A 508,318-nucleotide genomic window follows, 5' to 3' on the forward strand; every position below is an offset into this window, starting at 1 on the left:
GTTTTTTATGGGTTGATGGTTGGACTTAGTGATCTTAGAGGTCCTTTCCAACTGTGACGATTCTGTGATTAAAAAAATCTGTGGTTAGATGTGGGTTTGGTAATTGGGTACAATGGTTTACAGACTTGTTTTCCAGTCTATCATATACCCTGCATCAGATCCATGCAAGGCAGTATTTATTTTCCTGAATCCACTGGCATAACAGCACTAGCCACATTGTGAAATGTGTCAGATCCTGGCTTCCATCATTCTGCTGCAAAACAGGGAAAGATAGTAACCGTATAGCAGGATACTGTTAAATGTTTTTTTATCCCTTTACATATCTGTGAAGGTGCACACAAGGAGTTGAAAACAGTGCTATAAAGAACATTATTTTTTTGCAAACAGAATACAGGTACAGACACACTTATATATACATTTCCACATATATTTACTTCTTTGTACAAGTTATTTTCTTCTTTCTGCATTACTAATTTTCTTACAGAAAATTTAATATACTCATTTTTATAAGTGTGACTTCGTTTTATAAGAGTAACTTCTAGAAAACTTTCAGCAGGTAAAATAGGTCACCATAGTAAACTTTATTTGAGAAATAAGAATGTGCAGTCCAGGAGGGACAGGCTGAACAAAACCATAAGTGTAGAAAATGACTTGTGATGTTTCAGTTTCTCTCTGGAAGTTTCAGAACAACTAACCACCTTCAGCTTGACATTACTGAGGTTGCTACTAAAGATATATAGCTTTCATTCAGTGAAGAATGACCTGTAGAAAACTTGCATCAAAAGCCAATGAAGTAAGGCAATGATTTATTTATGTGCATCCCAGTATGAGAAAGTGACTTTCAAAGGTAAGAGAAGAGTTTTGAAAAAATATTGGCTCTGCTTGAAAAAACCCCTGTGTTTTTTATTGAACACAATATAGTAAACTGAAATGGGTAACAAATACACCAGAAAGTGATTGTGCAAATGTTCAGTTCAAAGAAATCTTAGGTCACTGGTACGTTCTGATGTGTTCAAAGGCTTTTTTCCTATGAAAAATATGATAATGAAAACCACAGTTTGTACTGGATAAATAGCTACAGTTATTTCCACATAATTATAAATTAAGTTAAATATTTAGCTTCTGTTAATAAAAATATTAAGATCCACATACTACTAAATAAGAAATAATGCTTAATTGTTAGAAGAGCATTAGCTGGAAAAACATTACAGAGAGTTATTTTAAGTCTTGCTTCTCCCTGCTTATGCCTATTCTGTCTAAGATTGTAACTCATGGTGTAACATCTGGCAACCATGCTACTTTAGGTAGTGACCTTGTCAGTTTTTGTAAAACTGTGTGAAAAGTTTAACAATATAAGCATCAGGTTTGGATTTTTTAAACAGTCTAGAGGCACAGAATCAAATATAGATAAAAGCTGCTCAGCTCTTTGGTCTGTAAATAGCTAAATCTGCTTTCCTCATGATAGATTCTTTCAAAAGTTGCAGTTATATCCTATGCAGGCAAAGAAACTAAGTGGTTTGGTTTTGGTGGGAAACTTCCTTACAGGAAGTCTATTTCATATTCCAAATTAATTTATATCATCAATCTTGGTGAAATGTGTAGCAAAAGAAGCCAGGCTTTGCAAAATTCTGAAGTATATTATTGCAAATAATAAATAAATGAATGAATAAATAAAATTATTTAAGCACTTAATGGGTAAATCAGGTTATGGCAGGGGGATTTAGGTTATGGTTGGACTTGATGATCTCCAAGGTACCTTCCAACCCCGATGATTTCATGATTCTAAATCCTGTAGCCAGGAAACTTTTTTCAAAGTTCTGCAGTTTTACTATCCATTTGAAATAGATGCTGATTTCATTGCTAAATTGTTAATATTAAGAATTAAGTGCATTTTTATCTGGCCAGGTTCAAGATCATATTATAGTTCTAATAATAAATATCCTCTCTTCCACCTGCCATCAGTGTAGTAATAAAAAGAAGAGAAACCAACATCCTCAGCCTGCTTTCTGGCAGAGGTCACTTTCTGTTGGATGACACAGTGTTATAGAGTAAGTTGCTTTGTTCAGTCTCTGGAGAGTTTGACACAGTATTTTCTCATCACATAGCAGTGATCACCACAGAGAAGAGTTTTTCATTTCAGAGATTATAATTTTGCATTAAGCATCGTGAGCAGTGGCATATGGAAAAAGCACATCAGTGTAAAAAGCAAAGGCAGGACGAACATTAGCAATAGCATTGGGCATGAGTATGAAATTAGCGGTATCACAGAATAGCAAAGAAGTCTTGGCTGAGTTGGTAATCTTCAGTTACCCAGAGACTATCTGCATTCTCTTTTCATCAGTGGACCATTTAATAGGTGCTTTTTTTTTTTTTTTTCCTTAACAGAACTTCCAGCAGCTTTTTCAAATTGCCAGAGAAAATTTTTCTTCTACTGAAGAGACTTATTGTCTGGCCATACAGTACTGAAGAACTCACTACATTTCTTTAGATATCTAAGATTTAAGATTCAGATTTAAGAAATAGCAGAAATGTTTTCTCTTCCATATTTAAAAAAAAAATAATAAAAAAAATAGGATAGGTGATGCTGAGCTTTCAACGTGAAACTACATGCATCACTCGGACAAATTCCAGCTGGGAGTTAGCAGCTATCACATCTTCTCCTACCCTTATCTTGTAAAAGCATAGTGTTTGGGAGAGCATTTAACAATTATCTGCTATACCCCGATGTTTGGCCACGGGGTCAGGCTGAGTGCTACCAAAAAGCAGAAGCTTCAGACACTCTTTGGTATCTACTTTTCTCCACTGCCATTACTTTTTCAGTATCAGGATATTAGCTTCTTGTTTGCCACACTGATGAAGTGCCTGTGATGTAAACTGAGGACAGAGCTTTTGAAGAAATCCAAGAGAGGAGCCATCAGCCAGATATGAGAAGTCCTGTACCTCTGACCAGTTTCCTTCAGTATTGGTAACACAACATCACGCTTTTTCTTCTGGAAATTTGTATAAGTCATGACTTTATTTATCTTTGTTCATCCTTTATCAAGTATACCATATAAATGTTTAATGCTTCTACTTGCATCATCACCTGTTTTATTGAAAATTACTGCCATGAGCCAATACTTTCAGTGCTCTTCAGCTGTGCTTTTCTTTATATAAATTGGGTGAGAATAAACACTGAAACAAATATAGCAATTATTTTCTTTATTTCTTAGGATCACATACACATGGAATATAGGTCTTTAACAGAATTTGCAATCCCCTCCTATTCAAAAAGCCCACAGTTACATCCAAGTATTCTTTTGATAAAGACATTGGTGTTTGGAAGCTACAAAAAAGTTTTCTGTGTTTTGTTGATACTAGACTGAGGTAGGACTTCTCCATAAATTCAAAGTAAATTTAAAAGCTTCTTGGAGAAACAGCTTTCATATGAAGGGAGACTTGATAAGTTTTCTTTCTTTATCCTTGTCCAATCTACATTCCCTGTAGAAAACAGACTAAGAAAAGGAACGTCCACATATCCCTAACACAAATAATATGAAAAGCTAAGTCAAAGATGATGAGAAAATCTTTGTTATTAGTAATGTACAAAATACAGTTCAGTACTATCCATATGAAACAGAGCTATCTGAACATATTACATTAAAACAAATATCTAGCCTATATCGTGATACAGATGATAAGCTACATGGTACTCTATTTCACTCATTGAGAAAAAATAAGGACTAAATCAACCATGTTAAAATTTAAATAGTCAGTTTCACAAGCCTTGATGTTCAGACTTCATTTTTTTATAGCCATTGCTTTCTACCTAACAACCAGAATAATAGCCTGTAAAATGTTTAGGAGTCTGCAATTATAATAATTTATTATTTTATTTTATTTCTAAATCACCTGTTTCAAGATATGTGGAAGCCAGTGTAAAAAAATGAAGCAACTGCTTTCTTATATCACAAAATCAAGAACTGTAACTTCAGTGTACTTTGCCAACAAGTTTATGAATATTTAGAAATCCAAATCTTAATTAGATTTGTCCTGAATTTTAAAGGACTCTTAGTCAACTTTGGTGTTAACTAGCTTAAAGTTAGCTTTGTAAAACTTTTAAAGTTTGTTTTTTCCTCAATACTGATACTGTTTGATAATTATAGTTACTTCACTGACCATAATATCCCCTGATGTCTAATTCCACAATTCTATAAACTGCAACTAGTTTGCTGTGATTTGCATTTCAGGGTTCCAGTTAATACTAATTCAAACTAAAAATTATTTTTACAAAGCCTGTCTGTAGAAACTGGACAATCCTGTGCAGGTGTACTGATAATGCATGTGTTATTTCTTTTAAAGGGCAATCTTACCTTCAATCCAATAATGAAATTATACGAAATAAAAAATATTCATCCAGTGAAACCGTACTTAACAATATTCTTTGAAGAAAACAAACAAAATATTAATAGCTTTCATAATGCTTTAATTGAGTTATATCTTGGATAAGTTACATTTTGCATTCTTGACTACTTTTAGCTTCTGAAAAAATAATTCACATTTCCTATAACAATTTGTCTTTTTTTAACCTCAGCTGAGACAGAGCAGATCTTGGTTGCAATTTGCACCAATGTAACCAAGTTTTGAGAAAATGGCTTACAGAATAAACAAAGAAATAAAGAATCAAGTGTTCTCCATGTAACAGCAGTTTAACAATAGTTTCACTTAATGTGTAGAGCTTTTGTTTCTGGATCTGGGAACAGCATATGGGCAATTCCTCTTACCCTCAAAGGTCAGATTCCATTATATTTGACCTCCACATTACAAATTAGCAAACAAAGACATTTGTGAGCCTACACTGCTTGTCATTGTTATTCATGCAAATCGCCTGCAATATGCCATTTAGGACAGGCATTGTTGTAACCCAACTACATGACAATGTATGCAAATAACCAACAGACTGAGATACAAAGAAAGAAACAAGAAGTTAGGATCGATTTTCTCCAGTTGTTCACATCTGTTGGCATTAATAACAAGAATCTCTAATAATAAACGAGCTGGTCCTTGGTAGAGGAATGCGGGTATCCCACTTAAGAAACAATGGAGAGAAGCCTGCAGAGAAAAAGGAAGAAAAGGTGTGAATTCAGTTTATTAGAGCTTTCAGAGCTGCTGAAACCCCAGCGAGAAAAAATAAAAAGAAAAAAAGAAAATTTACATTGAGAAGCAGGTTTATTTCAATCTGTAAGTGTTCATAGATGTTTATTAATGTTTTATTTTCTCACAAGGCATATTTACAGGACATTAAATATGACTAAACTAACAGCATCAATCAATTTCAGTGTAGCATACACTGTAGTAGAGCATTTTTGGTGCAGACAGTTGCTGTCAAATGTCAGGATCCTCAGAAAGGGTATGTGTTATCCCCTGAAGATGCCCCTTTAAGCTATTATTAAATGGGGAGAAGCAGAGAGGAGGGCATTAGTCACTTTGGAGTTGACCCAAAATAGCAAAATACTTAAGCATGACAGTTAGATCCACACAAATGCAAAATCTGTAGTAGGGGGAATTCAGACGACATTAACTGCTCTTTTTTATGATAACGAAGTGGACTATACTGGAGAGTGTAAAGAATAATCCTGTAACAGCCAAGAGATAGGCTGTTTGGTCTTATAAATTCATTCTGTATATAACTCACATACTTTTTGTGACTCAGCTGTTGTTTATAAAATAGGTTTGTATTATCTAGAACTTAATGAACACTGAACCAAAATCTCTAGCATTTTTCCCCTAAGTTTGACTTTCATTACAGACATTTCCACAGAATCACAGAATCATCAAGGTTGCAAAAGACCTTCAAGATCATCAAGTCCAACCATCCACCCTACAACCCATAACCACTAAACCATCTTCCAAAACACCACGTCTACTTCTTTTTTTAACACCTCCAGGAATGCTGCCTCCACCACATCCCTGGCCAGCCTGTTCCAATGCCTCACTACTCTTTCTGTGAAGAAATTTTTCCTAATATCCGATCTGAATCTCCCCTGTCGCTGTTTGACCCCATCCCTCTTGTCCTATAGCTAGTCACTGGGGAGAAGAGGCCAACATCCACCCCTCTACAATCTCCTCTCAGGTAGTTGTAGAGAGCAATGAGGTCTTCCCTCAGCCTCCTCTTTTCCAGGCTAAACAGCCCCAGCTCTCTCTGCCTCTCCTCATAGGGCCAGTTCTCCAGACCTCTCATCAGCTCAGTTCTTCTCGCACCCTCTCCAGCACCTCAATGTCTTTCTTGTACTGTGGTGCCCAAAACTGCACACAGCGCTCAAGGTGCGCCCTCACCAAGGCTGAGTGGAAGGGCAGGATCACCCCCCTGGTCCTGCTGGTCACACTATTTGTTAATCATAAAGGAAAAAGTTCCAAAGTTTTATAGTATTGTTATGTATGTATTCCTATGTTTTACTGTCTTTTCACTACATGTGTTTGGGAATTTTTATATGTACTACATAGTTGAGGATAAGTAATCAGGCTCCACTGAAAGGCATATCATCAGTTTAATTACTACCACTGTTTCTATGTCCCCTTTTCTTTGGCTTGAAAAGTTTAATTTGAAAATGATGGGGAACATTTTAATGTGTCAGTTATATAAATGTAATTAAATATAGCTCTTAGGATTTTTGGTTTAGAACTTTCCCATGTGATTAAGAATTTCAGCAGAGATTTTAGAAGACATGAAATCACACAGAATGCCATAGAGTATTAATTTATCTTAAAAAATAGGAGGAGGAAGCACAAATACTGGGATGGTAGGGTTTTTTAAAGAATGTATAACCAATATATAACCAATAATATATGGAAGTCTGTAATTCTGAGTATGATTGAACATATATTTATCTAATTTTCCTGTTTCTTAGTTTTAATGGCCAGGCCAGGCCAGCTCTTCTAGTGTTTCAAGTTATACTCCTGCTGATTTCAGTGACACAGAGGGATAAACCTCTCCACACAATTATAAACCTACTATAGAGCTTTGATGAAATACACATCTATAAAAGTACTGTATTTTTTGCTTTCATTGAAGGTCTCTACCCTAGTCAAGAGTCAGGCCTTCTTTAAAAATTTTACCTGTTTCTCTGTATAGAAATGAAGTAGAAATTTAAGTGTAGACATTTTCTATCTATTTAATTATGATTAGATAGTGCGTATTTCCTTAAGAGGGCATTTTATTTTTGCTTTAATTATCATACTGCTCTAGCCAAACTAAAAGTTATAGTCCACTAAGGTCATATATTTGGAAGTTCAGATTAGTCTATTGTATCTTTCTGCATCTTGCAAGAATTGTTTCCATGCCATTTGCCAGAAATAAGCACTAAAGTGCATTTCAGCATCCTGAAATGTTGCACTGTTCATTGCAGATGTTCTGATACACTGCTGAGCTGAACTGTCTCTAATATCAATACCTTTTCTTTCCAAAACTAGTCATATCCGGGCACCTAAGAGTGTTTACTTCATCTAGGCCAGTATCTCTTTTTGAAGTTATGAACAATTTTCTCAAACAAGGAAGTTCTATTAATATAAGTTTATAGGCAAGAAGCCTGTGTCTATGTTCTTCTCTGACTCATCTGTTGTCACAAGAATGAGTGTTGACTTTAGAAAACTCTATTTTACAACTGCAGCCCTCAACTTCAAAACTGTTTAGAATTTTTCAAAGTAAAAAACTTGAAGTGTTAACATCTCAGAGGAAACAAAGGGTAACACAGAGAGAAAAATACTAGCTTTATTCATGTTGTGGAAAGATACAAAGACGGGATTTATCATACCTGATCAACATCTGAGTTAACATCCTATCTAAATCTGGTAATCTATTTAAAGTTTTGCCCAGTGTGGGATGCTTCATCTGAAGAGGAAGTCTTGCTACTCCCTCAAATACCAAGATAATGGTGTAATTCTATTGAAAGCTTAGGACATGCAACTACTTCCTAAATTGTCTAAGTACTAAGCTGAGCTCCTAGGCTTCCTTAAAGCACGGGACTCTGCCTGAGACCATAACCAGCATGTGATGACCAAGGTCCCTGGCATGCCCTCCCGTACTTCCTCCCTGTCACATGCGTGTCTCAGTTGACAGCTATATTTTACTCTTCTCAATGAACTTGAAGCAATGGGAACAGTGAAAATAATTCCTTCAAAAAAGGAAAACTAGAGGCAGGCAGTTTAATGAAAGCCAGACTGGAGGATAAGTGGAGGGTTGCTACTAAAAAGCAAATGTGTGTGTTCACCCTCCTGCCTGCGTGCTTTACTGAATATCCTTCACACATGAGGACAGAGTCTCTTTTAGAAAAGGACATTTTAGTGCTGCTGGATGAGATAGCTTACTGTTCTAACTATGAAAACTGTCACATCAATAACAAATACCTTGTGATGAATCATTTAACAGGACCTTCTTGGATTTCTGGTGGCATTCTTTTTAGAGCACTCACGCCTTCACAGCTTATGAAGTCAGTGGAATTTCTTTAGTACTGAATTACTGCTCATCTTCTCAGAAATAATTTTAAATGTAACTGGATGTTTTACTGTGTAATACCATTTTATCTTAGAAGCAGCAGAATAGTTGGGGTTATCTCAGTGTCACCCTTTTAAGCTCTGTTTTTTGAAGCTGGTAATTGTCAAACAATTTCAACATGAATGTTTATCATATAAGGCCTCAGATCTGGAAAACATTTTAAAAATCAGTTGTAAAATGTTGCTTTAATAATCTCTGACTTGACCAAAATAAAAAATAAACCAGAAACATTTTGGGACTGAGTAACATTGAAGCTTGTTAAGGGACATTTTTCTCCCTCTGTTCTGAGTCCTAGTATTTTGATATTAGGATTCGAGAGCTCTTTTTTCCAAATGGACAGCAAAATGTTTAAGAGGAAATCTACGTGCTTAAGAGGTCAGTTCTTTTTTGAAAAATAAACAATATATATACACCTTAGGCTGGTAATTTGCCAATAATTTAAAATAACCCTTTGACTTGACTACATTCTAAGTCAGTAAAAAATACCCATTACTTTAACTGGACCATGGCTTCAACTTTTCTGTGTAATTTGTAATGGTGTCAGTGGGTTTGCATTTTTACATACAACAGCTTGTAAATCATATCTGTTAATCCTGAATTGCTTTAGAGAAGGAAAAGCTTGTAGAAACTGGTGTATTAAGTAAATTAATAGAAATTAATATGTATAGAAATTGCATGGGAGAAGAAGGTTTGAGACAACATGCTACCCATTTGATAAATATATAAATTGTGTTCGAAGCAGAGTGGTATAAATAGTCTGTTGTCTGTCAGGAAGGAAAACATAAGCATGCAAAATAGAATGCAGAAAAAAAAAGATTAATCTTTAGTTAAAAATATATAAAGTAAAAATAAACAAAACCCAAGTTCAGAATAATTGCACAAGTCAAAAGTAAGAAATCATTAGAAACAGTCAAAACAGGCCAAATAAAGCCTTCATAAATACTAGACAGGACATTCTTCCCTTCAACTGAGAAGTGAGCTAGAAGACTTTCTAGACTTGCTTTCACTTTTAATTTCTAGATGTGGACGTTGCAAAACTGCTTAGCAACACTGAGTGCCCATTTTCCTTATTGTTAACAGGAATGGGGTATCTAGCTCTCTTGGCTGCTTATGAAAACCCTGAGCCTTAATCCATCATTTTGTGGTTAAAAATATATATTGTAAAAAATTCACTGCCTTTAAGGAGCTAAAGGATGGCCCTGTCCTCTCTTTTGTTATTGTTACAGATCATGCATTGCTTTCTTAAGTACTTAGTTACTATACCACTGAAGTAATTTATTTCTCTAAATTTTCCCTTAATATTCCTCAGAGGGAAATGCAGAAATCAGTTTTCCTTCTGTCTGCTTAAGGACTGTGAGTAAATTCTACTTTGCTCTTTACCCGGTGTCCCAGGCCTTGCTACTTGCATCAGTGATGGGTGGGTATAGAAAGAAAAGGAGGAATATGACAAGCTCCAGAGCATTCATCATTTATTTTGAATTGTTATTTTAAAAGGCTCCAGGAAGAATTAGTGATAATTGCTGGCTTATTGTATGAGATCTGAAAAATGTCTTTAAGTGATCATGACCAGCTTTTTTTTTTCCTTCTTTTTTCTTTTTTCTTTTTTTTTCTTTTCCCTTTTTTTTTTTCTCCCCACTGAAGACACTCAATTGTTATAATATAGCTAGCAGACAAATAAAAGTTGATAAATATTCCTCTGCTTCCAAGTATCTTACAGCATCACTGCTAAATCATGCTTCTACCACAGCATATCTCAGTTTCCCATTTTCCCAGGTCATGCTTCTGCTGCCCTTCAGTCCTCAGGGAAAAGAAAAGCAGTCCTGTCTGTGTCACCAGTGCTTCAGGTTGCCTAGAGGGGTGCCCTACATCTCTCAATTTTTTGAACATTTCCTTTACAAACAAAACGAAAAATTTAATTAAACCCTTTGTCATTAGTAGTCATGCACTATAAAGAGTGTGTCAAGTAGTGGGTGTCTGAAAACACAGCAGTGAGGTTGCAGCTGGTCTTCAGACAGAAATATACTGCAGCTGAAGCAGAGAAGGATCATGTCATTTTAAAGTGTACATCCTAATTTGGGGCTAGATTGCAGTCTTGACTCCACACTAGCAGTGAGGAAGATGAGCTGTACACTAATAACAGTTCCCAGAGATGCTCCCTGGTGTGCTGAGAGTGCACCCACAGCAGCTGCTGCTGCCCTTATGGAGCGCTGTGCACATCCTCTCCTATACCAGTCCAGCTCCGATGACATCTGTGTGCAAACAGCATCATCACTTGAACAGCGTCGAGGCTACCACCTACCACTAATAAGGTTTCTGTTATCACTTTTGACAGGTCCTGATGAAATACTTTAAGTTCTGAAAAGATCAAAATAAGGAAACAGAAGAATCTGCTATTCTTTATCCTCATTCCTATGCATACCCTTATGGAGAAATGCTAGCCAACAGCTTGTCATCTCACTCAGAGATGTCTACATAGTGATAGAGCTTTCTTACGGTTAAATGTGTGGCTTGGAGCTAAAACAGAAATCTGGGGAGGCACAAACTGGAACCAAGCCTCTCATTTTGAAACGTCACCAGCTAAATGCTCTTTAATCTGTACATAGCGAGGTGGTATGAACTTGCAGTCAGCTTTCTACTGAAGTGTGAGCCAGTAATAGAGCCCTGACTTGAGAAGATTACAAGACTGAGATGTAACTAAATGATTTGTCCTTCATATCAGAAAAAATATTATCTAGCATTAGTAACAGAGAATCTTCAGGCTGCTTTCTGAAAGTCATGCAGCTCAAACAGATTCTTAATGAAATTACTAATTTTCTAATTGTAAAGCTAATTAAATTGTAAAGAGAGACCTGCTGCCACTGGAAACAGTATTCATATTCTTCAGCTACAGTCCTCTTATTAAAAGTGCTGTTGAACTACTTTAGGCTGATTGGACCTCTGCTGTAGCTGACTAATCCAGGTTTCTTTCAGTATCTGTGGGTAATATTTCCTTAGTGCAAACTGGGAAATAATTTCAAGGAATGTTTTTATAATAAATTTCTTTCACAGAGATAAGTATACATCTCCTTCCCTCAAGCAGTGAACAAAGCAATAGTTAGATAGGTTACTATTACTGCTTCTGACATTAACAATTGGAAGGTATATATGGCTAGGTGGACCTTTTGCTATGGCCTACATTCAACTTACAGAATTTAAATAACTTAAAAAATTGTTAAAAAACCCTTCAAAAATATAATTATGTTAGAAAACAAAGATTTCTGTCCTGAAGAATAGAAACACTGTCCAACAAAACACTGGTAGCTCTCCTAATGGCCATGATTATATTATACATTAAAAAAACCAGGGCATTTTTCTTTACTAAATAAAGGGGTTTGGAATGTTTAGATACTGCCTGTAAACAGATTGATTTTCTATGAACAAATTAAAATTAAAACATCCTGTAATTTTTTCACTGTTACATCCGAATACGCATATTTTTGTATGAAATTTGCTACTAGTTAGATTAAGACAAATGTGAGAACCAAGATGGTAAAGAATTCAGTACTGAATAAAAATATTTTTAGCCCAGCATGTGTCATATATCTTGTATCTTTAGGATGCTATTAATAAAGTTTTCCTGCATGAAACCAGAAAGAGGCATTGCTAGGGATTGCAAAAAATATAATTATTTGTTATTTACACTTTGAAAACAAATTAAAACTGGCTTATTGATAACAGCAGAAAGATTTCCATATTTTCGTGCTTATGAATACTTCAGATTATTAACATTCAGTAAAAGTGCCTGCATTTGAAAATAAATCTTCAGATAATGCATGCCACCAGATAACTCGCTCCTTTAGGCAGCCCTGGCAAAATCAGGAGCAAAAGGAGGTGGAAATCAGAGACAGGTGAAGACAGTAAAAATCTTCTCATTGTCTTATTTACACTTACATGTATACATATATAAAAATATATATATATCTATCTACCTAAACCCATAGTGCTAGTGAAACATAGGCATTTGGTTTTGTTTTGCCTTTTTAAATAGCACTGACATTCAAGTTTCAGTGTTTTAATATATGACCTCCTCCTCTCTAAGTGCAACTGAAGCTTATGTGTTTTGTATTTAGCATATTAACCAAATGAAATCCTAATCAGAAAAAAATCATAAACAAGTTGGCAGCTCTGCTGGGTGTCTCTCTCTGTTGAGGCCTCAATTATTCTCTCAGGCTACATATGCCAGTATATGAAGAGAGTGCATTCATCTACCTGCAAATGAAGAATGTCCCCTCTCCTCTGACTATCATTTGTTGTCTACTGCCACTAAAGACTGTAGAGACACAATCTTGCTAATAATCGGTCCTGTGGTTAATTCTGGAGGCAGAATACGGTCTATCCAGCTTGGTGCTTGGCAGCTACTTTGACTTAGCTGGGGTGAAATTAGCTAAAACTTTTTTTTTTTTTTTTTTTTTTTTTTTTTCCAGTTCTCTAAGAAAATACTATGAGGTGAAGGCATATGTATAGTTACATTTTGAAACTGACTTCTGGAAAGTGTTTTCAGGATATTTGGAAAAATGCCTGTTTTTAAAGACAGAACTGAAGTTTTGTACAGAAACTGGGTTTCTCACATACACTGTATCTTGTTACAAGTGCTACAGGTGAATTTGAGCATGATGCTTTTGAAAAAGTGCTTATGAGATCAAAGAGAAATATGTAAGAGTTGCCATTCAAAACATGTCCACCAATAGTCTTCTATTTTTATCAATTCAGAGGGAGATATGAGGCTGAGTAGGAAAGCACAATAAGGAATACAACTGAACAACAATTATATTGATCAAGTTACTTAAATTATCAGAAACAAACAACTTATCTTTAAGATCTGTAGTCATAAAAGTACACATATTATTCCATGACTGTTTAATTGACTTAACAAGCTCTGATACTTGCCAAAAATTGAGCCTCACATTGTTCACTTTACTGTCCATGAGCATTCAGGAAATTACAGCTCTTTCAGATGTCACAATGTCAGATTTCTGGGGAGCAATTAAGGAACACACAGGATTAGTCTCTGAGAGTTACTGTGCCTATATAAAAGCACACAGTACCAAATACAACAACAACAGCAATATTTAGAGGACAAGGAATAGCCTGGAGTCCAAGATTCAGTTTCAAAGTCTAGGAAAGCTATATGAAAAAAACAAGAAATCAGATCTGTGTTAGGTACAAAAGTAAGGCTAAGTCTGGAATTCATGTATTTGAAATTGTGTTCAAGACAGGAATGTAAATATTCTTATAATTTTATAGTTTTGAGGATTTTGATGACAGAAAATTTCCCCAATGTATTTCTTCCACTTGAATGTGAGACAGAGCATCTAACTGCATTGTCAAATATTTCAGCATAGTACTGTTGTATTTTTAATGTTTGTCCAAAAGCTAGAAAAGCTGAGAAACAAAAAAGATACAATTCTAATTGCATCTCCAGTCAAATCACTGCTGTAGGAGTAACTTTATCTTTCTTTTTAGAAAATGTGCCTTACTCAAGCCAGGATGCAATTTACACTACAAAACTTGCCTTGGTAATTTTCTCCTTCTTTTCTTTTCTGCCTGTTGTGAATATATAGTGTTTGGAGGATGCAAGCCCTGTGCATGAACAGCAGGCCACCTCTTATTTGTGTGAAGAGAACCATAATTGTAAGGAACTTTGTGGATTCTTGAAAAGACAGAATAGAAACAGAATCTCATTTCCTCTTTCTTTGACACGGTTTTGGTTATTTAATAATTCTAAGGGAAAGGTAACACTGGAGAAACATATTATATGGGAGGCACTCGACACTGGCTTCCCTTCTGTGTCTCAGAGACTCTGAAGTAAGTGTGATGCCTAATTAACAGCCAGACTTGTGGATATGACTATGTGGCTGAGATACATAGGGGTAATGACGTAAGTTTGGAAAACTCACTTTCTAAGGCAAATAAATAGCATTGCATAGCTTGCAAACACTATTATTACTAATTAACAGCAGTAATGCTAAAAATTACATTGAGCTCTATTAATGTCACCCAAAGGTTTTACAAGTCTATAAATATGATACAAAATGATGACTCCATCAGTATTTTAAGAAGAATTATTTCCTGTTTTGACCTAGACTTGGTAATTTAATTACAGTTACATCAAAATAAAACTAAAAATATCATATTGTTGGCTAAATGGTAATACCTTCCAAATTCAAGAACTGATTACTGAAATGTTTTTATCCTTCACAATGATGTACAGCATTAGTATTAGCAGAAAAGAGTAACTCCCATGACAATTTGACAGTTCTCAAGAATATATTTGTTTCTAGAATTGTAGACCATCTTGAGATGTTTAATATTATCCAAGCAAATAACATACAGAAGAAGCTCCCTTTAGAATACATTGTCTTTATGAAGTAAGATCATTAAACAATGTGCTACATTATCTAAAAGCAGTAAAGAAGTGCATTGATACAAACGATAATGCTAGATGTTTTAATAACATCAAAGGTTTTATCACAGTGATTTATGAATTTGAAATTATATAATTTTATATTATATTCCCTTGTTTATAAAAGGGAAAATGTATGTAGCAATTACACAACCTGAGCCAGAAATCATGTGTAATGCACTGTGCCCTCAAATAAAGCCAACTAGTTGCGTATGTTAGGTACTACCTTACCAGCCCTTTCTGTAAAGTGGATACAGATGCAATTCATGGCAGTTTAATCCAGCCTTTTCATTTTGGCCAAAAAAACCCACAACAACCCATGCCAACTACCAGTTTAATTTGGAGTTATATTTATGAGGGAAGAAGATGCTGACTACCTGTAAAAAGGCCATTAAAAATCTGTGCGATATATATATATATTTTTTAAAAGGGTTTGGAATGTCACAAATGCTAAAAGTAGAAGGCTCTTTTTCAGAGTTGTAAAGGCTAATAATCCCATTAGTCTGCATTCCCGGAAGTCGTGTTCCATTTCTCTTCCTGGTATATCTTATTTCCTTTGATAAGATTTCAATTCACACATTGGAAGAGAGTGAGAAATGTCTTACTGGGAAGTCACTCTGTGACTGGGAAGACCAATCTAGCTGTCCCCGAGTGATGAGCCAAGGTACTGCTCAGAGAGAGCTGCTTTCCTGGTCCATCTACCCAGTTCTGCCTAGAGACCACGATGCTGCCTTGGGAGGTCAGTGGTTACATCCCTACCAGTGCCTCTGCTGTCTCTATACAGATCTGTTCTCTGCCAATTTGCCTAATCTTTTTATTTTCTAAACATACTGGTGCTACCTGCATTGAGAATCTCCTGTACCAAGATATTCCACAAGTTCATTACCCGTGGTGTAAAAATGTGCTTTTATGTGTTTTAAGAAAACACCATGGAAGAAAGATCTTCTCACTTAGGTTTTAAAGTCCTTTTGTTTTGCAGTTTAATGGTAGACATTTATATTGATATTGACTGACTCACCAAATACAATAATCTGTATGAAATTAAATTGTCTAGCTATTATTTAGATGCAAGTGCTTTTTTTCTGAACCAGTCCATAAGTCACTTGCATATCTGCATATGCAGTTTAGCATAGAATATAAATCCAGTTAAATGCAAAAAAAAAAAGGAAAACAATCTCACTAGGGAAGAAAGTATAAACAATAAAATAATAACATAATAAATGAGCTTCCAAATTTGCATCTGCACTGCTGCAAACAAAAATAATTGTAACATGTACTTAGTCTGGGTATTATGTACCTAATTTAGAAGCAGTGAAATTCAGAAATTTACATTAGAGCACCTGTTGAGATCCTGTCACAAGCTTTAAGGTAATGTGATAATAAAATGCTGTTCCTGCCCACAGAAAGCACAAAGGAAAGGGGTTTTACACATGCAGCTCTACTGATGTTTACAGAAAACCTTTTCAAGCCTGCTGTGATCCCACTGATTTTGAATAGTTAAGGCAACGAACACACAGCTACTGCTTATGCCCACACTGTCTTTACAGTGCACATGCAGTAGGTTCAGTATGGACTGCATATACAGGTGACCAACAGTTTTGGTTTGTGGTTGGTTTTTTTTATTATTTGTTTTGGTTTAATTATTATTTTTTTTTTTTACATTTTAGATTTCAACATACTCTTTTTACCAACAGCAGCTAGTGAATGGAAAAGGATGAGAAAGCTGGGGGAGACAGCAATCAAGGAGTTTTCAGCAGAGGAGAGAATACTTTTAAGTGGATTCTGAAATGAATAGGAAGGCAGATTGACAGGATGGTTGTTAACATGTAGAGATAACTTCCTCAGCTGGGGAATTGCTCATTTAAACTCTCTTGGCCCTTTCTACCTCCTTCCATTACCAACATTGTCTTCCTCTTTGCTTTCTTCCCTGCGGCAGTGTTCTTTTAGCTGCTAAGTTGCAAGGTTAATTTTACCTACAGCAGTAGGTGAGGTTTGGGCATCACAGTCTGTCTTAGGTGTTGCCTTCAGAGAAACACCTGGAATTCATAGAATCAGAATGGTTTGGGTTGGAAGGGACCCTAAAGATCACCTAGTTCCAAACCCTGTGCCATGGACAGGGACACCTCCCACTAGACCATGTTGCTCAAAGCCCCATCCAACCTGCTCTTGAACACTTCCAGGGATGGGGCATCCGAAACTTCTCTGGGCAACCTGGTCCAGTGCCTCATCACCCTCATAGTGAAGAATTTCCTCCTAATGTCTAGCCTTAATCTCCTGTTTTCCAGCTTTAAGCCATTACCCCTTGTCCTTTTGCTACATGTCCTTGTAAAAAGTCCCTCCTCATCTTTCTTGTCAGCACTCTTCAGGTACTGGAAGGCCACTATGAGGTCACTCCAGAGCTGGATGTTTTGTCATCTCACATGCCCTGATACTTCTTTGTAAGACCTCTGCTTTCTGATGTATGTGAAGAACCAAACAGCAGAAAATTCATGGAGAAACAGAAGTTGCAACTGTTAAACTCAGTAAGGATATTATAAAAAATGGAATCAAGACCCTGTCAGATAAAGTCTTTGATATGGTGAACTTCAGAGAACTTTAGGAACGTAAGAGGACAGAAATCAAAAGCAGTAAGGAAAGGGGAAAAAATAATTGTTTTTTAATAGCCAGCTTTGAAAAACGTATGCGGAGATAATAAGACTTCATTCTGCATTGAATGAATCATGGAAAATATATATAAAAAGGAGACTGAATACTTAAAAAAGACTCAGAAGTTTTTTCAAGTTCATCTCTACATCTAACTGAAAGGAAATGTCAAAGCTACAGGGCATCCTCTGTTAAAACTGCTAAAGGATGGCTTTCATTAAAAAATCTTCACAAAATGGTGAAAATTACAAGGTCATTTTAATTGTGCATCTTCAATTCCGTGAAAAAACTTCATGAACATATACACACAATGTCCATTATTTGCCCACCTATCATCAATATATTGGGATAGAGCCCAACAGATACAGCAGGGGTTAAAAGAAGTCATCTGAATTATAGAAACCAAGCTGGTAAGGAGACAGGAGTAGGCAGCTCTTTAAAGTTCATCTTACATAGAGTGCAGTAAGGAAGCAACAAGGGACAATGTAAATGAGAGTCCATGACAAATTTCCCCAGTGGTGGAACTCCTACACATTTTGACTACAGATTAGTAAGAATACACATGGTGGAAGAGACACCCATGTTAATTAATGCCAATGGAGAAGAAAAAGTCAAACTGGATTCAAAACCAGTTATGGGAATCTGCAAGGTAATAGGAACAAGCATGTAGGAGGGAAAGTGGAGGCACTAGTGGGGGTTCAAAACAGGAGATGCAGACACAGAGTGAATTAGCACTCCTAGTAATGAAAGACTAGTCTTCTGCTATTTACACTGTCTCTCAAGGCCAACGATTTTTTTTATTATTTTATTTTTTTCATTTTTAATACCCAGTAAATGTTTGGGGGTTTTGCTTCTGTTTTTGTTGAGATACACACTTTGTCCTTAACATATCACTCCTCAGTTTGTAACAATGAAAACGCAGTTACTGGTGGTCATCTTGAATACCAGTTGTGAGCTGTCATAGCATAAAACATATCCCACCGCCTGATACAGTGTGCTCTTGGATCACTGTTTCTTTTTTTTTCAGCAAAATTGAAGCTGCTCTTCAAGGTTAAGAGTATTGTTTGGAGTTGAAGTTAAGTAGTCCTTTGGTTAAGAAAATCGGAATGAAATGCCCACACTTACAGTGCAAAGGAGTGTATTAGCAATGGAGAGCGCATGTGTCACCCTTGCATCAGCAAAAGCTCTATGAAGTGTTTGTGTAGCTACTAATTCAGACACCGAAGACAGAGTAAGAAAACATTTGTTTTTCTAATGCAAAATAGATTGACCATATTTAGGAAGGTGAGAAGGACCTGGACTGAACAGTCCTATAGATGTGAATGACACATCTCTTCCTCCCAAGTACATGTTTTTATTTAGCTGATTTTGGGAAATGACTGTCTCAGCAATTCGTTCTCCTTGCTGGACAAATGAGATACAAATCCATTCCTATCACGGGTCTGGTATGGGGTCTCATAAAATTCCCACCAGTTGTATTTGAGGAAATGTGAGCAGGGCTGTGAGCATCTGATTAGAGCTCTTCACATTTTGCTACATGAGCTTATCATGCACAGCTAAAAGGAATTTTTACTCAGTGATACTTCTTTTGTATTTGCTCTTGAAAAGCACTGATAGATCCATGCAAGTTCAGCCTCATGTAGAAAATCTTGTTGCAGCTATCATAGTACATTTAAAATTAGTTTAATACAGCCCTTGTTTTATTGCTCCACAGATAGGAATACTGTCCTGCAAAACAACGGACAGTTCTGAGCTGCAATTATGAATTTAGCACAACCTTGATATAGCAGATGGGGGACATTAATGTAAGATTATTGTGAAAGAACAGCACAGTAATGGAGACCAGAGTAGAAAAACAATTAGACATAAGCTCAGAGGGCTGTGACATACATCCTTTTGGCAATCATTTACCTATACCATACTGCACTTTTCACATTTTTATTGGATGCTGATAAAAACGTACTTTCTCACGCAATACATGATATAAAAAGAAATGGTGACTATTACAAGGCCACCTTATTTTATGCATCTGCAGTTACATGTAAAAACTTCAACAGCATATACACACAACAACGTCCACCACTTGTACACCTATCATTAATTTATTTTTTCCAAATATGATGGCAAGCACAGTCTTTCCAAAATTGCGCTTCCAGGGTATGGGTAATTAACGTCAAGCTGAAAAAAAGCACGCCAGGAATTACATGTATCCACCTGAAGCTTCTCCCGATTACTTCGAAGAATGAAACCACGTAACTTCTTTAATTCTCTCAGGTGCGATTATTGAAATGCAAACCTCTTTGCAAGCGATTCTTTTCCACCCGGAAAGCATGGCTCTACCTTTTTGAAAGTTTACAACGACTGCTAAGTTCTGCTCTCCTGCCGAGGAAACCTGACTGGATCCGGCAGCGCTTCGCTCCCGTCAGGACCGCGCAGAGCCCCGCCCGGCGGCTCGGCTGGGCAGGCGGAGCGCCCGCCCTGCGGGAAGGCACGGCGCTCTGCCGCGGAGGGGACGCCCCTCAGGCGGCGCCAGGCCCTGGGCCGCCCCGGGCTTCCGCAGGTGCCCTCACCGGCCGCCTTCCCGCGTCACCCCGGGCCGCGGGTCGCCCCCGCCCGACTTCTCTCCGCGCTCGCCCTACTCGGGCGGGCGCCGCGAAGCGCAGAGCCGCCCCACCCCGTCGGCTTCCGTAGCGGGGCGCCAAGGCTTGGCGCGGGGCTGCATGGGAGCTGTAGTTGCTCCGGCTCCAGCGGCTCGCCTCGGGTTTCCGCGGGGGAGGGTGAAAGCTCCCAGCGTGCTTCGCGCGCAGCCAAGGGCGGTCGAGGCAGCGATGGGAAGCGGAGCGGACTACATTTCCCAAGGTGCACCGCGGCCGCCGTTAGACGGGCGGGCCGGGCTGGCGGCGGAACCGGCGCGACGGTTGAATGCTGGCGGGGAGAGCGGCGCGATGGAGTTGTCGTCGCTCGTCAGGAAGCTGGGTAACGGTTCCGTTCCCCCTCCTAGGGCATCGGGACCGGCTGTTGAGGGGCGCCGCGGCTGTCCCCGACCCCTCTGCGGGGCTTTGTGCATGGGGGTGGCGAGGGGCCTGCCCCCCGCCCTCCTGCAGCCCTGAGGGGCTTCATCTGCGAAACGGGCCCGTCGGTTGCGTGTGGGAGCGCTGCTGCTGGCCGGGAGAGATGGAGGGAGCGGGAAGCCGCTTCCTTCCTCGGCACTCGGGGCGCACCTGCCTGATCCCCGCTTTCAGGTGCCCGCCGCCCGCCCCAGACCCCGCGACAGTTTGTCGCCTTCTGCTCTCTCCTTCCCGCTGCAGACATCTAGGAATCTGTGGATCCTGCTTTCCCTAGGAAATGCTGAAGGCTTTCCCTTTCAGATACAGTGCCTTTGGATTCAATAGGCTTGGGTAGATTTTTGTCCAAGTTTTGAGTCTGAGGCAGCTTTCGGTATCCACAGCGTATTGCGGTAGAGGTTTTCAGAGTTTAATTGTGTGCTTCGAGAGAAAAGGCCATCCTCAGGATTTACATTTGGCACCAGATTGTATCAGTGTATTTTTTAGTATTTCACACTTTACATACTCGGTTATCTTGCTGCTGGTGAGTGGGATAATATTTGTCTTCTTGATAAGCATGATACTGACAGTATAAAAGCTAGGTGTTTTTCACAGATCTAGGGAAGGATCCTGCTTGTCTAAATAAGAATTAGTTTGTGGCAGATGGTTTTATATGTTTTTTTAATGCTTTTGTTTTAAATGCCATTTTCTTTTTTTTCTTGGGGGAGCAGGTCATGAACTGGCAGAGATAAGAGAACGATCACTGAAGACTATTATTTTTAAATTAGATCATAACTTGATTTCGTATGCTGATCTGATCCATGAAAAAGTGCTTTTCTTTAATGTTTTGGAGTGGTTCAATTTTCCAGTTGTACCAATGAAAGAGGAAGTACTAAATCTTGTGAACAATTTGATTAAGGTATGACATACTAATGTTTATTTATACATAAATTTGTCTTTAGAATACTAAAGCTAAGTACAACTGGATATTATTTCGTTTTATAGCTCCATGTAATGAGTATTTCATAAAGACATGAATAATAAAGCCACTGGGTGTAGACAGAAATGGAAACAATTTGAGTGACTTGCAATTACTTGTAGGGATAAGCAGAAAAATATAATTATTTTCTGGGTTTCTACCTTAGTTTCTCTGCTTCTTCAGTTTCTCCTTACTGTTTAATTTCTTCTCTGGGACATGGTTTGCTGCTAAGCACTTGCACTGTTCCTGAAAAGTGAAGATTTGAACAATGGGGCAACTTATTTTTAAAAAATGGAGAAAGTGTTTCAGAAATTTAATATATCTTGTATTACATTTTTATGTTTTCATCACTAAACAGTAGCTGTGCAGAGGGGAAAAAAAAATCCCATCCTTGAAACTGATGGATGGTTTAAACAACCACAAAATCTAACTTAAGTTTTGATTACTGTTCTTTCATTCCCCTCCCTTAAGATCAAGAGACCTCAAGAGTCTTCAGGCTAACTTTGTCAGTTGTTTGTCCTAATGTAGCATCCACCTGCTGCCCAGAAACTGATTCGAATTGGTGCAGTGGAATTCTTCTCTGAGCTTCGTCCCAATGTTGATCCAAACTTGCAGGCTGTAATTGATGGGATTGTGGATGGACTGTTCTTCCTTCCTTCTGGACTGCCTTCTAGTTCTTCATCAGTATGTTATCAAACTCTGTCTCAGCCTTCAGTAGATCAGCCAGGTATATTGCATATTTTGAAGTGTGGTTAATTTAAAATATAAATACAGTAAATTAAAAAACTTCTAGGCTATGAAAAGGTGAGGTTTTCAGGTGTAGTAGGCATATTGTTCCTGAGAGATCAGTGAAGTATATGGTAAGCAGATATTGCCAGAGAAAGTGTGATCTTGGCTAAATCAAATAGTGCTATGCCTGTAACGGAGTTCTCTACAGAAGAATGATCCTTTTTTTGTGTAATCAGACTTCTGTTCATTTCTTCAGTATGCAGTATCTGTTTTCTGTAATGCAAAAAGGGCATGACACAGGACATGAACTTCCAAAGACTGCTTTGTGGCAGTAGCAACTTTTAACAACTCTGGAATTAAGTCAGTATGCTTTGCTTCTTTTCTTTGCATAGCAGACTTTGACAGCAATACAAATCTTAAAAAAAAAAAAACAAAACCCAAACAACCACCTGGAAAACAAGTGATCCTAGTAGTATGATTTTTAAAACTACATTAGTATTGTATGCACTGTCTGCTTAGTTTTGGATAAGTATTTGTCATAGAAAATACGTAAACCTTATTTAAAATACTGTGAAGTGCTTGACATATGTGTGAAATGCTATTACTTATTTCTGTTATCTAGCTTGTTATCTATCTGTTACAATGATTTACAGCACTTCTTAGATGCAGGCAAGAAGTAAACCTGTGTGGTTCTCTTCTTCTGCCTTGAAAATTTTATCATAAGGTATAGAGGAGAAAATTATGTACCACAGAGGCCCTTACTTCATCTTCCTGGTTCTTGTGGGAAAGCCACTGCTGTTACACTGCATGGTGTAGTAATTGCCACACCTCTGTCACTCATGCTGTGATATCTCAGAAATAAAAGTAATTTTCCCGTGGTTTCTGCTATTTGTCTAATGCTTTGATGTGTGATGTGATGTCTGTTAAATTTTTTGTTGGTTTTGTGGTTTGTTTTTTTCTTTTTTTCTCCCTGTGTCTACATAAGAGTTTAGCTAGATTTTTATTTAAGGTTGCCAGTTTATGGGATTATATAGTAATGTTTTATGTTTCATTCTTAAACTACATCCTTTTGAAACTTCCCAGTTGAAGTATTATACATAATTCCTACTTATGCTGTAGATTGTATTAATGTGTGGATTAAACAATCTTAATGCTTATTAACAGGAGTGTTGTATTTTTTTTTCTATTTCAGCTTCAGTTATGGGAAAAAAATATAAACTAATAATCTGGGTGTTTTCTAGTTTGATCCTTTGAATCAAATATTATGCTCTGGAGACATCACTTTTAGTGTTACATACTGTGTGTATTTTTTGTTATACAGTTTGTGTATTAATTACATGTATTTAATAATATACATTTTTTTATATATGTGTGTGTATATATATATACACACCCAGGGAGGACAACTTTTCAGCTGACCTGAAAAGACACCAATTTTGATAGAAAAAGGTTTTAAATAGTGAATTAAAAAAGTTAATTTTATTACTACATAGGTGGATTAGAGGAAAACAAATTTTTGGCTGCCAGTTGTCCATCAGGCAATACATTTTGTGTAACTGATTTTGCTATTGCATGTATGGTATGCGAGGTAGTAAAAGGAAATAGAAAAAAACCCCACAACTTTACAGTTGCAGAATATGATTCTAACAAATAAACATCAACACACTCTTTTTGCTCCACTTTGCTGATTATCTGAGGCTATTCTAAGTTTTAAGTCAGTTTCTTTAATGGGTTAAAACTCAAGGACACAAGGGAAGGCAGTTCAGGAAAAACATGAAGATAAGTTTCTTTTGGTTGTGTCTTGCTTTTTTCTTGGTTGGTTGTTTTGGTTTTTTCTGTGTGTGTGTACATTTTTTAAACGTACCCTTTATTTGTTTTAGTTCTACCTCAGGAGGTGTTTCTCTCCACTGGATATTTTTGTCAAGGTGAAAGTCCTCTGCCACAGTTAGAAATACCTCCCAAAAGAACAGTTGGTAGGTGTAGTTATAAAATCAGAATATGTTAATTACAGAAAGTTATTGAAGTTCTAATTTAGATTGAATTCCACTGCAAATATTGGCTATTCTTTTTCCTGTTATTGTTCTGTGCAATCTAGTATCATAACAACTGAAATTATAACACTTATAAACATGACATTCATCTTTCTCTTTTCTAGTAAATAGTTAATATAACTCTTTGAAATATGTAAAGTATGTTACAATATGCTGTAATTAAAACAATATTTAAGATGCTCATGTTTTTCAGAAGGTCTGTGTTCCATAAAGAAAAATGGTTGTTGTAAATACATTTTTATTTCAACAAAACAGTCTGAAGGACCTTTCTACTTTTGAGAAGACTAGATTTAGGTGCTTTAGAAAGCATTACCTTGAATCTAAATGAAAACCATTATTACTCTTTTTTTTTTTTTTTTTTTTTTTTCTGCAGTAAAACAATATGAAATGTTTCACTGAGAAACAGACCAGTATTATTTGGCAAGTCTTTTCTTGTACCAGCATACTAGTAGGGGTTCACATGAGAGTATCGTATTTAACATACAGCATGACACTGAAGACTAGATTTCAAATAGGACTTTGAAGTTACTGTGTGTAAATCACCAGATTGCTTTTTAGCAGTGTATCTGCTATCTTTAGACTTGGACAATAATAATTATAAACTTTAAGTTAAAAATACCTTAAAGTTCTGTTAGGTAAAAAGTATTTATGAGCAATAATTTCATAACAACTGTATACTGCTTTAAGAGTAAGATCATGAAGTCAATGTCCCATTTTTAGGAATTGTGCTAATAAGTAGTCTTTAGTAGCAGAACAAAATTATAATTTGTTTGACAGCATGCTATGGGGGATTGAATACTCTTCCTCTAATGCTGTGTTTTCTGTTTGCTAAAACTTTCTTCGATAAATATGTTTCATTTTGGTTTGAGATGACCTTTGTGTTTTTTTTTAATATTGCTGAAAACTTTCATTAAAAGCCCTTCAGTTTATGTGAGTCTATATTTAGTAAAATATATTTCTATTTCAGATAGTATGTAGTTTATAAGTTTTTTACTTTGCTATGGAAATACGCAGTTTAATACTTCTATAAAATATACTCCAGAATTTGCACTTTTTTTTTTTTTGCAGTGAAATGCTTGAAATTTTCCACGTTTCCCTGGCTAACTCTGACTTCAACAGATAGACATGTTCTTTCATCAAATGAAAGGTGCAGTAATGGAAACAACACAATTTGCTCATAGTTTTTATTTTTCTTGGTTAAGAGTATTGTAAATTTCTGTCCTGCATTATTCCTGTAAATGCTCCTGTAAGTGACCTAAGGAGTTAATTTTTCAGAGTATATTTTTTTTGTTCATGACACTTCCGTCTGTCTTCTAAATTTCTCTAGTATTCTCAAATATTTAATTCAGTCAATTTTAGAGCAAGCTGGAATAAATAATTCTTTACTTTACATCCATGGCCACTTGGCAGAGAAATCCATACTTTCATTAGTAGCTTAACTAGGTTTAGGTCAGTAAGTTTAGGTACAATGCCTTATGCAGGTGTAGAGTCATTCAGATAATATTTTTGCAGTGGTTTTGTATTTTCATTTAGAAAATCAGTGTTTGAAGTGGCCCAAGGAAAAGTTCTGTAGTTGGGGTCACTTATGAGTTGACACAGAGCTGTGATAGATTTCTAGCATAGCCAGCAATGCAGTACTGTGGACTAGACTATTAAACAAGTCTATTGTAACTGTAGGCTTTTTTGTACTAGTTTTTTATTTGTGTGTTTAGTTTTGTTGTTTTTTTTCCTTTTGAAAGATCTCTGAAGTTGGAAAACCTCTTTAATATTTAATTTTCTTTATGCCTGAGCCTAGAAAAAGAAAATAGATCCCTAGAACTGGACCTACTTGATTTTTTTATAGTAGTTTCAGAAACAGTAGTTTCAGAAAAAAATAAAAATAGAAAAAAGTGAAGTAGAATACTCAAAAGGCTCTTATTATTTACTGATATATATATTAGAACATAGCTAGTGAACTTCTTCCTATTTTGTACCTTTCCATATATGTAATTCAAATGCTTTTTAGTTCTACATGAACCTTGGTAATGTAAAAAATCTTTCTTATCTGTTAAATTGCTTGCTGTATACCACTAAGATAATCACAAGCTTCATGGGGAATTTCCAGTCTTTCTTATCTTATTTTCAAACTCAGAATCAATTAAGTTATTTCTCTTCTGGGTACGTAATTTTACATGTGGTTTGGTAACAGCTGGAACTGAATTTGTTTCTTATTATATACAGAATTAGCATACCTAAGGAATTATTAAATTTTAAAAAATGCTATGATAATAGAATTACAGTATTTTAAAATTTAGATTCTTCAGTGTTGTAATCGAAACTGTCTTGTAAGCACTAAGGTTTACTGTTTTCTTGTTGTTTTGTTTTTTTAAAATGCATATTTAAATATGATCTGCATCTTTAGTTCTCTGAGAAGTAACAACCAAAGTTTAATTTGGAGTACGTGTGAGCTTCTACAGGATGTGATTATGCAAGATTTTCCTGCTGAGATCTTCCTTCAAAGGCCAAAGATTGTACAGGCAAGAATTTACAAGAAGTTTAAAATTTTTCTTCTGCTATGGTATTAGTTGTGCCCAGTAAGAATTGATGTGCATGATACAATTTGTTTCTAAACAATACAGCTAAATAAAACTTACTTTATGTAAATTCTAGGTGCATAGAAAAGGGGACATTAGCTGTTCTATTTAGGATGTTATTTGAGTTTAATAAGGTATATTGCTACTCAGTAACCAAGCATGTTGTGAGGCAATACTTAGTTTCTTCTGGATAAGATAAAATTGTGTCATTGTCACATGCACACCCTCTCATGGATTCCCTTAATCAAAGTAATGGAAACATGATGTTTAACTCAGTGTTTTCCTTAGGATTGATAGTCTTCATTCAGTAAGAAAACAGTTATTAAGCCTATTTATTCTTTGCTGTGATTTTTAAACACTTGGAAAAACTTGTGAACTATATTCAGTGCAAGACTCTTGTGGGCATGGTTGTTCACAAGCGTCCATTAGCATTCAGCTACCAGTATTGATGGTTTTGCATTTGCAGAGCCTTTTGTCTCTGCTAAACCTGGCTTTTGGAGGAGATGGAGGACATCGGTTAGCTTTACAGGCTGTGTCGTGCCTGCAACAGTTGTGCATTTTCTTGAGAAGTAGACTGAACTTTCACAGAGATCCAAGTTTTTCTTCCACCGAGCAAGGTAGGTATTTTTAACTATTTGAAAAAATGGTTTTACTACAGGTAATATCGTCTAGAAGGATTAATTAAAAAAAAGCCAACTCACAGCTTTATAACAAATGTATTTTATTACATTTATAACAAATGTAATAAAACCAAGCAGTTTTGTTAATGATGGTGCTCAATACTATTCAAGCTAATAAATATTTTTGGAGCACTTGCATTGTTTTAAAATACTTACTAATTTTTTACATTTCCTGTGATTCTCTGTTCATCAATCTTTTCCTAGTATCCAACTGTTTGCATATCAGTAGGAGAGGGATTTTTAACTAAAACTAAATTAAATCTTTAAAATAAAAGTGGGCAGAATTTCAGGAAAGTTTTCAAGCTATTAGTCTTTAACAATTTATGTTCTAATTTCATGAGCTGTGTTACTTTTCTGTTATTGTTCTGATGGCTGAATATAGTTTAATTATTGTTTTGGGTTTTAGAGTCACTAGGGCTATTTCACAATGTTCTTAATGCTTAGATTTTTGTAGATTTAATAGTGTAGATTGGTTATAGTGATCTTCCTGTTTTGTTGTGTTTTTTTTTGTCAGCTGAATTTAATCAACTTTGTTCCTGTAAATTGGCAGCTTGGTTCTCTTAATAATACTTGGTGTTTTAATAAATAAATGTAGTTACAACATCAACAAATCCAATAGCCTTAGTTAGACACTGTATTTTTAAAACTCAAGTTTTGTTATTCAGCTTTAATTTTTAGTGGGTTTTTTTGCCTTGGAATAGAGTTTCCAGTGTCTACTACTTGCCAATGATAGCTTGTCCTTGCTCACCAATATTTACTTAGTGTTTTCCATATCCTACCTCAGTTGCTTTCTTCATTACTTCACTGTGTAGTATCTTTCAGAATAATTAACTCCACTATGGAAAATATGTGATTTGTGTTGCATAAAGGCACAGCTTCCCAGAATTCATCTATATCTTACTGTCAAGAAGCAAGAGGTCCTCCTTGTTCTCAGAATCCATCACCTGGAAGTAGTAGCCCTCGGCCATCTGTGATTGGACGGACAGTTCAACGTCCTAGAGGAGATGGTCAAGATTGGGATGCGGCATCTTCCAGGTGAATAAAATAGCAGAACTTACACTTCAATTAAAAAAAAATAAAATAGGATTGTATCATCAGCTCCTTGTTAGTGTGTGGGATGATGTGAGGGTTTCATTAACCTGTGAAAATTCAACCCATGTTTATGAATTTAACGGTTCTTTAAGTGGTGTTTGGAATACATAAGATCAGTTTTACAAGCCACATTCAGTACCCAATCAACATTTTAATGAAATCTCATAGTATCAATTGTTATTGCTTGAGCATGTATTTGTAAGATGCAGAAAAGCATTTATTCAAATTGATGTGAAGTCAGTGATTTTTCTTTCTCCAGCAGATAACCGCATACGTTCTTGTAAGTTGAATGGCCATCTCATAGGTAACAGTGTACAGTATTGTAAAATATGCTATGCTGTATAGAGATTTCCATTAAAGGCCATTGAAAACTTGTTAAATCTGACAACAAATTTCAGTTGTATATAATCTAAAGATTAAAGTCTAATATGAAATTATGAATGTCTGTATATCTTAAAAATGTTGAGATTGTTGTGTGTGGTTTTATTATTCATCTTGACTCAATAGATTTAAAGCTCATGTTCAAAACCAGTGTCTTTTAGTATATGGGAATTTATAAGTTCTTGTGAATCCTTACTTGTGTGCTTGTTGTTAATTCTTTTGAGTCTATGGCTTAGTAATTGAGCAATTTCTAGGTATTCAAGTAGACTGTATATTACAGATGAGAATAGCTCACATCGTTAATTGTAAATGCATCTTGAGAGTTGTCATATTAAAAGGTTATTTTTATTCATCTGAAGTATATGTTCATTCTTTATTATGTAACTAATATGACACTGTAAATGGACTCCAGGCTTTACGTGTTCTAGAACCTGACCATTTTCCCCAGCTGAACAGTTACCAGTTTAACAATAGCTGCTGTATGCTGTGCAAGAGGTAGGGGTGGCCTGTCTGTCAGCGTAGTATCAAAATCTACATTACAGTAAACACCAGCTAAGGCCATGATGAGATACCTACAAAAAAAGGGAATGGTAATTTATTAAATATGTAAGGCTGTATTATGAGCTGTTCATGACAGTTCACTTTGATCTTCTTATGTCCTGTGCGCTGCAGTAGAGCTGATCACTGCCCATGTATCCCACTTCTTACAAAGATATAATTTAGCCCAGAGACAGCATAACGAAAAACATTATGTTGAATAAATAGAAAATACAATAGAGGGAAATTACTATAGTATTGCTCTGACACTGCTGGTTTTGATATGGAAGAGCTGCTATTAGTGAATCTTGTCTTTTTCAACAAATCATAATCTTAATTATTTCTTTACTGCCATTCTATATGTAACTCTTCTTTTTCCTTATTCCTTAATCTTGAGACTCTTCAATCTGTCTGTTTCAAATTCTGCCTAGAAACTTAACCTTTCCTCTTCTGAATTGTTTTTATGATTGATACCTCTCCTTCCTTACCCTCTGGTAAGTGCAATCAGAAAACCACTACATATCAGTAAACCCTTCTGTTTTGCTTGTAGTCTTCTATTGACTTCTTAAAAATCAATTGACTTATACATTTTTAATTGCTATTCTTTTGACTTCTTTATATTTAGTTAGACAGTATAAAGTAACACAGTCATGTCACAATTCATTTTCTTCAGCTTGTTTAATAATAAAAAAGCAGCTAAACAAAAAAACTATAAAGGTGATACAAGTTTTTAAAGCAATTCAAGCTTGCTAAATATTGTTTAGGATGAGAAAAAACATTAAAAAAATATGTTTTCTGAGTTGTATTAATTATAATGGTGCCACTAGAATTAGATTCTTTTTGAAAGCAATTGGAAAATAATAGAATTGTGAGCTATATAGAGAGGTAATAATATTAAATAATTATATAATTGAATAATTATATGTATATTTTGTAATATATACTTGGTTACATTTAAGACTTTCTTAGAGAAGGGAATATTTTCTGGTTTACAGTGGATTAGAGTCTTTCAGGCTTAAATGTGTGCCACACTTTATTTTCCTTCTAAGGATTCTTGTGGCTGGTTGCATAGAATAGTTTTAATGTAGCAGGAATAATTCAAGCTGAAATTTGATTTAGTGAGTGGCTTGCTTCAAGAAACAGACTTTGTTAATCAAAACTAGAGTTTTAAATAAACTTTTTTTTCTCTTGCAATATTGTATTCATTACATGTCACAAGCTGATGCTGTCACAGAGGCTACCTTTAGACTTACGTGTGGAAGAAGAAGAATAATTTCCCACACCTGTATTTCTTCTAATATATATTTCTAAGTGCATTTGAAGATGACTGCCAAAACACTAGGCATTCACTTGCGGTGCTACCAGTTCTGACTTTGGAAGAAAAAAAACAACCAAAATCCACCACTTCCTCAATACTGGTGGATAGCAGAGAAAGATTGGGATGAAAGGAAGGATATGTAATAAGGAAGGAGGACATGAAAATACTTGATCCTGTTTTTAACATCTATACATATGTGTTGTCTCTTTGCAAGAGCTAACTTTGTTTCTTGTTTGTTTTGTTTGTTTTTTTAAGTGGAAATAGTACCCAAGCAAATGCAAACTCCAGAATATCTCTGCATTCGCCACTTGCTGTAGGACATATTGACCTACCAAATACTGAAAATGAGGACACCTTGGAATTACAAATGAGGCAGCTTAGCCTTCCTCAGTTCTGTGTTTCCATCTTGGAAAATGCAATACCTCTTCTAAGAACAGGTGAGAAAGTTTTGTAGTAAGTATTTCACTTACGTATCCTTCTTGTCTTTAGTATAAACCTCTTAAGAAGTTAAAATTATGATATTACCTCAAATAAACAAGGTACAGATGATTACTGATATACTGCATCTAGTTAAAAGAGTTCTTTTCTAGGGATTTTATTCAGGTAATAAAGCTTGAATTTTCTGCAGTGATTCTGGAAATCAACCAGAAGTCTCAAATGATTTTTACTGATGGTGGGAAGCAGTGGGAGAAAGAATTAGGTGTGTGGTGGAAAAATGGTGTGGCTGAATGAAATGTCATTCAAGAAGATGAAAAAATGACACTTAACAAAACATGAGTTCTGATCTTTTTGAGGGTAGTTTTCCTCCTCTTCAAGAAATAATAAACAAAAATGGAAAAAAGTTTATTTTATTCTTATGAATGCAGTAACAAATTGTAGCTATGTTTTTAGAAAAATAAGTAATGATAGTCTAATTGCAATTAATTAAAAGTTGGCTCTAAATTGCAAAACTATTTTGAAGGAGAGTATTTTTGCTCCTAGGTTGTCCAAAATAGAATTTAGATGTAAAACAATGTCATTCAAAGCAACCACTGGTAAACGTGGTAAGATTTTCAAGTATAGGAGCTGTAAATGTGTATCTGTCTATGACTAGAATACTAAAAGTTGTTTTTTAAATATATTCATCAACATTTCCTGAGCTGTGAAGTGGCTTTAATTTCTAAAAATTGCATGAAATATGTATGAAACATTTACTGTTGTTTCGTGATTGCTTATACTTTTTCATTACTTTCTGTTCTCTCATGAAATACTAATTTATTTGGGTATTTCGTAGTGGCAAAAGCATTAACCTGTGTCCACTTGAAGATTATTCAATCCTAATTTTTTTGGTAATAAATTAAACTAAAATAAATAAAAGTTTTGTTTTTCCCTTTCAGAATAGTAATATTTAAAATTAATTCTTCACGAGCATATTCTTGACTTCTGTCATCTGTTATTTATAATGTAAAACTGCAAAGAGGATAGAAAATTTCTTTTCCATTTCTGATGCATGTCAATTCAAATCTGCAGAATTAAAATACAGTGAATTTTTTCATCTTGTTGTATCTTCTAATTAAAATAATTTCATTTTGAGAAGTTGGTCTGGTTTTGTTTTTCATGCCCTTACATTTTTTACGTTTTTTGTACTCTGCCAGATCATATATATTCTTTCTTCTACTGTACTTTAATAAGACACAGATTGTAAGCAAACTAATATTTTTAACCTGTTCCTGTTGATCTGATATCCTGTGATGTGAAGGCTCACTGTGATACTGTGGCATAGTGGCAAACTGTAACAGTGTTTCTCATGTAGCTATGTTTTCTGAATTGGTTTTTCAGTTAAATCAACGGGCACTTTTACTGACAGAATCATCTCCTTTTATAGTAGGTGCTGTATAATGTAGGTTTTATTTTATTTTCTATTCTGTTTAAATTACTGGGTGAAAGAAAGATGGTAAGCTTACTGTAGCATTTGCTTGCTTGTATTTTACAATATAACACATTTCAGTTAAGCTAAAATTCTGTTCCTTGTGGCAGTATTCACTGGAATTTTTCCTCCTTTGTGCTGATCTGTCTTGTGAGTGAAATAATTTCAGAAATCAATAGTAGTGTGGATTGCAGGTTTTTTGGCTTTGTTTTTTTTGGTTGGGTTTTGTGTTTTGGTTTTTTTTTGTGATCAGTTGTCATCTACCATACTTGTCTGAAGTTCAGTGTTAATACTGCGTGTCTTAAAGACATTTATTTAAATCTATACAGCCAAAGATTTGTTTTACGGTTGTTAATTATATCTGGCTTACTGTGCATTCAGTAATAACAAACTGTTGGGACTTACTCATTGACATGGGTGTTGGGAAATGAGTAATTCATGTAAGAGTGTGGTGGAATGAACTTGCATGTCTGTAGATCACAATAGCTACAGCAAAGCATTGTTGCAGGTTTTATGTTTAGCTATTAACTTAAAAATAATTCTGAAACTAACTCAAATTTAACCACCGTTATTTCATACTTGCATTATAATGGGGAAATTTATGAAATTACCTTTAAAGTGTCTTAAGTACAAACATTTTATTAAGAATTTGCAAAATAATTGTGAAGAGAGAAAAAGTGCTTTTTTTCAGGCATATACTTTTCAATTTGGCAATGTTTTGCCTAAAATAAATAGAAAAAACCCACTTCTGTGAGACAGGAAAAAGCAAACTTTCAAAAAAGGCCCTGTGCCATTCTCTGCCATATGCTTACTCACAGCAGATCCTTTGAGGTGCATATTGCGTGAGCTCTGGTCATCATCACTACAAATACAATCATAGAGACATATTTATTGATATACTTGAGAAAAAAAAAAAAAAGGCTCCAACAGTGTATAAAATCTGAAAAAGATAGAAAATTTGACTAAGAAATTGTTCAATCATAAAGAAATGTAGAGCTCTTTTTTTTTTTTTTTTTTGTAACTGATTTTGAAGGATGCAAAATTTTTACATTAGTTCAAAAATAAATTGGAAATTCAATGGTATTGTGTGAAATCCATCCATGACTTTAAATAGAAACATAGCATCAACAAGTAACCTAAAGTAAGAGTTGCAGTAAATTGAATATTTGAGAGAAATTGTCACCTTATGGTTCCTTAGGAACCCAGATAGTTTTATCATCCTCCATTTTATGAAACTGAAAATATTTGGTCTGGCTCCAGATATTCTGCCTTGTAATTCATGAAACCTTCTAGACTTTGACTGCTTCTCCTCTATTGTCTCATTATCTACAGATATAAGGGGGAGGTTTTTATCTGTTGAGAGGGTAGGCTGTGAATATTTTAAGTTCAGGCTGGGTTTCTTTGTGGCCAGGTGTTCAAGCATGATGCTGTACAAAGTATAAAAGTCACTAATAGAGCAGATTAGCCTTGCTATTAAGAGATACTGAGCAAAGAAAATGAATAGGTATTAGCCTAAAACAAGGGGGGAAAATTGTTAATCGTACAAGTAGGTAAAGTGGGTATTCATCTCCTTGTTTTTCAAAAGATCTCAAAAAAAATAATCTTGGAAAAAAAACAGTCCTGCTATGCCAAAAATGCAGATTTACAGGAGTAGGTAATATATATAAGAAAGATGTGTAACATGTCTATCTGGGTGGGGGAAATAAGTGACTTTATTCTGAACTTCAAAGAAGTCAAATAATTGGATTTAAAGCTGTAACAAATTTTATGTAGTAATATAGAATTTAAGGAAATGCAGTATTTTTTCAAATATATTATTAGTTTAATCCTTTATGTTGTGATTTTGGCTAGTTGCTGTTTTCTGTGTTTCAGGGCTATTGGCCATTAAGGACAGTTAGCATTAGATTAACTGGAGTTTATATGAAAATTAAAATATCAGAATTTTCAATTTGGAATAATCCCATGTTCAAAACAGTGTTTTCTGAATATCGTAGCATAATATTTTGCCTATATTAGAATTTATCCTCTCATTTTCTTTCCTAGGCAATAGGAGAGTGACAATGGAAGTTCTTGACTTGCTTGTTGAAGACATGTTCCTTATTGGTGATGCTATTTCTGAAAATGTTTGGGAAGATGATAGCCTTTTTGCACTGCAACTGGTAAGATTCTTTAGGCTTTGATCAGCTGTATTTAACTGCCTGCTTTTATAAGCCTCTGACATTTTTTGCAGTGATTCATATACATATCTAATCTTCTGCTGAGCTACCCTTTTCAAAGTCTTAAATAGGTTATTACTAGTTCTATCATGGGTACATTCTTTTTATTTTAAATATAAGTTCTTTTACCAGATGTTACATGAAGTTTCACGTTGAGAAAATAGGTAATGAATTTTGTCTTGTAGTGAAATGTTGTTAAGCAGTCACTGGGGAAAATTGTGCAGGGAAGGGCATCTGAGGGAAAAGTACTAACTACAAGTGTTGGAGATAGTTTGATGTAAAGGACAATATTCCCTTTCTCTACTGCAAGCTATTTGTTTAGGGAGGTAACTGTTTAAATATAAAACTGAAAGTGTAAGATACATGGTATCTATTTCCTACACAGGACATATAAATGCCTGCACAGATTTCAGCTATCCTGAGGTCTGTTGCTTAGGTTGGAATAAACGGAGAAATCTTTTTAGCCCAGGAGATATTTAAAGTGTTAAGGTTTTTTTTTATCAAAGAGCTGGAAATATATACTTGATCACAGTAGAGTCTTACTTGATATTTCATGTATATAACTAGTGAATAAGAGATGAAATAACAATAAGCGACTTGCTTCTTTGAAGACAGCTGAAAGCTGAAACATAAGCCAGCATTGCTTATGCACATAACAAACATACCAGAGTTGCAGACTAAAACTTGTCTAAAAGCTTAAGTGTAGTCTTAAATGCATGTGACATAAGTTAGAATTCATGAAAATACCACTGAATATGACAATGTTATTGCAGTAATTATTATTTAAAACATTACTGTAGTCTTCCCTATGCTCGGTTTTTACAAACAATAATATTTATTTCATTTTAGGACCTAACAGTGAATGAGAACTTTTTTGTCTGAATTTGGCATGCTGGTCTGTCAATCTATTATAATTGATAAATATCGAGTCAGTACTGAAGATTCCTTGCAGAACATTTAAGGGAAGAAGCTTAACAGAATATTTTGTCTAGTGGTTGCATGACCCAAGTCTTCATATTTCTTAATGTTTGAGTAAACAAAAAATAACTGGACAATTTTTGGAAACAGCTTTTAAACTTACCTTGATATTATTTATTATTATAAAATAAAATGTCTTTTATCAAGTAGACTGTTTTTAGAGTGGTTAGGCTGCAGTGCTTAGAAAATATGCTTCCTCTTTGTGTTTTGTATTAGCTCCAAAGGAAGGAGGTGATGTGTCTTCTTTCTAGAAAACTTGAAAGCGTTTCTTGCATGACTTTTATTTCCTTATGTTTCTTTCTTTGTCCAGTTTTAAAACTCGGCACTGGAATATCTTTGTGAAAAATGTTGGAAATCCCATTCAAAAATATTTGTTTGCAACTGTGTTTGTTTTACCCATGTTTTTCTTTCTCCCAAGTAAAAATTGTACTTTTGTCCAGTTTTGTGGTGTGAACTTAAGGGCAGTTTGCTTCTTGTAATTTTCTTTAACTATGTTGAGTCAAATACATAGCTCTTAATTGCTTAACAGTGATCATCAGTTTCTGGGATTAAGAAGCTAAATCTCACATGTGCTATAGCCTTCTTAATCATCATTTGGCACTCCAAAACTGGCAACAACATGAATTCTACCTTTGTTCTAGTGTTCTTAAGTACAAACCTGGATTTTACAGGTGACCCAAATTCTAGAAACTATTTTTATTCTGTGTCCATGAGGTGAATTTAGCCAAATGAAAGTGATTCTTGAGTAGGATGTACATAATCTGGGAAATGTGCTGCTGTTTCCTTTCAGAATGAATAGACATAATAATTGTCTGATATTCTCAAAATTTGGACTGTGGGTTGATTTTTAAAAATTATTATTATATATATGTATTTAATTTTAATGTAAAGCCTTATTACAGGTTCAAATCAGCTCCTAATTTTTCCATATTAAATGTGTACTTCAAAATCCTTTAAGTTCCACAAGTTCAAAAGTATGGTGAGCAGGCATTATGGTGGGGGGTGAGGGGAGTGGGATGAGGAAAAAGAGGAAGATGAGAGAGAGTAACCAGTAGTGTTGGATAATTATTAGCCAAAGTATTCAGAACTGCAAGTGAAGGTAGAGTGAGGTCTAGTAGTAATGTACAGTTCTGCTCATATGACAAACAAAATGCCATATATTTTGTATAATTTCTGTGTTTTAAAATTATTTGGTCTCATTGTGATAATGATGCTATGAGTGCCGTGTGAACACTGTGAAGATACAATAATGTTTAAATTATTTCTAATTATTGCATTTCTGATTTTTTTTTCAGAAAGACAAATTGCTTATGATCTTGGATTTACTTGGAGAAACTATATTATATCACAAAACCAATATAAGTGCAGAGCAGCCTGAGGTGATGTTGGTACATCACAGAATGGCGTTCGTTAGCATTTCACTTTTCAGTGTTAGATTGCTGCAAATACTGCTCCCTGTAGAAAAGGTATGGCATCATTAATTTTAAGTGACTGTCTTCTGGTTTTGCAAAAGGTGATGCTTTCTTCAGTGATTAATACTGGGAAAACAGCCACTGAACAGAAAAATTAATCTGATTCACATGGGCTGATGTATGATCACAGAAGGCAACTTTGTCCGTTCTGCACTTATCTGTGCATTCTGCAAGATTGTCTGCAGATTTCAAGTCTTTGAAAATACTTTTAATACCGTTTATTTTAATGAGCTTTTGAAATTCAGTTTTCTTTTTCCTCCTACAGTGTGGTTTGTTTTTTTTTGTGTATGATGCATGATTTGTAAAGCTATGCTGCCCCCTGCTCGTTTATAGTATGTGTGCAAGTAAGACCAAGTAAGATAAAACTATGTAATGTTTAAGATAATCACTCTTAATCTGATTGGACATACATAGTAAACACTTAGGCTTCATACATCATAATAATTTTGATTTTAATAATTCTTTGCTTTTCCGGTGTTCTTTAAAAGTTCTATTGTAGGTCTTGAATTGGATAAATTTTAAATTTTTTGGGGGTATGGAGGGTCTAATGTTTGGAAGTTTTTTATGGGATGAAAGTGTTAGAAGATATTTAAAACTGTATGGGTTTACATTTTTTTTTTAATCAACTTTTATTGCCGTGTATCACTTTTTTAGATATTCTTGAATTTGAATAGCAGAGTGATTTTCAGTTACAGGCTTTTTGTCACAAATATTAGGTCTTTTAATATAAATAGTTTCTTATACCTGCAATAAGTGTAGGCATACTAATCTAATGAATTTTTTATAATATTTCTTTCTTCTTATGTACATAATACAAAATTTCAATTCTGTGTATGACAGTAGTTGGAAAAAAGTTACTGAATCTGAGGTCAGAAATTTTAGTTGAAGGAGTACTGAACACTTGCAGTAAAAACAATCCACAATAACAACAGAAATTCCAGTTCTTTGTATGTGGTATTCCTATACAGAATTGTAGACAGCTTTTTACTAAATAAACATTTGTGGTCTCTGTATTCTCTGCCATCTACTGGTTAGCCAGAAAATTGACCCTGGCTAATGATGTGTGTAGTTGTTTGTGCTGTGACTAGATCATAGACAACTTTTGTGACTGGTTGCAGCTCTGATATTAGGACTGACATCTACTGAATACTCACTTTTTGTATTAAAAAAAAATTAAAGTCTTCAAATGTTACTCAGTTCACAGAATGATAGAATGCCAGTTTGAAAGGGATCTCAAGGATCATCTAGTCCAGCCTTTCTAGGTGATACTATAATTTATGAGAGGGCTCAGCACACTGTCAAGCTGAGACTTAAAACTGTCCACTGTGGGGGAATCTACCAATTCCCTTGAGAGACTCTTCCAGTATTTGATTGTTCTCATGGTGAAAAATGTACCTGTTGTGTCCAATTGGAATCTCTCCAGGAGCAACTTGTGCCCATTACCCTTTGTCTTTTCCATGTGACTCCTTGTAAAAAGGGAGTCTCCATCTTCTTGGTAGCCACCCTTTAAGTACTGGAACAAGATAATAAGGTCTCCCCCAAACCTTCTTTTCTCAAGGCTGAATAAACCCAGTTTTCTCAGCCTGTCCTCATATGGCAGGTCCTCCAGTCCTCTGATCATCCTTGTGGCCCTTCTTTGGAATCCTTTTTGTAGAGTGGGGACTAAAACTGAAAGCAATACTCCAGTTGTGCTCTGACAAGCGCTAAGTAGAGTGGGATGATGACTTCTTTATCTCTGCTGGTGATGCCCTTGTTGATGCAGCCCAGCATCCTTTTGGCTTCTTAGCTACTGCAGCACACTGTTCACTCATGTTGAGCCTGTTATCCACCAACACCCCCAGGTCCGCTTCCACAGGTCTGCTCTCCAGCCAGGTGGATCCCAGTCTGAACTACATTCCTGGGTTGTGTTCCCAGGTGCAAGACCTTACACTTCTCCTCATTGAACTTCATAAGGGTCCTGCTAGCCCACTGCTCCAGCCTGTCTAGGTCATCCTAGAGGGTGGCCCTCCCTTCTGGAGTTTCAGCCTCTCCACTCATCTTGGTGTCGTCAGCAAACTTCATCAGGGTGCTCTGGATCCCAACGTCCATGTCACTTATGAAGATGTTAAACAGCATTGGACTCAATATCGGTCCCTGGGGGACCCCACTGGTGACCAGTTGCCAGTTTGAGGAGGAACTGTTTCTATTGCTCTCTGGGTATCTTCTGTCAGCCGGTCCCCCACCCACTGCACAGACCACTTGTCAAGCCTAATGAGTCACTTTCTCCAGGACGAGGCTGTGGGGGAACCATATCAAAAGCCTAGGAGAAGTCCTGGTAGATAATGTCCACCATTTGCCCTGCATGAGCTGAGCGGGTTACTTTGTTGTAGAAGGTGATTAAGTTTGTCAAGCATGATTTGCCCCTGATAAATCCATCTTGGCTTTTCCCAATCATGTGCTTCAATTGACTTGTGGTAGTCCCCAGGAGGATTTGCTCCATGACCTTTCCAGGGACTGAAGTGAGGCTAATGGGCCTGTAATTACCTGGGTCATCCCTTAAACCCTTCTTATAGATGGGGGTGACATTAGCCTTCCTCCAGTCTTCAGGGACATCTCCTGATCTCCACAACTTCTCAAAGATTATGAGGAGCCACTTTACAATGACATCAGCAGCTTTCTCAGCACCATAGGGCAGATAGTATCCAGTCCCATCGATTTGTATGGCTCAAGCTCCTGTAATTGTAGACACACCAACTCTTTCTTCACTGATGGTGGGTTAGTGTCTCCATCAACCTGGACTTTTGTTCCCATGGCCTAGGACCCAACAACAGAGGTGAAGACAGAGGTGAAGCAAGTGTTAAGGACCTCTGCCTTTTCATTGTTGTTAGTGACTAATTCACCTCTCCTGTTTAATAGTGGGCCAATATTATTCCTCTGTTTCTGCTCGTGGTTAATGTATCTGAATAACCCTTTTTTGAAGTTTTTGACATCTCTGGCCAGTGTCAGCTCAAGCTGAGCTTTTGCTTTCCTAACTGCATCTCTGCATGTCCTGGCAATGTCGTCATAATTTCCAACCAGTAATGTTCCAATTTTCCACCTCTGGTACATTTCTCTTGGTTTTGAGCAAACGCAGAAGTTCACAGTTCATATGTATTTCTTTCTCTAATTTTTAAGTAGCAACAATAGTGATTGTATTTTTTGAACGTCTGCAAATGCTTTTGGTGATTACTGTATTTTCAGACGGTTATTCTGATAGTTGTTTTCTTTTTCAAAGGCGAGTAAAGTTTTACAAAAGAGTTTGCTGAACGCTTTATTTCTTCTCTCTCTGGACGTGGCCTTCTCCTTGGAATACCCAAGCATTCATGAATCCATTGTAGCCTATCTGGAGCAGATGAGTACTGAGAACTATAGTATTTATAAGCAAACTTCAGAAGCTGCATATTCAATTGAATGCACCTGTAGCTTCATGAGTGAAGTTCGTAAGAAGGTGTGGAATTTTATGATATAAAATATTTCCTTTAAACAAATTTCTTTCCTCCGCTTTCTCTGTGGTAAAAGCTGTAGTGTAGCATAGCTGAAGAAAATTCATAAATATGAGTATTCTGTACCATGCAAGATTAAGTTAATTTGTGTTTGTTTTCAGTAATGCTACTCACCATGTTTGTAAAAATCTTATCCAAAGTGAAACAAAAGAAATAAACATGTAGAGGTTGGAAGTGGGCCACGACCTTTTATAGGCAAAGAAATAAGAAAGAAGAAAACACTGTATTTAAATGTATAGTGTGATATATGTATGCATGTGTATCTATCTATGTATGTTGTCCAGTATTTAAATAGTTTAGAAAAATTTAATTCCCAACTACTTGGGTCTTGTAGCTCTAATAAATGAATACTTCTAGTCAGTGTGAAATTTGTGTGTTTCACTTTGTTGTGAAGACAACTTATATACTTTGCTTTATTAGTTAAGAGATTCTAGCATGGTATAGAAATACTTTTCTCCATTATCCAAATGGACAAGTAATTGCACAAAGTACTTGCTCCATTGATACCAAAATAAATGAATAGAATAGTGGAATACCAATGTACAAATACAAATCTGAGTTAATCTATCCTTTATATAGGCAGATTCTGAATTTAATAGAAGCATTACTTTATTTATAAATTAGTGTTTACAATGAAGTTAACTGCATCAAATTTCAATGGCTCATGATTAACGTATTTGGTAGCCAGAAGTACGAAGATGTGTGTACTTAAAAAAAACCCCACAAACCTGCTCTTCAATATTAACAGTGAATTGTTGAAAGTTTAATAGTTAAATCTTTTATTATACTCTCCTCGCATAACATGCATATTGATTTAAAAAACAGTAATTTGCTTAAAAACATAAATTCTTCAAAGATTAATCTATTCTTGGGCATTTTAGAAAGTGTTTTGAATAGGTATAGTGTTCATGCTATGAAGTGTTAGACATGCATTACTTCTATTGAGTTTAGCAGATGTTTAATTGGATTCAGCAGCTGAAGGGTTTTCAGCTCCCAGGAGTAGGTTCTAAAATATATTTGAGATCTACAGAGTTTGTTCATCAGGTTAATTTAAACTTCTTTGTGAAAGTCTGAATCAAACCCCAGTTAGAAGATGTATTAAATAATTACAAATTCTGCAAGATTACATAATAACATTGTATACTTTTAATATTACAAATGCTGGTACTTTTTTTTCTTCTTAATTTTACCTCTCAGGGAGACAAGAATCTTTCTGAATTGGTAGAATTGGCATATCAGGCCTTGAGTAGTCTGCCCTACCATCAACACTTTCCCTTGCTTCAGGAATGCATTCACATATGCTCAAATATGTGAGTACTATTTAAAACTCTTACTTGAGAAAATATAATCTTTTTTATGGATAATATTTCTCAGGTAGAAGCTTATTTTTTTTTTTTTATTCCCTGTGTTTGAACAACTGTTTTAGTAATTGAAAGGTCTCTTCTAAGTAATTTGTGTCATTTTGTGGTAGATTTCTTGAAAATTGAATTTCAGATGCTAAAACCCCTAACATTTTATTTTCTATGGATAAGCTTTTATGATTTTTGTATATAAAGTTACTATGTGATTTACAAAGAAACAGTTTTAAAACACTTTGACCTGCCTTTCAAACTTTTTAAAAATTCCTTTGTTCTGAGTGTATTTGTGTAACTTTTAAATTTTACTTTCAGAAATCCTAGAGGTCTTACTTTATTGTAGATGCTGTAATTAGAGTATGCCATCTCATTTATTAAACAGAATGTTTTTATTACTTTTTAGATTTTTCATGTCTCTAGTTAGAGAAATGGAAATGTTCTGTATTGAACACTTAATTAGAAATACAAAATCTTAATTTTATACTTATTTAGAATTTGACTTCAGGGATTTTTTCAAAGGAAACCACATTTAAACGCTCTCTATATGTTTTTAAATTATGGAACGTAAAAACGCGTTTTAGTTTCCTAATGCTTTTAGCATTGATATTAGTTCAAAAACTGAAGTGAATTTCCCATTGCCTGAAACAGTAATCGAACAATTCTAATTGCATATAATACTAAAGCATATATATTTTTTCATAATCGAATACCATAATTTGAGGAGCCTATTGAAGCTCATTAGAAGTTCATTTTTTCAGACAATCATAAATTTTTGCCAGGCTTCTAACTTTGATTAATTTTTAAAAAACTATGGTCTTTGATTATCTACATGTATTAAATAAATAAATGTACAAACAAAGATTTATAATATGGTTTTGGCAAACATATTGTAATCTCTGAGCTTTTGTCTGTCAACTCATTTTTAAGGACATATACCTCTTCAGGAAGTATTTGTCAGACATTATCCTGAGACTTAAAAGGAAAATTTTTCTAGACATCTTTGGTACTGTAAAATAAATAATGAATTAGTTATTTTTCATTTTTAGTTGGAAGTCTGCTGAGGCTAACTCATTGCTCCAGGCTGAGGGTCAGAAGGTGCTTCTCCATCTATTATCTCATCCTTTGCTGAATATAAAAACTGAAGCCTACCATTGCTGCTTGGAAGTGGTTAAGGTTAGAAGTAATGCTTATTCAGTGCTATTAGTGTTGTGCTAAATAATCCATATTACACAGTTTCCTCATTTAAAAGCATTTTTAATGCAAATTCTGTTTATGGTGTTATATACAGTTCAGTCTGTATAGGGCTGTGCTTGCAGTTTACTGGTATATTTTTGGTGTTAAATTTACTGGGTTAGGTTCTACTTCAGGCACTGCACTTCAGAATGAGAGCATCTGTAAAGGGAAAAACAAGGACTGATAATGTTATTATTTAAAAAGGTTTCTTACTGATGCTGGAATTTTTTTAAGGGTTTTTTTTGTTTGTTTTCTGCTGTTATACAGAAATATTTATATTTAATTTTGCTTTTGAAAAATAATTCAGTTGTTCAGTTTTGCTTCTTTCCTGAAATGAGTTTTATAGAATCACAGACTCATTTGGGTTGAGACCTTTAAAGACCATCTAGTCCAACTCCCCCTTTAACTAGATCAGGTTGCTCAGAGCCTCATGAAACCTCACCATGAATATTTCCAGGGATGGGGCATCTACCTGCCCCCCCTGGAAACCTGCTCCAGTGTTTCACCAATCTCACTGCAAAACATGTCTGCCTTATATCTACTCTAAATCTACCCTATTTTAGTTTAAAACCATTACCCTATTGTTACAGGCCTTGCTAAATTGTTTGTCCCCATCTTGCTCATAGGCCCCCTTTAGGTATTGAAGAGCTGCCATAGGGTTCCCCTGGAGCCTTCTCTTTCAGACTGACCAACCTCAACTCTCTCAGCCTTTCCTTATAGGAGAGGTGTTCTATCCCTCTGATCATTTTTGCGGCCCTCCTCTGGGCCTGCTCCAACAGGTCCATGTCTTTCTTGTACTGAGGACTCCAGAACTGGACATAGTACCATGTGGCGGGTCTCACAAGAGTGGAATAAAGAGGGAGAATCGCCTCCCTTGACCTGCTGGCCACGCTTCTTTAGGTGCAGCCTAGGATGTGGTTGGCTTTCTGGACTTCAGGCACACATTGCCAGCTCATGTTCAGCTTTTTATCCACAGGTACCCCCATGTCCTTCTCCATGGGACTACTCTCAGTCCATCATCTAGCTTGTGTTAGTACTGGGGATTGCGTTGATCCAGGAGCAGGACTTTGCACTTGTTGAAATTCATAAGGTTCACATGGGCCCACTCCTTGAAGACAGATTCTATTCCCTTCATAGTGATTTTTCACTTTGTGAGGATGTTTATCAAAGGAAAAACAACACAGTAATATGTTAATAAAATACTGACACTTTCAAAAAGAAAATGTTGTATGTAGATTGTGCTTTAATTGCTTAGAACTTATATTGTTTTTCTTGTATATAAAAAGCTTCGGTTGTGTTTAAGAACTTGTAAGTCCTTTTATCTACTCATAGTTTTAAGACATTAATTTTGTTGCTCTTGTTTTGGGGGTTTGTTTAGGTTTTGTTTTTATTTTATATGGATATTTTGTCACTGCCTTAGCTTTTTATAAAGATATCCCAAGGGATAAAGGATGTGAACTTCCCACATATGTCTGTACTCTGTATTAAGAAAGATAATCTCATATTCATCAGGTAATTTTAAGTATTCAGTAATACTGGCTCACAAAATAAAAATCACTTCTCTATTTTGAAATAATACGTTGCCATAATTCATGTTTTCTATAGTGGGCATTAGCTAAACCTACTGTGCTTATAGCACAACTCAAGAATGTACAAAGATGCCTGAGCTAGTCTTTCACAAAAACCCCTTTATCTCTGCTGAATGAAGCTTGCATCTTTTTGTGAGATTTTTACCTGTCTTTTGCTTTTTTTAATGTAATGCTAAACAATGTATAAAGTTTATCTAATTTATTTTCACTATTATGTAGAATAAAAGAAAAATTATTTTGTTTTTCTTAGTGCTGTGTAGCAACAGGAATTTTCAATAAGCTATCTATAAATACTGTTTATTTTAGGGCTGTAAAGTTTATCTTTCAGAACTATAGTCTTCCAAACTGCTGAGACAAAGTCTTTCACTGGTTGACAACTTCAGTCTATAAAACAAGATGTAGTAGTGGAGAATATCTATAATTTTAAAATTAATCAACTATATTTTTACTGAAGGACTGTTTAGGTATTCATAATATTGTGAAGCCTGTGTCTTCGATCTGTCAAGGAATACATTTCCTTCTTCATCCAAAAGTTTTATATGAAATCTGTACGTTTGGCCTTCCGGAAGCTAAGAATGAGGTACTGTGTTTAGTAGCTATATTTATAAGTTGATATCTATACAAAGTAAATGTTGATATTTTCCATGGTGGTCTGAGGCTTACCTGAAGTATTGCCTACATACTGTTCCTTGTATATAGAAAAGCTACACAAGGAGTGAAGTTGTAGTAAATGTGAAGATTGTTTTTATGAAGAATTCAGAGACATAATGATCTTCTATGCATAGGATGCTATTAAATATAATAAATACCAATGAAAAATTAAGTAAGCTTTTCCTGTAATATATTCAGCCTTAATATACATATGATGAAATAGAACATATCATGCTTTACATTTATGGAAAAGAAGTCTTTGTAAAGGTGGGTTCTCAGAATCACAGTACCCTCGTGGTTAGAAAGGACCTCTGAGATCACGGAGTCCAACCATCAACAGAACCTTGGCCACCAGACCATGCCCTGAAGTGCCAAATCTATATGTTTCTTGAATACCTCCAAGGATGGTGACTCAACCACCTCCCTGGGCAGCCTGCTCCTGTGCCTGACCACTCTTTCATTAAATAAATTCTTCCTAATATCCAATCTAAACCTCCCTTACTACAACTTCAGGCCATTTCCTCTGGTCCAATTGTTATTTACTCAGGAGAAGAGGCCTATACCCACCTCCTACAACTTCCTTTCAGGTAGTTGTAGAGGGTGATGAGGTCTCCGTTCAGCCTCCTCTTTTCCAAACTAAACATCCCTAGTTCCCTCAGCTGCTCCTCATATGACTTGTTCTCTAGACCCTTTACCAGCTTGTTAGCTCTTTTCTGGACACACTCCAGCACCTCAATGTCCTTCCCGTACTGAGGAACCTGGAACTGAACACAATACTCAAGGTGTGGCCTCACCGGTGCTGAGTACGATCACCTCTCTACTCCTGTGGACCATGGTTTTCCTGATGCATGCCAGGATGCTGTTGGCCTTCTTAGCCACCTGGGCACACTGCTGGCTCATGTTCATCCAGCTGTCAACCAGCACCCCTAGGTCCTTCTCTGCCAGGCAACTTTCCATTTTTTCTACTTTTCAGGGATGACCTCTGAAAAATGTGCAAAAAGGCATTTTCAATCTGCAGTGTCTTTGCTATAAAAGTGTATTTCATCACTACTAACATATTTGAGTTTAAATTTAATTACCTGAGTGCTATATGAGTATTTTATGGTATTATAGAATAGAATGCTCAACATATATCCACTATTTCCTACCTTACATATACAGCTAAGCAGCGAATTCTAAGAGTAAGAAAAATCAGATTATTTGTAACTACTTGCTGTCTGTTCTATGAGGTCCTTATAGCAGAAGGGAAAGAACACTGGTAACATTTATTTATTTATTTCAATTAGTCTTCTGAAATGAGATTTATTGTTGTTTTTTTTTTAACACAGTACTGTGCACAATGCTATTTAGAAGTGATTTTTCTTAGCTGTTAGCATTTATAAGGGAAAGGTAAAATGTCTTTGGTAATGTACTATGTATTTGAATTCGTATTTTATATGTAATTTATTGTTTCCAAGGAAAGCATTTATGTTCTTTGATTACTCCTTTGGATACCTTATTGAAAGTACTGCCAATTTTCTTTTTTAGTGATTGGTCAAGATTAGCAAATAGACTCCAATTGACACTGAATTTTAAAAGATTGTTGAGATAGAGAATGAATTTTTAGAAAATTATCTTGTTTTGTTCTCTGTCTTATAATAAATTTTTATTATTCTTTTAACAAAGTATATAATGAATAACCATGTCCAAGGTTGTTGTTTTGTTTGTTTTGAATTTTTACTTCTTGTATGTGTATCTGCTACTTACTTTTTCATAAAGCATCAGGTTAGTCTCTCAGGAATGTGACAATGAGGAGAAATTGAGAAAAACCTTTGTTCCAAGGTTGGGCTAAAGATTTTTGTATGCTGTATACAGGATAAATTAATGCAGCATAAGTATACCTTTTTTCCTTTTTGATTTAGAGATTCAGGTGAATTAATGTGCAATTTAAAATATTTGGTAACCTTCTGAGTTTGATTGTTTTCTCAGTAAAGTGAAATGGCCATTTAATAGGCTTTAAGTCTCTCTTCTTCCTCTATCTTCAGAAACATATAGTAAAGAATGGGAATGAAATGTCCAAGAAACACAGGGTCAGGAAAGTGGAGCCAATAGGTGTGGAAGTTTAAGTAATTATTTATTTCAGAGAAGACAAACCAGAGTCTGAAGGGGAAAACGATTGGATGTTATTTAGGCATAACTATTTGTGTGTTTTTTCTGAGAGGCTTTATTAACAACTTAATGTTTGATGAGTTTGACAATTTTAAAGTACAATTCTGCAGTGACAGTGTTTTGTTTGTAGATGGACTTGGAGATGTTTTTGTTTAACATTTTCAGTTACAGCAGTGACAAACTGTTATGGACACATCAGTGGTTGCATTCATTTGTTTTCTTTGTTGTTGAGCAGGTGAACTCTACAGCCAAGGCCATTCTGATACATCTATTGCAGGGACGATTAGTAATGGCAGTATTGACTTGGAACAAGTTTATTGAGGCACTCTGTCCCATGATTCCTGTTTTACAGGTATTTCTAAGTGCTTTAATCTGAATTTGATGAAATCACACAAACAGCAACCCGGTCATGTTGAACAACAAATAACATTGACCTAGCTAGCAGGTGGAAGATAGGTTAATGCTAATATAGCTACAGACTTACTTTGTCCGATGTCAAATGGAGAAATGTTTTTCAGGGATCCTAATGCCAATCAAAGTTACTACTTTGAATTTATAGACAAATTTTAGAGTGATATTATTAGAATGTGAAACTTTGAAGTGCTAAAAAAGAAATTGTCAAGTATTGACTGGGACTTAAATGTTTTGAAGATATGAGTGGATAATCCAAGTATAGATTAAAACATGGCATGTTTTTAAAAATAGTTAATAATTATTAGAATGTCTCCCATATCTTAAATTTAAAAATTGTAACTCCTCCGTAATGTTTATATTGTTTTCTGATCAAGTGTGCACTCAGCAAGTAGCAATAGGTATAAGCTGGGTCTTTTTGTATATTTTGGTGTTTTTTCATTTGGTGTTTCCAATACTACTAGAAGATTCAACAGTCAGTATTATCCTTAGGTCTTTGTCTACGTATCTGTAACAATGTTTAAGCAATGTTTACTCTTGGCTAGATCTAGTGGGAGCTTTTGCCTTTCTCAGTCTGACTTTCAGCCTAACTGCTTCATCCAAATTAATTATTGTTTGGTTTTTTTTGTGTTTTTTAGTACTAGAATTTCCCTTCTGTGATCTGCTTGTAGTATTCTTGGTTGGATATTTTGCTGCACCTGTCTGATACCTGCTTTTCCTGTTGTCTTGGGTTTTTTTGCCTTATTTCTGTCTTTTATTTAACTAGAAGTATACATCCAAGTATACTTTTTGTCTTTTCTTCTCCAAAAATATAACTTTTGGTAACTATACTGACTTACTGGTATCACTGCTATAAGCCTGTATAACTTAAGTCCTTACAAAAACCAAAACAAAAATGGGAGAAATTGTGAGATGAACCAGAGAGAAAAATATGCAGAGGAAAAACACCGAGAACTTGAAGGTGGTGGGAGAAAGGTTACTTTGGAGGTTTCTCGTCCAGTAATGTCAGCTTTTCTGTGTTACCCACATACATATCTTCCATTGATATTAAAGATTAGGTAGGTGAGGGTTTAATATAAGCTGCAGGCTAAACATGTGAGAAAGAATTTACCCCACTCATTTTTGTGGTGGCTGCATTGAATAGATACTTGAGCAGAGCATACCAGAGGCTAGATATATATAAAATGCCCTGTATTTTAATGTCCTATTTAAGTATTTGCAGTAACTGATTAGGGTTTGTCTTGGTTGTGTGTGAAAATGCTTTGACTAAATATCTGAAAAAAAATACAGGATTTAATGTTATGAAGTAATTTTCTTGTAGGGACTGAATTCAAAATGGAAACTGATCTTACAGAGCAGCATCATGCTAACAGATAAGGGTAAAGCTTAAGGTCAAAGTACCTCTTCGTCATGTAAAAATCAATCATTTATTAATTTTAAAAATTGTTTAGCAGAGGAATATTAATCTGCATAAATTTAATGCTTTCTTCAAGCTTACTAGTTTTGGGGGCTTTTTGGGATGTTGCTCCTTACCATCCTTTAGCCTCTAAAAATGGAATTAACTTTTATAATTTGCTAAATTATTTAGCAGATGCTTTTAAATTTTGGAAATTTCTGTTTGTTGTTCATTTTAGGGTTATGCTGACACAAAAGATACACTAGGTAACTGTATTCTCACTTTGAGTGAAACAGCATCTGACAAAGGAGATGGTATTCTCCCTAGAACTACTAGACTACGAGCTGCTCTGCGCCTTCTCTTCTCAAAAAAGCAGTTGTAAGTAATTCCATGTAGCATTTCAGCATGTCATGTAACTTTGATGACAAAAATCTATAATCTAGAAAACCAATTTATTATTATGCACTGGGCTGATTTGAAAGGTAGATTAAGCAGTATTCAGTTGAGTAAATACTTCTTCCGACTGTATTAATTTTATAAATTAATTATTTTTCAACTGTACAGCTAAAGTTTTCCAATATGAGGAATTTATTTATTTATTTAAATTGTTTCCTCCTACAGGGTTCGTTCTATAGCACTTAAACATTTAACATTTCATCTTTTGAATGAAGAAGGGGCAAATCTGAAACGCCCACATCTGCATGCTAGTGTGCTTTCCAGCATTTCAAACTTATTTATTATTGAAAGAGCTATTGAGCTGAAATTGGATGATAAAACAGAGTCAATAATTAAGGTGAGTAAACTGTCTAAATATCGTATCATTGATCAGCTCTTCTACCTGCTCGTTCTCTGAAATTATGACTTTCTGAAGGCTGCAATGTTTCTTACAAATCGGTTTGCTTCATAAAAAAAAAAAAATCTGTTGATATATTAATTCAGTGTAAACTTAAGCAGTAGTTTTTATGCTACCATATGCAGCAATAAGAAAATAATTCCTTCTATATATTTTTCTTCTGTCTGCAAAGAAGTTAACAGCAAGACTTTAGTATCAAGAGCACAGGCCTGCTCTGTTTACAGCAATTTAATTGTGCATGGGTGTAGAGTCTTATTTTTCTCTCATAGAGCTTTTTTTGCCTACAACATACATTTTTGCTGAAAATGGCACAAATTCTTTTTAATATGAAAGAGTCTAAAACATTATTATTTTATGTCATTGTTTTCTTAATGTTGCTGTCTTTGCAAAGTGAAAAACAAATCACAAGTATTCGACCTGTGGGGAAACTCTTTTTGGTTTGGGCTTTTTTAATCATCTCCCCTCCATTCTCCTTTCTTTACTCTCAGTACTTTCAGATCGACAGCACGATGTTAAATGCTACAATGCCTCCCCTCTGAAAGAAGTATTTTGGGAGTCATTGTACACTTTATACTCTTCCCCTACTTCCTTCAAAAAATTAGGACTTGAAATTTACATGGATATGTTGGATTATTTAGATTTCTCTAGCCCTATTACCAATAAAAAGTCAGTCCCCTTCACAGACTTAGAAATATATTCTAGCATTCCTGTGTAGTGTTGAGCTTTCTGTAGTCCTGAGTATATTAAGCATTATTTGTTAGAAAACTGCTTCTATTGCGCATTAGAAACTATTGTCTTGTATTCTGAAGGTATTATTAGAGATTTGTTTTAAAAAGATTATAACCCAACCCTTTCTTATTACACGCATGTGCAATCTAATCAAATACATTGTAGTAAGTGATGTAGAGCTTTATTTTCTACTTTCTCTTAGGAAATTTGGCTGGTTACCTTATTTCATAATAGCATATTGGATTTAGATCTAATACAGTTTTACTTCTAGGCAGAAGCTGTTGAAAAGCTCTATGACATCTTGACTTCTGATGCTGTTGACCTAGTTTTGCGGAAGTCTGCAGCCGAACAGCTAGCTATCATTTTAGAAGGTAAAATTTTTCAGAAATGTATTAATGCGCAGATCATTGCATGAGCTTGCAATTTTGCACCTCAAGTACTGTGTTCAGTTTTGGGCCTCTTGCTACTAGAAAGACACTGAAGTGCTGGAGCATGTCCAAAGAAGGAGAACAAAGCTGGTAAAGAGTCTAGAGGAAAAGTCTTATGAAAAGTGGCTGAGGGAACTGGGTTGTGTAGCCTGGAGGAAAGAAGGGGAGAACATATAGCTCTTTACAACTACCTGAAACTACCTGGTGTAGTAAGGTGGTGGTCAGTGTCTTCTCCCAAGGAAGAAGAAATAGGACAAGAGGAAATAGCCCCAGATTGCAACCAGGGGAGGTTTAGATTGGATATTGGGAGAAATTTCATCACCAAAAGGGTTGGTTCCAGGCAGTGGAACAGGCTGCCAATGGGAGTGGTTGAGTCACCATCCCTGGAGATATTTATAAGAAATGTAAGTATGGTGCTTAGGGACATAGATTAGTGGAGGACTTGGTATTTTGCTAGATGAATTAGTTGTCTTGATGATCTTGAGGATCTTTTCTGACCAAAATGATTCTATGATTCTAAGAGTCTGTGATCTTGCAGAAAGAAGTTTGATAATAAATTGGTGCAGAACCAGTGATTCTTACTATCCTTTGTTTTTCCTGCAGATACCAAAATGCATGGCATTGTGAAAAAGTTAGGTGTAATAGAAAGGATTTTGACTTACCTTGATGAATGTGTACATGTGGATGGCAAGGTAAAACTATTGTTCCAAGATCCTCTGCAAGCATTGCACAGCATGGCAGTAAAAAAAGTTGCCTTTTTCTGCTTGTATAACACTAATATTTGTGCATTATTTCTGCACAGAACATAAGCATTTAGCAATTGTAATTTGTCACCATTTGACTCAGGTCCGACAACAATGCTCTCAATCCCCTACCCCTCCCACCCAGATAGGGAAGGAGAGAGAGAACAAGCGAGAGACTTGGCTGCACTGAAAACTAAACTACACAGCTTTAATTAAACACTAATGATATAAGAAAATATATACAATTAGATAAAGATATGTTCAGGTATGTACAAGAGCCTCTCGCCTCCCCCCACCCCCAGCAACTCCCACCACACTCCCCTGAGCTGGAACAGGTCCGAGAAATCCCAGAGCTGCTGCTGGAGAAAGTGGAGAGTGATGAGGGTCAAGAGAGCTTGAGCCTAAGGGTTGACAGTGATGGATGGACGGAGTCCTCTCCGGATGCCGGCCATGGATGGAAGAGAAGGGAAGAAGAAGCAGGAGGGAAGTTGTCTTCCGTGATCTCTGACCTTCCTCTGAGCTTACGTAGATATATGGAATGGAATATCTCTGGCCAATTTTGCTGTCTGTCTAATTCAGCCTCCTACAGGGGGGGGTCACAGATCTCCCCGTAGTGTCTGAGCCAGCAGAGTGAAGGTGCGACCTTGAAGCCCCAGCAGTTAGAAAAACATTCCAATGTCTTATCAGCCTAGCTAGAACAGAATGTTGCTAGTAAAAGAAAGCTTACTGAAGGAAAAAAATCAGTAAAAAGGAGAATTGGCTTCATCCTGGCTCAAACCAGGACATAATTGCAATATGTATTTTGTTTGTTATGTTTCTGATAATGCAAAGATTATGTTGATGAAAGAAGATTGCTTTGCCTACCTATGAGAATAGTTAGAGAACTGTTCAGTGTGGTTCACAAGTGTATCAGAACTTTTCTGGAGCTTTCTCCATAGGGACCAAAAAAAAAATTTAATGACTTTAAAAAAAAAAAAGTGTTACATTGTATATCATAGTCTCTGACTTTAAGTCCTGAAGCAAGCTATAATTAAACATTAGGAGATGTTATGGTAAATTGGAATCTACATGTTGGATTGAGCTTCAGGTATAAGTAATTTTCTGACCAATGGAAAATCACAACATCAGGGAAAGACTGAGGAGATAAGACTACAATTAGAGTTGAGTGTATATTTGTAGATGACCAAGCTTTCTGTTTTTATAATATGTCTAATCTAATACTTGAGTTTTTTCTGAAATTCATTATTTGAAAACATTTTATGCAAGCTTATTCAGGCTATAAGTTGCTCAGCATCACTTTACTGGATAAACATATTTCTTCATTTGCTTGCATAGTGATGTTGTAGTAGTCCAATAGTCCAAACCTTGACCTATTTTATGAAACCAAGAGGATTTTTATATAGTAATGACTTTTTTCCCAAAAATATACAAGAGAAAGGAACTGCTTGATACTTAGTAGAATTCCTCTTACTTGTCAAATTAATAAAAATGACATTTTTCTTTAGTAATGGTTAGTCCAGTTTATGACAGATTGAAACCCAGCTGTAGAAATTGGAATACTGTGTTCTTCAGATTTTTAATGTTTCTTGTTTTGTTTTGTTTTTTTTCTTTTGTTTTTTTTTTTTGAGAGGGGACATGTTGTGGTTTTTTTTTTTTGGGGGGGTGTTTGTTTGTTTGTGTGGTGTTGTGGTTTCATGGTTTTTATTTCAGTTTTTTATTTTACCTTTCTTAGAGATACAGAGTAATGCAACTCTTGTTTTTTGTTTTGGATAGTTAGTATATGTTAGCATAAGTGCTTAATTCAGGAATACAAGCATAGGAAATATATTGCCTTAGCAGATCCTTCATAGTTAGCTAAAAGTCTAGGATAGACTTTAAAATCATGTTTTTAGCCCTTAATAAACTTTGATCTGGGAAGGGCACAGGCAACAATTATCTGGGGGCTCTGACACCTTTCTTTTGCCTATATGTCTTGTGGAAGGTAGGATCTTTATACTAAACAGGTTGCTGAAACTTTATGAGATGGAAGTTGGAGAATATTTTAGAGAAGAAATCTTAAAATTGTTCAGGTTGAAAAATTAATTAGATCAAGTCATCAGGAGAGCATAAGCCAACAGCTGTATAAAAAAAAATCCACTTCTTCAAGTGCTAGCATTCAGAAATTTGTTGTTTCCTCTGCAAAATTGCTAAGCAAGTCTTACTTCTTTCTCTTGAACACAACCAGTAGAGGTCCCATCCTTAGTTCCCTTAAGCTCTGACAGTTCAAACTACTTCCCAAGAAAACAAATTAGGTAGGAGCACTGATTACCTCTTATTTGATACAGCTTAGGATAAACGCCAAGTTCCAAAGTTTCCTAAGGTTCAAGAAAGACCATGAATGTTTGTGTAAATAAGTCATTATGACACTATCTTGAAGGAATCTAGCCCAGATTTTTGTTCTTCTCTCAATTGATGTTTTATTTAATCCTAAAATAAATAGAATAGAATATAATAGAATAGAATAGCAGACAAAAAACCTTGCATGTTCTTAGAAAAGTGGCTACCAAGAAAAGGATAAAGGGCACAGTAGATAGAAAAAAAGCACCATTTAAATAAGCATTTATATATTATCTATGCAAAAGACTTTTTCCATTCTAAATATGAAAGGCTTTGGTTTATTTGGTATTAAACTGAACTATTTTGAGTGATGCAGTTTGCAAGACAAAATTTAAAGACAGAACCTCAGACAAGCAAAAGGATGGTACTATGAAAGACATACTGTCTTCTCATTCTTGGAAGCAGTAACTTTGGTCATATTTTTGGCCATTCATTGATACTTTAACTTTCAGCAAGCTTCTTTGCCCTCTTAGGTTTCTTGTTCTGAAATACTGAGACCCAGAAAACAAATGTGATACATTAAGCTATTTGTATTAAAAAAAAAAAAAAAAAGAAAAGAAAAAGTAAGCTTAAATGGTTGTAAACATTTGTGTTTTTTTTAAAAAAAATCCTTCAGCTCACATATATGCTTCTTAAAAATACATATTTTGGAATAAAACCTTTTAATTGTGTTGTGATACCAGAGACCCATAAAGTGATCCTCAATGGCTAATAAAATAAAACCAGAAGGGAATAAATATTTTCTAATAAGTATTCAGTGTACATCTAGGTGAAATGTGCTTGTCTAAGAAAGTTCCGGATTTCTCTACTATAAATGGTGAAATGCACTGCTTCATAGCATGACAGTTTGTATTGAGCATCTCGTATTAGATGATGCAAGTTGTTATCTCTATTTAATTTTTTGTTTGTTCCTGCAGCTTATGGAATCCATAGTGTTACCATGTCTGACACTTTTACGCAAACTTGTATATGCTGATCCCGTTGTTCGTCTGTCTCTAGCACAGCAATCATCTTTACTGCTTTTGCTATTCAGAGGTAAAGATTCTACTTTGACTTTGGTACATGCGTGGAGAGGAAGTGCATGAAATATAGTTAGTTGTTTAATCGAAAGCCTTCTTGAGAACCTTGTATCACTTCAGAGTCTCTAATATTTAAAGGATAAATCATTGTGTGCTAATGTTACCCATGTTGTGGCATCTGTTGAAGATGCTGGCAAGATGATGTGGAGATCAGTTGTTTTTTAAGCGGTGACCTTCTATACATTACTAAATGTCAGTGTTTTCCTAGCACATATTTTAAAATATCTTTATTTCTTTCAGTTGCCCTGATATTCCAAAACAACAGTGAGGTTTTAACTGAAGCTACAGTATTGCTTTGTCTTCTGTTGTTTGATGAAGTGGCAAGAACAGAAACGTGGTATGAAAAAGCTGTTATTTAATGCCATATTCTATGGTCTAAATTTATGATTTTAATAAAAATAAGTTCATATAAATCTCCAAACAAATTATGTCCTCCAACTTTTATATATCCAAAATTGCATGTTTATAGGCCAAACAAATTGTTTCAGTATTTGAGTTGCGTGCTGTGTAGGTCTACACGACATATTTTTGCAGTATAAATTCTTTGTACCTCAGTGTTAATTTTAAATTTACTTAATATTCAAAAAACCCTGATTTGTTTGTAATCCATCTTTTCCATAAATGGAAACTACAGAAAAAAATACTGCTATCTTTAGGCATGTTTTTTAACTTAATTAGAATTCTTCTGTTTACTTTGGCTTTTAAGTGTAGTAGTTGTCCTTAAAACAACAGATCTTGTCATTTGAAATTTGCATATACATCAGAAAAAATAAAGCTTTTTGAATTCACACACTTGAAATATACTGAAAAGAATTATATTGCATATTTTTCCTCTGTTAGAAAAAGGAAAAAAGTATGTGTTTTGGTATGTTATCTTTAATTTCATTAATATGTGCAGTACATCTGCGACAAATATTCTGTATATGTGTGATTTTAATATTGCATAACCATAAAGAAACATTTATTAAGACTTACTCGCCAGTGGGTTACGAGAGAGCTAGATGGAGGAAAACATGCAGCTATATCTGAATAATAAGAAAACAGTAAGTGTAGCATTAGTAGAAATTGAAACATCGAAGCTTAAAATACAGAGTACTAACTATAACTTCATCTCTTGCAGGGGTGATGGTATAACCATTAATGATATTGGCCTACCTGCTTTCAGTTTACCTGTTGCTGTTGTTAGAAGGTATGTGTGGGTTAAAGAGCATTTAATTAAGAAAAAAACAAAGCCCAAACCACACCTTTTTAAAAATACTTTTTGTTTGTTTGTTTTGGTTTAGGTATCATCTCCCAGTCAGGATCACTGCTCATCATGTAGTTAGCCCTAATACTGTTGTGGTGCCTTTGTCTTCTGAGTGCTTGGCTATGAAACCTGTGTCAGATATGCTTAAGATGGCTTGGAATCTGTCATGGTACCATGGGATCAAAAACCTATTGCAACTGATAAATTATGAGAAGGAAGCAGAAACGTGAGCGATTTAATATTGATTTTTAAATCCTAATGTATTGAAATTAAATTAGCATTCTATCAAGTTTAAATAGGTTTTCACCTTCAAACAGCACTTCAGGTTTTTACTGGTTTGAGAATGCTGTGCTTTTAAACCTAAAGAATCGCATCCCAGGAGGCTGTAGATCTGTTGTCACAGCTAATGTTTACCTAAATTATATTTATACATGAAGTCTAGAGTTTAATCCAAACTTTTTTTGATGGTTAGACTCATTTCAAACAATTTTAAGTAGGCCCTGTTTTTCTTGTAGTCATTTTGGGTTTTTAAGGGAGCTGCCTTTTTTCCCCTTTATAGTTGCATGACTTACTTTTTGTCTTATCTTTCTTTCCTTGGGGATTTAAATTTAAAAAAATATTATTCTTTTTAATTATAATACTTAGAATTAAGGTAGCTAAAGAAGAAAATTCCCTTTGCATCCTTTGGTTAGCTCTTGATTTTGCATAATTTCTCACTTTGAGACTATTTTGTGTACAGAAATCAACATTTTAGATGATTCTTTATTAAGACTGAAATGTTTGTATCTGTATCTGCCCATCTTGACAATTTTTCAGTTTTTGCTTGTGTCCTTTAAGGGGTCCTACAAGTTCTAGTAATAAGTAGTGTGGTTCTGAGCCATTGTAAACTTTGCAGTTGTTGATTAGATAAATCATTTTAATTTTACACTCCCTTAGGAAAAAAAAAAGCAAGCAGTCTCCTAAAAAGAGAACAGGAAAATTATATAGTCCAAGTGGCCAACATTTTCAATAGCGTGGACGAAAGGTTCTTTACAAACAATGTGAATAGAACCTTTTAAGTAAGCGCATTTTAACTTTTTGAGAGATGCCATTTTTCCAAAGAACCAAAACAGCTCAGGATTTAAATGCGGTGGGGTTGTTTGTTAATGTTGTTGGTTTTTCTTTTTGTGGGGGAGGAGGAAGGAAGAGAAATCATTAGTTAACCAAAAATAAATTTTTAAGGGAATTTATGTTTTGTCTTCTCATTTGAACCAGGAACTGAAGGAGTCAGCACTCTCTGAGATAGTTTGTAAAGATACTGGCTGTTAATAATTTTTCTCTTGTACCTTTTCAGATTTTTAGACTCACTAAAACTATCCTCAGAAGACATTGTTATACTAAAAATAACTCACACAGACTATGGACTGCAGGATTGTCTCAATTCAGTCATTGAAGCAGTATCCCACAGGGATGTTAGGGCTGCTCTCATTAGGCTTAATTTTTACATTCTGAATGACAGACTTGCATTAAAATGCAGTTCTGCGTCTTGTGTAACCACTTTGAAGAGCTTTGTTTGGCAAAAAGCAATAAACAGGTAAGCATGTGGACTATAGAAATTCATTAAAGATTATGATGCTTAAATTGTAATTTTCCTAGCTTTCATATTTTCCAAGTTATGGCATTGATTGTCTATGCACCTCTGATTCAGATACATATGTATAATGTGATATACACATATACCTATATATGTATATATGTACATATATTTATATGTTGTTCCCTGTGTCTGCTGGAGGGGCAACACAGCAGGGCATAATCAATCCAGGACATTCTTAGAGACCATCAGTGATAACTTCTTGACTCTAGCAATAGAGAAACCAATAGAGAGAGGTGCTCAGCTGGACCTCATGCTCACAAACAAGCAAAGGCTCATTAGGGATATGATGTTCTAAGGCAGCTTTGGCTGTAGTGACCATGAGGGTGTAGAGTTCAGGATCTTAAGAGTAGGGAGGAGGGCAAAAAATGAGATCAAAGTGTTGGTTTTCAGGATAACAGACTTTGACCTCTTCAAAGTTCTTATTGTTAGTGTCTGATGGTATCAGGGCCTGCAAGGTAGAGAGGCCTAAGAAAGCTGGCTAATGTTAATTGACCACTGCCTCCAAGCTTAAGAGCAGTCCATGTTATTGAGCAAGAAGTCAGACAAAAAATGTCAGGATGCCTGCATAAATGAGCAAGGAGATCCTGGCAAAACTCAAATACAAAAAGGAATCCTGCAGAGGGTGGAAGCAGGGTCAGATAACTTGGGAGGAATATAGAGACACTGTATAAGCATGCAGAGATGCAGTTAAGAAAGCCAAAAGCCCACCTGGGATTGAATGTGATGAAGGGCATCAAAGGCAACAAGATAGGCTTCTGTAAATATGTAAGTGACAAAAGGAAGGCTAGGGAAAATGAGCTTGCTGCTGAATGGGTACCAGTGACACAGGCTGAGGTCCTGCATGCCTTCTTCACGTCAGACTTTACTAGCAAGACCTGTCTTTAGGAATGCCAGATCCCAGAGACCAGGGAAGAAGTCTGGAGCAAGGAAGATATATCCGCTGGTGGAAGAGGATCAGTTTAGGAAATGCATAAGCAAACTGGACATGCATAAGTCGGTAGGCCCTGATGGAATGCAACCCATGAGTGTATCCTGTCTGATATAATTTCATGTCCACTTTCCTCTATCAGGGTGATAGGGAGAGGTGCCTGAGAATGGAAGGAAACCAAATTACCCTCCTATCTTCCAGAAGGGCAGGAAGGAGAACCCAGGGAACTACAGGCCAGGCAGCCTCACCTCAATTTCTGGGAAACTGGTAGAGCATGCATAGAAACCATTTCCAAGCACATGAATGACAAGATCATCAGAGTAGTCTGTATGGATTCACCAAGGGGATATGCTTGATACCCTTCTACAATGAAATATCTGGCTTTGTAAATAAGGGTAGAGCACTCAATATTGTTTGCTTTGACTTCAGGAAGGCATTTTGACAGTCTTTCCTCAGATTCTTGTAGAGAATCTCATGAGGTATAGGGTGGATGAGTAGAAAGTGAGATGGATGATATACTGTCTGAACATCCGGATCAGTGGTATCAAGTCCAGTTGGATGGCAGTAAGTAGCATTGTGCCCAAGGCATCAATACTGGGTTCAATCCTGTTTAACGTCTTCATTAATGGTTGGGATCATGGAGCAGAATGCACCCTTGGCAGTTTTGCTTATTTTGCAAAACTGGGAGCAGTGGTTGATACAGTAGGGAGTCATACTGCCATCCAGAGGGACCTATACAGGCTGAAGAAATGGGCTGACAAAAACATCTGAAGTTCAACAAGGACAAATACAAAGTTCTACCAGTGAGGCATGACCCCATGCAGCAGAACATGCTTGGAGTTCACCAAGCTGAAAAGCAGCTTTCCAGAAAAGGACCTGGGGATCCTGGTGGACACCAACCTGAATATGACCCAGCAACGTGCCTTTTCAGCACGTTGACTGAGGTCTAATGGTATCCTGAACTGCATTAGGAATGTTGTCAGCAGGATGAGGCAGATGATCCTTCCCCTTCACTCAGTACCGGTAAAGCCACATCTGGAGTTCTGTGTTCACTTCTGGACTCCCCACTACAAGAGAGACATGGACGTACAGGAGAGAGTCCAATAAAGCACCACAGAGATTATGATAGACTAGAGCATATTTCTTATGAGAAAAGGCTGAGGGAGCTGGGACTGGTTAGTCTGGAGAAGAGAAGACTTGAAGAGGTCATCATTAATGTGTACAAGTACCTGAAGGGAGAGTATAAAGAAGATGTATCCAGGCTCTTTCCAGCGGAGCCCAGTGACATGAACAGACGAAACGGGCACACACAGGAGGTTCCTTCTGAACATCAGTAAATGCTTCTTTATTGTGAAGGTGGCCAAAGAGTGACACAGGTTGCCCCGACAAGTTGTAGTGTCTCCATCCTTGGAGATATTAAAAAGTCACCTGGACATGTTCCTAAGCAACTGGTTCCAGCTGTCACTAGAGGAGCAGGGATATTGGACCAGGTTCCAACTTCAGTGATTACTTCATTCTACAATTTACATACACAGAACCCGCAAAAAGTAAGAATGCTGTATTTAAGGTTTATTTAAAATGCATAGGTAGGCTTTGCTATTGTTGTTAATTGCTAGTACTTAATACCTAATTTCATTTTTTCTTTCCTGTCTGTGGCACTGTTCAGATTTTTCTACCTTTCACTATATGCAATTCTGTGTTTACTTTATGTAAATACACTTTTAATATACATAACCATTCCATACTGTAATAGTACAAAATGAATACATATTATATAAACATAATAATTTAATAATACAATTTTATGTAAAAGTATTTATATATGTGTAGTTTAATATAGATTACATCTATAACATAATATAATTCCATATTCATATGGAATGTGAATACATAGGTAAATATATGTAATACCCATATTTACTCTTTGTAATTCCACATTTGCAGGTGACTTCAGTCGTATTAGCCTGAGATGTCATACTTGTAGCACATTAAAAGAGGGTTTAAATGTAAATATTTTTGTTTGTGTTGCAGGTTTCTGCAAGTGCTTCCAGCTTCTGCAGAGGATGAGAAGCTTTTGGTAGATGTCTTAAGATTTTTAAACAAATTGCTTAAAGAGCAGAGATCAAGTCTGGAGTCAGACCATATAAAGTGGATCCTGAAATCATTGCTTAAAAATGTAAGAATATACCTAAGAAGTTAGCTGTGGACTGTAAGAAATGAACAACAGTGAACTGGTTGGCTGGTTTGTTTCTGTTGAGTTTCTCTAGTAAAATGACTTGTTTTGGTGAAAGCAAAAAATAGCAGATCTTGTGGTATAAATGTCTGCTGCTTTTTGTTTGGGGAAGTTAACTTTGAACAAAAGTAAATTTCCTTATTGTCTTTACTTGTTATAGATATTGTTTCTCTAAACTCATATTATTTGCCAAAAGTAAAAAATATCTGTGTGTGCCTTACTCTGATGCAGCTAACTATGGTTGTATAGAGCCATGTAGCTCTATGTAGAGTTCTGTATATACATGTAACTGTAAATACTTATATGATATGGTTAACTATGTAGCTGTACATACATGTATGTATGCATACGTATACAGCTGTATAAGCTATGCTTAGCTACATACCTGCCTATTATCTACGTAACTTAAGGGATGAAGTTTGATATAAGTGTGTTGGAACACACTTCTGTTTGGCAAAGAGATAAAAGTGAACATTATTTGTCTCGAATTAAGAACGAGAATTGAAAGGCCAGAAGTTTTTGCTTTCACTGTGTCTGTCACTTAAGTTTTAATTTTAAATGGTTATAATATGTCTAAGTAAAATATTTTAGAAGCTTGAGGAAGGTATTATGAGCATACAGTTCAGTTGGTGTAGTTAAAACACATTTGTAATAATGAAAGAATGTAATTGTGTTTCTTTTCAGTTTTTCAGTGCTGTCTATTTCAGAGATCCATTCTGTCCACTACTATTAATTTAAGATGTGTAAAATTGGAAAATAAGAACATTATAAAGCAGAATAAAATAACTTATTATATTTGTCAAAATGTAATAATTCAATCTTGCTTTATAAAAAATAGTTTAACGCCAAAAATAAAAGAGATGGCTGCAGTTTTAAAAGTTTGTAAAGTACTGTTCTTGACAAATCAAGGGCGCACTGCCTGTGTGCAGGTTTATTCATGGTCTTGCAAGGGATATCATATGTTAAGTAGAGTCTGCGTGCACTTGCATTTTCCCATTTTAGAGTATAATCAAAACATTTAAGACAAAAACGCTAGTAGACTTTATATCAATCCCTTACAGAATTCAAATACTTCAATTTATATGGCTAACTGGGAATCCTGTACAATTTTATAGAATTTATACAGTACAGCCCATTCAATATATTAATAAGAAATCATTATTGCAAATTATTTTAAGTATTTCAGGCAACTGAGACAAGATACATATTGAATTAATATTTCTACTATGTATTGTTTTGTGATCTATTTTTTTATTGCAGGCTATTGCTGTGTATAACTTCAACTTTCCCTTCATGCTTCAAAATACACTGTATCATTGCTTAATACTAGGAGTTTTTAAAGGCCTTAGGTGTAGATTTTTTATGACATTTAGTAGATTTAAGTAATTGGTAATGATAGGAATTTTTTACTGTGCTTTTTACAGAAATACTTCTTATTAAAATGATAATAAAATTTGTGATTTATAATGTGTGTGATTTGCAAGCTCTCAACAGAAAAATGGCTTTAGTGCGTATATTAAAATAGGATTTAAACAGTTCATTATTTGACTACATTTTTATTCTTTTTTTATAGGAGCCAAAATCCCTTTTGGCCCTCCTAGTGCGACCAGAATCCCAAGTGCAGAACGAAATAGATGACATACAGACTCGTGTCAGGCAGCAGCTTGATAAAGAACTCATTCGTCTTTTTAACACATTGTTACTTTGTTCCTTGTCAGTGACTGACAGGTACAGTAAAAATGGACCTTTCTTTGTAATTCTGGTGGGGTATCATAATACCTGCTCCTGCTGTATCTGTGTCAGAATTTCAATCGAATTACATCTTGACTCTGTCATTTTAAACTGTAAGAATGGAATATACTCCTGTTGAAGTGAAGATCAACATTAGATAGGCCTTTTGCCATGGTTTAACTCGGGATCGGAATTAAACCAATGACAACGATGCTCATTGCTTCCAGATTGCAAACTAAACTAGACAGCTTTAATTAAATGCTAATGATAAAATATACACAAATATATACAAATATGTGCAGGAACATACAAAACCCTTAGCACCTCCCCTCATCCCCATCAACTCCCACAGCACATTCCTGAGCTGTGAGCAGTTCTGGAAAGTCCTGGACCGCTGCCAGAGATAGCTGCAGAGCAGACAGGAGCTGAGGGAAGATATATGAGGGTCAGTAATGCACAGGCCAAGGGATCAAAGAAGATGGATAGACAGAGTCCTGGGACGCTGGCCATGATGTGATCCCTGAATTTATATGTAGGATGGAATAATCTCTTTGGTCAATTTTGCTGTCTGTCTAATCCTCTTCTCCCTATGGGAGAGTTATACATAAAACTTTTCTGCTCCTTTAGTGTCCAAAGCAGCGGATTCAACAAGCTGAGCAAAGTGTCTTTGGTCTCTCAGCAGTAACTATAAATATTTCAGCATTATCAGTCCACTAGCTGGGAAACTTGCTGCTACTTTCAGCAAGTGTGCTGCTTATCAGAGTTCACTAAAGGAAAACAAACAAACAAACAACAGTAAAAAGAAAATTGACTCAAACTAGTACACATTTTCACAGTAAAATTAGGAAATAAACTGGGAAACTTGGAAGAGTATGTAATAGTTGTCACTTTTTCAGCAAATGAGGACTGAACCGATTTCAGGGAGAAGACGAGCTAATTCTCTGTCATTGCTAGAAATTTGCACACATGATAACTTGGTTGATTTTGTAGCATTTATTTATAGAAAAGTAAAACATTGAAATACTTGAAATATCAACAAATATTTTAATTGAACTCCTTTTTGAGCCTGATAGTGTATCAGTGCACGAGTGATTATTTAGGACAGCTACTTTAAGCATGAAGTTACAACCTTTTCCTGTCAATTAAGCAAACACAGACATGAATTTCTATTATTTTTTTTCTCTGAGTTTCTAATCTTCCCATACTAAATCTCTCTGTCCAAGTGTAGTCTAAGAGATACTAAAATTGCAGCTTAAAACAATATTTGTTTAAGTGCCACAACATAATGGTTTGTAAAGATACTTTCAAAATCTTACCTTTTTCATTCTTCCCATTCTTTATTTAGTCTTTTGTGGGGGGAGAAGATGGGGCATTCTCCACATCCATGCAGTTGTTAATTTTCTAAAAAATTTAAAAGTTGGAAAGGGAAGATTATAGAAATTGCTGCTACTTATATCTAACATTCCTGTATTTTCTGTTTACCTGAATTCTGGATTTATTGTATTTTGTGGGAAATATTTGTAAATTTGTCTCTTGAACCAAAACAAACATAGGCATAGCTACTAAGCTTTACAGCTTTTTCATGATCTGTCTTCAATCTCTCACTCTTTATTTAGCATGTTCCTTAATAATTAGAGTTAAATCTATTTTGTCCTATTTTGGTTAAGCAACCCTGTTATAAACAGATGCAATAGTATTCTTTCAGAACCTGGTTGAAGCTAGAAATATAAAATTTAATTCCATGTTATTCTGTGCATAAGACATTACTAATCAATTGAGATGCTGAGACTCATAGACTAACACAAGAAGAGTGAGGCCTTGGCCTCTTATAAAATAATTCATTATAGCAGCTTCATGTTGACAGTTGATTTTTTTTTTTTTTTTTTTTTTTTTTTTACTATTAAACCAGAGAGGGCTTGCAACTTGCTGGCTCTTTCAGAACTGAGCTGGCTCTGAATCTGCTACAATGCTTAAGGCTAACAGATGCACCACATTTTTATGGCCTTCCTTCACTGGAGAGAACATTACGAGGAATGGTTCATGTTACTGCACTTCCAAACTGGAGTACCTACTCTGCTGCAGTTGAACCTGTCACAATTTGTAAGAAATATTTAACAGGTCTTCTTGAGGTAAGTAGCTTATGTTATAATATAGCTTTGGATACAAATGCATGTAAAGAACTAATGTAACTAATGAAATTAAAATTTTTAGGATTTTCAGGTTTCTGTTTAATATTGTGTTTATTATTAAGCTCCACTGCATTCTTCATTTGAAGAAGCAAATAAAAAACATTGAACTTCAGAGGTTTAACCATATAAGAAATGATCACATGACTGGATGACTCATATATAAATAAATTATTAAAATTCAGCTAAAAGTCTGCCACCTTTTCATGAGTTTAAATTGTAATTTACTAGCCTGTAGAACAGTTTGTATTCTACCTGTATACTGCTTACAGTAAAGCTACCATGAACTTCTACCCCCTCTCTTAGGTAATTTCTTCATTTTATGTTGAATGGGGAGGAAACGCTATGTCCTTCATGGGAAAAGGGGTTACAAAAAGCACAGTGCTTTGCTTGCTTCACTTATCTCATGAAATGATGGCTCAAGCGAAGGATATGGTGAGTGCATTACAATTGTCCTTATCTTGTCATTTGTGAGAGCTATGCACAGATATATTTTAACTGCTTAAGTTAAATGATGGATTTTCATATGTGGTGGGGGAAGATGTCTTATATTTCAACAGATAATAAAAATGAAAAATTCACGTTATTTAATCACATGACAGATACATGAAGAAAAATAATTAATTACAATCAAAGAAATAGTTACATGTTCTTATTTGGTAGTTTTCTGCACATGGATAATATGAGAGAAAGATAATGTGAATAATAAGTAAAAATGAAAAAAAGGAAGGAGTAAATTTTAAATTGAAATAATTATTCCAGTATTAAAAAAAAAATAATTTACTCTCTCTTCAGCACTGCTGTCCCGGTTCTGTTAAGATGATGACACAAATTTAATTCAATAGGTGAAGTAAGCAGGTTAAATACATGTTTATAGAGACAGAATCAGAATCTTTTTCCTGGAGTATCAGTGTAGTATACATTTGTAGTGTTCTAGTAGGTAACTTGTGGCTCATTCTGTTGATAGAGTGGCATGGGATTGAAAGAGTAGTGAAATAATTTTACGTTCTCTAATCAGGACTGGATATCTCTTTGGTCTTTGCCTTATGATACCAGTGAAGAACAAGTTGCTTCTCGGCTAGGTCTGGCGTGGCTGGTTCCTTTATGGGTAGACAGAGACCCTGAGGTTAGTTAATGCAATGTTAAGTTGATATTTTATTTTGGCCCTTTAGTGTTTGCAGAATTTTTGTTTCATTAATTTATTTAATATTGAAACTACTGTTTTGCATTATTTAAAATGTTATTAACTATATCCTATGGAACAGTAACAATAAAGTAACATATAAATACAGTATGAAAATTTTTTCCTTACATCTTTTGTCCTCTGTGCTTTCATTAGTCACTCATGATCATGATTCACTGGCAGTTTCCATTGACACTGTTGTTACTTAGCTGCAAAGCAGAAATGTTTACATTAACTACAAATTTAGAGCAAATTTATTTGATTCAAATGTGTTAAATTATGTTTGCTAAATTGAACTATTTTAAAATGGCAAAATATGAAGAAGATTGAAGACTATCTTAGTATTTTTAAGTATTCAAAATGTATTTATTAATTCTGACATTTATCATACACACAGTTATGATTATGAGTATAGGGCTAGAGAAATATAGGATGAGAGGCTGTTACTTTTTAAATTATTCTCTTAAGCTCCAGATTCAGTTGATACAACTTAATAGTTTGAAAAATGTGTTGCTGATTACTGCAAGAAATATCACTTTTGTGTTGTGCTTGTATGTATCAGGTCAGATTTACAGCACTTGGAATAGGATCAGCTCTTACATCTCTTGAAATAGGATGTATCGCTTTAGCAGAAAGCTGTCAGAACATCTCAGGAGGACTGTGGGCAACGGTGATAAACATCCTTCTGGACCAATCTGAATGTAGCGTGGTACGCAGGGAGGTATGTTTCTTGTTTCCTTCTGCTGTGTTAGATTGTCAAGTTTTTTTTCCATTATGGAGAAAAGTTTTTTTAAATTTTTTATTCTATGTATCTATTCTCTTATGCACCATAACACCTACTGCTTTGTAAGTTAAATATTGCCTAAATGAAGTAAATGTTTAGCTTCTTATTTAGAATTACTCAAGATTCAAGAAATACAGATGACTAGTGTAAAAGCAGAAATTATCTAAACAATTACAAGTGAATGCATTAAAACTCCTAAGACTGACTCAGGCAGAAAAATAGGTTGTTAAAGCAAAACAAATTAGCACAGATTTTAATGGCTGTTTTGTTTCTTTATGAACACTTTGGTACAAACTCATCCTCTGATCTGGAGTAAGTATCTCTTCATTACAGACATGAAGCAATCTAATTTGCCTAGGCAAGAATATTTATTTGTGAGAACTGAAAGTTTGTACTCTGGTAGAACATCACACAGAACTGTGTAATGCTATATTTAAACTGTGTAAGTTTTTTTGCAACTTTCTATCAACTGTAGTTGTAAAGTTTTTCTTGTTTTCCAATGAGTAAAAAAGAATAACTATGACAAATAGTGAGTTAACTTCTTTCACCTCTGTTGCTCAACCAATTACATATTCCAAAGTAATAGTTTTAATTTATTTGTGCAAAATGCTCTTGACAATGTCTGCTTCATTGTTTTATTTAATGTCCAAATCATTTTAGTAGTCTCATAAGAGCCAAATTGACAAACATTGGCAAAACATGAAAAAAGCAATTTCAATCCACCCGCATGTTCATGTGATAGGTGTGTAATATAAACTACACACACGCCATGTATTTAGAAACGACAACATTTGAAATGTATGAGTCTGTCACAGTGCACCCCCCAAGTTTTTTTAAATTATTATAAAATAATTGAGACAATAGCCTTCTCTTGTGCCATGCCCTGATGCCATCTATCATTGAGGGGTTCTAGGCCATATCCTTCTAAATATTCTTTTTTGTCAACATTAACATAAAAATTCTTTTGTTTCAACATATGTCTTAAGCAGTGGAATAATATGTAGAATGTACTGTTCAGTCTGATGTGGGTTTTTTTGAACTGTGGTAGCTTGATGACAATAGTGATGCTTTCATTTCTTGCAGGCTGCTTTTATTCTACAAAATCTCCTTGTGATTCCAGTTCCTTCAGAAGATGTGAAAGATTGTTTTTGGCATGTGAGTGACTATTACATTTGATGAGAAAGGTCATAGTTTCACAGAGAGATGATATTTTGTTTAAAAACTTATGTCAGTATACCTATAAAGTATAAACCTAAAAAATTACATGTCTAAGGTAACACTTTGGAAAAAGAAATACATGAATAGACAAACTTCTCTCAAACTTCCAGCAGGCTCAGGAGAACCACAGTTAGTTTGTATAAATGTTGTATTTCATGAATATAGTTTTTTTGAGCTCCTGGGAAAGTTGCTTATTTACATAGTACCATTAAAGTTTTAGGATAGAAATTGGTAATTTGTTTTACCCACACTTAGGGTGCAATATGATTTGAGGAAGAAGAAATTATGAGAATGTGACGTTTAAAAATGTTTTGAAAGAAATATGTAAGTGATGAGAAACAACCCTTTCCAAAGAAAGATGAAGCATTGTGTTGCTTAAGTAAATTTAAATGCTTGTCAAATATATAACCCCTTGCTCAAAGCAGTGTGAACTAGAGCAGGTTGCTTGAGCCTTTGTCCAGTTGGGCTTGAGTGACCCAAAATATGGAGACTCCACAAGGTCTCCGGGTAACCTGTTCTAATGTTGACTGCCCTCACAGGGATTAAGATTTTTCTTAAGTTTAAATAGAATTTCCTGTGTTTCAATTTTTGCTCATTGCCTTTTGTCCTGCCATTGGATACCAAAGAGAAGGGTCTGCTTCTCTTTTCTTTCTCTCATCAGATATTTATACAAACTGGTCAGGTCCTCCAGAGACTTTTCCAGTTCTGATCTTAAGTCAGACATCTCATGTTACCTTCAGCAAGTCTGGTATTTTACATAAAGATCTTTGGATCTTAGTTCTCCATTTTTCAAATTTTTGTGGCTTTTATACCTGTTCTTTCTGTTTATCTTGCTCCTTCCAGTAGGTGAGATCATACCAATGTGAGAGCAGTGTCTATTCTTCTTTGAAGAAATTTGCAGATGCAACCATATCCTGAATTTTTCTATTCCTTTCTGCCAAAGATCAAGTTAGCGCTGAAACACATTCCTCCTATTTTACTGGGATAAGTTATCTGTGATTCAGCTGCACCCATAATTCAAGTAATTTTATGAATCTAGCCCTTGTTTCAGTCTTATTGCTTGTTATTTATATTTTATCAATATAAATAGTAATTATTTAAATTCATAATAGCAGGGGATTTACAAGAGACAGCCATTGTAACTTGTTGATATAAACTCTATTAGAAGTTGTTTAGTCTTTTTTTAAGCATTTCAGTGACTATGGTGAGATGACAAAAATTGAATCCAGTTGTGCTATTCTGGATGAATTACAGTGCAATTAATAGAAGCTTTGAGTCAATGTGATTCTTCTTAAGCAGTGCAATTTAATGGAAATTGCTCATTACTTAATAAGTGTTCATGCTGAAAGATATTATCAAACAACACTTTGTAGTAACTGGTAATTTAAACTGTTGAAAATACAAACATAAATTAAAATTCTTTTGCCAATTAACACTTTTAATTTTTATAGTTACTCTAAAACAGGTTATGTTGCAGCTTAATAAAATTTCCTTTCCCTTGTCACCATAGAAAGCACTGGAGAAATACTGTAACAAATGCAGTAAAATCAAGCTGTTATTTTAAGTAAGACTATGAAGTCTTTCTTTTCAGGTGTAAATCCACTGTTCTAGAAAGTTTTCTCTGAAGTCAATATTTAGAAAGAAATTACTGAAAACCATTCTTAGGAGATAATTAATTTCATGTCTTTTTTTTCTAAATAAATCTTTTATCAAAGTAGGTTGACATGGATATATGTAGTAAAATGGCAGTGTAATTTGCAAGAGGATCTTAGGATGAGTGTACTTGTTTTCCAAAGAAAACTTTTGCATTATTTGGTATCTGTAAGTAGCTTTAAAAAAGAAATAAAAATTGCAAAGTCTCCTGATACAAATACTGTCTTAAAACCACCCAGTTACAGCTTTCAATGACCTTCTACTTAGATGTTTACAAATTTCTTGGGAGCTAAGTAGCTACTTCCATTTTGCTAAATAATTACAATTTTGGTAAAATATGATTTATCTCAGCCATAATAAAATCTGTATTTGAAGTATCCCATGTGCTAGGGCTCTAGAAGGTAGGGGGCCCAAGAGAGCTGGTCAGTATTCAAACAGCACCTCCTCCAAGCTCAGGATAAAGGTATTCCCCTGAAAAAAACCCCACAAAAAAACCCCAAACAAATAGAGGAAGCAGGAGACCTTCATGGATAAGCCAGGAGCTCCTGGAAAAACTCAAATGTAAGAGAGAAATTTACAATATGTGGAATAAAGGTCTGGTTAATTGGGAGGATTATAAAAATGCTGCTAGATTATGTAGAGACTCAACAAGAAAGGCCAAGGCTCTCTTGGAACTTAGTCTGGCTAGGGTGGTGATAGAAAACAAGAAGAGCTTCTTCAAATACATCAATGATAAAAGGAAGAGTAGGGAAAAAGTGCGTCCACTGCTAAATGAGGTGGGAGATATGATAACAGAGGATGCAGAGATGGCAGAATTGCTGAAAGTCTTCTTTGCCTCAGTCTTTACTGAATCCCAGTCACTGGATGTGAGGGAGCAAAACAGAGGAGGAAGACTCTCCACTGGTCAGTGTGGATTGAGTTAGATTCAGTTGGATAAAATGAAAATGCACAACAAATCCTTGATGCATCCACATGTGCTGACAGTGCTGGCTGATGTTATTGCCAAGCCACACTCCATCATTTTTGAAAAATCATGGAGAATGGGAGAGGTGCCTGAGGACTGGAAGAAAGCAAATGTTACTCCAGTCTTCAAAAGGGGCAAGAAGAAAGATCCAGGCAACTACAGACCAGTCAGCTTCACCTCCATCTCTGGAAAGGTGATGGAGCAGCTCATTTTGGAGGCCATCTCTAAACACATGGAAGAAAAGGTTTTCAGGAGTAGCCAACATGGATTTAGTAAGGGGAAATCTTGCTTGACTGTTCTGATATCCTTCTACGAAGGCTATACCAAAAGGGTAGATGAAGGGAGAGCAGTGGGTATCGTATACCTTGACTTCACTAAGGCTTTTGATGCTGTCTCCCATAACATCCTCATAGGAAAACTCAAGAAATGTGGGGTAGATGATTGGACTGTGAGGTGGATTGAAAACTGGCTCAACAATAGAGTTCAGACGGTTGTTGGCACAGAATCAAGCTGGAGGCCTGTGACCCATGGTTCTCCTCAAGGATCAGTACTGGGTCCAGTTTTGTCCAATATCCTCACTAACAGGCTGGATGAGGGGATGGAGTATACCCTCAGCCAGTTCACTGATGATATGAAACTGGGAGAGGTGGCTGACACTCCAGAGGGCTATGCTGCTATCCAGTGAGATCTAGACAGGCTAGATAGCTGGGCAAAGGTTAACCTTATGAAGTTCAATAAGGGCAAGTGTAGAGTCCTGCATCTGGGGAGAAATACCAGCAGGCACCAGTACAGATTAGGGGTTGTTCTGCTGGAAAGCAGCTCCCTGGAGAAAGACCTTGGAGTCCTAGTGGACAGTAAGTTATCCATGGGACAGCAACGTGCCCATGTGGCCAAGAGGGCCAATGGTATCGTGAGGTGCATTAAGAAAAGTGTTTCCAACAGGTCAAGGGAGGTTCTCCTCCCTCTCTACTCTGCCCTGGTGAGACCACATGTGGAATACTGTACCCAGTTTTGGGATACCTAATTCAAGAGAGACAGGGATCTACTGGAGAGAATCCAACAGAGATCCATGAGGATGATTAAGGGACTTGAAAAGCTGAGAGAACTGGGGCTGTTTAGTCCTGAGAAGAGGAGGGCTGAGAGGGCATCTTATTAATATCTATAAATATCTGAGGAGTGGACATCAAGAGGAAGGGGCCAGTCTCTTTATGGTGGTGCCCAGTGATAGGACAAGAAACAGTGGGTATAAGGATGTTCCACATCAGCATGAGGATAAACTTCATTGCTGTGCGGGTGGTGGAGCACTGGAACAGGCTGCCCAGAAAAGTTGTGGAGTCTCCTTCTCTGGAGACATTAAAAACCCACCTGGAAGCGTTCCTGTGTGATGTGGCCTAGGTCGTCCTGCTTTGGCAGGGAGATTGGACTAGATGATCTCTAGAGGTCCCTTCCAACCCCTAACATTCTATGATTCTGTAATCTATTAGTTACAACCTGTAAACCAGCTATGTATACACACACACATATACATACACAGGATTAGGTTTAAGTCAGTTGTTTTGGGTTGGGTTTTTTTTTTGGCAGTTTATTTTATGTAAACAAATACCATTTGTGAATTTCATGTCTTCAGGGTCCCTGTGTACATGATGAAGAATCTGGCCTCTGTCAGACAGGAAAGCCTGCACTAAAGACCCTTTTGTATCACTGCCAGTTCTATGAACATGTGAATCAGATGGTGAAACACTGTTACCTAGGATGTTATATGTTTGATTTGAATTCTTCCAAGGAACACAGCCTTGTAATAGAAAAAGGTGGTATAATTGGTAAGTGATGTTAATGTAACTTTGTAGTATTTCAAACCTAGTTAAGTAACTTCTAGTTTTGAGTAATTTACCTTCAATAATTCTTACTAAAAATGAAAAGGAATATATAGACGATGAACTTCTTGTGTTATTAAGTCAAAATATTCTTCTGAGGATTTAAGAAGTAGATAAGTCTACTAGTTCACTAGTTTATCATATCTCAGGAAAAGCTTTCAGTTACAGATGTAAAAGATTGTAATTGGTTCTGCAATATATTTTCTTGCAAAATTTTGGGAGTGAAATACTTTTTACCCACATTCTGGTCCAAATGTGTAGTATGATCCCAAGTTTCAAAAGCTAGGAAATTCTTCAGAGAGCTCAAATAGTAACAACTTCATCCTGTTTTCTTTCTTTCTTTTTTTGTGTGCCTAAGTTTCTGTATTTTCATCAAAGGCTACAGTTTTAAACATGTTTTTTTGGTCGAATCTGTTAAAGTTAAATTACATAAGCATGAACAGAAGAGGAATGTTATTTCCCATACCAAGTTATGATTTTATGACAGACCCAAGGGAAAAAAAGTATTTTTGGTTAACTCACTGAGTTACCAGAGAAGTACCTCAGCAGTATACAAAATTCCAGCCATAAAAACCTGAGTTTCTTCTGTGTCATTTTTTTTTTTTTCCAGTCAGACACATTTCACTTCTCCCATGGTCCCCTTGTTTGTGCCTCTTGGTAGTACTGTTAGCTGATGCAATAGCATATCATATATAAGAGCAACTCAAACTCCAGGATTGTAGAACTTTTCAGTGAGCAGTTGCAATATGTTTTATCACATCATTGAAAAGAAAAGCCAAAAATATATTTTTCCAGGAGCACTGAAATAAAGGAGAATAATCTATGATGCTTTTCAATCAATAAACATTTTTCAAAATTTATTTAAAAAAGGAAACACAAGACAATGTTTGCGTCATCTATAAAACAGTAGTTTTTGAAAGGCTTGGAAGTCCTTCATTCGTATGTTCAGAATTGTGCTGTTTATCTAGAATGACCTGTTTCTGGATTTTAATATGTCCCTTGTCATCTCTTAATAGAAGATCTTGCATTGGTTTATCTTACTGAAAAAATTTTTGTTGCATTTTAAACTGGGGATTTTTCCCAGTCAGTTTTCCTCATATTTTTCAGGAATATTAAAAAACCCCTCATCCACAAAGTTAAATTGAAAATTGAATTATTTAGTTCAGTTTAATAATTTAAGATATGTATAGGGCTTAAAATTTTGGGAGTTTTGCACTCAGAACATGTGTAATCTAGTGCTTTGTTCTTAGTTGTTTTCTAAATATGTGACAGCCTCAAAACCTATTATTGACAGGTTTGTGCTATAAAATTTTTGGCACTTATAACTCTGAAACAGATTTACAAAGTAATCCTGTCTTTATTATATTTATGAATATGGGTTCTCTTGAAACTGTTTATCTTCAAATGCAAATTTGAAGTATTTTGAAGATGAGGACATCTGTTCATGTTTGTGCTATGAAGCTTCAGTATCTTCAATGTTTTTGTACTATTACATTTAGAATAAAATAATTCTTTACTATTTCAAATTACTAAAGGCCACGTGACTCTAGTTTGAGTTAAGTGTAGCTTTTTCAAGATGATTTTCTGTTGCAGCTGAAAACTGTATTTTGTTTTATTTGTGTTTTTTCAAGGGATTTGCTGGATAAGAATTCATAGGTACAGTGTGTGAAAAATTGTATTCTGAGATCTTCAGAAGGATAACTTCAGTTGGCTACTTTTGTGTTTCACTTAAACAATCCTTTGGAAAGTTTCATATTATGCTCTCTGCTAGTAATGAGAAATAAAACTTTTTTGTTTGATTTTGATTTTTATTCTTTTTTAATACAGATTTTGATGATTCTCTTAATCTTTGGAAGGCTCCATCCAGTCAAAGCCGATCTTCACATTCTCAGTCAACATCTGAAACTATGGTAACTAGCAGAGTAATCTATTTATATAGATTAAATAGATATATAGATTTATATAGATATATAAAGTTGTTCATTGAATGCTTTGAAGAAAAAAAAGCATTCTTGCAAATTCTGAAAAAAACCCAACAAAACACAAAACAAAACTGAAGACTGAAAAGCTCAAACTAAATTGAAATGTACTTTTAAGAAGCTGAAGAAAACTTCTGTGGTTATTTACCTGAGCAAAAAGAGATAAAATACTAGTTAAGCATATAAGCAAGTGCCGAACTCTGTAGCTTCTCACAGCAAGACGCATTCTCTAGAGATGGCTTTGTAATTGGCTTTATTGACAAAATACAGTCATCTCCATCCACAGTTGTCACTTTTGCTGCTTTTATCCAAACTGTCCTTTCAGAGTGAACCTATATTTACACCACACAGCTACAGAACTGGATCAGTCAAAACCACTGAAGTGCACAGGATTGAAATTATGTTCTGTGTCATAATAATATCAGGATTCTGAAACTGCATTTATAAAATGTAAAAGTGGCACAAGTGTTTGCAAGACCCAAAATAGACATGAAAAAATAGAAGAAAGCAGGTGGCTGCTTGAAAAATTTGTTTCTGACTGGGGTCATTACTGCAATGAAATGCTGTAAACATGTGCTGTATTTCAAGATGGCAAAGGCAAAGGAAAAGAAATTGAAAATGTTATTTCAGTTCAAGAGTAGATTTCCAATATTGGACCAGACTATGAGAGAAGCTTTTATTTGTTAGTTACCTGATAAAAATAATATCTTTTTAATGACAACAGCACAACAACATGTTGCACTGAAATCCATTTTTATAATTTTAGATTTTCTTGGAAAATTTTTTATATATGAATAACCATTGAATGTAATGTGGAATCCATAATATCATAACTCAGAAGTTTCTGTTAAACAGATGTGCTGATATGCCAAAGATTGTTAAAGAACAACCAGATATTACTGTATTGACTAGAATCATTATGCCCAGTTTTCTTGTGGTTCATCATAAAAACGTTTCAACAGGATTGAAATCTTGTCTCAAAATATTTCACGATTTTTCCTTGATGTTTTGACTATCTATCAAAAACCCCAAAAGCCTATTGGGCTTATTTTAAACACAAGTATTCAAATTTGTGTATTTGAAACTAAAACAAATGAAAGTGTGTGTAAATCAGGAAGAAGATGCTAACATGAATGCTGCTTTAAAAACCATTTACATAAGAATCTTGAGTTGTTTAAAAGCAATAATCTGAAAATTGTGTTTTATTGAATAGATTGAGTGCCACTTATAGGAATAAAAGCTGAACAAATTTCATCTTGTTTTGTTCATGTTACTTGAGGTAAAAATTACATTTTAGCAATTCTTATCAAGCTTGAGTGTCTAATCTACTTACAGTTGTCCTTGAATTGTCATTAATAGTTGAAGAGTTCAGTATATGAAATTGTTTCAGCTTCAGTACCATGAAAAAAGAAAAAAAGGGGGAAAAAAAAATGTAAAGTAGCATCGTATTTTAACATAAAGGTATGGCTCTACAAATCCATTTAACACACGGACAACTAATTATGTAAAGTGGAAAGCACAATGCAATACTAAGACATATTCATTTGTATAATCTTCCAGATGTTGTAGACTTCGTATTTGCTAAAATTTTGCTCTTACAGCTGATGTAAGAGATACTTATTCAAGTTGGTTTTTATGTTTTCCTTCTTCCCTAATACATATGAAGATTTCACGCAAAAAATTTAATTGACCTCTCCTGTAAAGAAGTTAATTTAATTTCCATTTGTCCTTCATAATCTTTCTAAGCAGCTGTAAGCTGTTTTAGTAATTACTTTTCTTACCTTTAAAAAAATATTAGTGCTTATATGACAGATTCTAAGCTTCCAAGCTGGAAGGCAAGGTGCAGAGGTCTGATGTTCCAGTGCTAGTATTAATTAGGAGAAGAAAGATTGAGGAAGAGAACTGAGGCTAAATACAAACTGTATTTCAGAGGGCAGTTAAAGACTATTGAGTGTCTATCTAGTAAAGTTTGGAAATACTTCTAAAAACTCAGACTTGTCCTGAAATCTGGCATTTGCAATTCATATATAACTTCACATGTTATCACAGGATCAGTGGTTGGAAAAGACCTTTAAGATGGACCTTTAATGTCCAACCATTAGCCTAACTGTGCCAAGTCCAGTTCTTAAACCACGTTTAAACACTTCCAGGGATGGTGATACAACCACTGCCCTTGGCAGCCTATTCCAGAGTTTAATTACCTTTTCAGTGAAGAAGTTTCTTCTAATGTCTAATCTAAACCTTCCCAGGCTCAACTTGAGCCCATTTCCTCTTGTTGCTTGTTACTAGGGAGAAGAGACCAACCCCCACCTCACCTAACTTCCTTTCAGATAGCTGTAGAGAGTGATAAGGTCTCCTCTCAGCCTCTTTTTCTCCCGAATAAACAACCCCATTTCTCTGAGATGCTCCTCTTAAGACTTGTTTTCCAGACTTTTTACCAGCTTTGTCGCCCTTCCCTGGACTCGCTCCAGCACCTCGCTGTCTTGTAGTGAGGGCCCAAAACTGAACACAGTACTCGAGGTGCAGCCTCGAGTGCGGGGAACAATCACTTCCCTAGTTCTGCTGGCCACGTTAGTTCTGATAGTATTTAGGATGCTGTTGGCCTTCTTCGCCACCTGGGCACACTGCTGGCTCATATTCAACCGGCTGTTGAGCAACATTCCTAGGTCCTTTTCCTCTGGGCAGCTTTTTTCCCCTCTTCCCCAAGCCTGTAGTGTTGCATGGAGTTGTGGCCCGAGTGCAGGACCCAACACTTGGCCTTGTTGAATCTCATACATCTGTTATGTTTCTACAATTTGCTCAAAGCTTTCTATTTTGATGTATGAGAGAAATAAATACATTTATGCTGTTATTACCATAAGTTTGTAGAAATATTTCTCTAAATTTGACATATTTATGGTTGCAGTAAGATGTAGTTATTCCAAGCCCACTAGATGGCATGCTTTCCTCATTACAGGTGAAAGGGAGTATGCGGGTCCTGTTGAAGGGAAAAATGGTTTTTGTGTGTATATGGTACAGATTTGATGACAACAGCCACAAATAATTGAGACTTACCAGCTATTAAACCAAGTAGAATCGTTTCATTAACAAGCTCTTCTCTGATATTTTAATATCATTTTAAAATAAGTTCTAAATATGTCCAAATCTATTTGTTTAATGAATGTCAGTCTACAAGCTGAAACTGCTTTTAATTTCAGTAAGTCACATCTTTGCATAAGCTAAAGTAAGGTCTTTTAACTGAATTATATTAATTTATTTTCTGTGAAGAGAAAAGTTCAGCTGGATATATATTTTTTATATATTTGAAAGCATTTCTAACAAAAAGAAAAAAAAAAGCATTTTCTCTGTTTTTGTATTTAATATAATCAATATTATTTTTTATTTATGTGCTATCAAAGTCTTATTTCACACAGGGTCCATATAAACTTAAGTTAAAATAGTATATAAATTTTTGGCTTCATATTTTTTTCCCATCTCCAAATTTTTCCTGGAATTTGTGGAAAGTACAATTGAGAAAATTAAAAAGCAAGTGTATTAATAACATTTTGTTGTGTTTTTTTAAAATCTTTAGGCTGTAAAGTAGTCAGAGTTCTTGTAGAAGCCATAAGTAAATTTTTGCTTGTTTTGCAAAGTAAGGAATAGCAGTGTGGGGATGAAATCAATGATTCAAGGTCATGTAAAAGACAGCAGCAGCACTCAGTTGTCTGTACTCTGTTAACTCATATGCACTGTTTTTAATGTCTTTAAGATCTCAGTGGATTACAGATTTCTGTTAAATAAAAAAATTAAAAATCTTGCTCTTTCATAGAATTTGTAGTTTAAGCATTAACTCATCATTACAGAGAACAAATCCTTATTCTTATTTTAACCAACATGTTTTGTGTTTAGAACATATGACTGAAAGCACCAATCAGCATGGAGATACTTGCTTACACTGCGTACACACGCAAGGGCGATTCTGTCCCCAGGACGGCTTAGCAAAATGAGCAGTTATTAAAAAACTTAAGCTAAAAATGGTGCAGGTTAAAGATCTGCAGACAGCTTCCAGAGAGCTTTAAGTCATGGCCATTCTTTCCTATGACATCTACTTGCTATTTTATAAAAATGTGTGCCTTATTTTCTGGAACCATGGTTACCAGAGTGCTATACATTTAAGTGATTTAAACCTTTGAAAAGTGAACTGAATAGAATTAATCACTGCAAGCCTCTTAAAGCAATGCCAGAGGGATTTTTATACTAGAGGTTAAGAAAAGACCTTTTATTCATTACTAGTAGATAAATGGAAAAAAAACCTCACATTTCTCCTGTATTTCCACTCAGATAATTTTTGTATTCTTTCATATTCGTTCTAATCTGCAGATGTCATCTCCCTCCCCCCACCCTTTCTTTTCCCCATTTAACCCCGTTTCACTATTAAGCAACAGAATGCTTCATTGCTCCTGGAAATAATATGGTGGCAGTAGTAAATATCCTTTATTAGATACAATGTCTCAGACCCTCAGTTCATCCTTATCAAAGGTGATTTATAAAAGCAGTAATATCTTTTCTTTCCTGGAAGGCAGAGCATTGTGGAAGCAGCTTTATCGTGTTACTGTATGTTTTCTGTTAAGATAGCAGAAAATGTCTAGTTCTAACCCATGTCCCACTGTGAAGCAATTACCAATAAATGTTCCATCAGTGCAAGAAGCCGACATTTTTCTAACCAGATGAAAATTTTAATAATAATAATAATAATAATAATAATAATAATAATAATAATAATAATAATAATAATAATCATAATAATAAAATAAAAATAAAAATAAAAATAATATAATGATGATAGTAATCCCTTTTAGGGATTTACTTGTTGCAGAAGAACCATATGGACTGTTAGAAGTTAAGAAAAAGGGTTATATTTATTAGAATGCTTAAAATTGTGCTGAATAAATGCTTATTATTAAGCTGGAGACTCAAGATCTTCTGATCTCAAGCTTGTGGTTTTAGACACAGTAGAATGAGCATCAAGAATTTTTGAAATAATCCAAAATTAATAATCTGATAGATCACATAGAATTGGTAGAAGGAACATGGTAGCACAACAGTAAAATTGTCTGTTGTCATGTAAATACCTCATTTATTCACCACGAGATGAATACATGTAAGGATCACAGGCCTAAGGTTAAGAAAAGTAACCAGAGTTGGAAAGACTCTGAAACTTCAACTTTCGCTGGTGACGAATGTGCTTGTGATATTTTTATCCAAGTGTATCCTGATACAGATGGACAAGTGCTGATGTTCTCAGCAGAGCAAATAGTCCATGAATAATTTGAGTTTAAATGCTTCAGTAATGCCTTTCTCTCTTATTTCAAACATAGATTGAGCAATTATATGGATTAAAAAGAAGGATGAAGAAGAGGAATTTCCAGTAACATGGCCATTGTTCAGTTTTTAACAGAAATATTTCAGGCTGTTCATATTGCACATCTTTCAATAGTTGTAATTATTGAATGTTTATAAAATAAATATATATACACACACATATGGTGGGCAAAAATTGTTAATAGTAATTTTTGCATCGTTTTGTAGGTTTGCATTGTTTTGTAGGTTTGTTGTGTTGGTTTCCTTCCCTCCCCTGCCTTCAAGCAAAATATAAATACAAGTCTGGTCTATAAAAGCTGAAATCAACTGGTTTTGTGTCTTTCTAGATTTGGTATGCATCACCATCACTGGAGAGTGTTACTGAGCTTCAAGCAATAGTCCCAACAAATTCAACTAGTTTTATTCCTGAAAATGCAGCTGATCGACTTAGGACACAAGGTAAATCAAAGTCTGAGTTTGTGTACATAATGAATACGATGTAGTAGCCTGCCCATATACAGTATTTGTACATGCATATAAAGCTTATGTGTTGCTGGAACAATTACCATTGATGCTTCTAGTGGTTGCTTTGGTAGACAAACATGAAACACTTCCTTTAAAATGAGAGAGAGTTAAATACATTTGACAGAAGTAAGTGAAAATGGTTGGTAAGTCTCAGGTTACATTTCAAGCAGTAGATTCTACACCTGTCATCCAGTCACCCTTTCAAAACATTAAGTTTATAATGTACTTTTCTGTTAAGAAGTGAAAATTATTTTCCAAAAATCTTTTGAAATTTACCATTTTTCTTCAACTATTATTATTAGTGCCTTGTAAAAGGAACATTTTATTTCACAACTATTTGAAGTAATATTTTTCTGTCTCTGATTTCTTGGTTGCCTTTTTTTTCCCCTTGTACCAGAATATACTGTTTTAAATGTGGAGGAAACTTTTAAATGAAAAAGCAATTTGTTCTGTTTAGCTGCCCCAATTAATCTTTTGTGTTTTTCCTATTTTATTATTAAACACGTTCTAGGTCAAAGCAATACAACCACATCAGAATCTCCAAGTCAATGTAATTCTCCCACGTCTGCTACTCTGTCTAAACAGCATGCTGTAGTCACACCTGCCCTTTTGTCAGCTGTTTGCAGCCTTCTGCACAATCTGCTGGTTGTCACACCAAGAGATACTGGAATTGCTCTTCAACAAGCACATTTGCTAACAGCTCTCAGCAGGTATGAGATCAATAACTGCTGGACTACAAGCAAGGTGTAGAATAGAGGTGAAAAGTTTGAAATAAGATCTATCAGTGTTTCTTACTCAAATTGTTAAATATATTGATCACTTCTTGTTTCTGAAGTTTTCAAAAATGCCTTTAAAAAAATACAGTAATCAAAATAAAAGATCTGGATTTTTTTTTTAAATTCAAATTAAAGATAGACATACTGATGATTCAGTTTGTGGTGCCTGTCTTCTACAGGTTTACTGTTCTCTGATAATGTTTTAGTATTTTGTGTAGATGGCTCTTTAGTCATTCTTTTTGGAGATGTAAATTTTAAATTTTTGTTTTCTTCAGTAGAAAAGTAGAAACAGTAGAAAACTGTAGATAATTTCAGTTTATCTTCTTAGATTCTTCTTTGAATTTTATTCAATGTTCTGAGGATGAGCCAAGGGCTGTAACACTACAATAGAGTAAATAATGCTTGCCAGATTTGGGAAAGTATTGGATGATAGGCCCTAGTGTTTTGGTTTTTTTTCTTTTTTAAAGAAGGAACCACTTCAAAATAGTCTTTGGATGGTATTCCATGTTTACACTCATATCGTAACAAATTCTTTCATCGGTAGAGAGTGTTTGGAAGTGAAGCATGAAAGTTAATTCAGGATTTTTTTAAGGTTTCAAGAGCTTTTGTAGATGTTCTTCATGCTGCAGTTAATGAAAAAAAATCCTACCCTTGTTTGAATACTAATATTGTTACGGAGCTGTTTATTGTTCTACAAGAAAGAAAATAAGTAATCAAATATAAACAAACCATTTTTACCAGTACAGTAACAGCCATTGGAATTCATGTTAGTCTAACTATTCTGAAAGAACTTATGCTTACTATAATTGGTATTGCACTAGAGTTACGTCTGTTTAAGACATATTTTAAGAAAGTGTTTAATAATTTATATTTACTCTGTTTATTTAAAAATTTATCTGCTATGGAATGTTAAATTAGTAAGGTATTTTATTATTTAAGTATATTTCTAACCAGCTTACTTCATTTTATTTTAGTCTTGTAAGCGCTAATCTGGTTGAGAGGTGTATCTTGGAACTGAAAGCTCCACTGGGTCATCCATGTCATATAGAACATGTAAAAGACCAGGTTAGAGAAGCATTTGTTACTTTCAAACTTTTTAAAATGATAAAATTAATTAGTTTGCATAATACATATTCATTAACATAGTCCACACACACTGCTATAGGCTACATTCATATGAATCTCTGTGCTTTTGAATTGAGTTAGCAGTTACAGAAATAATATAATAGAATTTCTTTGTATGGTATTGAAGTACAATGCAGATACAGTTACTGACACATTTCATACTTATTTTCCACAATAAACCTGGCTGTTTTGCTTTGTCTCCAGTCCTGCAGACACTTACATACTTCTCAACTAATTTTATTCCATGCAAAGCATTTAGGGTTACTGCCAATGAAACTGCTTTTGTATCAAATTTAACTCTGTATATATAACATATAGAACATACCATGCTCATGGTTCAGCACCATTTTAAACCTTCTGTTGCTCTGCATTCAGATTTACTTTGAAGAAAGATTCCCACTTTATTTTTAAAAAGCGTGTTTCTGCAGAAATCTTTTTAGAATAAATAAATAGATGTCAGGAATATTTTTTGTTTCCCCAAGCTTCTAATTTAGCTTCTGTTTTCAGGAAATACACATATATTAATCAACATTTATCATAATTTTGATGGTTTTATTTGTGAGCTTCCAGAGCATATGATGCTATACATAGAATGAGAGTCATGACTTTCTCACAAGGAACTATAAAATTTGTCACTACAAAATTGATTTCCTACATATGATTCCAGACTAGGAATTCTGTTCATGTTCTCCAGTAAAAAATAGGAGACTTATTTTAAATTTATATCCTGTTATTTCTTTTAAGTGGTGTATATTAATTCAAAATGTTATTAGTCAGTTGAGGTAATGAGAGTATTTAAATTAAAAAACAAACAAACAAACAAAAACAGAAGGTGAAAATATGCAAATACATGGCTTTATTTCATATATTTTAAAAAATATTTAACAGGTGTTACTACTACTTCAGTACTTGTCTTCTGTATCCAGACTTCTGAAAACATGTTTATTGGTGGACTCTCAGCTTGTAATCCAGGATGAACTGTTGAAACCTCTCTTGGGAAATACCTTCAAGATTCTCTCAATCAGCTCCAAAGATGGGTTAGGTAATGAAGTACTTTCTTTGCAGTACAGCCATGCAGAGGCAGGTCTTTATTTATGTACCACCTTCATTTAAATTGACAGTTTTTACCTGGCTCAGCTATCCAGGTCTGTGCATATGTCAATGGTTTGATTTTTTTTTTTTTTTTCTATATTGTCTTTGCAGATACCGAGTTAACATCTGTGCTTCACGAAACATGGGTAGACTTTTTCAACTTCCTAAGTACATTATTGTGGAAGGGTGGTCAAATGTCTCTTTCATCTGTGACAGGAGCCCTTGCAAATCACTCTACAGCAATAATTGGTAATAATTATTCCTGGATGGGTTTTAACCTCAGCTAATAAATAGAAGAGGATCATTCCTGTTTAGGTGCTAATAAGTAATTACTGATGGCATAACCAAAACAAAATCCAAATGTGTGCAGAATTTGACTGACCTTAAGAAAATCCTTTTACTGGATTTTTATAATTCTTTCTTATATCATCAGACTAACTTTTGAATTGCCAGATTTTTTTTTTTTTTCACATATATGGGTTAGTGAGTCTAGTTGTATGCTTTAACCAAATATGGCACCTGTGAGTGGAGCCTGAGATGATTCAATAGCACTTATTTTTTTTCCATGTGTGTTTGGGTTTTTTAATACCTTACATAAAAGGAAAACAAAGTTTTTATGGGAGATAAAAATAGGAATTCAAGATTATTACACAGCATTTGTGTTTTTAAATTATTTTTATTTTACTTTATTTATACCTTCAGTAGATATTGAAGGACTGTAGGTCACCAAGATTCTCTGACATGTTACAAACTCAAAGTTTTCTTTCTTAGATTTTAAAAATCTTAGCAAATGCATAGAATTTGTAGAATTCTGTGTGCAGTGCACAGGTATAATTGCTTTTTTGGCTCACGCTTTCTTTGATAAGGCTTCCTGAGTTCTGAAGCACTTAAGCTTTATTCAGAATGAAATGTCAGCATTTCAATTTTTCTGTTTAACCTTTCAGGTACCATTTGTGATTGTATACATCTGTCAGACACATATCCTGCTTTATATATAGCTAGTTTACAGTTCCTCTCTGTCATTTTGAATGAGGAAGGAAGAAGACAACTCCAAGATAAAGACAGTATATGTCAGAATCCAACTATTAGCTTTCTTCTGGATCACGTTGAAGGATGCCAGGCATCAGTAACTCAACTTACTGCATTAATTATTCAGGTATTAAAAGTCTGGACGATATGGTTGTAGGATATTTTTTTTGCATTTTTTTATTTTGTTAAAAAGCGTTTCACTTTTATCTAATGAAAAATCAATTGTTTCCAGTTATGGACTGAGACATCTATTACATTCATTTTTGAAACTCAAGTAATAAGCTGGAACGACTGCAAAGAAGCAGCTTCTAGGAAGTGCCTTGCTGTCTTATGTAGAGAAGATGAATCATAGATAAAAATATGTATCAGTATTTGGCCAAATAGATTATTTTTACTGCCTTTCCAAACAAGTAATGAGGTTTTTAAAGTCTGAGATGTAGTTATACCCATTGTAAATGACAGTATTCTTGTTTTAACAGATGCGTTTGTAAAAATTGTGAACAAAAATTAATCATTAAGCCTTCTAGTTCATTCCCTGATAGTGTAAGATCAGTATTGTTCACTTAAGTAGCATATATTCCTGTGTTTTCCAAGCTAGTTATAAATTGACCAAGTATCTTCACTAATTATTTTAGGAACTTAGGAACTTTCCTGACATAATGTATATTGGTGACAAGATATATATGTATTGGTGACCAGATATTTTTTTCTAGATACTTATCCTGAATGTTCTGAGTTAATGTAAACTCATTATTCTTATTTGTACTTTTATGTACTCTCCTAAATTATTCTTTTACCTCCTTTATTTTTATGTCTTTCACTTATTTGCAGGTTGTTAAAGTATCTTCCATTACTAAGCAATAAGAAAATTTATAGGCTAAATTCGTCTTATTTATTTTCCTGCACAAATCAGTTCTTTTATCTACATACTCATTGTCCTTCTTTGGCTTATCTGTGCTTTGTCATTGTAGCAATAATAGGGATCCATGATTATAAGTGTAGCATTTGTCTGAAAGACACACATGTCATATAACATAATGTAACTTATTATTTCAGATGTTCTGGAGTCAGTATCTTGTAATTATTTTTAATAAGAATCACATTTAGTACTATTGTGTTATGTAAAATATTATTTTTTTCAACATGTATTAGTGCATGTTGGATGGTGTGACTAAAACAAGGTTATCTTACTATCACTTCATATTCTCTTTTCCTATGGTTATTGAATTATTGTAGAATCACCTCACTCCTACCAAGAATTGAACTGATCTACCTAACATCTACCTAAACATTCTTTTACATCTGTGTTACACATTGCTGTGGCTCTATAATACTCATTTATTGGGGCATAGTGGGGCATAGTGTTCTGTCCATGTCTTCTAGGGAGGAGAAGCTTCCTAAAAGGATTTATCTTGGTGTCACTCTATAGACCACCAAAACTAAAATTTCCTATCTGTCACGGTCCAAACTCGGTTTTGGGTCGAAGCCGCCTTATCTCAGGGCACAATCGCCCTGTTTGTTGATCAGGATTTTCTGACACTAAATTATATATTCAGGATAGCCTTCTGAATTACTTCGGTGGGTCCATCCCTGGCTTGGGGCCGGCTTGCTTCCCCCGGATATAGAAGTGATTGATCAGCTCCTCTCGGAAGCGCACACACACACACAGGCAAGCTTTAGCTTTTACTAAGAGAGCAGTGGAGAGCAGGAAGAGATGTAAATACACCAGGGAATATGTGTGTATGAAAGCAATAATACAGATGGTGGTGACAAGCCCAAGCCTTTCCCTTGCGGGTCTACGAAAGTGAGTGCAAGTAAGGGGCCAGTAACACACCTGGGGGGTTAAGGCGTTAGAGATGAAAGGTTTGGATGATGATGTTGTGCTCACGTCCTCCTGGAACTGGGGGGTGAGGCGAGTTGTGGCAGCAGTGGCAGGTCCAGGGCAGGTGGCACCAGCGGCAGGGACAGCAGGGGCGGCTGCAGCAGCTGCTGCCTTCATCCTTCTGGTGCCTCTGGCAGCCGAGCTATTGTGTGCCTGGGGACGCAGGGGACGGCTCTTTTTTGGAGTCTGGGCACAGCACGGGCGGCAGGGCCACTCACCACTATGGCCTTTAAGAGCTTTCTTCTGATGCTCTCAGGAGCGCTGGAGAGGCGAGGAGTCTGAGGCTGTTTTCCTCACTGGACCTGGGTCTGGTGGCAAAGTCACGGCCTGTGGTGGTCTCAGCCAGGGCTGCTTTCAGCTCGGCTCCTTTTATTTGGCTTTTCTTCTCCTCTCTCTTTTGTCTTCTTTGCTTCTCTCTCCTGTACCAGCAGCAGCGGCAATGGGCACGGTAACGACCCTCAAGCGATCGTCGTTACCGGCCTTCCTTGCTGTGCAGCTCCCAGGCCTACGTGCAGCTCGGGATAAAGTCCCAGACGGGGCCCCTGCCCCGCAGTATTGCCACCGTTTCTCCTTTACTTTTATTTTATTTTTTCCTGTTACGTCTCTCTATTACAGTCAATTTCAGTGAGAGACATACTTTTGGAGGCCAGTTCTCCACACTATCTTTCTGACAGATAATAATTTCAGATCCATAGAGTTTTCCAGTGAAGACATGATTTTTAGAGACTTTACAACAAAACCAAAGGTGCTTCATTGAAATTGGATATTTTGCTAAATATCCTGTATTGAATGTTTTGTGTGTGTGTGTGCCTAAAACTGAAATCCTTGACTCTGCCACAAAAAATGCTATTGCATGAAAGTGTCAGACAAAGATGTGTTGTAAGTCATGTTCATGTATTTTGTACAAGTATATAGAACTCATTACCAGTCTTTAGCAGTGAAAAGTGATTATTCTTATGGTGACAGCAGAAGAAGTCTGTACAGTGAAGAATTAACTGCAGCCAGGCCAGTTAAAGTACATCAGACACTATGATATAGTTTGAGTATCGTAAGAGATAGCAGCCTTTAATTTGCTCTTTAACTGCTTAGAGCTGTAGAGGGACAATGTGTTTTGTTCATAAAAGAACTCAAAAGATAACCTATGATGTCTGAGACTTAATACATGAAAGGGATATAGCTGCTATGGTCCCCAAAAAAGTGTAACAGCATTAGGAAAGAAAGAGCTACTACAAAACCAAAAACAACCTGAAAGATTTAAATATGATCTTTTGTCAAGAGAAGCACTCAAGCAAATAACTGAATAACATAGAAAAGGCTGAGAGAAATTTCAAACAATCATTCATCTCCATTAGTCATCCTAATTACATAAAATCTACAGAGCAGGTTATACACAATGGCAAATGCTAACTTAAGACTGGGTCTGCAGGTGCAAATATTAGCAAACCAGGTCCTAAATTAACATGCATTATTGCATAGAACTTACTTAGTCAATGCACATGCTGACTTTTAAAGGTTTTAATACTTTTGTGTACATGGGCTTAAACCTGTGTGTGCATGTTTTCAAGGTCAGAAGTAATAAGGAAACCATAATCCATGCATAAAACCTCAAATTTAGACCCTACTTTTTTTTCTAGTTATAAAATTTACAATGTTTTAGGCTGTGATCTCCCTTTCAATTAACTTACAGTGGGTGCAGACTAACAGCTAAATCTGCTGTGGATTTATGGGACATCATAAATTGATGATGCATCATAATTTACAAAGAGAATGAAAAGTGTCCATTCTCATTTTAAAATACTTTAATACTAGTAGTTTGTAACTATACAGTCTGCTGACAGAAACCATTATACATTTACATAGAGTTATTTTTTTCATTTAACTAGTAGTTAGTAATAAATCAATTATTAATTATTTAAATGTTCTCTACAAGTGACAGAAAATCTTTTTTATTATAAACTGCAATTCTTGATTGCAAAGCAATGAGAAAATACAGAAAGGAGCATGCTTCAAGAAATAATGTAATTTTGATAGTTTTTAAGGTGAAATTTAGAAAATAGTAAGATGAAATTAAAACTTTTTAAAAGTTACTAATAGAGGACAACTCACCTCAATTATTTAATCTGTCCTAAACAGCCACATAATAATGGAAGGAAAATACCCAAGGAATTGTCAAGAAAGTATGTTTTTAATTATTAAAATATTCCTAAGTACTACAAAAAAATAAAAACGGGTAGCATCTTAATAGAGCGAAAGCCTTTGAGTAGATAAATCACAAAATCTACATTTTAGGTTATGCAGGACTGAAGGAACTCAACATTTTGGTTTTTGCTGGTTTTTGGTAATTAAGTTTAATGTGCATTAAGTTTAAACTTCAAGCTTTTAATTTTTTTAAGTACTCAAACATCTAAATTCTTTAATTTGAAAAGAAGCCACCACCTATCAGTACTGAAAAATAGTTAATTTACTTAGAACATTCTTGTGCTGATAATAGCTTTGGGATATTGCTTGGGATCTAATAAAACCAGTTGTGCTCTAAATGCGGATTTTTCTTTGTTGTTAACTATAAGTGCAGAACTCAGTCCATTCTTTGGTGCTTTAATTTGGTGTCAGTTGTCCTTATCAATGAGGTGGGGTTTCTTCCAAGTTATTAACTTACTAGTCTTCATCCCTTCACCTTTTCAGTCCCGGTAACACTGAACACTTCAATAGATGATAAAACTCTAGGCCATACATTGATATTTTATTGCATGTTGAAATTTGAAAAAGTTCTTACATAATTACTATCTGAAGGACTAAAATGAATAAAACGTGATAAATGTAATATATGTAGAGGTATAAAATCTATAGCTATCTGTGGCTAGGTACTAATAAGATTTCTGTCTGAACTATTAACTTTTTTTTAAGGTCCTGTATTTTTTGGCTAACTGTAAAATACCTGGGTTTTTTCTACTGTGTTCCAGCAACAGTTCTTATTTTTCTATATTCTTCTGATTACAGTGCCTGTTGTTTTATGTTATGTTGGATGTCAGTATTGGAATGATACGTTAGGGCAAATTGCTAGATGGGCAAAATTGTCTAGTGGATAATATATAAAGCACAAACAGCTCCTCATCTTTCAACTAGTTTGTTATATGATTCCAAATACATATTCCTTTAAAAGCACAAGGATTATATCTATGTTATTAGAGATAATGTGACGCTCACAAAAATAAGACAAACTACCATTTTTCTCTGGTTGGAAGAGTATCTAAAAAAAATTATCCATATATCAATGATATTTCACTGGTATTTAATGTCTTCTTTATCATTGTGTTGTAGGAAAGTGAGATTGCATTAAAGGCTTGTCAGCAAATTGTGATAGCAAGCCTGAATATTAGGAAAGGACTGGAATGCCAGGGATGGGAATCTAGGCTTTAGGAAGGTAGAATGTTAAGAAACAGGTAAAAGGAATAGGCTTAGAAAAAAGATCAACATTTAAAAAAAAATCCAGCACATTTTAATTAGAAAAAAGAAATGATCGCTTCAATGCTGACAAGACTATGGACATGAATATAGAGAGGAAGCACTCTAGAAAGGAGTGTAGTGATAAAACATCCAAATGAAAATCGAAGACTATGACAACTTGTTTAGATATATGAATACTACTTTTAATATAGTCACTTTTTCATTTCAGTAATGAAATTGCATTATTTGTAGGTTTGTGAAAGAAAATCTGCCAAGGATGTGCTGAAAGAAGTTGCTACAAATGCATTGCTATCTCTGCTAGCTGTCAGCAAAAACGCCCAGAGATGTGCTTTGGAAGGTGAGCATTTCAAAACATATGTTAAATGCTTTATAAAGCAAATGTGTGCAGGTGTTTTATGTATTTTAAAATCATAATGTTTTTGTCAAAACAAAATAACTAGTTTTCAGTGACCTTTTTTTGCATATTTTTACAGAGAAAAACTTTATTAATAACTAAAATTTTCAGCTACAGATAAAATACTATGTTGTAGCCAGTCTGAAAACTTGTGATGAAATCACAGCTCTGTGTTAGAGGCAGGAGAGACCTGTGAGCTTTTACTGCTAGTGGAATATTCATTAATTTTAAGCAGGCGATTTTGCACTGGCAGTATCTCTCATTTCTTGTTTCATGCTGTGTCAATACAGGTTTGTAGGTTGAAAGTATGACCTGTGTTCTCAGTTCTGGCTGTTCCTAGAAAAGAAGAGAATTCTTCTCAGCTTTGTTCTTCCCTGCCTCTGTTTTTTTCATCCCCTTTTACAGTTTAAGTAGATCCTTCTCCCCTTGCAATGCAACATTTTTCATGCTATGTTTTTTATTTTACAGTAATAAAATAAAAGTATAAAACTAATCAAATACTTTTTGTGCCCACTAGAACACAGGGAAAACCAGTTTATTTGCATTTCTCATGATATGTTGAGTAACTGCTGATCACCCAAGCACATTTTGTTTTGGGTGCTCTCTTGTTACTTGCATCTCTTTTGGTTTGCTCAGTCCTTTAAACCTACACTACACTGAAGTAAATAGCCTAGACATATCTGCTCAATGTCTGATCCTAATAGTGGCAGAAAACTCCAAACTTCAAATCCTGGACTATATACTTACTTTCTGCTCTTCCCCAGTATATTGGTGGTCTACTCAGCCTTTACTTTGGTTAGAGTTGTTCTGTTAATGACTCACTAAATTATCTAAGACCTGACTTCCTGGGAAGGCACTGCCTTCAACATAAAGTGCATCACATTCTGAGCTTGAGCAGCCTTCAAGTCCTCCTTGCTGTGATACAACACAAATCTTAGAGAGGAGGAAGAGGAGTTCTGGTGTTAAATCAGTGTTCTGAAGATATCTGTAGATCTAACATTACCTGTTCAGCACTTAAGGATGGCTTTTCATGATACAAATGCAAAATCCTGCACCTGCACTGGGCTGACTGGGGAGCCGAAAAGGATCTTTAGGTTTTGGTAGGTAGCAGGCTGAATGTAAGAAGACTGAAAGCATCCTGGGCTGTATTAACAGGAACACAGCCAGTAGATTGAGGGGAAAGGATTATCTTTCCTCTACTGAGCACTTGTTAAGACCAAATCTAGAACAATGCATCTAGTTTTGGCCCAGTACAAGAAAGATATTAACAAACTGGAGCAAGTTCAGCAGAGGGCCACCAAGTTGATTGTGTCCTTAGAGGAGTGTCTGAGTGAGCTGGCCTTGTTTAACCAGGAGAAAAGAAGGTTTTGGGAGGACCAAATAGCAGCCTTCTCATACCTATAAGATTTTGAAGAAGACAGAGCCATGTTTTTCACAGCAGTGCATGGATTAGGAGGATAAAAGAGAATGGGCATAAATGGAAATGTAAGGATCAGACTGTCTGTAAATAAATGTTTCCTCTTTGAAGGCAGTTAAGCAGTTGGTCAGGTTGGTTAGACACTAGGCTGTCTCTGTCTTTAGACATTTTCAAGACCCAACTGGGTAAGGCTGTGGGTAAACTGTGCCTGAACTTATAGTAGACTCTGTTTTGAGAAGGAGGTTGGACTAGATGACCTCTGGAGGCCATCTCTTCCAACCTCAATTATCCTGTGAGCCTATGATACTGTAATAAATTGAAGACTAGATCCCAAGGAAAGAGCCTAAGTCAATGTTTGCGCTTTGCGTACCTGAACATTTGCTTTCCTTTGTCTCACCTCAGATGCAGCAAATCTGTTGTTAGGGAAGAGCTGAGTAAGACAAAAATACGTCCTAACCTCTTGAACCTTCAGTCTTCTTGGCAGTGTCACTGAAAATATCCTAAAGACTTATGAGTTATCCTGTTCCTCCCAAATCATCCTCCCCTCTCCTTCTTCTCAGTCCTTCCTTTGGGCATTCCTATCATAGGACTCTGTTGCGAGACAACTCAAAAGTATTCTTGCTTCTCAAGATCATTCAACTAGATGCACTCCATCTCATAGATTGTTAGTTACTTCCTGACATCAAGAAGATACTATATTATGAACTCACAGAATTTGGACATCTGAATCTTTAAATTTCAGTTCAGGAGGGTAACAGTAATCAAGATAATTCCAAGGAAAATATGTTATGTTTTATAATTTTTTTTTTTGTTGTGAATGAACTTCTAAATGTGTGTTGTGTTGGTTTTTTTTGGTTGTTGTTGTTTTTTTTTTTTGCCTTCCAGTTGACCTGGTAGGCGGCTGTATAGAAGACATGAAACATATACACGCACAACTGAATTTGGATTCCCTAAAGCCTGGGAAGGCACAGAAAAAAAAGGTAACTATAAAAACAAAAAAAACCTGATCTGATAAGGTTCTTCCCAGCTCTGCTTTTATTTTGTTTTGCTTTTTTTGTTCTTGAGGCAGATACTGTTGCTGTCTGGACAACTGGGCTACTTTAGGAGTCAATGATTTTAGAGCTTTTACCAACTTGATTATCTCGCACACTCACTGTCCCACACAGTTATGTTCACTAGGTCTCAACTTCTTTTGCTGGCATGGAGATGACTACTGGTTCAGGAAAGCCAGGCAGAAAATTATATCAGTTCGTGCTAAAGGAAATAGAAGACACCATGGTAGCATCCATGAAACACCTTGGGGGAATAAAGGGAGAGTCCCTCCAAGAAGGTGATGTGGCCAGCAGCCCAGCTGAGGTGCCTCTACATCTATGCATGCAGCATGGGCTTATAAGCAGGAGGAGTTAGAAGCTACCATGCTACAGGAAAGCTACGACATAGTGACAGTTATTGAATCTTGGTGGGATGAATTCTACAACTGGAGGGTGGCTGTTGATGGCTAAAAGCTGTTCAGAAGGGATAGGAGAGGAAGAAGGGTTTAAGGTGTTACCCTCTTTGTAAAGAAGTAGATAGAGTGTGAAAAGTTGTCCCTAAAAAATAGCCATGAGCATATCAAAAGCTTATGGATAGGCACTGGGGATCAGGACAACGAAAGGAGTCTTGTCATTGGAGTCTGCTACAGGCTGCCTGACAAAGTGGAGCCCATCGATGAAGCCTTCTTGCTGCAGCTCAAGGAGATGTCGTGATCACAGGCTCTCATCCTGCTGAGGGATTTCAACCATTCTGGTGTCTGTTGGAAAAGTAGCACGACAAGCTGCAGGCAATCCAGGAGACTTCTGGAGTGCCTCAATGATGACAACTTATGACAAGAAATTTACAGCCCTACCCAAGTGGATGTGTTATTGGACCTGCTGGTCAGAAATGCTGATGAACTCATCAGGGATGTCAAAGTTGAAGGCAGCCTGGACTACAGTGATCATGCACTAGTGCAATTCACTGTCCTAAGGGGTATGAGGCAGATGAAAACCATAGCCAGGACTCCAAATTTTAGGAAAGTGGGGTGGATTGAGAGCTGGTTGTGTGACAGAAATCAAATGGTGGTGATCAACGGATCAGGATTGAGTTGGAGGCCAGTAACCAGCAGCATCCTCCAGGGATCAGTACTTGGTCCGGTCTTGTTCAACATGTTCGTCAATGACCTGGACAAGAGTTTGCCAATAATACAAAACTGGGAGAGTTGTCTGACACTCCAGAGGCCTGTGCTGCCGTTCAGAGTGAGTTGGGCAGAGAAAAACCTCATGAGGTTTAATAAGAACAAGTCTAGGATCCCACACCTGGGAAGGAGGAACCCCAAACACCAACATAGGTTAGGGGTGGATCTGCTGGAGAGTAGTTTGAAGGAGAAGAATCTCGGAGTCCTGATAGACAGTAAATTATCCATGAGCCAGCAATGTGCCCCTGTTGCCAAGAAGGCCAATGGAATCCTGGGTTGCGTAAAGAAGAGCGTGGCCAGTAGGTTGAGGGAGTTCATTCTCTCACTCTACTCTGCCCTGGTGAGGCCACATCTGGAATACTGTGTCCAGTTCTGGGCTCCACAGGTCAAGAGACACAGGGAACTACTGGAGAGAGTCCAGAGGAGGGTGACAAAGATGATAGGGAGACTGGAGTATCTCTCTTATGAGGAAAGGCTGAGGGAGTTGGGACTCTTTAGCCTGAAGATGAGAAGGCTGAGGGGAGACCTTATTAATGCCTATAAGTATCTAAAGAGTGGGTGCAAGGAAGATGGAGACAGGGTCTTCTCAGTAGTTCCCAGTGTCAGAATGAGGGGCAGTGGGTACAAGCTGCAAAATAGGAAGTTCCATTTAAACATAAAAAACGCACTTGAGCAACAGTGGTGAACTAGTAACAATGGATGAGGTGAAGGCTGGGATTCTCAACAACCTTTTTTCTCAGTCTTCACTGGCAACTCCTTTCCTCACGGCTTTCAAGTTGATGGCCCACAGGATGGAGACCAGAGAGACAAAGTCCTTCCCACCATAAGTGAAGACAAGGTTCTTGATCATCTGAGGAACCTGAACATACACAAGTCCATGGAACCTGATGAGATGCATCCCAGAGTTCCAGAGGAATCGACTGATGTAGTTGTCAAGCCATTCTCCACGATATTTGAAAAGCCATGGCAGTCTGGTGAAGTCCCTCGTGACTGGAACAAAGGAAACATTACACCCATTTTAAAAGGGATAGAAAGGAGGACCCTGGGAACTTCCAACCTGTCAGCCTCACCTCTGTGCCTGGAAAGATCATGGAACAATTTGTCCTAGAAGACATGTTAAGGCATCTGGAGGACGGGGAGGTGATTCAGGACAGCCAGCATGGCTTTACTAGGGGAAAATCCTGCCTGACCAACCTAGTGGCTTTCCACAAAGGAGTGACTGCATCAGTGGACAAGGGAAAACCTATGGATGTCATCTGTCTGGACGTCTGCAAGGCATTTGACACGGTCACCCACAACATCCGTCTCTCTAAGTTGGAGAAATATGGGTATGATGGGTGGACTGTTCAGTGGATAAGGAATTAGCTGGGTGGTGTCTTCCAGAGTAGTGGTCAGTGGGTCAATGACCAGATGGAAAACGGTGACAAGTCGTGTCCCTCAGGGGTCAGTGCTGGGCCCAGTGTTGTTTAATATCTTCATTAACAATATTGACAGTGGCATTGAGAGCACCCTCAGCAAGTTTGCTGATGACAACAAGTTGGGTGGTGCAGTTGATATGCTAGAGGGATGGGATGCCATCCAGAGGGACCTGGACAAGCTAGACAAGTGGGCCCAGGTGAACCTCATGAGGTTCAACAAGGCCAAGTGCAGGGTCCTGCACCTGGGCCGAGGTAGCCCAAGATATGAATACAGGCTGGGGAAGGTCACACTTGAGAGCAGGCCTGTGGAAATGACCTGGGGGTACTAGTGGATCAAAAGCTGGACATGAGCAACCAATGTGCAATGCTCCCCAGCTTTCCTGTAGGTGGTGACATCATGGTTCTATCCAATCCAGCTAATTTTTCCCCTTGTTTACAAAATAATAACTTTTATATTTCTCAGATTTTCTTTCTCAATGTCTTTGAACTAGTGCTAGCCATTTTGCTTTTTTCTGTTCCTGTACGAGTCAATCTCCCTATCATGCCAAAAGCAGATCCAGTCTGCTTGCACATGAAATCATAGGTTGTTTTTTTTTCTCTACTTTCGCGTATTATCTGGCTTCCAGTTCTCATTTTTTTAGTATGCTTGGTCTGGATGTCTTAATCTCTGGTCATCAAAGTCTGTTGTCCCTGGCTTCAAATTTTTGTCAGTGGGTTTTTTTTACCTAGTACTCGCTCTCCTTCCACTGCCTGTACTCCTAGTTTCTTCTCTCCATTCACAGTTTCTTTGTTTAGCCTTTTTAACACATTCTTCCAGTTGTTCCAGACTCTCACATCATCCAGCTACTCCTTACTACATCTAGACATAGATTATTTCTTACCATCATGCAGCAGTATCGCAAGATTTTTTTTGCAATCTGCTTGTTTTCTACCACTTCCATCTAAAAGAATTATTAAAATCCAGACAATAACCTCTGCTGTCAAGTTTGATATCTTGTCCACTTGCACATAAAGCAGAGATTGCAGAAAACATCTTCCTGTGGGATATTTCTGCATTCTTTGAGCTCAGAAGTATTTTTTTATTTTTTGAAGTGTTGGCACAAACAGACATTAGCCTTGATTTGTGAGAGTGTGGAACTGTGTTTTATAACAAAGATCTTAAAAAAAAAAAAAAATTATCCTGACATTTGAAGGCTACAATATTTTTTCTTGATCTCCTAAGCAGATTTTTTATCTATTCCTCAAGGGGTGGAGGCTAAAAGGTCTTCTACCCTGGTTCTGTCCACTGAAGTTGAAGTCACCTGGTTCTTTGTATTTCTTGGTTTGAGAAGGGAGAAGCTGGGTACTTTTGCTCTTCTGCTATATATAGAAGGAATTTAAAATTTGAAAGAAATTTACAGGAGAAGAGCCTCTGCAGAAAGTCAGAAAGACTGTTTATGTTTAATTAAGGATTCTTTGAAAGAAATTTGCAAAATACTTTGTGGCAAATTTCACTCCTAAGCTAGGACTGTAGGTTGCTACATCATATGTAAGCATGTTGTTCATCATCTCTGTTGCATGAGGATGAGCAATCTAGTTTACCATCAAGGTCAGTTTTAGCTGATCATTCAGAAAACGGCCCCTCAACCCACAGCTCTCAAAGTGAAGTTATCAGAGGTTCTTTTTTATTTATTTAAAAAAAAAAACAAAAACCAAACAAAATAAGAACTATTTGGAAAAATGGGTTTGACCTAATTCATTCTCAAGACAACTTAGGTATTTTACCTGATATCCCTTTTCCTTCACAATAATTACTGTGATGCTAACGAAGGGCATGAGAATTATTTACAAATAGCCAAGCTTCCAAAAAAACCCAAAACCCTTAGTTAGGATCTTAGTAAAAAATCAAGATATCTTAAAGTACAAACAGTGTCATCAACACAATCTATAACTTTTTCAACCTCCTATTAGTTTACACAGTAAGTATAAGTTGTCACTTGTGGCATTTTATGGGATTTAGTGCTATTTGTATTTCTTCAATACATTAATATATATAGATGTTCTTGAAGAGATTTTTTTAGAGTTAGCATTTTATTTAGTTAAAAATGAGACAAACCACTCATAACATGCATTTGTAATGATGACTTGTTCTTCTTTCATCTACTGCACTTGACTTTAGTTAACTTTTTTTGAGACTTTTACTTAATCTCTAAATGTCATCAACTGTACATGGTATGATTTATAAATGAACATTGTTGCTTCACATTGTCTGAGATTAAGCATGAATCCTATTTTACATTTTTGTTCCTTTATTCTTGATTAAACAGAAATAGTCTCCTGTGGTGAACAAACATATTGGGATTTGATGATCTTTCAGAAATAGTTTAGTATGTCAGCCTTAGAGAAGTTGGGTCAGCCATCATTATCACAGAATCATAGAATGGTCAAGGTTGAAAGGGACCTTAAAGATCATCAGGTTTCAACCTCCTTGCTGTGAGCAGGGTTACCTCCTACTAGACCAGGCTGCACAAAGCCTCATCCAGCCTGGCCTTAAACACCAGGGAGGGGGCACTGACAATCTCCATGGGCATCCTCTTCAATACCTTACTACCCTCATGGTGAAGAATTTTTTCCTTAATTAGCCTTTTAGCATCACAGCACTATAATGAAAAGAGGTATTTTGTTTACTTGTTCTTGAATCTTAGTATAGGATCTCACTGTCCAAAGGTCTTTATTTATCTTTGTAATATTCTTATCAGGTTGAACACTATTTCCATTATTAAGGATAGGGAAGTAAGACACTGGCAATATAAGGATGGATTGGTTTGACCTAGTGTAGAGTTCTGCAAGACAGAGCTAGTTTATCCTTGTTTTTAACCAAGGAAGAAAAATAAGTGCTTCTAGGGAATGATTCATTTGACTTGTTTTAGGTGTCTGTCTGGACACCATGGAAAAAATACCTAGAAAGTGTTCCCACCCATTCTTCATTAGTTGTAAGAGAAATGGAGCTCTACATTACAGATCTCTGCATTTGGCCAGATCAGTGCTCCTAAAGAACAGCATCTGTGGGTTTTAAAGAGAGATAAGGATATCTTCAAGTAATTTGTTATGTATGTCTTCCGTATATGTGTTTAAAGCTAGCTGATATGAATCCTACCTGAGATCAGAAAGAAACTCTGCTGAAGAGATGTGACCCAAATGTTGATGCCTTAGATTTGAAGCTAAGACCTTTCATTCCTCCTTGTACAAAATGAATTCTGGTCTTACATTGATAATTTTCAAATATTTTTCTCCGGATAGGAGGATAACCTTACCAAGCAGTTAAGGTGTTCTATGCAGCTCCTCAGAAACTGCCTCTTTCAAAATGAAGAATGCAAAGTAAGTATTCTTATACTGAATATATATAAGTATACTGAATATATATAATTATTCTTATACTGAGTATAACTGTGAGCACAGTTAGTGAATGAAGATCATATTTTTTTTCTACTTTAAAATTATTTCCAAGCTTGCCAAATTTAAGCTTGATATTAATGGCAACAAATACTTCAAATTTCATTATTGTTCCCACCTCTAAGAATAATTCATACATGCCCTAGGAACTCTCAAAGGCTTCAGGTGGCTATCATCCTTCATACCCACTTCTGCTTTATTTAAATCAGTAATTCCAAGTTCCAAAACATGTAATGCAAAAAATGAATGTGGAGAAAAGTGTGGGGCCACAAGAAAGGTGCATAAGAGATACACTTCACGTCTTGCAATGTAGTTTCCTCTCCTTACTCCACTCTTCTCTTTTCCTTTCCCTTTCTGAAAGAAACAAACAAAAAAACCTACCCCCAAAACAAAAACCCTAATTAGTAGTTTGTAATTTACTTTTCCTTGTCTCAGTAAAATTCCACTAATCCTGCAAAGTACAATTTTGTTTTCATCTTGATTTTTTTTTTCCCCCGATCATTTTTCTCACCCAGAATCTTGTTTTGAATTTCTTCTTTTCGTTTCACATTCTTTGTCTTTTTCTCTGTGCTTTTCACTTTCTTTTCTATTTCAGTTCTTCTGCCTACCTCTTTTCCATTGGGAAAATACTACTTTACTATTTTTCATTCTTCCAGAATTCTTTCTTTCTGATGAGTACTCTTCCTCTTTCTTGTTGTTGATACCTTTCACATATTTATTATAATTTTCTCTTTTGCAGTTTGTCTTGATATTGTAATACACCTTGTGCTACTTTTAGCAAACACATCGGCCTTCCAGAAGTACCCATATTGAGGGCATGTGTTTGCATCCTTTTTGTGGACAGAACACCATGTAAATTATGGGCCTGAATAAGCTATCTGGTAATCCCTAAAGTCCCCATAATGTGGTTCTACCATAATCTCAGATAATCGTGGGATATTTTTCTTGTTTTGATCAGGGGTCTGCAGTGACAAATGCTTGGAGGAGAGAGGAAGATTGCTGTTGATAACTGAGGTTTTCTGTTATTTGCTCTGTAGAACCACACTCTTCTATTTCCATGCTTTTTGAGTTCCAATAATTAATTTGAGTGGAATGAAACTTTACAATACAGAGCTCTTGAACAATCACAGTTGGAATGCATAAATCTTTACTTTTGTTTGCATGTGGCTGAGCAATTAAAAGGTGTGCTAGTTTTAAGTGGGATAGAATTAATTTCATTAATGTTGAAATGAGAGTGTCAGTTTTCTATGTACAATCTTTTAAAGTAAACTAATGAGACACAATAAGTTAACAATATTTTCTCCCTTCATACTTAATTTTCAAAGTATGTAATAGATTAATAATTCAAATTGTTCCTCATGTTCTTGTAGATGGCAGCGCTCAAAGGTCATCTTGTTCCTGTTCTGCATTCGCTATGGCCATGGTTTTTAATAGATGATTCCTCAATGCAAATAGCTCTGCATTTGCTTTGTGTCTACACTGCAAACTATTCTGCAGGTATGAGAGTCACTCTGTGAAATAACACATCAAAATATTTAACCAGAATAATTAAGACAGAAAAGCGTAATAAAAGGATAACACTTATGATTACCAGAAAAGTATAAAAGCACTGGTCCATCAAAGTCTATGAAAAGTTTTGATTTTCATACACTCAAGACTTTTTTTCAGTCTGCTGGATTTAGCAAGAGTACAATTGTCTTAAAGGATTATATAGCGTTTAACTCAAACCATTATGTTTGAAGGTTATACTGCAAGCCCTGCCAAATGGAATAGTATGATGTAGAAACACTTCCCTAGGAATTCTCTCACAAAGACCAGTGTATCAGTACTTTATACAGTTTGTATTTCAAACCTTATTGAGAACATTTTGGTTTGGAAATATTCAGTAACTAATTTAATTCTGTATTACAATTATTTATTTATGTATTGGGCTCAGTAGCTTGTATTTTTTCATATGTGTTCTCTTCTTAATTTCAGGAAACCTTTTATTTCCAGTGAAGAGTAATTATCCCTAGCACTAGTAGCCTGTTGATTTTTTTTTTTTTCTAGTATGAATTTGTCTCATACCATATCCTGTTAATTGATTCAGATAATGATTGGCTAGTGGCTTGAAGAGACATATAAGTATCTGTTGATTTCTCCCTATATGTCAACTGAATAGTCTGAGCTTTTTTACCCTCTTTTTAAGTTAATGTCTCCAGACCTTAAATGAGCTTGTGATGCTTCTCTTTTGTGGCGACTTTTGTTAATATGGACTGAGAAAAGGTCAAATATATTTAGTCAACCACAGGGGTATAAAATTAAAATGTAATGTCCTGTGGTGAAATCAAGCTGTAGTTCTGATGATCTTTCTTGTTCTTTAATTCCGAGTGACTCTAGATTGCATTTTGATTTTATTTGCTAATAAAGGCAAGTGTGTTTAGTTTAATCATGTTTTTTCTTTCTGTTCAGAATGGTTGGCTTGTGAGGTGACCCAAACTTACCTACCCTGAACTTGTTAACCACTTCACCTTTGTGTAGTCAGGCAAAGAAATGCATGTAGATTTTTCTAACAGTTAAAAACGGTCTCATTTTATTTACATATAAGAAATCAACCATTGTTGCAGATGTCAAATGCCACTAAATATAAAGGAATCTATATATATTAGTGCACAAACATCAACGTTGGTAACTTTAGTTTCCTGCCACTGTATTAATTTGAGCTGGCAGCTCTGTAGCGCAGGATTTTGCATGCTACTGTTGTTCGAGGCAATGACAGATGCAAACAGCACTTTTATATCTCAGAAAAATATGTTAAGGAACTTATTAAACCTTTCATAGAGAGCTCTTTTTCTCTGAACCAGTTTCAGAGAGTCCCTTCAGATTCTGATGCCAAATAATTATATAATGCCTTAAATATAATTTTCTGGTATTTAAGAAGACTTTCTCAGATGGAGCAATAGCTTCTCTTTAACAAGAGAATAACCTCTTAGATTCTAGAACAATAGAATAGTACTTGACTCTTATTGGTGTCAAGTGCCACATTCAGGCATGGTTCTTTTGAAAGGATGTCCCATTGAGTTCACTGTGTTTCAAATTCAAAAACCCCAATCCTTTCAATAGTCCAGTCTCAGTCTTTGAGTTGTTAGACTGCTCTTTCTAGATATATTTTTGCTTTTTTTATGTATATGTGCATTTCTCATATGATAAACGTTTCATTTCTTTAAGGTTGTGCTTCACTTTGTTGGGCCAGTGGTGGACAATCATCACTTCCATCTGCACGAAGTGCAGCTGGCAGTTCATTAATGCATAACATCTTAAAGTTGGCTTCCCAAGTGTCAAATGATAACTGCCCTATTCAGCAGGTGGTCTTTTGTCTTCTTTCTAACCTTGCTCTGTCTCATGACTGTAAAGGAATTATTCAGAAGGTAAGCAGATAATATTACTGATTTTAGCAATGTGATGGATGCACTTTCCTTTTTAATAAGCAGTCATCTTTCAATATGGAGTGTCTTGTGATTATATAGAGATGCTTCTGTGGGAATCAAAACCATTGTGTATTCTCAGTAGGATTTCAAAATTCCTTAAAAATGGGTTCCCTGAAATACAAAAATACTAGTTTTTGGTCAAGTACGCAAATTGGAAGGACAAAGAGCAGTGAACAAACTACAGAATACTATTAATTCTAACCTTGTTTTTGTTCCTCTGACAGAGTAACTTCCTGCAGAACTTTTTGTCTCTTTCATTACCAAAAGGAAGTAATAAAAATCCTGGTACTGTGTCTACTCTTTGGCTGAAGCTACTACTGAACATATCTTTTGGAGAAGATGGACAGCAGATGATAATGAAGATAAATGGTTTTTTAGACCAGATTGTGGAAATGTGTAAATACAAACACAAGAGCAGCCAACATTTAGCACTTCTTATTCTACATAATGTATGTTTTAGTCCAGCTAATAAACCAAAGATATTAGCTAATGGTAAGTAGCTAGAGGGTATACAAGATATTGTACTCTTAAGAATATTGCATCTTCCAGAATACTGTATTTCACTGGAATTTGGGTTACTGAGCAGTCAGTATTGTTGTTTAGAAAAGCATTTTTATAAAAATTATTTTTGTAGGATTAAATATAGAACACATTTTGGCAGAAAAGCAATTAAAATAAGAATATGTAGGGAAAGGAAAAGCAAATATATAGGTGGTTTTTTTTTCTAAATCAGTATTTATTGTGAGACTAATCATTTGAATATAGTAACCCATTATGAATGAAAGGAGTTTTGCATTTTTCTCAAACAGCTAGTTTTTCGGGAGGGGTGTGTGTGAAAGATTCCTTGTGTCAGTCAATCTGAAATAATTCACTTTTTAAATATTTTTTAAAAAAATTTTCTACCGTTGCAGTTCCTAACTTTCACTTGGAGAAAGCCTTATTTAGCTCCTGAAAGTCATGGATGTTGAAACAAACTATTTTGTGTTCTGTCATGGGCAGAAATTGTTTCTGATATTGAAGTTATGACAATGTTATATGTATATAGTGTAGCAACAAAAAGCCTTTGCACAAAACCTTTATGTCAGTTGTTTTTAAAAGTTATGTTTCTTTTCCCTGTTTAATTCCAGAGAGAATGCTCCTGTCTTTGCTAAAAGTTCTCAGCAGGTTTTCTGTAGTGTCTCTTTTTTACCCAACATGCTGATTTGCTGCCTTAATTAAGCATACATTATTCAGCTACATAATCTGTGAGTTCTTATTATGAAGTAAACAAGCAGACTACAAGAGTTCAGCTTCAGACCAAGGCTAGGAAATTAAGGCACCTACAGTGGAATGGCAAATATTTCTCATTGGTTACAAGTCATCTGCATAAGTACTAAGGAAAATAGAAACATCTTAATTTCCATCCTGATGTGGCTCTAATTGTGGCTATTGGGAGTTATCAAACAGTTTCATGGCTTACTCAGTTCCCATATATAGCTGATGGCTGTACTTAATATGCATGTTTTATTACTGATGGCTTAATTTTTTAGCATTGCTTGCTTTTGTTTTGCTGTATTCTTTTTAACGTTTCTTTCAATGTGAATGTATTTAAATTTAATCTGATAATAAACTTTCTGTACTCCCTCTGCAGTAACAATACTTGTCATAGAAATAAGTGTACTCCAAGGATCAAAGCACTGAGTCTTGTAAATGTATTTGTGTGCTTTTGATGATATTTTCTATATGAGTTGTGGTTTGTTGTTGTTTAATTATCTTTGTCTTTAGATAAAGCAATTGCGGTACTGTCTACCTGTTTGGAAAGTGATAGTTGTGCTGTTCAGAGAATAGGAGCAGCCTCGCTTTGGGCTTTGCTTCACAACTGTCAGAAGGTTAGTATTTGAGAAATACTTGAAAAAATACAATGTTGCCTTTATCATGCTTTAAACAATACAATAACCCTCAAGTAAATAAAAATTAAGTTTGCAGCAGCAGCTGTTATTTTAAATAGTAAATAGCTACTCAGGTTAGGAGGTTAAACAACATGATAAGGAAGCAGCTTGTCCTCTGTGATTTGTGACTGCTTCTATAAATGCCATCTGTATGATGATATGTTGATATGCTAATTCTAAAATTCCTGCATCCATGTTCTGCTGAATTACTGTCATTTTTTAAACTTTGCTGTTAAAATCTGAACATGTTGGGAAGAAAGTCAAGTCATTGTATTTTATGTTTGTGTATGCTACAGGCAAAAGTGACTTTGAAGAATCCATCAATAAGGAGAAAAATAGATGAGGCATATTCTTTAGTGAAGAAAAGTAAGTCTTCCAACTAATGCCAGTTCTATATTTTTTCATCAGATAGAGCATTAATACATTTCAATTTATATAATTGCAATAAGTTTTTCTTGTGATACAAGTTTTTGAAAGGATACTTTTGTATCTAAAAGTATGAGTAGTAATACTGTTTTGGTTAGACATCTTATAAATACAGATATAGAAAATGCCTCTTGGCTAATAATTTATAAATAAGATTTCAGGTAATTGCTAAGTTTAGTGTGTAAGAATGAGTCTGATGGTGCTAGCAGCAAAATGCTTTCTTTGCACAATACACTTCTGTGTTAATTCTTAAATTTAGTGATAAGAAAAATTGTTAATTTATCACTGACTTTGCTTAACAGTGCTCAACCTTGTTGTGTTCAACCACATAGAGAAAGGATCAAAACAGGTCATTGTGCCAGTCTTAAAATACTGTCCCTCGAGTTAACTGACTTTCTTAAGACTAGAGTTTTTTACTCAAGTAATTGAACATAACTATCGTTTGAATAGCTTTTATACAACAGGTTGCTATCCAGTACCTGAAGGTGGCCTACAGGAAATCTAGGGAGTGACTTTTTATAAGGGATTGTAGTGAGAAGACAAGAAGTAATGGATCACAACTGGAAGAGGGAGATTTAGGTTAGATGTTAGGAGGAAATTCTTTAGTATGAGAGTGGTGAAACACTGGAAAAGGTTGCCCAGGGAAGTTGTGGAAGCCCTATCCCTGGAAGCGTTCAAGGCCAGGTTGGATGGGGCCCTGAGCAACCTGATCTGCTGGGAACCTGCCCATGCAGAGCAGTTGGAACTAGACGATCTTTTGGGTCCTTCCAACCATTCTATGATTCTATGATCTTCAGCTCCAGAGCATTCATATTGAAAGATGTTCAAACTATAGTTTGTAGTTGGAGCTTCAGTAGCTAATATGTGTGTTGGTTGTTAGCCACATCAAGACTCTGATCTTGCAAAATCATGCACGTTTCATTTTAAGTCAATGATTTTTTCTACCAATTTTATTTGCTTTACAGTTATACTTTAAAAGGTTTATAAACTGGGGGGCTTATAATACTGTGTTCCAACAAGATTTTTCACAGTAGATTTGCCACAAAATTTCTGTCTATGTTGAACACAGTTTTTCATTATTCTAATAAATAGGAGATGAAATATTTACTAGAACATCTCATCATAATTCTTCCTGTACTGTCACCCAAATGGGCAGGGATACTCAAATCCACTGATTTTGTCAGTGCACTGTTTTTTCAAACTCATCATTTACTAAATCAACCATTAACCATAACATAATGCAACCTTTCATATATTGATAGTGTGTTAATACATAGATAACTTTGTATTGTTCTTTTTAGCATAACTACAATTTTTTCAAACTATTACATTGAATCAACAAAGTAGAAGTATGCAGCTTTGACAGACTAGCACCTTGTAGCTTTCATCCCTATTTATTTGTGTTACTTAAGAAAATAAAGTCCTAGACTGAAAGGTTGATTTTTAATTCAATAAACATTTAGATATCAAAATACTGAGTATGATTTTTATGCAGCTGCAGTTTACAGGTATATGAAGTTGTCATCTCTATTTTTCTGTATTTAAGTTCTCAACCAATCTACCCTATTAAAGCTTTGATTGTTTTACAGTGCTGATTGGGTTAAAAATCATAGATTGTTTTTCTGAGTACAAGTGGGAGAATTTTTCAACATGGCTATTGTTATTTTTTGTTTTCCCACTTTGTCCTATCTAAGAAGTTTTGTCTTGAACAAGACGTCCTCATTGTAACATAACATAATCAAAAGGCAGTTCTCACTTTATTTTTAACAGTTAAGTGGGGACATGGAGGGATGCTAAAGTGCTTAGCTTTAAAAAAAAAACAAAAACACAAACAAAAAAACCCAGACTTTGAAACATAACGTATTAATACTTGATCCGCTAATGGTAATCTAGAGGTTAATGTCGCAAAATAACATGAATTTTAGAATGGTATTTGAAGTGTTCTTAGAAAAAAAAAAAAAAGTATTAAGAATCAGCTAGATGTTAAAATCTTGGGTTTTTTCTTTCTTTTTAGCTACTCCACAGCCAGAAGAAAATGAATTACATGCCTACTATTTAAAATGCTTAGAGAGTATAGTGCAGCTTCTTGATTCTTAATGATCATTAAATGACTTCTCATGTTGAAATTGGACAGCTTTTTCAAGGAGAGACTGAAATTCAAAGAAAACATTTCTAACTTACGGATTTGTGGCAACAGCCCACATATTATGGAAGAAGCTTAAGAAGGTTTTGGGGAAGGAGTTTCTTCACTTTTGAACCTACGAAATCACACTAAATGTGATCCAAAGTATTTGTAGTGTAATCCCAATGGGAAATTGTAATGATGTTACTATGTAAAGTATGTACACAGAAGAAGGAATGTACAGAGGAAAAAGGTGTGAAAAATCAGTAATTTTCTTGAATTATGAATTGAAATTGTTACTGTGTTAGAATTGCTGCTTTAGATTGCTCTTAATAAAGAGGTTTTTAATTGGTATCAGCATTTGTTGTTTGTGGATTGTAATTTGTAATGCTGCAGATATGCACAGTGCATACTTAGGTGCAAGAACCGAACACGTTGGACAGTCATGATGTATTATATCTATTAGACATAGAACAGCAAGGTGTGTATTTTAGATGCGAGTAAGTTTCCAGTTGAAACTGCTGAATTCTTTTGAGATATTGAAAACTGAAAAAGAGCTCTCGAATGCTGATATTACAGGTGACAGTTATGTTAGCATAGAAGTGTATTCTGCTGTGTGGTATATGTATCAGTTTTAGTTATGTTACTCTCACAAATGGGATAGGATGGCAGATGAGATGTATATGCACAGATAAAAATTTATTGTTTATAGCACTGGGGTCTTAACTCCTTAAAGTAGAAGGCTCAAGCACAGTCAAATTGTAGGGGAACTGGGAGATTGGAAAGGAAGTTGAAGTTTGAATGCAAAGGTATCTTAACAGTAAAATTTACTACTTGTATGTAGTTAGACCAAATAATAAAGGTTAACCATTAAAATGCTAGCAACTTACTTATTATCAAGTTTTATACTAGAACATTAATTATCCATCTTAAAGGATTCCATATCTTAAAGCTTAATGATGAAAATTACTTAATGTTATGTTTGCTAATAAAGTCAATAAGGAAGTTAGTATCTCTTACCTTTGCCAGGCCACAGCTGGATGTTCCTGGGTGGATCATAATTCTCGAGAATTAGTCTCTCTGGCAGGTGTCTCTGCTAGAGGAGGGAAGGTCCAGCAGCCTTCTGGGAAAGTGTATGGAAAGTCCCCTCAAGCAAAGGTGGGACCAGGCTTTTATAGAATAAAGTGGATCAGCTGCTGTCATTTAACCACTTAGCTGTACGTCCAAAATCTCTCATTGGAGAAAGAAAGGAAAATAGTAGAAAAAAACATGAAGGCCTTTTTCTCACCAAGCAAAATCTTTAGTTTATCTGTTCCTTCTCACTTTGTTTCAGGCCTAGTTGTGGCCAGGCTGGGCTCTGTGTTCTTCAACACTAGAGAGCAGCTGGTATTATGAATATCAACTTGGTCTCTGTTTGTGCCTTTCAAGGTTGTTACGAGCTCCGAGTTTGCTAGGCTTTTCCCTTCTCATGGGAATCTTTCCACTCCAAGCCAGGGCTTGCAAAACTGAGAGACAAAAGCAGTTGAATCATAGGGGGAAACTGAGGTAGGCATGTTGAGAGATGGAGCGTCCTGCTACAGTTACAACATTGTAGAAAATATTTTAGACACAATCTGTTGGTTTCCAATGTTTAAACATTTCAAATATTGTCCTTGAGGGGAAAAAAAACCAGTCTGTTATCCAGGCCTGTGTTTATAAGTTTTTCAGTATTCAGTGCTGAATGATTTTGAGACAGAAATACACTGATGCCTGAGCTCATGACAGTTTTGCTGAATGTGCTTTTGAAATGTCTAGCAGAGTGTTTAGATTTCCCTCAAAGCATAAAGGTTTTGTTCTATGTCAGAGACAGATAACAGGGAGCAAAGAGAAAACAAAACTTGGGTAACATCGCTAAAAGAATTGTAGCAAGGCCATGTCTACCTGTAATTAGTCTTTTCTTCCTAACTAGATGATTAAACTATTTTCCTCTGACAGAGGCTGGTTTGTTTTGTTGTTTTTTTTTTCATTTTGTGATGCTTGTAAGTAATGTGTGACTTGATATAATTCAACTGACATAAGTGTGATGCTTAAAGTGACTGGATTAAATCAATGCTAGAAATGTAATCATCAGCTGACCTCCTGCTTCTCCACCAGACAAAAAACAAGGACAGACCACCAGACCATGATTCTTTTCCACTTGATATATTGCATAATTAAGGGAACTTCCAAAGTGGTTGTTAAATGCTGTCATGCTCATCTCATAGTGTTGCAGAAGAGTAAACTGCAGGGCAGGAGAACACTCATCAGCAGACAGCTCTGCAAGTCAGTGTTTGCTGTTTGGGCTTGTTGGAGTCTCTTCCCCTCAGACTAGTGAGTGTCTTCAGAGATTTGTCTTTCAGCATACTCGACCCTGATGATTTCTCTCGTAAATCAGGTTTTAAGTCAAAATGCAGGTTGTTTGCCACTTTGCTTTCTTCTCCAGGGAGACAAAAAATGAGAGCACTCAATGTCAGAATAATTCCAATGGAAGTAACCACTCAGCAAGGATGGCAAGAGCTCTCCTGAAGTGTAGAAGCACACATGGATCTAGTGAGGTGAAATAAGGCTGTGTACTTGGATGACTTCATTACATGCATGTACAAAATAATAAGAACATAGAAGAACTGGATGCTTGTTTTCTTTTACTGAACTGTACAAATTCTTGAAGAAATTATTCTTAATGCAAAATCCTGATAAATTATTAATGAATTTGGAGTTAGAGTAAGCCTTATGACAAGTGCTGTGTTTATCCCAAAATGAGCATAGATTTAACCACTATTTTCTCACTATTTTGCAACATTTTACAATTGTAGGAGGCAACTGTAGTGATGGTATAAGTAAATACTTCTGTTTGGTGTTGCTTCTCAGGAAAATCAAAACCATTTTTAGCCTCTAAGGGCATGTACATCAGGTCTTTATATTCACTTTGTGTCCAGTGTCTTCACAGCATACTAGAAGTGTTTCTTTTTAAAAAATAAGGAAAGAGGAATTTATTTATGTAAAGTACAGCACTATCTTTGTCATGTTTTCCCTCAAAAATCAGGGACATAGAGCAGCTGCATCCTGTCTCCCTGCATGTTAATAAAGAGATGGGTTATAAAACATAAATGACCCAATCATTTCAGTTTCACTGGCACTTAAGCTAGCACAATTAGCCTCACAATAACCTGTAGTCTTAATAGCTTGCATGAAAGAAAACTAAAATACTGAGACCTCATTCACTATTAAACTTAATTTGAGAGTTTTGGAGATGCATCTATTTTCAGTAATGTGGTATTTATTATATTTGGGCTTTCAAAGAAAATTAAACCCTAAAATAGCATTCAAATTTTAAGAGCTGTAAAATTATTTTTTATCCTACAGAGGAGAGTTCAGTTAAAATGGAAATGTATTCCCTGGATGGACTGCAGAATTTAAAAGGTAATATTGAGCATACATCTAGTTTCTCTAATAAACACCATGGCCATGCAAGCTAGAAATCTTTTGAAAATCCTTATCCAGAAGAACCCAATTACCATTTTCACTAACTGCAGATATATTATGCTTTACTTGGTTGCTTTATCTTTTATGATAAGGTTGTAATCAAGAAAGAAGTTATTTTAAATTTGAAAGAGGTATGTACATAAAATCCATGACAGATGAAGCTTTCATATTTTTCAAGACTGATGTGTCATCTATTGCATGTTTGAAATTTTCAAAGAAATAATTTTTGTTTGAGTGGTAAAAAATTGTGGATTAAGCTGAAAATAATTTAGTTTTGATTGTGTGTGTATTCATGCAAATAGAGACATAAAGTCATGACTTGCTGATGAAGTTTTCAAACCTTTGAGTAATAGTTTTTTATGCCTACTTGAAAAGTCTAAGAATCTTAATTTATGAGAAAGATACTATTTATTTCTTTTCCAGCAGTTTGGAGCTATGGATTTTCCTCAGTTTGTCGTAGCAACTACACAGCCTGGTAGAGTTTTTCACTGGTTCCTCTCCATATCAAACTTGCAAATTACAGCAATGGCTTTAGTGGAAAGATGGAACAGTACTAATGAGACTAGGGAGGGGAATTTTCTGTACTGAGACTTTGGTCCAGCTTTATGCAAGGGTTTTCCTTCACAGTGAAGTAGAAGTTATTGTGGCAGCTTCTGAAATCTGATTGTTCTTCAGAGAAGTGTTTCACTGTCTTCCAGGGAAAAAGAAAAAAATTGGTTAGCCAAAACTTGAAGATTGCTGTCCTCCAGGGAGCCTAGGGACGCTCTACAATTCACTTCAAGTTTTCAATGGCTGTAAAAATAATAATAAAAAGTGATTCCTTCAAGTCTTTCCTCCAGATGGCCTCCAGTAATCCTTTACAGCTACAGTGCTGTGATAGTAGTCATATCACCATTACTTTAGAATCACAGAGGAGAGAGATTTGTGGTAAATATAATTTCACAGCATCTCAAACCTTTGTAGCTCAACTTTTCACCCCTGGGTCACATTTTAGAAGATGTGCATTCTTCATTTGTCACCACCACTTCAGTTTCGGTGCTTACATGACCTCATTAGGCAATTCTGCATGGCCTTTGGGGATTCCCAAGAGCTGATTAGTCTCCCTGTTGTGTAGTCCAAGAGGGTTTGACCTCAGGGACGAGGGTCAGTCTGTGCCCTCTGGCCTCAGTGCCAGCTATTCTTGGGCACTTCTAATTTTTATAACTGTTGTTTTAAGATTAGCAGTAGGGATTTTACAGTTCAGTTTGGTATTCAAACTGTATGCCAACCATCTCAGCCCCCACAACCTTTACAAGAAAAAAAATGTACAGTGTTAAAGCTGGTCCCATTTTCACTGGAAGAGGAGATTTTCAAAGCCTGCTTTCCAAAATGGAGTGTCAGTCTGTATTGGATTTACAGCAAACAAATGTGCTCAGGATTCAGAAATATACTTATTCTTCATAAACACATGGACTAATTCTGCATGATCAATCCTACCAGCTTCTTGACTGTTTGAAAAAGGTGTTATGAAGTTCTACATTTTTAGATCCTAATCATTAGTGTTTAGTATATATGTATGCAAGTTTTTGCACAGCAGAAATGTAACTTTAAGGGAAATCAATACTGCATATGATTTTTGCATACTATTCTATAATTTTTTCAAAATTAAGATGTTGGCAGGCAGTTGGAATTAGAAGGGCTTTCCATAAATAGGTGATGGAGCTGTTTGGAAACAAGTTAATTTTTTGTTCTGCAAAATTTTTACTTTTTTTTTTCCGTTTGAGTTGAAAAGAAAAATAACCTCCTTAATAAAAAAAAGTATGCATTTTTAGATGTTTATATTTTTTTAGACTAGGCTAATGCATTTTCAATAACTGCCACACTAGTGTTTTTCTGCTTTTATTCTGTCTCTTTTTCCTTTGATGTGGATTACTGACATACCATTATCTACCTTTTAGATGCAATAATGCATTATTTAGAGCCTAAAAATGTAAATTCTTCTGGCCAGTGATTCCACCAAACACATGAATCTTAAATTTGATTTTGTATTTCTGATTCTTCTCAATATGAGCAATTATGCCATTTAAATTATCAGCCATTTTTATCAAACTAATCCGAAATAGAATATTGTGGGTTAAAAACATAATTAATCCAGAACTAAACGCATAACAGTATTCCTTGTTTTATTGAAAAGTACATTCATTATTGCATTTTTTTTATTGTTCCCTATTTTTTCTAAGCAGTGTCTGTTGTTTCTTCTACTTTCCGCAACTTGACACCAGCATTCATGTGATTTTATTGAAATCTCAGAGGTTAACAATAGTTCCTTCTACCAAATGCAACTTACGATTTTCGAGAAGCTAGTAGGTGTCTATTGGTCTGTGGTTTTAAAAAGTGTGGGTGATGCATAAAAGCTCCTTTTGGTATTTCTAACCCATCAGAGAGACATCCTGCCACTTAGAGTGCATACTTTTCTCTGCAAAAAGCAGAAAAACGTGCTAACCTTGCTTCCTTCTCTTGCAAATCCAGTGCAAGAAATTATCAAAATGCATCGTTTTGACTATAAAATATTTATAGAAAATGAAAATATTTTATCCATGCTAAAATATGCATATTAATAATGGTACAATATTCCAAGTGCTTACCTAAATGTATCACTGCATGCAGTGCTTTAAACCTGCAAGAAAGATTTTTTTTTTTGGTATTGGAATGCTTGTTTAATAGGCATTTCATAGTAAATAAACATTTCCAAATGTGGAATCTGATGTTGATTATTAGAAATAGTCTTCTGTTATCTGGTATTTTGTTTATCTCAGTGTTGTGAGACTTTACCAGTTGTGGTGGAAAATAACCCAAAACAAGCCACATTCAGAGTTGAAATAATCTGTATCTTCCTAACTCAAAAGCTATTTTACAGTCAAGTTACACTAGGAAAGAACTCAACTAAATATTGCACCACTGAGATCACAAACCATGAGGAGACAGAGTTGAACTCGACTTCAAAGTGACAGGAGAGACTGCCTTCACCCACATCACTTGAAAGAACACTCTGGTCAAAGACTAAAGCAGGAAAGCTCTGGTTGAAAGCAGTTTCTAACTTTGTTGATACGAAGGAAATCTGTAACAAAGCTCCAAATTATTTGATGCTTCTCTCTGAAAATGAGGGAAAAGCTGCTTGAGGTGAGCCTTAAATATTCTTGGTCCATTGCTGACAGGGACAGGTAGAAGCTGATTGGTGCAATATAGGTTCAGTGGGACAACATTTTTGGACAAGAAGAGAGAGCATCAAGAAAATCTGTTGTACTTCCTTTCACAATTAATGCTGGCCAAGTAGTGTCTTCTTTCAGAAGAATCACTCTATAAGGGCATTTCTGACTGTTAGTATCACAGCTGATACTCTGTCTTGAAAAGCCTGAGGTTAACAACCCTAAATTATGCATAATACATGACTCATTTCTCCAAAATAATTTATAGGTAACTTACTATTTAAAAAATAGAAATTTAGCATGGGCTTTGACCTATTGTTTGCCAAGAACAGCAGAAAAAGAAGTAAGGACAAGAAAAAAATTTCTACAAGTTAAAAGTCTCATAGGAAATTTGGGGGAAAAAATACCTTGTGTGTATGTGTAAACAATTTCTCATCAGCCAGGCAGGACTGATTAAATTGCAGCAGGTATTCATGGTCAATAAAGAGCAGATCTAAAACCACAAGCAATACTTATCCATAGATAACTTCTGTAAGAGCTTCTGCTGACAGTTAAAACTTCTGTTTTATTTATTTTTCCATAGGAAAATTGTTTCCAAAAACAACATGAAATGTAGGGTAGCCTAACACAAGAAACACTGCTAGCAAGCTAAATGTTCAAAGCATTTGGAGCCATCAGAATACAGGCTGGCAACTCCCAGTGCTTCATGTAGGTAATACAAGATTCTGCTCACTAGATTTAAGTAATACGTGAGTTGCATTTTTTCACTGGTTTGCCTATTTTTGTTTAAAAAAGGCAGTTCTAGAAATGCTTCTTAATTAAGAATATTTTCAGAAGACTGACCTGGAGTTGAAATACATATGAGGTTGTAATCAGTGAGGAATGCCGTTTAAAACCAAACATTTTGTATTCTCACTCCTTCAATAACCCTGAGCAGCAGTGGAGCTTCACAGAGACACATTAGAACAGGAGAGAGAGGGGTATCCACACTGCCTGTGGCCCAGTATCTTACACATATCTAAATCCTTGTTTTAGATTCAGGAGTAATAAATACGTTATTAAAAACTTGTCAGCCAATTTAGATCATGTCTGCTAATTAAATTTAACAAAAGATGATGTCTCCCTAGTTTAATTTCCTGTGCTAGGTCTGCATCACTGTCTGCTGCTGTCTTCAGAGACCAGTTAGTGTGGATTAGTACCAATTATTAATACAAACAGTAAACCAAAACCTGAACAATATTAAGACAAAAAAAAAAAAAAAGGAAAAAGAAAGAAAACCAACCAAAAATACTCTTCAAAAGCTGTTTTGAGAGAATACAGTCAACTGCTGCGAGCTGAGACGGATGCAGTCTTAACTGAGACAATGCCAACTAAAATATTACCAGCAGAATAGCAGCACTCATCACATAAATTCAAATGTAGAGTCTTGTAGAAAAGCTCAAAGTGTTTCCACTTCAAAAGCAGATTCCTCCACATCAGAAAGAGGAAGATTGTCTTTCCACTTGGTTTTCATTCTAGGACTCTCTGTAACAGTATTTGCAGAGGGCTGTTTTCCTATCTCTGTGGCAGCTGGAGTGTGACTCACACCTCCTCAGCTGGAGATTTTCTTGCCCATCAGGAGTGTTTTCCAGAAAGGTGTCTTCCAGAACAGAATAATGGCATCTGAATCAAAACTTTGAGTTGCTTCTGATTAAAGCTGCTTTAGCTGAATTTCAGAGCCTTCCTGAACCTGGAATTTGGTGGATCCTGAAACTACATACATGCATTATTGACTGTATTATTAGATTTTCTGCAGTTTTACAGCTTTTCATAAATGGCAAATAACTCTGAAGTTTCAAGAGCTAGCACAGGCTACTCCTGCAGGTGGAAGCAGTGTCACTGGAATTCACAATTTTTCTGAAACTTTCGGTGTGGTTTTTAATCTGCATAAATTAAGACATCAGCTGCTCATTAATCCACAGCTCAGGAAACTGTTGTTTAGATCCTTTGTTGTGGTTGCTTCACACCTGGAAAATGTGCAATTTCCAGCACTAAAAATAAGTTTAAAAAAGGAATATTAAATTCACCTACATGCTGGTTTCTGGCCTAATAAAAGTGTTACATTTGAGTGAAAAATCCTGCGTTATCTGAAATTACTGTGAAATAATGAAAGGTTTGCAAAGCATCTCTACAAAAAGGTGTGTTAATACATGAGAAGGAGTGGAACCATTTGGCAGGAGGTAGCTGGAGCAACCAGCAGGGAGGGCTTTGAGGTTTGGGGGGCACTGTGAAGCTTGCAGCTGCCGCTGTAGCTTGGGGCTTGTCCTCCCTCCCTGTCTGCACCCTGTGCTGGGGGGGGATGGATGTAAAGTCAGCAATCAAGCAGCAGCCAAAATAACAAGAATTACTTGGAAATGAGTGGGGATGTAGTGTAAAACTATTAATGATTTCCAAAAGTCATCCTGTACAATTTTTTCGCATTTAACATTTATAGGATACAAAATATTTCTGCTCACTTCAGGTGTTTGTTGACAATAGTATTGTTTCATTTTATTTTATTTATTTATTTATCCTACATCAACAAGGCAACATCCCCACTGCAATTTGAATAAAGCAGTTATTTGTATACAGTTTTAAATAGCAAAATGACTGAAACTGGAGTCAGAAAAATGCTTTTGAATACTTTTAAAGCTGACTTTTTTAGTGACAGGAAGTTTTCTTCCTGTAAGAATAAAAATGAGGAAAAAATGGAGCACAGCAATAGATTGTAATGCAGCTTTTTTCTTCTATTGCTGTTATTCAGAGTCTGTATGTGGTTAAACATGCAGTTTAACAGTGTGGGTTTCATCTAGTATGCATTTAAAAACATTTCATGACAGAACAACAAGCATGGAAGATGATTATGAATGTAACAACAACTGATTTTAAGGACCTAAAGACCATAAAAATCAATAGAAAAATCTAACTTTAGGTGGTGTTGGATGAGGTCCCAGCAAGGGAAAGAAACATTATTGTATGGACAAATTCACTAGGTAATATAGGAGGAATTGAGGTCAAAATGTAATCACCCAGAACGTAGCTCTTCAGGGTGGATTATTTTATACTCCCTCTGAACTGAAACATCTCTTTGGGTAATAAATCTCCTTATCCTGTGCTGGGAGTGTATTTGCAATAATGTATCGGAAGAGAGATCCTTAACAGCCTACACACTTTTTCATGTGACTCTTTAAAATATTCTGTGCTTCCTCCCCAGCATGCTGGCATAATTTTATTTTCAGTAACAGAAACAGTGGTAGGTGACAAGCGCTAAACCAAATGTTTGAAATCTCACTGAGCTACTGTACACTTAAAAAATAGAGAGAGAGGAATAGAGAGAAAGAAATACGCAAAATGGCCTTTTTTAAATTATTTTTTTTCTTTGTGCTTAGCAATGTCTAATTTCAGGTGTTTTACACTGCTGTAGTTCTAAACGCTTCTGTTGAACTTTACCTACGAATTGCAATGAAGCACTTAACAGTCATAGAATCATAGAATCATAGAATCCTAGGGGTTGGAAGGGACCTTGAAAGATCATCTAGTCCAACCCCCCCGCCAGAGCAGGATCACCTAGAGTACATCACAAAGAAACGCATCCAGGCGGGTTTTGAATGTCTCCAGTGAAGGAGACTCCACAACCTCTCTGGGCAGCCTGTTCCAGTGCTCTGTCACTCTCACAGTAAAAAAAAAAATTTCTGATATTCACCTTGAACCTCCTATGCTCCAATTTGCATCCATTACCCCTTGTCCTATCACTGGTCTTCACAGTCATCAGAGTTTGTGCCATTTCAATGTCGGATCTTTATATACTAATATTGTTACAGTACTGTAAGATTGGTTTTTGGGTTTTTTTACTTTTTTTTTTTTTTGCCAGTCTAACAATTCTGTTAGTGATTCTCTTACAAATATACTACATAAAGTTGACTTCCCTGAGTATATTCACTGTCTCATAAATGCTTGAAACCGTGAGTGATGAATAAACAAGATTTTGTGTTGGTACAAATGCACCTGTCTAAGGGTGATGGCTTTACTCTAACCATGGCAGTGTAAAGGAATATGTTTCATGCACAGCAAGGTCCTTGATTTTGTCCATGGAAAATAAAGAGAGTGCACAGTTATCTACTTTGGCAGTTGTATTTCTTCTGCTTAAAACATCCTCATTCTGCCATTCTTCTGCACTCTGATAGTAATTCTTTTTTGGTTTTACTCAGAATTTTTCTATCTTTTCTTCTGATTTCACAGGGATTAGCACAGTCTTTTTTAGAATTACAGATAATCTGATGCTGCCTGGGAGAGAGTGAAGTGGTGCACAAGCCCACCACCAGGTTCTCCCCTGGACAAACCATGAGCAGTTCACCCAGGTGTGAAGTTGGGCTGTCTGCCTCAAGGGGCAAGGATTGCAAGTTTGATGCTTCTGTTCTTTTTTTGCAAAAAGAAATGTTTTGTGTCATTTTGTTTTATTTTGTTTCTTTTAATTTCTTTAGGTTTTCACTGAATATATCAGTACACCAGACCTGACAGACTTTTTCAAATGCAGCAGGTCATGTAAGTGTCAGAAATTTCTGTTAGCAGAAGTAATTAACACTGTCAAACTTCTGAAAAGCAGACTGAAAAGTGTTTAAGATGCTTTTGATGCTACCCGTCCTATACAAAGAATGGATAATATCAGAATGACAGGAAATCTGTATCTTTGTTCTCAGAAGAATTTATTCACCATTTGAAGAACTGAGTAAGATGCCACACTCTGTATATTATTATATATATGTTTTGAAGCAAATAGAATTTCTACTAAAATGAAAGGGGGGCACATATGTATTAATCTCAGACTTAGCAGAAAATGCAGTTGATTCAGTTGTGGGGAAAAAAAAAAAAGCCCACTGAGACTTAAACATAATATCCAGGAAATATAATTTGCCATCATCTACAACAGAAACAACAAAAACAAGACACATAGCTCTCAATCCCAGAATTCAGGGACAAAACACAGCTATAACAGTATTTTGTATCTTTCATTTTCTGTTTTGAAAAATAATAAAAAACCCCAAATCTAATGCTATATATCTAGGTTTCCCACCTCAAAATAAATATAGTTTGTAATGTATGCAAATGTTACTGCAAGAAAGTTGATAAATGCCATTTTGACCTTGGAGATCTTGATCCAGGCTATTAGCTGGAATAAGCCAAAACCTGAAGTTGTGTATGTGACAGTCCAGTGTGTGCATGAGAAGCTCTCCTCTTTTGCTCTTTAAGAAAGAACTGCCTGCAAAACCAAGGTCTCTGAATATTTCTGATCAACCTAAATTCAGTCAACCAAATCTTTAAAACTACCCTGGCAAGTTTGCCTTAGATTATCTATTTAAATTCCTGCCTGTTTAATGCATCATTATACTGGAAAGCCTTTGAGCACTCACACATCATATATTCAGATCACTACTATTTAAAAAAATACATATTTCATGTTAACGAAAAAGAAACAGAAATTCAATTAGAAATAGACATAATTGTAAAAAAAAATATTAAAAATAATCTGTGATTTTTAACTTTGGAAAGTTAAAAATGGGTTATATTTCAAACTGGTATAGGCTTCACACATTATTTCAACTAAGGGGAAATAAAACCCAACCATAAAAATAAAATAATAATATTTGTAATTGATAGCAGAATCAATATCAATATCAAGCCTATTTTTTAGCAGGTATGCTATTTTATATGCCTTTTATGATTCCTATAGATCACAGAAAAATTTTAAACCTCCCCCAAACTGCTAGAGACCAGTGACTCCTTTTATGGACAAATTAATGATACAGAAGACCTATGAAGTCACAATAACTAAATTTAAAAAAATATCCTCATAAAGTAACTTTTTATGATTCTGTGATGGGTGCTCTGAAGCCCTATAAATGTAATTAAATTTTCAGGTTCTCAGAAATCTGTGAACATGGTTGCAGGCTAAATTCTGGAATATTAATAAGAATCTCTGATATTCGTTCTTGAACTGAAGAGACTAATTGAGACTGTGACTCATCCCTGCTTTATGTCAGTATAAATATCATTAATTTCCTTGGAACTACATTAGCATAAAATGGATGTAATATGTTGTAGTGAATTAGGCAGGAGTTTATGGTACAAATGTGCTATTTCTACTAAAACAAATGATTGCACCAGATATTCCTTGGTTCCATTAATTTACAGCTGCCTATGACACCTTTCTTAAAAAAGCTCTACTATTTCCTTGGGCTTTGCTTAAACAAATTAACTTCTGTAAAGCAATTGAGTGCTCAAGAAACATCTGTTCTAGATTCTAGTAGGAAAAGGATTTTTACCTGAGGAATGACTATGCATCAGTATCTGGGGGTGTAAAGTTTAAAACAACCAGAAAACTCCCAAACCAACAGATTACCTTAATTCATTACAGCAGAACAGAATTTTAATTTTTTTCTTTAGGTTTTGTTGATTTTTCCATTTCATTACATATGCAAAGATTTTGTAGAGGGTAGCTGGAGTTGTTCAGCCTGGAAAAGGCTCCAGGGAGACCTCAGAACAGTCTTCAAGATGATCTTTAAGGTTCCTTCCAACCCAAACCATCTTATCATTCATCTGCTTCTGAACTCCTCCAGCCAGTGCTTGCGTGGTGAGCACATGGCTTCCTTCCCACCTTCATTTCAGTGCCTGACTACACCCAGCTTGTCTCAGCCAGCACGGGCAGTATCTTCTCTGCTGCACAATGACACCCCCACACCACTTTTTGATTTTTAAATGGAAGAAACAAGGCATGGAACTCATCAAACTGTAAACAGCTAACAAAACAGTCACTTGATTTTCTGCTTTTATGCAACATCACCACTACCTTGATAATATTTGTGTTTGGTGTTTTGTTTGGTTTTCTTTGATAATGGTTTTCTCTGCTGTTTTTCTGTTTGCTTTTTTGGTTCTGGATTTTTGTTGGGTTTTTTTGTGTGTGTGTGTAGGGAGAAGATTTTACATGATATTTACTACTTTGATTTGATCCTGTAGGAAAGATATGTGCATTACTGGAAAATTACGAACTTCCACTTTGTGGTTTACCAGGCTTTTTCCTAATGAAGGGGCACAAAAGGGGCTTAAGAAAAAGAAAATGCAGGAGAAAACTTTCCTCACTAGGAATGTAGGTGTGTGGTGTGTCAGGTCCTGGATGCATCAACAAAAAAGATTAAAGACGCCACATACGAAAGATGCATTGTTTGCTTTCTTTAACTTTCTACCTGGATTTTGAAGGCCATTTTAAAAGTCACAAGCTTCTTTGCCATATAAAAGTCACAGATCTTTCTTGGAGAAATGCCTGAGCTGACAGCATCCTATAATTAAGGATAACCTCAACCTTAAGTGAATCACTTCCCCAGGAAGTTTTCACACCCAGACTGTATTTGAGGGTATTGTTTGGGAAGCAGCTCTGTAAGAATCTGCCAGCAAAAGAAAAAAAAACAGCAACATGAGTTTTTTATGCAGACTTTCAACAAGTGGGTTTTTTTTAGCAACACAATGGACATAAAAAGTAGAGTTGAACCAGGAAAAGGACAATTCAGGAAAAATAATAGATGTATGAGGATGGCTGTGCTCTGAAACAGAAAGGTCAATTTCCCATCCCAATAATGGATTTGTATAAGAACCTTGAGGCCTTTATTTCATTTTTCTTTCATTAAAATTAAACTTCCAGGTTTCTACAAATAATATAATTTTTTTTGAAACTGGTACATTCAGAGACTTCAAGAGAAAGACAAGAATTAAGCTGAAAGAAATAAGCACAGTCAACTACATTTTAGAGCCTCAAATTTAATTTACTACTTTCCTTTGTGAATTACTCTCTCATGGCTTTCAAATGCTGTCTTCCATGTTATTATTGGATGAAAATGCATAGACTAATTATAAACAAAATGTGACTCGAAACCCACTACTATCTTCCTATTACAAAAGTAGAAGAACTTATAAAATAGTTTTAAGGATATTTTTATCTCTTATTGACCTAATCAGTGGCAGATATTTACATCAAGTTCACTGAACAGCAACGGTTTAGACAGAAGAAAAAGGTGATAGATTTTGTCATTAAGCAATCATGTAAATAAATATATAAACAAAATAAATTAATATTCTCTTGGGATTGTTTGTTGTGATTTTCTCACTCCTTTTTAAGTAGATAGTCTTGGGGTTTTTTTTATTGTCTTCATTATGATCTTCAGTTCACTTTTTTTGTAATGTTTTCCACTTCTGTTTTATTAAAATGGATGGAAGAACACTTTGAATGTTTGCTGTAAGGCTTTCCCCCCTCATACACAGACATGCAAACTTCATTATAGTTCAGCAAGTCATTACAGGGGGACTCTTCTGCTATGAGCACATCAAAGGAAGGTTACTCACACAGTGAACTTAAAAAATGCCACAAGCTTTCTTGTCTTCTGCCAACACACCTTTCACCTCAGAGCTGGCAGCAGTGGTGCTTTATGCAGTTCAAAATTTGCCCAGTATTGGCATTTCTTCCACTGTCTAAATCAGATCTTTAAACCATTACTGCATCTCACTGTTAACTTATCCTGTCACTAAACATAACTCTTCTATGTTCAGATTGCATAGATTACTCATTAATAATCTCCCTGAAAAAAGCTGTGAAAATACCCTTCCTGAATAGCAACATTCAGTCTTATCTACCCTTCATAGTAGAGCTGTGGTTTTTATCACCAACAGTATGTAGCTTCCTGACCCATTTAGGTGTTCAGTGTTACATAAGGATGAATATCAAGTTACTGGGCCAGTTTCAAAAAATGTAAACAATTTCCCAGTTCCAGAAATGTAGTAACATGGTTCTTTATCTAAAGATTCTTGAATACATATCCTCTTCCAAACATTTATTTTTTTGAGTCAAAACCTTTTATCACAGAACTATAATTTATATAACGTTAACATCTTGAAGGCCAGTATGATTAACAATAAAGAAAAATCAAGAAATTGAGTATGTAGATTACATTTTCTTTACTTTTCTACATTTGGGAAAGCCTTTTAGGTTCTGTTTTTTATCTCTCTGAATCATCTTCACCAATATATCCCCAAATGCGATTTTATTTAATTCACAACTTTTTTCTTTCTCTTTGAAGGAATATCTGGTGTTAATTTAACTTCTCTGAGGTTAATGAATACATGCTGAAGAATCCTATCCATTATGTTACTGCAAAAGGCATGCCTACAGATTAATCCAATTGGGGGGGGGCTTTACTGATTCAATTAGATTAGATGCAGAATAGGAAAAAGCAAACTGAATTATTGTTCCTTTATCTGGCTGTACTCAGCCATCCTGTTTAAAGAAATATAGAATAGTGAATGAAATGGTAGGATGATGGTAGGCATCTAGGGGGACCCTCATCCATGGACAAACAGCGATTTATTACTGAACTGTTGTTCTACATTGGCTAACCTGGCTTCTACAGCTTTAGAGCTAATCTCCAGGGGTGCTCACACCAAAAGTGAAACAGCTAAAATTTTCTTCCTCGCAGCCCATTTACTTCATATTGACTGAAAATTCACCAAAACTAAAAAACCTTTTTGCTCTCATTCTTTCCCTGTTCTTCATATTTGTAGGCAAAGAAATGGTACCTGGAGTTGTCTCCTTTCTAGCTATCTCCTATTTCACTGCCACACTGCCTTTTTTCTGGTCATGGCAGCAGTTTGCACATTTATTTGCCGCTTTTTCTGTGCTATTGCTACTGTTAAATCTTAAATACTAATGAATCATTAAAAAGGGTATTAACATATTGTGTTGGCCCTGTATGTATGTTTTATCCATCAGTTTTATAACAATTTCCATTAAAAAAAACCTCATTACAGAGATTGCTGTGACATGCTTTGAAACAGCAGCATTTATTACATATTATCTGTGCATTGGAGTTTAGGAAACTAATGCACTAGGAAATGAAATGACTCACCCAGGGTCACTGAAGATATATGTCCAAGTCATGATTAAAATCCAAGCTGTAGATCTCCATTGTGTTTGCTGAACAATCTTTTTTGCTCTTTCTCTTCATTTCTAGTTTGTTTTTTTTTGTGTTGTTTTTTTTTTTTTTTAAACCACATCCTATAGTTGTACATTCAGATGGAAAAATTCCACCATGCTGATTTGTTGACAAAATGTAATTGGTATTTACCCAAGAATTAGTTAAATATGTCCCGTTTGTTTTTGTGTGCCTTCCCTTCCTTTGCTTTGGGGTTCAAAACTTGGAGAGAAAGTGGGATTACTGGCAAAGAAGAGCCAGTCTGTGGGGAATGGTGGGCAGAGACCAAGAGAGGCAGAGACCAAGGAACTGCTATGGTGATGGGGTGATCATGAGATGTGCTGCTGCTGCTGCTGTTGTGAGTCTCTTATCATCAGATAATAGAGATAAGTGTCTTTTCCAGCCTTTCAGTACAGGGGAGATATGGAGAATCAGAGGTTAGAGGTAAAGGAGGTAAGAGGAGAGGCTGAAAGGGAGGGGCCTGCATGACTGACCTTCCCTTACACTACCTGATCTGATATGTTTACTGGCCAGGAGGGTATGGTGGAGATTATGTGTATTTCCCTTTTTATAATCACAGAATCATAGAATTGTCCTGGTTGGAAAAGACCTTTCAGATCAAGTCCAACCATAAACCTAACACTGCCAAGTCCTCTCTTAAACCATGTCCCTAATCACCACATCTGCACATCTTTTAAATACCTCCAGGGATGGTGGCTTCCATGAGCAGACTGTGCCAGTGACTGGCAACCCTGTCAGTAATGAAATTGTTCCTCATATCTAATCTAAGCTTCCCCTGGAGCAACTTGAGGCTATCTCCTCTTGTTCTATCACTTGTGATTAGGGAGAAGAAACTGACACCCACCTTGCTACAACCTCCTTTCAGGTAGTTGTAGAAAGCAATAAGGTCTCCCCCTCAGCCTCCTTTTCTGCAGACTAAACAATCCCAGTTCCCTCAGCCATTCCTCACAAGTCTTGTGTTCTAGACTTTTCACCAGCTTTGTTGCTCTTCTGTGGACACGCTTCAGCATCTCAATGTCCTTCTTGTAGTGAGGAGCCCAAAACTGAACACGCTATTTGAGTTGCAGCCTCACTAGTGCAGAGCACATAGGGACAATAACTTCCCTAGTCCTGCTGGCCACTAGTTCTGATACAAGTCAGGATGCTATTGGCCTTCTTGGCTACCTAGGCACTCTGCTGGCTCATATTCGGCCAGCTGTCAAGCAACACTCACAGGTCCTTTTCCGCTGGGCATCTATCCAGCCAGTCTTTCTGAGGCCTGTAGCATTGCATGGGGTTGTTGTGACCGAAGTGCAGTACTTGACACAGCCTTGTTGAATCTAGTTACATATATATCTACTGTAAAAATATGATGCTTCTAGGTGTGTGTCTGCTCCCAAATTATACCAGTAGAGTCAGCTTCCACAGTGCCAACAGCTTTCTGATTAGTGACTTGGAGGCATGTTGCCCAGGTGTCTAGACAGGCTTTGTATTGTGGCCTTTAGAGGGAGACCCAGTAACGCTCTGGTTACAGGCTGCTTTTTTTAGCAGGTGTGACAACGGACTCTATTCATGGGACTAAGTGACCTAAAATCCCTGACGTTTGTAGTAACTGTGTCTGTTGTACAGCAATAAATGTCTGTAGACATTAATGTATTATATCATCGATATTTAGTAATCGTGTAGGGTTGGATATTATTTTCTTAACTTCTGTTTTTCTTTCGTTGCCAGATGGAGAGAAATGAGCATGAAATTCAGAGCATGAAAATTGTAATTTATATAAGTAAACAGATGACTAAAGAATTATTTTCATTTAAGGGAATTTGTCTTTATTTTGGAAACTTCCTGAGTACTTTATCTTAGCTATAATTAAGGGCAACAGATGTGTAAAAAGTTTCATTTGTAATAATAATAGTAAAAAAAAAAAAGAAAAAGAAGTTTATATTTTCACTCCACTTTAGATTTTGTGTAACACCGCTGCTGTGTAAATTGCTATATATATATATGTAGTATGGCATAAAGAATAGTATTTCAAGCTAGAGAGCTGCTTTGTTTTTTTGCTGCTTCTGCAACTGCAATTTGAGAACAGCTGGCCATTGAGGTTAAGAATTCAAGTGTGGGAACCCACAAAGAGTCTGTGTAGTGAGTTCAAAGTCCATGGTGCCACACAGCATCCAGGAATCAGACCGCTTCAAGTTACAAGATCCTTTTGTTTTCCAATACGAAATCTGCAGTTTAGTTTCTGAAATTTCCTATTTCCTGCTTTTTTTATCGGTAACACTTCTGTTTCCTGAGACAAGCTAGATGTAAGTTATTTTTTTGATCTCTTTGTAAAGATAACTTTGGAATGAAAGTAATCCAAGACAGACTTCAACTTAATTATTCTATTTAGATTTTTACACTCTTTCTTAGATGCACTACTTTGTGAATCCAGATTTTGGTTTGGCCAGGAACATCTCAGTTGCTCAATTAATATTTAAATAATTACTTCTCTTAGAAAATGTGAAGTTTCTTAAAAGAAGCTCATTGTGTTGTAGGAATTTATCAGTCATCAAAGCTTTTGCTGCTGTGAAGTTCCAGTATTTGAGGAAATTTTCAGAATATTGAAGTAATTGAAATAAAAACAATACACAAATGAAGAGACAATGTAATTGGAAAATTTTGAGGTGCCTTTTTTGTTAAATGACATTTGGAAGGCTCAGCTCAGATTTCTAGGGAAAGATTATGGGTATAATATTTTCCTATTTTTTAAGGAACTTTTGATCTATGACTAGTGTATTTGTTGAATTCAAATAATACAATTTCCTCATAAACAAAATTCTTATTGAGGAGGAATTTATTTTCTACTATGGATTCACTTGCCTACAGCTGTGAACATGATTTCTCAGACAAGAAAAAATAGGAAGTCCTTTGTAAAAATGAAAAATCACCAGAAAAAAGAAAGAAAGAAAAGCTTTATAGCCTTTTCACACTTAATCTCACATCTCCTCCCTTCCAAGAAGAGGTCCCCACAAAAGAAGAAAATTAATAAAATACTTGAATCTTCAGTGAAAATTGTTCCAGGTAACAGGAATACAAGAATCACGTCAGCTTAAGAGATTATGGAAAGTACCCTTTTATAATTTCATTTGGTATTATATTTATATAAGTATCTTACCTTTTATTGTTTCCTGAGTGTAAATACATGCAGATAGTGCATCCTCTTGAGTTAAAAAGTGGTATAGAGTACATAGAGTACCATTTTTTTATCCCTTCATTGGTGAATTCTATGTTTATTGACAAGGTAAAGTAGAAATAAGCACAACTGCAACACCGGAGAATTACAGAACTAGGAAGAGGCAAAACTAATTGTAACCTTTTAAAATTTAGTTTTATCCTAAAACCTGCCTGGCTTAACACAGATAAACATATACAGATTTTGATTTCCAGACAGGCTGTTGCACTAGGCAATGTGTTTTAAACAGATCTAATGCTAAGTCCTGCTCAAGCTTGTGCAGGCTATTACCTGAAATATCGATTTCTGTTGTCAGCTTTAGGTCAAATTACATTTTTGTATTCGTTTGAGAATTTAAACAAATTGACTCAACTATAGTTTTGGTTTCGAATCAGTCATATTTTCCAATTTTAAGCAGCTCCATAAAACTAAGGCCTGTTGAGGTGCAAAAATGCTTGCAGTTGCCCTGAGAAAAATCCATTAAAAATGTGAGTGTGGCTTGTTTTGACAAATTTCAGCAGGAGTCACGAATACTCAGGATTCTTACACCTCTGAACAAGAATTTTCAAGCTGCATAATTTTGATCCCAAAATACTATCTCATGACATGTTATCACAAATAAATTCTCAGACCTTAAGACATTACGTTTTATAACTAGTCACAGAATGATAACCTCTAATATATTGGAACTGTCTTGTCTTCTCTCTAGATTTTATGCTCCCTAAATAATAGATAGATGTTGATTGAACTGGAGAGGCAGAAAAATTGAGAAAATCTCTTGATTTTGGATACATGGCTTGGAAGAATTGTGTTTGCTTCTGCTGATGAAACCTAGAGATACCTGCTTCATCAGTTTTCATAGTATTCATGCATATTGCTAGAGGTTCACTAGTAATTGTCCTGGTTTGAGCTAGGATGAAGCCAATTTTCCTTTTACTGTTATTTTTTTTTTTCCTTCAGTAAGCTTTCTTTTAACTAGCAGCAAGTGTTCCAGCTACTGGACTGATAACACTGGAATGTTTGTTACTGACAGACCTCCAAGGTCATGCCTTTGCCCTGATGGCTCAGGCACTATGGGGAGGTCTATGACTCTCCCGTAGAAGGCTGAGCTACATGGACAGCAAAATTGGCCAGAGAAATTCTACACATCTACATAAGCTCAGAGGAAGGTCAGAGATCACAGAAGACAACTTCCTTCCTTCTTCTTCTTCCCTTCCCTTCCGTCCATGGCCGGCGTCCAGGGAGGACTCCATCCATCCATCAGTGTTGACCTCCAGGCTGTACATCCCTCGACCCTCATAACTCTACTCTTTCTCCAGAAGCAGTCCATGATTGTTCACAGCTAGGGAGAGTGCTGTGAGAGTTGCTGGGGGTGGTCAACAACAAGAAGCTTTTGCAAATTCCTGAACACATTTGTACATAATTGTCCATATTTTCTTTTATCATCAGTGTTTAATTAATGCTGTCTATTTTAGTTTTCAACCCAGAGGGTCTCTCTCCCTCGTTCTCTCCTTCCTTCCCTACGTGGATGGGAGGGGGAGGAGATTGAGAGCATTGTTGTCTCTGGTTTAATTGCCAATTCTCAGTCAAACCGTGACAGTAATGCAAAACTTTGAGGTGGATTTGATAGGAATTTATTCTCATTCTGATGTAACTGCACCAGGACATCAAACTTGGTGTTTCTTTGATTGTGAAAGTAAAAAGTGCATGATGTTTTTCACATTTCAAAAGTAAAAACGTCCTGTGAGAATGGCACAAGGTGTGCAGAGATTGAATAAAACCATGTCATGCTGCAGTCACTAATTCCAGTATTCTTTGAGATGGACTACACAGTTCCCCTTATTGTTCTTCTCCAACTTTGTGGAAGTAAGGTTGCTTTCTTACCCCTAGCTGACATCTTTCCTTTTGTTTTTGCATCATGACAGGTATGATCACAATTCACAAGAGCATTACTGTCCGGCTCAGATAAATTTTGACTGTTTAATGATATTCCCAAGTTAGAAGTAATAATAATGTCTAGGGTTTGCTGGTTGGTTTTTGTTGTTGTTGTTTGATTGATTGATTTTTTTAATGAACTTTTTCTTCAGTGTTTTACTTGTAGTGCTGCAAAGTTGTTTCTGAGTTTTGGTATTGGTTTTCAGATATTTTAATTCTGAAACTGAACTTCTGTGTGTCTTTTAGCCAATGTGCAAGGAAAGTTTGTGGATTCAACTGTTAGACTTACTGAGAAGTTGAAACTGGAATGCATGTATCCAAAAACAGCCATGAAAATCCAGATATCCTGGTTGAAACTTAATGTAATTCATAAAGAAAATATAGCTGTCTTGGATCCAATCTATGGCATATGTATTGAAGACAAATACAATGGAAGAATTTATTTTGAAAAATGCTTCCAGGGAAGAAAAGACTTTATCGTTCATTAAAAGCACTTTAGAGGATGTTGGTCTTTACTTTTATTCCATTGTAACTTGCCCAGATGGAATCTGGGGAAAAGTAATAGAAATTATTCAGCCAGGTAAATAAATCTCTCTTTTAAAAAAATAAATACATTTCTGATATATCCAGAAATCCATGCCAATTAAAGAAGTATCTGGCATTCTAATTTTTCTTTTCAATTACATAACATGAAGAAGTGGAGTATTTTGGGGAAAATAACTAGCACAACAGAGAAGAATTATCTTACTTGACAAAAAGTCATTGTAAGGAAGTAAAAAGGGGAACTGGAGGAGTCGGGCAAATGTCACAGCAGCAATGTAGTACATGGCAGTCTTCACATACTAGTGGTCATTGCAATGGTGATATTTCTACTGGGTCAAGGTTTTTTTTTCCCTAGAAGCTCTTCTGTGCTTGCTTTTTCAGGAACAAAATAACCACTTAGGAATGATGTGGCAGCAGGAGGGAGAGAAGTAGGGAAGTTCAAATGAAAAAAAAAAACAAAAAAAAAAGACATTTTCTTTAAAATAAGTCTTTTTTATTGGTGGAAAATGGAAGAACGAAAGAAAAAGATCCAGTTATGTCCATGTACTTTCTGTGTAGCTGCTCATGTACTTTCCAAAGACTCTGTAATTACCTGACCACTCAACCAATCTGGTTTTCTTTCCAGCCATATAAGTAAGAGGAGAAAACCCTTTTATAGTATTTTTCCATGCATGCCCATTCAGCATTAGTCAACTCACAACTCTGGTGAAAATTACCAAGCTTCTCTGATAGAAGTCCTTAGAAGATCATTATGTACAGATGATAGAATAGTCTTCAAAACCCCCCCATATTTCAAGAGTAATGAATCCTTTTCTATTTAAAGGATCAAGTTTGCTGAGAACAGGAACATTCAATCCTGTTCAGCTCCTGACAGATGTGTATAAATCTGATCTTTATATACACTGATGTGAAGAGAATGAAGTGTTATCACCAGTGAAGATAAATTAGTACTACTTTAATCTGCATTGCAAATAAGTATGTTATTAAAACCCAAGTTTATAGAAAGTATTTATTTATGTAGTAGCTATAGTAGAACTGTTATCAGTCAGGCTTCATATTACTTTACTTAGGACCTTCATCAGTACTAAAAATGTCAAACTTTCTGGATGGCATCTTTCTTTATTAAATAAACAATTAACTTCAAATTCACTACTGTGCAGCTGGTATTTTAGGTTGCTGCTGACACTAGATGTATCATGTTTCTTTTTTCTGTCTTCCAACCTGTAAAATTAGGACCTTGGTGTTTATATTTAAAGTTTTTTATTCTGCATCAGGGAAAGAGCGTTCCGAAAGCTGAATGTTAGTCTCATGATTTCACTGTACCCAGTTATTTTACTATAGGATTAATATACACCCATACTTAAGGTCTTGGAATCTGAAGTGTTTTTTAAGGAATCAGGTATTCACTGGAATGAAGAAATCTGACCACCATCATAGAAAGATAATTTTATAGATAATAAAAGCCTTTTTTTTTCCCAATTACATTGTTTTATTTGGTTTGTATTTATAATGTACTGATTCCCAATAGACACTACTTTTCTAAAAGCATTAATTTACCTACAGTCCCCAGAGAAATAGGCAACTCAGTACAAAATCAGTTTCTTCTATCTATAACAGTCAGTCAACAAATATTTAGACCAGGTGACTAGGTTGGTTTGTTTTGTTTTGCTTAGTTTTGTTTTGCTTTGGTGTTTTTTTTTTTATTTAAGGAATTGCATGATGTCTTTGCAATTTGTGTTTTTAGTGTCAAATATTGGTTGGCTAAGCTAAAGTTGTATCTGCTTTTAAGTGGATGCAACTTTGTGGACACAATATTCAACACTGGCATTATACTCATGATCGTAGAATCATAGAATGAAATCATAGAATGTCTTGGGTTGGAAGGGACCTCTAAAGGTCTTCTAGTCCAACCCCCCTACAAAAATCAGGGACCTCTCCAACCAGAAAAGATTGCTCAGACCCCCCTCAAGCCTAAACTTGAATGTCTCCAGGGATGAGGCCTCCACCACCTCTCTAGGCAACCTGTTCCAGTGATCCACCACCCTCATATTAAAGAACTTTTTCCTAATGTCCAACCTAAATCTACCCTTCTCTAGCTTGAAACTGTTACCCCTTGTTCTATTGTTGCATGTTCTTGTGAACAGATTGTGGAGATTCTTAACTAGACTGAAGCATAAAGTGAAATGTTCTTCACATGGTGATCATATTTGCTGGCAGTTACATTAATTGGGTAAGGTCTATTGGATTAACTTGTGCTGGCTTGCAAAAAAAAGAGTGTTTCTGTACTCATGCTGTTAAAAGTAGGTCCAGTGCTTCATTCCAGGTAATCATCAGAGGTCATATGTCTCCTTTCCATGTGCTTGGTATAACTTTTTAAAACTACAAATACAAAGTGAGTATTTAATTTAATTTGCACATTTGGAGGCCTCAAGTGCTGATGCTTAAGGACTAAATATTTCAAGTGATGTCTAACAGTTACAGTAGTATCACTAGATCCAGCACCTCAAGTGTTAGCAAGACCCTCACAATATAAAATCACAGAATCACAGAATCATCAAGGTTGGAATAGACCTTCAAGCAGTTAAAAAGGTTTGGGGATCATAACTTGCTTTTTTAAACAAAAAAAAAAAACTGAAAGAGAAGAAAAAAGTCAACTATTTGAAAAGTATTAGACATACTTCTATTTATTGGTATTTTGACAACGTCCCTATTTCTTTCCCTTTAGAGTAGAGGCATCTTTAAGATAAAATGGTCCACTGTGGTTACACCCTTCATATATGATTAAAGATGCTATTGAGTGAATAAAAGATCACAACAGATTTGCAGTGTATCTAGTAGCAAAATAATACTAGAGAAATTCTATTTAGGCCTCTGCTTCTGGCTTTGTTTCTGGTTGCAGAGCAGCAGCTCAGCCCACTGAAGTCTGGAGAGGGTGAATGCAATTCTCTTTCAATCATAGAAAAAAAGCAAAAAGCCCCAACAAACCAACAAAAAGATTAATCTTGGATAAGCAGTGGCTGAGCTGTCATGAGCACCTGAGATCCCAGGTGATGGAAGAGGTTATAGCTCTCATTACAGAGGCCTTTTCTTGGTGTGCTAGCCTCATTGCATCACTGGCAGACTGAAGACCATAGAAGTGGTAATAAATCACCACTTATATAAAATATTGTATGCAATTATTGTAGTAATTGATTTTTTTACAAGATATGGTCTCAGTTTAGTCCTGTGGCTGCATCACAATATGTAATAATAATGTTAGGACATATTTTGTTCTTTTTGCCTTAAATTTTGGCTAAAGATTTCCTATGACATCTATAAAATAGATGAGAAAGTGTTCTTGCAAACTGAAGAATGTTATCCATGCTTTCTGTATTGGCAGTTACTGAAAAATACTGACAGAAAAGCTATAATACTCTGGATATTGTATTGGAAAATTAGCATGTTATATAAATACAGGAGATTTTTATGGTAGATATGGTGTTGAAATTTTGCCCCTTAATTGCAAAAAACTTGAAAGAATTATCTTCCACAGTTACACATGAATATATTGGCAAAGAATAGTCTAGTTATCCCACAGGAAGATATTTGCCATCTGGACGAATCTGTTGTTTCTTTTTTTCCTGTAGCAGTAACATATATCCAACAGCTTTCAGAACTGAATTCAAGGGATTTTTTGCCCTTAATATTCCCTCATTTTATGAATGACAACCACTCCTGCACTAAGCAAACAAAACTCATCCTTTTAGAGAAAACTCATTGCACATTTTTCGATAAGATTTAACAATTACATAGGAAGAGTCAGCAGTTTTATTTCACTTTCCTTCAGGAACAATTTATAAATATCTGTAGTTCCTTATCTACAGTGTTTAGACTGATTTTTGAGTGCAGTATAAAATGTGAGGAGCAGAGAGTGAAGTTGCTACTAATAGAAGAAGCATTAGTGTTGGAGACATCACCCAGGAGTTGTTCATAATAAAAAGGATGTCATTTCATATACTTGGTGGCCAGAAGAGAAAGCATTCAAAGCTGCAGATGTTGTAATTATACTTTCAAATGAAAGAGTGTTAAGAGTGCAGTGTATTTGGTCAGTCCATTGGGCAGGTGTGGAGCAGCTGTTTAGCTGTCATCCCAGGTGGCCACTCAAAACACAGCTGTGTTGTCTTGCCAGTTGCCAGTCATATACCTAACACTAGCAAAGAAACAGTAGGAATTCCAGTCTCTAGCACTTTGGAATAGACGCTTGGATGACTTTAATTTAGAAAGGGATTGGAAGATATATCCTTTGTTTTTTATTCTATATCCTTTGTCTGTTTCTGGTTTGTCCAGAACTTTCTTGCCTTTAGTAACTTGAGACATAGACACATTTCTTTACTTGACCCTTTTCCAGAAGTGTCTTGAGTCCTATGGTTCTTCTCTCTTTGGTTAAATCCATCAGTACAACAATCTTTGAAAGGATTTTTTGAAGTATAAATACTCAAAAGAATTTAAGGAATTATTGTGGTCTCTTCATCATTTATTCGACAGAAAATGAGACCTCGTCCTGTCATCCTGTAATGCATATCTGCCTTTATGTTCTTAGTTTTGTCTGTTCTTTTTCAGCCATTCTTAACTCCATGGGGATAACGAGGCTACATCAACAAGAAAGGTTAAGAGAAGATTAATAGACACGTATTTGGTTGAAAACATGATTATATGATTTCCATTAGCATCTGTTCATCAAGATCTTCAGACTTTTACAAATCTGAAGTGTATTTCTGTCTTGTTCTCAACCTGAAAAAAGACATTAGTAGTAATATATGTTTAAAATACCTTCCAGGACCAATACTTTGTTGAACTTAGTGGGTTTAATTTAGGCTTCTTATACAGAAAGTACTTAAAATTGTTTTCCTATTGCACTTTAGTATCTGTGATGATACACAATGTACCATTACTGCTTGATGATAGCTTTGTATTGTCATTGCCTGTGATTATACTCTTGCCCTTTTCTGTCTTGTCCCTATGAAAGTATGAGGCGTTTCTCTGTCAGTTGCAGTTCCGTGCAATACCTTTCGCATTACCAGACCACTGTACTGATTCTTCCTATGCAATCACAAACTATCCTCTGACTCATCCTGCCTTGAGAAGTACTGGCTTCATGTTCTTCACACATCCTCCCAAACCATTTGGCCTTATTAATACTTAGCTCTCTAGGTAGCCTTGCAACAATACGTAGCAATCCCTAGACTAAGGGGTTTTAAGTTTCCATCAAAAGGTATTATCAGAATATTGATATAAATCTCCACCAGAAATGATTGAGTGTAGGCAAAAACTGTCTCGGAAACAAAGTAAATCAACTTGTGAAGAGTTTTGTGATGCAGAACAGTCAGCTAAAGCTGGATCAGCAGTCTTAAAATACACAATGGACAAATTTACAAAGCAAATTTAACTTAAAATATAGACTATAATAAACATAATTAGACAGATCACAGACTAATGTTGTTATACTCCTATACACTATGTTTTTGCTAAATAAATAGAAAGTTGGAAGTCTTCATCGGTGAAGACTTATGTGATATATAAGCAGTTTATATGAAAACTGGTCTTTATGGCAGAGCTTTGTTGTACGTTTATTTCCATGAGGAGCAAATGCCATTAACATTACCTGGAATATTATTGTCCTGTGTTTGTTTATTTGCATTTCAAAACTGTTGAATTCTAACATGAATATCTGTATATTTTGAGACGTTTATTTTCTCAGGAGTTTTGTTTCAGTTAGGTGTTAAAATAGTACCAGTTTGACTTAAAAATTCCCATAATGTAAATTGATTTTTTTCTTGTTATATGATTGGATTTTTTTTCCTACTCATTAGTAAATTTGTATTTCTGTCAATTAGTGACAATGGATTGCTCAAGAGAAGTGTTTTGTTAGCAACTCTGAGCAGAAATGGAAATTAATTAATAGAGTATTTAAATGCTACATGTACCACGACGTACTCCCATATTTTAAATAGAGTGATCAATCTCTTCTGTGATAGCAGAGACAGAGCTTTTCTATTCTTAGCTAGTGTGGTGATATCCATGCCACTCAGCACTTACTTCTATATTAATGTTCTTCTGTCTGCCAAAAGCAGCAAGTTGCATAGATTTTTTTTCAAGTCCCTGTTCACCTGAAATAGCTTGCTTTCTATTTATCTCTGTCTCAATTTAGAATGTGATTCATTGGTCTACAGTGAAAAGTTATCAGCGCTTTAAAGCACATGGAAGCAAGAACTAATCCTGAGGGATTTCCATTCTTCAGCTCTTAGACTCTGAGCTCCCCAGAGCAAGAAATGTCTCTGTATCTTACACTGTGTCAACCATGTTGTCAGCACCTAATTAGAAAGCAAGAGGATGTAGGCAAGTGAAACTGCCTTTTTCACACCTCTGCTGTGATTATTGACCTGTTAAATGCTGCTTTTCTAACGTTTTGATCTTCTGTGATGAATTAAGGATTAGATGCCCCTTCAGTATAAAAGGCTAGGGGAAAAAACCACACCAGCCCTGTTGGGAGGGTAGCAGACATCTCCTCTTCCTTTCTGAAGGAAAAGCTTAGATTAAAAGGAATTACAGAATTATGGAAAACAGGCTGGAAGAGACTTTTCAAATTCATACCATCCATCTCTGTGTTTTCAGCATATCTATATCATCCCTGACCGATTCCCATGTTGGAAATCCATATATAATACTCTGTGTAGTCATTCTAGCACTTAGAAGATTTTTTTTCCGTTGTATCTAACAGATATATCTTGTTTAATACTGAGTTCAGTTGCTGCAGTCCTTCCTTTGAAAAAAGAGGAAGCTCTCATATTGCCAGCTTTCAGTCATCCCTCTGTACTAAACAAGCACAGTTCTTATAACTTTTCTTCTTCATTCATTATTCTAAATTTCATCATTCTTTTTCTCATTAGAATTTTTTCCAGTTTGTATATAACCTTATTAAAGTGAGATACATAGAATGAAACACTGTGTTCCACTAAGGTCTTTCTTATCATTGCTAAATGAAGCAAAATAATACATCCTTTGTCTTGTATATGACTCTCTGTTGACATACTTGAGAAAAATTGTCATTTGGAAACAGACAATGAGATAACATTTTTTATTATGTTTGGCTAACAATCAGATCATCCTTTCATTCAGCACTGGGGATTTTTTTACTTTTTTTATCCTCTTTTCTTCTTTTTACTCCTTACTGTTTTGAATGTTCAGTTAGTTACTAAGAATAATGGTGCTGTTAGGTACTCTTGTTTATATTCTTTGCATCAGAACTTTCAGTACCCATGAGGACTGCTGTGTTTCTACCAAAGCAAGAGAAAATCGTAAGGATGTTTTTTGTATGTTCCCTGGGAGCATTGTTTTGATGAGCATGCATTGCATGTTAGCTAGATACTATAGCTATTAACTGACTTGCTGTTGTGTGCTAATTTGAAGATGACTCTCAATTCATATCTGTTCATCTGCTGACCCAAATTGCTGTCTGGGGAGGTTTGCTGCTTGCCAAGGTAGACTCTAGGATGCTGCAGAGAGACTACCAAGGCTTGCCTAGTTCTCAGACCCCTAAGCCTTGTAGCTTTTTCACACATACACCAAAGATGTATGACTGTGCTTTATGTGTCTGATGTGTGACTATATATTGGTGGAGGTGGTGATCAAGGACACGGGTGACTTAGGTGACGTTTCCTTGATCCTGCTGATAAAGGGAAAAGCCCTGGGAAGAGGGGCCAGATTCTGTGGGTCAAGATCCAGTTGCATGGCTGGTGTGAACAAGGTGTTACTTTTTATCACTATGGACACTTTTTGATGATCAAGAACTGATGATCAAGAAAGAGGCAGGATCCACCTAAGCATGTGGGGGAGAAGCATCCTTGCCAAGAGGATGGTGAGGAGAGCTTTAACAAGAAAGTGAGATGGCGACCTGCAAGTGAGTGAGGAAGTGGACTGAGCTTACAAGCAAATGTTTGAGATTATTAGATTATACAAGAAACACCTTAAAACCAACAAATTTGGGCACAAAGAGGGCAATTCTGAATATGTCCACACAATAAGGAAATGCAGAGGGAACACATTGTTTGGAAGCTCTTACACCTTTTCTGGGAAATCAGGACGACTGGATGACCATATGAAGCATCTGTACACCAGTGAACACAGCATGAGTAACAAAGAAAGAATAAGAGTTCTGTGCACAGCTGAAGGACCACTATCTTGGATGGATTACCTAGGTGCGTTGATTGACAGCTGGCTGAACATGAGCCAGCAGTGTTCCCAGGTGGCCAAGAGGGCCAATGGCATCCAGGTCTGTATCACAAATAGTGTGGCCAGCATGACCAAGGACGTGATCTTACCCCTGTACTTGGCACTGGTGAGGTAGCACCTCGAGTACTGTGTTCAGTTTTGGGCCTCTCACTACAGAAAGGACATTGAGCTACTAAGAGAGTGTCCAAAGAACAGCAAGGAAGTTGATTAAGGTTTGGAGCATGTCTTACAAGAAGTGGCTGAGGGAACTGGCATTGTTTAGCCTAAAGAAAAGGAGTCTGAGGGAAGACCTTGTTGCTCTCTACAACTACCTGAAAGCAGGTTGTAAAGAGGTTGGGATCAGGCTGTTCAAGTTACAGGTTATGGGACAACAGGTAATGGCATCAGGTTGCGCCAGGTGAGGTTTGATTGGATGTTAGGAAGAATTTATTCACCAAAAGATTTATCAGGCATTGGAACAGGCTGCCCAGGGCAGCGGTGGAGTCACCATCCCTCAAGGTATTTAAGAGTCATACAGACACAGTACTTAGGGATATGGTTTAGCTAAGGACTTGTCAATGGTAGGTTGATGGTTGGACTTGGTGAACTTGAACGTCTTTTCCAACCAAGATAATTCTGTGACTCTGTGATCTCAGTGTGCTCACAGAGACATGGTGGGATGGCTTGAACGTCCGGAGTGCTGCAATGGCTGGATACAAGCTCTTCATGAAGAACAGGCTGGAGTGGTAAGGAGGGGATATGAGCCAACTGAGAGCTCAAGGGTCAGGATTAACAGGCAAATCAACATAGGTGATATTGTGGTGAGTGTCTGCTACTCACTGCTTAATAAGGGTAATCAGGCCTGATATAGGTTAGGCCTTCATCAGATAACTGAAAGAAGCTTCACATTTTGTGGTCCTCATGGGTGAACTCAACTGCCTGGTATCTGTAGAGAAGCAACACAGCAGGGCAAAATTAATCTGGGATGTTTCTGGAGTCTATTGATTATAATTTCTTCACTCAGGTGATTAAGTAGCTGAAAAGGAGGCACTCTGCTCAACCTCAGACTTACAGAGAAGGAAGAACTTTCTGGGATTGTGAAGACAGGGGCATCCTGGGCTGCATAGTAGAGTTCATGATCCCAAGAGTAGGGGATAAAAGCAAAAAAGCAGGATCACTGCCCTGGGCTTCAAAAGTGCAGGCTTTGACCCATTCAGAGATCCCTGTGGAAGGCTCCCAAGGGTGGTGGAGAAAACATTTTCAAGGAAAACCTCCTCCAGTGGTCCATCTAGACAATCAGGAAATCAAGCAAAAGTGTCAGAAGGCCTACACGGATGAACAAGAAGCTCCTGACTAAACTTAAACATAAAAAGGAAGCATAGACACAACAGAAGCAGATGTAGTTGACTTGGAAGGAACCTTGAAATACTGTCCAAGCATGAATGGGTGCACCTGAGAAAGCCAAAAGTAACCTGGAAGTGAATCTATTGGGTTATCTATCTATCTATCTATCTATCTATCTATCTATCTATCTATCTATCTATCTATCTATCTATCTATCTACCCATCCATCCATCCATCCATCCATCTATTCGTGCATCTATCCATCCACCCCTCCATCTATTTAGAATTATGTAAGTATTCCCCTGCCTCTGTAAGCTATCTTAATCTTTTTAGGTAATATTCCCTAATTCTATGACTCCGCAGCCACCACTGGAACGAAAGTTTGATATTCTATCTAGTATTGACTGTATCTGCTGTGGCACCCAGTAGTTAAATCCAGATCCAAGAGTTTTATAATGTTGGTTTTGATTTCTCAAAGTGTAAATGTGATGGATGAAACTTTAAGATAATGGAATTTGGAAATCATTACAGGATGCAATTGCAGGGGAAAATGGGTAGTGCACAGTCACAGCTTCAAAATATTAAAAATGAAGGGGATAGTATTAGTTTATCTAGGACAGACTGAATAATATTTTATTTGGGGAAATACATGTTAGGTTATGGAATAAACAGAGGTATGTGAAAAAGAGACGGTAAAAAGAATAACAGATTCAGATAGTTAGAATTCCAAATATTCTAAAGGAAATAACAAAGAGATTATTAATATTTTAAGTTCTGAAATTTTTCCATCTGCAGAACCTCATTCTGCTGCTTATATTTCTAATGATGAACCTTTCTTTCAGTTGGCCTGTCAGATGGGAATATAATTTATAACTTAATAAGGATAAAAATAAATGGAAAGGAAGCATTCAGTAAAATATACTGATGATATATTGATTTCTTCCATTTTCTTACCTGGTACTAAGCTTCATAACAGACATTATGAAATACACTGTATTTTTCTTCTTCTCCAGTATATTTTCAGTACAGAAAACAATCCATTAAAACTTATAACCAGTATCTGAGATGCAGGGCAGCTGTTCCCCACAATGCACTCTCATGCTTCACTCCTGAGTGTTACAACACTGCTGTGGCTGGGCAGCATGGCTGTGTAGTCTGTCCATTACCTTGGCACCTTTGGCTTTCCCTCCTGAGAAAAAGTGGTTTAACAGTTGTCCTTAGGAACCAGTTTGATTTTTCACACCCTTTCCCTTCTGCTCTCCCCTGTCTTTTTTCTTCTGTGTGGCTTAAAATTTGATCTCTTCTGCTCTGCCTGAAGTCCGACACCCAGAAGCCTCATGGAAGATATGAGCAGGTAGACACTAATGTAAATGTGTGCACATGCACACGTGCTTTGGCATGTAGCTTCTCAGTATATCATTTCTCTTCTTTCACTGTGAGACAATAGGGATCATTAGCAATAAGTGAAGGCTGAGCATGGTATCTTGTGTCACTCCTCTGTTTCCTTATTGTACTCTTATTGCTGGTAGATTCCTTTCATCCTAAACTGATGAAATTCTTGGAAAGGATAAAAATTTGAAATTCTGACTTTTTATATCTTCAAGACTGTCCTGCAGGTGAATCCTGGAATAATACAATGTATGCTTTTATCAAGTGACTTCTTCCCCATTGTGAAGGACCAGACGTTTCCTCACACGAATATAATATGCCCTTTAGGTCAGTAGTCATAGATGACTTAAAGATGGCTGCTCCACGTGGCACTTTAAACCCTCTCCCGCCCACCTCCTCTGCCAGAAAACAAGTCCGACGCCATGAGGGAGGTAGCTGCTGGCTGCGAGCTAGAGAGGGTCAGTGGCGGGAAAATGGCAACAAGGTTGCAAACTGCAAGTCTGCCTGGTAACAGCAGTGGTGGGAAAAAGTCCCTGTCTGATTGGCTGAGAAGCCCCAGAAACAAGAGACTGGCCAATTGGGAGCAAAGGAGAAGCATAAAAGAGACAGCGTGTGGGCTGCTTTGGGACGGTTTTGGACAGACACTGAAGCTGGTGCTGCTGCTTGCTTTTGGGGGGTGACCTGCGCCTTGGGGGTGCCTGCCAGCCAGAGGTCCCCGATCCTGTTCCTGCTCCTGTTTACCTGCTACTCCCAGCTAGTTTCTGCAGCCCGGCTCCTGGCTAGTCCTGGCTCTCGGCTAGTCCCAGCTCCCACTTTACCTGCTAGTCCCTGCAGCCTGGCTCCTGCTTCCCCTGCAGTCCTGACTAATCCCTGCAGACCCGGCTTGTCCCGCCTCACCCGCGGCTTTTGTAGTCCCAGCTCCCGACCTGCCTGCGGTCCTGCCAGGCTGCCAGCGATCCTTGCTTGCGGAACCTGGTTGCCTGCAGTTCCTGCCTGCTGCTGCCCACCTGCGGAACCTGCCTGCTACTGAGCACGTGCGGTGAGATTTCTTCCTGCCACCCGTGGTTCTAAGACCGGGTTGCAGGGGAAGTCACCCGCAGCTACTCTCACTTACCTGCACACAAACTGTGACCCTCTATGGGACAAGCGTCGGGCATATCCCTCTTTCCTCTTCCCCTCTGTGTGATAGTAATAATTAATCTGGGTGTGTAAATAAGGCCTATCTATATATAAGCATTAGAGCATATGTAAGTTCTTGGTATTTGGTGTTTTAAAGATATTTTACAGATCCTGTGTCTTTTAATTACCCTCTTTGAGTCTCCTGCCCCAAATTGTTTTTTTTTTCCCCTCGATAAACCGTGTATTTGTAAATTCTAATTGGGGATTGGCTGCTGTTATTGGAAACACTAGTGAGCATTGAACAAGTGTCTCACCTGAAAAGTTAGTGCCGAAGTTCACTGCTCCTCTGTGAGAGGCGAGCGCTGCGTGCGGACCTCTCGGCAGATCCCAGTAAGTTAAATTAACTCCAAAAAGGAGATATAATAGGTCGCAGATCACGACACCCATCAACCAAACTCTTCTTTCTTGAAGTAAAGGAAGGTTTATACTTGAACAAACAATTATTTTCTCACCCTTAGTAGCACTGTACTCTTTCTCTCTTCATCCTTTCAGTACTGGAACGTGTCCATAAGGTCTCCCTGGAGCCTTCTCTTCTTCAGGTTGAACAACCCCAACTCTCTCAGCCTGTCTTCATAGGAGAGGTGTTCCAGCCCTCTGATCATCTTTGTGGACCTTCTCTGGACTTGTTCCAACAGAGAGTCCTTCATTATTTGGGGTCTCCATAACTGGATCCAGAACTCCAAGTAGGGTCTCAGAAGAGTGGAGCAGAGGAGGAGAATCACCTCCCTTGACCTGCTGGCCATGCTTCTTTTGATGCAGCCATGGCTATGGTTGGCTTTCTGGGCTGCAAGCCCACACGTTGTTGGCTCATGTGGAGCTTCTCATCAACCAACACCCCCAAGTCCTTCTCCTCAGGACTATTCAAAATACATTCTCTACAGCTGGAAGGTACTAGAGGGGGAGATAAATATAATTTCATATCTAGTCTGATTAGGTAGGGTGAAATGGTTAATCTTGAAGTATTTTCTCAACTGAAAGTTGATTTCTTTGATGAAAAGAAAAACCCTGGAGAAGGTTCACCTTCATAAAATTTTAAATCTTTTTTTTAATGCAATTTATTTTGTCAGTTACAGTAAACTGAGGAAGAAGTTTGTAGTTTTATGCAGAGCTTCAGCAAATGAAGTGGGACCTGAGAATTTGTCTCTGCTGTAGAGCTACATTAGTTTTGAAAACATCTATTAAGGTCATTAGTTATTTCTGATGGAGAGCATCAGAATTGTTCTCTTGAGTAGCTACCTTGAAGATAGCTCTGTCACCATTAGTATAAGCAGAACTTGTGATACCTGGGAACACATGGAAAATGTGTGCCGTGATGACTGACGGTGGGGTGTGAGCACCTGTGTTTGTTACTTGGCAGCGTGTGCACTTGCCTGCAGCAGCTGATGCAGCTTTCTTAATCTAAAAACAGCTCTGGTAGTGCTTAACTTCTGTTAAGCTTTAAGCCTCAACAGAGATACAGAAGCATGAAATACCAGAAGAGTGTTTTGATGTGTTTTATTTTACTGTGCTGAATTTTGCCTTTCTGAAGTTGCAGAACTGATGTTGAAGTATGAGTATTGTTTCCTTTGTATATGGTTTTAAACCAGGAGGAATGCATGAGATTTGTGTGTCATCAGAGTGAAATTCTGCACCTTGAGTTTTACTTGAAAATGGGGTAGGGGTGAGGGGGTTGGGAAAGATGAGACCATTATTTTCGTTTCCCTTCAAAAGAAAATTCTGAATTTCAACAATTTCCCTGCTGCGGGATTTTATTTTAGTCACTTGGCCCTTTAAATTCTGGGAATATGGTTTACACTCTTTTGTACCTCTTTAGTTCTGAGATTTTCTTTCCAAGAATTAATATTTTTTTTTTAAATAGGAAAGCTTACATTTTTTATCCTTTATATGCCTCATGGCCCTAAAGCAGACTGAAAAAAAAAAAAAAAAATATTGTAAAAGATGATGATATAACATCATGGAAAATAGATGCAGAGAGGATACCAAACACAGAGCACTTATTTACTAAGCAGAAGCAAATGCACCTACCGTGAGTGCTGTAACATCAGAAAGTAGGAACTTTCTGTGCAGGAGGCAGGATGACATGACCATGTTATCTGGCAGAGCAGGCAGCGGTGGCAGTGGCCAGAATGAGCAGCAAGAAGGGGATGACTATTTTTATCAGATGTAATGATACATTTTTTTTCCAGTTTCTAAAATGTTCGCATATGGTGTGTCACCTTGAATTGTGTGTGCATGGAGGTGAAAGTATGTGGGTGTGCCTTTTTGCCCATAGAAGTATTTTTCAGAATGGGAGGTTCTCATCCCACGCCTGCCAGGCTGAAATAAAAGAAACTTTGTTCAGAAAGGTGCTAAATAAAGAAAGTGGATGAACAGAGGAGAGGGAACATGAAAGAACTCTGCCAATGCTAGTGTGAAAATAAAATGGGACAATTGCTTAAAACAAAAGCCTGGAACACTTCAGTGTACTTGGAAGATTTAATTAGAACTATGTAGGCTTGATTCTCCAGTGTTTGTGCTTTACATAATCATTTAGGTTGTCAAAGGTATCATATTGTAAGAAGGGGAGCTATTTACATCTTTCAGCAAGAGTGAAAATACCTGAATGTTGCTGCATACTGTCAAGTAAAATACATATGCAGTACAAAAGATAAAATGTGTCACGATATCTCTTTGAAAATGGTAATGATAGAATGTGCAGCATCTGAGCATCCCAAAACTTTTTCTATTTTAAGATGGATAATTGTACATAGTTCCCAGTATTATTTATTATTTGTATGCTGGCAAATTGTACAAATAAATCAAGATTTGTACCTGGAAATACTTCACTGAGGTTGCAAGGCAATCTTAGCTTTGTAAAGTACCTGTTACAGTATGCTATTGGAGGTTGGAGTATTATATATGTTATTGGGAAATTGTGATGTATTGTTGAGCAAATACAATATGCAGAGTTTACTAATACATTTTAAGACACAGGGGATTTTCATTGTTTTGGTGGAAAGTTTTATCTTGTTCACAGTTCACCATATATATAATGTATATTTTTCTAGCAAATGTATGGCAGGACAGTAGGAAAGAGGCTGGTTTTTATACAGTCCTAATTGCTGCTTTTTTAGGCAGGTAGGAATCCTCTGGAAGGTGGAAGGAATCATTATCATACACAAAATTTCCCTAATAAGTATGTTTAGATAGGAGAAACACCTGGAGTTCAGGATAGCAATGGCATGAAATGAATAAGTCAGCAAGGATGGACCCAGAAGTAGAAGAGATTTCAAGGGTCCTTAGGAGACTGTGGGTAACAGTAGGTCTTGCTCATAGCAGAAGACAGCAAAGACTGCATAGTGAAGAAATGATTTCTCAGGGAAGAATACACGCTTTATTGTAAAGCAGGCAGTTGCTAGAGGTTAGTGGTGTGAAAAGTGGGACATGAGGTAAGGATCTGACCTGTAAGAATATGACGGGAGAGAAAATTTATTTAAATTACCTTTTTATTTCCTAGAATCATGTGACATTGCTTAGGGTTGATGTGACTCAAGTGCAGGACTTGACACAGCCTTGTTGAATCTCACAAAATTGGCCTCACCCCATCTATCCAGCCTGTCCAGGTCCATCTGCAGAGCTGTAGGCAGTTCAACACTCCTGCCCAACTTGGTGTTGTCTGCAAACTTACTGAGGGTGCACTCTATCCCCTCATTCAGATTATAAAGATATGAAATAGAGCTAGCCAGATACTGAGCCCTGGGCAACACCACTTGTGACTGGCAGCCAGTTGGATTGGACTCCATTCACCACAAATCTTTGGGCCCAGCCACCCATGCAGTTTTCTACGCTCTGAGTGCACTTGTCCAAGCCATGAGCAGCTAGTTTCTCCAACAGAATGTTGTGGGAAGCTGTGTCAAAGGTTCTATTAAAGTCTAGATAAACAACAACATCCGTAGCCTGTCCCTCATCCCCTGAATGGGTCACCTTGTCATAGAAGTAGATAGGGTTAGTCAAGCAGGGCTTGCCTTTTGTGAACCCAAGCTGACTGAGACTGATAGACTCTTTGTCCTGTATGTACTGTGTGATGGCACTTAAGGTTCCATAACCTTCCCTGTCACTGGGGTCAGACTGACAGGTCTGTAGTTCCCTAGATCCTCCTTCCTGCCCCTCATGTAAATGGGCATCACTTTTGTCAGTCTCCGGTCAACGAAGACCTCAGTTTGCCAAGACTACTTATAGATGATGGATATTGGCTTGATGAGCACTTCTGCCAGCTCCCTTAGTACAACTGGGTGGATCTTATCTGGCCCCAAAGATATTTTCCTCTCTTCCTTAGCAGATCTGAATCTGAATCTGCAGATACGAATCTGCAAGATGTGAAAAAAAAAATTACCTATTCTAGTGTAGTGACTTTTGAGGAAGTGCACTTCAAGGACCATATTTTGCAAGTATAGAGTCCCATCATAGTAGTCTGATTTTAATAATACTTAGAATTCCATGAGTAAATTCTTACTTCAACTACCATTATATCTTAATGATTATCCAACCATGGCAGTCATCATCAGTAATAAAAATTTAGATGTCTTTGGCAAGCTGTCTAATGAGTTAATTAGTTTCATCATGTTGTACCTCTGTTTAGTTCTGTGAATTTTTCTGTCTTCTGTCCTTGTCTATCATTAACTTTCTGTCTCCATGACTGCAGCCTACATGGATCTTCAAGATTTTAATTAATTTTTTTAATTTTTTATTCTTTTTTTGGCTAAACTCATTAGACACCGTTACTTTTGTATTTCAGTATTTCAATGTTTTAGTCATACTTCTGGTCTCCAAAGGCAGAAGGAATGTAATTTTACTGTGCTGTGCTCCATTGATAAAAATTTGCAGGCTAAACATCTTCATTCACCATTTCAGACTGCCCAAGTCTCAGAAGTTTCAGAGTTCCACAATTAAATTTCCATGCTGCCAACATTAATGGAATAACTTATACCTAGATGTAGGGTAGATACTTGCCCACATGAAATCCTATTACACTTTGCACCTGGCTTAGAAGCTGAGGTAGGTCACCCCATATTGATTTTGCCAGTACCTATGATTTTGACAACCTCGGCACTACCAAGGAAATACATTTCACTGGCATTTTCCTCCCTAGATTTGTGATTAAAATGTGGTATCAAGGAGGATCTAAATCTAGCTCAGTCCTTCAGTGTATTCTGTTCCATTCAGAGTGCTACTGCAACCAGCCATCCCATGAATCTGGCTACAGCTTAATATTAAAACTTTGGTATTTTTTTTAAATAATACATTTTGATGCTTTTAATGACTGTAATTTTTCTAATGCAATTTTTGTTTTCTGTCTTTGCATCCAACTGTTGCACATATAGATGTAAACACATTAAACATATATTCTAGTGACATTTTTAACGTAAATTCTATGAAAGAAATGCAGTTAAAAAAGAAACTCACTGAACAGCAGGAAAGATCAGTCCTTTTAGAGTGTAGGAAAAATACTCTGATCATTAATCTTTTTCAAGACTAAAGTCTTCAAAAAGATGACAGTGCTAGTCCTAACTCATGAATATATGCATTACAAGGCTGACTTCAGAAACCAAATGTCTATTGAATGCTTTGAATGTCAGAAACATTGAGAATCTTTCTGTTGAAGACTTAATTATTTATTTTCTCGATTTCTAAACAGTGAATTCTATTACTAAAAACAATGGCTCAGAGCAGGGCAATTTCAGTCAAGCTTATTTAAGATATATCTATGGTTTATATTTGGTGGAAGGCTTGAATCTGTCTTGAAGTGTCATTTCATAGCACAGCTTGATTATCACACAGGTTTTTCTCACATAGAGTAATAGTTAAATTTTTTATTTAAGTGGTGAGGTTCAGAAATGGGATAATTGTAGTACATAGACTGGAATATCTTGCAATGTAATTTACTAATGCACATCCTGAGGGTTGCATAAAGCCATTTTCTTTTTATAATTAGTGTGAAAGCAGAACAAGACTGTCACAAATTTAATTAGACTGGCTCCATAAATAGTGCTGTTGAATATTTGCCGAAACGGTTACTAAAATATTAGTGTACTCAAAATTAATAAAAATAGCCTTCTTTGCAATGTCATTGAAGCATCACAGTTCCATTAAGACTATTTTGTAGAAATGTGCACAAAAATATAATAATAGAAAGGTGTAAATTATATTATTCAGTTTTTCAAATTATTTGACTGTCTTTCTGTTGTAAGTAAATTTCATTCATATTTGCCATATTTTTCCTCAAACCAATTATGAGTAGGTTTTTGTTGTTGGGTTTTTTTTGTGTGTGTTTTTGAACAGATGCTTCTGAAGTATCTGAGAAACAAAATAATCCTGTGTTTACCAAGCCAGGAGGAAATGTTGCTTTTACTTGTCCCTATAAATTTTGAGATTTAGTGCACCCAGTGATGTGGGAAAGGATTAAAGCAGGTTGAGTGGATACTCTTGTTCTGTGCAACTTGTCAGGAAAGCAAAGCTTTGGTTCAGATTTCAAAGAACGTGCACTGGTGGATTGCTCTCAACAGGCAATCCCCATGATTGTCAGTCAAAACATTATAGCCTCTGACTTTGCAACCTACAGCTGCATAGCTACTGGTAGAAACAAAACCTGTGTGATGAGTTTTACTGTGACTGGTAAGTAAAGGAGGAAGTGATACTTTTACCTTCTGAGGACCTTCTGAGGTATTAGCACTTTTACTCACATAAAATAACTCATTGATAGAAAATGCGGATTTGTTTAAATAATGCATTCCAGTAAATTATAGCAAAATTAACACAATCTTGTTTACACAGGAAGAAGCTGATTTTAAGCTTGTCTGATGTCTTTATTGCACTTTATGCCTGTTTGTGAGAAACTAGTTTGATGTTAGGAGTGAGACACTTTGGAAGAGGAGACACTGAATTTGCTGGAAGAGGTGGACCTTCTCCTAAAGCAACTGCATAGTGCACTACAGGGTGCCAGGGGAGAGACCCATCCTCCAACAAAGGCAAAGAGCACACTTTCACTTGGAAATGTAAACATTTGTAAAATGACCCCTAACTTGCTAATGTAAGGAGTTTCTTTAGTAGGAATTGAGAAGCTCTCTAGGTTTTGCTGTGACTATGTTTATAGTTTGTTTATGATGGGATCTTGGGTTTCCATATGTCAACTCTTAAAATAAGATTTCTCAAAATGTGATCTAAATCCTCCCTTAATTTATTTTACCTGTTATGACTTAAAACAAACAAACAAACAAACTACTTAATTTTGGTTCTTATCTACAGAATGTTTTTTGAAGATACAACTCTTGCACAACTCTATTCCTTCTTATCCTATTGCAGCATTCAGCCCAGCTTTCTGGTATCTTTTGAGGGTACTGCCTTTGTTCTGGTATTGAATGCTAGTAGACATCTCTCTTGGCAGTACTAATTTCTGTGGCATGGTGTATGGTTGATCTATCATCTGTTTTTAGAGAAATGGAATTCTGCTTGGAAAAGAAACTGATGACCTGCTTTACGATGAATACTTGACAACAAAAGACCATGAAATTGATCAGAATGTGATAAAAAGAAAAGGGGTATCAGGAAAAAATTCCTCTTGCCTCTGACAATTTAAAGCATTCAAATTTCAAATTGTTGACTATGTTCATATAAGCAAGTATATCCAAATTGTAGAGCAACAGAAATATTTTCTGCTTACTCCAAGTGCAGTGTTTCTCATAAAAAAGTGAAGCATATAATAAGTCGAGAAAAATACATTAAGAATTATCAATCCTACCCATACAAACCATTTCTTCTCAAAATAAGTGGTTTTTTTCCATGCTTCTTTCACTCTTGAAACAAATCTTATTTATAATTTTTTTGTTCTAACAATGCCAGCATATTTATGTTTCTCTATTGGGGAAAAAAAAAAAGGTGAAACAGTATGATTCAGAGAACACCCTATTTTCTCCCTTTTAAGCCCTCTCTTTGTATTGTGAAACATACTGTGTTGAATTTTCATTAATCCCAAAGGAAGTGCGATGTCAAGAATTTCCAATTATTTCTCTTTAACGTTTGGAACCATTTCATAACATGCTATTAGTATTTCCAGTGAGATACAAAGAAACATTAAGTGGAAAGGGGAAACAGGCCAGGTCACCAGCACAGCTTGTGGCATAGCGAGTGAAGTCTCTCTCAATCTCACAAGTGACTTACCCTGTCTTGATGCAAAGTTGTGGCTGGAATAAACCAAATAGTGACATAAACTTGGTATGCTACTTTTTGTGTGTTCTATCAGTTCAGTCACTTCATTTTTATTTTTTTTTGGCTTAGTGTTGTAGCTAAGCCACACTATAGCTTGGATTTTCTGCCACCAAATTCTTCCAATGTTTTTGGTCTCTTGATGTGATTCTGCATGGGTATTTCTTGTCTTTCTCAGTTCCAGAGGTGTTTTGAATACCGAGTCTAGGAGCTGGAGAATAACTGCACTGTAAACACTAATAGGGAAAACATGGTTTAGGTTGAGAAAAAGTAAGAAGAGAGATAACTTTTTTTTCTTGTTTTTGAGAAGCTTTCATTGAGAAGGCACCAAGAATTCTTGAAGAAAAGAAAGCTTGGGTGAAATGAGGTAGAAACAAGATCACAGGATTATTTAAAGAACTAATAATAGTCCCCAAACCACTGTTTTGGAGACATGGTGCAGGAGAAAGAAGCAGCTTGCTTCTTGTCTAAAAGTGAATGTATTTTTGCACAGAGGAAGAGCATGGCATTCCTATGAAGAAAAAAGGGAGATATAGGGGTACTGGTATTCAAGTGTTGGGAAAGCCTTTACTGTTCTTCCAGCTGTATCAGTAGAAGTTACCACGTTGCATTTAGCATATTTAAATGTCAGTGAAAATGAAACCATGAGATCCATTCAGTATCAAGTTTGCCCAGTCTATCCCACTAAATACTGTGACTTCTCTTTCTTAGTGACAGAAATTTCCAGCTGAAATGAGACTTCTCCCTGCTCTGGCAGGGGGGTTGCACTGGGTGGTCTTTCAAGGTCCCTTCCAACCCCTAAGATTCTGTGATTCTGTAAATCCTGCCTTACCTCAAAATCTAGAACACATAAACCAACAAGTGTATGTAAAGTAGCTTAGCTTTTGCTGTACAGCACTTACAGAAACAGAAGGCTTAATTTTACAAAATTATGTTTGTGTTCAAGAGACTTTGGATTAATTTCTGATGTGTTCCTCACCATATTTCTTCTTCTAAAAGTTCTGCTAATATGGAGGTTGGTCATGTCACAAGATACCACACCTGGACCCATTTCTGATTTTTCCTTACCATGCTTTTTCCTTTAGTTAGATTTAATTTCTACAATGTTTTTGAGGGAAGGAAGTAGATTTAAAATCCATGCATTGTTTTGGCAGATGATTGGGAGAGAAAGGAAGATGTCATATGAAAGAACAGAAAAATTAGAAGGGTTGGAAAAGAAATGCTTATTCAATCCTGAAGATCTAGCCATTTTTAGAAAGACTTAATAAGCTTTTTTCTTGCTTTAGCAGAAAGTGTGATAGCAAGGTCTCTTAGACAAAGGAAAACAGAAACATTTTGTGTTTCTGTGAGTTCCCACTAGATCTGAAAAACACATTGATGGTGGTATTTAAATACATTTTGAGGGTCAGAATTATATTATAGTTCATACTAGACCTTTCCCCAGCTTTGTTGGCTTTCTCTGGATTTCTTCAAGGACCTTGACATCCTGAAATTGTGGGATAAATTCAAGGTGGGGTTGCACAAATGCTGAGTATAGCGGGATAATCACACCTTTTGACTGGCTACTCAAGCTGTGCTTGATGCACCCCAGGATGCGGTTTGCCCTCGTGGCTGCCAGGGCACATGGCTGACTCATGTTGAGCTTGCTGCCGACCAGCAGCCCCAGATCACTTTCTGCAAGGCTGCTGTCCTGCCACTCCTCTCCCAGTTTATACTTGCACCTAGTGTTATCCTGTCCCATGTGGAGAATCCAGTATTTGCTCCCTTCATGCACTATACGGGTGATTTTATCATAGAAAGATATCAAATTAGAGAGTACTTTCCCCTTGTGAACACGTTGACTGTGCCTTCAAGTTGTTCAGTAAATGTCTTTTAATGGCACTCAGTATGATCTTCATAGCACCTAGATGAAAAACAGTGGACTACTTTTCTGGTCATTGAGGGTTATTATGTAATCCTTCTGAGCTGGGAGAAAACAGCAGTACCTCTGTGCCATAGGAAACAATCAGAAAATAAGGCTGTAGTAGGAGGTGAGGAGAATCAGGGTAGGAGTGAAATTAGCTTCCTTTTCCTTTTGCAATTCATCTAGTATAAACACAAGAGATGAGACCTTTTGCTGGGCATGAATGCATTTGTGCTGCATTTCTGACTTTCACTCATGGGCAAAACTATTTCAGTGATGTCTAGTTAGCATACTATATGTGTCAGTCCAGCAAGGCATGGAGATCTTTACAGTACAGATCAAATCTCTTGTTAGATCAAATAAACAGTCCATCAGTGCTTCCTCCTCAAAACCAAAGTTAATGCACTGAAGGTCAAAAACCTTCACCTCCACAGAATTTCACAGTCTTGCAGAGAAAATGCCAAGGCTATGAAAATGAAAGAGAGAGGGACACGTTATCTAATACTTAATACAAATTGTATTAATGCTGAAAATATATTTTCTAGGCTCCTATCAGCGTATCACCTTTGATGAGAACCCAAGAGCTAAGGAGACGTGACAAGCCTCTGACATGTTTCTGCACAATCTTGAATGTTATGTTCAAGTTGTTCAAGTCAGTAATTACAAAAGGTTTTGTATCGTTAAAGAAAACAAATGCCTCGGGAAGACTTTGCTCATTTCAAATGAGAAAAGGCAAAAGGGCTTTGAATTGTTGCTTCTAAAAAAAATCTAATTATTTTTCTCACTCGGATTTTAAGTGACAGCTGATAATCTCATCTCTCAAACTCATTAACTCAGAGATTATTATCTTGACCTGATAAAACTGAAGGTGGAACTTCAGGAAAAGAAGAATGAGATTTGGAGTGCTTAGACTGAAGGATGGGAATGCTGCTGAAGTCTGGAAGTTTATCCAGATTTTCTCATCCTTGACGATAATTAAATACAGTCTTTTAAAAATTTTTCTTTGTTGCCTAGGGGATGTTTTTTTCCTTCTGTAAGTACTCACTGGCACAGATAATAGTTTTCTGTGGTGGGGAGCTAACCACTTGGAAAAAATACTATAATTTTTCCTGAATTTGGACATCACTATATGCACCATCCTGTCATTTTTAGTACACAGCTGTTCAAAACATGCTGAAAGTAGCGCGAGTTCATATGCAGATAAAATACAGAAGACACTAGCTTTGTAATGAGGCAGCCTTCTTTATTGTGTCACCTACAGCAGCATAAACTTCTGAGACAATTGTCTTTCTTTTTTCTTCCCAGCAAAATAATGTTGAAATTCAAGGATAACACTCTTCTTTAATCAGTATTTTTTGTAATCCTTTCCAATGAGCACATTAATACTAAAGAGGTGTACCTGAGCAAGTCCCAGCTGGTATTCAGGAGAGCCAGATAAGAAGCTGTGAACCTTTAGATCCAGGAGAGAAAAGCCATCTGGTGATGGCTCAGCAGCTGGTTAGCTGGGGTTACTGTTGTTACGGATCCTGATTGTTTTCCTATGCCTATGCACTGAGCGTGTAACTTTCTTGTCTACTCAGAATGAAGGCTGCTTGGGGCAGCCCTGGTTTCACCTTCAGATACTTTCTCCGCATGGTGCACAGAACACTAAAGAGGGACTAACTTAAAGACAGCTTTTTTTAGTCCCTTTTCACCAATGAATTGCTAGACTTTATCTGAAACAAAAGAAACAAGTTTGTGGCCATATCACTTCTAGGAAGTACCACAAGAGGCATTACACTGTTTCCATCCCAAGGCATGCTCACTTTTTTGTACTTCTTGTTTTGTTTTACTCCTGTATGTTGAGAAACTGAAGAACAGCAGCAAATATTTCTTCTTCACTAAGTAACTGGGCATAGACACACTCAATGCTTGCCACATGAAGACATTGCTGACACATGGCTATTTGAGACTGATAGAAGTTGGTAGGATTGTCTGTCTAAGATGTGTCCTGTAATTTATCATACTGCTAGCCAAGATATACACTTTTTTCAGAAATGTTTATTACATACTACTTTTTTGTGCTACTGGTCTCAAGTCTGCAGAATGGTAGTGCAGAGCTGCGACAGAGAAGTAGGAAACAGGGCGCTGTGATGGGCTGTGAGAAACTGACTTGAAGTTCTGTGGTTTAACGCACTTTTTTTTTTTTTTTTTTTTTTTCCCATGCTTCCACTAGCTGAGTTCAGACTGTGACAGAAGAAAACGTTTTAAATACACGACACCTATACTGAGGACTTGTGTTGTGGACTTTCTGTGTGACTTGGAGTATATCTCTTCTCTTTCCTCCAGCTTTTTTCACCTCAAAAATTATAGGTATATTACCACAAGCCTGAACACCAGAAGAATGTGTTAACTCATATTTTGAAGTCACTGTCTTGCGTATCTCTATGCCTTAGTTATTACGTGTTGCTCCTTAGCTTAATTTGAAGATGTGGCTATGTATTTAAGATGCCTATGCTTTTTAAGCAAAGCTTCTATAAACCTGATTTTTCCTGTATTAATTGTAATTCTCAAATAAATGATCTTTAGGCTAGAACAAATATGGTGGGTTTCCTGACATCCATCAAAATATGTACAGTACTGGGTTATTTAAAAAAAAACAACAACAAGAATCAGAATGGGTGAAATACTTAATGGAATCACATAATCACAGAATTGTCAGAGTTGGAAGGGACCTCTAGAGATCATCTAGTCCAACTCCCCTGCTAAAGCAGGATTGCCTGGAGCACATCACACAGGACTGCATCCAGATGGGTCTTGAATATCTCCAGAGAAGGGGACTCCACAGACTCCCTGGGCAGCCTGTTCCAGTGCTCTGTCACCCTCACAGTAAAGAAGTTTCTCTTCATATTTAAATGGAACTTCCTATGTTCCAGCTTGTGCCCATTGCCCCTTACCATGTCACCAGGATCTCCTGAAAAGAGTCTGGTTCCATGCTCCTTGCATCCACCCTTTAGATACTTCTAGGCATTAATAAGGTCTCCCCTCAGCCTTCTCTTTTCCAGGCTAAAGACTCTCACCTGTCTCAGCCTTTCCTCATAAGAGAGATGCTCCAGTCTCCCAAACATCTTTGTTGCCCTCCACTGGGGGCCCAGAACTGCAGAGTAGAGAAGGAGAATGACCTTTCTCAACCTACTCGCCACACTCTTTCTTATACAACCCAGGATTGCATTGGCCTTCTTGGGAGCAATGGCGCATTGCTGACTCATGGATAATTTATTATCTACTAGGAGTCTCAGGTCCTTCTCCTCAGGATTGCTTTCCACCCTTAACCTATATTGGTGCATGGGGTTCTTCCTCCCCAGGTGCACAACCCTACACTTGCCTGTGTTGAACCTCATGAGGTTCTTCTCTGCCCAGCTCTCCAGCCTGTGGAAGTATTTGTGGAAATATTTTTCATCAAAAAGTGTACAGGTTTCCTTTTGAATTAGGGCAGAAAAAAACCAGGTATGATTGTGCAGTACTGAGTAGAAAAACTCTTTTGGATTGAGATATTCTTCCTGGTACTCTGAAAAATGTCTTACCCATGGAAGTATTGCATGATTGCTAGTTATCTCTTATGGGACAACCTTTGCAATGCCAGGAGCATTGACTTAAGTAGTCTGACTGCTTTTATTACCCACGTATCAGGTCACTTAAGTATGCTGTTGGACTGCTTTGTCACCAGGGGAGGAAAGGAGATGCAAAAGGATTATACAGGTCATCACTGTTTTTCATAACACTGTGCTGTGTTTACTCACCTTTGAACATTCCAGTCACAACTTTTGTAAGAGCTAGTTCAGCATAACAGAGGCATATGTCTAAATAACTGTTGATTTTCAATTTAATTTGTCATAAGAAATTAATGCACTTTCTACAAATGCTACAAAATGCTTTCTACAAAATGCTGATCATACTTATTACAATTGTAGTTTAGCATCTTGGGGATCACACATGGTTTATTATCTACATAGCTGGAGGAATATCTTCTGCAGTCTTACTGTTAGTTTTCCTACTAATCTTCTGCATTATACTGCTTATCGCAAAAAGTGAGTAATAAACCAACTTGCTTGATCTACTGAGGCAAGTTAGTATGAAGGTATTAACTGCTCATCCTACAGTGGTATTAGCTGAAACTTCATTACAAGGGTGATTTGTCAGGAATAAAAGCTTAGGCATAGACTGCTCCTACCTTGTGCTTAGAGAAGGACAGGTGACATCTTGATTTATGTTCCAGATATGCTCCCAGGTGGATCCAAACAAATTGTTTAAACCATTAACTAAGTTTGCTGTGTTCCTTGTCAACTCAACACTAGTGGTTTGAACAGGGCCATTACAAAACTGCTAATCTCATGATTGCTACAGTTTGCAAGTCAGAGGAAAGACCTGGATTGATATAATATTTATTTGTTGCAGTGGGAAAGTAAGCAATGCCAGCATTATCTCTTGTGTGTTGGAACTAGATAGTTTGGACTATACTAGGGTACAGGGTATAGTTCCCCCCATTTGTATTTTTAACTGAGTGTGTGTCACCAAAAAGAAGAAAAAGAGGATCACAGAGGCTTTATCAAAAGCTACTAATACAAGGGTAAGATCGGCTGGACTTCACTCACACTTGTGTTGCATAATTCTTAACACCTTTATTTTCTGTATCTGATAGTTATATTCTTTTAATCTTACAATCTAATCTTAAACTATAAAGTCAGAAAAAATGGAGTATTTTAAATGATGGTGATTGTTTTGCACTATTTTTTAAATTAATATTCTTTAACATTTACAGCTATGTTTAGAGACCCAGCTGTGTTCCATGTTACTAACAAATTAGCTTTTTTCGTTTCCTAGTTTTTATATTATTTGTGTATTAGTAATATATTTTTTGCTCTACTCACTACTTTAAAAGTGGAGGAAGAAAAATGTATTCCATGGTACCCTTGGTCTTTATTTCTTCTAGTTCAGCTTCACTATAATTAATTGGAACAGGTGCTTTACCAATGGAATGATGTGGGACAGCTGAGAAACATACTTGAAGTGTAACTTCTTTTATTCATGACTTGAACCTTAAATGTTTACATAGAAAACAAGAAGGAAAAAAAAATATTTTGTCTGATGGTTGAATATTTCTGAATAACAAATCACCATATGAGAAAAAGTTGCCCTATTTCTCCTTTTTCAAATTTATGGATATTTTTAGAAAAGTCTTTCAACTTTTTGTTTTTTGTTTTGGTGTTTTTTTTATTGTTCTTCTAGCCTGCTAACTGTTATGGACAATCTAATTTTCATGGCACCCAGAACGCAGAAAGAAGAATAATCACCTGGGCAGAGATTTACATGAACTGCAAAAATATCTCACACAAACCTAAAAGATTGTTAGATTCCTTCTTAAGAGTGAAGTAGCCAATGTGCAGGCCTTATATTTGCATCTTAGACTTTATTTTCTTTGTGCTGGTGAGATGTGGAAGGTTAAGCTGTCTGTGTGTGCGCTGCCTGGGCTGTTTTGGCTAGAGGGCCAACCTGGACCAGGCTACTCCAAGTGTGTCTGTGTTGTGTTGCAGCAGCAACATCATCCTTTGATAATAAGTAGAGTTAAAATTTTATATGTACTTCTGCAATTTAAACCTTTTTACCCAATAGATGTACTCTTAAGTAAGAATTTTAGATATGCAGAATGGAGTTGGTATGTTTATGTAAAGTTAATTTTGTCTGAGAAGTCTATGTGCCTGAGAAGCCTATGTGACAGGGTGAGAAAGAAAATGTGCTCACTGTTGTCTACATCCATGATTTTTGCATGTCAAATTGAGAGCTTCATAGCATAAAAAATATCCATGATTTTCCACACAGGAGGTGTGTTATTTTGCTGCTGGGCAAACAGTACTATCCAGCTGACAAAAGCAAATATATCAAGGATCCTTGAACTTAGATTTAGAAGTATGAACAGAAGCTTGCTGTCTGGCAGCTGTGTGGTTTTACAGGTTTCTTGCCACTCACCACAGTTTTTTTCAGTGCTTTCTATTTTGAGATGGAATAGAAGTCCAGCCCCTGCTCTCCTCCCTCTCCCCCCAACCATTTCTTCCCCCATGCCCAACAGAAAACAATACATAAAGGTTCTGTCACTGTTAGGTTCTATTTAATAATAATTTATTATAATGTTTAGCTGCACAAAAAGTAAATGAGAACATGGAAGTATATATGAATAAATGGTGCAAAGCAGAAAAAAGCATGATTGAGAACATTTACAAAACAATACACATACATAGGTAGTCTTATGTGTGCATATGTATATATTCTGCCAAAACCTACAGAAGAAACCACACAGAAATTGAACAAACAGACAAAATAATTCCTTAAACAAACAGAACTAGAAGGCAGACCTGAGAATTAGGATCTACACATCTTTTGGTCTTTTACAGATCTGCTGTGTTACTAAGGATGAAATCCCAGTAGATGAAGGTGTTACCATGATGGCTGATAATAATATATGTTTGCATACTACAAACTGTGTGCCTGGCCCACCTATGCTTTATACCTCTTTTATCTTGAAGCTTTAGCAAAATTGTTGCTGAACATATTCAGGGGGGTTTTGAGTGTGTTGTTGTTGTTTTTTATTATTATTTTTTTTATTATTTTTTTAATTTATTTTTTTTAAAGGTTCTGGGGAGGAGGGATCATGACTGCCTGCAGATCAGTTACTGGTTCCTCTTGGCTGGCTAAGAAGGAGCATCAACAGCCTGACAGTAAGAAGCATATTTTGAGTAGCCTTCTCCAATGGAAAACTTTCTTCACATGCGCAGGAAAAACAGGAGTCTAAGTTCTTCTGAGAATAATTTGGACACAAGGCTTCTCTGAATTATTTGAGCAATACTATCAGTGTCTGGTTAGCCTACACTTCAGCTAAAATCGAAAAACCTAAACCAAACTGTCCTTCAACCTAGCACTGAAGACTTAAATTGTTTACAAACTCATATACCATCAGAAAACATCCCATTTTGGTTTTATGTATTCCTGAACAAGGACACATACACATTGCAAGGGATATTTTCTTTTCTTTCCCTTACTGAAGATTTATATATATATATGCATGTGAAGTTGATGAGGCTACACAGAACTGTATGTTAATAAATTAGTTTGTTTCTTGAGTTATTTAATGTCATAACAGATAATTCTAAGTTGTGCACGGCATTACAAATAAAAGCCTGTAGCATCAGGTCATTTCTTTGATGATCCCATTTATATTAAAATGCCAAAATGATAATGTAATTAATTTTATTACACTTATGTTCTCAGCTGGCATCCTGATACAGAAATATCCATAAACAGAGAAGTTGGTATTGTTTCACTGGTTGTAGAGACAGAAATACATCTCTACTTTACTGAGGGTAAAAAAGGGAGAGAGTTTGAGGTTAAATACCAAGAATACCAGATTGTTTTGATTATTTCTGGTAATACCCTTATTTCTTACCCCCCTTGGTGTTTTTAACTTGTCTTTTCAAAATAGTTGCTTATTTTTGAGATTTGAAGAAGAAAAAGAAATCTGCAGGGCACATCTTTCCAGGTATTTAATCTGTTTTAATTTAAATTCCATACGCATATTACTTCTACCAGGATGGTCCACAGGGAAAATCACATCACACACAGCATAATAAGAGCAATATATATTTTTTTTTTCAAAAAAGAAACCCAAAATAACAGCTTCATTTTTGTACCATGGTAATACCAGTGAACAGCAGCTGAACATGAGACTGATACAAATAAAAAACCAAAAAAATAACAACCCAAAGCTTATAAATATTCTCAATGGCTTAAAAAGCTATACAGAAGAGAAACTTCCAAAGGGGTAATTTGAACTGTAATATTAAAAATCTTTTAATATTTTATGAATCTGGCAGGATGTGACCTAGTAAGTGCCTGTTTGCTGTGACACAGTTTGGATTATGTGAAGAAACTTCCCAGTGTAAAAAAGTACAAATAGTACTTATTGCTGTTTATTTTCAATATATTCCATAGATTTGCCCTTTTATTTTGGAAAGTTTTAGTTCCTTTTGAGTGAACTTCTTCTATTGTAATTTTGAAATTTTCTGTTGAACAATTACTATGCTATTTCATGCTGTACTACTTGCCCAAATAGTTAAGAGGGAGGAAAAAAAAAAGAGACATGACACAACTATGGGTAGCAATCTGCTCTAAACTGAGAGACAGTTCTGCCTTTTTTGTTGTTTTAAGGCATTAGAAACTTTGCTGAAAGGAAATATACATAATAAAGCATGTTTTCATTAAAAAAAAAAAAATGAGTCTTGGATCACTGGTAAAACCAGATTGTGTTTCTGTAATAATAAAATTCATCTTTTATGCTTGGTGAAAAAGATATATATTTAAGTCCCAAATTCAAAGGAAAATTCCATTATTAATAGTGCTACTAAGTCTTTACTGGGAGTAAACTCACATCTCTCTTAAAAAAAGAAATCAGAGAAAAAAATCTTTGTAATCAGTATTTGCCTGGACTTCTAAATTTAGGAGAGACAGTCAGAGTTTGGATCAGCAGGGGGGATACTAAACTCACAGTCGATGAAAGAAGGTGAAAGTTAGAACAGTAGTGTATCCTGTTACTTTCTTTATAAATCTCAAATACCTTCCTTTACCTTAAAGAGCTTCTCTGACTCTGTAATATATTCTTTAAACTTCTTATTCTGCTTGTCTTCTACTCTCCACTGACTGTACATCTTGGGGTAAAATATTGTTTATTTGAGGAAAAAGGCTGTGTTAAGGACTGGACCCATCAAGGAACAGAAGGAGCTGGACTTCTCCAAACCCCCACATTAGGCAGGGTAGTCCAGTTCTAAAGCCTCTTTCTGACCTCCACCTGCCCTAAGTTCCCAGGAACCTCTTCTATTAGGCACCTAAATTTTTCAAGAACACTTAAAAATAACTTGTTCTAACTGTGCTGTGCAACTTCCCCTATCTCCTATCCAGGTCTTATCCCAGGATAAAGGCTAATGGTGATTTTTTTGTAATAATGAAGACATCTGGGAACCAGGTTTGGTTTTGGTTTTGTTTTTTTGTTGTTGTGGGGTTTTTTTTGTTGTTGTTGTTTTTTTAATTTCTTTTTAAATCTTATCTACATCATGATTCTCTAAACCATCTATGTTACTGAGCTATGCAAAAGTTCAAATCAGTGGTATTTATTTAGGGTAGCTGAATCTCTGCCTCAGAGAGTACTCCCCAGTGCAAAAGAAAGATTTATTTCCTTTAAAGCCTAGATGTTCAATAGGAGTTAATCCCCTAAACGGCTTGTAAGTCTGACACTAGGGGCCAGTTCCAAAAATGCCTCTGTCTTTTAGAGTGTGGACTCCGGGAGTAGGAATGGACATCAAGTTCTCAGACTGTATTATTTAAGGTGTAAGTAAGGCAACTCAAAAGATATCCATGCTATAGGCTGGCTGTTAAAAATGCCTACATACAACCTAGGAATTGAAGTTCAAGTCAGAAATACCAAGGGAAATGCACAAAGTTATCTGAGTTTCAAAAGTAAAATATGTCTATTACTTCCACACTATCTACCTTGTTAGCCATTATAATTAGATAAAAAAAACACCATAGCAGTGGCTGGCATATTTCCTGTAACCTTATGCTTTCTTAAAGAGCGAATTTTGTAGTTTTAGAAAAACATGTCTCAGGGATTCTAGAGGATATTTAACATCTTTCTTAAAAGTGTATGTAATTAGATTGTTACACTAAAAAAAATATTTTTAGTATTAACCAATAAGTTTTATAACAGGATTTAAGTGATCAATAGATTATCATACTTATATATAGCCAAATAAAAACAATTTATTAAATTTTTTTTTTTTCAAAACCTTTCTCTGTTTGTGTTGATGTCTATATGTGCATTTGATGTGATAAATTCATTTGGAATATTATATGTATTTAAATTAATCCCAGTTGATACAATTTTTTTTCTCTGAAATAAAACTATCTGAAGCAGACATTATTGTTTCATTTCACATTTCAATAATTTACCCAACAACAGTTGTATGGGAAGAACTTTCTTATTCTGAAATGATTTTGTAATTATAAGCATAAAGAATGAGCAGCTATGTCTGCATTTTTATGCATGATAAATGCAGTTGTTGTTTTTTTTAACCCAGAAATTGATGAGCTCTGAAATATTTTAAATCATGTTTTTAGCAATATCTGGTTGAATTAATTTCCACAACATTGTGTGATAACAGTTATGATGTACTGTATAAAATGCTATTTTTAAGCATCTATATTGCATAATGCATGTTAGCTGGACTAGTACTTGTTTAATCCAGTCAGATGGGAAAATGAGCCCAGCCCGCCTGAGTCCATAGTTACAGAGCAACTTAGACCAACTTGTTCTAGATATTCGTAAAGTCAGAAGAAGTTGAATGCTCTGGGAAACTGTTTTGCACTCAACATGACCCATTGCTATGTGCTTAAATGCCTGCTAAATTTTACTAATATTTTTTAAGGTTACAGAATCTTTTTATTATTATTATTTTTGTTAATTTCTTATCCTATTTTTCATTACTTTTTATTATATTTAATAAATGCCTTTCTCTAGAAAGATGTTTTTCAAAGAAGGAAAAAGAAATAGAAGGTGATAATGTGTCACACTTTGGTAGGAAGTCATACTACTTTTTTCTGCATTGGCCCTTTTTCTATGTAAACATTTTAAATCAGTACAAAAAGCAGATCTGGAAAACAAATGTCTCCTGTTAGAGTTTGTCATCTACAGAAACTCAGGAAATGCACCTATTAACATCAACAAGGACTGCTTTATTTTACATCATATATATCCTTTCTAGCTGCAGTGGTGAGAACAAGTGTTTAGCTACAACCTTTATTTTTATTATTGGTATGGAATTGACAAGACAGCTAATAAATGTTGTGCTATTTTCTATGCCCATTGCAGTTTTGCTATCATGCAATTTCAAAAAAGATTGAAAACAATATGTAGCCTATGTTAAAAATGAGGATTACCTTAATTAATGTAAAATATTTATACAGGAAAAAATCTACTGTAAAATATACCTATTCACTTGACAATCTGAGGATTGTAAAGTAATGTGGTAAATCTATTCAACCTCATGAGGATTTCTGTACTGAAGGAAAAAACCCAATGAAATCTATTCCTAGGGACTTCCAGTGTGAGTTTTAAAAAGATTAAGTCCTTCATCTTGCGTTTAGTTAAAGAGAAAATCTTTTCTCCTTTACAACTTACAATATTCATAACAACACTGAACTTTAAACCACTTTAATTATAATTAATCATACTTAAACCTTTGTTACTTTTATATGTGTTTTAACCATATCCATAAATATCTGCACGCTGAGATGCAAATAGGCATATTTGCAAAGTGAAACTTAATCTTCTTTAATAGGGCCAGTTCACTTATGAATTCTAATATTTAGGTTTCTAAGCATAATGTCATTCAAATACTTGCTGAATACACCTATCACCTTTTGCACAGAAAGAGACAAACTTTCTGTTACAACTGTTTAGTCAATATTCTTTGACATTTCTTTTATTCCACTGTATGCCTGTACTTGTTTCCAACATAACACACCTTTTTATCAAAAAATAAAAAATGAAGAGCCTTTATTTATAATATCAAGAACAAACACAGCACCCTTTATGGACTGCAAGACTTTGTATGTGCAAGAATTAATATATCCAACCTTATACCCTTTGATTTTCAAGTTATTCCACTACAAGTGTTATCCTCTAATTACAAAACACAGGCAGATATCCCAATCAGTTGTCTGTGGTGAAAGATTTAAGATTCTAATATATGCAGGATGTATAACAACTTGGATTGGAAAGAATCACAAATATTTGGATGATGTATGGAAAAAAGAAACTTTCCAGTCCTGTTGGATCTATTGTTAATCAAACAGCAGCTTTTCACACTTTCTCCACATTTCACTCTATTCTTTATGTGGATAAAAGCCACTTTTATTCCTTTGCAGCAGGTATAAAAAGGAGAAAAAATACACTGATATAAAAAAACGAAAAAGGAGATTAGTTGGAACATCTTCCTCCTTTCTTTTTAGGAAGAAATAGTTTTGAATGATACTGTATTTCATCTTAAAAAGCAGAGCCATTCAAGACACTTATATTTTCTCATGCAATGCTATCTGGCAGTTTCTAAGTTACCACATGAAAACTAGTAAGTGTGTCTGGTGAGCCAGTTCTGAATAGAATTTTACATGCTACAGGCTGATGGTCTTATTTCCAAGAGACCAAATATCTCAAAAATCACTACTCCTCATAGTATGGACAACTAGACTGGAGAGCTTAACAAGAAAAGGAAGTTAATTCCTTTTCTGATAGATGCAATACAGAGATCTGATTAATGCTCTTTTCTTCTCTTTTCCATGAACAGGTGAGGGTCTTCACAGACTGCCTGCACTTTGCAGCTCCTAAATAAACAGGTGCTTGAAGGTTGTATGTTGTACTTACATTATTGCTATAGAAAGCATTTAAAATACTTTTGACCTCAGAGATTCAATTTCAGCCCCTCCTCACTCAAATTCTTACTAGCTTAGAGCAAGACCTTATTAGAAATGTGTTTGTTGCTTCCCAACAGGATTTCTATTCATGTGCTGGGAAATGAAATATTGTCCCAAAATATCATGGTAGAATTTTGTAAAAACAAACTAAAGCAGTTATTGTTGATACCTAACAAACTTCTTTGGTTTGTCAATATATTTCAAAGCTTCACTCTCTAGCTTTAGTAAAAAAATAAAACAAAAAAGCCCAAGAAGAACAGAATTTTGCATGGACCTGATATATGTGAGAAGCTGGAATCAGAGCCTACCACCAGAAATAAAGCCTAAACGTTTACTCAGTAAAGCACCAAACTCCATGGTACAAGATGTTAATCTTTCTTTCTCTTTAATGTAGGCAGGCAAAATTGTTTCAAAGGACTACATTCACAGATTATTGAAACAATAATGAAATTTATCTGTTTAAAAATTGGGGCTACTCAAGTACCTCAGAGACATTTGATGATTTATTACCAGACGGTGTCAATTTATCTTTTTTTTCTGCATCAAGTGACATCAAAATCAAAAGTACCAGCATGCATCAATCTACAATATTCACAGTTAATACATTTTAGTAGCTATATTTAGTAATGACGGGTTTTATTTGTTCATAGGGGTGAATATAATGTTATGAAGGGTCATTAAAAAAAAATCAAATCATGGTTACAGTTATATATTCATAACACATCCTGAGAACCAAAATGAAAGTGATAGCCTTAAACTATTTATTCTATTTTATAAAGTACCAATGCTAAGTTCTATTTGCACAAGTTGAATCTGGTTACCTCTGAAGACGTTTAGTTGCCCTCCATCTCTTCACAGTCATTATCTGAAAACAGAGGGCTCCTTTTGGGTCAAGGGCAGACGTTATCTGTGTGCCTTGCACATGAAGAAAGCCGAGACCTGAAAAGGGACCCATGGGGTCCGTGGGCCTATTTAAAGGCCCTTGTAGTCTCTAGGCAGGCAGCTCTACCATGTGTGCCGAAAGAGAGTTTTTCTTCTGGCAGGAGCACTAGGAACTGTAAAAAGTAATCTTCTCAGTGTTTAATCACTTAGAGTATTGATAGGCATATGCCAGGAACTAAAGCAATTCTTTGAAACAGAATTTTCTGGCAAACTGTTGGTACAATGCTACCTGGTTCTAAGGAAGCTTTTCTGAGGAACATTTCTGGGAGCTATGCAAACACACAAATGTTACAGAAATGCTAGCTGCTGTTCTGGAGTGGCACTAATGGCAACACGCCCTGGCTGCTAAATACCTTTGTGCTGCAGGTACCCAGCTTTCTTAGATTGTGTTGTAGTACACTGTGAAGTTGCATCCTTATTTTCAGCTTCCAGTGTGGCTGCGTTTACTATCTAGAAGAAATAGATTCTCAATATGTCGGGTTTGCTTTTTGTTGGTTTCATTCTCTGGGTTTGTCCTGGAGTTCAGTTTTTTGCCTATTGTTACAAGATGGGACTTGACAAATGTTTACGAATGTATGAGTTGTGAGGATAGTTGTATTATCTAATGAAAGCAAAATATTTGGTAAAACTCCTATACATGGCTAATCCACCCTATGCATTTGTGTGTGTATTTCTTTGGAAATAGCATCTACATTTTAATTACCTAGACAATATTCATGCACCGCATAGGAAGACAAAATTATCTGTGACAGACAGAAACTGTTCACCAGGAAAAGGAAAGAACACACTATATAGATCTTATGCTTTTTTGTCTAAACACAGCTAGAGCCCTAGCTTTAGGATGTAGAAAGATTCTAAAAGTATGTGAGCATGGGGAACTACAAAGCAGTTCTGTTAATCTCCTGTTTTGCATTTTCCCCACTTTCAGACTATGTAGAATATGTATTATATTAGTAGTATTCAAGTCTCAGAGGAAAACAGTTATGTGGATGCAGCATAGAAATCTGCAGAGCATATTGGGAACTTAATCTAAGGAATTCTAAATAAAATCTATAATTTTAGGCCAAACAAAATAATTGCAGTTGCATAGGTATTAAAAAACAACAACAACTGGCCAGTTCCTTAAAAGTCTTATATTCGTCAAAGCTGTATTGAATAAAGGAATTACACCAGCAGAGTATCTATTGTTTTCTATCATGTTTTGCATGTAATATTTGCAAACTGGAAATTTTGCAAAAGCTAAACAGCAACCAACATTTTTTTCTTAAATGAAAATGTGAATGAAACTTCCTTGATGGGTACAGCTCAGAGAGAACCAAGGTAAAGTGTGGGAGAGCAGTTTTCCATTTTAGCTCATCGATATACTCTTTGTAGGGAGCTGTTCTATTCCTGAGTATGGCAGCACTGTGAGAAGGAAAAGAGGTAGTGAATGAGACAGGTAAAAGAAGAAAAATAAATAAAGCTCATTGTAGTGGAATAGAAGAGTTCCATTCAGGCTGATCACAGGCTATTTTATTCAGCAGCTGTTCACTGAGGTGTAGAAAGCTGTACGTCTGCAAGGCCTTCTAGCTCGGAAAATGGTTGAAGAGAAGCTGGACATAGTGTATCAGTAAGTATTTGAACAAAAGCAGAAATTTCTTCTGTACTTTTTAATATTTATATATATATGCATATATAAAACAACCCAACAGCACTTCTTTAGTTAAATTATGGCACATAAAATTGATTGTTTAATTTGAAAAAATTCTGTGTCTCCTCCTTGATATGCTTCCTCAACCTGTCCTGAGAAACAGCTAACGAAATGAATCGCTCTGGTGATCATTGCAATCAGTTCACACCGGAACCAGAACACAAGGCTTCTCAGGTCATAGCAAGAGGGCAGATGTTTCTCCCCACAATTTCAAACATTCCAGGGCATTGTAAGGAGTACATAAATATTCAACACCACTTACAAAATTCTAAATGTTCAGCAGAGATAAAACTTGTTCCCCACATACAGGTATGCCTTCCAACTTACTCCCTTGTTACTGATTACAAACACACCTACGGCAGTTCCTTTTCTAAAGACGTCTTCCAAAGACAGAAAATGTCCATTAAGCGATATTCATCCTTCTTTTCAAATTAAACTGATGCATGACACATGATCATACACGGTACAATGTGCATCTAGAACAGAAAACTGAGAAGAAAATGGAGAAAATCAAAATAACGTTGACCAGAAAGACAAGACGAGGGCTCAGCTCTACCATATCCAGCATAGCCATGGCACAGGCAGTCGCCAGTCTGCTTTTATTGGTCTGAAGAACAGTTTTCCTGCTTTTTATAGTTAGGCTTGCAGGCATGGTTATCTAAATAATTTGCAAAAAATAAGACTTCATTGCAGTTCTGAGGATGAGATTGTGCTGCTGATATAGACGTTCACAGCTCTCAGGGGTGTCACGAGAATAACGTGTATTAGTAGTAAAGGACGAATTTGTGCCCCAAGAATTTAAGGTTAGAGCCATACCAGGCAATAACCTTACCTTAATGCATCAAACTCTATACCCAACAAATCGTGTTAGCCTGCTTCTCCAGCATCTATTTGCATCTGGGTCAAAAAACACTCAACCAACCTCTAAGGTAATGAGAGACCTCGCTTGCTTCTGAAGGTGACCCCCACAGTGCTGACGTTGCGTCTCAAATTGGTGACATTTCAGTGACTCCTGCAGGAATCGGCAGGCTGCAGCAAGGACCTAAAAACACTACAGGTGAAGACAGGCCAGCCTGCTGGTGCAGGCGGGTAGGAAGGCCCCGATGTTGAGTGTGCCATCGGCATGGAGCCCCAGAATGGGCCTTCTCCAGTCATGCAGAAACCTTCACACCAACACAGTTGAGTTTGTTTCCACCACTTTCTCACAAGGCAAATGCATCCCCCTCTCTCCCTTCCCAGCCGCCCCCCTACTTTCTGAACATATCAACAAAATATCAGCAAAATAAATAAACAAACAAACAAACACTTAGCCTCTGCTTCAGGGAAGCTGGCTCTCCAGGTTTCCACCTTGGCGGTGACCCGACTGGAGCTGGTAGGCATCAGTTTTCACAGCAAATGGTGGGTGCAGAGGGGCCTGGTAGCTCCCTGGCCCTGGCGGCAGGCTCCAGGCTGAACTGTCTCTCTCAACTGGCTGCACCCAGCTGTCATTGCACCAGGCCTGAGCCATAGCTGAAGGTGTAGCTGCTGGCCAGTGACAGGGACTGCTGGTGCTCCTCACCCTGCTCCGAGGGGTAGCTGGGAAACGTCTGTGCCCGGGAAACCTTCACTGAGCCGAGGCTGTGACCTGTGTGTGGGGGACATGGACACAAAATATGTAACTGGGCTTTAATTAATTTTAATGTACTTTAAGTCTTTTACCATGGACATGGACTTTGACAGGCTGATGTACTGCCAGGGCGCATGGAAAACAGACATGCCATATCAAGCCTTGCTGGGGTTGCAGAGCAGGGTTTTGTCTGTGTCTGAGAGCACAAATGAGTGATGGATGCCCAGCTGAGGCAGAAAATCCAGGACACGACAGAGGCACAATTTAAAGGCAGATTTTATTTTTTTTTAATAAATGTAGGATATCATATCTTTATGTTTCCTACTGTATACATCTCCATTATATTTGCTAGTTAGAGCTGATGAAGAAGTAATGCACTACTTATTTATCTAAAGCACTGCTTAAAGTGATGAAAGTAATGCCAGCAGTTTTAAAGGGATTTGTCACACAAACACCGCTTCATGTACTTACAGGCTTCTGAATAGGATGCCAGTTTGTCTGGTAAACACAGCATCATTGTCATTTCAAAAGGAATTGGAGGTGGGATATAGCCACATGGTAGAATACTGCTTGGGAATAGGATGCACAAGATCTTTCCTCAGACAAGCTTGTGAATCTTATATAATCATGGCTTGCTCACCCACAGTAAGTGAGATGGGAAACCACGAATGGGAAGCCTAGCCATTAAAAAGCCAATGACCAAACTTAGAACATTGCTGATTCTGTACCCTGATCATTTGCCTATCTCAAAATTCACTTTTAAAACTGTGATTTAATTAGTGACAAAAAGTTAAGTTCCAAAGTGTGTATCTTCATGCAACATATATTCTCCATTTTTTTTGGAAACATATATTGAAGCCTGGATTTAAAATAGTCTTGGATAATTAAAAAAAAAATCTTTAATACAAATATTATATGTAGAAATACAAAATCTTATTTTTCCTTTAACCACAGAGCTATTAATAAGTAACAGTTTAGACTCAATCGCTGAAGAACTCAGCTCACATTGCAACATTTCAAAACAGCTAACACCTTTCCAGACTGCCCCAGGAGTGTTGGAACCACGAATGATGTTGACTGGATTTGGCAAAACTTTGTCCTAACTTGTATTTGGAAAAGTTTGGCTATAAAATGTTACTTCTTGCTTCATGAAAAAACCTGTAATCTCCCTGAAGATGTGTTGACCAGAGCAACACTGGGTCCAAGAAAGAAAAAACTCAGCTGAATAAAAAGTAAATTAGAAGATATATCTCAGTGACAAGAAGACAATAAAACTAGAGAGTGAATTCCCAGTGGCACATTTAGGGGTCATAAAAATCCCTTCTTTTTTGTATGTGTGATGAATTTTGTATATGCCTTTTCACTGTTCACTCACTGGGTTAAATTGACATTGGCTATCAAAACCTGACTGAGATGCCAGGTTTAAATGTCTTCTGCTTCAAGAAGCTTTTCATAGAATCATAGAATCATTAAGGTTGGAACGGACCTTAAAGATCATCAAGTTCCAACCCCCCTGCCATGAGTAGGGAACCCTACCACTAGATCAGGTTGCACAAAACCTCATCCAGCCTGGCCCTAAAAACCTCCAGGGATGGGGCATCAACAACCTCCCTGGGCAACCCATTCCAGTGCCTCACCACCCTTATAGTGAAGAATTTCTTCCTAATATCTAACCTAAATCTCCCCTCTCTCAGTTTAAAACCCCTTGTCCTATCACTGACTTCTCTAATGAAAAGCCCCTCCCCAGCTTTCCTGTAGGCCCCTTTCAAGTACTGGAAGGCTGATATAAGGTCTCCCTGGAGCCTTCTCTTCTCTAGGCTGAACAGCCCCAACTCTCTCAGACTGTCTTCATAGCAGACGTGCTCCAGCCTTTGGTCATCTTGGTGGCCCTTCTCTGGACCCTTTCCAACAGGTCTGTATCTTTCTTGTGCTGAGGGCACCAGAACTGTACACAGTACTCCAGGTGGGGTCTGACCAGAGCAGAGTAGAGGGGCAGAATCACCTCCCTGGTCCTGCTGGCCATACTTTTGATGCAGCCCAGGATGCAGTTGCTCTCTGGGCTCCAGCACACACCAGCGGCTCATGTCAAGTTTCTCATCAACTACCACCCCCAAGTCCTTCTCCTCAGGACTGCTCTCTAGCCATTCAACCCCCAGCCTGTATTTGTGCCTGGGGTTGTGCCGACCCAGGTGCATGACCCTGCACTTGGCCTTGTTGAACTTCATGAAGTTGGCACTGGCCCACCTCTCCAGCCTGTCAAGGTCCCTCTGGATGGTGTCCCTTCCCTCTTGGGTGTCAACCACACACACACAGCTTGCTATCATCAGCAAATTTGCTGAGGATACACTCAATGCCACTGTCCATGTCTCCAACAAAGATGTTAAACAGCACTGAAGTGAAGAAGAGTGCCTCTACTAAACTAATACCTAGTCAAGGTATCTAGGCAGGCTCTTGTAATACAGAAGTTAAATTTGAACCTATCAAGGTTAAAAAGCAAATTAGGTTCAGGTCTTCCATTTCCTGGATTTGTGCCTCAGCTGCTAGTACATCCCTTACTGTTCTTTAAAAGAAAATGTATAGCTGCTAAATCTCAAAAAGGGGCAGATGTTAGCCATTCTGTAACCAAAGGGGTTAATGAGGATAAGAGGCTTCTTCCCTGATGGCTACGATATGTAGTCATGGAGAGAGAGAAACAGTCACAGATCCAAAAGATTAAAAGATGCACTCAGCAGCACAAAAAGAACTAAGGCTCCTGGTCGAGGCTCAAGCTGAACAGTATGATTTTAATCAATGGAGGAGATTGGTTCAAATGAAATGAAAAAGCTGTGGGTAATAGACAGCTTGTGAGTTTAGGAAGGAATGGCTCTATCCAATATAGAATCAGTAAGACAGCCAGTAAGACATCTTCAATGGATGTCCAATTTAAATGCCTCTATGCAAATGCACGTAGCACGGGAAATAAACAAAAGGAGTTGCAGATGTGTGCAAGCCTGCAGGGCTATGATGTTATTGGCATCACTGAGACATGGTGGGATGACTCCTATGACTGAAGTGTGGGAATGGATGGATACAAGCTCTTTAGGAAAGACATGAAGAGAGTGTATGCTTGCAGCCCAGAAAGCCAACCATACAAGGGGCTGCATCAAGTGTGGTCAGCAGCTTGAGGAAGGTGATTCTGCCCCTCTACTCTGCTCTCATGAGACACCACCTGGAGTACTGTGTCCAGTTTAGGGGCCCTCAATATAAGAAGGTCATGGAGCTGTTGGAGGGAGTCCAGAAAAGGGCCACAAAGATGATCCAAGGAGGAGAGAGATAGGGTTGTTCAGCCTGGAGAAGGCTCCAGGGAGACCTTATAGCAGCTGTCTGGTACCTGAAGGAGCTACAGGAAAGCTGGAGAGGTACTTTTTACAAGGGCATGCAGTGATACAACAAGGAGTGATGACTTGAAACTAGAAGAGGGGATACTTAAGTTAGGCAAGAAATTCTTTAGTGTGAGGGTGGTCAGATACTGGAACAGGTTGTCCTGGAAAGCTGTGGGTGCCCTTTCCCTAGAAGTGTTCAAGGGCAGGTTGGATGGAGCTTTGAGCAGCCTAGTCTAGTGGGAGGTGTCCCTGCCCATGGCAGGGAGGTTGTAATGAGATGATCTTTAAGGTCCCTTGCAGTCCAAACTGTTCTATGATTTGAATATGATAGAAATATTTGGTTGATGGATATTTCTACCACAAGAGCTGCATCAGCTTGTGAATCATAGAATCATAGAATCATAGAATCATAGGGGTTGGAAGGGACCTCAAAAGATCATCTAGTCCAAGCCCCCTGCCAGAGCAGGGTCATCTAGAGCACATCACACAGGAATGCATCCAGGTGGGTTTTGAATGTCTCCAGAGAAGGAGACTCCACAACCTCCCTGGGCAGCCTGTTCCAGTGCTCTGTCACTCTCACAGTAAAAAAATTTTTTCGAATATTCACCTTGAACCTCCTATGCTCCAATTTGATCCCATTGTGATAGCTTAAGTAGCTAATATACTGTTTAAATGTAATAGGAGAGCAAGTATTTAAAAAAAATCTTTGGAAACACACAGTCAATTAAACCAATCTGACCTTTAGTCAATATATTAGTTTTGTTATATTATTCAAGATATTACTTTAAAATACTTCCTATTTTCTGTAGGGATACAGATGAAATAATGCTATTTTTTTTTTTCTGTACATAATATTTACAAGCAATTCACATAATTTGTAGGTGTTGAAAGAATTGTCACCATTGCCATTCCCTAAGACATGCATTTTCTTTATTTCAAAATATTGACATGTAAATTCACTCTTCACAAGACTCCAGCATTTTTGTGCCAACATTGGAATGTTAAAAACTTTTTCCTTAAGACTAAAAATTTTGATATATTGTAAATTTGCTGGTTTTATATTGCCTATTTGTCTTCCTTTCAGAAAGATAAATATTTGATGGAATGAAATCCAAAATTATTTTAGAAAATATAGAAGTTGGACCCCATCTGTGCTCTCTGGAATTTTAATTCCTACTGCAGCTAAATTCAAGGGAAAATTTGTTTTTCTTTATTTGGAACTGAAACAGGCCCACAATATGCTGTAATGTAGTGTATGCTATTTTTCCATTTCCATCTGTCCTTTCCATTGCAATTTTTGTGAATGACAGCATAATAATTGCTATGCCAATTAATGCCCTTCCAATCCCACTGCATCATTGCTGTAAAATAGATGTTTTGCTTCATAGCAGTTTGTCCTGCTATGAGACTTTAGCTATTTCAGTCATCTAACACCAGGAATGCAAAAGCTGCTTTGTCATCAACAGCTCAATAAAAGACACTGTATATTCAATACAGAGGGTTGGCAGAATTCTAACCAGCATCATTTTATAAATAGGATAACAGCAACCACTTATTTTCTGCCTCAAATGGAAGTATCCTTTTTCATGCAATAATAGCCAAATAGCTGATTTGAGATTGTAGTAGGGTTTTTTTGAAGTACATTTTCTTCATTCAGAATAAAATGTGGAACCTCTTTCTTTGCAACAAAAGCTCTTAGAGGATAAAAGCTTCCATCTAAAAGAAGCAGTCATAATAATTCAGTTTCTTGCAGTAAGTGTTATATTTTCCCTAGTGGGCTTTCAGAACATAATTACAGTGCCTTTCCCTTTTTGTCCTTTGTCTTAGAAAAAATGCTGCAAAGCAAGACATGCTTTTCCACCTAAGCCATTTCCTCAGTATAATCCCTGGACCTCCTCTGAAATAAATGGGATCTTTCATTGATGCTGGGCAAGTCCTTGAAGAACTTAAATCTAGATTAAAGGCCGGTACCAGTTTGGTGAACTTTACTGGCAGAAGGGCTGCATTTATTTTGAGTGACAATTGTGTGAGGAAACAACATACAGCTTCTTCCTTCTTACTAACATTTTTCTCCTCAAACATCTGTTAGTTAATTGAGATTTTTCCACCTTCTTACACGATCCTTTGTGGAGAAATCCTCTTTGCCTATATTTCACTAGTTACCAGACTGTTCTTTTTATTGTCAACAACAGAATTTTCCAACTAATATTTTTAAAAAGAAAAGGTTGCTTTACAATGCAACAAGTGGTTTACTTTATTTGGTCTCAGCTTGCATTGATTGATTCACAGAAAATCATTTTGAACAATGATGTTTGTCTATAACATTTATAGAAACAACCATAGTCATCACAAAGCTCATCCTCCTGGAATCTCAGAGCACGCCCAAGTACAAATACACAAAACATAATACTAATAAAGATATTCAATTGTCTTTAATTTAATGACTTCAATTTTGAGCTCATAATCTTGGGAATGGAAATGCCAATTTCTATTTTCAAAAATAAAGTTTATTATTATTGCCTAGAAAAGTAAAACTGCATTAGAAGAACATCATTTTGTTTGCAAAGTCATCTGTTCAGAGGCTAAGAAATCCCAGCTGAAAGCTTGCAGTGTAGATGCAAAAGTCTGCTTCTTTATTTTACTTAATGACTATCTATTATGAGGTACGTAAAAGGCCTGCAGCAGAAGCTGAAAGACAGGAGTCTCTTGGTTCTATTAAATTTTAATCATTGTACCACAAGAATATACACTTGTATGTGAAAGATCTTGTATTAGAAGACTTAGTCACAGGGTTTCAAAATGGTCCTGCATCAGAGGAGTAGTCTGGTGGTGACAGTGTTCACCTGCATTTCATAGAATCATAGAATCATAGAATCATAGAATTACACATTGCTCACAGGTCATTGCCCAACCAAACTTTCTGATAACAAAACTAATCTGAGAAAAACCATGCCAACTCTTAGCCTTGTGTCACCAGACAATGCTGACGCAGAGGCTACATGTGGAGAATAGCCATGGGAAAAGAAAAAGGGCCTCCTCTATCTGTAAAGAAGTAGATAAAACAATATGAGACCAGCTAAGGGCCAGGGCTTGCTGTGAGCAGCACTGTGAATGTTGACAAAAATCAGAACACTGTTTATCATGTGTTTGGTGTGTGATTGGCTACATCCTGGCAATCCAAGGTCTATGTATGTGCCAAGGAGCAGGTGTGAGTGTTGTTTACATTCTCTGTAGTCTGATTTCTAATTCTCAACTCCCACTGTAAGAGTATATAAGGGAGCATTTTTTTCATAATAAATGATTCCATTGCTTCTCACCCTGGAGTCTGTGTCTCAACCATCACAGCTACCAGCTGTCACTCAGTTCTTGCTCTTGCTCCTCAGCCAGTAGAACAATTTCTAGGGCTCTTGCAGACCAGATGACCAAAGTGCTTCAGTCTGCTAAGCAACCTTTCAGTCACAATGGCAGAACTGAGTGACAGTGAATGGCAGTGCAGGCAGAAGGGAGAAAAGGAATATTTTCAGTGGATTTTTGCATTACATAAAGTGTAATGTTGAACCTTACCCACAGGCAAAGGGGAGTTTTAAGAGGACTTCTACATCGCAGATGAGTGCTCTAACCAAAGAACATCAGATGAGAGAGTGCTTAGAATTCTTGAGTTGGAAAAGAAAACCGTAATCTTTTCCTCATTTAGAAAACAAAAAGGTTTGACACCTGCCTTCTGGTTAATATTTTGAATTCTTAATTCAAACCAGAAACAAAAATCTCCCAATAAGCAGGAGCAAGGGAGTCTTTAAAAGCTCATCCCTGCACAACTTCTTTTTTTTTTTTTTCCTTTTTCATTTAGCTGAGTACTGCAAGTTTTCTTTTAGAAGTTGTGATCGATCTACTTATATGTACATCAATCACTTCTGTTACTAGGAAACCATTGGGTTTTTCCTCTAAAGAATTGTTATAAATAAGCACCATGTCATGAAATAAGGTCCTTGTGCATACTGCCTCTGCTTCCAACATAATTAAGATCAAGAAAAATTTAATTTTGGTGTAATTTGCCAGGTTACATTAAATTATCTTGATGAATCATTCATACCTAATTGCTTTGGACTACAGCTTCATTGCATTCTATGATCCTGAGAGTAAATTTAAATAAAGAATGAAGGAAGCTTAGTAACACCTTTCCAAGGTCCTGTCCTGGAACAAGAAAAAAAATTAAAAAACCATATGTAAGCCATAGGAAAATACTCCCCCAATTCTACTACTTCATGTCACAAAGTGTGTTTTAATCAATTTCCTCTGCTTCAGAAGAACTGTAGAGAAGAGTTAATTTTGTATTCTTGAAAACAGCTCTGGCATCAAAAAGCTACAAAATCCACAAATAGTATTTTTCTTCTTCTCTCAACCAATACGACTCAAATATGACACAAAAACCACTACTGAAGCAGGATGCATAGAAAGCCGTGGAACCTAAATGATTTACTGAATTTTTTTCCCTGTATCTTCAGTCTCAAAATCCTTAGTGCTGACCTACAACATAACTATGGAGATGCTGCAGCACCTTAGATTCCATAAGGCTGCTCAGCTGTATGGGCATTACTACAAAATACCAGTGTATTTAGCACAAATTTGAATAAAAGTATTGATTGCAATTTAGAATTTCCTTTACATGACATACTAAAGTTTTAAAAAAAGGCTGAATAAAAATTTAATTCTAGAAAATTACTACTTAGAAATCTTAAGCCAACTAGGAATAATTGGATTATTTAATTATTTTACCATAATTATTTCTTTTTATTAATTTTATTTCAACATGTGAACGTAGTTAATTGTATTTTTAAAAATGTAACTTGAAGGTAAACATATGAACCATTGAATCATAGAATGGGTTGGGTTGGAAGGGACCTTAAAGATCATCTCATTACAACCTCCCTGCCATGGGCAGGGACACCTCCCACTAGACTAGGCTGCTCAAAGCCCCATCCAACCTGCCCTTGAACACTTCTAGGGAAGGGGCACCCACAGCTTCCCAGGACAACTTGTTCCAGTGTCTGACCACCCTCACACTAAAGATTTTCTTCCTAATTTCTAACCTACATCTCCCCTCTTCTAGTTTCAAGTCATTACCCCTTGTCGTATCACTGCATGCCTTTGTAAAAAGTTCCTCCCCCATGCCTCTTATATACAGACTGCAGTGGTCCTTACCGAGAGTAATTGATTTAATCGTTACATATTTTTACACTTCTGCTATTGTTGCAATTTGAAACAAGCCTCCTTTCTCCCTCTGTTCTGAGTCCAGCTCCTTTACTCTACCAACACAGTAGACGGAGGCATAATCATGTTCTAACTTAATACAAAATTAGGCTAAGGTCCAACTTTGCTTCAAACAGTATTTTCCAGATTAAAAGCATGAGAAAGAAAGGTTTCCATGTCTGATTTCACAGATTCTGCAAAAGTGAAATTTTCTGCAATTATACATTAAAAGTTCAGTTTATAGATACCAGAGTATTTGTCAGGCAACCCTGTTCTATGCTAACACTGCACTGAGCAAGCAGTTAGGATGAATCAATTCCAGAGCCATCTTCCATCCCACACTACTCTGTGATATGATGCAATACTTTATTTCCAGCCATTTTGCTTTCTAAGACAAAATAAATTTTGGGGGAAGATAAAACAACTAAGCTTCAGTAAGAATATTAGTCTTGACAGTACTTTGTCTTACGGGGTCATAGCAAGCCAAAGGAAACTCAGAAAAAGTACCCTGCTACTGGAAAACTGAGAAGTGGGAAGAATATATAGGTAGTGATAAAAGAAAGAAACATGAAAGATAGATAAAAGTGTGTGAATTCAGTTGCTGTGTCTCAAGTCACCATTTTCTGCTATATTAAAGCAGGTAAAACTACACACTTCACTGTCTTTTTCTCTTGATTCTTGTATACAGCAACGAGTCACTTTAAGAGTCAAATGATTGTTGACCTCTGGGCATAAAGAGATTTCTAGTGTAATTTTCTTCTACATTCTTGAAAACTACATCTACCAGAGTAATTTAAATTAGGTAGCTATGTATGCAATGTCATAATCTTAGTTTACCAACTTCTTGTCTCAGCATTCACTATTCCCATCCTCCAAATGCTTTTGTTGCATTTTTATCACAGCTAAATGTCCAGTCAAAACACAGATTTTATCAGATACCTTGTTAAAAAAAATCAACCCCTAGACCTGTTACTGATTTAGCATGAAGCATCTTATCAAAAAAGTCAATGCAAAAATGTAAATTTATACATTGCATTTGATTTTGATTATATGGAATATCTCAGTGTTAAGTATTTATTGCATTTCAAACCATGTTGACATGGACACACCCTTGCACAAAACAATATCCAGGCCTCATTCAATTCTACTGATACTACAGAGGTGAAGTGAAATAGTGAATTTCTAGTTTCATATTAGAGTATCTAGTCAAAATGAAGGAAAAAAAAATACTTACATTGACAAAAAGTGTATGAAGTGGAGATAGTCCGTTGCCTTTGAAAATAGGACGCTACTGGAGGCTGATTGCTTAGTACTGTTCTATCTTGTTGCTGTTACAATTCTGCTGATCTTTAGTGTGGCAAATATTGCCTGGCCAGGTAGTATTTTTATTATAAAAAATCCATTCACAAATACTTGTAACTAGCATATAAAAAAAAATTGCCATAAAATGAAATTCAGCACATGAGGTCTGAAGCTAGAGAGAAAATTTGGTTTGCTAGGATGGAGAAATTATGCTTTCCACCACATTTTTATATGAGTAAAATACAGCTTTGATTGGAAAACAAACTAAAAAAAAAACAACTGGCAGGTGGTAGAGTTTACATTACTTGATGCAGGAAAAGATGGGCACAAGGGATTTTACCACTCCATATGGATACCTATTCTACAACTATTAATTTTAAGATACAATTTTATCATGTGAGTATAATGTGATAACTAAACACATATAAAATATGAAGTCTAAGACATTGAGGGTAGGAATTGTGATGCAGCTGAGTCCTTCCTATAGCACTTTCTTTGCACACCTCATGAACCAGGCAAATAGGGAGATATAGGGTATCAAAACTAAACCTTACCAAAACCAACCAACCAAAGAAGAAAACCCAAATCCAAAACATGCTTTGTGCCTGATTGGCTTTCACTGTGGTGTCAGACGTGCTCTACTTCTGGGCTGTTCAAAGAAAATGCCTGGCTGTTGAAAATGGTTATGAGCTGGAACTGGACCACTCCTTTTAGGATCGGCTGTGCCTTAAATTACCTCAGCAAATTGTTGCACTGCACCCTCAGTCCTCCTTGAGTTCTGCTAGTGCTCCTCACTGCACAAAACCAGCAAAAGTCATAATCTCTTTTGATCATATACTTTTGTCAGAGTTGTCCCATTACTGCACTTCCCTACAAGTATTTAAGGACAAAGTGTTGTTCAAATTGTAGGCAATGTGTTCAAAAGCCAGGACTCTGGTAAAACCTAATTCATTATATTTATGATGTACAATTATTCTTCCTTATGTGCATTTTGATGGAAATGGGAAGAAGAAGGTGGTTTGTGGGAGGTAGTAAAAATGTAGTCCCTAGTTTAATAAAATGAGTTACTTCAACCGACTGAAGATTTTCCATGATTTCTTTTTCCTGTCACCAATGAGCCAATGAGAGAGGATAATAAATGTTACATTAATATATGCAGGGATGAAACACAGTTTTTAGAACCTTTCAAACTCTGTTCTATTTTTTACCCATGCATTGAAAGCATTTGTTAAACCATTTGTTATTCAGATTTAAGCTTTCTATGAAATAGCTTACTATGAAATAGTCCTTGGAAATATTCTTTTGAGGGCCTTAATGTTATTTCAAGCTACAACCAGATAGTAATAGTAGATGTCATATAAAAGAGAAAATATTGCATTGGCTCATAATTAGGTCTCTGGCAATAATTAAGAAGCTATGTCAATTACTCGAAGACAAAAACACACACCTCTCCAGCAGTTCTAAGGAAAAAAAGATGAAAAGACAATTTTTTTTTTTTTTTTAAATAAAAGAGACTCAAGACTACAAGCATTTTATCTAAAATGTAACATTGCTTGAATTTCTTCAAAATATATTTCACCTTTCACTATACCTGCTTAGAACAACTTAAAAAGAGACTGAATTACTGAAAAACTCTAACTACAAATTTAGGACTGCTTTGATACTTTCCCACTAAAATAACAAAGACAATCTACTGAATGACACTCAGTCATTAAACATGTCTGTAAATTAAAGATGCTTCTTAGACTAGATGCATCACTGGTGCAAACCCAATGAAAACATGATGATGGATAATTGTAAAGATAGAAAAATATTACAGAGATATCAAAAAAGTGTGTTAAAAACACACTCTCTCTTTTCCTGCTATCATCTTTGCTGGAAAAAACTCATATTATGCAATTCTGGAAGTAGAAAATAGTTTTGAAAAAGCTGTAAACCAAATAAACATACCCACAAGAGAGAATCTGTCAGTTTAAATGATAGTATCATTATGTGTTTAATGTCTGGTTGTTCAAGGAAGTTGTAAAGCTCTATCCAAAAAAGTAATTATTTTCTAGGAGGGAATTTTGCAGACTACCAATATGCAATAGCAAATTAGTATTCATTAGTATGTATTATTAGTGTTATTTAATATTTTATAGTGAAACTTAAGCTGAGATTTAAAAGATTGATTAGAAGAAACTAGTACTTTGAATATTTCTAAAATTTTTATTTGTTTTGGATATTCCTCAATCATTATTTCATCTGTCACAAGCAGACTTCTTGAATATTTTCTGAAAAATAATACTTAATTCCTCCTTTATTTTTACATGATTTAGTTCAGATTTCTCACATTTCACAGTTTACTCAGGATAGCCTAGGCAGGATTCACCAAAGCAAAACCAGAAACTCTTACCTATTTAAAACATCTCTAGGCCCAAATACATAGTATAAAAATTCACCATTAATAGTAGAATTTGAATCCTTCTGTTAAAACTGATGCAACTTGAATATGCTTGGAATAAGTATCGTAGCAGATCCCATCCTGAGCTAGCTCAACAGACCTGATGCTAATTGATGACATTGCAACAGTGACCATTTCCAGTCAGTGGTATTTAACTGAAGATCCTTCCATCTCCATGCTCTGTTCAGTGTTCAGACTGAGAATAAAAATGCTAATAAAGATGGTATTGCATTTTTTAAAATTACTTGTCTTTAGTTAGCCAAGTATTCTCTTGAGATAAAGTGACATGAATTTATATTAATTGGAAATCAAACTCTATAATTTTCAGATGGGAATCATCCACAATCTACACAAAAAAGACAGAAATGAATTTCATAATAGATAATTAAGGTATACTTTGAGAAATTCTCTATTAGGAAACTGTATATGCATAATTTTGGGGACAGATAGATAAGATGTCCTGCACTGTCCCATGTCTTCTTCTGAGTCACTTGGTAGAAGCCATTAGAATTGGCAGAATAGTTCATTAGATGGATGTATGTCTAATCCATCAGGAAAGTTACTAGGTTCCTTCCCAAAGCTTGGCTTCTGTGCAATCACTGAAGGTGCTGGGCACAAGTGAAAGGTTTCTGTCTCTATTGAGCATAATAGAACTTTGAGTTCTTTGTTTCCTTGCAAAGATTACATGTATGAAATATGTGGAAATGAGGCAGTTCACAAAGGCTAAACAAATTCTTTTCCTCTGTAATTTATTCTCTAAAATAAATATGTTCATTGATTTTAGATTATGTAAGTTTAATTGGAATAAAGCAATGCAATGAAGCACTCAGGAAAGTTAATTAATTTGTCATGACTTTATAAATAATTTTTGCTAGCTGTAAAAGCCTTCAATTGCTCACTAGGAAATAAAAAAACAATGGCTGTAATTCACTGAGGGATGCAAGTGATGGCTCTTTTTTTTTTTCCTTTTTTTTTTTTCCCCTGAAAAATGGTTCAATGTGAACAAGCTGTGTTATTTGCATCAGACTTGTGTAAAAATAGAGAAAAGGCACAGAGGTAAATCTTGAAAAGGTGTGACAAACTGCTTGAAGTGCTTGTGCCTGCAGATGGGAGGAGACCCTTTTTCTTCAATCTCTTGGATGAGATAATAAACAGATTAAGGAAATACATTTTCTCCATTCGAATAAGCACAGAAATAAATAGTATATCAAAACCAAAAATAATAATAAGACAGGCTGGAATTACCACCCACATGTCTTCTCTCTTGAAATTTGTTATTAAACCTGTAAATATTCTCGCTCATGTTTTGTCTTTTCTGTTCCGCATCTCTCTGAAACAGCTTTTTTAATATTTTTTTATTATTATTATTTCCCCCCCCCTGATATTCCTTTTGTGGCCACTGAAATCACAGGAGCTGTAAAAGCAGCACAGCAGCAGCCCCTTCAGCCACTTTCCTTAAGCCCGGCTGCTGGGAAGAGAGTCCTGACAAACCCCAGTGCATTCTGGCAAATCGACTGATCTGCCAAATCAGGAAGCGCTAGAGAACTGTTATCTCCTAAGTGACATTGATTCTGCCCTCTCTCACTGCCTATTAGTTAAATGTTACTAAAGCAAGCTAAGAAATGAAAAAAACCCCACCAAAACCAAATGCGCCCATAGCACACGGCAATAACCAGCAATGAAAATCAGAACATGACATGTACAAAGTAATTAAGCTGCACACAGACATTTTGAGAAAAGAGTGTCTTACATTAAAGCAAGACTTTTTCCTGATGGTGATTTTGCTATTGGTTTTAACTGGAAAAGAGCTGTAATGCAGAAGTTAAATGGATTATGACTGTCTGTAGTCATAACGTACAGATAGCAGATGACAAGGTTAACAAATATGAAACTTACACAAGGGTTGAACATCAAAGATACTGGTGTTGGGTAGCAGTTTAGCTAAGAGCAAGATGGATGGCATGAAGCTATAAGCAGTAGAAAGGAAATATATGTAACATTAAGGATCCACTCAGTGCTCCAGTCATTTTTAGCTCTTTCATTGCTGCTTAGAATACACTAAGACACAAAAGAGACTAGAAGGAGCTTTGTCTTCCTCCACCATGACTTGTTTCCTGTGCTATTTATACTCCTAGTGCCTAACAGACCAGAGCAGCGTATAATGTAGAAGAATACAATATGAGATGGTATTCTTGAGTTATGGTACTACTTCTTCAAGAACACTGAAAGAAATTATCAACTTGCACCTAAATTTTCAGGTGTATTAGAACAGTACTAGAAGTCTAAAAGGAGGGAAATAAATAATAGAAAACAAGTAGCTTTCCAGCAGGACAAAATAGGGAATTTAGGGAGCTAGAAATCACAGCTAGCTGTGATTTAAAAGGAAGTTAAAGTATAACTTTAGCAGGAGTGACTCTGAAGATACTGTATCGGATGACATGATGAAATACTTTTACATTAAGGCAAAATGGCAGGTTGCAAAAGATTACTGTATAAGGTACTGGCTCCAGGTTGCAAGCATAAAGCCTAACTAAAATTAAACATATATATCCTCTATTTTAAGAGTATACTGAGGATAATTTCAAGGGGAAGAAATGTTAAAAAAACTCAAAAAGCAATTTCATAAAATAAAGAAGAAAATAAAGAAGAAAGCAAACAACTTTTCCCAGTTATTTTCAATTTATATCATTGTAGCTTACACCTCTCTGGAAAAAAATAATACTTTTAAACCAGTAATTGTGAGGACTTTTGCTCATTGGTTGTTAAACAGAATAGAGCAGTAATGAAGAGTTCTCAGTTGAGTCCTCAAACTGAGGTGTGAGATAACTCTCAGGGAACAAGTATGCTATCAACAAGAACATTTTAATAATTAATATCAAGGGAAGAACAAGAATTAAATCTTTTATGTTACAGCTCACACCAGTGATAACTGCACCATCTGGATTACTCAGGACACTGATTTTGCATTATAAAATCACCATATTTATATCCCATCGCTAGAAATTGCAGTTAAAATAATTTTCTTTATATAGTCTTGCAGCTGCAGACAGGAGCACTATTAAAGCATAGAGGAAGCAGTATTGTCTCTGAGACATTTCTCTTTCACAATATTAGATCTTTGCATTCTTTTAAGATTTTACATTTTTCCTTGTAAATGTGAGAATGGGATACAGGTAACAGTTCCAGGTTTGTTTTTTTTCTTGGGTTGTGTGCTTTGGTTTTTTTTAAAATGTATTTTATTTATTTATGATGGATACTAAATGAAATATAGGAATGGATGTAGAAGCCTCTAAAATAGCTCAGAAACGGATATACTAGCTCAAAATGTCAGCCAGTGAATATTCAGCTTAACAATCTCTAGCTTTTTAAATTCACTTTGAAAGGCAAAACAAAATTAAACAAACACTTCAGCTTTTTTAAACAGCTTCACAAGAACAATCATATGCTAATAGAGGAACTTTTCTGGGATGTAGGATCTGTCTGTCCATTTGCGTTTGAGGATAATCAGGAACTGAATTTAAAATACAACTGGGGAGCTATCTCAGTTTTAGAAGACATTCAGACCTGCTGCTGAAGGCTTTGAGACCATATGCTTTGCCCCTATAAATGTGTTTTTAGAAGATACCCAGGGATTACAGTACAGGCAATGAGAAAGAGGAGATCCAATTTCTACGTCTTTGGTCTATTTGCTAAGTAGCAACGATTAAGGCAACTGGCCCACCATGATGTATTAAAAAAAAAAATCTATGGCCACTAAACTGTAACTTAAAGAGCAAAAATAAGGAAACAGTACCCGCAATGAGAGTGCTGAAAAATGTAGGGTTACTGTTTCTACCAGCTAGCTATTATTCTTCTTCATTTTAAAAATTAATTGCCTTGAAAAAGCAGCAGAGATATGTCACAATATCTGGAATTTCTTTTCCCCCAAAGCAACCCAATCTAATTAAAAAAAACCCACAAACAAACAAACAAAAAACCCAACAACAACAACAACAAAAACACAACAAAAAGAAAAGAAGAAGCACATGCTTTTTTCCTTTTGGCTACTTCAGTCATGCAAAATAAAAAAACCCTTTTGCAAGAATTGGGGTTCAGGAAAAAGAAGTATTACCTTAGTATTTGAAGTAAATAAAGGAGGCAAAAAACTTTATTTAAGTTTAAGAACAAAGGCACTATCTGAAAGAAACCATTTCCTACCTTCCTGAAATTAGGATGTAATTCTTGGTTCATTGAGTATCACCTTTTGAACAGAGACTTTACTGTAGTCACCTGCATGATTTTACACAAAATCTATCCTTTTCAGTTCTTTTAATGCCCTGTTTTTTGCCTAAAAAGAACCTTATATATATATATTTGGCTTTCCAAATAGAAGCTATTAAAACAGTGAGAATAATTTCAAATTATGAGCAATACGAAACCATTAAGAGAATCTCAGCCCACCTGTGATGTAGTAGGAGTAGGGTTAGCAGGTTTCCAGGTTTCTAATCTTCTGCCTATAACATCATACAGAGGCTATAACACTCTTTTTATTATTTTGTAGTAACTGAGATGCCTCTGTTACTTGCTTTACTCCCTGATGCTCGAAGGTAAGGCACAGGGGTGGAGTACAGTCCTTTTCAGTGAGATGGACACCTCTTGAAACAGAGCCTTTTCTTATTTTCCTCCTGTTAGTACCATCATCTACTGCATCTAGCTCTTGCCTCACTAGAAATGACTAGAAAGCAGAGCTTTAGGGTTAGGATTTGCCTCTAAATCAAACTATAGCAAATGTGCATATGCAAAAGATAGGGGGACTTGGTGATTATTATAAATACAGCTTGCTGTTGTAAAGTATGTATCTTAAACACTTCACCACTGTAAATAATATTTAATATGATTTATTAAATTAGGAAGGTGTTTTTTGTTTTCAAATATTTCAAAATGCTAGTCTTTTTACAAACAATTTGAAGTTGCATTACTCTTCATTTTAGATGACAATATATTTCTATAGGTAACACTTCCATCAAATGGAGTAACTTCCCCCTTTGTGGCATGCATGCATGTTTCTTTGCTTATTTTTAAGAAATCTTTTAAATTCTTAGGCTTCAACAGAATTCAGTCATATAATTTTGTTCTGATAAATGAGAGCCAACTGGGATTATACCACTTGTCTTTTGTTTACCTTAATTGAGTAAGAATTGAAAAACTTGTCATTTATAACAGACAGAACCAGAGATATACCTGACTTTTTAAAATTTCGAGAAATAACAATTTTAATATAATAATTTTTTTTTTCATCGCCCTCCTTTCCACTCAATATTCATAAATAAATCAAATATTGTCAAGTAATAAATGATGGACAAGTGTTTCTGATGAGATGATCAGATATCACAGAAATTTCCTAAGGGTTCATACACCTCCAATTTCCATATTTCTGAATCATATTATTTAATGGCATCAGCAATATAATGCATAAACATTTTCCATTAAACATTACAGACAGATCTGCATAAAATGTATAATTCAATATAAAGAAACTTAAAAATATTATAGTACATTTTGAATATTTTTACTTTTTACTATTTGCTACTTTTTTGGCACAGGATTTATTTCTATGTTAGATTTCTTTCATCTATCCAGATCACATGTCAGGTAAAAAACCCTTTCTCTATTATGTGTTCCTCAAGTACCCATACACTTAAAAGGGGACTTAATAAAAAAGAATGCTTTACAGAGCATATACTAAATATTATTAAGGGAAATGAAGTGAAATATATGGAAATGTAGTAAGCTGTAACACACCGTTAACCATTTTAGCACCTGTTGGTCTCCTTTTGCTGTTTACTTGTCTTAGAAACTCTAAATGAATCCATTTTTTCAAAATGGTGCTTTATCAGCTGGAATACCATTGCTGCTTAGAAGATTTTAATATCTTAGTTCCATTCATCACAGCTGCTGTCATGTTACAGCACTTAGCAGAACATCCCACTGTCATATGAGAAATTAGCACACCTGCTGAAAACTATGAATATTAATTAACTGTATTAGAATGCAATTTTTTTTCATGCACCAGGAAAGTGTATCATTTGGATGTAAAGCATCTGGATGAGAATGACCTGGCCCCACCTGAAAAGTGGATTTTTTTTTTTCCCCAAAAAACTTTTTATTTCTTGTTAAAAAAATTGCATGCTATAATTTACAATCTGTTGTGCTTTTTGGCTGACTGATTTTTGCTGAGAAATAACTGGCTAAAATCCCTATTCTGGTTTAAATGTTCTCGATGGGCTGGATTGGTTTTTCTTCCACCACCAACACACCACTGAAGCACAGTGCAGCTTTTTGCACACAGAAGCGTCCCTCTGATCTCCATCACTCTTCCCAGCTATCAGCTGCAGCCCTGCAATTCCACCTCCTTTGGGAGATTTGCTCCCAAACACTATAGAAATGACTTCCGGATCTTAAAAGCACAGGTTGATTTTGGGCCCGCCCCTCTGCATCCCCCCCCTGCAGGCTCAGAATGTCATTTTGCAGTGCATCTTGCTGCGGTCATACCTGATTATCCCACACGCACTGGTGCCTGTTGCATGCAACGTGAAAGCCAAGTGCAAACAGTAGAAAAAGGCTTCAGCTTAATTCAGTAATTGGGACTCCAGCTGCAGCTTCAAAAAGCAGCCAGTTTTTCTTACACTGTCCACTGCTCAGATAATTGGTGTGACATTTCATTTCTCCCTTTGCTGGGAAAAGACGCTTGGGCAGAAAGATATTTCTTCCAGCACGTGCCTCTGGCCCCAAGTAAAAGGGCAATTATGCTCCATGGTTCAGGGGCTGACAGCTTTCCCGGGGTGGTCAAGAGTGACCATCTCCCACTTTATCACTGCTGAAAATGTGGCATGGCAGAAAAAGAGGGGGAATTTACTTCTGCAAATTTCTGCTGTCAGGTAGTTGTATACAGATGAAACCTGCCAGTCACATAATTAGGTATGATGCCTGTGCCATTTCTTCTCCTACCAAAATCTAATGCCTAACCATGTGGCACATAGGTTTAACTATTTCAGATAAACCAGAGGTGTCCATGGATTAACATTGTTCTTCTAGGTTGGAAACTGTAGCTCTATTTGCCATTTCTCCCTATGTCACTCTGCTCTTTGTTAGTCCTTTAGGAATGGGATAGCTTACATCATTGTGGTTCAGTTTCTTAGACTGGTTTACATCTTGAATTTCTGCAAGTTGTCATCTCTATTTCATTCTAGAAGATAGCTCTGTCTTCAACTGCAGTGCAAGGGCCTACAGAAATTCTGTAAACGAGTTAAAATACTGACTGCAGCATTAGCAAACATACTGTAGTCTTGTAACTTAGATTTCAGTCATGAGAATTTTTTTTTTTTTTTTGGATATGCAGCTGTACTCTTTTTGAAACATTCACTGGCTGTAATAGAAAAAAGACTGAGACTGACAGCACAAAATAATCAACCCCAGTAAGAAACTGATTTTTTAAAAATCAGTGTTAACATTATAAAAACTGCACCAATTAAGGAGTATGTTCTAAACACACAAGTTTAGGAATATTGTTCCAGCTGAGTATTTTTAAAGGCAATATATCATAAGAGCAATGTGAAATAATTAATTAAATAAGCAACAGTTAAAGATTATCAGCTTTGTGGCTGAGGCACTGCAGTATTGTCTTTGAACAAATCACACACAACTTCCCTTCAGCAAACAAGTAACTCACTGAGGGAATAGTTTCACCCTGTAAGCTATTATAAAATGTACAATCAAAGACAAGCTACATTCACCAGAGGGCAACCCAGCACTTTGCAGCATGAAATAGGTACTGTTTTATAAATATTCATATATAGGTAAGCCAATTACAGTCAGATACTCCAAAACTCATAAACAGAACAGCAACAAACATGGCACCTAAGTTATTTCCAAGTGAAACAAATTGAGCTTCTTAGAATAAAAGGAGAGACCAAAAGGAATTGCCTTTAAGGTTTAAAACAGCATAGCAGCATTTAAAGCCTCTATTTTCTTTATTGTTGCAGATATCTGTAAGAACAGATGGTTTCAAAAAGATGTGTTTCCATTTGGGCTTCTGCTGCACTGTATTTATGAGAGTGTATAGTCACAAGAAATGCCACCTGGCTTTGAGCTGTGATTCATTTAGCTGTAGAACTGTATTAGATGAAAATCTTTTGCAACATTGAAGAAGTTGCTGGAATTTTGTAGGAATAAAACTCCTGCAGTTTTAAGCAATCTACTCTGTTTCAGTAAGAATAACTATGCTTCATATTCTGTCCAGAAGAAAGATCCAGGAAGAAGAAAGAGTAAATGCTTCTTGTAGATTTAGAAAGTAGCTTATTATTTAAATGTCAATGACAAAGACCAAGGAATAAACCTCAAAATTCAGATGAGTGATGAGAAGAAATTTGTTCATGAACTCTAGTCCTGAATTCTCATTTCCAACCTGCATGATCAGTAAAACTTACTTATTCTTTTCTGCAAAAAATGTATGTGTAGAATTGTGTATTTTTATGTTTGCAGAAGAGCCATAAGTGCATTTCAAAGATATGCTGCATTTTCTCCCTTCAGCTGTAGTTTTTAGCAATGCTTTGTAGAAACTATTAGTTCTGTTAAGAGTCCTTCTGGAAAAGAGTGGAAGCTGACAGAGAATTAATCAAAGATTTCTCCTGGCATTAATACATTCAAGGGGCTGAATACACATATTTAAGGGCTGAAGCACAGACATCTACATGTGGCAGCTGCAAGATTTGTTCTGTATGTATATAACCATACTACTGACAGAAAGAAGCAAGGGAAGGGGGAAGTGACCTGTCATTTGTCTCAGTGCAAGCTGCCAAGGCTCTTCTCTCTCCTGCTCAACATTTCTCACTGTGAATCTTGTGATAGCAGCCAAACTATTGTTTTGGATATATGTAATGTAGGAAAAGAAGAAAAAAAAAAAATGCACACATCAATGAATCCACTTGAGAACAGTTTAAATTTAGTGACACATTTAGGCTATCATGGGAATTCACCTCTGTCTGTTCTGTGTATTTAGTGCTGTGGGCTACAAAGCCAAAGAAAACAAACTATTGGGGAAAACAAACTAAGCCAGGAAGCTTAATTATAATAAAAAATATCCTTAACTTTTCAAAGAGTGAGGAAACATTATCAACCTTCCATGTGAAACCCCTAGAAATTTAAATATTTTTTTCTTTTATCCCTGGTTGATTAATTTTAATCAATTTTCTCTCTTGCAAAATATTTCTGCATAATACAACTGTGGAACTCAGTGAATCACAGCTCAAAAATGGGAAGATGTATATGTCTCTGATCATTGCTAAATGTACTTGACCAGCTTCTGAAGTAAAAAATGTTTTCACTTCAGAAATACTTGGAAATGTACTTCTTTAAAAGCTTAGTTTACAAGAAAAATGTCACAACTGCTTTGAAACTCAGCAAATATATTTATAGCCATCCTGAAAAAAAAAAAAAAGGCAAAGCAAAAAAAAAGCTTCTTTCATTTTAATGCCAGACCTCATCTCATATGCAATAAAGAGAAGAATAATTGCAGTTATATTACATATTCAATTGTAGGTGTATATGTGTTATAATGTAACATGCTGCTTGTATTGTTAGCTAGAGCATAAAATAAGATTTAGGGTCAGAACTTCACACTCCTTTCTATTTAGATCATATAAGTCACAGGTATGCAAGGAAGTGCACTCCGAAGTGACGTGTAGATACTATCAAACAGTTGTGTGCTCATATAGGAATTCTTTAATTTTTCCACAGTTTTATCACTATGAGCTGGGAAAAGCTCAAAGCTTTAATTAAGAGCGTAGAATAAATCTATAAATTAGAATAAATCTGTTAAATGCAAGAAGACTTATAAAAATAATCTTTCAGTCCCCAGACTGAAATTTCAAACTCTTTTCAAACTTTTCATGCATTTGCTCAGACTTCCAGCACACACAACAGCTATAGAAGATACATATCAGACTGATGTCTGTTGTGAGAATTTTCACTCTAAAAATTGAGCAGAAAAACTGCCTGCATTTCATACAACCCACTGAATGGAAGGGAATATATTTATTAACTCAGATATTACACATTCACATTACTAATGTAGGTGCTGAAGCTCGCTTTTGTAACAACGGTATCAGCTGGACTCTATACTACCCACCCATGTGGAATGGACCAGGGAGAATGACACATCTGGAAATGTTCCAGGAATTTGGTAGGGAAAAACCATACAGCCTGAAAAATGCTGTATATGCCTGTGCTAAATCTAAGATGTTGCTGTACATTGTTATAGCTGGTGGCTGCCCAGGGATCCAATTTAAAAGAGATTCTCTTGATACAGAAATGTAATGAAACAGGGAATCTCTTACTCTTTCCCTGCAGTCTCTGCTAGTTCAGGAAGAGACAGCTGTTTTTAGAGTGCTACAATACAAGCCTCAATTTTCCTTACAAGGTAAATAGTGAAGACACTCCAAGACTTGAGACCATGCAAAAAGAACTTTTGCCATTAGTCATACGTAATTTCCATGATGGCGGTCATTGCCTTAGCATAGCATGGCACTACAAAAGACAAAGAGCTTTGGGCATCCTTTACTTCTGTGTTTTCCACATCCTAAATCACCACTTTTGGTGCCATTAAATTTACCAAACTTAACTCACACGAACTGAAATTGCATTGCAGTATAGTTTCTCAATTTAGGATTATATATAAGAACAGTAGATTCTGTGCCCCAACTCCTGCTTATGTCAAGGGCACTTTCAGGTCCTCATATTTGTGTATTGTACTGAACCTCAGGTCTTAATTCCCTGGCTCTGAAGCCATGTTTAGTTAGGCCCATAAAAAAAAAAAAAAAGGCCTTAGAAATTGTTAACAGCACAATATTCCGGTCTGAAATGTGTTTATGTTTCTAGGTCGCATTGTGTCACCCAGACATACGCAGATTTATCCATCATGTATACTTCCAGAAAGAAGTTAAAGAGTCTGAGAATGTGTTTAATAAGGATATTGAATATGAATGGTAGCAAAGATGTTTTCCCCCCTATATATTTTGCCTGAGAATAACACTGAACTGTGAATACTCTATGGTCACACATAAAAACAAAAAGCTAAAACTTAGCAGCATGGGAATGGAACAAAGCTCCTGTTTGACAACTCGTGACAACTTCATTACCATTAGAAGAAAGAATGTCATGTTAAGAACTGAAAATTATCATTCTTATGTTATTTTTTTTTCCTAAATTTAAACCAAAATACACATTGGCATTTGGATTTAGATCCACAACCTGTAAAAAAGTAATATTTTAAACTTCTGAAATTTTCACCAGAAAATTAATGTCTCTATCCTGCTGTTACGCTAAAATTATGGAAGAGGAACCCAGCACTATAGGCTTAATATCGCTAAGGAAATAGAAGTTCTTCCACTGTCCAGACTACATGCAAAACTATGATAAGCCTGCTCTAAGAAAGGCCTACTTTCATGTAAAAATGCATAGTAAATAATTTATCCTGGAAAAATATATTTGTTCTGCCCTTAATGTCATCATAGTGTCAAAGAGAAGCAGAAAAGTATAAAGATATGCATTGGAAAGTTCTTCTGAATGATAAAAATACATACAAACATGAAATATAGCCTGTCTCAATAGATACTCTATAGCTCAACAGTCTAGACGGAATTTTGTAAGCACAATAAACTAATAACTCCTCCTCTGTCACAACGTTTTAGTGAGTACAACTCAACTTCTCTTATCAAATATGTTACCCTTCTGCTGAAGCATTCCTTTGAAGTTGTCACTTTTGATTGGGAAGGGTTTTAGCACTCTGTCAGCAGACAGAAAAATGTTTGTATGCAGTCAAATGCAGCATACAAATAATTTTTCAGCATCCTAGATAGACCAATCCTATCAGGTTTATGAACGAGCCTGACTAATTTAATACTAATTAATACTGTATAAAAGTAGAAGTTGTGTAAATTACTGCACTACAGTATTTCTACTGCTCTGTAATGCATGTAATTTGTGCTTGGAAATAGTTGCGACTGTGCACAGTTACACACAGAAAATTTATGACCCCCGCCCTGGTCTAGCCTATCCTGTTTTCCTTTTGAAGACCTAATGCCAAGTGGCATGAAGCTCTCTCTGGAGGAGTATTTATGTCTCTTACCTTTTTCTCTACCTGTGATGTGAATGCACTTAAGCAGTCTTGTAACTGCTGTCCCTTCTGATCACAGAATGGCATTTGGTCTATGAGTCAATTAGTTTTGCCAAGTTCACAAATTACCAGAGAGACCATATTTCTAGTCTTCAGAAACTAACTGCATCATGCATTGTTTTGATGGCTTAGAGGTTAGGCAGTATTTAGGCATTAGACCCTCCCTTACTTATTAGAAGTTAATGGACTGGGAGCAAAGGAAACAGCTAACATTTATTTCATAATGTCATCTTTAACGAGAAGTGTTTCTAGTGGACTGAGATCAACTAAGTATGTGAGAAGAAAAATAAACTGAGAAAAATATAATTCTTTTAAATATGAAAATAAAGAATCTACCCCATAGCTGGCAGAAGTAATATGATGAATTACAGACTAAAAATTTATCTTGATCCTGCATTTTCAAATGCTCCTCTCATTTAATTTCTGTACTCCATGGATTTAATGTAACATCCAAAACGTGTAGAAAAGCTCACTTGTATCCTACAGTCTCTGGTAGAGGTCACTCATTATTATTCCCGACTGAAAAATGGAATTTCTGCCCAAAGTAAGCAGACTTAAGGTCTGACCTAATACTAGCCTTTTTCAATTTACAGAACAACTGACATCTCTTTAGGGTAAGAAACATTTTCTTGCAGTGGCATGTACTTTTTTTTTTTTGGCATTCAATGCCAATAATGACAATAAATACAATTTCTAGAGCCCTCAAATTGTAGTCCATCCTGTGCATGTGACAGTGAAACTAGCATGCCTCTTGACCTATGGGGAGGTGTTCAGCTAGTTTGCTTCTTTTTATGGAAATAACTCCTGTCTCTTGGTCTCAGAGGAAGTGAAAAGAATGTGTCTGTCCTCTGAGTAAAACAGAGGTCCTTTTGTCCCAAGCAGTTGTTTCAAGCATTTAGCAATATGTGTCCTAAACCCCACTGCTGCCATCATATTTACTCTGTATTTTTAGCAGAAACCACAAATGTTGATGAGAGGTTATGATTTTATGGCATTTATAGGTGCATTATATAATCTCACTATAAGCTTACTGTTTTTAGAGTAACAGAAATGCAAATAAAGCAACACACACTGTATCTTCTATGGATATTCAATGTGAGAAACAAAAAAGTATACTTAATGAAGAAAAGACTAAATGTTCAGATAAAATTTATATCCACAAGTGTCACTATTCCCTCATTCATTCCGCCTTTCATTTAGATCTTTCATTACAGTATTTCTTATTTTTCTTATAAAGAGCTGAATGTGCTGCAATAGGTGTTTGTTTGTTTGTTTGTTTGTTTCTTTTTTCTTTTTCAGAATATTTATTGCACAGTGATGGACTTTGCTAACATAGTGAATTAAATTATCATTCTGTCATCTATTATATTTATACTACCAGGAAATTTCAGAATAGATCCATGGATCACATCCCAATTAATAGTGAGGACATAAATCAGAAGTCAGCATGATGTTTTCTCCTTTTGCCAGGAAATGTCAATTGGAAATGAAAGTTATAAAAATATTTAAGACAAAGCTGTTTAACAATCCAGATGTTCACCAAAATCTACACGTGTGAGCTACTCCTTCAAGAATGATTACCGATAAGTTAATTCGTTCACAGACACAGCTAGTTCCTCTTATCTGATAATAGTTCTTAAATTCCCTTGCATGTTAAATGCAATCTTGAAAAGGACAAAGTAGTTATCACCAGAAAATACGTTAACAAAAGATTAAATGTATCCATCTATGCAGAGGTCCAAAATTGTTTTTGACTGTTGTTGCTAGAAGAAATGCAAGATAAAGAACATGATGTAATCCAAGTGTGAAAATATCAAGTAAAAGGCCACTTCTAACTGATCCGTCTTATTTCAATAAAAAAGAAAATGAAGTGATAAAAACATAAGCCTAGCCATATACAGGTGTAGAATTGAGTTATTTTATGCATGTATTGCTAAAAAATAAGGTTATGAGCAGATCTATATTATGCAAAAGTTTTCAAAGTTAAAAAGCAGCTTTCAGCAAACTTCTATAATTTATTAAATTAGTTGTACTTGTAAAATGTATAAATGTAGAAGTGCTCAATGAATTGAGTAATACCAATAGAATATAATAATTGCCTAGTTTTTGACTCTAAAATGAAACATTTCAGAAATGGATTTTAATTTCTAACTGTTGATATTGTCTTTTATCACTGTATTATACTGATTGTACTTCTCAAAATACTTGAAAATGTGGTGTTATTATGGCCACCCTGTCATAAGATACAGTCAAAAAAGTAAGGTCTCCCAAAAATTTTGGAAGATTTGTATTTAAAATTCTAATTAATTGGAAGAAATCCAGTAATAATTTTTAATATGCAAAACCTTCTGTCAAAATTGAATAGTGTCTTTAAAAAGCTAATTTCTTTTTTGGGAACCATCTGTATTACATACACACAAAAAAACCACCCTACCTAATATTGAGATAATAGATATAAAGAACAAATACAGGCTGGGCAGGGAATGGACTGAGAACAGCCCTAAGGAAAAGGACTTGGGGGTTGATGAGCTGGCAATATGCACTCACAGCCCAGAAAACCAACTGAACCCATGGCTGCATCAAAAGAAGTGTGGACAACAGCTCGAGTGAGGTGATTCTCCCCCTCTACTCTGCTCTCGTGAGACTGCACCTGGAGTTCTGGAACCCTCAACAAAAGAAGGACTTGCTGCTGGAGCGAGTCCAGAGGAGGACCACAAAGATGATCTGAGGGCTGAAGCACCTCTCTTATGAAGGCAGGCAGAGAGAGCTGGGGTTGTTCAGCCTGGAGCAGAGAAGGCTCCAAGGAGACCTTACAGGAAAGCTGGGGAGGGACTTTTCACCAGGGCATGTACTGATGAAGGGGATGAAGGGGAATGGTTTCAAACTGGAAGAGGGTAGATTTAGACTGGCTATTAGGAAGGAATTCTTCAGTGTGAGGGTGGCGAGACAATGGCACATGCCATCTAGGGAAGCTGTGCATGCCGTGTCCCTGGAAGTGTTCAAGGCCAAGTTGGATGGGGCTTTAAGCAACCTGGTCTAGTGGGAGGCATCTCTGCCCATAGCAGGGAGGTTGTAACGAGATGATCTTTACAGTCTCTTCCAACCCAAATCATTCTAGGATTCTATGATAAAATGCACATTTCTGATGTTCTTCATTTTCCTAGAAACTACACATACAATTTAGAATATGTTTTCTATTTTCATAATGACTGTCATTTTTAGAATTGTTTAATTAAGTCTCACATATGTACACAAATACTATGTGCTAGTACTAGAAGAATTACATATACAGATAGATTTAACAGATAAAACACATAACCACTGTTCTTACCAGAAGGCAGAACGTACATTTCTTTTCTTTTTCATCCCAGAAAAGGCTATTTGATTTTGTCATTACATTGCTTTTATTAACATTCCAGAGCAGAGAACAAAATGTTTTGTATTTTTCAGTCACTATAAAATATAACCTCATGCTCTTCTCTGTTTTCAAGAGGATTACAGATGTCTATGATATTAAATACACTCCTTCCTCTAGGTCAAATAAATGATATATAGCCCTGCTACAGTTTGATCAAAACGTAAAAGTGCTCATTGTTAGTAGCTATAAGACAAGCTGTAGATACAATGTGCTGTTTCTAAGTGACTGGTAATCAAAAGAAAAAAAGAGTCTAATGCATATCCTCTTTTTCCTATTATGCTCAAGCTCAAACCCAAACTGAATCTCTCCAGCTTTGAAAATACAGCAGTTTATAAAAATGAGCTTAAATCCTGGCTTCTTTGGTGGGAGGGGCTCAATATGATATTGATTATGCTCTTTCCAGAAAAAAATGGTCAGAAAACATCCTCCCATTTCCACCTCCCTTTCTCTCCCACCCTGAGGTATCTCAGCTGTTTTCTGTCTACTTCTGGCTGCTTGATTTGGCTCAGATTTTCAGGTTAAATGACCAATTCGAAATGTATATGTTAGTGAACCAAATGTTAGTAAAAATGTCACAGTAAAACCATTAAAACAAAACTTCTCTTGAGGAATGATGACAAGAAATTAAAGCATAATTAGTTGTTTGATTCAGAACTAAACATAAGTAATGTTTAATGACTAACATTCTTTAACTGAATCGAAACTAAATGTGGCATAAAGTTTGCCTTCATAAAGCTACCTATCAAAATATTTTGAACAACTTTGAACTGTTAAAATGAGTTTATGTCAGTTCAGCATTCTGAATCACATAGCCATGGCATTCCTTATCAAGCAGCAGGCATTTTCAAAATGAATTTATTATTTTGTGAAATCACAGTCCTATTCCACGCATGCATTAAGAGAATCATAAGCAAGCAGGGCAACATTTTAATCAGTACACTGCTACCACTTATAATAAATTATATCTCTAAATTGTGCATTAAAATACATGCAGGGATTCTTCTATTAAAAATGAATAACCAAAAGCACCAACCACAAATATCTTTCATTAAATTAGTCCTTGAAATATAAATTCTTTCAACCTAACTATGCTCATTAATTGAATGTGGACTACTAGGTCGAATTTCTTGTTCCTTCACTTAATTTTTTAGTGTGCTGATGGTTCTAGTGAATATGAGAGACCTGAATTGTTTATCACCTAAGAAAACTCTTGTCAAAGGCATCTGCTTTTCAGATTAATTGTGTAAAATTGTCATAACTCTAGTTCTTTCATTGAGACTATCCAGAAAATCTGATGGCTATTTTTCATCTTTGTACGAAGTGCTTGTCTTTAGGAAAGAGGCTTCCAGCTATCACGTGGCAGTAAATGTGTCTAATACACTTTCCATACACACTAGGACACAGCAAATACTTAACATTTTTTATATAATTTTGCACATAGCCATGTCAACATAAAAATATTAAGTTATAGTTTGGCATAAAAAACAAACAAAACATAAATCCTTCTGCTAAGCAAAGGAAATTTAGAATTACTAGAATGAGTTTAACATGGAAAATATTTTTAGCACATTAAAATGGTAACTATTAACCGTTGCATTTATGATAGCAGATAATACACATAGAGAATAATAACATACAAAGGACCCCTAACTGTGGTGAAATAAAAAAAGTCTAATATATTATGTAGGGTAAAAATAGAAACATGAATCTCTGTAGCAAACACACTTGGAGGTTTCTTTAGAAGAGCTATGCTGATCTGTAACAGCCTGGGATCTGGCACTCATTTTGTTCTGTCACATAGTCAGGAATACTGGACCTAATTGCCAGCAACTATTTCCATATAATAGATATTGGAATGATAGGGAATAAAAGAACTTATGGTCTAAGGGAAATAAAAAAAGCTACACAGAAAAGAAATAAGAAAGCATTATAAAAGAAACATAATGTAAACTGTAACTCATAAAAGACAAATGTCTGACACAGAAAGTTTAAGGAGATTTCAGTGTTCTGTACCTGGCCATATATTTTATGTCTGAAATCTGATAAAAATATGTAAGAATTATGATAGATAATATGGCTTCCTGTTTAACACTAATTTTCTCTAAATGATATTTTTGATCAAACACACACTACTGCGGGCAAAAAACACCTGGGTGTGAGCTGGATTCAAGTTTGCTTCTTGATAAATTTTAGCTATACAGTTTAGAAGAGATTTCACATTCAAATAACATTGATTCTGTAATAATGCATGCAAAGTGATATATGATAATTTATAAAGCTCTTCATGATTAATGATAATTCTATAACACGGTTTGTCTTAACATTTACATCTTATCTACAATAATAGATTTCATTTTGATCTACATAATACTTTTTTGTTTGCTTATTAACTTGAGAGGTTTAAAAATCCTGTTAACATTTCTGTATGAGATACTTGGGAAATGATTGATATATTAATATTAATGATTTTCTGTTAGCAAATTTTCTGAGAAAAAACCCCACAACAACTGTAACTGTCTGGAAAAACTTCATTATTATAAGTTTATTTGTGTGAGCAGCATGCATATAAAAAATTCCATTTCAAATAAAATCCTATGAAAAAATTCTGAATAATTTTATCCTAAGAAGAATTCTCTTGATGGATTAATAGCTTGACTGTTGGACAAGAGATGCCAACATAATTGTCAGATTTCAATGATTCTTACTCAGGCAGGTGAAAGCTGCAAATGATGTACAGTCAGGTGCTAAGTCATACTTCCTCTAAGGTAATTTACTCCTCCGAGGTCATCAGAAACAGGATTCAAAGCTAATTCTGTCTTTCACTTTTGGATAAAATACACTTTCAAGAAGCAACTCACAGAGTCTGGCTTCAGAGGTCCTACTGACTGAGGGCTGTTTTCAGGGAGATAAGGGCATCATCACTCCCCTGCTGGTGAGGCTGAATATTGCTTTATTGACATCTTAATGGTTTGTACCTATTCTCTAGGTATTAACCCATGCTGCAACAGTATGTGTGTTGGGACAATTTCATGCTATGTGATAGTACTGAGAAGGCTCTATTATACCATTTTCACAGTTGCAATGATATTCTCAGTTCATATTCTTTGTCTAATCACATCAATATAAAAGAAAAATAAGAAAAAGAAATATCTTTCATATAGCTGACATTAAGTCCAAAGCAAATGTGCAGGTATTTTATAATAAAAAAATGTATCTGCATTACCATGTAAAAATATAACAGAGATCCACTGACTGATTGACTTCAGTCAAAAAGTCTATACATAATTACCTGGGCCACTGGAGAAATGTTCAAAAGTGGGGGTCTTGTTAATGCTACAGTGATCTGTAGACATGAATTATAGTGAAAGGTTTTAATTTCACCTGGGTCAGCAGAATTAGAGTTTTTCTTCATGAGCAGGAATGACTTGCAACAGCTGAGGACAAATGCCTTAACAACAAATTAACTTATCTTTCTTGTCTACTTATGAAGGATTTATTTTGCATCTTGCATGGTTTTGAACATTTAAATAAACAAAATGAGTAAGTATCTTATATTCATAGCAATGATACTATTCAAATTTTCTATACATTTTTCCTATTCATAATAGTTATGAACTACCATAATGTCCTTTATATCCCTAACAATATTCCTGATTTACTGCAGCATAAGCAAAAAAACAGTCACACCTTGAGGACAACAGCTTAAATTGTCCTCTTTTTTGATATTTTATTACACAATAAACACCACTGCAAAATTTATGGCTCATTCTTCCAGTTCAATAGAAGTACAACTAAGGTATTAAGAGTATGTGAATAGGCATCCTGAGCCTTTCTTTTATTTCTTCAGTCCTAACACTTACACATAAGATGGAGTAGTTCTTTGCTTTCAAATGCTGGACAGCAAATCAGGAAATAGTACAAAATTATAAAGAAACTTATTCTTATACCAGGTGAACTGAAGACTCCAGATTGGGAATTTGGAGAGGTACTAATTGACTGGAAGTTGTCAAATGTTGTCCCAGTCTTCAAGAAGGGCAGCAGGGATGACACTGGTAACTACAGGCCTGTTAGTCTCATCTCAGTGCCTGGTAAGATTTTGGAGAAGATTCTTCTGGGAGCTATAGAAAAACATCTAAAGACAACACAGTCATTGGTCTCAGCCAGCACAAGTTCATTAGGGGAAGGTCCTGCTTAACTAATTTGATTTATTTCTATGAAAAGTTTCTATGACCTACTTGACCAAGGGAAGCCAGTTGATGTAATCTTTCTAGATTTCAGAAAGGCCTTTGATACTGTCTCTCACAGCATCCTTCTAAACAAAATGTCAAGCATTCAGCTGGACAAGAACATAATGCATTGGGTTAGAAATTGGCTGATGGGTCAAGCTCAAAGGGTCACAGTAAATGGGGTCACATCAGGCTGGCAACCAGTCACTAGCGGAGTTCCACAGAGATCCATCTTAGGGCCAGTACCCTTTTTAATATATTCATAAATGCCTTAGATGAAGAACTTGAAGGCCTACTTATAAAGTTCGCATATCACACCAAACTGCGGGCAGTGGTTGACACTCTTGAGGGCAGAGAGGCCCTGCAGAGGGTTCTGGACAAATTAGAGAGCTGGGCAATCACCAATAGCATGAAGTTTAACAAGGAGAAATGCCAGATTTTGCACCTGGGACATGGCAGCCCTGGATATAGACACAGTATGGGGAGTGAGAGGCTGGAGACCAGCCCTGTGGAGAGGGATCTGGGGGTTGTGGTCAATGGCAAGTTGAACGTGAGCCAAGAGGCAGGAGGGCAAACTGAGTCCTGGGGTGCATCAGGCACGGCATAGCCAGCCGGTCAAGGAAGGTGATTGTCCCACTTTACTCTGCACTGGTGTGGCCCCATCTTGAGTACTGAGTGCAGTTTTGGGTGCAAAAGGATATAAAGATACTGGAGAGTGTCCAGAGGAGGGCCACGAGGTTGGTGAAGGGTTTGGAGGGGAAGCTGTATGAGGAGCAGCTAAAGGCACTTGGTCTGTTCATCCTGGAGAAAAGGAGACTGAGGGGAGACCTCATTGCAGCTTGCTGCTTCCTCATTAGGGAAGGAGGAGGAATAGGCGCTGACCTCTTCTCTCTGGTGACCAACAATAGGACCCGAGGGAATGGTAGGAAGATTCGCAGGGGGAGGTTTAGGCTGGACATTCGGAAGAGATTCTTCACCTAGAGGAGAGGGTGGTGGAGCACTGGAATAAACTCCCCAGGGAAGCAGTAATGGCACTGAGCCTAACAATATTCAAGAAGCATTTGGACAATGCCCTCAGGGACATGGTGTGAACTTTGGGGTTGTCCTGTAGTGGGGCAGAAGCTGGACTTGGTGATCCAGGCTGTCCGAGAAGGTGGTTGAGCTACCATCCCTGGAGACATCTAAAAAGACAGATGTGGTGCCATTGCCATGGGCTAGGGTTTAGTGGTGGATGTGGCAGAGTTAGGGTAGTGGTTGGATTTGATGGTCTTGAAGGTCTTTTCCAATCAGAGTGATACTGTGACACTGTGAAGATCTATGGTTGAGATGTTACAAGAATTTTGCAGTCACAGGCATTGAGAATAGACCTTCCTACATGTATCCTAGAGGATAAAAAGATGTTACCAGCATATACAAACTAGTATATATTTGTGACTGAAACTTCACACAATAGTACAGAGAATGTTCAGTATATACGTCACAGCCCTGTGTCCTCCTCTCTCCTCCACTCCCCATATATTTGTTAAAAATTCATTGGTGACAGTTAGGAGACAAACAAGACTCTTCACAAACAGATTAATGGAAAATCCCTACTACAACAATTTGACATTGACAAAATTGTTTCCATCATGAAAGGCTTGTGACATAAAAAGTTTGGTGATAATAGGACTGTCATCTCACAGACAGAAGCCCTACAAACCTGCTGAGATATCCTAGAACAGTATAACAGCAATAATGGATAAAAACAAGTGGCTGAAGTCAGTCAATAGTCAATCATTTAAAGTGATGCTGCACCTACAACAATAACTACTAGAATCAGTTTCTTCAAATTAAATTTAAAATTCAACTCTTATGTGAAAAGGCTCTTTCAGCAGCAGCATTGCTTGTGATTACTCCCAAAACCTGGGATGTCCACCCATGAAGAGAAGATAAAGCATATTTGGGTACCTGCATTCATGCTTTGATACCATCAGTCTATGACCAAGAAATTAGAAAAATCTCACAACTTCTCATTAGACACCCTGACACAGGTGTGTTCAGAAACCTCATTAACAAGTAAGACTCATTCCTATTATAGCAAAAGGTAGGCAAATGTATGGACACAGAAATGCTATGCTGGCATGTGCGTAATAGGTATTTAGGAAGAAAACATTCTGTAATTGTTATGTGTTTTTACAGATGTGTGGAAAAATGGCAAAATGAATTAAAAATGAAAACTTGTTTCACACTATTTTCACTTCCATGAAAAAGCACCACACTTAGTACTGACAATTTTACAGAAGTACAGTATGGAAAGGAATAAAACTAATAGCAATTAAATGTTTAATTAGTAAAATGCAAGAACAATGAGCAATGTTGTAAGCCAGAGGAAGAGTATTTTTCTTGGAAGTTGAAACCAAACAACTGATCAAAATTCTGTCTTAATTACATTTCATTCAGAAAAGATAAAAACAGTAGTATAGCCACGTCTTCTGTAGGTTGAAAACATGCCACTGCATAATTAGCTATTTCTCAATTAAGTTTTCAACTCATAAAGTAGATGCTTTACTTTGAATGCATGATAATAGTGACTAAAAGTAAGTTGCACCTAGCTCATATCAAACACCTTTGGGAATAGCCTGTGGTGGCTATATAGAGTTCAACAGAGTTTGGACAGAAAAAAGAATGCCTGTTACTGGCAGTGGCAGGCCCTACCAAAGATTATCCTCAGGGACAGATGTGGATTAGACAACACCCTGCTTTCTATGCTGAGTGGGGATGAAAGTGCAAGGAGGACAAGAGGCAGAGAGAAGATACGTCTTTAGTTTCTCAGTCAACACATCCGGGGCAGAACAGCCGTCCCAGCAGAGGGGGACAAGGTGCCTCTCCTTGCAAGCTGTTGCATTTCCATCACTTCCTTGGGCTGGGCTAAGGGATAACACGATTTTTAATTTCATCCTCACTCTCCAATTAAGGCATTTGCTGCTGACCAACAAAAAGCCTCATTCTACTTACAACCTTACTTCTACCGTCTGCAGTTAGGATAGGTATGGCTTTGCAGTACACTCTGTCTTCATGTGGACATTTTTGTTAAAAGTAGAAAAGGATAGTCTTTGTTATTTATAATGTAAATCCCAGAGCATGCAGCTCTGGTTTCTATCAAGTCCTTTCTCTCTTAACTCTCTTCCAGCCTGGGATTGCATTTTGCTTTCTTCCATATGGCTTTATAAGAGAATATCTCATTTGTTCTTCAAATCAGGGCAAAGAAACTTGTATTCAAATCCTTTCTCTGAAGATATTTTCAAAGAATTTTGAAGGATGAACAAGTATCCAGTAGCTAGAAAACAAACTCACTTCTAGTATTCACATAGAACTGCAAGGAGTTGGCAAACTTCTGTTTCGGAAAAGATTAAAAACTTTAACTTTGGTAAAATCATCTTAACTCTGCATTGGCAAGGAATTCCTATTGTTATTCAGAGTTTTTACTTCTGTGATATTTGTCTCAGTTTCTTCCAATGAATAATTTTGATAAAATAAAAAGTTGGCAAGATATAAAAATTCACTAAGATGAAAATGTGGGTTTTTTTAACAAATAGAGGATGAAAGAAGCTCCAAGAATTTTTATTAAACATTTGTTTTCTTCTCTGCTGAATAACACTATGATTCTTCAATCATTTCTGCACAGCTAAAACTCACTATGGAGTTATAAATAATATAATCTTATGGCTTGATTAAACTGAACATACTAGGTAGGGTGCCCATTGTGCTTAAATTTGCCTTACCAAGAAAATAAATAGGTCTGTACTAACAACAGACTGTATGTCATGTGCCACAAATATTGTCAACATAATATTTTTGCATATTAGTGAAGTGGGATACACATAAAGGACAATCTTATAGAAACTTAAGTTTAATGTATTTGAGATCTTACAATACTCTTTCTATAACAAATATTTTTAGAAACAAATTAACAGATAATTAGGTACATTTTTTGTCATGTCAGACTAGCAGTGAAATATATATTTATATCATGCTATTGTATCTCATAAACATTAGAAAGTTAAGAGGGTGGTGGATCTTTTTTCCACTTAAAGCAGAACACAATAAATTTCACTTGGAAACATCGGACTTGACTTCTTTCCCCATTACTGCTGGGAAAGCTGATATTATTAACATCCTCTCACTCTTCCCATTACACAACTTATTTTCAAAACTTACATTGTTTCTAGATTATAAAACGCGTTGTGAACACTTTATACAGAAGCATCTATTTCATTTTTTTTCTTTTACTTTATTTAAAAATAATTATCAGAAGAAAATTGAGTGGGAGTGTTGATCTGCCTGAGGGTAGGAAGGATCTACAAAGGGACCTGGACTGGCTGGATTGATGGGTCAAGGCCACTTGTATGAGGTTCAATGAGGCCAAGTACCCGGTCCTGCATTTCAGTCACAACAAGCCCATGCAATGCTACAGGCTTGGGGAAGAGTGTCTGGAAATCTGCCTGGCAGAAAAGGATCTCGGGGTGTTGGCTGACAGCCAGCTTAACATGAGCCAGCAGTGTGTCCAGGTGGCCAAGAAGGCCAAGAGCATCCTGGCTTGTATCAGGAATAGTGTGGCCAGCAGGAGACGGGAAGTGATTGTGCCCCTGTACTTGGCACTGGTGAGGCCACACCTGGAGTACTGTGTGCAGTTCTGAGGCCCTCACTATACACAGGACATTGAGATGCTGGAGTGTGTCCAGAGGAGAGACACCGAGCTGGTGAAGGGTCTAGGAACCAGTTATACAAGGAGCAGCTGAGGGAACTGGAGCTGTTCAGCCTTCAGAACAGGAGGATGAAGGGAGACTTCATTGCCCTCTATAAATACCAGAAAGGAGGTTGTATGGAGGTGAATGCTGGCCTCTTCTGCCAAGTAAATAATGACAAGAACAGAGAAATAGCCTGAAGTTTTGGCAAGGAAGGTTCAGATTGGATATTAGGAAGAATTTCTATACTGAAAGAGTGGTCAGGCATTGGAACAGCCAGCCCAGGGAGGTGGTTGAGTCACCATCCTCGGAGGTATTCAATAAATATGTAGATGTGGCATTTCAGGGCATGTTCTAGTGGCTGATGTAATTTTTTGTGGGTGTTTTTTTGGTGGAGTGTGTGTGGTTGTTTGTCTTTATTGTTTGAGGTTTTTTTTGTGTTGATGGTTGGACTTTGGTCTCAGAGGTCCTTTCTGACCATGACAATTCTGTAATTCTGTGTGATTCTGTGAAGATACTCTTTAGAGCTTGTCAGTAGTACTCTTAATTAACTACAGCAATCACTGTTGAAGAAAATTAGGTTATTCTTTACTAGTTTCTTAGTAAGACACTTTCCATTTACAATACACCATTTTAAAATCAATCTAGTGATACAATATTTTGCATCAAGTTTCAAAGGTCAAAAGAAAAGGATCAAATCTACTGCATAAGACTTGAGAGGTCACATAATACAGGCATTTTAAATAATGTAGCTCTTACGTAGTTTCTACTCAGTAAGTATCTTGTTTCAGGCATCCTTTTTCATACTTCAAATTTTTATAGGCCTCATTCACTAATGTGAAAGTCCTGATGAGATTCAGCAAAGGAAATGGGAAGGTGGGAGGCTATAAAGTATTTCAGGTTTAGCTGCTGGTAGACACTTAGTGAAACATTACTGAATGTTCAGGTTTATATAACAGATACAGTCTAACATTTTAATGTCATTTGCATAATTCTGGCACCAATATTATATGGGAAAATTGATTCTGTACTCTGTTTCTTGGCACAGGGACAAACAATGGAAATGCCAAAATGACAAATTTCCTTCAATTCATTTTACATGCTTTAATTTACAGAAAACTGCTGAAGATGACATAGGAAATTCCTGCAGGATTAGCCTAAGGAAGGTTGAACAGGATGATTGAAACCCTTCAAAATATTTAGCAGCTTGAATATTCTCTGATTATTTTGAATCTTTGAAAAGGCTGGAAACTTATGTTTCCATGTTAAGTTGAAATAATTTGTGTATGACTTTGGCTCCCTTTTATGCACAAAACCTTTTAGTTGAATGGGTTAGCACTACATGTTATTCTACTTCTAATATATTAAATAACAAGAGACGTGTGAGCTCTGACCTACCAAGACCAAAAGACAAGGGACAATGCAGGCTTGCTTACCTAGGCCAAAGAGGAGCCAGAGTTTCCCTCTGTTTTGCTTTGCATAAGCAAATTTATGTTTCTTGCATATACAAATATGCATGTAGAAAAATACAAAAGGTTATTGCATATCAACAACAAAATTCTGACACACTTCCTTGAAAACAGTTCTTATTTCTGTCTGGTTTTGGTTTTGACATGTACCTACAAGCTTAAGTGATGCTTCAAGATTAAGACCTGTCTCATTGAAGACTATTTCTCAGAATTCCTCACTGAGTTTAAAAATGTGACTCTAGCTCTTAGCAGGCAACTTAAAATTTTCAATATAATTTAATTATTTTGTAAGGGCTTACAAGAAATGTGGTAAACCTTTTTGGTAGAGCAAATAAGCATTTGTGATAAGCAAACTGTGACAGGGAATTCACTGTGGAAAAAAGCATTAGTGTTCTAATTAAGGGGGAAACATGTAAGATGTTACTGGTGTGGTTCTTATACAAATGTACATTCCTTCAAATGAGTACTATCATAGAAATGAACAGGATTGCTTATGTGGGTAGGTGTTCATCACTTTGAATAGGGGTAGCAAAAAAAAAAAATAATAATCCAAATAAGGAACACAAACAAGACTCAAACACAACAGAGGTGCTTGAAAGCAATTATTAAATTTGAATTTCTTGGAGGAAGGCCAGACTGTGATTAGATTTTCTGAACATAATTTCCTCAAGGATTTCTATAACTGCAATACTAAAAGCTAGTGCAGGTCTTCATACCAAATTTTATTTGGCTTTATTTATTTAATTATATACAAGGTGACTGTGTTTAGAACTTGTACTATTCAAATTATCTAGAGCAAGAATTACAACACTAAATTTCAGCTAGCTGAAAACTCAGCCTGCAATCCTTTTTTCATCCTAAGCAAATTTAAATCCAAATACAAAAAGGGAACCACTGTGCCAGAGAATGAGGCCCCACACCACAGCCTCCTGAGTGGCTGTAATCATGGATGGAAACTGTCAGACCTGCAGCACTGTGCTGTAAAATTTGAAATGAATACTGATACTGATGTGTTGCCACTAGTAAGTGTCAACCACCAAGTTGTTCCTACCAATGAGACTAATCAGACAGTTGAACTACTAGTTTTCTTTTAGTGGTGCAATCAGAACTGAAAGAGTGCAAGGAAGACACAAATGGAAGAAAAGCTCTATAAAGTGAGAAACCAGCCCACCTCTTTTTAGGGCAGTTTGTGCAGCCTGTGTTCCTTTATCACTATTATTCTGCATTTTAATCTTTTCAGGTCTTTACATATGCATGTTTTTGTGAGCAAATGGAGGATGATAAACTCAATGCCCTTTTATTGAATTGCCTTTTCTCATCAAAAGTAGTCTTACAAAAAATAAAAAGAACCCTCACCTTACTTTACAGCATATTCATTATCAGATCAACTCACACTACTAATTAAGTTTAATTCAACTGCTAAATAACTCCCAAAGAGCCAATTTATCTAAGGTAGTATGAACACATATTCATTTCTCCCTATACATCACCAGCTGTTATTAATTAAATTCTAGTCACTTCAGACTGCAAGTTTGAAATAATTGCCACTATGGAAACACTTCCACACTGTACTTAACAGTGAGTTTGGCTGTTACTTTACTGATATTGATAGTAATCTGAATATAGGTAGACACCACTCTAGCTATTTCCTTTTAGAATTTATGAATATTCAGAGGAATGTGTGGAATTTTCAAATTTGTTTCTTGAATTTAAAAAGCCTTGTCATGAATACACATGCAGAACTGAGTCTGATGGATTATTCTTTAAGGAAAATGTCACTTCTCTGAAGGTGTAATATACCTTTTCAAGCTCAGTGGAGATCACAATGGCAGCAAGTGATTTTTCCTTCTGCAACAGCTTCTTCCCTGGCTGCTGTGCTAAGTTGAGGGTTGAAGTGATGCTTGCAACCTGCTTCCTCACTACCCACTTTCCACCTACATCTATGAAGAATGTCTGGGATGGTGCTTTGACAACCAGTAGGTCTCTGCTGTGCAAAGACCACCAGTATGAACAAGTATTAGTAGGCAAATGTATACTTTGTGCTCCGTTCAGCTTATGCTCAAATTGCAGAAGAAGGTTCATCAGTAAGTTTGCTGATGACACTAAACCGGGAGGAGTGGCTGACACACCAGAAGGCTGTGCTGCGATTCAGCGAGAACTGGACAGGCTGGAGAGTTGCGGGGGAGAAACTTGATGAAATTCAACAAGGGCAAGTGTAGAGTCTTGCACCTGGGGAAGAACACCCCATGGACCAGTACAGGTTGGGGACTGACCTGCTGGAGAGCAGTGTAGGGGAAAGGGACCTGGGGGTCCTGGTGGACAGGAGGATGACCATGGGCCAGCAATGTGCCCTTGTAGCCAAGAAGGCCAATGGCATCCTGGGGTGCATTAGAAAGGGGGTGGTTAGTAGGTCAAGGGAGGTTCTCCTCCCCCTCTATTCTGCCTTGGTGAGGCCGCATCTGGAATATTGTGTCCAGTTCTGGGCCCCACAGTTCAAGAAGGACAGGGAACTGCTTGAAGGAGTCCAGCACAGAGCCACAAAGATGGTGAAGGGAGTGGAACATCTCCCTTATGAGGAAAGGCTGAGGGAGCTGGGTCTCTTTAGCTTGGAGAAGAGGAGACTGAGGGGCGACCTCATCAATGTTTACAAATATGTTAAGGGCGAGTGTCTGGAGGACGGAGCCAGGCTTTTTTCAGTGATGTCTAATGATAAGACAAGGGGCAATGGGTGCAAAATGGAACATAGAGGGTTCCACGTAAACATCAGAAAAACCTTCTTTACTGTGAGAGTGACGGAGCACTGGAACAGGCTGCCTAGAGAGGTTGTGGAGTCTCCTTCACTGGAGACACTCAAAACCCACCTGGACAAGTTGCTGTGTGATGTACTCTAGGTGATCCTGCTCTAGCAGGGGGGTTGGACTAGATGATCTTTCGAGGTCCCTTCCAACCCCTAAGATTCTGTGATTTTGTGATTGTCATCAAGTTACATTAATTACAGCATTTCAAGCCTTAAGCAAATACCTTAGATTTTAAACATATGAAAGAGAACTGGAGACAGAAAAAGATAAATGTATAGGGCCTGTAAGTTATTCTAATCAACAATTCACATCTATGATTCACCAAGCAAATTCACCAGGACTAGCTCTATTCCTAGAATTATTTTGTTTTAATCTTGCAACTCATATAGCCACTTCATGTAAATTTAATTGGGCACTCTGAGGTTGACCGAATACATACACAATCTTACTGGAAGAAAGCACTAGAGCAACCTGACATTCATTAGCTACTGAGAAGCTACATCAAGCCAAATTGTCTATCCAGCTTTATGTGATGATTCAAGGAATATTTTTCATCATTACTTTACAAAATGACTAAAAGAAACCTGTTTTATGTAACTTTGGGAATCCTGCTGAGGTTCCTGACAATTGATAAAATGAAATTAAAAGAAAACAACCAGGGCAAATAAAAAGAAATTTGCATGAATTGTGGTCAAATGGAAAGAAGATAATGGGCATGGTATTTACTTATAAGGAACTTGCCTTGTAAACTGTAGATTTCTCCAACGCTGTTCTGCCGGGTGATATGATGCCAATATGCACTACGAGGAAGTGAGATCGACTTGGATAATGTCATTGGTTCAGACAGACTGGTCTGGAGCTAAAAAACAAAGCAAATATAAATACAAGATCACACAGAACCATGTGTGATAGATAATCTCAAAATTGTAAATTGAATGAATGTTGCTATGACAATAGTATTTTCTGAATTACTACAGGTTTTATATTGTCATTTAAACTGTATTAAAAGTTTCAGCACTGTGAATGTTCAGGAAAAAGCTGCAAAAGGGTATTTGGGTATATAGGTTCATGAGCACAATTAATCTTAGGACATAGGAATATGTACTTATCTACTATCTACAGCTATTATTGTTGCCTTCAGGATTTTGTTCATTTCTTCCCTAACTTTATGATAATGATGAATTAATATATGCTTGAAATCTTAAACCTCTCGAAAATTCAGGTGGAGGCATCTTATGACCACTAGCAGTATACAGCCTCAAGAGCCCAGTCTGGGGGACCTCATGTAACCAAAACTGTGAATTGCATGATAAGGGTCCGTGTGTACAAGAGCTATGGCACAGAAACATGACAGGAGCAATGTAAACATTATTAAAGAGAGCTTTGTCTCCAATGTACTTGTAACGTGAGGGAAAGACTAGGCTGCAGAAAAAAAAAAATTATAATTGAAAAAAAAAATGGAGGGTCGTGCTTCCTGACAACCTCTTTGGATATATCTGTATAACTTACACTTTCTCTGTCTACAAAAGATAATGTATCTGAAAAATTTTTGTATCTCTGGCTTTACAGAATATCAGTACTTTGTGGAATTTAACAAATCTCGATGATGCTGTGGAGCATTAATTTCTTCATGGGATGTCTGGAATGATCGACAGTGAAGGATCAGTTACATCTGAGGATTTAGAGTGGAAAATGTATTTTCAGGAGTGACATCAGGAGGGTTAGGGTGTTACTCTGAAAAGGTATGCCCAGAAACCCACATTTTCAGAGTCTAGCTAAAGAACAGAAGGTATTCAAGGTCTGGATAATTTATTGCAGGCTAATTATTAACTCCTAGGGATTCAGCATTCAGAATCATAATGCCAAATAATAATAATAATAAAAAAGCCATATTTATCTTTACAAACATATTATGATGTAATGAAACCCCCTCCCCCCCTTCTTAGAGACAATATCCACCCAAAGATCTACCATTATTTCATTTTTCAGTATTAACATACGCTGACTGTATGATGGCAGATAATTTGCTTAACATCAATCTATTGCAATTTCTTCTGTTGTTGTTTGCTTGAAAACTGCCATCAAAATTACACCCTGTCTACAGCTAATGTTTTTTCTGCCAAATATTACATTTCATTTGTCAGTGGTGCAGAGCATCACTGGAAGCTATTCAATACGAAATAGAGAACTTGTAGAAACATTTCCTCCACTAAAAAAAGTTAAAAATCCTTGCCACAAGAATTTAACTTGAGAAGTTAAGGTTTATTGATATGGTAACAAACCTTTTAAGTGATTTTCTCATGCTAGTATATAGCAAGGGCAACAAGAGTAATTTTGTTGAGTAAGAAAAATAAAAACATTGTAACTTCAATACACAGATGATTTATTCATAATTTATTCACTCAAGAGGTAAATCATAGTCTTGAGGCAGTAGACAAAAATTTTCACTAGTATGCATTCTAAAAAATGTGACTCCAGTAAAGGGAATCATTTTGACTATGTTTCATTATCTCAAAAATAAATCCTTGGGCTGAAATTTGTATGGTTATTCCTGATCTGAACTAGTTAGTTCCTGCCTGATCTGACCAGCACTGATGCAGAAGAACTTTATAGGCATATATTAAAGCTTTGAAAGAGTAAAAAAAATACCTGTTCTCATAACTTAAGGTAAGATCTGCTCAAGTGCTGAACATCTCATGGCAAGCATTCACAGATAAAATGCTATTTTTATTTTATTAAAATAACATCCTTGAAAAAAACCACAAACCTTTAAAATACATTGTTACTTTTGATTTAAGTTTGAAACTTTAAAATATAAATATACAGCTAACTCAAACAGAACATTTCACTGAGGAAAATCAAGTAAAATAACTGTTTAGTTATTTTCTTTTCTTGGCACATGTAGATAATCAGTTTCCTGCATGGATTTATTTCTGTCCTTAATTTAACATAAATATAACAATTACAAAATTATTTCACCTATCTCCTTAAGCCTATTTACCACTTATAAGATTAAATCTAGATCTCTGAGTATGGATCACGTCTTATATAAGAGGCCAATGTTCAGCTGTTGCTTCCAACACTGGCACGTTTTCCACGGAAGCTGGCAAAACATGTTCAGATTCATTAACATCAACTGTACACAGGGCCAAAACAGCAGAGGTAGCACTGACACATAGAAGAAATAAACGTTTCAATCTAGGAATGATTTTAAGGTAATTCTGCCCCTCTACTCCACTCTGGTGAAAGCTCACCTGCAGTATTGCGTCCTGGAATCTTCAGTACAGGAAAAACAAAGACATGGGGTTCAGAGAAGGGCCACAAAAATGATCAGAATGGGCTAAGAGATTTGGGGTTGTTCAACCTGAAGAAGAGAAGCCTCTGGGAAGACCTTATTGCAACCTTTCAGTACTCTAAGAAAGATGGGGACAGACTTTTTAAGGAGGGTCTGTAGCAATAGGAAAAGGGGCAATTATTTTAAACTAAAAGAGGGTAGGTTCAGACTAGGCATAAGAAAGAAATCTTTTACAATTAGGGTAGTGAGACATAGCAACAGGTTGCCTACTGTGGTGGGGGATGCCCACTTTTTCGCCCACTTTAAGAGGGAGAAAATGATGATGTAATTAGAACTTGGGTGAAAAGTAGAGATGCATACATCAAAACCACATCAACACAGGGATTTTTTTGGTGGTAATATAAAAAAAAAATCCATTACTGAAGCCTTTTTGTTATTTGACATGAAATACCTAGCAGTTAGGTTTCCTACAACTTCCTCCGGAATCTTTCTTTGATAACATACCTTTCACAGAGTGAATGATAAATTTGTTCCCTGTTTCCAAATCCAATATCCAAATCAAAAATATCCAAACTATGAAGTCATAGGAAGTCTTTGCATTGCCAGAGACCACTTTATAATTCTTAAAGGACTATTTGATTGCAATAGAAATAAACCCCATAAAAACCTATTTATGTATCACTGTAAGTAGTTCCCCATGTTTTTCATTATTGTTCTTTCAGGAGACAAGGCTTAAGGGCTAAAATTCCTTTTAAGTCCCAGAGGCCATCTCCATTGACTTAAATAGATTTGTTACTCTGATATCAATAAAGAGAAGAATTCCCAGAATAGAAACTGTTAAATATATCAGGGTTCTGAGCTATGATCTCTTTAGCATATTATTCTCTCATTTTCTTTTTGAATCAAAAAGTAAAACCACTGAAGGTGACAGAAAATACATTTAGCTGGTGAAAAGAACTGAACAATATACAGCTCATTCTTTTTTTTTAGCCTGCAATAAAGACCATTTGTATTTTACAGATATGCTCTGGAAATAGGTTAGTTTATTATGGATAAAAAAATCCAGCTAATTTCACATTCTCATTGGAGTCTTTAAACAAACAGCAAGAGAACTAGGTCACAGAAGACTAACAAGAACTGTAGTCTGGAAATATGAATGAAATATCAATATTTAGGTTGTTTCTTTTTTCTTTGTAACTCTAAAGAAGGTTGCTTTGTGTGTTATGTCTTGAAGAGGAAGAGAGGTCAAGAAATATATTTCAGTTCTCAGGTTTCCATTAGCTGACAGTGGAATAGCACAGACTCATTTTACTGGTATCCACAGTGAAAAATTACAAGTGTTTTAAGAATCACACAATCTAGTAGGTTGCATCTGCTGAGGTACCAGCTCAGCTGTCAGCTGAGTTAGAGAACAAGCAGAAGGGAAGAAGTTTTTACTCTTTTGCTTTATGAGTTTTCAGTAATGACCAAGTAAAAGGTGTCACGTTTGCCATTTTTTCAAAAGCAGATACTGTTGTCCCATGTTCCACTTGTTGAACAAAAAACCTATTCTATAAAAAGAAGTTCCCATCCAGTTCTGTGAAACAGATTATTACTTCTTAAGCACAGTGCTTTACCCATTTTCCTGAATTTTATAATGCTGTTCCAAACAATTTTTCCAGCTTCTCATTTTGTATTCTCTCTCTTCATTGACCTACTTCCATACTGTCTTGTAACTGTAAGACCTGGAATTCTAATAATTAGATTGTGCCTTGATCCAGAACTTCTTTGAAAATACTTAATGAAAATGGATCCAGGGTGTAATTCTATGAAAGCCCAATGAGAATATTCTTCCCTTTGGTGATGCTTTACTAATAGTTACTCTCTGGTTCTAATTCCCCCCTAACCCTTTGGTCATGATCACTTAGCTTGCTTAGAAAATAGTCATGTTAGTTGGACTGTGTCCATTATCTAAAGGTCTCTACTATTAATATAAACACTGAGAGGTATCAGCATACAATTTATTTCTTATGCACTGCTTTAGGTTTATTTTTTATGTTTTTATCTGTCTTGCTGTTACTAACAGAATGCACAATATTGGCAAAACCTCACCAATATATGACCTCATAAGTACTTAAAAGACTTACAGAAAGGCTAACTGTGAATGTAGCTTCAGTTACTTCAGCCTTTATAATATATTTTGAGCACTTTGTTTTTCAGTAGCTATTCTAACCTTGTTATGACCTTTTAGAGAGTTTCTTAATCAATTATGGAGGAAAAATCTCAAAATAATAACACCGCTTTGCAGTGCCAAGGTGGATGATGATTATTCTTTGGCTGTGGAATAACATTATGTATGAATAATAAAGCAATGGTGAAAGAAAAGTATTCTGAAGGAAGATTCAAAGGGACTAACATTTTTTTCCTAATCTCCTTGGCCACACTATAAAGAAAGAATTGGGACATTTTGCTCCTTTTCTGGCAGAAGTCTGTTGGGTTTTTTTCTTAATTTTTTTTTTCATTCCTCTAAAAGAATCTCATAATAGATCACTTTGTTGTCTGACAGAAAGGATTAATGTTGGAGAAAAGTAGCTGAATTTTACAGTGCATTGGGATTATATTTGTTGAATGTCAGTAAAGTGTGTGTCTTCACTCATATTCTGTTTTTTTGCTTCTTTCATGAAAGAATTTTCCTGTCTATCAAAACTACACTAATTACTGTGAGGGAAGAAGGTCAGGTTCTTACCTCTTCACAAGGTTTGAGCCATTGCATTATGCATAGGCAATATCCACATCACCAATATAGACCGTGGGATCAAGGGCACCCTCAGCAGGTTTGCAGATGACACCAAGCTGACTGGTGAAGTTGACACAACAGAGGGAAGGGAAGTTATCCAGAGGGACCTTAGACAGCTAGAGAAGTGGGCCTGTGTGAACTTAATGAGGTTCAAAAAGGGTAAATGCAAGGTCCTGCACCTGCATAGGGTCAATCCTTGGTATTAATACAGGCTGGGGGACGAGGTGATAGAGAGCAGCCCTACTACAGAAAGGGATTTAGGGATGAAAAGTTGAACATGAGCAAACAATGTTCACCTGTAGCCCAGAGGGCAAATCACATGTTGGGCTGCAACAAAAGAAGTGTGGCCGGCAGGTCAAGGGAGGTGATTCTTCCCCTCTACTCTGCTCTTGTGACAACGCACCTGGAGCACTGTCTCCAGTTCTGGAGTCCTTAGCACAAGAGGGATATCAACCTGTTGGAGTGAGCCCAGAGAAGGGCCACAAAAATGATCAGAGGGCTGGAGCACCTCTGCTGTGAAGACAGGTTGTTCAGCCTGGAGAAGAGAAGACTCCAGGGGGATCTTATCGTGGCCTGCCAGTACATGAAGAGGACCTACAGGAAAGCTGGGGAGGGACTGTTTACAAGGTGTGTAACAATAGGGCAGTGGTCTTAAACTAAAGCAGGGTAGATTTAGATTGGGTATCAAGAAGTTGCTCTTTACTATGAGGGTGGTGAAGCACTGGAACAGGTTACCCAGAGAGGTGATGGAGGCCTCATCCCTGGAAATATTAAAGGTCAGGCTTGATGAGGCTCTGAGCAATCCGCTCTAGTTAATAAGGTCCTTGCGCACTGCAAGGGGTGCTGGACTAGATGATCTTTAAAAGCCCCTTTCAACGCTGCACATTCTATGTTTCTACGATTCTGCTGACATGAACGGATCTGGGACTATCTGAAGCCTGACTATACAGTAGGTCTTAGTGGAAACTAACACAACTAAATTGTGGGAGTCTCTAATACACAGGAGAAATTGCTAGGCAGGTTGAACTAATTTCTTCAATAAATATATACAAAGATGTGTGTGTATATATATGGTAGAGAATACGGTATTGCATGGACATTATTTGCAGATATTGATTATCCTTATTGTTACCATGAAAAGAGAGTTTTTATGAAAGAGAGGTGCTGGACAAATTGAAGGAAGATTTTGCAGATATTGATTTGTTCACCAGAAAATATACAGCATTTGGGACTGTGTGATACTATAGAATAATATCTCTAAGCAGCATCACTTGGGGCAGAGTTCAGGTTTTAGAAGCAAAAAATTTAGGATTTTTGTACAAGTTCAGCACAGATACACTTGTTTAAAAGTATGGCTATTTTCAGATGGGAAAGGGTGATGATCAGAGCCAAAACCACCTAAAACAGAAAAGCAAAATTGAAAATGAAAAATAGGTGGGGGAGGCCCCATCCCTGGAGACATTCAAGGTCAGGCTTGATGGGGTCTGAGAGATCTGTTCTAGTTGGAGATGTTCCTGCTTATTGCAGTGGAATTGGACTAGGTGACCTTTATAAGTCACTTCCAACCCAAAAAATTCTGTGATTCTGTGATTTTAACATTGGGAGACACTTTTTTTTGTGACAATAACCAAGCACTGGCACAGGCTGTCCAGGGAGGTTGAGGAGTCTCCCAAAATTCAAGAGCTATCTGGACATGGTCCTGGGTCACCAGCTGTGCGTGGCTCTACTTGATTGAGGACGGTTGACAAGATGACGCCCAGAGGCCCTTGCATCCTCAGTTGGTCTGTCATTCTGTGATTAGCATTTCCAAATTTAAAGACAAGGTTGTACTAAAGAGGGACAGTGACAGATTTATCTTCTGAACACTGTAAGATTAAATAAGTTGGAGTGGCAAAGAACGAGCTGAAATGCATCAATTGAAGAGGTCAAAGAAGAGACTGTCCACAAAGGCTGGTATGCTTCACCACGAGTTTTCTGGGGAATTGAAGTTGAGATTTATGGTCTTCCAGTAGATTATCTTTCATGAGGTGTGTCAAGTCAAAGTTAAAATTGTGAGGCTTGCAATCAGTGCTGACATCCAAAGTCTTGCCTTTCTTATGTCTGATCTTTACTCTCCTTGCTCTGCTGAGTATTTCTCTCTCTGACAAAACTGCTCGTTTTTGGCCTGATGTGTTTTGGAGAATATTTCAAAACATGCAAGTTGCTTCATGGTATTGCTTGCCAAAAGATATGATCTATCTTAAAGAGGTATTTGGGACACTTAAGTGCCTTAAAGTATCTTTATTTGAAAGCACTGAAAGGACAGCCTTTCTGACTTGCTTGAAGTTGGTTTGGCCAGCTTTAGAGATAGTATGATAAAAGCCATGGCATGAAAAATGTCCTTCAGTGGTGAACAGACTTCAAAAACTCTCTCTAGCATGTGGCGAGAAAGGTGAAAAAAGGATGCACAAAGAATGTCCGCAGTTGAGAGAAACTTACCTCAGTATGTTTGGGGCTGAAAAACTGAAATATTATGACTTGCGTAAGTATTGTGGCTCTAAACGCCATCACACAAGAATCTGTATTAAGAGTGTTCACTGCACCGTTAATTCATAGAATCATAGAATCATAGAATCCTAGGGGTTGGAAGGGACCTCGAAAGATCATCTAGTCCAACCCACCTGCTAGAGCAGGGTCACCTAGAGTACATCACACAGGAATGCGTCCAGGCAGGTTTTGAATGTCTCCAGTGAAGGAGACTCCACAACCTCTCTGGGCAGCCTGTTCCGTTGCTCTGTCACTCTCACAGTAAAAAAAAATTTTCTGATATTCACCTTAAACCTCCTATGCTCCAATTTGCATCCATTACTCCTTGTCCTATCACTGGTCATCACTGAAAAAAGCTTAACTCCATCTTCTTGACACTCACCCTTTACGTATTTGTAAACATTGATGAGGTCACCCCTCAGTCTCCTTTCTCCAAACTAAAGAGACCCAGCTCCCTCAGCCTTTCCTCATAAGGGAGATGTTCCACTCCCTTAATCATCTTTGTGGCTCTGCGCTGGACTCTTTCAAGCAGTTCCCTGTCCTTCTTGAACTGAGGGGCCCAGAACCGGACACAATACTCCAGATGTGGCCTCACCAAGGCAGAATAGAGGGGGAGGAGAACCTCCCTTGACCTACTAACCACCCCCTTTCTAATGCACCCCAGGATGCCATTGGCCTTCTTAGCCACAAGGGCACATTGCTGGCCCATGGTCATCCTCCTGTCTACCAGGACCCCCAGATCCCTTTCACCTACACTGCTCTCCAGCAGGTCAGCCCCCAACCTGTACTGCTACATGGCGTTTTTCTTCCCCAAATGCAAAACTCTACACTTGCCCTTGTTGAACTTCATCAGGTTTTTCCTTGCCCAACTCTCCAGCCTGTCTAGGTCTCTCTGAATGGCAGCTCAGCCTTCTGGTGTGTCAGCCACTCCTCCCAGCTTGGTGTCATCAGCAAACTTGCTGAGGGTACATTCTGTACCCTCATCCAGGTCGTTGATGAAGATGTTGAACAACACCAGTCCCAGTACCAACCCCTGAGGGACTCCATTAGTCACAGGCCTCCAACTAGATTCTGCCCCATTGACTACAATTGAGTTTCATTCCTTCTGATAAGCAAATGCCTTGGACCTAGCAAACTCTCTTAAGAAGTTTTTCTTCTGTTTTCTAAAACATATCAGTAGTTTCCAATTACAAATATTTGTGGAAATCACATTTCTTTTAGCTACTTCACTTCAGTATATAGAAGTTGCTGGTACCAATGAACTTCAGTAAAATGACAGGAAGATAATTTTCTGAATACTTCCTGAAACAGTAATAATCAATAACCTTTCATAAATAGTCCTTATTAAGCTTCTTAGTGTGTGATTGCATTATTCAGTAACACACATAGTATTGCTGACTTCTGCTTTCTGACATTTACAGAAGTTAGTTTTGTATGTCATACAGACACCTACCAATTGACAACAACAAAAAATTAGCAAACTCAATATATATGAAAGTTACTATAATGTAGTAAACCCTCTTAGATGACTCTAATACCTTCTAGAAGAACACATTTCCTTCCTTTTAACTAGTTACTTTTAAACATTACAAAGGCATCTTAAATCATATATACTGGGGCTAATTATACATGTGAAATGCATACAAATGTACAGGAAAGTAAATTATTAAGTTTTACATTTGATATATACTGTATTTTGGGGGAGGAGCCTAAAATAAGCCTGCACATATGAACATATTGATTTAATTTCATTTATTAATATTTAATAGAACCATAGAGTCCTAGAATGGTTTGGGTTGGAAGGGACCATAAAGATCACCTGCTTCCAACCTCCCTGCCATGGGCAGGGGCACCTCCCACTAGACCAGGTTGCTCAAAGCCCCATCCAACCTGGCCTTGAACACTTCCAGGGATGGGGCATCCACAACTTTCCAGGGTAACCTGTGCCAGTGTCTCACCACCCTCATACTAAAGAACTTCCTAATGTCTAACCTGTTTATTTCATTTAATATTTACTTTATTAGCTCCACTGCCTTTAGCAGGCTTTTACAAAGTTAAAATCAACTGAGAAGCTGGTATATATAAAAACAAAGGGCTGTTCTTTTCCAGTCTCTGTACTGACACACATGGGGATCACATCACTATAATGTATACAGGTAGATACAGCCTTGACATGACTCCGTTTAAAAATGTCTATAAGCAATCATTCGAAAGCAATGAATGCACTTCTAAATAAATACACATAATGTATCTTTGGAAATATTTTTTGGGGGTCCAGAAAAAACTTAAAATGAGGGATAGGGCTCTCCAAATCACAGTCCAAATTTCTGCCTATAAAAGAAGCTAGTGAAGTTTTTACTTCCTTACTGATCCTAGTTTACTAATGTAGCAAACAGCTGCAAATCAGGAACCCAGTTTGGAAAGGGAGAAACAGAGAAGTTTGTAAATTGCTGTATCTTTCAACATATTTGCATCAGCCTAATAAATCCTGCAGCTCCTTTCTCCATTTAATTTCTTTTTCAGACAATAACTCAGGTGTTGTTTTTTTTTGCTGGCAAAAGTTGCTTGCTGTAGTAGAGGTTGTAGATGCATGACAATATGTCACATAACTCAAGTCTTTCAAAACCTACAGTTGCCATTTAATACAACAGCCCTTTACCTCTGTGCCAGTAAGTTCCAGCTTCATGAAACAAAGGAAATAGAATTATACCTGTTGCCATGGAAATCTGCAACTCCATAATTTATTTTTCTTCATATAATACAAAATGCATGTAAAGGTGATTACTGAACAGTATGTGGGAAACATTCAGAAATTACATCATTTTACAAATTATTTTACAAATTATTTTACAAAATCTCTCAGCTAGTAGCAACTGCAACTTTTACCACTGTGTACTACAAGGAAACAATTAAGAATAATGAAGAGACCACAAGTTCTTCCATTTTATAAACAAGAACCTATGCTGATTTGAATTTTGTCAACAGATTTTGAATCGCAGATGCTGTAGGAAAACACATTCAACAGACAGCCATATGAATCCATATGAATCTTGCCTGGCAGCTACATTTTATGGAAATGGATTCTGACAGACTGAATATGTGATGAGACTAGCAGCTTTTACCCTGAGACAGTCATAAGTAACACAGTGATGTATGCTTCTACCATAGCCTGGAAAATCTTCATTAAGCCCTGCTGCTGAATAACTGCAGAACTGCAAATTTTTTGAGAAACCAATTCCTGAAGTTTAGATGGGTCAGTACTCCAGTACCTTTTATCATCTTCATCGTCAACATAGGCAGCAGGACAGAACCTGCCCTTAGGAAATTTGGGGACCACATCAAACTAGGGGGAGCAGTCAAACACCCAGACAGAAGGGCTTCCTCAGCAAAGCAGAGGAAAGAGCTGAAAGAAATCTCATGAAGTGCAGCAATGACAGATGTTAACTTTACAAGTGGCTCAGGGCAACTCAGTACATGAGTACAGCCTGGGGATTGACTTGCTTGGTAAAAGGTCTGCCAAAAGGACCTAGTGGTTGTAGTGGTAACATGAATGATCAGTGTACATATGCAGTGACGGAGGTTAATCACATACTGGACCACATTAGCAATAGCATGGCCAGCAGACTGGGGGAGTCACACTTCCCCATTATTTGGCACTTGTGAAAACAGTGCCTTCAGAGAGTCCTCATGTTTCGGCAAGAGAAATGTCAAACTGGAGAGAGCCTGGCAGAGAACTTCTAAGAAGCAAAATATGATTAGTGACACTGGATTAAGTGTCTCAAGCTTATTCAGCAAGAGAAAGAGAAGGCTAAGAGAAATCTAACTTCAGCTTCAATCTCTCTTCTTAAAGATATGTTGTAGAGAGGACTTCTACCAGAGATGCAGAGGGAAAGGACAACAGGCAACAGTCACTGGCTATGGCAAAGGAAATGTGAGGCAGACTTAAGAAAAAATTCTTCAAATTAGATCAGCCAAGAGCTGGAATTGGTACTCATGACCCACATCCTTGGGGGTATTCAAAACTTGACTGGGTAAGAACCTGGGTAACTTGATGTAGTGATGCTGCTATCCCTGCTCTGAACAGGAGATGAGATGAGCTGACCACCAGCAGTCCCTTGCAATGCCAGTTTCTCTGATACTGTAGTCAATAGGTTTGAAAATCTGAGAGCTAATGAGATGTGCTGTGCCAGTGCATTAATGTGACATAATTTTGCTTACTGTGGTAGTTGCACATCTTTATATAATACAGCTACTGTAGTAAGTGAAATAATGTCAAATCAACAGTGCAGGGTCTGTATTGTTTGTACTGCTATCTCACATTTCTCCTGAACCAGATTCTTGCACAGCTGAGAAATAAAAACTGTTAGCATGGCTGGCATCATGTGAGATATCAGTAGTGTAAGTAAGAAATATGAAAGTAGCGCAAGAGAAATATGAAACATCAACAGCCCCTATCTAGACAGGCTTTGATTAATACATATCAAAATCTGCTTGTACTTTGAAAACTGCCCATATTTCATTTATGGCTTTTTTAGATACTAAGTATCTGTTGTCTTCAGTCTAAACATAATCAGAGAGATTATTATAAATAATTTTAATGTTAAAATATCCATGATCTTTATAAAAAGGAATGGAAACAGAGAAAAAAAGCAAAAGGAAGACAAACGGTGAAATACACCTAATTTTTGTCCTACTGACAGGTACCTGATGAGCCAAAGCACAAAAAGCTCAGGAGGGATTTACAGAATAACTTTTGGACTATTACAAGAGTTTTTTTATCTCCTCTCAGATTATGACTTTTTGTAATTCTCCTATTCTCTGAAAAGCACTGTGTTCCTGATAAAGAAGTTTCTTATTAATCAGAGACAAAGCCTTAACTATTCCCTCGGGTGATATAAAGAACTCCTCAAAAGAGTTGCTGAAACACAGGAAGGTCTTGCTTGACAGGAAACACAGAATGATACTATAGTTCAAAAGACTGATGAAAACCATGTAAAAAAGAACTTTTTAAGAAGCTATTTCTTCTGTGAATAAGTAAATTACTATGATTCAGGACTTTTGTTGTTGTTTTGTTGCTGTGCTATTCCCAGCATACAGCTGACTACTCTACAACCTTGAGCAATTCATATGCAACTGAATTTGGCATTAATCTTTCTGTGCCTCATTTTAATCATGAGTATAATTATTATAAAAATATCTATCTCCTGAGAGCATTGGGTGGCTTCATCAGCTATTACTTTTGTGAATAATAATAGGAGCTCTATAGGCTACTTTAGTGGTTTTTTTTTTTTTTTTTTTTACAAGAAACAGTTTGCTCAAAATAGCAGACATAAGATTAATAATAAATTAACCCCATTGGAGAACTGGCTTGAGAATTATTTGTCTATTAATACTTAAGTCAACATAACCTGCTTCTCTCTTAAGAGAGTTTAATGGCATAAACCTACCAGCACAGTTATACAAACAAGTTGTTTTACAATGTACACAATGTCAAAGAAAACTTCCTTTCCATATGATATGCTTCTCAGAGTTCAGTTAAAGGGGGGGTTGAGACTAGCCAAGTAAGGCTCAGTTAGGCATGCAACAACTACCTCATAATTACAGCAATGTTTTGGGTTGAAACGGACCCTAGAGATCACGTAGTTCCAACCCCTCTGCCATGGGCAGGGACACCTCCCACTAGACGAGGTTGCTCAATGCCCCATCCAACCTGGACTTTCAGCAAGTAAGACTGCTAATTAAATAATAACTTCTGTTCAGGGAATGTTCATTGGCTCTTTACTTTCTGCATTTTCTGGAAACAAATTTGAATTTCAACTTAGCACTGCCTCTCCAGCTACAGTGATAGCTCTGTAAACATGCACTATTTTGCAAAGTAAAAGGAAAAGAAAAAAAAAAAAAAAAAAAAAAGAGGAAAAAAAATGTGCTAAAGTCACCAACTTCAAATAGTTATATTCAAATGCAATTTTGTAAAGTTGCAATAAATGATACCTGACTGACATTTCTAGGTACCTAGCTCTTAAAGGAGTTCCTAGAAATGCAGATAGGTGGCTACATGGATTTTTAAAGTACCCATGTGCTAATTTATCAGGAGAGTTTACATCTTCAGATGCCTTACTATGCAAATATCTTTGCCCTGTTGCATTTAAGCAAACTAACCAGACCCTATCTGCTTAAACTGAAATGCTCACAGTACAGCATAGTTGCAGACAAACATATAAATGAGATGAAGAGAACAGGGAAAACAGTGTTCGTAGGATTAATGTATGCAGCTTTAGGATGGATTCCTAGGATGGAGCAGGCTCCTTGCAGAGAAGAAATCGTATTTCATTATAGATTTTGGTTCAGCTCCTATTTTATATTAGGAGAAAGGTAGATTTCAATCTGAGTCTTAGGTAGCATGATAGACATAAAGGTAGAATACTGTAACATTATACAACACTTCCTAGAAATTTTTCAGGAGGAAAGAATGAAAATTTCTAGGTTAGAATGCACATCTGTGTGGTGAGGTACTTTGGTTTTTGTCCTGGGAGAGATTTTTGCATTCAAGCACAATGGTTACGGATAAGACATATTTCAAAACCATGATAACTGAGGAAAGAATTGAATTTTACCCACCATGCTCTGAATGAAAGCCCTCATGACTACTACCACTTCAAAAACATTAAAAACTTCAGTGCAAGCTTTAGTTTTCAAATGGCAAAATGGCTTTTGAATTATATCATCAGCTACCAAAATATCTGATATATTTTTATGCATGGACTTGCCAGCTCTGCTCTAACACCTACCCACTCCACTTACCTACACATTCCACAAACCTTTATGTTGTCTGCAGTTTTTCTGACATGATGAATAGCTCTGTTCCCCCTCTCCTCCTGCTTTATCATTTCAAAGGAGCAGCTGCACTCACCCTTTCTTATCACAGTAAAGTCTTTCCCTGTACTGCAGTTTCAATTCAAACCCACAGCAAACATGCAGAAACAACAACCACCTCATCCTCTCATTCATGAGGCTTTACACCTCATCCTCTTACTCCCTGCATGGTGCTGTACAGGGACACAATAGACCCCTGCAGCTGACAGAGGAAGAGGGGTAAAAAAGGTGTTGACTTCGTAAGAAGGGAGTAGGAGGGGGACTCTAGTGGCTGTAAAATTTTGAATTTTGTGGTGGGGCGAAGTATTTTCTTTTAGGAAGTGAACAGCACCTGCCACATAAATGCTGCTGCAGTATTTTAATGTCTATTATTGGATATGAAAAACAGCACCTGAAAAAGCACCAATGAATTATGTTCAAGAAAATATTTTCTTTAAAATATGATTAAAACATAAAAAAGCTCCATTTTGAAGCATCATTAACTGCCACCCAGTCTGAATATCCACAACTCCTCCACTTTCTTCTGAAGTGGTGTATAATGGAAATAGACTTGCAAAACAGTTTCAGGATTTACTTCATCCATGTACTCTCAGTTTTCTGAGCCTGAGGACTAACCAAAAGCCTGGCAAAATGCTTTAAGAAAAATCAGAGTCAGAAAAAAATGTCATCATGTGTTTAATGAGCCAAGAACCCTATGGGAAACTATTGCTCCTTATGGGAACTGGGTTTACAAAAATCAAACATAAAAGTACATAGATCCTGATTTAGGAGAAAAAAACCCAAAAAACAAATCAAAACAAAACTCGTCAGCAACCTTATTTTTGTTGTTAATCTTGGCAATATTTTCAGATGGTTGTGGTTTGTCAGTGGCTAGACAGATCCTGCAGTGGAACTCTCCTAGTTTTCTATTATTGGTTTCCATTGCAAAGAAGGATGATGTTTACTTCTTTAGAAGTTCTCTACTGCCAAAAGTACCGCAAGGCTATTGAAGTTCTAACCTGTAACTTTCAAAGAACTCTAGAACCAGTAATTGAAATAAGCTTCACAAAACCTGTGAAAACCAAGTAAACAATTCACCAACTCTGTACTGCAGTAAAGCAGGGCAGTATTCTAAGCAAATATTACACAGCAACATCACACAGTTGTTTGAGATGGGAAATAAGGAATAATATATTTACATGAGTAACTTACCTGAGCTATACTTCAGCATACATAAAGTCTGTAAGTTCATGAGTGATCATACATAGTCAGAAACTCAGAACTTGAATTATATATAATTTGGAAACAGAAGAGAACATACTAAGAGACTAATGTTTCATAACATAGGATCCTCTATGGATGAAGCCTGGAATTTTCTTCTCAGTTTTCTCCTCAAGTTATTGACTTGACCCAAATGCACTTAGGCAGAATTACAATGTAAAAGAGGTTTATCATATTAAGTAAATGCAGTGCTGAAATAGAGCTGAAAAGACATCTATTTTAACTAAATATTTAGTGTAATATTTGGCCTGCAGCATCCACTATGGTCTCTCTGCGTTTCCCATCCTTCACAACTTCAAAATAATAGGTGATAAGTATACCATTGCATAACAAAATAAATAACAGCAGTAAACCAGACAAAGCTTTGAAGATTAATTCCCAGAGGTAGGATGCTTCAAATTGAAACCATAATTTAAAAATGAAAATTTAGAATGTTTGATTTGTTTGTTGATGGTATTCTATCCATGTTTCAATGAGCATTTGTTTAGGTTGTGATCAAGCTAAAAATACATTAAGAAACACATAGTATAGACTTGTTTACAGAGCAAAACAATTAAAATTTCATTATGAAACTAATGCTTTTTATCTAGCCTCAGTTTGTTGTTTTTGTTTTTCAGTGTTTTTGTGTCTGTGTGGTTTTTTTTTTTTTTTTTCTTTTTTCTTTTCTGATTCTAAGGTGATTTACATTGATACTGTTAATTCTATTTACATTCTGATTTATACCATGCTTGGCAACCCTGTAATTCATATTTCTCTTCAGACCAGTCCTATGAAATACTGGTATCCTCCTCATTCTGTTCATATCTGTTTCGGATAAGAAAGAGAAAGATTCAGTGACTCTGAGGCTTATGTCTTAATTACCTTCCTCTCTAGACTCTCTTTAAGCCCAGTTTCATTGATATTAATTTTCTTTGGAATATTCATTATTTTCCTCCTAATGACTATTAAAAATAATAATATATAAACTCATTGATACTATCTTTTTTAAATAACATAAATTTATAATGATGACTCATTCACTTATATTGAGTTGAATATTAGAGACAAGATTTGTAAATAATAAGAGTGGAAGAGAAATAGACAGATGCAGCATTTTTTTAAAGGTGTTTATCTTCTGGCAAATGCTAAAGGGATCACAATTTAAAATGACATTGTTTCTGCAGCTCTGCTGCCTAAAGCAAAACAAGAATATTTCTTTTGATACAAACAAGAGCATTTCTTATGATAATAAGTTATGAGACTCACACAATTATAATTTCTTCATGCATTTATACTTTAGTCTTACTGATGCTTGATTAACTTCAGCTAGTTAACATCAACTTCAGTGCTATCTTATTCAGAATTACTGTTTTACACATTGTAAATTTTCATTCTTTTAAGATTACATAATAGGTTTTTATGGCAGCTCTTGAAAAAAAGTGATTTAAAAGGTTACAAAGATATGACTAGTTCCTTAGTGTGCCTCCCTCGTATATGTAGTCATAACACGAGAAATTTACAGCTGTTAACACTCCAATTTACACACTCAAACAATGGGTGTAGAAGTTACATCAGGAGCGTTTTCAGTGAAGGCTGACTGGCATAAGATCAAAGCTGGCACTAGGGAGGAAAATCAGGCCTTATATACAATGCCATGTAACAGTAAGCTCATCATCATTCTGGTGTAGAGGTTAGATAGACAAGTGCTGCTGAGAACAACTGTGTTCATACGCTGGTGTGTGAAAATTATCAAAAAGATCAAGAAAGTGACCATCTACTGATTACAAGGAGGAGGATACTCAGCATTTACAGAAGGTGAATTAATCTTTTTCCTTCTCTCCTTGGGATGGGAAAACTGAAAAGATGTTCACTGGCACCTATGTAAACCAATTCAGCTCAGTAACCTAGCAGAATCCTCTTCCTTTTAGCTGGTTATTTTTTGCCAAATTAACTAACTGAATTGATACCCTGAGTCAGATAAGCACCTGGGCTAACAGAAGGGAAGAGGAAGGCACTTGCAGCCCAGCCTGGGGACAGGGGAGAGATAGAAGAGCTGGCTGTTGGACACTCAGATGTGCATCTTCCATGCTCAACTTTAGACTAGTTAGTGACAATACATGCTGGGTTTTTTATTGGGTTTTTTTTGTGTAATTCCGGGACTACCAATCCAACCAGATTTCTAAATGTTGCATTTAAAACAAAAAGGAAGTGGGGGGGAGGGTGGTGTGCTTGTGTGTACAAGAGAACAAGGACATAAGAATGAGGACTATTCAGATAATAAAACCAGAGTTGATGACACTCTCCTACAGATATTACAACAGCACTAAATAAAACCTTGTAAACAGAAAGCCAGCAATTGTTTAATTAATTTGTTGTGTTGATATTGTAAACAGCTAACAAAAGACTCCCATACTAACCTCTCCCCTTAAAGAACAGCCACCAACAAAAATTACCATCTGTGTTACACCAATCCATTAAAAAAGCAAAGACTGAAAAAAGTGCATATATAGATAACAATTTCCCTGAAAAGAATTTCAATTTAATTACTGGCATTGGCCCAAATTTGCTATTGTGTCAAACAAAGTGAATATAAACCACTATCACTTTACCATGGTATTTGAATAAAATCCAGTCTGCTTTGATTGCAGTAAAACCAACAACCAACTCAAAACCAAACCTATGCCAGGGACTATCGATCCCATATTTCAGGTCCTTCTTCCAATGTCATAATTTGAAAAGGAAATGGGCAGAAGACAAAAGTGTACACATGGCTGCATACTTAAACCGACCAGGCTTCTCCTGCTTGAGATGACAATGAGGAAGACCTGGTGCTGTGCTAGACACAGAAAAAATTTGCTTCCAGTCTATGCCCTTTCAAAACCAATAGGAAGAATTAGTTTCCTTCTCTTGTGTCTCTCTTAATATCAAGGTATCCAGCATGCTACTTGGCCAGAGCAATGGATTTCTTAGCATAAAAATGAATTTATTGCTTAGCGTTCCGAAGCAGCATTTTTGTATGCAGAAACCTCCATAAATGGAGTAAATGTGGCCTGTGGCTGCCTGAAATACCTTAATGTGACATGTCTCAGGCAGCAGTAACTATTTTTACCTTTTTTCTTCTGCCAGAATTTGTTTCTGGTTGTTTTTGTTGTGGTTTTTTTTGTTGTTGTTTTTTTGTTTGTTTGTTTTTTGAGTGTGTGTGTATTTTGTGGGTTTTGGCTTTTTTATCAGTAAGGTGATGAACTTTGCATATTACTTATGAAAACTAGCCAATGTATATATATATAGACATATATATATATACACACACATATATAATCACAGTTGTTTTGTAAAAAAAAAGCCTTTAATTTGCTTTTTAAAACTTACTAACTTTTTATTACTTTGGACTACATCCTATTATAATCTGGAAAAGTCTGAATGAAACTTCAGTGTATTAATTAAGTGTATTAATTACTTAAATATCCTAAAATTTAGGACAAAACACACAAATATTCAACAGTCCTTTCTAATATATAACTTCTAATGATTGGAGGAAACAAGTAAAGATGGTTTGAATCACTGTGTCCCTTCCCTTTTTCCAATTTGTATAATAATGGATATAACATTAAGCTTCCTTTACTTTTAAAATTTTCTTTCTTTTTCACCTTTACCAGTAAAAAAAAAAACACAAGAAAAAGAATGTAATTCTGTGATAATAAACACGAGCTGTTAATTACAGAGAGGATAGGGAAAGAGCAAAAAAACCCCAAAGTATAGAGCTTTAGATACAAAGGATCAAAGGTCAAGCCTTAGGAAGACATAAAAGACGTTTAGGGCCTGTAGAGCTCTGGTTTAAAAATATACTGTCTTGTGTTTCAATTTCAGATCTTAAGGAAAAAGATACATATACATTTGGTGAAAGTGTTGGATCTAGATACTGGAGAAGCAATTACACTTATAAAAGTAAAATAACATATACCTAGTGTATTTAATGTCTTCAGATTTTGTTTCTAATATGAATACCACTCAAATGCTATAGATGACACAGATGACCCCTTAAAAGTTCAGCACCCCATCAGTCAGGAGCAGCTGAGCTTCCAAAATCAAAACTACATTAGCTTACTAGTTGAAAGATAAAATCAACAGATTTTTCAGCCTCTTTACACAGCCCACAGCTCCTATGCAGCCTACAGCAGGCCTTGCGGATCTCCCTCTGCAGTTCACAGCGCAGCCTCATCCAGGAGCCAAGTACATTATATACTGCATGACTGATGAATCATTTCTTTTTTTCAGCCTGCTCTCAGACGTTGATATTACATACCATATGGCCACTGACTTCATAAATGAGGTCTCAAGGAAGTAATCTGATGGCAGAATGGAAATGGCTTTGCTAAGCAGCAAAGCTGCCAACAAATAGGGTGGAAGACTTGAAAGTGGTGGTTTCATGAATGGAAAATCCTGTATGATCCTGACCTAAGCTCGTATTACAGTAGCATGAAAATGCTCTGATTTCTCTTACTGGTGTAGACATTTTAAAGGTAGAGACGTTTGTAATAATGCTTTTTCCTGGTTTTGGAGTATTATTTAATAACTTTCTATCCAGTAGAATGCAGTTATTTTTTATCAGCACTTCTACTACTTCAGATGCTTTTCTGTTTACTATATTATCTCTCTTGTCTTGGACTTTCCAACAATTGCTCCCATGTACTTAACCTTATTTTAATCTTGATTGTGAACTCTCCTCTTCCTGCTTTTCTGTCCAAAGTTCATGCACCTCAGCTATTGCAGAAATGCTCCTCCTTTGTCTGTTTTTGTTGAAAAACTCATTCATCTTTCTTAAAAAACCACCAAACCCCTCACTTTTTATGGCTTCCTTTCTCTGAGCTCTTAGAAACCTACAGACTCTGAGGGGAGCATTCAACATCACAGACTTCTGACATGGAAATCTAAGTTTTTTTCAAGTTTCTTTTTCAATAAATACGGGGACTAATTAGGAGAAGGAGTTGAACACTGAAGTCTTGAGTTGCTCTTTGCAAAACCCTTTCTCTTGGGAGTGTGAGCAAGATATTTTTGACAGTGATGGAGTATAGGGGAAGAGAATCGTATGAGTCATGTTTCTGTGACTGTGGGCATGTACATGGTAGGTGAGGGAAAGAAGGAAGGAAGGAAGAGAGAGTTACTGGAAATGGTGTAATTACCCTCAAATATCTTTCTAGGGACATGGAGAATTGTGGTCATCTGAGATGAAAATCTGGAACATGGTTTCCTCGCCTCCCCGTACCTTTCCTCTCTGGTGGATATAAAGGTTGCATCAAATCACAGTGGAAAGTTATCTTTCCAGAATGATGATTTAAGACCATGTCTACTTTTAAGCACACAGGAAACACTTTTTATTTTCTCTCTGTCTCAAAGATTTCCAAACTTTTCAGTGGGCGCTTAAAGATAGCTTGTGCAAATTTGAAAATCTGAACATTTTAAAAAAATTCTTTTTAGACTTACATTGCGTTACATTGCTACTTATCACAGTGTAGGGAAACATTTACTTCAGGGGATAAGAAAAACAGAACATGTCTGTTGTCACCTAGGAGTGTTTATACTGGAGTTTTATTTCCACCTGTGAGGCCATGAGGAGCAATTAACACTCATCAACAGTTATCTTACAGGTAGCTTCAGTTAAGTGTTAATCTTTGAGTAACAGCGCCACAATTTTCAAGAAAGTAATCATGGATCTAGCATTTAATGGTATGTACTATTCAAAAAATACACTCAAACCAGAAAATCGTACAGTGCAAACTGAAAAGCCCTGGCCATGAAAACACCTAAAACCAAAAATCTATTTTGTCTTAGCCGTACAGCTAATACCATCAGAGCAGCTGAATCCATGGGCTGCCGTTACTCCATACTTCTTTTGTTCATTACCAGTTTGTGTAAGTTTAAAGGTTTTGGTGAAAAGACCTTACCCGTGCTTTCTGCTCCATCTCCATCATTAATCTTTCATGTTGTTCTGCTATTGCCAGTGTTGCAGAATGGACTTTCTGATATATCATTTCTCCTTCTCGTGTCTGAAAGGTGAACAGCCCTTCTCCTGTGTCACACATCCTGTAGTGAGATTTAAGTAGAACATAAGGAAAAAAATGAGTACTGTGTATTTTTTATCTATTATAAAAATTGCACATCTTGCAGTAGAAAATGCCAACTTTTGTAGTTAAACTCAGGGATTCTGGATGTCTGCAGTTATTTTTTACCATTGAAGAGAGACATATTTCAAGATGTGCAGAACTTCATGAACGTAACCTTTAAATTCAGTTTTAATCATCTGCTGGATAGTGAAAAAGAAGGATAAAAACTTGAGGTAATACAGCCAGCTATTTAAAGCATTGTTTCTAATGTCTGCACTGGTGAGTTGGAGCTGAATTTAATTCTCTTAACCAGTTGATACCAGAAGTACATAGCACATCAAGACTTTGGAAAGCTGACATTTTAAGAGAACATTGGCCAATTAAAAATGCTATTATGGCTGATCACTTCAAAGAAGCTGGATTTAAAGACAGCATGAACAGGGTTAAATTACAACTGTCTCTGTTAGTACATTCATGTGAGGCAGCATCTAAAGCTATCTTGATAATTACAAAAGCCATTCAGTCTATTTGACAATAGGAACAGTATTTCTATAGTATAAGAAGATTAAACATTGATAAAAAAACCCTCTCAGAAATAAAATTTACTTTCTTCTTTTGAGAGAGCAATTATCCTTATGCTATTATCCTTATTTGTGATATTGCTGTGGCATTATTCTGAGGAAGATGAGTGCTATATGGTAAATAAAAGGAGGTCTTGGGAATATAGAAAATGTGAGTAGACAACAATGTTAGATTATTGAGTGACTTCTACTCCAAGGATATATACTGTGTTAAACAGTGGTGCAATTCAACTGATTTATATTAGTAGTTCCATTAAATTATCAGTGTCTGATTTCTGTATTTTTATAGAATTCTTTTTGCAATTTTAGAAACCAAATTTAAAAAACCTTTTTATTTCGTCTGGTACTTCCTGTAAAGTTTTTCAATTATCTATAATGAAATAAGTTGTTGGCTTAAGTCTATGATACTTAACATTCCTCAACAATAGAAAGATTTTCTTTTGTCTTAAAATACCAGATTCCTTTGATGTTTTGGTTACATTATTTTTAAGGACATCTATATTATTTTTAATATCCAAACACCTTCAACATGGCCCCAGAGAGCCCAAGAACTATAAAGCATATTATTGGAGGCAGAAGTAGGTAAAACAGACGTGGTTCTGGAAAACACTTGGTGAAAATAATCAGTAATGATCAGCTGAAATGTTGAAAAGGAAATAATAGTCTTAAGAATGGATGATTCACGACATTATACATAATTCTAGGATAAAACCAGCCTTCCACAACCCAAGACATAAAGAAAATACAATCCACTTTGAAGACAGGTAATATTTGATTAGTATTAATATGATGTGTCAATTAATAAATTAGAAGACAAAAGGTTTGTATTAAATTCCAGTAGAGATCACGATCCCTGCTGTAAACATTTAGGGTATTTTATATCCTTAACCACAATTCCCCAAAGAGTTTCTTGTAGAAAGAAAATGTCTCCAGAGTTTTGCAACATTATTGAAACAGCTTTTCAGATCCCTCAGGGCATCATATAGCTGGTACTCTGCTTTTGTGTAAAGAGATCTTAATAAAATTCAAACAGCATGAAATGGAAAGTCTGGAAAAAATGACGAGGTTTCAGAAGCTAAAGCAAAATATGAACTTTTTGTTGGTTTCAGAGGATAAAAAATCCTACAGAGAAAAAAACAAGGAAGCAGGCAACAAGATGTGATTAAGATTCAGCTTCCCTGGGTCTGGATTGTGGGCTTCCATGGCTAATGGTACGCACACAGCTGCTCAAAACTGGAAATGGAGGAGAGTTATGGGTATCACTTTTAAAATTAAATTTCCCCTAAAATTTAAAATTCTCTTAACTTGCTGTGAAGTTTAAGAGGACTTAAAGGCCCCAAGAATAAAGCAATTGGTATCTTGCATGTTTGAACTCTGTAAAAGCAAGAATGAAACTTTCTTTCTTCCATCTAAGCTTGTTATTAGCAATCTGTCTCCCAAAGGTATGAATCCTTTCGTCATAGTGAAGCTTCCCTGTTCAGGTCCTGAGGATGCTATTGCTTTATTCAGATGAAAATCTGAGTTTAGACCACCTAGTCTAGTCTAGTCTAGTCTCTTCCATTTTCTGTTCTCTTTTGTTCTATTTATAACACCAAGAGCAGCAACGTGTTTTAGGATTAGTTTCAGTCTTTCTAGAACAATGAAACACAAACTAAAATACAAGTGCTCCTAAGCATGATGATGAGGGTGACAGGGAAAAGGCTAAGTGTGCTCTCCTAAGTGTAAGAGTTTTGTCATAAGAACAGAGGACCTTTACTTGTCTTGTCAATGGGGATGGACAAGCCCATGAGCTGAAAAATGTTTATTTACTTTTTTTTTTTTTTTTTTTTTTTAAGCCTCTAATGCATGCCAGATAAGTGTTCCTTTAAAGCTACACTTTAAGGTTTACCCTTGCTAATAATGTGTTGCTTCATTACGATTGAAAGTGAAATAACTGTGAGCAAATTCAAATTTCTATATGTTCAAAGCACACATGGTTGTTTAGTTGCATCCTTTTTGGGTGCTCCAAATTACATTTTTAAATCAGTCAACGAATTGCTGCTTGCAACTTTTCTCAAAAGCTTTAAAACCCCCTCTGTTTTCTTCCAATCTTTTAAAATGAAAAATGACCTTTTCCTAGGCATAGATCAAAACTTGTCATAATTATTACTTTTTGCTTTTCTGCAAAACAGTTTTCTGCTTTTTCATATTTAATTAAAAAAATAAAATTTATGTCAATTTAATAACATCTTCATAACGTTTACATTTTCTAGAGTCACTTTAAAGAAAAGACAAAAGGTGTGGGTCTTTTCCTGATACTCTCACAGTTTTGCAATGCAACTCAACTAACTCAGTATGACCTTCACTGTCAAAAAATGTAAGAGATTTTTTTATACTTCAATTTTTTGATGAGAGACTTAACAGTCTGTAGATTCTTGAAAAATGCTGATGCTAGCTTCTCTATTTCTGTATTTTCCAACTTTAAAACAGGAATGTCATTAACCTATGTTTTAGGATATTTAAGGATTCCTTGCATTACAATTATGAAATGCTTTATCTGAAACAGGAAAGTGCATTTTTTTTTTCCCCGTGTATTACTACAGCATTATGTAACTGGGAAGATAACTAAATCAGCAGTTAAACAGTGTTGCAAATCATCATAAGTTTTATACTTCTTAAAATACTGCCACAGATTTCACAATTTCACATTGTTATTTGGCAGAAGGTGAGAGCTAAGTTTGTGTTCCAAGACAAACTGGATCCAGTGATCAACACTGAAAGTTCCTGCATTTACTCAAAAGTGGGGCTTCTGTTCAAGCCAAAGAGATTTTCCCATCAGTATTGTTGGATTTTTTTTTCAACATTTCCCAGATTCACACAATGTTTTCCCACTACCTCTGCTCACTATAGTAACACCTTGTAGAATTTCCTTCAAAGAGGAAACTTGGTTGACTTGATTTGACCATCATTTACAGATGGCACTTTTTCCCAAAGAGGTTCATGCTCTCATGTCATGTTTGAAACACTTAAAAAGTTTATCAGTGCAATATTCAGCAAATATGAGAGGAAAAGAATTTGACATCTAATCCTCATTTCACTATTTCAGTTAAGGCTAAAAAGCACTTTCACAGTAATGAAGGTTGTCTGAAACAGATGCTCAGAAACATTATTTGCTATAAGTTCTTCATTTAAAATAAATGATAAATGACAACTATAACTAGCAAATTCTTAGTTCTTCCTATATCTGAATCAAATATTTTCATGGATATGAATTATTTCTTTTTACTCACAAATAATCATTAAAGAAATAATCACAGGTTTGCAAATTCATTACACAAAAGTATAAAAAGCTGTAAAAAAAAATCCAAAGAAACAGTATAGTCTCAAATAGGCACTGAAAAATAGAATTAAAATTGTTACTATGAATCAATAGTTATTATGAATAACTATCACTACTAATAACTAAAACATAATAAATGACCACTACTCTAATTTAGCATTTCTAGTTCTTTAAATAAAAAAAGTACTTTAAATTTTAAATGAGAACAGATAATGAATAGGTATTATCCAGTAATCAGAGTGTTAAAAGTTACCAGTACCAAACTGGATATAATTACTGTTGCTTAGTCTGAACTTAATTTGAAAAAGCTGTTTACTCAGATACTTCAAGGCATAGAACTGAAGTTAGGTAGGGTTTATTTCCTGTGTGCTGAAGAAGTTATTACATATGGGAACAGACCTGTAACTGTCACAGGAGAAGTAGTAAAAATAGTAAATAAAAATAAAAAATAGCTTTTATTTCCAGCCTTGGCTGTCAGTCAGGAAAGAACTAATTGGTATGCAGTATTTGACTCTGAATGAACCCCATTATTTCTTGTGTAGTTAAATCTTTGATTTAAAAAAAAAAAAAAGTGGTGGAAACTAGCAATTTTGCCTGCAATTTAATTGGACTATCACAGGAGACACACAAACACCACCTCTTTGGTGGATATCTAACTTTTGTTCTTCCCTTGTTTGTTGTTATCTCAACTTGAGCTAAGCCATTTTGACATAAATCCTGTTTGTTCTTTGTGTGCAAGGACGTTACACAGAGCATACACGAAAAACTCTAGCTAACCAGTAGACCTCACTAAAAAATGAATGCAAAGTTCCCCTGAAAGTCCAAATTCCATGCTCATTCCAGCCTTCAACACATGCTAGGTTGCTTCCATGACACCTCCCAAAGTTGTTCTTTTCTGAGAAAATGAAAAAACAAAACAAAGCAAGGAAAGCAAATAAACTCTTTGTTACTGGGACTTATTTAGGTAAAAAACTCCTTTATACCTAGAAATTCTTATCAAAACAACTTAAAAATAAACTCTGTGTGTTTTTATAAAATTGTAAGTCAGCTTACATGTTGAAAGGATAGAAAATCAGGAAGAAACACACAACAATGTTAATAAGAATCCTAACTTATAATAAAGCAGGCAAAAATGGATACATTTAGTGGAAGAATCAACAAGAAGAAAGATAACTACATAAATAGGATGTGTATGGAACCTAGGTGAACAGGTGAAGAAGAGAAGAAAAAAAAGAAATGTGCACAAAGTGTAATTGATTCAGGTATAGAACTTTGACGGCAGAAGTGGTTAGGAAGTTTGGGACAAGTCAGGAAAAGTGGGGAAAAAGTCCTATGAAAAATCTGTGAAAGTGAAATGAAGGTCATCAACATGAAGCACAGTAACGATATAAAGGGCAATATCCAGAATAAGCAGACTCTCTACAGCTTCTGAGTGTGGCCTGCTACTCAAGCCTATGTGAATAATGAGTTACATTGACATGCTTTGTCATCAGCTTCTCAGTTTTATCTAGAATGTCAAATCAGTATCCTGATGATTTATTATCTGAGAGGCAAATAATGAAAATGACCTAATATATGAGGTATCTGTCTGCCCCCCTTAATGATGGTTATTTCCTGGCAAGAAAAAACAATGCAAAAATTAATTATGCATGTTATCTACTAATTGCTGGCTATAGACATTCCTCCACAACATGTATTGTCATGTGATTGTGCTTCAGCTGAGGTGGGCAACTATTCACCCTTCTTGCACATACTCAAATACATTGTGGTGTTTTAATCTTAAATTAGCTTTGTTTCATGTGGAATCTTCTTGAATTTGGCCTGAGTTAATACAGGGAACAGTGAGTATCACCGAACCTCTCATATGGCTCAGTAACTTGATCATGGACCTTAGCCCTCAATATATGTTCTAAGTCAGATTCTGTATTTCTTGATTCATCCTCAGTGTTTTCAACTTAAAGAAATAAAGAATCCCTCAGTCCATAAAGACAGCTTTCCTCCTAGAGCCATTAATGGCAACATTTTGCAATTCTGAGAAGGAAAAAGCTCAGAGATAGAGTGGAAATGAGCAATGATGATTTACTCCCAGGTAGCTGAGATGCCATCACTCTGAGGAATCCAGCAGTCCTTCTCCAGTATTTCCTAAAGGACGTTAATAGTTTCCAAGTGAGAGCTGCACATCTTTTTAAGATATTATATGTAGTTATAGTGACCAAAATTTTATGTGCTTGTTTGATGAGTAATCTGTTAGTCTTTCTGAACAGAGGTCCACTACCCTACAAATTTTCCTTCTGAAAGGCAGACTTTTTGCATGAATAGTTTTTTCATTTTAAGATTATTTTGTTTTCTGCCTAAACCAAATGATTGTTTAAGTGGTATAATATAAACAACATTTTTCTCATTAACATGTTTTTACTTGGTTTGTCAGATGGGAGAGATTCCTGTACAGTACTAGTGATAATTATGCCTCTTGAGATATTTTTTCTTCTCATTGTCTGTGCTGCCTTTTCAATTGTCTCTGCTCTGCCCTCTGTGACAGCACATTTACACTAGTGGGGCATATATCACACTGCTAAAGCTTCAGGGACACTAATTCATTCTTGTATGTCAGATGCTTTCCACTTTTTGCTTAATGGAAGTGCAGAAAGCAGGCTGCGTCTTTTCTGGACTACATCAGTGATTGTCTTCTAGCACTGTAATTCTCATTTCCCTTGGGTTTATCCCTGTCCATTATAAGACACAGTGGAAAAAAATGTATTTTAGTTTTTATTCGGAGGTTCAGTTTTGATAAGAAAGAGTATTCCATCTGGAATGTGTTTCATACCACTTTTACTTGGTTGCTACCAAGCTTTCCTATCTCTTTTCATTAAAATGTTCTTAGTTATATGAATTACTTTGATACATCAGAATAAATGTAACTGGTGTGATCAGGCCCAGTCAGCATGGATTCATGAAAGACAGGTCCTGTTTGACCAACTTCATCTCATTCTATGACCAGGTGACCTGTCTATTTGATGAGGGGAAGGTTGTGGACATTGTCTACCTGGACTTTAGTAAGGCCTCTGATACTGTTTCTCACAGCATTCTCCTGGAGAAACTTGCAGCCCATGGCATAGACAGGTGGACTCTTTGGTGGATTAAAAACTGGCTGAATGGCAGGGTCCAAAGGGTTGTGATAAGTGGAGTTAAATCCAGCTGGTGGCCAGTTGCAAATGGCATCCCCAGGGTTCACTATCGGGGCCAGTTCTGTTTAATATTTTTATCAATTATTTGGATGAGGAGATCGAGTGCACCCTTGGCAAGTTTTCAGACAACATTAATTTGAGTGGAAGTGTTGATCTGCTTGAGGGTAGGAAGGCTCTGCAAAGAGATCTGGACAGGTAAGATCGACGGGCTAAGGTCAACCGGATGAGATTTAACAAGACTAAGTGCTGGGTTCTGCGTTTTGGTTACAATAACCCCAAGCAATGCTATAGGCTTGGGGAAGAGTGGCTGGAAAGCAGCCCCATAGAAAAGGATCTGGGAGTACTGGTGGACAGCCAGCTGAACATGAACCAGCAGTGAACCCAGGTGGCCAAGAAGGCCAACAGCATCCTGGCCTGTATCAAAAACTGTGTCCAGTGGGAGTAGGGAAGTGATTGTGCCCCTGTACTCGGCCCTGCTGAGGCCACAGCTTGAGTACTGTGTTCAATTCTGGGTGCTACAGTATAAGAAAGACATTGAGGTCCTGGAGCCTGTCCAGAGACGAGCAAAGAGGCTGGTGCGGGGTTTTGAGGGTATGTTGTACAAGGTGAGGCTGAGGGAACTGGGGTTGTTTAGCCTGGAGAAGGCTTATTGCTCTTCACAACTACTTGAAGGGAGGTTGGAGAGAGCATGATGTTGGTCTCTTTTCCCAAGTAATTAGCAATAGGATGAGAGGAAATGGGTTTAAGTTGTGCCAGGGGAGGTCTAGTTTTGATATTAGGAAAAAAAATCTTTACTAAAAGAGTGATGAGGCATTGGAATGGACTGCCAAGAGAGGTGGTGGAGTTGCCATCCTTGGACGTGTTCAAGAAGCATTTATTTAGATGTGGTGCTTCAGGATATAGTTTAGTGGTTGTGGTAGCTGGATTATGGTTGGACTCCATGATCTGGAAGGTCTTTTCTAACAGTAATGTTTTTATGATTCTATGTAATTATGAAATACATCCATTTGTAATGGTAGACATGCTGTGCAGAGGCTCTGTTTTTTATTTTTTAGACCCTGGAAACTAAAGTCAATAAGAGATGTGATATTCTGGAGTTTAAGAAGCTGAATCCCAGTCCTAAGAAGGACTCTGGATTTCACTAATTACCCTCTTGTGTATTCTTGTATTCAGGTCATATTATTTCAGAAATCACTGTAATTAATGCATATGTATATGGAAAAAAATTCCACTTTATGAAGACTTTTGATTGACCCCTTCACATTTTCTTAAAAAAAATACAATCACATATATTATACAGAAAGGGGATTTTTCAAAAACAGGATAAGTAAACCAGTTGTTGACATATTCATAAATACACATGACATTTGCATTTTTGACAGTTTAAGTAATAGAACAAACACGAAAATACTATTAGAGAATTAATTCTGTTAGTTTGTAAAGCTCAAGTCTTGCTGATAATGATGAAATACCATCTAACAGTGTCTTGGACGAGTATCTATGTTTACCAGCTTTGTGAAAAATAAACCAAGAACTTGTAAAATACTATGATCACTTAACACAGAAGCAGCAGTTACGGTTGGCTGTACAACAAAAAAAAACAACAAGGAAAAACAGTGGTCTGAGGAGAAGAAAGAGATTGCAAAGACTACAAATAGACTTTTTTTTTATCAAACCTTTTAACTCATCATGGTTTGGCTATTCTTTTTCATCTCACTTTTGAATGAGAGCAATATAACTTCCAAGTCCCTGAAAGATGGGATCATATTCAAATATGAATACTTGCCACATGACTTCTGCCACATGACTAAGAACTGTTATTCCGCAATGAAGACAAACACATCCCATAGCAATACTGCTCAGTTCCTCTTCCTGTCTTTAGCAGCACTATATAGGTGAAGCAGTGTTTATCTACATGAATACCATTGACTTTGACAAATATAAAAAGTTAGATTTGAAACCCAAATAAGGCTATTACTGGTTAAAATAAATGATAGTGTAATAACACAGGAGCCCTGTGGTAGTGCATCATGACTGGCTACAGCAGAAGCAATAAAACCTAGTACTCCAGGATCCCCTTTTTTTTCCTTTTTCTTCCCCCCCCCTCCTTACTTTTTGTCCTTTTGGAGGCCTAAAGTCACTGTTATAGGAACTAATCCTTGCCCAGGGTGTTGTGGATGGAAATCCTCTTAGATGGTATTTGCTAGAATCTGAATTAATTCTGAACATAATGTGACACAACTATGAACTGACTCGATCCTTACTCAGGAAGTGTTTTGTAAGAAGGAGGTATTTGCCAGTTAAATGACCAAGGAAATATTTTGCATGCATATAGTTGTTCATTTTAATTAATCTTTTTAGGAACTCGGGGTGCTCAGAAACAATGAATAATTGATCATGATCAACCTAAAGTTAAACTAAAGAGAAATAATAAAAAAGAGTTTTGCATGTGTGTATCTCAATAAATATGATACTAAGGTTTTAACACAGGACTGAATTACAAAATACCTAGAAGAGGATTTGTCCTATACTGCCTCAATAACATCTCATGTATGTATTGAATGCTACTGGAAACATTACACCTACCATGATGCAGACAGATACTGTGTTTGCCTCATTGCTCTCCTTTTTATTTTGACAGTAAGCATAGGAAACAGTTATTTCTTGTATTTATATTGAAGTGTAAGACTATATCCACTTAAGCAGAGGAGGGAACATTTCTGGAAGGCTGAACAGGAATTAAATAATACAATTAACATTTTTGATGGATAAATAAAATTAAAAAAATAGAAATAAAAAGTATTAAAGAACTAATATAGAATCAGGTTTAGAACCATAGAACCAGAAAATAAAAGAGTGAATCAATCACACTCAACTATAACGTGTATTAAAAACATCAGTTTTCCCAGTTTATAGAAAATGAATACTGCATTCTTGTTTCAAAAGTGAGATATCCCAAGTGCAAACAAATTATGAACGGAACACACTGAGCACTGTCTGTTGATTTTTTTGCGTTGCAAGTGTCCCCCCTTACTTCTCCCCCCCTTTTAAACTTATGATCAATAATGGTTTTTACCACTTAAAGCATTCACGGTCAGTCACTCTCTGAAACTTTCTGCACACTATGGTATTGTCATGGAGATTAAAGCACTGTTGTCTTCTTTCAATGTCACATTTTCCATCTTCAAGGTATGAGAGCTACTTCTTTGACCATTGTGGCTGCAGAGGAATTTTCAAAAAGTCATATGCAAATATTATGGGCATCCAGGGTGGCCAGAGACACTCATGATGTTATGTACATACATTAATGAATAATTAACATATACTAATGATACCCAAGGACTCATCAACATTAATCTCAAAACTGGCAGGTTGTCAACTCCAGTATGGGAGCAGTCTGCCATAGCAGCAACAAAAACACCAGGGAGGATGAAGCAAATTTTTTTAAATTTTTTTTTTAAAGAAAATCCAAAATCCTGGGTCCCCATAATATTAAAAAAAAAGCGAAAAAGCAAAAAAGCTGTATTTCTAGGATGTTGACAGTAAGAACTGAAGATCTCAGCTGAATCCCATCTTTATGGTCTGAACCTGAACTACACACACATACAGACACAAGTAGTCAAATGATGCCTCTAGTGCTAAGCTGGATGTGCAATAATAACACCACCAAATATTTACAGAAAATATATTATTTCTAAAACTTCATGTGATGCAGCAGTTAGCCATTTTCTGATGTTTTGATAAATGTATTTCCACCTCTGATTAAGAGCAATCAGTTACACTGATTAGGTTCTCTTAGCTGAGTATCTATAAATCCTCTCAAACTATTGATGTTGTACTAGATAAAGACACATCTTACGCTATCTTTAGTGAGTATTTTGCTTAAAACAAAAAGGTTCAAGTAAGAATGGGAAGAAAAGTGGTCATTTGTGTACACGCAACCATCTGTTCATGGTATATATTTCCCCAGACCAGTTTTCTGCATAGCACAAGATGCTATTAATTGACAAGAAATGCACCTTGACAAGTACACCAGAAGAGGGGTAAAACGAAGACTGCACAACAAAAATGGGATAGTAGAATCTAACAGTATGAAATACATCTTCTCTACTGCATATAATTTCTAAGCACAGGAGGCCTGCTCTCTTCCCAGGGAACTTGAGGCATTGTTAGAAAGTAAAACGAAGAAAGCAGTTGTCCTTTGCTGTGAAAAAGGACTAACAAGTTACTTTTACACTGGAGCTTACTTGTCTAGTTCAATATTTCAGAATTTAGGCTTCTACTGTTATATTCTGCCTTAGTAATATTTTTATAAGGCATTTATAACAGCCATGGTACTTCTCTGAACACTGGAATGTGTTAATCCTTTCTGTTCATGATTCTGTATGCGTGGTTTAAAAAATCCATGAACTATAGATGCAATACCTACTGGCTTCATCAAACTTTTATATATGGCTATCCAAAGAGGAAGCACTTTAGGTGGCAGAAGAGAAAGGGTGAAAAACCTTTATGTGCAGAATTATTTATAATGGATATTCATGGTTCATATGCAGCAAAAGGTGATCCTTCCTTTCCTGGATATCTACACATAATAGCTTGGCCATGTCATTAAAAGCATTCTGAGTATCCTAGGTAATATTTAAAAAGTTTTGTGAAATATTTCCCCATTTTCTCACTTTGGAACATTCATATTATAGGTATCCTTCATATCATGGACAGAATATTTGTCTCAAGATAAATTATAATATATATTTCTATTTCTGTGTATTAACATTTTTGTGTATTACTATTTCTGCTCTAATTTATCTGATGGGACATTTTACCAGCTATTTGACACTACTTCCACATGCATTGAACATTTTTTCTTGGCTGCTTTCCATTTCATCTGCACTTCTAAGGCTGAAAGCTAATAATTTTTTTTTTCTTTTTTTTTTTTTTTCTCTCTGAGAGATTGGTCCAATGGGGCTTAAAGAAGCCTTCCATAAAAAGGCAAAGTACCTGTGAAATGAAATATTTGAGATGGTGCTGTTAAAATTTGCCAATGACAAGCACTTATCCTGACCAACCTCTTGAAGTTTTTTGCTAAGATCTTCCCCACTTTGTGAGTAGATGCTGTTTCTAAAATGGAACACATATTCCAAAAGCTTTTATGGTGTTGCATCAGAAAGTCAGCTCTTTTTATTTTTATTGATAAGTCCTATCCATTTCCATCTTACCATTAATTTTGTCACCACATTCCTATTTCTCCCTATTCCATGTGTTTAGCCTATTCCATCTTTCTGCATCAAAAAACCTCCCCTCCTATTTTCATCAATCCCTTATGTTTCTTTTAGACTCAGCAATCTGGTCCACTGGCTGTCCAAAGCGTGTGCCAAATAGCTTTAGCACACTCATGTCCTGGTCCCCCCCAGACCAGTATAGTTGGCATTACTGCTGTCATTCTTTATTCTCTGGTGGCAGTGACACTGCTCTTAGATAAATAAGTCAACAGAAATATAGATGACCCAACCTTTCTTAACATTAAATAACTGTTTGGCACCCTCAGTCATCATCTGAAAGAACTTCAGGGTTTTCCACTGAATCATTATCACCAAGACTATAGTTTTCTGCCCTTCAATCTCATTCCTGACAGTAAATGATACTTATGGTCAGACAGTTTCCATTTTTTTGAGGTTTTAAATACTGCATAATAATAAATGCAGTTTTGCAATGAGTGATAACCATTTTTATTTACTTTTATAGGCACCTTGATGAAATGTCAGCTGCAATTACACACATATTAGGAAAATGAAATCTCTCCTGCCATTCATCCCAAAATCTTGTTTTCAAAAAGTGTATCAGGGATCATTTAAAATATCATTTTAAAGGAGGGATATTTTTTCAAGCTGGACAGAAAAAAAATAAAGAAATTAAAATGTGAAAATCTGTTTTGTTGCACTGGTTCAAGCAAGCCATGTAAGTCTAATGTTATATCTGACTTTCTGACCACTGACAGAATAATCAAGTAGATAAAGCATCTCGGTGAATTACAGCACTGTATTGAGTTTTCTTCCAAAAAGTCAGAAAGATCAAACCATCTTTGGAGCCACTGAGATTGAGGGATTCCATTAGATGCTGCCTCTCTCTCCACTCTTTCTAATAAGATGGAAGCTTTTTAAAAAATATGTGACAAATGACTACTCACAGCAGAAATAAATCACACACCACAGAGTGCAGCATTATTAATACTGCAATAATAGTAATAACTTACTGTGATACCTAAGAAGTACTATTAGGAGGGACACAGTAGCTAATGGTATTTTCTCTAACAAAGGCTAAAAGACAGCCTATAAATAAGTGGAAGATTAAAGGAGTCTGCAGGACCAGTCAAGCACACCTCAAAAATAGCCTCACTTTCTAGAAAGCTACTAAGCAGGCACTGCCCGTAAAATGCTCTCCATCTCCCCTGTGTGACAATATTTGGATAGTTCTTTAGTTAATTTAAACTAGAGTTAGAGGACACTTAGATGCAGTAAAATACTCAAGGGGGGCATAATGTATGATAATCCTAGGAGGGATATGACATGGTTTTCAATTATCAGACTTCTTTTCTCTTTAGCAGAATGCTTTGTGAAAACAAAAACTGACATCACATGGGTTCATATTCAACCAGCATATACCATCACTAGCTAAAAAAAAATAAATAAATTAGTCACAAATGGTCAATTCAATAGTTCTTTCAGGTCTTCCTATTTAGTTATATACCCATTTTGGGAATAACAAATTTTAGATTATTTTATAGGTGTCTTTAAATGTATTTGTGTGTAGCATAAAGTCTGTAGCAAAAGTTGGCAAAGAAGTAACTTGGATTTCATTAAGGATGCAGCTGTTGAGAAGTAGTGAAGAATCTGTATCAGAATTATTTAGCATATTTTAAACATTTGAACCAAAATATCATAGGTATTCTCTGATTTGAATGGCTGAATGCTCTGGTTTGGTTTGGTGTTTTTTTTGGTAGTGCAGGAAGGGCCACAGGAGTGGCTCTGGTAAGAAGGTGAGAAGCTCCCCCTGCTCCAAACCCAGCCAAGGAGCCATTAGAGGGACAATACATGAGCCTCAGCGATTAACACAGGAATGAACTGAGATAAGAGCTGAGCAGAGAAGGACGGGGAGAAGAGCCGTGCTGGAGGAGAAGAGCTGTGCTGGGGAAGTGGAGCGGTGCTGGTGGTTGGTGAGGAGGAATGGGAAGGTGTCATAGCAGAAGTTTCCATGCAACCCATGGTGAGATGGCAGGCTGTCCTGCACTCACAGAGAAATGTGTTGGAACATTATCTGGGGGTGCCAGGAGGGGTGAACTTGGCCAGTGGACTTGGATTTTATGGTCAGTGGACTTAGATTTGCTGCCAGTGGTCTGATTATGCAGCTTTAGAAGACCCCGGCATCAGGGGAGTTGGCTGTTTCCAAAGCAGCCTGTGACTCTGTGGGAAGCCCACGCTGGAGCAGCAGCTCCAGACCTCATGGAGAAGCAGGGAAGGACTGTAAGGAATCCTTCTTCCTGAGGAGGAAGGAGGAGCAAGAACCACCAGCCTCTGAACTGACTCTAAACCCCATCCCCTGTCCCCCTGTGCCGCTGGGGGGAAGGAAGGAGAGAAACCAGGAACAAAGTAATTTGGGCCTGGGAAGAAGGGAGAGGTGGGGTAACATATGCAAGCCCTGCTCTGTGTGTTGTCTGTGTCCTGTGTGTGATTAGTGTGAAATTAAATTATTATTTTTCCCCAAGTTGAGACTGTTTTGCCCGGGACCTTAATCGGTGAAGAACCCTCCTTGTCCTTTGTCTTGACCCATCCAGAGTGGGTTGTCCTCCTCATCCCAGAGAGAGTGGGGGGTGGAGGGACTTGAGTGAGTGGCCATGGGGCTGTTTCTTTTTGGTCATGTTGGGCCTGAACCATGACATCATTGGCGAGCCAGCCAGGAGAGAAAGACAAAGGATCACGACAACGAGAAACTAAAAACAAAAAATCCTTTAAAAACAAAATGGAAATGAACGCAAAATACCCACTAATTTACTTTCAATGTTATTGTCTTGGTTATGTTTACTTATAGCTTTTTATAGAAGAGCAGTCTTTTTTTTTCCCCTTCTAATTAATGAAATAATTTATGGAAATTATAGCTAATTAATTGTTTTAATGGATGAAAATATTTATTACCTTCATGATCACTGATTGATTTGTGCAAACAAGATCTCTAAAAAACAACAGCCATAGGAAAAAAAAAAAGTCTGTAACCTCCATAGTTACTCACACATTCCAACACAGTCCTGGGTACACTGAGATCACATATATGTTTGGAAATGTGTGTATATATAATATAAAGGTCTCTTGGTAATGGCATTTACCTTAATGAAAATCCTGAGTACAGGTACTTAAAAAGACAATCACCATGGTAATTTCCACAATGGAGTTTCTGCTCTCACACTATTACTGTATCCAGAATACAGAATATTTCTGCAACTGCTATGTATCTGTGAATGACAGTAAAGGCCAAAATCATTCTATTGACCTCTTTTTGAAGAAAGAAGTTACAGAGTATCCTCATCCACCAGAAAAAACTGTATCTTAGCAAAGTTAAACATAAAGATGCCAATAGGTATTTTGTAAATGAGTTTGTTCTTTTGTGAGAACAATGAATTAACATTATCTGAAAGAGCAGGGGGAATTAGGCAGCTCTCAGGCAAACCTTCCAAGGCCAGTCTGCTAAAGGAACTTTCTCAGCTCATGAATAGTGACTGGCACTCGTGCTGTACTCGTTTCCAATATAATCAGGTCCCAGGACTGAGAAACAATAAAACTTCCATTGCAGTTTTTCATGTGTGATATATAAGAGACAACTGTTCAGACACTAAAATTACTTTTGGAATAAACCTATGTGCCAACTGAAGCTGAGGAACCTCAGTTCCTGTCAACAAATGAAGCCCGCAAATGTTTAAAACCATGCTCCTTTATGCTTCTGCAATGCATAAAGGATTGTGTGTGTATGTGTGAGTCTGAGTTTGCACAGGTTCCTACATATTAATGAACAAGGCTCTTTTGTTGTGCAGATTCCAGCCTTTGCATTTTGATTACTTCCTTCTATGTTTGTACAGTACACAAACGCAGCATAGAGGATATTTCAAGCCTCCTCCTCAATCAATGATACCACATTCTATAAGCTTTGGAGAAAAGAAGGATTTATTTGTGCTCAGCATTCTTGCTGGCTAGATGGTTCTCTGTGCAAAAGGTGGCCTTCTGGATTGCCCTTTGTGAAGTGCTTAACACTCTCCTACTGTCTCTGTAGATAATTAGGTGCCTACTTTCAGCATTTTTAATCAGGTCATGCAAATAGGCTCAGTGAGGGACAGATGCAACCCTATTTAACTGATAAAGTAGACACCCTGGCACTTACTGTAAATGGTATATATAGAAAAAATGAAGATCATTATGAAATTTATTAGCAATATGTATATATGTGTTTCTGAGTTCTACTGTTGATTTTTTTTTTAATAGGGGACTTTTTTACTTTTCAACTCTGATATTTCAGTCGTCTTATATTTTGAGGCAGAATGTTTCATGTTACTATGGCTCTTGGAGAGAAAAGGACCTGCTGCTGGGGCATCTCAAGTTATTCAGCACTGCCATATGAAATTAATTTTTGCAATTGCCCGCTGTGGAATTGAAAGGTTAAAATGTAGAGTTGAAACAATAAGTGAGACCTAATGTGATTAAGAATGTATAAATTAGTTTGTCTGCTTATTCTCTGTTCATCCATTACACAGCAGTAACCTCGTTAGTCATATTCAGCGTCGGGAATACTAATGCAGCAATATATACTTACAGCAGAGCTATGTATGAAATAGGGACAATTAGAATACAGTAGGTAAATTTCAAATCCTCTGGGCTCAAGCAGGGATGTGAAGCCATCTGGGAACAAAATGGTAGCTGGTTTAAAGATATTTTAAAACAATATTTTGATTAGCACATACAACAGTATTAGAAAGGGAGAAGGCAAACCACGCACTTCAACTGAAGGGCACAACTCATGCTATCTCAGGACCACCAGAAGGAACAAAACATGCTCTCTGCTAATACATTAGACAAACACAATATAATTCTTAGTGATTAATAGCTTTGTAACATTAGAAATATACCAATCTTATATGGATATCTAGTGTTAAGATAAAAACTAATGCTGTGCCCTCTGGGCTGTAAAATATGCAAATACAAGCCACTTCTATAAATATCACAGAGATACTGGCTTTCCTTCTGAGCTGCAGGTCTTCTGTGTTAACTGGACACAGTTTAGGGGACTATTTTCTTACCGCATTTGTTTCATTCAATGCAAAATTCATAAGTAAATTTACTGTTTAGGTAATGGTGAATTAATGAATTAGTGATCTGCTCATTCCTTTCAGTTTCGTATTCATACATTTGTTCTTTAATATGCTATATAACTTCAACTGTGGAGCTTGCTGCTCTGTTCTAGGAGTCACCGGCTTCTCAAACTATTTGTGATAAAATTACAGTTTCAAAAAGGTAACTTTATTCTTTCAATACATTTTCTTTTTTGAGATGTCATTGTTTTTCTCATAAAAATTAGAGCTTTCACAGCAAAGTAGAATGGCTGAGGTAGTCTTTGTCAGTTCGAGAAAACCTTCTGTAAGTGCGTATATCATGACTGAATTTTCAAAACAGGGACTGAAAGGAAGCAGAACATTTTAGAAGATACAATAGAAAGTTAGGATAAAGAAACTTGTATGTCTCTTCTCTCTACTTTATTTGATTATACTGTGGAGAATTTCATTATGTGTGAATTTTGGTGGAACTTGCTCTGATTTATCAATGCTAGAGCAGTCTGGGAGGGGCGTTGGCAAAGAGAAAATGCAATGAGCACTTTATAAATCACTCACAATGGGCTGTATTAGTTTCCACTAGTAAAAGGTTTCTTACATTAGGTATCATGATCAAAACCAGAGTAAGAAACCTGTACGTGAGTTAAATGCACAGCTCCTTTTAAAGTAGGGTTTAAGTGAATCAGATGACTAATATAGAACTTGTTCCAGCTCGAGAATTTGGCAGACAGCAAATCGAGATTTTGAATGGGAAAGGAAGTAGGAATGGAACTAGAATTATGACATATTACAGTATAACCTTGGCACTGCTAAATGCCATTAAATATTTTAACATTTTCAATGGTAAAAAATGCCACTTTTCTTAAAATTAGAGTTATGTGATACTGAAGAAAACTACAACAAAACAACAACAAACAAGGGGGGGAAATACATGTGTGAGATTTATTTTTCTGTTTTTAAATTATTTTCAGATTTTAGCAATACACATCGCTTCAAGAAAAGATATGAGGAAGAAAGGAAGATGCAGGGAGAAACACAATACAAAACCACAGAAAATTAATATCAAATATAATTAGGATTTTTAAAATATTACAAAGAGGTACAACATGAAAAGGTCCTAACAAACTCAACTATTATCTGTGGGACACTGAGAGCTCTGAGCTAATTTTTAAGTGGGATGATAAATCTGATTTTTCAGCTGCATGAGTACTCATATAGCTGCACATCCCAAACTGACTTAGAGATTCTGTGACAAGCTTTTGATTCATAATGATGAGCTTATGATTTATACCGATCATTTATAACTATTCATAACACATGATTTATAATGTTATGATAAACCTGTGAAAAATTCAATTCACAATTTAGATAATCTACAAGCAATAAGGAGTTGTATGCTTCTCTTCAGGGTGGTATAGACCTGAGTTGATACATATATCAGTTTATAAAAACCCTTACATATGAGGCTCATATGTAAGGCATCTTTCCCCACATAAGGGAAAAAGAGGATGTTAACTTTAAGTGTTAATTGACTAATACATTTCACATCAACACCAAGAATGGCCACAGAGGACACACAGGAAAATGAAAGATTTCAGTCAGATGTAGTGCCTCAAGCAAACATTGAACTTTCTGCTTCAGATAACCCTAGCATTTGTGCATCTACCACTGAGAAATTGAGTATATCAGTCTTGGGTTGCACAAAGCAAAAACATATCTGATAAATTCTTATGTCACCACTCTGCAGTGCTTGGGCTTAATATTTTTCTCCACCAAAGAAACAGATTCTAGATCTTCGAAGTGACAGAGAATACTGTATTTCACTAGATTTTCTCTGATGAAGAAAAAAAACAAAAACAAAGGTAAATAAACAGGAATAGTTTAGTGTAGTTCACTGACTATCTCTGAATGCACAGAGCAAATAAACTTGGAAATACCTGAAGTAATTTAAATTTCAATGTCTTGTCTACAAAATAGATTAAAATGTTTTTCAGAAAAACATGCATGTCATGGATTTGTGTTTCCTGTTCTCACAACTCTAAGAACATAGCTACTTCCTCTCCTCTCTCTCCAGCTGCAAACTTACAGTATTTGCCAAAGTTTGGCTGGGGTTTCCACAGCTCATCCAATGCTTAAGTGACTTCACCTTGACTTTTGGCTTTTTTTGGGGGTTACTTCTGTCCAGCACTTAATTGACTTGACCAGACAGTTTCCATATGTAGAAAATATTGTTTAATGTAAAAGGCAGAACTGCAGAGCAGAAAAAGAAAGAACACTTTAAAAATTACAAAGAGTCCCTATGTGTTTACTTTTCTCAGTGTCTCACCCCAAGACATGAAAAACAATTCTGAATTCTTAGGAGTCTCCTTTTGCATTCTTAAAGGTGCCTCAGCCAGCTTGCTTTCCTAAAAGGAAACTGAATTGAGAGAGTGAATTTTAAACATTGCTTGTGGCCTCTTTTATGGTTTGTTTGGTTTAAACATCAGCAAGACAAATCCTGTAACTTTGGAAGGAATCTGAAAACAGTGTCTTCACACCTGATCTGTGTATGAGATATTTCATCTGTACCCATTCTATTACTTTTCTTGCATGTTTCTTAAATTGCATGTAATTAATTAATCCAGTGCAAATTTACAGTACCTTTATCTGGACAGCAAGGCAGGCAGTTCCACAGGTGCTTTAAAATGAGAAGGACAGTCAAGAACTAATGCTCATGTACATGAAGCAGCAGTTCCAAAAGTCTGAAGAAAAAAGTTCACTTGAGCAGATCAACTGCATTCTTAGGCAGTGTCTCCAATGCATCCAACACCCAAAACAATAAGACTAAGGTGTCAGAGCACATTACAAATGTCCATAAATAAAAGAAATCATGGTGACTCACTGGTTATTCAACATTAAAAATCCCCAAGTCAATCCAAAGCTAGTCAGGTGGAAAGCCTGGCTCTTGGAAAAGTAAATGCTAGGCTCCTACCTCAGGTGTTACTGTGGGATCAATTCACTGCATTAGACGCACAGTATTAATCAGTACAAAGCTATTGTAGTGCCTAAGCAAATTGTGAATTACTGTGTTCTGATTGATGGATAGATTGCATGGGATTAGCCCTACTCAGGTACTTTAAGTCATGAGAATCTCTCTATCCAGCCACAAACTAAGCCAAACAAAACTGTGCTTCCTTAGTAAAGTTTGGGTAGGGAAGAATACAAATTCAGTAAATCACTGTGCAATAAATATTTTCTTTTATTGGTTCATTAAGTAATGAAAAATAAGGATAGTTCTAATTTGATAGGTAGCGCAAAGATACATGTTTATAAACTCCAATTGAGTGCCAAACTAAAGAGAAAAATCTTGAAGTTCAAAAGAATTTGTGCTAATTCCTCTCATATTTTAGACATCTTCCCATGTACTTATTACATTTCATTAGGCAAGTGAACAGTTTAGTTTTATATATTTGAGTCTATTTCCATTTAAATGCATACCTAAATATATTTATTAAAAAGATATATTTTTTCTTATCTGAATTATTAATTTTAATTTATTTATTTATCTTAGTATCTCTTTGTGAATATGCCAATTTATTTCAATGGGAGGGATTGATTTTCTGAAATAAAGTCATACCAAAATTGAAGATGGATAAAAATTACATAAAACTGACCTCTTAATGTTCATGCAAAGCACACACACACACATATTGCAGAGCTGCTAAAACTCAGTAAAACATAAGAACCTATTTAAAAAATATTTCCTTTAAAGCAATTGCATCCATTTAATATTTAACCTTTAGGGAAAAATTAAAGCAAGAAACACTTTTACTGCATTACATTCTCCTAAACGTGGATGAGTGCTTCACTTCTGGTAAGTCAGAATGAATTGGGAGTTTACTGTATTAAGGTAATAGGAGATCAAGGGACAAAGAAAATAATGTTCAGAAAGATGAGAAAGATGCTGATTTAAAAATAAAAACCTAAACAAATCAACAGCAGATTTTAAAACTTACGAGTGTTGCCCTATATAGTCTTCAGATATTATTGAAGATACTGGCTTTTCCCCAGTCCTGTTTTTCACCTCTTTGTTTTTCTGCCAGTCTCAATCTAGTCTTTATACATTTCAAAATCAGACAGATAAAGCAATTCCAAGCAAGCAAAAGGGAGGAATCTGATGAAAGACAATAAACCATGACAGATGAAGGCAGAGCTAGCACATAATAATAAACCAAAGGAAAACAATCCACTTTTTCTCGGGTTGTGTGGTCCTGGATTGCAGGGGAAGATGATATTCAGATACTAGTATGGAATTAAAATACTGTAGAATGCTTGAAAAAGCAGAGAGATAAAGCTCACATTTTACTTAAATACATACAGTCACTATACACAGTTTGTTAGCGCTGATGTGCCATAGAGAATAACAGAGCAGTACAGAAAGCAAAATGTAAAAAATAGAATTTCTCTATGATATTGAATGACTGATTTTTTTCATAATTAAAACACTGTAGAGAATGACACCCCGACGTTTTGAGATGTGCATAAGAAATCAACTTCAAGTGATTAATCTGAATTACTTTTAGCAGCTTAATTTTAGTTAATGACGATTCCCATTTCCAAAGACAGTTCCCTTCAGAATCAATTAAAAGAAGTGGGTCTACTCACAGCCAGACACACTACTCTGAATAAGCAAATATTAGTAAGTCTTCAATCATTACCTTTTTATGCAAAAATAACCCTTTCCCCTTTAATAAAATGCATACTTGCAAATACAAATATAGCCGAAGAGCCAGATGAGTAGGATATTCACTAAGAATGAGACAAAGTGAAATCATAGTGCTTTTGTTTGTTTGCTTGCTTGTTTTTTTCCCCAAATAATGTAGTGGGTTTTTCAGTTATTGTTTTTGGCATTTTATTCACTTTCTGGTACTGTGTAGTTATGCCACTTGAACTAGTTCCCATAAGGTAGTTTGAGGCCTAGGGGAAGAAGTCATTTAGCAAAATATTCTTACTAAAATTGTATATTTGAATGAGTCCCACAGCTTCATAATTGAAATTACATTGAAACATGGGTCAGCTGTTGCGAATTTTTTAGTAAAACAAAATAAAACAAAAAAGTAATGATGCCTTCGTGATTTTTTATGGTGAAGTCATCAGAGAAAAGTACCAGAGCACTATAATGCTCTTGTGATGTCAGTCTGGATACATGAAGTTGTGAGTTTAGTGGTAACTCCTATCTATAAGAAACTGCAGAGGAATTCTTATCTTCTTAGGCTGTGGGGTACTTTCCATCCATATTTTTATTTGTGATCACCAACTGTACTTTTATGAATATTTGTTAGTGATACTAATTAAGTATATGTTGAAATGAATACAAAGATTTTTAACAAGACAGTGTGACTAATCCAAGACTGTAGAGACACTTTAGTTTCCCAGATTGCTTCAGAAAATTCAAGCTCTGCATAGAATAGTAAAACAAATTTAGAAACTCTAGAACTATCAAATACAAGATGTAGCATCATCACCGAAGGCAGAGATAAATGCAGAATTATTTCTGCCCAGAAAAGGCAGTGGACATAATGGCATGATATTAAATGCATTAAAGTGAAGCAAAACAGAGCTCCACAGACATTTAAAACTGATCTGAGGATGGAAATGGCAATGATGATTAAAACTGCAGACAGAAAAAAAAGAGCTTTTTTTATGGACTCACAATGTTCTTGGTACTCCTCCTTGCAATTATACTCTAGGGTGGCAATCAGTCATCAGAAATATCCAAAAAGAGTAATATCACTGCTATGGAAGTTGTTCCACTCATACTGTGTGATCAGCATTTTCCATGTTCCAGAATTAATTTTTTCTACATCAAAATTGCTAAAATTATACCACACTAGTGTTTAAGCACAGTAAGACCCATAAACCTTAAGAATGACAATTCAACTACAGTTATATGAAAGTCAGAGGAACTTAAGCTTATTTTAAATATTATATATATCACTGCTTATTTCAAATATATTAAACATGTTGAATATACAGAAAAGTAATACTCCACAAACAAAAGTCTATAGGGAGGCCACTTATTCCATCTAAGGCTAATCTAACTTATCAGACCACTTTTCAAAAACTACTGCTTATTTCTTCTCCCTGCTGCTTCTCCTTAGCTCTTACCTTCCAGACTCAAATGTGAACCATGTTGAGTCACGTCCATATCTCCTCAAAGAGCTCAGAGGCCACATGACCAGCTTGACCTTGGCATTGTGGATGTCCCAGAGATAGATGTTTTCATGTGTAATCTGCATTGTACATTCCCCATAGATATCTAAATTTGGTGTAGGCATAAGATATACATTGAATCGTTCTGGAAAATAAAAAACACAACAAACAAAGCAACACAGAATAAGGCATCAAGAGTTTAAGCAAGATTTTATATCGGGAAAAAAAATTAAGTAAAGATTTTAGCTACTGATGATTCAGGAATCAAGGCCAAATTTCTAGCCTTGAGCAGAGGTGAGGATCCATCTTCATGTTAAGGTCCATGACTCTTTTCAACTCAAATTTACAATGATTTGAACACTGATAGAGTTTCCTCTCTGTTTTCTAGATTTGAACTATAGGTATCTTGGCAAAACATGCATGTACAACCATTGTCCCTTAGAAAAACTGGCCTTGAAATTGTAAACTCAAGTTTAATTATTGAAGCTTGTTAATAATAATGCTCTTTGTATTCAGTTTCTATTTATTTGCCAAACTCATACACATTTGTCAAGTTAATAATGTTTTAAATAAAATCTCTTGTTTTCTTGAAACATCTGATTCAACATGCTGTATTATTATGGTCATGACATCAATTGCTATCAGCTGCACTTCCACTGCAAAGTGCATTCATTGCAGTAAGAGGTCAAGGGCATTAACAGTTTTCTGAAGTTCCTGAATTGTATGTGATATAATAAGAACACAAAAACTACTCTTAAAGAAAAAAAAAAAAAAAAAGAAACAAGACGATATAAAGCACCATTAACTCATATGGAAGGAAGTAAACCATGGTAATAGCAAAAGGATTTTAAATAAATGTGCAATTTTCTTTGAGGAATAACTAGTGTTTAATGAGCTGCTTCTACAGGGAATGAAAAACTCAGTTATATTTCAGCTTGTAATGCTGGAGGTGCTAGCCTGTATTTCAAATCTAAAGGCACTGAAATCTTAGGGCTTAATAGCATAATACGGGAGAGTGCAGCTGATTCACCACTTCCTCTCACATTTTCCCTTAATTTTTGAAATACAATAGAAATGCAAAATGTCAGTGCTACTACACTGAAGGATGTTGACAAAAGATGAGAGAATGAAGTATGAGCATGAGCAATGCTCATGCAATAAACAGTGCTGGGAAAATGTACTTTAAAGGGATACATGACAGGAAAATCATCTCCAGTTACCTACTAAATGAATGACGGTTTGGTGTGGAATGTTTTTAATCCAGCATTTGCACTGAATTTTCTCATGGTGTCCTCCTAAAAATTAGGAAGGAATTTAAAGTTAACAGAGGAGGAATAAAGTGAGAGAAATTTACTGTACCAGTCAAAATGAGATGCAGCTTCCAATTGTGTTTGACATTCAATATGACAGTCGCTATGTCTCAGTTTTCTAATCATTTGAGATGAATACAAATCAGTGAAAATATTGTGAATAAGTAAGTTAATATAAAATGTATGTGTGTGAGAGAGTGTGTGTGTGAATAAAGTAGCAAAAGTTTGGCTGAGGAATTAGTGGAAGCAGGGAACTGCTGGGTGAGCTATAAGAATTGCTGTCCTGCATAGCTATAAGTAAACTTGTCATCCCCAATGTTATTTTCTTTCAGTCAATTTAACTTTGTCCTATTAACGACTCCCCAATTGATTCATTCAGCCTTGTAGCCATTCAACCTCTTCTCCCAGGCTTTAGTTCTCATTAATCACATTAAAGGGTGTTACTCCTAAAAGTTTCATTTTATGTCTAAGGTCCCAAGTGTGAAACTCCTAATGTTTTGTGTAAGTGCAGCTGAGATCACTACAAAGAATTTCCCCTAGAAGTCTAACCTCACACCCACTGAAGTAAATGGAAAGGCTTACACGGGAGTATGGGTCAATGATGGCATTGCGAAGAGAATGGTGGAGAACAAGATAACTTATGCTTTGTAATGGAATTATATATGTATATATGCCCTTTTTCAATATCCATATGTCATTGTGACAGTCGTGAAAAAATGCTTATGGGTATGGAGGTGTCCTTTTATAAAATATTAGACTCCAGTTTTACATCGCCATGCTGTTACTTCCTGTGACTTACCTCCTCTATTTAGAAGAAAGATACAGATGACAATATATGAGCTGGTTCTCTCAGCTTCCTCTGTACATTACATGGTATCACATGATGTGTTTATGGGGGACTAAATCTACTATATGAGAACAGAAATCTTTCACTGACAGAACACCTCAGACAGCAGAGTAAATTGAAAAGTGTAATTATTTTCTGAAGTAAACATTAAATTGTTGTGTTGAAGACACAAAATGTATCTTATTTTAGAAGTTACCAGGATATTAATGAAATGCTCAACTTCTCTGAAGTGTTTGTGGATATTATTGCATTATTGCAAGGGTATTCAGTACATATGGTATCCTCAAACTGTCAGGAGACATTTGTTTACTTTGCATGGGAGGTCAGTGTCTCAGGTGAGGTGTCATGGACTAAAGAAAGTATGTCTGACCAAACTGAAGATCAGTTGCAGGCTAAAATGTAGCACCCTTGGAACTTGTTCAAATCGGCAGGAAAAGCAAATATACAAAGATAAGTGCTGGAAAAAATTGAGGATGGATATATTTACTTTTGAAAAAAAACTTACTCATGCTTTCAAGTAGTGGGAAACTGAGGATATGGAAAGGTGTGGATACCATTAAATGATTTTAGGACTATAAACGCAAGGTTCAATTTTTGCATTTCAGAAAATATTTTAACAGGCATCTAGGTAATGGTAATACAATAATTAAGTTTTTAGAGATAAGTTTTGCCCTTAAATTCATATGGGCAAGAACAAACATTCCTAAGCCAGATTTGGGAATCTCAGCTGAATTCTATGACTAGATCTCCTAAATCACATTGAAAAAGACACTTAGATTTGCCATGGGCCAGTCACCATCTGCATATGAGTGGGATGAGATAATGACAGTTAATTGGGTAGTAAGATTAAGTAAATAGAAGTTAATGAGGAACCCAGAAAATAGGAAGATGGAAGAAACAAAAGGATTAGATGTTATCCTCTTAGACAAGACAAGGCTGAGACTGAGCAGGTGCTATTCTTCAGCATCCAGCATCATTACCTTTCTCCCTTCTCTGTAACAGCTGAGAGCAAAGTTCAGAAAATGGGGGAACCGTGATGAGAAAAAAAATGCTGACATATTACTACACTTACTATCCCACTCTTTTCAATTTTAAATGCTCTTTCCCATCTCCTGGAATCAGAACAGCAATGCCTCATCATACACTTTGTGCATGTAAAGGCGTCCAGTATTTAGGCTTTGGCAAGAATACGGCCTTTAATAATGTTTTCCAGAGCACAGAAGCATAAGTCTTTGTTAAAGTGAATATATTGACTGAGACAGAGACTTGACAGCAACTCGGAAATTCTCTCAGTCTTTCAGCTAAAAGTCCAGCTGTAGTTGGGAAGCAAAGTGAGTGTGAGGCCCAGTGACCCTGGTTCTAGCCATTTTATCGTTTCCTTTGCCTAAATCATGCCAGTTTGAAAACTGACCAAATAACATTGCAGTCTTCCTATCCAGATGTTTTTTTAACTTCAGCTTTAATGCCAGGGAGAAACTACTTATGGAAGGAGGCAGCAAGGTTGGTGGGATCTGTATAAAGATTTTATAGCAAACATTCAGTTTCTATCTTAGGGAAACTCAATCTGAGACTTATGCTGCTGACACTCTTTAGCTAATTTTCAAGTGGAAAGAGAGCTCTAAGCCTTGAAGTCAAAACATTTTTTGCTCATTCATGTGTCAGGTCTATTAAAATGATTGTCTCATGCTTTACACAGTGAGGAACCAGGAATTCAGAATTAGTTTAATCCCTTCGTTTATAATGATAATCTGCTTTGCATCCATTAAAATGTATGGAAATGTTTATTAACACCTGAATGAAAATAGAAAGGCTACCAAAAATAGATTTTTTGGGATTGTTTCACTGTTAAGTAGTAATGTAGAGGAAAATCTGAAAACTGCCTGGAGTAACCAGCTGTTAAAACTGTAAACACCTTTATTTTTTAATAAACCTAGTTATATTTGGTTTATTAAAAAGAAAAAAAGTATGAAAATGGATTAAGGATAACAGAAGATTAATAAAAAAACATGCAAAATGCTTTTATGTAGTAAATCACAAATGGAGATTCTACAGACCCTAGAAAATGCCCTAAAATAAGTCAGCTCTTTGAACGTAATTACAAAGTCTCTGTGTTTTGATTCTAATTTATAATCTCAAATATAGCTTAATGAAATAACTCATAATCCTCTTCTGAGGATTCAAGGACATTGTTCACTATGAAAAACTACATTTTTGCTAACAGATACTAATTAGTTTATTGCAACTAAACCCAGGAAGCAGGACTGCTGTATGGTGGAATATTTTTAAATAAAAAAGGTAAAACAAATGTTATATAAAAAAGGAAAAAATTTACAAAAGAAATAATTCCATGAGATATTAAAAATCAGGCATGGAGTAAAAATTAAAAAAAAAATAAATCAATTATATTTCAAACTTTTCCAGACTGCTAGAATAAAAATTAGCTTTTTAAGTCATAAAAAAAAAAAAGCAAAAGCAGCAGTTTACACATAATAAAAAAGCATTCTATTGACATCACAGGCATAACATCAAAAATAAATGAGCTACAACAGCAGAAAATGGAACAGGCCATTTCTTCAGCTTAAAAATTTGCATTTTTACATTTGCTTATTTTCTTCATTGTTTACTTCAGTTTTACGGGTAACACTTAATAGAGTATGATTTGATGTAAGTGTTCAGCAGTTTTAGTGTTAATATTCAGTATTCAAATTAGATAGGAATAGAGTGGTCATGAAAGAGTAAAGTGCTGTTGAAGAGTGCATTTAGTAGCACTGTCTGCATAGAAGGCTTTTTTAACCAATATTGTATTGAATATTTCCGTTTATTTTTCACAGTAAACATAGTCTGTCATTGTATACTGTCCATTTGGATTACCTCTTTATGATTACTTCCTTTAATAGAGAATGAAAATACAGTGACGCAGCAGAAACAGTGATATTTTTTAAAAAAAAGAATAAAAGAGCATGGAAAAATTCTAGATATTATGACAACTAGGAAACTAAAAATATTAAACATGTTTTTTGTTTCATTGTTATATTTTGAGGTATATTAAAAATGCTTCAGACATTGAGAGCTGGAAAGGAAGTTTCAAATTCTTTCAAATGAGGACAGCACTCTAAATTCATGTTCTCTTTCCCTAGCAGCAGCTTGAGAAACCTAAGGAATATGAAACGTGTGTTTAAATACCACATGATATTGCTTAAAAGACTACTTGTCAAGAGGGTTGACAGATCCAATTGAGTCCAGACTTTCCTTCCTGGAGTTATAACTGTGTATTATGATTTGTCTTATCATTGTATATACAGCTCCATTGCCATTACACTAAATTTATTATCTGAATAGGATCATGTAGTCTTTACTGCTTTTGATTTAATACTACATTTGACTCTTTGTCAAATAGTCTAAATGGACATTCATAAACAGTTAGAGACTGTGTCTGGTGTGAAAAGAAATTTAAAGAGAAACAGGGTTGTTGCTAAAGAGCTGAGGAACACAAGCAAATCTCTTAGATTTGCAGGAGAGAGAAGGCAAATTGTTTGGAAATTAACTGAAGCTTCATTTCAAATCTCACTTTTATTGGAATCTGTTAATCATTCCAAAGTCTGCAGCCATTAGTTGTGAGCCTTAAATATAAAAAGAAAACCACTTAGGAGTAATTTCCCACACAGGAGTTTAAACAGTAACATTTGCAGTTATACTTCTTGGATGTGATAATAGAGACTAAATCCTGTCAGAAGCTTTCCATTACTGATGTGCTTTGCACAAGAATTGCTTAAATGTCTTCTTTATTCTTCTTCAAGACTCACTAGCCAGAGGTCTCCGCTCTAAGCAGTGCAGATGTGTAGCTTGGCTTTTCTGGCTATCACCGCTACATAATTGCTTGGTGCTGGAGGGTCAAGCAATAGTGCAACCACAATAAAATAGATTCCACTAGCACTTACTGAACAACTCAGAAGTATAAAAGAATGGCTTTTTCAGATCACTGCACTGCCGTAATTTTTTATCATCATATTACAGAAAAAACCTGATGAGCGTATGGCCTTTTAGATTTGACGTTTGCACACCAAACATAAATTTTGTCAGGCTTTGGAACAAACTGTTTTGCAAACCATATTGTTGCATTTGTGTCACAGAAAATCGGGTGTCTTCCCCTTCAAAATCAAAAGCTCACCTCAGGAGAAAAAGAGTGAGAGCAGAAAGATAAAGAGGATCAGATGTAACCAACAGAGGTTTAGAAAAATCATAGAAAAATGTATTTTCCTTGCCAAGGATTTTCTGAAATGTGAGATCTTGGGTATAAAATATGTTATCAACACATAGCAATGGGCTTTTATGGCCCCAGAACATACACAATAACAATGAAGAAAATTATTATAAATGTTGCAGACTAAAGAAACTGGCAAAGACGGTCATAATCACAGTCACAGGGACTAACACAGAAACCTACAGAACAGAAAGCTTCCTGCTTTTTCCAGAGATAATCAATTTGGTTGATCCCTTCAGTGAATACCCTTACAAGTACATGACATTCACCATGCAAATGTCCTCTAAGAAACAGAATGGGCAAGTAGTTGGACAGACTAAGTTCGTAGCAGATTAAAAATATTGTTGCTAGGAAAATGTAAAGCAGCTCATGAAAAAAAAAAATAGATTAGTTCTTTTACAATCAAGGAAGAATCTTTAACAAAGTTTAAGCCTTGCAGAAAATCTTTCGGACAAGGTAACCTTTTGAAAAAGACAGAGAAGTAAGATGGGATTAATGGCTATTATACTAATTCTTTTGGGATTAATGGTATTAACACCCTGTCATATCATAGAGATTTCAACAGTATAATACCATTATTCAATTGCTTTTAGCCCTTAAGATGTAAAAAATATATCTAAAACTGCAAAAAACTGACACTAGTCTTTACGATAATGCAAAGTGTGGTCTTGTTCATATACTAAGAGATATTTTTTGTTCAATGACCTAAAAGAAAGCCTTCATAGAAGTCAGGGAACAGAACCTGAATGAAGCTAAATTATGAGGCTTTATGATTCTATTAGGGGTTTTACAAACTATTCTTACATCTCTCTTCCAAGTAAACATTATTACATGGACTAACTTAAGAGGAATTCTTACAAGGTTGACATACTTGCAATATGTTTTGAAATAATGACATCCAAAGGTACTAGTGTACAGTTTTTATTTTACACAAAAATAATAAAATGACCCCAAGAGTGACACAGCTGCCATTTTCACAATGAGCAAGAATGTAGACTTTTCATACATATAGTCACTTTTCATTACTTTAAAATTGGAAAGTTAACTTTGACCTTTCAGTTTCAGTTCAACAAAAGCTCAGCAGACTTTTGAAAAGCTTTTAGGTATCTTTTGAGCTACAGTTTCTCGTAGCATGCCTTTGAAAGCTACAATGTGGGGCAAAAGTGCAGGAAAAGAAATTTAAAATTTGAATTTTTTAATTGGAGCCCACCAAATGATTCCACCCTCCAACTACTCACTGTTTCCATAAAGCTGTTGTGTGAGGAATGACCCTACCAAGTTTGCAGAATACAATAATTAGTATAAATTGAAGTCACTGTTCCACTCAACTCATATTACTGAATAAGTCAGCTAAATAAATCTGAGTACAACTGCAGGTTCTTACAACACAGCCAAATGAACAGCATACTAGATTTCTTACCAATAGTAAGAATCTCTGCACTCTCCCCTCCTTTCAAGTTGATTAAAATGCTCCCAAACCAGAATTCGCTTTGCTTCTGAATAAGACAACTAAGAAGACAACCTTGAATTTCAAACTTGCTGGAATTGTGCATCAAGAAGTTCAGGGAAGGAAGCAGATAGTATAAGAATTACTTGTATGAGATACTGTAACTAATTATTTATTTGAGCATGCTTGGCAAATATTGTATTATACAGATTCAGCCACTTGGTTTAAAAGAACATGGCTAATGATACCCTCCATGCATTCTTACTAATGTGATTTGTACAACAAATACATGCTTTGCCTCTTTGTTTCCATTGATTTATTGACTTAGAACAATAAAGATGCTAATTATGTTCATACATGATGGTTAGTAGCACTACAATTAATTTCTAGACTAAGGCAATCGAGACAAAAATAGTTCATTCAACAGAACTAATCTCTGTCTTCTGGAGGTCATGTGTATAACTAGATCTCTTTCAAGAACAGGATGAAATTTAGTATTTGCGATCTGTGCCCAAAAGCTGCTGGACAGTAGATGAACTCACTGCAGAAATAGCTTGATGAATTATAAGTTGTTTTTCTGGTCACATCACAGGCTTTTGACAAGATGTATTCCCCATTAAATTTGTGAAGGAACACCACCTGATCACAGCTCTCTCTTCAATAGTGTGCATATGAGTTTCATAGCTACAGCCTACGAGCATATAGCAGAAAAGATGCTTTGAGTGGTGTCTGATGATCACTTTCCTACAACATGAGTAGCTCCCCCTTCTATGTTTGTTAAGTAATCCGAGACTACAAATTAAATCCTGTGTCTCATAGCAGGCAAACAACTTTGCAAACATTTGAACTTCTTTGAAATTGCACTGAACAATGTCTGATTTTTTAATAAAATGTCTTAATGATTTCTGCATGGTATTTTATTAAGTTGAGAAATGTCTGGACATTTCTATGAAATTAAGACAATAAAATCAATATAGTGCTATTCATTCTATAATTTAATTACATTTTTATAATTATAGTCGGCTTCATATTTTATGACAATGGAGACAGTTGGGTTTATAGCTTTCTTAAGAGATACTGGATTTTATAGAAGCATCAAGACAGTAATAATCATTGAGTGCTGTAACTTAGGAAGGAATAAATGAGCACATTTTGTGTTGCCCTCATGCTTATTAATAGGAATTAAATGACAGGATAATCACAGACTTTATTTTGTGATTGAATATTCCATTCACTAGCATCCTTCCTGTGCACATGTCTAATCTAAAGTTCTGTTCCAAATAGCCTTTAGATGAAGACTTACAAGCTCAGGCTTAGTGATGACTAGCGCCTGTCATTGCTGTTATAACCTGGATTTGAAGAACATATAGATGACCTTCACCCCATTACTCAAGACAGGTAAGAATTTAAAGGAAACAGTGTTTTGCAGCCCAAAGAGGTGCTGATATGTTCATCACTGTCTGTTAAAGGCTGTGGAACAGCTGCTGGTTAATTTCTCTGCATAGAGGCCATTGCTTCCGGAACTAGAAAGAGAAAGGCTATTGCCATCATTTTTGCATGACAGGAAAATATGAATGCAATGAACACATGAACACATGGTGTGGAATTCAATCATCTTAATTTGTAGAAAAAAAAAAAGGACTGAGTATAAAAACACATCCACATATTTAGTTACTGATGAGGTGCCTCTAGCTAATAACCACACGCAAAGATATCATGGGACACCACCTAAGAACTGATTTAGGACGAATTACAAAGTTACTTACCATTTTGTTCCCTCTGGACTCCAGCAGCAAGCAGATCTGGTTCCCCAAGACTTATATCATTGAGCCTGGTTCCTAGACACTCCATGCAAAGATGTTTGCACCATTCCTCTGCCTCTAGTTCTAGAAAAACAGAAAAAAAAATGTTAGTGTTAACATTTACTCAAAACCAGCTGAAGCTATATCAATATTCCTTTCTGAGTACTATTGCATTCTATTGACATGAATGTGAGAGCTCATTATTTGCCAATCTGCCAAGACACCAACTCCCCAAGGCATAACTCCCTGAGACACCACTGCAGGCCCTCCTCCATGCCTAGCCTCATCCTATCAAATTACCACACTTAACATCAAAAAATCTCTGGCATTGATCAAACAAACATCTCAAGTTGGTATTCACACAGTATGAAATCAGAACTAACAAAAACCATGCAACTAGGCTTACTGTCTTCTATTACAGGATAGGCTTACCTAAGGGAAACTTTCTGGAGAGCAGGCTTGGCACCAGGCACACACCAAGTATCCATTGTCACAGTCAGTGTATATCAGAACATCTTTAATAGTGGGTGATTCCAGTAATTTAGAAATGTCTCTATTAAATAAACAGTTTTTCATTCCTAGTTTTTGGGACATCTGGAAAATACTTCTGTGGCAATCTCTCAACATAGTGTTGAAATTTAGAGAGAAAGAAAAATACTGCATGCAAGCCCTGAAGCATCTGGTGATGATGACTCTTTGTAATTAATGAAAATTTATATTCAAGTAAAATCTTTCCATGCCTCATTGGTACGGTCCTCAAATCCTTGCCTGGTTAGGCACAGATCTCAAGTGACATAAGCTTTGGCTGGACAAGAAAGGGCTATCAGCTGACTGAGTTCCCAGGCACACAGATCAAATGATAGAGCCAGTTTTGTGATTTTTGAGATTCAAATATGGTTGTTGTCACAGAGACACAAAGAATCTGGCAGTTGGGCACTTCTCCAGAGCACTGCAAGCAAAGACGATTCACTTAACCTTTCCTGATTTTTTTCAGTCTTTGTCTTAAGACACAGATCCACAGAGTGGTTCTTCTCATAACATCCTCAGCTTCTGGTGGTAAAAGACAGAACTTTCTGTCAGTTTTATCTAGATGACATTCAACTTTGTATGTGAGAAGAAAATATTGAGGTAACAGTTTACTGTTCCTTAATACTTTTACAGATACAGCCTCCATGATCCAAGTAAGGAGAGAATAGGCGTATTTCTGGGCAGCACCAAAAACTTAAAGCTTTTACAAGAAATAAGATGAATTTTTTTTAAAGCCTGTGGCCAAAATTCATGTTCTGCTCATGCATGAAGAAATTTCCCTCCTGCTTTCCAATCCTCTCTTTTAGGTTTTGTTATTTCCTCAGATACTTGTGAGGTCTCTTGACTCAGGGTCATGCCTATAAATCATACCTTCCCACTGAGAGGGCTTCATGCCAGGGAGATGATAAAAGTGGACCACAAGGCTTGCTGCCGTATTCTGGCAGCACACAGAGAGGGTGTGGGGAGCAGCACACTGGCATCTGGGTAAGCCAGACCCTTTCTCCAGGGAGGGTTTCCAGTGAGTCATGCAACATCTACTTCCAGCTACAGATAAAATTGTAGAAATCAATGCAGAAAGACTGGTAGCAGCAAGGTGACAGTGCAAATCTAGCCCAGTGCTCCCATGTTTCCTACCATTCCCTCTCACCATTTCTTTTCTACATAAATCATATTACAGAACAATGTATATACTCACAGAATGCAAAGCTCTATATAAAGACTGTAATTTTTCCTGGAGGATGGTCAGGATACAACATTTTCCTTATTTTACAAGATCTTTTATTACTTTCTTTCATTGTGCCTGCACCCAGACTGAAAGTAAATATTCTGGAAATGTATGAGATGATGGTGAAAAAACACTATACTAACCTTTCTAATTTTACAAACTTCTAAGGAGAAAGGAAAACATATCGGCATTCCCATAAATCCAGCTTAACATCAACATATATTCAAAAGACAACTCCGATGTAAAAGCAACAAATAAATTATATTTATATATATTCTCAAACCATATTTCCAGTAGACTTTTTTTGGGAAACAAACAAAACACCCCATTGTTCTAGGAAGCTGTTTCTTGTTTTCATCACCTCAAGCGGCTTGCCTTTCTCTATTACAGGAACATACAGATCTTGAAAGTTTGGATCCAGAAACTGCCTTTCAGAATGTTTGACTCTGGCAGTTTAATTTAAGCTGCTGCTTCTTCATTGCCAGACACTGACGATAAGACACAGATTAGACCATTCTCCAACTGCCACATATAAGAAACTTGTTTTACTGTGAGCATTATAAGAGCACGACTATATTTTGCAAAGTGTAGGATATCACGTTTAGCTGTATAACTAAAAAATGGTATCTTCAAAAAATGGTCAACTTAGTACTACAGAAAATATAGTTTCAATGCAGAGTATCTTCCCAAAAAACTGTGAGGATTTGTGTCTGCTGTCAGAAACATGAACATTACCCACAAACGTGTTCATAAAGTCAAGGGTATGAGGGTACTGTGTTAAGTTTTACCTAATGCATCCTGATAGCTATTGCTTACTCACAAGGGATTGCCTTCAACCTTTCCCTTGACAACCATGTGATACCTTTAGAAGCAGGTGAATTACCTTTCAAAGACAAAGCCATATTTCTCCTTTGATCATGCGCATCTATAAATCATTTCACCTTTCTTTTGTAATGCATCTAGAATGCTTTGTGTTTCTGAATAACAAATTAAAGATTGTTTATAAATTCTTAAACTTATTTAGTTATTAGCATTTATAGTAGCAATCTCTCAGAATAATAGCTACCACATCACAAAACTGAGATACCACTATTAATTCTTTATTTTGATTAAATGCATATAAATAAACCATAAAAATGTCAGAAAAATTCTTCTCTTTAATGCATGTAGATTTGATTTATTTGTGATAAATACTGATTTAGTCATAACTGGTACTTGTAATTGGAAAATTTAGTTTCCTTTTAAGACTGAACTCTTGGATTGAATGATAAACTGTAAGGTATGCTTTCACAGCTATAAATAAAAAAAAGATACTTCGTCTTTACTGTTAATCAGTTACAAAATGGTGCTATACATTTGGCAGGATATGAGATAGAATTCAGAGAGTTGGGAGACCTTTATTAGGAAATGTTTATTACACAAGATGTTGCAAGACACATCGCAAACAAGGTTTTGATAATTTTAGTTTGTACATGTACTAGTGTTTGCAAGTAGCTAACTGTGCGTCCGTGTAGTTATCAAAATATATATGAAAATTGACATTTTCCTGACAATCCCCCTTTATTCTGTAAGTCTGATCAAAAGTGTTAGCTTGAATAACATGTACAGTGATAAATGAATGATTTTGAAGGCAATATCAGTGTTAAAAAAGATTTATTATATTGATGTTACTGTACATTAAACTATTTCTCTAAAACAGATTTTAGTTGCACAAACCAGGTTTTACTGACATTGCTCCTTCTTGCTAGTATAAAATTGCAGTGAAAGAGAAGCCTTACTCAAACTCACTGTTCCTGATGCAGGCCAGGACTAGAGACTCATTACACCGGAACTCAAAGTGCGTCGAAGACACCAACAGTGAGCTGATAGAGCATCATTACTCAAAAATATCCTTAGCAAAGCTTCATTCTCAGTTCAAACTTTCTTTCAAGTTCAAAGTAATAATTAAGAAAGCCTGACTGAACATAGATGAAATATTTACATTTTGTATGAAACTAATGGGATAGTTACAAGAATCTGGCATGGGAATTAGACAGTTCACTAGGATTGTCAATCCATACCTGTTTCAACATTTGTTAATTTTAATTGACAACAGCATGAAAGTAAAACAACCTTAGGCAGCTTGTCTGTAGTAGGAATGACATAAACACCATCAGTCAAGTGTCCAAAAAGAGTCTGTCACCAGTAACATAACACACAAACGATGCTATCATATCAATTCATGCAGCTACCCCATGACTAGCAGTCAGCAATAGTATTTGTCTGGCTTAAAGGTTCATAGTATTTCAGATTTAGTCTACTCCTACAATACTTTTATTCCTCTTGGAAAAATTACAGGCCTTTTCTTAAATCCATGGTAAATTTAAAATCTTTATAAATCTGAAGCATGCCTCTCTCCCATTGTCAAGTGTTTACATATGTTCTAGTAAGGGGATCCATATAGTACAAATTCTAAGGTTGGTTTACCTTTCTCATTTTTTTAATATGTTAAATATTCAGTCTTTAAACTATTAAAAAATCTCACCACTTGAAGGTCAGAAATGCTGTTAGATAAGCTAAATACTTCTAAAAGCATTCTTTTCCTATACAAAATCAAGGTCATAAAGAGTAGTTTCAATGCATAGAAGAAAAACTACAAACCACTGTCACCATATGCTTCGTTCTTATGCTTTTGACCACACAAATTTCATTCCAGTCATCTGAACATCCTCTGTTTTAAATCAGTAGGAGCAGACAATGACTAGCAGATTAGGAAGTCTTTGGAATCTCCCTTTCTTCCTTTCTTTGTCTAAACATGTCTGAGTACAGTAAGACAAAACTTTGATTACTTATATTTCATTGTCCTATTTTGGTGGAGCACAGAGGAAGGACAGTGTTAGTGTTGCCCCCTTTTGAAATTGCAAAGACTCTAGGAAGCTTTTGCTGCACAGTGCTATACACCAATTTCAAAATAGCAACAAACCTCCTGAATGAGTATTTTTTTTCCTTCTGTGCTCCCATTGCCCAAGAAATAAAATATTTTCCCCCAAACCCTAAAAATAGTGTTGTAAAGATCTGAGCCCTTGATACTATTAGAGTTAGCAATCAGGATTTTATGTCATCAGACGTGCAAAGAAACTGATTCAATGCAATTGCAGACAACCTCTGTCTCAATCAATCTGTAAGATCACAATACTCTGATACGTGTTCTACTCATTTTTCAGTGGCATAAAATTTTGCTCCCAGACAGGAATATTAGCTAGAAATGACTTTGTGTGTCTTTTGCTGTATTTTTGGTAGATTTTAATGTGGCAGTACTGTAAAAAGAGAAACCCCTACCCTTAAAAGTTGGTAGTCTACAGTTAGTATCTAAGGAAATATGAGAAATGTCTTTATCAAGTTTCGTATCTACAGAATTTAAACCTAAGGGTATTCTTTGTTGTTACAAATTCTTCACATTTCTAACTCCCATTTTACACCTTTTTGTATCTTTTATTCTCAGCATTACATAGGTCCCTGCATTTGATGCATCTAAATTTTATTTAAATTAAATAAATTGTTTTTGAAAATCAGCATTCTTTGAATGTCTATGAAAATAGATGCTTTCCAATTAGGCAAAATCTCCTGTAAATACTAGTCTCTTAAAAAACAAAATAGCATCTAAATAGCATTTTAGATTCCTGGTTTTCAATATACACCACTGATATCTCTACCAATATGATCTTGAGTAAGAGAAATATGACTGCCTGAGAAGAGGAAGTCTGTTTAAAGCTGAAACTCAGAATTCCCACTTTCAAGAAGTTAAACAGCTGGGTTGTTTTTTGTTGTTGTTGTTTGTTTGTTTTTTTCCCCAGTGGAAATTCTAATATTCAACACAGCAAAACTGTCCTTTGCTGAGCCAGGAAAAAAACAAACAGCCAACTTCAATTATGTGTCGTTTTCCTCCAAGAAAATCAGAATAATTCTTGATGAATGCAATCTTACAGAACATATGAAGATTTAATATTTGACACTTCAAGACTCTGATGAATGATGGCTTAAGACCATGTTAACTGGAGACCTACTGATGAAAGACTGTTTTATTTCAAATTTTTCATCCTAATTAAAGGGTAACCAGTTCATCACAGAAGTATATAAAAAGTTTAAATTTAATATTTTTAACCATGTAAAGCTAGAACTGCACAGAAAGTTTAGGATTTACATTTCTAAATCAGAGGTGCTGATTACAGTGAAAAGCAGTATCTGAAGATGAAGCTGCAATTTATGTACACTGGTGATTAATTGCCCACTTACAGCTTACTTGTGTACTGATTTATGTACACACCAGTACTAGAGGGTAGGGGATAGACATCTGTTCTGTTATGGAAGAGTTGGATTCATACACTAGCAAAGGCCAGTCTCCTTCTCCTATATTTGGACTCCCTGCAGAAGTCCTCTTCAGGATCTCTCATGACCTAACCCAAATTCAAATCTAGGTTCTCCCTGGCTGGTAACTTTAAATGGAGAAAACAAGATGGAAAACTAATTATAAACATAAAATGAGTTATTAACAGTAGGGATGTCAAAATTGATCACTGTAATTAAAAACTGAGTTACCTAGCATCATCAGGGCACATGGCAAAAGGGCAAATTAAAAGGTATATGCTGCCATATGTTTAACCTTATTTTTTTATTTAATGCTTTTAAACAAGGAAATAGCTGATTGAATGTTACTGTTCTTTCTACCTGTAAACTGTAGCCTACACTGAAGGTCTTCTGCCTTAAAAAATTAAAAAAATAAAATAAAATTACCCTTTGATTTGGTGATACGTAAGAGTAACTACTGGTTTATTGACTTACTCATAAACAAATGAATTTGATATCAGGGTTGTTGTTGTTTTTTCCTGGATCACAGTTTTACAATGGGACCCTAATAGTATCCAGATCACAAAAAAACCCCTAAATGCATAATTATCTTATTTTTTCTCAGTAAAATTAGGGCAGGTAAACACTTACTATTCTTACCTTTTAGTAATAAATCCCAATATATACCTTTGCATAAAATGTTCACACCTTTTAAAATGAATTAATCCATTTCTATGGCGCAAACCAGCAGTGTAATATAGTAGATTGAGGGATGAATGAAAGAAACTTGTTATACAAATGATAATGAAATTTTGGAGGAATAGTTCTTTACTGAGAAAGAAAGAGAGAAACCTTTCTTGTTTCTATCAGAAAAACTGGCATCTCTTTTACCTCCTTGATTTGATCTCTCATGAAGCCCAAGGTTTATACTGACATATAATGTATATATAATGTATATAATATATACACATATAATGCTTATAATGCAAAAATAAAATCTGAATGAAGGTTTTTACGTATACTCTAGAGCTATAAAATTGTGTTTTCTTCAAGACATCTATTAAAGACAATATTTATTTCTTCAGTATTCATAGTAATCTTCATCAGCATACACAGAATTTTTTACATGCTGTCATCTATTTGATTCACAAAGGAGACTAAAATTACAGATGTGACAACCTTACAAAAACAAAATTCTCTAAACCCCCATAATTCATAGCTTACCACTACTTTCTTAATTTAGCATGTATGCATATACAAACTGCCTATAAAGTAGTTTGTCATAATCACAGGCAGAAACATACAACTATTCTTCCAGCTTCTTCCTGCTCACATTTTCTAGTACTCTATGGTCACAAATTTTAAAAGTAAACCCTTAGAAATCAAGATATTAAGCCTTTCATTTAGATTGTTGCCTCACACTATTAATTTTTATTACATTCATGTCTACTTGTTAACTAAAATGGCAATTTTTGATAGGATATGAATGAAAGGAAATCTCCAGATATCAGGAAATTAATAGCAGGGCATTTCATCTGAAGTACTAGTTAATGACACATAGGATTCTTAGATTTTCTTTTCAGCTGGTCCTTAACTACAGTAAACTATGTTTCCATCTGAGTCATATTTCTATGGATAAATAATAAGCACATCTCTAGAAAAAGCATAACTGTCACAATGAAATGTCATATGTAAAGAAAACTAGGTATACTGAGCACACACTGGCATAACTGATAGGCAAACATAATATAGAGAAATTGCATATCTGAATAATGCTGATTTGTACTTTATTGCTGATGAGTAACAGCAGGGACAGCATTTATTAATGGGGGAAGGCTGCTATATCAAGTGACATATGCTGGGAGCACTGCTTCCTGAATCACTTAGATGTCATGGATGTTGTACTACACTTGGAAAAGATTCTCACTGTCAGTGAGCAGAAACATTTTGAAATGACACTGGCTTTTTTAGTTTCCTGCATTAATTCATTTCCCATCACTAGAGAGCATACAGGAGATAAATGTTGGACACCTTATTTCATTCACTTATTTTTTCAGCAAGGTGACTGCAAGCTATAGAAAAGTTTAGGTTAACCACCTTCCACATTCAAGCAAACTTACACAGTAAGATCGTTGGTGTTCAGAATATAAAGCAGAAGCTACACAGTAAGACATTCTGTGATTCTTACTACATTAATGTTTATAGGAATACTCCTAACACAGATTAGCTAATTATCTAGAGGCTTGTCCATTAGCACATTCATATATTCTTCCTTTTTACATTTATTAGACATACGAATTTTATAAGCCCTCAACAAATTTTCTAATTTTATTATTTCCATTTTTAAGTCCAGTAGAAAACATTTGTAAAACAAACTTGGCAGAAAAAGCAGCTGTAATATCAACCTCATGTTTTATTTATGGAATGTGAACTTCAGTTGCAGCATTGATTTATTTTTTTTTCCCTTGAAATGAAATGCTAAGATACTGAGAGATTTGACCAATGAAAAACTTTCTAAAGAAACAGGCAAATTCAATGAGCAAGTATCATTTTGAAATGGAATTTTCCAACAGCAGTCCAAAGATCTATCTTTGGGGAACACTTACAAAATACTTTCCATTTGCTGATACAGAAATAATATGTATTAGTGAGCTCTTATTTGAAAGATTATTAAATTATCACTTTGCTTACAGACTTGGTTCTCTTTTGTACTTCACTAGTTCTAAGTTTGCTTAATTTTTATTTTAGTCAATAGGCCTACATTTTTTCTGTAAATTCAAGATTATTTTTAATTATTTATATATATTATAATACAATATATATTTTTATACATATTATATATATATATTTAATTATTTATTTAGAAACAATGATGCTTCACAATAGACCAGTTCTTATTATCTCTTTAATAGAAAAATAACATCCTCTCTGTGCTTTAACTTTAGAACTACATGCAGTTTTAACAAAATGTTTTGTTTTAAAAACAGACAAGGAACTTGAGATTAGTTTTTCAACTTTATCTTATATGATCATAAATATGCAGGCTAATAGCTAATTAATGCTACCCAACAAAGTTATAGTCTCAGAAGAGTTGCTAGTAATTTTATACTGCTGCAGTTTTCAAAAAATTCATCGCAAAATTAAGTACAGATAAAGATACAAACATGGAAATACTAAGAAATGTCCCACATTTTCAAAATATGCAGCTTTTCCAGCTGTACATTTTAACAATGTGCAGCTTTCCAGAAAGTAAATGGATCTAGGCTTCCATCATTTAAAAGGCAACCAGGCTTTCTCCTAATCCTAACTAATATGCAGCTTTCACTTTGAAGTAAGGCTTAAATCTTTGTAAAACATCAGACTAGCAAACGTCATATGGATTTTACTAAATATGAAGCTTAAACCCGTACCATGTGCCAGGATCCTATATGACTGCATTGTTAAAAGAGCATGGATACATTTGGGAAGTATTTATATTACTTTTGTGAACATGATTGTTGATTCTGTCTTCAATGGCATATGGAATACTTTGAATGGGTGATAGGTCAATCTGAATTATGAAAAAAAATCCATCTAATGTGAAGCAATCCAAACTCAAATGGAAAGAACGTAAAGGATTGTCACACTAGGTGGTCATCAAAAGCAATCAAACAGCATTGCAGATTTGATCTTACATGATCAAACTTAATGTTTATTCTGCTTTCTAGAACATTTACAAATTGATATAAACTGAATCTAAAGCAAAAAGCAAAAATAAAAGTTCCCAAATAAGGATATACCTTTTCTGCATTTTAATAGAAAATTTTCATACCAATCATAGCTGTTTCAGCAGGTGGGTGAAAATTAATACATTTACCATCATTAGTACCATACTTGACCTATTTGCACATTAATATATTACTTTATAAGTTTCAAAACCAATTAAAATTGACAAAAAGCCAACTATGTGACCATTTAAAAACTTAAATGTGACTTTAGTCAACAGCTTTCTTCTATTGTTGTTTCCATTTGTTAACTTCAGTTTTAACCTCAGACTAACTTGCAAGGCAGATTTAACAGCAGTTGGAAGCAGCTGGGATTGCTTAAAACAAAAAACTGTAAAAGTTGCTATGTGTTAGGGAAGAAATTGGAAAAAAATAGTTCTTTTAGAGCTAAAATGTTCATTTCTCTCTATAGGCTATGATAAAATTGTATGAATGTTCTTGAACTGCAGTTACAGAAAATATGTTCAGATTTTCCTGTTTCAATACAATCTTCATATAAAAAAGACTGAACTGCAATTAATGTCATATTGATTTGAAGAAGAGCGGCACATTTTGGGCCACTTTTAAAAACCATGCTACTTGAGAACTACATTAAGAGAAGCACTGATTGTGACTGATAAAGCTTTTTTTTTTTTTTTTTTGGATATCTGAATTTGCTTCTTGGTGTTACACTGCAGTCTATTATTTGAAATAAATAAAAAAGAAAATATTTAGTATATGATGTCTAGAGAATGTTTGGTGAACATCCCAAACTGACAAAGAAACTACTCACACAGAAAAATTCAGTCAGGAAAATATTCTTATTATTTACCAGGGAAAAGGTTGAATCCTCTCTGAAAGATTTAATGCTGACTTGCTTGGAACTTCATCCCAGGATCACCAATTACTGTAAACAAGGGAATCTCAGCTGTCTTGAAACATACCATTTAGAAAGTGAAATGTCTGCTAATTGATGTATTTGTGATTAATTTGCATATCTAGCTGAAATCTGGGAATATTGACCACTATATGAAAGAAATTATGGCATGTTTGTAAGTGGTATCGAGTTTTTGGAGATCAATGAACTAGTCAAATATCAAAAAATAGAGGCTGGACCCATTAACACTACACTACTCTCAGAAAATATAATCTTGGTAAGACTACTGTCAAAACCAATGCATAACTACTCAGTTGGAGTTGATATTTTATAAGACAAATGTGGTACTATATAAAATTCATCAAAAAGACTGGATACTTCTCCAGGTAAGTTTTCCGGGCTGTTCTCACAGGTTGTGAACCCATAATTACTTACTAGAAAGTTTATTGTATTATTCTGAAGGGAACGTAATTTTTGCTTTTCTTTATAGAGGACATAACAAATTATAGACGTGGTAGTCTTTTCAAACATATAAGAAAACTGAACACTTTGAATTATTGAATTTTAGAGTAATTTCTACCTAAAATGTATTTATTTATGCTCTTAAAGTTGAGTAATAGTTCAATATGTTTTCCCACAAAATATTGCCAAAGAGTTTAAAAAACATGAATGGGCTGTGACAATGCCTTAAGTAACCATGGAAGCTGGGACAACTCCAGAAAATCTCACAGGAGCATGTGGTCAGAAGTCACATAAAACTTTGCATATCATATACACCTGTAGTAGCCACACACATGGTTTAGTCTTAAGAATTGCCTTAGTGCAATGTAACTTTATAAGCTTTACCAGTTATCCGTGATGCAGTTGCCATTTGACTGTTCAACAGCCTCCTGGGCTGGGTTAATGCTGACAGCAATATCTATACTGGCAGTGGACTTGCAGCAACCTCTCAAAATGCTATGATGATAAATGGACAATGAACACCAAATATTAATCTTTAGATTTTGTAGATTTGCTTGTTGTTTTTTTTTTTGCTTGTGGTTTTGTTTTTTCTAATATGCACAAATTTGTCCAAAATTTTCATGCTTAGACTGTACATGAAGTAGAATATTGCATGCTGAAATCATGGTTACATGCACATTAATAACACTGTGCTCATTTACACATGCTATTCTTCTCGGCTTGTCTTCATTCACAGATAAAAGTGTTTCAAAAGGCTTGAAAGATTTAAACTGCTAACAGTCCCATATACCTTACACACCATAAGTAGCCTAATGCAATGCAAGCTGAATAGTGACAGAGAATGAAAAATAGATTGGGTGTTTCAGATTTGGAGCTGTAAATTATCATGTTATTCATTGAACTCTCCCTAGGCTCGGCCAGCCATACATCACCTGTCAATAGTATAAATTCAATCTATAAATTAATGTCATTATTTTGTGCTGTCACTAAATGTATGCTGTTCTCAGGAGAGGTCAGGAAGTGCAGAAGGCACATTATTTTACAGGGTGATACATATTCACAAACCTCAGGAGATCTGACCTACATTCCATGTAGATGTGCATAAGCCTTTTTATCTCAGCTGATACCTGTCTTCCACTCCAGTGTTAGCAAACTTGTGGAGATCAAGTGAGGTATTACACAAATCACAAAAGGAAAGGAAGTAGAAATATACCGAGACACAATAGGCATGAGTTATGTAACTGTTTCTTCTGTTGTTACAGAATGTTCTTAAAGGGCAAAAAAGTAATGGAGAAAGGGAAACAATCTAGAAGTCTGCCATGTATGTAGTCTGTTGGCATATTAGTACATAGTATCATCCCAGTACTTTCCAGAAGAGAAGACTAAAAGGATTAGGAGGTTGAGTGAGTGATGTTCAAAGTAAATGGATGTTCTGAAAAACCAAGAACCTTAATACTACTAGTCTCAATAATAAATAAAAAAAAAAGGAAAATAATTTGTAAAAAAATCCTTACAAAATAAGTGATAAACAGTTACACAGGATTATATGAAACTTGATTGTTTGTGAACAGTTCCTTGAAGCATCAATATTCCTTTATATGTGTATTGTGTTTACATGGCAAAGTCTTAGTACTGAGGGGTGCTGCAAGGGTGGTTTCTGTGAGAAGACACCAGAGGCTACCCCCATGGTGAACAGAGACAGTTCCCTCTAGCTCCTAGACAGACGTGCTGCTGGCCAAAGCTGAGCCCACCAGCAACATTGTTAGCATTTCTGTGAAAACACATTTAAAATACAGTAAAAAACAATGCACAGCAGTGTGTGCTAGGGAGGAGTAAAGAAAAATTGTGAAACAGCCCTGCAGACACCAAGGTCAGTAAAGAAGGTGGGGGAGGAGGTGCTCTACTTGTTAGAGCAGAGACATCCCTGCAGCCCTTGGAGAAGACCATGGTGAGGTAGGCTGTACCCCGGCAGCCTGTGGATGACCACAGTGAAGCAGATAGTCACACTGCAGCCTGTGGAGGACCCAACGCTGCAGCATGTGGACATGTTCTGAAGGAAACTTCAGCCATGGAAAGCCCACCTGAGAGCAGGCTCCTGTCAGGAGCTGAGGAGAAGCCTACACAGGAGCAGGTTTTCTGGCAGGACCTGTGACGCCATGTGCGACCTACGCTGAAGCAGTCTGTTCCTGAAGGACTGGACACCTGGGGAAGGATCCATGTTGGAGAAGTTTGTAAAGGACTGTGTACCACGTGTGGGACTCCACGTTGGAGCAGGGGAGATGAAATGCTATAAATTGACCACAACCCCTATTCCTCATCCCCCTGCACTGGACAGGTGGAGGAAGGAGAAGAGCTGACAGTGAAGTTTAGCCTGGAATGAAGCAAGTTATGGAGGGAAGGTGTATTTAGTTTAGTTTTGTCTGTGTGCATTTTTTGTGGGTTTTTTTTTGGGGGGGGGGTTTGGTGGTGTTTTTTGTTGGGGGGAGTTTTTTTGCTTGTTTTGGTGGCGGTGGTGGTTGGTTTTGGTTTTTTTTGGGTTTTGTGTGTGTGTTTTGTTTTTTTAATTTCTAACTATCCTACTCTTATTTTTGGCAATATATTGAATTAATCTTTCTCAAGTGTGCCTTGCCTGTTTCAGTAACTAGTGAGTGATGTATCTGTCCTTATCTTGACTCACAAGCTTTTCATTGTTATCTTCTCCCCACGTCCTGCTGAGCAGGGGAGTGACAGCAGGTTGGTGGGCACCTGGCAGCCAGTCAGAGTCAACCCACTACAACAAAATTACATGTTCTATCTGTCCTAGATATGAATGTTAGAAATAGAGGTAGCGCAAATTTATTTTACCTAACAACATAGTCTGAATATTGTCATTGAACAATATTCATTGACCTGCCTCCTCAGAGGTCTAGCACAATGTTTACTGGTAAGAGCCAGTGATCATGTTTCTATTTTGACTCTACTGCAAACCAGATGAAAACCATGGGAAATTTGTAGAGACATGATGCCTTCCTAACTTAAAGCTGCATGATGTACAGACTAGAGCTGGACAACAGCAGGCTGGCTTGCAGCCAAGACTGGCTGTATCTAGGCATGAAGACATAAAAAAAAAATATATAAAAAAATCTTTATTGACTGTCCCCTTCATCAGGCACTAAAAAATGTAACCCATTGCAGATGACACATCTTAATGCGGTGCTAACATTTCTGCAAGGTTTTAATGGATAAGTCTCAAGGCAGCAATGATTCACTACAAAGTGTGTTATTCTTAGAGCTGGTTGGGGCTTCTCTGACTAAACTCAGATTCATTGAGACCTAAACGCACTGTCAGAAACCTCTCTGCCTGTCTACCTGGCAGTCTGCTGAAGAATCCATGACTTCAGCATTAAGGGCAGTTGCATCATGTTGATGGGGGTCAGTAGCCTAAAAGCATGCAGAAGAATAGCTACAATAAAATGGCCAGGCTCTGTAATCCTGCCTGCATTACCAAGGAAAAAAATCTTGTTTGAATTTACTTCTTACACAAACATTTTTAAAATCTATTTTTAATTTGTAATCTTTAGAACACAGGAAGTAGTAAATTTGAAACCATAAAAATGTACACTTTAATGTTTTGTAGTGCTAGGTGCTGGCAAGTATAGAACTAGGAGAGAAATTGAATCCATTTCTCCTGAGTTTACAAAAAAAAATCCTAAAATATAAAGTCTCGTTCACTTCTCTTTCAAAGTACCTACCACAGGGAGGCCCTTATAGCAAATTATTCAATTAAAGACTACCAGATGCATAATGCAGTGTGTTACAAATTAACCAAAATGGAAAAGGCAAGCTTTTGCTCTAGTTTTAACTATATGCTGCTATGTCACTCTCTTTTCAACCTTAGCGCTTAAATGCATTTTTGCTTCTTTTAATTATGTTTAAAAAAATGGAAACAAGCTAGACATAATCTACCAGGAATTATATAAATATATACAATAGTATACATGTACACCTATAAATAGGTTTAGCTTATACGTCCTTAGGACAGAGAGTGTTCCAAAGATTACTTCCAGCCTTATTTCCTATCATAAATATAAATAGTATATTTTCTTCACTTTTTACCTTCATGCTAAGACTTATTCTATATTGTTCTGTACTTTTTGATAATTAAATTTAATTGGATACAACTGGTTAAATGCCAATCAGATAATAATTTCAAATACAGTGGTTATTAAGAATTCAGTTCTATGATCATCATAATAAAATCAAGGTAAGGTCTAAGAACATGTTCACAAGGGCACATAATGATAGGACAAGGAGTAATGGTTTAAAGCTAGAAAGGGTAGATTTAGGTTGGACATTAGGAAAAAGTTATTTAATATGGGGGTGGTGGATCATTGGAATGGGTTGCCTAGAGTGGTGGTGGGGGCCCCATCCCTGGAGACATTCAAAGTCAGGCTTGATGGGGCTCTGAGCAATCTGTTCTAGAGTGATGTGTCCCTGATTTTTGTAGGGGATCTGGACTAGATGACCTTTATAGGTACCTTCCAAACAAAGACATTCTATGACTCTATGACTGTGTGATTCTAACCTGAACGGCACGAGGAAAAAAAAAAAAAAAAAAAGAAAACTTCACAAAAACTTTAAATAAATCCCGAAGCTTTTTATATTGTGGAAAGCAAGAAGTTACTTTGTTTAGCGTACAACGACAAATACTTACCATGATCTGTTCTGCAAACACCAGAGTGCTTATTAACATGGATTTTTAAAGGTACTTCTAAAGTGAAAACACTAAATTTCGTTTCAAACTTCACCCATTTTAAACGAAACGTGCTCTTTCATAACACGATTCGTGTACGTAAGGGCACATTAAAAAACAATCTGGAGTGGTTTCAGTTTCTGCATTATAAAAAATATGCAACAATTTGAATGAGCAGGTTTTTTCTGGGAGGAAGAAAGTAAGGATTTACGCCTCCTTCAGAACGTAGCTCATCTATTCTCTGTTAGCTGGAAAGTCAAATGTGTAATTTCTCTGATGAATGCCAAAGTATAGCCACAGAATACAAGCATCTAGCTGGACCAGAAAAGAATTGATGAAGAGGAAGAAAGAAGCATTTTTCTCTATTTTGCACATATTTTTTAATATTTTATGTTTCTTACTGGTAAAAGCAATTGCAAGTCCAGGCTACAGCCTCACACATGGATATTTCAGTGAAAGCAGATTTTGTATTTATACATATATCTATAGGAGATTCTTTTCCAGGCTTTGTCACATTTGTCTGCCATTCAGTTAATGAAGCTGCATTTCCGTTCCCTATTCTGAAAACTGCTAATAATAACAACTCAAAATATGAGCCATTTTAATGCATAAAACTCATCAAGATTCTCAAATGGTTTTCAGTAACACTTCACAGAATCACAGATTAGTCATGGTTGGAAAAGACCTCTAAGATCGTCTGTCCAACCATCAACCCCCCGACACCAAAAGAAAAACAAATAGATAAATAAATAAAAAATGCTCACTAGAGCATGTCCTGTAGTGCTTCATCTTCACGTTTTTTAAATACCTTCAGGGATGATGACTCCACCACCTCGCTGGGCAGCCCATTCCAGTGCCTGACTACTCCTTCAGTAAATAAATTCTTCCTAATATCTAGTCTAAACCTCTTCTGGTGTAACTTCAGGCCATTTGCCCTAGTTTTACCATTATTTACTGGAGAGAAGAGGCTGACACACAACTTGCTACAACCTCCTTTTAGGAAGTTGTAGAGAGCAATTAAGTCTCTCCTCAGCTTCCTTTTTTCCAAACTAAACAATTCCAATTCCCTCAGCCTCTTCTCACAGGACTTGTTCTCCAGCCTAATCACCAGCTTGGCTGCTCTTCTCTGAACTCGATATAGCAACTCAATGTCTTTCTTGTAGTGAGGGTTGCAGAGCTGAAGAGAGTACTCAAGGTATGTAAATTTTATTACTGTGTGTGAATGCCTTTTGGCAGTGTAGAACAGGCCAATATTTTTAAAAGCAAGGTGTAGGACGTTGTAGAATACATAGCAGGAAGACGTTAAAATACATAGTGTCTTATTGTTTTACCTTCTTCATAAAACGTGTTTACATCATAAGAAGTAGATTTGGACTTTCATACTTGTAATACAATTTAAATGTAATTGGAATTAATTTATGAATTATACAAAGGATAAAACAATATCTCCATATCTTTGTTTCCTGTGACTAGCAGTTATTTATGACATAGTACATTTACCAAACCCACTAAGAATTTTATAGTGGGATCAGGAACAAATTGTGCTATACACAGATGCATGAAGTATTTATAATGGTAGATTTCAGTTTAAATTAAACAGTCAGGAGCCAGGAAAAACTTTATTTTTTTTAAATTTTATTTTCCCCTCAAATGCCAAATATTAGCTCATGTTTTCAGACTGCATTTTAATGGTCTTGTGCCATCATGCTAATGGGATGACACACACTTCCTTTTTCTGGTATAAAACATGGAGGCTGCAGTCGTGACATGGTCCATCAGATGTTTAGCAGCTTATGGAAAATAACCCCAAGGACAACCAAAATAACAAGCAAAAAATTATGAAACTTCTAATAAAGTCCAACAAACAATTGCATACATCCCTACGCTGACACCCTGGACTTCACAATCATTAACCTATCTCTGCTCTGTGCTTACTAGGAAAGCTACTTCTAGGGCAGAGGTATCTCTTAGTCTCTCTAAAATAAAATTTCAGTTGACTTTGCACCATCTACTACATGAAGTGGAAATCTGCTTTGTGCTTTGTGTTTGTCTTCTAAAGTTGCTCAGCTTCTCCAATTAGGATGATTTTTTTTTCTAGTATTTTATTCTTGAGGAGTCCTACACACAATGTAAAATGGATGATTCACTATTATCTTAGCTATATTCTTTGACTTTTGTTCCTATGGTCACAGTTTATCTTTCATAAAAATTACAGTCCTTTTGAGTAAAACTGTAAGAAGGAAAGCACACAGTGTGTCTGCACCTCGAGATATTTGTCCCTTTCCTTCTCTTTCCAGTACCAAAATGGTATTTGGGAAGATGTTCTTCGTATCCACCACCTTCAAGATCCTGAAGCTCCAAGTTCACAAAACTAACAGTGAAAATGGGAACTTTAATTTCATTGTTTTTAAAGCTTACGTAGCCATTTTTATCATTAGTAATAACTGCAGGTATGATCACTGATGCTTCAGCTCAAAGCCTCAATGTTTCACTGTAATTTTAATCCAAAACTTCCCAGCTTCTTAGCTGTCAAAGGATACAGTGATATGAATTACATCTAATATTCCACTCACATCTATCAAACTCTTTAAGGATAAAATATTTTTGCTTGTAAAACTATCAAGGAGAAAGTACCCAGCTGATAATCAGTAGTAATAATTTGGCAACAGGCCAAAAGCTTTTTCAGTACAAAAATGAACGGAACTCGTGCCTTTTAAAATGATAGCAGTGATATAACCAGTTATTTTACAGAAAGCAACACCAACAAATGAAGAAAACAGGTTTAGAAGGAAAAATATGTATAAAATTAAAAAACCCACAACCTTAGTGAACACATTGCTACTTGACACCAGTATTCCTGTATTTTCAACAGTAAGATTATTTTTTTTGCAGAGTTATAACAGTGATATTACTTATCAGTCTGACTGAACTCAGAAAAAGCTGAAAGTATAAAAATATAGAAGAAAAGTACTGTTTATGTTATAGATATAGAAAATAATTTTAACAGGGTAACTGTCACAGCAGTTAGACATTCAAGAAATTAAAATGGTGGATTGAGCCAAAACAACCACAAGCTGCATCAATATATTGTAATGATGAGTAAACTAAACTAGAAATTTCAAACAGGGTAGGTGATTGACTTTTTACAATACCCTAGTTCTATTTTCTGCAGGACTTGAATAGTGAAAGTTTTAAGGGGATGCCAAAATAGAAACTCTTAAAAATAATGAAGATATTTCTTGATTGCACCGACTCCAGAACTGCAGTTCATGCATGCCTGGAAAGAGAGAAACCCCTTCCATTCATCTACTTCTATAGAGAACGTGCTGTTTTACTGAGGACAAGACAGACAAATATCAGTATCTGAGGGGATGTCTGCATTTGCTTCACAGTTTCAGTTTCAAGATTTGTCTGTGATTTTGCCCCTTTCCTTTTTCTCATGTTAAATCTCATTTCATACTCAAATCACTGAAATCACATTCAGCCCTAATTTATTTTGTTTCTCTTTTTTCTGATTCTATATTTTTTGAAACCCCTCCAATTCAATGTTATGAATACATTATAAAGTTCATCAATTTTCTGTACATTCCATCATTTAGAAATAAAAAAAATTACACAAACTTATACTGTTATGTCCACTGAGCCTTCAAGTATCATCTAGTATTTTGCTGGCATCACTAAAGGAAATATCATGTTCCTGTATGGTCAGTCACTGACCTAGCACAATCAAGAAGTTTAATTCCTTGCAACCTAGACATTATTCAGGCACAGCATCATCCTAGCAATTTCCATAACAGCACCATAAATCTCTAGCTTTAATCAGTATTCATGTCCACTAATTTAATTTTCTTGCTGGTCCTGCATAACCTGCATCATATCTACAACTTTAGAGAAAATCTACAGGGCTTTTCAGAATGCCTGTTGCAGTGTAAACACTTGGGTTACTGTCACATTACAGACATTAGGCTTGCGGGAGGAAAAGCTTCTCAATAGGTAACAGGTGTCTGAGTACAGCTATGTCTACACAAAAACTAACAGCACACTTACCTGAAGCAAAACCACAAACAAATAAAAACCTTGTTCTCCCCACCAAATTTTTAAAGATATTAGGGAAAGACAGCATTTCAAACACAGCATATAGCATCTAGAGTGAAAATAATTTCTCCATTTGCTTGGTAACATATCATGGAGTGCAGAAAGAAATCATGTGCGAATGCAGAAGGATTTCTGTGAGGCTGTGTGGAACTTCACTGACTTAACTGCTAGAAATTTTCCTCTACATTTTCAGTCTATTTTGCCCCTGTTATTTGAATGGCTATAACAAAACAGACCAATACTGGGCAAATGTTCTGTATTTTCTTCTAGTGATAACATCACTTCACACCTTAATTTCCCCCAACCCCCCTTCCCCCCCCCCCCCCCTTTTGATCTGTTTAAAAGCCAGCAGTAATATTTTTTTAATGTTTATTATGCTGTAGTAAATATGCTAAATTCCCTGAAATTGCTTAAATTTTCTTCACAGTAGACTATCATTCTATTTAGCCTGCTTGTACATTTGGCAACCTCTAATTTTATCTCAATTCTCAATGTGTTAGCAACCTGAGAGTTTTGCATTTTCCTGATTCTGAATATTAAAAAATAAATACATTTTAAGGTAATAATTTTCATATGATTTTCAGGGAGGCTGAAACTGAGACCTTAGCATGTTTCTTGCTAAGGTGGCAGCAATTTCCTACGGTCTGAAGAATAATTCCTACTCTTTGAAGTCTGCCTCAACTTCACTCAGTTAGACTACTTTTTACGTTATTTAATAAGCCATGACTTCTCATTAGTTTACTTCCACTGAAGCAATTCTGATGGTAACTGAGACAATATAAAAATTATGCTTGCTAATAACTAAGTCACAATTCTCTTCCCACTAGAACAGATGTCATAAAGAGACATAGAGACATCAAGTAGCTTCCTTCTGTCCCTGAAGAATGAAAATTCTTCTTTAAAGACATGTTATCCCATGCTTTTAATCAGGGAACTATATCTGAGATTGGTTTGCTAATCAAAGTATTTCAATAGAGCTTCAGAATTTCACAGCTGTTGTAGATGTTGGAAGCACCAGTGGCAGTGATGGGAACAGCTAGATGACAACAAAAACATATGGACGAATTTTGTTTGATTTTCTACAGAATGTTTTCATTAATAAATGAAGATTACAAAAATTTAAATGCTCCTCAGATGACTAATTTGTTTAAATCCTAATGGCAATATGGGGGCTACAGCACATACAGAGCTCAGACTTGCCAGTAGCTGCCTTGAAGATAAGTGAGCTGAGGGCCTAGAAGCCCAAGGAGCCTAGGAAAAAAAAAATCATAGGCTACCAGCCAGCACACCCAGTGGGCTGGTATCACAGCTCTCAGGCTTTCTAGAGAGGACCAAACTGTTGTATATCTTTACAGATCTATTTTAAAACAGAATAGCATTTTACTGTGCTTAATTCCATAATTAAGAAAGCTAAGTACCAGAAAAATGTGCTACTTTTCATCACATGGACTTTTAGACTGCACAGAGAAAAAGATATCAGCTCATACTATCCAAACCAAAATGATATCATTATTCGGAAACACTTTCTGGTACAAATCCAACAAAATAAATAAATAAATAGATAAATAAATCCTACTTCACCTTATTCAGTCCCTATATAGAACTAATGCAGCTTTGTGCGTTACTTGCTCCTCTTGTCCAATAAATTATTGACTCTATGCTCAGCACATCTTTTGCAATAAATTCAGTGTTACTGTCCTCCGATTTGCCACTAGAGGTCAAGATGAGAGGAAACAAAGTATTTGCTTCTGTATATTTAGAGACTTCATGGTGGAAAGATACTCATATCATGAAACTTTGGGCTACTAAATAATTCAAGGACAAGCAGCTATGTTCCTAGAAATAGATTTTTGACTGAGTTAAAAACACTTGAGAGATTATTTTCCAATGAAGCCATGGAAAATAAGAGGTATTAGCAGAGGAAAAATATTGTTTAGTTAACCAAAGAAGTGGCCTGATTTTTCAAAATAAACACACATTTTGTATACACCACTATGCACTATGAGTCTGTTAAAAGTCTAGACATTGTCCCATAGAAACCACTGCCACCAAACATTTTTGAGAGGCATGAGTAGAAGAAGAAAACATTCAGACTAACAAGCAGCTCTCTAAATTTACCTAAACTTCAATACGTTTCATAAAGGAAAGCAAAATACTTGTCATATTCCAGCAACAGCAAAACCAGTAGTTGTTACTTTTGGAAAGACAGAACTCAGATGTGGAAATGAACAGCAAAATATTTTTTTTAGACAAATTCTTCCTAGTTCAGAATGCACAAAAGTTTCAGAGTTCAAGAGAGAAAGATTTTAATAAAAAGAAAGTGTATCTGTCTCATCTGATGGACGTGATGCAGTTTATAACACTTAGATAAACTGAAGGCTGAAACTATGCTATACCTATAGCTAAGATTTGTTGCCTTTCAGAAAGAATAAGTTATCTAACACTTCTATAGCTCCATATTCTCTGTATTTTCAGATCAGGTAGCTATATGATCCTGTGAAGTTGTTTCTTTTCCAGGCTGATAAGGCCCAGCTCTCAGTGTCTCTTCATATGTCATGTGCTCCTGAACCTTGACCCTTGGTGGACCTCCACTGGTTTAGCTTCTTATGTCAAGATTCTTGTGCTGAGACCACAAAATTGGACAAAGTACTCCAGATGTGGTCTTATAAGTGCTGAATAGTAGGGAAGGATCACTTCCTTGTACCTTCTGTCAACACTCTTGCTCATGCAGTCCAGGATATGTTCAGCTTTTTGTCCACTAGGACCCCAAGGCCTTTTCTGCAGAACTGCTTCCCAGACAGTTGGCCCTCAGCTTGCCTTGTTGCCTGGGATTACTCCAGCCCATGGAAAAGACCTTTTATTTGCTCTTGCTGAATTTCATAAGTTTTCTGTCAGCCCATTTCTCCAGTGTGTTCAGGTCCCTTTGACAGCAGCCCTGCCTTCCCAGCTTGGGTTATCCCGATCTGGTGTCATCTGCAAACTTGCTGAGTACTCTCCATCTCATCATCCATGTTTTCAATGAAGACATTGAACAGTATTTGTCCTAGCATTGATCCCTGAGGCACCCATTACCTACTGGCTGCAAACCTGACTTCACGCCATTAATCACAACTCTTTAAGCCCAGACTATTTTCTATCCACTTTGTAGTGCCATTATCCATCCCATGTCCCAATGATTTGGGGGCTATGGAGGACACTATGGGAGGCTCTCAAAGACTCTTAAAATCAAGGTATGTAACAGCTACTGTCAATCCCTTACCCACAGTGCCAGACAACTCATCATAGACAGCTACTCCCATTCACCTTGTTCTCCTTCATGAGGATTTGGGGATTGCCAGGGTGAAACCCTCTGACAATGAACAGGGTCCTCAGCCAGTGGGGTCCTTTGATCCAGGTAGAGTAATGAAAAATTACCACAGGTGAGGTCTGACTTAATTCTATAAAATGGACTTCCCCACTGGGAAGCTGGTTGGGTTTTCCCCAACCAGGCCTGCCAGGAAGTCTACCACCTTAGGCAGGGACACCACTTAAGGAAACTTCTTGAGACTGAGTGACCTCATCTTTGGCGAGTGATGTATTTGTTCTAGATATATCTTTGTCTGAGCCTTGTCCCTATAGGACAAGTGATACTGGGTACCAGAGGGGAAGGTTTCTCTTTTTATCTGAGTGTGCACATGTGGGCTTATTATTATTATCCACATTAAGATTATCTACGTTAAGACTAGTCAAAAAAGCTTAGGATTCCTTTAGTAGTTGTGGTGTAGTGCATTAATATTCCCGATCGACATCCAAATCTGTGGTATTATTTTTTATTTATTGCAGGGCTAAATAGCATTTTTTGGAATAAATATTCAGCATAAAGTACCTCAGCCTTTCCCATGCGTCTTGTCACAAGGTCCACAGCACTACCAAGCAATAAGCCTTCCTTTTGCTGTTAATGTACTTTAAGAAACCTTTTCTGTTCTTCCTCTCCCTGGCTAGTTTCAGCTCCAGCTGAGCTGGAACTTTTTTGGCTCCATTTCTACAGACATGGATAATTCCTCTATATCTTTCCCAGGTAGTTTGTTCCTGCTACCGTGTGCCTCTCTTTTTCTGCATGAACTGAATCAGGAGCTTTCCATTCACTCATACTGGTCTTCTGAAGATTGGGAAGGACAGGTCTTGTACTCAGAGGATTCCATCCTTGAAGATTAGCTCTCCTGGTCCCCTTGGCCCTCCAAGGCAATTATCCACAGTATCGTGCCAAGCATGGCCCTAAACAGAGAAACTCCTCTCATCACATTATTGATCATCTATATAAAGAAATGGTCTTCCATATGTTCCAGAAATCTGGATTGTTAGTCTCCAGCTATATCAGCCTTCCAGTAGATATTGTTCCTGTATCTATTGTGCTTATAGCAAAACTTGGTAAAAAAAAGGTTTCACGTCTTGACTTAATAATATCCTAGAGATATTTTCTACTCAGTTTTACAATTTTAGCTGAAAATCTCAAGTCTTTAGACCATCTGCATCCAGTCAAAGGTAAGTAAAGGAAGAAAGAGCTCTGTACCACCTCCAACACCTCACAAAGTATATTAAGAAAACCCCTACTAAAAAACTAAGCCCCAAACTCCAAAGTTCTTGTTTACAATAAATTCCTTCAAGACAAGGATTTGTATCTGGTGTCTCAAATTCATCTAAGCAACACTTTGATTTGTAACTTTCTTCAATCTAGAGATTCAGTACCAATTGCTTACCTGACTCACACGCAAATGTCTTTGACGTCTCATCATGAAAGATAATTGCCACTGCATGCTTCTTTGTCTCTCGAGGCAATCTAGTTATGTTTTTTATATTGTGCAGCTCAGTTACCTTAAAATGAAGAAAAGTATTTTAGGCCAGTGTATAAATGGCAAAAATAAAAATATTAACCATAACTACTAAATTTTCACTCTAATCTGTGTTTTCCCCTAAGGCTATTCATATTTATAAGGGTTTTAGTTGACAAAGACACATACACAGTTAGACACTAAGGCTGCAAAACTTTCTATAAAATGTAATATATCAAAAAGTGAATTGCTTACTTCTCTAATAAAGTTCTACTTGAAAACATAGTTATTAAAATGACATTGAGACAGTCTTGTGATTATTCTATAATATATTTTCAGTTTCTATATTCTTAGAACTTTTATGATTTTCAGAATCTGCATCAAATATATTAACCTAATATAAGAACAGCAGTGTCTTATAAGTTAAGGGAAGTAACAGTCATCATGCCAACTATTATCACCAAATTTTTAAGGATAGATCCTCATCTGTCTTCAAAGTGTAATTGTCATCCTCATAAGAACTCAACATTTTATTTTCCAAATATTAGAAAAACTTATCAACAAAAAAAGCCTCTTGTAGCAAATTTACAGCATAAACAATAAAATCTATTTCCATTTTCCTTTGATACAAGTAGATAACAAGACAAATGGGAGAAAAATATCTAATTACAACATGAGCACAGCCCATGTTAAACTGCGTAACACTTTACATTATAAAACTTGTTTCCCCATTTTTATGAACTCTGGGCAAATTTTAACTGTTTATAGTTAGCTTTCCTGGGCTGGGCATCCACCTCAAGAAGAAATGATTTCTTACAAATGTAATCCATATGAGTTTGGCCTAGGGACAATAATACATTGAATGTGGGTGGGTTTTATTTTTTGCTTTGTTTTGTAATTCTTATGCTCCCTGTATACAGCTCTAGCATTCCTTTTATTATGCTGGAAATAATTTTAAAGAGACAGAGATTTTATATGTTCCATAAAAAAGGTGGTGGAGCAAAGACATTGCAAAAAAGACTGAGAGCAGATGATGGCAAGAGCCATCAAGAAGCTAGGAAAAGAACTGAGACAAAGCATGAAGTGGAATGTGTAGGTGCTGATGACAAACCTGAGACCAGAACTTAAGACTGCTATGTGTTTATCTTGACAGTCTTCAGCCCAACTCACTCCAGCTTGAAAAGACCTTTACTGTAACAGGTGGGCCAAAACTGGATGTGGTATTCTACATATGGTCTAATGAGTGGTGAATAGAGGAGGATAATAATTTTCTGTACTGACTGGCCACGCTCTTGTTCATAGAGCCCATGGAGATGTTTGCCATCTTTGCTAGCTGAGGGACCAAGATCTAGGGCCCTTTCTGCAGAGCTCCTCTATCCCCTAAATTCCCCCTCTATCCCCAGTCAAAAAATTGAGAAATAAATGGATTCTTACAAAGCCCTGAAAATGCATGACTAAAAATAAAACTGTATGGGATTTGGAACTCAATGGCAAGACCAATGTTGCACTTGTGTCCAAAAAAAGGCCAAAAGATCAACCTTGGGGACTATAGGTGGGGCAGGCTCACTTCAATCTGAGGGAAGATATGAGGAATGAGTTGTCAAAACAGATTTCAAGGCACGTGAAGGAGAAGATTTTAATTGGGAAGAAGCAGCATGGATTTATTAAGGGTAAATCATGCATGAGCAACCTGATAGTCATCTATGATTTGTGATGAGGAGAGAGCAGCCAGTGTCATTGGGTACTCACTTAAGCAAGGCTTTTGACATTGTCTTCCACCATATGCTCATATCCAAGTTGGGATGTTATCATCTAGGTGGGTGGATGTCTAGATGATGAAATACTGATTGGCTAGTCAGAACCAGAAAATCGTGGTTAATGGGTCATACTCCACCTGGAGGTTGGCAGCAAGTGTAGAAGTTCCAAGATCTGCATTGGGACCTCTCTTGGTTAGTATTGTAGTTATTATATTGTTATCAGGTACCCAGGGCAGGTAATGGAGCATGGACTCACCAGTTGTGCAGATAGCACTGCTAATTTTCCTTGATCTAGGTATGGTAAATGAACTAGTATGTGAGTGCGCTCCTATGGCTTACTCAAAGCACTAATCTGAAGGAAATCCCATAAAAGGGAAAAGAAAGCATTAGCAGGCAGAGGAGAGCACACCATGCAGAAAAAAACTGCACTTTAAATCGTGTTATGTTTCTCTTTCTGGATTAGCTGGAAAGAAAATAGAAGTGCTTTGAATAGTGAAAACAGGCCGTATTAAGCCTTCTTCCAGTCTCTCTCAGACAATAGTGATCTATCCTCTTCATTTGAGTGTTATAGACTGCTGAAAGATCCTGCAATGCCGGTAGGTTTGATAATAGATCCTAAAAACTATATTCCTGGCATCAAAGACATGTAACTTTCATAGTAATTTTTGCTCAAAACAGAACTACAGATGACTAGGGATGCATACCTAGCCATCTATAAAGATGATTTTACACGTTCTCTTGTTGATCATTACATTAAGCTTGTTTTATTGAATATATTGACAGAACTTTTTTTTTTTTTTTTTATGACAGGAATACTGTCAGCACAAAATGAACAAACTGCAGAATTTTATTTCATTTTCTGGTGGGAATTTAATGTCTGAAAGAGTCAATGAAAACACCATCAAATTCTGATGTGCTGCTCTTCAGTACCCCTATGAGAGATTTGGTTGAACAAAATGCAAAGCAAGTGAAGAAAAACAGTCTCCATGTATTGAAACAGAGCCTTTGTTTTAAACACAATTCAACTTTGTTTCTGGACTCATACTACCTCCCTAGACAGCACATAACATCTAACAACTCCAATGTGACAGGCAGAGTTACATAAGTCGTCTCTTCCAAAGCTTCCTGACTTTTACTTTGGTTTTTAAAAGCTAGGGTTTTTAGCCATTCATATTTTCATACAGAAGTCATGTTATGTTTGTGTACATCTTTCCACAAAAATGGACATTTCAAACTACCATTAGATATTGCGAGAGATCTCCTGTCAAATGCTTTAGTTTTTTCAACACGGGTAGTCAAAATACTTCTGCCCATTAAAAAAAATTAAATTCTTTGTTTTATAAGAATGGAATTTTTTCCTGGAAATGATACTGTTTTAGTAATAATATTCTAAGGATAAAGGGAATTTATACAGATATTAGTTAGGAAAAGCAATTAGTTTTAATGGGCAACTATCAGAAAAAAAGAAAAAAAAAAAACAAAACATTAAATGAGCTTTAGCCCACCAGATCTGAAAACCAGCAAGTTTCACAGCATCACAGAATGGCTGGGGTTGGAAGGGATCTCTGGGGATCATCTGTTCCAACCCCCGCTGCTCAAGTAGAGTTACTTAGAACTGGCTGACCAGGACAGTGTACAGATGTCTTCTGAATACCTCCAAAGTGGGAGATTCCACAGTCTCTCTGGGCAACCTGCACCAGGGTCAGTAACGTTTACAGTGAAGGAGTGTTTGCTGATGTTCAGAAGGATCCTCTGGTGTTTCAGTGTTTGCCCATTGCCTCTGGTCCTGTCACTGGGAATCACTAAAAAGAGCCTGACTCTGTCTTCTCTAAACCCTTCAGGTATAGCGAATACACTCACTGATGAGTATATAACGATTGAGCCTTCTCATCTCCAGGCTGAACAGCCCTACCTCTCTCAGCCTTTAATTACAGGAGAGAGCCTCTAGTTCCTCAGCTTTGTAATCCTTCAGTGAACTCTTTCCAATATGTTAATATCTCTCCTGTACTGGGGAACCCAGCACTGGACCCAGCACTCCAGGTATGGCCGTACCAGTGCTGAGTAGAGAAGAAGAATCACCTGCCTTCTAATGCAGCCCAGGATACCATTAGCTTTCTTTGCTGCAAGAACACATTGCTGGCCCATATACATCAAACCATATGAAAATAGAGGAAGCAGTTCTAGTTTTATCTCTTGCGCAAGTCAACAAGCTGACAGAAACCCCCCCCCAACCAGCTAACATCTCAGAAAACTGAGTTGATGCTAACAATGACAGAGGTCACATTACCAAATAAGACTGTTGGTATTTCTATTGGATACGTAACTGTGAATATCAAATAGAGGTATGAATTTCTGCTTCCATATTCATCTGTTGAAATTGTACTGTATGTTTCCCTTCACAATCAGAGCAGAAAGACAGCAGCAAGAGTAATAATACCACGAAAATCTATCCTTCTACTGCTAAAAAAAATTGAAGTTAATAAAATTCCAAATTCTGGGTTTAATACAAATGAGGCATGAGTCATTTCTCTACTTGCTGAACATTTACAATTAAAAATTAAACACCTGAGACTTACTTTTTTTTTTTTTTTTGAGCAAAACCAAACTGCTTTATCTCAGTGATTGTTCAGTGTGGTTTATTTTTTTCTCTGTTCTTCAAAAACCAAAAAACCTCCTCAAAAACCAAAGTAACAACCAAGCAACAAGAAAAAAATGCAAAATCTTTTTAAAGGGGAAAAAAGTATCAAAGCTACTGAAAAGACAAGAAGTCTTATGGCTAAAATTAATAACTTAAAAAAATAATTTAAAATATCTCTTTGCAAAATTTAAGAAGGTTTTAAAAAAGTTTAACGCACTTCAATCAAATTGAAATTTTATAAAAAAGAAAATCCATTTTTTTATGAGTAGTGCATTAGGCTTTTTTAAGCAAGGAGTATTATACCAAAATTTGCTCCCTCCTTTATTATAATAGACTTGTTGACAAAACACAGTTTAGTTCATTGAAAACATTGCTATAAAAACAGAATCACAGAATCTTAGGGGTTGGAAGGGACCTCGAAAGATCATCTAGTCCAACCCCCCTGCCAGGCAGGGTCACCTAGAGCACATCACACAGGAACTTGTCCAGGTGGGTTTTGAATGTCTCCAGCGAAGGAGACTCCACAGCCTCTCTGGGGAGCCTGTTCCAGTGCTCTGTCACTCTCACAGTAAAGAAGGTTTTTCTAATATTTACATGGAACCTCCTGTGCTCCAGTTTGCACCCATTGCCCCTTGTCCTATCACTAGACATCACTGAAAAAAGCCTGGCTCCAACGTCCTGACACTCACCCTTAACATATTTGTAAACTTTGATGAGGTCGCTCCTCAGTCTCCTCTTCTCCAAGCTAGAGACCAAGCTCCCTCAGCCTTTCCTCATAAGGGAGATGTTCCACTCCCTTCACCATCTTTGTGGCTCTGTGCTGGACTCTTTCAAGCAGTTCCCTGTCCTTCTTGAACTGTGAGGCCCAGAACTGGACACAATATTCCAGATGCAGCCTCACCAAGGCAGAATAGAGGGGGAGGAGAACCTCTCTTGACCTACGAACCACACCCTTTCTAATGCACCCCAGGATGCCATTGGCCTTCTTGACTACAAGGGCACATTGCTGGCTCATGGTCATCCTCCTGTCCACCAAGACCCCCAGGTCCCTTTCTCGTACACTGCTCTCCAGCAGGTCAGTCCCCATCCTGTACTGGTCCATGGGGTTGTTCTTCCCCAGATGCAAGACTCTACACTTGCCCTTGTTGGATTTCATCAAGTTTTTCCCCACCCAACTCTCCAGCCTGGTCTCGCTAAATGATATTGGATATTGGATATTAGATATAAATGATATTAGATATTGGAGCTATCATTCAGTGTAGTACTCCATATGATGCTGTGTGATACGTTAGGAACTCATAGCACCTGGCCCATTTCTCAGTTCTCCTTCTTGTCATCAAATATTCCTGCATCATAGGTCCATCACTCAGCAGCCCACATATTTGTTTCCTTGCTTTCTTTTGCCTACTTGGTTTCTTAGTCTATTCCTATATCAGTCTCTAAAACCATTTATCTTATTTCTAAAATGACAATGAACCGTGATTGAACAAAAAAAAGGTGGAATAGCTACTTAACTTCTATGTAACAGATTTTTCTTTGCCAAGCTTTTTTTATTCCACTTTTTTTTCTCAAGGCATCAATCTTAAGAGTAAAAAAGTTGGTAAGGACTCCTCTGAAGGAGTCAACAGTTTACAAACCCCACGTTATCTGGTAAAAAAGATCAGAGGATGAAGAGAGTTTATGTCCTCATTGAGAAAAAAAAAAACAAAACATAACAAAACACAAACAAACAAACAATAAAGAAGAAACTTAGTTTCCATGAAGATTTTGCCTATCCTATGTTTTATGATGATAATTTGTATCCTGAGAGTGACCTATACTGGACATTTATTTGGTTGTTTATTGTACTAAAAATCGGTCCTAGTCAAGCAGCTGAACATCTAGGATCTACAGTATCCACTTTAATGTTACATGGACATATAAAGACTACATGTATATAACACATCTAGAGCTCTGGTGCTCAAGTTATACACTGAAATAGATTGAATAACTCTTCCAAAATTATAGAAATATTACTACCAAATCACATTTACACCAACATCACTACCAAAAAATATAATTCAACAGTAAATAGGAGAAGAGGTCCAGAATAGATGGAAAACACTAAAATCACGCATAAAATCTCAAACATGTGTCTCCCATATAAAATTAAGAGGAAAGTAACTCTGTGAGTCCATCTATTGAATGCTATTTCCACTGTGCAACAGTCATGGAAATTGCTCGGGCAGAGGAAAAGTTCTGAATTTACATGAATGGATTTGTTTTACATTGCTCACTGCCTTCCTGTCATTTAATTTCTATCTAGCAAAAACAGAAGCAAAAGAGAGAGCTACAAAATACAATTGGTCATCTTCTTATTTCTTAATAAAGGCCCACATACTACTTACTATCTGTTGTGCAATACTATGCAAGCAGCAATGTTACAGAGCAAAAGGCAACACAGTGGCAAGGAGCAGAGACTCTAATGAGAGATGCCCTAACAGTAGAGAACAACTTCAAACCAGAAATATAACGACAATAAGAGAGCAATACAAGTAGGAAGAGCTATGCTACCATAGCGAGACAAAGGAAAAGGAGGTGCCAATATGCTAATGTTTCTCTGAATGCTGCTGCCAGTCTGTAAAAGGAGCAAAGAAGACTGGATATTAGGAAAAAATCAGATTGGATATTAGGAAACATTTATTTACAGAAAGAGTGGTCAGGCATTGGAACAGGCTGCCAAGAGAAGTGGTAGGGTCACCATCCCTGGAGATGTTAAAAAAACATGTTTAGTTGACAAAGTGGTGTTTGGTTGACATTTGGACTCGATGAGCATGAAGGCCTTTTCCAAACTTAATTATTCTGTGTTTCTATGAGATGCTGGCCTATTGCAGATGAATGGGCTACAGAGAGGAGGATCTCAAAGAAACAAAACATCTCACTTTAACTCAGTTTTCAGTCATCCTGTCTGCAGTTAGTGACAGCTCCTTTCACATGGTTAAATCCAGATGCCACAGAGGAGAAGTTTTATAACAGCTTCAAGTAGAGCAGGACATAATTTTGTCTCTTAAAAAAAAGCAGTGTGGTGCCTGAAAAGCATTAAGACCTTTGGGAAGGAGGAAATGGCTACATTAACAGAAGCACAACCAATACTTCAAGGGAAGTGACTTTTCTTCTTTACTCAGCATTCATTAGATCACACCTACAATACTGTGTCCAGTTTCAGGACCTGAGTGCAATGGATAAAACAGAGTGAGTTCATCAGAGGGCCACCAGGACAACCAAAGCTGGACCACCTGCCCAGTGGGGAGAGTGTGAGAGATGGTGGCTGCTCCAGCCTGTAGCAGAGATGGTTTCAGGAGGCATCTAACAGCAGCCCCCCAGTACCTGCAGGGAAGTTGTCAAGGAGACAGAGAGAGACTCTTCACAGGTGTGCTTGGTGAGAAGAGGGACAATGGGCATAAACTGGGACAAGAGCTGTTCAGGCCGCATAAGAGAAGCAATGTTTTCATAATGAAAATAGGCTAGCAATGGGACAGGCTGCCCAGAGAGGCTCTGTGTTCTCCAGCCCTGGAGGTTTTCAAGACCCAGCTGGACAAAGCCCTTAGCAACTATGTCTGACCTCAGAGTCAGCTCTACTGTGAGCAGGAGTTGGACAAGAGACCTCCTGAGTTCCATTTGCATCTGAATTAACCTGTGAGTCTAAGAAAAAGAGGCAAGCAGATTTATAAGGATATTTGGACTTCTATGGGTTTGGGTAAACCCATATGGGATTAGTCATTCAGAGGATTTAAAATGAAACACATTTTCCTGACTTCAGCATATACTATATAAGAACAGCACTTGATAATCAGCAATGGGAGTAAATAATGCAAAAGAATGAAAAATAAGACTTGAGGTAAAATAGTACTAAAAGGCAGACAAAAATAAAAAAATACTGTTTCATGAAAGAATAGCAAAACTTAAAACACAAGATTACCAGAGGAACCTAAGAAGGTAGAAATGAAATCCCAAGATCAGGAAAGAGAAGGAATGGATCATATGAAAAAAAAGCAAAACCAATCCACAAGGAAAGCAGATCTTTTCCCATGTCTGCATGTGGATTTATCCCTGGAAGAAGATGAGTTGTTATGGTACACAACACTCTCCAGGAATTATGCCAAAGAGTGGCATATCAACCTCCACATTATGCCTCTGGGGCAGGTCTCCAGCTGCTGTATCAGAGGAACATGGGTTTAAGAAACTGCTACCAAGTGAATGTTCATTCCTGTAAGTGCTACATGGAAACCACATCTGTAACAGCAGTAAGAATATTATCTGCTTACTGAAAAAGTAGATAATAAACACATAGATAATAATAGTAGATTAAAACAAAAAAATAAGTCAGGCTAAGAATAAGCCAGTAATGTCAGGGCAAGAAAGTGAAGTTCAATGGAAAGCAATATGGTTAGATCTGACAGCAGAGGGATACTGAACAATTTCTGCCTGTACTCCAGATAAAATAAATATTAAAAAAAAAAAAAATTAAAAAACCCTAAAATTTTTCAGCATTTTTGGAGAATATAGATGGCATGAAAATTTAGAATGAGTATGAATTGAAATAACTATTTTTTAATTCACCAAGATTAAAATAAATGTAAAAGAAAGAGAAAATCTGAATCTTTACCTCAACTGCCTCTTTTCTCTAAGTTGTCACTCACTATTGCTAAGTACCAGCATTGTTGACTTTCATATGAGCTACTGCCTGGGTACCCAGATTCATGCTGTATTCTAACTGCCTGCTTACCACGTAAGCAGTTACAAACTCTTCAATTTGCTTAAATTAAATCTAAAAAAAATAAGGATAGAAACCAAACTTACTTGATTAGCTTTTGTTAAGTCACTTTAAATGTTATATGGTTTCACAGTACCTGTAAATCAATCCTACAAAGGCAGAAAAAGCAGATTAAGTCAGAGCATCTACCTTTAATAGGGAAAAAAGCAGGGGTTTTGCCAAGCCAAGTTACTTTACTTTCTCTCAAACTGCACTTGTGTAATACTGCCAGGATTGAACTGCTGCCTAATGTATAAAATCAACCAGCCTACTGGGATTATTCTGGTTTTGGCTGGGAGCCTGGTGTTTTAAAGCAATTGTTAAAATCTGATCAGCTCATGTGTATGTGGACCTCTTCCCTTAACAAACATTTTAATTAAGATTTTTTAATACATAGTGAAAAAGAACTGCCTTCACACTTCAAAGGATACTTTTATAGGCAATCATTTGTAATTTAAAAATCTCAGATCTCTCCATTCCCATTTTCTCAGTATCCTAAAGAACCCTAAAAATTTGTTTTCCAATCTGACCTTTCATTTTGATGTGCAAACCAAATACCAGACTACTGTGTTAGTATAGCATTAAAAAAAAAGGGGGGGGGGAGCCAGCCTTCTGTAAAAGTGAGTGTTGACAATATTTAAAATAACTAATTCCTTAATACTTAAAGGACACTAATTTGAAACAAAGGTTCACACTTAACAAATAACACCATGCCAAAGAAATAGCAGAGAGAGAACATGATTCACAACTGAAAGAAAAAAGGCTTCCCAATTATCTTTCAAAAATTCAGCTACAATAAAAAAAGATACTTTGATATGAAACTTCCTGCTAGAGTTACTAGGTATGCAAACAGTAGAACTGTGCTTATGCCTGAGAAACAAAATGAGGTATTTCATTACTGTAGTTTAATTATCCAACTAGAGTAATAAAGCAACACTTCACAATGAACATGTAAATGAATTAGACCATTATATGAGTTTTAATAGCCTTATGAGGCTACTAAAATATGCTGGACAGTCAGAAACTGTTTCAATTTTTATGAGCTTTAACTTATAACAATACCAAAGTACATGATTATGCCCAGATTTTTCTAGTTTCGGCCCAAAGGTATTGGTTAATTAAATGGAATATTTGATTTGTCATCTAATAAAAAGAGCAGGAGAAATACACTTTTCCAAAACTTCCTTTAAATTTTGTTCTTGGTGCATTTAAATCGGCTGACCTGCAAAAATACCTAAACTATCTTTTTAGATAAGTTCGATTAAAAATAAGTCTTTACTAACACAGTCTACATTTGAAAAAAATTACAAGCAAGGACATGCTTACAAATATAACTTCGCTGAGTGCAGTAAGTGATGGGTATGTAATTCTTTCTGCTAAACTTCTGAGGTATAACGCTTAACTACAAAATTTCTCACCACGTTATCAAACTGGGTCAGGAGTGTTAGAGGATGCAGTAACTGTAGGCTTTCAATTCACATAAATTGTTTTGGCTGTGTCTTTGTTGTACATTATGCCAGTGGCTGAGCCCCAGGTTTAATTTCCCTCCCTGTCTCTTTCAAACTGGAAAATCCTTCAACATAGGCTGTAGCTGCCCTTAGCCAGATCTTTAAACCATGAGGATGCTCTTGGTCAAAATTAGGTAAGAAAGGCTGGCTTACTTCCATTGCACCACTCACAGGGGAAAAAGAAACAATGGTTGAGAAGCATCTCATGATGCACGTTTTAAGGACCTCTCAGGTGCTGGGTATCCATTGAACTATCAAGAGCTATACTCAGAAAAAGAAATATTACAATAGACAGGAAAGGAAAGGACAAGTAATGTCATCCTCTTTGCTCTCTGTGTTCCTGGCTCTTCTCACTTGATCCCTAAGGTGAGAAAATTTGTAAGTTCAAATTAACTTAAATTCAGCCTGTACGTGGGTGTACACATATACTCAAAATGGTCCTAAATTCTATAGGAGAAAAATGTGAAAGAGAGACCTGAAGGAAAAAACCCCACAAAAACCACCACCACCACCCAAACAAAACACCCCCCCCCAAAAAAAAAAAAGACAAGGAAATATTCTGAACAGGAATGTAACCCTTATTTCAGATTTTTTTTTTAAAGTGAGAGTTTTAATTATTTGCAAACTTTTTTCAAATACTTTCACTTTATTTGCTTCTAAAATTAACTGAAAATTGTTAGGTGATGATTTGAAAATTCTTTTTAGCTTAATTGTCATTGGGGATAAATTAATTTTGAAAATCTACTATGACAATTACATCCAGCTACATTTTCAACTATAATGTATTTTTAATAACCTTTATCAACCAGTGATTTGAATTTCAAATTTACTTCTATGGAGGAAAAAATTAGATAGCTTTGTGCCAATTTTCATAATAAATTGCTCTTTATGCTGTAAAGCCTCTCTTCCTATAAGCAAATCAAAACCTTAACTTAAACTTAGCATTCATAAGTTACTATATTTCATCTCCCTTTATTATGAGAAAGTAAATATTACAATTACAAACCTGTCTGCCCTCCCTGGTACATTATAACATGGTATTTGTACCTCTGTGCTTCCTTTTATAGCTATTGCACAAGGGACCATGCCTCTTACCATTCCCACTTCAAAATGGTAAACACTCCTTCAACAACACAGACATAATTCAGCATAGCTTCAAGGGAAAATGTTGTCATTAAGAAGCAAAAATCCTCACATAACATTTCTTTACTAGTGTTATAAACAGCAGGCTAGATAATTAGGTCTTTAACTTTCATAATGAACTTTTATTATTTATGTTGTATATCTACTTTCCACACTTGAATAGTGATTATAGGCACACACAATATTGGAAAAAATAACAAATGCAGAGCCAGATCCTGAAGACTAGGAAAGGAAGACTTAAATATTTGACTACTAATTCTATAGGTATATTCCACCATTTTCCTGTTTGCATGGCAGTGGGTCCCACTGGGTCAGATCTCAGTATGTTAGCACAAGTAAATTCCTTTATGTTTATTGGAACCCCTTCTATACTTATTATGATACACATTGTCTTAATTATGTGACGACATTTGATTTTACATAACTATTTTTCACCTCAGAATAAATGGTAAATACTATTCTGTTAAACAGGCTTTGTAAGTTACGTTTGAATCTCATAACTTCATATTGTTTTTCTGACCTAATGGTATATTTGTTACACCCTGGTTTCTCCCAGGGTTTTTTATAATGATCATCACAAAAGAACATTTCATGCAGATGGTTTCACAAATATTAATTTTCTTCACACATTCATCACTTCTGAGAGGTGTGGATTATAGTGACAGGGAAGAAACAAATAAACTGTAGGGTGAAAACAAATGGAAGTAAAAAAGTGTCCTTTAAACTTTTAATCTTTATTTGTGATATCCAGGATTCAGATTTTCAACAACACTGGAATTACAAAAACAGGGAGCTTAGTGCATATCTCCACAACAGAACACATCTGTTTTATATCCTAGCTCAACCGCTTCTTCTTCATCTCCCCCCAGGGACGAGCAGAGGCCTCGTTCAGAGACCTTATTTCCAGTTTCTCTTCTCAGAAGTACCCATTCCCCAGCTTCATATGGGTACCTGGTACCAAAATCCACATTCCCAAACACAGGGTCTTCTTTCAGAACCTGCCACTCCTGGGATGTCTGAGAAAAGGACACCTCCCAGGTGTGAAACATGAGGTAGGTAGTGTTACTAGAGAGCCATTTGCTTTGGTGCAACAATCTGAGCTATCCCTCTTTCTTTGTCTTAATGTGCATCCATCCTGCTGCTCTGATACTCTGCCCCAGATATAACTGGGCTGAAGAGACAAACTATATCCATACTCTTTGCTTCCTTGTCCATCCCTCATATTGTCAGATTATTATTTCTGTACCAGTATCCTTGTCTTTGTTCAAAGTCTACTAAAATGGATTTCAGTTTACCCTTAATAATCTACATTTTCATCACCATCTTCCCATCCCTTTCTTTCCTTTTCCATTTCTCATATCAACTTCTTGAACAGTCAGCTTTCCACCTGACAGAAGGTCTTGGTGTTTCTCCCAGGTATCTAATTAAAAAGGTGATTTCATAGAGTGGCAGAGCATTTATTTCTTTATTTTTCTCCTATGCTCTAACATTTGGTCTATTTCTTCTTTAAGTTATAATTAAACAGTTTTCCTTTCTCTGTTGCCTAGGTGCTAGAGGATACACATACAGAGAATGGCTCCATGATCTCATCTCAAACACCTGACCCCATACTAGTCATCAGAAATGACAAGTAGCAATTAGAGTGAATGTCAGGCTCTAGCCCTGAAATAACTTAAGGGAACATATTTCAATTCTCAAGAAAGAAAATAATTTTAATTTCCATAATATACAAAGCTTTACAGATGACATGAGATTTTAGCTGTCAAAGTCAGAAGTGTTTCTAACAAACATGCACAAAATACCAGTTTGCCTAGGCTTTAAACTTTGCCAAAACATGGGTAGATTTTCACGGCGAAATACACATAACTGACACACCATGGTTTTCACTGCTGTAAAGCAATAGCACTAAAGTTGTTCATAGGAAAGCTCTCTTGAGACTCTTCTAAGAGACACTAGGAAGATTAAGCATATTTTTTCTGTCACTAGAAATAACTGAAATATATACTCAGGAGAGGGTAGGACCAGTTTGACACAATACACGCAGCACAGGGATATATCAAGAGCTTGTAGCAACTTAAATAACATACACTTCATAGTTCACAGAAAATCTAGGTTGGAAAGGCCTCTGGAAATCATCTGGTGCAACCTTGAAAGCAGCGCCTTAGGTTACATAGCCCCCTGTCAAGCTAGGTCTTCAAGACTTCCAGTGAGGAAACAGTGATCTCTATGATTACCTGCTCTTATGTTTAGTTTTTTTCTATGGCTTTTTTTTTTTTTTTTTTCTCCTTGCAGCCAGCTAATTTCCCCTGGATCAACCTCTGCCCATTGCCTCTTGTTCTTTCCCTGTGCATCCATGAGAAGAGAGCACTTTCATTTCTCACCTCAGTCAACTCATCAAAACTGGGAAGCTGTTATTAGATTCTGTCCCCAGGCATTCTATCTTCACTGTGCAAATCCAGTTCCTTTAACCTTTCCTCATACGTCACATTCTCAAATCTCCAGTTTTCTCATTAGTCCACTGTTGGACCCTCTCGGTTTTTTCAAGTCTCTCTTGAATACAGTGTCTGGGGAACCAGAACTGAACACAATATTCCAGGTATGGTGAAACAAGCACTTAGTAAGGAGGAGCCTTCCTAATTGAGGGTCCTCAGTCTGATGCTCATACTCCTGCTGAGACAGCCCAGGACATGGTTTGCCTTCATGGCTGCCAGGGCACAAGGCTGGCTCAGGTCACTGCCCAGAGGGTCCATAGGGGCCTTTTCGGCAGAGCTGCTGTCCAGCCACTCAGTCCCCAGGCTCTTCTGCTGCTTGGTTATTATGTCTCAGGTGCAGGATTTCATATTTGTAGAGGTCATGGATACTCCATCATTGAAGATAATAAAACACAACTGGACATGGCCATCAGCAATGTGATCTGAATGATGCTTCTTTGAGCAGGAAATGGAACTCGATGGACTCAAGGTCCAATTCAATCTGAACTGTTCTGTGGGTGAATGACATTTAGGAAGTTTTATATTAAAAAAATTTGTTTGTTTGCTTGTTTTCCCCTCATGCTGATATGTTTATAAACATTTCTCCCCTATGCAGTATTTATTGCAGTAAAAAGCTCAGTCTTCCATCTTGATTTAACATTTAGTATAACGGGAATAGAGGCTCCTATTTACACAGGTTTTTTCCAGTAGAGTCTCTCTTTTGCTGCAAAACTATGCACATCTCAAGCAGTATTACAAATTTACTGTAATAAGTGTACATGGATCTTCATATAGGAGCTGTCACTCACATGTCTGGGCATCACTTTGTGCTATGAGTAGAGACTAGGATATTATCTTTACTTTCCCCATCATTTATTCCCTCCTTGATACTTCATTCAGCCACTGATGCCACTACTGAGGAATGCAAAGCCACCCCTTGACATTACCTTTTTATTTACTCTCTGAATGGATACTCCTAATTAATGCCCCATGCCTTCAAGGTATGAGGGATGAGTAGTGTCCTACACAGGATACCCACTGGGTCAGTTAAGTATTTCAGGTTCATGCTTGAAGGAGCTCAAAGTCCTGTCAGCACGCTCAGCTTGTAGATTTTTTCACTACATGCTAAGGAAGGAAGCTGTTATTGCCTTAATATGTTCTTTGTTCAAAGAGATTTTGTTTTATTAGTTTGCATGCTGCCTTTTGATGTTCTCAGACTCTATTAACAGCTTTATTACCAGCACAACTCCAATTATTTTTGCAATTTGCCTTTTGGTGCATTGAATGCTTGCTTTGAACAATTACATTGTTCAGATATTTCTATATTTTTAAAGGGACTGATAATTACTGCAAATCATTTTAACTCATCAGCCGAGTAATAGCTGCCCATGAAAGTGATGTCCTTTGTAACCTTTCCATACCAAACAGATGATTTTGCTAGAAGACAAGACATTAGCTGAAAGAGCTGTAAACAAATATTTGAAGAGGCTCACATGTCAAAAAGGGGAAAAATAAGGATACCATTTTCAGGAAAATGTAGTTAACTCTGCTTTGGAAGACTCAGCAAACTAAGGGTGTAAAAGCCACACAAAGTCTATTTCATAGAATCACAGAATGCCAGGTTCGAAGGGACCACAAGGAGCATCTGGTTCAACCTTTCTAGGTAATATTATCATTTCTATGAGATGCCTCAGCACCCTGTCAAGCTGAGACTTAAAACTGTCTAACGCGGGGGAATCTACCACTTCCCTTGGGAGACTATTCCAATGTTTGATTGTCCTCATGGTGAAAAATTTACCTCTTGTGTTCAATTGTAATCTCCCCAGGAGCAGCATGTGCCCATTACCCCTTGTCTTTTCCATATGAATCCTTGTAAAAAGGGAGTCTCTATCTTCTTGGTAGCTACCCTTTAAGTACTGGAACATTGTATTAAGGTCTCCCCTAAGCCTTCTCTTCTCAAGGCTGAACAAACAAAGTTTTCTCAGCCTCTCCTCATATGGCAGGCCCTCCAGTCCTCTGATCACCCTTGTGGCCCTTCTCTGGACCCTCTCCAGCCTGTCTGCATCCTTTCTGTAGAGCAGGGACCAAAACTGAACACAGTACTCCAGGTGTGGTCTGAGAAGTGCCAAGTAGAGGCGGATGATGACTTCTTTATCTCTGCTGGTGATGCCCTTGTTGACGCAGCCCAGCATCCTGTTGGCTTTTATATTTAGGCACCTCTTTCAATCTCAAAGTGCAAAGACTCACAAAAAATAACTCTTTAATTCTAGATTATTTGCAGATAAAAATTTGCAAAATATTATTCAAGAACTAACATTATCACACACAAACAATCACTGAGCTCTTAAGAAAATATTGCATTGAGATCACTATTATGAAATTTTCTGAAAGTTCTGGGCAATAAAATGCGACCACAGGGAGAAGATGAGAAGAGGGAAAAGACAAAACAGTCTAAATTTGGGATTGTTCTCAAAGTAAGAATTCCAGTATCTTTGAATGTGACTAGATCTTCATGAGGTGCATATTTAGCTTTTCTCTAATATGATTTTTTGAGTGAATTTAACCAGATGAGAAAATAAAGACTTACTGAGAAAATTTATTAGATCAACTAACAAAAAGTGGAAGCAAAACAGTCAACATAGCAAAAGCAGGAAGGTTTAAATTTGAAACTTTGAAAAACAAGAAGTGTAAGCATAAAGAAAAAAAAAAAAGGTGAGGAAGAGGAATTAAAATAATATTCAAATTTTGCAATATTCCAAATCAAATGTTCTGTCTTATAACAAAAAGCACACAAACTCAAGCCTACCAACTACATGCTGATAGATGTTTATCTAACTTCCTTTTAAGAATGCAATTACATCTGAGAAGCAATGCAATATCATGAGTAATGATACCAGCATCACAGATATAGAGGTCCATAAGGTGACATGCATAACTTCTGATTTGTAGTGAACATGAGCAACACATTAGGCTGAAATACTCTACAAAAAAACAGGATTCTTTGACTAAATTAGAATAAACTGTAGGTTAGTTCACTTTTCTTTAACAATAAGAATCTTTATTTAAGCAATCTGGCAGTGGTGAGAGGACACTGAGGGGAAAAATAAAAATAACCACAACCCAAAGATAACTGATTAGAAACAATCAGAGAGAAGTTCTTACAAGGATTATGATAATGCTGCCATATGTAAACATTTTTATTAGCAAAAGAGAAGCATGTATTAATGGAACTGGAGATTTTACAAGGAATGGAAATATCCACATCTGTTGGTTCCCATTTTGGAGTTTATGGGCTACTATAATTCAGCTATGTCATCCTTATATTTCCTTTGGGCTCTTGAGTGCCTATGTTCCCCATACTTTGTTAGTGACTATTCTGTGTAGCTGAAGTTGAAGTATCTATGATGAAGCTCATGATTCAGAGACATCTCTGCAGAATTCTCCCTTGCATGCTCACAGCAGAGCACACCAGTAAACCCCAATGCAAATGTGCTCTATTTCTTGCACATTTCCTTTATAGTTTGTCATTTGGATGCATGGGGTATTTGGAAACCTTTTACTTCTGATAGGTTAGAATCTGTATTAATAACCAGTCTTAACTCTTGGTTAGTTGGTCTGCAAGCTCTACTTTGCTCTTTCTAATTCTGCTTTAACAATTTCTTAGACAACTGAGTAATGCATTTGAGTTTATTTAGGTACACTTCAGGCTTTGAATCTCTGATTTCTGGCTTTTGATCTCTCATTTCTAGTAACCTCCATGTTCCTACTTAGCCGTGTTGACTTCCCATAATGTCCCTGCAAGCCTATCCTAATGGGCAGCAGGCACTGGTGCTGGCTAATCAGTATGCCTCCAAAGCCTGAAAGAGTTTCCCTTTTACATATCTTTTACCTTATTTTACAAAAATGAGAAAGTTTGTTATTTATGCCCTTTTAGGTTGGCAAAGCTGTAGTGTCTGCTTCTTCCCTTTTCTGATAGTGTAGTAACAGCTCCTAAGAACATACCCACCTCTTGGACAGATGTAGAACAATTACCACTCTATGACCTCTTTGGAGGGAGCAATAGGAGTAAACACAGAAGTTCTGCACAACCTCTACAATGAATTTTCAAGGGAAAACAGTGCAGCTAAGCTATAACTTACATGAGCATGAGAGTAATGACCTAAATTACAGTAATGAGAAGTCTTAATTTGATACCAGAAACTGGAATGAACAGATGAGGTCATGTTTTGACCAATGAATGTATTATTCACTCTTACTGTCAGGAGGCATTTGTCTATAAGGACTAATGCTATTACTGTTATTTATAGTAAGACAATTACTAGAAAAAAAACCCCACCAAAACAATGCACAAAGGTATCAGATAATTTAAAGGGTAACAAATAAAGCTACATACTGTCTGGATACTGAGGGAGGAGGAGAATCCATTCTCTAAAGAGGTCAGCCCATTTGCTCATAAATTAATATTTATTTAGGATATGTAAACCAGAAAAATCTCTATTTTTAACTCTCTCCTCATTGTGATACCAGTCCTGATTTTTCTTGCTTTTAGCCCCTTCTATAAAAGTATTTCTGAAGTGCTTTTACAAATGAAGTATGCTATAGGTAATAACACATTCAAAAACCCCCAGATAAAACCCCACAGATGTTCCCCCCTGAGCTCCACACTTCCATCCTTCTGCCCTGTTGCTATTCCATACAAATTTCATAGATAAAGGATCTCTTTGGGATTTCAGCCAACTCTACAGCTATCAGCCCAAACCATCTAATTAATCTCTTTAAAGACCCATCATTAAGTTACATTTTGAAAATAAATGTTGGTGGTTTTTTTTTAATTTATGTTGAAAAGAAGAGTACTTTTTGCTCCATATAGACCTCCTGCTCATGCAAGGAAAATTGCCATTGTGGCACATCACTGAAAGTGCCAATAGTCTTGTACATGTCTGTCCTAAACCTGGATACAAATATAAGGTCATAAGTTGGATTTCTGGCAACATGAAATTAGTGGGGCTCTTCTCAGAAAATATTCATAGGCTAATGGTATGCTATTTATTATATACACAGCTGGTATTGAAGATATCAATAAGTTTCGGGAATTTAAAGGCTTATTTGTAGTTTTACAATAAAAAAACTTTAGACCTGTCTTCAAGAGATCTAGACTTACATCCATAATCTTTCATTACTTGCTGTGTGACCATTTGCCAATTGTAACATAACTAAGATTGATGTAACATAAAGCTAAAGGTGACTGGGGAGAAGACAATAGTACAAGCATAGATCCCTGTCCTGTTTTAGGATTAGCTAACTTGAAGTCTACTAACTGATTCGAGGAGCTGATAACAGTAACTTACAAGAAACAAACAAAACCCCGTGTATAAATATCCTGTTTTCCAGTACAGAAGTGACAGTCACAGAGAAAGCAGGGAGAATATAGTTTGGTGAATCCTGAATTTTTACCCTTAAAAGTATTTGCCATTGACATGTTAACGAGTTCTGGGAAAAACATTACATATTCAACCAGTGTCACATTAACAACTGAGGCATTTAGCATTTTCAGAATTTGTTCAATACTTAATGAATAACTAATGGTTAAACCTTTGAGTAAGCAGCCAATTTTACACATTTCCAAAATACTAATGTTTTCAGAAAAAAAAAAAATTAGAAAAATCAGTGTATCACTTTATACACATTTGGAGTTTTGTGCTCATCTGGAAAAAAAAGTGTGTGACAACTCACTGCATCACTGAGATTTAAAGACATTTTACTGTGCTTTTGGTTCAGGATTAGGTTTTCAATCTAATTCTCACCATACTGTTTGCAAATTTGATATATCAAAACCACACTGTTTTCAAGTAAGAGAGGTAAACTGGCAACGCTTCTGTTCACAAGAAAGGCATGACTTACCTTGTGAAAGTTCCTGAAATATGCTGCCTTCTCATCTGGAAATTTTTCTAGCCTCCTGGGTCCTTTACTGGAAGCCTTTTTGAAAACCAACCAACAACGTCTGAAAATCTGCAAACAAAACCAAAAGGATTATATTAGCTTTTCTTTAAAAGTGGACATTATCACAAATGCATTCAGTTATATAGTTGATGTAGGAAGAAATGTTTAAATTATTTTATTTTACAAGTCTGGAAAATTCTGAGAACATCAGTTATTTCTACATAAGTAATCCAAATTCATCAATTTATACATATTGATTGTCAGTCCTCTGCAGACTTTTTTGTTTCAATTTCTTTTAAGTGTGCCAAATTTGACAGTTCCTGAGATGCAGGTAAATCCATGAATTTTGAATATTAAAACAATAATAAGGCTGTCATTAGATAAAGTACTTCCAGAAATAACTCAATGCATTTCTAACTTTCACATTTATACCCTTTTTCTATGAGGGTATCGATACCATTGAGAAACATTCATTGCAGGTTTTAACACCACACAATCAGCAGTTAGTATAAGCTTGTATGCACAGAAAAAAACCCACAAGCTTGAAATAAGCACCAGTGTGACCATTACTAGACAACAGCATCCAGTCTTCTTACTTAGTTCAATGACAAAATTCCTAAGGAAAAATGATTCAGATTATTAAATTTTGAGAACATGTAATGAAAAATAAAATCCTCCAGAAAGCACAAACCAAACCAATCTTATCCTCTCATTTTTATGAGAAAAACAATGTATATAATTTAAAATGCATTTTTAAGCAATGACATACTTGATTAGACAATTTACCAAGCATTCTGATTGTATTGCCATAATCAGAAGTTTAAAATCATAATTGGATTATCAAATAAGAATACATTTGCAGTTCAAAAAGAAGTTGATTAAAGATAATCCTCTAGACTATATTGTGCAAGTAAGGGATTAGGTATTAATCTAGCTTTACAATCTGTGAAAATATTTTTACTTCATTCTCCTCTTCAGTACTTGCAAAGCTCTACCATACATAATTCTGTTATTATTTTAAGGATACACTGAAAAACAAGAAAACCCTCAACGCTAGTTAATGGTGCCACTGGCTATATGTGGAGACTTATTTATTCCAAAATTCTACAAAATGTAATGACACAACACAAGGACACGGGACTATTTAATTTGGACCATATTATTAACAGGTTATTCAGGATTCATGGATTATTATTCAGATTAACACCTTCCCCAACAAAAAATAAAGAAACAAAATCAAGAGAATATGAGCAGAAGGAGCTAAAAAGAGTCTTCCTCTCAGTGTGATGCATTTTCAACTGAGTGTAAGCAGCAAATATAGTGTCATTAAAACAATTAAACTTAATTAGCCACATTCTGATATAATAATACTAACACTATCCTGTTGTCTTTATCTCATATTAATGTTATTAGTCAAAATAAGTGTTTTCTTTTAAAAACCTACCACTGCACTACAGTATCAATACATTTAATTATGAAGACCTTCTTTCTAAGAAAGCATACATGTTTTAGGCTTTTACTTCTAAGGTTGTAAAGTGGCAACTGTACAACTGCACTTCCTATCTCAGAAATTACTTCACCTAACCTGGGGGAAAGCAAAAAATATCATATTTCTTGAAACAAATGTCATTACTCTCTGGGACATCACAAATCACCTATATTAGATAGTACTTTCTTAAAATAACATCTTGGCAGTGATGCACCTTACTTTGTCAAAGCTACAACACTACTCTCACAATCTTTTCATTAAAGTATATTAACTCTTCACATAATTATGGTGTGAAAAGCTCAAAGTCTGCAGGTAACACAGGTAACACAGATAGAGGATATTTATGCTATTTTGACCTTATTAAAAACAACAGCACCAACTGCCCAAAGGGAACATACTTACTCATTTAATAAAAGTGTCACTTTTTTTTTATTACTCCTGGTTCTTCTGGGATCTGGGTGGGAGTGGTTGATTTTGGAGTTCATCTCTAATGACAGGGAATAGAAGAAGGTTATCAGGAGTAGTCAGCATGGATTTACTAAGGGGAAATCATGCCTGACTAATCTGATAGCCTTCTATGATGTTGTGACTGAAGGGATAGACGCAGGGAGACCAGTGGATGTAGTCTACCTTGACCTTAGCAAGGCTTTTGACACAGTCTCCATAACATCCTTGTGAGCAAACTCGGAATATGTGGGATAAAAGAATGGATAGGGAGATGGATTAAGAACTGGCTACACAATAAATCTCAAAGTGTGGTGGTCAATGGTGTAGAGTCCAGCTGGAGACCTGTAACTAGTGGAGGCCTTCAGGGATCAGTGCCGAGTCCAGACCTGCTCAACAACTTTATCAATGACTTGATGATGGGACAGAGTGTCTTCTCAGCAAGTTTGCTGATGACACAAAGCTGGGAGGATTGGCTGATTCACCTGAAGGCTGTGCAGCCATTCAGTGAGATTTGGACAGACTGGAGAGCTGGGCAAAGAGGAACCTAATGAGATTCAACAAGAGCAAGCACAGAGTCCTGAACCTGGGAAGGACCAACAAAATGCACCAGCACAGGCTAGGAGGTGATGTGCTAGAGAGCAGCTCCATGGAGAAGAACCTTGGAGTCCTGGTAGACAACAAGTTATCCATGCAACAACAATGTGCCCTTGTGGCCAAAAAGGCCAATGGTATCTTGGGGTGCATTAAGAGGAGTGTCTTCAGCAGATCGAGGGAGGTTCTGGTCCCCCTCTACTCAGCCCTGGTTAGACCTCACTTGTTCTGGGCTCCCCAGTTCAAGAGGGACAGGGACCTACTTGAGAGAGTCCAGAAGAGGGCTACAAGGATGACTAAGGGACTGGAACACCTGCCAGAGTGTTGTCCCTGGCAGGGACAACCTCTTTTCACTTGTGCCCTGTGATAGGATGAGAAGCAATGGATTCAAATTCGAGCACAGGAAGTTCCACCTCACCAGGAGAAAGAACTTATTTGCTGTGAGGGTTACAGAGCACTGGAACAGGCTCCCCAGAGAGGTTGTGGTCTCCTCTGGAGACTTTCAAGACCTGTCTGGATGCCTTTCTGAGTGATTTGCCCTAGTTGTTTATTTTTTGTTTCTTTGGTGTTTTTTTGTTTGTTTACTTGGTTTGTTGGTCCTGCTCTGGCAGCGGGGTTGGACTCTGATCTTCAGAAGTTCCTTCCAGCCACTAATATTCTGTAATTCTGTTGGTGGGTTTTTTTCAGTCTGTGTGTATTTTCAGTTGATCTTACTTTTCCTAAGAAGCTCTTTATCAAGGTAAAAACCATTGCCTCAATTTCAAATCTTGTATTGATTTTCTTATGTCCATTATCTGCTCTTAATGATTTACAGTCCTCACAGACTTCTCTTTAGAAAAACTGATCAACCTACAGTCCCCACCACCAGTAGTAGTGAGTTTTAATACAGATGTGGAATCCACTTTGTACAGATGACCTGAATTTTGGACAGCTGGTGATAAGGTAACAGAAGTTTTGTGCCAACTGACAGAGTAAGTTGGTTTTTTTCCAGGTTTCTTTTTTGTTTATTTGCTTTTTAATATGACAGAATTGTATGTTTTTATAATGTAAAGTGTCAGTTAGATCTGGTATATCAACAGCATCCCTAGTAATTGGAAAACTAGAAAAGCATAGTGTTCTGGTTTGGTTTGGTGGGTTTTTTGGTAGTGGGGGAAGGGCGCCAGGGGTGGCTCTGGTAAGAAGGTGAGAAGCTCCCACTGCTCCAAACCCAGCCAAAGAGCCACTAGAGGTACAATAGATGAGCCTCAGTGATTAACATACAATAGAACTGATATAAAACCTGAGCAGAGAAAGATGGGGCATGGGGGGGAAAAGCTGTGCTGTAGGAGGAGAGGGGTGCTGGGGAAGGAGAGCAGTGCTGGTGGTTGGTGAGGAAGAAGGGGAAGAAGGTGCCCGAGTAGAAGATTCCCTGCAACCCATGGCGAGATGGCAGGCTGTCTCCCTGCACTCGTGGAGGAATGTGGTGGAACATTCCCTGAAGGTGCCAGGAGGGGTGAATTTGGCCAGTGGACTTGGATTTGCTGCCAGTGGACTCTGATTACGCAGCTTTGGAACACCCCAGCACCAGGAGAGTTGGCTGTTCCCGAAGCAGCCCCTGACTCTGTGGGGAGCCCAGGCTGGAGCAGCTCTGGACCTCATGGGAAGGACTCATGAAGGAGAGGTTCGTGAAGGACTCTCTCCCATGGGAGGGACCCCGTGGGGAAGCAGGGAAGGACTGTAAGGAATCCTTCTTCTTGAGGAGGACGGCATGGGAGGAACCACCAGCCTGTGACCTGACTCTAAACCCCATCCCCTGTCCCCCTGTGCCGCTGGGGGGAAGGAGGGAGAGAAACCGGGAATAAAGGGATTTGGGATTTATTTTTTTTAACCTATATTCTGTCTTTAAAGCTGGCATAAACATATACAGTTCCATTGCATTTCAGCTGCATTTTATCTGGTTACACCAACAGACACTTTGCATCTCAGTATTTGAAAAAGTATTAGCATATGAATTTACCTATAGACATAAATAAATAGGTGCAGATGTGAGCACACAGCAAACAAACATTTGCCTTTCATAAGGCACCTCTGTTATACAGAAGCCTATTCACTAACTATGAGATATTCTTTTATCCCTGGCCTAGTTTAGGATGCCATTGGCTGTAATCAAAACTTCTAAAAGACTTTGAAAGTCCTTAGATAATTGGGGTAGTCATTATGAAAGAAATCAGCATCAGCCCTTTAACAACAGAGAGAACAAGAACCACTCACTGTGTTGTCTCCATAATATTTAGTATTTCCTTTGAGTTTTATATATCTCTTTTTCACACATGGGTAGTTGAAGGAATGCCAAATACTTGGTAATTAAATGAGTTTTACAGCATTCTTGGATGAGCACATACTGCTCAACAAAAAATATTTCAAAATTTGTATCAAGGGCAAACAAGATAATATCTAACCCTATACTGTAGCTTTTTTTTTCTGAAGAAATTTAGAAAGATAGCATTAAGTAATGCTGTATTTAGATTTCCTTTTATTAAAGTACCAATTAGAAGGCCCAAACTTGTTCAGTACAAACCTGAGAAAGCTTCTGTTGAAATTACCTGCTGAGTCCATGGCATACCAGAACCTCTTTAAACAACACCTTTCTTCTCTCATTTTTATAAGATGGGCAAATCAGAAAAAAAAAATATACCTCTAGATCCCACTACCTGTGCAACTATATATCAGTCTGTGACTGCAGTAACTCAACATACATGTGGTCTGGTGAGACTGAATCACTGCCCCTTGCAATATCATATGGGAATGATTTTCATTGCTTGGGAGCTTGCAGAGGGAAGTAGATGCTGTTGCTAAGGATTGAATCTGAGTAGCTTTATCTCACAAGTGAGATAAAAGGATTCTAGATCATTTGGAACAATATAACCTTACCACCCCCACGTGACTTCCGAAATCTTTCCAGTCAGAAATTCGACTTCCAGTGCTGCTCCATTTTTATTAATCTTTGGAGATTCCTTTTTTATATCTTACTTGAAATACTGTAATAGATTGATTAATTATTAAAATCTCCGCATAATCTTGACTCACAAATTAAAAACTGTAGCATTCACAATAATAAAAATAAAAATAGTTGTCACAGTAAAGCCATTTTAATCATTGCTTTGATACTCACCACTTTTTGATTATTCTATGCATACTTTGACAAAGGGAGAGGAGATATGGGGTGACAACTTATCGCTTCAGTGGAACTACACTTGTAATGCATTCAAGTAAAATCTAAGAGAAACTGAAAATAGTTATTATTTATAAAAAGGCCCAAGAGGAAAACGGGAAAACAAAACCATTCAGACCTCAGCTACAGAACAAGTTACAGGATTTAAGCTATTGCTAAGTAAGGTCAATTGGAACAAAAAAGAAGCCAAAACCCCCATTATTGTAAGCCATCTACTTGAGTTACCAACACTTTGTATTAAAAAGACAAAAGCAAGGACTGTTGTAACAGGGCATGCCATCTCTCCCACACCTACATTTCTGGCCACCTTTGAAATTAAGATGCCCTGGAAACAGTGCTGTTTCCTTTCCTGAACACCACTGATTTCACTGTCTGCTTCTTTTAGATACAGTTAACACTGCACTAAGTGCATTTTGGGTGACAAAGCAAGAGATGTGGAACACTACTGCAAAGCACCAAGCTCCTGAACCAGCATAGAGAGTGCAGAGAAGCAGGGAAACAAGGCCAGATCCTGCTCCTTTACTACACCTCTGGGAACTCCCATATCTCCCAGCAGCAGAGCAGAGATTCTTCACAACAATCTGACACCCATTCTTCCCTGCCCCTAACAAGAGGAGAAGCAAAAATAACCCCTAGCCCTGCCCAGAGGCATGAGGTTATGGGCTTATGTCAGCAGATCTGAGATGTGAGGCCAAGACTTTACCACAAGACACAAAAAGCCTCAGGAGGTTCTCCCCCTTTTTAAAGATTCTAACTCTCCACACACTCTTGCCTATTTCAACATGTTGGGTTTTTTTAAACATGACCACAGTATCTACCACAAAGCTATGGCAATAAAAGCAAAGCTGTTTAAACTGTAAAGACAGGATCAAAAACCCCACAAATATACCCCCAAAAGATCACTAGTAATGCCTTTAATAAAAAATGCTGTCTGAAGGTGTTATGAAAGCTATCTAAAATGGAAACATTCCTCATGCATGATAACCTTGCATGTACACTTGAGCTTCACAATATCATCTTAATTAGGAAGCAAGGTTATATCCCTAGTTTATAAACCTTGTAGTATGACCTTCTGCAGCTTTATAGAATAGTCCTTAGATATTTTTGGTGTCATAGTTCAAATCCTAAGAATTATTATGGTGCTTTTATTATTATCATTATTTTCAAGATTGCAAATCTGCTGGCATTTAAAGTCAGGAAGAAATGAAATATAGAAACATCTGCTGCAAACTGTTTCATCTCAGGTTAGATCAATCCTCATGGGTTTCATTGCAGTTAGTGAGAATCAGTATGGTTAGAGAGATGATTATGGACAATTCACCCAGTAATAGCATATGTATGTAATCTTTCTGCTGCTATAACATACCATTATAGATTCACACAGATGTACATGATATAATTTATGGTCTTACAGTCACACGCTATACATTTAATCCATAAAATTATTTACTTTATTATTAGAGAGTTCTGTGAAAACAAAGCACACCATAATAATTTTCTAGCTATTCCTATACTAATTAAACTACTTTGTATATAAACACTGTATCTACAGGATCTGAAGTTTGAGGGGATTTTATGTGTTTGAAAACGAGGGAGGCTACATATCTGTAAAGAGTTGCATATTGCATTTGTGTGAAAAGTGTTATACAGTTTTAAAAATGCTTAAGACACCCAGAGCTTAAAAGCTCACCACCGTTACTCTGCTTTGAACTGTCAGCAGGGCAATTCAAGTACAGAAGAACACACTACACAAATAATGCACTCAGTACAGTAGATCAGCATTAGTTATAATTTAAATTTGTACTGATGTTATGATTACTTAAAAAAACTGTTGCATTTGGCTTTCTGCATTTCTGACTCAGTTTTGGCAAGGCTAACTTCAGTCACACATTTGGAGGAAAATCAATACTGTTTGCTCTGTACCTGACTTCACAGTAGATGACAAATAAACATCAAAATGTACCAAAAATTTGGTTAAAGCAGTTTTAGTAGACATCCAGAAGGAAAATCCCAGAAATTACAACTCTCAAGAAATCTCAATCATTTCAGTGAGTTTAATGCATGTGTAGCAGCTATTTATGAACAATGTAGCCAGAATTTGTACCAAGGGTTGTACCTCCTAGCACAGGTACTCTTCCAAATGTAATCAGAAAAAAAATCCAACAACAAATCTACAGAGTAAGTAAGTTTTAGTATATTTTAATACTGAATTTGAGTAACTTTTCAAGCTGAACTGAAGTAACTATCTTACTTCACTCATCAGAAGATTTTGTTGGAAATAACATTTTTTCCCTACATTTTATCACATTACTAGTTACAAATAAACATAGTCCACTTCAGTATGACAGACCACAAATAATAGTGCAGTGGAAAGTCATATTTACAGAAGAAAAAATATTACTTCTTTCCTTAATTTTTAATCATATCATATTGAAGTAATGAAATTAACATTGCAATAAAGCTTAATTTTTGACTCTTCTATATATGAGCTTACTAACCTAACATGCAGCATCATCTACACATATTTAGTTATCACTCATCACTTTGTTCTCCAAAAATTTAAAGGCATTTAGCATACCTACAAGGGAACTTAATGCTGAGAAACAGACAAGTTGGAGTTACTGAGGTAGATTTCTTATTTAGATCTTTATCCAGTCCTTTACACAAAATCAAAAATAACACACTTACATTGAAAGATGGCATCTATCTACTCAGATCCTTAATATTTTATGTTAAGAAGGTGAGGATTTGTGAAAATAAATTTTGCAAAATCAAAAACTTTCAACAGAATGCCTTAACATGAAGCAGAGCTTCCAAACAGAACAGTAATCACAAACATCTGTTTTAAACTACTGAGGGACAAAAACCCAGATAATTTTTACAGCTCAAATTTAGAGAGTTACATGCTCAAATTCAGCTTTAGAATCCAAAATAATTCTTTAGGTTTACATCAGCTAGTATTCTACCAAATCTATGCTTATGTTCCTCTGCATTAACACAAAAAAAACCACCCTTGTCTTAGCAGAGACAACACAGTCCTCAAAATCCTGTTGTTTTGACTGATAAAATAGGTTGAAGTGGTGGGCTTTGCATGGGATTTAATGAAGAACAATTTCAATAAAGAAAAACAATTTTAACTGAATATAAGTGCAACCATATATTTATGTAGGTGAGTTACTTCTAATAGCAATTGATCCTGAAAATAGAACTGGAAAGTTAAGAGTATTTTATTCTTGGATGCACGTTGCCATTTCAGCATATATCTAGAATATCTTGCAAAACCAGCCACGCTGGTATATATAGGTGAAAGTCAACTGGAATCTATACATCCTGCTGTGAAATACCTACTCAGTGCCAGGAATGCATGCATGAATGAAGCATATGAAAAATCCTTAAATACATTGAGACTAAACAATATTGAAGAAAAGCCCTTCAAACATCCTCTGATATATTGCACTTCAGAAAACAGTACCGATTCTAAAAATTGCATTTATTCATGACATGTCATTCAATAACCTTCTGAAGTAACAGGTTGTATGAATCAATCATGTTGGCTTCCTACAAATGAAATGTATTATTTTTATGAAGTTGCATCCTTTATGTATTATGGCTTCTGCTAGATTTTATGGAGAAATTACTTTTCTATAGAAAAAAGGCTATTCTGCAAAATGAAGATGTAGCAGGATTCAAGCAGGATCCTACTAGTTATAATGATCAAGGTAATCTCTAGTATCCAAGCTGTTTTCTTGACATTTTATCACTGCATTACTGTACCCTATAGGATAAATTTGCCAAAGAATTAAAGCCTTAAACCCCAAAGACCTTCATTATATATTTTAACCTAATTGAAAGGGAGGAAAATGAAGTAACAGCTCATGGTAACTGGAGATAGTTAAAACCTCAGTTATAAAGAATCCTCTGCAGCAGGAATAAAAGGGATACTTAAATGGAGTACTGCAGTGAAATTTTCTGCAATTGTCATACACAGAATTGCCTGGATTTTTTAAAGTAAAAACAAAATAAAACTAAACCAAATAAAACCAAAGCCTAACTGACAATTACTCTGTCTCTCTTAAGAGTTTGAAAGGAAGATGTATGCAGAGAAAAAAGTACATATTTCAAATACTTCGTTAATTTATATGTGATTTGCTTTCTGCCACTCTTGTGCTACTATTGAAAATCTCTGCTAGTGAGACACCAATCTGCTATTACAACTCATCAATATTGAACTGAATAAACAAGCAATCCAAACCAAGTAAAGGACAAGAAAACAAACACTTTCTACACAAAACTAAGAGGATTTGGAAGAAAAACTCATAGCCTTTAGCTCTTGTAAATACTAACACAGGTTCTGCTCAGATTTTGTTGCAACAGCAAATTTTTTCACAGATAAAGACAGCTTTTACTCAAAGAAAACTAGCATGAAAAAGCTTCCCTGAGAAGTCAAATGCAGCTGGCATGTTACATTCCCTCTGTGTTCTGTGGGGAAATATGCTACTAAGAGGGATTAGAAATCATATTGTTAAAACAATCAAACATTGGAATAGTCTCCCAAGGGAAGTGGTAGATTCACCCACATTGGACAGTTTTAAGCCTCAGCTTGACAGGGTGCTGAGCCATCTCATATAAACTATAGCATTACCTAGGTTGGATCAGATGATCCTTGAGGTCCCTTCCAACTTGACATTATATGATTCTATGATGCTTTGAACCCCAGGGAAATAACACAGCAACAAGCAGATGATCTCTAAAACCAGACTTCGTAAGTCCAAAAGATATTTCTGAATTCCCTGCTCTGTACTTGTGATAGTTCTCAGAAAGTTCTGCCCTGGAAGTGTTCTAAAGATTCACCCAAAGTTTATCCAGGTAAATCCTCAGAAGCTATGCCAGTGCTTTAGTATGCTTTTGCTCAGACCCAAACAAGTTAACACTCAAAGCATCAGAGATCAAACACACATTTATTTGTGAAGGGAAAGATGGTCATCCCACAAAGTTAATATTATTAACTCAGAGGAAAAAAAAAAACAAAACACAATAAATAAACAAACAAACAAACAAAACCACAAAAAAGCCCAAACTATTCCCTCTCCATCAGTTTCACTGATTATCACCAGCTCTCCAAATCCTGTAGGAGACTGGCCCTTTACAATAATTTCCCATGGGCAGAAGATTATTAGTCTGTCCAACTGACGCTATTTCTTTTTATATTCTCACCAGCTGCATATACAAAGAAAATACCTTAATTTTCTGTACTCTGGGAACCACGTATGGGCAGGAGTGGGTAAAAGAAAGAAAAAATATACTGTAGCATTTCTGGTGAAAATAAACATACAACCTGTGATACCCTATACAAACATGCAGCTTATAGGTTCAATATTAGCTAATGCAAGTCCTTTTTCTCACTTGCAATATTAAAAGTGTAGATAGGTCAACTGCAGAAAATGGTGTTGCTCTCTTACAGCGACTGCTGAGATGGTGTCATCTACAAAACCTGAAGCTGTAATACATAGTTCAATAGAAAAGAGAGAGAGAACAGGGAAGAAAAAGTCATTGTGTGCTCATTAGTATTAATTCTGACAGAACTAAGGTTTGCCTTTGCAGGCAATCAACTGATTAATCCTCATATTTTAGTCATGAATTTTCAGTGAGATTTTAAGTGTAAGACTTAAAAAGTAGTTACATATATAGCTTTATTATATACTGATAGCAATGAGTAAACTCACAAAACCACAGCAAGTCAGTTTTCTTGTTAAGGAATTTTTCCATTAAAAAGTCCATAGAAAACTATAGTTACAAAATAAAGGAGGCAGATTTTACGGAAAATACCTAGTAGGTTTAATAGAATTATTATTCTACCTTTATTAATGGCTACTCTGAATAAGAACATACTATGAACCATGAACTGCAAAAAAGTTGCGTAATTCTGTATAATAAATACAGAGACTGTCAGAGAATGGACCAACAACTTCATTGTAACTTTTTTGTATTAAAACAGTGAAATAAGATAAATATTATAAGCAATTCTTATGTTCTTCATGGTAAGAATGTATGTATACTGTGCCAGTTGACTAGCTCACCACAGGTACTGTCTTACACATCAAAAGTCCACATAAAGTGTCTTTTCTTGACAGATTTTTTTAATAATAAAGTCATGGGGGAAATTCCCAAATGATTTTCAATACCTTAGTACTAAAGTTTCTCATTTGAGGGTGGAGGGGGAAGGAAAGACAAGGAAGATAAAAATTTTCAGTGTGGAAATACATACAAGAACACACATAATCCCAGGTATCCTCACTAAATGTTTCAGATTTGAGAGGTGTCATTTATATTTACATGATCTATAAGTATCAGACAATACATAGTGACAGCAGCAGGTAAACAGATTTTGAATGCTATATTTTTCTGGTCATTCAGCAATAGACATATTGACATCATAAATAGGACTCTACGTTCACAGTTACATTTCTAGTATCTCAGCAACCAGTCCAAGCAACTCTTTTAAGTGGCCATTAAAGTCTTGCCAGTATATAGACATCTCTAAGTCCAGCACTGCAGAGCAACAATTGCTACACATACTCCCTTTTAAAGCCTGCACTTAAAACGGCACAGGTTGTGTATCAACCAAAATAGAGTTAGGTATCAGGTGGGCACAGATGAATGAGAGGAAATGTGCAAGTCACTGAGCTGTCCCTCCTTTAGTTGTAGAAAGCCATGCAATAGATGCCTGCTACCTTTTGATCTCCTCTACTAATCAAACTATACATATCCAAGGAGACTTGAAAACTGACAGTTTTTCTTGTCATCATGGTGCCACCTCACTAGGATAGAAATAATTTCCTTCTTCAGGAGTAGCAGGTAAAAGAATACTTTGATTTCACAATCAAAAGCCAGTGTTTAAACAGTGGCTGCAAAGAAGGTGGAGATTCCCTATTTACAAGGAGTCACATGGAAAAGACAAGGGGTAATGGGCACATGCTGCTCCTAGGGAGATTACAATTGAATACAAGAGGTAAATTTTTCACCATGAGGACAATCAAACACTGGAATAGTCTCCCAAGGGAAGTGGTAGATTCACCCACATTGGACAGTTTTAAGTCTCAGCTTGACAGGGTGCTGAGACTTCTCATATAAACTATAGTGTTAACTAGAAAGGTTTGACCAGATGATCCTTGAAGTCCCTTCCAACCTGGCATTCTATGATTCTATGATAATACTTCTTTCATAGGTGCTATCCCAGAAGAAATTTTAATTCTTGCAGCTAACATCTGCAGGAACAATTTTTGTCTTTGACTCTAAACCACTGGTTTTAGCATATTCTTCTATTGGCTTTTGCATTTTTAATTTGTATTATAATTAATCTATCAGCAGGAAGAGCTTTTCAATGCAGACGTGGTAGTTCAATGCAGCAGTCACAAGTGAACTCCCAGGATCAGGTTCAGCAAGACAGCCACTCTGAAACTCAGTAGCTTAGGATGCTGTACCATCTTACCTTATGATGGCAGAGCCTTTTACTCTGTTTCTCTTTACAGTGATCTAACCCCTTTTTTCTACAGACAGCACGTAGTGAGTAATTTCTCTTTGGGCTCCTCTGCCTTTCAAATGAGCAAATGTCAGTTTCCTCTTGTCTTCCCTCAGGTGTTCTTAAGTCTTCCCTGCTGGACTTTAAATATCTTTCAATAATCACCTTAAATGAGTCCAGTCTTGTTTTATGATAGATCTAACCTCTAAGACTTTATAAATTAATATTACATAAACAGTATTGATTTATAATGGAACATCAGCTATATTTACTGAGAATTTATTTTTTTTTTACTTTCACAGAATTCTTTTTCTCTTCCATTATCTATGCTATAAGTGCTATTTCTATTGTTGCATATGACAGGAAATCCTTTCTGCTATGAACAGTGTCCATTATTTTCTTATTAGCATCATAGCAATCGAAGAATATTATTATCAGTAGTAATTGTCTCACAGGATGTGTTCCAGGAGATGTACTATACTGAGCAACATTATAGAGAAGTCTGTTTATTTCCATCCAACATATACAGCTGAAGTCTCTTATTCTTCAACATTAGCGAACTTCATTCTACAACACCACCTGTTTTGGTGTGAAGTGTTTAAAATATTTTACAGATCTTTTAATGCTCCTGTTCTTGTTTCTGAAGTCTGCAGAAACATCATTAAAAAGCAGATTTCAATGGTACAGGCATTGAAGACAGGAGGTTTATGGGAATTTTCTTTTTTTTCCAAACTTGGTCTACTAAAAAAAAAATTGATTATTTTTCATCACATAATTTCTACACTTTAAATATATTAAATTTTTCCAACAATCTCTTGCAGATGCAGTTTTAGTTATCAGCATTTCAAAAGTGAGAGCAATATTCCCACTTAAAGCAGACAGAAATAGGAAGAGAGCAATGGCCTATTTCACAAAACTGATTCAAGTTAGACTTTGAAATACTGTGATTAAGATCGGGTGGTCAAAATTACTGTGAAGAGGTCTACTTGAAAAATTTGCCAGTTTCTTTCCAGAATATTCTTTCTTGCTGAGTGCTAACAAAAATTCACAATCAAAACATAATGAAAAAGTAGGAAAAAATTGCTTTTCAAGATATAGCTACACAGATCAACACTAGAGCTGATCTTGTGGACAAACTCTTTCCAGAAGCATAAAATACTAACTTTTTCCTACCCTGTATCTTCCTTTCAAGAACTATTAGAATTGTCCTGATAGAATTTGTATTAAGTAGTACACATATTTAGCATGTCTTTCAGTGCTCTTAAGCATCTAGAAATTCTGCAAAGGCCACAAATTTTTATATATTCAATTCTAGAAGTCTTCAAACAAAAACAAACTCCAATTAAAATTGAAATTATACAAATGTTATATATAAATATTTATATATAAATATTAATTCACATGGAGAATTTTGCCTAGTACTAATGCGCATGTTTTCAATACCTTTTGATCATCTTTTTTTTTTTTTCCAGCATAAATTTTAGTTTAGACCATGTTTGGCTTTAGTCTTGGAATCTTAGTACTTATTTAAAATAGGATTATTTCTAAAAGATAAGATACAATTGTTTTGTGGGTTTTTTGCTGATTTGTTTGGTTGGTTTGGGGTTTTTTTGTGTGTTTGTGTTTTGTTTTTGCTTTCAGGAAAAGCATGCAAATCTAAAAAATCCCCCAGTGACCCATAAGTAATTCAGTAACACAATACAACACACAGTTCTTTTACAGTTGTGCATGTTATGCCATTGTTCCCGTTCCTTATAAAAAGACTTCATCACTTCTCCAGAGATGCAACTCAATTATGTAAGTGGGTGTTTGTTCTGAAAATACACCCACAATTAAATTTCTGAATGCATGTGTGCATACCTATACTCAGAAGCTTTATTGTATATCCTCAAACTTAAGGCACAGATGTCAGATTTTAAGTAATTTATAGGTACTCCAATTGAAAAATTTATTAGCACAGAAGATTTAAACAAAGCATATGTTATTAATAAAACTAAGCACTTGCAAGCTTTGTTGACTGAAGTTCTTAATTTTTTTAAGGCACCACTATTTCCAGTGTTGCCACTAGTGATGAAAATTTCTTAGAACTGTCATAGAGATGGTCTGTGTCGTATGAGAGAGTGCTTACATTAAAAAAAACATTTTTAGTATCCCTTTTATTACTGCTGTGGAGGATTCCAGCAAACTTAGAAAAGCGGAAGTTTGATATGATGGCTGAGACTATTTAAAAAAAAACATATTAGTAGTTGACAGTCCCACTCTAGAGGTTGGACTAGCAGACCTCTATGAACCTATATGTGAATTCATGACTAAATACAACCTTAAATACTTATATTTTCTCTTACAGAAGTTTAGTTATATTTTTCTCTTAAAAGAATATCTCAGGAAAAACAACCTGGAGAGTTCATTCACTAAAGACACAGCTTTTTTACTCTTCTCAGTTTTGACATTTATTCTCTGTAAAATAGGACTTCAGTGAAGTGGCATAAAATAGGACAGCACGACCTACAAGAGGTTGTGCACTTGTAGATGCTGGAAGAAGGGCTCTCAAGCAAAGGCAAATGATTGAAAAGTATCAAAGCAGTCTTCTATCAAGGTCTTCTAATGAAACTGTAGAAAGTATTAATACAATATGCTTTTCCAAAGCCAGCCTCAGTCTTCTCTTCCCCTTCTCCCTCTCCCATTCTTTGATACCCTCTCTGCAAAAAAACTTTTGTCACGTTTTAGGACAAATAACTTAGAATGCCAACTCTTTCCCCTTTTAAGATGGCAAAAAGTTCTGAAATTCAACATTGTCCCTTCCAAATAAAGGGCTTACTAAAAAGCTCAGCTGTTGATACCTTTAGTGAAAACAACAACAAAGAAAAGTCAATTAACTAAATTAAGGGTCTTTTAAAAATTATTGTGGCCCACTATATAACTTGAAGTTATTATTACAATGTATGTGTATTAAAGTTCAGTAATTTCTAAAGAAAAGTTTAGTGTTTCTTTGTCTAGAGTAAGGACATGTAATTAATTTTTAATTTTTTTTTTCATCCATCACATTTTATGCCTCTAAGTTGCATAATTCTCTGTCCTCATCTCTTCAGTCTAAATATAGCACAGTTCAAAACATGCACGCGGATGTTGAGCTCTGAACAAAAGTTGAATACAAATTAGATTTCAAGCACTGGAATGGTAGTTTCCATTCTTGTGAAAGTATGAAGATAAAGAAATAACTCAGTATCTAGTGCGCTTTTACTTCTAGCATACAATGTACTCTTTGCTCACAAATTTTAGAGGTTTTGATCACATCATCAAGATACCTGTACCAAGATACCTCTGGAATAGTTTAAAACCTGTATCTTTTACTCAGTCTAGATTGAGTTGTATTCTGCAGATATAAATATGACTATTCTGTTAAATTTTAGAGAAGAAATAATATATGGACAACACATGGGGTTTGTTTGGATTTTTTTCTGTAATTATATTTTTCTCTTATTTTCCATGTCATACTTTAAGAAGAGCAATGGACAAATCACAGAGTGTTTACAGCCCTGCAACTATTGCAGCAGTGGTTTTGATGACATTCATCCCGAAGGTTACACTGCAATGTAGTCTTGAGGCCAGAGACTCAAATCATCTCCATTCTGTTGATTTCAAAAAGGCATTTAAAATCTTGCAAATTAGAAACTGAGATTTCATTGATCTTAAAACACTCTGCCATTGCATTTCTAACATTTTGATAACCAATCCAGGAGTATTAAGTGTATCAACACTGAGACTGGTGTGACTCAAACGATATACATCATGGCTTGAACAGAATTGTCTTCTAAGCATTTCAGAAAACTAATTTCCTGCATGTCACCTGCAATTAACGATAGCTGAATGAATAAGGTAAAAACTTTTGTGTGAAGAAGATACCCAGGATGAATAATTAGATTATTATTTTCATTTTTTGTCTGAACAACCACAGCTACTGCTGAAGGCAATCACAGTAAGTTGCTTTAAGCTATTGACAGGTTGTTAGTAGCACCAGAAGCACTAAAAACATTTTTTAAAAATACTCATTTTTAATTCCTGATAGTAGATTCCTTTAAGAAAATATTACAGTGATCAATATATAGAGATTGGCTATCCTTTTAATGTTCCCTTACTTCTATTTTCTTCTTTACATATAGGTATTCCCCACACCCTAGGGAAGCAACTCTTCACAACTAAACAAAAACTGGAAAAAAAAAAAAAGTGATTTCTGAGAATTACAAGGAAATGAGAACTAAATTTTTATCTTATCTCACTGAACAAACATTTTTCAGATAGAAAAAAAAAAAAAAAAAATCTATAGAGAAGACTCCCAGATAGTCGGAGTCTGAGAACAGGGAAATATTGCCAGTGGAAACGGCAGCTCATAACTCAGTGATCTGAAGGCTGGCACTTCAGTTGTCTTGTTTATGAGGAAGAAATTCACCTCTGGACCTGAAACTTTGTGTCCATTGAAGAAGCAATGGCTAAAACATAGAATAGAAAGAGGGGTCCAAGGAAGTACAGTTTTGACCTTGGGAGATGGTCAGCTACCCACTCTACTTAAAGGAAGCTGCATCTAGCCTTGTGGCTGAAGGCCAGGATGTCCACAAAAAATGAGCTACCCCAGGAATGACGAATACATCATTGTAATAATTCAGGAAAACTCAGAGGAAGATTATGACTCAGACACACATTCTATATTAGAAGTAGTTCTTCTGGCTATAGTGGGCAGCCCCCAAATGTCATTAATCTCATACATGAATGATCCTGTTCAGACCCAGAGGACAGACATTTCCTGCATTGCAGAAAAACAAGCACAGTGTAACAGTCTTAGAAATGACCATTTCTCTCTCCTGTATTGTTTTACAGTACTACTTTTCTCTCAATAATTTATTTATTTAACCGTTCCAAACCAAGCAAAATACAGGTATGACAGAATCCATTTCTCTGCATGCATACACACAGATATCCAACCAGAAACTTCAAAGTACATGATTGCTGGTAGTTTCTTCCTCCATTACTTTGCTAAACTATTGATTTTAGTGAGGAGAACTTGCACTTACAGCTTCCTGGAGAACCATGATCCTGTTTTATGGGAACTGAAAAGTTAGGACAAAGGGTATTTATGCAAGCTCTGCTGTAATTTGACATCCCTGTTGAGAGCCCTAATTCCTGTGTTGAAATAGTTTTGTCTCCTAAGACTTCGACTCAGGCACAGAACCTGAAACTCTCCAAATTCATGCAAGGGCTCTACTGATCAGCTATATGTAAAAAAAAAAAAAAAAAAATCCAAATGTCGCAAGGTATTAAAAACATCTCAATTATCATTAGTGTCCGTTTGTTGGGTTTTTTGTGGGGTTGGTTTGGGTTTTTTTTTTGTTTTTTGGCATTTCTTTTTCCTTGTATAGATACAGTAGCTTAGAGATTTCTCCCACATTTATCTCTTTGCATTGAATTTGGCAACGAAGCATATATCCGGAACTGGTGGCATCACAGCCATTTCTATAGCAACACACCAATTTCCCAGCATTGTCATGGCTTTACTGTCAGTGAAAGCTGACAGAAAAGCAAGGCTGAGAGAATGTTTGTCAAATAAAAGCTCTCGTTTCAAGTACCTTCTTAAAGCAGACCAATCTCTATACCTTCAGCTAGAATACTGGGGCAAGTGTTTGGGTTCGTTTTTTTTGTTTTGTTTGTTTGGTTGTTGTTTTGTGTGGGTTTTTTGTTTGTTTGTTTTTTTTAAATTATAACATAGAAGTTCTTTCTGAAACAGTGACTGGATTACTACTTCAAAACAGATGCTTTATTTTAGTGTTCATTCCCATTCCTTATATAATTTGTATTGTGACATAGATTATCTTAATAAGGGATGACCTCTTCAAATGCTTAATTGCAGTAGCATTCAATATAACCCTTACATGATACAAGTTTTTATACGTTATGGTGATTTAAAATTTCTTTGCCAATGCTGACATTCATTATCTACTAAACAACAGTAACAGCAAACAAAAAAGCTCTGGAAGAAAGCTACCACATTAAGAACAAGATAATAATTGCTGAAGATACCAGTATAATTAAAACAAACAAAACCCTCCTTACTACCACATTTTTTAGCCAGAGATATGAACTCTGATGAAAATTTAAAATTGCATGTGGTTCCAAGAATGCCACATAGACAATACTTCTTAGAAGAAATCTTAAATCTAATTTAAAAAAAAATAATAAAAAAAATTGACTACAAATTGTTATGCCTTCAATACTGCCAAGCCAATTAATGGCTGCATTCCTATCAGAGCATTTCAAATATATTATACATTGACACATTGCCTGTAACATAGCAGCCTTGTAATAGGAAGAAAAAAGCAAAAGGAGGAAAAATTAATAACCTACTGAACACATGCTCTATCTTCCGCAGAGTTTCCTCTACCTTTTACAGAACTGTTCTGAATCAAACTTACATACTTTCCTTCTCCACACCTCACATCATTACCATTCCAGCCCACCCACACACCTACTCAAGAGCCAGCATGGATTTTTCCTCAAATCCTGCAATCCTTTCAGGGATTCACAACAAAAAAGTAAAATCTCTCATCCTCCTATTTCCTCCAGTTTCAGTTCAGCACTATGAACTAATTCAATCCCATTAATTCTGTTCTTATGGCACTTCCATACGTCAGGCATGCATTCGAGGTCTAAACCATCCCAGTTCACAACCACTCACTCCAGCACATTTTCCACTGGCTCTGTCTAGGAAAGCAATGAGCAGCTCTGCCCATCTTCCTGCTTGACAATTCTATAGAGTTCAGAACCTTTCTCCTATCAGACTGATGAATTCACCAAATCACCCTTTATTAATGTACAGAGTGCGGTGAAACACGTAAGAAGTGCAAGAATTTACCTAAGAGACAACAGCATTAATGTAACTGCATCAAAAGAAGTGTGGCCAGCAGATCAAGAGAGGTGATTCTGCCCCTCTACTCTGCTCAGATAAGACCTCACCTGGAGTATTGCATCCAGCTCTGAAGCCTCCAACACAAGAAGGATGTGGATCTGTTGGCACATGTCCAGAGGAGTGCAACAAAAATGATCAGATGGCTGGAGCACCTCTCTTATGAATAAGACACACGGAGGGAGCTGGGGTTGTTCAGCCTAAAGAAGAGAAGACTCAGAAGGGACCTGATAGCTGGTCAACATTCAAGGACCACTTCTTGCAAGCACAGGATCAGTGTGTCCCAATGGGTAGAAAATCTAGTAAGGGAGCTAGGAGACCGGCGTGGTTAAAAAAGGAACTGCTGGGCAAACTCAAATGGAAAAGGAAAATCTATAGATCATGGAAGGAGGGGCTGGTCACTTGGGAGGAATATAGGAATGTTATCAGAGAATGTAGGGAGGCAACTAGGAAAACTAAGGCCTCCTTGGAACTTAACCTTGCAAGTCGGGTTAATGATAACAGAAAGAGCTTTTTCAAATACATAGCCAACAAAACTTAACACCAGAGGCAATACAGGCCCACTGCTGAATGAGGCGGGTGCCCTGGTGACAGAGGATATAAAGAAGGCAGAGGTGCTGAATGCCTTCTTTGCCTCTGTCTTTACTCCTGCAGGCTTTCCCCATGAGCCCCAGTTTCATATAGCCCCAGAAGAAGTCAAGATAAAGGAGGAGTTTGCCCAGGTAGATGAGGATTGGGTTAGGGATCAGTTGAGTAATCTGGACATCCATAAATCAATGGGTCCAGATGAAATGCATCCAAGGGTGCTGAGGGAGCTGGCGGAGGTCATTGCTAGGCCACCCTCCATCATCTTCGGTAAGTCATGGGTAACAGGAGAGGTGCCTGAGGACTGGAGGATAGCAAATGTCACACCAGTCTACAAGAAGGGCAAGAAGGAGGACCCGGGTAACTATAGACCGGTCAGCCTCACCTCCATCCCTGGAAAGGTGATGGAACAACTTGTCCTTGGGCATATCGAGGAGATGGGGGTCATCAAGAGCAGTCAACATGGTTTTACCAAGGGTAAGTCATGTTTGACTAACCTCATAGCCTTCTATGAGGAAATTACTAGGTGGATAGATGATGGTAGAGCAGTAGATGTGGTCTATCTTGATTTCAGTAAAGCATTTGACACCGTCTCCCACAGCATCCTTGTAGATAAGTTGATCAGGTATGGGTTTGATGATCAGGCAGTGAGGTGGATCAAGAACTGGTTGAAAGGAAGAAGTCAGAGAGTTGTAGTCAATGGGGCAAAATCTAGTTGGAGGCCTGTGACTAGTGGAGTCCCTCAGGGGTCGGTACTGGGACCGGTGTTGTTCAACATCTTCATCAACGACCTGGATGAGGGTACAGAATGTACCCTCAGCAAGTTTGCTGATGACACCAAGCTGGGAGGAATGGCTGACACACCAGAAGGCTGTGCTGTCATTCAAAGAGACCTAGACAGGTTGGAGACTTGGGTGGGGAAAAACCTGATGAAGTTCAACAAGGGCAAGTGTAGAGTTTTGCATTTGGGGAAGAAAAATGCCATGTAGCAGTACAGGTTGGGGGCTGACCTGCTGGAGAGCAGTGTAGGAAAGAGGGACCTGGGGGTCCTAGTAGACAGAAGGATGACCATGAGCCAGCAGTGTGCCCTGGTGGCTAAGAAGGCCAATGGCATCCTGGGGTGCATTAGAAAGGGTGTGGTTAGTAGGTCAAGAGAGGTTCTCCTCCCCCTCTATTCTGCATTGGTGAGGCCGCATCTGGAATATTGTGTCCAGTTCTGGGCCCCTCAGTTCAGGAAGGACAGGGAACTGCTGGAAAGAGTCCAGTGCAGAGCCACAAAGATAATTAAGGGATTAGAACATCTCCCTTATGAGGAAAGGCTGAGAGAGCTGGGTCTCTTTAGTTTGGAGAAAAGGAGACTGAGGGGTGACCTCATCAATGTTTACAAATACGTAAAGGGTGAGTGTCAAGAAGATGGAGCTAAGCTTTTTTCAGTGATGACCAGTGATAGGACAAGGAGTAATAGATACAAATTGGAGCATAGGAGGTTTAAGGTGAATATCATAATTTTTTTTTTTACTGTGAGAGTGACAGAGCACTGGAACAGGCTGCCCAGAGAGGTTGTGGAGTCTTCTTCACTGGAGACATTCAAGACCTGCCTGGACGCATTCCTGTGTGATGTACTCTAGGTGACCCTGCTCTGGCAGGGGGGTTGGACTAGATGATCTTTCGAGGTCCCTTCCAACCCCTAGGATTCTATGATTCTCTTATTCTATGACCTCATAGTGACCTTTCAATATTTGAAAAGAGCCTATAACTACGCTGGGGAAGACCTGTTAACAAGGGCATGTAATGACAGGACAAGGGGTGATGATTTCAAGCTAGAGAAGGGTAGATTTAGGTTGGACTTTAGGAAAAAGTTCTTTACTATGAGGGTGGTGGATCACTGGAACAGGTTGCCTAGAGAGGTGGTGGAGGTCCCATCCTTGGAAACATTCAAGCTCAGGCTTGATGGGGCTCTGAGCAATTTGTTCTAGTAGGAATGTCCCTGCTTATTGTAGGGGGGTTGGACTAGATGACCTTTGGGTTCCTTCCAACCCAAGACATTCTATGGCTCTCTGATAACACTATCAAAAGACTAATGTTTCCAACTATTTGGCTGTAAACCCTTAATCTTTACGCCTTTCCTATTCTGTCTCACTTTTATAACACAATACCACCTACCCTTGACTTGCTTGCTTTTAGAAAAGTCCTTTTCACAGGGGGGAACCCAGCAAGCATTGTTGAATTAGGAGAATTAAAGAGGAGCATAGTAATTAATCTGCCTCTCAGGTCTCAGTACAGAGGATTGATTCAACCTCACTAATGTGAGTTTTCTCGTTTGTTGCCTATCAGCGATTCCAGTAACTTCTACAGCAGCTGAAATACTCAGTGTTTGGAAAGCATACCTAGCTTTCTTAACATACTTTGAGAAAAACGTTGCAAAAAGTATACATAGCCAAATAGCTGCCTTAGAAAAGAGTCTACACAGCAGCTGAGAAAAAAAAGAGATAACGTTTTCTGGTGGTACTAATACATAATCCACAGCTGCTACCACTTCACTCAATACCACTATGCATACTTGCAAACGAGCGGAAACACAAGGTTGAAGACCTACCTGCCATGCTCCATGTCTACTATTTTGTGATTGTCTGTTTTTCTCATGAGACTATAAACCAGCTCTTTGCAAAGAAAGCATGTCACATAACTTCTCAAGACCTTTTTTTTCCTCTACTGAAAGGAGTGGAATTGCATTTGCCTTACCATCATTTTTACCCACTCTATCTGTTCAATACATAGGAAAAGGTATGACTGCCTTTACTGTTTCATAGATTTTTTGTTGCTACAGCACTAAGTGTAATTTTCTGTTTTAGATATGCAACACTGGGAACAATAAAGACATTAAAAAACAGTAAAATCTTCACACATTTAGCTTTGGTTTTGTCTCAAAATTGTATGAAGAGTCACATAGTATAATTAAGAAGAGATATTTCAGGTACTACAGATGTAATTGTAAGTATTATTATTCTTCTTATTTTAGTCAAGACACAGGCCCCTGATCTGACAGCTGTGGTGACCCAACAGCCTGAGAAGGAAGTCAGTATTATGTTGTAAGAGCAAGATAATAACTTCATGTAAAATGATTCTCACTGTTCATTTTTCTAAAGAGCGAAATCATTAAAAGTGCAGCATAATGCTCTGTAATTATAATCTAAGTCATTTCCCCTGTTAAAAATACATTCTAATTGCTTTAAGTGAAAACACATCATTATAACTTCCCTTGAAAGGGGAACTAATAAATAGATTAGTAAAATCCTACAGTCAGTACATTAAATCATGTTTATTCATTCAGCTGAGACTGGAACATGTAAAGTACATCTTCTTATGGAAAGACACAATTAGGGAGAATGGCTGGCTCATGGGATTAACCAAGGGATTTTGAGTTTTCCACATCTAGCTTGGTGGTGTGAATCCTGCTCAGCTTCATGTTGACTGAAGCTTATTACCATCTGCTGCCTGTTCAGTGTCCTACATAAAATAAATTGGTTGTCTTTGCCCAATTCCAAGCTCACAGGTGTCCAGTATTACAGCAACTGACAGTAATTAGCACACCTTTAAGCAAAGTCAGCAAAGATGTAGAAGATTTTAAAAGTCTAACAAACATGCTTACATAATTTGGTATCAGCAATCTTCCAACACCACACTTCAGGAAGAGACAGAACAGCGGAATGGGTATTATCTCTGTTCTTTACTGTGATTCTGCTAAATCACTGAGTACAGATGATTACATTATTGCAAAAAACATTAAATGTCCAATTTAACTAGATTTAAAAATCTCAAGGAATTAAAATGGCAATATCTTTTTAACTCTGAAAGCATAGTTTTTTCTCAGCTTTATATTTAAAATATGGTTACTATAATTAGTGTGGCTGTAGTCAAGCTTCAGAGAACTATTTTGGTGTTAATTATTACAGTTTCTATGACCTCTAGAGCAGCCGTGCAGACTACCACTCACTGTATGCAGGAAGAGAATAACAGAGAGAGTTAGCGATTAAATTAACCATGTTGCTTATTATTAACCTTTAGGTGAACAGGCCTGCTTCCTTTGGTCATCTCAGTAATCTCAGATATAGCTTTGCTTTCTGAAATAAGCCATAACTCATGCTAACAGGAAACTAAAAATGTGACAGAACTATTACATTGTAAATGCACTGTTTTGATACTGTATCTAAGTTATAGTAGTATTAAGAGTGAAATTAAAAGGATGAGTATTTTCCCTGTACTTCACTCTCTAGCAATGAGTTCCCTAGTTAAGCTAGATATTAGTAACCACAGTCACCATTCAAGGTGCTGTAAAAACATTTCAGGAAATTTAGCCACAAGAAATCCCCGTAAATCAATGTTTGATTTAGTTTCAGAATAGAAAAAAACTAAGGTTTTTTTGAAGTTACAAAAGCTTTGAAGTGAATAACTGGAACTCTCTCACTTCCCAAACATACAGATTTAGAATTAATTCTCAGTGGCAATGGACTGCCTCTGCCTCATTTAAGTTGCATTTCAAGCTGCTGTTGTTTTCTCCATAGGCCAGAACTTTACATTGCCTATTATGTGAGTGCCATGATAATATGTACTTGGAGGCTGAACTAAACTACGTAGCACAGGGAACGAATTTTGGTAAGGAAGCACGGGGAAGTAAAAAATATATCTTAAATATTTATTTTCCTGTTTAATAAATGCAAAAATATTTGTTTTAAAACTTTAAATTCAAATTGAAAATTAGAAACATCAACTTAAATTTTAAATGTACAACTATTATTTAATTATTTACAAAAATTATTATAGGAATTGCATTTCTTTAAAAGGAGTTCTATAAAGCAAACAAGCAAACAAAACCAGCCAGATATGAAATTTCAATTGTATTTCAAATACTAAATTTGAAGGTTTTGTTGAGTTTTCATATAGTTTTTTTTTTACATTCAAACAGTTCAGTAATTTTCCTTTGTTCTCTTGAGTTAAAATCTGTGGAAAACTTTTCATTTATTCTAAATGAGCATGATCAAGACCTTACTGTTTGCAGGCAGATATACTGAAAACTTCAAGGTTGACTGTCTTAAGAGTTTTAGTACACAGAGCTTGTGAGTTTTCTTTTTGAAGAGGAAAGATGATCATTTGGCTGTATTAATGGGAATCATCTTGTTCTTCAAAACCATGTCCCTCTTTTGATTGTAAATGACAACTATTAGGACTCTTCTTTCTCATGATACAAAACACAAATCTCTTTACTGAAGCCTGAAAAATGAAGGTTTTGATAGGTCTATGACAAGTTCTGTGAGAGCCCATTCCACACACTGGCATGGGGTTTCATATGTATCCTGTACGTATAATTAAAAAGTAATAGTATGCATAATATGCAATGATGTACATATATATATATATACAGTAAAAAGCAGCAAAACAGCTCTTGATTTCCTGTATCTGAAATGAGTTATTCTAACGTATGGAGGTTAGTTCCAGATGAAATAAAAATATTGAGTATCTATTTACAATAGAGAAGCCTTAGGGAAGAGTGCATAGAATTTATAATTCACCAAGTATCTTTTTAAAAGCAAGATAGAAACAAATATAAAGGGACGAAAAACAAAGGAAACATGACTGTAGTGGATTTTAGTTAGGTTTCTAAAAAGTCAAAATGAAAAGTAGAGATGGTAACTTGCTTATTTTAGCAATTTGATTTACTCTGATCTGGAGTAGCTTCTGCAAAATTTACATGTCACCTTTACAGCAGTATGGTTATCTCTGCAACAGCAGTTTGTATTCACAGACACTCTTTTTCCTGCTATAACTGAATTCAGGGTTTCTTCCATGCATTTTTCTGCTTCCCTTTGACACATTATCAAGGTTAGTAACATATTAAAGATCAAGTTAATAATATTGAACAGTTTCAGTAGCTGGAAAAGCATCTGTATTTCCCACTTTACAATGGAACTTCGATAGCTGTAGAGTAGGTTCCTGACAATATCATCACTCAGTCCATCTAGTTACCTCATCTTTCTAATATGCATACATTTGCATACAGAATCTCTTGATATACATAAGCAGGTTTCATTTAGCTTCAGTGAGACAGACTGCAAGAAACAGCTAGAGCTGTATAAATATCTGCTGATTCAAACTTTCACCTAAAATGCAAGAAAATGTCATGACTGAAATAATTCATGCTTCAACTTGCCATAATTGTAGGGCACTATCCAGCTCTCCACAGAAAGCTGACACTCAGTTCATTCTCTTAAATAAGACTCATCGATCTCACTTTGACAAGCTATTTGGGACATAAGTCATTGCACATACTTTAAATACAGCTCTTAATAGGACAGAATTCCACAAAATCCCTTACACTTAACAGTCTTTGTAGCCCAGCATTTATATCTTTTGTTGTTGTTGTTGTTTAATAAAAATAGTATAATAGTAAGAGCAATGTATAAAATACATGCGTCCATACTGCTAATACCAATTCTGTGCAACTCAAACATTCTGTTTTCGGATTATTATATTATATACTGAATTCTATCAGGGAAGGTTCAATTACATATTTTCTTAAATTTTAATAATACTGTTAAGATGAAATTACAGATAATTAAGATAAAGTAATTTCATTATTAAGAAAAAAACAAATTATTTAGTAGTGGGCAAATATTCAAATACTGCTATTAATGTGGTATTTTTGAATAAAGATTCAAAAGACAAAAATAAGTCTGATATGACAGCATTATGAAATGGGTTTGACTAATATAATTGAATAGAGTTCTTTCTTAAAATGCAGGTGATAATACACTCTGTAAGAAATTAAAAACTAAATATTTGTAAAATAAAATTATAAACTGCATCAAATTCTAACATATTTTCCCCTGAGTTTTGGCCTGTATTTTGGAAAAATACAAAACTATAGAAAAATGAAAAAGAATTCACAACTGCTGCATAGGGGTGCAGGTTTCATTTATTATTCATTATGATAACAAGAGAAATAGAGAAAATATTGAGAACTTTCATAGTCAAAGCTAATTTGTTTTTCATAAATAAACTAAGCGACATGTTAATATTTTGACAGCTCTGAATATCAAGCAGGTATATGCATCATAAATTGTACGGAAAATGTGTGCAAGCTGATGTAAGTAGGTTGGAATAGGTGTCTCAGCTTTCTCTTAAAGCAATTGAGTCTGGCTTGTGCAAAACAGGTTTCAAATAGAAAAATTACATTCTACATTGTAACAGGCCACTGGCTTGCCATGTGCTTTGTGATTAAATGGCACAGGCACCACTATAATGAGGCAGTCTATCAAAGTCTTCTACCTGGTTGTTTAGACTCCATGAGACTGTGTAAATGAAGGTTTTTAAAGTTTTCATTAAGTCCTTGGGTGCTGTGTATGCACAAACACAAAGACAATTATTTTAAAGATACACAGGTTTTATCTTTCTTGAGAGCATTACTGCTGCTGCTTATGCTTCACTGAACAATACAAATACGGACAAAATTCCAGTTGTTTGAGCATTCTGTTACAATTATCCTATTTATACATAAAACGTGTTGCGATATGTAGGCATCAACACCTTAATTTGAATTTTCAATTACAACAGTAAATTGGAGAAATCGGGATGGTTTACTGAAATTACATTTATATATTAAATAAAAATAACTACTATCTGAGCATGTTCATTCCTGTATACTATTTCCATTTTCTAAATAATTTCAGCTTTTGGGGGAAAAACATCTCTTTTTTCTTGGAAGAGTACACAAAAGGCCAATATATAAAAACCTCTTCATCCCATCGTGTCTTATTCTACTATTTTTCCTCTATATGCAGAATGGCTTTCTCTCTTCTTTTTTCTGTGTCAGATCCTGATAATGTGAAAACTTCCACAAAGACATATTCATTTTTTGAGGAGTTGATTTAAGAAGACTATTGCAATATTAACTGAACTACTGTCTTGGTTTGAGCCAGCATGGAACCAATTTTCTTTCTAGTAGTTTTATTTTTCAGTTAGGTCTCTTCTAAGTAACATCACTTGCTGTGCCATAGTGGTTTTGTTTGTATTTGCAAATATTAGTATATATTTAATTATTTTCTTTTTTATCATAACTGGTTCATTAAAGCTGCATAGTTTAGTTTACAACCTGTAAGTCTCCCTGCTCATCTTGCCCTTTTGGGGAAGGGAGAAGGGTTAAAAGAGAGCATCTGTTATTTGTTTAATTGCCATCTCTGCATTAAACTGTGACAACTACTTTCTGAGCTTTCAAGGAAGAAACGTCCTGAATTCCAAGAGTAGCAAGCCAAGTGACCCATATCTCCATATCTTCAAGGGCGATTATCCATCCTAAATCTCAAGTCCTCCTTTTTAACTTTCAATTTTTATATTGTTTCAGCATTTAAGTATTTAGTACAAAGTAATACATTAAAAAAAAAAACAAAACCCAAACCAACCAACCAAAACAAACGCTTTACAACATAAAGGCAACATTTTTTTTAAATTATCACAAATGCTTTTGCAGATACAAAATATAGTAAAATTGGTCTGCATCATGTATTTCAGGGGATCTACCTCAAAGCACTGCTTACATTGATATATTTACCTATAGCTATATTTTGCTATAGGTAGAGGCACTTCATTAATCAAAGTGGATATTCCAAAAGCTGGGACACTAAATTCAAACACACTGAGTTTTCAAAGAACATCTTAATGAAAGTAAGTCAATATATAATCAGAAACTACATACATATATCATCACTGAAATGTGTAAAATAGTTTTTAGCAATGTTGTTATTGAACATATTGAACTGTTACTGAACAGAAATAACCTCCCTCCCAATCACTAACATCTGTTACAGTTGAAAATTAATACATTATATCCTCATTTAGAGAAAATAAGAATATCTATCTATGCCATGGATCTGGATTTATTGTTTTTATCTTTACCTGAGAATTTGCATTTATTTGTCGTGCAACAGATACACATCTTTCTGTTCAGAAGCCACAAAACTTATCCTGAGCCCATATTTAATTCATTGATCTTAGGGGATGAGAATAGTAACCAGTTTTCCTGAAAAAGAATAGAAGGATTTATCTGAAACGTTTACACCAATTAACAAATTAAAATTTATGCAAAGATGTAGTGCTGAACTTCTATTAACTGATGCAAGGCACATCAGGAAATTTCCTCTTAAATGAAAAAAATAATAGTAGTAAGTGCTTATCAGAAACATAAAAGAAACATCAGAGGAAAAAGGACACAGTAAAAACTGATCAAAAGGGTATTTTTTACAGGAAAATGAATCAAATAATCTGACTCTCACTTTTGCTGTTAATCATCACTGTTTTGTAGATATTATGATGACAGATTAAAAATCTTAAATCTGCCTGTGTTGCAAATTCTACTTTGTCAGAAAAAACCACTTCAATTCAAAACCACCCAAAAAGTTGCCTGCTATGTTTTTGTCAGATTAAATTAATCTCTGCATTGTCCATTTTTATTTCAATCAAAAACACTGTTTGTAAAAATTTGTTACCAATATGTAACCATTGTAGATATGTAGAAAGCATTCCCTGAAACAAAACCCCAGAGGTGTTTGATTTGGAGACACAAAAATGTGTGCAGCGGAGTGTCTACACTAGCGTATTCTTCCTACAACCATTACAAGAGATTTTTCCTTCTTTGTTACATAACAGTGCCAGTAAAAGTGGGATTCTGAATGTAGGTTTCTATGGCGTTCTTGCATGTCAAATTCTGTGTGAAGAACATTGTAGATTTATTTTACTTAAGGTTTTAAGTTTGTTGGCTCTGGTTTTATTGACAGATATAGCAAACAACTCATACGGAACAATTTTGTGCATGAATTTCTATAAAATAATGTTGCAAGGAAATTGGCACAATATTACTTCATTGTGAAATTGAAAAAGTTAATTAGCTTAAGGCTTCACAAACTTAATGTTGGCAGAATTCATAGCACTAAATCAGTAGCATCAGCAAAAATGTAATTTGTGAACTGACTGAGAAACTTTCCATTACTAGTAGCTCAAGTTAAATAAAAGCATGAGTGACCAGTCATGAATCTGCATTAACAATACCAATTTGAAAAACATTAGTAAAAACACATGGAATAAAATAGATGTGAGCTGACAGCTCATTATGAGAATGTTATTTGCTTATTGTTACTGTATTTGGTGGAGAAAATTGGAATTTATTCATTAGTTATATACAAAATACTTTAACCTCAAACTAAATCTTCTACATGGTTTAAACCTGTTTCCAGGGACATGACTGATAGACTTTCTGGTAATTTTAATAGGATCAAAACCTATTATGCTACTATGTTCCTTTTCCAGCACACAATAGGAATCAGGAAGTGCTCTGTGAACTTCCAAATACATACAAAAAATCTATTTAATTATAAGCTTGAAGGTTGTGGGGTTTTTTACTACCTTGTAATTTAATAAAATTAAACAATTTATAATAATTAAGATTTGTAATGTTCTGCTTTTTGATCATATGGTCTAAAACTTCTGGTTTTATCTATAAAAATACAACTAATAACTTATTTTATATTTTCTCTTTCGGAATGAGTATAATATTATTATTTATTAATATTAACATTAACTTTATTTATTAATTAATATTAATTTTAATAATTAAAATTAATTAATATTAATATTAATAATATCAATAATTTAAAGAGTTACTTATTCAGTGAGTGCAAACTTACAAAGTAAAAATCAATTACAAACCTAGTTGCAACAGGAATTAAAATCGACCTGCCAAGCTGTTGTTGTCTAAGTTCTTAGCTGTCAATGCTGAAAACACACATACTTAGGGAGAATTATGTTCTTCAAGACAAATGCTAACCATGCTATAGTATGCAAGTCTTACATTAATTGTAAGGTGCTCACAAATGAACAGCTCTTCAGTCAGACCTCCCCAGTGAAATAAACATCATTCCTCCCTATGTCCTGATGGTCCTTACTATTTTTCTTTCAAAGAGTAAAATCAACTTACTTGTAAAATACTAACACAATTAAAATACCACAACATGCAGTTCACATGAGTTATCAGAAACAATCTGAGGGCTTGTGCCCAGTATTTATGTTTGGACAGCATATAAGAGAACTTAGACTTGTATGTAAACATGCTCAGCTAGAGTGTAGCCAATGTACAGTTGCTCAACTATTTCTACAGGGAAAAAAATAAATAAATTCCCTGTTTAGACAACATATATAATGGATTTTAAGATTTTAACTGAAAGCATTACAATGGAAAAAGCAACATTTTCTAAGGCAAGTAGACATGTCAAAGCCAATTTAATCTAGTGGACAAACATCAAACAGTTTTAATGGAAAATTCAGCTACTCGTAAGCACAGTCCCTTACAGGCTATCCAGAAATTATTTAATTATATTCTTACAGAAAATACTCTCTGTTTCTCTCTACTGCCACTCCTACAAATTTTCCCACAGATGGGAAATCTGGATCCTGTTCTAAAGGCTATGTCTACATCAGCAAGTGAAGAGATACCAGGGCTCTGTAGATAGTGCTGAGGAACGGGTGTCCACATAATACACATTTCTCTTGGGATCTGTGCCTTTTTCCAGTGTTAATTTCCTTATAGATTGTAGTGCATTAAGAACACCACTAGAAGGTATTTGGGAATATTTTCACTTTAAAGAAATCTAGTCAGAGTCCTCCAAGATAGCTTTGTAATGCAATCCAAAGCCTAAGGAGGGACAAAAAATGCCCTTTTACTCAAAATGCTAATGCAAATGCACTCTTAGAGATCTGATCTTAGAGACCAGGCCAGAAAACAGTTGAGTGAAAATACTATTTATTTTTTTTAAAGGGGGGAAAAAAAAGGTAAATAAGAAAAAAATACAAAAGAGAGAAAAACGTTGCTAATTTTCATAGATACTTGTCTAATTTCACATTAAAGGTGCAGAAACATATATTTTGTAGTACAACTTATTTAAACACCACTAGCACTGACACTTAAAAGTTGTGACTAGAAATGTCACCTTAAATTAAATTCTGGGGAAAATGACGGAAAAAAAAATAAATGTACAGTTTATCCTTAAAATACAAATTACTAACAACTAAGTCTTTGAAAATATCTGTACTGAATAAGAATCCCACCAGAAATCACACCTTCAAGCTTTTATGTCTTATCAGTCATCTGGGGAGCAAAACATTGTGTTGACTACATTTAACATTTCCAACTTTTTTATACCCAAGGAATATGTTATGAGGAAATGTTCACACAAGGAAGCTGACATTTTGCTATTAGCTTCTTCTAGGTTAAGAATATTACCATTGAGTTCATAAACAAAATAGTGATCATCTGAAGCAGAAACCTCCACTCAATTAAACAGAAAATATTTTAAGATTTTCAACTAATAACAAAGTGAATAGAAACAAGAAAACTCTTGAGAAAAAAAAAGAAAAAAAATATATATAAAATTCCAACATTGTTCCAAAGTAGAAGAGGTGTTATATAAAGTTTCTCTTAAATAATGAAGGCAAAAGGCTACCTTGGGATGAGTTCACTGCTAGTAATCAGAAAGATGAATAAATATGTATTTGGATAACTCAGTTCACTGCAATCAAGGCTGCTTTTAGCAAACAAGCCTAAATACTGTATAGGTAACCTGCTACTGTCTACATAAATTTTTGCTGTCTTGGCCATATTTTGTGAGTTGTTGTTGTTTATGAGATGCAGGAAATACAGCAATGATGAGTAAGACTACTTGGCTTAGACTATTCTGTTAGAGTTTATATAAATTTATTTTTCAAGGAACTCTTGCTCGATCTGTGTCCATACCTGAAGAAAAGAATTCATGCCTGTGGAGTTCCACCTTCTCTGTATTAGCCTCATATCTTCCTCAAAACTCCTGTTTGCTGTAGTTTCAGCTTAATGCTATTGAAGTAACTGATTGGATGATGTATAAAAAACAGCATAAGCCTAGAAACTAGGCTTCTTCCTTAGCTCTTCATGTGCATAGGTCAGGATATTTACATGTATTCAATCTGCATTTCCTTTGAGCAGGAATTTGTATTTCTTTTAAGTGCACATTAATGGTAATAGAAGTAAAATTAGAAACACAGCTGTGGGATCTAGCAGTCTAGCAAAAACAGATCGAAAAGGATAGTAAGTCTGCTTGGACTTTAATGAACTTTAACTCCTTCTGTGAGCAAAAAGTATCACATTATTTGAAAAAAGGTATCAGAGCACTGATTTTTTATGAGTTTTCAATGTCACAATGGAAAGCGAGAAAGATGCCATTTACCTATCACAGGTAACAATCTCTTTAAAAATAATAACAACTTTTTGTTTCTTTTTTTAATATATTATTATTTTTTAAAAATTAAACATACATTTTCAAGACAGCTGTTCTGAAGTGACAGGTATAAAGAAAAGATATATAGCATAGACAGCAGCCAGGTGGCCAAAACTAATGAAAATTAAATGGGTAATTACAAATGAGGACACTGATATGTTAGGCAACTTGGAAATTGTGTTAAAAATATAATTAGTTGAATACATTATGGTATAGCAATATAAGAATGACATAGGAGGTGATACCATGGTGCTTTAAAAAAGAAACAAGATCATCAGAATCATAGAATGGTTTGGTTTGGAAGGGACCTTAAAGATCACCTAGTTCCAAACCTCCTGCATTGGCACAAACACCTTCCAGTAAACCAGCTCTAAGCCCCATCCACCCTATCTTTGAACACTTTCAGGCATGGGGCATCCACAACCTCTCTGGGCAACCTGTTCCAGCGTCTCACCAACCTCTTCAGTGTGGCAAAGAATTTCATCCTAATATGTAATCTAAATCTCCTTTCTTCCAGTTTGAAACCATGACCCCTTGTCCTATCATCCCCATCTTTCCTGAAGGCCTCTTTCAAGTACTAGAAGGCCACTATAAGTTCTCCCCAGAGCCTTGTCTTCTGCAGGCTGAATAACCCCAATTCTCTCAGCATGTCTTACATAGAAGTACTGCAGTCCTCTCATCATCTTTGTGGCCCTCCTCTGGACTTACTCCAACAACTCCATGTCCTTCCTGTACTGAGGACTCCAGAACTAGACACAGTAGTCCAGGTGGGGTCTCATGAAAGCTGAGTAGAGAAGGAGAATCATCACTCTTGTCCTACTGGCCCTGCTTTTTTTGAAGCAGCCCAGGACATGGTTGGCTTTCAGGGCTGCAAGCACATACTGCCAGCTCATGTTGAGCTTCTCATCAACCAACACACCCAAGTCCTCCTCCTCAGGGCTGCTCTTAAGCCATTCCCCAACCAACCTTTATTTGTGCTTGGGATTGCCTTGATCCAGGTACAAGCTTAGTAAATTAAAGCATCCACTCAGTAACATAAACTTCAAAGAGATGAACTACATATAAGTATTTAAGTTAGCAAACTGAAATTAAATGGAGCAGTTAAAAGGTTAAAGTTTTTTTAAGGACTTAAATTATTTAAAGCACTAACATAGAACATTAAATTGGATATATATGACACATCTGAAAGGACTAAAAGGCTTTTATAACAATCAGAAACCCACAAAAATAATTAAAAAAATACATTCTATAAAAAGTGAAAACTGTGTCCAGCTGAAGAAAACAGAGCTGAGCATAAATTTTAAATACAAAATTGTAAGTCAAACCAAAGAATATATTGAGACATAAAAACCTTTAAAAAAAGAATATCCAATGCCAAGGAGCCTGCAGGGCCAAAAGATTAGCAGTGTGCAAAAACAATGTTCAAAAAACATAATGCTGTAAGAGAAAAAATAAAATGAGCAATACAAATAATTATGTGCATCAATCTATCATGGAGCTTGAGCAATATCCAAACTATTGTTTTGGTTTTGGTTGGGTTTTTCCTGGCATTAAATATGTAGCTGTCTCTATGAAAGCACTAGTAAAAAAGGCCTTGGAAAACAAACAATAAAATGAATAATAAAAGATTACTACAACCCAACAGCATTAATGCAAGAGCTGAGCAATTCAAGTGCAAAAATTTCAAAATATTAAGTGAATGAATACTAGTGCAATATGTATGAAATGTGAAAAAAATTTCTTCCAAGAAATGAGCAGGAACTGAGGAAACAGAGCAGTAATCCTGGCTTCCACACCAGTAGAATGACCTGTGTTACATGACCTAAAAAGTGAAAATAAACTACTTTTCTTCTATTGATCTCATGTGCTCCGGCGTTCCACTGAAATAACAGACGTTTTCATGCAAGGTACTGCAGGCTCATATGAGTAAAAGAAGTCACTCCTGGCCTTCACTGGCAGTGCTGGAAACCAGAGATAATACTAAGTGCTTATGAGTCCAGGAATATGGTCAGAAAGAATGAATTCTGAATGAGAACCCAGTCTGACAACATGGATGAGAAAATTTACTTTAATTTCAAATACCAAGTGTGATTCACCCCGTTGCTTTCAGAAGCCTTCACAAGATGAAAGACAGCAAGACAGAGCAGCAGTTCTACAAAGCATGACCTAGCATTTCATCTGAAGCTCATTCCTTTCCTCATGGAACATATGAAGAAGTAATTATTTGATTGCTTTATCTGGTCTATAATGCTCCTTTTATGTAGCCTGAGTAGAAATGTTTCTGGATTAAAATAGTATCTCCAAGGAAAGTGTATTGAATCCTTAAAGCACCTACACTGTCAAGCACTTAATCTTCCATAAGCAAACTATCTGCAAAAAAACAGAGCTATCTCTTTTTTAGAGAGATGTGAAGGACTAGACCTTTCCTCACACGAATATAATACGCCCTTTAGGTCAGCAGTCATAATTGGCTTAAAGATGGCTCCTCCACGTGGCACTTTAAGCCCTCTCCTGCCTGCGTCCCCTGCCAGAAAACAACTCGCATGCCATGAGGGAGGCAGCTGCTGGCTGCGAGCTAGAGAGGGTCCGTGGCGGGAAAATGGCAACAAGGTTGCAAACCGCAAGTCTGCCTGGTAACAGCAGTGGCGGGAAAAAGTCCCTGTCTGATTGGCTGAGAAGCCCCAGAAACAAGAGACTGGCCAATTGGGAGCAAAGGAAACGCATAAAAGAGACAGCGTGGGTGCTGCTTTGGGGTGTACTTTTGGACGGACAGTGAAGCTGCTGCTTGCTTTTGGGGGGTGACCTGCGCCTTGGGGGTGCCTGCCAGCCAGAGGTCCCTGCTCCTCTTTAGCTGCTACTCCCGGCTCCCCCCTGCAGCCCGGCTCTTGGCTAGTCCCGGCTCCCGCTTCCCCTGCAGTCCTGACTAATCCCTGCTGAACCGGCTTGTCCTGCCTCGCCCGCGGGTTTTGCAGTCCCAGCTCCCGACCTGCCTGCGGTCCTGCCGGGCTGCCAGCGATCCTTGCTTGCGGAACCCGGTTGCCTGCAGTTCCTGCCTGCTGCTGCCCACCTGCGGAACCTGCCTGCTGCTGAGCACGTGCGGTGAGATTTCTTCCTGCCACCCGTGGTTCTAAGACCGGGTTGCAGGGGAAGTCACCCGCACCTACTATATAAGTACCTAGACCATCTCAGGAACAAAGTAAGGGGTTGTATTCTGGGTATAATTCTCTCCCTAAGGTGTTTCCGTCTCACTTACCTGCACACAAACCGTGACCCTCTATGGGACAAGCGTCGGGCATATCCCTCTTTCCTCTTCTCCTCTGTGATAATTAATCTGGGTGTGTAAATAAAGTTTATCTAAGTATCAGAGCATATGTAAGTTCTTGGTATTTCGTGTTTTAAAGATATTTTACAGATCTATGTCTTTCAGTTACCCTCTTTGAATCTCCTGCCCCAAATTGTTTTATTTTTCCCTTCAACAAACCGTGTATTTGTAAATTCTAATTGGGGATTGGCTGCTGTTACTGGAAACACTAGTGAGCGTTGAACAAGTGTCTCACCGGAAAAGTCAGTGCCGAAGTTCACTGCTCCTCTGTGAGAGGCGAGCGCTGCGTGCGGACCTCTCGGCAGATCCCGGTAAGTTAAATTCACTCCAAAAAGGAGATATAATAGGTCACAGATCACGACAAGAGAATTGGAGAGAATCCTGTCAGATTTGATTATATGGTTACTACTGATAGACTGTAATTCCTAATAATAGGTCGTACTCTAATCTCACAGTAGGTGCCAAAAATAGGCAATGCTTAATCTCACAAAAACTAGATATTCCAATCTTTTTATGAAAATTAATTTTACTTCCAAGTAGTTATATTAACTTGCTCTTGTTTCATAGTTCTAATTTGCCATGCTGGAATGGGAACAGAGCACAAAAGCCTTAACAAAACAAAAAGTTGAGTCTTGAAAATTTTAAGCATTCAGAAGAAAAACCCTGAAATACTAAGACTCTGAAAAAATAACTTCTGGATTCAAGTCTCCAATCTGCAAGAAATGTGATGAAACTTGTTTTCTCTCTTGTTCATGGCAAATGGAGACAAATGCTAAGGATTTTGTACATTCTTTTCTTTTTAAATTTGCATTAATCACGTGCAAGAAAAAAAGAGATCCAGCTCCCTGCAGAGAGCACAAATATTTCTGTTTCTAATATTATTCCTAAGACTGTGTTTTCATGTTAAGATGCCCTTGGCAACAAAGCTAGTTTCAGGTGTTCTGTCCCTAACCACTTCCTTGTGCCCACTATCTCAGTGCTTTGCTGGTGCCAGAGTAAAAGAACACCTTATTGTGGAACCAGCTTTAAAACCTTATAATAGATTATGTCATCTGGTGAGGGGATGGAGGGGGGATATGTACTTAGTTAATTATGTATTTTTAAAGCAGGATCGTTTCCCTCATCCATATCTCAGGTAGTACAACAAAGTGGCTGTTCTTCTGCCTCCTGCAAAATAAAACATAGGGAATGGAGAAAGTCAGGGAGACCTTCCAATCAAAGTCAGGAAGCCACTGAACAGTTGCTATCATCAATCCAAATAATTCTGCACAAGCATTTAATTATGAACCTTATAGTTTGCTTTGTTCCACATACTAGTGTAGACTATATTATAGTGGAAGAGAATACATACATCTGGTTAACAAATGTATCTGTTTTGCTATATTAGAATTTAAAAATATGGTCATGACCATCTGAAACCACCAGAATTTGTTATTGCTGTAAGGAACTATAACTTTTTTACTGAAGAAATGTGTGAACTAGTGTTCACAGTGTATTTGCATAACACTAAGCCAGAAAATTAAAAGGTCAAAAGCAAGACATTACAAAGGGAAGTTTCTCATAGAAACCTTTAGAAAAAGCAGAAAGTACATTATTCAGATGCACTAACAGGAACTGTGTAAAGTTCATAGATACCTGCTCAAATCTCTGTACTTCCACTGTGATCAGTGTGGCTTCTGATTTTGTGACCATAGTTTAGAATTGTGAGGATAAGCAGCAATAATTATGAAATGTTGATTATAATGACAATATTGGTTGAAATAGGACAGAAACTTAATTTCTCTGGGATATTCCAGATAATATGCAATATTTTCCTACTCTTTTACAGGTTTTTTTTTCCGTGTACAGACTTTATGTGAAACCCTTAAAGGGACACTGTGTGGAGTAAGAAAAAAATAATTGCAGCATTTTTCATTTCTCCTCCCCCAAGGCCTTTAAAGTGAACTGTTAAGAACTCGGTGGCTATAATATCCCAGGCAGAACTCCTCAAGAACTATACTGCTGCTGACATAAAGAAGTCATCGTGCCACAGGGTGTGTGGCACCACTCATTTTACATTCTTCTTGCAGAAAATAGGGAGAAAAACTGACTGCCTTTCTGTAAAACAATAAATTGCAGTTTTTCTCTTGAGAGTTCTGCAGCGAGAAGAAGGAAGTCTCCTCTCACACCCAGGTTAGTAAATTGTGGTTAATTCTGCATTTTTCAGATGACCAGATACGGGGAAAACTTTCTTGAGCGAAGGCAATTAATGCAGGCCAAAGACAGATTTCTAATTCTTTTTGACACCCAGAATGCTTTGTATTAAGTCTTCAAGTAATCACCTAGCTAGTCACTGATCTAAGCATCACACACAAAAAACAAACAAACCAAAAAAAACCCACCACAAAACAAAACCAGAAAAAAGAAAGGTTAGATCCTTTATTTTCTCCTCAAGTTGCTTTTAACTACAACTCAAACAACATAAGCCTTCTTTTATCAGGTGTTGGCCATAAAAAAAATCGATAGAAAATCTGAATTGGAGACTTAAAAATGGTGCAAAACGGAAAACCGAACATTCAAAGTCAGTCTGGCCACGCACACTAAATGGGAGTTTGACGAATCTCCTCATGTGGTTCCCTGAAACAGTTCTGCAAAAGAAGTATTCCATGACAGCAAAGTGCAGAGAAACACGACTGGACTATTTTGTCTTGCTGTTTTTGAGTGAGGATGGGTAATATCAACAGAAGCTGTGTTTATGATCAACTGAAAGGCAGTCAGCTATATTGGAAAATTCTTCTAAAGGTGTTTCCTACCTCTCAGGCTACAAGCAAAAGCACCTATCACAAACCAGCTTTCCCACAAGACAGTAATAAGGTGGGATGACAAGGTACTCCATAAAAAACCACTCCCTAACAGTTTTCTTTTCTGATGAAGCTTCCTGATATGACTCAGAGAAGCACAAAACAGGCCATTACTCATATCCCACTCCTGTGAGGAGCTAACAGCTGAGATAAACCCCAGATGTACTTGTGTATCTGTAAAGGTCCCAGCTACTCTGCTTTGTTCCTCTATGCTCTGTCAGTCTCACCTTTCCATGAAGACACCAGAATAGAGCAGCAAGGCCATTCAGAAGAAAGCATTCATTTCTATGTCTGAGCAGAGCTGACCTATTACTGAGGAATATATTGTTGTAGGATGTGGACTCAGTTCAAACCAGGTACAGTTGTCCTCTTAAATCAGGTGACAGTAGAACCACTCCTATATGCCAGCTAATGTATGTATGAAAAAAAGCCAAAACGTCAACATAAGGACTACAGCAAATGACTGAGAGTGCTTCAGCACAAGCCTGCATTCACCCATAAACTCTGTTGAAGTCAAATTCAGAGAAGGAGATGCTATATATAATGAAAGGTGGAAACATTTTATTATTGCCTTACAACTTGAATAGCTAGAATTTGAAGCTGGATATTCAAAGTCATAAAGTCCAAGGAAGACGAGATTACAGTTTACCCAATGGCACTGAAGTTTACCAGTAGATAATCGGTTGCTTCATTCTAAACTATAGATACACAACTATATCTACTTATATATTTTCCTTGCATAAAGAAATCCATGGAGATACTTAGAAGTATACTGTGACCCACTGCTGTTCTAGACATAAGGACCCCTGAAGAAATCTGTTCAGTAGGCACTGAGCAGACAAGGAACAGGTAGTGGTTTTTTATGATGTGAAGGATACTTTTAATGGGTGTTAGACCTGATGAGCCATAATATACTTTTATTAATTTCAGAGGGGAATCCCCCCACTGATCTCCAAGTCAATATAAGATTATATGTCATTCCATCCATCATTAAGTGTGGAATGTGCAGTATGTACCACACATTTTTTTATTTCCTAAGCACTGTATGATTGAGAATCTAAGTGGCATTGTCTCATGAGATATGAAGATTCCTCTTTAACCTGTTGCTATATTTTGGCAACATTTTGGCAATGTAAAATATCCTTGATGATATTCAGGACCATTTCCAAATTGGGCAGTTATTTATGTCATTCAGCACATTTATTTTTCAGCTTATCTGCCCCAGTGAGACACTACTGTGCACTAATAGAGTCCGATTCATTTTTCATTTAGGTCTGCCCAGACGTAAGTAAGTTGTGGGTCTTGTCTTCAGAGAAAAAGGAGAGAAGTACTCTGGGTTTTCACATGTGACCTTGCCTTTTCTTTTCCAATCAAATTCAGAATAAAGAAAACAAAACCTTTTACAGGCAAGACTGCTCTACATCCAGTGATAAAATCGACAGAACCATGTTAAATATAAGTTAGGCATACATCACAAATGATGACATGAAAGAATGTAAGTTAGTAACCACAGCAGCCATTATATCTACAGCACCAATTTCTCATCCAGTTAAAACATTGCAAATTTTAAAATCAAATTAAACACTGTACACCAGGTTTGCTGAGAGTGCATTGGGAAGAAAAAACCCACACATTTTAATGTACCAGACCAATGAGTTTTCCTTGCTTTTTATTTTTGTAGCCTTTATTTTGCCTCTGAATGCTACAAGATGACAAAGACTGATTAGCTGGGCATCCATTAACTCCTTTAGAAGTGATAGGATTTATAATAGCAGCAAAGCTGCCAGTTTTCTATTCTATCTCTTGGGTAATTTGTGAATAACTGTCTTCCAGATGTGCTGGCAATATGCACTATATCCAGTTTTTCTGTCTTTCATTCTTTTCCTAAATTCAGTAATTTTTATACTAAAAAGGAAGCATTATATTGTTTAGAAATGATAAAAAACCAGCCAGAATTTGGATTATTTACTGAAAAATAATTTGTGTATACAGCTTTCTGATACAGAAAAGTTGGGATTTTGTTCTCTTTGTACTATGCATCAAATCTATGCAAATAACATACTCTTGAAGTCCGAACAGTAGGTCAGACCAAAAGTGTTCTGGGATACTTCCAAGTTTGCTAGTTGCTTAATAGTTCTCTAATACCACAGAGCCACCCTATTTAAACCCACTGGTTGATAGGTATTCTGAGGTACTATTTACATCCCAAAAATACAGAGAGAGCATGATAGGATCAACTTACTGACAAATCCCCTGTTGTCTGTAATTGTACGTGCTTTTCTAGCCTTTTTATTTTGCTGCAAAAGATACGAAAATTTTTGTTCAATGTACATATTCCTAGACTTTGGGGCAAATAACTAAAGCATCAACTAAACAAAGTCTAATCCCTCTTCAGAAGAAGCTATCTGTTTCAAGACCTCTGCTTTCTCCCTGCACATGGGCAATTTCACAATATCACAAACTATTCACTCTAATTCTAGGTAGCTAATTAGCAGTCATACATACTTACTTCAGTAAGGTTCAATTAAATCTAGTAACGATGCATGGTTCCTCAATACATACTTTCCAAATGATCTAAATGTTTTTTGTGCTGTCCTAATCCAAACTGCTGGTCTCCGCTCTATGTTACAGTAATTTCAAATTTTTATCCATTTTTTAATTTGCCTACTATAAAATGTGTGTCAAAAATGTTTCTTGATAAAATTTGTGGTTTACTCTCAAAATCCCTAAAATACTGTCTGAGTTGACAGCAAAATTTACTGCTAAATTTTTCAGTCTTCACTATGGTTTAGTATGGCAGGTCAGTGAATAGATTCCTGTTCTGGTTCATGATAGAATGTACACTTATGCTATTTGTATTGGACCTTCTACACTAGTTTTATATTACCTTACAAACCTTTTTTAAGGGCCAGCAAATTGTATTTGCTTTTTCCAACTCTTTCAAAGTAAGTTTACACACCTGATTTTTTTTATATGTCCCTGTTACGGTTCTTCATTTTTAAACTATTTCTTCAGTTTAGCAGAATCACATAAAATTCTAATAATGTATTTCAAGGTAGCTGCAGGAGCTCAGACCATATTACAAGGCTAATGTGTGTGCTTTCTACTTCTTCATTTAGGTCACTGTTGGAACCATTTAGGAATCTAGAACCACAATAATCCCAAGTAAATTTATTTTGATACATCCTTGCTTTTCAATAGTGATCTAGTGTTGGCTGAACTGTTCAATACTGCTGTGATAGTGTATCAATAGTTCCCTGAACTATTGTTATTCAACTGGTTTTGCATCCATTTATAGAAATTTTTCTCACTTGTGAGACAGTAGCAAAACCATTACGGAGGCCTAGACAAGATATCAGCTACTTCTTGTATAACAGCAGTGCCTACCAGCTAAGAACTGTACCATTCTATGTCTACAACAGAGAAATTTTAATAAAGGACTAGAAATAATGCAATAGATAATAGATATTAGTAACAAATTGTTATGAAAGCATTGACTGTCTCTCCATCTATCAGACATTTCTTACTGGACCTATTATATCTGTAAACCTAATTAGCTGAGATTAACCCTATAATAATAGGGAAGTATACATAATGGCATTGTGCTAATAAATGTCATGTTATCATCTCATAGGCTTCTGAGAAAAAAAAACAAAAACATGAACTGTATCAGAGAATACAAAAGTAGTAACACAAGATACGAGAAACCTCAGAAGCCTAAAGATAAAGCCTAATTATTTCAGTGCAAATTATTAGTTACTGAGAAGTGCAAGGTTATTTAAGGTATAACTCAAGCATGTATAGAAGAAATTTATAGCAATGTAGTGCAGCTTTCCATGATTGACAACCTAGGCAGAAATGTCTTTAGATTGCGTATAATTGCAAAAAAGACCCCAGCTAATTGGAAAGGCACCTTACTTCAAAATCAGTTACAAAGAACTGACCACTTTAATGTCCTGTATTCATATATAGGTAAAGGAGAGTTTTACCTTACACAGTTTACTACTGTAAATATCTGCTTGTTGGGCCTAGTACCCCAAATTTGGTTATAGCCTGGATGCAATACACTTACATATTCCTGTATTTTATAAAAATCCACTCTAAAACAGAAAAATAATATAATTCATGAAAATTTATATTAATGAAGGGACAGAATGCTGCTTCTCCAAATATGCTAATGATTTGCAGTATCATGCAACTACAGCAGCAAACATCGCTAAAATATGCCTCAAAAAGTATAACTCATTTATATAATACAATGAATTACGTGAGGATTTCTTCCATGTCAGCAGTTCTTTTGTTGCATTTTTGGATATCCAATTTCATTTTGAAACACATTTTATTTTACTCATAATTTATTAATCCTGACAGAGCAGCTAGTGAGAAGAGTACACCAAATTAACCTAAAGCCTGATAGCAAGACTACCTTTGCTTTGAAAAGATAAAAGCAGAGCCAATAAAATGTTTGTCTCATAACCTGAGCCCTTTATAAATAAAGTTTAGTGTATTACAATGAAGAAAAAAAATTATGGTTAGACAACAATTCACCATTACACTTACTTTTCAACTATTATTAAGAGAAAGTTCAATGCTGTGAGGTATCATTCAAATGTGGTTCAAATTTCAAAGATTATTAGGAACAAGAGTTATAACAAAAACAGTGTGTTCATGCAAGAGAGCTGGGACACTCAAACTCTCCTACTAAAATGGAGCTCAGAGAGCAATGAAAGGATCTTCAGTTCAAGTTATGCCAGAGGACCCTCACATTTACAAACTGCATGGTGGAAGGAGTAAGTTTTGTGATTTTTTTTTTATTATTATTTCCCCCCGCCCCCCCAAATACCACCTAAGATTTATGAGATTACTGCATAACTAATTTTATAGAGATTAGAATGCACAGATGTTGTTGCACCTATTTAAACCTTAGAAAATAACCAAAAGTAGAAAATCTAGCCAATCTTCTAAAATATTCAAGTCATATGATAACTCCCCATCCCCATGATTTTCCTGAAACCTGTAACATATTTCTAAACAGTTCTGGAATTTCTTTCTTATCTCATATCCACAGGACTGTCACTTAGTAAGATAACATTATCTCACAGATTGATGTATGCTGAATAATAACTGCAATGAGTATTGCATTATTAGGTCTCCCATATGTTTTTAGGTTGCTGCTTAATACCTGCTTTTGTAGCCATAGTCATCTCAGTGAAAATGACTGGAGGGAATGTTTGTGCTACTGTAAAACTTCTTCTGACCTCAAAGACAAAAGAATAGAGAAGCCAAGAGAGAAGATCATCCAACCAAATACCACACGATCTTTCAGATTCAACATCTCAAAGAAACATCTTCAAAATACAGAAGACAACTTAGAAAATTATAGTGTTAAAACTGCATATGCAGCTTTACACATTAATCCTTGTACACACATATCATAATAAAGATTTACATTACTTTGTGACCTGCTCAGAACTTCTTTACCCTGTGTTTTCTTCCTAAGTACAATTCTTCTTGCCTAACTCTTTCTAAAGCCTTCAAATCACAAACCAAGGCTCGCTATCCAAAAGTGCTAATTTCTCATTTGGGGAAGCATTCCAGTTTCTTTCTTTTCCCCCCAGTATTTTTCTGTTAGTTATCTTTCTCCTTCCCAGGACCTCTCCGCAATTTCACATTGCCTATCTCGTGGTTTGGGCCCAACATGACAACAAAAGAACAGCCCCATGGCCACTCACTCAATTCCCCCCCCACACACACATACACTCTGGGATGAGGAGGACAAAGCTCATGGGTTGAGACAAAGGACAAGGAGGGTTCTTCACTGATTTAGGTCCCAGGCAAAACAGACTTAACTTGGGGAAAAAATAATAATTTAATTTCACACTAATCAAACACATAAAGAACACAGACAACACACAGAGCAGGGCTTGCATATGTTACCCCACCCCTCCCTCCTTCCCAGGCCCAAATCACTTTGTTCCGGGTTTCTCTCCCTCCTTCCCCCCAGTGGCACAGGGGGACAGGAGATGGGGTTTAGAGTCAGGTCACAGGCTGGTGGTTCCTGCTGCTCCTTCCTCAGGAAGAAGGATTCCTTACAGTCCTTCCCTGCTTCCCCACGGGGTCCCTCCCATGGGAGAGAGTCCTCCACAAGCCTCTCCTTCATGAGTCCTTCCCACGAGGTCCAGAGCTGCTCCAGCCTGGGCTCCCCACAGAGTCAGGGGCTGCTTCGGGAACAGCCAACTCTCCTGGTGCCGGGGTGTTCCAAAGCTGCGTAATCAGAGTCCACTGGCAGCAAATCCAAGTCCACTGGCCAAATTCACCCCTCCTGGCACCTTCAGGGAATGTTCCACCACGTTCCTCCTTGAGTGCAAGAGGACAGCCTGCCATCTCGCCATGGGTTGCAGGGAATCTTCTACTCGGGCACCTTCTTCCCCTTCTTCCTCACCAACCACCAGCACTGCTCTCCTTCCCCAGCACCCCTCTCCTCCTACAGCACTGCTCTTCTCCCCCTGCCCCATCTTTCTCTGCTCAGGTTTTATATCAGTTCTGTTGTACGTTAATCACTGAGGCTCATCTGTTGTCCCTCTAATGGATCTTTGGCTGGGTTTGGAGCAGGGGGAGTTTCTCAGCTTCTTACCAGAGCCACCCCTGGCGCCCTTCCCCTGCTACCAGAAAACCCACCAAACCAAACCAGAACATTACCTCTGATACCGCATTCCAGTAGCAAAGCTGTACTTAAAAATGTGAAACTTAAGAAGCTTCTCAAATTACTATACTCAGACATACCTCCTTAAATTCAATAATTTATTACAGTTTCTTTGTTCTAATGTAACTAAACAAGATTTTTCTCCAACACTACTTTTCAAATGGCTAAATTGAAACTGTTAAAAAAATTATTTGATGTAAGGCTAAATTCTAGCCTGAAAAATTTAACACAAATCTAAAGAAAAGTATTATAAGCTATACATATATAAAAATCACTTCTTATAATAAGAAATGTCAGGAAATCTAATAAGTGCTAATAACCTAGGCAAAAATTAATATATGAATGTGTCTAGATAAGACAGTGTTCTGATACTTCTTTACAGGTGCTATTTGCACTAATTTATTGACTCCCACACTTTCATTTATTTACTTTACAATGTCCTCTCTCTAGCTAATTGGACCTGATGGAAGTGGTTTATATTTCCTTTCCAAAGTATTCCACCCATCATTGACAGAAACAGTTTTTTGATTTTGCTAAAGATGAAGATGGGTAAATGATATTTCATTCAATCAAAGACAGCTTCTGTCTTGAAAGGAAGTTTTTACTGCAGGCCCAGCTCACTTAATAATAAAATGAAATTAATATTTATAGCTGCCCTTTAACAACACAGATTTAATTCCGATCACATGCAATCTCTTTTGAATTTCTTGATAAGTCTTTGCACAAACTAAACAATGTATATCTCAAGGCAAAAGCAAGCATTCCAGAAGTTAAAATAGACTCAGGTATAAGTACATAAACTATAAATTACTTTCCTTCAGCAGTGGAGAAAAGAGCTTGGTCATGTATTTCTAACAGGTGGACTCTAAAAATCTAGATTGTTTTGCTTTGTTTAGCCAATGTTTCTTATGGCCCCGCACTCAAGATGGACTCAACTATTTGCTGGGCACTGTTTTTCACACAGAAGACTGTAAGTAGTCAGATGTCAGTTTATACTCTCTTGACAACATGGAGCAATCCTAGCTTAAGCCTGGAGCAAAAGCTCAGAAAAAAATAATGAATCATTAGTTTATGAATTCAAACATTATCTACTGCAGTTTGATATTTCTTACTTTTCTGAATGAATACGATCTTCACATCCTGCCTCCCTGCATGGAACACATATATCACACCTTTCCATTTCCACAAAAAAAACCCACAAATTTTATTCTGAATCCTTATCAGTTTAACCGTAACACTGACAAAATAATGGAGTAACCAAAGTTCTTTGTCTCTTAAACTGTAAACACAAGAATTTAGAGACTAATAAACTACTATGAACTTTTAAATCACTTTGAGTATAAAGTAAATTATTTTAATAAGGAGTTCTGTTATTTTCTAATGGAGTTAATTTCTTTGATTAGTTTTTGTTGGGTTTTTTTGTTTATTTTGTTTTTTTTTAAATTTGGTTTTGTTCACTTTTTTTTCATAATTTACTTTCACAGGAGTTATCAGGAAAAATCCACCTACCTAAAGCTTTCCTTTTACACGACCTTTTCCCACCACATTTTTGAATTGTCTAACTTCTTTTCAAAATATATCAAAGAAACAATAAATGACCAGCTTGTGCAATTAATAAAGACATCTCTCTACTCAACAATATAGTTGTTAGGTTTCCTCCTGATAATACTGATCCAAATTAACACTTGATTTTGATCCAAAATTCCATTACTCTGTTTACTTGTGACAAGAAATGAATCTGTTTGCTTTAAGGAAATAGCCATAGAAAGGAAATTCAGAAAGTGCTAGACACTCAAGCCAATGTTTTTTTTAAAAAAAGTTTTTCAAACAAAGAACCAATGCAGAAACTTAGTTTTCTAGTTTGTTTGTTTGTTTTAAAAAACAACAAACATAACAAAAACAAAACAGCAACAAAAAACAAACCAAAAACCAAACCAAAACCCAAATAAAATAAAGCAAGAACCAAACAAAAACTCCCAACGAATAAAAACAAAACAACAAAAAACAACACAAAAAACAAAGCAACAACAAAAAAAAAACCAAAACGAAAACAAACAAACAAAAAACAAAACTAAAAAAAAAAACAAACCAAACCAAATCTTTCAAAAAATAAGTATAGAGCCACATATATGCCCTTGTTTGCTGGATATCTGATTTAAGGTATTCCAGACTTGCTCCCTTTAAACTGCTATATTACTCTCTTAGGCAAAACAGTTCAGTAAGTTGCTAAAGAACAGTTTCTAAAAATTTAACTGTTCCTAAAGAACAGGGTTTCTAAGGCAAAAATGCTTTCAGCATTTTGCAGCTACTCAAAGCTTTAAACACAAGGCCTGGAACATTAAATCCCTATTCAGAAGGAATAGTGAGCATTATCCATATTCACAACATATTCACAACATATGACATATTCACAACAGCTCCTTTTTTACTAGAGAGAAATGTTTTTTCATTTAGAACCAGATGCATTCTTTTCGAGACAATGCTTTTGGAGATGTTAGCTATATCTTGCCACTTCTTGCAAAATACAAAATAGGAAAAACAACGGCAAAAGTTTATACAAAGGATGTTATGTTTTGTTTTAAAGCTGGGTAATTTTTTCAGTGCTGGACAAGGGTTGTATTCAAGTCATTTTGCCTTTTGCACAACTTGGAGACTGGAACATAACAGAAATGCTGATTTCTGTGGTCTAAATCTGGGTAAAAATTGTTTTGCACCAATTACTCTCTTCACTGTTTTCAGTGACTGTGTGGCATGTCCAGTATCTATTCAGACAGAAGAGCAATTTAATACCTTTGTTATCAGAAATTCTATATGCAGCAAAAACTTTCCTCTGTAGTAGCTATTTATTTATAAACACAGTGTTTGTCCAGTAAAGCATTATAAGGACCTAGCTTACTCATGTTAGGCTAATCAGATTACTGTTTTTTCCAACTTTTGATACATGAAATAACTTGGGCACGATACATATTGCCTTAATATCCTTCTAAGATTTGGCATATGCAGAAGTAATGAGTGATAGAGAAATGAATCCCCATTGTTTCTCCACAATTAACAGCTTTTATTGGAATTTCATGCATTTTTCCCAGTCCACTCTCATGCTTCATTTCCTAAGTAAAAATTTTTATCCTCTTACACTTTCAGATGTTCAAGGATCATGTTTTGCAACAATCCAAGAATATCATAGATAGTTTTACAAAGATTATGAAAAAGCTGATTAAAGAAAATAAACAAAAAAGAAGACCCAATGTTACACTTCACAAAATCAAATATTGAAAATATTAAAATTCAGTATTTCCATGTATTTTTCCCCCTCACTGTCATATTCTTAAGATAAATTTCAGGGTACACCAATGCCAAGAAAGATTTTGTAGTTCAACTCCTCTTAAAATCAGCTTAGAACAGAGATCAGTGGCAGAAATTTTGGATAGACACAAATTCATGGACCATTCATGTGACAGGCAACAGTGCATGGACAAATTTGTTCTGTTCAGTGCAACAACATGAGATAACTTTAGAAGGAAGTCAGTGCAAATACTCTTAGTTGGACACTGGCTGTGACCATGATTCCAAATGTTGCAGAAAGAATGAGTATTTTGCCCAACTTTTGTGGCAGTGAATTTTAAAGAAAGATGTAAAGAACTCATTCTACTTGTCTACCCACATTCACAGAATCTCAGTTTGTGATGGCCTAGAAATTACAAAATTTAATCCTGATTTGCTATTTAAAGCATTATATAATGAAAGAAGATTTAACAGCCTTTATATCAGAACAAAGGTTAATATTGTCACCACCTTTTTAAAAATGAAAAGCTAGCTATCCTAGTCTAATTCAATATACAAAATTGAAATCAATGAGAGTTCTATATAAAGAGCAAGGGTGCAAAATTATAGAAAATGTCAGGAGCTCCTATTTATAGGTACTGAAATTGTAAGATAAAAAAAGAAAAAGTCAGGTTTGAAAGGAACTGATTCTTTTGAAGTAGAAAAACCTACCTAAGTGTATAAACATAACCATGCAAAAGCAGAAACACTATTCAATGTCTTAGGCACTGTCCTTGAGACTCAATTTTTTTAAGGTCTAGAATTTGAAAAGGATTTTATTTCATTTGACCTTCCACGGAGCATAAACTGTAGAAGTTCCATGAATTGATACTTCATTTGCCCTTTAAGAAGGATCAGAGATTTGTTTTAAACTGAAGCTGAATAACATATATTGTTATTTGTGCTTCAGTAGCAATATCTGAGGTAAAACATTATTCCAATATATTTATTGATGATAAGTAGCTCTTAATTACTGGATATATTTCTTCTGGATAGCAAGATATCTTGTCCATCCACATGAGACTACTTTTATCTTTTCACTTGATTTTGGGATACTAACTTAGCTGAAGTTACACCTTTTTAATTGAACTATAGCTTAGTTTGCTACAACAGCCCTTCCTAAATATTGGTTACGTGAATTAATCAATGCTACAAGAGAATAACTTTAAAAGTTGAACAGGCTGTTGCTGAAAGATGATTTTTATATAATAAATTAGAAAATATACATAATTAATAATAATTGAGAAATTAAAGTTTAAAACTAACACAAGATACTGAGACTTTTAGAAAAATTCCTGTTGAAGTCAAAAAAGATTAATAGCAGATACCATCTTATTTTTATTTGCTTATAACAGATAAAACTGTATACCCAAAGGTAACTACAGTATTTTTTCTATCTTTTAATTGCCTCTAAAACTCTGTTATATTTTTGTCAGATAGATAAAGTTATATATTTTCAGATTTACTACTGAGATACTACTGCTTCATATTTACTGATGGGGATACACTGCAAATTCTTCATAGACTTCCAAATTCATTAAAAGTATCCAGGGTTAGATTCCATAAAGTAAATATGGATTAATTTCACCAAAACATTACACCATTTCATCAACTTTAATAATTTGTCTTTGATACACTTTGGTCTGCTGAGTCTTATGAAACACATGAACTCTTTCTTTGATCTCTCATGATTCTGTTACTGCTGAGACAACAAGGTCATTTCACTCTGCTTGTTGAATCTGTGGCCTTAGATGCTACAGGAGCAGAAGAGTTGTGTCTGTGATCCTCCCATAGGGAGGAGTGGACTAGATAGAAACAAAATTGATCAAGGCATTCCATTCCATATATCTACGTAAGCTCAGTATAAGGTCAGGGATCACAGAAGTCAAGCCCCTTTCTGCTTCTTGTTCCCTTCTCTTCTGCCCATAGCCATAATCCAGGGAGGACTCCCATCTGTCCATCACCATTGGTCACTAGGCTTGTGCATTCCTGACCCTCATAACTCTCCCCTCAGCTCCTGTCTGCTCTGCCACTCTCTCTGGCAGAGCTCTGGGACATTTCAGAACTGCTCACAGGTCAGGAGATACCAGGGGAGTTGCTGGGGGTGGGGAGAGGCAAAAGGGTTTTGCACATTCCCAAACATACTCGTATATATTTGTACATATATTCTTTTATCATTAGTGTTTAATTAAAGCTGTCTAGTTTAGTTTTCAATCCAGAAAGTCTCTCTCCTTTATCCTCTCTCTCCTTCCCTACCTGGGTGGAAAGGGGAGGAGATGGAGAGTACTATTGTTGCTGGTTCAACTGCAGATCCTGAGTCAAACCTCATAGGAGTGGTGAGAATGTTAATACTTAGCATAAGAGTTCATTAGATTCTACCTATCTTGTATATCAGGCAAGAAATTATTGCCTTACACTTTCAGGTTTTGTATATCCTATTTGCAGAACCTTTTTTACTAAAGAAGCCCCAAAACCCTCAATTACTTTTAAAAATTTTGTCTGGATGAATAACACTTGGCTGATGTCAACTTAGGATAAGGGTCGTATGCTTGAATTTGGCAAAGGATAATATATCAAGGAGTTATGTTTAAAAAATTGTGTCTGTAAAGTGGTTGACACAGGTTACAATGTAGGACTGCTCCTGAATTTAGGATGTTGAACTACAGTATTTTACATTTTATGTAAAGAAAGTGTTCTGCTATCTTTAGCAGGCTCAGATAGTGCATTTCATCCTAGCAGGTTATAGACAGACCACATACAATATATGCTTTCCTGCCTCCTGGCTTCAGGAATGCAACACACCTGGGCATGAAACCACCAACCCTCAGAAGTATACAATACTTACACAAGATAGCAAGAAAACTCAGAATACTCAAGAAATACTCAGAAAACTCAAGAATACTCAGAAACACAAGAAACTGAGAAAATACCAAATCCTTACATTGACTGCTTACAGAACACAGTGTCCTTATTCTCATCTACAAGATTGCACATGTTTAGGTCTAGGACACCAATTGAATACATAAAGCAATGTGACAAAGGCCCAAGGTCAAAATTTCCCTTTCTTAGATATAATGGATATTTTATGTAGGTATGCCTAAAGAAGAGGTTCATCAGAAGTCTGATACAAGTCTGGAATAAACTTTGGGATACAAAAAAGAATGGATTTGTCACCAATTTCTATTCCAAATATTGTCTGCATTTTTTCATTTGTGCTTCTACTGAAAGCTAAAAACAACTGAAAAATACTAATAGATATGTTAAAACACATTTTTCTTGGGTGGTTGTCAGATCATTTAATGAATTATAGGAGGCTGCACAAGATCAGAAAAAATGGTCTTAAGGACATACACAGCATGCTTTGGTGCTCATGGTGGAAAGGTTCTGCCAGCTTCTTCAGGTTTATGAGCTCACTTTATGAACTCACTATTTATGAGCCAGACAGTGATGCACTATTCTTGTGTGTGGTTATCAGCATAAGGAATGTTCAGGTACAACTGAGAACTGTCACATTTTAAAGACTGACCTGAAGAAATGTGAGCTTTAAAGAAGAAACTTTTGTCTTAGACGAAGAAAATCCGCATCTCCTACAAAACACTGAAATATCCTTTTTTATCTATACACAAATCTAAGCTTGTCCATTCTAGTTACACATTTTGTTAATAAAATGGAGAGCAAATAATTGACCTACACGAGGTAAAATGTCAGTAAGCCATGAAATATACTTTTTAAAAATCCAATGCCATTGATAAAAATTAACTTAGCAGTTTCTTGTCAAGTGTTTTTTTATGACAATGAGCTTCTGACAAACTCATTCTGACCTGTCATCTTTAGCTATTTGATATGCAAACACGTACCACATACTATAATGCACTCATAAAGAAGAAAACCTGTTGTGGTCAATCAGAAAACAAGACTATAGAACGTGCAACAAATATCAGCATGACACAAACAGGGTAGATAATATTTTCATATTTCCTGGGAGCTTACACAAGGCTCTTTATTTATTTAATTAACACAAGAGGTAATAAAGTTTGAAGTATGCCAATGGGGAACAGGTCATTACTGAGAGTTGTTAACTTCTTAATACAATCCACTGCTCTTTCAATCACTCAGCAACTAAATTAATTAGCTGTTAAAGGTTAGAAAAATTTTCCTCAAAATCTGACCATAGTACTTAACTTCTTTTTTATATTACACATTTTCTGTACACTATAAATATATTCATTTCAACATATTAAAAATATTCAGTTTCACACATTACTGTGTGAACACTTGATTGGAATGTAACCTGAAAGGATGAAGCATCAGGTGCATGATAAACATAATTTTTTCCTTAAAGATGCAAAATCTGTCACCTTGTCAGTATGCAGGAATTTTCTCAAGCAAAGTTATATTTTATAAAATGAAATTTTCACCACAAATATCCAAGTGTTTCCCAGCCACAATGGCAGTCTTATTTGTTGTGTATGAAAACTAACATTCCAATGGCTATCAGCATCCAGGAGCTAACATGTATGACAGTACTGAATATTATTTTCTTTGAAAGAATATGATTATATATATACAAATTTCCATAAAATAAATAGGAACAAGCTGCCTCACATTTACTGCAGGGTAAGAGCATACAGATATTGATTCAGATACAGCTTGTAGACACAGCTACACCCAAAGTTATGTAAGTCTAAAGGATTAGCTGCACAAGATAAATTTCTGTATAAGATTTCTCATTTTCCCATTGTCACTTTTTCTCACCTTACTGTAATGTTTAACACCTACTTCTCTTTCCTTCTAAACTCCTACACACTCATACACAAGTATGCTTTCATTGCTATGAACTATTTGGTCCATATTTTCACGATACTTTTAACAACAGATAGTGGTTTTGAACAAAACTGGTTACTTACAAAACAACACTTTCTTTTCTATGCTACTCAAACAATTACATTTTTCAATTTTTCTACTACTGAACTTTGTAGTATGTATTATTAAATTACAAAAATGCATAAGGTAAAATACAGTGTACATTTCTAATAAAGCAACTGTACAATTTGATATATATGCATATACAACTGGGCAAAAGTCTGTTATCTGAAATAAGGCTAAGTTTCATTGTGAAGTTAGACTTCAGTTTATTTAACCGTCAGAGGTTATTTATTAAAAAACCAGGTTTTAATGACTTACAAAAATCACTGTATCAAGATTATAATGGGCTTTTCCAAATCTGAATTATGCTTACATAAATAAAGATTATGCATTAAATATCGTTACAGCACTGTGGTGGGAAGGAAGCAAAATTATGACAACAATGAAGATTGTAATCAAATAAAAGAGTTCAAATCTCTAAAATAAATTTCTTCCCACTTCATTGCACAATGCAATTATCTCATATTTGCCATATGCTTTCATTTTTCCTTTCCTTCATCTTTTTATTTTTATCTGCCTCTATAAGCTAACAATTGAACAGTTCTAATACAAAGAAAATAGAAGCATTTTCAAAGAGATTAAGCATGAACTAGAATAAAAGAACATATAAAGCCAGCTACTTTCAGACCTTCTCAATGCAGACTTAAAGCAAGCCTCAGCTAAAACATTGCATTGGTGAAGGTCAGCAAGATCTAATGTCTGAATGTACTGAGAAACAAATGAAACCATTCATTGTATGCTGCCATGAACAAATGATAGCAAATACATCAAATGGAAATAATGGAAAATAGTGCAGAAAGGGAGATGAGACCTTCATAAATAAAGTAGGGTTACAACATTTTCATGTACCTCTAACCACCATCACTTCTATGTAATGTACATCTCTCTTCATACCTATATCATCCAAATGTATTGCTCACTACGTATTCCTATAGCTTCTCTTGATGTCAGATATGGTGCATGATAGTCCATATATTAGTTACGCAAATAAGGTGTACTCTGTCTGGCTGGGATGAAGTTAGTTTTCTTCATAGCTGTGTTTTGAATTTGTGGCCAAACATGTTAATAACACAGCAACATTTTGGCTTTTGATGAATTGTGCTTGCACAGCATCAAGAATTTCTTTTCCCCCACTTTGGCCCTGCCCCAAGCATGGGATGGGAAGAAGTTAGGAGGGAGAACAGCTAGGACAGCTGACCCAAATTAGCCAAAAGGATATTCCATGTCATGTAACATAATGTTCAGCAACAAGAACTGTCATACAGGAAGAAGAAGGGGAGTGATGGGTTGCCTCCCAATGTGACTGATGCTTGGAGACTGGCTAGGTATGTCTCCTTGTGGAAGGTGATAAATTGTTTCTTTTGCATCACTTTTTTGTTTGTTTGTTTGTTTTTTCCTCTTTCTTTCATATATTAAATTGTCTCCATTCCAACTCATGAGTTTTCTTGCTTTTGTTTTTCTTATTTGCTTCCTCATCCTGCTGGGTGGTGGGTGCGAGCAAGTGGCTTTGTGGGTACTTGGCTGCTGGTTCAGGTCAACCCAACTCACAAGGCTATGTTTAAATAGTGTTCATATCTTTACAATAAAATGTGAGAGCTCTTAAAAGAGAAATTTATGCTGCTCTAGAGTCCATGGTGACATGCTGTACTATAATACATTGCTCTTATATTCTCTTTGTGGAGCAGAGCTGAAAACCACAGTTGTGCAACACAAATTTCCATGTAAACAAAAGGTCTGTGCTTTTCATGTCTGAAAAATAATATTAGAAACTTGACAGCAAATCCATTTCTTCAGTACTGTGTCACCCAAGAGCTTATCAGCCCTCCCTACCATCAATGATATAACACATTCTATGGAAAAGATAATACCCACATCTTTAAAACATCAGTGAAATTATGTTAGTTGTTCAATAAGTGTCACAACATTGAATTTTACAATAACTAGATGAGTATCAGCTGATTTTTTATGTTTGTTTGAGGGGAGACATTATTGCTCTCTATAACTACCTGAAAGGAGGTTGTAGTGAGGTTAGTGTTGGCCTCTTCTCCCAAATAAATAATGACAGGACCAGAGGAAGTGGCCTGAAGTTGCCCTAGGGCAGGTTTATCCTAGATATTAGGATTAATTTAATTACATAAAGAGTAGTCAGGCACTGGAATGGGCTGCCCAGGGAAGTGGTGGAGTCAACATTTCTGGAGGTATTAAAAAACCCTGAAGACATGGCTTTTCAGGTCATGCTCTAGCAGGCATGGTGTTTATTTCTGGCCTGATGGTAGGACTCTGTGATCTTAGAGATCTTTTCCAACAGTGACGATTCTGTGATTCTGTTATTGTTTTGAATATATGGCACACGGGGAGAATACCCTTAAAACTGTAGTTGAAAAAATCAGTTTCCTTGTGATTACCCATATTATTTCCCAGAGGATAGTAACAATTCTCACTCAGTAAGTTCATTAAAAACTGTAACTTAGATTATGCCTTCCTACTCTTACTTCTATACAGAAATATTATAATATCAACTCCTTAAGTGCTTTTACTATAAGTTTCATTATCAATTTTTTAGACTTTTGATTCCACAACAAAGTAACAGTCCTAACTAAATTACTTATTTCTTTCCAATATTATGGGGAAGGTTTCAATATGTAAAAACGTGTATTCTGTATGAGAGAAACCTAAAGCAAGTTATTATAAGCAAAACTACCTGATCATATTTACACACAAAAGACACAGAAGAGCTGTATTTTTCTTTAAAACCACTGTGTGTTAGGTAGCTTTCAAGGGAGGTCGATTTACACTTAGATCTGAACCGTACTAGTTCATTTCCTGAAGTACTACTTTGGGCAGGATATATTTAGTGCACCGGCTATGTTACAAAAAGAAATGGGCAACTCCTGCTTCAATCTAATAAAAGTGACTTGAGCATGTTTAATAAATCAAGCTTCTCCAGGGATAAAAATGGAAGTGATTTTAATTCGTGAAACCTCAGGACTAAAGTCCTCCTGCACAGCAGAGAACAAGAAAATTCACAAAGCTAGTAGCTGTGAAAAGGTGTAGTGATAATCATAGTTTTGGTTGAGGAACCTAGAGTCCTACAAACTCTGCTTTGGACACCTGGGCTAATTTATGTGCCCTCCAGATGAAACTAATTAACAGTGAGCTTTTCTGATAACAAATGTTAGGTTATCTGACTAACTGCTGGGACAGATCTTCTATGCAGAAAACTAACAAGTTCAACCAAAATAGGGAGTTTGAATCATTTGTTGATTAACACACCAGCATGTGTGCTTGTGATAATGAAGTTGTTCAGATGTTATACTCTGGTTCTGTTCACTTAGTCTAGAGAGAAAAATTAAAAGCAATGGCAGTTACCTCAGTGTGTTGATCAAAATTAGATACAGATAAATATGAATATAATTGCATTTCTAGGTAATCATAATCCTCCCTATATGAAAACTACTCTGCTATATTTAATTACAGAAGTTAGTCTTCTTTGCTTATATCTCTGGTGTCTTCAGTAATTATTAATTACCCTAATGCAAACTGGCTGATGGTTCTGATCTGGAACTCTGTCTTTTATCAATGATTTTGATAGAAAATTTGTATTCTACAAGTGCTATAACTTTCAAGGGGAAATTTCAGTTTTGCTAAAAATTTACAATTTTCTTTTAGAAAACTGTTCCTAATTACACAGAAACATCCACCCTACAAGTCAAACTATACTGCAGCCAAAAGTAGTAAGGTTTTCCAGCCTTTTCAGTCTAGAACTAGACTGGTGAGGAGATACAGCTCTCACAGCTTTCACATTCAACCACGTGAGTAGTTCTTTCACAAATCTCAAAACCTATTCAGGAGCAGCCTAGAAATCCTGGAAAGCCAAGATACCAGGTCTATAATCTGTCCAAAATGCTCTGCAAACAAAAAAGTCTAAAATCTGGGATTTAAGAATATTTAGTAGTTTGGGGGAAAACAATGGAGGGTCTCATAAACCTGGTTAAAAGGTTTAAATAAAACATTTTTTCTCAAAAGATTTTCTTTATTTCTATACTGCAGAATATACCAGCTGCTCATTCCACTACATTCTTTTTTTTTATTTTTCCTTGTTAGTTTTTGTTTCAAACTACTGAACAGAATTTACCATTTCAAATCTGGGGAAATACATCTGTTTCTGGAAGAGATTATCCTTTTCAACATATCCCTAAATATAAAATCAGATTGCAGATATCCTGCTAGATTTTCCACAGTTTAAAATATTTTAAGTATGTATATTCATACACACACACATATATGTATATGCACATTTTTGTTCAGTGTCTAGTGACTGGCCAACTTGAATGATGTCATTCACCTACTGGAGTTTTCTTTCCTTCCTCCCCTTCTTCATCCGAAGGAAATACGTGCTTTTGTAATGAAATGATTAATTTCTGGGCATTTATGCCTGGCTATGGTAACAGATGCAAAAGCACGGATTGAAGAAAGATTAATATTTTTACAGTGGCTAAAGCAGGAGTACTGTGTACTTCCATCTGTCACTAACATGGAATGTGACCTTTATAGGTATAGTTTCTTCATCTGTAAAACAGAAATTATATTAACCTATGGTACATCAGAACATTAATTAATTAATGTTTTGTGAAAAGAAAGTTCAGAAATAGTCAGATGAAAAGCAATTACAAAATAAAGTAATATTACTACTACAAATCAAAAGACATTTGGGTGGAATATATTAAAGCAGCTGGTTCTAACACCAGGATTCATGTAGAAAAGAGATACAAAGTTCATATTGATCATTCCAGTCCCTTGTTAAAAGATCTGAAGGATGTTGCTTAACTTTTGACACTCATATGTTCAAAATTATATACTGAATTATCCTGAAGATATGGTGAAGTAGCTGTAGTTAGATATATTTATAAATAAGGAGAAGGAAAGAGATCAAAACCTCATTCATAAGGAGGCCTTACATTTACGACTTTCTAATAGTTTCTATAGCAACATGTTGCAGTATCATAAACACAGACATCACAGCATTACCACATCTTAGGCCTGAATAAAAGCAGCAGATAAGAAGTGGAAATGCTAATAAAAAATAATAGGAACATGAAAGAAACCTGCTAAAATCATTAAAACTCATTTAAAACATTTGCAGCCATTTTTGGACAAGCTCTTAGAGATTACTTCCACTTAGAGAAATGCCACCCCATTCTTACCAATGCATGGTTTTTACATTAATATAACCTACATTACATAAATATTAAAGATGATGATCCCTAGGACTCTGACATATTATTTCAGTAATGAGAGACTATTATTATTGACATTTATTTCCCATATGAATAAAAATATTTATTTTAATACTTAAGCTATCCTAAAAATGTAAACTTATTATAAAATATTTTGATAAAAATGAGGAAGACTACATCAGGCTTTAACATAACTTTTCCAACTTTTCATTTTAATAAACTGTAAGTATCTTAAATACAAAAGTAATATAAGTAACAAGAAAAAGAAAAAAAAAATCAGTATGCCTTTGCCTCACAAAGATCAGATGTAGTAATGCCAGTAATAAAAATAAATAGTGATAATCTCAAAAATTGAATATCTAATAGCTACCATGTTGTGGTCCACTGAAGAGAACTCAACAGAGTGTGACATGGTTCGCCTCAGCCTTCCTGAGATGTTTCCTTTCTCAGATATAAAAACTCAAGCTGGGATGTTACTAGTAGGCTCTTGATAAGAAATAAAGCTGAATGTACTTAATCCAACAAATTAAAATAACAGAAATAATGAAAGGTTAAAGTAAATTTTAATGCAATTATTTACATCCCAAAGAACAGTGTCTTGGTCCTACATATTTTGATTCTTAAACTCTTGCTTCTCTCATTATAACCATCATTTTCCCTTTCTCACCATCTTTTTTATTTCCTCTTAAAAGAAAAGCAAGTGTCTTAGTCTTATGCTTCACAACTTATAACAAATAATAATGAAGTACCTTATTATATCCCTGTCTTAGTCTTATGCTTCACAACTTATAACAAATAATAATGAAGTACCTTATTATATCCCTGTCTTGGAAAGTAGTTCAGATTTTTAATACAAAAATAGACACAAAATTTGTCATAGCAAGGATATGAAGTCTCCAGTGCCTGGATATTTGTACAGAGTGTTGATTGATTACATGATTAATGACAGTAAAGAAAAATTAGCAAACCAAAATTAAGAAGGAACATTATTTCTTTAACAGAGCTTGGTGCTACCACAAATTACTGATATTTAATTAGCATATTTATTTCAGGATCTAGTAACTAGAATTATCAGTGGAAACCTGTTCACTTTACTCAGTCTTTTGGGCCATGTCATGATGATGAGGAGGTGACACTGATCTCTAGACACTGAATTTAAGACTTGGTTTCTGGACATATTTAATCCAACAAATAACTTGAAAGTATTTGGATAACTGTGTACAGTGCACACACTCCCCTAAGAGTTCTGTCCATTTTGTACAGCATTGTTTGCAAGTCTGCAGTCTTCTATATAATTAACACTGGTATACATAACTTTCAATATATTTACATCATTACTGTATCAATGGAGTTTCAGTTTTTTACAAATCTTACTTTTCTTCTTAGAGATAAGCAGAGAGATGGACAAAGGCAAGCATACCCCAACATTTAAAATCAGTCTTTTCACCAAAAAAAAATTAGGTAGGATTTGCTTTTTATTTTACAACTCAGTTTCTCAAGACTGTAATAATACTGTTTATGACTCACTCACATATATTCCCCAGTGTAATACTTTCAAATTCTTTCTCTCTGCATTTAATTGGAATGACATCTACTATGTTAATACCTATCAGATTCCAAAGGGAGAATGGCAGAGGTGAGGAAGGAGGGAGATCTAAAAAATGAGTCAGTAGTTTTTTGGAGAGTTTTAATAATCAGTTTAAAATTGACTGTTCAAGAGATAGAAAAGCTAATAAATAAAAAATGTTCTTGCACTATCACATGATATATTAATTAATATGGGTATGCAGTAACTAAATCACATTTCTGGAGATACCCTAAGGCAGGCAAAAAGTAATATCCAATATCCTTTGATCCACTTTGTGAAAGTTTAAGTATACTTTTTAAGCAGAATCTAAACTAGTGCTCTGATTCACAAGTAAAATCAAAAGCCAAAATGCAGAACTCATTGAATTCCTTAGTAAGAATCAAATGTTAATGCTGTCCTTTGGCACAATGGGTGGATTGCCCATGTTGTCCATTAGCAGTATCTACCTTCACCTAAGCTGAATCCCTGTTTGAGTGCACCTAATTTTAAAGTGCAAGAAAATGCAAAAATCCTAATGAAATCAGTCTTAACTGTAAAAAAACTAAGCTCCTGTTCACTTTACAGTTTTTTGAGCATGGATGTTTTTTGATGTACTTACAGTTATATTTAGACTGGTTGCTTCAGTGTAATGTCTTTTAAGACATTCCTTTTTCTCTTCCTTCCTTCCTCTCCTTCCCTCATCTCTTCCCCCAAGTAAGCAGTAATAAAAAATTCTGAAGTATGAAGCAACCAGACAGTTAACACTGAGTGAGGTTCACTTTCTCAGACAGTGCCACCCTGTTGAATTTGATAGCTACACACAACTCTGAATGAGCAAGAATAAGAACTAGTTCTCAATTAATCATACAGTTTCACCAATAATGCTACATTTCTTTAAAACCTCTGGTTTTAGATTTTTTAAACTATTGTTTCTTCAGGAACAGGAATCAATTGTTCTTCTCTGCTCAACCAGTTAAGTCCTTCCAATTCAATAACAGGGTGAACTGAAACCTCACTCCCCCAACTCTTTGACTTTGACTGGATTTGGAAGTTCTCAGCTTAGCATAGAAAGTATTCATTCTCTCACAAAGCCAGCTTCTCTCACAAAGGGAAGTTGCTTCTTGGGTAAATGCTTGCAACACTTATATATTCAAATATACAAATGATAACCACATATTTTCAGAAAGCATCTCTAACGGATGAGTGTAAATGATGATGTACTTCATAGAGATCCATTGCAAAACTATGAACCACTGTTTGGCACAGGCATTTCATGACCTTTGTTACTTTCACCAGTATTGAGAGTTTACATTTGATAAGAGTTATGCATGTGTTGACTGATCTCAATATAAAGCATATCATCAGTCCTTCACTAAAATATATACCCCTGTTTAGAAAAAAAACCAAAGAACCTCTTGGTCTTATATCCAGAAGCATCGAATCACTACCATTATTTACTTACAACTGTGTAAAAACAACCAAGAGAGTGAAGTATGAATCACCATAATCATATAAAGAAGATAATACTTGCAGTAGTAATGAGACATATGATAAGAAACAATACAAATTGTGATTTTACTTAGGAAAAAATCTAATAAAATAGTCTTTCAGAATTAAATTATAGTCTATTACATAGTACAGAACTTTTAAAAATTGCAAAACTGTGGTCTTTATTTTATTATTCACCCCAACCTAGCAGCTCTCATAAACTTTCCAAATTCAATTGCTTCTACCCCAGCCCAATTTTCCCATAAATTTTTTATTAATCACAGCACTGAATGGTTCCCTTGTGAGAATGCAGGCCCTTAAGAGAAAAGGGTAGATATGGTTAAGGTTCTTTAAAAAGACATCACACTTTTATTAAATAAATAAAATTAATAAATAGAAAATTTTAGCTTATATGGTCAAATTGTAGTGAATATTTCTATTTTTGAGTGTTTGAAGTTGGTAGACTTACTATTAATAGACTATTAACAGTAAATAGAAACTCAAATAAGTATTCTTTTTAAAAATTTCTTTAAGAAATTTATCCTATTTAAACCTCCCCTGGCACAACTTGAGTCCATTATCTCTCATTCTGTCACTTCTAAACTTGACACGATCTTGATTATAGCAGTAGTTTGGTTCGTATCTGACAGAAGCTAAGAAGCTTCCATAGCTCAATTTCAACACAGAAACTAGAGGAAGAAGAGATACTGAATATTCATAGAATAAGCTTCTTCTCATCCTGACTTTGCATTCTAAATTTGAAGGGCCTTTCATTCAGCCATTGACAATGACCTTCATTACTTCATTACTAATTGAATTGAATTGAATTAAATTTAACTGTTAAAGAAAAATTAGTCTTATTTTTTTGCTGCCTTGTTTGTGTGATTTAAATGGCTACACTCCTTCCTGGAACCAGTTTGTACCTGTAATGAGAGCATCCTTCTTTTAGTACTGGACCCACTGCTTTAAATCCTTTCACATGCCTGTACCGTCATCCTCAGGTGTGTTCTTCTGGAGATTATGTTGTATAAGCAAGGCAGCACGACTGGACTGAGTCAGTCCCTAAATTCTTTATACAAATACCATGCAAAAAAAATAGCTAGGAAGAACATAAATCCTCAAGAAATATTCAGTTTTTGTAAAAGCTTATTTTGAGTCTTTGTAATAAATCTTCTGGAGTCTTGGAAAAAATGGATGAACAGATCAACTGGGACAAGATAAAAGAATTCATTAAGTAATAATATGGAAAACAGTCAGTATATGTGTGCCAAAAAGTTGTGCACGATGGCTTGAAGAAGAAGTTGCAATACGTTTTCTGTCTCCTAATTGAGTAATTAATATTTCAGTATGCCATTTCTTTTGCTTTCTGCTACTGAAATAAACATATTTTGGTGATTAATAAGCAAACAGTGATACGCTGAGTTGAGCATCACTACCAGAGTGGTGAAATGACAATTCTTTTATTATTATTATTGCTCTGATAAATGTTATTTTTAGTTGTAAATCCTGCAGACAGATGGGTAGCTTCAATACTGATTTAAATACAAAATTTCACAAGAAATATATATATACCTTAACCTACTACTGAATTTATTCTGAAAAGTCCTTTAGTACTTTTATGTCATAAGCCATTTTAGTCCCCTAAAAGCCTACATATAATAGTTGCTATGGACTAAATATAAGATGAACATTGACATTGGTGGAAAAAGTCTCAAAAAGAGAATAAAAACAATTTTTAAAGCGCTAATTATTCAGAAGTGATTCCAAGGGTATTGTTCTAGCCAAATTTTCTCCTTGGTGAAACCATTAAAATTCCTGATGGTATAGATAACGAACAAACTTCATTTATTACTATCTCAAAAAGCAAGCAGATAGAGGAGTAAGGAAACACTCATGCAAGCATCATATTCCTTTCTGACTTAGAGAAACACAAAGATGTAAAAAGCAGAAGATTTGAATAATCCATAGTTTGAATAATGAATTTTACATAATTTCATATAGTATTTAATGATCACCCAATATTATTTTCTGCATCCCTGACTTCTTCCCAGGACTCCCTTCCCAATATGTGCAGAATCATAGAATCATTTAGATTGGAAAAGACCTTTAAGATCATCAAGCTCAATGGGGAGTATGTCAGAACTGTGACTCACATCTCTGTGGGATCTGTGACCTTAGAGTCACCTGTCTCTTAATTTTTATTGCAGATTTCCAAATGAGCTTGAGTTTCTGATTTACCTACTGCAACTAAATGCAGGTAGTGAGAAGAACAGAGAATTGAATATGTAAAACTGGTCAACCTACTTCTGGACAACCATATATAATATTGTGTCTCTAGGGACAACAGAAACAACAGTCACGTTTTGCAAGCAAGTTTGTTACGGCAACCAACCAATAGAGAAGCAACTGTCTTCAAAAACCCCAAACAAACAAACCAACCCCCACCCAAAAAAAACCACAACAAAACAAAACCAACTTTAGTAGGTTAGTATGATACAAAATATTTTCAATTATCAAATGTATGAATGGATGAAACACTGATTAATGATAAAACTCTTCCTTTTCTTCCTTTGGAACCTTTCACTAGCAAGGACACCCAGGTACTTCTAATTTAAATGGGAACTGAAAGTACATGTGGTGTTAATTATTAGTACTTAATACTTTCATTGCCAGTAGACTTAGGCTTGTATCTGGATACCTAAAAGAGAGCAGCTTGTCATTCTAATTTGTCACTTAATTATGGTCTAGGCTTGCTGTTATTAAATGCAATTCTTACTTCAAACCATTTTCAAGATATTCCCTTAAAAAAGAAAAACAAAAAAAAACCCTCTAAAATTGACACAATTAAAAAAAATATTAAAAAATGGACCAGTCATCATCTAGCTGACAAGAATCTGCTTTGCACAGAAGTCATAGATAAATTAGCATCAGTTGAATTTTAAAATCTACACACCTTTTTGAGGATTCCCAAGTCACAATTGACATAGTTCAGAATACATCTCAAAACTGAAAATGCTTATCTTTGAATTAAGCCAAATATGTTTGTGAGATACTAGTATATATTCTTCATGTTTACAATTAATTTTCCCCCTGCCATTCTCCAAATATTTAAGTACATTAACTACATTATTAAACAATGCTAACAGATGAAAAAAAAACAACCAACCAAACAAAAAAAAAAACCCACAACAAAAAAGAACACCAAAACAACCCCCCCAAAAAAAACCCTATTCTGTTGTTCGTGAAGTTTAGGTGACTGTGCAAACCTCTGGGTGCCTGCCAATGCAAGTGACTGTATACTATTCATGTGTGAATTAGTATGTTTGGTGTCAGAAGAGCTCTTAAAAATCAGATTGTAAGGAGTTAGCTGGAATGAAATAAATTATCAAGAAAATGAGAAACAACCAGTACTGTCAGTCAGCCCTCTGGGTTCTGAAAACTTAAAACATATGATAATTCTTAACGGATTGGTTTTCTTAGCAAAAAAATGAAGCAATTGTTCAAGTCCCCAAGAGAGCCACGATTCTCAATGCTTAAAAGCTTTTTAATCTGGATTTGTTGAATTATACGCAGATTTGAGGACTTCATAATCTTCAAGCAGAAGGATTAATCAGTTATTACCTAGCACAAAATGTTCCACAAATATATTGAAACATAGGCATGAGAGTACATGGAGTATTTTAATAAAAAAAACAAGACTGAACAAAACTGTGAGGAAGAAAGGCATTCCATCATTTAAGATAATTTACTGAATAAACACTTTAAAAAATATCTTTGGCACAAATAATGAGTGATAAAATGGGTTAATTTAATCAAAATGTTCTTGAAAAGTAGGCACTCTAAAAGCTCAGTTAAGTGTCCTCCCAGCTACATATCCAAAGACTCATAGAAAATGTCAGTAGCAAAACAAAAAAGCTATTTATGATTATACTGCATCCAAACCCAAACTACTGTTATGACCTTCTGTGTAAATTGTTTACATAAGCCAGCACGCCATTTGCTACGCTGCTCAATGAAATAAGTGGTGCAGTTACAATGATGATAAAAGCCTCAACAAATAGCACCAGCAGTATACACTGAGATTTAGGGCCAGATTGTGCCATTATACAGCATCTCACATAAGTGATTTCACAGCTACAAACTACTTAGGAAGTAAGCGGCTGTAGGACTTATTCCATGTAGATACCAGAATAAGGCTTGTGTAAAGCAAACTAATAATCTATTTTACGATTTAAAGGAAGATATCTTCCCTGTCTCAAACCAGCCTAGTGCATTATGTCAAAAGAAGAAGGAAGGGTTACATAGTTACCGAAATTGCTTTAAAAATAGATACAATTTTTCAAGATACAAGGTCCAAGACAAAAATCATTGATTTCTGAGCACTTAGGAACAATCATTTTGTGTATGAAATTGAGTGTGCAAACTTCACCCAAAGGGTAAGCAATTTCTTTGATCCCACCTAAGGGACAGGAATTCCACGTGACTTCCAAATTAGAACTGTTTTTACTTGTCAATGTGCCTTTTCCCTAATGATGACAGCTTGTTTTTTCTCTGCCCAGTTTTATAGTCCTGAGTTAAGTGAAGATCAGAAATTAATGATCTTTGTATTTATCAGTGCAAAGGAAGGATAAGGAAAGCTGTGATTCTTCTCTGACACAGTGATGTTAGAGGAGAAGCAACAGTGATAGTGCAAGAACATGATGATAGCTAGAGGTCACATAAAGACGAGTCCACAAAATAGGAAATATTTAAGTCCTCCACCAACTGAAAGAAAACATTACCCTTATAACTGTCAATCATAATGAAAGGGCAAGCTGTGCTTCAGAAATATTTCCAATTTTCTTACTTCCACCTCTCTGATTCACAACAAGCCCATTGGTTTTGTCCCCCTCACAGGCACTTGCTCAAACAAACATCACTTTCCCATTTTTATTATGCCACATCTTTTCCCCAGAAATTTCTTTGAGACACTTCTGAAGGAAAAGGAATGACTGAGATAAAAGGAATGGGAAATGTTACAGTATCTGATCTTGAAAGACTTCTGTGTAAGCACTCTCCATTGATCATTAAGAATGGAAAACAATTCTTAATACTGAGCCAACATGGCAATTTATAGTTTATTCTTAAAAGGAAATGTTTGGGTTGAAACAAGGAAGAAAGTTACATTCTGGTAATAGTACATTACTAAACATTATTGATTACACCAGGGAATTTAACTGGAGTTGGCTTTTTTAGGGTCCATCTCTTTTTTTATTTTAACAGTTCATTATGCCATCTACAAAGATATGTTATTCCACTTATTTTATGATATTTTTTTTCTTTGAAATTAATTTTGTGGGGCCCGCAAGCAATATCATTAAAAGTTCCAAAGCCAGTAGGATCTGATATAATTTTTATATGCAATTAACTTTGTAGCAGTATATTTCAACTGTCATGATGATATCTCAATATTTCATAAACATTCTTCCTCACTTTATAAGCTTTAGGTAGTTATCTAAAAAGTAGCTTGAGTATAAAGAGCTTTGTTGAATAACATGGTTCCCTGGTGGATTCAAGTGGACTTACATAATGGAATTCTGCAGAATTAATAAAATGTTTGTCTGTATTGTTTATATTCTGTAAGTCTGATATATTTTCCTCTCAAGATCAATCCATTCCTGTTTTTACTTTTACAGACATCCATCTCATAAAAAGCAAGATAAAGAGAGGGCTAGTGTGCTGTGAGAGTGGAGATTTGTTACCATCAGAATTTACATACTGTTTATACAAACCACTGTGAGCTTCTTTCATGTTAAAATTTTATTTAAATGGATTGCTTCTCTTTTAGTGTCTTGCCATGTACATACTAGTTTTATTGCTGTCAAAGTTAGAAGTAACCTTCAACCTACCAGCATCAATGGTATGATGTATATTTATGCTGTAAAGTGCACGCACACAAAAAAAATTACCTATTTTTCATCCTAGTCCAGAATAATAAGCATTTTACTGTGCTGGGATTATGTATCATTACCATTTCTATTCCAAACAAAAGTCTCATTTTTCTGACAGTGTTTTATGTGTAAATATTAACATAACAGAGTATTGTTACAGCATCACAGAAATCAGCTGGTATCAATGCTGAGTAACTTGTAAGAGGCTCAGTGGAAATGTTTGTTAGGTGTTCTTTTTTACTCTGCAATTAATAATTTGCCAGTTTGGTAGCTTTTTAAAGCATGAATAATAAAATAGAATTTTAGAGTGAAAAGCAGAACAAAAAACCTGACTCAAGGTCCTTCCACTAATACAAACACAACACATACAGTAATTATATTTGTCATGTTATTCAAAATGATGGAGTAGTCTGTAGTGTGTGCCTAGATGTTATAAAGATTCCTTTATTCCTAGCTTTAATTTGTACTTTCTCTGATCTGTTGCATTTAATTGTAAAGAGAAAAATCAACATCAGATATTTTGGCAAAAATAATTTCCTTTTTTTCCCAACCCAGAAAGTTCCCATGTTCATGCTACCTTGAAAGACATATGGAACAATAAAATAACTAAAAAAAAAAAGGACTCTGGTTAAATATCCTACAATGTGTTGCTACACTAACAGGCAAATACAAAAGTGATGCTACAACCTGGCTATAAAGAATTCAGCAGAAACTGAAGCACATACAGTGCATTTCAGGGCAGAATATCAGAAAAATCTTTTTCTGATTTTACAGTTAACTTTTCATAACAGTATTAATACCAGCATTCTGTGCCCTTAGGTAAATCGTATTTTTCTTTTAGATTCAGCCTATTGCAGTTTATTCACTCTAGGTCTTAAACTAAACAGTAAGGAGAAAAATCCTTAACATAAGCTGTATATTTCAACTGTGAACTTTGTGGCATATTATGAATGCATATTTGAAACTTTTCATCAAAGGTATAATAATAATAATTATTATTATTAAATATTTTGTTGCTATCAGATATGACCTTTTTGTATTCTTTTGCCTTCCCCAAACATAGGGTTCCTGCCACTGTTCCTCAGTTACACCCCAACTATGAAGAAAATTATACAGAAAAGATTGTTTTATTGAATAACATATCTATTGTCTAGAACAAATAAAAATTGCAAATGACGAGCAATTGCTAAGCTCAAGGAGTTTAAAACTGGAATTCTGGTTTTGGCTTACATCTAAAATAGTCAGTAATATTACTCTGTGCATTACTTACTGTCATAATGATGTAAATCAACAATTTTGCCATTATATTCATAGCTGAATTTATACATACTATAGAAGAGTCTAATTTAATACCTAAGTTCTGTAAAGAACCTTGATTAGATTATATTTTTTAAAAAGAAGAACACAATTATAGCATGGCAATATATAAATATTGAGTATTTAGTGCATCTGAAATTGTATTGTCTTAATCATGACTAGTACAAACATTAAACTGGGCTAAAATACTTCATGTAACTATGATGTAAGTGGTATAATTCCTGAAGAAGATTTTCCTCCCCAGGATGATAAATTTTAATTGCATTTTTTGTCAGTACAAAGAGTTATTTATTTATTCACTTATTCTTTCCCTCTGCTCTTCTGCACTTGTGAGACCCCACCTGGAATACTGTGTCCAGTTCTGAAGCCCTCGACACAAGAAGGATGTGGAGCTGTTGAAGCCCTGTCCCTGAAAGTATTCAAGACCAAGTTGGACGGGGCTTTGGGCAACCTGGTCTAGTGGGAGGTCTAATATCCCTGGCCATGCAGAAGACTTGAAACTAGATGATCTTTGAGGTCCCTTCCAACCCAAACCATTCTAAGATGATTCTATGATTCTAGAAAACTATTTGTAGTTACAAAAGCTCTGTAGACTAGTAAGAGAGTCATGAATGAATTTCATTTCACAAATTAAAAACATCAAATATATTATATTACTAATTAGCATACACATCTGCTCATAAAAAGATATTGAGATTTCCCTATTAGTATGGTTATTGACTCAATTTTATGTGCTTCATTTAGGCATGTAAATTTATACCTCAACTGAAAACTGTGATGAGGCTTTAAGTGAGCCAAGCACTCAAAACTCCCTATTTTTTATAGGAGTGTTCATACTGTTACTGCTGCTACTGATTAGTACTAGTCTTGTTAAAAAGACATGTTCTGTCTTGTTTAGTTAACATTATCTGTATTTCACTGATGAAAAATAAAATAGGAAATGAAGTAGGGTCATTTTAGTGAGCAAGGCATAAGATGCACTACATGGATTTAGGGTTATTTCTAGAGTAACTAGTAAGGAAAATGGAGATGAAACAATACACACATCACAGAATCACAGAATCACAAAATGGAGTTGGAAGGGACCTTGAAGATCACTTCTGGTGAAGAAAGTGTGAAATCAGTTGACTCATTGGGAAGTAAGGATAAAAGGAAGAAAAAGCTAAGGAAGTAAGTCTTATTTGCCATGGAAGTTCTTCACCACTCTCATAAAAACATTCCCTATGAAATAACATACTGTTATATCAATATTAGGGCAAGTAGTTTCATATTAAAGAGTACTATATTAAATTCAATCTCTAGCATAAAGTGACAGTTTGATTCCTGTTCTTCTGTCAGCATCTCTATTCTTCTAACCCTACCCATTCTAAAAAAAAAAGGCAAGCTTCCATTGAATCCAACACCAAATGAAAATTACTCCCATTTTTGTAAGACAGATCACATGTTCAGCTGTTAAAAGGGTTGCTATCAATGTTAAACCTAACCTTTCAATTCCAAAGCACACCTTGATGACATGAATCCAGAATTATTTCACCTGCAGCTAGGGATAAGCTTAAAATAATGAAACCTTTCTGAATTCAAGTTGATTAAAGCAGCCCTATGAATGCAAACCAAGCTAAAAATAGGTGCTAAATTATTTTAATCTTGTTATTGAATAGAAACAAAACATCACAAAAGGAAACCAATTTATATTATACAAATTGGTTTTTGTAGTCTAAAAATCAAAAGAAATAGCAGGATAATTATTTTGATGGGTGTGAGGGGAGGAAAAAAGTCCAAGTAACATAACAGTTGGAGACTTGTTTCATACAGCTGTGCATTTTACAGAAAGACAGATGCTAAAAGATCCTGTGTAAACACAGTGCATAGATTTTACCATTTGGGTTAGAGCTTCTTGAAAAACCTGCAGAACACCAGATTTAACCCAGAAGAACATTAAGACTTCATCTACCATTGCACACTTTTGCTTGCCCACCCTTGTTGAATGCCATATAGGGGATTGCCAGTTATTTGAAATAGATGACATATTGTGCATGCTTACCAATTATGCCTGTCAGGTAAACACACCTTTAAATTCAGCCTCCAGTGGCACCCTCAGCACAGACCTCCCTGCCGAATTCACAGCTAGAATTTGTGGATTCATAGGAACCCAAAAAGATGCACACGACAGCCTTATGACAGTGAACATGTATTAACAAACACACAGACAAAATGCTTCCCAAGAACTCATCTTTTCTATCCTGGACTGCTGAAACACCACACAAAAGGATAGCAGCACATATCCCATCTGACTGCCATTCTGCTTGGCTGATCTGCTAATGGTCAGACAAAGCTTTCAACACACAGACATACATACAGTTTATTTACTGCATGACTTGTCACAAGGCTACACTTGTTACACATAACACACACAACCACAATGTGAATCTTTTTCTAGTATATCAGTTGGTGCAAGTGTTCTTTGAATGCCTCTACTGTAAGATGTTTAAATGTCTGTCAGAACTTGAAAAGAAAGGAGAGCCGACCACCATCAAACCAGGGAGATTTTGTTATCCCATGCAAAATTCTTCTTTATGCAGCCCTGTGGCAAACCAATCCATTACACAAGAATAATAACCTCCACCCTTCCTGTATGGTTTCTGGAGGACCACTAATAGTTGTCTGGAATAATTCTACATAGGGAGCCAACATCATATTAACTCATAAGTAAAATGAAAGACATATCTCTCCACTCTGTTACTCATGTGCTCAGATAGGTATATACTGAAGTCAGCCCAGCTTTCCTTTAATTTCTCTGTGTATTGGACTGATATGCTGATATGAAAAGGATCATGAAACAGTATATGAAACTAGAACTCAACATTAAATTGTCCTGCATAATTCATAAGCTTCAAGGAAAATACCCACAAAGACTTGCATATACTAGACAAAGATTTCAGGAAGACTTCTAAGAATTAAACTCATTGCTAACATAAGCGTGTGGCATGCCACTACTGCAAAGAGATTGCTCAAAGGCCTTTCAGACATACAATGGTGAAGCTTTTTATCTAAAAGCCAATAAATGCTTAAGGAACCAATGCTCCTCAAGAAAAAAACAAAAAACAAACAAACAAACAAACAAACCCAAAAAACATTGAATCCAGAAGTACCAGTGCATCATAGAAATTATCATACTTTAGTCAGTCTTAAACCCATGCCATTGGATTTCCCAGTGTTATTTAGTAAGTTCTTAGGTTCAGTTTCTGTGAGAAGGTAACTGCACAGGTAATCACTTCTGATAGAAAGATTACAAAACAAATGGCATAAGAAAGGAAAATCCTGCACAACTAAAGACTTTCAGGTGCCTGACCCACACTAAATGAATGTAACGGTCATACTGAAATGACTGGTCACTGGAGTCATTCTGAAATACTACATCAGTTTAGATAATACTTACATAAGATAAACATGGGTTAAATCCCTCAGACTGAAATCAGGATCTTCCTTTTTTTATTGGTCTCTGACTTTAAGTCACCAATATGTTCTGTCATTCCAGAGGTGATTTCTCTACAGAAGTCTTGAGAAAAACTGCAGAAAAATGCATGGAGGAAGCTTCTGTCATAGTACATACTATAACAATTTCAAATCAGTATGACATCTTGTTATACGAATGACTGACAATTCAGAAATGCTTTAGATAGGTGAAGACCTCACTACATGGCCTACGCACAGCCTCCTGAGTTGCAGAGACACATCTTATAGAATTTTTTGTATCAATTAAATTGCATTTGACAATTTGTCTGAAGTAATTTTGGTGAAATGAAATACATTCCTTTCCTTTATCCTGTTCCAGATTCTCTCTCTTCTCTCTCACGATCTCGATGCACAGCTATTATAGTAACTTAACAGTTTATGCAAAAATATTCTACCTGAAAAAACAGGCATGAATGTTTAGATACTCTTTCTAGTGAGACTCCATTATTCATGCAGGTACTTTTTCTGTTGCTTGCCTTTGCAACAAGAAATAATTATTTTTTGTTTTAATCAATTACAATATTGAATCCTCCTCAATGGCAAATATTGCCCTTTAATTACTACAATTATTTAAACTTCAGTTAGAAAATAAATTATATTAGATAATTGAAAGGAGTATTCATTTAATAAATCAGGATTTCATTCAGGTATGAAAAGCTACAGATTTTAGGGTAAAAGGAAAGAAGTGTTTTTACATTCACAAGTGTTAAATACATGTTCTGTCAGGCAACAACCTTTGCAACAACTGTTGTCAATAAACAAATTTTCAGCTAGTTCACTTTAGATTAAGATATCATTAAATCTATATAGCATATTAAATTAAGGAACAGGACAAAAAAGATAAACACACAGTGTTTGAACTTCTGTGTAATACGGTGTATGTTTTGAGTTAATCTGCATTTCTAGACCTTCTCAAAACGTACACAGGCTGGGCTTTGAATACTGTGTTCAATCAACCTCCTGCTTGCTTTCTCATCAGTGTAGAATCGTTGCATATACACAAAATAAAAAAAAAAAAAAAAGAAACACATGATGAATTCTGCTGAGCAGCCACAGTACCATCAAGGGAGGACACAAAGTGAGATGTTCAATGAACAGTCACTGAGTCTGAATTCCATAAATAAGAATTTTACTCTTATTGTGTATTTCTGCACTTATAAATAAAGACTTTGGCATTATTTTGCTCTGCATGGGCTGTTTCCTCCTTCTGCACTCAGATTAGCAGTTCCCCTTGCTGGAAGCTAAGTTTTAATCTAATATTGATCATTATTACTAAAAAGGCAGGCAGAAAAAATGACAGAAAGAAATGTAGCAGAGACTGAAATAAGAACACAGAGCTTGGAAAAGATTACTGTCATTGGTGATGGAAACCAGAATCGCATATCAGCAAATAAACCCATGCAACTGTCTGGTTGCCATCAAGACCCCCATAGCTTTGAATAGAGAAAATAGTTACCAGAATACTGGCCAAAGAGAGGCAACATATTTGAACCCCAGTGCTGCTGAGAAAGCAGCTGGTGAAAGTTTCCCAAGACTTGTTAAGCCCTGGAGACCAGCCTTCCTGTTGAGACTGTAAGAGGTGATACACTCATGACACCACCTGTCAGTAAGAAGGACAAGGCCATCGGGATACGCAAGTATCAACAACAGGTTGTAAAACTTGTATTCCACCCAAGAAGGCTGTGTCAAATACATGCAGACAGACTACAGCATCATCTGTAGACATTATGACAGAAAGAGTCCCCTGAAGTTCTTAGCAACTTCCCAGAAGGTGCTGGCATGCCAGCACAGCCCTCTGCTTCAGGGTAGAAAGGTACATTTCCCATCACTCCTCCTGCAAAGCAACTATAAGCAAGTATGTGAGTAAACTGTGTGAGCAAATAAGTAAATTTGTCATGTGAATTTTTATCTGCTATTAATAATAATGGTTTGCTTTACTTAATAATAATAGCTTAATGAATAAAAGGTCTTCTAAGAAATATGGGTTATGATTTCTGTATTCCCTCACCTTGTTCTATCAGGGAAAAGGGAGTTTGCAATGCTGATAAAGAGCTAGTGTGATGGCTGTTTGTGTAGATGAAACCAAAAGCAAGATCTTCACAGGCTACAGTTTTCCAGGTCTCCAGTAGAGCAGATATTAGCCAAGAGCAAAGCTTGAAAAGTGTACTGGCATTCACTGAGTGAGCTCCAAAGAAAATGGTCAAGCTGCCAAATGTAATTTTCCCAGCTGCCAGTAAGGCTTGGTAAGTCCACAGTCCTGTGACCTTGGACAAAAATTAAACCCTTGCAGACATAACAGTACATTTCCACCAGCAAAAAGGATGAAGAACAGAGGTAAAATGAAAGGATATTATGCTGACAGAAGCTGTTTTTGTGGGGCAAACAAAAGCAGAAAAGTAATTTTTCAGAGTTTTCATTACTTGAATTGAAATAAGCTGCTGACTCCACAGCACTGGCAGCAGATGCCTAAGACAGAAAAAGGTTCAGAGAGTTTGCAAGAGTAAAAGACAAAATGTAGCTGCTTATTTTCTATTATTCATCACAGATGGCCCTTGAATTGCCTTATTGTAGGTAGGTAAAGGGCTAACCAAAACCTGAAACTAGAACATGAACCTATCTTCCCTGCTCCTTTCTTTTCACATCTATCCTGGCCACATATAATTAACATCACTGAACTGGAGGATTTTGCTTTATATTCTTTGAAAACAAGAACTGATATCATGCATTTAGCCATGTTTTCAATTGTGACCAGTTAAGTGCCTGAAATTTCACAGTTCAGTTTTTTCCAGTCACAGTGATAATACATTATTAACCACTGCAGCTGCAAGAAAGTAAATTTAAAAGGCAGATCTAGCCAAAGATTTAAAATTTAAAACACTGCAGCTCATCAATTATCACATTTTTACATGGCATTATATTTACATGCAACTAAACAGCCTCACTATAAGAAATGAGACAAGATCTTTTGTCCTGCAGTAACATCCTTGCTACACAAGACCAGCGAGTACTGTGCCTTGAAGTTTTATTATAACAAGAGTAGCAATTCTAGAAACTATGAGATGCAATTTTAGCTATAGAAGACATATTCCTCTATTTCTCATTTAGAAATTGTTTGCCATATATTAAACTCTTTTTAAAGTCTCCTTCATTTACTCATCTTGTTTACTTCTGTTTCACCACATTTCCTTTCTGCTTGTCCAGCACTGTCTCAAATCCCTCCAGAGCAGTGACAATGTATTGTGAAAGAGAGTGAATCAAATTAATAGCCATGCTTGCAACATTTGTGATGCATCAAAGAGTTGTAAGAGGAAAATTCAACTATGTAGACAAATTGTTTCTTCATTTCAGCACTCTATTTTTTTTTTCCTCTTATTTTTTGTTTCCTGGATTGCATGCCATCATCCACAGGAAATTTGGATGAATTCTTTGAAGATAGTAGTTCTATTCACTCTTATCAGATGTCTTCCCTAAAACTGTATATGACAGAAATGAATACAAATTATCACTGATTCTGTTTGCCTTTGACTAATGTCAGCAGCAAAGCATGAAGAATGCACTGGACAAGCACTCCAAGGAAATTTTTTAAAGGAATTGAGGAATCAATTGGAATAAAGGCATTATTTTTTTTTTCCTAAATATTTTTTAAATTATTATTACTATATTCAGATTATACTGTTTAAATTTTTGATGTTTAAAGCAGGCAATTCTTTTTGGTCCAAGGTATGAATATGCTGTGAGCATATTCAAAATAAGTGAGTATGAGCTGACCCGGGACATGACAGTCAATAACACGTGAGTGCAACACTAGTGCAATTAGTAACTGAATATCCACATCAGATGCATTATCTATGCTCCTTCTCCCTGATTTATTTAAAAAATAAAAAAATGCAGCCACCATGACCAGACCATGTTACTGGCTTGGCAAAGCCATGCAGTGATTTAAAGAGAATAAAGGAATAAGAGTAAATTATTTATTTCACATTTGGCTTCAGACTAAGCTAAAAAGCAAATATGTAAGGAGTGTATTATTATGGAAAAAATGTAATTTTCAGTTTTAAACTTGTTATCTACTGGTAAACTGAATACAAGTTCTGACAGCTGAACCATAACTGACTAAATTATAGACTAATACCTTGGTTCTTTTAAATCTTCAGAGTTGTTTATTTGGATAAAGTGGGTCTTTTAGCCAAGATACTTCTTTTCATAGTCTTAAGATTGACAAAGGTTTCACCATCACAAGGTTTCAGGTAAAACAAGAGATACTCTGTTCTAGTGCAGTTAGTACTTTCTGAGTGGTACTTCAAGTTTTAATAACAGTTTTCTGTCTCTTGTAAGATAAAATGTTTTGATTTCGACACAGTAGTGCTCTTTTGAAATTACAAAATAAAAAGGAACAATTAGTAATATGCATTATTCCACATTTTTTAATGCATGCTAAAATATAAATTGCATATTTCCAAATTTTTATTTGCTAGTAATACAAAATATTGGAAATTAGGGGGGCTTTTTGGTTGTATGCTTTGGGTTTTGGTTGGTTGGTTGGTTTTGGGTGGGTTTCTTTGTTTTGTTTTGTTTTCCCCAACTATTATTGTAAGCTAATATACACTATGAGGATGTAAAAACAAAAAAAAATTAAATATTTTGTTCTTCTAAAATCTTATTCTCCACCTTATAATACTGTATTACTACTTAAAATATGAGAGGAAGTATGTGTACAAGAATGGAAGATTTGGAATAGCAGATGAAACAGAAACTTACCTGACCACTAAAAGTAAAGCACTATACAGTAGAGTCACCATATATGTAATTCATTTCATAAAACTCATGCAATGACATGTTATTTTAAAATTACTGATAAAATAGGAAACATAGAATTCTAAGGTAGTATTGTAAACGTACACATCCAGATTAAATGGTTAGGAGGTACAAGAGTTAGTATTTCTACAACAGTGTTACTTAACTAGGTCAAGCACACAGTAGTTTTTTTTCCAGTTTGTCTTACTAGAAACTCACTGTTACTTATTTATATATATAATATATATATATTATAATTATATATATAAAAATATATATTATATATATTATATATATATTATATAATATATATAAAATATATATACTATATATATATAAATAAATAAATATATATATATATATATATATATATATATATATTTATAATTATTTTTCTTTTATTTCCCCACACTTCAGTGATATGAAAGAAAAAGACAGTGGGAAAGCTCATGATTTTGCTGTCACTACTGTTTGACTTTCCTATGTTAACAGAGCATACAGATACATTATAGTAACTGTTTCTTGGCAACAAGTTAAGTAAGTAATGAATGAAGCATGCAGCTTGAGGTCATGGGCCTGTGGCACTGCAAATTATTTTGTCTTTTCTGTAACTCTTCTTGGAATTATCTTTCTGTACAAATGTTTGTAAAATCAACAGGATATAGTACATTTCACTGCATCTGTGGAGAACAGAAGAATAGCAGATAACAAATTCTGAATCAGATTCCTTAAAGAAAAAAGTGCTACCCATTCTGTGGATAACTACAGAAGTCTGTCAACTAATCTGACAAGGTCATTCTTGTGTGGTAGACTTGCAAACCTCTGAAATTTTTAAAAGCAGAGAGATACATCCTTGACCTAGACTTGGAGTGCATTTCTTGTGTATGTAGATTAGTTTTGCTTATGAACTTGCTGATTAAAGTCTTGTTCTTTTCATCAGCCTTTCAAGGCTAGAATTACCAAATATTATGGACAACTAGAGAGGCTGCAGAGCCCTGAAGAAACTCAAATCCAAACATTGATCTGTATTCAAAAAATCTGTCCTGTTACATATCTAAAATACTATGTCATTCTATTTTACACTGTTGTAGACCTATATGGAGTTAGAACTTTCTTAACTGAATACTTTTTGAACCAAAATTGGTCTAATTGGTAGATAAAATTTACAATCAATGCAGACTATTCACCGAAACAGAAATACCTTTTATTTAAAATTATGAATGTTTCACATAATTTCCATTTAAACTGCAGAGTAACTTAATGTAATGCTAATTACCAGTAGTTTCTTAGTACACTTGATGAACACGCCCTGTTTCTCCCCTTCTGAGCACTAATAAATATTTGATTAAAGTGTTGTTCTAAGATCCCTCAACTATTTACTCTGCTGTACATATTCAGTTATGTAGATTGATATTTTTAATGAGCTGTGTGAGATGACATTTACGGCTTACAGAACATACTCAAGATACAATTCAATAACAAAATGAAATAGATTTAGTCATATACAAGCACAAAACCTCTTCAAAAACAGTAATGTATTTTTCAAACATGGAGCCAAAAACTTATTAGAAGTAGCAGTAGCATCTGTTTCTCCCTTTACTCTTAAGCTATGCATTCAGTATACAAACAACATGCTAAAAAACAGAAAACTGGCACTTTCAGAGTGTTACATTAAGTACAAAACATAATTCCTGTTATTTTTCCTTGTAGCTTTTGGGACATAAACAGCCATATAACAACATGATTTGGTATTTTTATTAGTATTTTTATTAATACTGTATGAACTCAAATACAAATAGTAATTATTTTAACTTATACTTCAGTAATGAAAATGAAAAAGCAGGCTAGTAGCTTAATAAGCTACTGTATTACATTGCAATACTACATTAAAAGTTAACATGTGAGGATGTCTCAGTTTAAGAACTAAACTTTTCAATATATAAATACAATGGTCCTCCATTAATTTGGCAGACAGCAAAGCTTCCATTATGCTCAGAAACATGAAAAAAAAAAAGAAAACTTTGTGAATAATTTTTTATATTAAACATAACTTTTAGTATTGGAAAGACTACTACTGCATCTACTAATGTAGATTATCTTTGGCTGTTGGGTACAATCAGAATTTCTTCTTTTTTACACTCAATTCAATCCCAAATCTCCTGATGCAACACAAATCTAATAGCTGTAGCTATCTCTCTCAAGGAATTAAAAAATAAATATACTTAAGTCATGTAAATCAGTGAAGTGAGCAACTGGGTATCACTTCAACTATAGGCTTCTTTCAGTACTAGCTGCATAATGTATAACTCAGAAACATTTTCCCTGCTCTTCTGCTCAAAGAAAGAGATTTCATTAGCCTGAAAGAGGAAATCTAACTATGCCACATGTTGAAATACTTTTCTGTAAACTGGTGCTATAGAAAAAAAAGCCTGCTGTTTGTCCTCACGCTCCTTGTACAAGTGTGACGGTTTCTCTCTAGTTAACAAATTTTAGCTTGCATTAAACCTTATCAGTAAACATGGCAGTACTGCAAAATCAGCAATTAAGGCCTCAATAGCTTCCACCAATTAGGGCTGTTTTGTGCCAAGAGCTGCAGCAGAGACAGATTGTGCAGCGGGTTTATTAACTCATTCTTTCTGCAGTGCAACAGCTAAATGCCTCTTCTCTGGCCACATTAAAGTAGATATAGTTGTTTTACAGTGACATCCACCTCTGTCTTAAAAAAAAACACAACAAAATAAAACAAACAACAAACCTCCCAGAAGGCTCTGAATTTTTCATTTGGGAGCTTTCACATCTGTACCAAAGTGACTACTTTTTCTCTAAGTGAAGTGCAACCTACTCATTGCTATATACCTGTTGCTACACAAACAGCACTTCTTTTATTGGTTTCAGTTTTGAATGATTTAAACCGAATTATTTTTCCACCTCTGTACCATCATCCCCTATCAATGCCCTCCCTAATCCCAAGAAAACTGTATAATACAAGTGGGGAGTTTATTCACATTGGTGACTGTTTCTTCATTAGTTTGGGGGAGAAGAGAACTGTCACAATCAAGCTTTAGAAATCCATTTGCATAGACATGATAGGCAGAAACCGATGATAAATTTAGAGGGAGAGAAATCTTTCAGAGAAAAAAATAGCATGAGACTTTGAAGGATAGCTTTAACATTTCAAATGTTAGAGTGTAAGCTCATTCAGGCAAGGACGACGTCTCTGTTAGGCATTGCTATTCTCCCCAGCATAATTCGACAATGATTAATTTGGACTGCAGCACTAGAACCCATGAACAATTATAAGCTGTGGTCTTCCCAAGTGCTGCATATCTTCAGCACCTTTTTTATTTAAATGCAGATAAAGAGGCAGGCCTACAAGAAACCATATTATAAAGTCAGATTTTCTTCAGCAACAGAATACATTTTTAAGTCTAAATGTTAAAAAATGTCACTCACTACATTTGTCAGGATAACCAGAATGTAGTATTAACTGCAATTCACATAATGGAGTGCATTTCATATGATCATTAATATTTCAGACTGATTTTGAAACAAAAGAAAAAATAAATTAAAAAAAAAAGATGCGTATGTAACAACATTTATATTTCATGAACCTAAATTGCTGTAACTAGGGCACAGGGATTAAAGGCCTATGCCTAAGGCATCTGGTTCTAAGGACAAAAATATTCTACAAGCATTTCAATTTTTTCTTTCATAAATTATGTTTTTTACTCTCCTGATTCATAAGAAAAAATGAAACATGAAATCTGAGCAAAAAGCATTTACATGGGATGCATCCTCCCAAGGGTGCCACCAGTGTGCTCAGCTTGTTCCCTGAAATGCCTGTACACCAAAGCAAAGGAGTTGATGAGGCTTTCCACAGGCAGCTGAAAGCAGCCTTGCAACTAAAGGCCTTGGTCCTCATGGGGGATTTTAACTACCCCGATATTTGCTGGAAGTCCTACACAGCCAGCCTTTCACAGTCCAGGAGGTTCCTCCAGTGCATTTATGATAACTTCTTAATGCAAATGTTGGACAAACCAACTAGAAGAGGACCGCTGCTGGATCTCGTACTCTCCAATAAGGAGAGTCTGATTGAAGCAGTGATGGTCAATGGCAGCCTTGGCTGCAGTGATCATGAGATGGTGGAGTGCAGGATCCTGTGTGGGAGGAACAGAATATTTAGCAGGACCACAACCCGGGACTTCTGCAGTGCTAACTTTGGCGTCCTCAAACGATTGTTAAGGGAAGTCTCATAGGAAAGGGTACTAGGTGGTAAAGGGGCCCAAGACAGTTGTTCAACATTCAAGGACCACTTCTCCCACACTCAGGATCAGAGCATCCCAATGGGTAGGAAATCAAGTAAGGGAGCCAGGAGACCCACATGGTTAAGCAAGGAACTGCTGAGCAAACTCAAGTGGAAAAAGAGAATCTATAGATCATGGAAGGAGGGGCTGGCCACTTGGGAGGAATATAGGAATGTTGTCAGAGGATGTAGGGAGGCAATAAGGAAAGTGAAGGCCTCCTTGGAACTTAATCTTGCAAGTGAGGTCAAAGACAATAGAAAGAGCTTTTTCAAATACATTGCAGATAGAACACACTAGGGGCAATATAGGCCCACTGCTGAATGAGGTGGGTGCCCTGGTGATAGAGGATATAAAGAAGGCAGAGGTACTGAACACCTTCTTTGCCTCTGTCTTTACTGCTGCAGACTCTCCCCAGGAGCCCCAGATCCCTAAAGCCCCGGAAGAAATCAGCATAAAGGAGGATTTTGCTTTGGTAGTTGAGGATTGGGTTAGGGATCAGTTAAGCAATCTGGACACCCATAAATCGATTGGTCCAGGTGGAATACACCTGCGGGTGCTGAGGGAGCTGGCAGAGGCCATTGCTAGGCCACTCTCCATCAGTTTTGGTAAGTTGTGGGCAACAGGAGAGATGCCTGAGGACTGGAGGATAGCAAATGTCACTCCAGTCTACAAGAAGGGCAAGAAGGAGGACCCAGGTAACTGTCGACCAGTAAGCACATTCTTGGCACTGTCTCTAGGCATATCAAGGATGAGGGGATCAGTAAGAGCAGTCAACATGGTTTTACCAAGGGGAAGTCATGTTTGACCAACCTTATAGCCTTCCATGAGGAAGTAACTACGTGGATACATCATGGTAGGGCGGTAGATGTGGTTTATCTTGATTTGAGTAAAGCTTCTGACACTGTCTCCCACAGCATCCTCATAGATAAACTGAGGAAGTGTGGTCTTGATGGTCAGGTAGTGAGGTGGATCATGAACTGGTTGAAAGGAAGAATTCAGAGTTGTGGTCGATGGGACAGAATCTAGTTGGAGGCCTGTGACTACTGGAGTCCCTCAGGGGTCAGTACTGGGACCGGTACTGTTCAGTATTTTCATCAGCAACCTGGATGAGGGAACAGACTGTGCCCTCAGCAAGCTTGCTTATGACACTAAACTGGGAGGAGTGGCTGATACACCAGAAGGCTGTGCTGCCATTCAGTGAGATTGAAGAGTTGGACAGCGAAAAACTTGATGAAATTCAACAAGGGCAAGTGTAGAGTCTTGCATCTGGGGAAGAACAACCCCATGGACTAGTACAGGATGGGGACTGACCTGCTGGAGAGCAGTGTAAGAGAAAGGGACCTGGGGGTCCTGGTGGACAGGAGGATGACCATGGGCCAGCAATGTGCCCTTGTGGCCAAGAAGGCCAATGGCATCCTGGGGTGCATTAGAAAGGGTGTGGTTAGTAGGTCAAGAGAGGTTCTCCTCCCCCTCTATTCTGCCTTAATGAGGCCACATCTGGAATATTGTGTCCAGTTCTGGGACTCTCAGTTCAAGAAGGACAGGGAACTGTTTGAAAGAGTCCAGTGCAGAGCCACAAAGATGATGGAGTGGAACATCTCCCTTATGAGGAAAGGCTGAGGGAGCTTGGTCTCTTTAGCTTGGAGAAGAGAGTGACCTCATCAATGTTTACAAATATGTTAAGGGGGAGTGTCAGGACAATGGACCCAGGCTTTTTTCAGTGACATCCAGTGACAGGACAAAGGGCAATGGGTGCAAACTGGAGCACAGGAGGTTCCATGTAAATATTAGAAAAAACTTCTTTACTGTGAGAGTGACAGAGCACTGGAACAGGCTGCCCAGAGAGGTTGTGGAGTCTTCTTCACTGGAGACATTCAAAACCCACCTGGACAAGTTCCTGTGTGATGTGCTCTAGGTGACCCTGCCTGGCAGGGGGGTTGGACTAGATGATCTTTTGAGGTCCCTTCCAACCCCTAAGATTCTGTGATTCCTAGAATTACCCATCTACTTAGTGAATGTATTTTGAAAATGGGGAACTGCTCTATTAACCCAAGTTTTTAATATTTTTGGAGTCTGAATTTTATTAAACTGCTGCAATGAAGGATTGACTAAAACTTGATCAAAATTTCACTGCTATGGTGAGCCACGTGGCTGGTGTGTAATGTGCGAACACACACTTTCAGAGATACTTGCACAATCAAGGGCAGATTTGGCCCTCTTTAGCAGGAGTCTTTGTATTGTATATAAATTCACTGCAAGCATAACTTAATGAACACTAGTGATGTCTAAAAATTAAAAATATCATTGTAATAACACATTGCTAGTTGAGCTGCTTCTGTTTTCACTGTTTCACTCATGGCTATTCTAAGAGCTATGCAGGCAGCTATGCTTTGCATTATAGCTCTCTCAAGTTGACTTCAAAGGGTAGCAAGTAGCATTCCCCATTTCAAATCCCCTGGTTCAACTCAGTTCATCTATTGTACATTCAGCTCGGTTGTGAGCATCAGCAAGAGCACAGCTGTGACACTACTGTGGGTTAGCTCAGGTCAAAGAAAATCAATATAATTTACACTTGTTACATTTTCCTAGACTGAAAAACCTGACATAACCCAAGGAGGCTTATGCTTTTTCACTGACAAGTAGATATTTGGCTCATTTTTAATTAGTACAAGTAAATCAATTAAGTATATTAGGAAGTTTTAAAATGAGAACAGGTACTTACTCTTTCTAGTAATTTCCAGATTACAGAAGGAAAAAGTGTTAATTTTACTACCAGAAGATCAATTCTTTATCTACAGGCTGCTCTAGAAATTGGTTAGGTAGGAGGTAAGGGAAAAAGAAAAAGGATTCTGAAGAATTGAACAACAGGCATCACCTCACTACAGTGTCAAACTCATTTTTTTCTCAGATTGCAGTAGAGGAAACATTCATATAGGGTATTTGTTTTTAGGAGAAATTACTATAAGCCACAGAATAACATACAGAAACCCACCAGAAATTACCAATTTGCTTATTTAGATAAGAAAGAAATAAAAATATCACTGGCAAAAAGTATTTTCTGACATCAAGAGCTCTGGAAAATACACCTGGAAAAATATTTTGAAATGTATTTAACCTCTGGGTTCTCTTAGGATGTAAAACACATTATGGTATGATCATGTCAAAATAATGTCAAACGTATTTTGAAGTCCACAAAATATACACATTTGCTTTTTTATTTTCTCCTTCAGTTCAAGAAATCTCCAAACAATACCTCAAAACACTAGGCATATCATCCTACGAAAGCTGTTAGAGTAATATTTATCCTCAAATAAGTACAGTATGAGGCCCAACAATATAAATATTCTCCTCATTCTCCATAAATCTCATGTAATTCTATGGCTTCTCCACAGATTCCTCCCTATATCTCACTGCTTGTCTTCAGCTTTCAAAGCACTTCAGACACCTGACTCCAATGGCTTAATCAACGTCTTCCACTGGCTTCTACTGTGTTATCATCAGTTACAGCTTCTTTGCATGATTTGTAAATACTGACTTCATCCCAAATGGTTAGAAGTGTTTGAAAACAATAATCTTTAATGATCCTCTACAGGCATTCAGAACTAATTCTTCAAAATAACCTGAATCTTCTGAAAAGGTAGTAATCCAGCAATACCCTGTTGGCCCCTAGGTCTTGTACTCTGCAATGGCTTAGATTCTATAAATAGAGCCTCTGCATTAGTCTATCTACTCCACCTTGCAAAAACCTGCCATCTTCTGCTTTACTAAGAATTCTGAGACCATTAAAAAATTCCATTATTCTTCTTTTGCAATAACATCAGCATGGAGCACCCTGCTTCCTTTCTTTTGCTTATTCCTTCTGCTGTATTTTTTATATTCCTAGCCATATATTTAATACATCTCATACCATTTCCAGGAATAACTGTTGTCAGAGATTCTGTTCCAATAGATAAAGTTAGATCTTAGAATTTGTCACTCTGCTTTTTGAAAATCTCATTTTCCCTAATCCACATCAGCTAATTTTTACATACAAATGTAAATTCACTGCTGAGAAACTTTTTGCCTGTTGTACAGCTTTTCCTGCAGAAATGTTTAATCTTATGACTTGCCAGAAGCAATTAAAAATGTACCTACACAAAACAATGAGATCTAATGAAAGGGACAATTATGTACACCAGAAACAGCAGATCTAGTTCATCTACATGTTCACATTTACAGCAAAAAGTGGTATATTTGCCTATTTTTAGTATTTCCCTTTCTCTTAATCTTCTTTCAGATTAGAAATTTCACATTAGATTTTTTGTTATTTAAAAAACCTAAAACTCAGGATTATTCAATGATTGGAAAAATGTATTATGATCAAGAAACTGGGTTCCACTAAACACATTACTACCTTAATGTGTTGACACTGCTTACGAGTATATTCACCCAGTACACACCGTATTAGCCAAGCCTACCCAGTATCCTTTCAAATTTTTGCTTTCAGCTTTGACCTACTGAAGTGAATACAAATATTTCAGCAATTTCAAAAGGCCGCAGAAAACTTTTTTTTTTTTTTTTTTTTTTTTTTAAATGAATGGCAAACGCTGACAATACTGGTTGTTACAATGCCTCATCTGGAAGTTCTTGTGCTAGCATTTTTATACTGGACAAATTTTAATTTTATCAACTACTTTTTTTTAACCTCATGTTTCTTTTCAATAGATGCTTCTGCAGATACTTTTTTACTGTACATATTGTGTAGGTAGATACTCCTTAAGTGACAATGTGTTTTGTCATCTCTAAGACTCTTCAAGTGGGCTCAACTGATTTGCCTGACAACGTGCACAAAGTCTCAAAGACCTTCCTCTAAGGACCAGGCAAGTGCACACTCCCTGTTTTGAGCTAAGAGATATTAATGGGTCAAATGGACAACTTAAGGCTAGGTATCAGTATTACATAGCAGAAAGTTTCACAGAAGGCTAGAGAGTAAAAGTTTTTTCCAAATTGTTTTGTGGGAAACATGCCTTTTAGAAAATTTGGAGATGAGAGAACTCTGATGTCTTCTCAAAATCTGACCAGTGATATATTGTACTAGGGAAGGAAAAAGATGTAGTAATATTTCTAACTGTCTCCCCACCTTAAAATAAGGTTGTTGAATTGTGTGACACGCGTTTGACTAATATGGCTTATATCTGCATGACTGGGGGCAGAAATTTACATCCACATTTGCCAACGAGTAATCTTAGCAGTTCTGAAATTGTCTCACAGACAATATGCAGCTTTCAGAATTGTCCTACAAGTTGAGATGTGAATAATTGTAACATTTTCCATATCTACTTTTAAAAGTGAAATAATTTGAGACTTTAGATTTTGTACTAAAATTCTGTATCACATAAGGCAAAAGAGACATAAGGCCTATGAAAGTTATCAGCTTGAGGCTTCATGCCTTCCTCTAAGTGACATCTGTTTCTAAGATTAAAATTGATGAGCAATCATTTCTACCAATAAGATATGGGGGGGAAAAATAATAAAATATTTACTTTCTTTGCATACAAAAATTTAAAATAACTCAGATTTCTCAACAAATCCTGACTGTAAAAAAAGAAATTTCACAGAAGATTTCAGTGAAATATATTTTCAACCCAAAAGTAACAGTCTTAATGCAACATTAAAATAGACAGTGACCCTGCCTAAGCAGGAGGGTTGGACCAAAACACCTCCAGAGGTCCCTTCAAAACTCAACCATTCCATGGTTCTGTGAATCACACTATTAAAAATAAATTCTGAATTATTCTAATATTTTCTAGACAGTGGCAGCATCTAATAACAGTTTTGATGATGATTAGTGCTAACCAACCTACATATTGAAAATGAGAATTTTTCAAGTGTATTTAGTTTGAGCAGACAATATAAAGAAGTGGTTGAAAAGATTATACTCATTTTATAGACAGAAAACAAGCTGTTTCCCATTTACACTAACGGCATTCTTCACTATGCTGGCAGTATAAGGGGCCCTGATGCAGATTTAAATTTAACTTATGTAGTGTGCCGTGGGCTTAGTATAATTGAGAATAAGGCTGGAATGAATCAAAGTGCTCAAGACTACAAAATAAATCTCTGAAAAATACTAAAATTTAATTTTTCTCATATACAGTGAAACACAAAAGCACAAAGATTTCTATCTTTTAGAAAGAGGCTATTTCATTAACAGTTAAAAAAGCTCCAGAAACCTTCTCCTCACTTACAAAAGTACTTTTTTTGTGTATCTGTACCTCTGTTAGTTTCAGTCTTTTTAGGTTTATCAGTAACAGTACACATGGATGGAGTTAAAAACACTGTAACTTTGAGAATAATAACAGCAGGTATCAAATACCTCTTTGATACTCAGAAGTTAAGAAACTCATTCTCAGTCTCAGTCTCTCTCAGACAGTAGGTAAATACCATACAACTCAAAAGCAAGAATCACTAATGTATAAGTAAACAATATTACTAATGAATTTTGTTTTGCATAATCCATGGAGAAAATTATATTAATTAAGAATGCTATCATATCAGAAGCTGAGAACTTTAAGTGCCTGCTAGAGGAGTAAGAGAGATACGAACTTGTTTAGTACCTGAAAGGACCATGCACTGAAAAGCTATAGCTTGCTTTCCTTGCACCAAAAAATCCCTACTATTTTTCAGTTCTCATATGGAAAGTCTACATCCTTCTGAGGTAGTTACAGCAACAATTTAAAAGTACAGTTTCAAGAAAAAAAATAATAATTACCATTCAGAGGAAGCACTGCTATTCCAATGACATAAAAAAAAAAAAAAGAAATTACTTTCATCAGCAAAACTATTTCATTTGAAAGTACCTTATAATTATTGTACTAAATGAGCAATTAATAATTTAGCATATCAGCTTCAGTTAAAATGAATTTTTTCTCCACTCCTAGTTAAGCCTCATATTTTATTTTTCACATTCTCTCATCACATTTGAACTACCTAATCCTTTATTCCATCAGGTAAAACTTTATCATAGAATCATAGAATGGGTTGAGTTGGAAGGGACCCTAAAGATCATCTAGTTCCAACCCCTCTATATGGGCAGGGACACCTCCCACTAGACCAGGTTGCTCAAAGCCCCCTCCAGCCTGGCCTTGAATGCTTCCAGGGATGGGGCTTCCACAATTTCCCTGAGCAACCTGTTCCAGTGTCTCACAACCCTCGCACTAAAGAATTTCCTCCTAGTGTCTAACCTGTATCTCTCCTCTTCCAGTTTTGATCCATTACCTCTTGTTATCAAAGACTGCATTCTCTACAAGTAGTCAGATAAATAAGCACAGAAAATAAAAGCAATTATAATAAACACAAATTATATTTATCATAATGCCTGAAGGGCAACCACAATTGTGGTCTTCTCTTTCTAGGTCCTGTACAAAACAATTGTGACTACACCTTCAGAAAACCCTTTTTTATTTGCATGACTTCACTCTTTGCAGGAACAAAAAAAAAAAAAAAAAGTCTGGTTGAGAAAAGAGTGTATACCAATTCTCTGTGAGGGCAGAGAATACCAGAGAAACGATGTGTACAAAAATTTCCCAAAAAGAACAGAGAGTATTAGAAGCATCGTGAGCTTCCTCCTCAAAACTGGCACTGATTTGGTTCCATAGCAGTGAAAAACTTTTATATTTGACTTTGCTATTCATTCTTTTTGCAATAAGCAGGTAGAAGAAACACGTTGAAGAGCCTTTCCTCCAGTAGGCAGACAGCGTGTAACTCTTTTCCCCAGGTCTACTCAATGACATGTGTTTCTAACTTCTTACTGACACATTAACGATACAACCTTTCCAAAGTTCGGCCCAGACAAATTGGAGATGATGAGGGCCGATCTGGCCCGTGAACAACAGAGAGAGATAAGATCAATATTTTAAAAGAGGATTTAGATGTTTTTGTTAATCTTTTTTTTTTTCTTTTTTTTTTTTTTCTTAATTTATGTGCATTAGAAGTGAAGGGTAATTCCTCTGAAGCTCCATTTGCATGGTCTTGTAACCTCTCAGTATGATGGTAATGACACATTTCACGCATTACAATTGTTAAAAAGCTGAAAAATTATTTTGTGGCAGAGCTCACAGAAAGAAAGCATATTTCATCAGTACCTTATATATTGCATTATTTTTTTCCACTTAATTTCTAAGTAGAATTTCACGTTAGTCCCAGCTTTCTGAACAAGACTCTGCTTGTCATAGTCAGAAAGAGTACTCTGGGAGTCAGCAGTTCTAATTCTCAAACCAGCCGAAAATCTCACCATTTGGAAATCTCTTGACTTGCACCAGGTTTTCACTTCTAGTGGTTTGCTAGCTGCACTAAACAATCATGCAGATTTTCCTCTCAGACATGATGCATGGAAATGTATTATAAATACAAAAAAAAAAAAAAAAATTAATGTAAAGCATCTAGGTGACACAGAAGTGTTAAGACAGAGTTACAGCAAACCCTATTCTTCCTCAGTTCTTCTTTGTAAATTTGCATTTTTGGCTTATTGATTTCCTTTTTTATCTTTGTTGACCTTACTAAAGAAATTTCCCAGTATCTAGAGTTGAATTATATATTTTATCTGAAAAAAAGTTTTCAACAAAATAATGCTTAATTATAATAATACACCACCATTTTTTATTTTTATTTTTAAAGCTGCATTGCAAGTTGAAGAGATTAAAAATATAACTTGCAGCACAACATTTATAATTTTTATTTTAAATATAACAGAATGGCTACGGTACACAGTAAAGTGATCACATTTTGGTTCAATAACACATTATTAATTAAAAGAACAGTGAGGGATATAAATCAGCATCCATATATATTAAAGTATTTTTCACCTTCAACAAAGAGAATTTTTGACATTGCTTTTTATGACTGCATACAAGTATATTAACTATACCATGATATTCATGAAAAGCTGTTCAGCTAGCAGAACTTCTACACAAGCTACAACAGAAGACTAACTTTGCAGGGTAACATAGACCCAAGCCTCTTAATTTGTCTTAAACCAAAAAAGGACCATTTCATAACATGCTTTTTTAGACATTTGTCATTAGTACCTAACTAAACTGTATTCTCTATACTCAGTCATATATATATGAGTGTAACTAACAACTGATTCACATGTGTTGCCTGAATATGTCGTTGCCAGGCAACCGCTATAAAGCGTTTTGCACTGCTTGCAAAAATCTGAATGAATGATTCGAGGCAAGATTATTTCTAAAAAACTAAGAAGAAAACTTACTACTGGAATGACATGAATAATTCCTTGTGTATTTCAAGGATTCACAGAGGATGTTCCTTCCATAAATACCGATTTGAGAAAGGACAGCTCCTTTGAGTAGGATTTGAAGGGCATTTTACAAGAAGGAAATGCATGTTCTATGCATTCAGCTACTGCTACCTCCTGGACTCTGAACCAAAGCCACTGAAGTTAATGGGCTCCTTTAAATTGACTTCAGAGTCTTTTCATCAGGTCTTTTGTGTCCATCCTAGGATAAAAATGACAGATTCCTAAATAAACAATAAAAAGGCCATCACCACACAGGAGATACAAATCAATAAAATGTTACCATCTCACAATATGCAAGTTATAGTAGTCAAATCTACAAACACTTCTTTGTGTAATCGTCATACAGCTAAGGCATAATCTCACTGAGGCTAATGATATTACACACAAGAGTAAAAATAGAAGCATCTGTAATCCACAGATAACATGTAGGTGACATGCTATACGCAAAAGAGAAATTATTTGTCCCTTTAAATAAGTGCTGTACATTTCAAAATTAATAGACCTTTCATTGTCAGACATGTTAAGAATTAAGATGTGCAAAAGCATATGAACAAAAGCAACTGGGAAACAGCCAACTCCTAAGCGTTTCACACAAACCTGGCTCACAACTTTCTGTAAATATTAACGTAAAAAATTGTTGGAATTTTGGTCATGTCTATAATGGCTGCAAGATATTTCATTCCATTTCCTGCACAATATGCTTAATCAATAAGAACTAGTTAAAAGCTCAAAATTATTGTTATTTCCTGTTCTGGTTTGGTGAGTTTTTTGATAGCAGGGGAAGGGTGCCAGGGGTGGCTCCGGTAAGAAGCTGAGAAGTTCCCCCTGCTCCAAACCCAGCCAAAGATCCATTAGAGGGACAACAGATGAGCCTCAGTGATTAACATACGAAATAACTGAAATAATATATGAGCAGAGGAGCACTTAAAGAAAAGGAGGAGAGCTGTGCTGGGGAAGGAGAGCAGTGCTGGTGGTTGGTGAGGAAGAAGGGCAAGAAGGTGCCCAAGCAGAAGTTTCCCTGCAACCCATGGCGAGATGGCAGCTGTCCCCCTACACTCGTGGAGGAATGTGGTGGAACATTCCCTGAAGGTGCCAGGAGGGGTGAACTTGGCCAGTGGACTTGGATTTGCTGCCAGTGGACTCTTGATTATGCAGCTTTGGAAGACCCTGGCGCCAGGGGAGGTGCCTGTTCCCGAAGCAGCCCGTGACTCTCTGGGAAGCCCAGGCTGGTCCAGCTTGTTCTGGACCTCATGGGAAGTTCTCACGAAGGAGAGGTTCGTGAAGGACTCTCTCCCATGGGAGGGACCCCAAGGGGAAGCAGGGAAGGACTGTAAGGAATCCTTCTTCCTGAGGAGGAAGGAGCAGCAAGAAACACCAGCCTGTGAACTGACTCTAAACCCCATCCCCTGTCCCCCTGTGCCACTGGGGGGAAAGAGGGAGAGAAACTGGGAACAAAGTAATTTCAGTTCAAGCTTTATTAAAATTGAAATAAATTCATTATGAATAGGAATTCAGTTATTAAAGTTTGAACAAATTTCGGGTTCTGAGACTTAATTCATAGTTGAGGTCATCTGCCAGGCTGCAGTTATAAATGGCAATCTCAGTGTTTCCAAACAGGTTGAGAAGATTTCCCCTAGATAATAACATTAAATAATCTATGGAACTTAAATCCATTCCAGACTGCGCTATTTGCTTGGACTTATCATTTGTTTGTTTCTTAGATTATGCAAATGCAACTCAAAAGAAACAGAAGAACCTTTACTCTGCCCTTTGTATTCATCATGACCCACTTGCAAAGCCACTGCCATCAATCAGTGTAATGTCAAACTCAGGACATTTTGCAGATCCCTTCACTTTCTTCACCCTAAATATACACACAATCTCAATTAAAAGTTAGGGGGGCTTTATGATGTAATGCAGTATTTCAAGAGGAACCAAGCTATAATCAGAGGTTCTTATTCATAGCATTGTTAGCTCTGATTGATTGAAGACAGAATTAACAGCAGAAGGAGAAATACTATGTTCACTTCCAGAAAAGGTACATGCAATGATCTAAAAGTATGGTTAAAAATTGGGAGGTTTTTTATAAGGTAAAACTCTTCATTTGGTGACTAAGAGCAACCTGTTATTTAATCCTCACTCAAGACTGACAGGTAGGTACAATTTTCTCTTTGGATAGGAGTATTAGAGTAAAACCTGAAACACTCAGGACATAATTCTGCTCAGTATGTGGAAACACATAAATACCCGTATTTATTCACCAGCTGAGTTAAAATTTCCACTAGATGGGTTTCTTTTGTTTTGCAGCCAAGGCATGCCAAAAAAACCCAAAAACAAACAAACAAAAAGATTATGATTTTGAAGGTTGATATGGGTCAAAACAACACTATCAAAGCTACACAATGCTCATTTTTTATTAGACTTCCTAATGTGATATCAAATTGTTTTTCTTCTGAGAAACAGTATTTCAACAAGGCATGAAATCCTCACAGCTTAGTTTATTAGGAGGCAACAAAGGGATTCAATCTGCTACAAGAAAGTTTCAGCCTATGAGCACAGCCAGTGCAGTATAAAATTGTGTCATATGAATTTTAATGTGACACAAGTATGAAAGATTCCAAAAGAACAAAGGCAGCATAGTCCTGTTCCACCCTACACAAATGACCTATTCTGATCTGCACAGCACACCACATTACAATCAAATTTATTTCAAAGGAGGGTGCACAGGTCAAATGTAATGGCTGGAAGAATGAGGTATTTCCTTTATGTAGCATTAGAGAAAAGCAAAATATCAAACAGTGCAGGAATGCCAAAGCACTGAACAGAAAGGCATATTTAGACTGCAGGGAAACCGATTTTAAAAAGATGTTTCAATCACCGATATCCTTGCTGACTAAGTTTTTATAAATTTCAAAAATACATGCGATACCTCGATGAAGGTGTCTATACTACTACACAGGCTTTAATATATATTTAAAATTTAAAGACACCATGGAGATGTTTTATATCCAGCTCTTGCTTAACAAAAGTGGGCAGATAGGCTAAGTGGTCTAACTGGCTGGATGTCTCTTTGCAGACTGACACCTTCATGCGTTCCCAATAAATGCAGACGTCAGATTCCAACAACAACGGAGAGTCTGGTAAAGCTCCTTATTTTGGCAAACTGACAATCCAACCCTACATCAAAAGGAAGCTACTTTAACAACATAAAGATATCAGAACAATGAGTTCTACTTGAAAACACTGGACTGTCAGGAAATACACTTAAGTCCATTAAGATGTAAATCCAGTGGTAGATGACCACTTGATTATGGTGTAAAGAAGTAAAGAGTCTGGATAACCAGGTATAGCTAAACAAAAAGTAAGGGCAAATGCTGGCAATACCTCTTGGCATGTATTCCCATCAAGACTGAGGCCTCATCTTTGACTTCAGATAACCTTTCTAAACAGAATAAGTTACTGATGGCAAAATAGCTCTGAGTCCTGACCGCTTGCTTCAGAATGGTCCTTTGTCTATCCTCTGTGACTGAAGATGGCACTCACGCACACTACAAATCGATTTGCATATATGTGGGGACTAGCTAGACAGGGTAACAAGCACTTAAAGCAAGGTATAGCCATAGTAAATCAGAGATAAACATGTGATATACCTTGTTAAAAAAAAATTCATAAAAAGTTTCTATGTTACAAAAAAAAACAACAAACAACAAACAATAAAACAAGGCAATCAGAAGACTTATAACTTGGATTTAAAAATCTAAATTATTGGAAAACTAAATTCTTCAGGAAAGCTCACCCCAAGTCAAAGGTTGTTGCTGGTGGATATTTTTAATTAAATGAAATACACTCTTTGCTTTTGTTCTACAGAATTATGTCACTCAATTTTACCTGAAACTTCACAGGTTGCATTATATAGAAATATCTTCCATTTGATTCCCAGCCAGGCCTCACTCAGTCACAAAACAAGACAGAATAAAAGCTACATTGGAAGAATTTCTGTAATGAGTTGGCTACCAGCCTAAATGTTAGAAATAGTTTAATTGCCCAAATCTAGCACTAAAATTGGTATTAGTCACCTTGGCTTTCCAAGTTCTAATCAATCTACTTTTCAAGAGACATCAAAATATTCAAAGAATGTAGAGTATTATCACAAAAAAAGTAAAATAAAATCAATAACTTTGAATGTGTAAGAATGAAACATCAACAGCAAGAGAGAAAATTCAATTCACATGTTTCAAAACTATTTTAACCTTAGTTTTCAAAACCCATAGCTCTTTTTCTTCCTTTCAGTATTTTTGGAGGTTAAAAATATTGATTCGTTAACAGACATTTATATCCATCCCTGAAAACTGATGTATTAACCTACATTGTGGTAGCCCTAGTGTAATTCATTAAGGTTTGGACTTGGAGATAGACATAAGGGTAAAAATACAAACCTTTAATGTTCACTTGGTGAACAAAAATAGCATTAATTTAGAAATTCAGTCATAAGAATCCAATTAGCTATGGATATATACACACATATTCATACCTTTCAACCACCACACTCATTTGAATTTTGATGCCGTTTTCTATAAAATACAATCAATTTTTCATTATCCTGAATAGATTTATTCAGATGTGCATCCCCATATGTCATATTTAAGCTTATACTACCACCTGCCTGAGGCTGTGTAGTCTGAATTGTAACCCTCATGCCCCTGTTCAGTAGAAAAAAATTCTCCATAGCATGAATTGTTCTACTTCTGCTTAGTGTAGAAGTATGATAATAATTCTGACCATGAATAATATCCACTCAAGAAAAAATGCAGTTATATTTCCCCCACCAAAAATCAGATTAACGTTTTCAAAACAAAATATTTAAGGTACTTAAGATATGCTGTGATGAAATACTACTGTCTTCATAATTTCATTTTCACAAGTCAGCAAATACCATCCAAGATCACTGTAACATGAACTCTACATTTGCTGCATAAACACTATACACATAGGTAAATAAAATTATTTGCATGTATAGATATACATAATTTTATACTTTAAGGACTCTGAGATGCCGTTAAGCCCAGATTTGAAAATCAAATATTAACTTTACCTCCAACTACCAACATCAAGGTGATGCGATACCATCATCTCACTGCTGAGACGGGGAAAAACTGATGAGCAAAGGTTAAGCAGAGGACTGCCAGAAACAAACTAAAGATTAGAAATTGCTTCTTCCGATAGACTAATGCTTGACTGATGCATGGAGTGACTCAGGTGGCAAAATCATTAATAAAAGCATCCATTCTCTTTGGATTTATACCATTTTTCAAACATTCAGAGTTGGCACTATTAAGGATTCAGACCAAAATCTCTATGCTCTTCTGGAATCAAAAGCCCTGGCAAAGCAGTAGTGCTCCAAAGGTTAATTTATTATTAGCCTCCTACCCCCTGGCACACTGTGTCTGCAAGTAAAGCACAGCATCTGGGGGGAAGAAGGAGGAAATAAATATTAGCACTGTGGTAAACTCACAGAGCACGATTTGTGGGAGGGCAGATTTCACATGGCTCCTGCTCTGTTAGGTTTTAGGGGAAGAATGGAGAGGGAGCCCACCTTCCTAGAAGGAAGAACAGGTAGAGACTCTCCACTTTTCTGCACTCCCAGAGTAGAAAACAAGGGTGAACCCAAAAAAGAACATCAAACATGCTCCCAGTCCCAGCTAGGTTTAGTCTCAAACCCACAAGGTCTTTTGGGATTCTTGGCAACATCAAGTAGCTGTGCAAAGCAGTAGAGAGGCCTTGGAGCTTCCAGCTCCCCTGAGCTTTGTCGTTGTCACACACACAAAGGGTAGAAGAAAGCCCGAACTGGTAAGTCACCGGCGCGTTCTAAGTTTCCAAAACCCTGGCCCCTGCACGCACTCTGCTGCAACATCATTGTCTTTGCAAGGCTTGCTGTACTCCATCAGAGAAAGTGCCCGTGGCCAATCTGATAAAGCGGTGTTTGTTATCTTCGGCCTTGCTGAGCTTCCCCGGTATGTACTGAGGCTAGCTACCCTCAGCTTAGAAGCCGCCCTTAATTTTCAATCACAGGCAGCCTCTGCATCTGCCTTTCTGTCCATGCGACTGCCACCCCCTTCCGTCCCCGCCTGACTCCCGGACAGCTGCAGGCTCCCCTTCCCTAGTCCCCCATGCCCTCAAGAACCAGTCTCCCTGTTTTTCTCACTTATTAGCAGACTACTCTGGTACCAGCCCCCAGTATTTTCAGATCTTGCCCTCATTGAAGACAACCCTTTCCCAAAACGGGAGAAGAAGGAAGGGAGAGAGGCAAGGAGAATTTGTGCACAAAGTTTTTACAGATGATGCCTGCGCCTTTATCCCCCCATCGAAGCCACTGCCGGAGGCAACAAGGCGAGAGGCAGGCGAGGGGAGGGACACCCAACGTGGGCATCTGCCCCGGCCTGGCTGTGGGACTCGGGCAGGACGAAGGGAAGGGGCGAAGCTTTCCCCGGTCAGTGACCCTGGAAGGTGCTCTCTGAGAAAGATGGGAAGAGAGGCGCCTTCCCGGAGAGAGAGAGCGGAGAAGCTGACTCTCTCCGAAGTGCAATGGCAGCGCATCCCCACCGACCCCAACGGAGAAAGGAGCAAAGTCCGAGAGGCGGCGACAGCGGCGGCAGCAGCAGGTCGCCGCGCCCCACGCTGGTGGCCCCGGCCGGGGCACCGCCGCCCCCCAGGCCGGCGAGGCAGCCTTCAGCGCCTCGTCCCCACCCCGGGGAGGGCCGGCCAAGGGAGAGCTCACTCACCCCCAGCTTCCTGCTGCGGATTTTCACGTAGCCCTGCTTGACAATATCGTTAAAGTTGGAGGCCATGGCCAGCGCTGCCTGCTTCCTCGCCTCTACTCCCGGAGTCCTCCGCCGCCGCCGCCGCCGCCTCCTCCTCCTCCCCCGGGCCCTCCCGGGTGCCTCCGGCTGCCGACTCCCGAGTCGCCTGTGACATCCAGACAGCGGCCAGCGCTGCGCCCCGCCCGCTCCGCACTTCTCCCGCGGACGCCGCGCCGCGCTCCGCTCCGGGTGGCGGCCGGCCGGCCGGCCGCTCCGCTCTTTCGCCGGACCCTCGCTGCTGCTGCTGCTGCTGCTGCTGCTGCCGCTTCTGCTGCCGCCGCTGTCACCGCTATCACCGCCGCTGCAGCCCTAGCTCCCGGCCGCGCTCCGTACCGCCCTGCCCGGCGGCGGCTCCGCGGCTGCCCGCGCCTACGGCCGGGGAGGCGGGCTGGGCGGTGGGCGGGGCAGAGCAGAGCGGGGACACCGCCCCCGGCGCCGCGGCCGCGGAGCCCGCCTCCAGCGCCGGCCCTGCTCGCCGCCGGGGGTCGCGGCCGCCGCGGAGGGTGTGCCCGCGGGTGTCGTGAGCCCGGTGTCGGAGGAGGGCTGAGCCCCACCGCTGCCCCCGGGCATGACGCAGAGCTGGGGCCAGATGCTTTTCCTTTTGCCGTGGCGGTTTTACCCACTTTTCTGCAGGCTGTCTGCTCGCTGTGGCAGCGGCAACTCCCTCTCGGATGGCAGATCCCTTTGGAATCACTGCCCAGGGAGGGGGACATCGCAGCGCAACTGTGTTCAGCAAGTCTCGCAGACGCCCATCACCAAAGGTTGAAATATTGTGTCAATGTAACTAACTCAATGGAACAAACATCTGAACTACAAAAGTATCAAAAATACCCAAGCACAAGTCCCTGTGAACTTGAAAAGTGAGGTGTCACGCATGGGAATTCTGCGCCCTCCCCATTGATGACCCTGTTTTTAATTAATTATACTGCTCCTTGAGGTGGATCTAACAAAAATAATGACATCTGGGGAAAAAAAAAAAAAAAAAAGAAAAAAAGAAAAAAAAGAGAAAAAATATAACGTCTAGGAGAAACCAGGAAGAAAAAAAAATAGTTGGAATTGCTTCTGTTTTCTTTAGTTATACGGAAAACAGGGATGGACAAGAATTAACCAAACTGCTTGAGAAACTATAAATGCAAGTGATTGACAGGAGAGTGCATTACTTTTCTGCTACAAAAATGTACTTCAATGCTTTTAGTGAAAAAGTTCTATTATTATAAGCTTAATAAAAGTTCATAAATTGTTTTCCTGTATATCCACTTTCTACTGCACCATTGCCCTGAAGTTTTATGAATCAGAAATTTGCAGCATATGGTGTGCTACAGACTAAGGTAATGAAACATATTTCTGTAGTTGAAAACTTGACAGATTTATATCAGATTTTAAAAATTGATAGACATTATTATTATAAGCAAATGGATTATGAAGTTTGTTATAATTTACTTGGTTTTGCATATCCAGCCTTCTACAAACTACACTTTCTCTGTAAAGTTCTGAATTTACATCTAAAGTTTAATCTTGCACCAAATAGAAAAGATATAATCTAGAAAATTGATCAAAGTCCTTGGGTGATGGAATTATAAGAAAAAGCTTTGTAACTTCACTCTATAGACTTATATAGGGGAAATGGAAGGTAGAAGAGAAATCATGATGTTTCTGATTTCCAAAACATTTTTAACTGTGCTGAAATTCTTTTTCTATCCCACTATAAACCAGGTGTTGAATCCTACGAATAAATAAATAAATAAATAAAAAATTCAGAATCTTTATATTATGATCTAAAGACTCTTGTGTCTTCATTGCTTGCTGTTGGCTTGGCACGCAAGTCTAACAACTGTACAAATTATGATACTAGGCTAAGAAAATTTTCTTTTACCATAATAATATTTATTATTTTATTTGTTCTGATTTTTAAATTTTTCTTTTTAACGTAGTAAGTAAGTAAATGGGGAGACAGACAAAAGTTTACCTGACCCTTTATTTTCTATCAACTTGATACCCGATTATAAGAATTTTGGAACATCTTCTAAGACTAAGATTCTGTGTTATTTTTGTACAAGCACAAACTTCTAGATAATGATAAAATTGTTCATAAAAGACAAAATAAGAAAAAGGAATAGAAAAAATATATTTAGCATTAATATATTTGTAGCTTCCTAGTTGTTTCAAGTGAAATGTCAAAATTATATTACACATTTGAACTTCTACTTTGAGCAGAATATGTCTTCCTCTTTATTTTCTGTTTTGATGGTATGCCAAATCAGAATATTTTGTGATTCTAGAGAGAAAACTCGGTCATACCTACAAGACAATTCTTTCAAGACACCTTACAACACATTGAACATGAGCTTTGTTCAAAATGAAACTAGTGGTTATTTAAAGTACAGAAACCTCTTGAAGGATCAAAAAAGAGAAGAACATTTCCTTTCGGTTGCCAACCAGAAAAGTACATAATCCTATTGAATTAACTGACAAAAACACACTTCCCTTACAGATAAACCCTGTAAGATTTGTAAGTTTATAGATTTGGTGTCACATGCAGTCCCTGTCCCCTTTCAGCCACCTCCCCGCTACACAAAAATTGACTTGTAGGATCTGAGAAAAATTGTATGTGTCTTCAAATTGAGGTAGAAATAATGAGGTGGGGGTTTTTTTGTTGTTGTTGTGTTTTGGTTTGGTTTGGGGTTTTTTTTGTTTCTTTGGGATTTTTTAAGAATGTGCTGTATATCATATGAAAGGGACACAATTTCAGAACATACAGTATTCCTGGGCGTTTTCTGGTTTTTCAGTCATTGTAGTAAGAGATAACGACAGAGCAGAACTTGTGTCCCCTCCTTAACATGCATTTCTTGTTTGGAAAATTTCCAGCCAGTGAAATTAAATAAGTTGATATATTTCCAAAGCTAATCAGCCATTTATTCTTGAGTATATTATTTTCTAATACAACATGCATGGAAAATGGTTTTGATCATATAGATAATCACACCTCTATTAGTAATTTTCAACAGTTTTTCCCCAAGTATTTATTATTATTATTATTGTTTATTTGTTTAAAATCCATGTATGAATTACATTATCATTAATTTTATTAAAATAAAAATTAAATAAAAGATTAAAAAATGAGCATAATATGAAGCATTTACATTCTCCAGAGAGTAAACTAACTAGTCTGAGCTTATACGATTATCAGTCCAGTGTTTCTCTTCAGCTGCTTTGGATAGCACCAATCAGAATGATCAAATGGTCATTTGCACATGCATCCCATGAGCAGCTTGTGGCACAAATGTATAGCAAGGCCACTCTGAATCACAGGAAGACAGCTGAACTGTCTTGTTATTTCCTCACAAAGATAGTCATGTGTTCAAAACACATCTGTAAATTGTATTTGGTGTGAAAGTCACAGCTTATGAAGGAAGATTCCCTAAAGAAGTCACCTCAAAAGCTTTACCCTGTTTTTCTTCAAAAATCTCAGGGAGGCAAAAGTTCTCAGAAATCCAAGAGGTACAAATTCAATGCCAAAGGTGCCAAAAGGAGGAGGCAGGAAAGACACAGTAATATTCTTTCTGAAGAACGTGTTGCCATGAACTAATGCCTTATATATTTTGCAAAATAATTCTGGTGTGCCTGTTGGTGTGAAATCTTCATTTGGAAAGGGAAAAGATTCAGCAAGTAATCAAGTCACAAATTATTTCAAACAGAGAATTTTATTTCTAATCTACCCAACATAACTTCAATCAAATCTAACAATATTTTGGACATACAGTATATATGGCCTTTCACCTCTGTCAGAAATTAATTCATTTAAATGAAATTATCTTCACCTGTGATAGCTTCACAAAACAAACAAGTTTTTGCAGTAGATGTTTTAAATCTGACTTTATTTGTCCTCCATTTATGAACAATTCATGTTTATGCATGATTTTCCAGTAACAGTTATCAATGTTCCAAGTTTCCAGCTAGGATGGGTTTTCCCGACTCTTGCCAAAGAGGAGTAGGAGAGAGTTCCCTCTCTCAGTTTATAGCAAAGAAATCTGCATTTCTCCCTCTCCTTCGCTGACCAAATACCAGCTGAGTCCAGATGAGAACATCTGGTTTAAAGTTTATCAGAGAACAGGCAGATAGCATTTAATCATGATAAAAAAAAAAAAAAAAGAAAAAAAGAGTTTTCTCACCTAAAGCTGATTCCAATCTAAAATAAACAGTAATTTTTATTATGATAATAGAAATTTACATTGGCAATGCCAAGAAATAACATTACCTAATGGATTATTAATGCATTGGAAGCCTACCATCAGCTAGACTTCAGACAATTATTTTGTTCCAACCCATAAATCACATATTAACCAGAGTCCTTTGTGAACTAACATGAAACATAAATCACCTAGATAGACAATATCAAAAAACTATTGTTTTCCATGGGCATTGCAAAAAGCAAAGTTCCTGCATGAAGCTGCTTGCATATTTGTTACTAGCTTAATATCTAGAGCTATACTGCATATTCTTTCATCTCCCAAATAGAAGGGAGACAGATAGGCTAACATCTTACCCTGTTGTTTCAGACCTGTGCCAGAAAGGTAAATAAATAAATAAATAAGTTGCATCTCCTTGTTTATAGGGTGATTTGTGACAGCAGCTAATTTAGTCTGCTTCTGGTGATCAGAGAAGGAATATTGTCACCCCGTTTTTCTATCAGAGTGCTGGTGGGAGTCAACTGTCTGCTCCTCTGAGGCTCTGCCTTTTGACACAAAACATAATTAATGCTTTTTGTTATTTGCCCCCAAAAAAGAAATACCATGTCCGTGGTTGGGGCGCCAGTAACTGTGTTGGCAAACTAAATTTGTCCTAAAAGATGTCCTGTCTCTGAGGTTACTACACCAGCCTGAGGCATTACTTTCCCCAGATGTTTGCCCCAGTCTGATTTTGGAGTGCAATGCCCTATAGCAGGGATATTACAAGTATATATGTACTGGTTTTATCATAAAGGTTTTAGGTTGATATTTTGAATATGCAGTGGAATATGTTTTGCATTAAGGCAGCTAAATCTTAAAGAGTCCATTAAGCCTAATCTCCTTGTAAAAATATAGCTGTAAAACCAATAATTTTCTAACTAGTTCCTGTCAGTTTCTAAGCATGAAACATGGTGAATGCCACATAAGTGTTCTATTTAAAACAGTATAGAATTCTACGTGCAGAATATATATAGATATATTTATATGATTCTATAATGTGTTTGGCATTTTACCTATGATATTCCAACAATCTTTAGAAACAGCTGCAGGAAAACTCTTAAGAAATGTAATCACATTTTGTATAGAAAGTATTATTTTTCCATTATAATTATCTTTAAGACTCAAAATTTGAAACTTAGCAAAGTACACTTAAGCTTCAAGATAAACTTGAATTTTGATTCTTTGAAGTTTTCTACCATGGGAAGTCCTGAATTAAAAATATTCCACCTACTTATCACCTTTCTTCATATTCTTTCTAGTCTATAAACTGTCAGTTATCCTCTACTAACTCCAAGTACTTCAGTGGAACAAAAGCTACCATTCTAAACATATTCTATTCCTACAATTCCTTCCCATCCCACAGGGAAATCATGATGTTTGGTTGACTTGTTTGTCTCCATTTCCATCCTCTCAGATAAACTTTAAATCTAGACTTTTGATAGAATCTTAATAAAGAGAAATTTCCTTCCAGGTTAAACCATGTGATATTGAGAAAGACAAGGAACACAAGAAGGAAGACTACCCAAGTTTTATGAATGTATCTCCAGAAATATACACAAGGAAAAAAAAACAATCTAATACCAAGAATATGGTAATGAAGATGTAGGATAGAAATGTTAACTGAATAACCTAAAGAAGGTGGAGGAAAAGGTCTGACTGTAAGATAATGAAGTGTCTGGGTGCCAAATTTCACAAGCCGTGAAGATTTGTGTCTTCAAAACACAAGTGAAACCTACGACAATCTTGCTTAGCAGTTTTGTATTATAGTTGTCCCATTCCTGAGGGGATGAGACAGTAAGATCCTGAGAAAACAGGAGGAAGATATATCTGTCTTAATTGTAAAGGAAATTGCAGCTTGACCTAATGGAAAGAACACTAGAATCTAGCTGAGATGCTGAGGAACAAAATGTGACTATTTCTAAATATGGCCTTCATCATACATTTTGTTATATTTTCCCTCCCCTGTATTTTTGTGTTATTGTTGCAACTGTGCTTATATGAAAATGCAATATTTTAGAATCTTTTAGCCTTAAATTTTGTCTATAGGGGAAACCGACTCTTAGTGATAATATGCAAACTAACATATTTCATTATTACAGCTACAATGAGCCTGCTTTTCAGACACAAGAACTCCAATGCTTTAATATCCAAGTTCCACATATATTTCCCAAAAGTATCAAATCAAAACATGTGGCTTCATTTGTGTTGTATAGATCATCTGGGAGTTGCTAGTCTGAAGATCTGAGGGAAAGAAATAGCAAGAATTAAGTAGAAAAACTTTGGATGTGCAGGACAATACCAGGAAACATGGTCAAAGTAGGGACCCTCCTTGAGAACATGCTCAGGATCTTCATGAACTTGGCACAGCCTAGTAGACAATCAAGTCTGCTGGAAATAAAAAAAATGCAAGGTGGATAGTAACTTAGAAATTATGTGAAAACTGATGTCAGGTGAAGGACAAAGCCTGCAACTAGTCCTGTCAGTAAAAGAAGGCTTGTAAAGTTTGTCTATCACATAATCAGCATTGTTGTTATCTTCTGGCCAATCCCCATGATCACACTCTGGACTAAATACAGCATAAGCTTCATATATCCAGGTGTTGCAGGAGACAGTGGGTGAATTGTGGTTACTGAGTCTAGGACATGTAATAGAGGAGAATAATTACAAATTCCTAGCAGTCTGGAGTCCCTTGTATTTGCTTAGAAAACTGCTTGTTGAAAATCCAGCTGCATTGACAGTGCCACTCACACTGAGCAGCCCCTGTCACCTGAGAAAGTCATCTGAATGCATAATTTTTCAGTGTGCTTACAACGGAAATTTATGCCTTCACTCTCTCCAATAGCAGCCCTTGTGGATATCAGATATTTCAGAATATAATATTACTAATGGCAGTGGAGGAGGTGACTGTCACAAGCCCATCATCTCAACATCATACCTCACATTATTTACTGTACCACAAAATGTACTGAAGCTTTAGAGAACTGGATGAAGAACCTCCTCTACGTGAGTGTACAAACCCTCTGTTTTATAAACCTTTGTTCATCTGAGAACACCCTGGGAACACCATACCACAAACTGGTGCGTATTTCACTGTTTTGTGTGTGTGTCTAGACAGATGATAGCAAATGGAACTCAAATCTGCAGACATTCTGCAGTTGATGTCAGTACCTGTAACTTTCACAGTACTAAACCAGGACTTACAGAGTCCCAAACAAAAGCTTGAGCTTGTTTGCTGGGGAGGGAGGAGGGTGTCTAACATCTAACTTTCAATACATTTTGGGTAGGGTCAAAGAGCTGGGAATAATACTGAATTTTTGTAAACCCTAACTGACTGTGCCTTTGAATTGAATGAGAAACTTACAAATCTGTTAAAGGCTACAGAAATCTTGCTTGAGGTCTGCGTTTTCCTTGGGCTGACACCAAGTTTTCCTACTCTATGGTACCTCACACAGGTCATTTCAGCCTGTGTGCTTGAGTGGGCAGATGGGGAGCTGCAGGAGGAAAAACCTATTTCAGTCCTCATTGTCATCTGCTTTCCCCTGGAAGTAGAGCATCATGTCACTGTTTCTAATGTGTTACTTAGTCATCATTCCTCACTCTCTGTTGTTGACAATATCAGGTAGAGTAGGCAGTAGACACCCCTTCAGGGAATGTACAGTGTAAAACATAAATACTTCCCTACCTATCTGCAAATACATGTGTATGATTTTGCAGCTTATTTAATCTCACATGAATACTTTTGCAGAAAGATTCAATGTTAACATTGTTGACTTTCTGTAAGTCTTTTGAAGTAATAAAGGTATTATGTATGTAGCTAATTGCCAGTTCTTAATATTTTAAGGTTAATATTCAATACTGTATTTTCTTTAGTTAATGAATTTGTTTATTTTTTTCTGTATAGAACAGTTGAAGCCACAGCTTAAAAAAATAAAAATTTATAACATTGTTTCAAAAAAATTCCATATATGAACATGTTTCTGGGTAAAATACTTCATGAAAGGCTTTTCAGATGAGATATTTTTTCTCTGAAGAATTGCTCTCATCATATTTAAAACAGGCTGAGGGAAGACATGCTAGAGACCAGTCCTGTTGAAAAAGACCTGGGGATACTAGTGGATCAAAAGCTGGACATGAGCCACCAATGTGCAGTTGCAGCCCAGAAGGCCAACAGCATCTTGGGCTGCATCAAAAGAAACGTGGCCAGCAGATCAAGAGAAATTATTCTGCCGCTCTACTCTGACCTCGTGAGACCTCACCTGGAGTACTGCATCCAGCTCTGGAGCCTCCAACACAAGAAGGATGTGGACCTGTTGGAGCATGTCCAGAGGAGGGCAGTGAAAAGAGGACTGGGCCACCTCTCTTATGAAGACAGGATGAGGGAGTTGGGGTTGTTCAGCCTGAAGAAGAGAAGACTCCAGGGGTACCTTATAGTGACCTTCCAATACCTGAAAGGAGCCTATAAGGAGGCTGGGGAAGAGCTGTTTGTAAGAGCATGTAATGATAGGACAAGGGGTAATGGTTTTAAGCTAGAAAAGGGTAGATTTAGGTTGAACGTTAGAGAAAAGTGGTGTATCACTGGAACAGGTTGCCTAGAGAGGTGGTGGAAGCCTCATCCCTGGAAACATTCAAGGTCAGGCTTGATGGGGCTCTGAGCAATCTGTTCTAGTGTGAGATGTCCCTTCTTATTGTAGGGGGGTTGGACTAGATGACTTTTAGAGGTCCATTCCAACCCAAGACATTCTATGATTCCAGGATTCTATGATTTTAGGCTGAATGAAACAATCTTGTCTAATATTCATTTATTTCCCTCTAAATGTACATGTAAATATGTGATCATGTACAAATAAATGTAGGGTCCAAAGTGTAACTTATAGTAGAACTGTTATCTGTTTTTATGTCCTAACAGTGCAATGAAGCTTTTGTGTATATCTATAAAACAGAGTTAAACATTTTATGAATGTTTAAAAATCATCCAGGAATCCATCAGCAGCTGACTTACTTGAATTATTTATTTATTTTTTTAATAACTCAAATTTACTTATACAGATCTGGGCACTTAATTCATTTTTTTGTTCCAAAGACAGTAATTTGAAAGGATTACTTTTTATGAACCTGACAGTATGGAGCACTAAATGTATTTTCAGACAATTGTAATGATTTGATAGAAATTTCAGAGTTGATCATTTGTGACTGTCAGATATACTATTACTTGCCTATCATCTTTTATTGGAAGGTGAAGTTAGTATTTGCTCTTGCTGCTTGTATTTTTTTTTTTTTTTATTTTTAGCACACATGAACCAGCTTTTACCTTTTAAACATGAGTGACTATTTTAATCAGGATCAAACATTATTATTGATTTCGAAGATGAGATAATTACAACTGTTCTATGATTTCCAGTAGGTATTTTATTTATTGAAAATGGAGATTTTTTTCTTTCTTCTCTGAATCTGCAATTCATACTCTAAGACCAGCAGGTATTTTTTGAATTGCCCCTTTTCTGGAAGACATATTTAGATGGGAAACATGTATTAATAAAAAATAATAATAATAATTAAAAAGGGCTAGTCTTTTATACTCCCCAGCTTTTTAATTTTAAAAATAATGCATAAATTTACTACAAATATAATATTTCTTTCATGCTATATGAAGACCATGCCTGTTTGAAATGTCAGCCAGCATGGTGATGAAAGCTAGGTGTCTGTTCAGACTAAAAAGAAGAGGAACTTAAAACCAAAGCTTTTGAATTACACCCTTGTGATCTTTCCCCAGAACTCAATAAATAGGTATTAATAGCAGGTATGAGATTGTAGGTGATGTTTTTGAAGCCTGCTGGGCAGTAGAGCAACCCTAAATGTGGGTGACATCATAACCTTGGCAGTTAGATTACACTACACTGGAGAGAACCCTGTCAACTCTTCACAGTTTTACTGATTTCATTTCTGACTCATTACATTAGGAGTATTAAGGAAAGCCACAGGTTCACCTAAGTGGAAACAAAGAGGCAAATTTAAAATCCTATCTCATTAGAATCAAGCCAGTTGTTTGTTTACCTTCTCTACTTTAACAGAGGTCATGAAAAGTAATTTGACCCTGAGAAAGGGGTGAAAGATTTGAAGAAAACCCTTCATATTTCTCCAGTGTCTCCTTTATAAATGATTTCCTTTAATATTAATTTTCGAAGCATGTTATTGAGTACATTAAGTTATCAGTTTTACTTGCTGCACACACAAAAGTATATTAAATGTAGATCAAATTTGATTATAATATATATCTTTACTATTATTATGGCTAAGTTTTGATTTTCATTGCAAGTTAAAAGTATGTCTAAAAAACAATTGCAACATTCTGACATTGCTAAAATCCTATGGTGCTGTTTGAGGTTTTAAAATTCATTTTAATTTAACCAAAAAAGTCATGACTACTCACTATTAGGAAGTTGACTACTCACTGGGAGCAACAGAGTAGTTTCTATAGATCAGTATGCCTACAATGAAATCCCTTCTAATAAGTAAACATCATAGATATTTGCAACTAGGTTTTGCCTCCTCTGTAAAATGAAAGTTTCTAACTTAGGTCCACAGTAGATAATTGTTAAGTGTGACAACCTTGGGAGGCTTTATGACTCCTGAGGGAGCTGGGCTGCTGCAGAAGTTAGAACTACATAGTCTGTTCTTCAGCATTCCTCTACTGTTATGAAAACAAAACCTGTTAAACTAAGGTAAGCACATGACACAGGGATGGCAGCTGAAAATGATAAAAATATAAAACCTAATTATATATCGTCAAAGAGATATATAGCTGTACATGAATTTAAAAAAAAAAAAAAGTTATAATTTCAAAATCTTATTGGAGAGACATTTGTTCCTCTTTGAAGAGTCAACAACTGTAGTTTTAATTGCTGGCATTCTAGGCCCTTCTAAATCAGGCAATGTCTAACAAATATTCAATAGCTACTGTGGCATTGGCTCAAATTTCTAAAAAGAGGCAACAAAGGATCTCCTCTTAGTACTATTAAAGATCATAGAAGATCATTGAGATGTAACACTGCTAAGGTACTCAGAAATGCAGTGGTGAGTCTCAGAGCAACAAAAAAAAAAATCAAAACTTTGTTTGGGTGTATTTACAGGCTAGCATCAAGGGATGGACTGTATTCACACTTTTGTGTTTTCTTTACAAGACAAAGTTTAGGACTTGCAAAGAACTGAACGGTCAGGACCATCATATGAGACAACATTTTTTAAATTTTTCTCTGGCCTTGTACGAGGCTCAGATAATTTATGTATTGTGTAAGCTGGTTTTCTTCATTTTATTACAAACACTTGTATGGCTTCTTCAACCTTTTCCTTCTGTTTATCCATTATATAATGCATTTATGACCTCTTTGCTGAGAGATCATAACCTATGTACTTAAGTATAGATTTATATATACATATATAAATATATATGTTCCTAGAAATCATGTCTTAGGGGAGCTCAGACATGCAGCAACAAGTAAAAGTATCTCTCTTTTCCACAGTGGCTACAAAGCCCTGTAGTGTGCTGCCATACCTCCTAATAAAGTTGTGCAGCTGGAGGCCTATTCTGCTCTCATCAGCATGCATACATACAGTTGTTTTTTGAGTGGGTCTAACATGTAACTTATAAAATTATAATTCCATTTACATGCCAAAAAATCTGCAGTCCCTCTATGTCCTACGAGTAGGAAGCTACTGAAGATTTTTACCTAAAAAAAATTCCCTTTAGGTTATAGAAGATATTTCCCTTGTACATTTACATGAGAAATAAGCATATTTTACAAAGAATCTCCCAGATAAAGAGACCAAACAGGATTTCTTTTAATCTATTGGCAAAGGAAGCACTTATTTTTCCTCAGTTTTTCAATGGCTATTTATTTATTTATTTATTTGTCTAATGATGAATGTCACATTCTTTCTTATGCCAAGACCTGAGTTCAGAAAGTCCTTTCCTGAATAGTATAATAGCAGTTTATTACAGTTTATATATTCAAAATGTCTAATGCCTTCCAATCTGAAGAAGTTTGTCAAAATGTCCACATTTCTTCTATTTACTGCACACTGTGGACCCTGAATGAAAAAAATCTGTGAAGATGGCTAGACTGAATTTTCTCTTTCCATGGAATCACATTCACATTTGACTGAAGTTACAAAAAATAATATATATATGAAAAAGAAAGGTCTCTTCTCTTAACGTCTGTTCCTCAGAAAAAAATCATGACTGTGAGCCAAAATCACCCTGGCACATTTCCAGACCAGGTTTTTACTACAGCTAAGCAATGTATTAAACAGCCACATCAAGCTGCCTGGAAGTACTGCACTACTGCAAGAGCAGGAGAAACAAGAGAATTGAAAGGTGGATTTGGAAATGTAAGAATCAGATGGATTGCACAATCCTTGAGCCACTTCTTTTCATAAGTGCTTGGTAGTACAGCCTTTAGTTATTTGGCACATTATAATTTTTTGTAGGAAATTCCTGATTGTCCTTAGACTATGTGCAACGACAGAGCTAGGACTACACAGGGAGTCATACCTTGTGTTAATTTTCAAACACTTCACTGTGTAACCTGAATAACATGAGGCTGGTAGAGAGCAAATTAGTGTAAGCATTGGTTTATGTTTGTATATAAGTAAGCCTTTGAAAAATCACTCAGAATCAGTGCAACAGATATTGATAGAAAATAATTTTAAAATTAATACTTAAAAAAATCTGAATTTCTCCCCACTTCTATTTTCAGTTTTATTGCTCTCTAAGCCTTTCTCAGTCATATTTTCCATGGAAGACCATTCAAAAAACTTCTGTTACCTTTTTCTTTCTTTTTTTTTTTTTTCCTTTGCCATGACAGAACAAAAAACCACTATAATTCTTCCAAAAATCTTTAGGCAAAGAAAGTCAACAGGATACTAAAGAGTATACAAGGAACAGAGAAATTTCTTCTGAAACCTAGGAAATCCCAAAGGATGGGATGTGGGGAAAAGGTCAAGTTTGGAAGAGCTCCTGTTAACTCTCTTCTGCATCCATTGTAGGTTGCATTTGCTTTAAACACTGCCTACTTTGAAGGCGAACAAAACATGAGCAATAATTGCCCTATTGCACAATTCGATTGAGCATTACTTTTATATCTTTTTAGCATATACTGAAATTGCTACTATGAAAGAAGGGATCTCAAATTCTAATTTAAAACATAGAAGAAGGCTGCCTGAAGTAACATGACTGACAAAACGAAGATTTCTTCATATGACTTCTTTTGTATCTCTTGCATGTCACATACTTTGACTTTAGTATTATATAAACCTTGCACAAAAAGAAAGACACAGTATAGCTTAATGTCAGCTACACAATAGCACAATATCAGGGAAATAGGCACGGACTTCCATGTTCATAGCTTGAAACTTTTTACTTCTCAAATTGAACAGTCAGAATTATATGAAACATTTCTAATAGACTTTAGGAGTTTTTTAAATAAGAATTTGGCAGACATCTATGTTCTATTCATGATGCGTTTAAGCTTCATCAATAACAAGCTGAAAAACAAAATGCTTCTTTCACTTCCATTTTTCAAGTTTCAGCCAGATGGACTATGAAATGCTCTTCATACTAAGCAAGATTGCAATGAGAGCCTGATATTTTAACACAGTGGACCCAACTGAAAGATAAACCATTTAATTTCAGGATGTCCATATGCGAGAACACATACCTTAAGGTATGTTGAATAAAACCATAACTGGTATATTACTTTTTTGGTGGTTGGCATGAGAAAAATAGAATATGTGAAATACCGGTATATAAATTTATTCATCCATTTAGTTCAGCAGCTCAGAGAAGGATTCATTATGACTTGTTTTTCTAGCACAGCTTAATGTCATAACAGACTGACACGTACTTCAAGAAGTATTTATAATTAAAAAATAAGGCAGGTTATTTTCTTAATAGGAAAAGCTGTACTGTCACTTTTTTATTTGTACATAGTTGATGCAACTGTACTGTTCTTGAGATTGCAGACACCCTTTTAACATACCAAAGTAAGCTACATAAATGGTGAAGTGTATTTATTCACTCATTTGGAGGTGGGAGGGATCTTAAAGCATCTTAAATCTAAACCAGTGGTGGCAGACTTGTAAAGTCCTCTGTTGGTGCCATTTGGGCCTAAGCTGTTGCAGAGCACACTGGTTAAATACAAGCAGAGAAAACCTAAGAGCAAGTAGATAAAGGAAGACAACATGTGCAAGCTGAGATAAAGGAATATCTTCCAGTACTAGAAAGCATTTTGTAAAGTGCTTTTTTGGGATGCCCTCAAAGAGCCCCACATTCCCCGTTTTTCAAATAAATGACAGCTAAATCAGTGAGTGAGAAGCCTATGTACAACAAAATGGACACACTGAACTGCTGCAGTGCAGAAGAGGTGCAACTGTCAGGTGTGACCACGTTCAGTCTCACTGGGCATTCACCCAAATAGTGTCAAGGTCATCAGAGACTCTCAACAGCTGAACATGGAACAAGGACTACTAAACAGAAATTTTAGTAGTATTTTTCTTGGTTTCACACAGACTTCAGCAAAGGCAGGCAATAGGTATGCCATTACATATTAAGTTATGGACACTTGGAGCAATACATTTATTTGTACAGTGATTGGGTTTTGTTTCAGACACAGATTGATGCCTGAGGTGTCTATGACAAGAGAAATGGGCTTTTGCCTGTATCCTGATGGCAAAGAAAAAATACGAAAAAGAAATTGCTTGGAGGAGGTTTACTGGGAGTGCTGTCTAAAGCTGCTTTCTGACCGTCAAGTGAATTTCTGAGAGAAGTTGATAAGCCTTGAAAAGTAAATACCTTTTCCTCATTGGTTCACGTCCCGTAATGTCATTCATGTAACTCATCTACAGAAAACTGTCTGGGAAAAAGGGATTTAATGTGTGCGTATGGGAAAAGAGCAGTTGCTGGTTATGAGAGAGCAAATGTGCCTAGCAGGCTGACCAACACAGTCAGAGAAGATGATTGTTTAAGAACACAAGCAACTAATTATTCCTTTTTGCCTGTGTGGAAAAAAAACCAAAAAACAAAACAACTAAGAAAAACAGAAAAATAGGACTAAGAACACCTTTTACTTATTAAGGCATTTATTTTTTTTAGTTCTGTTTTCACCAACAGGACTTTGGTACAGTCTAATGTATCACAGCTATGATTCTCCCTTTATATATTGTCTATTCCAAGAGAATTCTACAAGAAAGTAAGTCTTGTAGACAGCAAGTGTCTCCGCAAGAGTCTTTCTAGAAGAACCTTGGAGAAAGTCGTAGATGGTAAACTCGATAGTTAAAAAAATAAATGATTTTTTAGTTCAGAGGTTTAATGCAACTAAAAAGAAAGGGAGGAGGGGGAAATCTGCTTTGAGGGGAAATTAATTATGAAATTGCAATAAAAGGAATGAAATTGCCCAGCTGCACGGCTAGATGGAAAAAACTTTGTGCACTGGTTTAACTTGTTTATCCTCAATTCATTGTAGGACCAAGGACGAGATAGTTCTACATGGTGTCTTTTTTAATTAGAGCTAGGAGCATTTTTTCCATATAGGTAACCTGTTCATCAACTGCATGATGTTGTAAAGAAGTCTGTTACTTCTAAAGAGTTTAGACTATTTTATCCAAACAACTTTGTATGAGGTAAATATGAGAACAAGGAACCCACAAGCCCCATTTCTTCCTCATAATTTTTTACAACATGTGATAGATCAACTTTCTCACAGACTTTCCAACGATATCCATACAAAATATAACTGCTTGATCTGAAAAAAAGTTGTAAGAAACATCACTATATATTTTCTAATTAATTCAGGATTTAGAACACTCTAATGATAAAGAACACAATTAAACATTTTTTCTCTTCAATTAGGGAAACCTACACATCTACATGCACTTATCTTACAAAGCAAGGTTAGTGTGGTAAAAGAACAAGATAAGCATCATGTTATTTTTAAGAGAGAGAGCAGTTTTGGGAATGGACTCAAAAAAGTTGTTTTTTTGACTTGGAAAGGTAAATATTTCTGTTCACCTGTCATCTCTAAACCTCTCCCATGTGGACAACCTTAAAACATGGATGTGAAGAGTGACAATAGCTTAGCCAAAACTTTGTTTCTTTTGTGTTTCCTTAAAAATTGTTACCTCTGAGGAGAAAACAACAGTTTAGTTCCTTTTTTTTTTTTTTTTTTTTTTTTTTTTTTAATGCAGAGGTGAAACCTCATTTTCATTTATCAGAAGGAAGATATATGCAGTATTTTCTTATAGAATTCAGAAACACTCTGATGCTAAAAAGTGACAGTGACATGGTATCTGAAGTAGTCCTATTCACATGCCTACCTGCTCTATTTATTAAAACTCAATGCATGTTCCACTTTTATTGACTCTCAAAGGTGATGTAAAAAGGAGAACAGTACCCTGAGCTACCACTGTAACACTGAAGGTATTCAAAAGAGGAAAAAAAAAAAAAAGTAAGTACATTACCTTTTTGAATAGGCAAACCCCAAACAATATTTCCCTCCTCCAGAACTGAGATTAAAGGAACACCACAGCACCATTTATACCACCACACTTCATTAAGTACATTTGTAATTAATTCACTGGAGGAAGGCAAGTCTATAAGTTTATTTACATCTACCCTATTGAAAATTTGCTTTGTATTTGCATTTTGACAACATACTTGCAAGATCCATTCCATTCCATTCTAACATTATTATGTAGCCTAGTTATTCAGATCCTTAACCTTCGATTAGAAGCTAAAGCCAACCATTCCTTTTAAGAAAGACATAAAGAATGGTGCAAACAAATAAGATCCAGTCACATTACAAAAATGAAATTTTTCTTCTTAATCATATGAGATCTTTCTTACAAATGAAAGGATTTAAAACACTGTGTAGGACCAGTCTACATTTGCTTTATTCTGGACATCAATCTTAACCTACTATAATACCAAGAGCTCTGAATAACTGACTACTCTTGAAGTCCCTTAAACACATCCAGGGATGGTGACTCAACCACCCCCCTGGGCAGCCTATTCCAGTGTCTAACCTCTCTTTCTGTGAAAGAAATTTACCTAATGTTGCTTCTAAACCTACCCTGTTGCAGCTTGAAGCCATTCCCTCTTGTTTTATCTATCTTGCACAAGATCTGTATTTTCACATAGGAAGCTTAGTCAAATCTACAGCAGACTCAAAAACAATTTTAGCTGATCTTTTCTGTTATCCTCTGAAAAAGCAGAACTCTGATCACATTGTTCTTCGTAGATGGCTTCATTAACTGAATGAAAACATAAAATCTATTTCTCTAAATAACCCATAATCTTCACAGAGAAACTGTTGCTAGCCTCCTACTGCTGTGCTCTTCAGTACAATCTCAGAATCTATAAAATAATAATTAAAAAAAAAAACTGAGAGAAGTTACACTGATCCCTTTAGTAAAGGCTGGCTCTTGCAATTGCATGCATGTGCTTCAGTCAAATAATCTCTCAAAATACAGATAATCTCAGTGTACAGGCCAAGAAAAGTTAGCTGTGGTCATGCAAAATTAAGTCAAGCCCTTAAAGGTCCATCATTCTCCGATGCAGGAATCTACTAAAAGTGGAGTTAGGAAGTCAGCTACATTGGCACCATAAGTATTCTTCTGCATAGATACAAGTCTCCAAACAGTAAAGGGTTACAGATTTTTTATTTTTTTATTTTTTAATGTAAATACAATAGCACTGATTAGTACAGTGTCCAAGGTCAGGAAATTGTTATTAATCCCTTTCTGAGGAGCCCATGTACTCCATTATCTATCTGCAGCACTAAGACACAGCAAGATATGCTTTATGAAATTACTAACATATGCCTCCAGAGCACTGGTAGGTTCAAGGCTTCGTCCCAAGAAGTGTATTAAGCTCTAAGTAAATCTTCCCTTGAAGTCTCATACTATTATAAATAGATCTTTTGTTTGGTGTCATTTATATTTTGGAAATAATATTTATTTAAATATATATATATATATATATATTATATCTACCTAAGATTTCAACCAGTTAACTGAGATTCAAAGAAATGGCTTGTCATGCTCACATGTACAGCATAGGGTTATTCTCATCTGCACTAAATAAAAGGGATTTTTTTTTTGTAAGAAAAAAACATTTTAGTACTAAGCATCTGAAAATGAGTTCAACAAGAATTCAGTTATTTTCCATAAATTTTCTATTTTTTTCCTACTCCAAACATTTTTATTTTTTTTTTCCTCCTTAAAAATAGTACATGAAAATGAATCCAATTGGTATGATGCAAAATTTCTGTAGTGCAGTTTGGGAGCAAGAAGCTGTTAATTCAGATGGTTTCTATGAAGCAGAAATAAACCAAAATGCATTACATTACATGAGAAGCTTTCTGGAGCTGGCTGAATTAAAAACACATGTAGGGAATTCTAAGGAAATCTCTCACCTTTGCCCATCAAGTATTTTTCTGCAAATAAATGAAAGATCTTTGAGACCTATACTGTTCTGCCAAATCCGATTTAAGTTGATTTGTAGTTCAGTGGATCAGAGACACAGAAATATATGGACAGATCTGTTACATAGCACTACATTTCTTAGGAAACCAGGATAGCCAGTTCCAACAAGTTTTCTATGAGGAAGCTCCATACATTCTCTAAGCAACCCACTGTCATACTTCATGATTCCTGTTCCTTATAATGAACTTGAGCCTTCCTTGCTTGAATTGAAACTTTCTGCTTCCTGTCCTATCACGACTGAGAGCAGATTACCTTCTTTTCAGCAATGTTTTAGGCATGAGGAGTTTATAATATCTCCACTGAATTATTTTTCAGACTGAATATCTCTAGTTCATTCATTTGCCTTACAGGGCATGTTCAGAGGTCTATAAGACAGAATCATGACTTCTTCTCGTCTGTCTCTTCGGCATAATTTTCCTAGAATTGTAGTCCTCAAGTTGATTTGTGGGTAGACCTTCTCAACTGTGTTCTTCAGACAGAAAGAATATTTACCTTTTCCCATGGCCATACTATTCTTCATGTTCCAAAAAATATAACTATCTGCTTTTTTTAATATCAACATGACACTAGTGTGATCCCTGCAGCCACATTTGAATCAGTTATCCCCATGTTATCTTTCCGCAGCTGCTTAACTCTCATCATAAAGCCCTTTATTTTTCTCTACTCAGGACTGTATTTTATTTTCAGAAAATATAGATAAAATTTCTCTGTCAAGACTCCTTGGAATTTCTATTAAGTCTCTTAATTTTTCTTACTATCTCTCTCATCTTGGTGACAACTTTGAATTTAATAACTACTATTCAAAACATACATGAAAATAATGAATTCTAATGGCTAATATTAATTTCTGTATACTCAGTCTATACATATCAGTGTTTCTCTTGCTGTTCTTGGAAGAGGTCTATTGCAGAGTTCTTTTTTCTATGTTAAGAAATCATGTATTTTAATTTAACAGATGGAGTAATTTTTTTTTTCCCTAAAGGTTTTTGAGTTTCAAGTAGATGTATTCAGACATATTCATAAAACATTTTTGTATCACTTTTTTCCTCTCCTATGATTCTTCTTCATTCTGAATGCAGCAGTGACAATTAAATTCTGGATATTTTTAGCACTACTTTTTCCACTACTTCAGCTTCATTCAGTTGTGTTACAGAAGAGCAATGATTTTGCATAATATGAATTTTGTAGCGTGCTGTTGGATTGCACGATGTCATGCCTACTTTGTATCCAACTAGCCTTTCTCTCACATTGGAACAGGTAAAAATGCCAAATGGGAGTCATGAGAAACCTTTCCCGGTACTACTGAAATATTCTGCAGTTGTAAATTTTTATAATTTCTATCTCAATAACTGTCAAAGCTTCATAAAGAGAAAGAACAAGGAAATGTATTCCTACATCATAGAGCTATGATGTCTCTTACTAAAACGTAACATAGTGGTGATAGGACATAAACTTGTTGCTGACCTTGAAACTTACAGACTAGCTGACAAAATGAACAAGCACAAAAGAAAGGAACAGATTTCCTGAAAGATCCATTACAAGATCTATCATATTTTTAAACCTCCTAGAGCATTAAAATACAAATTAATATGGCTTCTCCATGGTCGCTTATCTGCTGCAATGTGCTAAAACTAATATTAGCACTAAAGTTTCAGCTGATTCAAACTGATGCAGCTGTATAAAAAAAGAAAAATTGCTTGATAAATTGTAATAGATGATATATTTGTAATCTTATTAAGAAACAAACTATAGCTAGGATAGTTATTATCTTAAAAGATTGATTTTACTTTATAATATGAATAAACATATAATTACTGTGTGAATTCAGCAGTAAGCAATCAAATGCTATCTTCAGATTAATGGATAATTATACACTTACAGTGGTTAAGTACTTTAAAACTTTAATGCCCAGGTAGTTGCACCCTTTAATATGACAACACTGTAATTCCCTTTGGTGATAGACATCGAGCCACAGATTAACTATTGAGAGAAGTGTCTGACATGGCTAAACGAATATTAGCACCTTCTGGTGCAGTAGATATGTTACATGTCATGAGACAGCAGCAACTGCTTATCTCTACAAAGCAGCTGCTCTATTTGACATTGCTATTGTATACATCCTCTCTATCAATCACATATACACATACACACACATATTCACACACACGTTCATAAGCATGCAAACATACATACACGGATTTGTCTGTTTCTTGCCAAACCATACAAAAAAATCATCCCTTAAAGACGGTTGGCATTAGTGCCAGATAAGCAGGTAGCAAACATTGCTGTCTAAGATTAGAAAGTGATATTTGTTTAGTTTTGTCTGTGCTGAGCAATTTTTTGACAGTTTTCTAACAGATGAAGATACTATCTTAGACGTATGTGATATTCTTCCCTGTTTGACCTGAATATGTAATCCTCTTATTCTGGCTTAGACTTTCATTTGTCTTTGAAGAGCTTGTTTGCTTGGTTGGTTGGGCTCTTTTTTCTTGAAGGCACTTTTCTCTTTTATTGTGGTGTTTTCAGTCCCTCTCATTTTATTTTATATAGTTAATTATTTATTTTTTTTTCTTTTCAAGACACTGAAAACAAGAACAAGTTCCAATCCTTTTTCATTAGATATATTGTGGGACACATGATGGATAGCTTTCATCTAGCTCTTTGTCTACTTTCATTCTACTGGTCTGCTTCACAGGAAAAAAAAAATATTAATTTCAGAATAAGAATTTGAGAATCAATATCTAGCTGAACATCAGTATACAGGTTTACTAGTTATACAGATGAGTCAAACTTACACCTTTTTTCAAATCCTCTGACAGCTCCAGTGACATTTGTTTCCCCAATTGCCTAGTAATTTCTTTTGTAAGAGCTGTAGTTAACAAAAAATGATGTATGGAGCCAAGCCATTTATTGAAAGTTTGTGCTAGATCCATTTAACTAAGATTTTTCATTGTGGTCATAGTGTTGTTTATTGCACTGCTCAAAACCTTTGCTAGAGATATTTGTTCCTATTCATTTCTCCAATTACACAGTAAAAATATTTTGTTTAATTGAGTTTAAAGAGTGTCCTGGTTTGAGCCAGGATGAAGCCAGTTTTTCTTTTGCTGATTCCTTTTTTCATTTCAGTGAGCTTTCTTCAACTAGCAACTGCGTGTTCTGCTAGGTTGATAAGACACTGGAATGTTTTTATAATTGCTGGGCCCTCAAGGTCGTGCCTTTGCTCTGCCGGCTCAGACACTACGGGGGGATTTGTGGCCCCCCCCGTGGGAGGCTGGGTTAGACGAACAGCAAAACTGGCCAGAGATATTCCATCCCATATATCTACGTAGGCTCGGGGGAAGGTCGAAGATGACAGAAGAAAACTTCCTTCCTTCCTGCTTTGCTCTCTCGCCGCTTCGCTTCGCCTCTCTGTCTGCCTTCCTTCTTCTCTCTCTTTCTCTTTCTTTTGTTCGTGGCCGGCGTCTGGGAAAACACCATCTGCCCATCATCGTCGACCCATCGACCTCAAGCCCTCCTGACCCTCATAACTCTCTGCTTTTCTCCAGGAGCAGCTTTGGGATTCCTCGGAATTGCCTCATCTGAGGGAAGTGCTGTGGGAGTTACTGGGGGTGGGGGGAGGCGAGAGGCTTCTACCACACCTTTGTATAATCACTATATATATATATATATATATACACACTCTTATATCACGTATTAGTATTCTAAATAAAGTTGCACAGTTCAGTTTTCAATCTAGCCAAGTCTCTCTCTCTTTTTTTCTCTCTCTCCTTCCCTACCTGGGTGGGAGGGGGAGGGGATCGAGAGCATTGTTGTCAAACTGAGTCAAATGTTGACAAAGAGAATCTGATGAGTTTTGCTTTCTATGAAGAGGAAATTTTTCCATTGATTTAGTCTTATTTTCTCTGTCTGAGGTGAGAAATGGAAGTTTTAGGCATTTTTTGTCTTAAATTTTTTTGGCTGCCCTCATTTTATATTCAGGCAGATAGTTTTCACAATTATTTCTTCCCTTGACAATTTTATCCTGCATACTTTACTCAGATCACTTTAAGAAAGAAGTTCAATGGCCAAAGCTTTCCACTAGATTTAAAATTTCCCCTACCTAGGTGCAGAACCTTGCACTTAGCCTTGTTGAACTTCATGTGGTTTGCATGGGCCCACCTCTCAAGCCTGTCAAGGTCCCTGTGGAAGGCATCACTTTCCTCCAACATGTCAACCACAGCACAGAGCTTGGTGTAGTTGACTAACCTGCTGCATGTGCACTAAATTCCACTGTCCTTGTCAGCACTGGTCCCAGTACAGATGCCTGATGAATGCAACTCATCACTGATCTCCACCTGAACATCAAGCCATTGAACAGAGCTCCTGAGGTGAGACTGTCCACCCAATTCCTTATTCACTGAGTCCATCTGTCAAAGCCATGTCTCTCCAATTTAGGGACAAGGATGTCTGGCAGGACAGTGTCAAATGCTTCAGATAATTCCAGGTAGATTACATTACAGTTGTTCTTTATTTATCTACCAACACCGTAAACCTGTCATAGAAGGCCACCAAATTTGTCAGGCACATTTTGCCCACAGTGAAAGGATGTTGACTGTCACCAATCACCAATTTCTGTGTGCCTTAGCCTAGTTTCCAGGAGGACCTGCTCCATAATCTTGCCAGACACAAATGTGAGACTGACAGGTCTGTAGGTTCTTTTGTTTTTTTTTGTTTGGGGTTTTTGTTTGTTTTGTTTTGTTTTGTTTTGTTTTTTTAATTTGGGGTTTTGTTTGTTTGTTTGTTTGGTATTTTTTTGGTTTTTTTGATTGGTTGGGTTTGTTTTGGTTTGGTTTTTTCCCCTCCTCCATCCTTATTAAAAATGGGATTTAATTTTCAGCTTTTCCAGTCAGTGGGAACTTCATCAAACTGCCATGATTTCTCAAATATGATAGCTAGTCATTTAGCAACTTCATGTATGAGTTCCCTTAAGACCAAGGGATACATTTCATTGTGTTCCATGGACTGGTGCACCTTCAAGTTCCTTAGATGGTCTTGAATCTAGTATTTGCCTACAGTGGGTTATTTTCATTCTCCCAGTCCCTGCCTTTGCATTCTGTGACTTGGGCAGTGTGGCCTGAGCACTTGCTGGTGAAGACGGAGTGTATCATGAGTAAGTTTGCAGATGACACCAAGCTAGGCGGGAGTGTTGATCTGCATGAGGATAAGGAGGCTCTAACAGAGAGACTTGGATAGATTGGATCGTTGGGCTAATGTTAATGGTGTGGACTTCAACAAGGCCAAGTGCTGGATCCTGCACTTGGGCCACAACAACCCCATTCAATGCTTGGGAAGTGTGGCTGGAAAGTGTCTGGCAGAAAAGGACCTGGGGGTTCTAATTGACAAGGGGCTGAATATGAGCCAGCAGTGTGCCCAGGTGGCCAAGAAAGCCAATGGCATCCTGGCTGGTATTAGAAATAGTGTGACCAGCAGAAGTAGAGAGGTGATTGTCCCCCTGTACTCAGCACTGGTGAGGCCACACCTGGAGTGTTGTGTCCAGTTTTGGGCACCTCAATTTAAGAGAGACATCAAGGTGCTGGAGCAAGTACAGAGGAGGGCAACGAACTTGGTGAAAGGCCTAGAGAATAAATCTTATGAAGAACGCTTGAAGGAGCTGAGAGTGTGTTGTTTGAGGAAGAGGAGGCTGAGGGGAGACCTCACCAGTCTCTACAACTACCTGAAAGGTCATTGGAGAGAGGTTGGTGCTGGTCTCTTTTCACAGGTAATTAGCGATAGAACAAGAGGGAATGGCTTCAAGCTGCAACAGGGGAGGTTTAGACTGGACATTACGAGAAATTTTTTTCACAGAAAGAGTGGTCAGACACTGGAATAGGCTGCCCAGGGAGGTGGTTGAGTCACCATCCCTGGATGTGTTCAAGGGTTGTTTGGATGTGGTGTTGGTGGATATGGTTTAGGGGAGAACTTTGTAGAGTCGGGATGATGGTTGGACTCAGTGATCCCAAGGGTCTTTTCCAACCTGAATGGTTCTATGATTCTATGAAAAAAGTTATTTCATACCTCAGCCTTCTCCATATCCTTTATGCTCCCTCCATGTTCTACTGAGATAATACTGAGAAATGCAGTGAAAGATACGCTTCATAGTTCATAGATTGGCAATCCATGTGGCTGAACTTATCCTTAGACTGTGAGAAATTCAAATCTCTTATTAGACCTAGTTTGAGAAGAAGGAAGATAGAGAAATAGAACTAATTTCCAAGCTGTAAGTTTCACAAAAAAAAAAATTGCATACTTTAAATTAATCTTTAAATTTGTTTGAGTTTGCTGAATAGTGAAAGCTGGTTGATGAGACAGGAAAACACTTTGTCCCATAGAAATGAGTTTTCAGAATAAATGAAGACTGGCTTTTTCAGATGACAGTTAGAAGACAGACATTGTTCTATGAAAAAAAGGGAAGGCTGGACCATTTCTTATGAATCAATCTGATTCAAAATTTGGATTTCTGCTCTGAAATAAATTAAAATTCTTCAACATATATTTTTGGCTTGAATTAACATTGAAATTTTTCATCGCTCACAGGATTCCAAAAATATAATGGCTAAATATTGAAATGTCCATTTTCACATTAGAGTACAAACCCAAATATATATTGTTTTAATATGTAGAAAGAAAATTTTGTTCACCTTTACTTAAGCTCTTGAAATGTTTCTATCAACGGTAAGGTAAATTCCAATATATAAATTCTTGTGTTCTGTGTCAGGAGATGAGGCTACCTGATGCAAATGCCACTATTTAGCTTTTAGATCAACCAAAGGTGAGACTGATGCATCATCAAAAGTACATTTCAAGTGCAAGTGTTGGCTCATAGAAGAAACTGGAGACATAAGATGTAGAAGCTGACGTACTGTGGCATTTGGGGATTCACTGGCGGATTTCCATTTGATCTATACTATCTGATTCAAATTAATAATTAAAATGCCTTAAGCACAATTGATCTGATAAAAAAATATAGAAAATAAGAGACTGAAGAAGGGTAGGAAAAAAGATATTAGAAGAATATTAGAAGAATAAGGCTTTCAGGAGTTACTTTATTTACTAAGAGAATTGGGATTTTTGGAGCAAGTAAAAACATACGACAAAAATAGTTCTAAAAATCTATAGTGGCTTATGATTACAAGGGTATCCCCATCTTGTTCAAGAAGTAATACTGTAGTCCACTGCTCCTTCCAGCATAAGGAAACAATGTTCTTTGCGGAAAATATTAGCAAACACTTGATCTTTATGTTACTCTACTAGAATAAATTGTATTACTTTCAAAACTACCTTTCCACTACAGCTATTTACAGAAGAGGAACAGTGTGTCTAAGGATTCATGTGAGGCTGTGAACCCAGGCCTCCCTCAAGACTTTGTCCTGTTCCTTTCAACAAATGAGTCTAAACAGCAAATTCAAAAAAGACTTCAAGGTGTGTTCCCAACACTTGTTGCTTCCTATGAGTCTTCTGAGTAAAAAAAACTTCTCTAGCTACATGGACGCTATGAAGTAAAATACAGGAAAGGTTAAGCAAGGTAACTGTAACGAACTACACATACTGCTCATTTTAACCATCTGTACTCTCTGTACAGATTTCTGGGGTCTGTGATGATGATGTTGCCCATGTGGACTTAAGTGTAACAAGCCTTGAGTCTATCTCAAGTTTCAGCTTAAATGTGCACTTGTTGATTCCAAGGGAAGGCTTTCCTCTTGATAAACTGAGGCATTTGAAGATATGCTCCATGTCTAAGAATTCCAGATGAGCCTCTCTTTGCTGGTTTATTCTGTGCTTATATTGCCAATCAGTACCCATATTATAATTTATAGGTGAATTCACAGTGCGGACCGCCTGAAGTTGAACAAGGCCAAGTACAAGGTCCTGCACCCAAGCAAGATCCAAGCACAAATAAAGACTAGGCAGAAAACGGGTTGAGAACAGTCCTGAGGAGAAGGACTTGAGGGCTGATGAGAAGCTCAACATGAAGCAGCAATGGATCATGAACTGGTTGAAAGGAAGAAGTCAGAGAGCTGTGGGCAATGGGACAGAATCTAGTTGGAGGTCTGTGACTAGTGGAGTCCCTCAGGGTCGGTACTGGGAGCGGTACTATTCAATATTTTCATCAGCGACCTGGATGACGGAACAGAGTGTGCCCTCAGCAAGTTTGCTGATGACACTAAACTGGGAGGAGTGACTGACACACCTGAAGGCTGTGCTGCCATTCAGTGAGACCTGGACAGGCTGGAGTGTTGGGCAGGGAGAAACTTGATGAAATTCAACAAGGGCAAGTGTAAAGTCTTGCATCTGGGGAAGAACAACCCCACGGTTTCTTTTTTAAAAAATTATTATTTTTTTTTCTTTTGGTTTTCTTTTTACGTATTCGGTGAGTTTGAAGATTTTCCTTTGGGAATTAACTCTTGAGGAATTTTGAAACTATACATACATTTTCTGCTACTGCTGTTCAAAACTGAGATGACATTGTGTTTCCACTTTATAACAGAGGAATTTTTGGAAGCTAAGTGTTTTAATCTATTAAAGTTATCCAGTATCTAACTTCTGTTCTGCTACTGTGTTCTTCTTTCCTTAGTTGCTCCTCTCGTAGTCCCCTGTTTGCTACCTTGTTGAGCAGTCCTTTCGTACAGAGAACTTTGAAGATGCTGGGAGTCATGGAAGACATAAATATTATTTCAGTCAAAAATCAAGTCTTCTTATATGAAAAAAAAAAAATATTTTTCTTAATGATGAAATAAGGGTCAGACCTTATGTTGGCCAGAAGATGGCTGGCTTTCGTACATCTTTAGAAACCAACCCTTGTAATGAGTGCTGTTGGCCTCTGGATGGCATAATGCAGTCACACAAAACCCGAGAAAAATCTTTTCCCTATCAGCTGAAAAATGGTTTAAAGTAGAAGTGCTGAGAATGAATTCTGAGTTGGGTTGTCTTGTTATACTTCACATGAAACACAAGAATGTTACAGTAGTATTTTGTATTTGCTAAGTTATTTAATAAGAAATATTAAATATTTGTTATTTTCATAGACCAGAAAGAGTCAGCAGCCACCAGGGGTTATGGGGTCAGGTTCTACCTATTTTAAATATTACTATTGTGTTCTGTGGGACAGCATTATTCTATATCTGACTTTCAAGCAGTTGCAGTATATCTGAACCCAAGCTAACTGAAGTAAGAGTGCTAATACTCAGCTCCATAGAGACAGGTCATTGATGAAATGACTGGGAAATATTATCCTTTAAGAAGAGAAACTTCTCCATGTGAACTTATTACAAATATTAGATCCTTAAACATTTATATTTTTCTTTTTATATTTAATATTTTAAGTATATGTTTCATCCTAACTCTGGTTTTAGGTGAATTAATGTCACATATTGCTACAATTAAATCCACTTTGTATTCCTCCATGGAAACGTGAATTTGTAAATGCAGCATTAGGTCATTTAGGTAAATTTTTGTATCATAGTAAAATTACAGTATGTTACTATTAGCAATTAAACACAGCTGTTTTGAAAGGCAGAAGACCTTCCTCTCAAGTCTGGAAAGAAAGAAAGGTTTTTCTTTTTTTGCTTTTAAGGAGTGCAACTATTTTGATTTCTAAAAAAATATATATAAGCTGAGGTGGAGAAAAGCCATGGGCCAATATGAAAGTGATCAAGGCACTTTAATTTTATGAAAAAGCATTTCCCTTGAATGTCAGGAACTGACAGGATTTTAGTAGCTCTACAATTTGTAGGCTCTGATATAAATCTGGATAACTATTGGTCTGCCACTTTAGCTTCACCTTGTGAATCTTATTGTGAATCCTTGAAAACTTGCTTATTTGTGATATAGGAATTTGGAGACAGGTGGTGTAACCACTGAGCAGGACAGATGGTGTAACCACTGAGCAGACACCGTCTCTCAAGTTCCTGTGAACTATACTAGGAAGCAATAGTACAAACCTGTAACTTCTAATCTAAGTGCCATATAAGTAATTAATGATTTGGTAATACTTATATACCAATCAGAGCACTAGGGAAAAACAGAAAAGTGGACAAAACTGACACAGTGAGACTTCCTCCTAAATTTACAGAAATATGGAGGAAACTTCAGTTGCTGTTCTTTTCAAGTGAGTAGTTAGTGGACTCAGGCATCTGCCTGTATTTAAATCATGCTTCTTGTTTGCCTTTTCACCTCCTTCTTTGCTCTCTCTATAACCTGCCTCCATCCCTGTATCTGCTGTTACTGCAAGGGAGCTATGGTATTGTAGACTGTAAGAAACATTTATTTTCTACTGAAATTATAATTCTTCAAATAATCTGTCACAAATTCTCTCTCAGTGTTGAGTGTTCTTGCTATCCAAAGGCTTTTACATGTGTTTTCAAGAGAGGTGAGTTGCTTTTCAGTAGCATTCCTTTTCAGCCAATTACATGTGTCACTGTCAGCCAGCAATGACATCATCATATTGTTAATTCTCCTCTCTGGCTACAGTTTCTAGTGCATCAATTTCTGTGTTAGATGATAATTTTATCATTTACAGACAGCGGTATTTCAGCTCTATAAATTGTACTTAAGAGTATGTATTAACTCTTGTACACCTTGTTGGCTGTGGATGTTTTCTTACAAATTATGGCAAAGACAAGTAAATCTAAATGAATTCCTTCTTCTAGTGAATTTTATGAAAATAGAGTATTACTTTACAGTATGATAAAATAATTGGTCTCTTCATCAAGAGAACATCTTACTGTATTGAATAGATAATGTATAAATATAGGTACTGAACAGTTAGATACTGAAAAATCAATTTTAAATTATATTTTCTTCAACATGTCTCTTCTGCAAATTATATTTTAAATTAATCAGAACAATTATGTTGATGCTACATTTTAATATATTGCATCTATAATATCTGCATGCCTTATAATATTTTTACTGAATATCCTCTATTAATATTTTTTGTGTTGCTCTTCAGAAAAACCTTTCAAACTTCCCTGGATAATAATAATTATTTCTACAAAATTTACAAACAAATTGAAATTAAAATTTCTGGTATTTTGGAAACAAACTGAGCTGACTCATACATCTGCTCAGCAAAGCTACTTAGAGCACTTTTTGCCATGGTCCTCCTGCAGGCATTCCTGTAACAGTGACTGTGGACAATGGTTCAGTTCCATCATGTGACTTGGGCAAGGTAAAATGCAAATTGCTGCTTTATGTTCACACTGTTCAGTCCTGGTGACCTTTAGAATTTATTTTTTATACCCATAATAATTCCCCAAACAATTTGCCCTAGCTAATTTTTGGGCACAATTCAGTTATACTGTGTTCTAATTATTGCCCTTATTTTGTACATCTTGTACTCATTAATCTTTTAAAATAAATGCTTAGAGGTGGCCTGTTATTTCTATTTGTGTTCAAGAACCCACTGGGAGAACTTTGCCTCTGATCTGTCATAAGAGAATTTATTTTCTGCAGTGTCTGTGCAAAGTTACACACTGGTTTTACCAGTGTGTGGTGTCTGAACTACTGTCATCTTTTCAAAGGATCCTTGGTGTATCTCAGAAGCTAAACTTGGTACTAATAGCAATGACAACATATATTCAAAATTTTAGTGAGTATTAACCTTAATTTAAATGGATTTTTAGTGCTTCTACAGTAAGAAATAGAATCAGTAGAAAGTCTCAATACAATGCAGGAGATTTGGTTTATATTTATATGAAAATATTAACACTTGTATAAAAATAATCCTGGAATGTAAAACAAGAATGTACTTTATCAAAATATCAATACAAATTTCCACCACATTCAGACTGTAAGGTTGGAGGTTAATTGCAAAGGATGAGAAACTCTAATAAATTAAAAGAAACAAAGACTTCTAACTTGCTTGGACAGGTCATAGTTTCTCATTAAAAAGAAGAGAAACAACAAAGAAACAGGCTTTGATGTTGTGCAAAAGCATTTGCTGATGGAGGCAATTTTTCACTTAAATTAATTGCTTTGAGATCAATGTTTGATGTGTGGCACATGCTGATAACCTTTGTCGGTGTTATCACTGATAAGGCATTCAGCATTCACTTATACTAAATACTCATCAGATGTACTATTGAGGCCATTATCCTGAAACATATTTAGCAGCATATGAAATCTTTTTTCTCTCCCAAATAAAAGCCTGTTTCACCAGACTTGCTTCTTTCTTTCTTTCTTTCTTTCTTTCTTTCTTTCTTTCTTTCTTTCTTTCTTTCTTTCTTTCTTTCTTTCTTTCTTTCTTTCTTTCTTTCTTTCTTTCTTTCTTTCTTTCTTTCTTTCTTTCTTTCTTTCTTTCTTTCTTTCTTTCTTTCTTTCTTTCTTTCTTTCTTTCTTTCTTTCTTTCTTTCTTTCTTTCTTTCTTTCTTTCTTTCTTTCTTTCTTTCTTTCTTTCTTTCTTTCTTTCTTTCTTTCTTTCTCTCTTTCTCTCTTTCTTCTTTCTTTCTTTCTTTCTTTCTTTCTTTCTTTCTTTCTTTCTTTCTTTCTTTCTTTCTTTCTTTCTTTCTTTCTTTCTTTCTTTCTTTCTTTCTTTCTTTCTTTCTTTCTTTCTTTCTTTCTTTCTTTCTTCTTTCTTCCTTTCTTCCTTTCTTCCTTCTTCCTTTCTTTCTTTCTTTCTTTCTTTCTTTCTTTCTTTCTTTCTTTCTTTCTTTCTTTCTTTCTTTCTTTCTTTCTTTCTTTCTTTCTTTCTTTCTTTCTTTCTTTCTTTCTTTCTTTCTTTCTTTCTTTCTTTCTTTCTTTCTTTCTTTCTTTCTTTCTTTCTTTCTTTCTTTCTTTCTTTCTTTCTTTCTTTCTTTCTTTCTTTCTTTCTTTTTCCCCAGTAGAAGAATTGCCTGAATGTTTCTCATCACAAATAACTGAGGATCAAAATTGACTAGGTGGTTCTTTCAGGCTCTTTAAGCAAATAAGATCTGCCATACCGAGGATATCCAGTCTGTAAAGTCCATTTTATACATAGACATGAGGCAGTTCTGCTCTCATTCTGAGCTCACCAAGAGCAGCTTACCTTTGGTGAACATAACACTAGTAAGGTTTGGAAACTCCAGTGCTGTTCAGCTGTAGCTACATGCCTTTCAGTCACTTTATAGCCTAGGCCCTACATGTGAACCTGGCACTAAGGAATTTGCATGAATATGTCTATTTTTGAAATAAATGCTTCCAAAGCACCATCCCAGTCCTTTGAACTTAAGGAGCTTAACTGTATGGACTTGCTGGAACTAGAGAGAAAGCTGACTGAACAATCTTAGGAAAGGATAATGACAAATAGTATTATCTCTTTGAACAAGCTCAAACTTCTGCTGGATGAGGTAATGAACAACCTTGTCAGCCTTTCTAGTCGGATCCAACATCCCAGTTGGTCCTACTCTGGGCCAGAGTACCTCTAGATGTCTCTTTTAACCTAAATTATAATACATTCCACTAGTAAACAATTGTAATTTAGCAAGCTCAACTATTCTGTGATTCTGCGTAATTCTGCGAAGCTTTCTGTAGCAAACGGTCCATCTTGTCTCCCTCCACATAAGACTAAACAAAATGCCTTTCAAGCCAGCAAAGCAAGAGTGACATCTTTTTCCTGATTTAGCCAAGGATGGACTGGAACAGTCCCCTTGCTCTACCAGATTAGTCCACAACAAGTAAAGAGCATAAGGGTTATGATAACTGGCAGAAAAATGGACCATAGGTAAAAGCCTGCCTCTGCCAGAGTACGTACCTGGCCAGTGCTAACTGGCTAATTTGAACAGTGGTACTTTACTCAAACAGTGATTTCTGATCTATAAGAGAGGGCAAGTTTTGCAGGCCCGGGGCTCTCTGCCTGCCCGGGAAGAGACCCTGCTGCAGGACCAGAAGCTGCCTGGAACGCCGGCACCGCTGCCCGGAGGAGCCGAGAGGGAAGGGGGGCTGCCCCACAACTGCTGCCTGGAGAAGCTGAAGGGGGCACCTGTACCTGCTCCACAGGGATCCAGTCTGCTCCCTAGGGATTATAGCCCACCGGAGCCTGCCCGGCTGGAGCGGCCCGAGCCTAACACCAGAGCCAAACAGCTGCCTGCCCAGTCCATGTCTGCCCTGGAAGGGTAAACACACACACACACGCTTTCTCTCTAACTTTCCTGCCAGGCTCAACTCCCTACCCTTTTAGTCCATTGATTCCACACCTCTCTCTCAGAGTGTACATTGAGTAAGACCATAGTACCTCTGAATTATTTTCCTCATATATACCTAGTCTACCTCTCCTGAACCTTGGTCCCTCAGTTGGTATTGACCCTTAATAAACCGGTTGATTTGTAAACTAAACATTGGACTCAGTAACAATATGTAAGCGTGGTGAGGACGGATATTCTAAAATACTCTAAAATACGGTCCTGCAGCAGCCGTTCCTCTGTGAGAGGCCAACCCCACATGTGAGCCCTCGGTTCCATTCACAAAGCCCTCCACATTGTGGGGGACGTTGCAGAAGCACCTGACAGCCCCCCTGGCATCAGCTCACAACACTTTCCCTAAGCATCTCTGGACCAACCATATATGAAAGAAGCACTGATAATAATATCTCATCTTTGAAATAAGGTATAGCAATTAGACTTCTACTAGCTATAAAAGTCTGTCAGGGATCTCCATTCAGGCGTCTTTTGCTCACTTTACCAGATTAGGAGAGAGGCGTGAAATTACAGGAAATTATCTTACTGAAAATAAGTTGCAAATATATAATGTAATCTTAGGCAGCTCTGAATGAAATTTAAGCTTCTTATATGAAAAAAAAAATTAAAAAATCGTTTTTATAAAGTCTTCCTATCTTCCTTGCTGCAGTCTGGCCTTGTTCCCATCACCTATGTTCTGTAATTGATCTTAAAAATCTCACTTTCTGCAAATGTGATCTAAGTCATTGTTTCTACTTTCAGAGCCACAAAGCATAATCTAGGCTCAGACTTGTCTTTCCATTATCTGCTGATAGCAAGTAATAAAGACCATAGGCAGAACAAGGAGATTTGTTTACCATATAGTGCTCCTAAGTACCCACAAGGAAATGCTTTAAAAAGAATCAGAGATGCAAACTTAAGGTTACTGGCTAATCTCATTCCTACAGAGAATGTACATTTAACTTTGTTACTTACAGAAATGAGGCACACATGTTCACATTCCTGTGTGCCTATCTCCCCTAATAATACTGAACATCTTAGTAAAAGTCAAACTAACTTAACAGAAAGGTGTGCAGCTGTAAGACACTAGAACTGTTATGAATTTCCAAGAAATTGCAGTGGGTATTGGACACCCATTCCCTTCCCATGTTGGGAATGGAACAGAGGTGGGGAATTGAGAGAAACGCAGGAAGGACCCAGCTGTCACAGACATTGTTTAACAGTGGCCGACTCACCAATATGCTGAGCCCTAGAGTAGCCAAAGGAAATTCTGTCTATTTTCAGGAGTTACATTAGGAGAAATACTGAAAGATTGTAGTGGCAATCAGGAAAAAAAAAAAAAAAAAATCCAAACTAAACCATACTTAAACATCAATTTCATAAAATAGCTTCCGATGTTAACCTGAAGAATGCTGCAAAAAGCAGAGACACCAATCATCTTTCAAATCCTTCAAATCTAAAGCAACACAAAAGAAACAATATATATGTGTGTATATTTATTTATTTATTTACTTATTTTCCTTTAAAGCTTAACATTAGAACAATCTTTAGGAATCAGAGCAAGTGTGCTGTTTGGGGCATATTTATTTTTTTTGAGAGAAATAAAACCACACATATAAGATAGATGAAAATGAGCAAGTGCTGGAGAGTATTAAATTAAGAAGATTATAATTAATTTAGGAGTAATGGTTGACAGGTACTATGGCTAGTTTATACTATTTACAATTTAAATGTTTACAACTAGTAAACATTCAAAATTCTGCTGTTTATTAATATCTGAATGGAGACATATTTTAACTTAATCTGCGTCAATGATTAGGAAGCTGTGATAACATCTTAAAAATCAAGAGAAAAAATATTGCCTTACATGGTACTTCCTCTTTGCATCTGTCCTAATATAAGAAATCAGTCAAAGTATCTTAAACGAGTGCCTAGTATGATGGTTAATAGCAGAGGAGGTAGTGAGGAATTAGCATTTAATGATCTCTTGCCTGTCCTGCAGTTTCCATTGTTACCATATTGTTCTAAAACATTACACCTGCAGAATGCTTAGGCACTTTGCAAGTCAACTGGCAAAAAAACCCCAAAAGATAAAAATCTTAGTGTTTTCCCACCTGCCCCTACATTGTCACTATTCTTCCATACGTCTTCACAAAAGTTAAGGTGTCAAAGGGGACTTTTCCTGGGAAATTATATTAGTTGAAGCAAAAATAAATACATAAAGTATTCTGGAGTTTGGGGAGTATGGATGATGGTTTTTTGCCTTTTTGCCTGTTTAAAAATAGACCTTGAAGTGTACTTCCGGTAGTGAGCTGATGGAGTTTTACCTGAAGAGATCTGTCATCTTCCTCTTTACTCAAGATGGACCATAGCAGTTTCAAAGGATTTCTGTGAGCTACCCACTTGCTCTTTGCATAAATACATGTGAAGTCCATCATACTCATACTGTGCAACCAGAGATAAGTGTCAGCTCACCACTTGGTCTCACCTCAATATTTTTGTCATTCATCTGAACTTTCCACACATTAAGAAAACTTATCATTACATGGAAAGGAACTAAATAATATAGACTGGACTTTGGAATGTCTAATTCATAGCTAATGTTTCCATTGCAATTCAGTGACTTGGTAAATTACAAATAGGAATGTTAATATGAAATTCAAGTTACCTGCATATTAATCATTAAAGCTTTTGAGGATGTTTCAGATGTTTTTCAGGATACTCCAGGAGTTCCAAGACGTACTTACATAACATAGCTATGGGTATGAAAAATTCTTATCACTGTATGTTATTTTTGGTGACATAGGTTATTAACTTATCTGCTGGTTACCCTGAAAAGCTGTACTAAAACTCTCCTGTTGTAAAAGAACTCATACCATAATAAGGAAACACAAATATTTGTGCCAGTTGTGTTATAAAAAGTAGTATTTTTTCTTCTCAGTATTGTACAAATTCTGGTACATTTCCTCATTCTGGAGGCAACCTTCATTCTGTTAGGTACTTTAAGCTGGGCTTAGGAACAAAGAACATTGTATAAAGCTAAATATTATGATAGTTTACTGCAGTTAACTGAAACCCACTGGAATAATACTGCTGTTCATTAAAACATTGGCTTTTGAGTTTGTGAGGAACAATTTGTCAGAACATCCTTCTCAGAAAATGTCATTTTATCAAAATAAAATTCTGTGATAAGAGAATACCGGGGTCAATAGATTAATCCAGGTAACTGTTAAAAAAAAAAGAAAAAAGAAAAAAGCTGAAAAGTTTCATTTTTATATCTTCAGGTTAATCCAATCATAGTTTTTGAGTTAAAAACTGACTTATTACCTGAAACTTAGTCCCATTAATTTAAAATAGTCTTTTAAGTATTCGTATATATGAATATAGACCTTTATATATTATTCCCATTGTTTCAAAAAATGCCTCACATAATATATTGCTGTGTGGATAACTTGCAAAATTGAAGAGAATAAAAATTATCTGCTTAATCTTTTCTCTTAAATTGTTAGCTTTAATGACTTAGATTGAAGTAAATGTTTTAAATATTTGGCAATATTAACAACCGTCCAGGCTCTTTAATCTTTATAAATAATAGTTTTATACTAAGAATGCATTAATCCACTACTTAAAAATGTCACCGGGATGAATTTTTCCCATTAAAATGCTTCAGGCATGCTTGAAAAGAACTAATCGACAACATTAACTGCTTTCATAAGGGACAAAAATAATCTTTAATTCAAGGACATGAAGGCATGATCAATTTCTTCGAAAAGTTGAAAGGATCACAGACATTAAAAATAAGGAAATTGGCTTTCCTATTCTTGTTTAATTTGCTGGTTAAACCAAAAAGCTGTGAAATACAATATTTCTGCTATTTTTGACTGGTTTCTTACTGTGCATTTTAATGCAATCAACGAGAAAATGAGAATCTATTTTCTACTCCAGGTTCTACTCAAATAGAATACAAATTAATTTTTAAGACTTCGTTCTTCCAGAGTGCTCAGCTTTCTCCTAAATCTCAGTAGTCACTGATGACGTTAATGTACTGTGTATGAAGTATACAAATATAAAACCTGTAGCTCAGCTGCGATGATGGTGAGTAACATGAAAGTTCTTTCCTTGCTGCTTATAACAACGATGGATTATTTACAAGAATTAGATAGATATGACCATGCTGACTTCTGGTTTTAGGAACTATACTGAGAGACATCACCGTAATTTTACTAAGTGTTCAGCTGTTGTACATATAATCAATAATTCCCCTAGTCCTCACTGAACTCAACATTCTGTTAGCTCTTTAATGCAGTAACATGAACTCCATTTATTTCTTTTTTCCAAACTCCTTTATGTCAAAATATAGAATTTATAATGTCAGTAAAATGTTTCTTCTTATTTCTTGACATTATTTCTTGGTACTGTGCCCTCTGTACCTCAGTGTCTCCGTTTATTGTTAGGTGTTATGACTAATACCAATGTACCACAGTACATTACAGCATTTTGACATGAGCTGCATAGCTGCTGCTAAAATACAGACAGAAAATATTTTGATGTTTTGATTTGTTTTGATTTTTTAAAAATGATGATGTAGCTTATTTTTTTTTTTTAGAGGTTTCCACTCGCATCATTACTGCAACTGATGAGCTGACTTCAGAACTAATGAAATAGCTCATATTATCAGTGAGCAATTAACTCCATGATTGCCTAATCTGGGTAGGGAGCAAGAAAATTCTAATAATGTACAGCACAAGCTATTTTCTAATGAGGTACTAATTTTTCTCTAAAAATGGTCTTTTTGCATGCTCACTGGTCCTTATTTTTTATTTGCAAAAGATATAAATAGCAAATTAATTAGCTTCATTGAATCCATAATTGCTTAAATGCAATTCACTTTTCAGTGTTACTGTGAATTCAAGAGGACAGTAATAAAAAATTTATAAACATGGCATGAATTTGGCCCAAACCACGGAGGCCAAATGTTTCTTTGTAGTCTTATAATTAAACTTAAATAATCCCTTCCAAAAATGGCGAGTGAACAGATGAAAAAGAGCTGGCACAGTCTGGAAAAATAGAGTTCTGAACTCTGGAGACCTAGCCATCCCTGAGTATTGCATTACATTGATTCCAGTCCCACTGCAGCCTGGCAAGTGAAGACGTGAGTGAGAGAGGAGGACACATGTGATGGCACGTGGACTGAGCAGCAGGGAGGTAACTATCCATGCAGTACATTTTCCCTGTTCTGTTGTAGGCTGACATACTACGTTGACAGAGATATTACTTTGGTGAGTCCTTCTCATTTTTTTCCTCTTAAGAAGTAGTTCATATATGTTTTTCATTTTTAACCTCATTTTTGTGAGTAATTTGTGACTACAACAACAACATCAAAACAAAAGAAATAATGAAAACATCTGTGACTGAATTATATGGTTTTAAGTTTAGAAATAAGGCAGACTTTATTTGCTTTTGGAGGGTCAAGTAAACTTCATCTAGAGTGGCCGAGGATCCAATGACCATCAAAATATTCAGTGCATCAAGTAATCATTCAATCACGGAACTGTAGAATTGTAAAATGCCATTTTGGAAGTGACCTCAAGGATAATCTGGTCCAAACTTTCTAGGTAATGCTATAGTTTATATGAGATGCCTCCGCACCCTGTCAAGCTGAGGCCTAAAACTGTCCAATGTGGTGGAATCTACCATTTCCCTTGGGAGACTATTCCAATGTTTGACTGTCCTCATGGTGAAAAATTTACTTATTGTGTCCAATTGGAATCTCCCCAGGATCAACTTTTGCCCATTACCCTTTGTCTTTTCCATATGAATCCTTGTAAATAGGGAGTCTCCATCATCTTGGTAGCCACCCTTTGTAACAGTAATGAACATGGTAATGAAGTCTCACCTAAGCCTTCTTTTCTCAAAGCTGAACAATCTCAGTTTTCTCAGCCTCTCCTCATACGGCAGGTCCTCCAGTCCTCTGATCATCCTTGTGGCCATTCTCTGGACCCTCTCCAGCCTGTCTGCATCCTTTCTGTAGAGGAGGGACCAAAACTCAAAGCAATACTCTAGATGTGGTCTGACAAGCGCCGAGTGGGATGATGACTTCTTTATCTCTGTTGGTGATGCCCCTGTTGATGCAGCCCAGCATCCTGTTGGCTTTCTTTGCTGCTGTAGTACACTGATCATTCATGTTGATCCTGCTATCCACCAAGACCCCCAGGTCCCTTTCCTCGGGGCTGCTCTCCAACCAGGTAGATCCCAGTCTGAACTACACTCCTGGGTTGTGTTCCCAGGTGCAAGACCTTACATTTTTCTCCACTGAACTTCATAAGATTCTTGTTAGCCCACTCCTCCAGCCTGTCTGGGTCATACTAGAGGGTGGCTCCCCCTTCTGAAGCCTCAACCTCTCTACTATTCTTCATGTCATTAGCAAACTTCATTAGGGTGCTCTTGATCCCAACATCCAGGTCACTTATGAAGATGTTAAACAGTATTGGGCCCAATATTGAACCCTGGGGGACCCCGCTTGTGACCGGTTGCCAGTTTGTGGAAGAACTATTTACTACCACTGGCTGGGTACCTTCTGTCACCCAGTTTCCCACCCACTGCACAGACCACTTGTCAAGGCTGTAATGAGTCAATTTTTCCAGGACAAGGCTGTGGGGGACCATATCAAAAGCCTTGGATAAGTCTAGATAGAAAATGTCCACTGCTCGTCCTGCATCAACAGAGCAGGTTACTTTGTTGTAGAAGGCAATAAGGTTTGTCAAGCACAATTTGTCCCCGGTAACTCCATCTTTGTTTTTCCCAATCACATACTTCAATGGACTTGTGAAGTTAATCTGTTCTTCTACAGATGCTTCATGTAGTATTTCTTTCTTGCCTTTGAATTAGTGGATCAATAGAAGTTCAGTTCCAAAATTTGGGTTATCAAAAATCTCACATTTATGACCTGATTCACAAACCATTAAATTCAGTGCAAGGACTGACTCTCATGGACATTGATAGGCTCCACATCACACCTTCCAGCTTATCTTTGCACTTCCAGACAGCCTACAAATGTTCCTCAAGGAAGAATATACTTCCTTTTACTTTTTCGGCCACTTAAGCTACATGTTTTCCCAGCAGCTTCATTGCAAATAACCTTTTAGGTCCTAAGTCCTATAGATGTATGCTCCTTGTTGATAATATTGGATTCATAAATGATAACATTTTGAGGTTCACACAAATAATTGGATCCTTGATAGAGATGGAGATAAACTTGAATACATTTTGAATATGTTTTTTGTACCATTTACTAGTGAACAATATTTAAGTACTATTGTATCAACATTATATGGTGATAGGTAATCCAATTACTGTTAGAAATGTAGTGGTATTTTGTATTTTTTCATGTTGCAAATGAAGTAACACTTTCTCATGGAAGGGTGATTAAACACTGGAATGGACTTCCCAGAGAAGTGGTGGAGTCTCCATCCCTGGAGATGCTTAAGGAAAGACTGGATGTGGCACTTAGTGCCATGGTCAAGCTGATGTGGTAGTGTTAGGTCATAGGTTGGACTTGATCACCTCAGAAGTCTTTTCCAGCCTCAATAACTCTGTGATTTTGTGATAACTCTGTAGAGCCAATAATTTCCGTGAGCAGAGGACAGGCAGCATTAGAGCAGAGTAATGGACTTCCCACAAAGTTCAACCTTGGCTTCTAGAGAATTTTATAGAATAGGTGGCTTAAAGCTCCATACTATTTCAGTTTTTGGATATTCATGCTAGCTCTGAAGCTGGTGGTTTTATGGGGTTGTTTTTAGAGTTAATCTGCACTATCTTTGTGAGAAACTGTAACATGAAAAGCTTTTGACAGTGTATGACTAATGTCATGGGCTGAAGAAACAAATCAAAACATGTTTTTGCCACTGCTCATTGTTCCAAGTGTAATAAACTATTATTTGCTTGCTGAATGAAGGTTGCAGAAGGCCATGGAGTCATCACTATTAGATTTATCAACCAGGGTTCTGCAAGTGGACATTAAGTCTGTTTTAATGCCAGCATGAAACATCCATGATCTAATTGGCTTGCCTGCAGATACTCCATGTAGCCTCAAGTTGGAAAGAAAGGTCAGAATTTAAAGAACAGATGGCAACCAGCTAAAGTGATTAAGTGCTGAAAATTCAGTCCTTTACACAAATTGCACAGAATGTTTAATCAGAAGTTTTACCAGTCAAATCAGGAACTCAGTATTTTTTTGCCCCTTTTCTGACTCTAGGAATTAATTTTCTACCAGAAATAGGATATTTATAGCATTAAAAAAAAAAACAACAATCAAACATTAAAATATTCTCCCAAATAGGAAGATAATATCATTATGAGAAAAGGACCAATTTTAACTTAGAATGTTGTTCTCATTATGCTAATTCCTGCAGGGAATAGCAGAGATTGAAAGCAAATTATTGTTTTACCATTTGTTCTCAGCACCTTGTTCTTCAGTTCAAATACAATAGATTATAGTTCTAGTTATAGCCATATGGTTAACAAAATAAACTGTGAAATTATTGAGAGATGAGAAAAGTCAGGTTACTTTAAATTAAAACATGATTCTATGATTGGTTACCATAATAGATTTCTTAAAATACTGAAAAAATAATATACTTAAGACAATGCTGTTGGCAAAATAATCTCAGCTTGGGTAAATTTGATTTGATTTAATTTACTGACAGTGAACACAAACTTTTGGTTATTGATTCAGGTATTGGAAAACAACCAGTAAGTTAAACAAACATCTTTCATCCCTATGTTCCAGGGTTCATCTCCCATTGTTTTTGCTGTGTGTTATACTTGAGCTCTCCCAAGACTTTCAGTGAGGGCCTTAGTCCCTTCGAGTGTTCCTGTCTCTGATTCATCCATGGTTGTGGTCCTTCTGTAGTCTCTGATCTGGCATGGTGTGCATCCTTTGCAGAGTGTGTCATAGACTAGTTTTAGTTGGAAGGGATCTTGAAGATCATCTAGTTCGAAGCCCCCTGCAGGGACACTTTCCACTATACCATGTTGCTCAAGGCCCCATCCAACCTGGCCTTGAACACCTCCAGTGAGGGGGCATCCACAGGCTCCCTGGGCAACCTCTTCCAGTGTGTTACCACCCTCACAGTTAAAAAACTCTTCCTAATGTCCATTTATAAGTAAAAAATAAGTGTCAACTATTTAAAAGAGTTATTTATATAATTTTTCTCATAATTTATTACTACAGGAGCAACAGCTGAGGTTAAATATATTTACACTGTGTGCTAGAAGAATAGAATTATAGAATCACAGAATGGTTTGGTTGGGAAGGGGTCTTAAATATCATCTAGTTCCAAATTCCATGCATGGGCTGGGACACCTCCCACTAGACTAGGTTGCTCTAAACCCCATCCAACCTGGCCTTGAACACTTCCAGGGAGGGGGGCAGCTGCAACTTACCTGGGCAACTTGTTCCAGTGACTCACCACCCTCACACTAAAGAATTTTTTCCTAATATCTACCCTAAATCTCCCCTCTTCCAGTTTTGATCCATTACCTCTTGTCTTGTCACTACAAGCCCTTGTATGAAGTCTCTCCCCAGATTTTCTGTAGGCCCCTTCAGGTATTGGAAGGCCCTTGAATCATCTTCCTGGTCCTCCTCTGGACTTGTTTCAAGAGCTTTGTGTCCTTCCTGTATTGAGGGCTTCAGAACTGGACGTAGTGCTCCAGGTTGGGTCTTACAAGTGTGGAGCAGAAGGGCTGGATCATCTCCCTCAACCTGCTATGTCACACTTCTTTTGATGCAGCCCATGACCCAGTTTGTTTTCTGGGCTGCAAATGCACATTGCCAGCTCATGTTGAGCTTTTCATCAGGCAACACCCCCAGGTCCTCCTCAGGGCTGTTCTGAAGCCATTCACTGCCCAACCTCTATTTGTGCTCAAGGTTACCCCAGTACAGGTGCAGGACCTTGCACTTGACCTGGTTGAACTTAATGAGTTTGGCATGGGCCCACCTCTCAAGCTTGTCAAGGTCCCTCTGGCTTGCATCCCTTCCCTCCAGTGTGTCAACCTCACCACACAGCTTGCTGTCATTGGCAAACTTGCTGAGGGTGCACTCAATCCCACTGTCCACATCACTGACAAAGATGTTAAGCAGCACTGGTCCCAGTACTGACCCCTGAGGAATGCCACTCATCACTGTTCTCCATCTGGACATTGATCACTACTCTCTGAGTGTGACCATCCAGCCAATTCCTTATCTACTAAGTGGTCCATCCATCAAATCCATATCGTCCCAGTTTTGAGAACAGGTTGTCGAGTGCTTTGCACAAGTCCAGGTAGATGACATCTGTTGCTCTTCCCTTGTCCACTGACACTGTGACCCCATCATAAAAGGACACCAAATTTGTCAGGCATGATTTGCCCTTAGTGAAGCCATGTTGGTTGTCGCCAACCCCATCTCCATGTTTTCTATGTGCCTTAGCAGAGCCTTCACAAGGATCTGCTCTACGATCTTGCCAGGCACAGAGGTGAGAATGACTGACCTGTAGCTTCCTGGGTCTTCTTTCCTTCCCTTTTTGAAAATGGGGTTATGTTTCCCCTTCTCCAGTCAGTGGGAACTTTACCAGACTGTCATGACTTTTAAAATATGATAGAGAGCAGCATTGTTCCTTCATCTGCCAGCTCCCTTAGGAGCCGTGGATGGATCTTGTCAGATTCCATGGACTTGTGCACTTTCAGGTTCTTGAACCTGCTCTTCTCCTACAGTGGGAGGATCTTCCTTATCCCAGTCTCCACCTCTGCTTTCTATGACCTGGACCATGTCTACAACAATGTTGCCAGAAACAGCTTCTTCTTCTCCTTTCTCCTTCGTCTCCTTTCTTCCTATCTGTCTACTCACACGTGACCTCCCCCTGATTGCTGTGACTCTTTATACATCACGGTTGGGGCACCGGGGATCCCTGACATGCTGTGGTGCTATTTTCATTGGTGTTGGAGCTGTTCATGTCTGGCACAGGACAGCTCATGGCTTCTCCCTGCACAGAACATCCTGTAGCCATGTGTGCTCAGTACACCATGCAGTTTTTTGATTACTTTTACTAGTGTTTAGAAAAAAACCCTAACAATAGACAATTGTTTTAAACAATAAAACCAGGTTGCAAAAATGTTACTCATTAATCTATTTTTTTTCCCAAGAGCAGTCTCAAGTTTTCAAAGTTTGAAATTTATGTGAAAAAGGATTGTAACCATAAGGTGCCATAACTAGATAATAGATAAAGAAAATGATGTAGCTAACATAAAATTGTGCCTTCCACTATCACTTGGAGATAGTTCAGCTCCTACTTATAGGAGGTTTGCAAATAGCATTTATTGTAAAAAAGAATATTTGAAGAGTAGCTTACTGCACAGTTCTGAGCAGAAAATTTACTCCTTATAGTTCAGGTGCTTCCATTGCACAACCCCTGGCCTATCACTTTCCTGTGATTAATGAAGTGGAAGGCACAGAGAACAGTGCAAGACAAAATTTAATGGCTACTAAAAAATGCAGACATGCAGGTTTGACTCTCTAGCACCAAATGAACAAAGTTGTTCAGACTGCACAAATTTGCATTAGATGTTTTGAGGCAGATTTTGACAAGAGACCCATGTATGGCTTTTTTACTGCGAGAAATATTTATTTGCATATGCATTTCAGGGCAATGTGTAGTCACAATGAAACAAACGTAGTGGGCTCCTGGAGAACTCGGCAACAGGAGTATTTAAAAGTTAGATTGACTTTGGGAAGATGTAACAAAGGATATCAGATACTTTATTGACTATGCAATTTACATAAAAGCCTGCCATTAGAATTTAAGATAAATTTGTAATCTCGTTCATGTTTGATGTTTAGGCCTGAAATAGGTAAAAACTTGTATTCCGTAATTATTTTTATGATGAATTACTGTGTATCAACTACAGATTCATTATAGTTCTCTCTGTAGATAAATTTCTGTTTGTGCATAGCTCCATGGCATTTACACTGATTCTTTAAGTTTACTGTGGCTTCTCTCACTTTAGTCTCACTTATAAAGACATAAACCACCATAGTCTTGCCAAGATATTGCTGAAACCTTGGAGAACTCTACGTAACATGTCTAGAAAATACAGTAAGAAAAGATGACAGCTCATTTCATACTAAGAGACCTATTAGTAACCTCTGATAACATCTAAGCTGTAAACTACAGGCTTTGAGAGACAATTCTTATGGGTTTTTTTCACAATTTTTCTCTTCTTGACATAATCTTACTCACCTTTTTTGAATCTAAGTAGTTTAATAATAGCAAAACAAATTTTAGTTCTTTATTTAATTAGGAAAAAAATGCCTTTAACAGTAACATTTTGTCTTTTCAGTCAGTCAGTCAATCTGTCTGTGGCACACTCTGCATGAACATACTTCACACATTTTTATTATCTAATTGTTTCTCTGCTTTCCAAAGCTGTTTGTTTGGTTTTTTGATTGTTTTTCTGTTTGTTTTTGTTTGTTTGTTTGTTTTGTTTTATTTTTGGTTTTTTTTGTGTGTTTTTGGTGGTAGGTTTTTTTTCTTGATGTGGGAATTAATCTATCAGAATCACAGAAACTTACCCTGACATCCAGGATATGTGAATCATTCTTTTATGAGAAAAGAGTAAACACAAAAATAACTCCTCAAATAGGGTTTACTCCTGTGATGCTTAAAAGAAGACAATACTACTAGGTAAAACCAGAATGCAACTATAAATAAGAAACCTTAAGATTCTCTTCAGCTCATCACATCAGTTTAATAATTTTTTGTTATATTTATTATCTTTGTTTTTTCTTGGAAAATCTTCTCATGGAATACTTGTAGGACCCATCCATAATTCTGCAAAACAAAAGAAGAGAAAACCAGCGGAAGAGAAAATGTATAAACATGTTGAATACAGGACTGAGGAAAACTTAGCAGCTGCTATTGTCTAATTTATGTGGTGCAGAACCTACTGTTAACTGTTCAAGTGGCATGGTAAACACAAAACCATAAAATGGGTTGGAAAGAAGAAATTATTCAGATAATCCACAAAATTCTGAATGTTAGCTCTTATCTTCACTTGTTTTACCAATTACCCCCCTTCCTAAAAGCCAACTGTCCTATAAGGAGGCAGGAAAAAGTGCCCAATTTCTTCTGTAGGATACTGATCTTTGATGTAAGTTTATTTAATTTCTTTCTAAGACAGGTCACCTTTCAAATTGTATAAATCAGCATAGCTTCACTGAAACCAACGGAATAATGCTGATTCACACCATTTGCCTTTCATAAACCTTCCTTCTTTGTTTCTTTTTTCCTTCACATTGCATATATAAGATAGAAATTTTACTCATGAAATAAAATCCAAGCATATGGAAGTAAACAGAAAGGCTGTCCATGAAATCTATAGGCTTTGAAATAAATCCAAGGTTAAAGGAGACAAAACTTTTCCATTGGAACACATGTACTGGTATTTTGGTTCTGCTTGGTCCTGCATCAATAATTCTGAAGAAGTCTTCTAGACCAAATTGTTGAAATACTGACCAAAAAAGGTTATCAAATTATATTGCACTGTCTAGGAAGACAGAAAGCATGGAGAGGAGGCATGTTTAAAGTGACATTAAAGCAGAGGAAGAGATGAGGCTGAATGAAGAAAAGTATCAACCATGAGTAACAGGAGTACAATGTGACAAAATAGAAAAAGAGGAAAATGTGACAGGAAAAGTCATTACCTTTGTGAAAACCATAAATTTAGGCTACGGATGGGAACACTCCTTGAGTAGATGAGACTGAATCAGAATTGTGATGGAGTGATCATTTGGAAGACAGCAGTTCTTCCATGCAAAGCAGAAGTTTTCTAATATTTACTTTCATCCTAAAATATCTAGGGATGACATTGCAGCATGAGAGATGCTGATCTGGGATCCCAATGACAATAGAAGGACAGAGTATCAGACAATGCAGTCATTAATTTTGGTATAACCTTAAGCGAGCTATTTCACTTTGATTTCTGTGCAATCCTTACCTTTCCTTTTTTTTTTTTTTTTTTTTCTTCTTTCTTTTTTCCTTTTCTCTTGACAGCTATTAACATTTGCATAAAACACTCATTTTATGGATGGAAAATGTTAAATTTGAATTTTTGTCAGCCTAGTACAGAAAAGGATTTCCATTTATTATTCATACTAAGTGATACAAGATTAAACCTTACAGTAAAATGCAGTGACATATCTTCTAGTGGGTTTATGACAGAACTTTGAAGAAATGTACTTTTTTTTTCTTCCCTCAGAATGTATGAATGCTTCAGATTCCTGTTTAGTTATCACATACTATTTTTACAAAATATTCTTCTTCCTAAACTTTGTCACTAGAGGCATTCTCACTTTTAATGATTCATGAATTGATTGGATTGTTACCTTCCATGCTCTGTTGTCTGCAACTATAAACACATATAATACTGCTTTGTCTTTGACCTTTCAGCAACTTGAGAATGCTGCTATGAAATAACCCTTATAGCAAAATATATTACAAGAAGGTTACACTGGAACTCAGCTCTTGTGATTACCTCTCCCATTCTTAAGCACTTCAAAACTGTCTGCAGATCACAGGCAAAGAAATCCTACAAAAGAGAGAAACTTATTCTGTGCTCAGATGCATTGCAACCAGATCCCAAACAGGAATTTCCTGCACACGGTTTCTGTTATGCTTCCATAGAAATGTCAGGTCTGATTTTCCAAACCAGCAGCTGTCTGGTGCCTCTTACATAAACCACAGTTTGCTTCAGGAAAGTTTAAGTCCAATACTCTGTACTCAAGGTTGTCTAGGAAAAGAAATTCAGAATGTAATGACTAACCCTGTCCCTGCACTGCTACAGGTATACAGACCAGCATGTGGTCTGAGAGCAGGGAAGTGAGAGCAGATGCAATTCAGAGTGCATTTATGTACTACAAAAAAGACCACGTATTTCATAGGGGAAAGGGGATTAGTTACCTTTCAAAAAATATGTTGCAATTTGAAGAATTGACTAAAATTGTTATGAAAGTTTTTTGCTGTTGCTGTTGTTTTTATTTGTGTTTGTTTTTTCCTTTTTAACCTTGAGTGGGTTGTTTTTTCTATGCAGATGCTACATTACATAAATATATATATATAAAAAAAAAAGATGGATGGCAGAGATCCATAAAAATAGGCCTTTGCATAGAGCAATTGTTTTTCCACTGCTAAGGTAGAAAATCAATAGTGCATCAAATCTGCTTCATTCTTGAATCACTAAGGGCTTCAGTTCCAGATGGATACATAAAAAAATTACTTACTTCAGCTGGCATGTATATATTAGAAAGAAAACAACGAAACAACCAGATAAACAAGCCAGCACTTTAAAGTATGTTAGTTTAAAAATATTTTATTAATCTTGCACATTATACAGATCAAATCTAATCTACCCCAGGAAACACTGCTTCATTTTCTATCAGGAGTCTCTGCTCATTTAATAGTGGCATATAATTAGGTATTTATGTTTTGAAGCACTATTTCTTCTATCACTGTTAATACACTCTAAAATTCAATATGACTATAGTAGGGACACAGATAAAGCTATCCTTAACTTTTGCCAGTCTTTCTATAAATGCTCTCCTTGTAAACATGTTAGTAGGCAGAGAGACAGAGAATGTAATAAAAAGGCTAGACTGCTGAAAAACTGAATTTTTTGAAAACTATCTCAAAATTGTTAAAAATGTCTAACAATATTTATTGTCTCATTTACTTCAAAATTTATTTGAAACACCTTACTGGATTTGAATTTTCAGAAGTTATATAGCTGATCTTTAAAGGACAAGCTGGTATACTGTCTTAAACCGGGAACTTTACTGAAATGATCAACATTTCCATTCACCGTCAGAAGATCTGACCCTGATGCAGAAGTCTCAGAATTGGAAAAATACTTGAAATGTTCATTGCTTTGTGAGTATTTTTTGCTTTTTTAATTTTTAAACCCAGAGGATTTATCAATAAAATTTATTTCTGGTAGAATTTTATGCAAGTTAGTAATCTAATAAAAAAAGATACCAAGAGCAAATAACAAAATATGCTATGGAGGAAAAAAAAAGTTACAATCCTCACAGTGAGCAAGAGTTCTTTGGGATTTTTATTCTTAAATTTATCTATGATATGACTTAACTTTCATTTATGTCAATGGGAATAATTTGTATGTAACTGCACTTTGGCCACAACAATCCCCAGGAGTGCTACAGGTTTGGGGAGGAGTGGCTAGAGAGCTGCACAACAGAGAAGGACCTGGGGGAGCTGATTGACAGCCAGCTGAACATGAGCCAGCAGTGTGCCCAGATGGCCGAGAAGGCCGACATCATCCTGGACTGCATCAGGAGGAGTGTGACCAGCAGGACCAGGGAGGTGGTCCTGCCCCGTACTTGTCCTTGTTGAGGCCGCACCTTGAGCACTGTGTGCAGTTTTGGGCACTGCAGTATAGGAAGGACATTGAGGTGCTGAGGAGGGTGCAGAGAAAGGCAAGTACGCTGATGAGGGGTCTGGAGAACAGGTCTTATGAGGAGAGGCTGAGGGAGCTGGGGCTGTTCAGCCTGGAGAAGAGGAGGCTGAAGGGAGACCTCATTTCTCTCTACAATTACCTGAAGGGAGGTTGTAGTGTTGTCGGTGTTGGCCTCTTCTCCCAAGTGAATAATGACAAGACAAGAGGAAATGGGGTCAAGTTGTGCCAGGGGAGGTTCAGATTGGATATTAGGAAAAAATTATTCACTGAAAGAGTACTGAGGCATTGGAAAATGCTGCACAGGTGATGGAGACACCATCCCTGGAAGTGTTAAAAAAATGGATAAACATGGTGTTTTCAATGATAGTTTAGTGGTCATGGGAGTGTAGGGATGCTGGTTGGACTTGGTGATCGTGGAGGTCTTTTCCAACCTTAAAAAAATCAATGCTTCTATTTGGAATTCTACCTAATGTATTGGCATGTAGATGTTTATTTGCTGAAAAAGAAAGTAAATGCTATAAAATATGGTACTTCCTATTACAGTAGTAATAAGTATAGAAATGCATTCCATGGCTTAACAAATCAAATCCAGTGCATTAGCATTAGAGCATTAGGTAAACATAGAGGGGAGTTCCCTTGGATCTCCTTAAACTTCATTCCATGTTCCTGAGCCAAAGCCTTCCCTAATATCTTCTATGTAAGACTTAAAGTAAAAGGCCAAAACCTACCACTGTAACAGATATCAAGGGAATACCAAGGGAATTGTCACTGTTCTAAGTTCCTTTCCACAGATGGCCTAACAAGCAGACTACATGTAAAAAAGAAGAAAATATTATATGAAAGGATCTCCTTTCTACACTTATATCTGAATCCTGAGTCAAGTAAGGCAAAACAGAAAAGTAAATTGTAATGCCTTTATGTTACAACCAATCACAGTATTTCGCCTTGTCATTCAGAAAAAAAAGTTTACTGGAAGTATACAGAGATGTACTGGCTACTTTTGGAACCAAAATTTTTTGTCTCTACAGTCCTTCCAGTAGAGAGCCTGCGAACTGTGTTCTTCCTTGTATTGGTTGTCAGTGAATTATTTTGCTTGTTTCACATTCTGCAATGCCTTTGAACAGAAGTAAGAATTTTTCAGGAAAATCTATATTTTCCAGGAACATGCTAATTTGGTTGGTTGTTGGTTTGTGCATTTCATGGGTTTTTTTAATGTTTTGTTTGGGGTTTGTTTGGTTTGGTTTTATTGTTTTGTTCGGTTTTTTGTTTTGTTCTTTTAAATAATTTATTACTATTATTACTATAATTAACATTACAGTTATCATTCTTACCATTATTATCATTATTATTAGACTTTTCTTTTAGTTTTCAGAACTGTTTTTCCAACAAAACATTATTGCTATTGTAGCATAGCTGCCATTTTCATCAGGGCTTCTGGTAGTGCTTCTGAGCACTCTTCTGTGCAGGCTCTAGGAGTAATTCCTGAAGCAAACTTTTTAAAGAAATGTGCCTCTGGGCTGAGGAGAGAGCAGATCTTTCTGCACTGCATTAGCAGTAGCAAGCACAAGAGATGGAAATTACTTTTGTGTCTTTTCCCACTGAAATATAAAATGTCATTCTCTTAGAGATTCTGTCTGCACTGTTATTCTGAGCTAACAAAACCAGCAATATGCTGTTAGGTCACACAGCTCTGTTCATATACTAGTGAAAGTAACAGAAAATACAGTCAGAATGAAATTTCCACCAGAACAGTTTGCCCAACAAATGATCTTCCTACTTGCACTATATATTATATCTTTCACACTGCGTGTGATTTAATATACAGCAAAGGCAATTACCTTTAGTTTTCCAATTCAGGCTTCACACTACAACTTCGAAGGAGAAGTCCAATTGAGAAGTTAGGAGAAACTGGAAACCTCGTATTTTATTGTGTGTGTTTCGGTCATTAATTGCTCCTTGCAAAACTCTGTTACCCCATTTTCAAAATATATTTATACAGAAATGAATATTCTTATAAATAATACTTCCCTGTTTCTTAAAGCCTAGAATTTGTAAAAGAGTAATTGGAAAAGGTCTCCCAGGCTTAGGGAGAAAAAAACACTGCGTGCAGAAAGACAGGCAAATGCCATTGGGAGGTGAAGACAGGTGAACACAGAGCTCTGGGTGAGGAAGGGGAGGACCGAGGAGACCTAGGACCTAGGCTGTGAGAGCCTTCCTCAGGTATTGGTATCAGAGCAGTAGGAGGTAGAAATGTTTAAGGGTGGGAAAAACTTGTCACCTCAAACATCTTTCCACAGCTTTTGAATCCCAGTAACTCTTTCCTGAAACTCTAAATACTCAGTGAGGTAACCAAGACTACCCAGGTGATAAAGGGGACTAGCACACAAGGAGTAAACAAGATGGCATTGTTTAGCTTAGGTAAGGCTTGGAATGTAAATGAGAGTATTGTGTGAAGGGATGTTTAAACAGGAGCTTGCTGAGAAAGCAGAAGCATCATGCAGACCTCGGCAGAAAAACCAGGTTCAAAAGAAAAGAATGCCAGTGGTGAAAAGTGCACAGTGATGAAGACATAGGGCCTTCATCCCAAAGACCCCTGCCTGTGACCCCCAGGAGACACTACACAGATGCAGCAAGGAGGGGTCTGGTGTGGCAACTATGATAATGAACTAATTGTAATAACCCCTCCCTATCCTCGGACACCTAATGTATATGCAACAGTATGGATGAATATATATTACTTTGTGGCATATAATGAGCTTGCCAACAGCTTTAGGGTGTGCACGTTTGTGGAGGAGCGATCCCCCATGCACCGAGTGCCGAATAAACATACCTTCTTTAGAACCTTGTAGGTTGTAAGGTCGTTATTCTGCACATCACAGGCATACCTCAGACACTCCTGGTCTCTCGCACTCCTTCCCTCTGACCTCTTCATTGCTGGCAGATCCAGCCTACTTTAATTTTAGTCTTAATAACATGGAAACAACTGGATGAATGAATATAAAACACAGAGGGAGATAACTGGGCAATGCTCAGAGAATAAATCTATGGGGAATGCAGCATTAGATCTACTTTTACTGTTTGGATAGATGGCTTTCTTAATAAAGATCACAGGTTTTCATGAACACACCACATTTTCTTGTTTTCTGGCAAGAAATGCATGAAATACAGTGGAAGTGACCCATCTAGGGACATTCAGAGCAAGATAACTTGATTAAGAAGCCAACAATGCAGCAATCAAAAGTACTGGGAAAAGAGTATGAGAAGGATAGAGACAAAACAGGATTCTGGACTTCCAGACAAATAAGAAAAAAGTGAAAATTAGGTATTTATTAGTGTTTATTGAGTGCATACAACAATTAATATAAGAAAAGGTAGGTAATCTTTTCTTTTCATTTTTTACTTTTTACTGATAACCGCTGAGAAGTGGCTGTAGGTCACCTGGCAAATGGATATAGAACAGTGTCAGGCATATGCATGTTACAAAGGCATAAGATGGGGGCTGTGAGTAGCTCAGAATGTATTCACATGAATCAATACCATGTCTGACATGTAACTGATACATCTTTGAAAATACTTTCAGCTATTACGTCTGAAACATGGACACAGCCACCAAAATTATGAGATAAATAGTTCATCCTTAGGAAATGAAACAATGGGAAGATATTTTTGTCTGATACTGAGAAGGAGAAAAATGTTCTTGCTACAGAAATAGGAAGTCCATAAATTTGTGGACAGTGAAAAAAAAATCCTGTCATTAAAGATAACATTTACATTTTAAATCAGTTTTTTAATTGAAAAACAGAGACTTAACCCATGTATCATGCATTCAAGTTAAGAAGCACAGCTGATTCAACCATAAAAGGGAATGAAAATTGAGAATCAATAATTCAGCACAAATAATCAGAACGAAATGGGAGGAATTTAGAGCACAGGACCAAGACAGACTAAATTATAATGCAGAGTAAAATGTATAAGAAACTGGATAATTTATTTCCCTATGCTGAAAATATAGCAGGAAGATCTAAAAAGAGACTCAATACATGCAGAGACAGAGGATACAGAAATTTCTGGTGAAAACACAGATATTTTCAGTGTGTTAGTAATTCCTCTCATGACTCTCAATGTATATATCCTAGTAAAGTAAACTGTTGTTCACTCAATTGTCATAATTTCTACTGGGTGCAGTCTGTCCGTAAGAATGACAACAGGTGTTTTCACTTACTCTGTGTAGCAATTAACACACAGCAGTACCACCCACTGCTGAGTTGCAAGACAATATATAATTGTTATACAAGGCCAGAGTTTTCTCGGTGTAAGGCAAAAAGAAAAATCACAGTAAGTCAAGTTTGCAGTGTGTTATCTTGGAAGACAACTTAAGTGTGAATGGTACAATACCAGCAACTTTCATTAAGGGCATATTTATAGTAATTTCTTTGTTCTTTGGAATGCCTAATCACCGAATCACCATTAGAATCACAAGGCACAAGCCACTGGAAGGAAGACAGAGCTGCTGAGTGCATCCAAGTGACTGCAACACTTAATTCCAGGAGTCCAGCAGAGCTATGACATTAGATACAGATGAGGAAAGCCACAACTGCTTGCAAGTTGGTAGTAGTCAAGTAGGTAGCTGTGAGTCAAACCTCTCTTACATAGGTGTCATGGTCCAGCGGTGTTGGTGATGTTAGTCTTATGTGGGGGAAAAAGTGGACCATTCCCCACAACAGGAAAAAGATATCTTTATGGAAAAGGAGTTACAGTATATCATCACAAGGGAAGAACCAAATGAATAAACCATAGTAGTCATATTTTGAACATTTTTTCCTTAAAATAAAAAAGACAAATATAATTGAAAGTCATATATTTCTTACAAGAAATTACATGAACTGCAAGTAAAAGTCATGATCCTGTTTAATAATTTTGCAAACTTAGGATGGGATTAATATATTCACCACACCTGAAGAAGCATGCTGGACACTAAGATGTGTAATGACTCTTCAGAAATTTGTGTCCGGTTAAACCACATGTATGAGTAATGAAGTGTTGAACAACACAAGGAGACTTTCATATAATAAGATTTTGGCTGATCTTGGAAAATACTTTCCTGTTAACTACCAGGACTGTGGGATAGACCAGCATATTGAAGATCTTTGACCTGATTAATTAGGCAGTAGATTGTACAAAACTTAATCTTTGGCGCCAGGATGCCAGGACGCTTTTGTACAGAAAAACAGAAAAAAACAAGCTTTTTGTTACAAAACATGTAACAACTAATGAGGAACTTGGAAGCTGACACATAGATAGCAGCAGTGAATCATGGAATCACATCGAATGACATAAAGTTAAGGGTTGGAAGGGACCTCAAAAGATCACCTAGTCCAACTCCACTGCCAGAGAAGGCTTCTCTAGACTAGGTCACACAGGAACATGTCCAGATAGATTGTGAATGCCTCCAGAGAAGGAGACTCTACAACCTCTCTGGGCAGCCTGTTCCAGTGTTTTGTCACCCTCACAGTGAAAAAGACTTTTCTTAAGTTTATGTGGAACCTCCTATGTTCCAATTTGCACCCTTTGCCCCTTGTCCTGCCATAGGGCATCACTGAGAAGAGCCTGTCTCTGTCTTCCTGACACTTGTCCTCTATATATTTGTAAACATTAATAAAGTTTGTCCTCAGTCTCCTCCAGGCTAAAGACACCCAGCTCCCTCAGCCTTTCCTCATAAGGGAGATGTTCCACTCCCTTCATCATCTTTGTGGCTCTGCTTTGACTTTTTCAAGCAGTTCCCTGTTCTTTTTGAACTGGGGGCCCAGAACTGAACACAATACTCCAGATGCGACCTCACCAAGGCAGAATAGAGGGGGAGGAGAACCTTTCTTGACCTACTAACCACACCCTTTCTAATGCACCCCAGGATGCCATTGCCTTTCTTAGCCACAAGGGCACATTGCCAGCTTGTGGCCATGCTTTTGTCTACGAAGACTCTCAGGTCCCTTTCCCCTACCCTGCTCTCCAACAGAGAGGTAACGGCCTCAAATTGACTCGGGAGGTTTAGATTGGATGTTAGGAAGAATTTCTTCACCAAAGCATTATCACACACTGGAACAGGCTGCCCAGGGCAGTGGTGGAGTCACTGTCCCCGGAGGTATTTAAGAGTTGTATAGACATAGTACTTAGGGATATGGTTTAGTTATGACTTGTCAGTGCTAGGTTGACAGTTGGATTTGATGATATTTAAGGTCTTTTCCAACCAAGGTAATTCTGTGTTTCTGTGAAACATTCTGAACTTTTCAATCTCTTTATACCATCACAGAGAAATACAATCCTATGAACCTACAAGGCTTTGTTATTTATGTAAGCTAAATGGAAAGTGAAAATTCATGGCTGAAAAGTCTCCAGGTATCTTGTTTCAAACTCCTTAGAAAAGGAGAAAGTGGTTCATGTTTCAAACATTTTTTCCAGCATCTTTCTTCTTTCTTTACAAATAATCAGTTGATAGACATGCATAACTTGGAGATTCATTGCAAATATTTAGTGTTGATAACTTTTTTAGATACAGGTTTTCTAAGTAAGCAGCTTAATATTTTTTTTAATATACATATGGATGATGATGATCTTTTGAGGTTCCTTCCAAACTCCAAGATTCTGTGATATGTGTGTGTTTCAACAACTGGAGCGATGATGCAATAGCTTTTCAGAAATCAGACTTGAGGAATGAGAATAATAAAGAACACTATATAAGACCTCTGAAATAGTTGTTTGGTGAGCCAGAATGATCATATAATCTGCTGTAGCTTCTAGCCGCTATTTTAGCTATGAAAAGGTTTCAATTATATTCGTGAAAAAGAAAGGAAAACCAAGGTACAGATAATTCTGAACTGGGCTCTCTTTCTGCTGAGAATCTAAAATTTTCATGACTCCTCGACTAATAGGCACCCCCAATTCCATATTAATAATTTTTATTTCTCAGAATAAAATCAAATTCTGCATGGAAGAGTGACCACTTTGAAAATGCATGACAGTTTTTTCTAACTGTACTCCAGATGTCTTTCATTACAATGGATAACATAAATGGCATTGAAATGTACAATTTGCTTCTTAGCAAGAAAAGAACCCAAATCACATTTTCAGACTGCATGTAGAATAGTCCTGTTTCAATTTCATTCAATTAATTTGGAAAATATTTGCACAAATGGAGGCAGTTTCCTCCAAACATGTTCATCTTATTCAAAATAACTGAACAGTTCACTATTTCGCTTACTTTGCAGCACAGAAACCAATTTCAAAAATGTTTTCACAGTAATTGTGGGTTGTGTTAAGGAAAATAATTGCCATGAAAAAGAGTTAGCTTAGAATTAAACCTTGAAAATAAGCAATTTGATCCACTGAGTAGCTTCACATGGTCAGATAATTGACTGCAATACTTGCAGTGCAGAAAATGCTCCAATCTGGCTGATACCATTATTGCACATTGGGGGTCTGAAATCATCACCTCAGACTCCAAAGTGATGGATGCCATCTCCATTGTTCCATAAAGCTGCATGTCATGCTGCTTATACACCCATAAAGAGGTGGGAGTACTGACTTCAGAAAGTACTTCTCTGCTCACAGTTGGAACTAAAGTGATAAAATTGCCTCTTAGGAGCATGAAGTAATTGGAGACATACAGATCTAGTAAATACATTTAAAAGTACTAACCTCAGGAGCCATCAAAAAGGAATAGAATATCACGAATATTATCTATGCAGAAAGAGCTTCCCAAAGCTTTACACTTATTAACTAGTTTGTGTTCCAAGGATTTATTCTTTTATATGCACAACTCATCAATTTGCTTGCACTGGTGGCATGTTTTGTGTTTGATGTTTTCCCAGCCACATTAATCATCTTATTTACTTAAAGGTGACTTAGATGCAACATTAATTAAATATGAATGTAATTTGCTAACAACATGCATTCACAACCCATCCTTTCCAGAGACTTAAGCAGTAATTTGAGATCATGAGCAAGGCATTCTGACAGTCTGTGAAAATGCTGTTTTGTGAAGCACCTGCCTATAAACTAGATCCATTTGTCTTCTTGTAGTAGGGTGGGATTACTGGATTTAGGCTCTTTCCTTAAGCTAGCACTCTCACTTCAGCAATATAATAGACTGAAAGGGAAGACATTTCAGTTTTGAAAATATGTGTATCACCTTCTTCTCTAATCTGTGAAAAATCTCTTATAAGCGATTTATTTTCCTTTTCTTGTAATTTCACAGACAGCTGCATTTTTTTCCCCAAGCACCCAGCTCATTGTCCAGCAACAGTCTTTTATCCTTGCTTTAGTTTCAACTTTGTGCACTTACACTATTAATTCAGTTCTTTAGTCTTCAGGTCAGAGTATACTTTTGACTAAATAATATTCTGATGATTTCTTCTCTGTCCCAGAGCATTTCTGTTGAACTGATATAGCAGACAGAAACTAAAAAGAACCCAACAAACCCAAACTGATTATTGCATACATATTTTATTAGCATATTCTCACTTTTCCTATTGTCACTACCATGTTTCTTGTTCTTTCTTTTATGTAACATGAAGATTTCATCTAGGACACATATATAGCTTATTCTCAGACCCGCTTTTCAGCAGTGATGTCTCCCACAATCTTACAACTCCAACCTCTGTTAGCAGCCTCCCACCAGTCTCTAAAAAAAATTTATTTTTTTTCCTCTTGCTCCCTTTCAATCCTTTCAAAGTAAAAAAATTCATTTTCCTTCTTATATAAGATATATATCATTAACATCTTAATTAATTTCTCTGTATTCTTTTCTATTCACTCACATCCAGTCTTGCATTGTCTCTACAATACCTGTTTTGTTTGTTTTGTTTGTTTGTTTGTTTTACTTTCAAGTCTCTCTCAAGACTTCTTAGTAAGGAAAGCAAAAGTTAATGGTTAGGATGAAATTGGTTTGCCTTGAAGTAGCAAAATTAAGACTTTCATCAAGTAAAAAAACCTCCCTTAAGCAACAAAGAGAATTAAAGAAGTTCCCTGAGTCGAGTAACAAGTGGCCTGAAGACCGCTGCTCTGTCCCAGCACCACCACATACCTACTTGTGTCCTTTTGCCAGCCCTAAGTATGTGACCTGTGGACTTGACGAGACAACATATCTCTCTTGCCCAAGAGAATAAATGTAGGGTATAACTTACTTCCATTATCCATTTATTTGCTGGAATGATGTATTACCTGAATTTCTTCTCTATTTTTTTGCCTGAAGATGGCTTATGACTCTGCCTGAGGCAAGGGGCCTGCCCCGTTACCTGAGCTGCCTAGAAAGGGTAGTAACAGGGGGCTCATTCTGCCATCAGTGCTGAGTTGGGGCAAGTTGGGTTCAGATTCACAACTTTGGTTCCTTCTTGATCTGATACCTTTGAACTTTTCAGTAATTTACTTCCTAGGTATCTAAATTATCTTCACTAAACCGGCTTTCTCCCACCAATTGCAATGAAGCAAACATTTTACATAATCCTATCGTTGCCATACCAAAGTATCCACACATTCAAATACCTTAATGTTTTCTTACTCTCTGTTATTACTCCCAAATCATCTCATGCTTTTTATGTTGCATTTCTTCATGTTTCTCTAAATATTTGTCTTCTCTTTCTAACTATTTTCTAACAGGTGACCTTTTTGTTGTTCTCCTTTCTAAGAAACCCCTCAGTAGCAATTTCACTAAACTTGATACCATCCATTTTGTACTTGGGATGGTGGTTAACCCAGGTGAGTTATATACTGCACATAGAGAGCACTTTATTTTTTTTCCCCTCTGGAATTAATTTTATAATTAAGAGAACTATGATATTTGAGTCTGTTTCTGTGTACTTTCACAATAGTTTTCTTTATCGATGCTAGAACCAAAATTAAAATATACTTTATATACTTTTACTCTTTCTAATAAGACAGTCATTAATATTCCAAAGTAATTATCCAACACTTCAACCATTTTAACATCAATTACATTTCTAATCACATAAAGCCTGTGGCATCCTATAGCTTTCATAGTAAATCTTCATCTCAGATTGCATAGCAAATGGGAAACAAAAGACACTACACAGTATGTAATACTGCTGTTGTAAAATGCAGCACATTGAATTCTAAAACACTGCAATTTTGCATTATAATTAAGATAAAAACATTAATAACTTCCTCTTCTTGTATTTGATAGTGTTAACACAAATTTCATTGCTGTCTTTTGACAAATGAAAGATGATAATATATGTCCTTGTAGTTCAATTAGTATTTAACAACAATTAAATTTAAAAGATATGTAATGATCCTGAAGGAATGATAGTGTTTGTCACAAGCATTTCATGGGAGGAAATTATGTATGCCAGTATGAATATGTCGAAGAAAATTTCCAGCTCCTCTCTTTTCTGCCAAACATATTTTAATGTCAGCCAAATGCTTATTTTGTTAGTGACTGACATAATTTCACAAATTCCATATGATCCATAAAGATTGCAGACCCTTCAAAGGGGCACTCATTTTTTATCAAAGTCCTTCTGTTTTCCACAGAATAGGCAGAACATTATTAGGAAGGGGAAGAAACTCAGTTTAGTTTGGTTGGTTGGTTTGATATGGGGTTCTTTTGTTTTTTTTTTTTCTTTTTGTGTTGGGTGTTTTTTTGTTTGTTTGTTTGGGGTTTTTTTGGGTGATTTTGTTCCATTTTGGTTTTTTGTTTGTTTTTTTTTGTTTGTTTGTAATGATTGGCATAACAGTTTTATTTACTACTTGCTCCCCATTGGTGATGCCAAGAGCAACTACAAAAAATACCCACATAAAACTGGAACAGTTCTGGTGTCATTTTATTGTGGCTATTACATTCAGAAACTTTTTTCTTGTAAATATACATGTAAAATAGAAGTATTGAACAAAAATGAAAGTCATTTATAAGGCAAGTGAGATGCTGTGTCTGCTAATTATTCTGGGCAATCATGTGTGTGTCTTTTTAACAGGAGTAAAGTCAGGTCATTGTGAAGAGCTCTTGAAATTCCATTCCTCTTTTATTTACATTGGATAAATCTGCTAGACATTTATAGGATTGAATCAATAAACTTTCACTTCCTTCTTGTTCACATCACAGCTCATAATGACATTTACAGTAGCTAAAAGGTCACTTGATTTCTCTTCATGTTTTGGAGAGAAAAAAGTAGAATGATTAGGGAACGTATTTCCAGAGATGAGAAAGTAAGAACTGTCTGGAGTATAAATAACAAATAAACTCTGTCAGTGACCTTTTGGTGAGATATCCCATGCATTATTCTAAAATTATTTTAATTATATTTTTAACAGTACCACAGTTTTGTATTCAAGATGAAATACTGGTCAAAATAATGGCTATTTTATGCATGCACAAATGGAGTCACTATTAAACTAATTGACTACTGGGTACCAAAATCTGACTTTTATTTTTTTATACCACAAATCTTCATTGCCTTCAATGTTTTTTCAATTTATGCTGCCCTTTCTTTATTCTTCATTCTATAGGGTTTGTGTGAGTAGTTCCCAAGGATGTTATTAGGAACTGCAAGAATTATTTATATGCAACAGGATGAATGCATAACCTAAAAATCATTATCCTTCAAACAAACAAGCTGAAATAATTTGTTAATATTAAATGTGAGAATGGTAGTGTTGTGGCTCTGAAAGGTATGACTGACATTTTGTGAAAACTAAGGAGTACGTTTTAAAGTACCAATCTATGTTGCTCATAGCCATATACTTAACTAGCAATCCTAAGCTGTATACTCAACACAAAATAGTTTACTTCTTCTAAGCCAAATATATCCAGGTCAGGCTAGCTGTTAAGTATAATTCAGGACAAATTTGTTCTGGCCCGATGAAACCATAGCACAATAAATTGCTGTTAAGTTTGTCTTGTCGTACACTATCGGATCTTTCCGAGACACAAGTGTGCACTGTGATATAGGTATAAGACATCATTAGACCATCAGGACTTTCGAACATTGTGGTAAAAATCAAGGAAAAAAGTCTTATAAGAAACATCAAACACCTGTATCATTTGTTATAACAATAACTACAATATTGTAAAAATTAAATTTTATTACAAGTCAATTAGGAACTAAAATGCTGTTGCTTTACAAAGGGGCTAAAATAATTTGGCAGAAACTTAACCCCCTTACATTCCAGCCAATCCTCAGATATCAGAGGGACTGGGGGCACCTGGGTTTAGTTTCTGAGTGGTGCCCAAATCAGCATTAGTAGTCTAGTCATGTCCAACACCTATGTTGGACTACCATGGGTCCAGATGTACTACTAACATCACACTACCTGCCTAGCCACACAGCACCTGAACTAGTACAGCCACATTCAAAGGTAAGGTGTGCATTCAGGGACAACACTCTTGGCTAAGCCAAATAATGATGTGATTTATTGAAGCAACAGATAAACAAGTTCTTTGGCTTTCCAGTGATAAATTATCTGACTACAAAGCAGGTGCAAATACCAAGAATATGAGCAATACAGCCTGGCTACTAGTGCATAAAGTGAAAAGAAAGAAAGACAAAAGGAAAAAAAAGGTAAAAATAAAGAGAAAAGTGAGTGGGAGTTTCCCTGGGTGCACTTGTCGTAACCAACTGTTTGAATCTTAACCAAAGGCATCCCAATGGGGTGGAAGAGAGGCCCAGCTCATCAACTGATCCCAGAAGGCAAGGGTAATCCTGGCAAAGGCCTGGCAGTGGTATATTCCTTGATATGGATTATATCTTTCTTAACATCCTTCCCCTCTTAGGCCGTTTTTATAAGGTTGTTATCTTAGAGGTGAAGCTTGAGAAGCTCTAGTCATACGTATGTCATAACTGGTATAAAATGATCTTGCTTCCCTTGCTAGTATAGACTAGAAAAAATTCAGGGAGCATGCTCCTTGGGGCATGGTCTCCCCCCGGGAGACAGGTAGCTTTTGAGATGGAGGTGTGTTTCAGTACTAAAATGATATTATAATGAGCAAAGTTCACTAAAGGACAGTAATTTGACAAAAAAGTGAGAGATTTTTCACCAAAGGTATCAAATATGCAACTTGTCTGTTCTAGAGGACCTTTGGATCCACATTTTATTAGAAAGTCCAGCCATATCTCCAAATGTGCAGCTTGTCAGTACCACAGTACCTTCAGGCCCCCATGTTCACCACAGAGCCTGGCTACGGTGTCTCCACTCCACTCCATCCTCCTTGTTGGTGTCCTTTGAGTCAGCGCATCAAACTCTCCTGATGTTGCTAACAACTAGGGTCACCTGGGGAATTACAGTGGTACAGACTCTTTGTGCACTAGCTGCATTCCACTTTTAGGTTCTTTTAATTTTGTAACTTTCCTTAAAAGGTGAATATATATTTGATTTGTAAATCACCTTGTCATGGGCCAGCAATTAAATGAACAGCAAAAGATGTTTTCTCACATCCAAGCGAAGGCCTTGGTTCTGCAAACCATTTTCTAGCTGTAATTAAACACTGAGCGTAATTTTAAATCCATTGTGCTAAATTTAATATCCAGTCTTCAGTCATAGTTACTCTATCCCAGTGATACCAACAGTGCAAACAGAGCTTCAAGCATTCTAATACGTCACATAGCTGAAGTGAGCAGCATTTCTATCAGCAAGCCTATTAACAATGGGATGAATATAGTGTTGATAAAGAGTACTAATTTTCTTATGATTGATTCAATGTCAGTGACTAATACTTTGAGACAATTCCAATTATCAGTCCTAAACTGAACTCCAATGAGAGTATATATTGAAAATCAGAGTTGAAAACCTGAAAAAGACCAGTCCTTCTTTATAGCTAAAAAATAAGTGACTACTCTTTAAAAGAATTATTAATATAATATTTATTGTAATTTGTTGCTACAGGAGCAACAGCTGAGGTTAAATATTTTTACACTGTGTGCTAGAAGAATAGAATTATAGAATCATAGAACAGTTTGGATGGGAAAGGGCCTTAAATATCTTCTAGTTTCAAACCCCACGCATGGGCAGGGACACCATCCACTAGACTAGGTTGCTCGAAGCTCCATCCAACCTGGCCTTGAACACTTCCAGGGAGGGGGGCAGCTACAATTTACCTGGGCAACTTGTTCCAGTGACTCACCACCCTCACACTAAAGAATTTCTTCCTAATATCTACCCTAAATCTCCCCTCTTCCAGTTTTAATCCATTACCTCTTGTCTTCTCATTACAAGCCTTTATAAAAAGTCCCTCCCCAGATTTTCTGTAGGCCCCTTCAGGTACTGGAAGGCTGCTATAAGGTCTCCTAGGGGCCTTCTCTTATCCAGGATAAACAGCCCCAACTCCTTCAGCCTATCTTCATAGGAGAGGTGTTCCAGCCCTCAGATCATCTTCCTGGCACTCCTCTGGACTTGTTCCAAGAGCTCTGTGTCCTTCCTGTGTTGAGGGCTCCAGAACTGGACACAGTACTGCAGGTAAGGTCTCATTAGAGCAGAGCAGAAAGGAAGAATCACCTCCCCAGATCTGCTGGTCACACTTCTTTTGATGCAGCCATGGGTATGGTTAGCTTTCTGGGCTGCAAGTGCACATTGCTGTTTCATATTGAGCTTCTTATCAACCAACACTGCCATATCCTTTTTGTTAGGGCTATTCTCCGTCTATTCTTTATCCAAAATGTATTTGTGCTTGGAATTGCCCATTTCCAAGTGCAGAACCTTGCACTTGGCCTTGCTGAACTTTATGAGGTTGGTGTGGACCCACCTTTCAAGCCTGTCAACGTGCCTCTGGATGGCTTCCTCCTCTCCACTGTGTTGACCATACCGCACAGCTTGGTATGGTCAGCAAACCTGCTGAGGTTACACTTAATGCCACTGTCCAGATTGCCGACAAAGATGTTAAATGGCACTGGTCCCTGTACAGAACATAAAGGAATGCTACTCATCACTGGTCTCCATTTGGATATCAAGTTGTTGACCACCAGGCTTTGAGTGCAATCATTCAGACAATTCCTTATCCATTGAGTGGTCCATTCATCAAATCCATATCTTTCCAACTTAAGAGACTGGAATGCCATATGAGACAGTGTCAAACACTTTGGACATGTCCGGGTAGATGACATCAGTTTCTTTCCCCTTGTCCATGGATGCTGTGACCTCGCAAATTGTCACCCAATTTGTCAGACATCATTTGGCCCTAGTGAAGCTGTGTTGGTTGCCATCAAACACGTCCTCATTTTCCATGTGCCTTAGCCAAGCCTTCAGGAAGACCTACTCTGTAATCTTGCTGGACAAGCACATGAGACTGACTCTAGCAAGTTCCCTGGGCTTCCCTTTTTTCCCTTTTTGAAAATGGATGTTATGTTTCCCTTTTTTCAGTCAGTGGGAACTTCATCAGACTGACAGGAGTTTCCAAATATGATGGAGTTTTCCCACCTTCTCCCAAAAGGGTTTTTTCCCTGCTTCTGAATAAGCTAGTTAATATTGTTTAACCTTAATATAGTTAGATTTTAAATTCATGCTGCCATTTGTTGCCATTATAGATCAGATCTAAAATGTGCTTAAGCATTGCAATGTTGAACAATCTTACTTCTAAATTCCTGCCTTTTTACATATTTTTAACTTTTAGTTTTTAAAAACAGTTAAAATACTACTTGTTTATTTTTAATATTTTTTTAAAATTTCCTGGATTGTACTGAGCTTTAGTTTTGACACTGTTATGGTAAAAAACAATAAAATTCACAGATCTGTACTGCTCTGAGTTAAGCATTCAGAATGCCTGGGAATGCATTAAAAACAGATTCTGGGAAAATTTTGATGGAAAAAGAGATTACTCCTTTAACTATACAACTGAATGTATTCTTTCACTAAGATTTCTTGAGTTTATTACAGTTTGAAGACGACTGTAAAACATTACTAGCTCCACTAAGCCGCTTGCTGTGAGCATGAGCAATATTTCCATGACAGTAAACAAACAGTAAACAAACAGGCATTAAATTTAAATACCAAATTACCTTGGATACATAAGCATAACTTATACCTAGCAATGTTGGAAACCTGGTATCTGTCTACTGTTTCTAGGAAACATTTATAATAATTTTTAACTCTACCTCTTGCTCATTTATTGAGCTCCATTCTAGCCTAACATATGCTCATGCAAGCATAATGTTTAGTGTCAGGAGTTACACATCATTGCTGTCAGTGACATCTCTCTAAGCAATCACTGTGCCAGAAAAGAAATATTTGTGAGCATAAAGAGTTTATTCTGAAGGTGTGATAAATTTTCATTTCTATATTTAATCCTTGCAGAACAAAGTTAATTTTCTAGAGAGTCTTCACCTATGTTTTTCTGGTACAAGATTTTTTTATTTTATTTTTTTTTTTCCGCTTCTGTGGGGGAGAGTGCCTCACAGCTCCTCTTCTTTGGCTCAGTGTGGGTTCTGCATAGCTGAAAACCTATTTTGAAATTCGTTGTGGAATCTTCTGCTATCAGGAAATAAGCATCTCCCAGGTAGGGATTAGTTTCAAGCACGCATGTGGCATTAGCACCGGAGGGGATTGCATATGAGTCACACTTATGTAGGTGTTTGGAATGGTGCATGATGGGTGTTTCCTAATTTGATGGTGGCTTGCTGGCTTGTTCCTGAGGGAATGCTTACTACCCATTATTGCGTTTCAAGCACAAACTTCTAGCAACAACTTGAAAAACAGTAACTCAATATAGAATTAATTATGTTCAGCTCTGCAATATTTAATTTATCCTTTTCCCAGGCCAGCGCAGTGGGCAAACACATTGTATTGGCAGGAAAGCATGATGTGGCTTATTTTCTGTGAGCTGCTGGTTGGAAAACAGCAACTATATCTTATTTTCAGAGGTCCATCTATTTGAAGTTTTCACCAGATCAGGAAGACCTGCAAGTTTTTAACCTGGAGAAAATTATTGTTTCTGGGACATCCAGATTAAGGCCCGTCTTCATATAATATGGAGCAGAGCTCTGAACTTTGGACACAGATTTCAGCCAATTGCTCTCAATTACCAAGGGAAAAAAGAAAGAAATAGAGGGGAAAGAGAGGATAGATTAACTTTGTCACTCTTATTCAGATCTGAGAGAACAAGCCAAAGAAACTAGCAACAAAACCAGAATAATTTAAAGATCTATTCAACAAAAAAAGCATACTTCAATGGAAATATATTTTGTTAAAAACTTTTTGAAAGTTCTAATTAAGTTCTTTACAGTACTTTAGCTCTGTGATCTTATGTAGTATTTCAGGATAAATTTTATGCAGCAGAAGTACTGTTGTTTTTTCCAATACTGAATTCAAAGGCATTTATGTAAGACAAAAATCAAGAAGTGTTCTGGAAAACAATTGCTTTCCAATCACCCCAAAAATAAAAATTAGCTTAAGAAAAAATCATTTAAATGTTCTTGTGTGTAGACACATATACATACCTAGGCTAGAAAAGCTTGCTTTTTCCAGACTAAGCTTGGCATAAAAGTAGAAACTGAGCTCAAAAGCACATATCTAGATAGCAAGGGGTAAGAAAGACACTAAGCTTAACTGATGAGAGAAAACATAAACAGATATTGCAATGAGCAATATGCTCACTTCAGTATAAAGATGAAAATAAGTTGTTTAAAAGGAAAGTAAGAAAGTTTTCTCCTGAAAAGTAAAGCAGACAGCTTAATTCTTTATTGCTGGGGTGTTTTTCTTTTTGCTATTTGCTACTGTGAACAGTATGTTAGTAGTGTATTTAGAACCAGTTTTCTAGTCTTTTTAATAACTTTGTTGTTTGCAAGATACTGTAGAGGAAAAGAAAACAAAAATTAAACACACCAGAAAAGTTAACATGTTTGTGAAAAGAGAGTCCAATGCATCACCTCATACAATTAGTGGTAAAGCTGTGATATTCCAGAGTTAAGGGAAATGAGGGCAGTTGGTTTTACAATGTACAGACTCAAAGTATGCTGGCACCTGCAGAAGGCAAAAATGTATACCTAGCCATCTGCAATTTATGACTTGTCCATTGGTATCAACTTTTGAAGAAGAAGTCAGAACAACTTATTTTTTTCTGGTGAGCAAACATAGTGTTTCATAGGCCAATGGTATCTTGAGATTCTTGTGCGGTCTCGCAGAGACAAAGTACAATATCGGATGCTGAAAGACAATCACTGGGGCTGGTGTATGGCTTATGGAAGATCAAGCAGAACCCCTTTGCCCTCTCTCTTGTATGGAGCCCAGGTGCAGCTGGGCCCTAGTACAAACTGTACAGCAGGTACAACCCTTTGTCCTGAGGGACCCTGTCAAGAAGTTCTAAAGGTGATCCCAAATGGTGAATTTAAGATGCAAACAAGGTCAGATGGCATGTACACACCATACCTTATTGGAGTTGCACAACAAAAATTCAAAATCCCTAGAGCAGATAGGACAGAAAGAAAAAGACAGGAACATGAGGAAAAAGCAAAAATATGGAGAATAGCAAGTGATAGGATAGTTACCACCACAGTCCAGTGACATCATCAGGTGGGGAAGCCCTTCACTGTATTAACAGTGTCACAGCTTTTTATAATTACAGGTCTTGACTTCAGCCCCTCCTCCAGGCACATGCACAATGTGTCTCCAAGGTGGTCTTCAGGGGAGGTCTCACATGCTGACTTCTTCCCAAGTCTTCCTCAAACCTTGGGCTGCAGGCTTTCAGCTTAGAAGGGAGTGGGGTAGGTACCAAGCTGTCTCCTTCCTTTGCAATTTCAGCACCTTCTGGCTGATTTCCAAGTCAATAAGACAAGCCAATTTTTTTGCATCAAAGTTCATTTCCATGTCTAACACCACAAACTTGCATTCCAACAATGCTGAGACATCTTGAGGCCACAAGGCTAGCTTCTCACAGGGGCATTAAGTGTTGTTCTTTCAAATGAAAAATATTAAGGAAGTTTCCAAAAAGTGGAAAGGAGCCTGTTAAATCATGCCATGAACACAGTGCCTGGACCCACACTGAATGAACTCAAAACATTTCATTGGTCATAGGCAATAATGATGCCCACTGTGAATCAAGTCAGCCTGTTCCTGCATAGAGATCACTGTACCTGAAAATGTTGCTTTTGTCCTTTATACCACTCAGACATTTTTCTTCAGGCAACAGGGAAGAAAATATTAACTGTATTCCAACAATAGGAAGAAAGCCTCAAGGCCAGAATATCTTTTTAAACTTTCTGTGAAACTCCAAAAAAGGTGGAGTTTTGTCCTCTCCTGGAAGAAACTGAATAAAATCAGAGAGAAAGTCATTGGGACTGCAGTTTTTTGAGACAGAAAGAGCTAATATGAGGAGCCAGAAACTTGCAGCACAAAGAGAAGCTGCTAAAGAGAACAATGAAAGCCAGGAAGACCTCAGAAGCAACAGCAGGGACTTTCTGCAGACCAGTGGAAGCTGAAGTATTTGTTGCAGTTTGGTGCTTGTAAGGTTCTTTTAAAATATTCTATTCTGTTTTCTCTTTGGAAATCTCATTTTTCTATGTAAATTTTAATGGTGCTTGTATGCAGTGCATAATTATGCTATTTGATCTTCTTGGGGAATCTCACTATGAGGAAGAAGTCAAGACAGATTAATCCCACAATTCCAACTAACCTCTGTTTAGTCAGATTATTCCTTGAAGATTTTCAAGGATTTGTGATTGCCAAAAAACTTACAAAGTTTTCTTCTCGCTTCTACTCCATCTTCCTAACCATGATTTTGTGTAAAAACCAGCAGTAGCTTATCTCCTCTCCCTGTTCTTGCCCCACTTAGTATAATAATAATATGTATATAGTATAATATAAAGAAAGTCTCAGAAATATTCAGGAGCAGCTATTATTTTGGGTACTTGAAAGTAGGGAAGCTCACAGTAATACAGTAAGGCCATGGTGTGCCCATTCATATCTATATCAAAACCAACCTGTCCGTGGTGAAATAACTCATTCTCTTTTAGGTTAAAGGATCTGATATTCCAGGATGGCAAGTAGCCTGCAGAACAGTTAACAAAAATATTGAAACATTTCATTCTAGAGGCAATATTTTACTTACACTGATCATTGCTCAAGAAACATACAACATAATTCCAATTCAGAATATGGTATATTTTAATCCTAAAATTAAAAAATCTGGAAAATCAAATGGGGGTCATTAGGTGGGGAAAGAGGACATGAACAGTATGGTAACACAACACCAATTTTATTTCAAATATGGATATTTTAGTTTTTACTTGATTTAGTTTTTACTTTAAAACTTAACACTCATTGACTCAGGAAAAAAATTCTCACTGTTTCCCAGGTTAGAAAATTATTACAGAAGATCAGACTAGAAGGATAAAAGGGAACATAGGTATTTCAGGATATCTGTTCTCTGATCCATGGGACAAAATGTCAAGACAATGAAATGAAATTTTTCTTTGCAAAATTATTGGCACTGATTTAAAAAAAAAAAAAAGAAAAAAAGAAAAAAAAAGAAAGTAGACATTGAGCATTTAATTACATAGTTATTCTTGAGAGGTGATAGAATAGCACTCTTGTTCTAGGCATTAGGGTACAGCTGGAAACAAGCAAGGCAGAATGTTAGAGCTTGCACTTTGCTAATACTTTAAGCTATTTATTTATTTGTTAGGTCTCTGACTTCCTGACACATAGAAAAAGAAATGCAGGACTTATCTGAAGCTAGAGGGCTATCAGAGTGCTCACCATCTATTGCAGGGTGGTCAAAGTGACAAGAAAGTTGTAGCTTGCCAGAAGGGGAAAGAAAATAAAGGAGACAGTAAGAAGATACTGAATTAAAGAACATATGAGAGGAGAAAAAATCATAGAGGGGCTAATGTAAGTTCAGCACATTGACAGGAATGAAGTCAAGAGGCTAACTAGTGAGTCCACTGCCAAAAATTAAAGTCTGGTAGCAAGCTAGGTGAGAAAATGAAACTTAGTGATTAGAAACCAAGAGATTTTGTATTACCCAAAATGTTTGAGAAGGGATCCACCTCCGGAACTGGCTAGTCACCTGAACCACTGGCATTTTAGAGGATCAGTCAGGTATAATGTGTAGAGTCACACATAAAAATCAAGTTAACAAGAAATATGAGATATCAGCAATTCCTAGAACCGGTTCTACCACTGAGAACCAATAGTTGCCAAGGGCACCAAAATACTGAGTGTGGCAAATTGTTTAGTGACTAATTTTTGTGCCACTGGAGGTTTACATGCATGAATGTTTTCCAGATTGCCTATGGCAGCAATAATTTTCAAGCAGGTACCACTAACTTCAGCCAGAAGTCAATAAACGATAGACATTAGTTTTTCTTAAATGAGGGAAAAAATTCTGAAAATATTCATCAAAACTAGAAATGAGAATCATGCAAATTATTCACAAAAGTCTATTTTGTGTTTTACAAATGTGGTTCCCATTGTGTGTGTGCATGCCTCTGTTTTTGGTTTGTGTTGTTGGCGAAATTCTTTCAAATGCTACTCAGATGTCAGATCCATCTGCTTCTAGAAAGGCTCATGCTTGTCTGTGTCTTCTGTTCTCTCATGAATACAGTAATCTGCATTATATATGGAACTTTCAGTGACCTTAGAGTGAGAACAATTAAAGCATTAAGTAAAATAAAAATAAAGATCTGGATCTTTCTAAATGCTGTCACTTTGGAATTTTTATATGCAATGATTATGCCCAGAAAGATTTTGGCTTCTAGTATTTTCCTAGGAACCGTATTCGATATTTTCATGTTTGTAAATAAGAAATAGCCCTTTATGTTAAAAAATTAGTTTCTGGAATTATTTTCTTCCAAGTTCAACATAAGGGCTTTTGTATTATAGATTGTAGAAAGAATTACTGACTTTCTGAAATAGACCAATTTGTTTAAGATAATAAAAATAGTTTTAAGTTATGATCTATAGAAAAAACTCAATACTAATTTTTTTGATGGTCTCTTAGTCAAACTTTGTCTTTTACAGAGGCAAACTTACAAAAAACCCACAAAAGCATCTGTTACCAACCTGTTTGTTTGTCAAATAGCAGCTACATAGATCATATTCATCAAATGGTTTCTCCCTGTTAGGTCTTAAGGTTTTCTTATGAGTAATTACAGCTTCAGGCCATATCTCATTTCCTGCACAATTCCATGGTTTGCAAAATTAAGTTAAGTAAATAGGAAAGAGAACCACTTAAAAAGAAATCAAGAGGTGTTATTATCAGAAAGAATTGGAAGCAACAGCAGCTTTATATTTCATCAAAATAGTTTGATGCACAAAAAAAAAAAAAAAAAAAAAGAGATAATGCTTCAGTGCTGCAATGATTACCTTAAAAATTATTTCTTTGAGCTATGAATACTGACTTCCTCAAACATTGTCTTCTGGTTCCATGCTGAAGAGAAAAACAACCAAAAAAAGTTAATAAAAGTCTAAATACTTAATGCTTAATGCATGTTAAAAATTGACAAAGTAAATAAATACACAAAATTTTACCTCTTTTCTTATGCTGTGCACATTTTGTTTCTCTTAAGAAAAGGAGCAGCCTTTCTCTACATAAGATGAATATTCAATAAAAAATGTAGGTTAAAAGGATAAAGATTTATGTAAAATATAAACAAAGCAAAGAATTAAGGGCAGAATGTGAAGTATAGGGACTGGAAAATTGATTAGAAGAACTGGTAAAATCTATACTTTATATACAGAGCAATAATGTATAAAACTAATAACTGAGGGTAAGGTAAGAGTTTTAAGTGCAAACACTAAAAAATCATCATACTCCAAGAAAAAAACAAGGGGGTTTCACATTGTTTTTCTGGCTAGAATGCTGGGTGCTGAAGCAGCTTTTGTGCAGTGTTTTCTAAATGATATTATTTTTGTATGCTTTGATGTGCATAATGTGTTAATGTTTGTAGCCTCGAAAAACAAAAGAGAAATTTTCTTCTTTTTCCCGCCATCCATCACATCTACTGTGATATCATTGTGTTTCATTATATAAGAAGAAGGGGGTTATCACACTGAGGGAAAACATCTGGAACATATCTTCAGTGGTACAAATATGTCTGACTGCTTTACACATTTTTATAAGAGATTATTTTAATCAATTTTTCCCCTTGTATTTTGAGATCTTAACCATTAGCAAATCTTTGTCAGTGATCATTTAGAGTTTACCTCAGCAATAAGAGCTTTTAATCAGAAATTACATCAAAGATCCTATCACAGATGCTGTTAACAAGCTTTATGAGTTTGGTAATGTCCTGGAGACTGGTCTGAATAGTGCTGGGTTCTGAAAAAGTATTTCTCATAACATGCAGCTTGGCCTGGAGTTATTCTGCTGACTCAAGAAGGTAGAAGATTGGTGGAGACTGAAAGCTGAATTTGCAAAAAGTTCTCTGCTTTGGTTGCTTTTATGGAAGAAAATGAGTGTATCTTTTAATATCTGTGTAATTAGGCTAATGGTTCCTGGGCTAGGAAATATAACCCAATAAAACACAGGTCACATTAAACAAGGAAAAATCCTGTGGAAGAAGTGCTGCCAATGCAATACGTGATGGTTAACAAGCAAAGATACAGGAAATACAAAAATAGTTTAAGTGAAACCATAAAGTAAACCTCAGAAATATCTGAAGCTTTAAAAATCAGACATAAAACCCATCCTTCTCATGGGCCTTGAAATGACATCAAGAAAAAAGAGAAAGTAAAAACTAAAATAAAAATCCAAACTTATCTTATTAAAAAAAACAAATGAAGAACACAGAAATCAAAATTAAGAGTGACATCTGCATGTAAATTTCAGCCCCAATCTTTTGGTTATTTCATTAGTTTGGATAACAGGCAACTAGACAGAGGGCATTATTTTGAGCAGCCGCAGACTAGAAAAATAGCTATGGCATACTCCTAATAAAATCTGTCTCCCTGGAACGTTATAAAAAATCACTTCAAGTAGAATGTCAGTTATAATGGGAAGAGGTCTAGCTAAACAGAATAACAGCTTTAAGACACCATTGCTGTACTTTGATTATCATGAGATATCATACAAAATTTGAAGCAATTTTGAACAGAACTGCAATTCTGCAGGTCAAACGCCATACCTCGAATTTAGTAAAAAAACAGAACTGTATTTCTCCCAGAGACTGAAATAAGAACCATCACTACTATGTGCATCTTAATGTTGTTATCTGATTTAATTTAATAGGTCTTTATCAGCATTTGATATCACATGCAGTATTTAAATTCTTACGTGATAACACATCAATAATTTAGCTGCTGCAAAGTTGCCATTTCCCTTTCGGCTGTAATAAACTACAAGCCCAGCTCACTGCCCTTCAGTTCTTTAACATTCTATCTCCTTCAGAAACTCTGGGTGAATCTCCATGTTTAATTTATACAAAATGAAGGTATGAAATCCATGTACAGTCTTAATTGATAATATTCCAAATATAAGTCTTTATAGATGGGGAATTTATTTTTTCAAATAACATTAATATCATTGTGATTTCTGTATCTAAAAAGGCCAACAAGACAAATTATCAGAACTCTATAGCCTTCATAACTGCTACAATTTCAGTGTTTCTAATTTACTCCAGATTAATCCTTTCTCATGTGAAAGCTGAAAGCAAATCTTTGGGTAGTCTCATGAAACTGCAAGTATTTCTCATTAGGCAAGAGAGCCAAAAAATAGCCTTCCCCACAAAGAGCTTGTGTATATTGTTTTTGTATTGTTAATGTGTCTGTAAAGCCTTCAGCAAATGAAAAAACACTCCAGTGACACAGCAACGTTTTGGATTATTTCCCTGATGGAAGCATTATTGCCCCCCAAATTAATTTTTGCTGCTGTCTTAGCAATCTCTTTCTTTACATCCTAATTTTATTTAGCAAACAAAATAGTTCACTATCATTGTAACACTATCATCAGCAGCAGCATGTTTTTTTTTTCATTAATTCTCAAAGCAGATTGTCACACAGTGCTGGCCTGTTACAGCTTTCACAGATACTTGTAAAAACCTTTTGCTCTCAAACGTAATTGCAGCCTATTTTCCTTTTCCTACATTTTAGAAAGGATTTTATTTGGTTCAGGTTTTTCATTTTATTAGGTTTTGATCCAGTTGAGATTGTACCCCCTGAGGTCTGTTTTTGTTTGGAATAATTATATGCCTGTACATAAACCTCAGCGTTAGCTGACTGCTGTACAAACTATACATACTGCAGACTCAGCCTCAATCAGTAATCCTGTGACTGATCACCATGCATCTTCTTTGAGCTGAAAAAAAAGTTTAATATTGAAGATTTTGTACACTTCTGTTTAAAGACCGTGACGGAAAATGCAGGAGCCCAGGAAGAAAAAGCTCTGGGCAAAAACTTGTCCATGAGGAGATGGCTAACATTAGAACCAGTAGTGCTTTCTGGTGTTAACTTTTTTCCTAGCCTTATTCAGCTTCAGAATACAACAAATTTTTCTGGACTCCTTACAGCTGCCACAAGAAAAACTATTGTGCATCTCCCAGCTCTTCGAGAGAATTATTTCTTAAGTTTCCCTTTTAGATTTAATTGTCTTTCATTTTTTTACCAAAGCACTGTGTCTATGAATTCAGTCAAACATTTTCCCAGACATTACTTTTTTTCTTAGCAATAAAATTCTAATTTAGCCAAAGCTTTTAAATAAAATCTTAATTGAGATCCTGGTGAGGATAAAAAAAGAATCAGATCCACAAAAGCACCTAAATGGATTTTGGCTACTTTAAAACTGTGGTTTTGAAAACCCTATCTCAGAAGCTGCCAGACTTTGGAGACATATAAATATCCTAAGGGCCATAAGTTTTATTTTACACTTCTCAGATACTTCATATTTTATCTCTTTGCCTGTTGTGAAGAAAGAAGTTCTAATCTAAGCTGAACTGTCTCTCACTTCAGCCTAGTCCATATTTAGAAATCTTCACAGAATAAGAGTATGTGTTTCTCAAAGTACAACTGCTTACACCTAGATAAGCAAACATCAGAAAGAATAGGCTAGGATGCTTTAGAAGCAAGAGATATGTATTAGGTTCTTGTTAAGGACTCTTCACTGAATACACTTACATGTAAATTTATAGAGGGAAAAGTAAAGACAGAAAGATCACCAGCTCTGGAAAGAGTCACTTTTCTTTTTGAAAGATGTCTGCTGAGGTTGGAAAGAACTGCCTCCCTGTGTACAAGAAACTGGCAGATTAATATTTCTTCCAGACCAATAGTAGGTACCAGTGTGATGATAAGGTTTGTTCTTTTGTATTCATTTTTGAACCATCTATTAGATATGCATATATACATATATACAATATAAATAGAAGAAGCTTCTGGATTTAAAAAACAGCAAAATATTAAGTCTAACAACTTTTGACGAAATACTTGCTACTCCCTTAGGCTCTTCTCAGTTGATCTCCAGAGTTTGTTAAATGGTTCTACTCCTAAATCTGTAAATTTGAGGTTAAAGATATGTACCTTTATAAGGTATATTCTTTTCATACTTACAATGTTCTATCTACAGAGATTTGAGCAAGTAATTTTGCCATGTCTCTATATGTGCTTATATTTGAATTTCAATTATCTACTCATACTTAAAAAAATAAACACATGCATAAGCCATTCAAAGTTTAGGTATTTATTGCTTCAAATTAACATACATAATAATACTATAAAATTGTATTTCCATAGGAATATAGACAATAACTTTCATATCACTCCTGATACATTATGGAGAAACTAGGAATTATAGAATCATAAAATGCAAAGTTGAAAGGGACCTCAAGGATCATCTGATTCAAACTTTCTAGGTAATGCTATAGTTTACATGAGATGCCTCCGCACCCTGTCAAGCTGAGGCCTAAAACTGTCCAGTGTGGTGGAATCTACCATTTCTCTTGGGAGACTATTCCAATGCTTGACTGTCCTCATGGTGAAAAATTTACTTATTGTGTCCAACTGGAATCTCCCCAGGATCAACTTTTGCCCATTACCCTTTGTCTTTTCCATATGAATCCTTGTAAATAGGGAGTCTACATCATCTTGGTAGCCACCCTTTGTAACAGTAATGAACATGGAAATGAAGTCTCGCCTAAGCCTTCTTTTCTCAAAGCTGAACAATCTCAGTTTTCTCAGCGTCTCCTCATACGGCAGGTCCTCCAGTCCTCTGATCATCCTTGTGGCCATTCTCTGGACCCTCTCCAGCCTGTCTGCATCCTTTCTGTAGAGCAGGGACCAAAACTGAACACAATACCCCAGATGTGGTTTGACAAGCACCGAGTAGAGTGGGATGATGACTTCTTTATCTCTGCTGGTGATGCCTTTGTTGATGCAGCCCAGCATCCTGTTGGCCTGCTGCAGCACACTGTTCATTCGTGTTGATCCTGTTATCCACCAATCCCTTTCCTCAGGGCTGCTCTCCAACCAGGTAGATCCCAGTCTGAACTACACTCCTGGGTTGCGTTCACAGATGCAAGACCTTACATTTCTCCCCATTGAACTTCATGAAGTCCTTGCTAGCCCACTACTCCAGTCTGTCTAGATCATGCTGGTGGGTGGCTCTCCCTTCTGGAGTCTCAGCCTCTCCACTAATCTTGATGTCATCAGCAAACTTAATTAGGGTGCTCTTGATCCCAACATCCAGGTCACTTATGAAGATGTTAAGCAGTATTGGGCCCAATATTGAACCCTGGGGGACCCTGCTTGTGACCGGTTGCCAGTTTGTGGAAGAACTATTTACTACCACTGGCTGGGTACCTTCTGTCACCCAGTTCCCCACTCACTGCACAGACCACTTGTCAAGGCCATAATGAGTCAATTTTTCCAGGTGGAGGCTGTGGGGGACCATATCAAAAGCCTTGGATAAGTCTAGATAAATAACGTCCACCGCTTGTCCTGCATCAGTCGAGTGGGCTACTTTGTCACAAAATTAGATCAGTTTTCTTAAGCACAATTTGCCCCTGGTAACTCCATCTTTGCTTTTCCTAATCACGTGCTTCAATTGGCTTGTGACAATCCCCAGGTGGATTTGCTCCATGACCTTTCTAGGGACTGAAGTGAGGCTAATGGGTCTGTAATTACCTGGGTCCTCCTTTGGATGCTATTATAAATAGGGGTGACTAGCCTTCCTCCAGTCCTCAGGGGCATCTCCCAGTCTCCACAACTTCTCAAAGATTATGGAAAGCAGCTTTGCAATAACATCAGCCCACTCTCTCAGCACTCGCTTGTAGATGGCTTTTGGACCCATCAGTCTGTATGGGTCAAGCTCCTGTAATAGTCGACACACCAACTCTTTTGTTCCCATGGCCTGGGACCCAACAGCACTGGTAAAGACAGAGGTGAAGAAGGTGTTGAGGACACCTCTGCCTTTTCAGCATTGTGGGTGACTAGTTCACCTCTTCTGTTTGATAGTGGGCCTATTATTATTACTCTGTTTCTGCTTGTAGTTAATATATCTGAAAAACTCTTGTAGTTTTTGATGTCTCTGGCCAATGCTAGATCTAGCTGAGCTTTTGCTTTCCTAACTGCATCTCTGCATGTCCTGGCAATGCCCCTTGTAATTTTCAGCTAGTAATATTCCACTTTTCCACATCTGGTACATTTTTCTTTTGGTTCTGAGCAGACCCAGAAGCTGGCTATGAAGCCAAGGGGATCTCTTGCTCCACCTACTTCCCTTGCTTTAGAAGAGATGAACTGATTTTGCTTATCTGGAAGAGTGTTCTTGAAAAACTCCCAGCACTCCCTATCTCCTTTACCCTCTACGGAAGCTTCCCACGGGATCCCTTCCAACTGAGCCCTGAGGGAGCTGAAGTTTGCTCTCCTAAAATCTAAAACCTTTGTCTTGGAATTAACCTTTGTTGTGCTCAGCATTATCCCAAACTCCATAATATTGTGGTCACTGCAGCCAAGTCTGTCACTAACTGAGATATTACAGAGCAGGTTTTCTTGGTTAGTGAGTACTATGTCTAGCTGTGCCTCATTCCTGGCTGGCACATCCAACATTTGTGTGAGGAAGCAGTCTTCTACACGAAGTCTCCCATAAGGACCAGATATTGTTGACCTGAAGCTTGCCTGAGCACCCGAATATCACTTTATTGGTCATGTTGACTTGATTTGAGGGTCAGTAACATATGCCTACTGTAAGGCCTCCCATGGAGATGACCCCTCTGATTTTGACCCAGAGACATTCAGTAGGACTACCACAATTATCATAACTGACTTCTATACATTTGAGGTTTTTCTTAACATACAGCATGACTCGTCCACCTCTTCTCCCCTCTCTGTCTTTGCAAAACAGCCTGTAGCCACCTATCACAATCCTCCAGCTATGTGAATCATCCCGCAATGTTTCAGTTATTCCTATGATATCATAACTACGTGACTGGGCATGGAGCTCCAGCTCCTCCTGTTTATTTCCCAGACTGCGTGCATTTGTATAAATATCAAATGTATATACAATTTGGATAGCAATTGTCTTGTAAAAATTTGGTACTATGGGCATTAGTAAAGAGAAAAGGGATTCCCAAGGCAAACAAAAAACTCAAGGACAGCTGGAGTGGAAGAATAGGTTTAATTAATACTTTATTTCAGTTGCTGAAAACTTGCTAGCAATTACAAACCTTTACAACTCCTAATTTTGGGAACAGTGTGATAAACTAAAACCACTGAGAAGAATTCTGGATGTCAGTTCCACCTGCTTTGCATAGCTTCAAAACAGCTGCTAGAAAGTTTCCCTAAAGACTCATTCTAGATTTTCTCAGAAATGTATGAAATTATTCTTTTTGGACCTTTAATTCATAAGACAGTGGCACCTCTAATGCTTTTTAGCTGATAGGAATTTCAGTATAAAATTTTACAGCAGACGTATGGATGTCTGCATGTATGTTGCACAGAGAAGGCTTAAAGGAAAAAATATTGCACAGAAAGGTAATTGATTATAAAAAATAATAACAAGAGTAGAAGAGTTGGTTGTAATATGTGGGAAAACAGAAAATCAGATCACGGTTACTTTTCCCCTATGTCTATCCCTGACACCCTGCACATAGCCAGAAAATTCTTGAAGAAGGCTGATGGGCAGGCACACAAACATAATAACTTTATAATGCATTTACTAAACATGATTTCAAGACTGCAAATCCAAGTTGTTCATGTTCATCTTAAGAGGGAGGGTTAGGCCTCCTGCTACTAAAGTCCCAGACACAGACCCTACATAGATGAACATGATGGTAGCATGTGCACTCTCTGTGCCTAGTAGGAGGGAAATAAAACTCAAAGACTTATATAAGTGTGTGGGTGGGAGTGAATCTTACTATCCAAGGTAAGAGCTACCCCAGTATGAGAAAAGAAATACTAAAGAGATGCTAAACATAGAAAAGAATGTATGGCACAATATATAACATTCAAACAACTTTTGGCAGCCTAACAGACAAGTCAATTCTTCATGTGAACTGGCTGTAATAATCTACTGGCACCTCCCTAAGGAGTGTCCCAGCCACCAGACTGCAGATGCTCCAAAGACAAGGCAAACAAGAGGATTTGTCTCCTTATGAAGAAAAATTGTGCCAATTATTTTATATGATGAATTTTATCTCAGTTTTATGACCCGAAGGCATCCTGAACAGGAGGGTGAGTCATCCAAGAACAAATTTTTATTATTAAATCTCTCCTTGAACACATAGACCAAAGAATTGAAAATATGCCTATACAGTTAAAAGCTGGATTTCTTTACAGTTTAGCTTCTAAGTCACTTACATATTTTTGAGAGTTTTGTTTAGACCCGCTGTAAATTGCTGTCATTCTTTCAGAGTCAACAGAGTGATAGCGGTCTATAATACTGGAAAACCTGGCCCTATGTGTCTAGTGCCATAATTATTGTTTTATCCTTAAGAAGCTATGCTTCCCTGAGAATATTTTATCTTTTTATATTTTAAATGTCATGTATTTCCATAGGATATAGTTATCACTAAACTGTAGGTTGAAAAGAAAATGTTTGTTTTACAGAACACAATCAGATGAATTACCGAATTAGGCAACATGTTTTATGTTATAAATGTTTATACAGTGGTGCCTTCAGCCAGGTTATGGAACAGTCTTTAGCTATTATAATTTTTCTCACGTATGTAATCTTCATGATTAAAGTCATGAGACCATGTGGTTCACACAACTGAGGTCATTAAAAAAACTGGCAATTTCAAACCTTTAGTTCACTCCAGCTCATTTTTCTCAAAACTCTTAAATAATCAGAGCTATGAGATTTAGATAACTGCAGTAAAGTAACTGGGAAAAGCAATAAGTTGAGTGACTAAGAAAGAAGTATACATACTTATTACTAATTATTATTATTATTACTAATTATGCTATACTTATACTAATTATTTATTAGTAATTTTTATTAGAATTTATTAGTAAAATTAGGAATATCCTAAAAAATATACTGTAGCTCCTGCTTTTATTAAAGTTTTTATCTGAGGAAAATTCTATTTTTCTGACATTTGGGAATTATATTGAATTTTTGGAAATTATTCAAAATTAGTTATATTCTTTCTTGATATAAATATGATGGAATGGGTCAAAATGTATCACAGAAATGAGGTTTTTCTCATTCTTTACTGATATACTTCAGATCAGATTGTGTTGTGTCTATTGCTAAAAAGATACCAAACCTGTTATACTTGGTAGAATGATGGGATCAAGGAAATGGATAATTGCGTTGACTTCTCTTGTGTGAGTTTTTTCTGATATTTATGTGGAATTGTCATAGGAACAAGTCTGCTGCCTGAGAATGCATCAACAATATTGACCATTAATTAGACTGTATGATTCAACATGAAGTTGCCCGGCATGCAGGCCACAGGTCTTCAAGGAAGCTCTGTGTCTGGGAGCAAGATGAATTTTTAAATGTTAACTATTAAATGATATAGAAGGGGCACAGGCCAACAAGGGAGCACCTGGACTGCGGCATAATGAAATCCCAGCCACTCCACCTGGTTAGTTACCTTCAGTGGAGGACCAGCTTAAATGTCTCTATGCAAATGCACACAGCATGGGAAATAAACAGCAGGAGTTAGAGATGTGTGTCTGCAGGGCTATGATCTTATTGGCATCACTGAGACTTGGTGGGATGGCTCCTATGATTGGGAGTCAGAATGAAGGGTTAGGAAGGACTGGCAGGGCAGATGAGGTGATGGTGCTGCCCTCTATGCCAAAGACCAGCTGAAATGCATGGTGCTCTCCCTGGGGATGGATGACAAGCATATCCCAGACATAGAGGTGAGGCTGATAGGTTGGTAATTTCCAGGGTCCTCCTTTCTACCCTTTTAGAATATGGAATTGTTCAAGTCCAGGTTGGATGAGGCCTTCTGCAGTCTGGTCTAGTGGCAGGTGTCCCTGTTCATAGCAGGGATGTTGGAACCTGATGATCTTCAAGGTCCCTTCCAAACTTAACCATTGTATGACTCTATGATATAACATTATGATGCTTCAGTTCTAAAAACTTTTTTAAAGTGTTGGGGTCTTTTTGTATTTTTTTTGTTTATTTTATGTTTTGTTTTGGTTTTTTTTTGAAAGAGGTATCTACCACCATCTCACTATGATTATTTTAATATTTATACATATATTTGTAAGCAAGAATATGATAACCTAATAAATAAAGGATTTTAAGTTATGAAATCCAGGTCTAAATATTTATCTTTCTTTTGTTTGTTTGCTAGCTTGTTTTTGTTAAGTTCAATTTTGAGCCAGTGTCCTCCTAACCAGTTTTTCATTTGGAAGGCACAGAGGAAGGCTATAAGAAGATGTTGTGTTCCAGGTAAAAACACAATATATTTTTCACTTATATTTGTCACTTTGTCCTTCAAAATAGCTTTCAATGCACGTTGAATAATGTTGGATATCAAACCATGGTTTCCCTTCAATGGAGGTGGTTTTCCCTAACAGTACTTTAGATTTATTTAGACACAGAAGTGGAAAAAGCAATTTTGCTTTATTTTATTCTCAGATATTTCATGGTGTTGCAGAAATATTTGGGAGAGAGTGGTCACAAGCATATTCCCTTTGATGGCAAGATGACGTAAACTACAGTAATTTAAGAAATAATGCTACATAGTGCTCTGACCTACATCTCAGTTAACAGCCCTATTTTGACAAAGAGTTTGAAGATTAGGAAACATAGTTCCTACGTTGAGCTAGAGAAAAGGGAAAAGTAAATAGCAGAGAAATAGCTAGCAGAAGGAAAACCAGGAGAATTTCTTTTAGGACACTGAGTTAGGATAATGACTCAGGAAATGTGAGAATAGCCTTCTTTGAGACAGGATTGCTGTAAAGAGTTTTGAAGCAAGAAATGTTAAGTTCCAGACAGTGAGACGATGGGAGAGTTTCTGTGCAATATTTTTTAGAACTGCAAGTTAGAGAATAAAGGCCTTCAAATACTTGCAGCTTGAGTGAAAGGGATGTATTTTATTAACACTTTTGTGAAAATAAGTTTTGCCCTGCAGGGAAAAATGTAATCAGCATCTTTCACAACCAGGACCACTCTTTCTCTGCCTAGCACTATCCATCATGTTTGTAATTGATCATTCTTTCAGGGAAGGAAAAGCAATAACAATCTAACGTCCTACCTTACAACATCTAGGACCATAAACTGATGGCTTAATGGAATTAAAGCATAATTTAGGCCTAGATTCTGGTAGAGATTCATTGGTTTGGCAGTGTATTTCCTCTGTTCCTGCAAAAAAGGGATGTAAATTTTTAGTACTCTGATTAGGTAGTATATTTAACCTATAACAGAATACAGACTACCTATCTGACACTGAACACCCAACAAGACAGTGGTGTCTTTATAGAGCATGGATGATTCAGAGGACTTAAGAAAGAAAATTCTCCCTTAGGTTTCACATACCCCTCACTCATTGTATTCATAATAAATAAAGGCAGAATTTTTATGCATTATGCAAACTGATATTATGAAGTCCATATATCTGCATCCAAAAGAATGCATTTCCATTGTTGCAACGTCCATGGAAAAAGAAAGAGATAACTTGAGTGTTATTTAACAAATATTGCTTTGGTGATTCAGTAATTTCATAGACTCAGAAAATTCTCAAAGGCATGATGGCCAAAAATGTTCTTTAATTGCTCAGAAAGAAAAAAACAGATCCTGATTTTTTTTTTTTTTTGTTATGTTTACAATGTACAGAAATGGAGGGAAAAAAAAAAGTTTTATTATTTGTTTATTTGATATAGCGAGAAAATGTTTTGCTACATATAAGACATTTTTCTGATTTACTCTACTGGAATGAAATTCACATAAAGAAGTATGTCCTCAAAATTACCTGTTCACAGAGAGCCTGGAAAGCAGAGAAAGATTATGATATTACGCAATAGATCCTATGGTCTAGAGATTCTTATTGGATACAACAGGAACATTTCTAAAATACTAATTGCTGTGGTGTTTAGTCATTCTTCAGTTATTAGTCATCACATCACGTCTCTGTGAAAACTGAAGAAAATTTTTAGGAACTGAACTAATAACTAAGTTCTTTACTAAAGACAGATAGTGCAAGTTTCTTAGTATCTCTGTTTTGGCACCCTGACATCTCACAGGGAATAACATTTTTATGCAGTAGACAATACACAATAGTTCAATTTTTGTTCCTTTGTTCTTTGATGAACAAAATGATAAGATTTTCTAAAATTGTACCTTTCAGTCAAGGAGATATTTATTGTACGCTAGAAGAAAACATACTCTACAGTCTACTGCATTTTAAAAGCCATTGAAATAGAGGCATATAGAGGATAAGACTGTTATTGTTTGCTTATGCCAATAAAGAAATCACAATCCTGGAGAATTATCTGCAGAATCTTATTTGTTTTTACAAGACTGTATGAAAGCAATATGTCATAATTTTTGTACTGAGACATCTATTTAATGCTGTACAAAGTCAATTCCCTTAAATGGGAATGCATATGAGAAATCATACCGTCCTGACACTGAACAAGGTAAGTCTAATTTTTATACCTCCTAGCTTCCAGTTTTTCAATGAATTTTAAAATTGTGAAATTCAGATTGTTCATCTTCCTTGGCTTAACCAAAACTAATTTTATATTTCTATCTAACCATAGCAGGAACAAGCAAGGCCATGGCTTAACAAAATAAATGACCTTGAATAGATCTGTCATAACATATTTGAGAAATGTCAGGATAACAAGTGAAATTGATTAGGTAATTTTAATAGTTTCAAGGGACTAAAGCAGTTTTTGCAGTACAATTTAAAAAATCTTACCAGGGGAAGCTCGACCAGATAGTAAGCTGACAGATACTAAAAATCCTGGCATTATGCAGTCTAGAAGGTGTTTCCCAAATATATAGACTTCACCTGAATATCTGCTAAAACAAACTCTCATTATTCTGTTTCTTTCAGCAATGATCATTTTAACAGTGAATTCTTGCCACCAGTTTATTCATAGTTAATTACTGTAGCAGAGACAGTGGAATTAGAGCACTGTCTCCTGCTTCCTGCCTTGAAAATACAGTCCGTCATTGGGTTATTCAGAAAAGAGGTCATTCACAGGGCAGACGGAAGCATTAAGTTCTGACTTAAGAAACAGGTTTCAAGCATCTCTTGTGTTCATGCCAAAGTAAGTGAAGAATATCAATATGTCTCCTATGGTTTTGGGAGCTAAAAGAGAATTATACTGCAATACTAATGTAAATCAGGCTAGTACACATTACTGTAATGGAGAAATACTAGATTACTGCAGCTGAAGTCATGTTCCACAATTGAATGTAGCATGTGAAATACAAATCAATTTTCCATCTCCTCTTAAATCCTAGCAGCTTGAGAGTATTTTAGAAATCAATCTAGTATCAGCTCCTTCTCTCTGGAGAGACTTATTTCCTACCAGGGGAACACTGAACTCTAATAGAAGGTGGAAAGGATATAATACTGTCATTCTCCCTGATTTACAGTTTTACCATTAAATAAAATCAACAATAGTGTAGGATTACTGGCACTTCCATATTGCTGTTTTGAGTATGCTTTCAGTGGAGGCTCAGACAGGGCAATGCCCAGGGTACCCCAGTGTACTGCCCTGGCTCCAGCTGAATCTGGATGCAGCTCTGAAGGAAGAGAATGTAGGCACCTGGTTGCAAGTGGTGCCATTCCATTTGGCTTCAAAACCATGTGCAGGTCACCCCTGATATTTAGAAAAGTGATACTTCTTGACTATTTATCAGCCACTGATAGAGTGTATAGCTGAAAGCTGCTGTGCAGCATGCCGTATCTTCATCCTCACCAGTAAACACACTTCAGGCTGCCCAAACGTACAGAAAACCATGTTAATGTCTGTTAGGGTGTGGCTTAGGCTAGAAGTTGTGCTTAGGAATTTATTGGTCCGGTGCTTGGGAAAGCAGGTTTGCAGGCTCTCTCTCCCTGTAGACAATGTTAACCTTGGTCTCAAAATACTGATGAGCAGTGCCCTAGTAATACCTTTGCTATCAACTAGTTTGTCAGATTTTCTGGAGGAAAATCTATCAATGACTCCTGAAAGACAAGGTTATGAAGTGATTATTAGATGTGATTTGCCTAAAATACAGTTGAAATCACAAGAGCAAGTTAATATTTTGAGTTGGTCAGTCTACAAGTCAAGTAACTAATTTCATTTCTGCATATATATCTACAATCTTTTTAAAGAATTATTCCACCTCAGCCCTTCTGCTGCAAAACAAATGTAAAGAAATACAGGTGTTTTGTATTCTGGTTTTAGTGGTACTCAGATTTTTTCCCCATCTTTTCTGTTAAGGGAAGACTCTTACCCAATTTAGCCAGGACATGTCTATCCACTACATTAAATGTCAAGAAACAGATGAAGTGATCTCATTCACCTTCATGTGCACTTGATGTTAAAACAGAAAAACTATAATTAAAAAAAAAGTCATAAAAATGTAACAAGTGACTCTAAAACCTGATGAAAAATTTAAGCTTGGAATTAAGTTATCAAAAAAGGATAAATGAAAGAAAAACTATTCAGTAATAGCAATACGAGCCAAAAAACATTCCTAATTATCACCACATCAAACAAAACCAAATATTTTTTTCACATCAGAACTGCAAAAATATTTTAAATTGCATATAAATTTAAATTTTGAAACATATGTATGTAATTTTTTTTCATTTTTATAAGCATCAGTAATAATCTGGATTTCAAAAGCAGACACTTCTGAGTAAGAAACACATCTTCATCAAGTTATCAATCAATCAATAAATGATTATTTATGCAAAATATCCTGATTCAGACCATTCTTATCATGCTAAAGAAGTTTTTTTGAGAAAGGAGAACCATGATATGGACTTTGCTGATTGTTTCCCTATCCATTGGTAAGTTATATATTCAGTCCGTCAAGTCTTGGATGCCCAGAGAGATCCTGGAGCTTATTTGTACGTTACCTATGGTTCCTGATTTTCCTCTAACTTTCTGAGATTTCTAAGAGGCTGCATGAGAGTAATATACTGAGGCTGAACAGTTCAGGTGATCTGCATTATAGCATTGCATCCAAAATAAACATAAAAATTTTAGGTTATATAACTAAAGTTTTTTAGTTTTTATATTACACAGAGATAGTTTAAGAAAAAGAAAACGAACACCATGATTTAAAAAAAACCTGGCATTGGTACATTTACATGGCACTGCATTTTCACAAAGTGTTCTATACCTAATTTTAAAGACACCTGCTACAATATATGTAAGATTAAATTATTCTATACATAATAAAAGTATGATTTTCATCATTAAGAAACAGAAGTAAAAGGAATTATTTAATGCTAAGAGAAAGCAAAGCCAAACATTCTGATTTTTTTTTAATCTAACTATGGATAACTCAATGAATTAGAATAAAATAACAAAGTATTTCGTAGCTGGAGAGAAAGTTGAAAAGGAGTCAGTATGTGACAAATCAGAATATTTAATAATTTATGTAGAATACTTTCAAAAAGAACTACAGTTTCAGGTTATATATTGAGTAATAAGAAGGGAAAATAAAACCTTCCCCTGAGTTTTTGCTACTGCCAATTTGATACCTCTAAGTACATTAATTGCCGAAAATAAAACCTTGACTGAATCTCCAAGTGGATGTTGATGATGTCAGACTTGCTTAGCAGGTCATAATTCTACAAAATTTTATGTACAAATCAGCATAAATGACTAGTTATCATTACTGTCTGGTCCTCAGGCTGGAAAAGTTTTCTGGGTTTGCTTATTGTGCATTGTCAGCTCTGAAATACCATAAAAGTATTTAATAGCTTGCTATTTAAAAAAAAAAAAAGAAAAAAAAAAGAAAAAAAAAAAAAGTGGTCCTGTAACAAAAATGAGCAACATGGATTGAAATAGAAAAATATTTTAGAACACACTGTAAACACCGACATAAGACATTAATGTATTGAGAAAAAATTTAGGGCTACTTACACTTAGAGAATTTCAAATATTGTAATGCCACAATGAGGTCAAAATGAAGTCCAACCATGGCTGAAAGAAAAAAAATTCTCTACAGAACTATGTAAGCAAACCTAAAGTAGTTTAATTCTGTTCTGTAAACTGATGTAAAATCTGAAGAGAGGTATGCAGTAAAGAAAAAAATTGCATGTTAGGTCATGTGCTTCTACGCACACGCATACACATGGTGTTCTAAATGTTTTATTCCACATTTCTCACTGATGGAAGTACTTACTTTCCCATAAGTAAGAACAGAGGGTGACAGTTCTGTGAATATAAATGGAACAGATCTTTCTTTACATTTAGATTCATATATATTCACCTAACCTTACTTGGTTCATCAAGTCTCTTGATATCAGTGTCTTAACTTATGCTAAATGCATTTTGTCTCTAGGATTGCATGGTATGTGCTGGTTGGTGGAAATGAAGGTGAGCCAATCTGTTGTATATTTAAAATATATTTGTATCTCTAGCAAGCCCTTAATATTTTCCTACTCACTAAAACAATGTTATCCTGGTCTGAAGTGTTAGAGTGCTATGACCTGTGAATTAAAAGTTTATACTTCCTTTGGAACTTTTCTTCTTTCTTGGTGTCTGTCCTGGTTTGAGCCAGGATGAAGCCAATTTTCCTTTTACTGTTTTGTTTTTTTGTCCTTCAGTAAGCTTTCTTTTAACTAGTAGCAAAGCATTCCAGCCTGGACTGATAACAAAATGGTGGAATGTTTTTCTAACTGATGAGTCTTCAAGGTCACACCTTCACTCTGCCAGCTCAGACACTACAGGGAGATCTATGACCCCCCCATAGGAGGCTGAGTTAGACAGACAGCAAAACTGGCCAGAGATATTCCATTCCATATATCTACGTAAACTCAGAGGAAGGTCAGAGATCACAGAAGGCAACTTCCTTCCTGTTTCTTCTTCCCTTCTCTTCCATTCATGGCCAGCATCCAGGGAGGACTCTGTCCATCCATCACTGTTGACCCCCAGGCTCGAGCTCTCCTGACGCTCATCACTCTGTGCTCTTTCCGGCAGATCCGGGACTTTTTGGGATTGTTCCCAGCTAAGAAGAGTGCTGTGGAAGTTGCTGGGGGTGGGGGGAAGAAATAGGGGTCTTGCACATTTCCTGAACACATTTGTATATAATTGTATATATTTTCTTAGATCATTAGTGTTTAGTTAAAGCTGTGTAGTTTGGTTTTCAATCCAGCCAAGTCTCTCTTTTTCTCTCTACTTTCCTACCTGGGTGGGAGGGGGACGGGATTGAGAGCATTGTTGTCGAGCCTGAGACAAAAGGTGACAGTCTCATGCCATTGGTCAGGTGACTTTGATATGCATCAGAAGAAAATTACATTCCTGTATCACTTTCTTATGATCTTCTGTATTTGCATGCAAGAGTACTTACTTGCTTTTTATATTGAGTATAAATATATTACAGAAATAATTTTCAGTGAAAAGGTTAATGATAGTCCGAAATCTAGAGGTTTAGGACAGAGTATATGGAATTTCTAGCTTAAGAAAGCAATACAAACAGTAAACTACACACTAGTATATTCCCATTCAGCAAAAAATGTCGTATTTTCTCCTGAGCATTAAACATTCCCTTTTGTGTTATAACTTTCCTAGTTTAAATAAGAATTGCACTAACTAACAATTAGTGGAGTATTTTCAGAATAAAAAGCCAAGATTTTCTGGTTTGTTGTTGCTAAATGCAAAAAAGCTTTCATAATGCATCATCATGCGGTACATATCTCAATATAGCCTCCAAATCAATAAACGACACCAGTCTGATATGCTTAAACTAATAGCTTAGATAGATACTGCATTGAGGCTTAATTAGAAACTAACCTTAAGAGGAATCTTTCATTTCAAAATATTGTAAGGTCAGTTTACTTTTGTCCAAAGCAATGAAATATGCCCACTCAACTTTGCTTCAGCAAATTGTGCTGTAAAAATAAAAATATTTAACAAGACTGTCTTTTTACCTGTAGTATCTTTTTTTGCTGCCTGAAAATTAGGAGTAAAATATTAGGCTTTTCTTTCCTTGTCTCTCCCACAGGGCACTATATAAAGAAAATGGTTAAATTTTCAGCAGCCAAATATATCTTTTCCTATGGGTGAAATGTTTTACTGTGGGAAGCCATGCCTGAAGAAATGGCAATTAAAGAGGACTTTGAGTTATACTGTGCATTAGTTCTAAAGCAAAATGAAGTAATTTTTTTTCCCTTTAGGATCATCTTCAAGAAACTGATACTTTTTTTCACATCACAGTGATGGTAGTCTTTAGTCAACCCTTTTCATGTGACCATTACACCTTCTCAAGTGTTCTCATTTAGAAATCAGAATGTGTAGACACACAGGAAAATGTAACTGCCTTAGCCAGGAATTCATTTATTTATTTATTTTTCTAACCCACCTTCCTGTATTTTTCTCTCTCTTTTGGAGTCTGCTACTCCATTTAAGAATTTTGAACCGATTTATTTCCTTTTAATTACAACACGCAAAGTCCTGCTAGCAGTAATTATGAAATTATTTTTTACTTTTGAGTAAAGCAATACTTAGTGAAGAAAAAAATATTTTTTCTAGGATTACAGGCAATACTGAGTTACACAGTTGCTTATAAGAATTTTAAAAATTGTTTTCCAAAAAAATTTTTCTAAACTTTGTTTTTCTACAAGGAAAAATATGGAAACATTTAGAGTAGAAAACTTGAATGCTGTTGACTCTAAACCCAGAAGCAGCTCTTTTTGCATCACTCATTAATTAAAAAAAAAACAAACCCTACTAATACAGTACAGAAAAACTTAATTTTTCTAGATAAAAACACATGGAAAAATGAATTTGGCTTCTATGTCCCCTTTGTGAACACAAATGCAAACTGCAAACTTAATCTTACTGAGATGGTTGGGAGGACTGAAGTGTGAAGTTCACTCTTCCCTATATGCAAAAAGGGTGAACACATGGGAGAATGGAACGGAAATTCTCATCTTTGTTGTGACTCTTGTCTCCCTGTTGTAACCAAATATCTTATTATTTTTTTCTGTGAAAAGTTTAGGGTGATCTTTGATTACAAAGAACAGTGAAAGTGGAATCTCCTTAATAACATATTTGCAGCTCTATGGGCTGTATCTTCAGAATAAGATACAGAATTACAGAGGAGTCACATTTATATATTGTGGTTATATATTTCAACCACATTTATGTTTAAACAAATTTAAAATACTCAAGACTTCCAATAGCTATCAAATTCATAAGGTTTCTTTCCCCCCTGAATCTATTAAAAGACTGTCATCCAACATATAGTTGAAGATAATATTTTCCTTTTTTCCCTCTGATGTAGGTTGTAATGCAAATTGATGCAAACTGTTAGTATTTAAGTAACTTGAATTAATAAAATTTGAAAATTTAATCCTTTATCATTGAGGATCACGGTGATTTTCAGCTTTTAGCTCCTGGCTACCTGCAATGTACCAAGTTGTATGTCTAGTCCTCATTCTCTATGCAGAGAGTCCTGTTTATGTTCCAAAAACACTCCTGCATTTTTCCATATATTTTTTTTTCTTTTAATCCAAAATATGCAAAACAGTGTATCTGTGACAAACACAAAAGAAAAAAAACACCCATAGTAGATTTATACAGTGAACAAACAATAAAACATTCTTGTTAACCTTTCTACACTTCCAGCTTAGCTTTTTCTTCATTTTTGTAAAATGAATATAGAGGTGTATTCTGATAATGGTGGACGAACTACCAAATTTGAACCCATAAATTTACAATAAGTTCAAAGATTTCATGTTTTTCCTTCATACACCTTTAACATAAAGATTCTTTCAGTGTTTTCTAAGATAGTGCTACTGGTAATAAATTGCATGATATAAGGTTTAAATAATGAGGTAAAGCAAAGTCAGTGTTGGGAACCACAGTGCAGCAAAACCAAAGGCTGGCACTGTGTCTTTTGATGGAATAATGTGCAAATGATATCTAATATTTCTAAATAAAAAAGTTCCAGATGTTACTTGCTGATGATACCAACTTGCATCTTAGGCTTATCTGGACTGCACAAAGTGCATCTTCTTATAGAAATGGTAAAACTACTGTGAGCAACTTTGTAGTTTGAGAATATTATGAAAAATCCCTCAAAAATTAGATTACAAAAAAATATTTGAAAAATTAAAGAAAAATTGAAATTCAGATGTTTGGGTTCTGTTTGTTTTGTTAAAAAAAAAAAAAAAGTGCAGAACTGTGTCATATTATTACCTCCATAGTTACACAGAACATATCTAGAATTTTGTATGTTGATATTTTTAGCTGTCTTTTACAGATTAGAAAGGGATCCGAAACTTGATTTATCAGAAATAACCCTCGTCATTTAAAACGTAACAGTTGGTGCTTAGCTGAGCATAAAAAAGATGGGATAAGTTAATGTACACTAAAAATATAACTTTGTCACACAAATAAATGTTTTTTAATTTAACTATGCAGGACAACAATTCTTTGCAAAATTTTAAAATTTGTTAAAATCAAGATATTAAAATTTGATTGGAGAGACTGCAAAATATTTTTTTTATGAGCAAGGCAAAAGGCTCGTTAGAACTTCGTAGTGAGAAGCGAAAAGCTCAAATAGTTCCAGTGCTGTATTTACAAGGTAACAAGCTCAGAAAAAGATCCAAAGCAAAAAGTGATGAAGAAGAACAAGAGGAACAGAGTTCATAGTTACAATGCCTACTACAAATAAAATCAATAAAGTTACATAGCACTGGAAAAATGAATGCATATACAAAAAAAAACCACCACCTTTTATCTTTTTATTGCTGTTGTTTTGGCTGTATTTGATAACTAGGTGTTATGTAACTTAAATTTTGAGATGCTTATATGGTAACTTTGGATGGATTCCTTTAACTATCCAGAACCCTGTGCTGTTCCATGAAGCATTTAAAAAGGATTGTGATAATTGATTTTTCAGTTTGGCAGCAAAACCATAAAACTGTACCTCAAAAGAGAGAGAGAAAAGTAACTTTTCCTTTCCAGAATGAAAAGGAGAAAAAAAATAATAAAATAATAATGTTATTGAACATGAAATTTTCTGTTCAGCAGTTTGAGACACTTAAAAGAAGGACAGGCAAATTAAAGATAAGGTTCATAAATCACATGTAGTTTCTTCTATTTAAAACCTCAGCAGTTAAAGTTGTCAACCAGGGTGCAAGACACAAAACCCCCCAAACAAAAAAAAAACAAAAAAAACCAACCCAAACACAAAAACTGGTTCTAGTTCTTTCCAAGATGATTTTTCTGCCTTTTAGTGGAGTGCTTTTATCTCACAGCTACTGAGCAATACTTACCAAGATAACGGTATTATAAAAATAATTTTCCTCAACTGTTCTTTCTGGATCTATTTCACTTTGAATAAAATAAGTATTTCTTAATAATTACACATATTTCACACTACAGAATATTTGTAGTTATGTGAGTGCAGAGAAAACCAGAAGATTTTATACAGCATACATATGCCAAGCTAGAATAAAACTGCTAGAAAAGTCTGAAGCTCTAGAAAAAGCAACCCAACACGTAGTAAAATGTTTACTACTACTTAGAATAAGTCACATAAGTAAGTTATATAAAGTGGCCGTGTTTTTATTAAATAAAACCCCCAACAACACAGTATGTTTTTTGGAAACAATTGTAATTTGCTAGCAGTAAACTAGGTGCACTTTTCCTGTGGTAGGTGATGAAGTTGTGCCATTCTTATACTTGACTTTTTGTTGCTTATTATCATAGTGAATGACAGTACTGGAAACAGCTCTTATCAGCCATAGAGAAGTATATAGGTTTTGGACACTTAGGAACATTTCCCTCTACTGCAGCACAGCCAGTATTACATTGTGTAATTCATGCAGCCCAAAAATAATTTATACAATTGTTAACAAGAGATCACAATAACAGAATAATGTTAGCACAAAACTGTTTAATTAATACAATAATGTAAGTTGATTCTAACTTATGTTTTATCCACTGTTAAAATTACTCCAAAATGAAAGGTTTTGTTACCGAAATAAAGACACTTGTATTGAGTTTATGCGGCTAGGTTTTGGTAATGGGGAGGGATGTCATCTCTAAGAAAATACCAGAAACTGTCCCCATGTCCAACAGAGCCAGTTCCAGATGGCTCTTAAATGAACCAGCTTTTGGCCCAAGCTGAGCCCATCAGTGACAATAGGGACTCCTCTGTGATAATATATTCAATAAAGGACAAAAATACTGTACAAAAGTTGTAACATAAAAGATATTCCCCCGCAGCCCCCAGAGAGGACCATGGTGAAGCCGGTTGTCTGCTGCAGCCCATGGACAACCTCAGACTGTAGCAGGTAGACATGCCCTGAAGGAAGCTGCAACCCATGGAGACCCCACACAAGAGCAGGCTCGTGGTAGGAGCTGTGGCCCATAAGGAACCTACTCTGGACCAGTCTGTTCCTGAAGGACTATGCCCCATGGGAAGGACCCAGGCTGGAGCAGTTTTTGAAGGACCATATCCCACAGGAGGGACCCCACATGTCAGAGGAAGTTTAGATTCTTTAATGGAAGGGTTGTCAGACACTGCAGTAGGCTGTCCAGCAAAGTGGTTGAGTTATCATCCTCAAAGGTATTTAAAAGAAAGTGCAGATGTGGTATTTAGGGATATGGTTTAGTGGTGAACTTGGCAGTAAGCTAGGTTTATGGTTGTACTTTATGGTCTTTTCAAACCCAAACGATTCTATGATTCTGTGATTCTGTTCCATGCTGTTAAAGAAGGTTTAATGGAACTTGCCAGTTGTAAAAATTACTTGTAGGTGCTTCTATTGCAGTGTTTATAATTAGTTTCTAAAACTGATCTACATAAAATATCCATACTCTTTTATCATTTCAAAAAGGAAAACAAAGGATACTAGATTTCGTGAAGGTTTTTAAAGGAAATTCACATTTTTAGGCACCATTAATCTCATTCTCTCTAAGAGATGAGAAAAAACACCCCAAAAGTTTGCAACCAGATTTAGGCCTAGGAGTTTTCCTGACTTTTCTATATATCCTTAGTGACCTTGAGTGAGTCATTCCTTTCTGCACAAATCTCTGTGTGTGTATTCACAGGCCACAAGTAAGAGAAAGGGATAGGAGTACTGGTATAGAGCAAATATTATAGATAGATAGATGTATATTCAAGATCATAAAAGATTCTAGTATTATGATGAAGAGGTCAGAATTTAACATTATCTGACATTCTCATCTGCAGCCAGAACAATCACGTATCATCTTACTTTGGCTTACTTTCAAGTGACTAAATTATGGGTTTACTTCTTAACAGAAACCTCTGATTATTGCTGAAATAAATATTTTATGTACTTAATGGAAGGAGCTGAGTTTTCTCTTACTCAGGGAATAAGGAGAAACTATGAAAAATGAAAGCATCTTGTGTGATCTATCACAGGCAACAAAACTTACATAGTACTACTATGAAGGAGGCACTTGAAAATAAAATATGATCAATTAAGTTATTAGAAAGAAGTGTGTGGGATAAATGTGAATATTAACTACCCCTTAAGAAACTATAATTTCTTCATGAGAAAGAAAAGATGTTGTACTTATATGCATTTTTAAATGTACATCTTCTGATCATCTATCTATTGCCACCATGACATTTGGACTAGCCGAGTATATAACACCAGCACAGTATTATACAGTGAACATATACTAAAGATTTGTATGGTAGAACTAGACAGAGCAGCAGAAACTAGCTTCTGCCTTTTGATTTCCATGAATATCCATGTTACATTACCAAGCTGTTAGCACATAAATGTCCTCCAGCACCAACTGAACTTTTTTTTTTTTTTATCATAACATATTTGGAGATAGATACAGAGGGGGCAAGACAGAATTCCCATTTCCCCAATAGCTCATACATTTATTTCACTTTATGGTTAGCCACAGATATTACTGTGGGCAGAAAAGAGACCCTAGGGCTTAAAGTGATTTGGGCAAATTGCTAAAACCCTGTAGCTTTGTCTCTAAAGAATCAATATTTCTAATGACTTGTCAGAGGGTAAAAAAGGGCTTGTCTCTAGAGCTTATCTAAACGATACAAGCTTTTATCAGTAAGATGTCATGTGGCATTACTGTATTTTCAAGCACTTCAGTGTAACCATAGAAGTACATTTGGCTGTTAAAACATTTAAAATCAATAGTTATTCACTTTCCATTTCAAATACACACATTGACATTTTCAGTATGGTTATGTTGCACACTGGGATGTCATGAAGATGCTGGCATAGAAAAAGTAAATGGAGTTTTATAGAAAGCCAATGTGTCATTTCACAGTGCATGGAACAAGGCCAGAGTTATTTTGTTTGATACAAAACTTGAACCAGGAAGCTAAGAAAGGGATGAAGTTTGGAGGAGGAGAGTAACTGTTATGAACCCAATTTCATTGACAATTCTTGTAAGTTTTAAGTGTTTAAACTTAATTTTAAAAGAAAATATCTCAAGGTAGTTCTGTACCTTGTTGAAGACCTTGTGTATCAGCTATTGGGAACAGTGAACCAGCACCCCTTCATCATGCATCCCTTAGTGTATTCTGACAGATAATGCCTGGGATTGGGCCAGCATTTGTAAACATGAAAGCAGGTTAAGAACATATGAAGGCAGTTAAAACACACATCCTTCCATTTTAGCATCCTATCTCCAGCAGTGACCAAAAGCCAGTGCTCGGGGAGAGACATAAGAACAAGTAGAGTTTGCTGGCTGATCCCAGTCTCCAGCCATTTGCAGCTCAGGGAATTCTGAGGAAAAACATAATTCCTCTGTAATTATTAATCTTAAATATTTTTCCAGTTATGAAATTGACCAACTTGCACTTCAATCTCAGGAAATTTTAACTATACACACTGTCTCTTCACAAAGGCTTCTACAGTTAACTGACTAATTGTGGAAATATTTTTTTTTCTTCTTGTATGGTCTTAGGTAAATTACAAGGGAAATCAAGAGGAGATCACATAATCTCTGAGGCAGACTTAGAAGAAGAAATATCTTAGTTGTGGAAGAAATATTGTAGGATTTAAATAAAAATATAATTCCCTTAGGAGTTTTCAGTTTATAGAGATATAATGTATGAAACAAAATATTGCTGAGCAATTAGAGTAAATTCATAGAAGCTTTGTGAAAAGCATCTGTATATGCTCACAAGCAACTCTATATGACAAAGAGCAACCCATTATAATTTGTGTCTGGCTTGATGACTCATGAATTATCAAAAATCTCAA

The 508,318-nt window shown here is 36.3% G+C and overlaps 3 protein-coding genes across 3 annotated transcripts; 2 read left to right on the forward strand and 1 right to left on the reverse strand.

Annotated features, from left to right (window-relative positions):
• The first annotated feature begins 20,507 nt into the window (after positions 1-20,507).
• On the forward strand, positions 20,508-108,100 carry RTTN (rotatin). Its single transcript, XM_051612052.1, has 49 exons — positions 20,508-20,591; positions 21,391-21,578; positions 22,167-22,365; positions 24,248-24,340; positions 25,487-25,565; positions 26,820-26,934; positions 27,458-27,608; positions 28,541-28,706; positions 31,255-31,436; positions 34,949-35,064; positions 37,395-37,565; positions 40,825-41,037; positions 42,290-42,402; positions 43,494-43,620; positions 45,724-45,849; positions 48,304-48,420; positions 50,114-50,253; positions 50,497-50,668; positions 51,729-51,828; positions 52,489-52,577; positions 55,922-56,039; positions 56,324-56,420; positions 57,204-57,272; positions 57,367-57,555; positions 58,663-58,902; positions 61,925-62,069; positions 63,700-63,854; positions 65,767-65,986; positions 66,350-66,478; positions 67,062-67,169; positions 67,789-67,947; positions 69,094-69,165; positions 73,473-73,665; positions 75,547-75,629; positions 81,386-81,497; positions 82,075-82,273; positions 83,314-83,404; positions 84,353-84,506; positions 84,668-84,805; positions 85,501-85,712; positions 91,164-91,269; positions 93,629-93,723; positions 99,653-99,730; positions 101,176-101,302; positions 103,013-103,212; positions 103,497-103,764; positions 105,037-105,140; positions 105,497-105,566; positions 107,641-108,100. Exons 1-49 carry the CDS (start codon positions 20,561-20,563, stop codon positions 107,721-107,723), a joined length of 6,702 nt encoding a protein of 2,233 aa, XP_051468012.1. The 5' UTR covers positions 20,508-20,560; the 3' UTR covers positions 107,724-108,100.
• A 21,494-nt stretch (positions 108,101-129,594) lies between these two features.
• Positions 129,595-157,866, forward strand: CD226 (CD226 molecule). Its single transcript, XM_051610266.1, is given in 9 exon segments — positions 129,595-129,601; positions 129,858-130,060; positions 130,062-130,191; positions 131,315-131,317; positions 148,632-148,970; positions 156,417-156,500; positions 156,503-156,525; positions 157,013-157,060; positions 157,720-157,866. Coding segments are annotated over 9 exon segments (984 nt in total).
• An 11,002-nt stretch (positions 157,867-168,868) lies between these two features.
• Positions 168,869-411,164, reverse strand: DOK6 (docking protein 6). The gene is made up of 8 exons (XM_051612120.1): positions 411,083-411,164; positions 311,562-311,669; positions 291,280-291,394; positions 266,523-266,642; positions 256,847-257,036; positions 233,093-233,231; positions 211,183-211,300; positions 168,869-169,259 (listed from the first exon to the last, which is right to left on the reverse strand). Exons 1-8 carry the CDS (start codon positions 411,146-411,148, stop codon positions 169,120-169,122), a joined length of 996 nt encoding a protein of 331 aa, XP_051468080.1. The 5' UTR covers positions 411,149-411,164; the 3' UTR covers positions 168,869-169,119.
• Positions 411,165-508,318: the final 97,154 nt, after the last annotated feature.

This window comes from Apus apus, chromosome 2 (assembly GCF_020740795.1).
Source record: "Apus apus isolate bApuApu2 chromosome 2, bApuApu2.pri.cur, whole genome shotgun sequence".
Taxonomy (NCBI): Eukaryota; Metazoa; Chordata; class Aves; order Apodiformes; family Apodidae; genus Apus; species Apus apus.

Coding starts and splice junctions, on each gene's coding strand:
- RTTN (XM_051612052.1), top strand. CDS start 20,561: ATGGAGTTGTCGTCGCTCGTCAGGAAGCTGG. Junction 75,630..81,385: donor AGTCAACATCTGAAACTATG/GTAACTAGCAGA, acceptor GTGTCTTTCTAG/ATTTGGTATGCATCACCATC. Junction 101,303..103,012: donor CACTGCAAACTATTCTGCAG/GTATGAGAGTCA, acceptor CATTTCTTTAAG/GTTGTGCTTCACTTTGTTGG.
- DOK6 (XM_051612120.1), bottom strand. CDS start 411,148: ATGGCCTCCAACTTTAACGATATTGTCAAGCAGGGCTACGTGAAAATC. Junction 291,395..311,561: donor ATTTCAGGAACTTTCACAAG/GTAAGTCATGCC, acceptor CTTCATTTTAAG/GTAACTGAGCTGCACAATAT. Junction 266,643..291,279: donor GACATTTGCGTGTGAGTCAG/GTAAGCAATTGG, acceptor CTGTTTTTCTAG/AACTAGAGGCAGAGGAATGG.